General features: G+C 47.3%; 1 protein-coding gene across 1 annotated transcript; it reads right to left on the bottom strand.

Moving 5' to 3' along the window:
* Positions 1-36,353: 36,353 nt before the first annotated feature.
* MDGA2 (MAM domain containing glycosylphosphatidylinositol anchor 2) lies at positions 36,354-281,135 on the bottom strand. The gene is made up of 17 exons (XM_086462047.1): positions 281,060-281,135; positions 280,010-280,233; positions 251,725-251,899; positions 214,089-214,285; positions 210,440-210,572; positions 190,811-191,080; positions 170,603-170,932; positions 158,482-158,775; positions 116,049-116,318; positions 88,015-88,163; positions 64,612-64,789; positions 56,808-56,828; positions 51,354-51,509; positions 50,088-50,246; positions 43,422-43,552; positions 37,924-38,029; positions 36,354-36,442 (listed from the first exon to the last, which is right to left on the bottom strand). The coding sequence occupies exons 1-17, from the start codon at positions 281,133-281,135 to the stop codon at positions 36,354-36,356; spliced, it is 2,958 nt and encodes a 985-aa protein (XP_086318173.1).
* Between the last annotated feature and the right edge of the window lie 295,581 nt (positions 281,136-576,716).

Raw genomic sequence — 576,716 nt, forward strand, 5'->3', positions numbered from 1 at the left:
GCAAGCCTACTACAGAATGAATTCAATATGAATTCACACTAAACTCCAAGATAACCACCATCTTTCATAGAACTATTTTGAGCAGTTTCATATTTTTTCATGTGATGGATTACTTGCTTCCCGCCTTCCCCCATAAAATCATCTCACACTGACTTTAAAGTAAGCTGCCCAAGTCCATGGAAATGGACTGCATTATTTGATCCTACACTAGGTGAGTTCCTGGGTTTTGAGATCAGTTAATCATCCATTTCCCTGTCCTTTGCAATTCTCTCTGTCACATCTCGCTTAGCTGCAGCGGTGGTGTCCGGCAACTAAGCCTTTGGCTGCACACTGAAATTTTGTTGTTGCAGATATTGCTGAATTACGTGATGCTCTGGGATAATCTTGCTATTTCCAGATTTCTCCAAAGTCCAGTGCTTCTTGGTATGCTCTGTCACATTATGATGGGCATTTTTTATGATGAGTAGAATATGGGTTATTCCTAACATACAGCTATTCATTTGTTTTCCATTAGTTGGAAAGAAATGAAGCAAACCTACTTACCTGCTGGTCCCCAGGCAGAGTCTAGAAGGAGAAAGAAAGATTTTAAATTATGTGGGCTGATATAAATACTCACTTTTAAGCACAAGAGGTTGAAAGTATGAAATTAAATGAAGGAAAGAGAAGTAACAGCCAATCTGAAAGATTTTAGCAGGGAAACATTCTCACCTCTGCTCCTGCAGAAAGAGTTTGTCCCCAGCCTCCAAAACAAAATGAAGTGCAGAAGAAAGCAAATTGCTGCCAGGAGGAGCGAGTGCATCGTGGATGGGATTTTCAGAACAGCACTAAATGCTAGTTCTCGCTGCGCTCGCTGGAATACAAGTTTTAATTGCCCTAACGATCGTCAGCGACGAGCAACTTGCCTCTTCTGTGCCTCCCTCCAAAGAGGCCGCAGACACATTCACTCTGCCCTGTTCAGAGCTCAGGTACACCCATGGGCAGGGGCCGAGAGAGGGACCTCTCCTGCGGCTGCTCCCGCAGCCCATCACCAACCCCCTTGCACTGCTACCCAAGAGCCAGGCTTGGTCCCACCAGCACTATGGGGCTCAGCAATTACTCAAGTCACCCTAGAAGCCATTCGGCCCCTACACACCCGTGTGACCACCCGTCAAGCCAAGAAAATGGAAAAACTGCCTAATGGAAAGCAACAGGGTGTACCTGCCTGGCAGGGATATCTCCTGCCAGCTCCATCGACTCCATTAGTACAGAGAATGAGAAAAAAATACTTCTGTGAACACCAGAAACTGTTGAAGTTAGACTTGCTGTAATGAATGTGTAAGGCCTCAAGCGTGCTCTCTGATGCCTAACACTGGGTGAAATAAAAACCCCCAACTTTCTCAGTTATTGGAGCAATACTGAGGAGCAAGTAGGCCACAAATTTCTGTGAACAGCATATAAACCTGGACACCAACACCACGTTTGTTTGACCTCGGCTAAAAATTTGAAAATCCATTCAAATGGAGACGCAGAGGAGTTCGTGGGCTGCTGCCTGTGCTGGATTACTTCTCTAGGAAACCAGCTTAAAGTGGATTAATTAAATTGGAGAAAGTGAAATCACACACGAGCCCACAGACATCTTCTTCAAAAAAAAACAGTGCTTGCTCAAGAATAGCCTCAGATCCAGTGCCTTTCTAAGCATGAAGTGTTATGCACTCAGAGAAACTGATTTCAAGTGACCCAGAAATACAGCTCCAGGTATCTAACATTATACCTGCACAAGTTACAAATGCTGGTTATACGGATTTCACAGAAATCTGGGATCAGATCAAGCAAACATCTCCGTTTTGTGACGAAGAGCGGTTGCCCTTCAGTGACCCAGTTGGCCCTACGGCCGTGCAGTATGTCGCATGGGGACCTGGGGTCAGGGTGCACCCGGCAGTGAAGGACAGGAGGGAGCAGCAGCTACAGCTCTGCTTTGGGACCTGGGTGGCTCTCTGGGAAAGATGGGACCTCCAGCTGTTATTTGGATCCCATCACTGAGCCAAAGCCAGGGGCTCAGGGGTACACACACCAGTGGTTTATCGCTCCCTTGAATATAGACGGTGCCATGGGCATCCTGGACATGGCATTTTTGTCTCTTCTTCCTCTCCTGCCTTCTATCTTCCCTTTTAGGCTGTTATTTCCTTGGATCAGGAATATTTAATCCGAACAACATTCTTCACCTGGCATTGCAGCGCCTCCGTGGCTGCAGAAATGCAAGTAGTGACACTAAGAGTAGTAACAACAACAGTAGTAATAGTATAAATTACAACAAAGCTGACATTCTTACTGCTGGACACATGCCAATGGACGCTGACGCTGCTTTATCAACTAAAAAACCCTCCCCCAAAACCAAGTCAGCGAGGTGAGAAAGCAGAATCTTTGCTCATCCAACACGTGTCAGATTGTCAGCCAGGTCATGGGAGAGTAAAACAGTAATTTATTAAATAGGGTATAAATTAGATATACTAAATTAGTATCGCACAAATATTTGTAAAGCCCATGGTTTGGCATGCTTGAGGTAATTAACTAAACACTGGAGCAAGTTCATCCTCCCGCCCCATATTTTTTAGTTTGGAAGGAAAATGGGAGGAATAAATTATGCACTTACTGCAGGCCCCTATTGCTGCCTGTGTGTTTGCTAATAGCTTTTCTTTTCCCTCTGAGTATGTATTATTTATGTATGTTAAAGAACAGCACACAGCACAAAAGAACTTGGCCCTCAGCCTGCTCTCTTAAAGCAGGAAAAAAAACAAGGTCATGCTGCAGATTATCTGTTTCACAGTGAATGGCTTTATCTGCTAATTCTGTGGGCTGGTAATGCAGCTTGAAATGTCTCAGCATTCCTCATGCACATTGCAAGGTGACGTGTGATTATTTTATGTTGCATTTTGTTTTGAGAGTCAACAATGTGGGAAAAAATGTACTTCATTCCCTATGTTCCCCCACTGGCTGCTACCAGAGACTCGAGGAAACGTCATGATCAAATTAATACTGGAAACACTTATTTTTTTGCTTCTTTTTTGGTTTGGTTTTGGTTTTTAATTGGAGCAGATTTTTTCTACTTCAAGCCTAGTTGCAATTTTGCAGCAACAACAAACAAAACCCAAGTTATTCTGGCTCTATTCCAGCATTTGTAATTTTGTTCACCAGGTGAACCTGGAAGCACCTCACCTGAAGGCAGTACCTTGAGTAGCAAACCAAATACTGGCAGAGCTGCTGGTGGATTTATGCTTCTGTGGCTTTATGTACCTCTGCCATGGTGGAGACACAGAAAGAGTCCAAAACTTCTGGTTCCACAGTACGAGGTGCTGATGAGCCTAAATGTCTGCACTTACCTTTGCCAGGGGAGAAACACGTGTGGCCATCACCGAAGCAACGCTCACCAGAGAGCAGCTTTACTCCTTTGGCTTTCCCTGGAGGCAGGAGTGCTTTGCAGAGCAAGTTCCACCACTGCTGGATGTCCACCTCCACCCCAAAAAGCGTGCGGCTGGGTGCAGAACGTGGTGGTGCAGGGGGCTCCCCTGGCCCACCCTTGGCAAACGGTAGGGATAAAAACACACGGCACAAAGGGAACCTGGGGGCAAACCACACGAGGGCGGGCAAATGCGCTATTCTGGAGCACGTTGGGGCCCAAAGCTGACCATGTTCTGGAGGAAGATGATTATCACCTGGCTTAAACAGTAAGTCAGGGATCACAAAAAGACTTTGGAGATGAAGAAGCTTGAGAAGACATAGCAAAGCATTCGTAACAGTGGGGAGAGACCTTGGGTGGCAAGAGGTAAAAGCTGGTTTGACGCTACCAGAAGCGGCCCAGATGCCATCACCACCTCTCCAAGGCTGCACAGAGCAGCCTTCCTGTCACACACCGCATTCAGGAGGGGTTTGTACCCACGCGTCTGTATTTGTGTGTATGCGTGTGTCAATTCTGGGATTAAGGACAGGGATTCAGAAACCTGTAGGCATTTATCACGGTTTTGTGAGTGTCTAGTATCGTGGCTCACTGGTGATAGCACCAGTATTGATCCTGAATGTGCCGTTCACTGATTGCCACTTAATTAAGTGTTGTTAATAAATCAATAAACCACTTCAGTCCTGATTTGGTTTAAACTATGTGAGCCAAGCAGTTTTTTCCCCACAGCAGATGGGCAGTGATGGCAATTCCCCTGCAGGCGTTCAGTCATTTCTAGTGAGCGCAGAAAGGGATGGAGGGGTCCTGGGCTGTGCCCGCCATCATTTGTATGTGTTGGTCTGAAAAAACCCCACAAATTCAGCTGAAGACTATGGCCGTGATGGACAGGCAGAGCAGGGGACTCCCAATCTGCCCATTTTTCCCACTGCATGAGCAAAGCCAGCAAGAGAGATGAAGCTTCCTACAAACGACACCTTGGATGGGCCCTCCTAGTATGAGGAGCATTGTGTAACAGGAGTATTACAGACTTATATATTAAAAAAAAAAAACATTAAAAACTATAAACCTCATGTGCTCTTTCCACTCACTTTGCTGTTGCAACCTAATTATGTTTAAAATGCATATTTCAGCGAAACAGTTACGCAAACAGCATGTTCACTCCTGTCCTACTGCTTCTGCCTCTCTGGCGTGACCGTGAGATGTTGCCTGCGCCCCAGGCACTCATCGCAGCTTGGGCACAAAGGCATCAAGGCAGCACATGCCATGGGAAGGGGCAGATCCCTGGGAGCTCGGGGTTCCCTGCGGACCCCGGCAGCAGGAATACAAATGTCACCCTTCCCAGTCAGGTTTGCCAAACCCTCCCTTCACCCTCCTGCGTCCCCACTCTGTGCCCAGGACAGGCTGTGGAGTGGTACAGGGAGCCAAGAACTGGTCAGCAACTGGAAATATCCTTCATCCCATCCCTCTCCCAAGGCTGCAGGGCACCCCAGCAGGGACCCAGTGCTACGATATGGAGCAGAGACTTCCCCAGCCAGAAGAATCCTACAGGACCGAGAGGACAGAGCTGGGAGGGAATAGGGCAGAGGTCTGCAAATGGACCAAAAGTTTTTTTCTGGAAGGAAAAGGAGGGAGAGAAAAAGAATACCCAAAAACTAGTAGGAAGGAGGAGTTACCATAGCAACTAGCACCACTTTTGCCAGAGAAAGTGAGGAAAGAATCAAAGATAAGAAAGAAGTAATCAAACCAGCTTAAGGAATATAAAAAATAGAAATTGTTTATGAATTATATATAAGTCTGCTAAGAACTCTTATGAATCAATTCAAAGGAAAACAGATATGTTGAATGAATTTAAAGAAAAGGAAAAGGTACTATTTGCATTCTAACACTTCACTATAAATTATGGATCTTTTGTTTGGCATTACTGCTGTGGGAAACAACTCGGTGAGGCAAGTGAATTAATGAAAGTCCAAATATTTAAATATAACTTAGACTCTGTGATGGAGCTGTCTTGTGGCTTACAATGGCACAGGATGAACCACCACCAGTTTGGGGGAACAGGCAGAGCGCCACCTCGGTTTTCACCGTGGCTCTCATGAGTACCCTACAAAGATGTGGAGACAGAATTAGCCAGCAAAGCAGCTTGCCCTAAAAGGAAAATATTTCCTGGCACAATACATAGTCATCCTAACAAATTAATGGTCAGAAGAGATTCAGTGGAAAAAACAACTAAACAGAGGTAGGAAGAATGAGAAGTTTGAGTTACAAGGGTGAAGGCAAAATCTGAGCAGAGCCTTCATCACGGAGTTCTGCAAGGATTACAAAATCCTCACACCCGGTACATAAAGCAGATTGAAATCCGTAGTGATCAGAGGAAACAAAGCTGAAGGTTATTACCTGCCCAAAGCCCCCTGCCTTGCACATTCACAGACCGGTGGGTGCTGCCCGCGCCAGGGAGCGCGCAGGGGACAGCGGGGCTGCCTGTGGTCACGTGGAACTGGGTTTTCCCAGCAACGCGGAGGCATTTTCTTCTTGCTTTCCCTTCAGGAGCCAGCCCTGGTGAAGGGCAGCCCGTGGGTCACACCCACGAATTTTTCCAGACTTCCACCACACGTACCTGAGGTTTCGCTTGCATCTTCCATTCACGTACCCAAGCAGCCAGAAGACACGTTGCTGCTCTTCCCCAGGGTGCTCACTAACGCCACGAATCGCAGGCCCGTGCAATCGTATCGGCTTGCTGCTCGCCTTACTTCGTGAGCAGCGCACACCGGCTCCGCGGCTCCCTGCTCCGAGGACGTCCTTGCTGCAAGAACTCCGTTTGCATTCTGCTCCTCCGCTCTACCGAAGTACATTAAAGTCCTACCCTGTAACAAGCATCCTGCTCAGATACATAAATCTGGAGATCCTAAAAGCAGCTTCACAGTGAAGGTGGTTTATTTATTAACGCACGCATTTATATAAAGTGCCAGCTGCTGCAACGGCTCCTTGTTTTAAATAAATACACCCGCCAAACAGCGCCAGCCAGGAGAAGGGGTCAAAGCCACGCCGCGAAGGCTTCAACATCCGCTTGGGAAGATGCGCTTGCCTCCGAAGCGGAGCTCCTCATCCCTCGGTAGAGGCAGGCTCAGCAGCATCAAGAGAAATCCGCTCTTCACCATTTTACTCGCTGGCAGGAAGACCCCCTGCTTCATTTCAGCTCCCTGGGCTGGGCTGCAAGCGAGAGCCCACAACAGCAGGTTGGACACAGGCTTTTCCAGTGCGTCCTCTTTAATCTGACCAGAAGTGGCGATGAGAACAAGGGTCAAGGTCCTAATGGCCATATTTTCTAGGCAACCCAGGCATTGAAAGATGTAGGCAGACCTGCAGGCATGCCTGTGGATGGAGAGTCGCTTCATTAAGCGTACGTGAGGGTTTGGGCCTTCCTGGGCACCAGGGCTTGATCCGGTTGCGTTGCCAAGCCTCAGTAAGCAGTAATGAAGGGAGACCCTTTCCAAAGACGGCATTTTCCTATTTTGGGAATGTGACCCCGATTGCCAAGGTCGACATGTCACTGTGCTGTAGATAGTGGAGGAGGAGGAGGGCGGCAGCAGTGGGAGAGGTCTTCTCTGTTAGCTCAGATCCTTCCTACTTTGCATTGGCTTCTCAACACACCACTGAATCTGTCAATTGGTAAACTGGAAAACGTGTCAAAAGCGGTTCTGAGCACAGCTAGGGGAGCAAGCCCAGCAACGGCAACCAGGAAATAACGCTGAACGCGTTGCCCAGAATGTGGTAAAGGATTTCACGTGACGCAGACCAGCCCGTGATGGACCCACAGACCACCCGCCCGGTCACTGCTGATATCCAACTTGGAGCACACCACAAAACCCCCATCCTTGCCGTGAAGCTGGTTTTGCTACTGAAGCGGTAGAAGCTGAAATCAATACCTGGCGCTCTTTTAATTAATAATTTTCTGCTGTCTCCAGTCAATTATAAGAACATTTTAAAGGAATGCAGTGGGACATTGTGATATTGGAAGTTCTCTCAATTCCGCTAATCTCTGTTTCAATTATAATTCTGAATATTTTTAATAAGGATGATGAGAGTTGATGTTTGCCACCCTCGCATGGCCTGTGACACAAAACTTTATCCTCAAATTCTAATCTATAGATTGGGATGATGAAAATATTTCTGTTTCTTGGGGAGGCATGCAGAAATAGTAGGGAGAAGGAATTAATTTGCATCCATAATGGGAAGAAAAATGAAATCTTTTTTCCTTGCTCAAATGAAAAACTGAAAAATTCAGCTTTCATCTGAAACATTGCAAAAAGGGAGATGACAGGGCTTTTCTCAGGCACAGTTAGTGCAAATAAATGAAAGCAAGGGCTGGTGCAATAGCGCTCCGGATTCTGGTGCTACACAGCAGATAGGTCGCAGGACACACACACGGGCACACCACGGCTCAGCACCCCCGCTTGCCAAGGGAACACTGCTGGCAGCGTTCATAACTATTGCTGGTCTGAGAGAGAGCGTGGTACAGACATCTCCCATCAATGCTCTTCTGCTGTTGTACAGGTACCCCCTGGATCCAACAGAGAAACAGCATCTCTTTCTCTGATCGGTTTTCAGCTCCGTTGTCTTGGATTAGACAGTGATTTTCTTAAGGATGTAAAAGACGGAAAGAAGCAAAATCTCCATCACTTTCATGAAGAGTAAGATTTCAAGCAAATCGTAAAATCCATACTGTTTACTTGCCTACTAAGGATTCGAACCCATTGAAGAATTTTCAGCTAATTAAACTGCTTAATCGGCTGAAAGTTCTGGCATTAGATAATGAAAATCATTTTCCATTCCTAAGACAGGGTATCTAACAGAGCAGCTCCTAGAGCACTGAGAGGAAAGGCTTTGAGAGGCATAAATTCAGTCGCAGGGTGCTCACTGCAAAGACTTCTTACATCAGTTTAAACATCCACTTCTCCAACTATTTACTTGATCCGAATACGTGCAGGGGAAGAAGGGCTGCAGAGAGCCACCTCTGGGTGGGGGCAGGAATGTGACACTCTCGGAAATTTAACCTGTCACCTCTACCAGTCCTGGTGGTCTTCGCACAGGTTGGCTGAATATTTCCCTGGTAGCAAGTCTATGCCGCCCATTTAGGTAATTTTGAAAGAACAAAAATATCAGCCGCTCCAAGGTCACCATCCTTACCTTTACATGTGCAGACTCATTTAAACACATTAATTTTAGGCCCATTTCTACCAACCTATCAAGTCAAAAGGAGAGTGCAAAATGCATAAAGTTACAGAGGTGAATTAAGGTATGAACAGCCCTTCATACAGGGAATAATTAAATAGCCTGAACTCAGCCTGGAAGGAGGCACACGACAGAAGTCTATAAAGTCAAGAATGGCCTGAAGAAACGGCGCAGGGAATAATTGTTCCTGTCACTTCCAATAAAAGAGCAAAGTGGCATCAGACAGGAGACAGAGTCACAGCAGGCATGAGAAGTTCTCCTTCATGCATCACATCGGTGTATACATACCACATATAATCTGTGAAATCCCTTTCTTCTGGATGCTAATATTGACATGGACTCAAAGGGCAATGGACAAATGCATGAAAGAGGAGGAGTATTGAGAGCTACAGCGTACAGAGATACCCGACTCCAAGTCCCTCAGCGGCAGCTCCCTCTGAAGTGCTCTAAGGCCACAGGAGCACATGCATCTTCATTTCTTTCTTTGTTGTTTCCTATTGACACTGCTGAGGACAGCATGCTAGGCCTGATAAATCCTTGCTGCGGTCTTGTAAAGAAGTTGCTGTGTTTTTAGTTTGGTGGATCTGCCGCTGAAGGAGTGGTTTGCTTTCCAAGAAATCTATCAGGTGACAGAAAAATTAAGTTCCCCTTTGCTAATCATTTTGTGGGTTCGGCAGTCAAAACAGAGCTGTTGCCTCTGAAGGTCTCTGTGTCCCAACACTGTTCCCCAGCATCTGTTTTAATGCTGCCGGCCAGGAGAGGGAGACCAGAGAGACAACGCTTCAAGCAGGTCACAGCATCATTATTGCTTCTGCCGAGCAATGTCTGGGCTATGTCGAAGGTGTTATCGACTAAACCAATATGACTACACCAGAAGAAGCCACCGTGGCCGCTAGTTCTTCCAAGACTATCTCTTCTGTCTGGTGTGAGAGCAAAGGCGCATTCCCCAAAGTGCTCCTGTAACGTCCCCTCTGAAGACACGTTGGCAACAGGAGAAGAGGAGCTGCTTTTTTGACCGGTTGTGGCAAACCCACAGCAGAGTTTTATTTTCGATGTGCTACTCCTTACGCTTCTCACAGAAAAGTTGTAGTTACCTTGACTCTCGCATTAACTCTGAAAGACACTGCCAACTGGGACGGGTAAAGCAGCAGAAGCAATGAAGTAATAAAAATCTGTAGCTAATATATAGTTACATGCTTGACACTTTTTTGCTTTCTTTTTCAGGTCTTCAAAAACACAAAGGAAAAATGAGAAGTGTATTCTGCTGGTTTTATTTCTATAATTCTGGACCTGTATTATTTTAAGCCCATTATAACTTATAAATGTTTGAGACTATCGTAGGTACAGCCACAGCCCTCAAAGGCATGCTGACATTAATGGTGTGCTAATTTTAACAGACATATTGTTGCGATAGAACAAGGAGTAGTGGTTTTAAACGAAAAGAGGGCAGGTTCAGACTAGATATAAGGAAGAAAATTTTTTACAATGAGGGTGGTGAAGTGCTGGCAGAGGTTGCCCAGAGAGGTGGTCGATGCCCCATCCCTGGGAACACTCCAGGTCAGGCTGGACGGGACTCTGAGCAGCCTGATCCAGCTAAAGCTGTCCCTGCTCGCCGCCTGTGGAGGTCCCTACCTGCCCAAACCATTCTGTGATTCTGTTATTTTCACAGAGTGCAGGGCACTAATTCGTACTACAGTAACATAACCTCAACTGTAACCTGCATGATGTTAGCAACACACAAGTCGTATTCAAGGATGAAATATTTCAGCACTAAACCAACTTCTCTTTATATAATTTGTTCAGGAGGTTAGACACTTCTTCCCACTGGTGAAAGCCGCCAGTCAATATCAATAAAATTATTCCAAGTGATCACACAACAGAGAGCTGTAGCCTTTTGTCACAGGTAACTAGAAGGCCTCTACCCACCAGATGGTGTTTAAACAGACTTCAACAACTGCGTGGGCAAATTGATTTCCACAGCCTTCAGAACATTTTTAGGTTTTGCAGTCACTTCAACACATTCCTTTTTTTACCCTGCTCCTTAGCTGCAGGCTATTAAATATATTACAAAGCAAGCGACTGATACCTGCCTGCTACAACATAAAGGACAACAAACCAGCATGCAGCAGAGAGCAAGATGCAGGTCTGATTCTGCTCTCACACTGACCACCAGCATGGAGATGCAGTTTCTGTCGCTGATGCAGCATCCCCATGCATTTATACTGGCACAATCAAAAGCAGAGCTAAGCCTGAAGGTGGTTTGTTGAGGGTTTTTTGGGGGTTTTTGTTGTTGTTCGTTTTGTTTTTAATATGGGAGCATGCTGTTGAGTTAGTAAAAATGCAAACGTTCAATCTTAAACGAACTCAGTTCTTGGATAGAGTGAACTGGTGTTCTGTGAGTGAAGTTCTGCCTTTTCTCCAGGCAGCCTGGACACTAAGTTTTCTGTCCCAGGGACATGGCAAATAACCCAGGGAGCCAGTTATTTCTGCGCAGGAAAGCTCCATGTTGAGAAAATTATGGATATTCAAGACAACAATCACCTTAAGGTGCATCACCAGGGGATTTCACTTAACGCTCACTAATTTCACATTAATTTCACACATTTCACTTAGCAGAGCCGCTGCATTTCAAAAGTAACACATTGGGAGGAGGGGAGGGGAACCTCACAGTGCGAGTAAAAGGCTTTATCACTTCTTTGCGTGCCACACGAAAGCTTGCTACACTTCTACACAACCCCCACAGACCAAGAGTGTAACCCTGCATCCCTCTTCAAAAATTAAAACAATAAAGAGCAATTTTCTCAGGTTTTGACCTGACCATGTCCAACTGTGCTATGAATAGGGAATGAATCCAGGTGGCATATGTGCACATGTACTATTTCACAAAATAGAGGCAATTTGTTAGTTGGGACAGGATCTGGGCTGTTATTACCTAGTAAGCTGTCCCTAGAAACATTCCAGGACAGATAAATGCTTTAGTGCACGAATCCAGCTTGCCATGAAAACTGCCAGTGATGAAACCATTTCAAATCAGAGCAATTTAAAGTAATTATGACATATCAGTCTTCCCAATTCAAGTCATACAGAAGAGTAGTTAGGAAAACAGTTCATATCAATATGTACTTGGAAACTAAGTTTTCCAGAGATTAAACAGAAGAATTTCTGTTTTTCCAGTCATTTTGTTGACTAATGTTTAGCAGCTCTGCTGAAAGAGACAGCAATGTCAGCTTGCACTGACATAATTGCAGTGTAAAAGATCTAAATATTCCAATTTATTAAATAAATGATGAAAGAAAGTGGAGGGGGGGGAAGGAAGATAAAGGTCTTCAAGAATGAATAGAGAAAATATACCCAAAGCCAGATACCACATCAACATTAGAGTCAGTGAACTTGATAAATCATAATTAAAGGCACCCAAAGAGCAAATAACTCCTTGATATTACTACAAGAACAGAGAACAAGACTCACTGAAGCACAGACTGGTCTCCCAAAGGACCCAGTTTTCACACCGGGTACCCAGTACAAGTCTATTCATGCTTCAGAGCAGCTATTAGAAACTCAACTAGGATTCAGTAAATTATTTACGTACTTGCATCAGTAAATCATTAGTAATCAAGAATTAAGGTGCACGTATTTAATGACAGATAAAGGGTGAGATCCTTCTGGCACTTTTCAGCTTTCCCAGGGCCTGCTGCAGACTGCAGAACTGCGCGGAGCCTGGGCACAGCTGGGGGGTTGAACCGGAGCCCCCCCCGCCTTGGACCAGTCCAGCGAAATCCTCAGGATGGCTTTGGCTCACTTTGCTTTGGCCCAGTTTCTCTCTCGAGGTAACAGGAGTGACAGTCACCTCCAGGCAGCTCGTTCCACATTGCCAAGTTGTCCAAAACAGAAAATCCAACGATCTTTTTGGCGATGTCTCTCACACTCCCCAATGACATCATAAGCCTAGGCAAGCAGACCGTTTTTCAGCCAAATTTATGTGGAAGTAATCCTTTCCTTAGTTTACATCAACTTTATCAGTGAAATCTATTGCTGACAATCATTTTTTCCTGTCATAAACCATGTTTCACAGAATGGTTGAGGTCAGAAGGGACTTTTGGAGGTCACCTGGCCCAACCCCTGCACCAGCAAGGCTAGTTACAGCAGGTTGCCCAGGGACGTGTCCAGGCAGCTTTTGAATCTCTCCAAGGATGGAGACGCCACAACCTCTCTAGGTAACCTGTACCAGTGCTCGGTCACCCTCACAGTAAAAAAAAGTTTAAGTGGAATTTCCTTCGTTTCGGGTTGTACCCGTTGCCTCTCCTCCTGTTGCTGGGCACCGCGAGGAGAGCCCGGCTCAGTCTTCTTTGCGCCCCCCCTTCAGGTGTTTATGCACATTGATAAACCCCCCGAGCCTGGACAGTCCCAGCTCTCAGCCTCTCCTCAGAGGAGAGATGCTCCAGTCCCTTTGTCATCTTCATGGCCCTTTGCTGGTCCCCGTCCTTCTTGTCCCCGTCCTTCTTGTCCCCGTCCTTCTTGTCCCCGTCCTTCTTGTCCCCGTCCTTCTTGTCCCCGTCCTTCTTGTCCCCGTCCTTCTTGTCCCCGTCCTTCTTGTCCCCAGGAGCCCACACACGTCCCCAGCACCCCCAGCATGGTCTCAATGCCGTGACTTTTCATCTGAGGCAGTGGTTTGTCATCAAGTTCACAGGTAAGTCACTACCACACTGTCAGCAATGCTGCCCAGGCTGCTGTCTGCTTGCCTCCTGGGAATAAAAGCGCGCAGCTCCAATAAAGTTGTAACACCAAAACCTTTTAAAAAGAAAGGAATAAAACATTTTGCCCTAACGGGTCAATCGGAATACTGGGTAACAAAAGAACTCTAATTCATTGCCTGACACCAGAAGATAAATGTTGTTAAGTAAAACGAGCAGATGTATATAAAATCAGTCCACAGAGGTGTGAGGGGAAGAACAAAGAAAGAGCTGACGACTGGACAGAAAGCTGAAGCAGACTGACTACATTCAAGACGATAAAATTTTGAAACTTGGCTCGGTTGGACGGGGTTGCTGATCATGCTGCTTGTGTCACACGGCTGTCACGTTGTCTGCCGACTTCTTTTTAAAAGAGTGAAAAAGTTCTCAGCGACCTAACTGCCCAGCTACAGGGCAACCTACATTTACACAGTATGCTGCTTATTTATATCAGTAAAATTTGCCAGTTTTGGCATCCAGAGCCAGCCGTGTTAGGTTCTCTATGTATCGGCAGGAAAAACAGACAGAAGACTTCACTGGCAAAAGATAAAAATCAAAAAGTGCAGTGCAATAGCTATGGAAAGAAAAATCTATGACATTTATACGTGTATTGGAATATGCATGTGTACCCTTCTTATTAATAGCGAATGTGGGCAAGGCGGACAAAGAACTTCATTTTTGCAGCTCGTTCCCTTCCTGTTGTTATGGCTTCAGCTTCTTTTTGGGGAAACAAGAAAGGATGAGACTTGAGAAGTTTGAAGGAAGATGAAGAGACTGATACTATTTTCTACCTCTTCCAGTCAAAAGGTCACAGTGACTGATCTTGTTTTTAATGTCATCTGTCCTTTAATTATACACATGGGTTTCTCAAAGAAATACAGATTACTTGGTTTTTAAGTGTATTTTAAACACTAAAGCATGCTGGTTCTGGGCAGTCTATTCCCATCGGCTATTTTCATAGCACAAAAAATACCTTTGCCAAGGAGTTAGTTAAATTTTAAAAACTAAATCAAGTTAGCTAGATTCATAAATACAATAGAGTCAGGCGGAGACAAAGCGTAAGTTATCACCATCCAGAGTTTGCAGAGTATGAGATTACTACTTCTAAGATAAATCCTTTTTCAGGTCAACTTCACCTTGGAGAGGAAAATCAGAAATCCGGTATTCTTAAGCAGCCAGACAGGCATTGTAAGACTACACGAATTGCCAAGAAGCAGGTACCCGTGTCATTAACAATCCAGCTATGAGGTAAAACAAACGTTGCTGGCACGTACTGAACACTCACACGCAGACTTGCAAGCGATTGCCACGAACGTTTTGCTGTCGGACCACAGCAAGAGCATCTGTAGCACATTTAATTCACTTACAGGACTTCGCAAGCGAACGGGGGTCTTTCCTCCTACGGCACTTTTGAGAGGGGTGACCCTGTCGTTCAAACAGGAGTTTGACAAACAGGTGACAAAAGGGACACGAAGTATGTTCAGCTTTGTGACTTAACCCCGATGAGTTTGTTTGGGCTGCGGATGGAGCCCACAAACACAACACAGGGCAAAACAAAAGTCCAAAACATGTTTCTCTGAGGTCTTGCTGCAGAAATATCCCTGAAACCACTTCCAACTGATTTCTCAGGTAAGCTCTCAGCTGCTCTTTCCCTCTGTCCCGATAACACAGGGCAGGACTTCACCCACTGCCCATCCTCTCCCCTAACGCTCGCACTCTTACAGCCCCACGGCTGTGGCGGGCACCAACGGGGAGCAGGGAAACGCTGATCCTGGCTGGCACTTGATGGCCGAGTGTTTGAATTCAGGTCTCTGATCATCCACTGCTCTCATTGCTAGCCTGCAGATGGTGACACCATTTTAGAAATCTCTCTTAAAATCCTCCAACTGGAAAAAAATTAACGGCTTACTCAGTGCAAAAGTTGTGTTTCAAAATTGGTACAAAACTCTGGAAAAGGTTCCTCTGTTAAACAAGGTATTTGAGTTTCAAACTTGCATCTTACCCAGGCTTTTTAGGCTTTCCAAAGTATTTTCCTTCTCTTTCTACATATGTATTACCTTAGAAGGAAGAAGAAGAAAAAAAAAGAATGTTTGGGGTTTTTTTAAACTGATTTGTCATAGTCTGTACATCCCTCAGCTTACCCCAAATGCATTTATTTCTGTATCTCCTACAGTTTATACCAGGTTATGAAACCAGACCAGACACCAGTCTGATTTCCATCATGCAGAAGTGCATAGCTCTTACCTGGAAGGAAAGATATATTTAAATAAGAAAATAGATTATCAGGTTTAGACTTGGCTCACAAACATACAGTTTCTTATTTGAGGTGTAATGGCTATATGGGGCTTCGATGAGGTTAGGACTTTTTAATAATATAGGAAGCTGATATTAGCTGTCCATCAGGTAAATTTAGAATTTCATCTTCTGACTCATTCACAACACGCTTTTGTAGGAAAGACAGCTTTGCTCTTCAACGATTTTTTTTTTTTTTGCTTTTTTTAGCCAGTGCATACACAAAAAGGCATTTATCTACAGGCAAATCATAGAGAGCCTCATCAAACGGGCCAACAACAATATTCTTCACAAATCTACACGTGTCCGCAGCCCAGTGGAGGCAGAAGTGACCTCACCTAGCTTGAAGCAAGCTGGTTTGGGTACCTCAAAAAAGTTAAGATGCAAGAGCACGGATCTGAGCTCCAGCCGAGATACCTGTCCCCTGATTAAAGGCACATCACGGTTTCGACCCACAGAGCAGAGACAGAAGACAAGTGGAAAGACCCCAGATTTAACTGGTTAATGTTTCCTTAAACACAGAGCTATAACTCATTTAAATTCTTCTAATTTATAATACAGACACTCAGAACTAGGTTGGCTTCATTTGCAACTAGATAGAGTGAATAAACTGCCTGCCAGGCTGGAAGCTGGCAGACACAGTTGTAACCATATCCTTCACATCTTCATCAGTATTTCATGGCCACTAAATCATTCGCCTTCCTGGAGACTTCGGTCCTGCTCTGACTTGTATAGATTTTGTGACTGTGTGACTCTCTGTATTTTAGTGATAGAATCATTTCACTGTACCAAAGCCAGCCTAAAACGACAGACTAGGGTTCAGCTTGCCCAGAAATAATCATGAAACGACCCAAGACATACTAAGATTCGTGTGTAGGGTAAAGAAGAACATACAATAGAAGTGATCTTTTTAACATGGCAAAGATGACGTATAACAAGATATTCCCAACCCAATTGGACGAAATAGGAAACGAAGTAAATCACAGCATTTTAATGATGAGAGTCATTAACTGTAAAGATCAACTGCTAGGGAAAAAGGTTGGTTTTAATCTCTGAAAAATCTTCAAGCCTAAAAGCCTTTCTGGAAGACATGTCTTAATCAAACATAATTTATAAGGCCGAATTCAAAGGTAACAGAGGAATACAAGATCTTTTACATAAAAGCTACCAAATTAAAGCGCTTCAAATTTCTGCTTCAAGTTATAACACAGGTTGTTAAAGCTTACCCCACTTAAAACACCACACAAGGAGGACTCACTCTTCAGGAAGCTCAGCCTCGGTGAAACTGAAAGCATACACATAAGGAAGGCTGCCTTTCTTTTCCACTTAAATTAAAGTGAAGTGATTCCAGACAAAATTTGGAACAGCTGGAAGTGGTCAGTGGTCAGGTGAAGGCCATCACAGGACTCCTCAAATCCTCAGGACACATGGGGTGTTTGAACGAGGGTTTATCTTTTCATTCATCATTAGTTCTTTATGGCTCTCAGGAAAGGGGAAAATATATGAAAAAGGAAGAGCAGGTCTTTGATTTCTTAAATAATTGTTGCTCAGCTGGCTGGCTGTTCCCAATATCTTTAGATCAGCAGAAAATCCAGGGCATCTTTTATGAGCTGCTATGCCTACTTGTCTCTCTAAGTGGCTTACTGGCCTTGAAAATGCTTCTCATTGTTCTTTCTTTGAGTAATGGAGAAATTTTCACTCAAGAAAGAGCTACCTTGATTTACACTGAGGAAAACCAAACTGTTTTCATTCACAGGCCATATATCCTTGAGGATATGGTCGTTGAACTCTTTGTTAAAAAGTTAGTTTGAAGATTTATTACCAAACCTCCTAAAGCCCTGGAAAAGGACACAGGAAAATCCCCTTAAAGGATCTGGCTGGGAAACCCAGACTGATTTCTTCACTAAAAATAATTAGAACTGATACAGCCCAAGGAATAATTCAATACTATTTACCAGCACTTTCCAGCAACCCTCTCCTTTGACTTCCCATCTCTTAGAAGACTCCTAGCTGGATCTCATCACAGCAAACCACTTTTGGGGAAGGATCATGCACCTCAACATTGTCAAACCAGCTGAAACCTCCCCTGGGGTGGAGGGTCCGTCAGTGAAGTTGACCGGCAAATAAATCTGCCACAGCTCTTTGCATTGAGGCTTGGCCAAGTGCCCCATGACCATGCCAGGTCCAATCTGCTCCTAAGGAAACCTCTCCATAGAAGTGGCATCCACTGTCACAGCTGGGAATGGGTTCATGATACACAACCTCACCTCCAGCACTCACCTCAGCCCTGCTGCCCCATGCTTTCCTGCTGACACAGGCAGAGAAAGGGGACAATCCTTTTTATAACAAGCTCCCAGATGCTACAAGATTCACACCCTTACTAATCTCTGTTCTCCAGCCATCTGGGACAGCTGATGACCATTACTCAGGTGATCATAGGTCATCTGTGGGCACCTCGATGTCTGCTGACACCTCCTTGCCAAAAAGGCTTATCACATTCCCCTCCATTGTCTCTCTTCCAGGCAAGACAAAGCCAGTTCCCTCACCTTTCCTCAGGAGATGAGTGAAGTTGTTCAAACACGTTTTCATTCACAGCACCGTCCTGTAGGATATCCAGGTTCTCCGGATATTTGCTGCAGTGTAATGCCCTAAATCGAACACAATTTTCCAGACCACTGCTACTCAGTGCTGAGCAGACCCCAGTCGTTACATCCACCTTGTGTTGACAAATTTCCTAACAATCCAAGAGCGTTTTTCGGAGATGAATCATGGTTTATTTCTCCACTAAGGAAGTCATAGAATCACAGGATGGTTTGGGTTGGAAGGGACCGTAAAGCTCATCCAGTTCCAACCCCCCTGCCACGGGCAGGGACACCTCCCACCAGAGCAGGTTGCTCCCAGCCCCATCCAGCCTGGCCTTGAGCACTGCCAGGGAGGGGGCAGCCACAGCTGCTCTGGGCAACCTGTGCCAGCGCCTCATCACCCTCACAGGGAAGAATTTCTTCCCAATATCTCACCTAAATCTCCCTCTTTCAGTTTAAAGCCGTTACCCCTTGTCCTATCCCGGCACCCCCTGATCAAGAGTCCCTCCCCACCTTTCCTGCAGACCCTTTCAGCACTGGAAGCCGCTGTAAGGTCTCCCCGGAGCCTTCTCTTCTCCAGGCTGAACACCCCCAACTCTCTCAGCCTGTCCTCACAGGGGAGCTGCTCCAGCCCCCTGAGCATCTTCATAGCCCTCCTCTGGACCCTCTCCAACAGGTCCCTGTCCTTCTTAGGTTGGGTTCCCCAGAGCTGAACGCAGCACTGCAGGTGGGGTCTCACAAGAGGGAATTTCAGGTGGAGTAGGAGTGCATTCTTCACGGGGAAATCATGTTTTACTGCTAAGTGGAATAAGCAGGAATTCCTCTCCCAATTCCCACTGTATCTTCTTACCCCTCCTGCTCAGCAAAGGACAGTGCTGAGGGAGAGCATACTAGCTCCTCTTTTCTCATCCAGATTAAACCTAGTGTGTTGCTTTGTTTTTTTTTTTCGTTGTTTTTCTTTTTTTCCCCAAGGAAAAGCAAATACATGATTTTTCAGCTAGGTGCTAAAACAGAGCCTAAACTCAGTGTTTCAGTCTGGGAATTCCATGACAAGTTCTTACTGGACTATTTCCATTTCTCCCCCCTGCCCTTGACTATGTCTCTTACAATGAACTGTGGCTCATACTAGTTTTGAAGTCTGAAGCCAGGTGTGATTTTCAGCAGGAGATAGTCTTGACTTTTCTCATGCATGAAATGAAAATCTCAGATCTCAATTATAATCCATTTGAATGAATTTTCAAATAAAGCAACTGAAAAGAATTTTAAATAATTTCTGCCTAGATGAAAAGGAAGAAACAATAACTTTTGTCTTAAAAGAAAGAGAAGAAAAAATACCCAAACCACAAAGCTCAGCTGGCATCTGCTCCTAAATATGGAGACAGGAAGGACAAGAAAAGGGTAGATATACTAGAGTGCTGCTCATGATGGCCTTGGAAAGGCTAGCAAAAGCATGGAGGCACTGGAGTTTCTCAGCAAGGACTCGTCTCACAACTGGAGGCAGAGGGATCTTGAGAGCAAAAGCCAGCACAGCCAAGAAACAGGATTGTTGGCTCAGGGGCACTAGAGAGAAAATGCACCTTTCTCCACATCCAGACACAAGCTCGAATAAAGTTGCGTTGCACGAAGCTTCCAAGACCTATGTTGGGTCAGGTCAGAAGTTTGGATCTCTCTGAAGTGTGCTGCCCGGCGGATATACCCTTAAGCTCCCAGGCCCCAGAGGATTAGGCACATGAGTACATGAACATGATCACTTCCAGCAGATTATTCCCTTGAGCAAAACTGAGCATATGCATAAATTTGGCAGGATTAAGAACTTCAGTTGCATTTTCCGACTTATTTCAAAGCGGAGCATAACGGGTGTTGGTGGGACTCTGAAGACTCATCCAAAGCTGGAATAATTAGAATTGACATTAGTTTTCCATTGGATTAAAGTAATCAAGATGAAAAGAAGCCTGAGCAGCACAGCCAGTATGTGGAGGTGTGCCTGGAAAACTGATTAACATACATTAAAAAAAAAAGAAAAATGTTTCCAGAGATGGTTACTTATGAAGTCTTGTCTCCTTTAAGGTTAATCAAAAGAACCAGTAAATCTAATACATTCTGATTAATGTGTACAACTCAAAGCAAAATGCAGAATTTAGTCTGGATCTCAATATGATCCTGTTCCTTAAGGGACTAAAATGAAAGTTTATTAGAAAAATAAATATACCACTTAAAAAAGTGAAATGGAACATGTAATTTTAGTAATGAAATTAAATTTCACTACATATAGCAACAGTGGAAGCAGGAAGATTAGTTGTTCAATTAATTTTTCATCTTAAATAAAAAAATTATCTCTCTATTACAGAGGAAATGCATTTAATATGCCAGCTAGGTATGTAATGTATGTCCCAGATGTGAGAAGATTTTCATTAGGAATGACAAAGCAAGAAAATATGTCCTTCTGCGTACCAGCAAAGGAAGAATCCAATTCAATTAATAAAATTGACGGAAGTTTTACTGAGGTACCAATTCTTCAGCCTTCTCTGAAGAGATGATCACTGTCCCAAGGAGCATGTCCGCGAATCACGGCATCACCTTGCGAAAGGAGCCAGATCCTGTGCTTTGCTTCGGCTGCGTAGGGAGGGGCTCTGCAAGAGGGACATAGCTCCAGCGTGCTTGCTCCCCCCTGCTCTTGCACTGAAGCCTGCACGCTGCTTCATGAGCTCCAGGAGGAGGACAGAGCATGCAGCTCGCCCTGCTTCGGCTGCATCTGCTACGCACGAGGCGACACAGCCACGTCGTCCTTTGCAGTTACGACTTAATGCTGTGAATTTTGTGATTTTTTTTTTTTGCTGAACAGGCCAAAGGCAATCAGGGGAAAAAACCTGCCATCTGGCCTCATCTGGCCTCTCCATCGCAGAGCCCGTGACGAGGTGCAATACGGTACATTGGGAAAGCATCCATCGGCGGGAACTGGCTAGAGCTGCGTTCGCAGGGAGCACAGTCCTGCGGGCAGGGACTACGGCTGCACATCACAGACCCCTCCAAGGGGACTGGGTTGGAGATAAAAGCCAGGCTAAACCTGCTGAAGCTCCAAAAGTTCTCAGCATGCTCAGAAATTATATATAAAACGTGCAAAGGCTGCAAGGGGTGGTGGCAGGGACGTGTTAAGAGTGCACAGGCAGCTCCAGGACTAAGTGGTATCTGGCCAGAGGTTATTTTCATTGCAGTTTTGGAGTCCTGTGCCAAAATTCTGTCAGATAAAGCCCTTGAGCATTCAGCCACAACACCTTCACTGGAGCAGGGCACAAGCTGACAGCAGGAATGGGGTCAGTCTCATCCTGTCCTGCCTTAAGGTACAAGTTTGCAACCTCACCCCAGAGCCCCCTCTAACCTCTTGCTGCTGCTAGCGAGGGCAGGTAAGCCAGGAGAAGCCAGTCAGGACCTGTGCCAGCCAGCAGCCTGATCACCACATACTGCCCTAGGACCCACGCACTTGTCAACCCTTTCTTTCCCTCAGGGACACATCCTAGTATCAACCCTGGCTCCTATCTCCAGGCCCCCGTCCATGGCCTCAGCTCCAGCATCCCAGCCAACCTCAAGACCTCTCACTCGCAGGCTGCCTGGACTGTTCCTGCAACATTCAGTCCTGTTGGGACAGATTTCACTGCTTCCATCTGCTCTGAAAATGACTCGGTGCCTTCAGCTTCCTTCTCCCTCAAGCTGCTTCAAGCCTTGATGTCTCCCAGTGTCCAACGAGGTGGAGAGGCAGTGGTAACAGTGGGGAGATAGTGGATGGGTAGAGAAGGAGCGATCTTTCAAGGAGGGAGGGGAAGAAGGAGGAGGAATGCAGTGATGGGGCTGGTCCCAATAACACTGACAGCCACCACCATATTCGTTCAGCGTGTTTGAACACTCAGCTTTGACCATGCTGTGATACAACAGACCGGTCACTAGATGACAGCAGCTCGTGGAAACAGCTGAACTGCAATCTTAAATTCTCCACACAAGAAGACTTTAAATATCGTTATCCTCAAAGCCAAATTCTGCCAAACGCTCTACAAACACCAGTCCATTCCCAGGGCAGGATGATGGATTTGTGGGATTTTCATCCTGGCATTAGGTACACAGAGAAGTCCTAGCTAGGTAGGGCCTCATTTTACAGGTCAAGAAAAGCCTGAGTTACCCTCAGGAAGGCACCACATATTGCCTGACAAAGTTTCTGCCTTTAACCACGTAACAAATATTAAATCCTTCCTGATTACTTATTTGAAAAAATTTACTTCTGCCATGAGGCTAGTGTCTACACTAAGAAAAAACGCATACAGTTTAAGTGCAGCTGAAATTCTTAGATCACCTGGCTCATAACCTGAATGTCACAGATCATTAAACTTCATCGGAAACCGCTATACCCACTCTCGTGGCAGTAAGTAAATGGAAATCTTTCATTCTTTGCAAAAGGATAAGCTGTTCTGTGCCACAGGAGACCAACACGCTGTGGAGGCATGGGCAGGAAATTGAACAGGTGCCCCGTGCCAGACTGTCCTGTGGAGGAAGGCAAGAAAGAACAAAACAATCTCTATTAGTTCCACCTCATCAAAAATTCCTGCATGACCTGGATATATGCCAGCTTACCTCACAAATACGAGCAAGAACTATCCAGCAGGTATCCACACAGAGCAGCCACGGGTACAACCAGCACAACCACCCTGTCCATCCCCAGCTGTCACAAATCTCTTCTGCTTCAACTTAACAGCAAGCAAATGCAGCCAGAACGAGTGGAGCAGCTGTGTCTGGAGGTGAATTCCTTCCTGGCACCTGCAAGCAATTGCCTGAAGCCATGAGACATGAGATTTGATTATAACCACGGTCTTCACGTGTCTGGAGCATGCTTAAGGCAAGACAGGATTTTCTCTCCTCTCTTGCCCATGAAAGGTGGGTGGGAGGTTGTAGAGAGTCACCGACCCCAAACTCAGCGAGGACCACAGCGGCTGACTGTAGCTGGATTTCTCTTCCCAGGATAAAGCCCATCTTTATGATGAAACCTAATCTCACCTGACACACCCAGACCGATGGTAAACGCACCATTTCTGCTGGCAAAGCTCTTTTCAGCATTGGTGTCTCCACACCGCTGGCAAATCGCATCCTATTTCCAGGATTAATGTAGCAAATGCAGCTCCCGGCGTTTGGAGGCAGTGCTGGTCCCGACAGAGGCCAGAAGGGCTTGGATACCCTATGCAGCACAGCAATAAACTTCCACGGATTTTCAGTAGCCCGATGCTCGCTGCTTGGTTACGGTAATGCCCTGGTTTCTAGGTCAGACAAAGGAGATGTTCTCCTCCTCCAGTAACCTCTTAATTTCCCAATAAATACTAAGACTGTAAGATTAATCACTCTTGCCAACTTGCTAATTTTAGTAGGAAAGAGCTGCTGTAGCTAATAGAAGATTCCTTCATGTTTCTTCCACTTTTCTTTCTTATCCTCACGTCCTGTGAGGCTAAGCAGGAAACTGAGCCACCTTTTTGATAGACACTGAATCCAAGTATCCAAAACCGGGCACATCTGCATTCATTTCTCATGGGTGACATGGACTTGGTCTGGTATTAAAACGCTCATAGACATGCCTGGAGTCTTTTTAAACTGCATGGCATAATTATCACTACCACTTAAACTCTCACAACGTTGACGCGTGCAGGAACATACGGTCCTCTAGCACCCAAAGCACTTTTTTTTGCTGGAAACAGTGCTTCCACAGGCAGTTCCTGGTGTGCAAGCTTTCACACGTAGCTTTGGGACAGCTACGAGACCAGCAGCCACCCACCAGCCCAGGTCCACAGAGTCAGTCCCCACTTTAGAGAGTTGTTTCTACCCACTACGATTCAAGGACAGGTAAAAATCACAGCATCCTCCTACTTTCCTTTATTTTTTGAAAGGGGATTAAGTCTTCCTTATCCAGAGTCAAACCCAATGCAGACAGCCACTGCCTCTCTTCCTGACAGCTCCTACGTCCCACAGAGCATTGCTATCATTATTATAATGCTGTCGTTACTGGTAACAGCACTAATATCAAATTTGCATCCAGTGCTCCTATCAGGCAGCCTCATTATACCCAATATCCAACAAATACCCAGGGACGCATGTTCCCCGGCATGTGAAGGGACGCTGTCCCAGATGTTCCCCAGACTGAATCAAACAGAAAATGTCAGACTGCACTTTCAGCCAGTTATCCTGATAAATAACTCCCTTTAATTAAAAAAAAAAGCTCTTGATATTTTTTTTAATCAAATCAAATACTGTTCTTTCAAGTGGTCATTCTCCCCTGCATTAGCTCCATATAAGCATTCGTCTGTGCTCAAACACAGTGGGGAATGGGTCTTTCACCGAGAAGCCTCTTGCCGAGCGAGCAGCCAGACCCATAATGACAATTAGAAAGAGGTTTAGAGGCTATTTAAGCCTCAGTCAGTCCCTCTCAGTGCCTTCACACAGGATGCAATTACTACCTATTAGCAATGAAGACGATTTATTAGTAAGTTTTTGAACATTTTGTCCTTTAAAGCAAAACAGGATTTGTATTTGTCTTATTTTTCACTTTCTGTAAGGAAAAGTGAAATTAAGGACAATACTCACTCCTTGGAAGCGTTTCTCCAAGGCTAATGAAATGAGGCGAAGGTGCAAGAGAGCTTTAGTGATGTTTCACAAGGGAATTGGAGCAACAACATCGAAGGAGAGCTGGCAGAGATGGTAATAACCAGAGGAAGAATGAAGAGGACATACAAGATAGAAATCCCTGTCTGTTATCAGATGTTCATCAGCCTGACGAGAGCTTCTGAAGAGGCTTCTATGCATGAACATCCTGGTCCGAGTCCCGGCCTGCATCTGCAAGAGGTACTGTTTGCCTTTGCTCATTGAAAGCCAGGAATGGGAGGATGTGCGTCCAGAGGAGGGCAACACAGCTGGTGAAAGGGCTGGAAGGAATGTCCTGCGAGGAGCAGGACTCTGGGTTTGTCTAGTTTGGAGAGAAGGAGGCTGAGGGGTGACCTGATTGCTTTCCACAGCTTCCTGAGGAGGGGATGTGGAGAGGGAGGTGTTGCTCTGTTCTTGGGATCTGGGGACAGGATGTGTGGGAATCGTTCAAAGCCGTGCCAGGGGAGGTTCAGACTGACCATGAGAAGCTTTTCTTTACTGAGAGGGGGGGTCAACCACTGGAACAGGCTTCCTAGAGGGGCGGTCAGTGCCCCCAGCCTGTCAGTGTTGCAGAGGCATTTGGACAATGCCCTTAATGTGCTGTGACTTTTGGACAGCCCCAAAGTGGTCAGGCAGTTGGGCTAGGTGGTCGTTGTAGGACCCTTCCAGCTGAAACTATTCTATTCTATTCTATTCTATTCTATTCTATTCTATTCTATTCTATTCTAATTCTAATTCTAATTCTATTCTCTTTTATTTTAATTTCATACCAGAAGGTGCCTGTCTCTGGGATCTCCTAGGAAATAGGTGGAGAAGTGCGGGACAAGGCAGCCAGACCACAACACAGAAGGATAGCACTGTATCATCACGCAGTATGTGCTGCACAGACTTGGGAGGAAAAGCTATTGTAAGGCTGAGTGCTTCTTTCTGGATTATTAAGAAATATGAACAATCGTTCCCACCTCTTTTCCAGATCCTGCTAGATTTAACAGACCTCTCTCAGTGCCTCTTTTGCAGGCTGAAGAGCCTCCACTTTGTCTCTGCTCATGCAAAACCTCTTTGAATCCTTTCGCAATCCCTTCTGCTCCACTCTGTGCTGATGGCAAAGGCAGAAGGTCTCCAGACCACGAGCCCTGCCAGGGCTCGGTGCTTGGGAGCACAGCATGGCTGTTTGAAAATCTGGCTGCTTGAGTCACTGGGGTGCCTTATTAGCACCTCATTAGCAGCGTAAGTATTAGGCAGTGCCTGATCCTGTCCTCAGCATCTAGTCCTCAGGCCCTAATGGAAGAACTGGATGCTGGCAGCTACACTGACCCCAGGAGATTGGGGCAAAAAAAATGAAAAACCTAAAATAACAATAGCAAAACTCCAAGGGATTCTCCCTTTTCCATGGTCACTGTTCCCTAACGTACCTCCTGCCACCCAGCTATGGCAGGATTGGGCCTGCTGGTATTTTAGGCCACTGCACGAACCTGCCTTCCTCTCAACGTGTTTTTTTTTTTCCTGGTTGGAGTTTTTCCAGGCGACTAAATCTTCCCTGCACTCAAGAAATCTTCACTACAGACTCACCCTCCCTGGGGAGCAGTAACAAAACATCCTTACACTGCGGCTCATTTCCAAAAAAATCCCCACCTTTAAACAAACAAATCGTTATTGTGATCTCAACTGCCCTTCAAGCCCATTTGAAATGCGACAAAAATTTTGGGACTTATTAAAATGAAAGGACAGAGATACGAGAAACGACTCACGGAAGGATTGTGTAAGCTTTGTTCCCTGAGGAGTTAGTCTGAAAATGTCAAGTATTACTGAACACAGCAGAAACACAAATTTTTCCTGCGCCCAAAATCAATGGGGATTTACATCCCTCATCAGAATGTCATTTTTATAGCTATTTTTTATTAATTTTCACTCCATAATTAAGCAATATGAGAGAAGCATTGTGTTCTGGTGGGATTAGAGCAAATAATGGGGATTGTGAAAGGTCTATAGCCACTACAGTAATACTTTAATCCTTGCAAATACATCCCTGTCCTGCTGTCATTTAAAAAAAGAAAGGCAACATGCCAAAAAAACCTCCCAGAATAAACAGCATTCCCCAGGGAGACAGATCTGACAGTCCTGGCAGCTTGACGTGCTGCGCTACTCATGTCCAGAGCACTAACACACCAACTCCACAAAAATAAGCAACTGATTAGGAGTAGGCATCGACCTATACACGTGGTCCAGCTTACAGGCTAGGCTTGCCACTCTGAAATGCTCCTGTTCCCACCGACAAAAGTCAAGTAAAACCTCTCCAACAAACTTAAGGGTGGGGTTATTTTTAGGAAAACAATGCCAAAATCAAACGATTTTGCATAGACGTTTGTGTCTGTCTGCCAACCTCCACAAACCTTTATGGAACTGGGTGAGATGGGGACAGTGAGGCTCAAGTCTTGGGACCCTGAGGCAGACGGCAGACAGGGTGGCAACTGCAGGCAATGACGCAGAGCACCTCCATTTGACAGCGGAAAGCTTACCCAGCTGGGGTGTAAAGATAACATCTATAATACTTCTAACAGTAATATATGTAATACTGGCTCTGTTCCTGCTCCATGGTATGTGCCCACGGATCTTTCCTTGGTTCCACGTGGAGCTAAGACATAATTACCAAGAGGGGAAGGGGGAGTAGGTCTACGTGTCTGAAACGAAGCAAGTGCTTCAGCCCACCAGTGTGAATACTGAATACCCTAAGGATAGGATGAGGGCATGTAGAATTGGTTTCAGGTTGTGAAATCCAGTGGGATAGTGGAATTTTTAAAGATGACAATAAGGGACCAGCACGTTTCTTTTCTTAAGCTGTGAATTTCAGCGTGTGGCTGTTTGTCACCATTTGTGGTGGAGGCCACTGGAGCGCAAGATTTGTCTGGAAACTCTGAGTTTCATCTTGTGAATTACCTTGAGCACGGGCTCAGAAGCTGACTGTCGCAAATCTAAGCAAGAAAATGATGGAGGCAACCACCCTAACTGAAAAGGGCAAAGAAACGTCAGCATTTGCAAAATGTAACAAGAGACAAAGTATGCTTTTATTAATGCAGATTGTAGTCTCATTTCACCTACAATAAAAATAGACTTCTAATTCTGAAGGGTTGTAAAAAAGCTTATCTCCACACAGGCCAACACAACACAGCCGCAGAAGGAACCACAAGCGAGGGCTCCCTCTTCAATGCTGGTTTGCTCTTTCTGCGTTCATTCTTCCAGCAGTGTGATACGGACACACAACACAGCCAAATCAGGGTGCAGCACTTCACCCTTGATCTGCACCAGTCCCCAGACCCCAGAGAATTTTAAGGGTCTACCTAGGCCTTTTCAAAATATATAGTAGCTAGCCAGTGAAAACGTGGAGCCTTCATGTTCTTAAATGAGCTGATATCATACCTCAGGAAGAATTAAGTCTTCCAATTCTTCACGTTACTGTACTCTGGAAACCCCTTCATTAAATGTGCCTGACTGTGCTGTACATGCACAGAGCTGGAGATAGCTCCTGGCCCCAAACTGCAGTCTCAGTAGAAGAGCTGGACAAGAAATAGAGACACCCAGCTCACGCCTGCAGCAGAGAATGAGCACCGACCCCACGCTGGAGATGGGCAACCTCCACCCTGGACCGCATCGCCACCGACCTTGACGTATCTGGACTCATCATGCAGTAAGGCCCAGGTTGGATGTGGAGATGCCGCGCTGCACCACACCGTTACATGAAGGCAGAGACACACAGGACAGCTACGTGTGCCCACCACACCTACACCCACGCGGCTGGCGTGCGGAGGAGTGCTCTGAAACAGCCTGGTCTGGCGTGGCGCGCACGTCTTCATGCACATTTCCCTTGGTTGGCTTCCCAGGCGCTGTGTGGGCACTACGGAAAGTCAAAGAAATGGACTTCAACCCTCAACAGTCCATAGAGCTACGTAAAACCTTGTCGCCCTGCTGGCACCAGGCACGGGGAGGAAAGGCCCCAGTTGAGAAGAGGGTGGCATGGCCCCTTCGTGGTCTAATCAAAACCTTTCACCATCTGGCACGAGGTGGAGGGATGGGATGGGGAGAGACTCCTCCTTTCTTACCTCTCTCAGGAAGGCAGGGACACATCGAGCGAGAAGTATTGCCCACCAAACCCAGTCCCTCCCAACTGCCCTCCGCTCTTCACTGCAGTGAATCTGGGGGGCAGGAGCAAAGGCAGCAGGCAGCCAACGAGGAAAAGACAGAAAATACTTCTGGCAATGGAAAAGGTAACCAAAAATACCGAGTGATTTTTTTTTTTTTCTTTATAAAATGTACATAAAGAACATATACCCTTTGAGGTAAAAGTGAGACCAGTTTGTAATTTAACCAGATACATTAACAACGATGACAAAAAATAAATCTACAGTGGGTGTGCTAGTAAAATAAGACCAAGTTTTGGCTATATACAATACTTGAGATTGTTAAAATGTAATAATCATTATATATACATTAAATACATACAATTACAGTTATTTATATAATATTTACACACACACACACACAGAGATTTTTTTTCCCTTTGCAGTTGGTAGTGTGCAAGCAGAAGCACATCTGATCTTTCCTGAGAAGGTGCTGAGGCTGCTAATTCTTGCTCGCAGTAACGTGTATTTCCTCAATCTCTTTTGTGGTCACACCCGTCAGAAACAATTCAGTAGATTTACAGTCGCGGTTGTTGCAGTGTTCCTGGTCCTTCCCTGCGGACGGAGGACTGCAGACCTCCAGCTTCCCGAAGGCGAAGACTTGTTGCATGCAAAGATCCTGGATTCCCGAGGAACCAGCGGTGATATTTCTCCAGTCGTCAGCCATGACCTCAGCTGTGAGCGAAGCTACATGAATATTCATTTGTCCAAGCACTTGCCAACGCTCAAGTCTCTTTCCCAATGGAAAAAAAAAAATACAGAGAATAGAAATGGAAAGAAGTGGGTTGCAAGTCACCCGTCATAGGTCCTCAGTAGGCTCCAGTAAGGTGATGTTCAACCTGACCATGTCATACAAAGAACCAGCTAGGAGAGACCATGTTAGGTGAGGCCACCAGGATGCATGGAGACACATCTACAGGGGGGATGCAAACACAACCATCCTATTTATGTTTCAGGTTCCTGTCAGGCATCCAGCACAGATTTTATAATTAAGGTACGAGGGTCGCTCTCAGCGAGTCACAAAACGTATCGAATGACTGGGGAGCTCATGGCTGAAAGTGGATGTTTTTGGGTGTTTGAGGAGGGGCACACAGGGAGGAGGGAATTACTCCCCACATGTACATCACTGCAGTCTCTGATGACTTGCATCAGCTTGTTCTCACTGGAGTAGTCTCATTACAACACAACTATTTCTCAGATAGGTATTTCCTTTATTGAAGGAAAGTCTTAAGGTCACCACTGAAACCTCTGAAAGACTGGCTGTCCAGAAGCACTCAAGTGTAAGTGGGATGACATCTTCACAGACTTTGGTGTTCTGTGGAGAAAATACAATATCCTCCCCATAATATAAAGGTCGCAGGACAAGCTCCCTCATCTGACAGATGCAAAGGAAAACTGTAGAGTATTTTAGTAAGTCACATCAGGATGTACCATCCCAAGTATCCTGTATTTGGGTTAATAATAGCATCTATTTTTTAGTATATAACTTTTCTAACCCAGAGATACAAAAAGTGTAGCTTGGCCAAAAACAGCCAAAAAGGGGACCTGAGGGTGGCCTGGGGGTATAGAGAGAGAGGAACTTAACACCAGAAAGGGAGGAAAAATGTTTTTTTAACGATGCTGACAGAAGAACAAACGATGCTAAACTGCCCATGAACACACCTATGCCGGCAACGAGGGGAAAAAACCTCCCAGCAGCGAGGTTTTGCAACGGCCTCATGAGCAGCGTAGAGGGCAAAAATCAAACACATCATCCTCCCTCTTCCACCTTTTAATTCATTTTGAGACTGATGAATTCGTGAGCAGGGCCATGGTGGGCGGTTGCTGGCAGCAGGCGAGCCCAGCACATCCCTCCCCACCCCGGGTCCCGCAGAGCACCTTTCCCTGCCTACACCAGTGCACGCCAGGGCGCGCTCCCGTGGGGTCTACGGGGTGACAACGGAGCCGGCAGTTTGGGGAAAGACGATGTAAAACTTCTGAACGCTGAAGGGCTGATGGCTGAGTGATTGCGTGAGCTGTGGGTCACCAAGCTCCTCCGCACAAAGGAAAATCCAATGGTTAGTACGTGCTGGTGTAATTCCTCCCGTGCTGCTGGGACTGACACTGGCATTGCGGTGGGGCAGCCGTAAACGAAGGAGCACGCTCCCGTGGTGTTGCTTTTTTGCAATTAAAACAAAAAGTAATAATAACCTTTTTTTTTTTATAGCTTTTTATAGTTTTGTGGGAAAACACAAGAATTCATCCAGATGGCACCCAATCTCTTTATTACCTTATATAGGCAGAGAGTGCTTATAATACCAAACTGTATCTTTTTTATTGAACTGCTCTAGAAAGCTGTTCTTCTGATGGATCACAGTTCTTTTTAGGGGAGGAAGAGAGTTTCAATTATCCTTTGATACACGAAAAAACATTAATAGCGAGTAAACCCTCCAAAAATAACCCCAGGTACTAGCGAGTAAACCCTGCAAAAATAACCCCAGGTACTAGCGAGTAAACCCTCCAAAAATAAACCCTTCCACTAAGGGTGGGGAAACACCCTGATCATTCTGACTAAACAACTCACTACAAAGGGCCTTATAAGGCAGTAAAAAGAGAAAACGAACAATAAACTGATGTTCTAACTGATCAACTTTGTTTTCAAGCTTGAGGCTCCCCATTGCCCCAAAAGCTGCCCAAACTAAATCATGCCATTCACACTGGTGAAGGCAGCAGAGACTCAAGTGCTGGGTGTCAAGGACACTGCTCTGGCGCCAGTGGAGGTCGGAACTTGTGCCTGGGGCTTGCAGCTGTTCGGGGACTGGCGGCTGCAGCTCCATCTCGTTTGCGTGAACCAGTGGTTTCTCTCTCAAATTAAGAGGAAATTTCAAATTTCCAAGGATTTCTGTGGGCCTGACAGCAGCGCACCCTTAGATAACAGTCTCCAAAAGCTGGAGGACATGATACGAGCTCAGTGTAAAGACCCTGCCCTTCACTAGTGAAGTGAATGCCTTCATCACGTCGATGGGCTCTCAAGGAGCTGCTCCTGCCTTCAAACCGCTACCGTGTGTTTGCAGTGTGATTTGGAATGTGTTTGCCCCCTTTTAGCCTACGCTCTTTCATCCCCTCCTTGTGTCCCATCCAGGATCCAAGCCTGGCTGGAGAAGGGGCGGGTTGGAGGCACAGTGAGATCAAAGCGCTTCATAATGTCCGTGGGATTTCACAGTCAGACGACGTGCTTTGTGAAAGAACGGAACTTGCATGGCTTTGCTGGAGGCAATGACAGGGGAGTACTCCAGTCATGTCCTTATTCTCCCAGATCATCCTGAGAAAGAATTAGAAAAAGTTGGAAAGTTTGTCACGGACTCCACCTACCTCTGCCTTGGGAACACCCAGCTGACTCCCACAGCCACCCCCGCAGCCACCACGGTCGCTGATCCCAACCGCCCAATGCTGCAAAGTCCACATGTGCACAACTATGTATTTGATGTCCAATTTAAAAATAACATCAGAAACGTTACTAGAGTGGATACCCCAGAACTGAATCATAGGGTTTAGCAAATTTCATACAAGAGCCACCAGTTCAAACTCCCTTTGTCTGGTTGTCAGTCCAAAAATTTTACAAATACTACATTCATTTTCACACCAAAATGAAAAAGAAAATCAAGACTAGGAAACATGTATCTCTGTACTTCTTACTCGTGGTCCAGACAAAGTAAAATCCCATTGCCTTTTCAGTGGCTTGGATTGGGAATGTAAAGGAAGATAACACTACTCCTAAATCAGCATCTGAAAGAGAAGACCAGCTTTTCTTAGCACCTTCTTCTGCACCCAAGCAGAGTAAAACTGAAATAGGCATGGGAAATAAATTTCCTTTCACACAAAGACCTGGGCTTTTCAGGCCAGATTATCTTGCCCCAAAAGAAGACGTCTGCGGTCTTTGGCTGCCAATCAAAAACCTTTATCAAATACTCAGCGTGGTCCTCGACCAAGGGATAGAAAAATCAAAATACAAAGAGGAAATACTGATTTCAGTTTGCAGTCTCAGCTTGGGATCCAAACAAGCAAGCACGATCTCCATTTCATTATCTTCAGGCTGTCTTCATCGCAGCTGCCCGAGCACGAGAGGGACACCGCAGGGCGCTTTCCAAATCCTCCCTCCCCGCGGAGTCCCCCGTTGCACCGCCGCCACCAGCCCTGTGGCCGGGGCTCCGCCTGGCGCTTTGGAGACGCTTCTCCTGGCCCGTGCTGATCAATGGGCGTCCAAATTTCAGTTTACTTTGAGTCTATTTTTGGAAGAGATAAACTCGAGGGAGAAAGAGGAAAATATTTTAAAGACAATGGAACGCTTCGCGTTTTACTTCAAAATGACTGACAGATTGCCACTCTTTTTGTTTTTTTTTTTTCCCCCATATTCCCCATTTCATCTGACCAGGACAGCGAAATCGGGTGCCACAGAGCAGAACAAGGTTTGTCATCAGCTTAGCGTGGCGAAGCGACAGCGTGCGCGCCCGTCCCCGAGCGGTGAGGACCTCACGCAGCACCCAGCTCCAGCCGGGAGCATCGCGGCACCTGCTGCTCAAACCACAAAATGAGCAAAAAGGAGCCGCCCAGATCACGCGACGGTCAGAGGCAAGAGGAGAGTCTGCTGCAAAGACCCCGTGGCCTCCGCTTCTGGCAGGGCTCCGAGCAGCCTCGGGCAACGCCAGCCCCTCTGAAGACAGTCACGCCAAGAGCACCCACGGAGAAGCCTCTGGGGCGATCCCGCGGTCCTGTGGCTTCCACGAGAGATCAGCAGGGAGGACACACGGGAAGGTTTGGTCTCCACGAATCCTCAACTGCGAGACACGCCAACCTCCTAAGCCAAAATCTGCGTCAGGGTCTCACCATACCCGACCTGGATCTCCGTCCACAATTAAAATCCAGCGCTTGCCAGTGGGGAATTTGCCTTTTTTTGGTGTTTTTTTAAGGGTGTCCAACCTCACAATCCATCCGGACTCAGAGCTCCCACCATCTTCTCAGCAGCCTTCCCGCCGCAGCGCGGGGATTACAGACACCACAAACCGCCTTCCAAAAGGGAGACGACAGCGTCCTCGGAAAGCTCCAGCCCCTCAGCATCACCAGTAGGCACCATTATATCTTCAGGCAACACCACCAGTTTATCAGGGGAAAGAAAACCAAGCCATCCCAGCGGCACCCATCCAGGCACATTGCTCAACAAACACACGTACCACTTGGCATACCTTACCTGGAAAGAGGCTTTATTGAACATAGCTGTAAAATTATCTCTTCAGTTGAATTACTGAATTTGCACAAACATTTCTCTACAGAATAAAAAAAATCAAGCCTTGTCATTGTTTTACTGCATCTCGTTGTGCTTTTTATACTCGTATTTGCAAATATTATACTCATTTTGTTTGGGTTTTTTTTTTTTTCATGTTTGTACTCCAATTACTTGCATATCAGGTTTTTTTAATCCTAGGGTGTCGAGAGAACACAGAATAATAATAATAATAATTATAATAGTTATAATAATAATACTCTTCTTTAGACAAAAGTCTTTTTTTTTTTTTTTTTTTTTTGAAACGAAGTTAAAAGCTGAGATAATTTAAGGAAAAAGGTCTTCAAATTGTCATAACCAACTGTAAGGGAACGTTACAACGCAGTGGAAAACCGGCTGGCTAACGGTACGTGTTCGGGTAGCTCAAAACCATTTGTACAGCTCTCATTTTTTCGTTGTAAAAGTGGATTTTTTTTTTTTAATTTTTTTTTATTTATTTTTTTTTTTTTTTTAAATTCCGCTACGATAACAAAATAATCTTTTGCGATCTGCACAGAGTCTCGGCTCCAGGGCAGAGGCACGGCACCCTCGGTGCTCGGCTGGCGCCAGGCTCGCAGCGAGCTCTGCGGTTCGCTCGGGACGCGCGGCCACCCCCCGACGCGCGCCTCCCCGTCCCGCCCCCGCTGGGGCCGCCCGCCCGGCGAACGGAGCTCCGAGCGAGAAAATCACGCCTGCGCTTTACCACCTCCTGCGCTAAGTGTGTCGTAACAACCTTTTCCTCTGGTTGACCCGCTTGATAACCTGAAAAAAACCGACAACGACAACAAAAAGTGCTGCTCCCATCTCCAGGACCAACGGAAGCTGTTTTCTAATGGGTAATAAGCTGAAAGGCCATGGCTGGCTGGGAGGTTAAACCACGAACATCTCCTCCGAAAGGGCTTACGCAGCAGCTTAGGTCCATCCATCTCCAGAAGCGGCTTCGTCTCCTCGCCTGCAGTCTGCACGCCCAGGCTCCGTAGTTTGTTTAGAAAAGAGTTTGCACAAACCACATTTTTAGCAGTGCAAGCTTCTGTGTTGAAACTATTATTATTATTTTATTTTACTTTATTTTATTTAAATCAGGCTTGTTTCATTGAAGGCACTTGGTTTCCATGGCAATTTATAAAAGATGGTGGTTTGGTTTCTTCACTTCATTAGAACAGATGACTTAGTTGGGGAGGGGAGAGGGGTGTTCGAGTGGCCGCAAGCAAACTCCGATAAGCCTGTGTAATATGTAAGCCCAGGTCGCACATCCTGGATAGTAATGCATGCAAGAGGAGACAGCATACAGTTATCAAGCATAGCCATGAGAAATGAAACATAAATGTCTTAAAACAGCTCTGATTGAGGGTAATTCTCTAGGGGAGGTGACAGCCAAAGTAGAAAGGGCCTACAATTATTTAACTCTATACTAAAAACCTTCTTGAAGGGAAAATGAATGCCAGCTCTTCACATACCCTGTTTACAGTGAGGTGTTTCTCTCTCTCTGTTTTTTATTTTTTATTTCCTCTCTCTCTCCTTTTTTTTTTTTGTTTTGTTTTGTTTGTTTGTGGCAGGCCATTAGGTTTCCATGGTAACAAGCAAACTATTCATTTGAAACAAAACCAGCCATGACTTTGTGCTTTGACAAGGGTTTCTATAGCTCTTTTCGAAGAGTTCAACCAGATGATGCTGTATTCATTATTGACCACAAAAGCACCTGAAGGTCTCTTCCTTACTTAGGCCAGATCTCGTTCTCACGCGTGGTTCATAGCGAGTTACGCTCCCGTGATGCCTTTTAAGTCCCCAGTGCTTTTTAATTTTTTTTTTTTTAATTATTTATTTATGTATTTATTTAACTTTCCAGTCAGTCAGTGGAGGAATCTTTGGTAGTTTGTTTTTAAATGTCCATTTTACAAAGACTCTTTCTTCATGCCAGTGCCTGGTGAATCTTTTGTAGCCTCTGCCAGGATAAGGTCACCTCTGATGACTTAAGACAGACATGAGGATGATAACGGGGATAAGTCGTATATGCGCTAATGTCCCAACAGCACCTGATCGTAAATCTACAGAAAGGGGGGAAAAAAGGTAGAATTAAAGTGCTGCCCAGACACAGTCGGCATTGCTGCAAGGCTTAGAAGATAAAGGGCACAGCTGTTGCACAAATCATCAGATTTAGGATTTTAGGATATTGCTTAGAAATCCCCTTACTTTTCCCATCTTGATTTGAATATCAAGAATTCTAATTAGTGAATATTAATAGGAGAGACTAATGATTATATTGGGAAGATAAGTCTCAAATGGAATAAATGATGAAACATAAAATAAAATCCGTATTGCCAACGCTGCTAGCACACCCCTGTAAAGTCCCAGACCCGAGGTGTTCATTAACCAACGATCTGTTAGTGGTCAGAAACAAGGATAACGTGTTGCAGGCCAAGATGTCGGCAAGACAGGATTTACTGTGGTGCCCATTGTGTGTCATCTTTGAATCGTGACCAAAGCAGGTACGAGCCAAGAGCCTGCGAGCCCAGGACGTGTTCCTTGACCACACACGGTCCATTCGAGGAGTGGTCGAGCCCTCCGGCTCACGGACCACCCACCCAAATTACACCCCCTGCTCACAAGGGAACAACACAAGACCCCGACAGAGGCTGTGCCATAATCTGCATCAGAAGTGAGAGAAGAAGAACCAACCATCGAGAGGATGATGATGAATGTGCATTGTATGGACTGAATGTGTGTGGGTTTGATGTATAAATACGTGTTGACGGCAAGGTGCAGGGGACATCTTGGGGAAGGATCCCGTGTCCCCGGTGCACATCGTTCATAAAGGACGTCTCTGCTCATCTCACTGGGTGTAGGGGAGTTTTTCTGACCCCTGCAGGTTTGCAACACGGCCACCCTCACCTGTCCTGCGCACCCCTGCGGGGGCAGCCAGGGAGGACAACGGCGCGGTGCTCACCCGGGCTGCCTCCGCTTGCCACACCGAGGGCCACCGTCCTCCCCTGGCGGGGCCCTGCCCTCTCCCTGCAAGGTCCCCTCCTACCAGCAGGGGACATGAACAGAGCTCGTCCGCTGCCCGAGGCAGGAGGCGTTGGGATAAAACCACACCTGGCTGCCCAGTTAAGGTCTGTATTGTAACGCACGCATAGTGGGGAGGGACCAGACAAGGTCCACAGGGAATCCCAACACTGTTGGTCAATAATTTCATATGGTTTGGACGCCCCGAACACTGTTTAATGTTGCTTTATCTGCCTGCCCATCTCGAACCACGGCTGCCCAGCCCGGCCCCACCGGGGAGCGCAGCCCACCGCTCTCGCCGCTGCCGAACACCCGTCAGCCTTCCACTTGCCTCGCTGCTGAACCAGCATCTTCCTATCTGAACAAAGACGTTTTGACTCCAGAAAACTCTTCCCTTTAAGCCTCTCCGGCTGAACCAAACACTATATTGTTTCTCCTGGAGAAAATCCATTTTAGAGAGCGTCTCAAATTTACAACCACGAGAAGCAACTTGCTCTCTCCCACGTGCGGAAGAGCCACTTACTGTTGGCCGGTTGGTCTGATTTCATACACTCTCCTTCCACAATTGATACATCATCAATAGCAATATCACCTTCGATGCCAGGGCCCCGGATCCCTTCAAATATGAGCTGCCAAAAAATAAAGAAGCAGCAGATCAGAGGGTGACAAACGGAAAACATCCACCTGCATTTCGCGCGGCGTCAAACTACAGCGATGGGCTTGGACTAATTCTACAGTGCAGAAAAATGGAACTCATTCCACACGTACTGGTAAGGTGAACACGAGGATGCGTGAGCCGTGGAGGCTTCTACGCTTCAGAATGAGCTGAAAACCAGCAGAGCTGCTAGTCCTCTGCCTAGTCATCTATCTGGTGTCTCCAGGCCATCTTCACCACTATGCTAACTCTAACGTGTGTTTATCTAAGCATGATGTTCCTGGAGCAAAGAGCAGGATTAAAGGGAGGAAAAATTTGAAAAAGATTTGGGGTGTTTTTCCCAGAAATTCCTGCCACCTGAAGCAAGTGGCAGAGGCACACCTTGAAGAACAGCATCTGCGACGTGTTGAAGGACCGAGCATCCACTCCACCACAGGCTGCATGAAAGCACACAGGAGCCAGAAAAACTCCATAGTAAAATGAGGTTTCTGGCTCTTGAAGGTGGCCCCACCAGTCCCTCCCACACCTCATCTGCACTCCGGTGGCACCTCCCTGTCATCAGGAGGAGGAGGAGGACAGGACCTGCCCCCCTGCAACCTTCCCCTGGGGGCATGTTTCCAGACCCATGAAAGCTGGGGAGAAACCTGGCAGGATCTGGGTTGGTGTCCCTTCACCCCTAATGCAAAGCTAAATCCATCACAAGAGGTTGGGAAGGGACTACCTTTGATTCGGATCCCCTGAGGTCTCACAGGGATCTCCTGCGATCACCTGGGTGGATTTTAACCTCCCAGATCTCCTGCCCTGGCAGGAATGGGTGACAGCGACAGCCCCGCCTTCTCTCCTGCTCCTTTTAGTGGCTCATCATCACTGCTAGAAGCTTTGATCCCTTCTAGGAATGGTTTTATATTTATCAGAAGACACCGTGATGTGTTCTACCACAGAGAGGGTCAGGGTAGAGATTTTATTCCTCTTTAAGGCTTTAACCTCTGCTAAATGGATGCCTGTGATTTCGAGGTCCTATTAATCACTTTCTGTCAAGTATTCTTAGTCTGAAACCCCAGCTGCTACAGCTGGGAAAGGAAACGGCGCCTGTATGGAGATGGGAGGCTTGTTGCAAGGGCAGTAATATTATTTGCCATAGTGTTCGTTATTAGCCATGGATTACGGCTGCACTACAGAAACGAAGTTATCCGCTCTCCTTCCGCAAACCCGATGTGATGCTGTCCTGCCACACTGCTGCTTAATTAGCTCTGCAGAAGAGTGGACACATTCTGTGTTGTGAGGAATTTATTCACGAGAAAACTTCAAAGCCTTCCTAAAGAGATGAAGGAACTGTGTAAGGAATATATTTCCCAAGCAGCACCATTTGCACAGTTCTCTCTCCTTTCCCTTTTTCCCTCCCCGCTCAGTCCTTTGAAATATTTCTGGTTAACTTAGTTGGCAAGTTTTTTAACTTAAAATTGCAACAATATATGCATGAAATTCAATGAATTTTGTAAGGGCGTGCTGTGGCACTAATGGAGACGCTAACTCTTGGGGGTAGAGTCAATCTGAAAAAAAACCCCCATCAATTCCATCTGCAGCAAAATACTTAAATTACACTTCATAACGATCTAATTGCATCAGGGAGATGTCTGGGGCACTTGGACAGGCTCTCTCTGATGTCATCGATTTCAGCAGGAAACAGAGCCAAGCCTCTTCTCTTGGCAGCTTCCATCTTTTCTTTGCTCATTAATACGGCTCAACCAGAGCTGCTCGTTTGAAACGAGTCCCTTTCGTTATAAACGATGGGTGAGCACCCAGGGCGGTGGAGGACGACCCTGTCAATCGTCAGGGGTCCAGTCGCAAGCCCGGCTGGGTGAGCATCACCCAAGGACCACATCGCAACGGTGCACGATGCCACCAGACATCGCATTGCACACGCAGTTCTCCGCTCCGAGGGCGCGTCCCCCGACCTCGGCCACAGACACGTCTCGTCCTCTTGCTGAGCCGAGCATCCCCGGTGGGTGCTGGGCCCTGCAGCGGGGAGCTGTCAATGGGAGGCATGGATTTACAGCCTGCCTGCTCTGCCCTCAGCCAGGCGGCAAGGTCTGTGCTGGGAGCACTAAACCAACGTGAAAGCGGTGCGTTTGGAGCAGGAGACTCCATCGGTATTTTATTGAAGCGAGATGCTGTAGGTTAATTACTGTAACGAGGTGGATATTAATTCAACAGGAAACTGTAATTGGGAAAACAGTAAGTTTTCCCATAATTTACCCTGTTGTCTCAAGTAATTATCCTTCTGACAATTTTTCGACTCTACCTCTGATGGTGGGAAGCATTCAGCTCGAGAGGAAAGCGTCTTCTCTTCTCCCCCAAACTACAGCTTGCCCTCCTGCTCCTTGGCAAGCAGGCACATAACCAGTCAGCAGAGTTTAGAGTCAAATCTTCCCTGATAACGAAAAACACTGATTCCAGACTAAAGGACTCTACACAAACACAACGGCCAGCATTTAATTAAAATCTGCATTTGGCAGCGCGTTTTATGGGCCCCGGAGACGGGCTGCTATTAGCCAGCTTGGCCACGGGCTCCGAACAAATCACCGCCGACGAGCGCTGGCGAGGCACGGAGCACACTCCAGCCTGCAGTTCACAGCTATTTGCAGGAGGTGCCAGATGATCAGAATCCCCTATCAGGATCCCACAAAACCTATTAGCTGCCTACCCGTGACTTTACAAAGCTGTTGTTAAAAATACTGCATTTAGCTAAAGAATAGAAGGGCTTGTGAGCGGAGGAAAGGCCACTCTCTTAGTGGGGGAAATGGAAATCAGCCCCTATAGTGCCTCCGGAGCTACCCCGAGCGTCTCTGGGGGATTCAGCTTGTGCTGAATTCAGCAGGATTTCAGACAGATTTTACCTTCCTGACCTGTCTCCTAAGACAAGAAGTAGAGAGGAGCCTCATGAATGCCCCCAGCCCCAGCACAAGGGTGCCAGGCCCTTACACTCGCTCGAAGGGGCTGAAACCTCCGCGGGCCGGCAGGGCCATTTCCTTACGGGCGGAGCAGTCCCTCCTTTGCCAAAAACGTCTTCGGCACAAGAAGGTGTCGAGGAAGGAGCAGCTGAAGGCGGCGGCAGCGCTCCTGCTCGCATCTAAACTGAACTGGCACCTTCCTAGATGCCGGCGTGCAAGGTATCACTGCCACGTGCTCTCTTTTTGTGCGTTCATTCTTAAAAAATACTTCATCAGTGAGCACCTTACTGAGATAGCTGTCATGCAACACTTTTTCAGCTTCAAAGCACTGCAGTCCTCTCAGTTCTTCGTGACAGAAGCTTTGTTATATACCACAGGGGCTGGGAAGGTATAAAACAAATCTGTGCTGCACTTCTACCCATATAAATTAACCTATAAAAAGTTCTAATTTCTGTGTCAGTGTCCTGTTTTACTGCAAAGATTCACTTCAATTCACTCTCCTTAAATTTAACTGGGAGGTTTATACTCTTCCCTACTTAGGCTCCTAAATGGAAAATAAAGTTTGCTTGATGCGAGAGCTGCTAAAAAAGTAATTTAAGGTTCCAACCACTCTGACATTTATTTGTTATATTTGTGCAGAGCTTCACGGCTTTACATTCAGTTTATGCTGAAGCCTTTAAACACAACAATGTAAAAAGTGAAAAACAGCCAAGGAGAGGAGCTTCCATTTTGTGCACCAGCTAGCGGCACCAGGGAACGTGGTTTGAAAGCAACGCGAGTGAGGTGCACCAGCAGCAGAAGTGACCCCTGTAGCTGTTTCGAAAGCCACGGGGCCCCGTGCAAGGGCTGATGCCCAGGCTCCACGGTGAAAGCAGCAACCTGGGCACCGGGTTGCCTCACCCTGGCTGGCCCCCTGCAAGGCAGACAGCCCAGCTTGCCCTTCCACCCAAACCCATGCCTTCCTCTCCGTGCTGATGAGGTGACCCCCAGGGTTTGCACCCCATCGCCCTCCTCCTCTCCTCTGCATTGCTGCTGCCAAATCCTCTGCGCCTCTCTCTGCCTGGAGCTGATAGCCTCGTCCTTCCCGTATTTCTGCTAAAGCCTGTCCCGGGTCTCGGGAATCCCTCTCAGACGGAACTGCGATTATTTTGGTTTCGCCTTCCCCAGCCACCTCATCTCTCCCTTTACCAGTCCATTTACTATGTTCAGACACTAAACCATTTTTCTCTCCTTTACTGTTGAGACTTTTCGGACTTATCCTGACTTCACCAACGCAAAACTCCCTCACTCCAATCAGCTTCCTTGCCCTTGGCCCCATGCTCTGAGCGTACTTTGACACCCGTATCCCTCTTCTCTGCTCTCTTCCTCCCCAGTTCTGCCACTTTGTTCACTCAAACACCATGTCACGCTATACTTTGCCTACCCTCTCCTTCAATTTTCCTCTAATTTCCCCCCATGCAATGCTTCTGCAATCATGTATGCCAAATCTTCTCTCTCCTGTCATTGCCTCTCACGCATGGAAATAAAAACAAAGGGTCAAGATCAGTCAATACCCATAAAGTGAATCCCAATCTTTTTAAGAGAGCAGTTTTGACTTGCACCGAATGACTCTTTTTTTTTTTTTTCCCCAAAAGCCATCGCCTCCCCCAGGGGACCTGGAGGTTACAGAGAGGGGACAGAGGAGCCTGGAGAATTGCCTTGCAGGGCACAGCTTGTGACTCCCATCTTCCACGACGATGCTCCCAGCCTCAAACACACGAGGGCTGGCTGGCAGCAGCTGCCTTTTTGGGTCTGTTCCAGTCACAAACAGCTCACAGCGTGAATGAGAACTGCCCATAACAGTCTATCAGCATCTCGCTGTCAAACCAAAACCGAAATGTGTGAAAACCTGTCACAACTTGCATGGGCCTTGTGAACGAGGCGTGCAGCTCTGCCGCACCAGGAGCTCCGCGCAGGCAGCACTGCTGCTTCGGCACCTTTCAGCAAGGACTGAGAGATCATTCCTTTTTCTGCAGAAAATGCACGTATTTCAAGGGACCTCTAACACAGGCACTGTACCATGGACCCCAAATAGCTTTTCACAGGAAGTGATTTTGTATTCCTGCTGCTAATCTGAGATAAAAAATGTTTTAGAACACCACCAGCGCCTTTTGAAAACAGAAAGACATTTTGTCTTCAAGCAAATAGCTGCTGTTCTGCCATTAAAGTGTGCATTATTAAGCTCTATGGTGCTCACCTATTCGGAGCAAGGAAAGCAATTATCTGTCCATAAAGCAGCTTTCAGAGCTGAAATGAAGCTGTGAAATCGTGTGTCAGAAGGAAAGGGTCAGCGTACACAGGCCCCCCCCCCCCCCCCCGCCCCCATCCGAAAAACCGAACACTCCCGTTCCCGGTGCGCGACGCTCAAGCCGTTACCTGAAATGAAGTCGGGGGGTTGATATTAACGCGGGCTTGGTTCCAGTGCTGCCCCTTATTGCCACTCGAAGACCACAACGGGTTCTCTATCGCGGTCTGACCTTTCAGCCGCAGGTAGACGTTCAGGCTTCCTAGAAGAGAGGTGGAGAACTGGAATCGGTCAGGCTCTCCGAGGGAGCGAGGACGCTGGGCTGGGTACATCAGCAGTGCCCTGCTCTCCCCTCTTCCCATTTTGCACGGGCCTCCGAGTGCCTGGGGAGCGTTCCTTGTCGTAAACTCCAAACCTTTTAAGCTGGGCAACGCTGTGAGCTGGGGATGTGAGTTCAGGGCAGAGCAGCCTGGGCGTGCAGGGAGCGCGGTCCCCCGCGGCGGGCAGGGCGGTCGCACCCCTCGCTCCCTGGAGCTCAGGAAGGACACGAGGTTTCCCAGGGTGAGATGGGCCAAAAGGAGTTTTCCGTGATTTAGTGCAAATGAGGCATTTATAGCCTCCTTACCCAAGGATAAACAAGCAACCTGGTTGCTTTCTGCTTAGCTCTTGCTTATAAAGACCGTCCCACTTCTTGTTTACTCTGTACATCGTTTAGCTAATGGAGCGCCACCAAGAGCCCGGCAAACCTGTCTCAGAGATCACTGTGATGCCTTTAATCCTGCTAAGGAGTATTTCCAAAGGACAACCTCATCCTCCAACTTAAAATAACCTTAGTAAAGGCCCTCACTGTGGAGACAAACCCCACAGACCTGGGTCTTCCCCCACAGCTGACCATTAACTTACTGGTTCCAGCACAGACATTATTTGCAACAGGTAGCAGATCGCCTGCATTCAGCAGCCCTTCCCTCTGGTTAACCTCACTGTCTCAGGCCACGATCAGGCACCAGACTGTCTTGGTGCACCAAGAGACAGCAAATGCATTGCCTTCACTTATCAGGGTTCAGTAATTCACATAGTTTGGAGATTTTGCTCCTCCTTGCCCACCACTGTTACCTGTAGATGTGCGGGGCAGTGATTTCTTTGTACTACGTAAATCGTCGCATTTGCCTTCATTCGAGAAAGCTCAGACAGTCAAGTTCACTCAAGGCTACTTGTGGTTTTTTTAGGGTGTTAGGCATGGCAGCCGAGCAGCTCATATGAATTATATTTGCAATGAAACCTCTCAGATTCGAGGCAGCTGCACGGTGACTCAGCTCCTGCTAATAAAAAGTTCTTATTTCTAGCAACAGCAAAACTCAGTGCCTTGAAAAACATAAGGCTAGATGTGTAATGGAGCAGCAAATATTCTCATCACGGCTATTTCACCAGGGTGCCCAGAATGAGGCCGTATGTCTTCTTTGAAAGAGGCGGGGGAAGCGATGCTCACCGGAGCGACCGGGCGGCACCGTGTCTCCCACCTGCCTCCCGCTGCAGCGTTTGATTTCTCAAACGCAGGGGAGGGCACAGAAGCAGCACAAAGGAAACAGGGCTCGTCACGAGGACATTCTGGCTCTGCTGACACGCACACTACTGGGTAAAACAAGAAGACCTGGAACAGAAAGGGCTTGCAAGAAGGGGGATGCTCAGGAGGGTGCCCTGGAGCGGCCCCGCAGCCCAGCCCGGTAAGACGTCGCAGGGCTGCTCACAGCAAGCGGCTGCTCAGCCTCAGCCCTCTTCCAAACAGCAACAGCAGCTCTTGGGCAAGGTTTGTATTATTCAGCTGCAACAGCTCTCCCTTCTTTCCCGTCTGCTTCTCTCCAAGACTTTTTTCCAACAACTGTGCTGGGTCTACGGTCTGAAAAAAGGCAGGGTCTTAGACAAGACTACCTACAGTTACAAAATAAAGAGTTATTTATAATGTTGTTTTTGTAAAAGACAAAAAGCAACACCCATGTGAAGCAAGAGGTGAATTGCTGGCTAATTGTTTCGCCTGTTTGTGCAGGCTGATACAGCCCATGCCACAGGGCTGGTTTGGAACAACTGAGTAATTTCGGTATGAAAAGCATGTAATTCCGTCCCTGCTGAGGTTGCAGAGATTTAAGATCGTTCCTAGCACACGCAGCCTCTCTGTGTCACATAATTTCTTCAGATCACTAGCAGAATGACAGCAGTCTTACAATACCAAGTAGCCATGACTGCACCAGATATGCTCAGCCGCTGCCCAGCACGTTGGGTAGTACGGATGTCCCTGCCCGACCCTCACTGCTCGGCAGGCACATACACCTACCTGAAACGTCACTGAAAACTTAACTAATGACATCTGCAACAGATGTTTATCCTGGAAATCCTGCCAGCAAAGTTTTGGAAAAGTTACACGGCCTTTGCAAAGCTGATGCTGTGGGGGAGGACGAGCTGGCTACAGGGTTCACGCTGAGGCGTGTCCGGCAAGAATTCAGCTCAAGATTTCAAACTATTCCAAACTCTAGACAAATGGGTAATGAAGCAAGTCGTGAGCGGAAGAAAAAAAACAGTGGGCAGGAGTAACAGCTGTGAGCTAAGGAATGAAGTTTACTTTCTGACAGCCTCCCGCCGAAAGAGCGCGGGGCGCTCCGGAGACGTCGCCCGCTGCAGCGCCGGGGCGGCATTTTGAGCGCTCATCGCCGTGCGAACACAAACGGCTTTCGCCGTGTGCTCTGACAGCAGGCTCTGCTTCGTGCTTCGTGATGGCTCTCTAACGACAAGAAAACCCCTCGTTCTTGGAGCGTCAATTAGGAATGCCCCATTTTGGGGTGTAGATGGAAAAAAAATCGGAAATAGAGACGGTTTTAAAAGATGGTGGCAGCTATAATGGAACTACAACCTGTTTCTGTCTCAACGCAGAGACACAGTAAGGACAGTGACTCTTCATTTTCTTCTTCTCCAACAATGGCTTATTGTTTGCTGCAAATCAAGTAATGGGAACCTCAATTTCTCTTATGCTTTAGGGATAATCTACCTTCTCCTTTTGAAGGGTGTGGAGCGAAGCGCATGCAGTTTCTCTCTGGCAGCCAGCACTCTCAGAGTTAGCTCTGTGTGATCTGTCAGGAATTACAATCTGACTTGTAAGTAAGAGCCATCTATCTCAGGTAAAGGAACGCTTTATCTTCCTGAATCTAACCGCCACGGCATGGGATGTAGGTCCTTGTTTATCTCGTCAGAGCTCTGCTGTAGCATTAAGAGCTAATCTCAAATCTCTGCTCTGCTCTCTGCAAAGGCTCCCAAGTACCTCTCCTTATCGCTAGAGAAATTTTCAGCCTCTTCTCCAGAGACACCAGAGACCTGAACAGCAGGCACAGAAGCTGAGCTGGATAAACTGGTAGGCTGGTTTTCTTCAATATAGCGCAACAGGTATATTCTCAAATTGATGTCACCGGGGTCACTCATTTTTAAGACTGGAAGATGAAGTATCTTTTCCCCTAAGCCTCCAAGACCAGTCCACACCAGCAACAGAGCATCGTTCCAGGATGATATTTCATTTCATTATGGATCCTTCAAAACCTTGTCGGAAATGCTGAAACATTTTGATGAGCACCAAAACTGGTTTGGAAACAAAGCACTTGGCCCCTGAGAATAACAACACTGATACTGCTGGGAAAGCGTACGGATACCAACAACTAGGGAGAAGAAAGCGATCCAGTGGAAATGCACCCAAGTCTGCTGAACAATGCTACAGCACTTCGGATGAAAAATCAAAGGTTAATGGCCGTGCATCTTCTCTGAACACGCCGTTCCCAGGTCCATGGAAGGAAAAGGCTGGAATTTATTTAAGCCAAATTCCCCTGAAAGACACTTCCAGCTTTCAGTGGAGTCAGGGCAAGAATCAGCAGCTCATGGTTATTCCACAGAGAGATCCTACAGCACAGAGATCATATACGAACCCTCAGTCAGCAGCTCCTAGCCCGCTCTTGCGAAGAACTCGATGAGCTGGCAGAGCATGTTACACCCGACAGCTGCCCCGACTGGCAGTGCTCGTTCCCAAACGGGGATGAGAAGCACCTTCTACATGTCAGCTGCAAATCCCAGAAGAGCAGTGAAGGGTCAGGGCTTCTAACAGCTTGCGATAAAACAGTCAATCTGTTTTAGCAGTAAGATTTAGAATTATCCACGGGGGATTAATCCTTAATAAAGTGTAATTCTTCTGAAAAAGGAAATTACCAATTCAATATTTCCCACGGAACTGCTGAGGCCGGAGGCACCTCTGGACATTGTCCCGTGCAAATCCCTACTCACAGCATGTGGTAGATTAGAGCAGGTTGCTCTGGACCATGTGCAACCAGATTTTGCGTATCTCCAAGGACAGAAACTCCACCACCTCTCTGGGAAACCTGCCCCAGTGTTTGACCGCCTTCACAGTTCACAAAAAATGTATTTTTCTTAGGTTTAAACAGAATCGCCTCTATTTCAATTTGTGCCCATTGCCTCCACCCTGTCCCTAAGCATCTCCGACCTCGCTCTCCTTTACAGCCTCCCATCAGGCATTCACACACACTGATGAGATCCTCCCGAGCCTTCCCTTCGCCAGGCTGAGCAGTCCCGGCTCTCTCAGCCTTTCCCCACGTGAGAGATGCTCCAGTCCCTTCAGCACCTTTGTGGGCCTTTGCTGGGCTCTCTCCAGTAAGTCGATGTCTCTCCTGTACTGGGTGGGGGCCCAGCACTGGACCCAGCACCCCAGTTGTGTCTCCCCAGCGCTGAGCAGAGGGGCAGGATCCCCTCCCTCGCCCTGCTGGCCACGCTCTGCCTGACGCAGCCCAGGAGAGGCTGGTGGCCGTCCTCACCACATCAGCTGAAACACAAAAGGAGGCTGAGGGGAGGCCTGATCGCTCTCTACAACTGCCTGAGAGGAGGTTGTGGTGAGGTGGGGGTTGGTCTGTTCTCCCAAGTAACAAGCGATAGAACAAGAGGAAACGGCCTCAAGTTGCTCCAGGGGAGGTTTAGATTGGACAGGAGGAAAAATTTCTTCACCGAAAGGGCTGTCAGGCACTGGAAGGGGCTGCCCGGGGAGGTGGTGGTGTCACCGTCCCTGGAGGGGTTCAAAAGACGTCTAGACGTGGCGCTGAGGGACACAGTTCAGTGGTGGAGCTGTCAGTGTTAGGCTTACGGTTGGGCTCGATGACCTTAAGGGTATTTTCCAACCTAAACTATTCTATGGTTCTGTAATTCTATAAGGTGTGATTCATATGGGCAAATCACTGTGTTATAATAACCCCTTTCCTAACCCAAAGTAACTTCTAAGATGACAAACCTTTAAAAACTCCTTCCGGTAGTTACCTCATCAATACAAACATTCAGTCATGTTCACATCTGGGGAATCAAATGGCAGATATTTGCTGGCTTCATAATTTATTTCTTGCACGCACGTTGCATTCTCACGTGTTTCATAACAGTTTGTCATTATGAGGAATTAAAATTTTGAATTTAATAGATGTGTATAAGCCTGCATTCAAACACATGGCTGATGCCATTAATTTACTACACTTCTGTCAGTCTGCTCTTTAAGGACAGAATAACGTGTAATTTTGTACAAAGCTATTCAAAAGTAGATCATTTTGAAGATTAGCTAAAATGATGGCAACTATATTTTTTAACATTAAGGAACGTGATATCGAGCAATTTTGGTTTTCGACAACTAGGTGTCCACATTGCCATGGAGAAATGCTACGTGACTATGATCCCTAATCATCGTTGTCACCACCTTCACTCCTTTATCAGCCAGTATTACACATGTCAGTTCAAGGAATTACATGTAAACAGGAAAGGTTGAACTCAGCAAAAAAGCTAAAGGGATGGACGCTTGCTGAGAAGGTAGTCCAGGAAAAAAAAAAAACCCAAAATTGCACCAATGAGCGGTGACTGTTCTGTGGACAGACATCAGCCTCAGTGGCTGTTTTTCTTATACCCCAACCCTAAGATATTTCAGAATAACTCCTCGAATCTTTATGTTTGTAACTTTGCTCTTCACTGTCACATACCAGAAACAGTCTGCTACATGACCATATGGTCATTTTTTCACCAAGCACGGCGTGGCTCAATCGCTTCCTTCCAATCAACAGCCAAGTGCCCGCTGCAACATACAGCCAGGAGAATTTAGACCTGGGGCTGCTATTCACATACTCGCAGTGCAGAGACAGCTAACAAAAAAACCCAAGTGAACTTGTCTGCTCTGCTTAAAACCTTAACTCTGCCTGGGGGCAGGCGACGCTTTTCTGAAGCAACCACCAGAATGCACTGTGAGGATGCGTTCGCCCTTGAAATATATATAAAAATACATGAAGTCAGGTCAGCTTGGCACTGGAAAGCCTCTTGACACACTGGTGAGCACTGAGCGCCCCACGGGGATTTACAGGATTTACAAAAATCAGCCGTCTATCCTTTATACTTTTATATTCCCCCCCGCCCTTTTCCTCGTACTACGCAGAGAAATTACGTCCTCGCAAATAGCACCTTTTCTGTTTTCACGCTCTAAAATTCCCTGCTCAAACCCCTCACACACGCACAAAACGCTTCCCAGCTGTAAGAGGGGCTCCTGCTAGCGGGCTGGTTAGTGCAAAGCACTGTTTCACAGCAATTAGGGTGCTATCAGGCACCTCTCTTGCCAGCTCTGGTTGCAACGGGCCCTTGCAGGTGTTGGCCGTCCTCCCGTGCTTTCGTTTCACACAAGTGGGCATTTCTCCTGCTATTTCTCCCAAAGTGAAAAGACAAGGTCATTGGCTTTCTCTCACCTATGTGCTGTCCATACATGTGATAGTAGAAGCTAAAACAATACGCTGTGTTCGTAGCTCCATAAGGGTTTTTTGGAGCGACGCTGAAAACAGGACTAACGAGCCTGGCCTTTTCTCCTTCCAGCCTGGGGCGTGACGTCTCAATGTACATGTAGAAACCTAGGGGAAGTCCAAATGGAAATCGTTAGTTTGCAGTCTTCAAAACCCAGCACACAGACACGCAGGAAGACCCCAGGTTTGATTCGTTTTTCACATTCATCTGACATCACCGTGGTTTCTGGGACATATTTCTTCTGCATTAAGCCCATGTGTTTTCCACAACTGCTTCTAAGATGTGTTTTCTACCAAAAGTAAAGCCAGGGCCAGCAGGTCAGTACTCACAAACAACTTCAAATCAGTGTAATGTTGTACATTGAACAACAAAAGCAAAAAAATCTTTATGACGGGGTTCAGACTTCAGTCTCAAGGTTGCAATTTGTTCCTATAAACAGTGAGCGGGGAGGACTTGTAAAATAAAGGGAAAATACCTTGGCGGAAACCTTTCAAGGAACATTTTCCACTGGCCATGTCAATCTCACGTTTGAAAGCTCACTTTCATCAAAGAAGACAATATTAATTTATTCTGATGCTGGACTGTGCCAACAACAGAGATTGTATTTACTAAATACCACCAGATAAATACAATGCAGTATGATTTTTTTTTCTTTTGGTAGTGCAAGCAGGGGGCATACAATAAAATATCACGAGTTAACTCAGTACTTGATAAATCCAGCACAATATGCCTGACTTTTCAAATGCAAATATACACTGCAGTCAAGATGGCACGCTTCTGTTAACCGGGGTAGCAGATTGAAAATTACATATTTCAGGAACACCTAAAGTAAAAATGGGGCAAAAAAAAATTCTCATTGTGACAGTCTGAGAGAGTCCAAGCTAGAATTTAAATTACATAAACCGGAGGAATATTTCAAGATGTGCCAGAATATCTCCCCACTAGACTATAACGTGAAAGCAATCGCTTTGAAAACGGCACAACAGAAACAATACAAGATGGTTAATGGCACCGTTAGCGGGTTGTGCTTTGGGACCAGCCGCACGCCTCAGCACCAGCAATTTCTTTGTGAAGTCCTTGAAATATGCTTATCCTTGGTATGGTCAGGAAAAACGACGTAGCTGGACAAACTGGCTGTCCTGGGCAGGTCCCTCACCCCAACGGAGCAGCAGAGCTCCCAGCGCCGGGGGACCAGTCACACCGCTGGAGCTTACCTTCCTTGGAGCCAGTCCGATCCGCGTTCGGCCCCGTGTTGGGGGTGTATTTTGTGTCTCTGGTGGCAGTGCTCTGTTTCGTCCAGTCGAAGTTGTCCGTGTCATCTTGAGTGAAAAGGCAAATGTTACCGTCCTCAAACCCACAGTGGAACTCTCCTGCCAACGCAGCAAATGAGCAGAAACTTAGTGGCTGAAGCGATTCATCCTACGCTTGTTTGTCAAAGTACTTGCCAATTGTAACAAACACACTGTGGGATGATTATTAACAGCACTGGAAAATAGATGTACATTTATTTTACATCAGCTTCTAGTGTTTAGCATATTTGCAGTAACCTCAATGAAAAAGAAATCACAGTCATCAATCTGCGTTGTCGTTACTTGAAATGATATTCAAATCTTACTGTTTAGCTCCTCCTCACATATTCAGATGTATACAACCACCCTTAGAGACATTGTCTCTTCTCATCCAGACAGCATTTGTAAAAAGCTGAGAAAACAGGCACCGTGTCCGTAAAACACAAGCTACAGGGGGAAAAAACCTGAGAAGCAGATTATTTTGGTCTAGGGATAAGAACATCAGGGAAAAGAGGACAGCAACTTTTCAAAACGAAAACATTCTCTCCAATTGACATCAAAAGTATTCTTGGTTTTCAATAGGGATGGGAAAGCAAGTAATGGCTCAAATGAGAGCAAAGGAGAGTTTTAGGGTAGGCATGAAGAAAATTTCTAAAAATCAGGACAGTGGAGCACATGAATGGATTGCTCAGGAGGAACACCGAGTCCCCATCACTGGTTATTATAATACAACCAATTAGACGAATACCTGGGAGGAAGGTTTAGGTCTATCTGAACCTATATGGGCAGGACAGGTGACTCTGCCCTGTCCCGCAGACATCTCCTAGCCTTTCACTAAGATTTCTGTTATGTACTTGAGGTTAAGTGGTAAAAGCTTAGGTCTAAAGAATGCCAAGAACCCCAGAGAGGATTACTGGGATCCTCTCCTTGGCTAAACAGAGGTGTGAGACACACCAGTCCAGCGATCCTACCTGCTGGGTTATGACAGGATGAGACAGTCCTACTGTCAGACATTCGTAGGAACCAAAACAAATCAAAATTTCGAGGTGCAGTTTTCAACTCAGAACAGAATAAGGCCCCACGTAGTAAAATGTGCAAAAGCTTAATTTTATGCACATGAACAGTTCCTGCTGAGTTTACTCTTCCAGCAAAGTCAATTGATTTATCTGAGAAAACAAGCAAATCTCTCTTCTCTGGGGAGAACGCAGCTGTCTGCACGCTGTGTCAGCTACGGCCTTCTTTACAGGGGTGCAATTTATATTCATTGTTATGAGGAACTCTAACACCAGGCGTCATGGGATTATTCATCTCTGTTAAATTGAGGGGGTGTATAAATGTTTGCAGGTTTGGGGTTTCGGTGAACTATAAATCCACTTAAGCCACTGGAGCTTCACTGTAAATCAGTGAAGACAGAGGGACCTGGAGCTTAGCTTGGATATGTACTGCTAAGCAAGGATGCTGGTCTGAGACTTATTTAAACTCAGGTAATACCGCAGATTGAAAAAGCAGGCTTGAAAAATTCATTCCAAACCACAAGGCGCGTTAGGAGTGATGCTCACATCTTCCTCATCCTGCTCCTGCCCGTCCGAAGAGCAGCACAAACTGTACCCCCTCCACAACAGTCCAAATAAATCACCATTCCATAAACCCAGGTTATCACAAAAACGCAATCCACAGCAACTTCCTTGGCTATTAGCACCTCAAGCAGATTGACTTGATTTCCCAGTAGATCCACCAACTTCACTAGATCCTCCAGGAGAATTAATTTCCTAAAGCACAGCTCCTTAACTGGCAAACATGGCTGACTACCATCGGCATGATGGGGAGCCGGTTTCAGGACCTGGCATGTTGGTTTGGTTCTGGAAGCAAAAGGTCTTCTGCATCCTGAATTTTGAATGATGAAGAAGTGGCAATATAGAAAATCATTCAATGGAGGAGCACCACCACGAGCATTGCAGAGGAGGAATACAAGTAGAGGCCTGATTGTGGTTCTTCCTGAGGGATGAGCAAACCCAAGGAGGCCACAAGGAATACACACAGGCAGATTACATCCAAAACCCTTCGAGAGAGAAGCATGTGAATAGGTGCAGACCGACATCTCCATCTTCCTCCCGAAGACCAGGAAGAGAACACAAAGACCCTGACAAAGCTCTTGAAAGACACAAGGACTCGAATGAAGCACCCTGAACAAAATGCCAGCTGTGCCTCTCATCTCCAAAAATACCTTTCACACGACTTGAGCTCCGAGGTCACTTGGTTTACACTTTTATTTTGTGCATTTGGCTTCCACCTCCGCTTATGCAAGCCCTTCCTATAGCAAAAATGGGGCTGCTTCTACACAGCATGATGAAATAAAAGGGCAAAACAGTAACTAAAGAACAAAATTTCTGACTACCAGATCCAGTCCTGCAGCAAAGTGAATTAACACAAAGCATTTTCAGCCATTCAGCAGTTTCTAACACTGCCCCTCCAGTACCTTAAAAGCTGCATTTGCATGTCGCACCATGCCCTCAGAGCTTCGTTAAGAAATTCCACATCAGCAGAACAAAAGGTTTTTCTTCAAGTTAAAAAAAAATAATAATAATATTCAGGCCAGATGAAAAAAGCTAAGTAAAAGTTTGCCATTTATTTAATAGGAAAACACTGGTTCCAATACATTGGAAAAGGTTTCTCTTAAATATTCTTGGCACTAAATACTTCTCCAAAAAATGACAGAAGAATAAAAATGGGAAACAGACCCCCCAAGACTAGCTCAGTACTTTTCTTATGCAAGAAGTAGGATCATTTAAACAGATCTGGATGGTCTTGACCTGTTCGTTAACGGGGCACACGGAGTGCGAGAGGAACAGCCAGCCCTGCCCCAAGCACCCATGGGTGCCTCAGCTCATGCCACCGCTCAGACCACTGTGGTTTGTTGAAAGCACTACAACGGAGCTCATCGACATTAAAGATAGTGGTCAATTTTTGTCAAAGCACATGCTGGGTCTGGAAGTGGATTCAGGTTATTAATAATTTCACTGCAAATTAGGGCAAAATCTGAAACTGCTCTCAAGGTGAAACACTCTTCACTGTACGATGAATTTTTGTCATCTATTTCCATAAAATTCAAGTTGAATATGACTCTCTAACATCTAATCTCTTCCGTTATTCAGGTGTAACATCTAGTTGCACTAATTGATACGAAATCCTTATGGTTTACATTAAATCATTTCTATTATATGCTAAAAAATAAAATGTAGATCTGAGGCTACACCTCAGTGTTTAAGTCATTTTATGCTACTTGCTTCTGTATTGCAGAAATTTCATACGAAGGATTCACGCAATGTGATCATTCCAGAATTGAAGCAGGAAGAACACGACTTCAGTTTCCAACATAGGTATCTTGTCTCAGCTGAACACAGCTCTTACTCTTCATTCACAACGGTGTAAATAACATCAGAATTCAGCTCAATAGGTTTAGAAAAAAAATCAGAACTTTTGTAGAAAGCACAGATAATCACAGAATCACAGCACGTCAGGAGTTGGAAGGGACCTTGGAAGATCATCTAGTCCAACCCCCCCGTTGGCAGAGCAGAACCACCTAGAGTAGGTCACACAGGAACGCGTCCAGGCGGGTTCAATGATGAGACTGAACTTGTTACAGGAGACACAACCTCTCTTCTCCAGCTTATAGATTTGGGCCCATCTGCAGACCGAGATTTCTTCCCCGTCAAAGGACTTCACTCAAAAAGACTTTGGGGAAAAAAAGGCGAACCAAAACTCTACCATCTCTTTGGTCACCTGAAAGAAGCTGCACTGGGGACTCTACAGTTCTGGTGGGCAAACTTTCCCATTGCCACCAGGGCAGAGAGAGGCAGACCTAGAGAGCAGATGAAGGAAAAGGGGGACGGGTTGCCGGAGATGCCCGCCCGCCCTTGAGCTAACACACTCCCTATCGCAAGGGCCACCTCCGCTCTACCACAGGCCTACTAGAGCTATAGAGACATTTTGAAAACGAGACAGTTTCGGATCTGAAAATCACAGAGGACTACACTGTGAAGCACTTGGGATTGCAACGCATTTTTTCCTTAACATCACAGAGTATATATTTAATATATTAATTAGCGAGGGTCTCATCTGCTGCTCATTTAAGTCAATGGGAGTGGCCTCTCCAGCTCCCGTGAGCTTCGAACTAAGCCCTGATTAATCATTAATGCATTGCACAAGATCTTCGGCAAATCAGTTTAAAATTTACAGAAAGGCTTAGCCGTTGTGTGCGAGGGGGTGAGCGAGGCGGCTCGCACAGCCCGGTGCTGCGTCTCTGCCCGATGACGGCTGCGCTACGGCAGCGACGAGGGCAGACTGGATCCCGTTCCCTCTGCAGCAATACTTCTCACAGACGTCATTACAAGCAACAGTAACGGCAGAATACGTCGCGACAGCAAAACGCACGTTCGCTGTGGCGTGGAAGAAAATCATGAAGTAGATAGGTGTGGGGACTGTTGGGAAAAGGGTGGTTTTACTGGGACATGCTCCAGCCAGCCTCCTGTCTGCGAGATTTGTGGGGATTTGGTGTTCCCAGAAAAGCCTAAGAACAAACTGTAAGGGGAGTCCTTTCCACGCTGCAGCATCCCTGTGCCCCAGCACCAGCACATTCGCGAATACACAGTCAGAATTTGCATCCTCAGGCGCGCCTGTGGAGCTGTCTCTTGTGAATTTGTCTGAACACTTTCACACCTCGGTTGCACTTTCGGTCTCCACAGTTCTCTGCGCAAATGAGGTCCGTGATTCCTGTACGCAGTGCATGAAAAAACATTCTTCTGTTGGTTTTAATGCCGCAGATGAGCTTCTGACCACCCTTGGAAGCATCAAAATAACTCAAGAACTGGTACTGTAGTTCTTATGCAAGGATAAATGAATTCAGAACCCATCATAAACGGACTTTTCCTTCAAGATTTTTACCGTACCTGTCGAGGCGCAGACACAGTTCCTACACAGTACTTAAACTTTCAGCTTTAGTTTAGCAGTATTTATGCCCATGACTAAACCACAGCATCGCCCATACATATCGAGCTACAACACCCACAAATGGATGTTCTTTCAGAACATTAGTTTTTTTCCTTTAGTTGAACTGTTTGGGCAGCGGGAAAGAAAGATGAGCTGGAGCTATAGTTTTTCCTTTCTCCATCTACTCTTGCTTTAGCGCCTTGGCAGAACAAGAGGAATGACACCTTCAGCCGCCAGCCCAGCTCACACCCAAAAACTACGGTGGTCCCTGCCATCCACGGGCTGCAACTGGAAGCGAAACACTTGTCATTTACTTTTTAACTGTTAAGGGACAACGGGTGCAAGGACAATTCTTCATACACATAAAAGCTGAAAAAATAAAGAAATACTTACGTAGATGTGGATTTACTGGAGCTGGAAGACAGAGCAAAAATAAAATTAGCACAAAGAAGAAATTCTAATTCATCACTATTCAGATTATCCTAAATTTCCCATTGTTTCCTTCCCATCAAGACCTTGATCGTGGCTCCCACACCGAGACAGCCAGCAAGACCAGTAACTTCCTCTTTGAGCAAATTTTGTGGCTCCCTGGCAATCCAAAGGCAATGATTTCAGGGAGAAACAATAGCCGCTCCCTCCACGATGAGTACGCTCCGTCACTAGGACCTGCAGCTTGGGGAAGAAGATGCTGTATTCAGCATCAAACCTAGGTTATTGGTGCAGATATTGTAAGGATGGGGACAGCTGCACAGCAAAACTCCAGGGTGATGCCTTTGCACGAGGAATCCCACAAAAACTACAGAAAGGATGAATTTGTCAAAAGCAGAGGTTCTGCCCTGGACCTTCCTCATCACCTAAAACTTCCTTTTAGCATTGTCAAGAACACTTAACGTAATAGTTAATGTAAGAACACTTAACTACTCAATGTATAATACTATTCTTCAATTTAATATGTGTGTGTACATGAGTCTTAAGAAACGGACAGCGCCTGCATTCTCCTTAGAGATGTCCATTTTCCTTTTAAATAGCAGAAAACCAAAGCACAGCGAGCTTGAGAGAAGAGCTGTGGTCTCATTAGACCAAGAGACACAACCAAGAAAAAACACGAGAGTCTTCTGGCACATAAACCCTCTTCTAGGGAGGATATGCTTTAAAGAAATGTAAGATGACGACAAAGGAAGGTGAAGTGTGCTGGCCTAAGTGGCCAGCAGAGCGAGCACACCCGGTGCCTGCTGGAGGAGCCACATTCAGCGACCAGGACAGCGACCCGCCAGCACGGCGGGGTCCGAGGTGCTGCTCTCCTGGGGCTGTGCTCTCAGAGACAGAGGAGCAGCAGCGCAGAAATTTCATACGAAATTTCATATGAAAATCCCCCTCCTCCTGCAGCCCACCTCTGCCCGCTCCCCATCCCGCAGCAGGAGCAGCCCATACCAACCCCGCACCTTTGGAGGCATCTAAAATAATTTGGCCAGCACTGCAGAGAAGCCTTGAGACAACTGTGCTGAAAAACATCATTTCTGTCTGTTCTTGAACGGGTCTGTGTATTGCCCCACACGACACGGCAGGACCACTGGGTACTGGGAATCTTTGGGGAAGCTGGCGCTCTTATTTCACAGACCCTTGGCAAAATTACAAAATCCTCTACATCCGTCATTCTTTAATATTGAATTCTTCTACTTAATACCTTAATAAGCTGAAACAGAGTGCTAGTGCCTCCGGACATCTCAACCATGGGAATGACAACCCAGGTTTAGGTCCAGAGTAACCTGTGCAATGCTCCACACGGGAAATAGGGTTTGATGGGAAATTTGGAGTTCTGTGCTGCCTGTTTGCAGAAGGGTAAATCTGAGGATGGAAGACTTAGGAAAGAGGGCCCTTCTCCTGTAAGCCCTTGCGCGTGTGGGAAACAGAAGGACGCTAAGCTCACAGTTGGAATCGCGTGTTATTAACAGAAAATCTGGAATAAAATTTTATCTCCAAGCAGTGGGTGCATCTGGTAACGCCAGACACGAGTACGAGTGCTGCTCCATGTGTTTGTGCTGCCTTTCCCATGCCGTGTTTACAGACACAAACTCCCAGCCACGGATTCTGCGTAGCTCTAGATTCAATCTGGAGTTTTCAAACCAGCCCTGAATTAGCAGCTCTGCCATTTTATCTTGCCTTCTCTGAAACAGATGAACGGTGATTTGCCCCAGTGCAATCTTCTTAAGAAACTTAGTCATTACATTATATTAGATAACCTCACAGCTTTCACCAACAAATTACCTTTCATTCTCCAAAGAAACATTCATTTTGTGAAATCCTTGAGTGATTGAACTTGGAATTAGCTGAAATTGCCGGGAACTACATTTACTGACGCTTGATTTGTAATGAAACGTACGGGTTTTTACGGAAACTATCATCAGTGTGTAACCTTGAGTCATCCTATTCAGATTGTTCACAGCAGACAAAAAAAGGCTTCTTGCCAAACTAGCTTCAGTTCACACTGATTGACAAAAGTAGAAGAAACAAATTACAGCAGTTAGGCTGAACTTACCTAGCATCATAAACTAGGAAAAAAAAAAACAAACAAAAAGCCCCAGAAAGCTCACTCTTTGAAGTCATACAGCCCACTGCTGTAAGACAATGTGTAATGGCTCGCTGTAGAAAGGGAAGGTTACTGCCTGCACGACACACAGGTAGCAAGTTAAATTAGCCATAAAGGGAAATTAATGGATGACTGAGGGAGTAAATTCCCAAGGCTGACTTTGAAATGTCTGGAAAATCTGCGCACCTCAGAGGGTTATCGCTGCTCTGCTCAGCTGACCCTGGCTCGTGCTGGGAGGAAGGTTTTGCTGGCGGAGAATCTCGGGAGGAGAACAAAGTGTCATGAAATGTTTGAGCTTGGTTAGAGCCAGGACGGATGATCCCTTAATCTTACTGCCTTTCCTCCAGCAAGCGGAGAAGAAAACCTGCTGGAATTTCAGTTTGCTGGGTGATTTTACCTTTTTGGTGATCTGTATTTGTGCAGGTCACAGCAGAAACATGTGGGCTGAACGGTTTTTCCTAATGCCCTTCTATCAGGTGTAACTGCATTGACATTAAATTTCCCACAGACTCTTCCCAACACAGACACTTATCCAGCTTACAAGGGAGGTGGCCTTCAGAGATGGCAACGTTATGTCCTTCCTTTAAAAAGCAAAGCAAGCTTCCTTAACCACAACAAACATAAACCCAGGGGTAAGCAGAAGCATGCTAGATGTTCAGCTGCTATGTTTTCTACCACGGGAAACTGCCTACTTGTCATTACAACCAGCACCTAAAAGCTTCGGTTGAGATCAAGACTCCAAACCTCTAAGCACTTGGTTTGCCCAGGACAAACAATCTTCACTGTAAATACTGCTGCTCTATGAGGACAAGACACTCTTCTTCCCATAATAGCAATTATCCTAACTTACTGTTTGTAGCACCGGATAATGCATGCCTGTGCAAAGCTATAAATCCTGTCACCCGTGCCCTATTTGGTGCCAATTTTATCTTTCTGGGGCAAGAAATACAATAATAAGAAGAAGAGCAATAAATAATAACCCCAATTATAGACTCTTCTTCGATGCAGGATCTGTGGAGTATCTAAAACCTCGTACGAAAACACGCAAGCTGGACTACAAAGCTACTGGCCCCCATCATCTACCTACCGCTGGTTCAGTAACGTCGCGTTGTTGGCTTTTTTCGTAGAAGGGAGCTAAACTTGCTCCTTTAATCACCAACTTTAAAAATATTTAAACATAAGTGCGCATCTAAACCAGCCAGTGCTGAAGTTTTAATTGGAGTAGTTGGAGGACTTTCCAGCCAGTTGGTGTCAAATAGGCTGACACAGATTTATGCAAAGTGATGGAGATAATATTTAAACTGTTACTACGAGATACATCTGCTGTTAATACGAGACATATCTGTTTTGTATTAGCCTACAAAACACTCATTAGCGCCGCTTACATTGCCCTGCTCGTTTTTACTCGGCAGACTGTGTTCACTAGCAGAGCAACATATGCGTCTGCCGAAGAATTTGTCAAGTGATGTTTGGCTGTAATTATCAATGTCGCTCCTACTGCGATGATTGCTCTTTTCTCCCGTTCTTCCAGCGTGCAGGACAGAACGATTCATGGCAGGCGAGGGATTTCCGCAAGAAATGCTTGTGCCATGGCTGAGTTTTTGATTCATGGGACTGGATGGGTGGGGTTTTTATTTTGTATTTACAGCTCCCTCTTGGGATGGCAGGGTATGCTGTAAAGAGCTCATTACGGAGCTTTTTCCTGCTTTAATAGTCGCCTGACTTGGGACATTCAGATGGCTACCAGCAGGCCGGCACATTGGAACCCGCTCTTTTTATGTATTAGCGATTTCCACGTCCATCTCCAGTTGCGGGTCTTCATTTGAAAGGTGATGCGCTCTGCATCCCACACCAAGGAGTGGAACCCAATGAAAACGGCTTCACAGGCAGGATTAATGCGGCTTAACTAACGAACTAAAAGTCAGCCACCTCATCTCTGGGTGTCATCGGAGTGTCTCTAGCGTCACTGGAGAGAGATGGGCACGTCCAGGGGGTGATTCATCCCCTGGAAGAAACCTGGAGAAACCGTCTCCTCTCTAGCAAGGCTGCAAACACCACCAATACACCAGAAACATCACGTTGATCCTTATGCGCTTTATCACTATATTCCAGAGCAATCACTTCTGCGCGGTACCTACCCAAGATTGTCCTACTACAAGAGACAAGCTTAAGCTGTCAAGGTAAAACCCATGGCCTATCTGTCCTCTGTTTGCACAAAAATGAAACTCAGCTGTTACAGTTCATGCATTTCTTAAAGGCAAAAGACGCTGCTACCATTTTTAGCAACTCTAACCACAACGTGTCCGGTCTGCGTTTCACAGATCTTTAAAACGGGGTGAAATCCTATCAGCCTGCTTAAAGTTTAAAAAAAAACAAGGCAAAAAATGTTGGCAGTGGGAATCCTCACCAGCAACACAAATACATCGGTGTATTTTAAACCTAAGAAAACCCCTTTTTTACTCTAAGGGTGATCGAGCACCAAATGGGTTGCCCAGAGAGATTCTAAAGTCTCCATCCTTGGAAATACTCAAGACCAGAAAGGACAGGGTCCTGGGTCCCTGTACTCCAAAACGAGTATTCCTAAAGTGGTGGGATGAGAAAGAAGGGCTGATGCTGCTAGAGGCCAGCGGGCTTCTGGAGTAGGGATCAAAACTCAACACAGAGGCACACGCACGCACACACACAAAATCCCACCGAAAATACGGAGACTCAAACGGTTTCCTCCTTGCCTGAGGTCTCACAATTTAAAAAAAATGTAATGGGAGAAAAATGTAAAAAATCATCTTAGTTCTCCTTTTAAGAAACATTCATATGATGTCTTTTATTGGCTGGGTATTGTTTATAATTATTTCTTACACTGATGCAGGCCTGCTGCTGTGCATCCCGCTAGCCCATTAACTGCTCTTCTACGATTCCAGCATTTCAGACTGTAAGTATCGGAATTGCAGTATAATAACGTATGTGATACCATTATTTTACAGCTGAAGCTATAACATCCTTAAAATTAGCCTGGTAATAGTTTGCTGACGCTACAGTCACTGGATGAATGCTGAGATAAAAATGCGTATTTTAAGCACACAAAGCCTCAGCGGTGCTGGGCTCCCTCTTCAAAGGGAAGTCACTTTAGGTTTATCTTCTTGATTAGCATCTGGCCCATGGTTTCTGAAGCCGTGGATCTCCCAGCACACTACGTATTGCTCCAAAAGCATCTCTCCATCTGGGGCAGGAGGCAAGGGCTTCCTCTCTCCCGGGCAGCTGGATTTTGCACTGGCACCTCATCAGCACCTTTGAAACGGGATGCGGCTCACATCTGCGCTAACGGCAGATTCCAGCAGAAAACTTTTCAGTAGACAAAACACGCCTTTTACGCTGCATGGGAATGTTCTTCCTGCCAGCCAGGGGCTAGAAATGTAAATCACATAACGTTTCATTAAAACCTCAAACTCAGCACAGTTGTGAGCCGCAGCCGAGACCTCAATCAACCTCCTGAGACTTGCCAGGGTACAACCACCACCCAAAAGAGAGCAGTAGTAACTGAGTGACCTAAACGGTGGTTTTTCCTCCTTGCAGGAGCACTGGTCAGTATTTAAGTGACGGGAGAAATGCCGAGGTCCATGGAAGAGGGCAGTGGCTGCCTGCCATGAGCTGGCTCTGAGGACGCAAGTCTCCCTGTCACAGCCAGCACTGAGAGGTTGGGATTGCTGCAGAGAAATCCCAAACATCTGAATGAAGCTTCTGCTCCTGGTCACCTTCCAGAAGACCTTGGGTCTTTCCCTTGTGCGTGTGGGGAGCTCCAAAGAGACCAAACTCCTACCACTAGTGTCAGAAAACAGGCACTTATTAGGGTAAAGAGGTGCAATGAGGAGCAGAATTCCAACGAGAACTGCAGCAAAATGGTGATCTTCTCCTCATTTGCATGTTCACAGATTTAGTAAACCAATCCTTCCTTTAATTGAGATTTTTGTTCTCATGAGCTTTGGGAAACGCAGACTTCGCCAACGCTTTCCTGTGACAGGCAAACCCCACGATTCGCCCGTTGTTAGCAAATCTGGTGTTTAGTGAAATGTGCCACTACGTTCTTTACAACTGACATTTGAGATTGATTAATGTAATTTTTTTTCCCTTGATACTAACACAGTGCTAAAAATAATTTACGATGAGATTGAGTAGGGCTGAGAAAACCATTGATCATGAAGAACTGCACATACAACGCACAAGACATTTCAAATTTTTTCAGATTTGTTCACTACTTTCAATTCCTTGATAGTGATTATCGAACTGTAGGTTGCTTTGGGGCCTTCTGCTGCACGTGATTTCCTTTGGGCTCTCTTCGGTATCTGTACAGCACTAATCACTGCTGGATCCAGCTCCTGGAGCCAACTGGACCTACGTGGCTGGCCGTGACTTGACCTGTGCGTGGCTTTTGCCCTGCAGGATTAGCAAGGTTCCTCATGACAGGATCACGGAACAGTTTGGGCGGGCAGGGACCTCCACAGGCCATCTGGTCCAACCCCTGCAGCGAGCAGGGACAGCTTTAGCTGGATCAGGCTGCTCAGAGCCCCCTCCAGCCTGACCTGGAGTGTTCCCAGGGATGGGGCATCGACCACCTCTCTGGGCAGCCTCTGCCAGCGCTTCACCACCCTCACCATAAAACATTTCTTCCTTATAGCTAGTCTGAACCTCCCCTCTTTCAGTTTTAAAACCATTACAAAGTTTGTCCCCAAATGATAAACTCATACTTCCGTGATTCCGTGTGTACAAGCATCCCTGCCACACACCTCCCTCGGTCAGGTATAAAAACTTCCCGCTCAGCACACGAGGTTCCCACTGCAAACTGCACAACGACACCTTCAGCCGGCCTGCCCGCCCCCTGAGGTACCTCTTGCCCATTCGCTGTAATTTTCACAGAAGTAAAACGAAAAAGGGATCCAGTTATTCATTCAATAAATACCCTAAGAAAGGTATTTTGAGGGATTTTTCAGAGCTCTAGGAATTAATTCCTGGTAATGCTGGGAGACTGAATGGAAGGACGAATGGATACTGTATTTTTCTTGTTAGAGTGGACAAGTCTTTGTCCCGGCATGACCTTTTACAGGAAAACATCTAAATGCCCTTTTCCACTTGCATAGGACTAGAAACAGTGACTTTATTTTTTTTTTTAATCATTCACATTCAAATAAAAACTTCAACAGCGCTCATTCGGGGGGCGGGGGGGGGGGAATATTTTGATGATATATACACTGATTTGACACCTTCAGAATACTACTTGTTTTGCAGATTATTCTTCAAAACCCACTCCCCTTCAAAGCGTTCAAAATAAGAACAAACTCTTGAAACGAGCCACTTCACGAAGCTAACGTGAATCCGTTCTATTGTTTTTTCTTTTCTTTTCACAAAAACCTTGACATGACTTTGCATTTTGGCTGTCCAGAACTTTGTTGTTGTTGTTACCCTGAATCTTCCCAGAGGTGGAGCCTTTCGTTTCCACCCAGTTCTACCCAGAACCCTCCTTCCCGGACGCCCCCGCTCGCCCCTCGCAGCGTTATCTGCAGGACCGGACTGGGCAGCACGCACCACACCGCATTTCCTCGTACACAAAGGTCTTCTTACCACTATACTTGATGACCCGAATCGTGGAGTCCCCCTCCCCGAATCTGGTGATGGGCGTCAGGCGGACTTCGTACGCCTCTGGCTTGATGAGCTCGGTCAGGTTGTAGGTAATTAATTCTCCCTTTTGAATGTTGCCATTCACTGTAATTTCCTGTTCCCACCAACGCTGTTGTCCGGCCTAAAATCAAAAGAAGGATGCAAATGTCAGAGCTTCTGGGGTAGATGTTGTCTTCACCTTAGGAACGAACAGGAGCACACGGAGCCCTGCGCAACCCCTGAACCTTCCAGCAACCCAGGAGGATTAGAGACACGGCACGAGCGCGAGCCTCCCCGAAACAACCCGCTCCTGAGCATTTCGGTAGCGGACAGATGAGACGACAGGTCGCAAACCCGTCTTATCAGGAGGCCACCCCTGCCTGCCATCTGCCCATCCTGAGCCCACGCAGGTCCCGCCACCAGACCTCGGGCGGCGCCGCGGCGGCAGGCGCCGCGCGGCGCTCGGAGGCTCGCTGCTCGCGGGAAAAGCGCTGCGTGAGCCCGCTTCAGGGGGATTTCTGACGCTCGCCAGAGCTCCGGCAAGGGACTAAGCGCCCCGTTTGTGATGGCGTGGAAGCACCCGAGCATCCGAGCTGACGCCGCGGCGTTTTTTCAAAATCTCACCGAGTTCTTCCATCTTTAGGAGCCTGAATCTCTTTGCAAATCTGCCCTTATGTTTAAAACCTACTTGTCAAAACTTTAAATAACCTTTTTTTTTTTTTCCCCTTTAAAAACACGCTGTTCATTCCACCAGCTTACTGAGGCTGAATTGACGAGCTCTCAGATGCTGTGCCTTCAAACCTGACCAGGTCAATTGGCTCCTCATGTCTAGCAGCCCCATTCCCCCCACGGTTTTAAAATATATTATTTTAATATATTTTAAAATATATTACAATATATTATTTTTAAATACATTATTTGCCCCCGTGCACATTGTGCTGGGTCAGCAGCGGCTCTGAGAGCTGGGTGCTGCCTCCTCGTTAGAGGCAGTGAGGTTTCACAGCTGTCATTCGGGGCATCATTTGAAGCTAATAAGAGCATATTGAAGAACTGAAAACGCAGTTTGATTTCCAAGCACTTACCACTTTTGTTGATGAGTGAGAAAGAAATAGGGTAGTCATTAATGGCCTTAGTGCATAATTATCAGCAATCCTTGTAGTCTCAAAGATGGATGGATTTCAGAGAACAGTGAAAGTCAATATGAGCAAACAAGACGCTGTTTTATTAAAAAAAAAAAAGGCGAAGTATGGATTTTTGTGCTTCATAGACTGCACAGTGTTTTCAACATCAAAATCCATACTTTCTTTTATTTATATGCCTCACCAAGAAATGAAAAGAAAAAAATCTAATTAAGAAGACGGCATCACAAGAAGAGAGTGTCACATTGTCTTCAACATTGCTCTGACTAGTTTATAGATAAGCAGAAATCATACACATTTTGGGCAGCAGAGTGACTTGATATTGCAATATTACTTGCAGATACTCTGCCTTATTTGAGATGCTATCTGCAGAAAACAAAGCGAAACTCATTAAATATTTACCACGCACCCCAAGACAACCGTACAGGTGCAGCGATGCTAAAATGATACGTTCCACTAAGCTTACTACACCTGTCAGGGCGCTGAGGTTCTTCCCTATTACATGTTCACCAATAACACGAGTTTATTAAGAGTTTATTCCAAAACTTTAATTTGCTGATGCAGTAAAAATGTACGCCGAAATCGCTGAAACCACATTTCATCCAAATAAACCACACTTGCAGCAATATTAACAGACTCCAAGCTTTAAATCCATAGCAGTGGGATGGAGATGTCAATACTCTTATCGTTGAAGTATGTTACACAAGCACAGCCACATGCCCACTAAATAGAACTCAGACTGCGAAGCAAAAAAGCAAGAGAAACTGTTAAGAGAGCTGGGATGACGGAGCGGCTCTAGACACCAGCTTCGCTTTGCGGCCGCAGAAGTCAGCGCGGGTTTTACTGCGCTTGGAGCCTTTGCAGAGCTGGAGTTTGACCAACGCTGAGCGCGCCTGAGATCCTATTTCAGGGTTTCTGGGCTGGCACGTGCTGAGTGAGCCATGCTACAGGCTCAGGTGGCTCTTCGGGGCTGGCCCCGCAGGGTTTAAGTCATGCACAGGAAAAATGCCAGGTAAAAAAACCCCGTAATAGGTTAGAAACGTAAAAACAAGTTACCGTAAGGAAACATCACGTCGCTGCCTGCCCGATGCGCGAGGCAGAGGTCCGTCGGTTAAGACAACCCCCTCGCGTGCACAGGGTGGCGGTCCGCCTCGGAAACCCGGCCCTTGCGCCAGGAAGCGTTGGGGCGGGCGCGCGGGTGTAGAGCGGGACGCGAGGGAAGGGCATGGCGGGGCTGGGGGCTGCGAGCTGCTGCGCCCGGAGATGCTGCAGCTCAGCAACCCCCAGTGCCTGCCCCGAGCAGCACCACCTGAGTGTCCACCCCACCAGCATCGCCTTGTCTCTGAGCAAGCACGATGTCTTGGTTTGAAAGACAGGTGTCTGTGGAGGAAGGCAGGAGCCTCCCTTGAAATGGAAAGTGCAACCCCCTTCCCTCCAAATTATTATGATTTTGAAATTAACGGGCCTTCAGGCAAAGATATGGGGAATAGGAATAACAGTTCTTTACTAATATATATATATATATATATATATATATATATATAAAACAAGGCAGAAAAAACCAACCCATTGGTTTACACTGACAGAGTCAGAAACACAACCTGACCCCCTGTTAGGGGGGCAGTAGCAGTCCGATAAGATGCTGGCTGCAGTCCTCCTGAAGCGATGGGTGTAGTGCTGTGGAAGCAGCGATCAGGTAAAAGAGTCTGGTCTTCCTCCGAAGGTCCAGTGGTCGGCAGGTAGCTCTTGTCCTCTGGAACTCCAGTGGGGGGGGGGAAACTCCTCTGGGAATCCAGTGGAAGAAGGCTGCTAGGGTGTTGGAGATCTCAGTTTTTATTTGGCATGGACTGCTTGGCTCCTTCCCCCGCCCCGGGCGGAGCATCTCACCATGGGATGGGGAGTCGTGAGGCAGTTCCTTGATGGGCCATGAACAGGAGATAGCCCAGGAGCGAGTTACCGATGGGTCAGGGGATAAGGCATTGTTGTGCCCATTGACAGGAGATAGTCCAGAGGGGGGAGGCAGGGAGCACCGCCCCTCCTGGTCTCAACAGCTCCTGAAGATGGTGATAGAATACTTTTTGGGCACATCTTACACTGTAACCTAGGATACATGAAAATGCCCCTTCATAAGGCATCAATGAAATGTCCACCACGACTTTGTACATGGCCTGGCCTATGGACTATTCTGCCGTTAATGGTTTCCCAAGACCATCGCACTGCAAAGAGTTATTCAAGGTAATAAAGATACTCAACATATGTGCATTTATATCGTATCTTCAAAAGATCATCCCGGCGCAGCTCATGAAAAATTTCAATTTGACAGATTCTGTTGGATGCAAAGTCTTTGTACCCAAGTACCGAGACCAACAAAACAGATGACGAAATCCAAGGTACAGGTTGCTTCAGCCTTCTCTCCTGGTCTCTCCTTTAGATACCCACGAATAAGAACATGCCACCGATGCCTGCTTCACCCAGGTTTTGCAGTGTGTTACTTGGACATCCCACAGCTCGCACAGTAAACATCAGGGCAGCTGTTCCTCCCGTCCTCTGCTCTCCCCACCAGCACCCCAGGTTTTATGCCACGCACACCTCCCCTGCTCCCACCTCACAGAAACCTTCCAGGCACCCCTGAAACCCCGGTGCTCAGGAGAAAAGTGACAAACATCGTGTACGGTCAATGCTACGTCTGGAGAAGTGCGTGAAGGTGCAAGGACGAGGCTCTGCTTCTCGTGCACGCCAGGTAGAACAGCCACTGAATTCTGATTTGCACCAACTGCTCACAGCAGAGATGCACAGATCATTTATATCATTGCAGAAACAAACAGAAGGGGCACCAGGACCTTTCATATACGTTGAATAATGTGTGAGGCACGGTGCACCTTCATGGGCTGTCAGGGAGCCGCCCAGTAACGGGTAAGGCCAAGTAGACCGTTGTCCTTGAGAGCAAAGTGATGAGCATGCTGCAGAGAGGATTTCAAGGACAATTCATGTAAGATTTGGACTGTATTTTCAAAGTGGCACGTGGGGAATTTGCCCACAGAGATCTTCTGGCTGGACCCGGATGGACCGACGCTCACCACACCTAGCGTGGTCAAACTGGAAAGGGTTTCCAGAGAAAAGATGCTGCTCTCAGGAGAGGAACAGGAAACAAACTTTCCTGAATGTCTGTAAATTTACCAAGTTACCTAGCCAGGCAAATGAAATTACCTTCTGTTTCAAATGTGCAAGTATTTTTGGTTTTGTATTTCTCAAACACAACTTTCAAATTTTCTAAACTCACTGTGGCTACTTTAAAAGGTCCTTCAAATATGTCTAAAGATGCAAAAATGGCCAAGGTAAATGAGAATTTTTTTCTCAAAGAGAAAATTTTCATTCACACACCCTTGCTCCCATACTGAAAAAAAAATATTAAAAAAATCCCCAAACAATTCCTGAGAAATTCTAATTTATACCAATTCCAATATATCCTACCCAGTATTTCTGACCATACCAAATTGTGGTAGGAGCTGAACTCACTGGATCTTTGTAGACAGTGATCACAACAAGGCACCTAGTGCAGTTCTTGGTTCGGTGTCTCAAAAGCTTTATCATGAAGACCGAGTGTTTCATCTGAAATATATACTTAATTTTAAGATGAAAAAAAAAAAAAGCAGCAATGTATAGAATTCACAAACAGGGAACAAATTTATATGCAACTAACTCAGCCCACAAATGGAAACCTAAGGTCTATATATTATTAATTTGCCTGAACAGCTCCAAAAAACCGTAAGTGATGCTAACACAATAGAACAGAAACTGCTCTCAGGACCTCACGAAGGGTCCTGGTCCTTCTAAAGGAAAATTCCCCGATCTTACCCCTCTTGCAATTATTGTTGCTTGTTCTTTGCAATGGATTCAAATTTTTATTTTATTTTATTTTGTTTTTTTAAATCAAGCTATCAAGTTGAATACAAGCAATCTTCTCAGGGAAGATTAAAACCACTGACTACGCCCCAAAAGTGCACCGTACGCTACCAAACAGAATTTCACGATTGTGTCTGGCCCTTTCACAAAAATTAAGAATCAGAGAAATGAAAAAGACTGGAGAAGATTACCTAATTTTCAACAGTAAAAAAATTAATTTTTGAACTAGACATCATTACTGTTTTTTTAAGCCACATGTTTTTTGCCATCATCTTGGCTGCCAATTACTTTTGCGAGTACTGGATTAAAAAACTGTGCTTCCAGTGGGGTGTGAGCTAATACTGACTTTCTGGCCGTTGTCTGAAGTTCACTGCCCGCTCCTTAGAGGTACTTCTGATCCCTCACAGTGTTCTACTGTAGAAATATTCCCTATTACACCTTATCTTTGGATAAGGCCGTACTGAAGCAGAGCCTTCAGCAAACAATTTTAATAATTAACACTTCATGTTTAAAGTTTATAATCACCAAAACTAGTCAGGAATTTGTATCAAATTCATTTGCCGCGTTAGATTATCACCCTCTTCTACAACCACCCAAACAAAAGCATTAAAGAAACACCATTATTTTGCTCATTCTGAAAGCAAAACAATTTGATTTTTCATTTTGGTATTATGCATCCTAAGCCAGAACTGGATATTGGTATTTCTCCACAGGAAGCAACGTGCATCTTTTTGCCTTGCAATCAACACCAGCTCTGTTCTAATTCTTATTTTTACCATGGAAACCAGAAAAAAACCCCGAACACCTCAAAACTGTCACTCGGTTTGACACAAAACGTCCCCTTGCCTGATTTTCCAGCTCTGCTGTTGAACAAATAAAGAAAAGCAATATCTGTGCTGCCTTCGTGGCATTCAGCTCCCAACCTTCTCTTTCCACTGGGAAAACAAACTCGATGGCCGCGCTGGAAGCTGCCGGAGCCCGGGACATCCCTGCCGGACCCCCGCCGGCAGCCTGGGCACCGCTTCCCGAAGCTGGTCTGAAACAGCGACAGCTCCCTGGGCTGACAAATGTTTGTCACTGTTGAAACCCAGCGCGGCCGTTGAGCTCGTGTACTTGCCGATACAGCAAAAAATGAAGGTCAGATCTATACGGAGCTGGAGAGCCCGGCAACCAGCTGGAGGAACAAGGGTTTTCTTGCACGACATTTTTAAAGGTCTGCGTGATGCTGAGGCACCTCACACCGGCACTGAAATGCCCAGGACACCCCCAAAACAGGATTTAGATTCCTACAATGCCTGAGGGCGGTTCAAACTCCTAGCACCAGACCGGGGAGGCTCTGCAAAGCCAGGCTCCACAGAGGAGGCACCCAAAGCTCCTGGTCACTCACTGGGTGGGATTAAAGCGCCATGAACAACCCAGCCCTCTGCCCTTGCTCCTGCAGCATCATCTGGCGGCCTCCAGAGACCGGGGCATCTAGTTTGGCTCCCTTGGAGCTCTGCATCACCCGCTTCCTTGAAATCACCTGTACAGCCTCTCCCTAACATCCCGGCTGTGCTTTTTTTGTATTAAAAAGGCAAGATTGATGCTTCAAAGAGAGAAAACACAAGCACACACCAGTGTGAAACATCTGCCCGCATGTCAATCCCCGTGCCCAGAGCTTTAAAACTAGTAAAAACCAGGATTTGCTTGAAAAAGAATTTTTGAAGGAGAAAAATTCTGATAATCAAAGCCCTTTGCCTTACAACGATAAGGATGAAACGCATTTTGGGAACTTTACTTTGACCAAGCTGCAACGACAGTTTCCCAACGGTTTGTGAATATTTGTAAAGCACTGAGGAGAAATCACATTAGTTTCTGGACCGTGGATTAGCATTAGCATGTGCCCTACCTGCCATTCATTTAGCTGAGCACACCTACGTTCAGTCAACCCAGAGCACAGAAAGCTTCACGAGGACTCCTTTTTTCCTTGGTTACCTCTGAATATTCAGAAATCTTTGTTCTCTAAAGCTAACAGAAAAGCAAAATGTATTTCCCTGACATCAGAGAAAGGGGACTGTAAAAGTGTGGGGGTTGTTTTACTGCAGCAGACTGAAACCATCTCCTCTATGCTGTCAATGACAGGGTATTTATTCTGTGCCTGTTGTTGAGCAACACTATATTCTCTAAAAGACTTGAATATATAGATTTCTTGAGAAATTAACCCTATGGGATGATTAAATATTGATTGCTTATATGCACAGTTATGTTTATAAAAAATAAACACATCCTTAGTCCATTGTACTTGGCTTATTGATTTAAACCGTAAATTTCTTCATTGACTCAAGAAGTCAGACAAGCATCTCTTTAATTAATGACAACTGAATGCAACGTAAATTAATCTACCGTATATTCCTATAAAAAACTGTGCTGGTCTTTAAAGTAATTCCTTTACAATTTATAACAACAACGACAATTGATTTTCCTTAATAAAAAAAGAGTTTTCTTTAGCAGCTGTATGCACCTGAAATAGCACTGCTCAGTGCACGGGGAAACGCTGCTTCTATCTCACACCACAGAGGGAAACCTCCCGTTTAGTGTTCGCCTTATTGCTGCTGCAGAAATCCATCGGCCGCTCTTCCTTAACAATTTTGCCCAGCACTGCAACCACAGCTACCCGGTTTTGAACATAAACCTTATCAGCAGGTGGCTCTTGGGTCCTCTTCGTTTCCAAGGATAGGTACGGTCCTGACATGACTCACAGGGACAAATAGCTGTAATTCGGGCAAAAACAACGCGGCCAGCTCCGAAGCATGTTCTGCCACGCTCACCATCAGTGTATTTTCCACTGTGCGTGACGCAATACTGCTCCTGATGACACTTCTCCACTTTCTTAGTGTTTCCACACGCGGCCAACACCTCGCTTCTGTGCTGAGCTGGGCGCCAGCCGCTCGCGAGGGACCACCAGGTCAACCCCAGCCCAGAGCGAGCCGGCCCTGCGGTTCTGCTCGCCGGAGCCAGGGACCTACCCCGCGCCCAAGCGCCCTGAGGGAGGTTGGGCGCCGTTATGGGGCGGGAGGAGCCCGTGGCCACCCCTGCGCCGCTCAGGACCTGCCTCTGCTGCCGGAGGCTGTCACCAGCGCCCAGTGCTCAGCCTCCCTTCACCAGGCGACGAGGCACGGGGAGATGGCAGCTGCACGATAAACCTCCTTTTTCTTTATTTTTTTTTTTTTCCTGGGAAGCAGAGCATCTAAAGCACATTCACCAGTGGGCACCCAGCTAACTTCTGATCCATCAGAACAATCGCAGGCGCGTAACCGACTTTCTTCCACACTAACAATCACTCTGCATTTGGGCCTACTGTTCACTTTATTTTGTGTTTACCACGTTGTGTAATTGGTTTTAAGTGGTACACACAAAAGCACAACAAAAAAAATTTCTTTTTTTTTTTTTTTTTTTCTTTTTTAAGAAACCAAAAGTCCCTGAGTCTTTAGTAATTAGGAGCTTGGAGTCCAAAGATGCACGATGTGATAGATTCGGTGTTCCTGGGCTACGAATTGCTGGATGAGTGGTTCAGATGTCAGAAACATCTGTCCACGATCTAAATTTATGGCCTGGTATTTGAAGAAGAAAGAGATGGGAACAATTTAAGGAAAGCTGGTATGCGAAAGCTGGAAGCTACACGATCCAACGCTTAAGTCCTCTTTAAATACATATTACATCTCGGGTCTCAAAGGCAGGGCGGAAAACGGAAAAGAGAGAGGTAATTTTTATCAGAGGAAAATCAAGTTACAGCAACAAATACCTACTAAAAACTTGTTAATTGGAAGATAAAATACAACGCCTTCTGTTTTTCCATACAAAGGAATGATAAAAACGCCTTTTAAGATATGAATTCAGACACTCCAGTCAGTCCATTTGCAAAGTAAACTGTAGTTTAGGTATTTCGGAGCTGGGATGTTGCTGCTGTTTCTTTGCTTTTAACAACCTTACACACTGGGACAAAAAAGTAAACTCTGGATTATAATAGGTATGACTTTCTCCAGTCTGAAAGGCAACAAAATTTATCCCCGTTTGCTTTTCCCTTTGTGGCAAACTTAATGCACACCTGTACATGCACGGCTAAGAGAACCGTGCTACGGCACGGACAGAAAATTACATACCCCATTTTGCAGCCAGTGACCACGCAACCTCCACAGAAATCCCTTTCACGAGCACACAATATGTATTTGAATACACCTGACCCTGTAGGATGCTGAATGAAAACAGAAGTTAAAAACACAATGAAGCCAAACGGTGACCAGAAGGAAGCGTACAGAGAAGTGACCTGCTCCGGGCCGTTTGAAGAGACTTTCTCATTATCAACGGACTGGGACTGCAGACATCTGCAGACTGAAAATAAAGGAAAGGTAGGAACTTTAATCTTTCAAATAACAAGCTTGAACAAGTTACTCTCTGGTTTACAGGTACCGGTTGACTTTTTATTACTTCTTTAAAGCGGAGCCGTTCGTTTTCTAGGTCACCCTGGCTGCATCGCTGCCGGCGGCACTGGGAACGTGGCTGTCGCCTGCTGAGGAGCAGAGCAGCCACCATGGAGATGAGAGCTGCAGACCCTTCATGTCTGCTCCGGGAAAGCCTCACTGCTTTCATTTGCTTTCATCCTGCTGACAGTAAATATCAGAGAGCTGGAAGCGCTCGCTCATCACTGCTTGAATGTTTGTGCAACTCGGGATTCACTAACTGTTATCATTTATAAAAAAACCTACCTGAATCTGTCTTTGGTGAAAGACAAACTATGGAAAGGAAACACGTCCATGTGATGCCTGGATGGCACCAGACCTGTTTGGAGGAGCTGGAGGGTGCCTGCAGTGGGAGCTGCAGGTGAAGCCACTGCTGCCACCCTCGTAGGAGCTGGCATGGAAAAGCACAAAGATGGTCACAGCTGCTCAAGGAACCTCGGTGAAGCAAGAGCTTGAAGGTGAGGTCCAAAAGCGGGTTTGTTCTGGGGGGATAAGCTTTCAGGAGTATATGACGTTTGGGACGATTTTTTACGCACTTCGAAAACGTACAAGAAAAAGTCAAGGCAATTCAACGCGCAGGGTTTCACGGCCTTTCAGCACAAACCCCTGCACTTGCCTACGTTCCTGACGCATGCTATGCCATATGAGTTTGCTAATTTATTTCACCAGCTTCAGGCTCCCCCTGTGACTGAACTGCACTTCATCACTGGACGTTTAATGAAAGCAACTACTGGAGTGTTGGCCATCTCCAAAGGCTGACCAGGGGACATGTACAAGGATGCTGTGAAATGCAAAAAAAAAAAAAATCGGAAGAATCTGGGTCACTCACTCCAAAGCTAAATCCAAAGCTGAAATACATTAATGTCAGGCTATTCTTCAGAGAGCTATTAATGAGACAGAAAAATGTTCCTCATGTGCAGACATCGTCTTGGCAGCCCTCAGCACCTTCAGAAGCAAGAAGAGGGTGACCAAACCTGCGCAGTTCACCGTGATGGAAGACACACAAGGCTGTCCTCATCCTTCAATTCAAGTGTCGAGCAGGACAGCAACAAATGAAAGGCTGGGTGCAACAGTGACCCTGAGAAGTGGAAACTCCCCGTACTCCACACTGCTTTTTCCATAAACGCTACACCAGGATCTACGGTCTCCTGAGTTAGGCCGTGATGCGGAACAGGCCTGCTGACGGCGCTGCACATGCCAGTTTTACGGTGATCAGTTTGAATCCATCCTCACGCCACGATTTAAATCAAAATAGCAAATACCAGTTTGCTACTAATGACAGACGAAGCGTTGTACCCATCGGCTAACTCTGCTCACAGGTAAGAGGCTGCACCTCACGCTGACCATATTCCCCATCGACACTTTAGGACTGGCCACCACTTGCTCCCAGGCCCTGCCACAGCACCCTCAGTGCCACCTTCCTTTCTCCGTGGTTGAGGTCTGTTCTGCTCCAGGATCAAAGCTCACCTGAGCAGTACGGAAAGCTACTGTTTTCTGATGATCATACTGATGTTTCATATCAACTGTCCAGGCTGTTGCTTTCCATACTGTTTTGGAACTCTTCTTGAACCAAAGTTATCTACAGTTTGAATAAAAATGGGAACACTACTGAGAGGGCAAGTATAAAAACCCTTTAAAAATAAATATCTTTCTTCTCGTGCAACTCGGTAGTAACAATGCACTCAGGGCTGTAGTATGTGGCCCTGATCTCCCCACAGTATCGTCATCACTACCATGACCCATGAAGTCCTAACCCTGTTAGGGTCTACCATGCCTTGTTTGGCTTGACCCACTGGAGATGCATCCTCTCTGCTTGCATTTTAATGGAAACAGTGGAAACGCGGGCAGTGGGATTTTGCTCTCGGTAAGGGTCACAATGTGCACTTCTCCAACGCGGGGACTCGGATCACTCACAACGCTGAATGTGATGACACTGCATTCAAGTCAACATCTTTTTTTTTTTTTTTTTTTCCTCCTTAAAGGCTAAAATGTGATATAAACCAAGAGAATCCCTTTAAAGACTTTAAAACTGGCTGGCTCCCAGATGAATTCACTGAAGTCTGCAGGACTGAACAGGAGCTGCACTGTTCCCAACCCCAGCGGGGCAGGTTCTCCTGCTCTTTTGCTACTGCTAGACATCTACCGAGAGTTCTTCAATTTTTAACCCCTGCTTTGTTGGGCATTCACAAAAACCAGGTTAATTATTAACCCACGTTAAGGCCACCTTTCAGAGAAAGCCTTCCCATTCCCTCTGAGGGACATATCAAATCCAGCGTTCGCGTGCGGGGCAACCGGGCTGGTGATGACTCTCACACTTCAAGGCGGACGGCACAGCCGCGTCGCGGGCGAGCTGGGCGCCGCCAGCCGTGCCACTGCCAACAGCACGGACGTGGGTTTGCGTATTAAGCAGCAGGTTTATCTGCAATAGGCAGACCATTAGTTTTATCAGGGCAACAAGAGATATAATCATCAAAGTGGCATCAAGATTAAGTTCCCAAGTTTAAAGGAAACGCTTCACGCTTATACCAACAACTACGTTGACATGACCAAGAACCTCTCTTTCCCAAAACACATGTCATATTTCAGTGGGGACAACCTAGTGAGTATCCCACAATGCTACAACCTTCTCCAGACAGATCTCGAATGACATAGCGCGCTCCTGTCACTAATGAACTAACTCATTTTCCTGCGATTTCTAAAAGCTATTTACAAGTGACCATATTTTTTCATACAAAATAATTACACAGTGACAAATTAATGACTGTAGCTGCAACCACGATGACAAACCCAACCCTTTTAAAGTACGGCACGCTGGAGCTTCGCTGCTTAGTCAATACTATGAGCAAGTGAGGTTGTCTTGGCAAATGAACTGGAAAAACAAGGCTGCATTTTAAGCAACCTACATGAATCTCTGCATAAACAGATCAAGGAGTAACAATGCGATAAGACAAGTGCATGATGCCGAAGTGCATTTCTAAGGAAAGTGAACATACTGATTTTGCTGAACTTCTTAAGTAAGAACGAATTTTTGCCGATAAATAACAGCTCAACTGTCAGATATGAACGTTTCAACAAAAATGTCTTAAATACTTAAGACAATTGCTGCACAAGAGGAAAGGAAATAGCCACTAGATGTTTAATGAAGTTCTCAACATGTAAATGTGATGTTTTAAATCAACTCAAAAACACAGATGCATTGCAGTATGGTGCTCATTTGCTTACTGAAAGGCAATATGGTTTGTATCCAATTTAAACATATGTATGTTTCAGAGAATAAAGACTTCTCTAACAGCAAAAGAATGGATGAAGCGGTTGCCTGTAGGAACAAATCACTCTCATCCCAACAATTTATAATTTCTGTAATGCACATTATTTGACAAAAGTGTGTACGTAGTGCACATTGGCTAGTATGTTCTGATTCAGCTACAAACAGCCCCCACCTAGGGGCAAGCAAAACCTGTGTTTAAGAACTGCCAACCTAATTGCATTATCAAAAAAAGGACAGTTCTCATTTACCATGATGGCACCGGAAAACGTATTTTTTACAACGATTTTCTTCCTAAATTACACGTCTCTGTTTCAGTAAGGACAGAGTTTATGGGGAGAGCCAGCAAGACTATGCCCACTAAAAAAATACCCAAGCGTCTAGCAGGCATCTGGGATTCCTAAACTATTAGCTTAAAACCGATACAAAGGTAAGACTATACAAAGGTAATGGCTGGTTTTGCAGAAACCTGAAGGCAGGAGCCGAGGGAGCAGAGTTCCCAGTGCTGGGGTCTGCCCCACGCTGGCTGTCCCTTATGTCAAGGCTGCTCACGGGGAGTGATGCTGGTGAAGCCTCAGCTTTGATCATCGGTAAGCAGTCAATTAATCTCATTTATATTTTTTACATCTAAAGATCTGCAGCGCCCGCTTTGTAAACGCACTCATTAACAGCGCTAGGAAAAACCCAGGCAGACCTCGAACAGATTTAATAGTTTCCATTCCTGCACCATCTAGATGTGCAGATGCTTATTCAACCTGAGTGGACTTAGAAACAGGTCAGGAAGCTCAGAAGATAAATATTCCCTTTACAGTTTGCCAGAATTGCTCATCCCAGCGCAGAGGGGAGATGCTACGGGATGTGACAGCTTCCTTTGCCGCACAAGAGGACTTGCATTTGTTATCAAAGACCAGAAATACAGCGAATACTCAACGCTGGGCTGACAGAAAAAGCACTAACTGGACTTTTTTTCACAGTGAAGTATTGTGCAATGAAATTCCACGTTCTCGTTTGAGTTTGGTAGCCCTTGGAGCCTTAAGCTCTTTAACCCCGCCGAGAGCGGCCGCTGCCCTTCCATCACCGTGCTGCAGTGCTGGATTTGAAGACAAATCGCCCATGAAACCAGATGCAAAGCCTACAGAAATGGAGAGAGGTCTCAGGAGGGTGGTGAGGGGAAACGCTGCACAAAAAAGTCCAGCATGAGGGTGACAGCGCCTGCTCGCGGTGACACGGGATAGCCGGATTTCAGGTGAGGCGCCTCTGAGGGTGAATCTGGACGGTGCCTTTAAATAGGCAGAGGTAAAATCCCTTTCCCAAAGCGAGCCCTACTAATGGTGAGTATTTCTGACCTTTCTCTATGTTTCAGTTCCGTAAAACGACCTCAGAGGAATGCTGTGAAATTAAGTTCACTACATCCCATGAAAACGAGGCACGGATGTATCCCACCGGCACAGAAGGCGGCATCAAATCTACCTTTAGCACAGCTCTTGAACATGAGAGAACAAAGAAGACGTAAGGCCACACAGGGAACAGTCACAGGGGAAGGGGTGAAGCTCATTAGTGAGCAATATTTATTCAGCGGGTCAGACAGCTCTATTCCGGCATTATTTAAGTTTGGGACACTTGGTGGCATCAAGAAGCGTGTTCTTCAAGCTGCTTCGGCGTGCGTGGACGCCACGTGCCGGGGGAGATGCTCAGTCTCCGTGCGAGGGGCAGTGGCAGCAGCAGCGATGAACTCACTGACGTGGGATGACGTGAAGATCGAAAGTGCAAAGAGTCCAAAGGGAACTCAGCCACTCCAGGGAAGAACGGTATGGGAGGGGACACAAAATGTCACGGCTGAGGGACAACCCGTGGCTCAGGCGCCTTCCACCTCCATTCCCCTTTGGGCAGCACCTCTCCTTCGGCACCCACGGCTTGCCTGGGTGCTGACAAACTCCTGTGATAATGGGCTTACACCTTGAGCAGGTGCAGCCATTGCTAAGTTTTATCCTCATATCGTATCCTCATATTTTAAGAGGGTACCTGGAACATACTACGCAATTTATTCATGATTCTTAGGCACTGACGCTGCTCTGACACTATCTCCACTGAAAAGGATGCATCCTTCATCAGAATTAAGTTCCTGTAACGCTCAAAGGCCTTTTCAAATATTTATTTATGCTATATTTTACCGTGACGAAAAGCACGCTGCATGCCAGACACACCACTCTTACTTGTCATGCATTTGCCTGAGGACAAATGCCATAATCTTTGTGTAGATCTTCAAAGTTTCATTGTTCTGTTTCTCTGCTAGTTTTCATTTTTGCATTTTTCATTTTAACATTTCCGAACAACATATGACATCATGTGAAATCACCACTAACAAGAAAACCACTGCTGTCATTTACAGATTCTTTCTAAACAGCCCTACATTACAGGAATTCATATAAAGCGTACGGCAGGGTGATGACAAATATTTCCAGGTAATCATATTTCTCATTTTAAACCTGGATCTGATCAGCATCCAGCTCCAGACAGCCTGCTGTTGGCATTCATTGGACCACCACACAGCAGCGGGGTGAAAAATCACTCATGAAAACACACATCCCATCTCACCCGCCCTTCTGCTGTCTGCGCTGCCAGTGGAGCACGTTTTCACCAAGGGCCCAGCTTCTGCTGCAGCGCTGCCCGCACGCAGCTCGGCACTTCTTCAAAGAAAAGCTCATCCTTGTTTGGACGGTGTGGGCGATCCCTGCCATTCAGCCGCTCCGCCCGGGGCCCCGGTACACCGCGAAGGGGAGTCTCAACCCTATCACGAGGCTTTCAAGGTAGTGAAAAGCAAATAACTCGTTTACTAAAACAAATTCCTCCAGCTTGAGTCATTCCTCTCACTAAACTGCTCTCCAGTTCACTCCATTTTCTCCTGCGTCTCTCCTAAAGTTTGACTGATACACTGCGCTGGGCAGCAGCAATCAATTCATATCGCAGGTTTTTCTGCTGAGACAGAACAGACGGAAGCGGAGCGTGACCACCACGCACAGGCTGAGGCTACAGCCAGGGACTTGACTTTGGCAACGCTGGGTGACAGCGTACGCTCCGAAATACGAACAAGTTTGTATTTGTTCTTTCGCTGAAGGGGAACACGCAACGAAACCCTCAGGTTACATCACCATCGTGAGAGTGTGAAAACCTCCTCCTCCCCACGCAGGATTTGACCTTCAGGGAACTACCACTCTGCCACCGCTGGCAAAAGTCAAGGAGACTGGGCAATAGAGATCTCTGGCTCCTGCAATGTATAAATACACGCAGAGAAATCTACACCCTGATGAGGAAGATCGAACATTGCCCAAAAAAGCAAGCTATCCCAGCAGGGGGTTCCGCAGAGCTTGCTACGAAGCTATGGAATTCACACAGCCTGCCCCAGGTCCGTGGGTTTTTTCTTTTCAATTAACGTGATCCTTTCCTTTTATAATTACATCTTTCTCCTTGGCCGGTCCAGATGCTTCCACCACACTGCTGGGACCCTCCTTGCCTGCTGCACCTCTCTTCCCCATCAGATCTGACCAAAATGAAGAGTCGGGTTTAGAAATCACAGGCAGCAAAACTTTAGGATATTCTTGTGTGTCTCGTTTCCCTAAGAACCTAAAAAGCTAATACGAATTAGGTACTAAAATTAGCAATGAAATAGCAGGAGTTTATGCTTACATAACGAAAATCAAACCCAGGCAGTCCCAGCAGGCAGTAAGTGCTTGCATCAAACGAATATCTTAGATTTTGCCTGTAAATTTTTGTGAAGAAAGGGAGTTCCGTTTTACAGTCCACATTTTGTGGTAACGTGAATGGGCACAGCTCTGCCTGGGACGTTTTCTGTTTGCATCTCTACAAAACCTGCCCGCAGCCTCCAAAACGAGCTATTCTGGAGGCACAGGGCTCAACTGCCAGACCAGTGGTTACAGCCTGGAGCACCTTTAGGATCTAAGTCAGAACGTCAGGACCCAACAGAAAAAGTTGTAAAGTTACGTGTATAACTTTTACCGATGGATTTCTGAAGACGTAATCAGCAGAATTTTTTCCAGAATCATACATTAGCATTTGCCTAATCTATCCAAAGACTGGGAGATGTACCCATTTTTAAACGGCAATTAAAAGACTTTGGTACCAATCTCAAACGAAAGCCCTCAGCTTGCCGTTTTGAAAATCAAGTCTCAGCCTTGTGAAGAACAAGCACAGGAGGTATCAGTATTGCAAACTGAAAACTGTAAAACACCACCGCTGTTTCTCTAATTCAATTTACCAAACCCAAGAAAATCAATACAAAACGTGCCTTTGCATGTTGCACACTTTTTTTTTTTTGTTTGTTTTTTTGCCAAATTCTCTCTGTCTCATTTTACAAGTGCAGACATAACAGGAAAAAACCAAAGCTTTGTTTAGACTTCCAGAAAGAAATGCACTCTGTGAAATCTTTGGGACAGCTTCTCCCTTTCTCTGTAGAAGAAAGCTTAAATTTTTTCATGAAAACAACATAGATGTGGATTTTCAACTCTCTCACTTCCTCTCCTGAAGTTAATTACCACAGAGGTGACCAATTCGTTTTCAATGGTCCTGAAAACAATTTTTGTATACATTTTGATGTATAGCTATTTTACAGCAAGCCAAATGAAAATACCCAGCTTGCAAACATCTTTCCCTTTGCGGTAGACTGTGTCGTGACAGCGCTGTGATCCTGATAGGAGGAACTTCTCGAGAATTACTGCCCATCAGGTGGGGCCCTTGAGTGTGCTAAAATAATTAAGCTTCTCATAAGTGACTTTGATTCTAAATACTTCAGTAAAAAAAAACACATTTCCATGCGTCTATTTCCATTTTCTCTCTATAGGCAGAAAAATGACACTTTTCTACCCTGGTGACTCCCTCTTCACCTGACAGGACCTTCCCTCTCCCTTTTTGACATTCTTGGCTTTCCTGATACACCATTAAACCAAGCTTCACTTTTTTCTCAAATAAATTTCCCAGCATTTGCTGTTCCGGTTTCTCTCAACTCCTTTTTAACCAATGCTTAAAATGCCGAGTATCTCCTGTGTCCTGCTTTCCTACCACTAAATTATCCTCTTGTGCCTGAGACATGCCTTTATTTCAACTCCAAGTGACAAGTTAGGTGACAAGAAGCAGGAGCTGACAGAAATGTGTAACACTGTTCCGGTGATTCATACAGGGCGCAGTCTGGCAGCCCTCTTCCAGGAATATTAAGAAAATTAAAGCAAGTCCCAGAGAAAGAGGACTGGAGAGAGAGAGATGGTCCCACAGAGGCAAGGGGCCATGCAAGGGTCTGCGTTATGGAGCACCACCGAGAAAGTGGTGGACTCCGAGCCCTCACTCACTGCAAACACATGCCTGAGGGGCCCAGAGCTGTACTCACAGAATGCAAACAGGCCAAAGCCCCTGTATTTTTAATACAACAGTATCCCTTTTGGTCACTGCAACAGATAACGTGGGCCCTTTAGGGGTCTAGGAGGTAACTGGACTTGCTCTGCCAGGTAAAGGCTGCGTACTCACTGCGTGGACACGGTCCTGCAGAAGAAGCTGTAGAACCCCTCCATGACTAGGTTGGCATTGCTGAGATTAATCAACTTCATTTGTTTTTCCTCTGCTTTCAGATCCGCATCTTCAAGCACGAAACGTACTGCCCCCATTCTCTGCCGACAAGCAGTAAGACTCTTACCTTTCCCTCTTGACTACACCCTGCTCTAGCTGTATTCCTAATTTCCAGCTTACTCTGCCATACGAGACTGTGGTAATCATAAATGAGCATCGCCAACAGACCTTTGTTTAGGGTCCACGCAGCTCTTCTTCTTCTGCTCAGATCCTTCTTCAGATTTTCCCTTCAGCAGCGGGAAAACTGCTATGGATGCTCTGAGGCACTGGAATGATGTGCTGCTCTTGGATCAAGAACATGTCCTCTCACTATCAGACTGGAAAACGCTCTTGAAAACTGGGGTGGGGAGAATGGATGGGCTCAATTCTTCCTTTCCCTTCTTTGGCACATGGAACTCGGACGGTAGAGGTCCTTGCACGTGCCCAGATGTACCAAGATAGCTGTTCACCAACTTTATGCTCTCTAAATTTGGGCAACATGCAGGAGAACGCATGGTAGTGAAAGGAATACTTTAATCTTTGCTTCCTTTGGCCCAGGAGAAGTAGATACTATACACAGTGTGGTATTTCTCTGCCACCTTCTGAATCTTTCCTTACACCGCAGGTTGGCAGCAGGACTGGCCGTAGACTGAATGCATCGTCCTCAAGGGCCTTCCTCCTGTTGGAAAAGGGACCGACCACTTCAAGGCCCTTTCACTCTGCCAAAATCGTCTAGGCTGGTCTTACAAGAACTGCAAATCAGACCAGGTCCCTTGGTATCATCTCACATCAACCACAGGCTTTTTTTCCTAAGCGAACAAGCCAGAAATTTCCACGAGGAGAAGACCACATCCATAACAACTCCTCGGAGCGATGGGGCCTGGATGCATGCTGCAGAGCTGTGCCATCTCCTCCAGACACGCTTGAGGGCTCTGAGCGCTATCAAAGCACACGAACAGCAGCTCTTACACTCACCCAACAAGGCATTTAGTTAGCACCTCCTTTTTAAAAAGTTATTTGTCACTGTTCAATTGAAGAGGAGCACAGCCACGCGCACCGCTTGGCGGCTAGATGCTCCGTCACAGCAGGCTTGGCAGATAGCGCAGCTCAGCATCCCCCAAGCCGATTAAAACCCAGCACCGGGAAGCCACTGCCCACGTGCTGCTTCAACTAGAAACGCAGACAAGAGCCTCTGCTTGTTAAAAAATAACGTCACGCACAGGATGAATCCCCAAAAGGCAGCAACAGGAGGGGCTGGGCTTAGGCGGAAAGCAAAGTGCTCCAAATGATTCCTGTTCCTCCCTGATTCTCCCAGGAGGGAGCATCCATCACACACGACCATGCCAGCAGGACGAGCTCGACTGAACGAACTTCTGCCCACCATCATGCTGTACATGCAGCTTGTAGCTTTAAATAAAGGGGTGGGGGGGAGAGCTGTGAAAGGTTCTTAATGAAAGACACAGAGATAACATACATAGAAATGCAGCGATTCTTAGATTTTTCAATTCACTCAAATTGATCAGTTTTGTTCTTAAAACATCTATTTTTGACATTACAAAGCAACCTCAGGACCCTGAAGGACCCCGCAGCACAACAGCTGCTCCTGGCGCCCACGGTGAGACAGCCGGTACCTCCACACAACCAGAACTGAGCCATTTCCATTGCCCACACCCCCTCAGCCTGGCACGGCTCCTTCGCTTCGGCGTCTCTGTTCCACCTGCTCGCTGCCTGCGCTACACCTCTGGCACTGGACTTTTCTCCCCGGCAGCTTCTGTTGCCAGCAAAAACTCGGCTTGCCTGAGCCGGTCAAGGCAGAGACATCTCCAGCTCTACAATCTCACGAGAGGCCAACCGGCGGAGATACTTTCCTGTTGTTACAGTGCTGTACAATCTAATCGCTCCCAGCTGAACAATTCGTCTTTAAGGAAAACCCCCAGTCTGCCACATTCTATTATCAGGCTGCTTTGCCCTTTAAAAGTTTCGTTATTAAGCACATCCTTTGCGTTGCTTTCCGCAACCACCTGGCAAATGCAGAAATGGAGCCAAACCACCCCGCGCCTCGTAAGAAACTCCTGTTTTTGTAAAATGGCACTAAAAACACTGTCAACATTACAGACCGCAACAATTCCACGGACGATTCAGCAAACCTAAACCTGCTACCAACTCAACATTCCCAAAATACTGCCTGGAATTCTGCCTCGAGTGAAGCAGCAACGTAGAGGTGAAGAGGAAGAGAAGCTCACGCTCTGATTTTAGCGTTCTTAACGCAAACAGTTTACTGATCAGACAAAGGTAATGGTGTTAATCGAATCCGAAGCAGCTATCAACACGCTGACCCACAACATAGCCCACCGGCAGCGTTTTGTAACGCAGCCAAAGACAAAAAGAAAGGCTCAGAGCCGTCCCTTTCTACAGCAGCACCACGCTGGGCTGCTGGTTGCTCCGACTCTTGCACCCCACTTGGAAACCGTAATAATACAAACCACAGCCAAACTCAGCAAAAACCTCGCCGCTAAGCCAAACGAGCTATCTGAACACAGAGAGTTCGGAAGGCAATCTGCTGGTAGCTAGGATCGGTAGGTATTAAAAAAAAAAAAAAAAAAAAAAAGTTTAATTATCACCCTTGTTTCAGGGGGAATTACTGCAATAACGGGTGCATCTGTCCTGATGGTTCGCTAGGTTCTAAATCACCCGCGTTTTAAATGTGGTTTCAGACAGTCAAAAGGAAAATATTTTGATTAGCCTGACAGAGAGTGTTGTTAAGGAAATTAGAGTAAAGTAACTCTAGATAATTATATAAATAGGTAATTAAAAGTAAATTAAAATGAAACAGAAAAAAAGAAGCTAAAAAACCTAATGCAATTAATTTCATTAGATATTCTTTTACTTCAGCACATTTTTTTTTTTTTAAATTTAATAATTCCTCTCGAGTACTGGGAACAACAGAACTGATTTACGCCCACTGATGCAAACTGTTGCATAAACATGTATTAAAAGTCACCGACTTTAATTTCAAATTAATTAGATTCAGGCAGAGACAAACTCTGAGTGAAGGAGAGCCAGCACCCTCCAGGTACCAAAGCCCTTCCCTGGACGTGTCCCAGTCAACTCCACCACTACCATGGAAGTTACACAAGCAAAAACCCCATCCACTCAGCATAAATAACATGCTCAAATTGCACATTTATTTTGGAGCTTGCAAAGCTCATCCCAGGAGGAGATCTGTGGGATAACAAAGTATTTTCTGCACTCGCATTTTCAAAAATCTAGGTCTTCAAGAATCCGTCTTAATCCCCTGTCCTTTTCCCCGCACAACCTTTTCTTTCAGGCCTTGAACATACACTTTCTAAATCGATCAGCTGCGGCAGTATTTAAAGAAAAGCAAGCTCAAGGGAGAGTGTGAAACAAGACCAAACCAGTATCGGACGGATTCTCACGGGTCAGCAGCAAAACACCTTCATTCGAATGCAGCAGGGCCAGGTTGGGAGTGGGAGCTGGGGGCACGTGCCCAGGAGCTGGGGGGGTGGGAGCCCTGCGACGCTGGCCAGGCACGGCACGGCACGGCACGGCACGGCGCAGCCAGACCAAGGCTGGCAGCCCAACTGGTAAGAGACGACTGGGAGGAGGACGTGGTGGCCACAGAGGTGTTCCTCGCAAGGCTGTTTTCAAACCATGTGTTTCTCCTGGAGAAAGCCCGGCAGTGCCAAACCCCAGGCGTCCCGTGTCAGCCGCTGGCACACCGGGAGGGTTCGGCACGGCCAGGCTCTAGGCAGGATCGCCAACACGTGTTATGGCACAACTGGTTTCTGTCTTTAGAACATAAAACTCCCGAGATTTTGTACGGGCTCTGCCGCAGGGAAGCGCACGGGCAAACAGGGACGGCTTTGCCCTGCGGAGGGGAGCAGGCAGAGGTGTTGCCATCTGACGGGAGGTTAAGCAACGCACAGACTGGTGCTTTCACTTTAATTGACTGTAAAACTCAAGCTATGTAGCAAGAACCTTCAAAGAAGACAGATGAAATTTTTCTTTTAAAATTGTTGAAGGGGAAATTAATGGGGGTGCTAAGTTAATTTAACAATTCCTCTGTAAGCGGGTTGGTCCCACGCTTCCTTAACAATGGATCAGCGAAAAGTTCACAGTGAATCTACGAAGGCACAAGCGTGGTCAGCTTTAATGTGGCCCAGAAAGATGTCTTGGGTCTCAAGGACCGCCGTGTGTTCCTGTAGGAAAGCTACAGCTATCCCTATATTTATCTATTTACATGGAAGATCTAATAAAAGATCTACAGATACATACAGAGAGACAAAAAGTTCAATTTCATTGCAAGGTTCTTTCATGTAACCCTTCTAGCGTATCTTGAGCCACAGCCTCTGCAAACCCTCTGAGGAACAGCCCTTTAATCTCCGCGTTTCACATTGCAAACGTGCAAATCAGTTTCCAGGATCTGCAAGCGGCAGAAGACTACTTCTGCAAAATGGCAGCAAGCCTTCCAGGAGGAGGAGAAACAACTCCGACTCGCAGGGGATCAAGAGAGGGGGGGCAAAAAAATAAAAGTAAAATAAGTTTAAAAATGAATAAAATAAAATAAACAAAACAAAATGAAAATAAATTAAATAAAATAAATCAAAATGAAAATAAATTAAATTCAGTAAAAGAAAAATTAATTTAAATTAAATTTAATAAAATTAAAATAAAATAAAATATAAAATAGAATATAAAATAAAATAAAATAAAAAATAAAATAAAAAATAAAATAAAATAAAATAAAATAAAATAAAATAAAATAAAGTATAAAATAAAATAAAATAAAATATAAAATATAATATAAAATAAAATAAAATAAAATAAAGTATAAAATAAAATAAAATAAAATATAAAATAAAAGCCCAGCATTCCTCACAGAGCTCAGCAGACTCAAAAGGCACATCCTGCGCAAACAAATTTCTCTCCTCACCTGCCTAATCCCTAAGCGGTAGGCAAGGATGCGGTCCACGGCGTCGGGGTTCATCTGGGTCCACTGGAGACTGTAGGAGTAGACGCGGGGTCTGTTCTGCCACAGCGGGTTGTAGGTGTCGTAGTAGAACTCGGGGGCGTAGGCTTTGCCTGCAGGAGATGGGAACAAAACCGGGGAAAACAAAGACACCAGAGAACGGTCAGGGAGCCAGTCTTGGAGCCACGTGCTGAGACCCCGCCTGGGACCGCCCTCTCCCCCCGTCTTTTGAGTCATTTTGTTAAACGTTCATCTTCCAGAAACACGTTTTGGAGTCGTTTGCCTCCACCCCCTGTTCTAAAGGACCAGTGGCAAGGGTTTGCCGTTATCCTTAACTTGCTCCTCAGTGGCATCCGTGGCCCAGGTGCGGGCACGGGAGGGGAAAAACTATCTGAGCTCCTCGCAGAGGCAAGCTGGAGCGACGTGACACACCTCTGCACTCATTTCTCATGGCCCAGCTGACCGAAATAGAGATATCAAAACAATCTGCCCTACGCTGAGCAGAGAAAGGCTCCGTGGCAGCTGCTGCACCCGGCACAAACGACACCAAAGGACATCCGCGAGCTGGAAATACACGATGTGTATTTCCAGCGACCGCTGCCTTCATCCCTTCTTCTCCTCTCCGGCTTCCCAAGCGAAAACGCGCACCAGCCGTCCTTCGTAACACGGCAGGCGTGCCCGCCACGACAGTCCGTTGTTTAGCTGAACACACCGATTTGCACCACAGAGGGAAGGGACACCTCACAGTGCATGCTGGGAACACGACCAGTTCACCAGAATGCTGCTACAACCGTCATCCTTCGGAAATAAGGAAAACCTAAGGGTGATTTCCTGAACACGTGACAAAACGTTGCTTGAATTCGCTAAATTTGGGTTCCCTTTGACTTAAAAGCCACAAAAGCAGGCGAGACCTTCACGTGCGAATTACCTTTGCGCCTCTAGAGTATCCCATAGCGAGCGATTTGCCTACAATAGTGAAGTTGACACAAAGTGCCCAACCTGTTTGCCTAGCCAGGGGCAGGTGGTGGCATCTGAGACGCAGTGGGGTAGCTGGGCCATCTAGACGGGGTGGAAGATACGACACAGGAGCTGTAAGAGACGCAGGAACCGCTAGAGCCAGAGCTGGAGCTGCGTACACCACCCTAGATCATCTCATATGCCACCAGGCACCTCTGTGCAGGCAAGTAAGTTGAGTCCACGAAGGCTACGAGCAGATGTGGTAGGGACAGGGGTCCCTGGAATACAAAATTCCAACATGCCCCCATAAAACCCCGGTGGATTTGTCCTAAAGACAAGTCGAACAACGTTAAAGGACACACCAGTATGGCCTGCCTGTCCACGCCGACCTCTGCGAGGGGTACGCACTCATTACTCACCTCCTTTAATTCAGATTTTAGAAGCTTGTGCCAAAACACACACTGTATTTAGGTATTCTCTCCTCAAACCTATTCTTATCTACAGGTGTAAATAGAGACGGATGAGGAGGCATTTTGACCTAAAAGTCCGAGAATTTCAGTCATCAGAAAGGTAGTGAGAAGAAAAAAGTGCATTTTTTTTTTTTTTTTTTAAAAAAAGGGGACAAAGGAAAAATCACGTGAATATACACCAATCTGGCAGTTATTGATCAAGCTTTTATCTTGGGGTGTATCATCCCCTCCAGCCATGCTTTTCTTTTCAAAGGATGAAAAGCCCTTTTAGCCAAGATACTTTTGCCAATTGCCCAACAAAGGTGCACATTCAATTACACCAGGCTAGAGCAGACGTGCTGGTGCTGAAGTAGCAAACAACAATATCCCAAGGAAAAGAAGTAAAGCAAAACTGCTGTTTTAAAAAAATGAAATGCAAGATAAATGAAAGGAGGATCAGTGGTCGATAAGATTTGTTTTCCTTATTTATGTGCAGTGGAAACAATGGAGAAAAGCTCACGCTGAATGCAAATCACAATCTTCCCCCTTCTACTGCAGCTGGACACAATGGCATCTCTGGGAGTCCACAGAAAGGATCCATAATTAGACTCTTGTCGCAATATGGGCACTTGAACAACACGGTCACCTTTTGCGAAATAACGAGGACCCATGAAGAGTTGCATTATTCCAAATCCCTCCAAACAGAAGAGTTTTCCGGTGTGAATGGAGACGCTGAACACTGAACAGCACAACATCAGGACCTTAACTTGCGAACTTCGGCAGTACAAGAAAGCCGGGCAGCGCTTCAGAGCACACAAAACCCAGACGTCGCCTTTGGAGCCACGGGAGCCACGAGCCACGGTGGCAATCCGCCTGGGCTTGGCAGGTGGCCCCCATCACCACCACCATTTGCTTGGACTCCGGACGACCAGCCCAAGCCTGTCACCACCCAACTGGGCCACTTCCAGAGACAATGCTGTCCCGCAAAGATTACCTTCCACTAGGGACATGAAGAGACGATGAAGGGTGCAAGACCTTGGCTTAGCACAGCTTGACTGTGAGGAGGCACCAGCGTACTTGGCCAAAACCCCCTGCGGTACAGGCTGGCTCAGCAGCCAGCTTCACGCCCTGGCCATGCTTGGAAAACGTTATCACACACTCCCCACCTGCAGAGACGTCTCAAGCACGCAGCGCATGGGGCTTGCTGTCCCTCATACCCCAACTGGGCATCCCTTCACGCCCTGGCCATGCTTGGACGAGGTTATCACACACTCCCCACCTGCAGAGACGTCTCAAGCATGCAGTGCATGGAGCTGCTGTCCCTCATACCCCAACTGGGCATCCCCTGGGGCTGCCAGCTCTACCTTGACCTGTCTTTCTTCCTACAGCCACGTCAGCCTCACCGTTCAAAAGCAAAGCCCCTTGTTTCGTTCCGAGTACAGGACACGTCTCCTTGGCTCACATCACTTGCCCTTTTTAAGCACAGGCAGGAAAAACATCCTTCCTCTCACCCCCTCCAGCTTTCGCAGCCTTCGAGGATTTACGAAAACATTTCAGGGCAGGCAGGCAGAGCTCAGCCTGCCCCTGGGACCAGACCTGGGGAGGCCTCAGCTAACCGGAGGTAGCCATGACCGACCGACCACTCTCTGGCCCGTCGAAGGGGATTTTTGGTGCACGGGGAGGGACCCAGGAATGTGCTGACTCAGATACGTGGGGGAAAACGGTGAAAATCTTCTTGGTCCTCAGGAGGGTGCTGGCAAGAGGAGCAGCCTGCTGCAGCCATCGGTCCAAGGGCGAAGGCAGGGCAGCTCCTAGGGATCCAGGAGGGCTGCATCCTTGGAAAGGGGAGCCCCCCCGCTGACGTGCCGCTGCAGCAGGTCTCAAGGGAGGAAAGTTTAATGCCATGGTATTTTTTTGTGTCTGTAAAGGCAATCCGAACTCGGGTTTAAAGTCGCATTAACATGCACTAGTTTTAATTAATCCCCCCCTCTGTGCTCGCACTGCTGGAATCCTAGTAACTGTGATGCTTGGGGCTCTGCCAGGGAGAAGATACATGACACAGTTTGATGTGGAGTGCATTGTTTGTTTTCCTTTCTATCACTAACAAAACATTTATTTTTTTCACCTTCTGCACATATAGCACGTGCAAAACAAAGACCGTTGGGACTGCGCAGGCAGGGGGGGGTAAGGAGTGGGGTAACACCAAACATGGTTTTGCTCTGGCCCCTGCACGAGACCAAAATGCACAAACAGCCAGACCAAATGTTTGCATTTAAGACTACACTGCTAACATAAAGCGTGAATTCCTCCCCGGCACGCTGGCGGAGGCCACCCAGCACGAGCAGCACAACCACCCACCCTGCTGCGCTTGTCGCTGTTGCTCCATCAACCTGAAAGCATCTGCGTACGAAGGCCACAATTACCAATTACGGCTAACTGCACCCCTGGGCACACGGGGCTTGTTCGGGATTTTCGCTGTCTCCCTCCCCAGGTTAGCACAGGGGGAAGGAAAAAAAACCCCGGTCCTCAATTCTCCGCTCCCCTTCATCTGGATTCCCAAGCCCATCCCAGCCCGGCTGAAGCTCCTGAAACACGGCAGAGGTCTGTGATTATTGGCAGTGAGCAGCAATTTTTCCTTCTGGCATCTTTCATTTCGAGAGGCCAAACGGCTTTTTTATTGGGCATTACTGGTGCATTTTCTGCATCTCTACTTACTGCCCGGCAGATCGACAGCCAGGGGAGGACCCTACCCACAGACCCTCTTCCAGGGCAGCAGCCACAGGCTTCATCAGAGAGTCCCCCTCTCTGCCCTCTATCACCGTAGCTAAGATTCGCTCATATTAATTTCTACGAAAGTCTGAAATAAGACTTCAGGGAGACGTGATACCAGATCTCAAGAAATACCGACTTGAGGATATGACTGTGATTAATTAGCGTGGCACAAAGGAACGTTAAGTCTGAGTAGCAGTTCCCAAACACAAATGAGCTTCCAGGTGGGACAAGAACACGCTCACTTCTGAGATAAGTATTGAGCGCGAGGACTTACTCAGCTGACGAGCACTGCGAAGAGTGGATAGCCAGCTAGGGATAACTTGCACACAACAGGAATATTCGTAGGGAAAAGAAAAGCTTACTGCCTGCAGACAGGAGCAGCTATCTGAGCCCGCCTCAGATGAGACAGCGTCTGTACCGAAAGCACTGTGGCTGCTCCACCGATGTGCACAGGCAGGAGAACCCAACGCGGCGGCCGGCAGATCAGTTCCGAACTCAGGCAGAGCGTGGAGGCTGCCGCGGGCCAGTGGAGCATTCCCCTGCGCTCATCATCGGGTCTCAGCATCTCGGGAATAAGCACCAGCACGGACACGCCAGCACGGCTCTGCTATTTGGCACCACGCTGTAGCAAAATTTTACAGCTGAAGAAGCTGCTCTAAAGGCCAAGAAAATGTTCTCAGCCTTGTCCTTCGAACAGACCCTCCCAGGATCAGTTTAAAACCCCGTCGTACAGATCATGTAGGAAAATAAAAGAAAATAAGTGATGAACTGGTAACAGGTGTGCTGAGCATGGGGAAGCAAGATTAGAATTAGGATTGTTTGAATTTTACTTATTGCTTAAGTCTTAAATAACTTTGTGCCTTATAAGTACTTGATGTAAGAAGTTCTCAGAACTGTAACCGCATAGGGCAAGTAGAAAAGATTTGGTAGACGGTGACCCAGAGATCACCCAAAACTGAAACAAGAATTGGAACCAGAAAAGACGAACCCAGCGGAATAAGGGGATTGTGAGCAGACTTAGTAAGCGATGAATATGAAAACCTAAAAGCTTGAGTGAAGATTTACAAAGACCTTGGACTCTGTGCATTGATAAAGAAAAGGTATAAAACCTGCAAGGACTTGGAATTCAGTTGCCACACACTGGAGGTGTTGGCCCAACTCTGAGTTGTTAATAAAGCAAACCTAGCGGTACCCACGGCTGTGTCAAGTGGTTTACCTCCTTGAACACATGCACCTGCAGTCAAGCAGCAGGTAGGGCACTGTACAGCTTCTTACAGAGGAAGAAACTACTCACTGTACAACAACGTGCAGAAAGCCCATGGAAAAATATATTTAACAATGATAAATTTGGAAAACACACCCATAAAAGTGTTTTATCTGAAGTTTGTGTGTCGTTTTTCTGGTGACAGGCTGCATTCGCTCCAGCGGCGCTCTTCAGTAATCGTTGTACAAGCAGAAACTCCCCTCGAACACACCCACTGCGGGGATGGGCTGCATTGCTCAGCCTCAGCCCCAGTGAAACGCACCCAGACCTGGCCAGGAAGGAAACAGTCCCTGGGTGAAGGTTTCAGGGAAAAAGTGGGACTGGGGAGGAGAGGAACGCCGCGCACTCTGCAGAAGCGATGGGGCAAGCCGTTTCCCCAGGGGGGCAGGGGGAACACCCTTCTCCTGCCACACAGGAGCAAAGCCAGCCCGGGGACAGGATGCTCTGAAGCGGCTCCGAGCTGGCAGGGGACACTTCCCAAGGACGAAAAGCTCCGCCACAGCTACGGCATCGCAACCACCCCCAGAAGTGAGGCAGCCGAGGGGCACTGCCCCTTGCTTCCTTTCTAGCACGAAGACTCCCCAGGACAAACAGGAGCATCCCCGACTTTCAGCGGGAGAACGGGGCACCAAGCAGTTTGCAAAACCGCCTCAGCAGCTCTGGCCCCACCGTCGCCTCCGAGCCCTGATCACTTCTGCTCTGGATCGACAGCAACACTGGCCAGCACGGCGCGGGTGACAGCAGGACTTCCCCCAGCACTCGCTAACGCACAGGAAGGGACAGCTTATTTGAATAGAACGGATACAATACATTTATCCACGTTTCTAAACAATCATTACTTTTTTCATTTACTGTGCAACACCTGACCAAACCGTACGCAGACACGCGTGTTCTTCTGACGCAGGGATGAGGTGACAGCAGCTCGCCAGGATTAAAGAGCATACGACAGCAGACAGAGTTAAAACATCATTATTTTCTGATGGATGAGACTCATCAGTTACAAGCCTAGTTTCGGTAATTACTTATTTCATAATGAATCTGAGACTGGATCAGGAAGAGGAACAAGCACCATCAGTCACCGGTCCCAGCGCTGCAGGAGAAATGCAGGGCTCTTCCCCAGGAACAGCCCCTTCTGCAGTCCTTAGCATCTGCTGGGCAGCATTTCAATTCCTCCAAGCAGTACATCCAAAATATCATCTACTGACTCCACTACTGTAAGGTCAAAAACGGTATGAAAGGCAATATGGAACCGACTCATAGAAACCAAGAAAAACAACCAGAAAAGCCACTTCAGCTGCTTACTGTTAAATTCACGCTACAACCCATTGCACCACTGGGACGTCAGCAAATGCTGAAGCACTGTCCTGAGCAGAAGCGGGTTGATGCGCTTACTGAAATGGGTCCTGAACTGGTACCTGTTAAGAGAAACTCCTCGACCAGGCACAAGAGATCTTCCCGTGGTTCTTTTCAGACCACTCAGCCATTTATCCCTTAGAAACTTAGGAGGACAAAATAATCTTCTAAAAGAGCTGTTTCATTTCAGTTGCCAGTACGTGGTTTCCAAAGTAACATAAGAAATCAAGAACATGCACTGCACATTTAAATTGTAATGAGTGCAAACACAACCCACTGATTTCAAGCAATGGCAATAAACTGAACAACGCCATTCTCTCCCTAATTATAGCAGCTGACTACGTACCCCAGATGGAGTTTCAGAGTACCGGGTTAGTGTTTATGCTGGCTTGTCAGGCAGAAACAAACAGTAGTAACTGTGCAGGCACAGCACCAGTAACAGTGACAGCTTTAGCAGACACGCAGTCAGAGCACTAAAGGAATCGTTTCCTTGCGTTGTCTGTTTATGTTCCCCTTATCTTCGTATCTATTCCCGCTAATTTCCTCGGCGTTAGAGGGTTTGTGAATGCAGCATCTTTGCCATCGCTGTTCCATATTGGTAGCACATATGCACTTTAGCTTATCATGACGAGGAGTTCAGTATAAGCGATGATCGGGGTGTCTTGCACTTTACAACAGCAGCTATAAATGTTTCGGGAAAACTAAAATAAAATCAGAGATTTATAAATGCTTCCCCTTTTGGTAAATTCAGCTCCAGACCTTTCCATCTTTAAAATGCACGAAGAGTATAAATCCTAAACAAAACAATATATTTAACTGTGTAAAATACTGGGAGACACAGAGTTTATGAAAAATGCTGCCCATTACTGTGCTCTGTTTTATTACAAGATATATATTTTATGGAGGATTTTCAGTAAGAAAGCGAAGATACTTTGTTCTTTATTTGCATATGCAAAAGGAAGCATATGTCTTCTCCTAGATCTGCGCCTCCTCCCAACACGGTCCCAATCCTGTGGCCCAATCTTCCCTGCCACCTCCCTGTAATCCCACCACCCCTCCCAGCTCTCCGCATCCCGGTTTTGGATTTCCCACCATCACTGACCCTACTGCCTGTGCCCATCCATCCCCAATCCGGGCTGGAACGCGGCTGCCACCCAAACAGGTCAGGACGAACAGCACAAAGGAAGATGCTTCAACATTTGCAAACGTCTCTCCCTATGGTTTCTTGACCCAAACTGCTCTTAGAGGTGAAGACCCACGTTCATACAGCCTCAGTCCTTGTGGAAACTCCAGCTGGTCAGGCGCCAGAACCACCTGCCCACCCTTGTTCTCCCCAACTTTCACAACAGCTTCAGTAAAACAAGCTTCCTCCCTCTTGAAAGCTCATTGTGCTTCGCAGATCGGTCCCCACTGTGGCTTTCTGAGGGTCCTCTGCTCTGTTACACCGTTTAGAGGGCCCACCTACGGTCCTCTTCAATATCCTGCATTTCATACGCTACCAGCTTCACACCAGAAGTTAACCGTGCTTTTTCTTCCACAGCAATCTAGCTCTAACCAAACTAAAAACGTGGCTTATTCCTTTCTCCAGCTATGCAGCCACAGATCCCCTCTTCCCCTGCTTGCAACCACCATCATCCTCACACCACTCACTTTCGGATGGTGTTTTTCATTTGGAACTTTCTGTAGAGCCTCAAATCTTCCCATTCGCACTATCGTGTTGTGGGTTCCACCTGCACAGCATCGCTGAGATATTGCCTGGCCAGAACTTGAGGACTGACAGCAAACAGTGCAGACACGGCCTTCCCTTAGTCCTGCTAAGGAGTGACTTCCAGGGACTGGTATTGTTTGGAGGCAAACGCAGAGCCTGAGAGTTGCAGTTCTACAGTCTGCACCTGTAGCCCCACCTGTGAGACCCAGATAAACTCTGAAATAGTCGTTTATCCTTAGATGAGAAAACGAACAGAGATACCTGCTGGTTTGGCGAGAGGAACGAGGCAGAGCGGGTTGCAAAGCGAAGCCCAGGTTAGAGCCCAGAGCACCAGACCATAAGCTGGGGCTGCTGCCTTACCAAAAAAAGCAGTTTGCCCACGGGAAGATCTTTGGTTTCCAGGAAAGGACAGTACAAGCCATAACAGAACAGTTTGGCTGAGCAGCTGAAGAGGCATTTAAGTGCAGAGTAGTACTAAAGCGAACCAAGTGTGAGCACTAATAATGAATAATCCCCAGAAAGAAGGTGGATGACGCTGCTCTTCGAGGGACTTCTATACTGCAGGAAGAGACAACCACGTACCTGCCGCTCCCAACACCGTGAGCTTGGGTTTGGCACTTCCCCACGCTTTCCAGTAAATTATCTTCCCAAGGAATACATAGATTTGCTAATGTATTGCACCTTGCAGGGAAGGAATGACTTGGGAATCAAAATGAACTTCCAAACGCCCAATTGGAGCACGAATTCAAACGTATCTGGACTCTGCCCATCCCAAACGACTTCAGAGGTTCCCATTCCAGGTACAGAAAGGTCTGCTTTGAACCAGCAAACCAGCACCCAGCTAACACTTAAACTAATGTCAGTTTATGCCGTGGAGTATGCTACACGTCTCACCCACGAGATGCCTTCCCTGTGCGCCCTTCAGTGATTTCGTCCCCTGCCTCCCCGGTTCTCCTGCACCGAGCCCCTGCGGCTGCAGGACGGCAGTGCCAGCCATAACCAAACATGACATCTGCTGGCTGCGCCGCGGAAGAGCTCGCGCTGCTCTGCTCTGCAATTCCTCCTCCTTCCGACACGGGATTCGCAGTAGAACACACTGCTCCTTTTCACACCCAGACCCGATCTCGCCAAGAACCAAACGCGACGCGTTGCAGAGTTTAATTTCCACTCGTTTGGGCTTAACACGTCCGTGTTTGTCGACAGCAAGCTTCAATACAGTTTGAAATTAGGTTTATAACGCGGTACGGTGTATTTGGGTTTCCTTTTGAACGGGTCACGATGAGACGTGACCCACGCGCTGACATTTTGCGGGATAAATAAATCCAATTTAGAGCACTTTCTGAAGCTGGCTGATTCACACACACCGCCCTCCTTTATTGGTGGGCTTTTTGCAAGCTCACACGCATATATATACACATACTTGCCGTAATTTCACGTATTAATATTTATAGACACATATGCACACACTTACACACGCCTTACATACGTGCTGCACGCACGCGTGTTTGCAGACACGTGTCTGTGCCTGACTGGAAAGCAGCAGCTAAAGGAAGGTGAAATACAGCTCAACAGAAAAGGAAGCGAAGCCTCTGCTCGAGGCGGAGGCGGTGATTTACCTGTCGCCGAAGTGAACTCTACAGAAACGCCCCCCCCGGGGAAGGGGGAAGCAGCGTCACGTGCCAGTAAAGCGCTGACGACCTGGTAAACCAAGGGTGGGCAGGGAAAGGAGAGCGGTGTCCCACAGAGAGCAGGGAACGCCGGCGCGAAACCGCAAATACCAACGTGTCACCGCACGCACGCGACGATAAACCGCGGCCTCCGCCAAGGGGGTGAGGTGGGGAAGCTCTGACGCGGGGCCGGAGAGCCACACCGAGTCACAGCAGAAACGTTCGCAGCTGGGCCCGCGCAGTCCTCTGGGAGCAGGACAAGGAAGAGGCAGCAGCCGCCGGACCAGCTCCATCCCTCGGCCGTCCTGCTCGCCCAACCCACGAGCCATCCCCAAGCATCCCCCACCGCTGCTGGGTACCACGGGCCTTCCTCTGCCCTGGCCAAGCCCGCCTGCAGCTCTGTCCATCGATGCCAGCTCAAGCCCTGCTCCTCGGCCAGGCTCCCCTGATGCTTCCTAAGCTCACCAGGGCTTGCTGGGCAGCTGTACGCTCTCCCCTCTCGGCACTCCAGGTCACGCAGCTGCCTTACCCCCGGCCCCTTCCCTACCACCGGCTCCCCGGTTCCCGGTAAATACAGCATCCACTCCAGAACCAACACGCAATACCTCCAATCACTCAAGCAAACTATCGCTTTGGAGGAAGAAACTAAACAAAACGCCAGCCAGCAACTGAACGGCCCCTGCTGCCCACCAGCAATACCGAAATGCAGGTTTGGGCTCCTCCCTGGGCACTCCCTGGGCCAGCTCGGCTGTGGTGATGCTCAGGGGCTCCCTGCTCAACGCTCTTTAGTGCAGTTTCTTCGGGCTCTGTGGGACTGGAACGCTGCTGAAACTATTCGCAGCAACCACAGCAGGCACTTTTCTTCTTGGGGAGGGCCTGGGTCGGATTCGGTGTTAACTGGGGCACATTCTGCACTCCCATGTACCAGGCTCCCTTAAAACACACCTTCAGGCTGCCAGCCACAGAGCAGCCAGCCCACAGAAGGGATGCTTTGGCTCGTCTTTTTTTTCAGTTCTGTTTATGCAACACAAAATAACTCTCACCAGCCCAGAGCATCACACGCTCAGGCACTTGCACCAGCCAGGCAGACAGCTCCACGTCCTCTAGTGCTTGGGGTCACCAGTTTGGCCCCCAGGCGCAGCACTATGCCCTACAGCTCAGCTACCAAGAGCTCTCTGCTTCAAAAGCTGCACCATTCATCTTTAGTATTCTAGACCCTGCGGTCAACGAGAAGGGATGTGTTTACTCTTAATTATCAGTTTCCAGAGGCTATTTTGAAATAGCCTGGGACATAGCAGAGAAGCAGAGAGGCAGCAGCGATGCTGTGCTTGGGGACGTCTGGCTGCAGCTCACCTCCTTCACCTGGGACCACAACTCTGGTATCCCAAAGCACCGCAAACCGTGGAGCCCAAGAGGACATCAGACATTTAGACGCATTCCTGGAGGCCACATCCACCGGCGCCCAAGGCTGCGATGTCCCTCGTATCGGCTTCACTGCAAAGGGAGAACCAGGCCAGGCCAGTCAGGACCTTCCACGGCTTTCAAGCAGCAAGGCACAGAAACACAACTAAACCCAAGCGCAAGGTCTTTACCAACCAAAATGATTCCTTGATTCTGTTCTAAGTAGTAGTTTCTCAAGTGGTGGAACTCACTGCTGCATTCACTAGCCTCTCCTTTTTTGGGGGAACTTACTTTATTTTCCTTCTTCCCCTAGGGCAGACTTACATTAAAAATGAGCAAGTCTGAAGCACGGTGAAAACCTCAGAGAAGCCCTCCCTCCACTCCTCAAATTAGATACTTCAGCCTCAGGACGGAATTACTAACTTCATTTTTCTCTTCTTGCTAGATGACAGGAAAAGCACGGCTGAGACCCAGTAATAACACCTTGTCACCTTTGCTAAAAGGTCACCGTTTGGCACTGCCTGCTCCACTGATGACCTGCAAGGAGTAAATACCCCAAATTTTGAAACTCTGCTGAGTCTGGAAATTAACTGTCAAGAAGACAGTCTCTGGCTCAGAGTCTGCTGCCTTTACTGGGCTTTGGACCAGGAGATTGGTGAAAAAACCCCCCCGTTAACACCCTAAGAACTGTCTTTCGTATTTGACCACCCGCAGTTTCAAGTGCCCTGGTCACACGTGCGGGGCAGGGCAGCGCTCTGCTTCCGAGGGGGCTGGCGAAGCTCCTCTTGATTCCGATTCTCCACCAGCAGGAGCAAGATCAGCGGGAAACAAAACATCAAGCCTCTGCGTGCTTTGGAAACGGTCTTTCCTGTCGTACATTTTTAGGAGACGCTCTGGGCTCGGTAGCACTGTTGCGATCTCTGTGGCCTCCAAGGTCTTTAATTAAAACCAAATACCTACTGTGCCTAGCGGATGAATGAAAAATAATGTTTTTAAATAGTAGTGATACTCCAGTAGAAATTTTAAAGACCACACAAGTAGAACGTAGGTGACATATGGCCTTTGACTGTTTTTTCCACTTTCTGGAGTTCCCAGCCATCCGTGACTGTCCCTAGCTTGGCAAACTTGAGAAATATTTAAACAAGTTGGGGACACAAATTACTTATTCTGACATTTTTGCGTGTGTTTCTCAATTAAGGTAAGCACGGACCAGTTAACATTTAACTAAGGCAGAGCTTAACTTCTTATTCCTAAGGTCTGAGAACACAGCAGAGCTCTCGCTGCAGCTGGGCTACGAAGGGCTGCCGCTGCCAACCCGGGGGAAGACACAGATGCGAGGGACAGATGCGTCCTGCTCATGAGGAGCAAACAGTGCTGCAAGAGACAAAACTCAAACCAAACCAGACCTGAAGAGGACACGTGCTGCTTCTCCTGGAGGAAGAGCCGGTCCGTGCCCAACTCCAGCTCCAGGATGCATTTTCCATGGGTAACCATGCTGCCGAGGCGACGCTCGCAAGGGAATGAGGTGCGTGGGGAAGCGCTTGAAGTTTCAGCCCGAAGACACCAGGTGGGGGGAAAAAACTAAAGTAATGCACTGCCAGTTTGACTCGAGACGTGAAATTGGGATACGAGACTACTGTAATCAGTGACACGGCAAGAAATTTTCTCCTGTCCTTGGGAAAGATATAAATGCTACTGCAACCACCATTAAGCTTTACATGAGAGACTGTAATTTATATAGTCAGTTTATAGCCTGTAACATTCATTTAGACTTACTGGAAAGCTAATAACTTATAGCTAATAACTTAGCGTCAGCTTGTCATCAAATCTTCCTTAGAGAAACAGCGTTACAGACAGCAAGGATTTACAGGGAGTTTGTATGGGTGTCTTAATAAAGAAATGAATTAATTCTAACAGAAATTCAAATCACTTGCTCCACCAGCTCCCTCCATATTTAAACCTATCAGTCTGTGGGTGCCAGAGGAGCCTCAGCTCTATACAGGCTCTCAAGGCCCTACCTCAAACTCACCGTTCCTCACCAAAACAGAGCGCTTTTCCCAGCAGGCTGGAAGGACCCAGCCCGTGATATAGATTTGTACTGAAAATAGGGAAAGCCACACGCTGAGCTATCAGTGATGTTAAACACTTGGCCATTTCTTCCCTCAACTTCCCCATGACAGTTTTCCACCACCGTCAAACAAGACACTGATATTCCCATTGCCACCAGACTTGCAAAGCACCCACACACCCCGCAGAGCGACTGGGACGCCTCTCGTGAACACGGCAAACTCCACGGGCACCACACAAGGGCGTGTGCCCATTTTAACAAAACAACCAGTAAAAAAAACCCAGATGAAACAGGTCAGAGGGGGATCAGCTCTCCCAGCTCTGCTCAGGGACTTGTCTACAGCAATCAAGGGCTTTCCCTGCCTCTAACACTGCCTCTGTCCGTCCTCGCTGCTGCCCTGTGCACTTCTGCTTTACCCAGGTACCCAGATCCTTAACGTGAGCAGTCCTGGCACATGATAAGCCATTTGCATGCAGGCAAAACCCCCGAGCAGAACAGCAGTTATGAACATGTCTGCACGCAGCGGCATAAAAACAGATGAAAATGCAAATCATGTGAATAGCTTGCATGTGTAATCTCTGAATTCCTTCTAGGAAGAGAGGATTGGAAAGAAACGGACCAGTCTGGGGCACACGTCGGGACACATCCCCACCAAGGTGCAGCGAGACGGTGCGGTGGAGGTTGTACAGCCTTGGGAGCTTCTTGGGACAGCAGCCAGTGGCGGGGGCTGCCCAGGGCAGGCCGGCGGGTGGCTGCAGCAGGGTGCCACCCAGACCCCACAGACAGCACCAGCAAGCTGGCTCAGAATAAAACCACACCGACACAGCGCTGGGCTTCATCTCCAACTCCTACCCGCAACGCCAAGAGGTCTCCAGCATTTTGGGCGAGCAGACAAGGCATGCAGGCAGCAGCCACCAGCACTGGTGTCGCCACGCAGCGCTGGGAGACCAGGCAGCCTGTGCTGGCGCTGGTTTGGGCATCTCTGCATCGCATCACGTGGGATCCATCACGTAGCGCTACCCAAGGTCTGGCTTAGATGGGCTGTGTAATGCTCCTCTGCCTCGGTAGGCTACTGGCCAGCCAGGCGAGAAAGAGCAGACAAACCCAGTGGTCAAAAGGACAGTGCGGGCTCAGAAAGCAAGAATACTTTGCAAAATCACTGATTTCAAACCAAATGAGGTTTGAGTGACCTATATAAAGTTCTGCTCACGAGTTATGAGACACACAGCTGACGGTATTAATAAAGCTGATTTCAGAAACGGGATTGCAAGCTGCCGACATGTTTTTAAAACGTGCAATTTCAACCAATTTTCTCCATTTTTAAACATTGCGTTGGTTTGAAGTAACTTTAAGGAAAGTCTTGGCTGGAACTGGTTTTCATTGTACTAACGAAAAACAGCAGGACAAGTCAGCTAGAGGGTGAATTAGAAGGTACAGTTCCACCTGGAGATTAACACAGAGGCTAGCAATACCAGACGAACCCAAGTGAGAAGCAGCCAAACACAAAGGCAAGGCTGGATTTGGGACGTCACAGAACAGGTGGCAACTGAAACATGTAAGTGTCCCCCCTCCAAGTTTTGAGTCAATTCAGCAGGACTCTCTCAGACCAAGTTTAACTGGCTGGACATAACTATTGTACTAGACATATTATACCATGTAACTAATGCAGAAGCAAATGCAATTGTACTGGTGTTTCTCCATTTCATTTTGCATTGTCCTTCCACACAAAACTATCCTCCGCTTTGTGGCAAAACAGAACAGAGGTGAATTTGCAAGACAACGTGAAATATCTACGCTATTTTATATCAACCTCGTACACGGCGTGCATTTACTTGCAGCGACATGAGGCCAAAGGAACCACCCAAGAAACTCAGCAGGCAGGCAAAGGAGTCCTGCCTCCCAGCAGCCAGGTCTGTACACATACAGGGGCCAGATGGCACTGAATGCCAGCTTTAGCAGGGGGACAGCACCTGGAGATCCACCCTCGCTGATGCAGAAGGATGCAGCACATAGGCACGTTGCAGCTGATCTGCGAGAGAGTGAGGAGGAAGGCACAAGAACCAGGTGGTCCCAGTCAAAGTTCTCCATCCTTTCAAATCCCCTCTGTGAATACTGCATCCCTCTCAGGGGAACGAACCTTACTGATATTTAAACACGTTGCTCCTGTGCCCCTGAACAGGCTGTGAGAAGAAGATCTCTGCACGCGGCAGGCTTTCGCCCGTGGCTAGATGCCACCTTGCCCTCAAGAAGCCTAGATCCTTGTGCACTCATTTTTTCTCCAGCTAAAGCCTTGGATTTCACGTGTGAGCAAGCGATAGCCTGGACCTGGCATCAGGATTCCCGCACTCAGGGAATGGGGCTCCAAAAAAAAAAAGGCAGCTTCTGCTCAGAGTTGAGGATAACCTGCCGTAACCTACCACCAGCTGATGACTCCTCAAAATGGCCATGCAACTTCAGAACCAGGCAAAAAAAAACAACTTATGCTACTTAAAATGTCTGTATGCACAGATAATTTAAATCCAAATTACTGCCTTCCATGTGTTCTTCTGACTCTTCTGAGGCTCAGCTACGCTCCAAGACTGTCTGCCAGCGACTCAAAACACAGTCTACAAGACAGGAGTCATGTCACTGAAAAACATCTTCAGTCCTTGGTTGCTCTTGCTAACGGCAAAGCTTGTCGGACCGTTTACACAGGTTATTTCGCTCGTCAAACACAAGCAACACGAGAAGGGATGGAGTTGTCCCGTGCTCTGGATGACGGGCAGGAGCATATCCCTGAGATCAGAGCTCATAATTCAGTAAAACGCACGACTATCAACACCGTCTCGAGTCTTACTACAGCAAAGAAGCCAGCGACACAGTGTGGATAAAAGGTCTCGGAGAAGTTTAATTAATTTAAACTGACTTATTCCACTGAAACAGCACAGCTGTAGCAATGCCCATGAGTTTGGCTGCGCTATTCAAGAAGAGTAAAGTACATTATCCAAAGGTGAAGTGTGGTTTCAAACAGGATTTTAGGTTATGAATCCCCAACTTACTCCATTTCTCACTTCTGCCCACCCATTCCCTCTCTTTCTTGCCACGTTTCCGTGTCACTCTGTACTGCTCCTGTTTCAAGTGTGTAAAACCGCGTTTGAGCTGCCCAGATTCTGAAGCAGTTCAGTCATTTTTGGCCAGAGGTGCCTTCAAAACCAGCACTGCTCTTCCAGCCATCCCTGCCGCGTAGTTACACGTCACTGCGCTTTTTTAACTAATTCTCAATTTCTAACTGTAAAAAAATACACCACAGATGGATTAGGAAAGAACACAAACCTTGTCTTTGGTCAGAAATTAGTCTTATTAATAATCCATGGATTACACCTTGTGACTTGTCTATACTGGGACACACTGAGGCCCGAAGGTGTTTTGTCAGTACTTTCTTAGTGCCAAAGAAGTTCTCCTCTATTGAGATAATATCTTACATTGATTGATTATAATTGGCCAGAGGCTTGGAATTGTCTTACATGATTCTGTTATACTGGGGGAAAAAAAGCAAAAAATCTTCAGCGTACACCCAGTATCTTTACACCATTTCTGTATATATATAAAAAAATTTAGTTTAGATCACTTATACAATTTTTTTTTCCTTTTTGGCATGATTCTGTAAGGAACTGGGCCAGGATCAAAAGCCAACAGGCTCCAAGGCTGCTCAGACCCTGCCATGAGACAGAACGGGGACGTCCCTCCCATCTTGCCTCAATGCAGCTGCTCACAGTTTGAACAAGTTTCGGTAAATCTAAACCACCCCTCAGCTGGGCAGCACTGGCCGCTGCCTCTAGAAACCTGTACAGCGTGACAAGGAGAAGCAAACGCCCCCAGCGTTGTGCGGGGCTTTGGGGACAGCAAGATTTGGCACCTTGCTTTGGTGTTCTGCTAAATGATCACCACCGGGTCAGGGTACAGCTGAGCCCCGTGCACTTATTTAACATCCCGCTGCCATCAGTTTGTTCATTTGTGGTTTATTTTTACGTACAGAGAGGAGAGGGAGGCCTTAAAGCACCAGGAGATGCTTTTAGCAGCCGTTCACGCACGGAGGGGTCGCTGTGCCACCATCCCTGCCTGCCTCGTTGGAAGCTCAGTCCTACGGTGAGGCTTGGAAACCTCCTCGTGGGAGGGTTGGGGTGGGTTTTTTTGGCCTATAAAGTTGCAGGGGGTTAAAAGCCACTGGGAAGGCAGCAGGGAGCCGTCCCAGCACAACCCTTGTGTGGCGTGCCAGGTACCGCAACACGCTCCTATCCTTGGGGCTCCCCTTGACGTGGCCACCTGAGAGACAATGATGCTCCTCAAAAAAAAAAAAAAAGCCAGGAGTTGCCTTGTATGATGAAAAACACAGAGGCAGACTGATGCAACCCACTTTGGGGACCCTGCCACAGCACGTCCCACCAAAACCAGGCAGATGCGGCCAGCTGGCATAGTGCTGCCAGTCCTGGGGAGAAGGAACCCACCTCTGAGGCGTCTGGGAAGGCAGCACGCCAAGCCACCCACCCCAATACCACCAAACAGAAGCCAAGGGTGGAGTTGAACCACCATAAAAGACGCAATTAAGGAACTGGCACACTGAAAAGAGATGCACGCAGTTAATGACAAGGATTAAGTGAATAGCTTACTGTTGATCCTAATTTTAACCGAAAAGAAAAAGCCAATTTTGATTGAAATCAAACGAAAATTGATGTTTCCCTCTGCTTTTGCTCTTAAAAACTGAATCCTGAAGCAATTCAGTGTCAAAGACAAGATCTAAAGGGCAAGGTCCAAAACACTCAACCTGGAAAAGAGGGAAGTGTCGATGAAGGGGAAAGATGCTGCTGCTGCTCCCCCTTCCCCAGAAGAACCCTTTCTCTCTTTACCTGAGCTCTGTAACAAGCCAATTCCTGAGCTACAACGTGCATTGAGCTGGCTTTGCGGAGAAGGCAGGATAAGAGTGGAGAAACCTTCATCCTCTCCTGCTGACTTTGTTATCCTCTTCGTAGATGGTACTTGAACTTCTGGAGCAACTGAGATGTTCGGGCGTGCTCGGCCACGTCCTTCCCAAAATGAAGCCATGAACCTGTTGACTGCCCTGGATCTAACTTACTATTTTATTTAGTTATTTTTTTTATCCTCAATCCTTCTTCTGTATTTCAGGCTGATTTAACAAAAAGCTATGCCACTCGCCCAACCCTCTGCTCGCGAAAGTAACATTCCTGCATCCAGAGGGCTCTTCTCAGAGCACACATATATTCTCACTAGCCACACAACTGATTGAGGAAAAAATAACCGTGTTTTAAAAGATTTAATGGGACCTCATTTCCGAATTCATATAAATTATTTAGATTGGCACAAACATGAATTCTGCCGTTGAGGAAAAAACTATGTTTTACTGCACTAAAGGAGCTGCTTTGATGTTTGATCAGGTTTTCTTTGAACTCGGCAGTTTTTCAAATAACATACTCCATTTTACTGGGTTTAGCCTCTCTGACTTAATCCTTGAAGGCCCCCATTTCTCCCTAATTCTATTAAAAAGCTGTTTCTGTGGTGCGCCATGTAAGGATTCACTAAAAAGTTTCTCTTTGTTAATATTTTAAGTTTTTCAGGACAGTGAATTTTGCTTGTACAAGTGTGAAATGCTTAACACGAAGCAGACACTACCTCGCAGCTGATAAAGCAGAACACACACCACCAGATTTTGGTCAAGGCACGAACTGCACCACAACCAAAGGTGGCAGTTCTTTTCGACTCTAAAATTTGAAACTTTCACTACGGTGGATCCCTACAGCTCACCCATCTCACGAGAGGCACAAAAAGGAGCACGTGGGTATCTCCAAACCAGTGTCACACCAGTTTCTTCCAGTGAGTGCCGCTGGGGAGGAAGAGCTGGGCTGGACCAGCTGGCATCACTTGATGGCTTCACTGCTCCATGCTGCCGAGCACTCGTACAGCCCACTGAAGTCAACGGGGTCTGTGCTTGCTGACAACCACGAAAACAAGACAGCTGGTCTGGGTAGTATTGAATTGTTAAAAGAAAAAAAAAAAAAGGACAAAAAGGAAAAAAAAAAACAACCGCTGTTCTCCACTTTTGCATGGTTTTAAAGCAATTTTCCCAAACAGACATCACTGCGATAGCATCTTTGTTCAGGCTGTAAATCAGCAGCAAGGAGATGAAAATTCAATCCAAGGCTCTCAATAACACTACCCAAGAGAAGAAGATAAAGAGCAAAGGGAATCGGACCTCAGTCTCAGCCTTGCACTCCAGCAGATTTCAAAAGGATAACCATCAGAAAATTGGCCATTAAAGCGAAGTATCTGAGTGCCTGCTGACAGCCGGGAACGCACCGCTCAACGACCCAGGGCCAAGCTACCACAAGTACCTCAGCGGTTCAGGAAAATGTCATGGCTAATCTCGAGGCAGATGAAGTATCTAAAAGCAATAAGTAGGTTAGTGCTCCATGGTCCAGAGCCAGCAGTCAGTCACAAACGACCTGCACAAATCCAGGCAGAGAGGCCAAGCAGTACTTTGGTTTCAGAAACGTCCTCAGACAACGTGCTCATGCTCCAAGACGATTTGGACGCCGAACAGCAATACAAAATTGTTTTATTTAAAGTCACCTTTATGACAGGATAAGGAATCAGAAAAATAAATAATTTCTCTAACAGTCAAAGAAGGTAAAGTAGAGGATTTGGGGGCGGGGAGCAGACGGAGCACAGAGCTGCGATGGAAAACAGAAGGACAGGAGCACCCAAGTACCTGACAGCCCAAGTCAGTTACTTCAAAAGAGATTTTTGCGTATGTTGTTGGTATATTTGAGTGGACATTCTTTGGCCTCATAGATATGACTTTTTTTTTTTTTCCCACGCTCTGAAACCAGCGTGGGCTGTGTGGGGAGAAGGGAGAGGATGAGACGGGCAAGCGCAGGGAGGCAAGAGGACGACCTCCCGCAGCCCCTCTCCCCTCTTCACCCTTCCGTCTCTCCCATTGCTCCAGTACTAAATTTGCCTTAAGAGGGAGGGAAAGGATATCAAGAGCCTAACAAATACTCTAAGGGAGAAAATGGCTAAATTGAATTTTCTTGTAATGTGGCAGAACGCCGGCGAAGACCCGCTCTGCTGCTTTGTGCTGCCCTTCAGCAGCGGCCCCTGGGGCGCCTTCCTGCAAAGACAAGCCTTGCTCTGCATCGAGACGAAAAAATGACAAAAAACAAACTCAGCAGAGAAAAAAAAAAACCCAAAACTGAAATAACCAAACACGACTAATAACGCTGAAGAGAGGATCTTTAGATTAAAAATGAATGTCCGCTAGCTAACGGGCACCAGCACATTGCTGCGGGGCTCCCGCATACACGTGCGGGGACTTGCTCGAACAGAGAGGACGCGGAGGATGGATGCACGAAGGCATTGGGGAGATATCGCAGTATTAGAGAAGCAGAGAGCATAAAAGGGGAAGATTTTGATTTAGGAAAAAAATAATCCCCCAATCCTCAAGCCCTCTGGTGCCGATGCTAAACGACAAATTTTGAATTCACCAAAGTGAATCAGTTTTCTTTAGACTTCAGTCAAGCCAGGGTTCCACCCTGCCAAAAATATCGGCAGTAAACGGTTCGGAGGAAAAATGTTACATATTAAAAGAAAAAGATAAATATTTAAAAGAACAAAGCAAATATAATTCCTTAATTCCCACTGTGGGAAATGTGTGCAAGAGAAACAGAAGTGTGTCTACCAACGACAGAATATCTGATTTATTCTATGAAAAGAAAATATCTGTATTTCCAGCACAGCGCTTGCCTTTCCTGCATTAGCTTCCTAAAAGATCAACAGCTGTCCCTCACCTGCCCCAGTAACACGCCTGTGACCGTCACTTACCATTCCGCTCCGATTTTTAAAACCAGAGGGACACGACCAATTGAACCGCACACATTTCTGTCCCAACCAAACGGGCTTCAACATCCCTAATACAGAAACACTTCACAGCGCGGAACGGAAAGAGAAAAAAGGAAAACTATTTTTCTGGTTTTCATTTTTCATTGTGTTAATCGACCCAGGGCGGCCAGCTCTGCAGTCAATGTCCCTGTATATTTATCGAGGACATCAGCAGGAGAGAGAGAAAAACACAGCTTAAGCCTGAAAAACGTAACTGGAAATGTTCCTGTTAGTGAGAGAGGGCGAGGGACAGGCCTCAGTATATGAAATCATTGAAATCTGATTCTTGAGCCTGATTAGATTTCGAGTGGATGCCTTCCCTTCCGTCACGACCAGGCAGCAGCTGACGTGGGTTGGGTGTTTCTGGCCATGGGTAGGTGCATCCATCCTGGAGGACGCAGGGAACAGAGCAGGAATCCTGTCACCTCCCGGCTCGGGAAGCTACGAGGCCCATTTGGCAACACCGAACCTTTCCACATGGAAAGGTTTTCCAAGCCACCGTGAGTTCCTCTGGAGTCTCCATGGAAAGAGTCAAGGAGCAGCAGCAGCCAGCAGAGCCTGGACTAGAGGAGCACAGCCACCGCCCTCCAACAGGGGTAGGTAAGGGTTTGACCACCGACCGGAGGCTACGCTAGCAAGGTTCATACCTTGGGTAAAATAACAGCAGGATTACTGGAAGGCTCTCCAGACAAAGAATTAGAGCATAAAATCATATTATTACTCCCCACTTGCACGCGTTTGAGGCTCATAGGGCAGTTGGGCAGAAGCTGTGCTTTCAGCGGGGGGAGGACCGCAGTGGTACGGCACTGACTGATGAACGCGGCGGTGTTAGGAGGAATGGTCAGGCTGTGGTTGCTTCAGCTCTGGGTTCTAGTTTTGTCTAGAAATGAGCATGAAGTGGCACACAAAACGAGCATTTGAGGCACACGCCTGAAATGGGTCAAAAATCTGACTTTTTGGTACTTCCGCCAGGGACCTGGTTTTGCCCCATAGCTATGATTACTGAGTTCCCTAGACAAGCCCCCTTAAAACCGAGAGTGTGTGAAGAGCTTGTGCCACAGGAAAGACAGGATGGTCTCTTATAGCTTTAAAACATAGCAAGATATTCATTTGAATTGTGCTGGCATACATCTTGTTGAGAAAAATCAAAGTGAATAATCATTTTCAACTCACCAGTTAATCACAGAATGCCAGAATGGCAGAATCACGGAATACCAGGTTAGAAAGGACCTCAGGGATCATCTGGTCCAACCTTTCTCAGCAAAAGAAGTAGTTTAGGAAGGCTGTTCTTCTGAAGTATTTTAGATAGGTAGATTATTCTTGATCCCTACTATTTCACTTGCCAATGAGCTTTCCTGATGTGTCCATAGCATTGTACTTATCAGAGAGCTATTACCAAAAAAAAAACCCAAACCAGTCAACTGAAACTCACACAAATAACCCAAAGCCCAAAACAACTGCTAGCAGTTATCGGCTAGAACAACGAGGAGGAACAAATGGTTTCAGAAAAAAAACCCAAGTAACTATCGCGAGCAAGGGTTCAGTAAGGCCCAGCATCCCCTGGCCACTGCTAGGGACTACCCAGCCACAACGAGACCGGTGTCTGGCACAACAGCTAGAGGTTCCTGGAAAATGGAGAGAGGAAAACTGCTGAATTTGAAGCAGCTGTAAAAAGAAATACAACACACAGCTCCCGCATGTCCCTCCACCAGTCTGGACCCTGGACAATCACTCCCCGAGGGGCAACCATGCAGCGAGGAACAGAACTGATATTAGAGGCATTGTCGTGTCTTCCAGCCAACACACGCCCCAGCTCAGTTCCTGAACACTGCACTGAATTATTCGCTTGGGAAGTTGTCTTCACACTGACAAAAAAAAAAACCTGTCGTAGAGTGAAAACAGTTTACTGGCAAAATCCTGACATTTTGGGATTGTGCAGGTAAAAAAGAGTACAATGAATCTGCTTCCAAACAAGTTTTCTAAAACAGGATTTTTGCTTGTTGCTTTACATGAATCCCATTGAGTTTATAAGAAAAACATTGACATGGGAAGCTACAAATAACATACACTTCTGTCCCTCAGTTCAGTGCAAAAGGCCTTCCCTAATAAAAAAAGGATTAACGAAGCTATAAAACTTTAAATGGCAGAAAACCGTTTCATTCAGCTAACAGGGCCATGGAGAAGGACCCGATACCCTGCGATTTCAAGCGGCTGCGATTTATTTCAAGGCGATGCCCTTGTGGCAAAAGCATCCCGGCTTTCCCCAAAGGCTGGGCGGAATTCTGACACGACTTCAGCTCGATGCTGCCCGGACCACAGCGACGTGGCGCCGAGGGGGAAGAAGAAACACTGAGGCAGAAATTGCTGCACGGGTTTCCAGCGAGGTTGCTCCTGCAAGGCTACACGAGGAATCGCATCGCTCCCACCACGGATGGATGCTGGGATCACACCGAAGGGATGACTCCGTGTCCAGCTCCTCAGATCCCAATTTCCTAAGGCACGGGAGAAAGGAAGGCAGGAGATGGGAGACCCTTGGGCAGACTGAGTGGAGACCCCCAGCCAGCCAGCAGACACGGGCGGTACGTGCGTGCCCCCGGGCTCGCTCTGCTCTGACTTTAATCCAGTAACACCAGTGAAGCTCCACGGGAAGGGAAAGCTCTGGTCATGCTGGTAGCTACCAATTATAACCTACTTAATTACGAGCTGATTGGCTTGATGTTGCTCCTGGCCAGAAGCACTGAAAGCGTGACGCAAGACTGGGTAAGTAAATAATTAAGGACTGGCTTGTTAATTAATGCAATATCTCATGGTGAAAAGATTCCACAACACCGAACAACGCAACATCAATATTCAAAGCCGTCTTCACTCAATGGTGGGATCAGAAGTTAGCTGGTAAAAGTAAATACACCAATATAATGCCATTAGTAGCTTTGTTTAGTACTACCCAGTGTGATTAGTAATTTAAATAGTATCTCACAAATGACATATAGAATTGTCATACACGATGGGCAGAGAGATTTCACAACGCGACTGAGGGAAGCAATCACGCAAGGAGGTGTGTCCGCCCCTTTCAAACATACCGATTAAGCAGCGGCACGAATTTCACGTGGATGAAATGAAGTATGGTTTCCTTTCCCTAAAAAATCCTCTTTGGACAGCAACTTTGGTGAACAATTCAGCCCGAGGCAGCCACCAGCACAGCAAATTTCAGCCCAAGCGGTTAAAGCCTGCCAAAGCTATAAGCCGCCAGCGACGCAGCGTTATGCCAAGCCTTGTCAGGTAACCTCAACGACGGGTAATCTTAATCCTAAATAGCTCCCCAGGTGTGCAGAATACCGCGGAACAACCCCCACTGTAGCACCAGCCCTTCTGACAGCAACGCGAGGGCCGGCTTGATCCCTCTCTTGCACGCTGGGAACCTGGAAAACGCAGCCTTCAACCCCCCCTGCCTCGAGGAAGGCCAAGTCGCTGTGAAAAAGGTGTCCCTGGGGTGACCGGGGCTGGCAGGAGCCAGGATACAACCCAGGGAGGGGGACCCACCCCACGCTTACCCAGCCTCTTTCTCCAGCACTCAAATCCTTCCCCCACCTGCTCGGAGGCTTCTCCACGGCCAGTGCCATTCATGACATTTTCTGCATCTGGTTTTTTTTTTGTTTTGTTTTTCTTTTTCTATTTACTTCCAGCCTTGGCAGGGTTTTAACAACACACCGCCTGAAGTGTACTTCTTCTTGCTCTTTGGGTATGAGACGCGCTATCGACCACTGAGTGAAATATATCGATAGCGAAGCTCTGAGTTGCGCAAACTCAACTTCGCTTTCCCACAAATACAATTTTTCTTGTGTGTTCTTATTTATTTCTAAGACAGTAGCAGGTTAAACCTGCCTCAGATTGGTCCACCTGATATAAATTAACCCCCTTTTCCACATGTGATTTATTCTGCTTTCATTTGGCTCAACATACAAACGCAGTAAAAACAGGTTTTGCAAACTCTAGGGCCACTATAAATCTTTTCATCCAGGCTGCTTTTAATACTGTACTGAAAACCTTTCTCTTGGCATACCAATGCTTCTCTGCAGTCCCTGCAACGTGAGCATTGCAGCACACCACTGCTACATGTAAACCTGGAAAGAAAACCAACTAAAAATGGGCTACAACAACCCCTGTTATTCCACCCAAATGAAATGCTCTCCACTATCGCCAGATTCCTGCCACTGAGTTATTTATTTGGCTTTTCTCTCCATGCGTGTGTTTAGGAAGTGACCCATTTCGTTTCTGTAGTCACATTCCCAGTGAAATGCAAGCCTCCTTTTTAACCACTTTGTCATTTTTCTTCTACACATTTTCAGCTCCCCAGTGCTTTAACTTCATCTGTCCTGATGAGACTTGGGACCAGAACAGAGCTGCTGCTCTTTCCTGAGAGCCATTTCAACTCCACGTCTCAAAGAATGTGTTTACAAAACATGTCAGTTTTAACCTTAAAAGACTGAGGAAAGCAGGAAAGTCAAAGCGTTACTTTCAGCGTCCTTAACCCAACCACACGACATAAATTCGCATAATGGTATAAACTAAAAATGAGCAAAGCACACAGAGGGATGCGAGACAGAATAGATCATAAAACCATTTTACTACTAATTTTCAGTTACGTGGCTTGCTTTGGCATGGCAATAAATCACAGAAAGCCACTCCGAGTGCCCCAGTCTTGGTAAAATTATTGCCTTTCGAATAGGTTCCCAAAGTGTGATGAATAGTAAACTGAACCGCATTTACTCATTTGGGGAAAAAGGGCTGTTTCTCTCGTTTCCTTCGGAGCCACCTTTTGGATTAAACTCCAAAGGGCTGAAGAAGTCGGTGGCTGCGAAAACACCCCCACGCAGGCTCTGAATGGCAACTCAGCCAGAGGCTTGATCACATTTCGAAGGAAGCAGAGCCATCAGTCACTGGGGCGCTCGCTGTGTGCCCACCACGTTCGTGCCGAGTGCCACCGGCCCCAAGAAATCCCCGCCAACAAGATGCCATTCAGCTCAGTCCAAAAGAGAGGGGGGAAAAAAAAAGTATCCACACAAAAGCAGGCCCACGTTTTTTCCTATAAAAGCAAATTTCACTGAAAAACACCGGGGAGCTGAACCGAGTTGTTGCCTTTATTCCCAGGACAGATGCGTATGGAAGGTCTACCCTGATACCCAGGACTTGTGCAGAACTGGGTCCCTGAGAGGTGCTCTGCAGCTCTTCCATCACATCCATGCTGGCAGCAGGGAAGCGGATAATAACACCCATTTCCCCAAACAACGGCAGGGTTCAGAGAGCTGCCGCGCTGCCAGCAACTCCACAAGAAAAACCTTGTTTAGATCTAATTGTAGCTGGGGCCAAGTTGGTAAAGGAGGAATAAAATCCCAGCTACGATGGGGGATCTGCTCTACATATTCTGAGTTTCTTGTTTCTGCTCTGACATCTTTAGGGAGCTGGGGGCTGCTCGTGCTGACCTCCAGAGCGAGCTCACACGGAGCAGCGGTCGGACACCCCTTACAGCTGGTGCCGAGGAACAGGGGGCTCCCGCCCCACCGCAGACCTTGGGAGGAGATGGTTCACTTCACAGAGACGCTTTTTGCCCTCCAGTAATTCTAAAAAGTGCCCTGGACAACCCGCCTGGAGGGATGGGGAACCTACAGCTGATGCGACTCCAGAGACCAGAGGACCTCAGCTTGGGCACAACATCTGCTGCAGGCACGGGGCGTTGCAGGATCAGGCAGCTGAGTTTTCGAGTCACACTAACTGATTTCCAATAGAGGAAGAATCAAGACTCGCATGCCTAAACACCCAGTTTAACGCTCTGATCCAAGATAATAAAGATAAAAGACATAGAAAGTTTGTCTCAATCCAGTGCATTAATCACACCACACGGGCAGATCACGGCAGGGGTTGCACATCCTCTCTGACTCTGTGATCTTGTGTACGAACTTCAAAGTCCTTTGCTTTTTGAGAAAAGGAACAAATTTCACTACCCCTCTGTACTCAGGTAGCTCGAAGCTGCTCGAGACTAGCGTCTGCCCACCCCGGTCTCCGAGCTCGCTAAGCGTACCAAAAGAGAAGAGGACATTCAAGCCTTATGGCAAACTTCAAACAGAAGAAATTTGCCGCTTGATGACTCTCTCAGGCCTCTCTCAAAAGCGTACAGATGCCTGCAGAGAAGGGATATTTACATTTCGCACATAATAATCTTTCTCTTCAAACCACTGAAATAAGCTCCATCTCTTATCTCGCTACCAACCTCCCCAGAACCCAAACCAGAGGCCTTCAGCCTCGGTCCTACTTTGAGGGACATATCTCTTTGGCAACCCATCAGCTGAAGCCAGAGCAGCGCCACCCAACGACCCGCGAGCCCGCGGCACGCTCAGTCCATCGTCTCGGCGCGCCAAGACGCCGCCGAGCCTACCTGTGACGAGGAAGCTGCACCGCCCGGCGCCCGCTTCGTTGATGATGTTGCAGTTGTAGATGCCGTAGCTGTCGCGGGAGAGGCTGCTGACCGTGTACTCGGTGGAGTCCTGCACGTCGAACTGGCCGGTGCGCAGCAGCTTGCTGCCCAGGCGCCACTCGTAGGTGAGGACCCGGGTGGGATATGCCCTCAGGACCCGGCAGCTCATGGTGATGCTCCGGCCTTGGCCTTGACGGATCTCCAGGAAGGTGGGCTCCACGGCGGGGGGGTCTGCGGGAGACGAGAGAGTGGGAGCTTCGTGAGCGAGTTAGTGCGAGAGACGGAGCTCACCACCGCTGAAAGGCCAGAGCACCGCAGCGTGACCCAGCATCCACGAGAGGGGACCTCAACAGCGGTGAGTATACAACCCCGACAGCCACCGACCGGCTGGCAACAGAAAGGAACGCGCCCAAAGCATCGCATCGAGCTTTCCTGGTGAGTACTTGGGACCCGGCGCTGCTTCACCAACGCCTTCCCTCAAGATGCAGCAGCAGGTCCCGTGCCCGCGCAGCCCAAGAGGCTCAGCCCTCCCAAGCCTCCCTCCCAGAGCAACCACAGCCTCCGACACATGGGACTTTCTGGAAGAGGAAAGGGGAAAAAAAAAAAAAAAAAAAAGAGATAAAAGCCTGGACTCGGTGTAGATAAAGTGCACAAGGCAGCAACAACCCTGGGACAGAGCTGACGCAGCGATCCTGTGTTCAGAGGGGACCTAACTTCGCAGTGGCAGAAGACGGATCGATGAAGTCGCACAGACACCCCTCCACACCCTGCCCTGGCAGCTGCCTTCAGGCTTCAACAAATATATCATCACACGGTAATCTTTCCTATCCACTCAGGTGGTAGTTTTGATATTCCAGTAAGCACAGAACGGGCCATTTTCCCGTAACTTGAATTAAACTGCATTTTAAATAATTTAGATTTGCAGCTACGAACTCTGACAGACTTCTGATTCCGGCAAAATACAAAATAAATAAAATATAGCCAACATACAGTGCATGCAAATACCTGACTTCACCATCCCATTTGCCTTTTGAGAACTTAATCGTGGCAAAAGAATAAGGGCAACCTGGACAGAACAACGTCGGCACTCAGCTCTTGTCAGCACAGCTATTTAGATCAGGTAACGTGCATGGAAAACGTGGATGCGTTTGCAATCGGATGCAAAACGGTGAGTGACGAGACATTCCGGCTCTTTAAAAAGCAGAGCTCATTTTTTAACCCATGAGAAAGAAAAAATCCTGAAAGCCTCCCGTGCCAGTAAGTACATGAAATCTTCATATCCATATTAAAAGAACTGTCTTACAGACCTAAAACATAAAAATATACCATCCCTGACGAGATCTGTGCGAGAACAATCTTCACAGAGTCCACACCACGCTCTCTTTTACCACTGTCTCTCCAAGAGCATCTTTTCCTCTGGTCCTCCATCGGTTGGTATCTCCATCCCAGACACCAACAACCTTCAGACTCTCGATATTTCATCCCCTACACAATGGAGGCTGTAAACAGACTCCCTCAGCTCCTGTAAATGAGGAACCATACCTACACATGTACTGCTGCTCGCCATCTCCTAGTTAGACAAGAATCCAGCTAAACACAGAGTACTTGGAATTAAGGTAAAATTTGGAGACTGCCATACTAAGACAACACTGGTTAGAGCTCAGGACATCCAGCCCTTGCTTTTGTAGCTCATTGCAATAACCACCATTTATCTTGTACCACGATCCCAGTTTGGTTCTACTGGGAGAGGACTACCACGATTTGGCAGCCAGGTGAGCAGGGAGGCAGAAGTGGTGAACAGCCTCAGAGGCGGGATACAGGGCTCAGCGGGACAGCATGACGGAATGGTGGATATTAACTCTGAGGACAATTGCCCCTGACCGAGATTCCCCCCCCCAAAAGTGACGGATGAAGAAGGGATGGTGTGGAAAGTACCGATTCAAAACCCCACCAATTCCAGCCTGACCTTTCCTCTTTGTAGATTAAATATCACACGGCTTTGTGCAGTTTTGAAGCCAGATTCTTAACTGGCACACAGGCTGCAGCACAGCCCCAGACAACTGCCAATAAAGACCAGAAACCCTAAATCCTCCATACCGCAAGCCTTCTTTCCATTGATAATATCCCCCCAATTTTGTGTCATCAGAAAATTTCCTCACAGCGTGACTATTCTTTGTGCCCAGATACAGAATAAAAAATACGAAAGAAGATAAATTCGTAAGAAATTCCACTAGTCTCTCTCTCCAGCCTGATGTCTGCCCTTTTGACACAACCCAACAGTGTCTTCATCTGCCCTCACCGTACAATTTCTCCACCTTATTCTGCTTCACTAATAGTTTCCCAAGGCAGTAGCTTTGCAGGGAATTGTTCGCTTAAAGATAAAAGTTGTTCTTGGGAAAGAAAATGTGCCAGATCTCAGCTTTCTTCTAAGGGAGAGCTGTTTAGCTAGGCGAGCCTGATCTGCCTTCCACAGATTCTCGGATTTTCCTCTAACCACCCCGTCTTACAATTGTTCATACTTTCCAAATACCTTCTAAATCATATCAAATGGATATCAGAGAAATTACTAATAAAGTTCACTAATATTTACCATCATCCAGCCATGTCTCTGCCCTGAGAAGTCAGCCTCCAGGTCTTCATTTCAGCTGTGACAACTCCGCACCCATCACCTCTTCAGCCCCATTGCCTTCACCCTCACAGCCAGCACCACAATAAACTTTTAAATCCAGGCAAAATTATCACCAACTTTGAGCCGGACACAGCTTAGCCGATAAGCTAATACAACACAAGGATGCTCAAAGAGCATCTGACTGGAGACCCTCCTGGCCCAGCACCCTCCCCACTGGTCCTGAGTGCCTGGAGGAGAGGGCGAGCACAGAGGGCACTGGAGAGCTTCGGGACAGGGAAGCTGTGTGTGTGACCTGTTAAATAGCTGTTAATGGAGGATTTTCCTAACACTTTCTCCTGTTACTTACAAGCCCATTTAATGTTTGAACATCCCAAACTTGTCTACAATTTGTAATAATCTCCTCTTCTTTCGTTTGTTTTGCTGTTTCCATTTGAGGCACCATATTCAGCGAACACCGACCCGCTGCTCACCTCTCCATGGCAGCTCTGCTTTAATGACTCTTAGCACATATTGGTATTCAGTCCCCTCTTTCCTCTTCCCCTGGTTTATTTACTCGTGAGATACTTTAGCCTCATAAATAGCGCTTAAATGGAAGTTTCCCCTGCCTTTAAGGTCAAAATAGTCTTTAAAAAACAGAATTTCCATCCATCCCTGAGCAGATGATACCCAGTGTCAGAAAAAGGAATTTAACTTTGGTTGCTCATTTCAGAGTGACGCTTTTGCAGGTAATAACTTTAATGGAAAAGGAACGGGATGATAAAACCTACAATATACGACAGCAGCCAGAGCTAACAGTTTATTTTTCTGGTTTTTGTTTTTACAAGATAGTGACTTCACAGCTAGTGAAGGTGCTGGTGTCTCAGGCATCTTCTGAGAGTGATGATGCTCAGAAGGAAACTTATTCCGTAGCTGTTTGGAACTTATATGTGTTAATTCATTTGCATTAGCTCTTCCCCAAGGCTTTAGCAATTTGATTTAATTTACTTTGCTGTACTTATTCCTATCTTTCATAATTCTAGTATTAGTTTTTGAAAAATATATGGAAAAACCGCAAAGGGAGTAGAGTTCATTCTCTTAAACAATTATCTTTGGGAAGCAAACAGTCTGCAGTTAAAACAGGCTTTATATTAATGTTTAATGAATTTTTTAGCCTAAGCACATTCATGGCTTAAGGATTATAAAAGGGAAAACGAAGGCTCCCCAGCTATCCAGAGAAATGACAGCAAGGATGCTTGTTTGTTTTAAACCAGACAGCTGCTCTTCACCGTCTGGATCTTATCAAGGTCTTTATTCTAAGATTTGTTAAGGAGAAAACGTACCATTCAGTGAATGTATTTTGACTGCGTGGCCTTGAGCAGAGACTTCACCTGCCGATTTGCTTTCTCCAATTTGCATTCTAGCCTAAGCAAATTTAGTTTTTTTTCTCCCAGCCCTAGCAAGAGGAATAAATATGAAGAACTGATGCCTCTGCTTCAGCTGCTGTTGCATCTGTGGCCGTTTTTTTGTTTGATTCACCCAACAGGAACGTTATTCTCGCACCAACCTATGCCAGCCACAGAGAAGGAGTAGCCTTCAAACGCTCTTGGGGTAGAATCTGCACCACAAAAAGACCAGTAAATGACAAATCAGGTGAGGTGACACCATCTTATCAGGGGGCTGAGGGTCTAGGTGGGCAGGGGACCACACTGCTGCCTTGCAGACCAGCCCGTGATGGACTGGGGGATGCGGGAGGTGGGACTCCCACTCAGGGAATGGTGCTAAACCACCGCGTATTTAAAATGCCAGCGAAGCCGAGACGATTTAAGCAAGCTCTGTTTCCAGTATCTGATTGAAACATACTGTAAATTATTTTATTGCCTGAGGGATGTGCAGTGGAAAGTCAGAGTCATTCTAGCTTAAAAAGGCAGCCTTTCTTCTTTCCTTTCCTCTTTTTTTTTTTTTTTTTAAGTTATTGAGGGCTTGTTTGCCTGTGAGGGAAAGTTACTTGCTAGGATTTGTATCCTGCCTGGTAATGAAGGCTTGGGCTAGGCAGTTAATTTTATTTTTTTTTTTTTTTTATTTTGTGTCTACGCCTGTGCCTCTGATATATCACGCCCAGGCTCTGAAGATTACTCTCAGGAAAATTGTGTGGCATTTCTTCAACTTCCAGCAGAGGCAGCACTTCGTCTCCCAGGCCACATCAGCGAGTATTTTACAGGTTACAAAGCAGGTATTACATATTACGCTGTTGGCAAGAGGGTTTGTGTGCTTTTGTAACAAAAAAAATGATTCATTCATATATATACATGTAAATATATCAGAGCTCGATGCATGGAAGTCTGCTGTCTGATATGTGCTTGCATAGATCAGTCGAGTCAACATAACATACATAATGTCTACTCAAATGTTTTAACGGGGTTTACCTTCCTCCAATGCCATTTGTTCTGAACCTAAAAAGAAAGGAAGTCTGTGCGCTTTCGTTTGATACACAGCTCTGCAGGCTTCCTCGGAGCTCCTGGAGCCCCCGGATCAGGCAGCCAGCAGGCTTGACAGTAAAGCTCTGTTTTTCCTGTTCAAACTGTGACAAGGCATATTAGCAAAAGCTCTTAAAAAAACCCCCAAAGTCCCATGGATTGGGGTGCACAGGCGTGGACTGGGGGTTCTTCTTGAACGGATTTGAAGACAGGAGATAGAGGGGAAGAAGAGCTGCTGAGTGCAGAGCACCTGGGATGCCGGCAGATGTTGGGGTGGGCTCCCGAAGACACGGGCCGCTCACCTTCACGGGCAGTAGGGCAGGCTGCGGGGCATCGCTGGGGATTTAAACCTGGATCTGGCCGAGGGCAGCTGCAGCAGAATCCCGCAATATTGAGCAAATCGGTCATAAAGCCCACGCACGTAATTAATTCATCAGTTGCAATGGAAACCCCGGTTCCTAACGAAGTCCAATCTAATGGAGCCTAATCAAGTGGTGCCTTTCAGGAAGGAGATCGCGGAGCTGCTGTGGGTATTTCTCTGAAAACAGCTCCGACGGCGCCAACAGCCGGCGACGTGCGGAGCCAACTGAAAGGGAGAGACCCAGCGCAGCCACCGGGCGGCAGGTTTAAGGCAAACGCCAGGAACTATCCCTTTGGACAACGCACTGCAGCCCTTTGGACAACTCGTTGCTGTTTTTTTTCTTCTGGAGGTTAACGCCAGCGCAGAGTCGGACCCGGCCGGGTGCGATACGCCTACGAGCGGCCGTTAACGCCGGCGGTGGGAATACAGCCTCCAGCAGATCGCTGGATGCTGAAACAGGCTGGGGAGAGATCGCTCTATTCATCTGCACTGCAGGACTCATTACGATGCTGGCAAAGCCTTACACGATTTCCACCCCTCCGCAGTCATTATTCCCATGTCTCTCCATCCTCCAGCTGTTCTTTCTGGGCACCTCCAGCTCTTCGGAGGATTATTTTCACATGCAATTGAAAACTAAATGCAACAGCACTTGAAGCTTTCCAGGTCCTGACTCGGTTTATTTTAACGCAGCAGAAAACAAAACATCACCAAAAAAAAAAAAAAAAATTCAAATCAGCTTCCTGGCTCCTGTGGAGAAGGAGCCAGACTGACGGCAAGGGCTGGAGAGCACACCCGCTCCAGCAGTGCTCCCTTCCAAGGGATTTGTACAAATACTCGAACTGGGACCATAATACTCAAGCTGGGACCTCGATCCAGCTCTGCTAAAACAAACTGCCCGCCAAACCCCCCCCCCCCCGATGGCAAAGGATGCGCCAAACAGCGCGGCAGGGAGCGGGCGGCAGCTCTGCCCGCAGCAGCCACCCACCCCGCCAGCTCTCCTCCGCTGATGGATCCACCAACCCCCCCCTCCCCAAAGCCCAGGACCCCCTCCCCAGGCGGCAGGGGAAGGAGAAGCACCCCCGCCTGCCCCTCGGCTCTGTTAGGAGCCGCTGGAGAGCTGCCTTTGCTTCGGGCACTGCAAAGACGACGCGAGTCAGTCCTCTCTCGGTGCCATATAAAAAACCCAAAGATGAAAACGGTGGAAGCACAGCGCCAGCCTAGACAGGTAAATTATTTAGTCTTTACAAGCCCCAAGTGATTTACTGCTGCTGTTACCCCTTCCCACAGGCAGGGCACGATCTCCATGAAAATGCCTCCAACAACGTCCAGAAGCAGCTGGATAAAAGAGCACCTCAACCCCAGCCTGTCTGTACCTTTCCGAAGCTAAACGAACACTGTGTTCTTCCAGAGGAATAAAAATCAAATAAGCACATACTTTAAAAAATAATAATAAGCCCCATAAATGGGAAGTAGCATTACAGTTTAAAGGTAACTAAGGTTTAAAGGTAACTCAGGTTTGGTGGCAGAACTGAGATTACAGGACATAATCTTGCCCTTGCTCCCACAGAGGCCAGCGGAAGGCAACAGCATCTATACTTAAATAAATGAAAAAAACTATATCATAGGCTCTATTTTGTGAAGAAGTAGAGAGATCCTAATAATGCCGAAGAGTCAGGCAAAAAAAGAATCATGAAAATACTCTTTTGAGGCAATGGAAAACTTCTTAGAGGGTTGCCTTACAGATCCTGCTCGGTCTTTTAACCAGATAGAAAATCCAAAGGAGTTTGACCAGATTGTAAAAGGCACATTTCAGAATTTATGTAGTTCTGGAATTTTATAGTCAAACTTGGGGTTTTTCTTAGCTACTGGGTTGGGTGTGGAGGTGACTGAGTGAAGCCTGATGTCCAGGACACAGAGAAGACCAGACAAGATGGCCAGAGAGCTTTAGGAAACTCGAGCACATAACGATTGTGACCCCCATGAAAATGACAACAGTAATTTTCCAGCCAGAGCTCAGATACAGCTATTACAACCTTGGGTAATGGATTTATTGCAGTGAAATGAAAACGTTACGTCCAGAAACAGAAAAAAAAAATCATTTGCACATCTACCCGTAAATCAAAATAGAATCGCAAAACCAACCCAGAACCGCGCGTTCACAAACCAGCCCTGAGCACAGCCAACAGCCCACGGCATGCCAAGGGGAACCCCTACCTGCATGGAAATTCGCTTGCCAGATGTGACAGCACCCAAGTTTTCTGAACGTTTGGGACCAAGGGACACCCCCCCGAGCCTCGGCATCTCTCCTCGGCGTGGCCAGGCAGGAGCAGCGCTCGGGGAGGGAGGGGACGTCCCGCTGGGGACCTCCGGGGCTCCTGGCTACCGACAGGACCGCTACCGTCACGCAGAACAGTGGTAAGCGAGCTGGCTTTCTGAAGCGCCCCTTTGATAATTAGAGCTAATTGGGAGAGGCAGCACCTAGACCAACAAATGGAGGAAAGAACATCCACCATCTTCACGGTGTTCATCAACCGTTGCTTTTACAATATACCACTGGCACTTGAAAAATACCCTAATAGGCAGGGTTTTTAAAATCCACACCCACTACAAATGACTCCATTCCCAACAGTCCTTAAAAACCGTTTCTGACGCACGGCACACGGCGGTACTCAGGGCAGGTGCCCGGCTGGCACGAATCGCCAGTGGGTTTCACCAGAGATACGGCTACGGATGCCAGCGGAGCATCTGGCCCAGGCTCTTGTTCAGTTCCTGTCTTCTTCCCTAGAAATCCTCATGAAGCAATTTCCAGAGATCCTTTTCTTGTCGTGAGACTACTGAAAAATATCTTTTAAAGCTTTATTTGGAAACAAAAAGGAAAAGGGAAGATTGTTGCCTCTGACAGAAGCGTACCAGGTATATTTTCACTACAATCAAATCTGACTAATATTAAAAAAAAAAAAAAGGTATATTTTTAAACAACCACATCACCAACACTGAAACTTAAAAGAAATCCCAAACAAACCTAGAAAACTAAATAGCTAACTCAGAAAATTAAAGAGATAACTTAAACGCTGCAAATTTGGCAGGGAGTACGCCGAGCCCTGCATCGGCCGTGCCAGCACTTCGGGTTTGCTGTCAGGTCCATCTCCCCGGGCACCCACCTCCACCCGCCCTCCTCCCCCTCGGTTGCGCTCCCACTGCCAACGATTTGGGGCAGGACCCCGTTTCACAGAGCACCACGCCGGCACCCACGCAGCACGACACCGCCGCGGCCGTGGCCGCAGCTCTCTGCTACCGTGCTAACAAACGAGATATGACGGCACTAACGAGCGCAAAAATATTTTCCTCTGAGCCTGGCCATACTCTGCGTGGCCAAATTCAGTTTACAAGCAGTAATTGCGCTGGAAAAAGCAGAATGAGAGAGGCGCCTTTCCTCAGCACGCACGACCTTCTGCAAGCCAGGAGGAGGAAGCTGAGGTTTATATTGCAGCCGCCCAGGTAATTGGATCTATTTATTTTTAGGTTATAGTAGTAAATTTATCAACCCTCTCCGTGTACAAAGGGTCAGACAAATAAAAATCTATTTTTATTCTCTAGCTTTTTTTTTTTCCTTAAAGAAACAAATAGCTTTTTCTCCCAATGAAGCTGAACTTCTGCAGCAGGTACTTAGTGCTGCTCACAGAAGTTGCTTTAACTGACAAATAAGCTGAGCCTCGGAGCAAATGCAAATATTGCCTTTCCAGCAGCTCTGGAGGCGGAGAGGACTGTTCAGCTCTTCCCCCCCCAAAGCGCAGGGAGCACATCCACGCGTTTCCTCGCTGTGAACGAGGTCGGGGATGAGCCACGCTCAGCCCAAGATGCTGTTTCAGGGGATGCAGTCAGTCTCTCCGAGGCTCCTACAGGGTGCCAGTTACGGAGAATTGTACGGGGGCAGTAATGTATGAAAACAGGGAAGCTCCTGCATCAACCCCTTCCAGAGAAGCATGAAGATGTGCCTATCAACTACGTTGGGTTCCCCCCCCCCACTGTAAAATCAACGTTACATAGCGGTTTTCATTGTTAGCGACCAACAAGAACTGTATTCAACACCTCCGAATGGAAAACTGACTTTCCTTAAATAATTTTCCTTTTCACCAAACTCCTATTTTCTTCTTAGAAAGCCAGGATCAGCTGAAGCTCAGCCGTTCCTAACTAGTTTTCGACTGACTTCGGTTAAAACCAAGAGCGGTTTTCTCTGTTACTGAATGCTTGAACACCTCTGCAGAGTGGGTCTAACGACAGATTCTCACAGCAAAAAAACTCGCCGTTTTTCTGCTCCAGGACTCTCAAACAGGATATCTGAGACCAGGCACATGGGGATGGCATTGAGCGAGAGGGAAGGGGGAAGAGGAGGCCTGAGCTCACAGCAGCGAAAGGTCACACGAGGCACAAATCGCCGGCAGGTGCCTTTTTAGGTGCTTTTCGTACTCCATTTAATACACGAAAACTGAAATAGCAGCAGCCTGGCGGGGAAGCTGCACTGACACCACGACGTCATGTGAAACCTGCCTGACATCCTAGAGGCTCTAACAGGGTACAACCAGCCAGGAAAAGGACATCTCGTCGATTTGTCAGCCTCATTCCGACATCCAGGAGGACGCACCTCCCGAGGGATATCTGGCAGAGCTGAGTTTCAGAGGAGGGGGAGCCACGACCCCCCCCAAAGCACCAGGGTGTGCTCCCGACAGAGCTGCAAGCCCAAACCACATCCTACCGTTCAGGGCCGTTATTACAGAGACCGGCCGGCGGGTAATTCTGGTTGGCTCCATTCAGTGCAGGGAGGCGGCGATCTCCCCTCCTGGATGCAGGCAACGCCGGCACGAACCACCATAGAATCGTTCAGGTTGGAAAAGGCCTTTGAGATCAAGTCCAACCGTCGAAGAAGTCCAAAGACTTGACACGACCTGGTCTTCACGCCTGGCACACAAAGCCCTGCACGTCGCCTTGCCCACAGGACTGAGACGGGACTCTCACGCTTCATCCAGGCAGAGGACAGCATGCGCCAGACTGAGCTTTCAACGGAGTCTGAAGTTTTCCAGCGAACCTAAATTTCAGACTTAACAAGATCTAAGTTTTAGATGGATTTTGAGTTAGTAGATTTCAGTGCAATTTTTATTTTTATTTTTTTTTTTTTTTTCCCCATTGGCTGCAACAGCCCACGTTAGCGCGTGGTTTGCAGGTTTACAATCGCAGAAGCCTGGTCACCACTCTCCGGAATTTGATAACTTTGATTTTGATGCCACTTCCAAGTTGCACCCGCTGGCTGCAGACATTCCTTGACATTTTCCTGGCTGATGCCTCTGTCCTGGTTTGGCTTCTTGACAGGACAATAAATTTTCTGAAAACACTGAACAAGCAGTGCGCCTCACACAGCAGCGCTGAGTTTTAGAAGATTAAATATTTGTGCTAAAACACGTGAAACTTTTGCAAGTGAAAAATATTCAAATGAGTAAACAAACAAGAAATAACCTAGGAGTAAAGCTGCGATATTAATTTTCCCACATACCTGCAAATCATTATTTGCTTTATTTGACTACCTGTGGCAAGAATGGGATTGTTGAATAATGATGAGCTGCTTTAAAAAGCCATGAAACGGGTATAATCCACAGTCTTCCAACAGCACCTACTCCGTTGATGATCTTTTATGGGCTGCAACGCTATTCCTTCTATTTTGTGAAATGAAAATTGCAATCTCTGAAAATATCAATCTTGAACAACACCGTGGCAACACTTTTTATCTGCCAAGACATCACGAAGGAAGTAGTGTCTCAGCCCGCAACAGCTGCCCCTGCCTCTGCACAGGCAAGTCGTGGCCCCCAAATTTGTCTCTCCCCTCCCTCCCCAGGACCGAGGAGAAGCAGGGACCCACTGGTGCCACCCTCGCAGCCTGCGCGCTCTGCAGAGAGCCGGCTGGGAAAAACTCCGCACTTACTGTAAAGCACTTTTGAGATGAAGAGGTGCCACGCACAAACATCACCCGCCAACTCTGCGGGTAGGTCTGAGCTGCACTGAGTTTTGGCAGCCACGCCCGTGGTCTCCAAGGGTTTTAGGGACCCATAAAAGCGCCTGCCATCCCACCACACCGCCACGATGCAGAACAAAAGCTGCACGTCCCCGCTTCGGCGTGGCCACCGCGCTGTGCGTGCCCGCCAACCACGGGGGGGTCGCCTCTGCTCGGAGCTCTGCTCCCCACCAGCAGCTCACGGCGACGAATCCCGGCATTTGTGCGGGAAGTGGATGAGCCAGTTGTGAACAAAACCGCGCGGGCATCTGCCAAAGCGGCTTGTTTTAAATCCAGACGTGGGGGGAGAGATTTCCCTCTCTGTCTCTCGTTCTCCCCGGAGCAGACTGCCTGCAGCGACCGAAGGGCTGACCTCGGCGGAGATCGACCCAAAGCGACACCTACCAGGAGTCCTACCAGAACCTGTGGCATCTCGGTGCGGTCTCGTCGCATCTCCTTCCTCCAGGCCAGCCCTACCCAAACTGCTGTTGATCAAATCATCCCCTTCCCTGCTGCTAAAACTTCGCTTCCCCTATTCAAATCTCTTCACAGGCCTCCTGGATATTTAATCAGCGAATACAAGCTCCTCGGTTGGGGGCAAACTCCAAGATTCAATGTGACTTTAAAGAAACGGGCAACATAACTACCTGATTAGACACGGGAACTGTTATTATTATTATTTTAGTACCAGACTCACTGTCTCTCTCAACTTCCCGCACTCTATTTGCTTATTTTCCCTGCTCTACAAGACTCCAGTTATTAGGAGGAACTCTCTCCACAGACCTCAACCCCCCCCCCCAAAACCTGCTGCCTTGCAAAGACCAGAAAGGTCTCTGCTTCTCCTTCTCAGGCCAATTCACCACAATATTTCAGAAGTGTATTTTCAGAAATACTTGCAGGAAAATTCCGACCAAGCACTGCAAAAGTAAAAAAATGGTGGGTTTTTTGACATTTGAAGATAATTTAGTATCTCTCTTCCAGATTTTTTTTTTAGGTAGGTTAAGAGAAAACCTGAAAAACAAACAAACCAACCAAACTCACATAAATATAAAAGAACTAATGGAAATAGCTGGTAATGCTTATTAAAACATACCGGCTTAACTCCTATTAATTCCTATACGCTTTTCTAAGAGATCACTAAATAAACACGTAAAAATGTTAATTTCAGAATGAAGAGATCCCTAATTCATACATACGATTTGCCTCCTTAAAAGTAATCTGGAAAATAACCACGAGATTTAAATATTTCACTGTCAAGTATTACACCGTTTCAATCAAAACCCCCTAGTGTTTAAAGGCAAGGAAGAATTTCTACAGCAGTTAAAGAAAACTACCACTGGAAAGGTTAAAGAAAACTTTAAGACACTTCAGCACTTACATACTCAAGTAACATCTAATATTCACTTCGTATTTGCTATCTGCTCTATCAAGCAACCTTCTTAAAAGCCTAACTGTCGATATTTACAAGACCTCCCTCTGCCTGGTGCCACTGAACCCGGGTGCCCAGCTCTCCTCCCTTAGCCAGCCAGCCAGGCGTGCTACACCCTCGCTCTTCCCTCCAGGGACTCACGCCAGTTCCCTTGAAATATTCAGCAGCAAAATCAGTTTTTCGGGCTACTTAGTCCCACAAGCGGCACTTCATCCATCACAGGCTCGAGCCCTACGACACTGAACACGTACAGAGCAGAGAGGAGGACGCCCTGCCCAAACCACCCCTCTGAAACGCCAGGGATCGGCGTGAATCGGGCGAGTTGGGGCGTACATCACGAACGGGCACCTCGTGAAGAAGCCACGTGCCAACGAGGAGCCGGGTTGCTCTGCGCAGGGCTGTACAGCCCGTACATCTTGGGCTGCGCCCCGCGCCTGCATCCCAAGTCCAGCACAGACACAAATCCATCGAGGACAAAGGCTGGCTTTGGAACCACCATCACCAACACTCACATTGAATCAGGTTTTTTTACCGAATTATTTTTCTGGTCACCATCGAGTCCTTCAATAAAAGGAAGCTCTGTCAATATATATGATTTGCTGTATTTCAGTCAGAGAAATACAAGCGTATTTTGGTTATTAAAGGTCTTCCTGCTCTATGCTTTTGTATTTTTAGTCAAAGTTCTCTGGAAACAGCAGCTGCCTCAGTAGAAATCTCAGCCTACAAGACAGGAAGGAGGAAGTCACCCTCTTTTAAACAAAATTTGGCAGAAAGGCCATCTCTCGATGATTAAGTCTTTCACGAAAGAATAAAGATCTTCTAGCTCTTGTAACAAAACCACCCTCTTCCAGCAGATCCCACAGCCCTTGGAAACACTTTTTTCCCCCCACATTACCATGGTACCACAGCATTCCACAGCACGGTCACCAGCCGGCGCCCAGAGCTCCCCGATGCAGCACAAACGACCGGTGGCGTGGGCTGCTCTGCCAGTACTCCCAACGCGGGGTCCCTTACCCCTCTTCCTCTCCTGCACACATCCCTGAATAGGTGCGTCGTCTTTGCGGTGTCACCAGCCTGCTGAGGGTAGTCTTGACCTTGCTGGCTCTACCCACTGAAGGCTGGAAATCCAAAGGGTCTCAGCAGCCAAGTCCAGCTCCTACCAACAGCCCAAGACTGTCCGGGATGCTTCCAGCAGGGAAACAACTAGGGAAGCTGCTGTAACAGCGACGGGATCGGCTTTGAGGCCAACACGAGGGCAATGCAAGGGCACCATCCCAGGCAAGGGACAGCGGAGCACTGGGCTATTGCTGCTTCTCCTCTCTGATGAAACACCTTCTGCAGCTCAGAGCAGAGAAGCGACGCCAGATCTATTATGTTTATATCTCTGTCCATCTGAGCAGACAGATGACTGTGGCGCTCTTTCTCCCATGAGCTCCTCCGTACCACCCTGGCCCAAAAAAAGAAACAGGCTACAGAGCAGGAAAAAATGATTCCTGCATCTTGGCTAAGTACCAAACCCCATAAAGCTGCCTGTGAGAGGTACCTGAGTTATTCTGCACTCCGATCCTGGAAGGATGGTTGCTGCTCACTGAAGCTAGGATGATGGCCAAAGCCTTCAAACTCTAGTGCAACTCGCTGGCCACAGAATGATTTGATGGTGCATAGTGGAACTGGGTTTAAAACAGATTTGCCAAGAGAAGTTTTATGCAGATGGTGATGAAGTTTTTTTTTTTTCAGCCTTAACAATCCGTGAATACAAAGTCTTCCCCCCGTATCATCGCATCTCAGAACTATTATTCTCGCTGGAGCTACATTTAAGCATTGTTACTGCTCAGCTAAAGCCAGTAGCGCTACAGTGCTTTCCACCAGCCCAGGAAAAGCTCCATGAATCATTATAATGTTGCTCTGCATTTACTAAAAATGCTGTGCAGCGTTAATACAAGATCCTAACGTATTCCAACAAGTGCCTTTTGTGCTTGGCTTTTGGATAAAAATAAATGGAAGAAGATCTGAAAGGCGGAATAAGACAAGTAAATAGCATCAATCCTAGATTTGTGTGACTTCAAACAAAAGTTGAGTTCTGCCATTGTCCTTCAAGCACTGGCACACAAATAAAAGTTCAGGACCAAAGAAGCAAATCGTTCACAACAGCATGTACTTTATAATGAAATCTTACAGAGCAATTTGCTAGTAATTTATGTCATGTAGCAGCCAGAATCAACCACTTATGTTTAATTTCCAACAAATTAGAATTGTCCAAGGTAGTAATTCTACCTGCGAAGCGATTCCTTTTAACTCAGTACATGTATGTAGGCATAAACACATGGTCACAGGAACCCAATTCCTACAGAAGCCCCCGTGGCAGCCAGAGCATTTTATTTGCGCTCTGGCTAACAGAGCCTCTTCAGTGAATGAAGATATGCAAATTTTCATCATTGTGAAGATACATTACAAGAATTAAAATGCAATGCCTGCATGAAAATTAAATGGGGTATAAAAATAGCTGCGACGGGTTCTTTCTAATGACTTCCATGACAGATGTAGGCATGATTAATGACGACGCAATAACGCCTTGGCTGAACTTAATCACTAACACATCAGTTAATATTGACAAAGAGGAAATGAATGATACAGAGGCATCTACACCCAGGATCGCCAGCACTGAGTGCACATTAACTGCTTCGGGAGGCTTACCGCAGCGAAGTCATTCGGAGCGCTGCGTCCAGCTCGCCTGCCCGACCGCTGAACGGGAGTCCTGCTGAACTCACGTCACCAACCACGGCCCTGGCAATTTCTTACATCGTCTGGTGGCTACTAAATTCTCCAGGAATCAGTCCTTAATTTGCCTTTTTTTTTTTTTTTGTGTTTATGTGCAGCTGAAATATTTAGATGCACGACATACGCTGGGACCCTCGATAGCCTACAAACTCTCCGGACACGTTCTGAGATCCAAGGGGTGCAACAACAGAAGGGACAATCGCAAGTAGCTGCTGTGGCCCCACGACTCCAGAATTAACTGCAGTGTTTTCATGTCAGACCCGTAACTTGACTCTGGGCTGGAAGACAGGGACTTCTGCAGAAGATGTCCCAGCTCGATTTAAAGATGTCTACAACGAACACGACTCCACAAGCATACTGCAGTTGTCCACGTGATTCCAAAATACATTTAATTTCTGGATCTTGATCTGCTTACTTTTGGAAATTGTATACTCACAAAGTTATATATAGAGTACAATCTATCCACGTATTTTATTTTCTTGAATAAATTAAATAGCATTAGCTTTTCCAGTCTCCCACGGCAAGGCAGCTTTTCCTGCTCTTGAACAGAAACCCCAGATTCCTCGCCGGATTCACGCCGTAACTCTGCACTCCCTAACACTGCACCACACAGCTGATGGACACAGAGGGCCTGAGGAAGGATGCTACTGGGGAAACAGGACACAGGGTGATGTCGATTATACTCCATGGGTATTAGCACTGAGCCTGAATGGTTTAATCCATGACCAGGAAGGATGCATGAACCTTGCCTTGGGAAAGAGGACATACAACACAAGAATTAAATGAATATTAAATAACAAAGCAGACGAGGCAGTCGTACCTAGAGCTAGGTGAAGTGGAAAGCTGGGCTTGTTCAACCAACTTGCAAGATTCTGTCCAAAAGCAGAACTGCCAAGTTCGACACCAGCACCTGCTGGAGAGCGACACGGCGCGGTGCGAGCAGCCCAGGCTCTGAGCTGCTGCCGACCTCGTGTCTGTTCTGGGGCAGGAGAGGCATCGGGAAAGACCTTTTCATCAGAAGGGCAGCGCAGCACTGGGACAGGCACCCGTGGATGTCGTGCAGTCCCCATCCCTGGAGGTTTCGATGCCAAATCGTGGCTGATCAAGTCTACCACTGGTGATAGAGATGTTCCAGTGCCTCGGAAAAGTGCCGAGCATATCTACAGGATGGAGATTCCAAAAGCAGCGGAGACGCTGCCGCGCACAAGCAGTTCACCACGAGCTCCTGGCACAGCAGCGAGGAGCTGGGGAAGCCGACAGAGGGAGAACGGAGCGCACCTCTGCGGGCAGGGCCAGCAACACCAGCGTGCAAACGCTCCGGCTGTCGCTGCGTTTAAAAGGTGACCAGGGGAGAGTTCAAAGAAAGGGCCACGGAATCAGGAGACACGAAATGGCTTGCCCGAAGCAGAAAAACAAAGAGTTTGATCTGTTTAACTTCTCAAAGCGGGGACGAAGCAGCGCCTGGACGGCACGCTGCGAGCACACCCGCACTGTGAAGATGCTGCGTCCCACAGGGGCACCCAAACGCACAGGGAGGGAAGGCGGAACAGGGAGGAACAGGTGAGGTACGTGTATGGGCACATTCAAGGTAGACGTAAGACACAGATTTTAGCAGGGAGGCTGTTAAAGCCCCAGAGGGAGCAACGGATTCGCTGCTGCTCGTTACCGCCAGGCTGAGCTATTGACAGAAGGCATTGAGACAAACAGCCAGCGACGCCGAGGTCAGCAGTATGCAGGAACCCTGACTAAATGATTTAACTGTGCATTTTAAACGCTGTGCCTCACTCCCCGAGCTCTCTGCAGCCTTCCAGCACGAGGCAGGGGAGCTGCAGCCCGGCCCAGCAGCAGCCTCGGCCACCCCGTAATGACAGACGTGCCACCGGTCACACCCGACGCCAGCGCAGCTCGGCCACCCCAGGGTGACCTTCATCCCCCAGAGACTGTGGGAGCACGGGCTCCAGCGCCGCTGCCTTGCTGGGTGCATCGCAGCCACGGCCAGGCATCGCCCAGGCTGCGCGGGACTCCCCGGGAAGTGATGGAGAAGGATGCTACTGCCTCAGCTACAACAGGCAACAGGGATAAATCCGAAAAAAACCAGGCCAAGAGAGGAGGCAGAGTACAGACCCGCGGAGCAGAGTACATCTGGAAACACCTGGGGGAGATTCCTGCACAATGTTTGGCAATAAAAAGCATTTTTTACCTGGACAGGGGAGGCAAATAGATGTTCTGAGGAGAGCCGAAAATACAGAAATGTGAACATAAAACAAGTGTATGGACTTAAAACAACCCAGAAAAATTTCTTACTGCTGCTCTGGATGGTGCTTGCAGCAACCTTTATTTGGCTTGAAACAGATATCAGTTTCTCCACCTACGTACTTTATTTCTCTTGTGGACAAGGTCACTTTATAACCAAATGGGGTTTTTCTTTCGTTGATCTGCAGCAAAGAACTACCAGTAAGAAAACAAATTCGTTTCTTTCTCTGTCAAGGCCGACTCTGTCCTTGGGAGACTTTGGGCCATTTCATGTGAGAAAGTCGTAGCATTAAGGCACATGATGCTTGCACCTTTGGGCCAGGTTAGGCCTTCCCCTTCCTTTGAGGCTGGGACATGCAACAAACATCAGAGACTACAGCCACACTGAAGCCGACTGAACTGGCCCTATTTTTTAATCAGCCAAGGTCAATGCTTTTAAATTCAGAGGTCAGGGATTTAAACCCTGGAGATGGCTCAGCCTGGGACTCTGTTACAGCCACGGAAAATGAGAGGGAATAAGCTCCGAGCTGGAGGGCAAATTGTCTCGCAGGTTACAGAGACAAATTTTGGCAAGTTTAAAAGAAAATCCAAGACGATAATTAGTGTCAAAATAGAACAGCTCAGAGGCACACCAGCAGGACAGGGGCAAACCAGGAATTCACTGGAGCAAGCCTGCTCCCAGCCCAGACAGCCACTTCTTCCCTGGACCATTCCTCAGCGCCTCCTGAGTGGAAAGATCAGGACGAGGTGTCCCCAGCCAAGGCAGAATGATCAGTTTTGGGTGTGTGCACCCTGTTTGAGTTAGCTGCCCTGCGTTTAGCGCATCTGAAACGGTGACACGCAAATGGGAAGAGTTGGAGAAATAATGTGCTTGGTGCCACGGGAGAGGAGAGATGCTTAAATCTGCTCTCTGCAGTCCTGCTGCAGGAATTACGCTGCTGAGCACTGAAGATACTGAACTGCAGCACCACATCTCAGGGACATGCATCACTTTCCAACTCCGGTGAACAAAATTCCTCGAGAACTGGCCGTGGGACCCCCTGGGCACCCTCAGTCAAGCACTTCAGAAGAGACAGAAAACCCCTTTCACTCCTGCCAAAACACCTCAGATCCCATCCGCTTTATCGATCATACGTGTTCTTCGAGGTGTACAATGGGTGGAAGAGGGAAGGGCGTTGCAAATGAGTGCTTGCTTTTATAGGATGCAAAGGAAAATATCACTTCCTCCCACAGGCACGTGGATTTAGTCTGAATTTCCTTTTTTGTTGTTTTTTTTTCCCCTCAAACCTCAGGTAAAACTGTTCACTGGAAATTTAGGATTCATTTCTACATCCAGCCTCATGGGGCGACTGACACAACTTTTTTTCCAGATATAGCTAAATCTCTGCCTACCTCACTCAAACCTTTCACTCAGTAATGCCTAGATCATTGCTGCCCAGGCTGCTCCAGCTTCACGAGCTGAATCTTCCAGACAATGACTGAAAAATAAACAGGTCTGAGGAGGCAAAGGGCAGCGCTGGGTCTGCGACAGGGATTTGCAGGGCACGAACTGAAGGTCAGGGCCTTAGGGCGGGTCCCGGCGTGACCTCAGGACAAAGTAGATCCTGCGAAGGGCGGTGGCAAACGGCAGCGCACGAGGGAGATCCCCGGCCGGGAGCAACCAGGGGCCTCTCCTGCAGCAAGGGCACAGCACGTGTTTGTAACCGCGGTCTCACGCTTCGGGGCAAAAACCTATCCTCTAAACCGCAGGGTCCCTCCTTAATCCAGCAAAACCACCAGTTCACGTGCTGGTTCCCTCTCCCACCGCTCTCCAGCCCTGGCAGCTGAATGTCAAGGTGGCTCAGCAATGACTGACCAACAGCCCGGAACATCGATGGGCTCAGGAAAAAATAAGCACCAGGGACAAGGTGGGCTGAAGTAGTTCCTTGGCCTGAAAGGGGAACAGATGCTGTTTTCCCCCTGTGTACCCTACCCTGCATCTTCCTGCCAGGTGTTTCCTCTTCGAAGGGCTCCAAGGAGTGAGTATCACTTCTCGTTTTATCATTTATCACCACAAATTAATTGAGTATCAGACTGGTAGAGGCCACACAAAACTTTTATAATTAAACCCGTTCTCTTCCCCCTCTTTCCCTCGATCTGGAAGATACAGAACAGTTCAGGGTGGCTCAGTGTGTGTGAAGTGGCCTGCTAGGGAGCAGAGGCACCGAGCTGAGGGAGAAACGCTCTCCTTCCACGCGGCGCGGAAGAACGAACTTCTTCTAAATCCACTTTTAGCCTCGTTCAGTTCTTACAGCAAACACTGCAAGTGATGCCAACCTAGGAGTCTCTTTCCAAGCACGTGGATAAACCCTCTGGTAAACCAGCTTTCTGCTCCAGGATGGGGTGCAATCAGTAACTGCATCAAACGGGCAATGGTGATGGGGAGAGCGTGCGAGAGGGACGAGGCCAGCCACCAGCGCCCAATTCACCGGCCAGCACCGAGCAAGCAGGGCAGAAAGGAAGCTGCCTCAAGGTTATTAAGTTCATACAATTTTAATGAAAACAAAGGTGCTAGAGAAAGAATCAAGAGCCTACTAACGTCCTCACTGGTGGGAAGATGGAAGCGCGAGCTTGGCTTTCTCGGCCACGGGAGGACGCAGACAGCATAGCAGCGGACTCAAGACCACACCGTAAGCGCAGCTACAGCTGGAAAGCATCTTTCTTAAATAAAATACAAGCTTCAGATGAACCCAAAGGAAGCTGTGCTGCTTGTTTCCCTCCTCGAGAACTGTCTTGTACTTTTAATTTGATCACACATCCCTCGCACCCCAGCTTTTACTACTTCTGCTATCCTGAACTTCCATTTCCTAGCGACAGGTTCTGGTGCCACAAAACCAGAACGAACCCTATTCCCACCCTAACCCCGTTCCTCTCCCCCAAGGTTAGATTTGGATGCATGGAATAGTTCAATTATCTCCATACTCCTGGAACGTCCCCGCTAATTAATTTTTTACCACTCTCACATTTACTGAAAGGCAGGAAATCACCACCCCGAGATTTCGCTGCTGTTTAACTCCTCAAAGCAATTTCTTAATGTAATTGCATTTTCTTAAGGACAAAGAAAACTTTGTTATGCCACTTAGCTGGCTTTTGGAGAGGTTGTGTTAAAGGCTGCTGCAGCTTGGAGATAGCACCTAATTAATGGGCCTGCCCAGAAGACAACAGTTTCCTTCCCAGAAAAAAAATGCCGTGTTTTGAGGCTGGTATTTGCTCTATGTCGGAGTGAAAAATGATGGGAAACGGTGGTCTTTTAACACTTTAAAGATTAGAACACTCATGGGAAACAAATAAAACACTTTGACCCCAACAGCTACAAAGATGTTTCAGTATCTGTACCTAGAGCGAAATCCAGGCATCTGTTTGAAAATTTGGCTTTAGAAGATTTCAGCCACTTGTTTCTACCTGCAGCGATTCAGGTTTGAATAGCTCTTTTTGGTTTTGAAAGGATTTTACCAAAACAACCATTTCGGCTCTGGCACTGCCTTTAAGTGTACACATCACGGTCGCAAAAGCCGAGGCTCATCAAGCTGCCGGATCCAGACACTGAATTAGAAGCTGTTGTTCTATCTTGCATAAATACTTCTTAATTACGCCATTCAGAAACGAGGATTTCTATGTGAGATCAAACCCTTTCTCTAAATCAAGTTAATCATGGACTTAAAAGTAGTAGTCTTTGATATTGCATGCAAATGTGGTTTGGTGTGAGTCTTTCTGGAATACTACTGAAAAAAAAACCAAACCCAAAACCAATCCCAATCAAGAAATCAGTTTCTAAAGCTTTTGTGACACTTTTATCCACTGCCAGTCTTTGCTTTGACAAGTTATCTCGCTGAAAACATCATATTAGATCATCTAATGAGCTGGGGGCTATGACAGCTCCGCTTGTGATTTTGAACGTACCATAATTCAACAGAAAAACAAAACAAAACACGCACTGCAGAAAATGTATCTGCTGCCCTCTCTAATGAAATGTAAGGCTCCCTAGAAATAAAACAAAGGAAATGCAATCGCAATACATACACCACATTGTCCTAAGAGCTGCAGAATCCGTTAATGATCATTACTACCAAGAGGAAAATAAGTCAGGCCTGACCGGTACATACAACAGGTCTGTGCAACAGCCAGCCTGCTGGGGTTGGGTCACTTTTGCTGACCTGAGTACGTGCCTTTGGAAAGAACAGACACGAAATACAGAAAGCAGGAAAACAACAACAAAACCTCCCAAAACTGCTCCCTTCCCTTACTCACCTGAAGGATTCAAAAGGGAGCAAACTATTTCAACGGAAGAAGCGTTGACAGAGCACTCCAGCCACGGAGGCACCAAACGACGCTGGGGACAGCAATGGAGTAAACGGCCTCCACCGAGGAAAGCTGGAGATCCTGGAGGGGGACACAGCAGACGGCCACCAGCACTGGTGCGTGAAGCACCTACCCAGGTGCCCCCAGCTCTCCGCACGGGCTCGGTACGACCATCTCCAGCCCCTCGCCCCTGGGCCCGCCAGGTCTGAGAGAACAAGGCGCATCAATAGAGAAACGGAGCTGAACAAATCTGGCAGGCCAAGACTTCCGTACGTCAGCGCCTACTGAGACCCCAGTTCAAAGACTGAGATTGAAAAATGGACTTTGAACAATTCCGCACATCTATTTTTAAAAACCTTTGCTTTAGTCTGCTCCTAGAAGGAGGCAGAGTTGTTAGCAGCAATCAGTCTCACAACAGCTCATCTTTCCCTCCTGTGAGAGACAAGGGAGGCCCTCGTCTCCATGGCCCACGGCTCCCACTTCCTTCCACCCTACTTCCGCTCACGTGCAAATCCTGGGAGGGATTTGCCGCTGGAATTTTTTGTTTTGTCTTGGTGATGGTGGGAAATGCTCTTGAGTTTGTTTGTTCAGTTGTTCCTCATGATGAAGAATATCCTTGCACAAAATTAAGGCCTTGGTGTTTGCTGGATGCTGCCTCTTTCGGACATCCCCTTCTTTGAGCTGCCTCCAGCTCGGCCAGCAAATGGGCCACCACAACACGGGGAGACAGGACATTCCTCCTTCCCAGCTGTCTGTGGCTCTTGGGAATACTGAGCTATGAAGATCCAGGAAAAAAACCCAAACCAGATGCCACACAGAAACATCAACTACGCCATCTGAACCCAAATATTCCAACGCTGCAGCCAGGCAGGTAAGAGTCACCCACTCTCCTACGCCAGCATCTCCCCAAAACAGCCTCATCTCACACCACGGTGCTTCACGCCCTCCATGGGGACCCCAAAAGGGATATGCGTGCTGTGATGCTACCAAAGCAGAGCAGTATCACCCCAAACCCAAGCATCCAAGGCAGGAGGCAACGGAACCCTCCAGCGACCCCAGAGCCAGCCCCCCATGAGCAACGAGCCCCAAACCTCAGCCACGGGGCAGCCACGCGAGCGGCCGCTGGGAACGAAAGAGTTACAAGCTCTTGAAGAGAAGTAAGCACACAATATCCCACGTCTTAAGTGGGGCTGAGGCCAAACGGCTCTGCACTTTAACGGCTGGCATTAAACCAGGGACTCGCTCCGAAAGGAACCCACCGGGCGTAGATCTGCCATGCTACAACAGCAGAGAACTGATTTTTCGAGTTCATCTGTGTTTTCCTACTGCTGATCGCTCTGAATAATTTAATCCCCATCCGGAAGATTGCTAACGAGGCACTGCCTATTGAACGAAACAGGCTCTGCTTGTGAAGCTTAGGCCTGGATTTGTATTCGGATACAATTTCAAATAAATAAATAAATGCACAAGTAAACAAAAAATGCATAAATAAAGAATATAGCCTCTCTTTCCGGGGCTATTTTTTGGGCAGCCGGATTCGTCTTCCGTGTCCAGCAATTTTATGCAGAAGGGAATAAAGTCCAACATTTAATTGTTTTCCTCCTCCCACAGGATTCCATAAAATTTTATGTTATTTCTAAGTCTGAGGGGGTTTTTTCCCAATGTTTGACACATAATTGCCTTTTTGTTTTCAGTAAATCTATATATTGCTATTCTCTTTCTTCCAGCTGTTTCCTCTACTGTTCTAGTTCATCTATCCTCTCAACCAATTTTATCAAGCTCTGTTTTATCTCCAAAATTGAATTTTCAAGGTTATTGAAGAAATATGTTTTTCTCTGTTTTCATTTCCTCTCTGAACTCTGTCAGGGCTTGTGTTAGATTTATTTTGGAGCTCTGCATAGTTAGCGGTGTTGCTGGGTTTATTCTACCCCATCGCTATAAAAAAATGTAGTGGCAAATCCTTCCTGAATGCTCTGTGTTTTCTTTGCCTTTTTCACCATTCTACTCCACAAAACGTGCCTCTCTTTGCTGCTAGAGGCGCGCCAGCCAAACCACAGGTCCATTACACAGATACCAACTATCTTCCATGAGTTGTCACTGGAGGGGAAACCAAACCACATCTCCTTTCAATCTGTACCATTACACCCAGCTGACACGCATTATCTCATCTCAGAAGATCAGGTACCGCATATTTTCAGTGCATTTGAAAGTGTGACAGCTATCAATTAACTGAATCGTAACTATGCCTTAGGATACTTTCCTCAAAATCTTTCTCAATCATAAGATGAGAATGGACTCTTATCAAATGTCTTTGTTTCACATAAATAATACAAACAAACCTTACTAATAAACTGAGACCTGTTACTTTGCTCAGTCTTCCCTATAAACCACTTCCATCAGCCAAAGCTGTCTTAGAGGAGCCACAGACCCACTTGCGGTGCGAATCCCTTCCAACTACACTTTAAGTCCCATTACTGCACTGGCAGCCATCCCATCTAAGAATCCCAGTAACTAAAATTCAGAGGAATTTCAGTTTGGACGTAATTGTCCGAGACTACACGACGGGAACTAGGGAGGCAGAGCAGCACCGCCATGAAGTCAGCACATCTGCCTTACAGTAGAAGGGCCAAGCTCCTCCGCACACCGTGAGAATTCGACATCAGCCCAAACATAATCCCCTGATGAAGTAACTCACTGCACGAAGAGCAGAAATAATGAACCCTGTTTCTCTTGCATATTCTTCTCTTCCTTTTTGTATGGATTCTCTGGTGCCCAATGTAGCTTCTTCAGTGGACTCAGATGGAGAAACAGATAAAGTCTCTGTATTCTGTACCGCCACCTATTGTAATATAATCATAGAATCATAGGATCATTTAGGTGGGAAAAGACTTTTAAGATCCCAGAGTCCAACCACTAAGCTAAGAGTGCCAAGGCCACCACTAACCCACGTCCCTCAGCACCACAGCTACACGTCCTTTAAAGACCTCCAGGGACGGTGACTCCACCACCTCCCTGGGCAGCCTGTTCCAGTACTCGACAGCGTTTTTGGTAAAGAAATTTCTCCTAATATCCCATCTGAACCTCCCCTGGTGCAACTTGGGGCCGTTCCCTCTTGTCCTATCACTTGTTACTTGGAAGAACAGACTGCCCCCACCTCACTCCAGCCTCCTTTCAGGCAGTTGCAGAGAGCAGTAAGGTCTCCCCTCAGCCTCCTCTTCTCCGTGTTAAACACTCCCAGTTCCCTCAGCCGCTCCTCACAGACCTGTTCTCCAGACCCTTCACCAGCTCCGTTGCCCTTCTCTGGACACGCTCCAGCACCTCAATGTCCTTCTTGCAGTGAGGGGCCCAAAACCGCACCCAGCATTCAAGGGGCGGCCTCACCAGTGCTGAGTACAGGGGACGATCCCCTCCCTGCTCCTGCTGGCCACACCATGGCTGACACAGGCCAGGATGCTGTTGGCCTTCTTGGCCACCTGAGCACGCTGCCGCCTCGTATAACGTACATTGTTGAGCTTTTTAGTTCCCCATCACTAGGCAGAAGTCCTAGTGCATACCAGACTTAGAAAGAATTTGTACAGGGAGAAAAACAAGAACAACAATAAAAAGTGGACGCTGGTCCCAAAAGATCACTCGCTCCCTCACAGCAAAAGCTCCAAAGAGCAGCAAGCGTGCTCCCCTCCCCACAAAACACCCCTCTTTCAGCAGGATTAAGCTGCAACCTCAAACCTGTAACCTCAGCCACTCCCTGCAGGCGCAGCGTGCCACCGACGCTCATTCTGGACCACGCTGCGTGGCACAGCACCCAAAGGAGCGCACGTAGGTACGGCCTGAGGTACGCCAAGGGATAACAACGGTATTGCCATACATACATGTGCGATAACATATGCATATCAGCACACAGAGCTCTCTGAGGTGGCTGGGAACGGGGGGCATTTCTTAGCTAGGAGCAATCAGCAAGTATACACTGCTGAATTTCAGTCTGACGAGCGCTGATTATATATCAGACATGGGTAATTTTTTTTCTAAGAAATCCTTCTTGATTTGAAAAGAAAATCAAGACAGCCCTTAAGAGTAGCCATAAACTGCTAATTTCCTCCTTTTGCAAAAGGCAAAAAAAAAAATGCAACTGTCAAAATTTCTTTTCAAGGAGGCTTTATGAAGGACTGGTCCTAGACTAAGCAATATCCCAAGGGCCACAAAATTTTGCGATGGGTGGCAGCAATCATCCCGCTTAATACATCTAAGAGGAGTAAGACGCTAATTACCAATTTTCCGAAACAAAGCTGTATGAGCTCCTGAGAAGGAGTGTGATTACAGGATTAGTGAGATATGGCTGGATATGCGCAGATCTGTTCTCTGTGAGTGTCCGACATGGCACAACAACCAGGGATGTTGCTCCTCATTCCTTTCTGTAGCTCATTTAACATCAGTGTTCCTGCTCTACTCTGTCTTTTCACCACCAGCATGGCTACACGCTGCCTACACACTGCAGCACACCACTGGTTAGATCGAGTGCCTAAGGTGTAGGGTCTTAGCTCCACATTCAGTAATTACTAGGCGCATGCAGGAGAATCATGGGTCAACAATCTTCCTAAAAACTTTTCATCTCCTAACTGATGTGCCCCAGTGAGTGGGAGCACAGCCAAGAGAAGATCAGACTGCTGCTGTTACGGGTTCAACATCTTCAGGGTTTTTCGACCAGCCTGGTCAAATGTAGATCTGACAGCAAATGGGCTGCCACAGCCGAGATGATGAGATCAGAAATTAGCAAGTCAGGTAACACTTTAAAGAGAATCACAGATCTGATTACACCTGGACTAATGAATTCCAAGTCAGAAGTCAGCAAGGATTCAAATCCATTTTCTCCAAGGCAAATACTAATTCAGCTGTTGACCTGTGGGATCAAATTCCCTTCTGGCATACATGAACAAAACACCAAAATCACTATAACGACAGGACAAGAGGAAACTATCTCCATGTTCACCACTAGAAAATATGGCTTTTGTATCTTCAAGATATATACCAGCGCAGCAGAAAATGGCCGAAGAGAAACATACTCTAGGTTGATGATATTAAATTAAACAGGGCGTTTTTTCCAGCCAGGATTTATTTTGCTTTGTTCTTTTGAGACATAAATATTCCGGTCCAAAGAAAATGTGAGTACAATTGTGGATGCACTAAATAATGGCCACACTAAAGAAACGCAGGGACAAAATTAGAATTAGATTTGTCCAAACTATACAGGGCCTCCGTGGATGTCTGAGCTTATTATAAAGTCCTTTTGTCTTCTTTCTCCTCTAATCCATTACAGACAGGAGACAGTTTGTTCTCTTAATGAAGCTGAAAACAATAAATATACAATAACCACACCACTGTGGCCTCTTTCATGTTGAGCTTTGGTACTCAAATAACAGCAAGAGCATACAAGATATTTGTGAATAAAATCAGTGTCTTTCTTCAAAAAGGTTTGTAACGCGAGTAATTAGGAGAAGAAATCAGTTGGCTAACGGTAGCGTGGGCTTTAAGCTCTGACACGACACTTTGGTTGAGAATTTACAGCTCGGGCAGGCAGATGCTAAGGACTAAACTGGCAAAAAGCACAACGAACTGGGTGCGTGCGCAGGCTCAACTTCACACCTGGGCAGTACAACCCCGCAAAGAGCGTAACGAAAAGGAGAGATAGAAGCGAGGAGGGAGCTTCCATGATTAGCACCTCCAGGAACTGAAAGGTCAAGTCCTGAGGAGTGGGTTGTTTAAGAGCCAGTGCCTGAGAAGTCACAAATCTGGGGCCTTCCAGGCTCCACGAAAGACTGGAATGAATTTTCATTTCTGTGTGATTAAAGAGAAAAGGCTGGGACCACCTCAAATCAGGCTGAGGCAGAGGTGCTGAATAGGACAGAGAGGACTTGCAAGTGAATTGACCTTGACATTGCAGTCAGCGCTCTTTTTTGAGAAGAAAAACAGAAGAAGAGTGTAACGTGGAGGCCCTGACCTCTATCCGGAGAGCAAAAAGCCAACCTAGGTCTGCACAAGGGATATGACCACAATCACATGTAGCACACGTGAACTTGACTTGTGGTGACTCTAATTTTCCTGGTGGCACTAGTCAATACCAACAATTTCTTTGCAGTTCATTAGAAAGAGGATATATTTTCCTTCAGTTTTACAGCCACGCCACACGAATAATATCTGGTACAGAAGAGTCAAGCTCTTTCATTCCTTTGGTGCAGCAGGATTTTCTAAAAGACCTGACCCTCCTCAGATGTCAAAAATAATCCACACCCGCAGGAAGGACTGAGCTTTGAAGAATGTAAAGGGTACACATATATTCACACCAGAGGGGCTGGACAAGCATCAGCCCAAAACAACCACTGGAACCTTTAGATAAAACTGGTGGGGAACCAGGTAGGTACGAGAAAGTGATCCAACGACAAACCCAACCCCTACCCTGAAAACAGGGTTGGGGTGGGAGGAGGAGCGGGAGAGCTAAAGCCCAGACACCTTAATTACATTTCCCCGAAACATTCTGCAACAGACAAGCTGGTAATTTGGGAGCGCTTGGAAGATAACACTGACATGAGTCACTGTCACTAGGGATTTGTCAACAGCAGATCACGTCAAAACAATCTAATTTCCTTCTTTGAGAGTCTGAGAGAGACAGGTGGTCGGGGGGAAATCACTGACACCCTGCACCTTGACCTGAGCCAGGTGTCTGATGCTGTTTGCCATGACATTGCCATAAGCCACCCACAGAAGCGTGACCCGGTGACGTGGGGGAACTTGAGCGCAGGGTGGTGTAAATTCATCAGACAGCCATGCTGACAGAGCCCTCACCAGGGGTTCCTGGCCAGATCCGAAGCCCTGTGGTCCAGCTCTACCCGAGCCAGCTACTCGGATAAAGAAAAAAAAAAGCTGGACAAAGACAGCACGGAGAACCATCAGGCGGGAAGGGGGTCTGCAAACCAATGCCTTGGCTTCGCAAGGGATCGCAGCTGAAGGGGAACCAGCAGCGTCACGCTGCTGTGCATCAGCCGGCGGCGGAGGAACGGGTCTACGCCGCAACGCTACCCCGCTCCTCTGCCCAGCAGCCACAGGCAGGATGGGGCATCGCCGTGCCCAGGCTGGGAGACCCACTTCAAGAAGATGAGGGCTGAAAACAGCAATATAGTGATCACGTCGAGACAGCTCAGACTACAAGGCAAACCTGCAGGGAACGGGTCCATGTCGTTCAGAGAAACCTGAAGGCTGAAAGAACAACAGTCTGACCAGGTCAAGAGCAACCAGAAGAGGACAAACTGCTCTCCAGCCCCACTGCTGGTTGGATGAAGAGTAAGGGGCTTAAACTGCCCCAAGAGAGGTCTGAACGAGAAAGAGCTGTAGGACAGGGATGGACAAAGGCTGTGGGGAGGCTGAAGAACACAAATAATTTTGACTGATGCCTTCCAGGAAGGAGGCAGGGCTGTTTTAGGGGAGCTTCCAGCAGCACACCACAGCCACGGCACTGACAATTTCAGAAAGCCCTGTGCATGCACATGTTGAGAAGACCATCTTTTTTTTGCTAGCGTAGATTTAAAACGTTGACTCCCTCCCACAGAGCGAGATGTTCAGTTTTCTGGGTTCAGAGCTAGAGCTTAGCTTGAAAAGGATAATAAAACCCAACGGTTTCCTCTTTTTTGTACCACCAAGCAGAGGAGATTTGTGGAGATGTGTCTGTTTTCCATCTGCAGCTCTCAAAACACAATAGCGTGTGCTCAGGGTACCAAAGACAATACATGGAAAACATCTCTAATGAGATAATTCATAAATGACAGGCTGCTTCACCGATGAAAGTGCTCGGCACGGTTTTACATTAAACACATCGCAATTACCCTTACAAAACAAGTTACAGAAGAAACTGCATCTGTTGGCCTTCCCAGTGCAAACCAGGACCTCCACGAGAAAAAACAACCATCCCTCGTTGCAGAGGTCGGTCCCCTGTCGTTTCAGTCTCACGAAGAGCAGGCGCTGCTCGTGCCCCTGCCCGCTCTGTGTGCAAGCCACAAACAGGAAAATGAGGATAGATACAGTCTATTAGTTGTTACAAACACAGTAAAAAGGAGAAACTATGCCAATAATAAATATGAATGATAAAATAAATCTGAATAAGCTGCTACACCTTGAGGGGAACAGTCGATTAAAACAGGGATAAAGATGGCTTTATGGATAAGAACATGTATTAATGGGCACAATAACAGCAAAGGAGCCCGGAAAAGTGAGACATCTGTATCAATTGTGAAGGGGATGGAATATATTTTCAAGGGTCTGGAATACCTAGAAATAACAATTCCTCTAAAAAAAAAAAAAAAAGGGTAGGGTATGCCACCTCTTTGTTTACTCCCCAGAATTTTTATTTACCGACCTAATAATAAATGAAAGGTGTGAAATTTCCCTTTTATTACGCGGAAAGCTTCCGAATATAAGAAGGAGAGCATGAGAAATCCTGTTACTAGGAATTTTCTATCACAAACTTCCCTCGAGAAAGCCACTTGTGCAGCTTACTACAGCCCCCAGCCCGCCAAGACCCCGCACGGCAGAGGACCGTGACCCCCAGAGCAAAAAACCGGGCAGCGGGCGGCACTGCTGCTTGATCACAACAGGCACGATCTAAACCTCTGCGCCAAGCAGAGTGATGCTCCCCGGAAAGGTGGCGGAGCCGGGCAGCAAGGCAAAGTGAAGGGAGCAGAGGGTTAACTCCCTACCCTACTAAGCCACTGACATCGAAGATGCACACCCTACGCATCCAGGGCTCTTTGAACCCTTCACCCACCGATGCTCCTGCCACCTTCAGAGATTTAACCCATAACGTGGTTTCGTTGCTGGGAGGAGAGGAGCACAAGAGGATTTCATGCAACGTGGACAACAGGGATTTTTCCAAAGCCTGATGGGAGCGACCCAAAGAAGGTGGGTCTCCAAAAAAGCATCGCTTCCCCACAGCAACAAAGATCCTCCCAGCTTTCACAGCATCTCAGCGGCGGCTGTAATGAGTTCAGCGTCCTCTGGACTAGCTCCATTAGAAAAACCTGATTAGGTACCAGCACAATTGAGGTCTAATTTCATTCCCGCTGCTGAGTGAAAGGAATGGGCCTGCTGACAGCATTTTTTTTCTCCACAGGTAAAATGATTTGCAAAACTTCACGTCAACAGCAGTGGACAACGCGCCTGAATAACAAAACCAAAAATAAGATCTGCCACGAGGGAGCGCAGAGAAAGCGGCAACCTTTCGTTAAAGAGGTATATAGCCTTAAAAGACAATTTCATGAGACACTTACAGTCACCAAGTCAAACGTCTGAAATTCAGACAAGACGACAGTGATTTATAGCGCAAAATAAATAATCTCGTAAACAAATACATGATGTAACACAGAAGCATTCACGGACAAAATTAGTTGCGTGCCTGTGTCAATCCAAATAATCCTGAGCATTTAATGCCTCACTATGCAATCACAGTTTTAGTTGAAATGCGTATTTCTTTCATTATGGGAATAAGTCTCCTAAGTTATATGGGACAAAAAATTAGGAAAAATATTTACCTAGCATCTTCTTCAGGCTAATGGCAAAAAGACTAGCTGAATGGCCAACCTAGTTATTCCAATTCACCTTTCCATGTGGTGGCTGGTTGTCGGCTTCGTTACAAATTTGCTTTGCCAAAAGCATGCGGTTTTGCCTGATCTTTGTATAACGCTTTTTTCAGCCAAAACAAAAACACTGCTGGAGAGCATCTTAAAGTACTAAGAAAGCAGTAAAAAGGGCAAAGGGAGGTAAAGGACTTAAAAAGCCGATGACAGGATAAAGGCGTTTGCTGACATTTGCGGTATTTCTTTTTCTCTCCTAACGTACCTATTTTTTATTTTTTCCGAGCTGAAACACTCCTCCTCCTTCTGCTGTGACCATTTCTAGGGATGTCACTGAACGCCACAAGCCCTAGCATAGAGTCTCGCGGATTCCCCTCTAATCTTTTCGGTTGTAAGTCACTGTGTACATCTTCCCGTTGATTCCTACCTCTTAACTGGTTATTAATCGCGAAGCTGGTCTCTTTTATCATACCATAACATAGCTTCTTTAAAATAGGACATGGCCTCGTGCACAATACAAAGCTAGAAGAGAACCGTTGCTCTTGAAAACACCTTATGTAAGAAATAAAGCCCCACGGACAGTCCCCTGTCCATGCAGGCATTCATGCCCCTTAGCTCTCCAAAGCCCACGGAAGCCTTTCCAAGAAACAACCTTTTTTTCTCGGTTCCTTCCAGGAGGTGCCACCTAGGTGGCCACTACGCAAGCCCACTTGCGAGCGAACGCGGGTGCTACCAGCTTTTCCTCCCCTTGGGCTACCTCTGAGAGGGTCCCTCTGAAAGGACAGGGAGGAACTCACCACCCGTTCGCCAGCCAAGGGGCTAACGCTTGCCTTGCCGAGGCGGGAGCAGAGCGTTGCCCGGTTAGGCAGGACCTAACCACGCCGTATCTCCCCAGAACCTCCCCTTCCCCTCGCTGCTACAGAATTCGGAAGGAAGCCACAACGCCCGTGTATCCTCCTAGAAACCACGAGGCCCGTATCCTACCAACGAGAGCGGCGAGAGCTGTCGCAGCTCTGCAGCGGTTCAGCGCTGCCATGAACCGGGAGGGAGCGTCACTCTGACCCTGGAAGCTCCTCATCCTCACCCTCCAAAAGCCCTGAGCGTCAGTCAGCGGATGGATGGCCCTGGGTGTTCCAGACCTTCAGAGATACCGAACCTGCATAAAGGCCAGGGAGTTTATTTCACAGCGCGTGCAGACACTCTCCTCTGCAGCTCCTCTGGTGCTGGCTCCATCCTATTTCCCACAAATTTCCACAGCCTTTCCACCGACCTGCGTTAGCCACAAAACTATTAGAAAAGGCACCATCCAACCACTGTTTATCCAACCCTAAAACCCACGTTGGGAAGCAGCAGGGTGAAACATCACAGAAAGGTGCTGGTCTCACTTGGTGTACAAGAGGGGAGAGATGCACGTACAAGACCTTCCGGACTTTCAGGTGGTTACAAGCTCTTGCGGGGGACAATCTTCTCCTTGCATCAACCCAAACCAAAGCCAAACTCCACCACATCTCCACCTACCATTTATGTGCACTGAAGGTTTTAAATAGAGCACGGATGCTGTTTGCTTCACGCCGATCCTCCCTCTCTCGAGTTTCCAGGGGCTAGCCTCGCTTCATGGAGCTAACTTCAAACAGCTGCAAGTACCGACCCGCCAGTGTCAGCAAAAACGCTACCATGGTTAGGAGAGAGCAAGTTTCTCTCAACAAACCTGAAAGAAATACTGATGGATTACAAAGTGCTGCTCCCCCAAGATTATCAATTTGGCTACTTGGATCCTGGATGCTATATCTCCAGGAGAAGTAGAGCATTCAAAGACATCCTGTTCTGCTTCTTCATATTTTAAATATAGATACGCAACATTTACACCTACTCCCATTCCTCCTCTCATTCTCACTTCTTAAAAAAACCACAAGACTTTTTTGTCTGGAAGACTGTCTTTGGTCTTGCCCTTAGACACTGCTGTGAACTGCTCTGTGGTGTAAGACTATCTTCCACAAGCCCAATTGTCAAAGAGAAACCTCTCTGAATAATTCAGTTTTTTCTAATAACATCCATGTTTATGCTGCAGGTTCTGGGGTACTTGTTGCTATGCTGCCTTTTGGAACTTCTAACAAGAAAAAGATACATCTCAGGAGGTTCTCTCAGCGACTACAGTTTTAATATTAAATAAGAAAGTATTCAAATGTTCTCATTCTCATTTACAATTTTCCGTGCTGCCAGTGTTTGCATATTCATTACCTCTCCAGGTCACCAGACACACATTGCCTTTGACCTTGCTAAATGTCAAAAAGCTCCCAGTATTTTGCTTTGCTCATCAAGCCATCAATTATTTCCATATATTTGCCCTCCCTTGCTCCATTCGGATAAATTACATAGAAAGCCGTAATTGCTTATGCACGATGCTGAAATCGTTCTCTACCACCTTTCACTGAGGATTTTATAGAAGAGACTTTGACTGTTGTTTTATGTAAAAGCACTAACAGAGTTTTCTGGAAAATTTCTAGTGCAAGAACTAAGGAGCCGGGAACTCCACCCACAGGTTAAACACAAGGACGGCGGTAACAATACCTGGACTGCCTAAATATCTATCACCACAGGGCGGACTGAATCTTTAGGCTCAGGGAGGCAGCGTGTGTCTGTGCCACATGAGAGCAACCCTGGGGAAAAAACCCGCAACCCAGGGATGTGGAGATCCTCCAACACAACCCACCGGGATGGAGAAAGCCACTTCAGAAAGCAAACGGGAGCAACACATCGTTTGAAGTCTTAAAGTTGTTCAGGTCATTTATTGACGCCCATACTCCCAAAAGACATGAAAAATGGCCCAGAAATATAAAAGCAGCAAGGCCCAGTTCTAGCCCTCTTTTAGCCTGCCCTCTCTCCCACCATAAACAGCCAAAACCAAAACCAAATCCTATCTATGGAGCAAAAAGTCGTTCAGAAAGTGAAAAGCCAGGGACTGTGTTGGGTTATAGGACACGTGTCCTGAATACTAATCAGCTTCTTCCACTCAAATCTTCAATTACAACATCAGGGCAAAAAGAAGTATAACTGTGATGTAAAAGATACAAACTTAAAATGTAAATACTGATTTTCTTTATCATTTCAACCTGCTTAAAAATAGATTTCTATGGTTATTTAAAAATAAAGACATTTTCCCCGTTCAATTACTCTTCTCGCCTACGGAGATTCCCTGAGTACCCCCTTTTTAATTGAGTTCCACAGTTAAAATTTTACAAGCAGATTCGAGAATGTAGGTGGTTTCACTGTCTGCGAGTTTTACTTGCACTCCTGATCCCCGCTCACAAATCCCGCCTGGCTCTGCCCAGCAATACGAGCAAAGAACTTGGGGTGCAAAAGTCTTCCTAAGGAATGAGCTGTTCTCACGGCCCCGGGAACCACAGGGCACGTTCCTCTGGAGCTGAAACCCGCTGTGAGCATCTCCAAACCACAGCAGCGACCTTGGTCCCCGTCCCCCTTCCTGCAAGGCTTTGTCCACCCAGCTTCAAAAAACACCCGTCCATGGACTCAGAGACTGTCGGTCTCCTGGCAAATTACTGCAGGGATTAACCACCCTACGTGTTAAAAAGTTTTGCATAATTGCTTTCCTAAATCTCCATGAGTTTTAAGCTCGCTGATTCTAGCTCTATTTTGGATGGAGAAAACTTAATTCCTTTCTTTTGCAACAACCTTTTATTTCATTATTAATATAACTTATAATATTTACATATAAATATTCCATCAGGTACATATTTAGACAGGCACAGAATAGACAAGGCAATTTTTCTGAGCTGCCAAATAGCCTGTCTAAAGCGTGAAAGATTATTTTTTCCCACCCTCAGCTGCAAAGAACATCTACAATCAAAGCAAAGCGGACCCAGTTCTGAACCCTCCTGCCAATGTAAAGCCTGAACAACTAATTTATGCCCCACTGATACGCTGCCGATTTGCAACGATGCACCTGAGATCATAATTCAGCCTCATATTTCTTACTAATTAGCTCTGTTCCATTTCAAATATAATCCCTGAAGAATGTTCCCCTTCAGCGTGATTTCATTAGTTGTTTAGAATTTATTACCGAGTAGGAATGACATACATAAAACTGGAACTCAAACGGAAAGGGAAATTCAGAGCATCACAATGCGGCCAACTGCTCTGCCAACCAGGTTACCATGAAATATCTTTGATGTTTTAAGAGGCTTTACAAGTACTTGGAGACCAATGCATTTGGAAAACAGTTTATATTATAAACAATATTTTATGTAGCACCAAAGTAAAACTGGAGCATATAAAACGCAAGCCCAACTTGCAGCAATGTCCACTGTGAAAAATGATTCTGTCCTTCCCGCTATCATCGCTTGATAAGGCACACGATGTAAACATTTGATTAGATTGTACCTGGTGGCATTTTTATTTCCCGAGCCTTCTCTTCCAGCAGTAAAAGTGGGGCATTTAAATTATTACTGGATTGCATCCTGTCTGCCAACAGCAGGCATTTATTTCTTTATTTGAACTTTTATTTATCCAAATTTGCGCACAAGGAAATGGCGAGTGGGAGCGGGGCTCCGAGCATTGCCACCGCGCGCCCTTCCCACTTTCTCCTCGTCTTAGCGCCCTTCTGCAACCAAACTTGGACAAGCCACCTGTAGGAGCACAGGTCTGGAACAGCCCTTCCCTTTCAGATGCCGCCCTCTCAACTCAAGAGCAAGGAAACCACGTCCTTGAGACCCTCCTGGCAGGAAGGTTCGTGGCTGGTGGGGCTTCTGGTGGGTCCCTCAAGGGCAGACACAAGCTTCAGCAGGAGCTGGGGCTCCGTCTGGACCAGCATCTTTCACCTTTGAGCACTAGCTTTGGGGGGAAAGGAGCAGTGTGCCTGGCAGCACCAAACCAACGATATCAACAGCGCTGTTGGACGAGCGCTTTAAGTCAGCGGGAGCCGGCGCAGGTCTCTAAGCAGGCACCGACGTGCCTCCTCCGCCCCACTCCGCTTCCCTTTCCCTCTCGCAGGCACGCAGCAAACCACATTCGGGCGACGACGCAGTTAAACGCTGGCACTGCTGCTCCGGGAGGCGGATTTTGCACTGTTAGCCCAGCCCTCCCAAGTGAACTGCTCGTGGCGTTTAAACCTGCCGAAGGGATGGATCCTCCTGGGCCCAGCAAATGGCCTTCCCTGTGCAAAAAGCTTCCCAGAGCGTGGAAGGAAGATACAGAAGGACAAACGCCATTCTCCGAAGGGCTCATATATTGACCACGCTACAGATGGCAGCACATTCAAAAAAGCCTAGTCACGGGTAAGAAACAGGCAGAAAGTCCCTGCAAAGGCAGGGGCAGAGGAGCTGGCTGCACAGCAAACCAGGCTATTTGGTGCTGCCTGCTCCTCTCCGGGGCAGAGACACCAGGACAACATCCATGGGGGTCCTGGGAAAAATCTCTGCTCTCCAAACGCTGCCTCTGCTTGCACAGCCCCTGGGGAACCCGCACCGGCAGGACTTCACAGGCCAGGCTCTGCCGATGACTTACCTACGATGCCAGACCTCCCTCAGCTCTGTCCCTAGCGTCACAATTAGCTTCACCTTTCTTTTATTATCCTAGAAGAGTGAGAAACGAACTCAAGCACTTTACAGAGTGGTCTTTTACTCTTGTTCTTCCCCCAGAGGTCTCCTCCAGTCTCCCACGGGAGGTGGACACTACGGTACCAACAGTGACCAAATCCCACCAAAGGTGTTTAGCGCTTCTTGCTGCTGGTGCCACACTTCCACGATCCTCATTAACCTCTCAGAGAAAAGCCAGCAGCACTCACAAAATTTGCCAAACAATAAAGATCGAAGTCAGTGAAGCCCATAGCTTGTGATGGGCGCCAACACACCTAAGAGAAACCACCACTGCGTAACAACAGCAGTAAGCAAAGGACACAAGGTTTAGCGATCAAATCAGATATTGCATGTCTTTCATTACTACAGCATCCTCAGAATCTCATCTCCAAAAACTCCAGGGCAGAACTGTCACCCCTGCTTTACAGACAGGGAACTGGGACAAAGAAAAACTGTCCCAGACACTCTCCTTAGGACAGGCTCTGCTCCGTTCTGTGGCTGCTTTGCTCTCCGTAGCCACACAGGGAGCACAGGTACCTAACATTCAGGGGGTTAAAACTTTCAGTTAAATTCCTCTCTAGGGCCGACCCAATCAGACCTCAAAACAAGCATCTTCTTTGCTGTGTTTTACTGTTGAGCAAGCACTTCAGGACGTGACAAGGATGGCATGACTCAAAGCGTACCCAAAAGCACACCAACCATGACTTGCCCAACAGACCTGGGCTCGGAGAGATGAGTCTCCCTTTCCTTTCGGTTTCTACTCCTGCATTTTCATTTTCCTACTAGAAATTTTTGGAGTTTGATGGTAAACAGGAAAAATTAAAAATCTTAAACCACACCTTGAAGCCAAACTGTGACGAAGCACAGGAACCAGCCATTTTCCGAGAGAACTCGGAGTTTGAGATCCTGACATCACTGAGCACGGGGTTAAAGGGATGGCAGAGGAAAAAGAGAGGTGAGGAAAACTCTGTTAAAACTGGTCAAATGAACTAAGAGTTGGCCAAATTAAAAAAATGCCTTTAATTTGAATTTATCTTTAGTTTTTCTTTAGTTTGAATCAACAGATACGACTTGGAGCAGCAGTTCCACTGAAAGATTTGCCCTGTGGAGCAAAACAGAGTAATACCCCACTCTGGTGGGACAGAAAGTCCTGCTCTCACAAGCAGAAACTCTTCTGACACCCCAGAGAATGGGAAAGTAGCCGGACACCAACGTCCATGAACATATCTGCTTACTCACCCACACACCATACACAAAGTGAAATCAATGAGTTTTTATATACATAAAAGTTTTTCATCAATTATCTTTCCCTGTTCATAACTGATAGAAGCATCTAAAATAAATATTACAAAATCACTGAAAAGAACCGATTTTTATGACAATTGAATAAATGCTATGCTAGTTACGGAAACGACGCTGAAGTCGATGTGAGCACACGCGCTTTCCTCCCACAGGAAAACTAATCGAAGCATTACATCAGATCTGCTTTGTCCATTCGTCTCCAAATTGTCACCCGCTAGGATCTGAATAAAGTGAGTAGAAATCTAAACAAGAACCGAATAAAGAAAAATCCCCTGTAAATTCCTGTTACGCTCCTGCTTCTTATAAACATCTTCAAGTCGTGTCTCTCATCTCTTTCAGAATACGTGAACCGCTGCACTAACGCAGCACCGAAAACACACAAAACCAGAGCAAAACATTGTAAAATAACAGCAATCCAAGCACTGCATCCACCAGCCTTTGGAATTCAGCAGGAGTCATCCCACTGGGTCCACCAGGGACTGGCTCAGGTCCTGAAGAAGTGCTGCTGGTGGGAAGTCCTCATCCACATCCTGGGAAACATTCCCCAAGACCCAGACTCAACCGCCCCCTCCTCTAACGTGAAACACATAATTATCTCCCTGCTGAAGAAAATAACAGCATCTGTTTAAAAGCTTTGAATTGGAGACCCGGATAAATGGTGCAGAGCTCGCTGGATAAACACAAGAGTTTCTATGACTGCGAAAGATTTGAAACAAAAACTTCCAGGGCAAAATGTGGGACACATCACAGCTGTTACACAGAGCCATGTCAAGAGTGCTTCTGAATACTTGTTCTTCCAGTATCCCCCAGTGAACTGAGCTTCTGAGGATTTAAAATAAAAAAAAAAAAGAAAAGCAAGCAAAGCTGAAAATGACTTTTAGTACCTGAAAACACATGAAACCGAGCTCCTTCTGGTCTCATGACGCTCCCAAGGCTTGAGACAAGAAAGTCTTGGCACTGGGGATGGGACAGCCAGCTTGCCCTGGCCGTTACTTTGAGGGTTTGCTGTTTGTAATTGCTGGAGTGGATTTACCTCCACTGAAGATCTCGCTTTATCGGGAACGCCCTCCTCTATGCCATATTTGTGCATGAACTGAATGACTTGAAGAAGCCTCCATCCACATCTCCATCATCCACGTGTCCATCACCCACACACCATCACAACCAACCCAAACCAGGATGTTACAACCACCACGCTGGACTCTGCATGGACATACGGCAAAGGTGATCTACAGTGACAAAAAGAGAATATAAACTCAGCGGCTAAGACGGAGGACCCAAGTGGCCAGAAAACAAAATCTTCTCTAGTTCTGACAGCAAATCAGTGACGGAAAACAGGAAAGAAGCCACTTTCCCTCCTCCTTATTCACGAGGACCACTGCTCCACTGTTTCTATCGCAGTTCTTGTTCGCAGATTCACAGGGGACTCCGCAAATCAGCTCTTACTGAGTTTACTATTCGTGTCTCCTCTCTGCTGTTGAAGATCAAGATCAAGAACGCTACAGAGGCCAATCCTGAGTTCAAGCTATCCGAAAATCTTGCACATTATCACCTTTCTCACTCAGCACTGTTGCTCCCCGAGGAGATATACTTAGTCAACCATTTCTATGGGCCACCCTGCTGCTGACCTCCCGAGCTCTCCCAACCCAGCGTCCCAAGAGTAACAGGCTGGGGAATATCACAGCAAGCGTTCATACCTCTGGTCTTCTTTAATTTATGACCGTACTGAGCAATCTTTTCTCGAGGTTTTCAATGTTTGCAAAGAACAGCAAAGACACATCCCAGCAAAGCTGTGGTAGCCAAAACACACCACATCCAGCCTCTGTGAATACACCCACTCAATCTCAGCAACTGAAAATCCCTGCAATGGTTTTGTGCTGCTGCTGTCTGCTTTCTCCCCAGCATCGACCCCAACTCTCCTGCACTATTCACCCTGTGAGGGCCCAGGACACGGTACCACCAGCTCTATCAGCCCGGACAATGACCTGTGCCCTGGTGGCACGTCCATTTACAGGAGAGACTTGAGGTCTCCTCCGCATCTCCTATATTCTGCCCTTCCATGTCTTTCATCTTCTACCTTTTCATGATGTTTACTTTCTGCAAATCACCATTTCTGTGTGGCTAAAACGGAACACCTATAACGACAACAGCTTGTTATGATACCTGAACGAGACACTGGGTGTCATCAGGAGCAGTCCTAGTGATGATAACCACAAAAGCCATCATCTGAATGACCACAATCCTTGTAATAACAACAGCAGTAAAAATTCTTGTGGCAGCAAGGGCTCCCCAGTGCTACCACAGCTCTGAATTAAGGTAGCTCGTGCAGGCCTGGTCCAGCCCATTTGTGCAGGAGCGAGTTTTCCCTGCAACAATCCTTCTGCTTTAAACTGCCATCAGTAGGAGACTCACCCCTCCGTGGTCTTTTAACGCTCTATAGGGAAAGACAGACCTCCCCAGAGGAGGATCTAAGATCCAAGCCACTTGCTGCAATCTCTAGGAGGGAGCCAAAGACACCTCTGCTCCCAGTTTAGATACGTCAGCCCAGGTGGGATGGAGCCAGTCTCAGTGCAGATGAACCCACCACCAGAAGCCCAAGCGAGAAGGCTCCAGCTTGCCTGCAGGCTTGACTCTCAGGAGGCTCTCGGTGTCGTTAATCCACGTGACTGCCGGCTGGGACAGAAGCATGCTTTGATAAAAAGCTGTGCCAGCACAGCAGTAAATAGCTCTGATGAAAGCGCCGCAGATACCACAACATGTAATCAAGTGCATAAATACTTTGTTATACAACAGACCTTGGAAAAAACAAATCAGTTGATTATTAGTAATAGCTATGTATATTGCAGCATCTTATCCCTGGAGGCCCCAAAAGAGGTCAGTTGTGCTCAGCACAGAACACTGTCAAAAAGCAAATCTGCCGTAATATTTGGGCATCTGAAACCGGAATAAATGAGGGTGGCACAAGTCACCTTATAAAAAAGTGAAAGTAAGTACCAACAACATAACAGGCACATGAAAGTCATTTAGTGAGTATCTTTATCAGATACACAGCAACAACGAGTGGCTCATTATTTCCCACAAACCATATCAAACCAGACACCATTTTCCAATAATAAATGCCGAGCACTTCCAATATAATTGATTTCCCCTTACGTCTTCCTTCCCATTCCTGATGCTGACGGTTCGCATTCAGAGTCAGAGCAGACCGTGCAGATCTGTATGCAGATCAGCTAAGATGGAAGAGCTCTTTCTCTCATGTTTTTCTTCTTGTTTTACACAGTATCAACAAATGAGAGCAGTATCAGATCTGCATTTATAGAAATATGCCCTCCTATCTCATGTGCTTGTTCCCATGTCAAGAAATTCAAAGCTAGGCACTGGGAAAATAATGATTGCCTCAGACTTTTTTTTAAATATAAATGGGACTACTATGTCATTTTTACTTCTATATTTACATTAAAATCATGGATTCAGGGAACTACAGAGCCAAACGACACAGCATCAAAAATGAAACAAGTAAGACTCTCGCTGCTGTGTATTTAGGGGAGAAACAAATCAACTTCTTTTTCTCAGCTAAACCACATGGAAAGAAAACAAGGGTCTACTTACACTGTACAATGAGCTGTACCAAAGCTTCTCTGGGTTTGACATTAAACCCGTTGTATTGGCTGGTCTGGCACCTGTAGGTTCCCGTCATCTCCCTGGACACGTTTACTATCCTCAGGATCCCATCGTAGCTCTCCGTTTGCATCGCCCCGTCCGGCATCGCGATCTCCTTGTCTGCTCGGGACCAGAGAATGATGGGCTTGGGCTTCCCTGTCACCTGGCACTGCAGCTCGATCGTGTCCCCTTCCCGGGTGACCAGGGGTGACTTTTCTTGAGGAACAGTCAAATTGGGTGGGACTTCAAAGGAGAAAAAGAGACGGTTCGACAGTTAGCATGAGAGAGACATCAGGTGCCTTTCCTGCTTGTACAGTCATAACCACGTGTGAAGAAGTCGCTTACACACGGACAGCAACGCATAGTGGCTACACACACTGGAAGACCGTGCAATGCTACCATGACAGAAGGTGCCCAGGTGCTTGAAGTGGTGAAAATAAGATTCAACAGCCCCAGCTATGACACTTGTCTGCCTCCCTGCGTGTCTCTGACATGCCAAAACCCCACACCAGCGAACATCAGCCCATTTGGGCCGCTGAGCGCAGCCAGTGCTTCATCACGGCAAGTTATGGCTTTACTTTTGATGAGTATTTGGCACTAAAACCCCTTTTTTACAAAAGACTGGCTGCTGGTTTTACCGTAGAACAGAAAATCCAGCCTGTAATGGCCACGCAACGAGGAAGAATCGTGCCAACTCAGAACTCAGCCCAGAACGGAAGCCCTGAAACCAAAAGGCAGTTGGTGCCTTTCTATCACAGGAGGTTTATCCAAGTGGTGCTCTTTCCACGGAGATTTGCATTAACAAATCCGGAAGGAACATGTGAACAACGGTTTCCACCAAGAGGTAGACATCCCCCTGGAGCAGGAATACCGGGCAGAGCCGCACAGTGAGCCGGCGATGCCCAAGGACCCAACCTTCCTCCCCTCCGCAGTCTTGCAGGAGCGAGACTTTCTAATCGCCCCCAGCGCCTCCCCAAACGATCAGCCACGGCCCCGAACCACCGGTTCTTGGCAGCGAGGAGGGGCGAGCTCGCCACGGAAGAGACGGTGCCGTGCAAGGTGCTCGATCGGGACAGAAATGCCGCGGCAGCCCCAGCAAAGGCATCGGCGTTCGCACGACGGGCATCCCAGCGAGCTTCCACTCTTGGTCCCATCAGAGGCAGCCCCTCTGCCTTTTAGGGGCCAGTGTTTGATAATGACAAAGCACTGCAAGCTCCACCAGCCTAACAAGGATGGTTTTGCCCCGTCCAGCTATCGTTCCCATCTCACCACACCCACGCCGCCTTCACAGCCAACTCCTTACGCCTCTCTCAGCGCCTCACAGACGAAAGCTCCGTCTCTGAAGCCGCCTGTGATCCTCCAGATCACACACGGCGCCTTCGGTGCCTTGCTCAGGGGGAGGGCACAGGCTGTGTGGTGGGGGAAGATAGGGAAAAACCTGATTTTTAAACCCTGCCCGCCTTCTCTTTCCTTTTGCGCCCTCTGAAAACTTGGCTGCCCTTATGGGTCTTCTGTCCTGAATCAGAGAGATGCCTTCTGTTTTAAAGCAGTCTCTCCTAGGAGCTTTACCTCTCCACGCTGTCCTGCCCTCAACTGCTTTGCTTGAATGCCAGGACTGACAAAATAGAGCCTGCACCGTAACTCCTGTCTGCAGGAAAAGATAATCAAAGGCTATTTTCAGGCCTCCCGAGACAGAAACAACTGACTTGTACCAGTGAGAAACAGTTCCAGTTTTCCCCCAGGATGTACCTCGTGTCTACGGACCTGACAAGCCTGCTACGAATCAGAGTTAAATCAGGGACTTTCATAGGTACCAAAATGCTGTTTTCAGCTGTTTTGAAGGCTTTAATAGCTCCTTCTGAATCTGGTGGGACAGGCAAAAGTAGAAATAACTTTTTCCACAGGAGAGGAAAGGAAAAATTATTTTATACTTCAAAAAAAAGAAGAAAAAAAAAAAAAGAAAAAAGAGAAAGACTGCTTAATAAAACATTCCCAACATTAATAAAACATGCTTATTCTTCACTTATGCCTGTGTGTGCCACAGCAGCCCCTGAGCACAAGCCAGTGCCCAGGAAACTTGGATCACTCAGAGGTAGCCCAGAGGAGAAGCACCCCATGAAGATGCCCAAAAGCTCCTGGTGAGGAAGGGCTGCAGGATACGAGATGGTCCACCCCAGCAAAGGGAGGGAGGTACAAAGCCAAGACAGCCGTCTTGTCAGAGCTCTACTAGAGCTGAGAGAAAAAAATACAGAGGGAAAAGAGCGCTGAAGGCAGCGAGGGGCAAGTCGGGGGTGTTGAAGGCAGTGAGGGGCAAGACAGAAGGAGCAGACAAGCCCTGCTCTGTGATTCCCCAAGCTATTCCGAATGCCTTTCTCCACCAGCACGTGCCCTTCTCTCTCCTTCATTTCTATATCCCACACTTGTGGCACTTGTGCTGGATCTGCACCAGCCAGGTGGTGCTTGTGATGGGACTCCTCCACCTTCTTTCATGAAAGCCAGCACATCAGGCAGATACAGAACAGCCCCTTCCCAAAGCAATGCCCTACGAGAACACAGACTCAACTGGGAAAAAAGGTATTGTTCCAAGAAGGAAAATGCAGTTTAAAGAGAAAGGTTTGAAAGTACACTGCGCACAGCCTGCCTGCAGGAAGAAGCCTCCTTCTGAACATTTTTTCCAACTCACCTGGCTTGTGGCTTCTCAGCTTAGTTCAAAGGATACACGGCTCTGGCTGGATCAGTAAAAAACCATGTACGTTGTCCCTTCCCCCTGGGCACTGGGTCTGCTCCCTGCTGGGAATATGCTTCGATCGAAGCATGTCCCAGTTGGTACGGATGCTGCAGGCTCCCCTGTAGCTCTCCTCTCGCTTCCCGCCCCTCCGGCACCACCAGCTGCCCCGGGGAAGCACAACCTTCTCCTGTCTCAGTGATTCACTGACCGTGAGAACCGTGAGGCCAAGAACATGGGGGTCACAGCCCTTAAACAAAATACCTGCTATCAACAGGGAAAAGGTCTGCTCTCTGCCACGTACCAGCCTACAGCACTAGAGAATCACAGAATCACAGGATGGTTTGGATTGGAAGGGACCTTAAAGACCATCTGGTTCCACCCCCCTGCCCTGGGCAGGGACACCTCCCACCAGAGCAGGTCGCTCCCAGCCCCATCCAGCCTGGCCTTGAGCACTGCCAGGGAGGGGGCAGCCACAGCTTCCCTGGGCAGCCTGTGCCAGGGCCTCACCACCCTCACAGGGAAGAATTTCTTCCCAATATCTCACCTAAATCCCCCTTCTTTCAGTTTGAAACTGTTACCCCTCATTCCATCACCACACCCCCTGATCAAGTGCCCCTCCCCACCTCTCCTGCAGCCCCTTTCAGCACTGGAAGCCGCTGTAAGGTCTCCCTGGAGCCTTCTCTTCTCCAGGCTGAACACCCCCAGCTCTCTCAGCCTGTCCTCACAGGGGAGCTGCTCCAGCCCCTGAGCATCTTCCTGGCCTCCTCTGGACCCGCTCCAACACCCATCTCCAGCTCTGCCTGCAACTCCACAGTCCACGACGTGCGTTTTCCCTTTGGTGGTTGTCCTTGTAGACCTACTTTCTGGACATGTTTTGCTGGCAGCCTGTTCCAGACTCCATCCTTTCCAGGCTGCCATCAGAGCTACAGGTCTGCACTGTAAAAATCACACCTTGCCTTAGCCTCAGAAATCACCCACTTTCTGGCTGGGGCAAGGGCTGTCACTTCTCATCTCAAGCACGGAGCCAGGAGCAGGAGTACCTTCGGCACAGCGAGGGGTCCTTTGCCAATGCTGCCTGCGAAGGCAACGCATGATGGAAGAGAGACATAAAATGAGAGAGGAGGCAGCAAGGCCAGCTTCATGTGTGGAGGCGGACCCAACCCTGGGATGGGATCCCAGGGATGGGAGACAAACAAATCGAGCAGCTGCTCCCCAGATATCCACAACGTTCCTCTGGTTTAAGAAACCCCTTCACTAAGCTCGTCATGGGAGGAGTAAACAACAAATTTAGTGTGTCCACGAGGTGGACCTAGAGAGGAAGGGGGGCAGAGATGTACGAGTGCAACTGGGGGCTGCTGAAGACTTGCCTCCCATGCAGCTGCACTGTGGGGATGCAGGAAGGCAGCAGCCCTGAGCTCCACCTGCAAGAAACAGCATCTCAGACCAAGAGGCAGGGGAAATTCAGAAATTTGCTCCTATTAAAAAAAAACCCTATAAGGCAGAAACCAGGAAAGAACACCCCCTGCTTCTCACGGTCACATGCAGCTTCTGGAGGCACTGGAGAGGAAGGAGAGTGAATGGCAGAGGACACGCACCTTTGGGGGGGGCGGGGGGAAAGAAAAAAAAAAAGACGACGCGTGCCAAAAAGGTCCTGCGCGACTCTGAGCAAGTAATTTACCCTCTCTTTAACTCGGCTTTCTTTCTGAAAAATAGAGATAACAGTACTGCAAAAACTGCACGTTGCCAAGATAAGGACCACGGCTACGAGGTCTGCAGGCAGGCTGATAAGATAGGCTGTATCAGTACCCCAGATGGAACGATACCTTAAAACACCCTGACTCATCTTCTCCTGTGGCATTTTGCAACACAACCAGTATCTGTCACGTTGTAAGCCAGCCAATCTATTATGGTTTACTGTATTTATTAATGTTCTTGTTACTGGAAACAGAGAAGGAGAGAGGAGGGACAAGGCCATCTATTAAAGCAAATCATTTCACGGGCAATGCCATAAAAAAGAAGCCTGGCTGCAGCTTCCCTGTATCGCATTTGACTGACGGTGCCCAAGACGGTGAGCTCCCACAACGAGTTTATGGCTACGGCCACAGTGGTTATGGCTATGGGTTCCCCTTAACTGGGATGCTGAGTCTCTACCTCTCATTAGGAAGGACAGCACTGAATCTTTGCTCAGGGAGGAGTTTTGGCAGAGTTTCCCTTTTTATACCCACCTATTTATTTTCACAAACTTGCAGGTACTTAATTACCTCCAAGAGGTCTATTCTACTGTCAAATTTGGCTTAAATTAGCTACAGGGTCAAAGAATATCAGGGGTGTGGGGTATTGTGACACACCAACTGATAGGCACTGGCAGCCTGACCACGTTTGACTTGTTTTCATCAGCAATAAAGCTTAAAAAAAGACACAAAAGAAACTCAAATCAGTGCAATGCCCACAGAGGAATCAGGAAGACGGTGGAGGGGGGAGATGAGGAGAGCTAGACAACTGAGGAGAAAATAATCACTTGAACTTTTTCTTCCCTTACTGTGACCCAAGATGTAGGGAAGCCCCAGGACCAGGGAACATGCAGCTGAGCCTGCTGTGGAGGAGGGCATGGCAAGCCTGCGTGAGCAAGGGTGTAGAAACACGGCATCACAGAATCGTTCAGGTTGGAAAAGACTCTTAAGATCATTGAGTCCAACTGTTAACCCAGCACTGCCAAGTCCATCCCTAAACCACGTCCCTAAGGGCCACGTCTAGATGCCTCTTAAACACCTCCAGGGATGGTGACTCCACCACCTCCCTGGGCAGCCTGTTCCAGCGCTGGACAACCCTTTCAGTGAAGAAACTTTTCCTCATGTCCAACCTAAACCTCCCCTGGTGCAACTTGAGGGTGTTTCCTCCCATCCTATCGCTCGTTACTAGAAGCAAGGATGCTCGGGCAAGGGTGCACAAGCAAAGACGAATGTGCAAAGGCGGGTGAACCAGGGGGCGCGAGCGCGGGGGCACGAGCAAAGGCGCAGGGGTGCGCGAGGGGAAGGTGCACAACCACGGGCGTGCTGGCAAAGGCGCGGCGGTGGGGCGAGGAGAGGGGGGTGCCCGCCAAGCAAGCGCAAGCGCCCAGCCAGCGAGCAGGGTGCCACCGGCTGTGCCAGCCTCCCTCTGCGGCACAAGCAGCGTCTCGGAGGGGCTCAGCCCTCCTCGCCCAGGCACCAGCATGTCTCCTGCAGCACCAGCCACAGAGCCTGCTGCAAATAAAGGTCAGTTCTCTTCCCGCTTGTGCAGAATAACTAAGTAGCTGCATCCTATGTTTGAGACAACAAACGTTACCTTATTCGTGCAGCAAGTGGCTTAAAAAACAAGTTAATACTCTTAGCAGTTAAAATCTGTTTCCTAAAGTAGAGGGTTATCACTTGAAAAACAAAAGCTTTAGTAACGCTAAAGTAGCACCGACGTTAAAAATATGCACTAGCATCTTTTGAAACGGGCAGACACACACGCATAAGAGGGCTAGTGTTGATCTATGTCCACTCCTGGCCCTTAAATAAAATGGTCTGAGACAACCTTTGCTTCTTAAAGTCGCTGACTCACCAGGAGGTCAGACGGCAGAAGGTATCACCGTATTGCTGCCCCTTTTTTTTTGTTAAAGTGCTCCCCAGGCAGACTGTATCTGTCTGTTTCCAGAGATAGGAAACCAGACTAGAGCCTTCTGCCTGTTCTCCTGTGGTAGTTCTACTGTAATTCCATAGGATTCCTGATGTAGCACAGTCACTGTGTCTATAGGAGAATGGGGACAGGGACCAAAGAGGCTATTTCAAAGAAAACACCAAAATGCATGAGCCTAAGATGCTTATTCACTGCATATTCTGGGCAGACACAACCTCGTTCTAGTCTACTCTAGACCTCTGAAGTCCTGATGGGTCAAGTAACTGTCCCTAGTTTGAACCTAGAACTTGCTAACAGAGAAACCAAAGGGGCAGAAGGGGCTCGGAGCAACCCAACCTGGTTGAAGACGCCCCTGCTTACGGCAGGGGGGTTGGACTAGGTGGCCTTTAAAGGTCCCTTCCAACCCAAACCATTCCGTGATTCTAAGACAAACAGCGCAAGGAGCCGCTAGAAGCAGTGACCCCATGGTAGGCTTGGAAGAGCCACCATGACCCCCGAGCTCTTCACCGGGGGCTGCAGATGGCACAGGTGAAGCAGGGGCTACTGTCACTTCAGTATTCCCTTGGGTGCCTTCAACAGGCAGAAAGGAAAGCCGTGGCCCTGAAGCAATCAGCCCAAGCAGCGATGGGGAGGCTGTGGGCTGGGAGGAGTTGTGGGCTAGTGTGATCAGGCTGCTTAAAAGGGACTAACGGTAATAACTAGTAATTATAGGATAAAGCAGAGCAAAGGATCGTTTGAGCTGCGTATCAAGAAATAATCTGTACTGCAGATTACTCAGAGATAATCTCCCAAAAGTGTTGGAAGTCACATTGTTCAAGTAATTTAAAACCAGCCTGGATAAGGAATACTGAAGAATCTACACTGTACTGGCTAGGAGGTAGAGGTGAAGTTATTGGTGTATCCTCCTTCTCTAATATTTAAGAATTTGAAGGTCTAAATTCTAGTATTAAGCACCCTCTGCCCGAGACATGTATTTCGGTCCCTGTTCATGATTCATTCTCCTTAGGTGATGGAGGGTTTTGTTAAGACAGGGCAGACCGAGCTGTGGTACAGGAAGCCGAGCTGGTATCCAAAACTTATTTGAGCAAGATCATTTAGCCTTTGAAGGGCGGCAAACGATAACTATTTGGGTTCTCCAGACATCTCTGGAAAGAGAGACCAAAACTGCTCAGCATACCCTTAATGGGCGTTTCTTTTAGGAGAAGTGTTGGGGAATACGGGGGGCGTATGCCAAAAGGGTCTCCAGAGGTGAGGAGAGAGCCCTGGGGGAGACTGGCTGATCCAGCCAAACGGCTGGAAAAGCAGCTGAAGTCAAGAGAATTTCTTTTAACCTCTCCGTGGCCTTTCATCACCACGAAAGAGGAACTATCTGGTTACTCATGTGGAAGGTAAATCGAGCGACCTGAAGGAAACTGTGTCTCGATTTCACGGTCGCTTTCTGTTCTCATTGCCCTGGTTGCCCGCGTGCTGCCCTGCCCCTATGCAGAGAAGAGAAAGCACAGCAGCCCACGTGCGCCGGGGCACCGGCCACTTCTAACGCAAGACATGAACATCGATCACAGATTTCATGGTGGGGACTGCTTAGACAGTAAAATAACTCCAGAATCAGTTCTTGCACCTCAACGTACTTTTAATACCTGAAAACACCACTTTACTCTGCAGTCAGAGCCTGAAGGGGCACATCTTAAACCCAGAACACCCGCAGCCAGCAGCAAATTAGCCAAATTAGCTCTCGGTGATCTCGCAGGAGTCGTCCTGAGGAGCTCCGTGAGCCAGATGCCACGCGAGATGATGAACCGACTCCACAACCCTCCAGAGAAGAATAAAGAGACTCGGCCACACGCGGCCGCTCGAGAGGGCGCCTGCTCCCAGAAACCCGGCTGAAGTCCGCCCACGGTGGATGAACACACCCCGGGGAAACCACGTTTCCCAGGGGGACCCTGGTGCTGGGGAAAAGGGGCTGCAGAGCAGGAGATGGCCTGTCCTCGCCCCCCTCCCCGCAGGAGCAGGCAGCCAAGGAGCTCGGCCAGCCGTGCTGCGAGCTGTGTGACGGGAAGGGACGGCGGCTCCCAGGGATGGAATTAAAAAGAAAAATCGCTGCACATTAAGTACTAAAATAGAACTATAAAAGAAAAGCTTTTTAACAAAATCCGGCATTTATCTGTCCCTTCTGTTCACCTATTCCTTTCAAAGATAAACTCCAAAGATAATGGCTCACAAAAAATAATCAATTTACCGCAATAATGAAACGTCTGTCTATTGTCTGGTACGTCTCAGGGTTGCCCGTGAACAATCGCTCTGGACGGTGCTTAAGGTTTACAAATATCTTAATTGGACCAGTAATTATCTCACAAAAAGCATTTTTTCATTATGCAAAGAGGCAGCACTGTGATTTTTAATAAACATTTAGAACTAAAATGAAGGTCTCTTTTATGTACCATCAGAGGGAGAACAAGATGACCAGGGGACACATGCTTCACAAACGGATCAAGGCCACGTGCCCTAACACATCAGCCTGGACGTTTAATTAATTCATTATTTAATAGACAGCTGATTAGCTTAACAGGGAAGCCCTCTTACCGTACTGCAGGGAGGTGACACAGCACATATACCAACCAGTTCTTCAGGAATTTCTCTGCCTGTCTCTGGCAGCACTTACGTAAAACCAACCCTATCTATCCACACGACTAGTCTCGAGGGTGCAACGGGAGACCTGGAGGCCACCAGCCTGCCCTGTGCTCACACCCAAAGTCAACGTCCCCCTCGGGGATGTGCCCCAGGGCCACCCCAGGGTGGTACATGCTCAGCACATCTTCAGGCTCACCCAGAGATGAAGAATTTGGTTGACACGACTGCAACGTAGGACATCTAGCTGTGACCACGCCGGGTAGGAATGAAAGAGCAGAAAGCACTCTCTTAGGAGAAGGCGGCTCACCAGCACCCCCAGCCCAAGAGCATCACCCACCTCCTCCACCCAGCCCTTCCCGCAGCAATTCGGAGCAGCGCAGCCAGAGAACGAAGTAAAACAACCCCCCTGAACTAACAACTCACTTCACTGCACAGCACTACCTCCGGGGGGGAAGATGAAAAGAGAATAAGCCAGAAGTGACAGATGTTACATCTCTTACTGTACTAATACTGATTTTAGGGGGATAAAGATAGCGTAAGAACCCATACTGAACCGAGCAGGCCATGCATCACCTAAAGCCTTATTCTCCCTGCTTTGAGTACGATATTTAAGGCAGAGAAAAAGACTGCTTACAAAGGCTGACCCGCTCTCCTCATCCACCTCTCTCTTGTGCTTACCACGAGCCTATTTTACTGGGGTGGGGTGGGGGTTGTTGCTGTTTTAGCATCTTCTGCCTTCAGCTTCCCCGTGACATGCACACACACACACACAGAAGAGCCATCCTGCCTTTCAGTAACATTTGCCCAGGGTTGCTTTTATGGATGACAGGGCTTTTATAGGGCAAATATTCAACATTTGAGTCTTCATTTCCACTATTCAGTGACCTACTTTATGGAGATGGGGCGGGGGGGGAGGCTGCTAGGGGATTACTTCAGGTCCATTTATGTAAGATACTCAGGACGCAAATCTATGCCTTTCCTGCTGAAAGCACAAAATGTCAAGGGAAAAATATTCCTGCTAAACAAGTGCAATGCCGACTATGCCAAGAGGCTGGCATGTCCCTTGCGCTGCCCCACGTCCCTTTCCAATCTGCTGGAGCGACGGAGGAGACCTAACCATCTCCCTCCCTCCTTACAAGGTGACACAGCCCCTCCTGCCCCACTGGGCGACTCCAGGAGGAACCTCGCCAGGAAGAGCAAATTCTCCCCCAAACCAGCACACAGACACGCAGCGCAATATTTAATATATCCGTGCAAGTCCTGGCATTCGGGAAACATGTTTGTGCCTAGGCTGTATGTTCATAATTACTACAGCAGTAATGAATCTTGATGAATCAGTAACGACCTTCAAGAGCACACTGAAACTATTTCAGCTTCCACTTAACCGGGTAATGAAGTCATACAAATAGGCAGAACTTCTTTTAAGATGCTCAGTAAGGCTGATCCCAAATGCTACTTTTTCTTCCCCCTTTCTGATTTTCTTGAGTGTTACAGGACTGTAAATTTAAGAGACGGCATAATTCATCGCTGCCTGCAGAAATTGTGATGAGCTTATAGGTATGGCCATCTAACAGACGGTTCCAATAAATCCCATCAATTTTCCTAATGATTCCCCAGCAAGTACAGGTAATACAGCGGCTAGTGTCTGCCAGATGGGCAATGCATGACTGCACAAACGTCACTGTCCACTTCACCCTGGCAAGCAGGCAACAAAGTTTGCTTGCAACTGCTATCCCTCATGCCAAACTCGGCTCTTACCCTGTAATAATCCTGTATTAAAGTCTAAACAATAATCCATCACGAAAGTTCTAAGACTGTTTAGATGTGACGTGTAATTGCCAATATTACTGATGTTGTAAAATTTGGAGAACAGAACTCTGGGTATACTCTTTGAGGCAGAAGTGTGCATTTTGTCTTTTTGAAAAAGTAGGAAGCATATACTTGAATGTGTTTGGTAAAACGGGGCCAGAAGATGTCTATTAAACATTTCCCTGCCAGGCTATAAAAATGTTTTTCCAGTGTGTTCTTTGTTGTCTTACTTCTAAATGGCATGCACTGCCTGCCTTACCCCAGTGAACAACAAGCACAATCTGAGGAAAAGCACAGCAACACCCCATGGAAAAGACAGGGTGGAGAGCAGATGTAATACTGACACTATTTGCCTCTGCATTTTAACATCATACAGCACTCTGAAAACAGAAATGCTTTTTTTCTTTTATCTTCTCTATAGAAATCAAGCAGCAACAACTTTTTCTTTTTTTTTTTTTTTGGTTGTTACTAATTTTTGGCAAGGAAAGACTTCTGCATTCAGAATGTTTTCTGGTTCATTTTATTTACATGGACGACCGCCGTTATTCAAGTCAACTACCGGGGGGAAAAGTCCATGAAATCTATTGGTTACAAACCAGCTATGAGCAATGAGATAAAGCCGGCAATCACTATTGTGTTACGTATTCCTTCGCCAGAATACAAGATCTTCATTATCAGCCAAAGTAACAGCCAAGGCTCCAGCTCATCAGAGAGAGAAACGTTTCAATCACCGATGTGGAAATCTACGTAATAGGTACCTTAAACTTTTTGCCTATTGGGAACAGCGTGATTCACCAACATGAATCCTTCAGAAAAAAAGAGCTCCTTCCTCTCTACTTGGCACTTGCTGTTCGATTAGAGTAGCTGGATGGATTCAGTTTGGCTAACATAACACCCTCCTCCTCCTCCTTGTAATTTCCCACTAGCTATTTTTTTCACAACTCCGGATGCCTTGAGGCGCTAACTAAAGGCCAAAGTCCTTTCGCAGAAGCAGTAACTTTTCTGACAGCAAAAGAGGACGAGTCTGGGTAAAGCAGATCCCAGTGTGTTCTTGGGAGAGGGCCCCGCGTGCCGCTTCTTCGGGTTTCTGTCCTTTAATCAGAGCAGCTCAGGCCCTGACCTAGGGTCTGCCTGGACGCCCTTGTGGTGAGAAGCGCTCTGTGCATGCAGCTTTGTTCCTCAGTAAAGGACAGCCACAGCTTGGCTACACCGAAGTCAAACTGGTACCAAAGGCGGCCTCCTTACCTGTACTGCTGGAGATGTTGACATCAATGCTGATATCCGATATGCCACCTCCCTTCAGAGACGCCACACACGTGTACGTCCCAAAGTCAGTGAATTTCAAGTCAATGATGTCCAGGTTTGTGGTGCCAGGTGACACATCGGGGTCAGTCTGCGTGATGACCATCCTTTCAGAGCTCCGCAGGGGACGTCCGTTCTTAAACCAGCTGAACGTAAGCTCTTCAGAAGGGATGGCTTCCACCTGGCAGGAGATTTTCACCTCGCGCCCAATCTGGATGTTGTCGTCTTTGTGATAGGGGTCAGGGGTGATCCAAAAACGTCCTTTTTTTAAGGCTGAAATATGCCAAATTAAAAAGAAAAAGTTTACTATAGTAAAGTACAAATACTGCACATTCAGACTTTGCAAAGGCTTATGCTCATGCTTCACTTCATGCCTACGTACGATTTTAATAGTCTGTAGCGACAGGACAAGGGGTAACAGTTTTAAACTAAAAGAGGGCAGACTCAGACTAGATATTAGGAAGAAATTTTTTGTTATGAAGGTGGTGAAGCGCTGGCAGAGGCTGCCCAGAGAGGTGGTAGAAGCCCCATCCCTGGGAACACTCCGGGTCAGGCTGGACGGGGCTCTGAGCAGCCTGATCCAGCTAAAGCTGTCCCTGCTCGCTGCAGGGGGCTGGACCAGATGGTCTGTGAAGGTCCCTTCCAACCCAAACCATTTGGTGACCTTATGGTGCTCGGGAAGTCACTGAAGCTTCCAATGCACACCTTTAGCACATGGTTCATTTTTTGCAGGATCAAATCTTATCGAGTATCACCACAGGGTGTACATTGCTAAAGTACTTCTCATTTCCAAAATGAAAAATAGGAAGTCACAACACCTAAATTAGGCTGAGCTGCTGATAACTGAAGAGTAACCAAAATAATTCACGAACCTTCAGTGTTTGTTATCCTTCCCTGGATGTATTCACAAGCCCGTCCTCACCCCCGCGCTATTAGCGCACCGGGAGAAGGGAAAATAAAGTTATCAACCTAACATCACTAATACAACCAGTAGTGTCACCTCCAATCTACCTGGGAACAAACACGGCCATGCAAAACAGCTTTGTGACAGCTGGTCCAACGAGAAGAGGTAAGCACACGCCGGAGGCTACAGCCTGCCCCGGTTTACACACCCTGCTCCTCCCCGGGGGCAGCCCGGAGGGCTCCCTCCGGCCCCGCGGCTGCCCAGAGGCGGGCTGCACCGCCTTCTTCTGGTGGGGAAACTGCTGCCAGTTCTAAAAGGCAAGGGGGCTGAAAGTACGTTTTTCGGCAATGGTCAACGGGACAAGGCAAAAAGAAGCTGTTCTGGGGGGTAACCGCGCGGGAGAGCCCATCACGAGCACCTTGGTTGCACCCCCCCTGGCTGGGTCTGGGCAGGTGAGGGAAACCCACCCCACGTTCGCAGGAGGAACCTGAGGCTGAAGGCTGCACACGCAACTGAGGGAACACCATTATCCTTCAGGGAGGCACAGGGTATCCCAAGAATCTCTATCTGCATCCGAGACTATCTGAGCCCGCAATACAAATTCAATTAATTCCCTAACCCACGGGAAAGCAGAGGTAAGGCAGTGCCAGTGTTTTAAATGGGAACCCCAAGGCAGACGAGCTTTTGAGGCCACCGCAGAGGCAGGCTCAGGGGCTCCCTACAGCCATGCAGGGGCACAGCAGCTCTGGAAAACGTTATTTCCCACCATCTTCCCGGTGAGATCAGCATCTTTTACTAGCATTCCCTCATCGATCTACTGCACAAGAGCAAAATAATACTGCAACTCACTTATCTGATTTTTCTTGTCACTCTTTAAATGAGCATAAAACTATCCAGAAACTATCACCATTTACATCAATAAAGTGATTGCTCTAAAGCAGTGTTGGTATGATGACACTTATTTTTGGAAGAGTGCTTCAGAATCGGCCATTAAGTCTTTCAAATACACATATATTTTGATGTACCGAATATAAAACGCTACTTATACAATCCCAAGATCCCTCTCCCCCGCCCCGTATCCGTGCATAAGTACGTCTGTGTGTTTATATACACTATCTCCAACTGGGAAGTCCCACAATGAAAATATCAGTTAGAAAAGTTACAAGAAAATACCCAGGTTGAACGCAAGCACTGGAAGACAAATATTTAAATCCACCATTTCTTGTCAGCATGTTGACTTCTCCCGGATAGTTTTCCAGGTTGCCCTGTTCTCCCCTCCAGCCCTCTCTGTGCCCCCATCCCCGCACCGTGCCCCGCATGCGGAGCATTTGAGTCAAGGACCCACCCGCAGCACCCTGCTGTCTGCCCTCACACGTTCACAGCCAAGGAAGCGGGACAGTGGTCACCAAGGGCAAAAGTTACGAGCAGAAAATCCCCCTGGCTCCCACGCTTCGGGCAATAGGTACTTTTCGCTTGCTGCGTACAGAAAGTGGAGCCACGTCAAACGGAAACGGAGGCACGAGGCACCCAGCGCGCACAGAAAGCGCGGTGCGTCGGCTCCTCACGGCTCTACAAGGGGCGAAAACGCTAATTCGGACTCGGTTCTGTTCGCTCAGGAGCTCCTTGAACAAAACCAACTCTTTGGAGCTCGCAAACGCCGTGCTGAATTAGCACCTCCACAACTTTGAAAAGAATTAACGTTTGCTTAATAATGAGGGGTTTTCCAATGAGGGAATAGCAGCATAAAATCCGGCTACTTGCGGACACCCGCTCACACATGGTGTGAGAAACTCCTTCCATGGAGGAAGCAGCCCTTTTAATCGGAGAACGAAAACGCTGTGACGTTTGCTGGGCTGGTCAGGAATGGCATGAAACGTGCTATTCAGTTGTAGCTGCGTCTTCAAGCACCCGAGTGGTTGACGTGTTTTTAAGAATTCCTTATTATTTCATTTATTTCGGTAAGTTTTGTGACTTTTATCAAGATCAAAACTCTGCATCGAAAGGCACTGGTCTTTACCGAGCACCTCCCATTCCCTTCCCAGAGCTGCCGGCGGCTCCCCAGGAAGCCGCAGGAACACGCGCTTTGATTCGAGAGGATGAACCGTACATCGCATGACGGTTGGAAACTGCCACCGCGAGTGACTTTGAAACATGAGCTGAACCTTTTTGTTTGAAAATGGAAGAACAAACAATGCTTACATACACAAAAAAACCCAGTAAATATATTATGCAAATAATTTTCAGACAGTTACAAAGAAAAAACAGCTCGACAGGCAGGAGGAGCAGCACATCGCAACCAGAATTAGTTGCTAATAACCTCAAAAAACTTCTGTTTACTTCTGTATTTTCCTCCTTTGCTTGGGAGTGCTCATACAGACCATTTCAGCAGTTTCTCATTCCTATAAAGGAACGACAAGGTCTAACAGGAAAGCCACATTAACCTTCAGCTGTCCTTTGCTATGGCTAGTGCCACAGCACCATCTGCAAGCTGAGGTAAGGGGCACAGAGCCTCAAACTCTGGGCCATAAGCCACTTACTTCACAGCCCAGGAAGGGCTCCACTCTCTGGCTCAAGGACTGAATTACAAAAACAACTACAGTTTTGTGGCTGTTGCTTGTTGGTTTGTTGTTAGGCAGGCTGTTGGTACAGGACATAACTGGGCTGGATCATCCGCTGTCCTGATGGGCTGCAGCAAACCCTAACCACCGAAGAACTGTGCACAGCACACACCTGAGCTAAGTGCTCTTCCACACATCCAAATACAAGGAGTTCAGAGGAGGGCTGTGACTCGGGGCACGGCATGGAAAAAGTTAAGGGAGTTTCTAGAAATTCTGACGTGAAGGAAGAAGTCTCTTTGCTCTATTCCCTTTCCTCGTCTCTTCCCCCAAACCAAAACTCTTCGTGTCCCCTTAAGCCACGTGAACATACATTATATTCACATTATATATATGCATATTACACACATATATATACACATTATACACACACTATATTCACCAGTGACAGCCATGAAATCCCCACATCAACATCTAACAACTGTGTAACTACAATCTATGGCTGAACGCCAACGTACTGTTTTGATAACCCCATTCTCCAAGACTCCACAAACTGCACAGCTATCAGTATTTTCTCCTGTCACCAACAAAATCAGCAGTAAACATGACTTTAAATTACAGTGTCTTTTCAGGGTGAAGTAAGATCATCAGCCAACCCGTCTCTGTAAATCCCTAATCTCGTTTGGCACCAGAATAAACTCAGTGATCTCTATGATTAACTTATCTTGGAGTTTTTAAAGCGCCACCAAAGCACATGAAAATCACCACCCATACCTGGAGGATGTCCCCAAGAAATCAACCACAGGTGCCCAAAGACATCTGCAGGCACGTGGAGCTGAAGGGCAGCGGGAGCAGGGAGCAGCATGGGGCCACGATGGGCCAACACGTTCCTCTCCGAACCTGGGACCCAGGACTACGGCCAGAACTGCCCCAGATGTGATAGTGCAAAGTTGCTCAGTATCTGGCCTAGAAGCACCCCAAAAACTAGAGTGTCCCTCATTGGAATTCCTGGTGGGCTTGCTCCACCATTCATTTTCAAGGATGGAAAGCACCCCAAGATGCAGTACTGCCACCGCTCCTAAGTAGTAATAAACCTCCCTTCTCCAAATCCTGAAAATGGCAGCAGTAGTTACGGTGTCACAGCATCTTCGGAGCTAGAGCTCTTTGTAGGAAGAGAAAATTGAACCTGGATCTCCCGCTCCAGACTGATGAGACTCCAAATCACTTCACATACTGGAAACTTCCTGACCTACCAGGTCAGAAACCCTTCTGAGCACAGAAACCCTTCTCAGTTACACCGTGATGGAAAAGAGGATGGTGTAAGTCAGAGCTGAAGGCACTGCTGGCTGGCAGAGACAGGAGGGGCTGGGATGGCCCTGCTCAGGTCTTTGAAAGAAAAGTTACTACAGCAATGAAGGGCCCCCGCTAAGCTAAGCTAGTCTCAGAGCCAGAACCAACAGGGTTGCCCTTGGCAAAACCACATGGGGCCAGCAGACCCCTCCAGAATGACCGCACAAGTCTTGGGAAGACGATGCTGTTTCTTGCAGGCAAGAAAGGGGTAGAGTCTTAGACACACACAAGCTAGATGTGGTCTCCAAAAAGACTTCAGACCTGATTTACACTGTGTATCATATACTGACCTCCTGGGAACACCAGAGTTGAGCCTGGTACAAATCAACCAGGTAATGGGAAAGTGATTTCTGTACGTATTCTGCACACAGGTTTGCATTCACCATCAATCCCCATAAAACAGTGGTTTGGATGATCCTCATGGGCAGGGTCTTGGACCGTAACTTCCAGGCACCTGCTATATAATGTCACGTATATCGAAGCATGCAATGGATCCTGACTCTGTCTTTTCACTGTATTATCAGTTACATTTGAGACCCCGTTGGAAGGTTTCCACAGGGTTGGCTATAGCAAATAAAAGACAGACAGGGTTAACAAGCAAAATGTGGGAGATGGTGCTGCAGACACCTTCCCAGCAGAGCTTTCAGAACCTAATCAACACACAGGGCTATAAAATAGCAGCAAATGTGCAAATAAGTCTGTAACTGTACTTTGAGACTCAGGAAAGTGCCAGCCTTTCTCCAAAGAGGCCCTAAAGAACTATGATGTGATCAAATAAACAAAAGATGAAACAATTTCTGTCCTCAAACTCCTCACAAAACTGTCTTTGCCTCCCTCATTAATTACATTTCAAAGTAATAAAATGCATTCCAGTATCTCAACTAAGGCCTATCTGCATTCATCAGGTTAAGTCATATCTTCCCACCCTGATCCACCCAAAACGCTCCTTTAATGCACCAAAACGTTCAGATCTCGCCACTGCACCTTTCATGACATGTGAATGGCAGCAAACGCCATAACCCAACACATCAGCTGCTGCGCTGTTCGCCGGCTTTGACGTAATAACTATTGGCCGCTGGCTGACGCAGGACACCAGGGGACGCTCGGCTTTGCGCTGGCTGATGTTTGCGTCTGTGGGCAGCCCGCAGCAACAGCGACATTCAGCAGCAGAACCGCCCAAATTACCGATTTTAACCTTGACTGAGCGGTCAGACGCCACATGAGGTCCCGCCCCTGCGCACGCCCCAGAAGTGGCTTCGACTCATTTTGATCGTTCCCCTTCACCTCTTGTTAAGGCTCGTGAACGATTTTGGTTTCGCCTGTTCCCAGCGAACCAGAGGAGAACGTCACCCGACGACCTGCCAAGCAGATGTAAAGACCTGCGTGTGTCTTGGGAGCACCGTTCTGGAGGTTTGGTGAGCTCAGCACCCAGCACGCCGCTTGTCTCTGAGCCCTCGGCACTGGCATTTCATCGAGTAAGCGCCAATACCTTCCCCTCCTGATCCAGCTCGCGCCCAGGATCCTCCAAAACCGCTGGCGGTTCCGCGATTCAACTGCATCCCCCGGGTCAGGCAAGGCAGCCCCCCTTTGCTAGCGCACAGATGTTACCGACCCCTTGATGTTTCCTTCTGACACGCATTTGAAAAGGGTTTGTGCTAATTCAATAGGCTCCTGGCTTTACTTTTAAGGCCAACGGCCTGCAGAGAAACAGCAAGGCAAAGACCAAAGATCTGATCCAAAGTTCGCCACAGTGAACGATGGTCCTTCCGTGACTTCCATGTGCCTTGGACTAAGCCCTTTGCAATGATTTCTGTTGCACATCAAAGGAAAAAAAAAGCAGAAAAAAGCACCGTGGGAACAGCTTGCTTGGAAAGTGAGCTGCAGAAACCCAGCTTCATTCCCTAGAAACTCCAGTCTGTTAATCCAGACGTGGGCTGCTCGCTTTAAAAGACTGAGAAGCAACTCTCCACGTAACCGCTGTGAGCTTTGTACCGAAAGATGATTACGGGGATGATTCATTGGTTCTTGAGAGAAAATAGAAGGCAGGCAGCGGGTACAGAAAGTCAGCTCTTATCACCAGCTCTTGCTTCAATCACACCAGGTCCCTCATCTCCTTAGAACCTTACAGATGGGAAAAGCAATCCTGCTCTCACACAACTGCAATTCAGAAGATTCATAGCCTTACAACAAAGATTTTAGATAGTCCCTAAAAGACTCGTAAAGTGTATTCCTAAACCTAAACCTTTTCCCTAATCTGTCAAGACATGTCGAGAAGCCAACCGTCCTCATTGCATGCTGTTGCTCACACTTGCAGTCTTTACTGATTCCCAGATTTCGTAGAGGAAAACAAAAATCCAACTTCCTGCCCCTCAAGGAGCGATTCACTGATTTTACTCGCAGCCGTGGAGGTGTGGGGGACAGCTCACCTGCGCCTGCCCACGTTTAAGGCACCAGCTTCGTAACAGAGAACTTCAGCAATAAAGAAAGACAGCAGTCACTTAAATACACAAGTTCAATGCACAGAACGGACGTATTGAACACACGTGGTGTAAGCAGCCAGACCTGGTTTGGTGGATTCCATGACTAACACATGATTTTTATTAAACTATAAGTATCCCAGAAATACAGGAAAAATAAAATTAGTTGGTTCGCTGTCATTAAAGGCATGCAAAAAGATATAGTAGTACATCAAGCGATGCTTTACTGCAGGAATTCTGAACGATCTACGATCCCCTGAAATAATCTTTTTCAAACCTCAAAACCAGCAGAGAAAAGGCACATTTCAACTGACGTCATGACCCTGACTCATCATTTCTGCGACCCGAGCTTTGCTCTGTTACAATGATGCACGTAACTAATTGCAAAGCAATCAAAGTTGGACCAACATATGGATCTTCTCTGTTAAGTGAGAAAAAACTCCAACTTTGTTGAAGTTGGGGGATCACAGACCACCAGTTGACCAGGAGTCTGTAACACTGGTTTCCTATGAGACACGGATCATCCTACCATGTCCCCTTGCGGCACAGGCAAAGGACAAAACAAATATTAATGCCTCTTGATGCCTTCTTACAGACTTGCTTATCATCCAAGATCTGCACAACTGGGCTGGGTTTCAGAATTGTTTGTCTAAACGATTACATGAATGAATATATGAAACCAAGGGACCTGCTCCAGCACCACACCTTGGACACTGCGGTGGAGTCCACGTCGTCTGGTTTATTTGTTTTTTATGTAAGAGACCAGCATAAACGAATCTCTGTACTAAATAAAACGCCATTCCCACTGAAGAAAGACTCATGGGAGTCCTTCTGTGATTTTTTTTTTTCTTCATTGACATGTCTACCTCTATCAAATCAATAGGAGCAAAAAAAAGTGCCTATCATTAGCTCCAAAGAAACACAAAGGCTTTGTTTATTTTGGCCGTGGGCAGCAAAGCTATATTGTCTTCAGTATTCTACAGGATATTGCCTTAAACTGTATTATCAAACAGCTAAGCTGAGTAGAGACAATTTAACAACTGTCCAAAATATCCTTCTCGCTGGTGAATATCTCCGTGTACTCCATTAAACTTCACTCTGTTACATTAAAATACGTTTTGACGCTATTTTGTGTAAAGGAACAAGGAAAACTCAAATTTGCTTTTGCCAACCAACAAAACATCTGAAAGGGAAACAACAAAAAGAAAATCCTTGGGTATCGCAGTCTTCTCGCCTAATTCTAAAACAGAGGAGCAAAACCACACTCCACACAACGAAATTTGCAGGTATCAGCTCTCCATCATGAAAGTTCATCTGGATTGTGACATCTGTACAGTCTGCACATCAATTCTGGATACAGACAAGCCCGCTCTGAAGCGTCCTCTAGTTAATCACTTCTGTCCTTTCTGATGAACGACTGTCATCCATCACACTCAGCACTGTTACAGACACGCAACCGCGTATGGAAAACGTCAATAACAAACAGGAGACCACGCTCACAAACTGAATCCTTCTTAAGGCCACGCTGTTCTGCTGTGAACATCGCGGCCACATCAACGTCTGACGCAAAGTAATGTCTCAGCCTCAAGTCCAAACGTACCCGAGATCCGAGCTGGACACGTGCTTCGTGCCACGCTTGAACGAAGCAGCCAGGTCAGGGGTGGAGACCTTCGCTCTAGGGAAGCTGGACCTCACGATGTGGCGGTGGTTTTGAGGTGTGACTCTTGGACGATAAAGAAGAGGAAGCTTTGCTAACGGGATGAGGTTGTTGAAATGGTAAGGGTTGGACAAAACCCGTGTGTCCAGCGGGTGCTTTAAGAAGTCCATTTTCCAAACAGGATGGGAAATAAGATTAACAGATTTGGGGGAATAATATAAACATGGGGAAAAAAAAAAAAAGAAGTATGTCCAAATCCAGTATTACTTAAAGAAGATGCACTTAAGAAAGGCTAAAATACATGGTTAAGGGGTCATACACCTGCTGGTGACTAGTTCAGGTAGCGGACAGAGGAAAGAAAAGCTGCAGTTCACAGTCCCAACTGCGGTTCCTCGTTGTCACCGGGCACCGAGCACTTCCAACTAGACAGGACATCGGTCACCAACTGAGCTGCTTAAGCAGAGCCCAGTGGGTGCCTGAGCTCTTCCCTCTGGATATGCCAAGGCTTCTGCAAGCGTCCTTTGGTCTCCTCCTTCCACTGTCCATTCACCTTTGGTGTTTTTTGTCCTATTCTAACGCTCAGCTACTATAATCAGTGTTTTGCGTTGGGTTTTTTTAATCAAAGAGTGATTGCGAGGCAGCAGACACCTCTTTCCATCCAGCTTTTGCTTTTTGTCTCTGACCAATTTCGAAATAAATCCCGCACCGCAGATCCTAAGAAGCCATTCTCTCCCTGGGGTGTGTAAACTGGGTCTCAAATACAAAGTCATAGTAGACGTGGCCTGGCAGGGTCTGCAAGATCCACCACACAGACCAAATCGGGGCACATTTCAACGACTTTCAGTAGGAGCAGTCACTCTCCTTGGTCACTCTTGAAACCAAACAAAGCAATAAACCTCCCAGAAACCCAAAATCGTGGATATCTGCCAACACGCGCTTTGCCTTCCAACCAGTTCATAGGACCTAGAAACTCCTCGAGTGACCACGTTGTGCCCGGCTGGGGGCTTCACCTTTTTCTCTCACAGAAACACCCGACTGGATGAAAAGAAAGTGGATGGGATAGATCCCTCAACACCTTCTGCGCAGCACCAGCCCACAGCACTTTTTGAATCAAACACTCAAAGCCTCGCCAGCTTGCCCCCAGAGCAGCTGGGTCTCTTTTGTACGCCGCTCTTCAGACTCATCCTTGGCGGATGGGCGACCACCAGGTCTGCCAAGGTCAGCATCATCCTGTTGCTTTAGCTCTCCTCTAGCAGGGAAAGCTCTCTTACCTTACGGCTCACCTCTATAACCCCGTAACTGCTTGGTCCGCTGCTGAGATATGGAAACTTTCAGGTTGTGACGAGAGGTCCGCACGATTTGCTCAGAATTAAAAAGTCAGTCTAACATCAAATAAAACCGCCCGTAAGCTCTGCGCAGAGCTAGCTTCACCTGCATTAGCAGCAAATAACACTATTTGATGTTTTCACATAAAAGAACTCTCTCCAGCAGAAAAATACGCCTGCCAAGCGAGCAGGCAGGGTGCCCCTCGTTTGGGCCATAAGGAGAACATTAAAAAATAGCATAACCACATAAACATTCACAGAGCTTTTGGGGACAATGCACCAATGTTGACCACTCTCAAAATTCTTAAATAGGGTATCTAGGACTCTGCAAGGTAATTGTGGCAAAATCACGCTGCTGGAATGTTCCCTATAGCCACCTTTCTATCCAAAGGCAGACTTGAAGTAAAGTCTTGCTAAAAAAAGACACATATTCTCAGCATTTTACCAACAGTTCATTTTGCTTTTGTCAACATGGTTTTAGCTTAAAGTTTTTTTAAAACCTTAACCTTCAGTAGCTATTAGAACAATTAAGTTGTCAAGCATCTTCTACTAGAGCATCTCCAAACTTTTTAATATCAAGTAATTATTTGGCACTTAGAAGACCAGATGCATTCACGTTTTCAATTTAAATGCAAATACTGCAGAGAGATTTCAGGTTTTGTCTCTATTTTTATAAATGCTTCTACTTTTTGAAAGAAAAGGATTTATTATTCTGGAGATGCCATGTGGCAGGTGTCTGGTTTTACGTGTGCTCTAGTTAATTAGCTCCTATGTCTTCCACTGCTTTTCTTTTGAAGGAAGGGGAGGTGTATACTTCTTTGTAACGAGCAAGATTTCAGTTTACACGTTACTCGGTATATGAACCATTAAACAGCTGAAGCCGAGATCACACTATGTGAAACACAGCATGGTTTCTCTTTTAACTGCTTTTAGAAGTAAATATTTAAGAGAAAAAAGCATCACCAGAAGAGCAGAGACATAGAGGTTCATACAAATATTCATATGAGAGAGGAGCTCAGGAGGTTTCTAGCTCAACCTCCTGCTCAAGGCTGGGCCCCATGGGAGCTCAGCCCAGGTTGTTCAGGGCTTGAAAACCCCCGGGGACGGATACTGCACAACCTTCTGCCGGTGGTTCCCTGCTTGTGAAAACCAGGAGTCGCCCCGGTGGTGTCTCACCAGTATAAAGCTGATTTGGGGCCAGAAACCGCAGCGTCCTCCCCGGGATCCCTAAGCTGATCAATAAGCAGCGGTGACACATCGGCAGTTGGCATTTAGTACTTTTTGAAACCCCAAGCAGAAGGAAGGAGGGAAAAAACCAAACCCCCAAACATGCCCTATGCTACAAAATCCCACGCCGTTACAGCTTGCCAAGACAACGTACTGCATCCAACCCTGGCCAGACCCGTGGGCTCGGGGCTGCCCCATCCCACAGACTGCCCACCTTGCAGGCAAACGGCAGCTTCCCAAGTCTCGTCACAAGCCAGACAAGAATTGGGATATAAATTAAACAATCCAGAGAAGCTGACACAATCCCCAGCTGGCCGTGTACTTGCCAAACAAACGATAAATCCTCTGAACATTACAGCTGGGTGTTTTCCAGGGCCAATGCCTTTATAAAGTTTAATTCTTGTGCCAAAGCTGTCCAAAAAAAAAAAAAAGAAAAATAAAAAGCCTTGCTGAGTTTTACTGGATGTCTTAAGTAATATATTGTAAATATTCACTCTTTGCCCACACACTGCAAATGAAACTCAGCACACAGGACTTGCCTGCCTTTTCAACACCCAGAGCAAACCCCCAGTTTCCAGGGCTTCCACGCTGGATTGTCCCCATCTCCAGCTTCTTGTGTGGCTCAAAAGCTTTATTCGACTGCAGGGTTTCGCTAGAGCCTGGATTTGTTCCAACGTGGGATGCATTTCCCTTCAACACTTTCCTTTTATTCCACAGTTCAATGCCTCAAAAATTAATCGGGATCCTATGAAACTTCCCAAAGCGATTTGTCAGACTGGGCAGAAACCTACCAATCTCATTCACTGCCTGGTGCAATACAAGTAAGTACCTTCAAATACATTTCAAGGTCATCAAAGTATCTTGGTAACATCAGAACAAAACACCGTGCACTGTTCTTTCTTCTCTTCTCTTCCTCTCCCTTTAAGAGGAGACAAAACTGGGGGAAAAAAATCAATTTTTTCTGCCAAAATGATAATGTTGTGAAAGCTACACAGACCTCATCACGTACAAATCAGCCAAGATCTAACAAAATATTAAAATATGACACCACACCCCGCCAAAAAAAATTTATCATGCATTAGTAGTTAATAATTGTTAGCCAACCCACAGTAAGGGTAAGTTTTTTTCCTTGCCCACAGCGAAGAAAGAATGTGGCTACCTGAAGCAGCCACAATACAAGGGTCAGAAGAAGAGATCAGATGAATACCACCTCTTGAAATCCCTTCTGATGTACCTTCATAGATATGTGCTGCCCACCATGACGCTTTGCAGAGCAGCAAACTTACTTAAAAACAAAATTTCTGCACACAAAAATTCGGGGAAGTCCTAATGGAAGGGCAGAAGAATCAATGAACCATCTACATTTTTATATGGAACCGTTTTATGAACTCCAGCCTGGGAGAGAGCGCACATGCCTGCGACTGCTATTGCAGATAATAAAAATAAATGGACTTATTAAACTCTGAAGCTCAACTTTTTTACACATTCATTCGCAGAGCTGTAAACTTTTAGGACAGCACACTGGGAACTTACGACTGTAGCAACAGGCTGGATGTGCTGTAAGATCAGGTTTTCTAGGCTAAAATCTTGCCTCACTGAAACCCCATTCACAGGGATGCAGCTCCCAGCAGAAGGCTCAGAACTGGCTTTTTTTTTGTTGGACTAAACTGTTCTCATGCTTAAAAAGTTGGAAGAGGCCCCAGGGAGATGCCAGCAGTGGTGCTGGCTCCTGTGGGTAAGCCGGGAGGGCTGGCGTGGGGTGGGAGACCAGGCTGGTGCGCGGGCACAGAGCTGTTCTTCATCCTCCTCCTCCAGCGCCGGGGTCACTCCCAAAGCCCATCTGCTAACGTTTTTGAGAGGTCCGTTTAAACCCTACACCAGAGGAAGGTAGTTTGTCTTGTCCAACAAGACAGAGCAGAAACTAAGCAAAGTGGTGAGTGCTGCTAAAACGAAGAGTTAAATAAATTCCTTAAGGTTATGATAAAAAAAAAAAAAACACATTGGCACAATGCAAGAGGGAAGATAAGGAGAGCCCCCGGCGGGGGGAAGGTGCCCGACTGCCACGGTGGTTCAGCAAAGGCAAAGTCCAGCCCTTCGTCCCAGCACAGCTTTCCCAGAGCTGGCCTGATGCCACTCCACAGCAAAGCTGCTTGGAAGGGATGGCAAACCCACCGCAGGCACGTTATGACGGCAACGGGAGAGGATCTCAACGTCAGAGCAGTGAGATATGGGAAGAGACTCCTGGGAAAAGCTGGGAGGGTGCTGGAAGAAAAGTATCAAACTTGCAGGTGGAGTTGGTCATTTTACAAAACAAAAAAATAAAGTTACCCAAAAGAGGAGACGAATTGGATGCTGGGATAAAGGCAGCTGGATTTCGTGACCCAGGAGGGCTCTTCCAACTCCCGTTCTGGAATATGAAGGTCAAAACTTTGGCACTTTCATGAAATCACTCTTGCTTCCTAGCCTGCCCTGAGGAAAGCACAACCACCGACGGATACTGAACGTCAGGGCAGGGGCTGCTGAACTTCCAGGCTACCGAAGCATCCCGGGGAGCTCATCTCTGCCAGCCTCCCGCAGCACCCCTGGCCACGCCGCACCCCTGCTCCTGCACAGTCCCTCCTTGGGAAGCTGACTGCGGCCACGACTTCTGCGTGGTGTGGCAATGCCCATTTCATGCGTGGAGACACGTGCCAAGGCCTTTGGCTTCCTCCAGCCATGGAATAAGCACCAGTAGAGTTTGCTGCGAGACCTCCCCGGAATACAGAGGGAGGGAAAAGGAAGAGGAATGAAAAGGTCCTTCTGCTGGTTGCACAGAAAAGCCAACGTTTCAGCCTTGGCATGCTGGATCCAGCACCCCCAACCACGCTCCCGGGTCACGCGCGTCAGACGGGCACTGGCCAGCGCCCAGCAGCTGCGGCACCGCCGGGGCGACCCGCCGGGTGACGACTGTCACGGGCGCCGCCAAAACCCAATTTCCACCTTTTTGAATCAAAGTTGTGAGAGCCTTGCCTCGGTTCCGGCCCTCGGCATCGGCCCGTGGGGGCCCTGCTCGCATTTTGAGTAACAGCATTCGAGGGGTGACAGCAGAGGCGCTGATGTGTAGCCAGACAGACTTATTTTTATCCTTTACGCCATGCAACTGCTTTCAACAGACAAGGGAAATTCCTAAGAAAAAACTCTGGGATAAACAGAGCTGTTGTGGGAAAGCAGGAGGGTGAGAACGGACATCAGGAATATCAGATTGCAGGATTTTTTATTTTTTTTTTTAAATCCATTACAAAAGAAACAAAAATTTCATGTATTTCACAATCTGTGTCTTTTTTTTCTTTTTTTTTAACCTCCTTTTTAGCAGCCACTACCTCACAGTTCACACCCAGTTTTTAAAGACATAATGGAACAGGTACTTCCAGCGATCTCAGCCTTAAAATGCATTTCCCCAGAGCGCTTTTTGTTCAGCAAAAGCTTTTGTGCTAATGGCGAGCACAGGTCATTATTTTATATTTAAACTGACAGGGAATCCCACCCCTTTGAAAAATTAACTCCAAACACCACGTTTCAGCTTCACAGAAGGGAAAAGTCAGGCAGAGTCAATTGGCACTAAAAAGTGCCGTAGCTACAACGGAAGGGACCAAGTGATCTATTTAAAGAAGGTATCGGGAGGAATCGCTGACGAGGCAACAAACCCGAGCTGGCGCACGCCGACACCCTTCCAAATCATGTCAGAGCTCTGTACTTTAAGACCTGTAAAACATTTCTCCGGCTCTGCCTGTTTCCCAACCCAATGCACACGTGTCCTTCAAGGATGCTACCCAGCATTTTTGCTCTCTTACTGGATGGAGGAGCCACCTTACAGCCTTCATCACCAAAAGCCTTTAATTCCTCATTGACATACCGGTAGCTACAGAGAGATGTTATTTTCATTTTCCCCTTCGCAGTGTCTTTGGAGTATTTGTTCTTCCACGCTCTCATAATTCTGAGTACCCAGTTTGAGTCATGTTGAAGATGTGTAATTTTCCAGAAGCCGCAGACATATGATTATCTTGATTCCTGCCTCTTTTGACATTTCCAATTGTCACCCAAAATCTGTATGGTATTGTGATTATCATGCTTTTATGTAGTATCTTAAGGATTACAAGGCCAATATTACCATTTCTCTAATGCCTTTTGCTTCCCTCTCCAAATGCACACTGAAAGGAGAATTTTAAGAGAGTCAAATAACCTCCAACAGCAAAGTCTAAGAGATCCTCACACTAGAGGAGTCTCCTGGGACAGGGGTTAAGCTGGATGTTCAGCCTCTCATGCCAGATCAAGGGAAGGAACCGACCCTGGGGCCACCTCTCAGGTGAGGTCTCCAACTACCAAGCTCCTGGCAATCACGTGAAGTCCTCTCTGCAGAGCTGTGCGCGCACGGGGCATGAAGAAGTAACCCTATCACCATGTGTCGGTGCGAGCAAGCAAGGTCCTGCATCTGACTTTAACACAAATATCTATGTGTGCTTCCTTCTCAATTTAATGAACAAAATATCCATAGGAAGACTGATTATCATTTACCTCTAGCTGAGGCCAACAGAGGTATATAGCGACAAATTCATGATAAAAGCGAATTCACAGAAATATTTTGAGTGGGAGAGAACTCTGAAAGAAGTGCAACAGATTTTCCCTATCCTGGCCTTTATGACAAATGATTTCCATTGCATCAGAACCACATTTTTTTCGCTCTGCCACGGCAAAGTCAGAAAAACAGAACATCCTCCAAGCAAGCAAAGCAAAAAATACACACGTCAGGCACGGAGGTTGTCGGGAACTTTGTTTATCCCGAGGGGGTTTGCTGGATTTCTGCCTTGAGAGAGCTTTTTTTTTTTTTTAATTAAGAGAAGGATAAAACCATAAAGTTTTACTAGAATGAGAGGAGTCAAGATTCCCTTAGAGCTTCCTCCGCTTTCTAATGGCTTTGTCCAGAACTATGTTACGGGAAGCTATTCTAATCATCCGTCTGAGAGCAGGATGTGAAGATGCCACTGATGAGAACACCCACCAATACTCAAATGCTAGCAGGCTTGCAATCATTTAAAGAACTCATTAACCTAAAGAAAATACTTAGAAAGAAACTTTCATAATTAGAATTGGTGAGCAGCCAGCTTTGCTGAAATGAGAGCGCATTTCTTCCTCCTCTGGTTTGACCCCAAGACACCTTGATGGACGAAAATGTCTTTGATGGAACGAAATATTTTGCAATAACTTTAGGTACAGTTAAGCTGATAATGGCATTCTTTAAAACACCCGGATTTCAGACTTTCTCACTAAGATTTTGACAGGCAAACGGCACGTGGTCACTGATTTGCCTCCGGTGAGCTCCTGCTCAAAGCAAACGGAGGAAATGAAAGATCCTGCATTATGCCTGTACCGCTGAAGGAACAGCATTGTGCTACTCAAACAATTTCTCTATCATCCCACCAAAACTTTCTTGAACATTATCTGATGGACGAAAGGGATAACACCACAGCTCAGCAGAACGGAGACAAAGGGAGCAGAGTTCGCAGCTCGCAACGGGCTTGAGAAAGGGGCATCTTTAAAGGCCGTTGGTTTATCCAAAACTTGTAATTTATCTGCATAAAGAGGCAACGCATGTTGTTGTGCGAGAGAGCCACGTTCATCTGAACCGGCAAGCAAGCACCCAGCTTGTTTTTCTTGGAAGGATTTACAATTCCTTTTAAGTTATAAAGAAGAATATAATCCGAAGACCATTATGACTAAATGGGCTCCTCGCCGCAACGGCAGCTTGGGTCTGTTTTTTATTTTGAGAGCATCTTCCACGCCAGTGCTTACTGGAAGGGGAGGAAATCCACTCACGGCGGAAAACCAGAACGCATTAAACGCTGAGGCACATTAGGAGGCTTCCAGATAAATCCTGGGAGCTTACAAACGGAAAGCAACGCACCCGGACCATGAGTGGCACCCGCTATCCCAGCACTCCTGCGGCAGCACGTGGCAACTGCAGGAAGTAGTTATTTACACCCTGGAGCAGCGGAGAACACGCATTAGTGGTTATTTACACCCTGGAGCAGCGGAGAACACACCTTACACGGCACTTCCACGCGGGCACGTTTTGCACCACCTCTCAGGTGAGATGGATTCCCCCAAGCCATCATAGCTGGTCATCTTGCCGCTTCACTATATTTATCCCCATTTTTTAAGGGTTTTTTTTAGACTTCTTTTTTGAACTTTTGAAAGGTCTCAGGAAAGACTGACGGAGGAGCACAGAGCTGACCTGCACACACCCAGTGCCACGTCGGCGCCTCAATCTGCTCTTTAAACCCAGCCTCATCTGTTGCCTCTATTGCTCACTGATCCACATAATTTCTGACATTCAGAAAGTACAACTTACTTGTGTTACTCATTTATTTACTTTTATATTTTTCTTTTTGAAGGATTCCGTCTCATTTTAGATCTTTTTGTTGTTATTAAATGCGTGGCCATTGTATGACATCATCCACAATGGGTTTGTGGGCAGGGGTGGCGGGCAGGCACAGACTTGGGCAGTCAGCCAGAAACACAGGAAAATGCCCAGAAAAATAAATAAAAAAAAAAAAATCAAGAGCTACTGAAGGTAAAGGTACCACCCATGGAATGAGGCACACACAACAAAGGCAAGTTCAGATAAATGCACAGTGAAATTTAGTGAATTTTTTAAGGGAACAAATTTCATCTGAGCCCTGATGATGCTTTGAGACAACTTTATATTTCTTTCTGGGTAAGATTAGGGGATTATCGTGTAATCCTGGGATTGGTAGTCCACCTGACAGAAGATGTGAACACCATTTACCAAATGCTTCTCCTGCAAGGCTTAGCTGTTATTTCAAGTAAATACTATTTTCTCCTCAGCTGCAGTGTGGAAATCCTGATACACAACCACAAAAAAAGAAATGAAGCGAAGCAACGAGGTACAGGCAAGACGCTAAGAAATCTATAAACAAAGTAATATCAAAACTCTGATATGAATTTCTCTTGTATTTCACTTCTAAACTCAGCATCACATTTAGTAAAGATAAATCAACCAAGACCAGAATAAAGATTTTTTTCTAAAAAAAAACTTCTTCTATTTTAATGGAAATAAAAAGGGGGAAAATCTTAGGAGGCAGTGATGCACCGGGGCTAGAAGGGAGCGGTGCTTCCTTTATCTGATGGGTTGTTCCTCACTGTGGTCCCTTCTCAGAATGAACGGCCACACAGCAGAGGGGAGAAAGAAAAAGAAAGTCACCTCAAATGCTTTAATGATATTTTGTTCAACATCTTGCAGCTCCTAGGCATCTCACAGGCACGGTCTTCTATAAATAAAAATGTGAGGGCATATTATTATTATGCTATGACTCATGAAATCTGTGTCTGCAGGGAGCCAGGGACTTCGGCTTTTCCTCTGGGCTCTCCGGCGCTGTCTGCTGGGTCAATTAAAATATCGAAATTTCTTTCCGCACAAAGCCTTTCCTCTCCCTTTGCTCACTCCGAGCGTGTGTTGCGCTCCCATTTCCCCTTCACAACCCCGTCACCATCGCAAATCACGGCAAATTAACGCCGATGCCACGTTCCCGAAACAAGACTGGCTTTTTCCTCTTGACCACAAAACCCCTGAGCCAAATGTCAAAAATTCAGACGGAAATCCAACATTACAAATAAATCTGTGGACATCTCCCGATAAACTCCTGCAGACCTAGGCTGATGCAATGCTCTCTCCCTGACCCCCAGAACAGAAATAGCTTCTAATTCCTCATCCTGCTGAAAAGTATGATATGTTGGGCAATAAGAAGTGAGCAGGGGTTATGGCTCTCATAAAATATTCACACCACTGTCTCTCTATACAGCAGTTTCTCCCGAGCATGATTAATCACACGCTATTATTTAAAGCTCCTATAGCGTAGGAGTTTATGTTGCACTACCATTCACAGATTAGATTATAGAAAATTAGTTTCAGATGAACTGTTTGGTTCAGGTAGATTAATCCACTCTGATGATGCCTATCAGCCAATCGAACTCCTTCTTCAAACCAACTGGCCATGTCCCTTGGGTTATCCAAAAAGCGATAAACAACCCGGGAGAGTTTCTCTCCACCTGGCAGTAATCGTTCTGCAAGCACTCTTCTCTCACTTTTTTCTCAGACAGACATTTATCCTGCTATTTAGTATAATTAAAGCATAGGTACTAATCTAAAGCTCCTACCCAGGGAGCGGTCGTCTGATGGCAGCAGATTCACAGCATGCACAAGCGCCTGAATTTCAATAACACGTTCAGCTGATGAGGAGGGAGAAAAGGCTGACGTAGGTAATGGCATCTCCAGGAGCTCAGGATGCGTTTGGCACCAAGGCAGCGCGTGCAGGGGATCAGCGCAGGCAACGACCAGAAGACATGGGGCCTTTTGGCCGTCGTTCGTCTCCAGCTTGGCTGGGAGAGCTGCTGCATCTTCACAAAACAAGGGGGCACAGGCACAACACACAGGGCCGCCGCCTACCCGCAGCCAACGCTAATTCACCTCGTGCCTTATCAGAAATAACCAGAAATACGTTTGGAAACAGCGGACACCGCTACGTGAGCATCGCTACCCCGTCAGATTAGGATCCAATCAATCTCCCGGCATCAAGGTCAACAGTTTGCCAACTCAACTTACCTCTGACGATGATGTTGGTGGACTTTTTCGCAGGGTTTCCAACGTTGTTATTGGCGAGGCAGCTGTACGTGCCCGCATCTTCCGACGTGATGGCAGGTATCGTTAAGGTGCCGCCGTTCAGGACCGTCTTCTCGGGCAGGATGCCGGCAGACCTCACCCACGTCAGGCTGGGGGCTGGCTCCCCTCCTGTCGTCACGCAGACTAAGGTGATCGCTTCTCCAGGGTTCACCACTATCGGGTCATCCACAAGAAGCTTAATTGAAGGGGAAGCTGCAAAACACAAGAGGAAGAGAAAGGTGTAGCGGGGCTACGGCCGTGGTCTTGCTCAGTCCCGACGCACACGCTGAAGCCACCTGAGATCAGCCAAGGCACGTCAGCTACAGCGCTCTGCGGACGACGGCGTGCCCCCCAAGAAGGGTGCTCCCCATCCTGAGGCTCCCCCTGACACCACCTTTCTCACCCTGCTCCGTCACCGTCATCTGTCAAACTGCAGATGAGGATTCATGTGTGGACAACCCCGCGGCTGTGCTTGGGAAGGAATGTACGACGTACGGGACAGGTGCCAGCACACTGGATGTTAAACCCTGGAAGAAAGGAATTAGTAACAATCTCCTTATTTGGCACGGAAGGCTCGGTGCTCTCCAAGTCAGATCCTACCCATTGAAAACCAGCCCTCTTAATCCACCCGCCTCCCTGATTAACTCCTTGGGACTTGGCTGCCAACCCAAATGACTTTGCAGAGTTTGATCTGGGTCTGTTGAGTCAGGAAGAGTCGTCTCCCTTGGGGCAGCATCTCCTTGCACACGGAGAAACGGAAGAATCCAGCACAGATGCTTTTTTCCCCGCACGGGCTGTGCAACCTGCAGCTCACAGCACCAGCAGACAGCGTGGCCACGGCTCCATCTCCTCACAGACACGCAGGAGAGGTGCAGACATGGGTCCCTACTAATATCCATACCTTATCCTATGACCAGCTGCAGGGGCTTCGTTTGGGCAGGACCACCAAACCAGCTGAACTACACCGCAGCACAGGCTAATGGGAAGACGATGCTGCTCTCGGCGAGGAGAAGCAAGCGACTGAATTTCATTCCCTCTTCTTGCCTCTGCCTTTCCATGAAATATTGGCACGTAAGAAGAGCAACAGAAATGCTCAGCACGAAGGGACGGGACAGGGAAATTCATTTTAGATGCTGGAGTTTAAAATCAGAATCTGAGCTGTGCCATCCCCTGTCATTTGTGTTGAGGTATCCACCCTTGCCGGATTCAGGCTTTGCTTGAAGGCATACCCTAAACTGCATAAACATACACACACACACGTATATAAAAATACATATTGCTAGTATGCTAGTAAAAGCAGCAATACTAAACAAACACAGGCATAAAGGTGAAGGATTGAAATTCTGGGCAAAGAATACCAGAAAACGTGACAACAAAAAACGAAAGGAAATAAAAATGTTACATCCAACAGCTATATCACTATCCTCGTTATTACCGAGTGTGGTGGGTTGACCCTGGCAGGATGCCTGGTGCCCACCAAAGCCGCTCTATCACTGCCCCCCTCAGTGGGACAGGGGAGAGAAAATACAATGAGAGGCTTGTGGGTTGAGATAAGGACAGGGAGATCACTCAGCAATTACCATCACGGGCAAAACAGACTCCACTTGGGGAAAAATTACTTTAACCTATTACCAATCAAATCAGAGTAGGGTAATGAGAAATAAAACCAAATCTAAAACCATCTTCCCCCATGCTTCCCTTCTCCCCAGGCTCAGCTCTGCTCTCAATTTCTCTCCCTCCTCCCCGCCAGCAGCGCAGGGGGATGGGGAATGGGGGTTGTGGTCAGTTCATCACACGATGTCTCTGCTGCTCCTTCCTCCTCCGGGGGGAAGCCTCCTCACACTCCTCCTCTGCTCCAGCATGGGTCCCTCCCGCGGGGTCATCAGTCCTGCCACCAGACCTGCTCCAGCCTGGGCTCCTCTCTCCACGGGGCCACAGGTTTTGCCAGGAGCCTGCTCCAGCGTGGGCTTCCCACAGGGTCACAGCCTCCTTTGGGCATCCACCTGCTCCAGCGTGGGGTCCTCCACGGGCTGCAGGTGGGTATCTGCTCCACCGTGGCCCTCCACGGGCTGCAGGGGCACAGCCTGCCTCACCGTGGGCTTCCCCACGGGCTGCAGGGGAATCTCTGCTCCGGCGCCTGGAGCACCTCCTGCCCCTCCTTCTGCACTGACCTGGGGGTCTGCAGGGCTGTTGCTCTCACAAGTTCTCACTCCTCTCTCCAGCTGCAGTTGCCCAGCAGTTTTTTCCCCTTCTTAAATACGTTGTCCCAGAGGTGTTGCCGCCGTGGCTGATGGGCTCAGCCTTGGCCAGCAGCAGGTCCGTCTTGGAGCCGGCTGGCGTTGGCTCTATCGGATATGGGGGAAGCTTCTGGCAGCTTCTCACAGAAGCCACCCCTGTAACCCCCCCACTACCAAAACTTCGCCACACAAACCCAACACACAGAGATATATTCCTGTGTGTTCTGCTTTATACACGAGTCTTATCTCAATACTAAAGGAATACACATTAATCACTAAAGGCAAATACAAGAGTCAAGTATAAAATAAGAGTTTTCTTTATTTGGAGTTCACCCAAGAGGGATTAGCTTTCTCTGCCTTCAGAAGCTGGAGCACACAAATGGGAAGCCCTTCGTTTAGACCTGTCCTTGCACAGAGGGAATGGGCAACCTCCAGCTGGGCTGAGAGTTACGAAACTGGGCAGGATTTCTACTGCCCAGTACCCCTTTGAGAGAGCAGAGGTCTACAAGCAAAGCCCCTCTTCCAGCTCCTCCTGGCTTGGGAACCGACAGACACTTCCCAGCACAAATTCCTCCGTTCATGTAACCAACTTAAAGGTGAAGAAACCGGGTGAACAGCTAAAAGCACAGACAGAAAACAAGTCAGCGCTGCCCACCAACCGCGTCAGCGTCTCTGCTCGCATCCTCTGACCTCATATTCTTCCATCAGTTGACGCACCCATCATCTGACAGACCCCTGGTTTGGGATGAGAGGTGTGAAACTGGGCAGTACATCACATTTCGTGCTGAAGTGATTTTGTTTGCGCGCAGGCAGCAGAAGCAGGGATCCAGGTATGCACTGCGCAACTACAACCGAGCTCCAGAGCTGTAGGGTCATCACCAACCGGGGGGTAGCACTCAGCTGGCCCCTCTTCCTCCCTTCCTCTCTCCTCAGCTTAATGATTTTTCCTAAACAACTCTGGCAAGGAGCTGATCTCTGCTCTTACTAAACATCGAGTCATGAGACAGGGAACAAGAGAACCACAAATAACGCTTCAAAACTTAGAAGAAAAGATGAAAGCTCCAACAATGTCAATCCAAGCTGGTGGTGCTGTTTACCGTAATGGCCTCATAATCCTCCAGATGAAAGGGGGCCCTTTGCCATCCTTCAGGTAGACAAAGATAGCAGCTGATGCGATAAAAACGCTGTGATACATCCCTTTCATCACAGCACTCAAAACAGTAAGTACATGAAAATTATGGTTTGCATACAGCAATTTCTCTTTGCTTACACCACACATTTCACTTAACTACAACCTATCCCACTAGACAAACACAAACAAAAATTCAGCAATACGCTCAACTGCGACCATTAAAAGCCTGATTTAAACCAAAGAATATTAAGAAATTCAGAAGGGATGTTAAGGTTGCCAGCAAATGAAACTCAGCGTAGCACACAAATACCCATTATGAACAGAATATGAATTCACAGCAACAAGCAGCTGCTATTTTGATATTTCTCTGCTTGAAACCCTGTATGTAATCTGCACCATAACACAATGCTCCAATAACAGAAACTCTGATTTTCAGCTTTATGGTGCAACTGAGGATAGAATTGGGGCTACTGCACCTCTTGTCTGATTTCTTGTCACGTCCACGTTGCCAAATTCTAGCCTAGGCAATGGAGATCAGAAGGCTCCTGGTGGTCACTCGGACTTTGTCCTTCCACCACTGAAGCACGCTCAGCCCCACCACCAGCCTCACATTCGCCCACCTCGGAGAGCACAACCTCCACTCTCCATGCAACGAGCACTGACCTCTCCTCCTTCCAGCCGGGGGTGGGGAAAGGTGGTAGTCAACACCCATCTGCTCCTGTGCCAAACACGAGCTGGAGACTCGTGGTTTCTCGTCATGGCTCTGACTGGCTGTTTCAGCAAGGAAAGGGGAGAACGAAAACGAGAGCAGCAGGGAGAGCCAGCCAGGGAATGAAGGAGGCAAAAGTCCCAAACGCTCTGTAACTCCGGTGAAGGGCTCAGACACGGTGGGGCAGCAGGAAAATGGCTTTAGCTCCAAGTTAGAGAGTGCTTGTGTTCGCTTCTCTACATCAGCCTGGAGCTCGATGTGGAAACAAGTGGAGATAAAGCACAAGTTTAGTCACCTGCTGGAAGACCTGTATCAACTGACTTGGGTTCGCTAACAGCACGCAGGGCTCCTGCAGGTCTGCTTTACTGGATCGCTCCTCTGTTCGACTCCACCCAGGAACGCTGTCTCCTCCCAAACCGGGGGGACACCTCTAACTGCTCCCCACAGGACGCTGCAGCAATGCAGCTGCAAACAGCTGCCTCTCCCCTCCGACTGGGAATGCAAAGCTGCAGCACAGAAGGGAGCAACGAAGGCACAATGGCAAAACTCCGTGTAGCCGTGGGGACAGCAAGCCCTGGACTGGGCTGCTCAGGGTTGCTGCAGAATTTCTCCCTCTTCCAGATTTTCTGAGCAAACATCTGTTAGACAACAAGTTTAGGACTCGCTCCTGTTTGAGCTAGGGAAATGGAGCTCACTGTCATGGGAGACCTCTCCCTGCTCTGCTTCAATGACAGCAAGAGGTAACGTCAAAAGGCGACTCCTCTTATCTACCCTGAGCTATCTTCTTGCAAGAATCTTCCCCTGTGGTATCCATCTCCCTGCCGACTGCAGACAGAGCCCAGAGATTTATTTAATCTAGACAGGTAAGATTTAGATGGCAGAAGATAGGTGACACCAATCCTCCCTTCAGGATGAGGATTTACAAATGCATCAGGAGCCTATAGATGGGAACGGGCAGAAAGTGCAGTAAAGCCAATCTACGTGTGCCAACCTCACATTGATCACAATGTTCCCCAAATCCTTAGATCCTTGCACTTTCAGAAAACTGAAATGTTGGCCTAATCCTCTCTCTAAAATGGATTTCTTCACTCTTTTATTTATTTGTAAACTTTTGGAGCTAAACACCACGTACAGCATAAATCTGAACTGTGCAATTCACCGACACACATTTGTTTTTGGCCCAGCATGACTAAAAAAATGGAGTAGGCATTTATAAAGATGACAAGATGATCCAGAGCAATTATAATAGTTGATGATTATACCAAAATATTGTTGAAGGATTATTAAAACCCATGCTTCAGGGCAGAAAATGTATCTTTTTCTCGAATGGGAGGGCAGACTGCCACGTATCTGTCTACTGCACACACTTCATGCACTCACTGAAATGTCTCCTGCTGGCTCTTGCTAAGGACAGACACGAGACCTGATCCAAAAGGACAACGCGTGCGTTTATGCATCCTTTGCATTTGTAAAGCATCTAGTATGAGGGAATCCCAACTAGGAGACCCATGACGCAGCTCAAACTGTTGTTTAGACAGCAGGAAATAATGGAATTGAGTCAGAAGGAAGAGGAGATAAAGTCTTCTCCAAAAGACCTGGCTCTTCCTAAAAATGATACGACTGCAAAAGCCAGTACGTGCCATTGTGCACCCCTGGAAGGCGCCGGTTTCGCCTTCATGATGTATATTGCTTTGGGGCATCAGGCTTCAGCCTCCAACATGCACAACTGGTTTCACCCCACGGCATCCACACCAACCGTGGGAGCAGACCTGCGAGCGCCAGCCGAGCTCCCTCCCGCTTCTACAGTCCCGCCTGCTTTCCCAAAACAAGGCTGGAGCCGGTACTGACATCCTGCCTGTTCAGGTTTTGAAAGGCACAGGAAGGTCACCCAAGCTTTTTGAGGCGTCTGAAGACCCTCACGCCCTGAACAAACAAGCTTTCGCTTGGTCCCAGCCGAGATTGTTCGAAAAGACACACATTGCAGTGACAGTAAGCCAGCAATTCAGGCCTCCAATCTTCATTTTGCTATTGAAGTTTTACAAAACTCCAGTTTCACCCAGCAAGGTACTTTGCTGGTTGCCACGTTCACACAGGGCTCTTCTTACACGGCAGGCACTTTAAAATCAAAGTCCTTCTAAGCCCCCAGAACTCAGCAGGGCGATGTGCAATCAAAAAAAAAAACGATGCACAACCGCACCAGCCCAGAATCTTCCTGAGCTGAACAGCTGCCTCCTGGCATAAGGACAAGCTCCTCAGTTCCTGCTTAGATCTTGGAGAGGTCCCACAAAATTCAATGGGAATTTTTATTTCAGAGATCCGTTTTATTATTTTCTACTGCCGTATTCTTCTGGATTTAATCTCCATGTAACGGATTGATCTCACGTTATGTCATTTATTTATTTATTTCTGTTGTCTTCCTTCTTGTTCATCTCCTCTCTAAACTAACCAGTCTGATTTTTTTAAATGAAATACTCCGAACTTTTTCAGTTTTTAGCCCCAGAGCTCTGCCTACTCACACCATAAAACGCTGGGTCACAGTTCGGGTCGTGGAGACATGGTGACACGCACACACGCAGATACAGGACCGATACCCTCAATTTCACGTAGAGTTGAAGAGTGATGGATTTTACGGTTTTAAGTAATGTTCAGCACTGGTTTGGAATGTTAAGCAGCAGAGCCAACACAACTGCACAATACCAAAACTGACGGAAGACACGGGAGGTGCTCATGCATGAAATCTTATAAATTTCTACAGATTTCCTAACGCAACAAAAATGTCCCTGCCAAAAGGAGTCAACGCTAAATGGCGTGTATTATCACCCCCACAGACACTTCCAAAGCTTCACCCCGGCTGAGGTCTCTCTTGGAGGACTATCAGCCATCAGGATTAACGAGGCGGACGCTGGGCCATCCAGGTTTGGCAAGCAAAGCAACTCCCAGCCAGAGCCTCCACCCTGGCACCAGCAGAGACTCGGCCAGGCAACCTGCCCAGCGGAAACTTTCTTTCAACTCTCCGATACGAACCATAAAATTCATTATCAAACAATAGCAAGCTTTGGTAAATATTTCCCCGGGCGAGCGCACGGAACAAGCTTTCCAAACCTCGGAGTTGGACGTCACAATGAGAACGGTTCAGTGCTCAAAAGAGCTCTGCATCTTTACTGCCCTTGAGAAGCAGGGGTTGCTGAGTGCCAGTCCCACATTTCGGAGTCATGGTTGGTTTGCCGGGGCACAAAGAGAGCCGCAGTGCCGCTGCGAGCTCGTCCCCGCGAAGAACAAGGCGCTACTCACGACGAGGGAAACTGCCCGGGTCCCCATTCATATTGCAGCTGCATCCTTTTTAAAGGGACTTCCATTCAGCGGCTCTCGCGTGCAAGTATTGCTTCTGCAGCCCATGTATTTCACCGGCGCGCAGAGCCTGGCTGTGAACTCAACAGTGCAGGTGACAAAGTGCTACTGGAAGTACCCCAGGTCACCACACACACCCCTGCTAGTCAAGTCACTACAGGGAATTTACACCCGAAGTGCCATCAATTTTCCTACCTAGTAGACACACGTGCACTCAAGGCAAGTTAGGCAGATGTGACAGCGAGATGGAGATCAATTATAAAATGTGGCTACGACATCTACCGATCCTCACAGAGTAATAAACCAGCAAGCAACACACACTGGTTTTGACTGATGACTGGGGAAAAGGTTTCCCCGATCCAGCTCAAAGCTAGCAGTCATTAAGCCATCATTAATGCTCCAAGTTCCACCCTTCACAACACCAGTTCCACCCTTCACAACACCAGTTCCACCCTTCACAACACCAGTTCACCAAGCACCTTCGACGTAACAACCTAGCTCTACAACAAAACGCTTCCAGTTTCAACAGAGCTGCCACGGTATCATCGGCAGGGAGGCTGGAAACATCTTCTAATCGATGATCCGATACAGATGTTCACTGAACTTGAAAGAAGCAGAGTCTCTACTGCTGCCTGGGATAGGGATAGCTGAGAGACACTACACTGGGAGGAAAAGAAATACCTGTCGTTGATGTAGCACAGAGAAAAAAAAAATCAGACACCAATGTGTGTTATAATTAGAGTGAGACAAATATATGTATTTAAACTGGGTATATGGAATTGAGAAAATGTCACAACTGGCTTTAGGGATTACTGGAAAAGCAGAAGAAAACTAATACTTTAATAGCAATATCAAAGCAGAGGCAGAAAGTCATGTCCTTGACAACTCGCTCATCTATGATGAATAAAAATGAAAGTACATTATTTCCTCCAGTTTTGTGAATTATTTCATATGCAGAACTGAAGTAATAGAACATAATTGAATTACACTTTCATATAGATATGTGTGTGTGTATGCATTCATTTAATTTACAGCCATGCACATACTCCTCACTATACACAGTATGAATGGCTCCTTTCAAGTCAGAGCAAAAAGAACATTCGAGGTCCCCGCTGGGCTGGAAGCACCATTTCTGTACTTATTTACTCAATAAAGTTCGAAAAAGAATAGGTTGTAATTCCCAGCTGAAGTCCAGATTTTGAATCACAGGGTAAAAATAAACTTTTTATTGACCACGCTGCAATACGGTAGGTCCTTTCTTTTCATCAATAATCCTTAAACAACCCAACCCAACACCCTCCCTAAAAAAAAAAACCCAACCAAAAACAAAGCAAAAAAAACCCCAACAAACTGAACACCAATGAACATCACTTTTATACACCCAACCACTCTGCTCTACCCTCCCTGCTGCTACTGAGAGTGCCAAAACCTTCTGACTGCTCTCGGAGAGCCTTGCTTGTTGGTCTCACAAGAGAGACAACTCTTCTAGGCAGAAAGTGTGTCTTAAACCAGCCAGGACAAGATAATCCAGCAGCCAAACTGCCAAGCTAATGTGCACCTAACGTGCACCTACAGCAGTTCCTCTGCTCTCTCAGGACACGCCAACTCAGCTGCGGACTCTGCTGGGAAGGGACGAGGCTTCCCAGGGCTGGTTCACCTTTTGTCTTGGCAACGACTTCTCCAAGTCAAGGGAGAAAAATTACGTAGAGACACTTAAATGTGAGCTCTTTGCAGCTTAGGAGCAGAATTCACCACAAAAATCGCAGGATGGTTGAGGTTGGAGGCACCTCGGGAGGTCATCTGGCCCAACCTCCCTGCTCCAGCAGGGTCCCCTAGGCTGCCCAGGGCTGTCTCCAGATGTCTTTTGACTGCCTCCAAGGTTGGAGACTCCACAACCTCTCTGGGCCACCTGTGCCGTTGCTCAATCCACTCTCACTGTAAAAATGCGTTTTTATAAAGTCACTGGCAAGCAGTGACCAGCCACGTAGAGCTTCTAACTTCAACGGCATCTCGCTCAGGTGCTGCACGAATCCACGTGCCGAGAAGTAGCAAAATACTCCATCTGTAACGACTTCCAGTTCTAAAACCCTTTGTGTTTAGACACATTAAACAAGTCCACCATACATCCCAACCTTTTTCTTTTGTTTTACTTGCTCTTTTTCCCATTTAATTTTTACCACCTTTAAAACTGCAGCACTCCCGGGGGCAGTGGAAATAACGGCCAAGTTCTCAAACCCCAATTCTTCAGGCATGTGCCCTTTTTTTGACTTAATACAGGGAATCACTGAAGACAGACATTCCCCGGCCAGCTTTCAGTATTGCACGTGGTTTTTAGGGTTTACCCTGACACACAGGGTGAATTCTCTTCTTTGCAAAAGCACCTGGACCCCTTCTAGCTCAAAGGGCTGGCTCCCCCCACCCTCTGCCGACTGCCAGAGCCACCCATTGGTGCCTCCAGCTCAGACCAGGGTGCATGTGCCCCCCAGGTACCGGCAGTCACTGCTCCACTTGAATACACTACCTGGTCAGAAAGGTAAGAGTGAGGCCAAAAAAAAACCCAAAGAAAACCACCTCATATTTTTCAATTTCCCCTGAGGCTGCCACCAAAATAAAGAGGCTCGAAAGCTGAGCGAAGTGCAAGATGATTTTGTCCAGGCCTACCATCAAGAATACAAAATTATGAACGCACAGGGGAAGCAGAGAGGGGAGTTACAGGAAAGAAATAAAGCAAAGAATGAGATTATATATTTAACGAGGTCCATTTTCAGCTGGACTCAGCCTTTTTACATTCACACATACGTGAACAAGCTGGCCTGGAGCGCCAGCCCAGGTACCCATAGCCCACTCCCAGCGCTCTCCCCCTCTCTCCTCAATAGCCTTTTTTTTTTTTAATTCCTCCTCCAACTTTTTTGTTTTTCCTTTCCCCCTGAAATCCTCTGTTTTTTAACCAATGGGGACGCAGCTTTGATGACTCATCCCTTTATTCCCGGTTCGCCTGGCTGCTTTTCATCCTCCAGCAGCAGCACTTTGATGACTCGCACTTTGCTCGTGCTGCCGTTCACGCACAGATGTGGCATTGATAGCTCCAACAGGGAGGAAGGGAGGCGGATACGTTTGCTATTCAGAGCACTTCCTCGGTGGTTACGCTCTGGAGACGACTACAATAGCTCACAGCTCCCACACTGTATGAACTATTCATTCTGTGGACATTTTATCAAGAGGGTATACGAAGGGAAGGCAGGATCCTCCCTTTAGCAGCAGAGCGGCGTTAAATCAGCTTAACCCAATCATGAAACTGTCCCCTTCATCACTATATTTAGACGCACGGTTGTACGTGGAGGCTTAAATTCCTCCCGGCTCATTTCAACCACCCCAAAGGCAGGCAGGCAATCCGAGGTCACGTATCTCTATGAGATATAAGCACCCCTAAAGCACAATTCCTGCTCTCCAAAAACAGATGGGACGAATTGCTCTTCAGAGCCATCTCTCTCCCTCTCTCCACCGAGTGCTCCCTGAACACCCTCTCTCCACCATATTCAGCGCTCCCTCAACCACCAGCCTGGCACAGACACCCCGGCTTTCAGACTGCAAGACAGGTGGGATGAATCCCGTCTTGCAATAGCAACGAGCACCCAGGCAACCAGTGGATTAGGAACGACTGGCTAATGAGGAGCTGCAGAGAAAGGACCCTCAGGGTTATGGTGGAGGGCAAAGTGGACACACATCAGCTTGGTAAAAGGGAGTTACCATACAGGGAGGCACAAACCAGAACTTTACTGGGAAATGTATGGAATAAGCCCTGCGCTGAACCCCATGCTTATGAGGCTGGGTGCTGTGGGGCGCCCTGCATGCCCTGAAGCACTGAACTTCACCAGGGAGGTGGACAGAGGAGACCAACGGGAGCAGCGCGAGTGTAGAGATGATGCGACTCACAGGCAAAAATTAAGGAGCTAGGTTCGTTATCCAACAGAACACCTGGGACAAGACAACCACCTCCAAATCGACGAAACGCTGCTGCAAAGGGGAAGGGGATAATTTCTTCATGCCACGGGGGACAGGAGCGGAGCGACGGGCCAGACTGCCCGCCGACGATGCGGCACCTCTGCTGCTGGCAGCCAGGTTAGACATCAGCAGGACAAGGTTTAGATCTAACGCGTTCTGCCATGAAGAACGGGACGAGATGACCTCTTGGGGTCCTTCCCAGCTTTATTTGCTATTATTGCTTTTTGCTAAAGCATTAAAACCGTCCACCTTCAGCATTCAGCTCCGAGTACACATCTGGCTCTATTTCCTATCTGAGGATTTCAAGCCCCTTTAGTGCAGGATCGCATCTCGCGGTCGCATTCTCTGAGAATGCCAGGGGGATGCCAAGAGAAATATTTTTTTTCAAAATGAGATAATGCTCTTAACGCTGTAGGGTCTGAACGAAGGGAAACAAAGCAAGTTTATCGCGACAAGACTGCTGCTTAATGGACGGATTAAAAGTGAATCAAGCCTTTTTCAATTTGTTTCCCACCACGTCCCTTCAGACAGAACGCCAGCTTCAGCTGTGATTTGAATGAACTATGTCCCGCAGCTGAAAAATCGCATATTGAAATACCCATCTTTCTGGGTAAAAGTTACTGTGGTGGATTATTTCTACGTTGGAGGCTGCCAAAAATCAGCCTCAATATTATGTATTAACGACCACCTGCACTAAGCAGCCTGAACCGGCTGCTAATACACAAACCAATACACGTTTTCAAATTAATCTGTGCCACCAAAAATGCTCTGTAGATCAAGATAAAAGTTTTATTTGCCTTTACTCAAATATATTAGAAGAAACATTGTAGGAAGCCCAGAATTTCAGTGGGTTTATGGGTAAGTATCATAGCATTTGGTCTGGCACTTTGAAACAATCAACAGTGTTAAAAGGATCCATTCATGTTATTATTAGATCTGGGCATTCAGATGGGCGATTCGGAGCTAGCTGCTTCTGAAGTTACCTTAGCTCTAAAGATTATGGAGTGAGTCACATGCAAACTGGTGACAGATTGTAACATCAGCTGTCAATAACTCATGTCTGACAGAGAGCAGAATTATGCTTGGAATGGCATAACCCCTGCATTTCTAAAGGAGACTGCACTTGTTCCTGCTAAGCATCTTCAAAAAGAAGCCCCTCCGGACCAACGTATGGTCCATGCTAAGGCAGGGCAACAGGTTTTCAGGACTTTCAGCAGTTCTTACACAGACAACAATACGCTGGGGAGAGGAGATGACACTGAATTCAAACGACAACTTCCACAACGCTGTTTTGCCCTTTAACGTGCTGACTTTACTCACAGAACTGCAGAAGGGACCTGCGGAGGCCTCTGGTCAGAGCCCCGCGTGAAGAAATGCTGATCAGATCAGGTCGCTCAGGCCTCATCCAGTCAAAGTTTGAGCATCTTCCCCAAGGCGAGCCGAGCCAGCTCCTTCAGCCTCCTCCCACGTGTCACCTGCTCTAGCTCCACACCATCTTTGTGGCCTCCACCGGTCTTGCTCCTGTTCACCCATGTCTCGCTTGTTCTAGGGAGCCCCAAACCGGACAGAGCAGTCCAATGCAGCCCCACAAGAGCCGAACAGAGGGGAAGGGTCACAGCCCTGGTCCTGCTGGCTGCAGTCCTGCTAGGACAGCCCAGCTTACTCTTGGTCTTTTGGGGATGGGCACATTGCTGGCTCATCTTCACCTCGTCTGCAGGACACCCCAGCCCCCTTTCTGCAAAGCTGCATCTAGCCAGTTGGCCCCAACATGGACCCCAACCCTTTCCCTCAGCTAATTTCATGAAGCTCCTTGTCTGCCCTTTTGTCCAGCCCGTCAAGACCCCGCTATTGACCAGTACTCCCAATTTGGTACGTGAGAACTTGCCAAAAGGGCACTAGGTCCCATCATTTTGGTCATTAATAATTCCGGTATTGTTCCCCGTTTCGGATCCCCGAGGGATGACGTGTGCGAACGACCACCAGCTGGACATCACGCCACCCTTCAAGCCCAAAGGCCCAGCCAATTGTCCACTAATCCTTCGCATCTCACAAATCCGGCTATAAGGAAACTACGGGAGGTCACATCGAAGGTCTTACTAAAGCCAAGGCAAGAGGATGAGCAGGTACAATAGAGGAATCAAGGTGGCGATTCCAAAACACTCGTTAAGCAGGAACAGGAGATGAGGGAGGTGTCTGGGAGCTGCTCCTATGAGAAGACACAGCCTGCAGCACTGTGCTCCCCCCAGCCCAGGAGCCTTCGCTGCCAGCTCTGTCTGCTGTGCTTCTTGCAGTTTCAAACTGCGAGGACTGTTGGGAGGAAAAATTTCACCGATTTCAGGAATACAAATACACTAAGAGCTCTGAGAGGGTGAAGAACATGAACGGGGAAAAGACACACGTGAGTGCCATACAAGAACCCTCTGAGGCCCTGGGGAAGAGATGGGACAGTAGCACCCCCAAGAAAAGCCCAACTGGTAGAGCGGGAGCCGGAATCGGATCAACCAGACTTCTTCGGTACAGCATGGACACAGTGAGGCCACAAAAAAGATGGGTAACGTAGAGAGAAAGCGTGGAGGTCATGACTCAGTGTGACACCCACCCTCGCAGCTGCTCCTCTTCCGACAGCACTTATTGAAGCACATACAGCGAGAAAATTGTCAGGGTGCCTCCTCCTTGCCAGAATAACCCCTTGATTTTGCTGCAAAGCAGCTGCGTTTGGTTTTACAACTCCTGCTTGCATTAACTCCCCCAAATTAACTTCTACTAAAAACAAATGAGAGTCGCAAAATTAGTCCCTTCGCTGTTCTTCCTCACATCTTGACTTCTATTCCTGTTCCTGCCACTCACCAGCAATCTGCCAGCAGGTGAATCACTTCACAGTGTTTCTGCTTCCTTTCAAACTTCTCATCTATTGAGATAATAAATTTGCAGACTAATAGCTGTCTTTAGATACAAAGTGGGTCTGTGCTCAACAAGTGCCTCTACCTGCTGCTGTTCGATATTACCGCTAATTGTCATCTCGGGCTCTGGCATATGCATGGTCACACGCTCCTGAGATGATCTCAGCCTCTCTCATTACGACATCCACTTTGTTTTTTGTATTTTAAACTAGTTAGCACTGGAACAAAGAAATTCATGTGCCTGAAAAAGGACGCCTTTGCACTCTAACTCCCATAGTACCTACAGACCCATGATGGCGTGCTTCCCACTCCCGCAGAACAGACATGATTAACTGTTCAGTGAAGGGGGGGGGTGAGTGTACCTAATCATACCTACGTGTGACTCTCCAAACCTGCGTCATGTCCAAAGTATACTGATGAATACATCTGATGGCATCAGCTTAATTACCTCGCTAATTATTCAAGGAGAAGTATGCAGAAAGTTTCCTTTGGATTGGTTCTATCACGGTAATCAACTGTTCCTCTGGTGACGCCACGACACGCAATCAAATCATCCACGAGATGGAGTGAGCACAGACCCCAAAAAGGTCGCAGGGACGAGCCGGCAGGCGGCTCCGAGCAGCGACCCGACCTCCTTGCCCGAAGACGGGCCTGGTGTCCTCAGCTCAGGTGTGCGCACAGGAACGGGGACGTATGAAAGACCCTGCGGCCCAAGGAGCAGCAGCAGAGCGCCTGGGTCGGCAATGCTTTGCTTGAAACAAGTGTCCGCGCTGTCCTGGTTTGGGCTAAATCAGAACTACTTCTGTTTTAGTGCTTTTAACTTTTCAGTTAAGTCCCCTCTAACTACCAGCACTTTCTGAAACAGCAGCCTGTTTTTCCAGACAGTGACTGCTCCCAGCAGTGCTAAGGCCTGGTGTTTATAGTTCGTACCAAGGGATGGGATGCAGAGAGGCCCTTGCTTATACTTGTTCTTATGGCGACCAAGGTCACTGCTAAATCTTGTACTGCGTGTTGGGGTGCCAGGAGTGAAAAGGGTCGCACCTACAGGGAGGAGCGAACTGGACAGGTGACCCAAACCTGACCAACAGGGTATTCCATCCCCTAGATGTCATATTCAGTATAAAGCTGAGAGATCACGAGGGTCTCGCCCCTTCGCTCTTCTTCGATGGCCGACATCTGAGGAGGACTGATCCGTGCATCCCTGAATCCAGTGCCTGAGTCCAGCTCCTGCATCCCGTCCCTGTCTGCTGCTGAGTCCAGCCTGGGACTGCCCCAGTGCCAGCCCTGTGGTGTGGTGGTGACGTGTCGTCATCAGGGTGGGGGGGGAGTTCGGTTCAGTATTGGTTTTGTATATATTTGTACATACTGTATATATTTCTTTTTTTTTCCTTATTCTTATTATTATCTTTTCTTTTATTGTTATTGTTCCATTAAAGCTGGTTTAGTTTTCTTTTCCAAACCGTAAAGTCTCTCTCCCTTGTTCTCTCTCCTGTTCCCTTTTGGGAGGGGAGAGGGGTTAGTAGAGAGCGTCTGTCATTCATTAGTGGCCGGCCCAGCCTCAAACCGTGACATGCGCTCATGCCTGAGCCACCTACAGGTAGAGGAGGGGAGACTTGAGTGTTTCAGAGAAAGAAAGTGGAATGAACAAGCGTTCGTGTGCCTCTGTCGCCAAACTCTCTTAACAACACGGGAAGATTCTCAAGCAGAATGTTCAACAGGTGACTTGACTGTCATCTGTGAGAACCTCGGTGGCCCTGGGTGCAAACAGCGCGCGGGGTAGCAGCAGGGTACTGTGAGAGCAGTCGGGATTTCCAGGCATGCGGTAACAGCTACACCAGGTTTTAGCCACACCTGCGGAGCGCCCTTCCTCAAGCGCTGTCCTAGGTGACAGTGTAAAATGTGCCAAAAGGAAAAAAAAGAGTATTCTATCACCATCTTCAGGAGCTGTTGAGACCAGGTGGGGCGGTGCTCCCTGCCTCCCCCCTCTGGACTATCTCCTGTTACTGGGCACAACAATGCCTTATCGCCTGACCCATCGATAACTCGCTCCTGGGCTATCTCCTGTTCATGGCCCATCAAGGAACTGCCTCACGACTCCCCATCCCATGGTGAGATGCTCCGCCCGGGGGGAAGGAGCCAAGCAGTCCATGCCAAATAAAAACGGAGATCTCCAACACCCTAGCAGCCTTCTTCCACTGGATTCCCAGAGGAGTTTCCCCCCCCCCCACTGGAGTTCCAGAGGACAAGAGCTACCTACCTACCACTGGACCTTCGGAGGAAGACCAGACTCTTTTACCTGATCGCTGCTTCCACAGAACTACAGCCATCGCTTCAGGAGGACTGCAGCCAGCATCTTATCTGACTGCTACTGCCCCCCTAACAGGGGGTCAGGTTGTATTTCTGACTCTGTCAGTGTAAACCAGGGGGTTGTTTGTTTTTCCCTGCCTTGTGTTATATATATATATATATATATATATATTAGTAAAGAACTGTTATTCCTATTCCTCATATCTTTGCCTGAAGGCCCGTTAATTTCAAAATCATAATAATTTGGAGGGAAGGGGGTTGCACTTTCCATTTTAAGGGAGGCTCCTGCCTTCCTCCGCAGACACCTGTCTTTCAAACCAAGACAAGCGCTCTCTGCTGACACTCCCCACACCCGACAGACGCTCGTCACAACATCCAGAAGTCCTGCCACACGTCAGTCCCCGTGTCACACAATAAAAGCCTGAACCCGGTGACGGACTGAGATGGAAACCCACAGCTGCTGTGAGCTTCAGCTGCTCTCCTTCGTACCTCTCTCGCCAGTAACAGCCACGTTCAACAAAATCTTCTTGCACCAGTTACGCCTACAGACCTGGTAAAGGCAGAACCGCCAAACTGCCAGCAATTTCACACCATGGTCACATAACCTGCAGCTGAACTTAAGTTCACTTGCAGCCACGTTAACTACAACAAATATCGCACAGGTTTGCCACCTTACAGACACTTCTGCTTGTCTCTCCCTTGTTGCCATTAGATAGGCTTCTCCACTACGTGCCTCCAGCTTTAAATTAGCAACGGACGGACAGGCTAGGACTGTTCTATACCAAAACAGAGTATCAAGTTCGGGCTCTGATTTTCATTACTTTGGATTTATCCCGGATTACTCTGGATTCACAATTTATATAACTTCTATGAAGTTATACCAGGTGAAGTTCTACCAAAGAACTTCCGTATCAGATAAGTCAAACCAAACGACAAAAGTTTTGTCTCAGAGTCACCAAGACATCAGTCATTGTCTTTAATGGGTCGTTGCAGTAATTACTATACATATTTAATCTTGCCCTTGATGATGGTTGCAACAACGTTCCTCACGAAACAGCGTGAATCCTTGCAATTTTTCAGGCTTGTTTACTTTCGAAATTACTCCAAAAGAGCAATTCCTGTTAACGTCGCAAGATACCCTCCTCCCAAAATAAACATGGCATTTCCAAGGTGGGAATAATGAATTCTTTGTGGAAAATTAGATCATCATCACCTGTCCTCGGGAACAGTCACGCTATTCGATGCTCCCCCACCGCTGTAACATAAACTTCTGTTGCAGATGAGGTCCAACATGGACAGAGGTTGCTCTGGCTCCGACATCAAACATCACCCTGACAAATGGGAGCGGTAACAACTCTCATACCCTCTCCTAAAGGATTACGGTGGATGAGGCATTACTGGTGTTGAGAGGAAAGTTGCTCCCACCTACCAGCTACACCTCTGCACGGCAGACAGGCTTTCAGGCCTCCTCTGGCACGAAATCAGAGCAACTGATGAGGGACAAACCTCACAGTACGATTCCCCCCTGCCCCAGCAAAGTTAATGAGAGAGCAAATTAAGGGCTTCCAAAGCATTTTGCGAGATACCTCCAGATGTGACTGTAAATCCCCTACTGCCAGTGGCAGCTTTAAAGCTGAGCTGTGACTCCGCTTTGCAGTGGGTTGTGCACGGGAACGGTACACGCCACAGTTCTGAAGTCCCTGCTGTCAAATCAGAAATTCAGAAAAAGCTGAAGGCAACTCCTTGGAATAAAGCCGCGAGGACAGAACTAATGTGAAAAGTGCAAGTGCAAATAAAATTCATAGTTCATCTTAGACACACTCAGCATGTTAATGCCTCGGCTGTTTTGTTCATTTGCTACCCGTTTTTCAGTGCCCTGAGGCATATGCTATTAAGGCATAACCCAGCGTAATCTAACCTGAAGTCTTCAAATGTTACAACATTTTCTGCAGAACTCTTCTCCAGAAAACACTCCTCTGAAACTTCTAATTCTTTAGAAGTCTAAGCTGAGCACTTTGCTCTTTGGCATCACGTTTATAAACAATTCCAGACACATCCTCGGCGGATCCTGAACACAAAACCTTTAGGGAGAGTTAAAATCTGTAATTTCCATCCTCCTGGACATCAGCATTCCCAGCTGCACTTCTTGTGATCACCCACGGGCAGGAGGCTCTCGAGATATATCGCGGCGATACCGCCACAAAGCGAGGGAGACGCACAACCGACCGTTTGCTCAGGCAGGGACAGGTCCAAGGGAAAAGAGCAAACGCACAAGAAACGCCACACCGTGGAGCCAGCTTGGTCAGAGACCACAGCTAAATGCCTAGTTATCCTCCTCTGCAAGACATTTCAACACAACTGCTTGAGTATTTTCGTTTGAACCAATTAAATCAGAAAGAAAACGTATTACATTTAGATCAATGTAAGAAAATCAATGTGGAAATTGATGTATGAATATATCAAATCAATTGTTTAAATCAATATAAGAGTATAAAAAGTTTGATTTTTTTTTCCTAAAATATTTTGTTGACCAAAACCAATTGGCTTTCAACCAAGCATTGAGAGAAATATATATGAGTATTTGGTTTTACTCTATGCCCAGCCTTGACTGAGAAGCCCCTTCCTCTTACCTTGCTCCAGCACCTTCTTTGAAGTCCATCGGCAACAATTAACCTCCCTGACGCTGGGGGACAATATAAAACCTGATATAAAATCCAGACAGCGACAGATACGGCGCAATCAATCAAAACTCTTCTTCAAATACTAACTTTGGTGAGAAAAATGAACACCCCTGAGAGCGACTTCTCCAGCTTGCCCCTGAGCAGCTCCTACCCCTGCGCGGCCGCGTACCGTCACGCACGTTTTAAGCCGGAGAACGTCACCGAAACACAAGAGACCACGGGGACATCAAGCGACCGGTTGCTGCTGGAGGCTCACCTGTTTTATTGGAGAGTCGGAAGGACACCATCTTGTCAGGGATGCTGCAGACATTCCTCACTGAGGCGATGCAGCTGTAATTAGCGTAGTCCTGAGGGCGGAGGTTCTTCAGCTTCAGGATTTTCGTTTCTCCCTGGGCGGGCAAGAGAGAGCGTTAGGGAGGGAGCGAGGCAGAGGAACGAGCAAGGATGCGGGGAACACCAAGACCGGCTTTCAGGAGGCAAGAGAAAGATGCAGAGGTGGTTAATTAGAAGCAGATGCTGAAGTGGTCCAGAAAACACGTTTTATTTAATTACCTGAGAGAACGGCAGCTGGCATCACCTAAAGCTGTAGCCCCACTTATACATTAAAAGCAAAAGAAGCGAGAGCAGCGAGGGGGAAATTGCTTTGACAGCCTTTCAAGCTGCAGCATTATTTGGGATAATATATCTTAAGGTACAGTCTACATGATGGGAAAAAAAAAAAAAATCCTGCTGTTTTCCTTTGAAAATGAGCTGCTGATGGATTTTCTTTTTAGCCAGCAGTGTAAATGATGGAGGAGGGACCCGAGCACGATATGTAATGAAGGAGTTCCTTCAGACACAAACAAGAGAAAAACGGAAAATACGAGATTTCCACTGCAGTCCTGTGTGAAATGGGCAATGCAGAACCAGAAACTCAGGAGAAAAAGTAAGTTGCTGAAACATGTATGTAAAATCTTACAGTGTTGTTCGCAACGAGAGCACCAAAAAGCCGACGGGAGGGTTGGATACGAAAACCTGAGCACACAGAGATGCTGGGTGTCAGGGGTGAGGATGCGACAGCATCAGATGAACCTCTATGTATCAATACCTGCACGTTATTCACTCCAGCACTAAAATAACAAACTTCCTCGGGCTCTCTCCTCCAGCTGCCTCCTTTCAAGACTTTGCCTGCGTTCACAGTGATATAAGCTAAAAATATATAATGCTTAGAGAACGCCAAGGCAGAACAGCAGCGCGGGGAGGCAGGTGCTCTAAATGGGCTCACAAAGCATCAAAAGAGCAAACTTTGGAAAATATTCGTTATCACGTGTCCTGTTAAAGCCAAACGACTTTTAGTATTACCACAGCTTGAGCAACGTATTTAATTCTATTAAAACAGTATCACACGCGCCAACTGCCCAGGCCTCTAGAAGCACAAAATATGGCAGCTTGTGAAAATGCACGTACAGAAGAAGCCCAAAACAGTAAGAGAGAAGATACAGCTACCCAGACAAGAAAAGAAACAGTCCTTGAAATCAAGCCTGGTAGATGTCTGGAGTATTGGAACTGAAGTGCTTCCTGTGTGTCATCAGTCCCACAGAAATCACGGGACTAAAATTAAGCACGTGCCCGTTTAGTGTTTGCAAGATCAAGTTTTTGAAAGGCTGTTCCTAAAGATAAAAGAACTTAAAGAAGAGGTTTATCTGGGCTAGAAAAGGGCCTGATCCAGGTTATCCAGCTCCCCAAGTCCCTCAGTTCTGGAAACACAGAGCAGCTGCATCCCATCGATTCATGCCTTAGCTGTGGAGGCCAAGCTGAACTTGTGGGCTGCTCTCACAATGGTACTCTGGATCATGTCCCCAGACTGCAGAGATTTATAAAAATGTATATATTTTCTTCATTGGTTTGGATAATTAGTCTAATTACGTCTAATTGCATAATTATTGTAAATACAGCAAATTTAATCTTGTACTCAGGCTGTGCAATTACAATGTGCAATGAGGATGATGCAAACTCTTAGGAAAAAATTCTGCATCAAGATTTTCGTGTTGAAAAGTTCAGTGTTCTCATCCCACAGATGAGAGTGCGCGTGTTTGTTCAATTTTTTTCCCCCCTGGCAGCTAAAATAAGTGGCTGACATTCCTTGACTCATCCAAAAAAAATCTGTTCAAAGTTCAAGAATCCGTTTGTATACGCCCCGTTATCCAGGTGTTTCCTATGATTTAACAAACCAAGAAAAACACTGCAGAGAAAAATTAGCGTTTTTTGGGTACAATACCTTAGAAAACGTGACTTGTTTTCCTTCACGTTTCGTTTGATTTTCAGATTCATCATCCAACTTCAAAGCCATCACCAAAAAACGCCACCTCAAATCTGTACCTCTTGATGCTCTGAAGTCACATCCCCTCTACCCCTCTTCACATCAGCTCTCACCATTCGTTACCCTACCGAAAGCTGAACCAGTTATGCAGAGATGGTCACGACTCTCGAACCTTTAATTACATCTTTTCCTCTTATAAACACATATCAAATCTTGCAGGTACACCAACAAGACCCACTAATTCCACCTGACCTCCAATAAACGTGAAAAAGGTTATGGGTAAGCTTTCGACTATCAACATGACAATCTGATTTATTCATTAATTCAGCCCAGACAGAGGTTCTAGGAAGAATGCTCCTAGTAACCTAGAAATATTTTTCTTTTTAAAATATTGAATCTAATTTCAAGTGACTTATATTAGAATATACTCTTATTAGATGATAGGGAAGGTAATCATGAGGATTTCCATGTTGAAATATTAAACAAAAATTCCCATTCAAATGTCTCTCACTTTTTAATTAAAACATTAAAAAAACCCTCCAGTTTAAACAGTTGAGTCCAAGGAAACAAGCCACGGATTTGCTAAACTGGGTCCGTACATGTTAAATTAGAAATAATCTTGTCACATTTAGAAGACCAATAACTGGACGATGTAATCTAATTCTCATCTCCGCAAGGTTCCAGGCTACACGTTTCTCAGTAAAATACCAAGCCACTGTAGTAATATAAAGCTGTCAAGTACAATAAAAAGAAAAAATGAAGGTGCTCTCAAATCATTAGCTGGAAATTATTCATGGAAGTTGCAGGTTGCTCTCTGCTATGAAGACCAAATTACCAAGCAGTTTTCACCTCCGTCTTCACTTGTTATTGCTTGAGACTTTCCAAAACAATTTTTTTCTCCTTTTTTTTTTTCCTTTCCTTTTTGCAAACACCACCACACACATTTGTCCACAGACAAGAGGATATGCCACCTTTTTATTCTGAGACTGTGCAAATGTGCTAACAATAAATTAATCTGATCTAATCTGACAGACTCTTTTGAGGCCCAGTCTGCTTTCGTGGCTGTGAGGGAGAGCAGGAAGACTCGAAATAGCACTTCTTCCCATTCTTGCCACCTCATCTTTTAAGTGTGTAATTCTGGAACAAAAACTCACATTCAAAGAAGTGAAAGGCAGAATAAAATAAAATTTAAAAAGCTACCCAACACAGGGAGTTGCCACAGAGTTTAGCCTCCTTGAAAAGCTTTTTAGGCAGGAACTTCTGTGCAGAATCACTTTGCATTGTATGGAGAAAGATTAGGAAACGGCAGTCAAATCAGAGGTGTGGGCTTGCAGCGCCCAAGCGATACTACTTCAACGGGGCTCCCGCAGATAGCACGCGCTCTGCATCTTCCCACAATTGCCCATTTCATAATTTTACAAAAAATTAAAAGACATATTTTACAGTAAGAAGTCTTATAACAACACACGGGCGCGTTGGTGCCGGGGCGTGCTGGAGGGCAAGCCCGCGTACCCGCACCACAAACCCAGCGGGGATATGCAGGCAGATCCAGTTACAAAGAACCCGGTGCAAGCAGCCCCAAAAAATACTGTACTTCCACCCCTACCTGGGTAAAGAAGGGCTCGTAGATCTCCACTCCTTTATCAGACCCTTGCAGCAAGACCTCTTGGCCGCGTCGCCAGCTGTACCGAACGGGCGGGTTGGAGTTGGCAACGCACCGGAGAAACACCGTTCTCTCATAGTAAAACTGCTCTTTCGCTTCCCCGATGCTCTGGTGGACTGTGACGACTGGATCATCCAAATCTGGAAAGACAGAAGGAACAAGGGAGAGGAGGTCAGGCTGCCGTGGGCTCTACGACGGGGTCTGCGCCGGGAAGCGCGTGCATGGCCTCGCACGGATGTCGACAGCCAGAGGCAACAGGGCTCTAAAAGCCACCAAGGTACATTTTAGGACTTCTGCAGCAGAATTCGGCTTTAGAGCTTGTTCGCATCTGCACAGCACCCAGCACAACTGGATTTTCATCTACGACTCAGGCTTTTGGATATAACAGTATACGCGATATCACGTACGATAACACCAATCGTGTTTCTTTTAGGTTTCCACTAATACTTGGGTTTCATCTGGTTTTCATCTTTACTACTCGTTTCTCACGTATGATTTTAATTTCAATGTCTCTTAGACAAAGCAGTTTATAAAGCTCTGGAAATAAATAGACAGACTAATTTGCATCCTAATGGCAGGATCCACTAGAACGTACATCATGTGCATGCAGCTGTTTTCCTTTAAAGTAGCAATTTAATACAGTAATTTAATGCACATTCCCTACTTTTAGTTACATGCATTTCACTTCAAGCAGGTAAATTCATCACAGGCTTTAGAACACACTTCTCTTGATTAAAATACAGATATTATATAATTACTCCCACTGCATCAGCTCAAAGAGAATTAGATCCCCACAACAGAACTCACTCATCTTCTATAGGGAAGAAACAACAATAGCCCTTGGAATGTGAGTACACCAAAGTAATTAATTTGGGCATTATTCCATCAGGAACAAGTAGACTCCTGCTTGCACGGTGTTCCTATTGTTTGTCACGAGCTTTCTCTGAAGGTACAATTACAATGAAGAAGGGAAAAACAAAAAAAAAAAAGGAACAAACCAAGAAAAGCCGTGGCTATTCTTACTAAGCACTAGTTAAAAACACTCAACCTCCAAACGACGTGGCAAGCAGTTCTCTGGTGAGCTTGAGGGAGAAGCTACACGACCTGGAGGGCTGGCAGCCAAGGGGACGTGGCTCCTCTAAGCCTAGCCCCTGTGTTTCAAAGCTACGGCCCGGTTTGGCTCCAGGAGTTACAACACGGGCACTGATGCTGTTACCCACAGAGCAGGAACCACTTGCCTAATTACACCCGTACCCGGCCTCGACTGAAATAATTTCAGAACCTTAGCAGCAGTGCTTCTTCCTTAAAACAAAATACGAACGGCGCTTGAAGTCGTGCTGAATTAACCACTCATCCACAACTCTAGCCCTGGTTTCGCAAAGCCTTGCGCGAGTAACTACCCAAATGTCAACTCATCAGATTTATTTGAGGCCACGATCCAGTGAAACGCAGAACGAGGTGCTCCAACCTCAGCACGGCGCCGGAGGGAACGCCGCCGCGCTCAAAGGCACTCGCGCGCTGGAGTCCCTCTCCAAAGGCGCGGAAAACAAGGGCAGTTGTTTTTGGGGAAGCATCACGTGCGTTTTGCTCCCTTCCCCAAGTGCCAGCCGAGCACTGCTGTAACCACCACGGTGTGTTGTGCGAGAGGGACCATCAGCACAGCTTCAAAAATGTGGAGGTTGGATAGTTTTATAAGCTGGAGGCGAGGCAGAGGCACGTGGGATTATTAAAGGAAGCCCATCGTTAATATCTGAATAGATTAGCATGTTTCAAACGTCCACTCTGAAAAGCAGTTTGCAATTAAAAATTATTCTTTAGATGCTCACATTTTGATTTGCATAATAAGAATAAAGCTGGAGAGTCTCTTGATTAATTAGAAACAAAACATGTCCCAAAATTTCGAATAATTCAAGCAATAATACCTTGTAATAGTGCACGGACTTTAAGTAAATGTTACCTTCATTCCACTCTACAAAACATTTAATTTAATATCACAGAAACAAATTATGAAACTGTTGCTCCAAATTAGGATGGCATTTTCTAACGAGATTTCATTTTTGTTTTAAAGGTTATTTTAAATCACGGTAGCATTTGAAAAGGGATAAGATTGCCGAAACATTATGTCTCCTACTCACGCAGTAGAAAATAAAAAGAAGGAAATTAGCTTGCTTCAATTTCTAGCGCAAAACACCTGTTCCCTACATTTTGACGAACAACAGAACATTTCACACATGGATGCTTCCCAGCACCTCCTTGTTAAAGCACATCCTCGGACCACAAACGAGGATGACTGGCAGCCACGAGCCTCCAACCCTGAGCCAGGGGACCGCTCCTCGAACGTCTCCCCCTGAGATGAAGGTGCATCCCTTAGGTGAAATACCCAAGAAGTCCAAGTCTTGACTTCAGACTCATTTTTACGAAGTTCATCGGGACCAGACAGACTAAATCACTTGAAGCCTAAAACCAGGAGTCAAGGGAAGGCCTGCCCGTGTCAGGTGGCCATCAACACCCCGACACAGGGCAGGCTGAGGCTGCCTGGCCAGGAGAGGCCTTTGGAGGTCCTGGTGGAGAAGCTGAACAGGAGGTGGCCGACTACATCCCAGGCTGCAACAGCAAGAGCGCAGCCAGCGGGTCCAGGGATCCTTCCCCTCTACCCCGCACCGGCGAGACAACACCCTGAGCACCCTGTCCAGGTCAAGATGTGGACACGCTGGAGCGAGTGCAGAGGAGAACCCCATGATGGGCGGAGGGCTGGAGCAGATGCCATACAAACAGAGGCTGGAGGAGCTGGGCTCGGCCAGCCTGGGGAAGACACACGAAGGAGTGATCTAACTTCTGGCTTTGGCTACTGGGAAGTTACAGAGAAGATGAAGGCAAACTCGTAGAAGAGCAGAACAAAACACCACGAGCCAACAGGTACAAGTTGCACAAGAGAAACTCCTCCTGGCTACAAGAAAAGTTGGCCCTGGCTTAAGCCAACTTCACGGTTGGGTTAGATTGCTCAGGGCTGCGACCAGTCAAGCTTTGAACGTCTCCAAGGACGGTGTCCTGCAGCCTCTCTGGGCACTTGTCTGACTGCACAGGGCATCTGTTTGCCCTTATAACCAGCAGGCTGGACAAGAGGTCCTTCCCAACCTGAATGGCTCCACGCTGTCACGAGCTGCGATGCCATCGCTTGCTCGCGTTACCTGCTCTCCTGCAACGGATCCACGCTGGACGCGTGCTCTCCCCCTCCCACACCGGCACTCCTCTACGACAGAGAGCAGCAGGCACCCGCTTTCTGCATGGCGCTGCGCGACGACCGGGGGTGGGTTTTTTTGCGAAGAGTATAAGGAAACCTCAAAGAAATTTCAGTTGGGAAGGCAAACGCTGCAAGCCCTCTCCCAAACCGCTTCATAACAGTCAATTAACAGAAAATTCACGCTGCAGAGCTTGACCGATTCGTCCGTCGGCAGTGCTGGGGAAGATCTCGGCAGCTGCATCAAGGCAAAAGAAGGAGCGCTATCAGGAGACAAATCAACGCTTGCAATGGTGAGATTTCACCCAACTGCCTGCCCTGCTGCTGGGCAGGGTCGGACAAACGTTTTACTGGATTGTTAGGCGAGATGGTATCTTGCTCAGGCAGCGAGAGAGCTGCAAACGTAACACAAAGTTTGTTTTATAATACTGCCAAGGAATCCTGCAGAGTTATTACGAGAGAGGCAGCCAACTGCCAGATCCATTGCCTGTTTTAAAGGCACCTGATCTCGGTGGCATCAACGCTCACTTGTCACAGCTCTCCAGAACTCCAGTTTCGGTGTCTAATTGAATCGTTACTCATTGATATTTGAATTTCCAAATAGGTTTAAAAAAAACCCCAACCTCTTTAAAGCTCTGTGCATATGTGTACATATCGGTGGGTGTTTGTTCCCTAAAAGCACTGGAAGAGCCAGCGACTCGGCAGTCGGGGAGGGAAGCTATGGATTTCAGCAGTTAGCCTGGGAAGAGGAAAGAGAGGACATCACTGAAGAGACAGGGAGACGTTCTTGCAACGGAGAAAGACTTAGCATTATGGAGCTCAACTAGATGAATTTTTGAAGTGCTTTCCAAGAGTCAAAACACACTCAAATTTTCATTTTGGGTTGATCAAATTATGAAGAGTTAACTGACTAATCATTCTTTAAATTAAACTGAAGTCATGGGTGTTGCTATGTAGTTAAAGTCTATTAATCAAAATGAAAATAATTAAAGAAGTATGTTTTCCACAGAGGTTTATGCCACCATTAGGTTCAATTTTTCAGTCTTTAATCTTTGAATTGAACCAATCAGTTTCCAAAACCCAGATGGCACAGGCATGCTAAACACCGCATTGGAAGAATTCCCTTCACACATCCCTAAGCTCTCAAACAAACAGAAAACCCAGTATAAGCCGCTCAAAATGGGTCTAATCTAAAGGCACTGTGAATTGCATCACGACAGTCGGAGATGTTGGTGTGGAAGGTGCACAGAAGTGTGGCAGATGCTATTAATAACCCCTCTGTGCTGAGCTGCAAAGCACTGGAGGCATCACGCCGCCTGTCAGCAGGAAACACGGACCATCTCCTGCAACCCTCACCTGAGCTCCAGGGGAGTTTCACATATACAAATGAGAGAGCAGGATCACAGACTACACTTGCTATATCATCTTTTTTTTTTTTTTCAGCTGCTGGGACTACACAGCTTGCTGATTTCATTTGTTAATTAGCTGCTTTTGTCTTCAGATGTTCAAAGCAAGCGATGCTTGGAAGTCAGGATAATAATAAAACACGCATCTGGTAAACTGATTGAAACTGCTTCATCAAGACACCCAGAAAGGAGACAGCAGTGACGCATGTATTTAGCCTGCCTAACTTGTAAGTTATTCTTAAATAGGAAAGCACAATGTTTTTCATGCTGTTTCCTTACTACAGCCTCCTTGAGCGAGCACAAGCTATCAGTAATTATGCAGGTTTGAAGTGCTCTGTGGTACCGTACGACATAAAGCAGTCACAGGCAAATCGGAAAACGCACAAAAATTCCACAAACATCTATTCCTCGCATACCTATGGAAAGGATGACAAGCTGTCCCGCGTGCTGTGTGTTAGTACACGCAGTGTGGAGGTGCAAGAGCTCCAAACAAGCTGGCAACAGGGGAGCCAACTTACCTGGAGCTCCACATAAGATATTTTCCCCTCTACAGCCCCTCAAAAGACATTTATGATGCATCTTCAGTGCCGTTACAGATACCACAGCAGCAAGCAAACACCATCCACAGGGCCAGGTCCTACAAGAAAGCAAGCCTTGCTCCCACAAGACTAAGAGCGTGTCCCTGGGAGACCCCGGTGAGCTTCTCTGGACTTCCAATACCGCTCCGGGAAGATCAAGGACCTGCTAGAAGGCTGCTAACGTGCTCAAACGCGAAAGGACAACCAGGATGACCTCAGCAGTCAACAACACCCTGCGCAACTCCTGGCCGTTCCTGCCCGCCCCGCTCCGTCCCGAGGGCGGGAGTCTATTAACAAAGACTCCAAGAGGGGAAATGCCACGAACACTCGGGGATGTAGTTTCACGGAGCGAACGTTCGCTTTATTCTGTTGATGAGGTCACCAAATACACCTGATTCAACCCCCCATAAACTGCACCCACTGGATGCACTGTTCATACCGGCCCATCCTAACGCCCTGGGCAGGATGGCACAGGGCGTACAGCCCCGCAACAGAGCAGCAATAGCTTTGGTCGTCCCAGGGCACCAACCTCAGCCAATTCTCGTTATTTATGGGACTAAATTAGCATCGGAGTCCCTGGACAGCAGATACGCTGGTGCTGAGGATGTTGCATTCACAGCACAGAACAGCAGAAACCAGGAACTCTTACTACCATACCGAATTTCTACACACGTGCGTGCACACACGAATAAAGATCAGTGGATTTCCCCAATAACAGAGTCAAACACTCACACAGAACGATCTACATCCACGAACTCACAGGAGAGGTCAGCAGCACAAGACTGTACCCTGGCACGGCCCGAGACACCCACCGGCAGAGACCTCCCAGCACAGCCCTGAAACAGAGGGGACCGCGGAGATCGCTGCGTGCGGCAAGAGTAAGGACGTAATTTTCTTTCATACGTGGAACCGGTGACCTGAGTACGGGATCCTAGTCGGGTGTCAGCCATTGTTAAGCAACCTTAAGGAATTAAAGGGCAAAGCAAAGGGAAGCAGAAAAGCAGTTACGCACTAGAGAAAGCGCTTGCGACGTCGGCTTGCGGTGAAGGATGCAAAGAGCGAGACGCATTTAATTTCTCAGAAAAGCAGGCTGAACGGTAACTTTCATTATAGGATGTAAGCACCTCACGGTGGGAAAGCAGCAGGTACAAAAGAGCTCTTTTGGCTACCAGTAATATATACAACAAGCAACAATAGCTGGAAACTAGAGGAAACCCAATTTGGCACGGGAAAGAATCAGACTTAGTTTTTTGAAGGTAAAGCAGTTGAACAGAGGATTCCTCACCTGTTCAAACCAAGACCAGATGCTTTTCAGTGGAACCCAAATTATTACACTCAATACGAGAACAGCTGAAAAAAAAAACCAACCCCGATAAGGCTGTAAGATGAAGGAGGTCAAACTAGACTGACGTCGTGCTCAATCCTAGTATTAAGTTTTATGAAAAAAAATGTAACTAGTGAGAGCGTTGATGAAAGAATTCCAGATCATTATCATCAAAGCAAGTACACTTGAATCAAGAAATTATTTAAACTATCTTTTCATTCCACTTGCATTAGCCTACACCGGAGCGTCAGCACACGTTGGCTCCCGCCCCGCCGCCGGACACGGCTGTGAAAGACGCTGACAAACCACGACTACCCACCAACAAAGCATGGAAGAAACAAGAGTTAAAGCCACTCTTACCCTGCAGGGATTGAAAGGGCAGCTAGATAACAGGCAGCAGTTACAGAAGTATTTGTAACGTATGACTCTGCTACAGGATTTTCATTTTTCAGTGATTTATCTTCCTTTTATGGACTAAGATTCACATATAAGCAAGCACACAGGAGCTGGACAGCCTTCAAGAAACACAAATTCTTATCCCAACATATATTCCACTCGAGGAGGAATTCTGCAATAACTGCCTTGTTATTACCCCTGTTTTTTAAAACAGGTAACCTTGTTTTTTTAATGGCAGTTTACATTATAAAAGAAAAAAGGATTTACCAGCCAAGCCAGGAGAAACAGGCACTCATACCTAAAACCACCTGACATGCAGGACACGTTTCTAGGAATAATTATTACAAATAGGACTTTTTAACATCATACGTAAGTAATTATTGGTTGCATAATCCCAAACCTAATTAATGCTTGCTCCTTCAGTTTTTAAAGAAAAGTAATGCTTGTTGACGTAATGAACATCAAACTGGGTTAAGAAGGTCTATCTAGCTGTAGACCACATCCATCTCCAGCTAATGGCTTCCACTGAATTCTTCCAGAGACTATGCACAAAGGTTAAATCCCCGTTCAAAGCTACACTCTGAACGTATCCAGAGCTTGGAGAGCAGAGGCTCCTGGTAACACTCCACTGCTCTCTTACTGCCGTCTTCTGGACTTCATATGTTCTAAAATAAGCACAAAACCCATTTTACTTCAGTAAAAAATAACCATCTGAGAGTCAGAAAAGTGCTAAGTTTCCTTCCCCCACCCCATGCATGTTCTGCTTTTCCACAATTCACGTTTATTTTCCAGCCTTAAACTCCTTACCATTAAAAATGTCAGTATAGAAAACTCAGCAGTGCCCTGCATACTTTCTCGCAATCTCTACCCTTAAAGCAGACGGTATTTTTTCCCCGTTTTACTTGAACAGAATACAAAACATGCATTTTAGGGGAAGAGAAATAAAAAGAAAGCCAGGACTCGAGGAAATAAAGAACGGTGAGCGGATGATGAAAAAAGGGGGGCATGTACGAATCTCCTTGGAGGCAAACGAAGATGACAAATCAAACAAAACTCCAACAAAGAGGAAGAGGAAAACGAACCTGCCCAAAATATTTACTGCCCATGCCTGAACCCAGACAAGTGAAGTCTTCCTGCTGACTTGAAAGAAATCCCCCAGCCAGTTCGTTTTAGAAGCACAGGCTAAAATCCCACCCACCTCTGAAGGGACCCTCAGGAGGTCATCTAGTCCACATCTTGCTTCTCTCCATACTGACCATGCCCATCAATTTTGCATCATCAGCAAAAATTCATACCAAAACATTATTACAGCGTGTAAATGCAGCCGAATCCCACAGAGCAGCCACGATTTGCTTTCTTAAGATAATTGCCTTTGAGTGCCCATCTCCCTTCCCCAAAAACCTTCTGAGCTTTTTAGCTTCTTTTAGCAAAATTTCAAATGGGGATTGAGATCCCAAAGATAATTAACCTCCGGCAACACTGTATAAAATTGGCGTATGCACGAGGGGAGAAGCGGGCGCCGCAGCACGGCTCGGATTAGCTGAAGGAAACGCGGCGCCGCGAGCTCACCGGGGCCAGCAGGCGTGCAGCAAGCACCCTGGCCACCGGCACCCATGGGTGCCCTCCGCAGAGCCCACCATCACAGAGCTACCAGGGAGACCACGGGGAAGTCTTAGGGAGAAAGGAGGGAGCTGGAGGAGCGGGGAGGAAGGACACGAATCTGTAAGAATTTCCGTTTCATTCATTCTGCTACTCTGATTAGGCGAAATAATGTAGAGTTACGCAGGGGGAGGACCTTGAGCTGTTTGGTCAGGTGCCTCCTGCAGTGCTCCTGGTAGCCCTGCACACGCTGACTCCCAGGGCAGAGCCTTCCCCTGCACCTTTTGCTCCTCAGGTCAGGGGTATCAACGCATTTCTGGTTATAACAAGACATCCCACACTGCATCTCGTCGGCACAGCAGCTAAACCTCACCTGCCGGAGAAGCTGCCTACACAACAAACCGTATGCCAGGGAAGTTTTCAGCTACGTACAGTCGGCAGAAGGGGAGGATTCCAGTTAGCAGCAGCAAATTTGAAAGACATCATAAGCCATAAACTCTGTGCTTGATATAATCTAGGCCTATTTCCATTACAGCTCAGATCAGATTCCTTCAGAGTGAATTTTCAAGCCATTAATATGGTCTGTCTTTCCACTCAAGGGATATTTACAGCATCAATTATCTTGAACCTCATCTGACATGTACTCATCTCAGACTGATCTAACTACAGCTATTATCATGTGTTACAGACAGTTTTAATTTAGAAAAGGAATAGCATAAAAGGCATTCAAATAACCTTATTGGTTATGCCTTATTACGCCTAATAAGGCACTCTTACTAGAAGTTTTTCAAGGAAGACAATAAAATCTGCATACGCAGCCAGGTAACACTATGGAATTAGCACTCTGTAATCAATTGTAACCTTTTTTTCTTTAGTTAAAACATACTGATGTCAGCAGTATTATATTAAACAAATTCTGCAAGGTACTTCCTCAGCAGCTATTCAGGGCTAATTAAACATCGTTGAAATGAGCTCAACACGAAAATAAAAATCTTTCTTGGCTGGTCCTAATAGAAATTTTGCATTTCCATTCCCGCATGCATGCATATTTAATCTTCACTTCCTAATTTTCACAAGCGAGGCTGTCAGTACGCATTAGCCAGTTATTTTAGCGTGTTTACTGTAAAAGGTCTATGTCTCTGGACACAGCAAGGCGGGTGGTTGTGCTGTGGCAGCTCTCGCTCCTGCTGACCAGCACCATTCCCGTGATTCCTTGTTTTCTGTCTGCCTACTTCAATCAATTATCTCTTTTTTTTTTTTTTTTTTAATGCAAACTGTGTCTGTCAGTGTTCTGTGTTAATACAGCCCCTAGTATCACAGGAGGTACCACAACATAAGTGTCTTATTCTCATGACAGTATTCACCTACAACTGACATAATCATATGTACGTATTTTACCCTAATAGAAAAATAATTCTACTGCTGAATCTTTTAAAAACCGCCCCTTTCAGAGCACCCCTAATCCAGTAAAACCTTTAACAGAACGGCAGCCAGAAACTCAGAAGCCAATGCCAGCAGCGAGCGGACTGCAGCCACAGCCAAACCCCGGCTCCCACCAGGCAGCCTCGGAGCATCCTCCCCGGGCTGGAAGACACCAGGCGACAGCCCAGTCAGGGTCTCTCCGTGATGCTCAGTCTCTGAGTCACAGAATCACAGCACGGTTTGGGTTGGAAGGGACCTTAAAGCTCACCCAGTTCCAACCCCCTGCCATAGGCAGGGACACCTCCCACCAGACCAGGTTGCTCCCAGCCCCATCCAGCCTGGCCTTGAGCCCTGCCAGGGAGGGGGCAGCCACGGCTGCTCTGGGCAACCTCTGCCAGCACCCACACAGGGAAGAATTTCTTCTGAATATCTCATCTAAATCTCCCCACTTTCAGTTTAAAGCCATTACCCCTCATCCCATCACTCCCCTCCCTGATCCAGAGTCCCTCCCCACCTCTCCTGCAGCCCCTTTCAGCACTGGAAGCCGCTCTAAGATCTCCCCAGAGCCTTCTCTTCTCCAGGCTGAACACCCCCAACTCTCCCAGCCTGTCCTCACAGGGAGCTGCTCCAGCCCCTGAGCAGCTTCGTGGCCTCCTCTGGACCCACCCAAGCAGGTCCATGTCTGCCTTAGGCTGCAGTCACACTGCAAGAGACAGCACATCGCAGCCGCAAGGCAGACCGAGCCAGGAGCCCTTTACTTCTCTGAGACAGCAAATCAGAGTATGCAAGAACTGTGTGCTTGAGTCAGGGTGTCTAGGGAAGAAATCCAAAGGGAAACACCTCTGCATCCCGATGGGAATGGGTTACCAGACCTGCATTTGTGCCCTTGCAAAGGCGATTCCGCACACTCACCCCTGGCACGTCACTGTGGGTGCTCCCACTGGGAAGCCGGCGCTTCAGGCTCCTACTCCAAAGTCAAGCACAGGTCTTCCCACACGCCCGGCTGCTGAAGCCGCACCATTGGCCCTGGCTGGGTCAATCAGCCTCCACAAAGCCCCAAACTCCATGAAACAGCCCCAAAACAAAGAGGTGAACGCAAGCAGTGGAAAGGCACAGGCAACAACCTGAGAAAGCGCTCACCAGTTCAAGCTACGTTGCTGTATTTTACCCTCCAATAACTTACTCTAAACAGACTTATTTTAGTTAAATGACCCCATGGCAAACACAGACTAACACTGTCTGGATCAGGTAGGGCCAGTTCTCGTGCAGAGGACCAGGATCTGACACAGCTAACACGAGCCAGACTGGTCTGTCCCTCCACAGGCAGTTGCAGGGAGCCGTGCGGAGCGTTTGTGGATGCTGGGGCACAAATTGATTCGGTGCAAATGAATTCTAATGATGTCACATGTTTTTAAGTCAGCAAACAAGTTAATATTACTTTTACCAGCCTGCTTCAAATTTTCTGCTCAGATGGATGCCCGGGGCTCCTGGGGAATTTGGCCAGTGCAGTGTCTGGCACTCAAGCTCACACTCCCAGCTCCTGTGAAATACAGGATCCCCTCGTCCTCAGAAACCTTGAGGGATTTGACCCTGGCATTCTCACCCAGAATAAGAACCCCTCCTTCAGCTGCAAACCCAATGAGGCATCTTTTTTATAGCCACATAAAAATACTTTAGTTTTTTCCTACACAACTCCCTCTATCAGTTGGATCCTCCCGATACCGCTAGCGAAGGACAGAACCACTAGCGCACGCCTGCTGACTTCACTGCATCGGCCACCAGCTTTTGATAACACTTTAAGAAGATTTTTTTGACCAGGAAGGGATCGTAGCGCATTGCACTCTCTCTGAGGGGGAGCTCAACAGGCTGCAAACCCACCACAGCACTTGGGTCTCTGCTAAATCCCCAAATCAGCTCCTGCTCCTGGCAAAAGATGCGCAGAAGCATTGCTCCTGACACGGCCTCACGCTGCCCCACCATGCTCGGAGCTGCTCCTGCAGGCTGCCCAGGGAGCTTCCAGAAAGAAAAATTGCTTTGTCCTACCATTGAACCACCCCGTAGCTATTTTGGTGAGGCTTGTTTGAATTTCCATGAACAACAGGCACCAGCCATAGAACACCAGGTTGGAAGGGATCTCAAGGATCATCTGCTCCAACCTTCCTTGGCAAAAGCACGTCTAGGTAAGACGGCCCAGCACCCTGCCCAGCTGAATCTTGTAAAGTGCCCAGTGTTGGGGAATCCACACTTCCCTGGGGAGATTATTCCAATGGCTGATTGTTCTTGTGAAAAGTTTCCCTCTTGCGTCTAATCAGAACCTCCCCAGGAGTAACTCGCACAGTGTAAGTCCTACACTTACAAACACACAGACATAAATAGCCCAAGATAATTTTTTTTCCCCTCTCTGCAGAAAATAACAAGTGTCAGGAACGCACTGGGATGCAATAAGACCGGTGAAAAATAGTAAAATGAGAGTTTGAGAGCCCTTTTGTAGAGCCAGAGGCTCGACCTTGCATTTGCTTTATTCTTGGCTTGCTTTTATTGAAATTGCTGTCATTTTAATAAAATTCTCTAACGGTTTTGAATGCCTGCTCTTACCGCTGGTTTGTGCGTCCTGTGTCTTCCCGATATCCATCACTTTGTAAGAAACAAGCACACACAAAGGAAACCTTTTATCATCCGGGATAATGAGCAACACCGCGTTTTGGTGATATTTCGGGAGAGCAACCCGCAGATCCAAAAAGTGCAGCATATTTTTTGTCAAGATCAATGGTCGAGTCAAATCAGAGAGTTCTTCTGAGTGGAGGGACTGCAAATGAAAGCACGGTAGCGCAAACCCTGGATTATAGACAAGTTATTTGGGGTAAGTCATCAACAAACTGCGCTTGATGGATGCAAGTCACATGGCTTAGCGCCGTCCTGGAAAGCACCAGAAGACTGCAGCAGTCATAGAGGATGGAAAGAATCTCCTCTTTTTCACAAAATACACACATAAGTATCTCGAAGCGATGCCATGTCAGCAGCCTTGCAATTATTCCGTGGCTTTTTAAGCTAACGAAGAAAATCGCAACTTCGCTGCTCCATCCCTGGGTGACAGCAGCGCCACAAACAGCTTTAGAGAAGGTCAGGAAGGAGAGGCTTTGAATCTTCACTCTGCCGTCAGCGACCAAGAGTTAAACAGACTGCAAGAGGTGCAGTGCAGACCTTACAGAACTTACCAGACAGCCTAAGCCTCACCTGAAGAATAAAAAACTCTCCTATAAAACCAGCATAAACCTTTCTTAAAAAAAAAAAAAAAAGAAAAGAAAATCAAAGTATTTCCTACACTATTCAATGCTTTAGTTATGATTTGCAAGGAAAAAAAAAAAAAACCAACAAATCCACTCTCTAAAGGATCCCTCCCTTGCAGCCAGGTCCATTTGCCCAGACATACTAGAATATAAATCTACAGTTGCAGGAGAAAAGGGAAACAAGCGGGAAAGTTCCTGCCGTGCACCGCAAATCCATGGCAGCGGCTGAGGCTCCGTCGAGCACCACCACTGCCCTAGGAGTTTGGGGAAGGGCCCGTTGGGGCTGCCTTACCAAATAAACGCTGGTCAAAGAGAAAATTCTCTTTTGAGCTCTTCAGTCGCTTTCTATAGACCTTCTGGCACTTTCTCCTGGTTCTTCTAGAATTTCCAAGGCAGACTGAATTAGCTGGTTCCTTCTTACAAAACTGCCATGAAACACCTAATGTCCCATGGGAACGGACAGGTGTAAAGCAAATTAGACCACAGGATGAAGAATTAAAAACCCTACATCTTACAATCAGTATACATCCAGGAGCTTATTCTGAGATATTTGACTGCTTTACTGGAAGATTTGAGGTTTAACCGTTCTTTCTCAGTTTGTAACAACCAGCAGTATTTGCTCAATAGTTTCCCAAGCGTGATAAACCTCTGAAAGTGCTTTTGTAGCTCCTCAGGTCAAAGACAGAGGAAAAAAAAAAATGCAGCAAGTCCAAAAATCAGGTATTAGCAGCACTACCTATACTGATGCGTTAACACATGGTCACCCAATCAATGCCAATTAGCCAAAGATCGTTCAGAAAATGCAATTGAGCTCTTCCTTGCAAGAATTTTGAAACCAAAATGAACGACACTGAAGTTGACTGCACTGAAGTTGAAGAAAAGTGAGATTTTTATTCATGCTTTATAGATACCATTATTACTAACACCACCATCGCCTATCAGTTTATATACGCAGAACGGAAGGACTTCTCTCCCCGCTGCTCTGGCAGTCTCTTGCTTAGCATGACCGCAGGGAAAGACTCCCCTTGTTCCTGACAATTGTCTCAAGACACAAGAAGTTGCCCACTTTGTTCTCGTTTAGCAATCCTGACCCCAACAGCTCCCCAGATCACTGGGACAGTTAGAGCTGTACCTCTGGACGTGGGGGAAACGTGAACAAGACAGCTGCAGCAAGCCCTCCAACACCCAGGATAGCAGCTGGGAGCCTCCAAAGACCCATATGGGCACCTGCACTACGTAGGGCCTCTCGCAAAGGAAGCCAAGAAGGAGCCTGCCAAGTCCTACAGCACCAAAGCTTCTGACTCACGCTCACCATCGGCACGGGGAGTCTCTCCCGACGCGGCTGGAGGCTCCGCAATGAACCTCTGCGCGTGCGGCGGTGCCTCAGGCAGCAGGGCCGACCCGTGGCCCCAGAGCGCCAGGCGGTGCCAGACCAATTAGCACACCCAAAGGGTCCAGTTGCTGAGCAGGACGTACCGAATTCGAGTCCCGCCTCTGAACACTCAAACCAGCAGGAACCACACGGTACGAGCCCCTGCTAGCACCCAGCCCTGCGGAATTCGCCTGGTTACCTTGAAAACCATGTGCTGCCCAAATTTACTGTCCTCTGTGTCGCCATCCTAGCAGGGATGTTTAGTCATACACTGACGGCGACGGCAGCAACTCCCGCAGACCCAGAATGAAACCTCCTGCTCTTCTCCGCCTTATTTGGGTAAAAAGATAGCAACTTGCGTATTTATTACGTTGGGTTTTTTTTTCACGTGACTTTGGCCAGGCTTACGCAACCCCTGGCAGCTTGCACGCCAGGAAGGAACCCCTGCTTTATGGGCTGGCTGTAAACATGCCTCCGGGAAGATATGGTAAATGGAAGAGGTTTATATGTAGAGTTTGTCAGCTTCCACTCATTCCCTTCCCAAAGTCAAAGTCAACACAAATCTTCATCAGGATGCTCAATGCCTGTCTGCTCAGAACAGGGGGGGACATGTAGGCTCTAATGTTATTTCTTCCACCCATCCCACTTACACGGACTACAAGCTGACACGCAAACGGACACACTGCACGATTACACGGCTGGGAAGAGGGAAAGTCATGATGTCAATCCCTCTTACTTCCACGGCTGACTCCGGGAGAAGGGCTCTCGCGCTGAACAGCGCACGTCACGCATGCACAAGCCTTTCAGGCTGCAAGACTGATTCCTTTTGATGCTGTGCAAAAATTCAGGGAATCTAGTCCATCAGCTGCTTAATATATCACCAGCTGATGCTCCTATATGCAAAGCACGCGAGAGAGGAGGTTACATATAAACTTCTTTGGTCTACTGTGAACAGCAATGTTTTTTGAGAACTCCTAGGTTGTGAGCTGGGTTTGGATTTCATTGTTCCTCTAATCTGCCCTGTATCACAGCCGTTTCACTTTCCTCCCATTCAAGGACACTGGAGAGATCCAAGTAATCAATGAAGATAAAGACCTGGGAAAGCTGTTTGATCCAGTATATACATAAAACCAGCAATAAGAAAATCTTCATACGTGGCATCTTAAAAATCTCCAAAGACAGTTCAATTCTTTTTTTCCCCCCAATCTAGAACCTAGTCCAGTTTACATACGAAAGCGCAACATCCATTTTGCAGTAATTCAGTAATTACAAGAATCACCAAGTGGTCAAGGTGGAACAGATCTCTGGTGCACCACCAAACGGTCATGGTGGAACACATCTCTGGTGCACCACCAAATGGTCATGGTGGAACAGATCTCTGGTGCACCACCAAATGGTCATGGTGGAACAGATCTCTGGTGTACCACCCTATCCAGCCCTGCTGCTCAAAGCCAGGTACACTAGAAGCATGTGGCTCAGTAATGGGTCCAAGTTTTTCTGAGATACCAGCTACAAGAGGTCCTTGAAAAACAAAAATACACTTGGATCCACATATGCCTTTGAGTAATGGATTCCCTTATCCATTGCAGCCTTACACCATGTAATGGTGTTCAGTGGAACGGTTCAAAGCCGTGTCAGGGGAGGTTCAGACTGGCCATGAGGAAGCTTTTCTTTACCAAGAGGGTGGTCAACCACTGGAACAGGCTTCCTAGAGGGGCGGTCAGTGCTCCCAGCCTGTCAGTGTTGCAGAGGCATTTGGACAATGCCCTTAACCACGTGCTGTGACTTTTGGACAGCCCCAAAGTGGTCAGGCAGTTGGGCTACATGATCATCCTCGGTCCCTTCCAACTGAAATATTCTATTCCATTCTACCATTAAATTAATCATGCAATACATCAGTATTTATTTTAAAAATAATAAAAAATGCTTAAATAATCCTTGATAAATTCTTTGAGAAAAATGAATAGTCTTTAAAACGGCCAGCAAACAGTAATGGGCTGCACTGGAACCTTCATGAAGTTATTGCACTATTTTATTGGAATTTCATTTTTTGTTCAGCATTTTCTAAGTGAAAGGAGAGAGAAAGCAGCAGTGTGAGCAAGCGTAGCCGCTAAGCAAACTTTGAGAACAGGAGGTGAGGGAGACGACAGCAGTTTGCAGAAAGGCTGAAGAAGCAGCGTTAAGCCATATGCCCCTTGATGCATTTAAAGAAAAGGTTAATTCAAATGCCCAGCCAGTTGAATTGCTCCAAAGTTTCCTTTCAAGATACTGATTCCATCGAGTTACAGGGATTAAAGAAACCTTGTGAAAACAGAGTATTTTTGACTAGTATTGACTTTTGTCAAGGTGACTTTGCCTTCACCAAGTTCCTCCATAATTAAGTTATGGAAATAAATAAAATCATAGTCCAAGCACACGGCTAATATTTTTCATATATGCCATTTAACAAAATCGTGTGTGTTGATAAAATACTGTGTTTCTTTTTGTTTGGTTGGTTTTGGAGGAATGTTTGGTTTTTTCTTGGGTTTTTGGGTTGTTTTTGTTTTGGTTTTTTTTTTTTTAAGCAAAGCCAGAGATTAATTAGCCATGCAAACAAAGCCAGTGTTTCCTTTAAAATATCGATAGTCTAGCCTCCTTATTATTCTAAACCAGTCTTCTGAAGTAGTAAAGGTTTTTTAAGATGGCATATGTGTTTTGCCTGTGTTCCCATCCATTAAAAAAAGCAATAAAGAAGGTCACAGCTCAGTTCCAGAAGACCCCAGTTAACTGATTAACTCTAAACACATCATCACTTCCAGCTTCTGTTACCACTTACGCTGCCCTTCCCTAACACATAACGGCTCATTTAAAAAGCTAAATCCAACGCTGGTCTAGTCTAGAAAATAATGACCATACTTGTAAAAACCAGGTCACCACCACATCACCCCTATCACAAACCCAACGAGAATTAGGTGTGGCTGAACGCTTCTGATCGGGCTCCGAGCCCCGCGCTCCTCTCCACGCTGTCGACAGCCTCAAGTAGGTTATTAAAGCTCAACACCCGCCCTCCCACGATGACCGAAACACTGGAGGATTTCCTCAAGTAAGGAAGAAGAAACGGTGAATAACGGCGTGCACCGCGGGAGAGAGGGATGGGGGGCGCGTAGGCCGAGCTCCAAATGGTACCCACTGAAACACCCTCAGGACGCAGTTTGTCATCTCCTTTAAATGGGCAGTACTCTCACTGCCCCAGAGCTGTCCCTTTTTCCCCCCCCTTCTTTCTTTCTTTCAAAAAAGGAGAAAAAAAAATCCCCATTCTTTTTCTAGCAATTGATTTCCTTGGGATCTTCACACGTTAGGGTGGTTATTTTTCTCCTTCTACTCAATGTTCCCCAAAGCACATTCACATTTTCCGCATAAATCTCCATGAGAGACCAGGGCTGCAAGATTCTCCTGCTCTGGTTTAAGTTCTCTTCTGTCCTGGCAAGCAACTCACCAAAAAGCTAACCCCAACCTTCCAAAATTAGAAAGCAAACCCTCCAACAAGGCGTACATCCCTAGGGCTTGTCCATCCAGCAGAGCTCCTGCCCAGGAAAGCCAGGACGAGCCTGCGCTGTGTCAGTGCCCTCTGAGAAGGTGCTCTCCATGGGCTGTTAACAAACCGCACCTTTCCTTAATTCCCAGTAACTACCCCCAAAACAATCCCGCACCACCACCTCCCCAACGTCTCCGCGGCGTTAAGCTGAAGTGACGCTGGCTTGACCCCTACTGCTGGAGCGCATGAGCCACGCAAAGCAGCAGCGGTTGCGCAGGTTTTGCCTATAAACAGCTGGTTTGCTTTTAAATATTTCACAAAAACACAAGCACCAGGAACGGCTCCTCCTCTGACACCCAGATATCGAACTGTTTAGTTTAAGAGTTACTGCAGACTTAAAAACGCAGGAAGATGCCACCCACTAGATGCTAAACTGCCACTGGAAGAGATGCTGTACCCAGCGTTTTCTGGGTGATGCCGGCATCGCTTGCAGGGAAGTACAGGTTAGGGCACAAGAGCAGGAAAAGGCAGATGAGCAAGTCTCATCTAAACACGGTTTCTGTCTGCATCAGGATTAATTACTCGCATTCTCAAAGTGCCTATTCCTTTCCACCTAGTGCTAAACCAAAAAGGAACCTAAATAATTGGTTCAGGTGAGGACATTTACATGTGAGCACACATACCCCACCACACACAAACGGATCAAGTGTGGTAGCACTCCCAAGAACTGTTTACCATCATTAGGGACATGGGTTAGTGGTGGACTTGGCAGTGCTAAATTAACGGTTGGACTCAATCTTAAGGGTCTTTTCCAACCTAAATGATTCTGTGATTCTATGATCCTACTGACGATGTGCACAACCAATCCCCAAACTCTCCTTAAGATTTCTTTTATGAATATCCATGTTTATTGTGGGTAAACTGCTAAAGTTCTTCTGTGACCTGAGAAGTTAAATGCTACCGTGCCTTCAAAGAGCATCTTGGTTCATTTAATTAAGGTGGCCTAAATACTTGATCCAAGACTTGCTTCGTTTATATTCTCCTGGCTTGTGGAGTCCAAAACCCAGACTCAAATACCTGGCCTCTGTACTAAATGTCCAAAGCCCGTGAGGTAACTCAACTGGCAGAGTCAGATGTAGTCTGAGGAGCCCTTCCAGGCTGGATCTCCTAATACCAGTGCCCACCACCTGGAAACCCCTGCAGGAGACAGCACTAAAAGCAATAAAGCAGTTATCTAACACCCAACACTTAAATTACCCAAAAAGTGGGAGACCAACTCGTGACTCTCCTGTTTCAGATCTACACCTCCCCTTCCCATGGGTGCTTCTGGGGAGCAGCACCCTCCCAAAATGACTTCATCTTCCAGAAAATAATGCGATATCAATTGATCCACACAGAGATGGAGGGTAAGGGCATGAGCCTGTAGCTCAGCGTTTAGGCAGCACTTTTGGCAGGGGAAGCTCTGTGTCCCTGTTCCTACGCTAAGGCTGTTCACCCAGTCTGTGCCAATAAATCACGGGGTAAAACGCTGAAACGCGGGAATCTCCCTTCTGAACGGGAGGAGGTGCCTGCAGGAGGGGAGGACAAGGGTTTTCGAGAAGCCGGGTCCCCCAGACGTGACTGACTGCAGCGGAAGGGACGAGGTGCAACGCGAACGGCGCGTGTGGGGAGCACGAGGCTCGGCTCAAGCCAGAGGGAGGACTGAAGGCGCGCAGGCCATTTCTCCTTCCCCTCACCACAGAGCCTGAACACACCTTGGCCGGGGTGGGAACGGGGTAGAAAATTTCCTGAAGAATTCCTGGAAACTGTGTGTTTCTTGTGTCGTGGGTAAACTACTGTGCGGGGCACCCCGGTAAAATTTAGCAGCCACGAGCTTTCCCAGGTGCAAGGGCAGTGCTGCAAGCATTTGGTTTTCAGGGGCATGGTGGATATCGGACTACTCCTGATGGGTCAAACCATCCCCTTCCTTGCACAGGAAAGGACTCATTTTCCCATTAACTCTCCAGCACAGTTACCTGACCCAATCCCACCGTGTCAGCTCTACCGGGCTGCGGCTAAACCGAAGCAAGGGCACAAACCTGCGTGAAGTAACGAGCTCCTGAGACAACTTCTCAGCCTGTTCTTCCCTCTCCAGCAGCTTGCACAACCCATTTCACTCTCCTCTTCTTAGCAGCAATGACGGAGGAATGCCGGGGTGTAGAGCAACGCCAGTGATCCTCCAGCCCTGCAGAATTACCCTGTCACCAGTAAAGAGACGGGTGCACTCCAGAGGGCCGTCCCACACCGCTCCTGAGCGCTACGGTTCAAGGCACAAATGTGTTTTGCTTATGGACACAAATAATGGGCTAAGCTTATTTTGAAATTGCCTGTCTTTCAATTTTTTCTTATTATTTTTATGACAAAGGGGGGGGTGGGGGTGGGAATGAATGCACATAGCTAGTTTGAACTGACACTTCAGTCAAGGGTACAGACTGGATGTGTTATTAGGAGGATGGTAAACAAGCCTCCTTTTTTGAAACCCAACCTGCTTTGCTATTGTCTGTATTGTTGATGCAAATGTTTCTCCTTCAATGTGCCTTAATTAAAATGTTAGCGGTCAATATTTCCTTGAAAGCGTCTCGAGAAGTTTTGATTCACGCATAATTGCTCTGCAGATAATGCCAGAGGAAAACAATCAAACAGCTGGCAAATAAGCTCTCTGGTGGGATATTTTAACACATTCCATGTTCATCTGTTTAATTTAAAATCAGCCCATGCCATTCACAGTCTTGCAGGCTGCACTGGTGTTGGGCTGGGCCGTTTCAGAGAGACACAGTGGGCCCAATTCTGTTTTAATTTCTTTCAGCAGATCTCCTGGATCCGGCAGGAATATAATCACCACATAAGCAGCACAAGTCCATGGGAATTCAAGTCCAAAGCTTAAATAACATGTACAGATTCCTCGCAGCACTGACGAATTTATGCAAAGATGAAGCAAATAATGGCCTCTGAGCTGGTTTGCATTTTCTGCTTTCAAAAGAGACTAATTATTATTTCACACGCACACAAATAACACCAGCACTCTATCTGCAACTCTCTTGAGCTGTATTTTTAGAAAGTATAATACTTAATATAACCCAGTATGATACATGTTTAAGTCTTGGGGGGTTGGGGTATTTGGGGGGAGGGCAGGGAGGGGTTGGGTTTTCTTCCCAGCTCAGTTACTCAGTTACCTCATCTCTGTACATTCCAACGGATCTCCTGCATTTTTCCTTCTTGCAGAAATGGCACCTCAGCCTGTGACGGTCTTGTGAGGAAACCACACCGCAGCCCTGGTCAGGACTAACGCTGGGAAGAGAATCACGGAAAAGAAGGGCCAGAGAAGCCCTCGTAAGCTCTGGTTCATCCTTTCCTGTGCCTGGAGGCAGGACCAACCACTGCCAGCACCAGGAGATGTTCCTCCAGCCTGTCCCCAAAGAGGCCCCTGCAATAGATGCCCCCCTGTCCCCTGGAGCTCCTGTTTCAGTATCTGCACATCTCCACTATCAAACAGCTTTTCTTGCTGTCTGACCTAGAGCTCTCACTGCAACTTAAGCCAATTACCGTCTGTCTTATCCTTTGGGGATCTCCAGAAAAAAAATCTCCTCCTTCTCTTTTGCCCATCTGAAAGCTCCTGTTAACTGCACCCTTCCTCGGCCTTCTCCTCTTCATCACCACGAACAATCCTCATGAGTCATTTCACTCCCGCATCAGAAACCTCTCCTGCTCATCTGTCGCTCCTCTGACCTTTCTCCATCGACTCGCGTCTTCCCCGCGGCACGACGCAGCACTCCCCAGACCAGGGACCACCCGAGCGGAAGGGCTACTCCAGTCCCTCACAGAAAGATCCCCTCATCTCCTTCCAAGTGCGCTGTTTCCACGTTCCAAAACGGCACGGCACGGCGACGGCACGTTCAGGCTCACCGCGACTCAGAGCCCCTCCCTGCCGGCTATTTCCCTTTGCAGAAGCCACGGACGGAGATCCCGCCACCTTCTTACCAAACCACCTCTCGCAGATCACTTCTCAAATCTGTCCAACCTGTTTTGAGGTCAGCGCTGCCTCCTTGCAGTCCTCCTCAGCTTCGTGTCACCTGGCGCCATGCACCAAGAAGCTACAAAAACCCACCTGAGACACCGGCTGTGTCAAATCCCGCTTACGCCAAGTTTCAGTTTCTCACTAATCACTGGCTGTTTGATTTATGAGCAGTGCCTCCAGCCCACGGGAGCAAGATAAAACAGGACACATGAAATTTTGACACCTCGGATGCTCTTACGTCCCATTAGAAGTTATGGGTTGCTCCAAATTCCCAACTCACGGGATCAGGGTGTCACAGGAGGGTACGTTACAACTTTAACTGTAGTTTTACTAAGCGTAGGCGAAAACTTCTACAAAACAAAACGCAAACCACATAGGAAATTTTTTCTAAAAACCTGCATGCATTAGAAGTTCCTCTATGTTCCCTCCCAGGGACCGACCAGGTATTTGTACATGTAAACTGAAAAATATCTGGGGAGAAAAAAAATCCCCCTAAAATCCTGTCAGCAAGTAGCAGAGCATATAATACACGGGGACATGTGCCTATCCACAGCTGCTCTCTGGCCCGATTCTCCTTTATTTCATGGAGAGGATTATATATAGATTTTTTTCCCAAACAAAGTGTTCTTTGGCAGGGGTCACTGTCAGTGCGGGCTGTCCCCAAGGGAAGAGGGTATTGCAGTTTCAATTTTCTACAAGGACCTGCATGGACTGAGGTTTCCAGATGTATGTGCCCCTACATCCCTCCTGCTCCTCCTCCTCGCTGGCCTTGCCCTAGGGATGCTGCCTGTAACCCACCAGTTCAGCACCTCCCTTGGGCGTGGAGCTCGATGGGGTGATGGAGGCAAAAACTGGGGAGGGTGAAAAGGAGGAGCACGAATAGATTTCCTGAAAACGGCAGATCAGTAGGTAACCAGGCTCCTATTTTACTGGAAAACGCAGATGACAGGAACGCCTGCCTTAACGCTGGAAGGCTATTTAAAAATCCATCAGAACTCTAAAATATGCTATCAGGGACTCTGCAGCCCCAACACCTACGGCATAAAAACCCCAAGCTATTAGGCGAACCAACATCATTTCAGATCAGGCCATCAGCAAGTTGCCAAGTCTTAAAATAGCTGCTGCATTAAAAATTATGTTTAAACAAGAGAAGCGGGAAATCCAGCTCTGATGAAAGCCAGCACTTGGCCTGGAAAGGGGACCTGGGACAAAGCTGCTGGGTGTACTGGAATTGGAGGGATGTCTCCAAACCTGGCGGTGGTGGACTGATGGGGCTGCCATTAGCGCCCGAAACACCCCTCGGTGTGATGATGACCGCAGATCACGAGGCTGCGCTCCAGGAGCCTGCTGGAACGCTGCTCTCCGGGTTTCCTTCCTGAAGCCTCACTCGTCTGCCAAATCCCACCAACCCCTCTCGTCTTCTACCGGACCACTCGCAGCATCTGCCGGCGTTTCACGTTCTTCTGGCCCTTGTATTTACACGTGATGGTAAGTGCAAGCCTCACCCCAAGCACGGCTGGATGTAAACGTACTGGGAAACAGATAAACCCATAGTAATCCCACTGACTTCCCATCAGGCCTGGAGAGCAGCCTTTCACAGGGGTGCTTCATCCCACAGCTGCAGTCAAATGCAGCAGACGTGAGAATCGCTCTTCCTTGTTGTACGCTACCAACACCCAGTAAAATTTGGTCTTTGCTATTAAAATGTGATACAGGCACCGATTGCCTCATTACTGGTGCTTCAGACTTTCACCTCTTGTTCCCTAATTCAACTCCCTAGCGCTTATAAAATTAGCAAAGACAGAAGGCGTGAGACCCACGATAAATTCCTGCAAACAAAACCATCCTGGAAATGCTACAAGTCCAGCAAACCACACACGTCGACTCAGTGGCTTCTGGCAAGCAGAGATCGTACCACCTCTGTTCCTGGGCTGCAATTGCTCCCTCTTTTTCCAGTCTCAGAAATTTTGACGAGGCTCCTCCCCTTCATAACCACCTCCCCTCCATCCCTGCTACCAAGCTTTGTCTCCCCCGCAGCGCACAGACACCGCACGCCGCTCCAGTGGGATCAGAAACAGCTGAACGGGGCAACGAGACATCAAATGCGAACAGCCCCGTGCTCAGTGCACAGGCATCTAATCCAACCCTGCTGGGCCACTTCCTTGGTGTTCACAATAAACTCCATCACTCAGGAGCCTCCAGGATTCAGATCAGCACCCCAGGCGAAATCTCTCTATACCGACCTGCAGCCTTTGAGGTTTGCATTTTCAGTTGCTTGCTCCTACCAGGGAACAGAAGGTGTGCAAGGGGTTTGCCTCACAGAAATGGACACACAGACCCAGCACACCATCTAAGCGATGCCCTCGTTTCCGACAGCAAGGTCTCACGTCAGTATGCTTGACAGGACTTTCCATCCAGCACCCTAAAGTGAAACACTCCTAGAAAACAAGCCTAATCCAGCACAAGCCCAGGGAAGGTGAAGGCAACACCGTGGGGCAAACCAACATCTTCCTCCTCTTCTCTTTGGGGCTGAACTCAAACACAGCCCCACAGGGACAGGGTGAGGCGCCTGGGGCAGCAGCCAGCTCTCTGGCCACGGCTCGGGGTCGTTTCCCAGCATTTCCAGTTCGAGTTCCCCATAGGTCTTAAAGATAAAAGTTTTTGTTCTGATCAGTAAGTCTGCCTGGCAAGGGATGAAAAGATCAACAAGGGGCTAAAATGCAGTTTAGGAGAGGGACAAATACATTTAAATACATTTTCAGACTCTTCAGTATGGCTGCTCAGTGCGGGGGTTTCCACACAGAGCTGAAAATCAGATGTGCAGTTATGGAAGTTACAAAAACCCACGAGGTAAAGCAAGCCAACCAGGACTCCCCTTCCTTGCAGCCTACCAGAGATACGCTGTGCTGCGCCATGGAGGCACCCGGGGTTCAGGCCAGCATCACCTCGTCTCCCAGAAGGCGAACCCAGTAGATCCCTCCACCCCAACCCACCCCTACCACCCACGCAACTCTTCTCCAGCCCCAGCAGAGCTTTCTGAGCTGAATTAAAACAAGGAAGTTTACCACGAAAAATTCGATTGAAAGCGTACCGCAAACCAGGAATTCTGCAGCTCAAGAAGCCCACAAAGCATCTTTATCATTCTGGCTCAATTCTGAGCATACAAGTGTTTTGCTGGCATTTTACAAGCATTAAGTACAACCTTTCATCAGTGCGAACAACATCGGGCTTTATTTTTTTTTTTCCCCTTTTTTTCCTCCTGCTTGTACAAAGATTTCCATTGCAGAAAATAAAAATGCACATAAGGTAGCAGGGAACTGATAACATTTAACAGTCACTGCAAAGCTATTTAATTCAGTTTGAATAGTGTGTCTGCTGAGGGTGTAAAAAGGTTTTGGAAGTACTGTAAGCGCTCCGTATTTGCATTAATATTTCCTGGCAGAGCCACCTCGCTCGTTCCACAGCACTCTGCTACGTCCTTCCTCACTTTCCTCATACTGTTGCCACCGACCACTGTGGTGAAAAATGTCCACTTTAGGCTAAGCTTTGCTTAACCCTCCCTAAACAGGCTTGCGCTCAGCTCCCCATCACTCGCGTCAGGGAAACATCTCTCCCTGCTAGGACGAGCAGCAGAGGTGCAAGTGTGACTTCTACCAGTACGACCCAAACCAGTCTCCGAGCCACCACGATGAGCACCACCACCAAGGACAGCCTCAGAGCCGCCACGACCACCCCCTGCACGAAGCTTTCATGGAAGGGGCAAGCACAGTAACTAATATCTCCACAAACGCCGCCTCACCAGCTCTGCTGCTGCCTGCAAAACAAAACAGTTGTCTGAAATTGCCCCAAGCCAAAATCCACTGTCGGTCACCTACCACAAACTTGCTCATCTCCTCAGCCAAACCATTAAGATTAGGACTCCCAGGCATTTGACACCAAATTTCCAAATCAGAGGTACAAGATAGTAAAAATCCAAATATAGATGGAAACAGTACAGCTCTGATGTCTGAGGCTCTCGGGAAACGCATTTACACCATTTCTATTTCCACTTGTGTTGAGCAGAAGGGTTTGGTTCAACTCTGGGGGCTTTCACACGAACGTGCAGCGAGACCTCGTTCCACAACAACTCCACGAGAGCTGAACCCTGTGGCAGAGAGCCCACCCTGCTCTCCCACACCAGGGATCCCTCAGCTGAAACCAGCACCAACACACGACCGAAGAACGTGACGCTTCCCCGTTCAGGGGAAGCAGAAAACTCCACACTCAAGTGTGTAACGACTGTACAAAAAGCAGGAACAAGCCACGTCTTGTGCAGTGAGGAGTTCAGGCTTCAATCTTCAGGCAAATTCTTTCCCATCAAAACAAAAAAAAAAGGATGAAAAGTTACAGAAAAATTCCTGAAACAAGCACATGCACTGAAACGTAAGAACAGAAAAAGGCAAATCTTTACAAAAGGCATTTGTGCCGGTACGCCTGAGGCAAACCCCTTTTTGGGTAACAAAGGGTGGCTGCTCACTGCGTTTTCATTGCCCTCTGACGTTCTGCAACACTCCCACCCTTGCCTGGGCGTTCTTCCTTACCCTCGTGGATGACGTGCACACGCACAGCAGGAAACTCATTTCAGCCAAATCCAGCTAAGCAGCCTCCGATCTGTTGGTGAGATACCATCACCTGCCCTTCAGCTTCCCAAACGCACCCTCCCTCGCAATCTTGTACCTCCTGAGGCGATAATTAGGCAGAATAATTCTCTGCGACCCAACTGTCCAGCCAAAGGATTCATCAGAAAGATAGCGACGGGTAAGCAGGTTCTCCCAGGGTAATGGAAAAGGCAGGCACAAGTAACGGCCAAAGGGATGGGAGGGAGAGGAAATCCACCTCTTTTACGTTTCTTTTAAGGGAAGACACCATTTCCTTGCGATGTTTACACGCTTTACTGCTCTGGTGCTTCAGCCACTGCAAAAGCTCTCACGCGGGGGCTGGAGTCCTCAGCCACCCCCCGGCACTGCACCAAGGGGGTAGTTTCAAACCTCCTTTGGCAGCACTGGGTGCCAGCCGTGTTCCTCCTCCATCGGTTTCTCCCTGCACTCCCAGGGAAGCTGCAGAGGAGTCCCGTTGTGCGGCGGCCAACCTGCACAAGGTACCGGTGAGCACCCCTGCCTGCTGACCCCAGGCACATGCACAACACCTTGTCCTCTGTTTGAGCAGATGAGAGAGTCAAAGTGGTGCTGGAAGCAAAACGAAATGGGTCAGAAGATAGCAGGTAGCGTGTTTGGGCATGAGCACATCCGACCGTAGCTTCAGGAGCTGCTTGCAGCTCGCCAGGCTGCTGACCACACAGAAACCCCGCTGCGGCAGGGACAGGGGTGATGCTCTTCCAGGTGACCCACAGGGACACAATCACAACAGACCCACCGCTGCCCAGCAGTCCAGCAAGCCACGAGAACTGGCTTAGCACCAAACTGGTCCACACTAATACCCAGCTTTCTGCCATGTCTCAGCCTCGCGCATCCCAGTGTGGCATCTCTAAAGCAGCTCCTTGTCTTCCTCTCCACTTCCCTCGCTCTCACGTTCCAAACACACTTGCAGCTCCAAAACCCATACACTCAGCATGGATTGAACCCAAATCCTCGTGTTTCTGCAAGACAGGGAATCAGCTGGGGTCTGACAAAGACGCTCCCGTGGTCGGATACCCCAGCGGCTGTGAGTCTCGTGCCGATGCGGCACAGACCCAAGCCGTCCCCCTCAGCCAGCCTAACCTCTCCCACCACCGGGAGATGGTCCTTCCCCAGTGAACACCAAGCACAGCCATTTCCAGAGGCTTCGAGGTTGTCATGCACAAACGTGACCTCAGAGAGAGAATAATCAGAAACCCACAAATTAAATTTGTGTTTCTCTCATGTTGAGAGATTACAGTTATCAATACTGCAAAGCTTTTAAATGCTTTCCCCATCTGCACAATATCGCCTTTCATAGTGTCTTCTTTTGTTGTATCATGCAAAAAAAGAGTGATGAAAGATGAACATAGTTGCTTTCCTTACATGCCAATGCTTATGCTACTGCTTTATATTAATTTTCCTCCTTTTTTAAAAAATAAAAGGAATTTGCATTCACTGTTTCTGGTCTTTCATTCGACCACGTGAATGAGGATTTAAGCTTGTTACTTCTAATAAATAAAAGGCCAAAAAAAGAAGATCAAATAACATACCAGTGAATATTGGGAGATACCAGAGATGGAAATTAAAAGTGTCACTGCAATAAGAACGCATGATTCACTCCAGCCAGTACAAGGCAAACACAAGTCAAAGAGGCAGCACAGAAAATAACGAAGCAGCTGAACTATATTTTCGATCCCTGAATTATATCTTAATTGCTGCAGCCAGGAGACCCGCACAAACATCCGCAGAGAAGGGCGCGGAAAACATGCGCCAAGAAGGTGGGGGATGAAGGTGCCACCCAAGCCCAAGCAGGAATATCCCCACCACAAAGCCCCAGAGGAGCTAAACGTGCGCTGCACCCTTCTGCAACCAGCTCCTGGCACCAGCCCTGCTCCCATCACGGAAAGCGTGGAGCCCAGCTGTCCAGCACCCAGGCAGAACCCTGGGCGCACTCAGAAGGTGCCAGAGCATCAACATCCCACCAGATTCTCCTTGTGTGAACCCCAGAGTTAATAATAAAAAAAAAGATCAGGCTGCTACTCAGGTATTACAGTCATATGAACTTTAACAGTCCAACAGCAATATCTGCGTTATTCAGAAAAAAAAAAATTAAAGGAATACTGCAGTGGTCAAGAAGATGTTCAGCTTGCACCCAGGCACCGCTCACCCTCCTAGAAAACATTCTAGCAGCAATGACAGCACAGGAATCTAAAGAGCTGGATGCTGCCAGTGCCTATATTTTAAAATCCAAAGGTTGTTTAGGATGGAGAGAGATGAGTGAGATGGATTTTTGAAAGGGATTTAACACTCATGCAATGGGGACTGGAACACGTGGGATGCTGAAAGACTGAAACGTGGCGGTTCTCTGAGGAGGTACTTCAAGACTCACCAGAAAGCACCATTTTCAATACTCACTTTTACCACCAATGTATGCATAAAACAGATAGTCCCTCACTCTCACTATACAGCCTCCCCGTAAGCTTGGCGTTAATTGCTTCAGCAGAATTAGTGTAAGAGCGCTCGATTCTGAGTATTTTTCCACACAAAATTCCTCACACTCTTTCCTTCCCAGTGCCAGGCAGACTTGGCCACATACGAGCAGAGTAGTGAGGAGTCGGCGGCGGGCAGCCTTCTTATCATTCAAGAAGAGAACACAATTATCTCATCCAGATAAAAATAGCACTCGGGGAGAAAGCGTCACCTCCTCCTCATCCCAGCGAGTTTAAATCCAGCTTCTTATGACTGTGGTGAACTGGGGAAGGCTCAGAAGGACACGGTGCGATGTGAGGAGCAGCCGGCAGTTTCAGCTAATTCCCTTCCCCGTTCCTAGCGTCGTATCTTCATTATCACATCTATTTTGCTTTGCATAAACAAGCACATCTCACTAGTTGTGTGTGAGTGCGTATATACGCCCCTTATGAAGAGATATGAGACCCCATCTGGAATAGTGTGTCCAGTTCTGGGCCCCTCAGGTCCAGAAGGACGGGGAACTGCTGGAAAGAGTCCAGCACAGAGCCACAAAGATGGTCAAGGGGGTGGAACATCTCCCTTCTGATGAAAGGCTGAGGGAGCTGGGGCTCTTGAGCTTGGAGAAGAGGAGACTGAGGGGTGACCTCATCAATGGTTATAAATACATAAAGGGCGAGTGTCAGGAGGATGGAGCCGGGCTCTTCTCGGTGATGGCCAATGACAGGACAAGGGGCAACGGGTGCCAGCTGGAGCACAGGAGGTTCCACATGAACATAAGGAAAAACTTTTTCCCTATGAGGGTGACAAGAGCCCTGGAACAGGCTGCCCAGAGAGGTGGTGGAGTCTTCTTCTCTGGAGACATTCAGAACCCTCCTGGATGCGTTCCTGGGTGACCTGCTCTGGGTGGTCCTGCTCTGGGCAGGGGGGTTGGACTGGGTGATCTTTCGAGGTCCCTTCCAACCCCTGACATGCTGCGATTCTGTGACAAAGCAAAGCTGTGGTTCCCAACAGGCACGTTCAAGCCCTACAGCACTGCACCGCAACAGAAGCTGGAGCGTGATGCAGAGTACTTCTGCAGCGGCCCAACGGAGCAATTATTGGGAGTTAAATAATGATCAACATGGCATTTGCTTCTGCATTCTAACAACAGGGTTTGTGCAGTGGGCAGAAGATAGGGGTGAATTTGGACTACCACATGTGGGGATGGAGCAGTATGGGCTGCCATCAACACTCCTGACAGAGACGGAGTGATGCACCTAAATCCCTCTGCACAGCACTCAACATCATCACCCTGCAACGTCCTTTTCCAGAGTGGTCAGGGAAATCAGCGTCACGATCTCTGAATTACAGACCCCTTGTTCCCTCTGAATAACACTCCCCTTGCAGACTCCTGATTGCACATGGTACTGGGAGACACCCCGGGACGCTGAAGAAGATTAGCAGTTTGATACTTCTGTCATTTGACACGTATTATCAGCAGCATGTTGTGTCATCCCAAGCCAGGAAAGCTGCGACGCTCCTCGTTTGCTAAAATAACCTGTCAACGCTGAACGTGCTTCAGTCAATCCCACATCACGAACACTGAAGCTGGGAGGTCCCATCCCTCTTGATTCCAGGGCCGAGCTGCATCAAAAAGCCAGGGAGACAGGTACAGCTGCAGGAGGTGCTTTGTCAAACAAAGTCTCCAGACTGAGACAGGAACTGATGAGGTTTTCAGGGCATGACACCTAAGAAAGGGGTACTCTGCAGAAGACAATGATCCCTACTCTTAAGGGTACCAAGACTGGGCTTGGAACTGGGAACAAAGCTAGATCTTGCGGTGATCTCTCCCTCACCAGCATCTCAAGGTAAGGATGTAACGCTGAGCACCCACAGGCCTTGCTAACATGGATCTCGAAGCTTCCTGACGATGTTCACAGCTAGCCCAGGGCACTTGTCCAACACCACAGACTTCGTTGTGCCAAGGGGGACGATGGCCAGCAAAAGCAACCGCTGCAGCTACACACCTTGAGACCCATCAGGGAAGCAGAAACCACACAAATAGCCCATAAAAAAACCCCGAAACGAGAAATGTGAACCTGGAAGTCAAAGATCCAGGATGATAAGCAGAGACCCAAGACAACTAGGACTTCCACAAATCTTACACCTAATGCACACGCACACCAACGGGTATTTGGGAGGAATAGTTAGGGGCCTGCAGGAGCCTCCCCCCTCCTGTAACTGCAGTTGTGCTCCACGGAGGACTGGAACTGGTGCAGGCCATGCTCCCACTATAGGTCAAACTGAGTTCTGTGAATAAACTGGACCAGGCTGCCCTGGCCTCTCCCTTGCCGTAACGCCGTCGCGACGGAAGAGCCAGCGCACGCAGCAGCAGTTGATGGTGGATGGACTTAGCTCGTTGTATGCGCACGGAACACCCCACGGTGGATCTAACTCATCTTGTGTAAAGGGACTGTTGCTGCAAGCAAAGATTTAAGTGGCTCTCTGAGCAAAGGAAAGGGTTGTTTCCCCTAAACCCTCAGATCAACCTCTTAATCCTGGAATTACAGACTTTCTCAACAAGCAGTGTTTTCTGCACAAGGTATGTCTCTCCCCTACCTCACAATAAAACCTTAACCTATCTGCGCACCAAATCTATTTGATAAACTTTTTTCATCCTGACTTCCAAATTAATTTCAAAAATCTTTTAACGTAAACCTGACCTTTCGCTTCACCTTCTTTCCCTCAAGCTGTGCAGCCTGCCCTTGTGTCCATAAGTATCCGTGAAGAAAGAGAAATACAAAAATACATTTTCAACAAAGCAATTAGTACTTTTTTTTGTTAAAAAACTGGTAAATCGTCCTCCGGGAATAAGCAGAAAAGCTTTCTCGTAGGAGTTCTGATTCTTTAAGTAGAAATACTCAACTTATACCGTAAGTTTCCTTCCTTATAAAAGGAGAAAGTGTCCTCCATAAGTCAAGCAAAAATTTTCCTAGGAGTCAAGTACAAAAGCTTTTTCTTCAAAGTAGAAAGATGAGATGTACTTTAAAGAGATGCTTCCAGAGAAAGAAGAAAAAGAGTTCAAGTCTAGGATGAATACAGCTTGGATATATGGGGCAGTTTCTTCTCCTGGTGGCTCAACAAGAATGGAAACCTCCCTCCTGCGAATACGGTGCCAGAGGGACCAAGTGCATTTGTTTTAATCTCATGTGAGAAACTACGATCTTCAATCAGACCTGGGAGAGCAAAAACTATTTTCTTAGACACACAAAGTGAGGACAGAAAGTTGTCTTCTAAAGAAGAGATCGTTACTAGTCTATTTACCACAGTCCTATCCCTCCAGAAAGCAAAAAGGAGATCTTTCTAAGAGAAACCAGCAAATAAACACAGAATCATAGAATCATTTAAGATGGAAAAGACCTTTAAGATCATCAAGTCCAACCGCTAACCCAGCACTGCCAAGCCCACCACTAAACCATGGCCCTAAGCACCAAATCCACATGTTTTTTGAATGCCTCTAGGGATGGTGACTCCACCACCTCCCTGGGCAGCCTGTTCCAGGGCTCGACAACCCTTTCGGTGAAGAAATTTTTCCTAATATCCAATTTAAACCTCCCCTGGCGCAGCTTGAGGCCGTTTGCTTGTCCTATCGCTTGTTCCTTGAGAGAAGAGACTGACCCCCACCTCACTACAGCCTCCTGTCAAGAAGCTGCAGAGAGCGATCAGGTCTCCCCTCAGCCCCCTCTTCTCCAGACTGAACAGCCCCAGTTCCCTCAACTGCTCCTCATAAGACTTGTTCTTTAGAAAGAAAACCAAGATGACTTACAAAGTGTTGGAAGGAGGCTCTGTCCCTGCCCAGGAACGGGCATGGACTCCTCGTTTTTTCCAAGAGTGGCTGTAGGTGAAACGAGAACTCTGGCAACACTGAACCACCTTTTCTTCACCTTTTTTCATTCAAGTATTTTGACACCAGACCAAAAAGAACTGCTAGCTGCGTACGTTAAAGGAACAGAAGAGATTGTAGCCCAGTTTGGCATAATCCATGATAGTTTTAAGTCAAGTAGGCATGGTACCACCGTCATCACCTGCAGAAGCGCCAGCAAAATTCCCTTTCCTCCTTGGGGCGTCACTAAAAGCAGCGTCACGATTAAATGCAGCTTGATGGGAATGCTGCACCTGAAGGACTTTCCTTGAGCTCTCGAAGATTTAGTCATCAGCAGGCATGTCTGATGTCAACCAAGTAAAACCAGCCCATCAGGATACGTAATTACATGCTTGACTGTAAATAACATGAACTACTCATTCTTCACAAAGTGCTTTTTCCCTTCTGTCCAGCAGCAGATTTACCCCCCCCGGCTATTTTCAAAACGACTGCATGTGTTTAGTGTAACTCCTTAGCTGTGTTCCTTATCCATGAAGGTAGTTATAAAGTGTTTGGGGGTTTGTCTAAATTCTTAGAGCAGAACAAATTATTATGCCCTCAAGCAGCACAGAATCCAGACCAACAGCTGAACAGTTATTAGAAAGCAGTTTATCACAATTACAGGGTACACCAAAATAAGACCAAGCAACCATTATGCCTGCATGGAACTCACAGAGACGAAGAAATAAGATGCATCTATCTACGAATACTAACATGATTTACTTCCAAATATTGAATGAACCTGTCCATCTGGATCCTGCTACGCAACGCGTGACCCGAGACCCAGCAGCCGCTCTTTGCAGATGGTCCCAAACAGAAACGAGCGCCGGGCGGGCGACGGGGATGGAGACTTCCACGGGAGCGCAGTTCGCCCTTTCATTTCCCAACCACATCATGGGCAAGACCCAAAACACACCGAGCAGGCACCCACCACAGGCAGGTTTCAGTAGATGCTCTGCAGCCACCCAAGAGCTTTAGTTTAGATCTTCTCTACAGAAGATGCATTACGTACCTCTTGAACACCTAGGCCCAAGTGGTCAGAAGATTTAGTCAAGAGTCATCTGAGATCATGAGAAATTGATAATGATATTTTGAGACCTCTTTAACAGATACAACACCTGACACCTGCAGATCCATGCAAAGCATCTGGCAACTTCTGATGGAGCCTTCCGGCAGAAACAGAACTAAAAGCATTTGCAAGAGTGCAGAAAGTCCATAAAAATAATGTAACCGCCCCCTCTCCTCTCACACAGCCCAACACTCTGGCTTGTTCCCACTTCTATCTGTATAACTGATTATTGCAGTAGCAGCAAACGTGGCTCCAACTGCTGCTGAATGCCACAGCTAACTGGAAAATGAAAACCAGGAAATTACCAGAGAGTGTGATTTCCCATCCAAATGCTGGTATTAAAATTTCCCAACCAGCCAGCAAGTCAATAACGGAGATGAATGAGGAAACAAAGATTTTCTGTGGATTTTTTTCAACAATTCATTTTCAAGCTACACAGATATAGTTCATTTTCAAATTTTAAATTAGAGCCTGAAGACTTAAATTACCCCTTAGGAAGTGCTCTTGATCCAAAACCAACGTGGAACACAACTTTAATACTGTTTTCTCTCTTTAGCTTTACAAGCCAAAGTGATTTTTTTCATCCATACAGTTTTCAAGAAATATAGACATCTTACTTGTTTCCTTACACACATTCGAGGGTTTCATTAAAAAATGGAAACATTTCTTTCTTGTTCTAATCAAAGTTTTGCTTTCAAAAGGGAATATCATCCAGTTTCCACAGGTTTGTTTTTGACAGTTACCTAATTCTGTAAAAATACGGTATTTCTCTCTGTAATTTTACTAAATGTGTTCATTAAAGAAACAAAACACATTTTGATAGAAAATGTTGGCTAAGTACTTGTTATCCTTATGGTTCCTTTTGGGGTCTCTGAGTAGAAGTGTCTCATGGGCAGTTATTCAAGAAAACACCCCCACCCCCAATATTCCTGCTCATTACTGCCCAGAGTTCTTCATATGGCACACACGACATACGATCTATAAAGTAAATATTCAACAAACAGAAAATCAAACCAGAAAGTTTCAACTAAAAAAAAAAGGACAAAATTATTTTAAGATACTTGGAAATTTCAAGAGGAACATTTCAATTTCCAACACTCGGATTTCTTATAAGCTTTTCTGTGGGGGTACAGGGTTTTTCCTCCTATCTTTTTCACAGCTAGATCCAATCTTCACTGGCACCTTAAGCTTACTGCAGCAGTAGTCTCTGCCTACAAATATTTGATCGTTAACAACTGAAAATACTAAGAGAAATTTCAGCCTGCATACAAAGGAAATCACCTAGGATTAAATCACAGCTGGAACCTGAAGTCTGTCATGTTCCAGAAGGACATCATCTGTATTTGAAATATATTAAGCAGCAGCATATGATGTAAAAACCAAAATTAAACCCGTAATAAATCCCAGACAGCAAATCCGAGAGCACATATTAATAGCTAAACAAAATATGACACAAGGAGAAAGACATATTCCAGAAGGAATTCTCAACGAAATTCAAGGAAACCCCAAAATTCCAAACCAATCTTTCTCAGCCCTTCCTGTTCAGGCCGTGTAGCACCCCAGTCTTGAGACTGCCTTTCCCACCAACACCAGTTTCACAGCCACGCCTGAAATTAAGAACGAAGGAGAACCTAATACATGGATGCTGGGGTGAGAGAGAAGTGCTGTAAGGGCATCCAAAAGGGACCGAAATGGTTGTTCTCGGGGTTTTTATTCAACGGCTGCACAGGGCTGCCCTACGGAATGCCTTCAGCAGCCACTGGGGCGTGGAGGACTCTGGGGCTCACTGGGGCACCCCCAGCACGACCGGAGGGCCGGGACCGCGACCAGCCCTGCTGAGCCCTGAACGTTGCTGGACCGGGCATCCCGCTCGCCCCTCGCTGCAAACCTCGGGCCAGCCCCGTGACAAACGCTGGATGCCTTGTGGCGCAGTCGTTACGGCTGCCCGATCATTTATTGGACTCCAACAAGCTAACGAGTCATTACGTCCTATTTCAGTTATCGCTCATAAAGGATTGTTAAATTTGGCATTGGCATGTTAGAGCTCGCTAAGCACATCATGGAGCGAAGAGCACCCACTAGGCAAGAAAAGCCCCCAAAAGGCAGTGGCCGCCCCTCCACCAACCCCGTAACTAAACCACAAAAAATTGTCACCACGTGGGTCACTAAATGAATGCGCAGCCTGAGATTCGTCTGACAGAGAGAGGGGGCTTTTTGGGAAACAGAAGCCAAACGTTTGTAGAGCCATAAGGCGGACAGCTTTCTCTTCGAAGGAGACTCAAGGGCTCCCTTTGAGCTCTACCTATGTTTTTAACTAGATACGTGGCATCTCAACATATTTGTTCACAGGACACTGCCTGCATTAGAAGAGTCTCCAAACGTATATTGCACAGACTTCCTACCTTTAGAACATTTCCAATAGATTTTGAACAGTTTTCCTTAACCTGAAGCAAATGCAAAACCACAGTTGTGCAACAGGATTCAGGTCTTTTCACTTTTCAACAGCTGAGCAGAGTCACACAATTTAGGGAGGCAGACACAAAGTTTACCATCAAACCTACAGCAACAAACTACCTGATCACAAGCGAGCGCCGTGCTTCGCCTGACTACCCACTCACTGACACTGCAATCTGTGCAAGTCAGGCTGGGATTTCTTTTAACTTTTTTCCTTTTTTAATTCCATTTTGTGCATTTATTGGGACGTTTTCAATTGTTTCCTCTTTTCCTGTCAGCTCTGGAGACCAGTTGCATTGCCATCTCAACACTTCATAGGTTTCACTGCCCAGGATTTCAAGTGCAGCTTTTAAAACTGTGTATATCACAGGAACATGAAGAGATTGCCATTTAAAAAAGAAACGCAACATCTTTCAGTAGAAATTAAAGCAAAAGAGCAAAAACCCCCTGCACTTGCTCCCATATCAGTTTCGAGGGCAAGCGCAGCCAAAACCACAAGAGATTAAGGGCTGTGCCACGTGCTAGATCTTCACCCTACGCAAGCTACAGACAAATCTTCCTCCGATATCTAAGCAGGCCGAGTTGTCCCTGAGCTTCATCTTCCTTACCTAAGCATCGCGATTTTGTTTAAAGATATTTCCATCTGCGAGCAGCCCCACCTGACTTCGCTGGGAGCGACCTCAAATCTTCTCACCAGAAATACTCCCCAAAACTGCAGAATCTGCCCCGAACTACTGTTTAAAACTGGACTTCACAAAGAGCTGGTCGCTTCTTCGTACCACCAGATACTCTAAGAAGTTAATAAAAAGCATAGTAAGAACTTCCCAAGCAGTTTACTTACAGTACACGTCCACTCTGATGGACTTTATGGCTGGCGAACCCAAGCCGTTCTCAGCCTTGCAGTAGTAGCGTCCTCCTTGGTGTCGCTGGATGTTGGATATCCTCAGGGTCTCATTGAAGACACTCGAATCTTGGAATCGGTCAGAGGCACTTCCTGCTGTTTTGGTCCACCTGATCTGAGCAAGCACCAAAAAAGATTGTTACTTTAAAAGTGAGCAGAGCACAGACCTCTCCACCAAACCAAGAACCACGTGTGCGGCGACCAGGATTTTATGTTGGAGGACTCGGGGAACTTCTCCAGAAAACTGAATAGCTCACGCTTACAGCAAAACACTTCACCCAAGAGCCCCTGAAGAGTACTCTGGCAGTTAGCACCCTCTCTTAGAAACAGTTAACTATTTTTGATGGAAACAGCCCATAAAAACAAATAAATGCCACCAGCAGAGATATGGAGAACAACTCAAGCCACCAGCAGCGACACACAGCTGGAACGGCTGCGTAAGAATTCCCCATGAAGAGCAACAAGCGGAGCTCACCAGAAAAGGTGGCCGTACTCGTATGCCGAACGTGGACAGTTTTCATTGAAACCATATTCACAGCTGATGAGGACACACTGGAAAGCATCTTCAAAACGACCAATGGATTCTCTTTTAGCAGCAATAAACTCCAGTTTTAAGGAGTCAAACGATCAGTTGCTTGAAACTGCAACAAACTACTGACATCTATTTCTTCAAATAAGTGGTTTGATACTTTTCATGTCATTTATGGCAGTTACAGGTTCCTTTACTCCGGTAATGATTTTCCAAAAGTGAAGACTTTTTTAAAAGGAACTTTCTAATTGCAAAACCACAAAAATGCCAGTAACAGCCCACTGCAACCAACAGCTGCACTGAGGTGGATATGCACGTTGCTAACACCCATGCTCGATGCCCCGAGTCCTGCCTGTGTGACTCAGTGGACTAAGCTACCTCATAAAATGATCCAGACCTCCAGAGGCTCCCCAGGTACCTCCTCCTCCTCTTTCAGTTGACATTAATTCAATGACCAGGCCAAGCAATGCTCAGTTCCAGACCAAAACTGCTTTTTTAAATGGTAGGTTTGTCTTGTCTGTAGAAGCCACAAGCGGGACACTTGAACAAAGAGGCATTTATGTCTCTTCTGAAGCGTCATGGAGCTGTCTCTTCTCAACCCCATCCACTAATTCTATGCCAGGACAAAGTCAAAAAATCCCCTAGTCATTGATAAACGTGAGATTGACACAAGACAATAAATATTTGGCTATCAGTTCCCAGGCTACGGTTGCCAAAGACCGTCCAAAAGTAGTCAGTGAAGCCATGATTTAAAGAACAGCATTTAGACACTGATCCGTTGGGATGAGCAACCTTGAGCCGGTACTGGTCTGGTCTGGACGAGGTGCTGCAGCCTTGGCAGCTCAGGCAGCACACACCTGTCTCCGTGCCCAGCCAAGCCTGAGCTGGACACGCTGTGCTTCCAGCCCTCTCCCACGTGGAGGAAGGTCCCACGGCTGAGCTGGCTGGCCCTTGGTGGGCACCAAGGTGGCCCTAAGGGTTGCCTTGGCTGGAGGGAGATCATTCCGCCAGGGCACAGAAACAGTCGAGCTCCACCATGCCCAGTTCTCACCTAGAACTGGGGTCCGGATCCCAGTAACCTGCACAAGAGCACAAGGTGGGCAGGGGTCAGCCTCCCTCTCACTGGGAACTTCTCCTGGGCAGGAGGGAGCTTCTACAAAAGGCTCCCAACTGAAAAACTCATCATCGGCTGTAGCCCACGTAAATTCTCCTCCCCTTGAAACAAGAGCAGGCGTGGGCTTCAGAGGCTGACCTGACAGCAAACAACCCTTCAAAAACATCTTCATCTCCTTCTGGCTTGTTAAATTCAGGAGCCCGACCGGCTTTGCCCTCTTGCCAGGTGACCTGCGTAACTCTCACACGGTTCTGCTGGGAGAAAGCAAATATGCCAAACCCCACATCTACAACATTGGGTCTGCATGTGAGAGAGACACTATTAGCACTGCTATATTTACCAGCCTCAATCTGTCTGTACTTCTATTCTAAACTCTTGGCTCCGGGGCTTTTTAAATCATCCATATCAATGTGCTGCAGGATAATTTTGGAACGCACGCTCAGCTTCTCCATGCTGCAGAATACAATTTCATCATACACATTCCAAATGCTTGAGGCGTATTTTAAAACGGTATTTAAGATGTTCACTGATCTCTTGCGTGTTTTATTCCCAGTTATGTTATCAGAATTGTGCAAACAGCTCTGCTTGACTCTTAACTGGAAGAAAATTAATAGCATGACTTCTCTCTTCCTCCCCTTCCTCTCCCACAAAAAGTTTCCAGGGGAAGGCAGTGTGCCCCATCAGAGGGACACAGAAGGTAAATAATGAGTTCTAAGTATTACCAGCATCTGTGTTACTGGCGATGTTAAATAACTTACACAAAAAAAATATAGCAAAGTTTATTCAGATACTGTCAGAGTTTTATGTTCTTTATGAGGCAAAAGCTTTCCCCCTCCACCACATCTTAACACTGATGTATCCATCCTCTCTTCGTTATTATAAGGAATTTTAACAGGATGCTGTTCGGCTGCCGACAAAAGTAGACTCTTCAGCTTTGAAAGAAATACATGTACATGTATGTTTTAGAGGAAAGAGGAGCCATTTTAACAAATTAACTACTTTCATAGTGTAGTCCCTGAAGAATAAAAGGAATACTGTCAACTAGATTCTCTCTTCAAAGACATTCTCCAGGAACGTCACCGGTGTGACTTAACTTCAGTTCATTATTTGCCTTAGCTTTAACTCAACACACACACACAAACATGCTGATCAATACTGCATTATAATTTACTGAAGCCACTATGAAGAAAGATGACTCTTGAACACTACGCTAATGCAAGAATCAAAAAAATTTGGCACAGGAAAGCCAGACACCTGAGGCTGAAAACCTCTTCGGAAAGGTCCTTGGTGCCTTCCCCCACTGCAAGCTCCAGTCCATGCTTCGGGGTGACGACTTCCAAGAGACTGAGACCACCAAATCCACCCTGGACATGGAGCATCTCACAGCTCTAGCGTCCAAGCCCTCACCGCTGCTCAACACTGCTATTACCCCATTTTCAAGGTGGGCAGTGGTGGCAAAGGGGGACACCGTGGCACGTAGCAGCCTCAAATCTCACAGCAGCATCCACACTTCTTCATGGCAGGGGATTCAGAAAGCCTCTAGATTAGTAGCTTTAAAACAACCACCAAAGCATTAAGACTGCGTATCCACCTTGTTCAGACACTCCAGTGTTTTCAAACAACTTGGCACAAAACAGTTGCTCACCCAGATGCATTTTATCAGCGTTTGCTGTCCATAATCTGCTCCTCTGCTTGAAACCTCCCCGTTCCTAGCGCAGAAGCGGCACCGCGTGCTCTGCGCATCTGCTCAGACGGCGTGGGTAACGTGGGAAGTAAATACTGCTCCACCGAGAAGGCAAAGCCACTCTTGGTTGTCATGCAAAGTTTTTAATTAAAAAGTTTCGTCCGCACATCACGGCGTACACAAATGGGACTAATAAATGTTAATCCATTGAGCAGATACACGCTCGCTGGCTTCTGAGGGTGCAATTTTCCAAAGTACTCACTGTTACTCTGACAGACATTTAAGAATCCAACCCATGTACTGTCATTGCTCTGCCATATGATTATGGTCTTTATTTATAAAAGCTGTCTTTACTTATATAAGCTTTTCTTTTTTCTTTCCTTTTTTTTTCCTTACTAAACACGCAGAAGTAACAAATGCTTTATGAACAATTCAATTAAAAATTATTCAACTCAAAAATTAATACCTTATGACCCATTTAGCCATTTCATGACCTACGTACTTGTCAGATCTGTACATGCCCACAAGTTCTCTAACCGTCAGTATCTTTGACAGCATTTTATTGCCTCAAGCAGATGCCCTGAGACACACAGTCACATTTCACCCTGCAGCTCCCGTTTCCTCAGTGAGCTTTCCTGCAACATCAGTAGGAGTCAGAGACTTTACATTTTTAGACTAAAAATGCAGACTGAAAAAGAAATCTCTGGAAATACCTTGCCTAACTTTTCTCAGCTTCAACAAGCTTCTCATGCCCAAAAAGAAAGCAGCAGAGGAAGAAAAATATTTAATTTTGATATCATAAAAATGAAATATATCTGGGTTAAATACTGTCTTGGTCAAAGTCCATAAATATTAAAATATCTTTACTCTGAATACAAAAAAATTTTGCTTGGTCCAAAACAATAACCACCAACAACCATCATCTCCCACCCCCCCTCCCAAAAACCCAAACACAAAAAACCCAACCGTTTTGCAATGGAATCTTTTCTTTCTTCCATGGACATAGCTGATGGAAAATGGGGTTCTGACAATCTTTTTCTTACACCCCAACACTGACATCTGCCTAACGCAGCGACTGCAAGTAAATACATTCCTTAAAACACAGGCAGTGCCCACACTGGGGGTTGGGACCGCATCTCGCTGCCACTGATTGCAGTCGCTGCCCTCTGACATCGCTAAGAAAACAAGGATGAGGACAACCTCCTGATCGCCGTTATAATCCCCAAATCCCTGCCTCAGATTAAAGTCCTCCTTTGCATGCAAACAGCCATAAAAGAGCTCTTTGCACAACTTCACTGGGGTGTGCTGGAACATTCTTCACGACTAAAGACAGCAGAGCCTTTGGAAAAAGCCATCTTAAACACACCCACCACCCCTCCTCCTCCAAAAACACCAGCAAAATAATCCCTTTAATTTATTTTTCCATGAGATTATTTTTGTTCTCAGAAAAGTAATAGCTGGGGCAGAAGCTACTGAAGGCAAGCACTTGCTGCCTTCGTGATAAACACTGAGGACATATGGCACAAAACACCCTTTTTGGGCCAGGAAAGAGAAAGCGACTTCTGCTCCTTCTAGGAAAATATCTGGAGCGGCTTTGAGCGCATGCATCTCCCCCGACCTCCTCCTCCTCTACAGTGGGGATACAACCGCACTGCAGACCTCAGTGCCCTGTGAGGTACAGCCAAGCTCATTTGAAATGGGACAGCTTGGGGACTAGCCACAGCCCTGCAGAGATTTCTATATGATGCTCTGCTAGACAACAAGCCAAAAAAAAAAACAAAAAACAAAAAACAACCCAAAAACCCCCAAAAAACCCTCAAACAACCAAAAGAAAACTTAAAAAAAAAAAAAAAAAAAAAAAAAGAGAAAGAAATAAAGAAAAAATCCAGGAAAGCGCATCGGATCATTCATTGCCTGACACCAGCAGAGACCATTCATACGCCATGAGACAAGTGGAACGTGCTTTGACCCAAAATAGACTTTTTTTTTCATCAAGCTTCCCCGTCCCTTCCTGCAAGCACGTCGCAGAGCCAAGGGACGTCAGGGCAGATACAAGCCACCACCGCAGGACCGGCAGGGATGGATTTTGTAGGACGCTTTCACGGGCATGGGTTCACGGTGGAGAGCAAGTTGTTCAACTCGAAGGTTTCTGCACAGAACTGCTCAACATCTCAGCACAAAGACCATCGCTGGGCAAATCCAAGAGCTCCTTGTCTGACTGGGTGCCCTCTCACGTGTGTCCAGGCAAACACTTCTGCAGGGCCTTTGGATGACTCAGGGCATAGTCAAATCAAACTGAGACCTCCAAGGGTTTCTAAATACCCTTCCCTTGGTCACCTAAACCAACTCACAGCTATTCCTGCACCACGCCCACAAGACACAGCACTGACCTAAAACACCACCTTGCATTTTTGGGAGGACACATTTCCTCTAGGAAATCTCCCACGTGTTCACCAGGTCATCCTCATCATACACGAAAGGAAAGCATTCACATGTCTGAATTAGGGACTAGCTACCCCCCGTAACTAAACAAAATGGGAGGGGGATGTTGTGTGTTGATTTTCAGCAAACCAGAGGCAGCATGATGCAGCACGCCCGATGAGAAGGAGGGTACAAAACGTCTCTTGCTGTTGGAATACATATTGCTACAGGCTATCCATAGGCAACAGCGGTAGGAAAAGTTCTCTTCCTATTTATTTCATATGGTAATGTCGGAAATATTTGGCTTGAAAAGGGCTTCAGGTAAAAGTACTCTTCATCGTTCAACACAACAGAGAGGGACTTTTTACAAAGGCATGTAGTGATAGGACAAGGGGCAGTGACTTTGAACTGAAAGAGCGTAGGTTTAGTTATTAGGAAGAAATTCTTCACCGTGAGGGCGGTGAGGCCCTGGCACAGGCTGCCCAGAGAGGCTGTGGCTGCCCCCTCCCTGGCAGTGCTCAAGGCCAGGCTGGATGGGGCTGGGAGCAACCTGGTCTGGTGGGAGGTGTCCCTGCCCGTGGCTGAGGGTTGGAACTGGATGAGCTTTTAGGTCCCATGAACCCAAACCACCCTGTGATTCTTACATGGAATATTAAGAAGCCCTGCTTGCTGTGAAAAATGATGACCCTCTATCTTGGACAGGGGTAGAAAGCGGTTATCAGTGTGAAAACAAACGCAGAACTGGAGACTCTTTGTTTCCCAAACATATTTCTTCAAGCTTGCAGTAGCCAAGTAGCAATCACCTCGGAAAACTGGGTTTCATTGCTCCATACCTGGACTGCTCAAACTCCACAAACTGAGCGCTGTCCCCAGGCCAGGCACGCGACCGACGCCGTCGCCTTTACGGAACAACTCCTGTGCCTCTATTTGCACACATGCTCCTGCCTCAGTAGGCTGGCACGCAAAAGCACAGTTTTTTACTCATCTAACTAAAAGCAGTCTGTGACAGTAACTGTTAACATGCAGGACATGACCAGTTCTGATTCAGTGCCAGAGATCGCAGAGAAATTGCTATTTTCCAGCTTGATTGCTATAACACATAGGAAAAAGAGACTTCCTTTTATTCTCCAACAGAAGAAAAATTGTGGTTATTAATTACAGAGGAAATCAGCATTTAAACCACAAAGTTACAAGCAATCAAGTCCTATTAGAAGAACTTCAGTGCTTTGTTCATAGCTCACTTTAGCCAAAGCCACACCAGTCATAGCAATGCCGTGGCTGAAGCCTACAGATGAAGACCGTAGTCTTGTGACTCCACAACAGTAAGTTGCAATAAATGAAAGGGTGAAGAGTTAAATGGAGACCTCGACATCTGATAATGTGAGGAAAAACTATATCTAAGCTGACTATTCCTTCATCTCTGAACTTTCTGCACTTCTCCAAGACAGATGATTTATACCTAAACCCAACTTACTCAAGAGCTCCCCAAGAGCTCCCCAAGCCCCGCCGGTGTAACTCAGCATCCCAAAGGCAGGAGTTTTGTGTGAACCGCCGCCCTGTGCACACACACACCACATCTCGCGGGTACACCGAGCAAAACGAAGCTCCTCCCAACAGCACAGCAACTCCACCTCCTCCTCGCACCGGGAAACTTTCATAGCAACGATGTGAAACATCGTCATATCCCCCCCCATCACCTCAAGCCAAGCAACTTGCCTGTCATATGCGGCAGGGAAACGGCCAATGGCACACTGCCACTAAAGAAAACAGCAGGCTTGAATTCCACTTTTAAGTCCGAAAACAGAAAACAGGCTAATATGTAGCAATGGGATATATACACACTTCTTCGGCAGTCCCAATTTGTTTTAGTTCCTATTAGCCCTAACTGGAATCTCCCAGACGTGAAGGAACAGAATAGTCACCCCCAAAAAAAAGACCAAAGCTGGCAACAAATCCAAGTTCTACACTTGCCACAAATTTCCCTTCAGCGTTGGCATCGATTTATTCACCATAAATGCTGCAAAGGCACTTGCGGAGCTTTGCTACGCCACAGCTCAGCGCCCATGAGCCGATGGAGCGGAGTCCATCTCAGATGTGTCACCACGGGGATGGGCTAGTCCAGACCAGTATGGTGGAGTAAGGTATGGAAAGGATGTGCTTTAGGTAAGGACATGCCCCAGACAAAGAATATCGGGATTTTTGGGGTTTGGTCTTCCAGGTTGTTTGTCCATCTGACTTTCGGAGAGGTTTTCCTTAATGAAAACTAGATTTTAAAATGTAATTCCTCCAGTGCTACGATTTCAAGGCAGTAAAGGTTATTTCACTCTTCTTAAATTTAAAAGGCTCGTGTCTAGGTTGTTCCACCCAGACTTGTACATGCTGTCATCAAAACTCTTGAAAATTAGACACTACACAGGTCTAAGACATCTGACTGCTAAGAATTAAGAATTCAGCTTTGAAAGTGCAGAGGAAGGATTTCTTGCACTTGAAGGCTGAAAACCCTCAAGATTAACTGGATAGAAGCGAAGACATTTCACGTGATCACTGAACAATTTCAGAGGAAATTAATGAGTGGATCCTGAAGAAAATAATATCGCAATCATTAGATAAATTTGTAAAACAACCTTCCTTTAGATCCTTCTTACAGCATCTTGCTTAGTTGAATCAGTCTGTGTTTCTTTACGAAAAGGTAGTACGTGTAGATGTTTCCCCAGACACTTTCTCAAAACTCCGAGTAACCTGCTAAATGATTAATTGCAGCAATTTATCCTAATTTGACTATAATGTTTTTCCTTGTGACTTTAAGATGTTTCACTGCTTTAAAAAATGAGCACTTTTATACTGAATAATCAATATACGTTTTACTATAAATATCCCACTGAGGGAGGGAGGGTTTTTTTCCATTCTGCATGGCACGAAAATACCTTCTCTAGCATTAACTGGGAAGGTCTGAGTTCAACAAATTTCACAGAGCCCTGTTTCTACCGAGGTCAGTATCATTTTAAAATGGTCAATAGCTGCAGGACTAACAAGGGCCTTGCGTGGTTATGCCTTCCTGATGGGAAATTATTTACTGCCCACCAACTAAATGATTCAAGGAGCTTCATGAAATGATCCAGACGTCTGCAATGTTGCATTTTTATTATTGTCTCAGCTTTTTTTTTTTTTTTTTTTTAATTCAGCAGTATTCATCTGCTGCAAAAAGAAACACAACTTTTCACCTTCCTAATAAAGACCATAACCTACAGGCAGACTGAAGCAGACATAGCACCGCTTGAGTTCCTAGTTATTCATTTTTATGGTGGCCTTCCAACGTTGGTACACCACGTCAAACCACCAGAGGCACAAACACATCCTCGTAACTTAAACGCGTGGCAAGTCATTCATTATAGCCCTTAAATGGTTTGAAGGCAAATAAAAACAAGACATTTTGTAAGCTGTAGCTACCGCCATCAGCCCAGAACTACGCTCGGTGATGAGACCACCAGAGTACTCTGAAACTCACAGCTAGACTCTGCCTTGCCTTGTGGGCCAACCTAAACGATCGCGCTTTTTCTTCCCCCAGTGACAGATCTAAGCTGCTATTGTTGCCAGACAGGTACAGCAAGTGAGCTAAAATCTTGCCGTTTTCAAAAGGAAAGGCTGGTACAATCAAACTCACACGAGACACAAGAGCACTGCTCCAGTAAGAGAGCTGATAACCTGGAGACCAGTCACTGGAAGAGTCGCCAAGAAGAGAACTGGGCCCGTGGATGAGGCCTCTCCAGTGACGCTCTCCAAAGGTGACCTCTGGGAAAGGGCACCATTCTGTGCACTTCTCAGAAGCTCCAACTGCTAAGAAGGACTGGGGACGGGCAGGTGGCACCACAGCTAGCCGTGTGCTCCATGCTAGTCCCACCACCGCTCTCACTACCGGTGAACCAAAAAGTTGAGAGATTTTTTTTGGTTGTATGAAGGAGAAATTAAACAGATAGATTAGGAGTTTTACATTGTCTCTACCTGAAGCTTCTACAATCGCCCTTGGAATAAAGTCTGAGGCGGCAGTCCCACTCTGAGGGTTATAACTCCAGGAAGATGTTAGAACAACTGTCAAGGGTATAGAGAAATGCCACGGTACCCATTAAAGTAACAGAAACACGCTCAAAAGTGCAAGTGATTAGCTCAGCAAATTCGCAGTATCAAAAGAAAAATCGGGGAAAAGCAATCAACATCTCTTAAACATACATGAGGGGCCGAAATTCGATAGCAGATCAATTTTGAACATAAAAGGCAGTAATAAAATGGATTAGAAACCACTTTCCATTTGCTCAGCCTAAGATGTTGATGCAAAACACCTTCTCTCCCAGACACTTCACTAAATAAAAGCCAGCAGTGCTGAAGGACTTTTGCTGGGAGCACTGGAGATTTCAGCACAGATGCAGGGATGTGAAATCTCCTCCTTGGGCTCACCACAGGAACCAGCTCCACAGCCCAAACCGTTGCCTCATACTGGATTTCCGCCACCCAGCACTTCTGCACAACAGCAACCAATGCACCGTCCTCACAGTGTCCGAAGACCTAAAAACCCAACTTTACCCTAAATAACCCTTTCTAGCCCAAACAAAGTGCCTTACCTGGCTGCTGGTCTTCCCTGCACCACTTTACAGAGCCCAGTTCCACCCAAAATCAGCAGGGGCACACAGCCAGCCCCAGAGTGGCACCATCCCCACCTCCTGGCGCCCAGAGGTGATGCCTCCATCCAGTTTGGGGCTGGGGATGTGGGAGGGTGTTACAGGAGGATGGAGGTCTGAGGAGCTGCTGTTCAACCACAGCACAAGCAGCAGTGGGAAACCAGAAGCCATCAGCTCCCAGAACTACTTGTCTCCCAAAAGAGCAAAAATAGCATAAAAATGTGTTCCTGTCATTAGACTCAGAAGACTGGAGTCTAAACAGAGAGAGGAAAAAGTGGCTGCTAAACAGGATTTCTTCTACTTTAAAGTCACTCTTCATAATAGAATTGCGTTTCAAAGTGACAAAGCCACCCTGAAATGCAGGCAGTTTAAAACTGATGCTTTTTGCCTTTCAGGTATTACTTCTCTTTCTCATTCTCTCCATCTCTCCTCATTTCACTCCCCTGCAAGACCCCTGGGAGAAACAGAGTATTCCAGACAAACAGCTTTACAGAGTACACCCAAAATGCTGTCAGAGACTTACAACAAGTAAGCTGACAGAGACAGAAGAAAAAGTTTTCTCTCCCGGTTTTTCAGTCACACAAATCTTGACTCCTTCCTGCAACAATCGTTAGGGGAGAGATTTCTGGGCAGACACGCGGCCTTTAAACCGACTGACAAGTGTCAAAGTAAACGCATCTGTAAATCAGAAAACAAACGCAGCAGGCGCTGACGCCAGCACGGGCGGCAAAAAATAGAATTGCAACCCAACGCCGTCCCTGTGCAGGCGGCGAACGCCACGAGGCAGCGACCTACAGACTTTCAGCACGGATGAGGCGTCGACAGAAAGAAAGACGCACTTGTTTTTCCTTCTAAAAACCCAACTTTGTTACCAGAACACGTGTGTACTGGTACTAAGGTCCTGAAGGCAAAGTTTTGTGGATCCCTAATTCTTTGCTCCCGCGGGAGCGTGCAAAGCTCTGCCTTCCCTCCTCCAAAGCTCAAGTCTGCAGAGGCAGCAGACCTGCACCGTGCACTCCGACAGTAACCCAGGCACGTTTCGGGCCCACCTCTGCTGGAAGAAATTAAATCCACTTAACTGAACATCATAAAACGCTGGGTTTAAACGGCTCTTTTTCCACTACATTGTCTTCTGCAAATAGCACCGAGGTTATTGATTTCCTGCGATGCAATATCAGGCTGTTTACTTAAACTAGTTCCCATTCTAAAAACTTCATAAAAACGTAATCCGGAAAAATCATGCCGTACTTCAAACACCGCTGATGGCAGGCTCGGTGCACGAAGAGACTCTGAGAAAAATCCCTTCGAAGTATTGAAAGCTGATGACCACCGGGCTCTGCCTTGACGTTCGCACTAGACCTTATCAGCATTTCCCACAGCACACCCCGTGCTGCATCCCTCCGAGACTGAAGATGCACACTGGCCTTGTTTCCAGACATCTTTCTGAATTAAACCCTAAATCTCAGTGATCCAGTAACATTAGCTGTGCTTTATCTTCCTTCCACAGGAACCAAGGCTCATACATGCTGAATTACACCGTACAATCTCATTGAGCTAAAAATGAGAGCGAGATCCTCAGATTTAACTTGTTTTAGCTGCGATGACGAAGAAAGGAGATGACATTTTCTTTTGCTTGAAAGGTGGGAGAACTGGGAAGGGGGGGGGGGTAGCGGCAGGAAAAGGGAAAAGAGAAGAAATCTTGACAAGAGAGAGTTGGCAGCTCAGCTGAGAAGGCAGCTTGGTATGAAATGCTATCAACAGAACTTAAGGCCAGAAAAGATCAGCAGCTGCTGAGCACAAGCCACAGATACTGCATCAAGCCCACGATTCCTTGTAACGTAAGAAATCAGAGGCATTGACTGAAAGGATCAAACAGCAAGGTTTGTCTGGGGGTTTTTTTGAAAGAACACTTTTTCTTTTGGTTCAAAATACAACATATAACTGTGCTGTGTAACTAAGAGTCACAAATTATTAACCAACGTGACGCCATGAAGCCCAGGGCTCTAAACCAATTCCAAAAGGGAGGATACTCATTCACGAGAATTAAATCTCTCCGTCCCCAATTAGCACAGTCAGAAACCACCTTTTGAACATGCAATTCCAAAACATCAGTCACCCAGAGGCTGCAAGATTGAGCATATCCCACCTACGCACTCCAGGTGCCGGACAGGAGACAGGAAAAAGGGACATCTGGGCTCAGTCAGGACAGAAGTTCCCAGGTTTCTGCTTGAACGTGCCAGCGACAGACACCAAAACCACACCTCTGTTGCCACGGTTTTGCTTCTACGTACACTTTTTTCCCCTTTGTTTCAGAGGATAAAGAATTTGCAGCATCTCCTTCAGACAGTGAAAAAGTCTAAAACAATATTAAAATACGCTGGAAAAGGCCTGAGTCTCTTCTGCCCTGTACCTGGCACAGTTCAGAAGGGTTCTGGCAAGACTTTTGTTCAGGAAAAAGAAATTGAGCACATGTTTGAATCCTACTGACTTTGAGTTTTTAGCTTATTTCCAATTCAGAACCCCACAAGAAGAAAACTTATGAAAAAATCCAGTAGTCACAAATAGCATCATTCATGTCTTGTCGAGCTTTCCTGGCGTACCTTTAAATGACTCCCACGAGTGCCAAGGAAAGGGATCTGGGAACAGTTCCCACATACCAAGAGAACTGCAAATAGTCATTAAGAAAGAGAGAAAAAAAGAAAGAACCTGGTTCAGCTTGCAACTAGAAATAAAAGGACAGGACAGGACTAAGGGACAGGATTAAGGACTTGTGGAGCAAAAACTAAGGGATATTGGAGACAATGGCACAATATTAAGCAACAACAAACTGAGATGATTTCCAAAGGGACATGAAGATAGCTTCAAATCAGGGAATATTTAAAACTGGCAAAGTTGATAGCACAGGGAAGAGGGGCTACCACCACTAATTCAGCACGGCCAGAGTCACAGTAACGATCCCCCCCCAGGCACAGTTCTGCGCCGGGGAGTTCCCCGAGGCTCTGGGCCTGTCACCACGGTTTTATGTACGAGCCTTAACCAACTTTTGCAGTGGGAAAGGGTGTGCAAGGCAGGCTGGTGTGCCAGGGGAAAGTGCACTGCAGGGGCTGGCGACGAGGCGTCGATGAGCCTCCATCCCGCAGCGCTGCCACCGCGAGCCTGTCCTTGGCACGCTGAAGTTGCGTTAAAACAGACAAAAAAATCTACCTAGCTTTAAGCCTTCCCTTCCTTCTAGAGTAAGAACCCACGATTATAAAGACAAAGCAATTCCCTCCCCACCCCAACAAAGCCCACACCCCAATGAACCGCCAAAATCCAGCCTGCAGAGGTCAGAAAATCACTGCCAGAGACCGGGACCAAGACAACTACAGCGGTTTTTTGCTTTAATGTTCACCTTCCTTTTGACAAGGAGGCTACGAAACAGAAGAGGCAGCTGACCTAAGCTTCAGCCCAGCAGAAGTTAAATGGCCAGGTCTTCTCCAACTACCCACGGCTGGCTGGCTCTTGGAGTTTTCAGGCCGAAAGGGTTATTTATTTTTTTTTATTGTGATTTTACTTACTTTGGCTGTTGTGCAATTTTCCTTGATTTTACAAGAGATTTTTAGTTAATTATGTATTTACCTAGTTAGCATAATTGTCTTCAATTATGTAATTAGTGTTCATATGTGTAATCATTTGAACATGTAATTATATCTAATTACACCATTAAAACGTGCAAGTCATAAATATCTTTATCATTTTGATTGATAGACATACAGGGAGGGGAAAAAAAAAAATCTCACTTGTTATTTTTATCTCCTGGATCATGAAATCTGCAAGAGTAAGAGGATTCAGCCTATAATATTGCTGTAATTATTTATAAGGACCTATCAAGACTATACCAAGGTTATACCTTTCAAGCAGAGGTAGAAAGTCAAACCACTCCAAACTAAGGAGCAAAGAGTCACCCGGCGCAGAAAGATTTTTCTGCAAAAAAACCCACTAATAAGAATAATCTCGAAATACTGTTTAGTGCACATACTGTTAGGAAGAAGAAGAACAGCCCACATAGAAAAAAAATAACACAGGAAAAAAAAAATAACCACACAGAAGTTGTTCCTGCTTGTTCTGATGGAAGATGCTGTTGCACCCTAGAAAGGGATTTTAAAGCTCCTTGTGCTTTTTAGCTACCTCCGAGCCAACCAGTGCCGCCACACTCGCTCGAGCAGCAGCATCCCTTCGCTCCCTTGCGCTTTATTCAGCAGCGGTGCTGCGCACCCCGCCGTACAGCACCAGAGCAAAGCCCCGGCGCAGACCAAATGGATCAGGACAGCGACAGTTGAGTCTTCTTTTTAATTGCTTTTGCCCAGCAAGGCAAACATTTATACACAGATTAAATAGTTCAGCTTATTTAAAGTCCCAACTTCTCTTCAGGTTGAGATTTGTCGCCTTTCCTAACACACAAAACAGTATCAAAAAAAAAATCAAACCAAAAAACCAACCAAACCAAAAAACAACCCCACGTGTGCCTAAGTCAACTCCAAAAGCTGGGGGGGGGGTGGGGGGTGGAGGGGGAAGCCGAACACAATAACTAACTAACACAATGAGAGCTCTTCAGCCCCACTTGGGAATAAGCCTCAATTCCAGAGCATCCTTCAGCAAAAGGCATCAGGCTCCTTGCAGCCCGGTAAGCTCGCTCGCGCTCTGCAGAGCGTCCGGATACAAGCGCTCGGGTGGATGGCAGCAAGAATAAACCCCGTACTTCCCGAAACAGCCACCTCCAGCTGCCAGGGGCTGAAGGAGAGCTCAGCCTACGATATAGCTTAATCTACGAGAGCCACGGCACAGAGAACAAAGCCCCACAGAAGGATCGCAGAGGGGTCGTTTTAACGGTCGTACCAGAAAACAACTCAATTTATTCAAACCATCAGACACCCCAGATGGACGAGGTTTTGCGAGCAGCATTTCTTTCCTTAAAATGCAAGAGCAACAATCTCAAGAGCTTGCCTTAGGGTATAGCTCCTGGTCCTCAGGTGCCAGCAAGCTACTGCTGTGAGAGCACTGTCTTCAAGGTCATACGCAGGTACATGGAAAACAAGACAGCGAGTTCACCACACACCGTGTGGCAGAACCATCTTCCTTCTGCTCCCTGAATTCAGTGGGATATAGGAAAAAGGCTCTGAAGACCAATCAAGCCTCCAAACACTCAGCAACGGAACTGCCAGTCATGGAAGTGCACCCTGGTGTTCAATCTCCCCTTGAAGGGCATCTGCTCTAGAGACAAACTCTGGAGTCAAGCATAGAAGGCACCAGCGTCAAGTCTGTGGTCACACCACGCCTCCTCGGAGGCACTTAACATACGCCTGGACTTTTGGATCTAACCTAAATCATTTCTGGAGCAGAACTCAAACGGGCGGCAAAGCAAACGTGGCTTCCAGTCATGAACATTCCTTGCTCCTGTGGGAAAATATACGAGGAGCTCGCTGCGCTGAGGCTTTACTCACAGATACAGGAGAACATATCGCTCGCTATGTCCACAGCAATGGGAATGATTCCCTATTCTGCTTCATAAAAAGCATCTTCAAGTGCTTCTTTAGGAGACACCTTCTCACAGACCAGCTAGCAGAATGTACTTCTGCTTCAGCCACTGCAGATCTACATATGGTGACAGTTTCCCCGGGTTACTAAATTATCTCTTTACTCATCAAATACATTCTTTTGCAGTGAAGCAAGGCCTCACAGCAACAGATCTCATTCCAAACCTGCCCACCTCATTTTTTTGCTTATGAGACTAGTTCCACAGCCATGGAAAAACAACCAATTCTGCAGGATCCCACAGCCACTTCTCCACCCTTTCAGCCAACGTCCTGCCTTTTAAGGGCCATCAAGAACAAGGAAAACAAAACCTGACAATATACACACAGAAACCAGCAGAGCACAGCTTGGGCGGATGATCCAGGGGAAGGGGAGAAGACAGGACATAATCCATTCAGAGGACAAGCGTCCGTATTTCAGTAAACCAGAAAATTTTGCTGTTTCCTTCCAATAACAGGAAAGGACGCTCTGGGTTCATTGGACTCTTCTTGTAAGGGATTTCTGGCAGCTTTTAAGCTTCCACAAAGGTTCATATGAAACTGGTATGGTAAAAATCACCAACCCAGATGTCATTTCCAACTCCACGTGATTCTCCTACAGTCTCATTTTGGTGATCACCGACGCTTTAGCAGGCCTGGGCTCAATGTTCTCAACAGAGAGCGACTGAAATACACACTTCACTTGCTCTGATGTCGCATCTATCTTGATTTAAGCAGACCTCTTTCCCCCACGAGTTCCAAGCCCTTTTCAGAAACCTCCAAACACACTTGTCGCGAGAGACAGCAGCCACCTGGAACCAGGAGAATCAGCAAGATACGTCCCATCAAATTATTCAGAATAAAACAACCAAGGAGTTTAATTCCTTTATCAGCTTGCAAACCATGTGCCTTTCAATCCAGCTTCCTGCAGACGACAGGGCGGATGGCTTTACATTTCTTCCAGCGGCCTATTCACAAAGCACTCAGCGGGACTACGTGCTGTCTGCAGCACACGGCTGGGCTGCCATATCACACCCACGTCATTCAAGACAGGATCACATTCGAATAGCTACAGGGGGGGAACGAGATCGTTGTCGTTGTGAAGACGAAAGCGCTCGGTGGAGCCCAGCGGGGAAGGCCACCAGCCGTCCCGCAGGCACTGACCATGGCACCCAGCTCGGGGTGCAGGGGACCCCGTGTGCCAGAGGGGCAGACGGACCTGAGAAGTTCAGCACTCCACAGCAGGGTGGAGACGAGGCTGTACCTCTTCTCCCACCCAACCACAACGACTCCACCAAGCCCCTTCATGAATTACAGCTCAACTGTGAGCCTTCACCATTTGGTCACTACGAGGCAAGGACCTCAGGCCCCAAACAGGTTTTGGGGGGAAACTGCTTCTTTAGCGGTTTATGTTTTCCCCTGCATTGCTTTTTGGGAAGTCCCAATTCTTATAACCTTCACCATCAATGCCATAATCAACAGGAATGGCTGGGTCTCAGCAACTCCCTCCTCCTTCAGTTATTTCACCACCTCTTCCAGCTCTTACTGCAGGGTTCCCACAGTCACCCTCGTAGCTGAGGCTACGTAAGCTTTAGCACCGAGGCAATACAAAGAAGCATCGAGACAAAAATACATTTATTGACAATATCAAGGAATCTGGTCCAGAAGCAACAAAGGCAACTTTTCAAACACCCCGTGGTACATCGGGATATCACCGAGCATTGCAGAAACCCAGCCCACGAGTGCTTGGAGCTGACAAGCAGCTGAGGTGCTTCACCCAGCTCTCCTTCCACTCCAAGCAGCTCCTCGCCAAGCAGCGAGGTATCTCCATCAACGTAGCTGTGGCCCGTTATAGAAGCACCTTCACTATTTAAAATGCATGCCACCTTAATTACCCACTGCAATTAGTGTAGCCTCCTCTAACGTTTCAGAACAGAATCCTACCTTCACCTTATTAGCGTGCGCAAAGAAAGAATTATTTTCTGGCAGTCCATCCATTAAAATATAAAAAAGCAACGTTTCACAAAAACAAAACAAAACCCCCACGTGACGCTCTCTTTGATCAGCTGCAAGTGAAACATAAAAGGCCCCTTTGAGGTAAAGTGGATGCTACGTTTTCTATTTTAATTGATAGGAATTCTTATTAACTGCTGATGTGGCCAAAGCGAGTGATTTGTGGCAAGGGGGGTTACTTACACTGGAACAGCTGTTTTCCTCTTGCATTCTGCATGTCCTTATTTACAGTAATTGTACTCTTGTTAGGGAAAGTGATGATGATTTCATATGACACTCCTCAGTTCACGGGAAGACTTTACAAATGTTCAGTGAACACCTGACAAAATCCAGCCTGACTCATGACTAAATTAGCCTGCATTTTATGCTGAAAAGCCCCTTCATAAAAGTTTTGACTCAATAAAGCTCACGTTTAGCTACGAAGGGCATGTATTTCTATCATCCTTCAGCATTAAAGGAAATGTGTGATTAAAATTTACGTGCCATTTCTGCTGTTGAGGCTACGAGCAGTTTATTTGATGTTTTCTTCCTGAAGTACAGCACCTGAACTCACACGTCTGCAGAGGACCGCGGACACGCTCCGTGCTCACGACGACCCCCCCCCCTTGCTCTGTCTGACAAGCGAAATAACCGTTCACTGCGAAAAGAAGCCCATGACAGACACCACAGCATCCTGACGGAGGGACGGCACCGAAAGACAAGCGAGCAGGAGACTCCTGGGGCTGCACCAGGCTTCTGGGGGCTGAGACACCGTGACTCTGAGCCCCCCGCAAACTGAGAGCGCGACACGCTCTCACCCGGGACGACAGCGCTGCTTCGGGCAAAGAACTGCGGCTCATCACTCCGTCCAAACTTTGACCCACCCAAACCCGCCTGAATTCTAGAAGTTTAGTTATTCCTACCACTCATTTGAGACAGGAAAAAACCAAACCGATAAGCAAGTGAAAGCAATGGTCTTACCCCGTCTTTTTTGTCTCCTTCCCTGCTGTCGCTTCTAAACGCAAACTCAGAAGGGCTGAGCAAAAGCTGCTGCTGCCTCGGGTCACAGTGGGCTGGACTGACCTTTCAGCCTCTCTCAGCACCACGGTTTTGCCCTGATAAGGACAAACGTGCTAGCCATTTACCCGCTCCTATATTCTCTCTGTTGATCCTCCTCTCCAATTTGATTGTTTTTTCTCCTTTCCGCTTCTCCGAAGAGGCTCTGCGTTTGTTTGGGGGACACAGACAGCTCATCGTACAGGAAGGTGCTGGCCAACGTCTCAACGTGGGCCTCATCCATCCCACCTAAGCCTCACTCTTAGGCTCAGCATGCTTGCTTTGGAAAGGCAAAAAAAAAAAAAACCCAACCCAAAACCCAACAAATTAAATGCAAGGCGACACAAGGCTTTCCCCCCACCATGATATCCCTGCTGTCTGGTCTTGCCTATTGCTTCTTCCGCTGTTTATCCAAGCCCATCGTACCATTCAGCACTGGATATCACATAAAATCAAACAATTCCTCCTTCTCTGATACAAACCCCGTCATCCACACGCTGGGGACAACAGCTGCAACAACGCAGGCGGCAAAAGGGGACAGCCCCGCCAACCCCAGCTCGTCCCGACGTGCCTTGCCCAGGTCAGCCCAAGCGCCTTTAGGGATCCAAGCACCGAGCCAACACCGAGAACATCCCCCACCAGCCACCACCCCCTTTTCTGTACGACAGACTGGGTGCTCGGCACCTTGCTGCTCCAACCAAGCTGGCACGCCGCGTGAGACAGCTCAGCATCCCTGCCGGTCCCCCGCAGCCGAGGGAGAACATCCATGCTGCTTGGACCACCCCCTTACGCCACCCGAATTCCCAGCAGGCAGGGTGCACGTCCCCAGGGCCACACGCCCCCCCCCCCCCTCTCCCAAGAGGAGCGGCGCCCCTGGCTCTGCTCAGGGTGTGCAAGGATGGAGCTGGGGAAGCAGAAGGTACCTCCCGGCAGCCTCTCAGCTGCGAGGGGAGTAGCTACTTGTTGACAGAGTGGCCATCAGCACAGCACTCCACTCCTACGAGCGGAAAGAAAACACAGCAAAACAGAGGCAGAGGGAAAATTTTGGGTCTCCCACCAGCAGATCCTCCCATGCGCTGCTTCCCGGGAGAGCCAAGCTATCCGCCGCTCCCTTCACGCACCACCAGCAGGCAGTGCTCAGCTCAGCCCCTTGATTTCAAGGGGATAAAATGACAATAGTCCGAGAGCACTGCACAGGAGAAGGGCGTCAGGAGGATGTGAGGAGGTGGAATCAGCTACGGTTGTGCAGAAGAAAGCCTCAGAGCTCCTGAGGGCATGTTGCACCCCCAAAATAGTCCAAGTCCCAGAGCTCGCTGGGAGCAGAGCGCACACAACTCTCGGACGGCTGGACTGCGGGTGTCAGCAGCAGCTGCCGCCTCCCCCGACTCCTGGAGCTTGGGCAGGGCAGGGGGACAAACGTGGGGACGCCAGCACTTGCCAGAGAGCATTGGGCCACGCTGGTGGGGACAGAGAGTGCTCCTGCGGCTGCCCCCATCGCTACCCTGCGGCCACGGTGAAGCAACTGCACGAGGAGTCGGGCATCGCCCTCCCTCCACTCAGCACATTCTGCATCTCGAAACGTACCGCTCGTGACAGGGTAACGTACCCCGAGGCGTGACAGCACACGGAGGTGAAAGACATGGGAATAAAACACCCAGAGGAAAAAAAAAAACAACCCAAAATCCAGTGTAGGTGAGGTTACACTGACAAACAAGGTCTTTGTCATTCAGCCTTTGGTGGACACCAAGGAATACAAACTCCCAGGCAGTCCCTCCTCTTTCAGAAGATGCTGCTTCCTCTGACCTCCGTGGTCCAAACGCCATTCCTCACCTTGGGACAGTGACAGTCACGGCTGCCACCAGCCAGACCCCCCAGCACAGCCAAGGAAGGTTGGGATAAGCTGCATCCCTCCTCAGCCGGTGCAGGAGAGCTTGACTAGTGTAAATAAAACGTCACCCGTTAGCTGCATAGAACAGCAAATAACTGTGTCATAGGGCTAAGTGGCCTCAGAACGTCCTTACAGGTCTCTTGTCGAGCTGACAGGCAGGTGCCACATAACACCCAGCTCCTGGGCTGACATCTGGAAAAGGGACTGGTCCGAAGGGCGACGCTGCAGCCCCTCGCCCCGTGCGACACACGGCCAACCCCGACACGGACCACGGGCTCAGCTCCGCCAGCCACAGGCAGAGATGGACTCGTCACGTTGCCCTCATCCCCAAAAATTTGTTCAAAAAAAAAAAATCCAACCCAGCCTCTGGGCAAAATCCTGAAAGCAGTAATTGATGAAAAAAGGGCTGCATCTGCCCACCCACCGTTAGCCTCACCTGATCATGGCCGTGGCATTTTAAAAACTTAATCAAGGAAAATTAGTTTCTATGGCAACTAATGGCACATTTAATAGACGAAGCGATGAGTGCTGTGTATAAGAATGCTGCAAATTATGAATAGCAGTGACATATCAAATGCTACACAGTCACTCCACAGCAGACACGCAGTGAGGTGTTGGGGTGCTCAGAGCCTTCCGGATAACTAGGAGTGAGGCTAAGTTTGGGGGAAAACAGGGTGCAAGTGTGTTTAACTCCCTTCCCTTGCAGTCATTACTGTAGCCTTACATTATCCTCCCCACAGCCATCCCTGATATTGATGGACCTCCACAAATCTTTAAACAAAGCTTCAAAACAGTTTCCAGTCCAAAAGCCCAACCACCACTCCGAACATGGGAGTTTCCCCGATCTCCTGGAACCAATCGTGGGGTGAATTCCGTGGGGTTTTGGGGGGAAGCCAGCAAAAGTAAATCTGACGACACATTTTTCAAAGCGAGGCCCCACCAGAGCAGTGTCGTTCCAGCACGACTCGGAGCAGATCACAGAGAGGCACATGCAAAGTCATCAGCCTGTTACAGAACTACATCAATCGATCAAAAAGTTAAAAGCAGTGCCTGGGAAGACAAAAAAAAAAGGCATAAACGTGCGCTTTGGTAAAGCACACAGGAGCCCTGACATGAAAGAGCTAAAAAAAAAAAACAAAAAAACACCCAAAAAACATTCATTCCTCCTCCCAGACTTCTACCTGCAGCAGACATCCACCACGGACAGCCTCAAATCACACAGGAGAGGGCTGAGCAGGCAGCAGCGTGGCTGGCACCACGGTGCGCACACCCACGCCAGCCCCACCAGCTTTGTTTTAAAGCCACCAGAGGTCCTCTAGGCGAGAAACCCCCCTCAGCAGCACCTTCTCTTTTCCACCCCGTGAAGGAAGAGACAACGTGGGTGCCCACCTAGTCCGGGTCTGGTTCCCCACTGCTACGACCGTCCCTCGTGCCCGTGGGGAGGGAGCGTAAAGCAGCACGCCGGTGGCAAAAGCAGCAGGGGCTTCCCCAGGGCAAGCGGACAGCACTCTCGCGCAGAAGAGCCCACGTGCTCCCGGGGTCTCAGCCCTGCCCTTTTCCCCAGGAAGGGTTTTCAGATCTACCAGCACTCAACTGCAGGCATTCACGTGCACAAACAGGCAGGTTTGTGTGTAAACATGTCCTAGATATAAAACTTGGATATTCAGGAGCCACCTTGCAAAACAAAGGAGAAGGACACAACTGTAACCTTCTGAGAAAGACTGTTTTCTCTCTCTTTATATCCCAGGGGAACTTTTAATGTGGTTGAAAGGAAAAAACAGAGAGTAACTATGCTGGTAACAGCAGTCCTGCAGCGCAGGAGGCTGCAACAGAGCGTCAGCAAGGTCTCCTCTCCTCAGGGATGGTCCATGGGATGGTGAGGACTGAGGAAGAAAGGTGCTTGGGGTGGCAGAGCAGATAGAGAAGCCTTTGGAGAACCCCTGAGGACCACGTCCACTCACAGCAGTTTACAGCATCGGTCTGAGGCTCACTCGTAGGCACCTCCCTAGGCCACGCAGTCACTGGGCTCCTTTGAGGCAAGGACCTGGCAAACATCAGACAAGACCTGATGTCCTCTACGCAGCCAGACGGAAGGCTCGGCTTGGTCCTCCTCCAGGCTCAGCTTCTCAAGCTGACCCCTCCTCCAGCCCACGGCGAGGTCTGGCACACGCCTGCCCGCCATCTGGCTGGGACCTTAAGAGGACCCAGAGGAGGGACGTTCACAGGAGATTTTCCTCTACTAACCACGAGATACTTGGCTTTCCAACTGCCTCTCAATAGCTGTGGAGGCCCTACTGTGAGCTCAGAATCAGAAAAGCAGGTGAATGCAGCTAATTAGCCCCCAAAACAAGAATAAAATTCTTTGTTAACTAGAGTGCACGATTTTAAAGAGACTTTAATTTTGTAGGTGTAATTAACTGCAGCTCCAAACCCCCGGCTATTAAGGCACTCAATTACTAAACTCAGCCTGCAAATCAGGGAGAGGACTTTCTGCTTTAGCATTTGCACCCGCTCTTAAATGCTATTCCCAAAACTGAAGGCTTGCAGGAGGTACTTCCAGTTTTGCTTTAAGGACACTAAATAAAGCTCATTACTAACGCTAACCTTACATTTTAAATGACCTTTTTACTCGAGCGCTGCTGCCCGGCTCCCACACCTCACTGAGCAGGAACAGAGGCAGCTGCTCCGTTAAAGAACCAGCACAATGTTTGTCAAGACTGAGCCCCAAAATTCACCTCTTCCCTCGCGGGGACCACGCACCTTCACGGGTGGACCTTGGCAGCCTCTGTTTAACACCAGCACCTCCGACGGCCAAATCAATAACCATTAGCAGAGACACGAGGCAAGAGAACGAGCAGCACGTGCAGAAAGCAGCTTGCTCTTGGCACCCCTGCGGAGGCGCACCACTTGTCCTGCTTGGCCCGGCGCTAACACCCTTGTCCCCCTCCGTGAGCCCCTGTCCTGCTACTGTGGCACTTCACAACACGTCTAGCAGTCCTTCTTTCAGGCAAGAACTCCTCATGGTCCCTCATCCAGTAGCCACTGAGGCGTAAGGAGCAGCGCAGGACAGCAGTTGGCCAAAACTTGAGTTTACTGCAAAAAAATTGGGGGTGCACATACATCCCAGGCTTCTAGTTTTCTTAAAAAAGGAATAAAGCAGGCTACAGCAATTCCTTAATCCAAGCGACCTGGTAAAACCCTGCGAAGACGTCAAGCCAGCAATAACCCTGGCACCGCACGCGATGCGTTTCGGTGCCCAGCATCCCCCGGCAGCCGTTACCGCAGCACGACTCGGTGACTCGCCGCTGCTGCCGCGGCGGGGGGGGGAGAAGGGAACACGATACAACCTCCGAGAACCAAACCCACAATCCCACCAACAGCTCTGGAGACTGAGGTGGTTTTGCACGGCGGAGGTCCCAGCCACACCAGCACCTGGAAAGGCCACTTGGAAGGAAGGATGGACGCAGGACGGACGGTATCGTCAACCGGCTCCCACCACACGTTCACCGCTTCGTGTTCTCCTTAGTTAAGGTGTGTTTTCTGCCCGCTCCTGACTTGGGGAGGGGGAATACAGCGAACACCAATTTGGGGGGGGATTTGATAAATGCCTGCTGCAGGGCTGCTTACCTCTTACAGCATTTAAAACAAAAGCAGTTTCTGTGGATGCCAATAATAACTGAAAAAGTTTGAGAACCACATGCAAGTGGAATAGCGTTCTTGGAATAGGTACATAATTACATCTATTTTACAAATGTACTTCCCAGGGTCTGATAAAATATCATTTTGAAAATAATTTCCATACAATTTGCAAACCAAATACGATAACCTTCTGTGCAAAACTCGGTAAAAAACCTGAAGTACTGAGAAGATCAGCAATTACCACCAAATGTGGATGGAAGCCTCTCGCAGCTAAAAAAATAAAAATAAAAATGTATTTTCGCCACATCCATCTGCAAGGAGAAGAGGCAACACCCTGCCAGATACTTCCCCAAATCTCATCTCACATTGGAGGCTGTCTGAACATCAGGATCCAACAACAATATATTATCAAGCTTCACACTGCACATATGAAAAAGGGAGGCTTAAAAACAAATGCCCTATCACCCCTTCCAGCCTGCTGCTGCCCCTTAGTCACAGCAGAGACACACTGCAGACCTCCTCCTCCTCCTGAACCAGGCCCAGAAAGCAGAACGTATCCAACAAGCAAAAGAACTAAAAATCTTACACTACCTCTATTTAAAATACTCAAGAGTAACTACTGGCAGGTAAGAGCAGTTCCCAGACAGCTGGAAACAGCGAGCAGCAGCTTGCTGATCCACCCCGAGCCCCTGCCCGACCCCGGTCGGTGCTTTTCCCCAGCAGCCCCACTATAAAAAGCAACACAAATATTGGCGCAATTCAGTCTTGTTTCAGAGAAGCCAAATTTCACGGGCAACGAGTCCAAGGGGCTGCAGCTCCCACAGAGTCGCAGGCCAAAGTTTAAACATGGCAGTGCAAAAAGCTACGGTGTCTTAGGGTCTTTTTTTCTAAAAAAAAACCACTATCCGGAGCATAAAATTGAATGGAAATTTAATAGGAAGGTCATTAAAAGGCTAATGTTCAAACACAGCCCAGCCAAGCCTCCTGTATTTCGCTGCAGAATCACCCATCTGAGACTACCAAAACTATCCCCCTGCTCTCAGGCAATTAATCTGTAAAAAATATTGCGAGTCTCCGAGAGCTGTAATGAGAGCAAGCAAGCAGACTGAGGTGCTGGCTGACAAAGAAAATCTATAAACAGGTAAAACGAAGAGAAATCAATTTTCCATCCTGAATCCCAGATGAGAAAATAGAGATTTTTCTGAAAAAAAAGCAGCCGCGTGGTTGCTTTCTTGATAAGGCATTTTGGTTGAACAGCTTCGGGTTTGATTCCTGAGAGGGATCTTTGATTTCAGCCGCACCAAACCTCGCAGGCGGTGGTCAGCCTTGCCGGAGCAGATGGTTTGAGGGAGAAACATTCTCCGAGGAAGCTCCCTGGAAGCATCAGTCTGCCTTTCTCCTGCTCTTTTCTGCGTGAACCTATTTACTTCCACCCAAACACAGGGCACGCCAAAAACTGCTGCAACCACAGCCAGCTGCTTTGGATCTTAAAAAGTTGTTAAATAAGCCTGGATAAGAAAAGTTGGGGAAGGAGGAATGAATCCTACACAACTAACAGGCGCTGAGAGAAAAGGCCTGGTCTGGGAGAGGCGGCTGGGGAAGGCAGCCAGCCCCATCTCCCCCCACTGAAGAGCACCGTACGCCACACCTAATCCCCTAAAAAGCAGCAGGGTGTCCTCAAGGCGGGAGATGCTCCCTCGCTGCTTCAGTTACCACCTTTTGTGAACGAGGTCTGTATCCATCCAGGCTCTCTCGCTTGGCTCTTCCAGTGAGGAGCCACCAGCATCTTCCCCGCATCTCCTCCACAGGCCACCGATCTCCCATGGCGCGACCACCAAGAGGACAATCAGCAACGGGAGAGAACACAATAGCAGGGCAATATGTACTTCTCATGCCTTCATAACAACAGAAATGATTTTAAAACACCGCTGTTCTTATTTGGGGTGTTAGTAAGAACATCGAGATGCTCAGCCCAGGCTCAGCTGGGGGCTTTTCGGCCTTTTTTTTTTTTTGCCTTTCTCCTTCACCTGGCAAAGGGTAGACAGGGATCATGATTTAAAAGAAAGATGGCTTGGTTTATAGCATTTATAGCTTTAATGTGAGAGTGCAACTGTGTGCAGTTAAAAGTAGTTTTCTATGACACAGCCTGACCTACGCCTTCCCTGGAACGAGCACAGGCCAAACTTCAACTTCTTTACTTGCAAATCTTCTCATTAAATCGGGAACAGCTACAGAATAAACAGCAGAGAATCAGCACATCTCTCCTTCCTGGAGGAACACCACTTGTTGGCAGACTGGAGGTCCCCAGTGAATCCCCTCTTCCCCAGCTCCCGCCTGTCCTACATGACTGCAAGAGGGAGGTGTTTAATTCACCACCTTGCAAAGCAACTCCTCACAAGGTGGTCTAGCGTTCAGAACCTCACACAAACACGTGCACTGTGAAACACGGTAATCGCAGCTCGTTACACACACCCTCAGCTCATTTACCAACACAGCAAGATCATGGATCCACAGAACCATTCCGGTTGGAATAGACCTCTAAGATCATCAAGTCCAACCGCTGACTCAGCACCACCGTGCCCACTAAACCATGTCTACAAGTGCCACATCAACACATTTTTTTGAACGCCTCCAGGGATGGTGACTCCACCACCTCCCTGGGCAGCCTGTTCCAGCGCTTGACACCCCTTTCAGTGAAGAAATTTTTCTTCATATCCAGCCCAAACCTCCCCTCGTGCAGCTCGAGGCTGTTTCCTCTTGTCCTATCGCTTGTTACTCGGAAGAAGAGACCGACCTCACCTCCCTACAACCTCCTTCCAGGTAGTTGTAGAGAGCGATAAGGTCCCCCCAGACGATGGGCCAGAGCAGAAGACCAAGTGGCAACGGCAGAAGAGGGAACAGAGAGCAGGCTTCGTTCAACAAGCAAAAGAAAAGATGAAAATGGAAAAGCAGAGCAAGGTGGAGAAAAAAGCATTACACCTCCACAGGTCTTGAAAGGTCCTGACCCAAAATAACGTGCTAACAGGGCACCCCGGGGAACGGGGGGCAGTGACGGGGGACACAGCCATAGCACACGCCGACAAGACTCTCTGGCTTTGAATGTGGTGCTATAAAACAGAGTTAGACCTGGAAAAGGGTAGTTTCTTTCTGTTTAACTCTTGTTTTCTGCAGGGCTGCAATGCTGTCGTTCCAACATCCAAGACCCACGCGCACAGGGAGACTCCCCCCAAGCTCTCGTGTGCCTCCTTCTCCAGCTGTTCACTCTGGTGCCTACTGCCTACTTTCCGTTGTCCCTGACCTCATATATCTTCTTCCTTTCCACCTACCAGCCTCCATGGATCTCAAACACTCACATCAGAACCCCGTGTCAAAGTACAAGAGAGGCTCGCTGATTTGGATCCCACGTTCTTAGCCAGTCATTCAAAACAAAAGGTCATAAACTTTCTTCTGCTGTCGATGTTCCTTCGGCAACACTCCCATATCAAACCAACAGCCTGGACAAATCCCCCCCCCACCACCATCAGCTTCCCGGCTCCTATTGCACTGATCTCCACCACCCCCCTGCCCCACTCTGGTCCTCAGCAGGAGATGGAAACCAACCCGCCCGGGCTCAGAGACGGACAGAGCAGAAGAAAGACGCGGTGACCGGCGGGCAGCTGCCACCGGGCACGGCGGGGGCTCACCTGTGGCCGAGGATGGCCGGTGACCAGGCAGGTCAGCTCCAGCGTCTCGCCCTCGCGGATGGTGTAGACCCTCTCCGAGTAGCGCTCCTCCTCGATGTTGCACGCCAGGCCCGAGTGCACGATCCGCACGGTGGGGGGGGCTGCAAGACCCAGAGAGAGAAACCAGGTGAGCACCGGCGCCTGCACCCCCGGGGTTCGCTCAGACCCACCTCCGCCGCAGCAGCCTGGGACCCCTGCACACCCCTAGCTGGGAGGACCGAGGCTGGAGCGGAGTATTTTTACTTTTTCTTACCCAGCACACGCATATTCGGCCCCAGAAGAGACCGCCGGCGTATTTATTAATTAATACCTAGCGCTCCCCCGCGCGAAACCTTCCTGAACTCACTCACGCTCCAGTTATTTTTGTTTCCAGTTCCAAACGAACTCTGCATTATTGTTCTTTTTTTATTATATACCTTCCTAAATGTATTATCGCACTCATTATGCAAATGAGAAGCCTTAATTAAACCACTAAAATTAAGCAGGAGGAACAGTGGGACTGATGCCGCTTCCTTTCAAAGTTGATACCAAAATCCTGCCGCTGTCGGAGGGATCAGGATTTGGACCGGAGGTTAAGTTCAAGCAGAGCCCTTACTTTAAATTCCTTGTACATGCAACCTGAACTACAGGAAATCACGCTGGTTTACATGTTGTACATGTAGGAAAACTGCCGTGTTGCTGCTGATACCACACGTACAAATTACAGCTGTGTTTCGGCAAGTCTCGAAAGCAGGTTCCTGGCTCTACGATTTTCTTTATTTCTGAACTGTGAAATTCACATTTATTAAAATTTTCAGAGAGTGGCTCGATAGGATAAGACAGCGGAGTTACAGTCCTGCTGCCAAACAAAGTAACGTAAGCTAAACGGCAGGAGAGATAAAAATGTAATTCTGGTGAGTTTGAAAGACACGGTATTTCACCCTCTCTGCTCGTCAGCGCACAGTAAAAGTGTACTTGCCTCAAAGTCCCCCACTGAAGTCTTAAATCACAACCAGAACGACTAGAGCTGACCCCAAGAGGACTTGAAGCCGTTGAGCTCCCGGCCCCGTTTCCCAGGGAGCAGAGCCCCGCGCAGCTGGGATAACATCTGGGCCTTCTCCCCACGACTCTGTGCTGCACAGCACCTCCCTCTCACACCAGTCTACCGGTTCTTTGATCCATTTGCAACCGTCAGCTAACACCCACGGCAAGCGCACGCGGGATTCCTGGGGTGCATCGCTCCAGCACCCCGGCAGAACGTCCCCCCATCACCATCCCGTTACTGGTCCGACCCACCCACGGCTCCCAGCTGACGCAGCCTGTTGTGTTCCCAAAACGATGCCTAGCAGGGATACAAGCCTCCTAATAATTCAGATTTCTGACCCTCACTCTCCAGAAGCTGAAGAAAATGAGACTCAAGCAAAGGACAGTGTCACGTCAACTAAACCAACACAAAGAGAATAATTATTTCAGGCCGTAATGACTAAGCTTGATATTCGCAGCTACCTTGCGCTGCCCCCGTCCACCCCGGTCTACTATATTTAGATCATTTTTCAACGTGCTTGGCCGAGGTTACCCTCTTCAGCAAGTGCCTAAGAAACCCATCCTCGGCAGAGCCGCTCTGCGGCGCGGCCAGAAGAGCTCGTGCAGGGAACGGAGGTTTCCTGCCTCCCTGATGCGCTCCCGAGTCCAACGGTACAAGGTGACGCAGGCCTGGAAGATCAGCAGGGACAACAGCTTGGTGGGACCATTCCCAACGAACCCAAGGGGCACCAGAGCAAAAAAATCCCGCGCTCACAGCCTCCCGCCATGGGGCAGGGGTGGCCCAGCAGCTCCAGCAAAGCCTCCGGCAAGCTCTGCTCCTCCAGCCGCCGCGCACCGAGGTCCACAGCCCCCGCCCCAACTCAGCCCCTCCGCTCCCCTGCGGGCAGCCCCTACTTCGCAAAGATGGATACGGGTTAGAGAGCAACGCATCCCTGCTCCTGGCAGGTTTTTTTGGGGGGGAGGCCTGCAAAAATCAGCCCCTTGCATGAGCTATTCCCAACGACTGAAGGTACAGCGCTCAGCCTACGGCCGCACGTAGTCGTACCCCGTGTCCCTACACACGAGCAGCCTCAGCTTTGCTTTCCTGCTGCTCAGGAGCGCTGCTTTGCAGCCCCAGCCCACTCCCCCTACGAGTCCACAGCTGGTGCTTGGCGAGGCTGAAGACGCTATTTACTGCTTAGAAGAAACAAATCGAACCCATCCATCCCTTTGGACCACAGATCCAGGCTGCTCTTCCCACGGAGCTCACCATCCCTCCTGCAAGGACAGAGACGTCCTCGTTTAAGAGTCAGTCCCGTGTGTCGCGCTCTGACCTTAATAATTAACAGATTCTTTTATTTTTACCAAGAACAGCAGCACTAGTGCTCGGTGTCCTGCGGCTTTCCCTGTGCTCGGAGAGCTGCTCCCCCTCCCCACGCCCCGAGAGCTCAGTGTCCTGGGACGTGGAGCATTCCCGTTGCTCCGCCACGCACAGCCGCAGTACGACAGGGCCCTGGGCCACGAGTGGGGCCGTCACAATCTCCCACAATACCACCAGTAAAATACTGAAATACGAAAGGCAGAGCCACAGAGCAGAAAGGTAAAATAAGGTTCAGCACAGATCACGAGACTTCTGATAAAATTAGAAGAGTCAGCAACATTACGCCAACATCTTGCTGCCTTTTAAATCCATATTACATTAATATTACATTGTCATTCATATTCTATTCATATAACTCCAAATTACATTTGAAGTGCCCTTCATTTTAGTGTCTGTGCCACTGCTCCATATCCATTAGGTTTGGGAAGGCAATACAAAAGGAAAAACACCCCCCCTGGGTATTATTATGGCAAAAGAATACACTGCTTTAAGAGGAGATCAAACGAATATAGGAAAATAAAAAACATTTTTACTTCTTTAAGTTTTAAAGTCTTATGATTCAGAAGACATCTCGTAATTATGAAATGTCACCTCCCTCTCTACTGCAGGAATATTCATTACAGCTGCTTCTGAAACATGCCTCCAAGGATTTAACACCAGACGAGGCAGTAAAGCAATATATACTCGGCATTCATTTTGTTTGCGGCGCTTTAGAGGAATTTGTCTTGTGCTTATACGCAGTAAATACTGCATGAAAGGATCCATCGTGGTGCTGCTCCCAGGAATGCACACGACACAAGGAAAGCGAAGCGTCAGGTCAGAAGGAAAAGCCCTCGCAACAAACCCAACCACCCCACCCGGCTTCTGCTGCAAAGAAATGGGGTGGTGCCACGAGATTTCTTCTTTCAGATGACAAACGGTGCCAGCCCGACCTTTCACCATTATCTCATTAGATATTGATGTTACATGGGTCTCCTTTATTGGCTGCTCTTTTCCAGTAATTTCAATTTCTTCCCCTTCTCTCTCCCTCTTGCACACACACACACGCGCGCCTACACAAATGATTTGGTTTCAACTTGAGTCGAGTTCCACAGACAATATAAACCTAGTAAAAAATTCATAAAAGTTCCCGCAAAGGCAAAATCAGAAATGTCCAAAGTTGAATATGTACGCAGGTATCTAGACACAATAAAAACCAACCAAGGACAAACCAGATGCTGGGATGAGCACTAGCTACCTTTGAAGGGAAACACGCAGAATAAAACTAATTTCCTAAAGCTGTGCAGGAATAAGCAGAAAAAAGGGTTTTTTCCAAACTAAGCTGATCACCCAGAAAAGGCAAACAAACAAGTGAGAGTTTGTATAACAAGGAGATGCTTCATGACTTACAGTGTGTTTGTGCAGCTGTGATGTGAATAAGAGACCTTGGGCAACCGCAGTGCTCCAGGCTGCCTTTCTGTTTGATGTGCTGGTAACTCTCTTGACCTTCATCACAATATTTACAATAATCGGTATTTTTCTAAAAAAAAGTTCAACTGCTGTTATCTTATTAACCAATAACCATTTCAGCTCTTATCAAAAAAAAAAATAAAAAGACCTTATCCTACGTGACTGTGGTTGCACTGTTTCCTACCAGCACAAAATCCAAAAAGTATTTATTCATGATTTCTAAGTTAACTTCAGAAGTATCCAGGGCATGAGACACTTGCTAACATTATGACATCACCCAATTAAAACCAGATTGAAGGCTCAATTATTTTTTTTGCTAAGAGGGCTGAACCTCCACAAAAAGCATCCTCAGCTTCCCGGTCTTCCAGCAACAGCCAGAAGGCAAAGCCTTTCTCCTCCTCCTCCTCCCCCTTTTCCACACGCCCTCAGCCGCCCCCACCTTTCGGTCCGTATTGATTCCTCCTGGATCCACACGCCTGGACTCACACATGTCAGAACGAGAAAGAAATGGCTCGGAACCTGCGCAAGACTTTGCTCTCGTGCTTCACCAGGACAAAACAGGGTCCCTGCCAGCACCAGCCAGCCCCAGCAGCTCGCTGCAACCAGCGGGAGAGCAGAGGTGAGACGCAACAGCGACCACTTCATTATTCCAAATCGCTTTAAATAAGAAAGAAGTCCTTGAAAGAGGCAAGAATCTCAGTTCATATTCATATCTGAAGAGTTATCACGGCCTTTTCCCCATCACTCTCTGAGCTGGAGCGTTCCAGAATGTCCTGGTTTGGGCTAAACCAGAACTAATTCTGGTTTAGTGCTTTAACTTTTCAGTTCAGTCTCCTCTGAGTAATGGCACTTTATGTCACAGCAGCACGTTTTTCCAGACAGCGATGGCTCCCAGCAGTGATAACCCCTGATGTTTGTAGTTGGTACCAAGGAATGGGATGCAGAGAGGCCCTGGCTGGGACTTGTTCTTATGGCGACCAAGGTCACTGCTGAGTCTTGTACTGCGTGTTGGGGTGCCGGGAGGGAAAAGGATTGTAAAAGGTCACCCCTGCAGGGAGGAGCGAACCGGACAGGTGACCCAAACCTGACCCACAGAGTGTTCCACCCCATGGACGTCATGGTCAGTGTAAAGCTGAGGGATCACGAGGGTCTCTCTCTCTTCTTCGATGGCCGACATCTGAGGAGGACTCTGTCTGTCCTGTCGTCGATCCCGATCCGTGCGTCCCTGAATCCAGGGCCTGAGTCCAGCTCCTGCATCCCGTCCCTGTCTGCTGCCCAGTCCAGCCTGGGACTGCCCCAGTGCCAGCCCTGCAGCGTGGTGGGGACGTGTCGTCATCAGGGTGGGGGAGTTGGGGTCAGTACTGGGTTTGTATCTATTTGTACATATTGTATATATTTCATTATTATTATTATCTTTTCTTTTATTGTTATTGTTCCATTAAAGCTGTTTTAGTTTTCTTTTCCAAACCATAAAGTCTCTCTCTCTCGTTCTCTCTCCTTTTCCCTTCTGGGAGGGGAGAAGGGTTAGTAGAGAGCGTCTGTCATTTGTTAGTGGCCGGCCCAGCCTCAACCCGTGACACAGAAACAGACACCAACAGACAGAGACCACACGCCATAGATCACAAGTTTTCAATACTTGCCCAGCAGGAGGAACAATAAAGAGCGGTGTAACGAGTTGTAAGGGGGGAAAGAGGGAAAAAAAATAATCTATCTGTTCCTAGAAACGGCATTATGGTTCCCCTAACGCCACAGACACTGTGCCGATAAGCTTTCTAGTGTCAAAATTAGGTCAGGCTGTGACAGGAGTGTTGGGAAGCAGCAGCGTGATTTAATTAGCTCGGTGCCTTCTTATGTTAGTGCTATCAATCACGGCGGCTTCCTGAGCTCCGGAAACGCAGTTTAAGTCAGAGATATTGGGCGAATATCAAGCAACATGGCAAAAATCAGCCCGACACAAGAGGAGAAATGTTGACTTCATCCTTTTCTTGCTAGTCTGGTAGGCAAGGTCAGCTCGGAAGAGGAGAGGACACAATGGATGGCGCCATGCGCCTAAAGGGAAAGTAGGTAGGAAACATTTTGTACTGATACACAGGAGCCTTTTAAACGATGGACCTCTCCCTGCTATCACTTACCTGCTAAGGCTACTGAAGGTAACATATAGCCATAATGCTATTTAAAAAATAAAACTAAAAAAAAAAAACTAAAGAGAAGATATTTAAGAATCTTAACTAACTGTAATGATTTCCAAAATTTCCACAGGAAGACCTGCAGGTGCTCAGCAGCACTTTGCACGCTACGGATTGAACCAGGAACGCCACAACCGACTTCAAACAGCCCTTACTGGGGCAAGTCCTTGCGCCGGCCAGCACCACACAGCCTCCAGCCAAAGGCCTCCCGTGTTAGGTACCTGGTATTTGTGTCAGCTGGAACCCCAGATGAAGAATGTAATCAATACCCTGATCATTTATTTAATGAAAACTAGTGGTGTGACGTTTCCCATTCCCCCAAAGAATACTACACTTTTTCAAAAATAAAAAAAAAAAAAAGCTGGTCCATTAAATAATAATAAATAAATAAATGAAAATAAGTAATTTTCTTAGTGGGCTGAACATCACCCAACCTCCAGTTGGACGAGGACATCACAAATCCCACGCTACCTGCAGCAGACTACTCTAAACGCCGCATTGACGAGAGTTACTGCCCCAGGCAGCGCAGTCATTATGGCAACACCACCGAGATTCCCGGTCACTTCATTTGTAATTAGTAGAATTAAGAGCTGATATGAGTACGGCAAAACTTAATTCTGAGAGTTGTAAACACATCTGCAATTACTTTAAATCTTCTCTTCCTAAAAAAAGCCAAGATTATTTCCTCCTCATTATCCTGCAGAACCGCATGAAATTCACTGGGGGCTTCACTCCTGCTAATTGGTTTTACATGGAGAAGCTCCTGGTGCAGAGCAGCAGAGTAAAACCACAGAAACAACGAGCCAGCGATGCCCACGCGCCGCCAGGGCTGACGCCCCGCGTCGGAGAGGCTGAGCACGCAGAGGTGCCCCGCTCCAGTCCCAACCCTTCCTCCCACCACGGACGGTGGGGAAAGCCCAGGGCTGCAGCCAGAAGAGGAGAAGCATTTTATTCGTGACAAATATATTCTACATTTTCCAGAATCATCATGGGTCTCCTCTTTCACACGTATATCTCGTTTTTAATTACATTTTAAGTCACCCGACAAGTTCCAAAAATTAGATCTTATTGCTCAGATCAAAGGAAATAATTGCAGAACCTGAGTTCTGATACTGTTCAGAGTTTAATTCTCTCACCATTGTTTTCCAACAAGGTCTCAACCAAATCTCCCTCTAAGTGGAGCTTTTCACCAGCAAGTAACTGGCCAGAGATAATCACACTTGGGAGAGACTGTAACACTGAGGCTGCTCTCCATGCCTGACAGCACGAATACGGAGCAACCTTTGCAAAAAGCTCTTTTCATGTGAGTTTTCTATGAAACTCAGAGAAGGAAACAGCTCCTAAAAACACAGGAACTTGGTTTCTAGTTAGCTCTAATCACTCAACAACTTGCTACTTATTCTTCCTCGGCGTTTAGTCGCCCTTAAACATTTATCCTTCTTCATTCAGCAGCGCGTAGCCAAGTCGGTGTCTCCATAGACGAACTGAAGAGACCCACACGAGCCAGGGAAGAGCCAAAGCCACCCTGCTGACATTTCAGTCTCTGCTCAGCCTGCCAGGACAGCCACCATGCCCACCCACGGGGGGAAAGCCCATCTTTGAAAGGCTGCTGTACAATCCCAACCACCACACGTGTTTCTGGACGTATGGCTGTAAGACGGGCGCTACGCCTGGAACAAATTGATCCCAGGGCGTTATTTTTTTTTTTTTTTAAGGGTTTTTGTGGATCGTCCTGGAATATCAGAAACACCACCACGTGTCAAAGAAAACCCCTTTCCTGATGCACACACATTTCTTGCACTAACTTGGCCTCCTTCTCCCTCGGCTGAGCCATCGGAGAGGCTGCAAAACCATCTCTGCTGCCGCTACCGCAGGAGCAAAGGGCGACCGACGCAGCGGCCGCTGCCGGGTCACGATCATGCGTCCCCGCCAAGGCACAGCATTAACAATAATTTCCTCTACGCTCATGCAGGAATTGATCTCCTGACTCACCTCCTGCTCCTTCTGTCACCCACCAAAAGGGTCAGCTAATTCAATTCAAGGGGACGGACTGCTCTTCTCCACGCTGTAGGGCTGCTGGCGCTGGGAAGATTCACGGATTTTGGCTGCCAAGTTGCTCTCCCCAGAGAACTGGGAGGACAACATGCCCTCCTCCACTTCAACCAGCACCGCACATGAGACACACTCACGGCAACAGCCTCTCTCTTGACCTTGGAAATAAAAACTGGGGTATCAGCGCTGAGAAAACATCCCTCTGGTATGGGATTTCCAGACAGGATTCCTGAGGAGGAGCTTTGGGGCTTGTTTTGGTCTGGTTTCTGACTAAGTCCTCGCTGCAAGTGAAAAGAAAGTCATTGAGACGCACTTTGTAATGCTTGTTTCTGCTTGACACTCTTAAACCGGCAACTAAAGCTTAGCACAGCAGCCATGTTTTCCTACGCTACAGAGAGGGTATATTCCACGCTTTCTTTACTAAAATAGTGGCCCCTGCAATCGGTATTTCCTAAATTTCCCAGCCTCTTATCCCAGCGTGTTCAGAGAACAACACTCTCACGATTTCTTGGTTAGTTCACCACATGCCGGGCTGATACATCCTTTGCACACAACAAATACGGCATCCTTCCAGGATCGCGCTGATTTGGGGGTGACTGTGAAGGCAAGTGTGGAGGGAAACCTTCCTACACTACGCCTTCCTCCCTGAACTGCTCTCTGAGCAGTTTGCAACCTACAGATTGCAGGCAGCGGGTTCAACGAATCTTCTAAAATAAGGAAAGAAATGATCTACAAGTGATGGGCTTAATTGAAGCAACACTTTGTTGTTCCTGGCATCACAAACAGATGATGTTGCCAGACCTGTTTCAACAGTATTATAGTCTAGCAGTAAACATGTCTTACTTATTTGGCTGTTCTGAGCACACAGTAATATGTTGACTTTCTCCCACCTAAAATGGCAGAGACACGTGAAAATTAAACACATTAAAAATCACCTCTTCAAAATGAATCCTGAATTCTTAACCGTTACTCCCATTTGCACCTTTTGACAAGACGTTTTTCAGAAACAAGAAAACTCTGGTAGCACCGTTCACAACAAACAGGAGAAGGATTCAACCCTCAAGAAACTGCATCTATATATATATATATTACTACAGAAATTAGCCTCAGCTCCCAGCACGAACGGCAAAGGTCAGGCCCCTCTACGGAAACCTGCAGTTTCCTTAAGCTGAGACTGTGACCAACCACAGCCTGGGCAGGAGGGAGTCAAGATCCACAGCAGGAGATCTAGGCAGGCAGCAGACCTTGCCCAGGACCAGGAATGGTCACAGCAGGCCAACTCTAGACCGTCTTCCCATGGTCCATGTAGTTTCCTCTGTCCCACTATAACAACAGAAGCTTCATTTGCTGCTGGTACAAGCTGGTGGGGAATTAGCTTGCCTCCAGCTCCCGTCCCCTCTGCAGCCAAGCACAGCAGCAAATGAAGCAAGATCCACCGAGATCCACTCCGAGGTGCAGAGCTGCCTGGACCCATCCATTTGATAGTGCCACTGTCACACCACACCTTGCTCAAAGCCACGCTGAGGACGTCATGGCACGTCCATACTCGAGCGTTTGCTGACGAACCAACGGAGCGCAACCAAGCAGAACGAGGTTGGGGCTGGCGCCCCAAGCTTGTCCCCAGGCCTGTGCTTTAACGTAACGCTAGGACAGAGTGACCCAAAACCTGCTGTCTGCTCTGCAGACCTGTGAGGACCTCCAACATCCACGATGGGGTCAGCTGAGTTTAGGTGGAAGAGCTCCAAGCTCCAGCTTCCCTGGAGCCACCTAAGCCACGGGAGCCCAGCCCAGCCTGCCATCATGAAGCACGGCTTGGCAGTGCCAACACTTGGAAGGGCGATACCCAGCAATGCGTGCCCAGCCAGGGCACCTCACCAGGAGGGCCACATCTGTGCTCCACCACCTGAGGATGGGCCATGGGCATCTCATTAGGGTAAGGAGGGAAATGTTTAAATGGTGCAGAGCACTGCTTAAACTCAATGGAACTGGACCACACTCGTCCAAGAGCTGTGGGGGAGAAAAAACAGCCCAAAAGGGTTGGCTAGAAGGAATCACAGAATCACTTAGGTCAGAAAAGACCCTTAAGATTGTTAAGTCCAACCATTAACCTAACACTACCAACCCCACCACTCACCTATGTCCCTAAATGCCACGTCTACACATCTTTTAAACCCCTCCAGGGATGGTGACTCAACCACTTCCCTGGGCAGCCTGTTCCAGCGCTCAGCCCAAGGCTGCCCGTAAAGAGCTTGAGGACTATTCTCAAGAGCTCCTCCTTCCCTCGCTCATGCAGGCACACGGGGTGGACAGGACTCTTGGCCCCACATGGCTTGGCAGGTACGGAAAAGGTCAGCCGAGCCTCAGAGCACGGCCACCACCAGACTTCAAACATACACACCGTCTCCCTACCTCCACCTGAAAGCCAGGTGAAACGTTTAACCTCCCATCGGCCTAGACAAAAGCAGTAAAAATACAGTTTCTGAGGGTGTCCTGAAGCAGGAGGAGGTGCTGTAGGTGCTACAAAACCCGCGCGACTGCCAGCAACAGGGATGACGTGGTCCTGAAAAGAGCCCGTTCTCATTTGGCTCAGCAATGAGCGCTTCACTAAACGCCGTACAGGCCTCTGAAAGGGTTTTGTTTCAGTCCGCTGACTGAAAGAAGACAGTTTAATATTAAAGAGGGATTTTAAAATACCTAACCTTACGTGAATGCAAATGAAAAAATTGCTGCTTTATAGCGTTAAGCAAGAATAAACAGCTTTTTAAACAACAACGATTTGCATTTCTTGTGAGACAGCACAAATCTGTCCCAGTGAGCAGGGACTATCAAGAAAACAAACCTCCTTTCAGGAAGGAAAATGATTTCTTGAATAAAAATTGTGTTTCCTGTACTTCAATGCTTCACACCTCGTTTTTGCATCTTTGTTTTGAAACACTGGGTGTAGGAGTAACTGATGAATGACTGGCATATGTTCCACTACATCAAGCTAGAAACCTACTATACCAAGCACTACCAAAACTTGTGTAATTCCCTTTAGCTTCAGTATGAAGGGTAACACGGTTAAAAAAAAAAAAGAAACTCAACTACTCAGCAGAGCACCAAGAAAACGACTCATTTTTCTATTAGCTCCTGTACTCCAGGATTTCAGTAGTTTCGCAGGCTCAGCCAGCAAGCACCCCACATCCCGGGCACTCTGGGGTGGGAAGGAGACTGCACACCCCAAGCTGCAACGGTGCCCAGCAGCCACAGCCAGAAACCAGCCTGCCCAGGGCTGCACAGGCTAAGCAAGACTGACTAAGCATGTTCTTACAGCTTGTAACCTCTGTTAGCTCAGCCCTAAAAGATGAGAGGGGGAAATAAAAAAGTTATTTATGGGAACTGACTCGTTTGAAGCAATTGTCTGAATCGAATAACAAACCTTGAGTTCATTTGCACAAGAGGTTGGCAGGTTCTTGTGACTCAACCCAATCCTCCAGCCCCCTCATACTCCATGAGGGCAGAGGGACCAGGCTTTCAGCAGACAAGCATTGCCCGAGGAGAGCAGCAGCATCGCACAAAGCCCACCAGCACCACTGGTCACCAAGAAGGAGCTGCCCAGCGCCCAAGGGTGGCAGCTCCCGGAGCTCACGGTGCAACCTGACCATCACCAACCCGCACCAAACCCACCAGCTCTGAAAAATGGCTTGTGAGGGAATACCATAAGTAGTATTTTATATTATAGAGGCTTTTTAAAACTGTGTTTCTTGTTGAGGACTTGCCATCAGACAGAAACTGCCCATCTCTGATTTGTTTTTAAATGTCCTTCAACACTAGCAAAACGTCAGCGATAGCGACGATTTTGTGATTCTGTACAAACTCTTTCCACGCATACAAAAGCAGGGTATCCCCTGCGAAGAGGATCCAGACCAGCTGTGGAAATGCCATCCTTGGAGGCTGAAGCCTTGGTAGACGCCGCCACGGCTGGCCTGACCTAGGGCTGGCGACAGCCCCGCTTCAAATCCCCAAAGCCAATTCCAACCAACACATCCATGACTGTGATTCTGCCCCCGATCCTGAACCGTTTCACCAACAACAAATGGGTTATTTCCATTTTCATTCTTAAAAGTGAACATAAGGTAGAGCTGTTTCCTCTCTTTTACCAGCATAAGGTTATATTAAGAAAAACCATGATTTATAATCATCGTAATTTCGGGGGGAGCTGCACCCATAAAGCTTACCAGCCCCTGCTCCATTTTATGGACCACCTGTAAGCTTTGTTTGCTCTGAACCAATTCATGCCTGCCGTGTTATGGAGTTGCAGGAGCTGGGTCTATCCAGGAGCAGGACCATCTCAAGAGACTATAACCACCAGCACTGATTTTACCTGGAGAGAACAAAAGTATAATGTCACTCTTGACCAACTTGTTCTTCCAGCTTTCCTGGGAGAGGGTAAATATCAAGACTGAATTTCCCCGGGGCAAAATAAGAAAACCTGGATGCAGGAGCAGGATTAAAACGCTTACGGGGGATACAGAATGGAAGTAGGTAGGAAAAAGTATCGAAACGTGCATGAGGAGATGAGGAATTCAGCAGGTGAGCTGCAGTCCTCACAGGCAGAATAATCTCCGAGGACCATTTAAAACCGGGGACAGAACTGAGAAAGGAACTGTAGATGTGCATTGCCTTGTCTTTTTTCATGCCTGCCTTGTACTGGCCATTGGCACAATTTCTTCAGGACGAGCTTGTACAGCCTTTGCCTTCTGACCTTCCCTGGAAAACAAGCTCCAAGGGAGAGACCCCGCAAGGTTTGAGCTGGAGGAAAAGCGTGCGTGACCTACAGCGGCTCTACAGAGTCAGCACCAGTCTGGGGAGAACAAGTCAACTGGCCAGAAGCCTCCACTTGGTCAAGGGACAGTGCAGCAACTTGTCAGGAGCCACCGGCATTGGGAGCAGAAGTAGGGGCTCTGCCAGCCCTAAGCCTTTTCCTCCTGTGAAGGAAACCTGGAGCACCAAGCTGTGACTGCTCAGGAGCCTTTCCAGGCAGCCCAGGGAAAAATCCTGCCTGCTCACAGCATAAATCAACGCATTTCCAAATTTTGGGCAAAGGACGCCGTGAGGCCAGATGAGCAGAAGCAAGAGGGTGCCTGTTCGCCTTCCCCTTAGTAAAGCACAGGCTGTGCTGGTACAGAAGAAAGCTGCAGAGGGGACAGAGGTCCTCAAATGCCGTTGGATGTTTGCATGATTTTCTGCACCAACTGCCCACACATGACTGACAGCGGTACAGGATTGTCGGACCCACCACCCAGCCCGCTTGGAAGAGCTACCGGGAATGAAGGAGGAGGTGTTGAAAATAGCCCAGTTCCCAGTGGCTCGTCCTCCAGGGAGAGGCTCTGCATGGGCCAAGCTCTCACCAAAGCTCTCCTGACACTGGGGAATTCGTAACATCTCTCTGTCGGTCAATCCCCACCCTCCCACCTTTGCAATTTGGTGATGTCTACTAGGAGATGAGCTCACATCCAGGTTTTTCTCCTGGAAGATGTACTGTCAGGACACGCCTTTGTGTTCAACCATTGCAAACGGAAATAGTTCCATCAGACCTAGCAGCTGAACAGTCTTGGAGGATCCTCCATCAAGCGCGCTTCAAACCGGCCCAACCCTTTCAATATTAACTGGGACTTGGATCGACAGACAGACCAGCAGAAACAGAAATCACCTCCCCACAGAACTCGTTTCCTTGGGAAGCTTGGTATTGATGTGCTGTTGAACACCTAACTTGCCTTCAGAGTGAAGTCAGCTATCAGCATTTCCGTGATTTATAGGAATAGGCATCAATTAACGATCAACAAATCAATAAAAATTAATGATGAGAATTATTAAACTCCCACCTTGGCACTCAGGCAGCATTAGGTTGTGTATTATTGTTTATACGATTACCAGCCCCTTTTCAGGGGCTGATGACATCTCCCAACCTTATTAACAGAGTGCAATTAGCCATTAAGTTCCATTACAGAGTCGCCCCTCTCGTGCAAAATTTGCGTCAGCCTGTTAAAGGATTTAGAGTGGGAAATCTCTCTCACTTCTCCTCGCCACAATTCACCATGGTGATAAGCTTTCCAGGACACCACGCAACCCTGAAGTCCAGCAGCAGCGACGCACTCGAGCGGTGCCACATCTGATCCCTTTCACGGTCAACCACCAGTGACTCCCCGGGGGTCGGGACCGGCAGATAGGAGCCCCCAGCCATCGATCTGCTCTTTGGCCAGTTTGCAGATGAAGGCAAGCAAAATGTTATCAAGCAGAAGAGCTCTGCTCTGCTTTAGTCACCACGGGCTTAGCGCGGTGATAAAGCACAGCATCGGGGCTCAGGCTTTAACAATAAAAACAGGGAGATAAGGGAAAAGATGAGTATATTCCCTGCAGCTTCTCTATTGTCAATAATACCCTCTGGCACGCTGGATATACGTCTTTCCTGTATGTGACACACTTAAGCACAACCTGTCTCTCAATTTCTTCAGCCTTATTTCTCTGCTGTGAAACAGTACTAGAGACCTCAGCAGCGCAAAGGCGAAACGCCCGGGGCGTAAGCCAGGCTCACCGACCTGCTCGTCTAACCCACGCCGCACGGCTGCGACTCCCGTTCGAGTCGTACTCTGCACACAAAAGCTACTGACCCGGTGCTGATGCAGGAGTCAGCGTCACCAAAGACCTTGGCCCAAGAATGATTTCGATTCCTTGCAAAAGGCACTTGGAAAAAAAAAAAACAAAAAACGGTTATATAAAAATTACTAGGAGTTATTTTTCTAACTTTTTGTTATTTAAGAAAACACCATGACAAAGTCAAACACTTCCACCGTTGTAGACTCTTGACATTTGGCTTCGCCCATTCCCACAGTGAGAGAGCAAAGCCAAAGAGCTGCAAAGCTCCTCTCGCAGCTGAGCGCTGCTACGCAGCACAAGCAAAACCACACGATTCGTGAACAGAGGGAAGCCAACATCAGCCATCGCTGCAGAATTAATTTGAAAAATCCTGCGAGCAGTCTGCTCCCTGTTACCATTTCAATTCAGATGAAGAAAAAAGAGATTTTTTTTTTCAGTTCCTATCACGAGGTTGTCTACTCAGCACTGGCTGTCCAACAGCTGCCGCCCAAGCAGAGCAAGATCCTATGAAGGGTGAAGCCGAGCAATCCATCCACGCCTTCCAGGTGTGGGTTTCTTGAGAAAAAAAAAAACACAAATCCCTGCCACACACGTTCAGCCGGTCAGTGTGCGGTCCTGTCTGTTCTGTCTTCGAGCCTTTGCCGTGGCTCTGACAGGTTTAGATGCAGAACACATGAACACAGAGAGATGCAGGACCGAGGTCACCAAAGGGTTTCTGCGAACAGGCTAACCCAGAGACAGGATTCACCGCTCAAGAAATCCACTCCCTGTGCTCAACTCCTAGCAAGGAGCTAAGGCAGAGGAGGAAGGCAAGAAGGGGGATTCTCCTGTAATCTTGCCTGGTTGCCTGTGGACCCCCCAGCAGCTCGGCTCTTCCCCCTGCTCCCTTGACCCAGTCACTGGGTCGCATAAGATCACAAACTCCCCTCGTCCTTCCTTCCGGAAGCAAACCTATTCAAAAGTACCAAAAATAGACAAGGAATGGCAGAGGGGAAAACAAACCCAAAGCAACAACTTCCCAAATTTTTCTTTCTTCATTAAAAGAGAAGTTTTGAATTGACTTTTAAATCCAAAACAGCATGATTACACTTTGTCACATTACTGGCTTTTTTTCTTCCGCTTAAGGAATTCCAGCAAAATGTTTTTCATCTTTAAATTGGAACTTAAAACTTTTGCAACAGATGAGTAATGTGTAAGTAGCATCTGCCTGCCCGGAATTTTGTGTAGAGATTCAGGCACAGAGATACAGTGACAGAGCAAGTCACCTCAGAGGATGCCAGCACTGCAACAGCCACAGCAGAAACAAGATTCAGAGGACCTTTTCAGATCTCAATCCTGGTCACTCGCCTTTCCATCAAAATACAGACAATGTCTCTTTATATTTTCATATCGACACCGTCATTATCACTAGAAAACAATCTGCAGAGTCAAGTACCAATTGGTATTTCCACGCGAAACAGATTCTGGTGACAGTCAAGGTGCTTCAAATCACATTCCTCTCCCTACACCCACCACAAAGTGTACTTTCATGTGAACAAGACCTTGGCTTGAAAAGTTTAACAGTTCTTTTTGCATATTTCCCCAGGCAAAGCAATGAACTTCTGGTTGCAGAACCGACTTCAATGCACAGGCGATGGAAGAACTTCACAGGAGAAACACAAAGCCACAGCAGATGAATTCTTGAGGGCTGAGCTTTGGGGACCGTATCCTCAGCTGGAGTAATCCAGCAGCATCTAAGCAACTTCACTAGCAGCACTCTGATTTCCAGCAGCTGACAATCCTGCCCTTATACTGCTGCTGTGATCTCAGAAAACAAAACGCTTCAGAAAGAACAGATGAAAATGGAAAAAAGTGTAAGCAGATTTCTTCAAAACTATTAGATTATTGGCTCTTTAAATGCACTCCTAATTAGTGTATCAGAAGCTGTCCTTAATACATTTCTCAGCACTGCAAACTCTGACAGATTATATGGACTCCCGGTATTCGAAATTAATTGGAAAAGCTAAAGATAGCACTCAATAATGGAAATACCCACATATGCTTTTAAATGTTTGTAATAAAAATAATGACTGCATAAATTCTTCTCCTGACCTCAAAAAATAAGAATATGGCTACCTAATATACTCCTCATTATCGAGGTCCTTGTAAGTCACAAAAGCGTTTGATAGTTTTAAATTATAGCTGACTTCCTAAGTGTCTGTTTCATATCAAGAACAAGATCCTTAACATCTCACCACACGTACACACGAGCACCCAATCTACACAGAGTAGGATACAGGCGAAAAAAAAAAAAGGTTTAAGCTATTGCTCAAGGAAGATGGAAGGCTTTGATCGAACTACATTAAACCACAGCGAAAAATAATACATCAAAGGCAGCACTAATTGCCCTCTGCGTGAGCTGCTAGTGTGGTGGCACCATGGGAGACATCCCAGGGCTGCCCTGGTTGGGCCAAGGTGGCCACCTGCACACAGACCCCCCCGGGCTACAGGCTTGCTGGGCTTCTGGAGTTGCTCCTTGCATGGAAGAAGCCAGACAGAGGAGAAACAGCACCATGAGAGGGTTTTTCTTCTGGGGTTTGGTTCCCTCTGGAGCAATGCCAAGCATCCCTCTGAGGATGGAAGGGCTGGGATAGCTTATGGGTGCAGAGTAGAGGAATGGTCTTCAATGAAAACAAGGACTTCCATAACCCCAACTCTTCTTTGAGAGCCAAGACCTTCTTGCGCTGCAAGTCTGGGCGCCTCCACTCAACACCCAAGGAAACCTAAGGAAACAAGACATTTTCCTCCATCCGTTGGGTAGAACTTGGCACAACCAGACCTCTGTACTGACTGTGCAGCTCCAAATCCCAAATATTCAGCAGATGGTTCTTCATTAACTGAGCCCAAAATGGAAACGAACCAGCAGGAAAGGAAAAAACTAGCAGGTTGCCCTGTCTGCGTGATTAAAGCGCGGCGCCCACACGCGCCGTTTGGCCACGCCGACGGGCTTCGCACCACCCTGTGCCACACACTGATGGAGGCTCAACAGTGCCGGGCTGGGCTAAGGGGAGCCGACTGACACGAGCCAACTTTGCTCCTTTCCAACATAAAACAGATTTGGAAATCACTGATGTTAAGGAGAGATGATGAAAGTGTTCTTGTGACAGAGAGGCCAAGACCCACAAATAAAATTTTTAAAAAATAATAAAATTTTTGGTTTGATTTCAATGAAATTTGCCCTGGAAACATTCAGCTGTATCAATATTTAATTGAGCAAAAATTTCCACCAACAGCAAAACTGAAGCCACCTGTATTTTCTACATTTTCTTTAGGAAAAAGTTCCCTGACCATTTTATTTGCACACAGACGGCAGGGGATGAAGGAATAGTTTAGAATGACTGTAAGGGTCAGACAATATAATAGAAGCTATTTTAAATTACCTAGTAATAAAGCACTTGCTCTTTTGTGATTTACAATAGGCATAAACGCCAACGGAGTAAAACTGGCATAAACAGCAAGAAAATAGAGCCTTGTATATGCAGTGTAACCATCGGGACCGTTCTCCCTTTACCAGCACAAGTGCATTTTCACCAGATTTCAGTAAGGTCTCAACTCAGAGCAATGGGATCAGGGTACTCTGCTGCGTCCACCTCCTGCGACCCCTCTTTTGTGTCTTCATGGGTTGACGAAGATTAGAAACCACACAGCAAACTACTGCTTTTTGCTAGTATCCATCCGAGACTTGATGGACCAGATCATCACTCCTGGCTTTCGCTAACGCATGTTCCAGGGTCCAGACAGGGACATGCCACCTGAGAGATGCACAAAGATCCTGGTATCTCCCCCTCGAGCCCAGGGGCCCTTGCAAGAGGTGGATGCAAAGTTCTCCAGCGACCAGAAGATAGCGGTGACTCGAAACCGAAGCCCCCAGGGGTAGAGCAGGATGATGGATGATGCCACAGCGTGGTCCTCCTCTGCACCACAGCCTGGGGTCGGCCAGGAACCGCTCACCTGCCACGTGTAGTGGGAGAGGAGGAATGGTGCAAACACACATCCAAAAACCTGCCCAAACCAAAATGGAAGTGCCTTGCTTCCAGTCTGTGACTTCTGGTTCACAGCTTTTATAAAACTTCGGTAAAAGCTTGGGAAAACGTTCCATGTTCTAACAAGACCATTAAGCAGGTGGAAGGAAGGAGAAGGTGAGGGAAGAGGCGGTGACTTTTACGCTGTATCAAGCATCTGTGCAGCTACAACCACGCTTCAAGAGTTTATCTTAAATCAATTCTGAATCAATTCACCCAAACCAACTGACGTTAAACTGAAAAGAAAAAATTAAAAATTGCCCAGACTGACATCGTTTAAGAAAGAAATTCAAATTGAAAACGATGTACTTCTGACGCCGAACCTTCTACATCACATAACACTGTTGTGTAAGAGAGATTCCCAAGCTTCCAAGCCCAGGAAGCTCAGATGATGAAACCATCCAAACCCGAGGGGCTGATGGAGCTGGCTCTGCAGCCTTCACAGGATTCACAAGCCCAGCGCGGGGCTGCTGTTGGGCCAGCTCCACGTCTGCTCCGTGGTGGCTGGACGGCCGAACGGACACGAGGCAACGCCTCCGAACTGGCCAGAGAAGCTGGAAATGCCGCCATCGAGCTGCAGCTCATTTGACAGCAGCCTCTGCTTGCCAGGCAGAGCGCTGAAAGCAACCAGTGCTGGCTTCACTCGGCAGCCGTCTCTCTGAAGGAATACCCTTTCCGTGGACTTTCACTCGGGGCATCTTGTCCGGGGCTTTCTGTATTAAAAGGCAGTATTGATTTTTCTAGGCAACGCTGAACAAGTTAACATGATGAACAAACGTGATCCCAACATGGGGTTGCTGTGTTTCTCCCCAGAAGGAAAACCCGCCTGACATCTCCAACAAAGACACCACTTAAAAAGCTCTCAGAAAAGAGATCATCACCCATTAAATGACTAATGTCGATCCTCGAGCATCCTGGACTGGCGACGGGAGGCAGGGATGATGTCCCAGCACAGTACGGAGGAGACTTGCCCATCACAGGTCAGACTTGCTGCCTGGCGCGGGCACGTAGCCACTGGGAAGCCACGCATCCACAACACACACAGCATCTCATCTTGCTCCCATCACCAGCAACACAAAGCCTTCTGGGCCCTGGGCCGGCCTCTGCAGAGCCCACCAGCCACCAGCTGTGGTGGTGCATGCTCACCCACGACCCAACAGGGTCCCCTCCATTAAACCGTGGCCGTGTCCCACTCGTCACAAGGAGCCACACAAAGCTGGACGAGGACACGGTGGCTCCAGCCTCGCCGCGACACGATTCGTGAGCAAGTTTGGGCTCGTTGATCGCTCCAAGCTGCGGGTCCCTCCCACGGTGCTGGCTGTCAGCCTGGCCCTGCCGAGGATGGGGAGGACAGGGTCCCCAGCTGCAGCATGGTGCACCGAAACCACACTACACCCAAGATAAGGCCCATCCCAAGAAGCACCTCAGCAGCAAGAGGACACAGACAGGCTCTCCCCAAAGGCTGCTCTACCCTCTGTGTGCCCACACGCCTGCCCACGCACACAGAAAGCGGAGGACTTGGGAAAACACTCAGCAGAGTGGTAACAGAGTCTTTCCATCCTTCCACTGGCCACAGGATGAAAGCTTTGCGGAACAGAGAAGCCACACCTTCGCGGGTTTCTTGTGTTATTTTTTTTCCCCCCCGAAGCATCCCAATGCGTTCAGGGCTGGATCCTGCTCTTACGGGAAAGTGCCTCACGACTGCAGCCAGAGCAAGACAGAGATTTTCACAGCACAATTTAGTTCCCATGCTGCACAAATGTGTGAACATGGCATCAACCTACAGCCTGTTCTTATGCTGTGATTTTCTCCCACTCCCGCCTTTCCTCTTTCTACTCCTTTGGGTGCATTGAAGCCAAAGAACAATTTACAATGCATGACACAAGACACAAGCACAGAGTCCTTCAGGACTAGAACCATAAATATTAGGTGTTAATACACAAAACCCTTGAGATGCTCAAACCCAGCGTTTCTGTTTATACTTACAGCAGAAATCCATACTTTTTGTTACAATAACCACGCATGTGTTCATCTGAGCCCATTCTCTCTCCCACAGCACTTCACTGACGTTTTACGCCCTCTCATCCCTCGCCCTGTGACGCTGCCGCGCGGAGCCTGCTCTCTGGCTGACCCTGTTTTCCAATGCCTCCTCTCCTCACCTCACACAAGCCATCCAGGCATACCCTGTCGCCCTCCTCAGCAGTATTGCAGCCACCGTGCTGCTACTGAACATCAGCCGTTGAAGGTTTCTCTTCTGACGACCTTAACACAACAAGAGCTGTTTACGAACCAATTCTGCACGTCTGGAACCTGCTTGTGCCCCATCTTCCCCACCAGCTCAGACACCTAAATGTCTGCAGTCACTACTGTAACCTACTGGACTCACCCCCTTAAAAACAAAGCTACAAAAATCTGAGTGGTAAAAGCGCCAGCAAATACATATTTTATAAGATGACACATTAAAATCTTCTACATCTTTACACAGGCGAGATCAGTCCAGGAGGATTTCTACCCAGATACTGTAGTATGGGCTGAAGCCAAATGGCACAAAATCCCTTTGAGCTGCAAAACTTTAGACCGTTACCGTCTTGGAGGATGAGTCGAGCAAACTTTCAAGAGAGCAACTTTCTGCATCCACGGGAGAACTGCCAGTTGGCCGTCATCCACTATCTCCACCAACTTCCACTACAAAGTCAACGGCAGAATCCCCCTTTCCGCATCACCAGTCCTCACAGCTCTGCTATCCAAAACACTCCCCCAGCCCGGAGCTGCGCAGCACGGGCCTTTAGCTGAAGAGCGTGTCTGCGCGAGGGGCCATTCTGCGTGTGGCTCCTCAGGGGTCCCACCCGTCCCCGATGAGAGCGCGTGGGCCAAGCAGCAGAGCCCCGTACCGCACGGCGTGAGCGGCACGCCCTCCGCTCCATGCTACAGGCATTTTGGTCCAGTGGTTCAGGCTTCCCTTCCTCCTTTCAACACTGCATCAACACTTGAGTGCTCGCCCATCTTCAGATGGCTGTGGCCCACAAAACATCTCCTAAGGTAGGATAAACCAGAAACCCCAGCGTCTCTTGCTTATTCTGCATCGCTTTGAAGGTGAAAAAGGAAAGCCAGAAACCATGGTTTGACAGCAGAACAACGTTAAAATAATGCACATATGCATATCAATGAATATGTAAACCCTTTAGAAAGTTAGAAGTCTTGAACTAGGCTGCCACACGCATGTTACATGGACTGGGAACCTCACGCTCTATGCTGCAATGCTCATTGTAGACAGTTGCAAGGAAGACAATGGTTAGTCATTGGTAACGCTCCAGTTCATTAGGAATATAAACCCAACAATTGCTCTCTGCGTGCTCATTATTTAAGCATCCATAATTCGACCATTATCAAGAGACAGACTGGGCAGGACTGAGCTTTGACCAGACTCAGCACAGCAGGTCAGAAGTTCCCGTGAACTCGGCCGTGAACGCGCAGAAAAGCGAGTTTCGAACCAGCGAACGAGGATGCTCACAACAGCTCCGCTCCGTCAGGACGCAGGAACGGCGCGCGCAGGCGAGAGCTGCAAATGTGAACAACCGAAATCATCTACTTCAAATGCTGAACACCCCGCACGCTCAAGGAGAAACGAATTACCAAAATTAATCTGCAAATAATTTCAAATAAACAAACTTGTGATGACCGAAAGCTGTTTACACACAATTAGCAATCAGAAAAAAAAAAAAGAAGAGCAAGCAGAACAGCTCTCATTAACTTCAATAGGCTCTAGATCAGGCCCTGTGAATGAGCTGGTTATTACAAAGTTAACTGAGAGAGTTATTCACCCAACTCCATTTATGCTTTTACACAACACTCTGATAACCCTCTCTTAGCGATCATTAGAAGCGTGGGAGTCAAAACGGGACCTCACCGCGCCTCCAACAGCTTCGTCAGCCCCTCTTCTTGCAGCACCGCAGAGCAGATGGCTGCTCCCTGCCGTGCGCTGCCTCCATCCCTCCGAGCACCCTCCCCTTGCGAGGCAGCACTCCAACCACGCTCAGCTACACCCGGCCTCGCCAGGGAGGTTCCACCAGGCACAGCTTCAGGTACTTCAGCCAAACCAAGACTTGTACCACATCTGACGTGATTTTCATTCAGAGATTTAAGGTAATTCAACTAAAAATCCAACAAAAAAAAGGGCAATCAGCTTCGTATGAAAGAGTGTAAGAAGAATGAAAGGAGCCTTTAGTCTTTTCTATTAAAGCTGTCGCAAACAAAGTGTCTCCGTAGTCAACTCACCTGCCATCGAGACAAAAAGTGACATCTCTGAACGACAGCTCAGTTGGAGTTTATTAGCCAACAACAGCTAAAAATGAGGCTGAGGAATACGAATCTAACTGAGCTTTCTTCCTCTTCGTTGATTTTGTCAGAAGGCAACCCAAATGAGAAAATGGAGCCACAGCGCCTTCAACCAGCCTCGCTCTGCTGAAGGCACTAACACGACGCCCTTCGGTCACCCGCTGGTGGGGACCTGTGTGCAGGAACGACACTTTGCTAACCCAGGAGATGCCATCCTTCCTTCAAGCCAGCTTTGAGGGAAGCCCACCAATAAACCAGCACATAAAATTTATTCCTTCAGAGAAACACATCCCTCCCCAACACAAAGACAAGTGTTGGTATTTTTCCAGAAAAAGTAAACAAGCAAAGCTTACAAATTGTAACGTTTCATAAAATTAAGAAGTTTCTTTTTAAGCAGATAGGAACATCTTGCTTCAAACTTTTTTTTTTTAAAAAAGAATCAGTAACTTTTTGTTCATTACCAAACAGAATTAGATCGCAAAAGGCAAGCTTAAGTCAAATAATATTATTATTACCAAAACTTAAGTCAAACAATATTAATTCCCCATACAGCTTCACAGTGCTCTATGAACTGTAGAAACTGGCATGAGGTGGGCAAGGCACCGTCAAACCGTGAGGAATCATGAACATACCTCGGTAGGTTCTTCGTGGCAATCTAGCTGCTCAATGACCACCCAAGGTCCTGCATACTTTGAAATACTGTCACATACACAGTTACTTGATTCCTCCCTTCCCAGGGGAGATGGATTTACCCATACAACATCCAGACCACCGCCCCCAAGCACTAATACCCCATCCTGTCTGTCTCAGAAACACATCTTTTGAAACATGTTCCACTTTGGCTCAATTTATTTTAGGTCTGGATACCCGGTTTCAATAATCCTAAAGCTAACACAAGTGTAAGTGTCACGAGATATTGTTGGAGAGAGGGATTTTAACCCCATTCCTGTTAATTTTTTGGTCCCTTTAACAACGGAATGACCCACTTCGGAGCCTCCATTGTTTGCAGAAAACACCACCATAGAAAAACCACAATCTCTATCAGAGGACATGTGCTTGTCTTTCCCTTCAGGATAAACACCTTGGAATCCAGAATGACCTATATAAAGGCTATAAAACAGGTCCTAAATACACCTATTACGATAAAACAAAGTGAGACTGTATCAGTGTGACCAGCAGACATCCCTGCTGCCAAATGAGTTGTCACCTTCGTCCAAACGTGATGTCTTCATTTGGATGCTCAAGAAACGGGCCAGTCGATCGTAAAGAAACAACTACTTTAGCTTGCTGAGCTACCAAAGCCACGGTCAAGCAGCGACACGAGGACTGCCTATAACCCAGGCAGGAGATGCACACCGAAAGGAATTCTCTCTACTGTGTAAGAACAAACCATATTCGATTGGCTGAAAATTACCTTAAGATGTAAATGGGAAGGTTCTTACTCAACATAGAAGGTCCTGGAATATCATGGCAGTAACGGGAACGAGCACAAGAGAGAAGCACAACAACCTTCAGGCTGAAGTTTGATCAGTTTATTAAATTAATTATATGAGATAGCAGCCTGCAATAACAAGTCACACACTTTGGTAACTCAGAACCGTTGCGGGCCCGTGTTTCTCCTCGAGTCATAGATTATTGACCACAGCGTGTCCTTCAAAGCAGCTTTCCAGGCTGCTCGTTCCTCCCTAGCACGTACACAAAGACCTGCCAGGGACTGACAAGTCTTCCTGTAGGATTCATTCCCCTACCTGGCACCGACTCCGGCAGCTTGGCTCACGCTTCTTTGGAGTCTCTCCCAACGTGCCTCCAGGTCACCCTAAATCAGATTTTCTGTTGTTGCTCTAACAGTCTTATTATCCATCATGGCAAGTTGAAATGTATTTTGTCGCCCTTCCAAAGGTAATTCTTATTCAACAGCAAAATTTACATCTCTTTAAAGAAGCAAAGGAATAAAAGAGGAAAACATCTAAGATGGCTGATTACATTCAGTTGGCAGGATAGAAGAGAAATGCTGTTTTGACTTTTATAAACTGTCATTCCTGATTTTTTTTCCCCCCCCTCATACATAAAACTTTCATTTTCAAAGTGCAACTTTCAGTCCAATACCAAATGTGCACCTTGCTGTGCAATTACTTAACAGAGTTTAATCCCACTTCTCGACACAACCCAAACAAAACATGCCTACATACATCTAGAAACCTTGGAGATAATTTATCCTGGTGATCCATCATGAAAAAAGATGAGAATGTTCCCGATATACTACCGAAGCATAAATACAAATTAATCACCGAGATGCTGTATGCTTAAGCATATCATATACAATTAATTTGTCTTTAAGAATTACTGAGCCAGACTCTCTCAGCATAAATCCGGAGTAATTCCATTGACTCACAGCCTACCCTCTGCGTAGCGTGAGGCGACTTGGTACTTGCCCATTGGTATAAGACACAATCTTTCTTTTGCCAAAAAGGTACATAATCAAGATTTGAGGCTGCAGTATCAATTTTTAACGTATCACCTCATTCACAGGGTAACCACCTGTAATAGGCAGTCGTTCTAACATTACTATTTCTTGTGGGGATCTTGTGATTTATTAGATAAATATTTTTTTCATGCATGTCTTATCATGTAGCATCAAATTAATGGGAAAAAAAAAAATCTGATTGAGGGCATCATATCAAACGCAAAAGTGCCACCCGGACCTAGGGAGGCTCAGCACTGAAGGTTTCTAGGAGGTGGCAGATGACAGCCAGCAAGCATCCCTGCACCTTCCCACCGCATCCATCGCCTCCTTTTCCGTGTCCCTTCAAACAGCAACAGTCCCTGGATGCAGCAGTGGCTCTAAGTCAATTTGTTATCCCATGGCCTACAAAGTCTCTGGACCAGCAATCTCACCAACCAACCCACCAAGGGCTCCACGCGCTCCAGACTGCAGCAGGAGACCTCGCCATGCTCCGATGCCAGCAGGTTCTACCAGGGGCCGCTGGCTACTTGCTGCACTGGTGCCCTACCACCGCACCAGGGTCTGGGATCGCAACGTGGAGGGAAATTCACAATAAAGGCTTGGAATCAGATTTGTTTCTAGCCTCTGGACGATGAGTCAGAGAGCAACAATTATTACTCCAATGGATAAATTATACATACATACAATAATGCAATCCCAAAGATCCTCCTCCGGCCTGAGATAACCCTCGGCATTAGCGAGCGAGACTTCCACGTGCCAGCTTCTGCTCCATGGCACGCAGAAACGCTCTGCTAGTAGCATACCCAGACACTGCTGAGTTCCCAGCCCACTGGGACCCAACCTCCATTTGCTCTTCAGCTTGCTAGGGACAACTGCCAGCGTAAATTCAGAAAAAGCTGCAAATCCCTTCTCCGCAGACTTGCCGCATTGCTCTGCCACCACCTCCAGCCTCAGAAGGGGGCACTGCTCCCATTTGGATAGCGCTGCACTGGCAAGGTACCACTTCTAATGGGATTACCCACTTCAGCCCCTTTCAAGTAAGGAGAAGCAGTTATAAAACACTATTGACCACCGAGCAACTTCCAGAGCATCAGCTCAGCCGAAGACATTTCTCACGCTGAACAGTTTAAATTAAACATGACTGAAAAGCTGGAGATTTGGCTTATTTTTAAACAGCTCCCCAGACACCTGCCCAGGTGTTTAAACAGCTGAGGTTTATCAGAGATGGCCTGGTTTTGCTTTTCCCACATAAGATTATTTGGATGAAGCACGTGCATGTTAAATATTTGAGGTCTGAAGTCAATGGGAGGTTGTTTGATCTAATTAAGATATGGGTCTGATTTTGTTTGTTTGTTTGTTTTCCTGTTTTAAAGCAGTTCCAGCTTCTAGAACTCTTCTTGCAGGATGCAACATGCAAACAGCCCTTCCACGTTGTTCCAGACCTGCTGGGGACCGATCCTTTCAAGCAGTATTTGTAAGTATTCCCCACCCTTTCCCCTCTACAGCCATTGAAAACACTTTTTCTGGCTCTCCAATATAGTAGGATGCTCGTTTCCTCAGCGCCAAAGCAGTCACACTGGTCTGCAGGGCCGGGAGAGCGTGCAGGCAGCAAGATGTGGGGCTTTCACTGCTCTCCAAGGCCATCCAGGCAATGAGCTCCTGCCAAAGCCGCTACTGCTGCTCCCTGCCCTTGCCAAGACCATCCCACACTCTGTCCCGGGTACCTGGCGCTCACACCGACATCCCCGTGCTGCCCGCTGCGACACAGCCCTGCAGGGTGGCAAGTTTCCTGGCTCCAAAACAGCCCAGCTAATAAGGACGTGTCAGAAGAGCTTAGTGTCATCGTGGGTACAGACAGGCCACTCCAGACAAATGGACTTTTTCCAGCTCCCATAAACTAAAGCAGCAATTAGTATCTTTCCTAGGATGACGACTGCTTGATGCCCATTTCTGGTGCTCGCTTTGCGGTTGGTTTTTTCACTGACTTGTTCCCCAGACCGCTACCCACCTCCTCAGAGCTCCAACCAGTCCTGCTCTCCACATCCATTTTTGCTAGCATAGCTTCTTCAGATGCTGGGTGCCGACTCCTGCCTACCCAGCGGTCTACACACCCGCCTGTTCTGCTCTGGGTGCATCCACAAAAAGCCCAAGATTTTCACTATTACTTATTTAAATGCTAATGATCGCTCACTTATTTTTACAGACACCACGGCAGAGAGGAGACGGGATAAAAAGGATATAACACGGATAAAAAAGACTATCCCAAGATACACCCTGAATTCTTGTAACGGCTGACAAATGCGAGAATCCTACCTGATACGCCACCTATAAAACCACCTAAAATCAGCATAGTCTACATCAAAGAAATTCTTATGTGAACTGAAATTTAGGGGGGGGTTCTTAATATATAGGAAACGTAAAAATAAATGTTTTTATATATTAAAAAGAATGTAAACGTTAACATTCCGATGACTAGCCACCAGGCAAGGCAAACCCGGGACAAAAATAAACTCCCACGCTTTTTTACCCCGAGTCAAAAATCCACATGAATGTTCTCTTAGTTCATGGGTCCAGTTTAAACACGTCACTCGCTCCTTCGGCAACTTCGGCAGCTGCAGAGCCAAAGCTGCCACTCGGTTTCTGCAGAGGGCAGGAGAACACGAAGCCGGCCCGTCCTTTGATCCCAAAGCCAGGGCTGTGCTTGTTCACGTCCACGCTACAGGCCTCCCCGTTAAGCACCAAGGGCAGGCAGTGAAGGGCGAAGACGACCCACCACGGCGGTGTAACGCTCCCTGCGCCACTCCTGCCGTCACTCACGTGCCGAGTCGCTCGGGGGCTCACCGGGGGCTGGACGGGGCAGGGAAGTGACGGAGGAAGGAAGAAAGGGCTTTGCATTTGTGCAGCCACAATGAACAAATTATCTGTGCAACCTCCTCAGGAAAGCCATTGATGTCGGCTGGAGAGGCAGCTGCTCACCCATCTTTGCAATGCAGGAAAGGTCTTGGGCTGGAGCCATGAAAACATGTGACGGTGGGAAACTCCGAGCAAAGGGAACAAGGGCAGGACTGTTTCCAAGGAACCACCAGGAACAGCTTAATAAGGAGGTCCCTGTTCCTCTGAGAAGTCTGACCGTCGGGAAGGGGGGACTGATGACACTTCTGAAAGGGGGCCCAGGAGACACTTCTGTTCCTCAGGGCTGCAAAGGGGGCCCTGGTTCCACTCACAAACCCCAGGGCCAGTGAAGGAAAGGGCTATCTTGAGGAAGAAGCACCTTCATCACTAGTGGCATCTTCCTTTTCTTCTAATGGGTTTCAGGAAAACCCACCTCATACAGAGCCGGCCTCTTTACTGCACATTAAGTACTAGCTACTCCTTTACTAATATGTTTGTCTTCTGTTAGAAAAACATAGAAAGCCTTTTAAATACGCTGCTGTAAGAAACTGCAAAGAAACAACAGCTCTGTAAGTAATGGGATACCTGTTTCTCAAGTCCTATATTCAGGTCAAAACACTAGTATGCAGTAAGCCTGCACCTGAACACGTGGATATCGGAATTATTTGAAGGGAAGAGATATTACAGACACAGCAGAAATGGAAACATCTGGGGAAATGCACCGCTTTTTTCTTGAGCTCTTTGGGAAAAAAAAACCCACCTATTATACCCCAAAGTCAGGTTTGTGCCCCGTAATAATTACTTAAAGCAAAGCCTAGTCAGCACATCAACTTCCAGATCAACGAATCCCAAGATTTTGAATTGCTTCCCTGAAAGTTTTTAATCCGCCCGCCACTTTTGGTTTTGCACTGCAGTTTACCGGCCAGTTTTGACCACTGACCGTGGGCAGAGCAACAAAGGCACCTACTAACCATGACCAAAGACTCAGCTCCCTCTGAGAGAACCTCCACAGTTGGGGTGACTTGCTCATCTTCTCCCCAACCCAGCACGGCCACGTTGAGGAGACAAATCGAGCACTTTGAGTCTCTAAAAGCCATAGACATGAAGCATTTCCGATGCTCACCACCCCCTTCTAGCTCTCCATCGAGTCAAAACCCATTTTTTCAAATGCTAACAACCAAAAAAGCGCAGAAAACCACCAGACCGGTGCTGACCTCACCACTGACGCATGGAGACGTGCCGCTGCCACCCCAACCCTCCTCATGCTGCTGCAGCGTCGCGTTGGCAGCTCAGCTTCAGTTGGCCCCTTGCTCTGAAACCCAGCTCTCCGCACGACGCTTCCCTCCCCAGGACCATGACATGACCCCAGGACTCACCTCCCTCATGTGTGACCTGCACTCGCCACCTCTACATCTACTTGCTGTTTTGACCAAACCAATTTTCCCAAACTTTTCAGACCGCAGCCTGCAAATAGCCTGTCTTCACCATTAAGCACTCAAATTTGTTTGCAGACCATCACACGGACATGGTAACTGACGGTGAATTCAGTCACCTGCAGCTTCTGCCACACCATTAGCACCGATTCCCACCAGTGGCCATTCCCCGTGAACTACTCCTGCTCATGAGAGCTGCCACTCTTCAAGCCTCTCCCTCTGACAGGGTTTGATAGGCTGCAGGGATCACTTTTTAATTAGAGGGATAGTTAGTTCTAGGTCAAATGGCTTCCAACAATCTAAGTTCAGCATCTCGGTGAGTTCAGCTTTGCTAGTTAAACTTGCAACCTCATCGGAGGAGGAAAATAGGTCTGCGTGACAGGACTGATTTTCCACGGCCAGGTAAACGGATAATGAAGGGTGCTCATCTTCGCTGACAGAATGCCATGCTAGACGTGTATACACACACCCCCCCCTTGATTTCACCTTTGAAAATTAGCATTTTCCAAATTACTATCCATCTTTAGTAAGAAAAATCTGCAGAATCAAAGCAAACCAAAAAGCAGGTCCGTTTAGAGCAAACGGAGTAATTACTGTGCCGTTGGAAACAATGGATTTATGGAAACACTTTTGTGCTATCCTAAATGCCACCCTAAATAATGCAATGATGCTCACTTTTACACAGTCCTGTTCCAGACTCACGGCTCTGCAGCAGGAATAGTTAGAGGTTTCATGTGAAAAGTTTCCGTATTAGAAAAGCAAACTATATACATAATTTTTTTTACTGGTTTAGTATTTGCGTTGTTCAAGCCACGTGCCCTACTTCTACCCCAAGTTGCGAGCAGCAGAGCAGAGATCTTTGCTGCTGGAGCAGAGGACTCAGCTCTGCTCCGAGCGGTGCTCGTCGGCCGTTCTTCTGATGAACGTGCCACAGAAAGAGACTGTGACGTACTTTGCAATAAGCCAGAGGGTAAATTGGGATGGCGAGTGCCTGTGTGGATTCAAACAGATCTACAGAGAAGCCAGAGCACAGCTTTGGAAAAACGGGCTGCTAATTTGTCAGAAAAAACCCCAGTTAACTGAATAAAGTCCTAAAGCAGTTGAGATTAACGCCGAACACGCAAGCGGCAGAGCACGACAGACAGCTGCGCGACGCTAAAACGGCTCACGTGCTGAAGGACAGAGCAACCTATTCCACACCACGCACAAATAAAGGGATGTAAGCTTAAAGAAAAACACAGCACAGCTGGAAAGCTGCGCGGGGAGAAGAGCGGCGAGGAAATTTGGGCGACCTCGTAGTCATGGCAAGTGCTCTTCCAGCCACGGCCCCCTCGGACGCAGCCTGCCAGGCAGGTACACGCAAGAGAGCGGGTCTCCCTCTGGGGAAGAAGGGGAAAGCTTATCTGTATTTTCCACCAGCACTCTGAGCAGTAGGTATTACTTTCCACAGCTCGGAGGCATTCCATCCAGACTCAAAAAAACCTCTTCAAAATCTTATCTGCCCACTTTGAAGAATGGAAAAAAAAAAAACACACCAAAACCAGCAGTTCTCTAAACAGGGGTTCAAAACCAGAAGTATTTTTGTATTTGTGCATGGATACGAGCTTATGCTCTATTTTATGTATAAATAATGTCTGTGTATTTATAGATATGCTCACAGCCAAGAAAATTGAGTATTTTAACGGTTACGCGCCATCAGAAAACGGTATTTCAAAACCGTGCCACTTCCAACAAAAAACCGCGAGCCAGTTTAGACCTACTGATGTTCAGGACAAAGCCTAAAGCATTGACCACTCTTACTCTCTCCAGAGGGAGTGACTTGGACTGATAAGAGTTTTCTGAAATTGCTCATTTCCTTAAAGAAACCAAACCTGACTGCTATAACTTATCCCATGGGGGAAACCCATGCACGCACCTTCATTCAATGGCTGTAATATCAAGCATCTTCCTCATACTCCTGAGGGCAAACCCTATAGACAAAAACACCCTGTAGTCTACAGCAAAAAATATTGCAAAAAAAATGGCTTTTAAAAGGATTTCTAGGATTATAACTTGAGTCTGTTGTTCTTAACAGCAGCATTGCGTGTCACTACCGACAGATTCCTGAGGGCTGAAGACATTAAATGGTGACTCACAGGTCCTTTTTGAGAAGGTAACATCTAACCAGAATAGGATATATGGGCTCCAAAACTTGTAATTTCAAACAGAGCAAAATTAATTTAAATTTATCTTATTTTTTGCTGAGCCCCGCTCTTTATAGAACTCTTGATGCTACGGGAAAAATAACAAAATAAATATTGCTTATATTTTCCTTGCTGCTGCTTTTAAGTACTTGCTACCTAACACACCAAGCCAGACTGTTTCTTTCAATCTTGCCATGGAGATCCATTAACCATTTCCTACGTGTTTTCCATGGCACACACACTATTTAGGGGCTATGCATGCCCTGTGAAGAGCAGGCTGCCCACGAAACTCTAGTCCTCTGCTGTGCCTGAACATTCCACGATGCCTGGAGCCAGACAAAGGCGTGCCCATCACTTTTCATATCGACCCCACGCCTGACAGCCTTATCCCACGTGCCGAGCGCTCCGTGGGAACCCGGGATAGCTGCACAGCAGTAAGTATTCCCGTCGGGCGCGTTAGTGGCAGGAAGAACGTCCTCTCCTCCTCGTCTCTCTTAATGAGGAAGGCAAAACTCCTCAGCAGGTAAAAAAAAATAAACGCATCCATTTTTAGCTTTTCCCATCCCATGCATCTGTCACATAATTACATATAATCCTCCTAGGATTTGAAGCCCAGCACAATAGAGGAAGGACTTTAGATTATAAATACCTGAGGTGAAATAATGACAGAGAGAAGTGGGTCAAATTTAATCTGTGGATTAAATTATCAGCATTGGAAAATGATTTCCTCCAAAACATCCATAAAAAACATCTTTTCTAATCAGCATTTGCGAGAAACTGAATCGCAAACAAAACATTTACAGATTTCAACTATTAATGCTCTTTCTCAGTAGATTAATAATTGTAGAAAATTATCAGCCCGCTATTTCAGATGATCCTAGAGACGAGACTTGGCTTGGAGAGGAAAAATAATTTATTTCACAGCTTGTCTTCCATTTCTAAAGCATCGAGGTTAGCACTCCTACATGGGAGAGGCAGAGACTGCATGGAAGAGAGAAAAACACAGTTCTGCTGGATTTCATAACCTTTTCTAGTCCAACCTGAGATATCTCTATTCCTTCAAACCTTAAAGCCACGACAGAGCTATGGAGCAGACCGTCCCAGATGTGCGCAATTTAAGTACCTACTGACACCACAAACTGCTGAGTTCTGTGCTAATTAAACATCTCACACACCCCAGAAGTTAATTGCCAGAGGCTTCTTGTAATCAATCACCACGTGCAGGAGCGAGTCACCCCTGGAGCACCCCTCGCCAGGGGCTGCTTTCGGGGAAGGCCACTCCGCGAGGACTCTGCGGCAGCTCTGAGCCCTTGCCCTCCGGCAGCACGCTCTGCTCTACAGCCTCATCCCACCTGGGCTCACCCCATGGTTTCTGACCCTCTTCTCCCTGACCGATTTCCCTGGCCATTGTGTGACGCTCCAGGCCAGCTCCTGACCCAGCCGGGGCAGCCCACCACACGCCAGAGTTTCCCCTGCACCACCCTGCCCCTAAGATATTAGGATAAATTAAGATCTAGCTCAATACTCACAAGTCTTGAGCAGCATCAGTAAATGACGTTTGAAAACTCACTAGCTAAAAAAAAAATATTTTATTTTTTTTCTCTCCCTTCTTCTCTTCCTCTACCGCACACAGAGGGATCCCCAGAGCAACACTCCCCTCCACGGGCGCTGCGTAAACCCACTGCTCACCAGAGGAAAACCAGAGACAGCAAGCCAAGGGTCCTGCTGCCCCCATCACGGCATCGCTCACGGCCTGGGAACGCAGCAAGTGGAAAAAACAGCGAGGAGGAGCACAGACTGGGTACACTGGTTAGTGACGAGAAATCTCCTGGTTGGTACGCCTGTGGAAAAGTTCTCTGTATATGAAAATCGTATGAACAAAGCTGGCATGAGGATAAAAAAGGGTGTCACACGCCACCTCACCTCGCGGGCTGCCACTGAGCCAACAGCTACAGGAAGCCTTTGGCATAAACTCACCAAGGAGACGGGGGTCCAGGACGCAGCTCAGGACCACTACGACGAGCACTCTTCAGACACCCCTGCGGACAATTCTGCTCAAAGAGCTTATTTCCAGAGAGGCAGTGACTCTCAAGTAAGCAGATGCAGAGGGAGAGGATGCACCACAAAACAAACCATGCTGCTGCAACGGGGAGTGTATCGCCCCAATTCCCAGCTCCCCATCAGCCCCGGAGTCACGGCCAAATCTGATTTTACTCTGGGTTTTGTGTGTGTGTTTTCCTTCCGTAGTAGCATCACAGCAGTAAGGACGGTTTAAGACCCTCAAGCCAGGCAAAGGCTGTAGTCATAGGTAATGTGGTGGTGGTTTTTTTTTTTTTTCATTTCAGAAGCTGAAAGAGCCAGAAAACCTCCTAACAAGCCATCTCCAGGTCCCAAGAAGAAGACGACCACTTGAAACAGTTCAGGCTGGAAGCCATCCCTCTGAACCCAGCGTCTTTCTGTCAATCCATGGGAGAGGGCAGCGTGCTCAGACTTATTTGCCATGATTGGGGAAATCCTCTGGGAATTAAAAGCTTAGGAGGACACTTGCACAAGATGCTTTCGGGAAGGGAGCCGGAGGAGGGCAGCGAGGCAGCTGCGTGTTTGCAGGGAAGTATTTTGGGAGGCAAAGGTGGGGTGTGGGAAACCCAGGGAGGTGCGAGACTGATAATCCAGGCAAACAGCAGCACGGCAGCAGAGACGGACAGCTGGGAGAAGGGCCACCCTCCAGCTCCTGGCTGCTCGGTAGCTAGATGAGGAGACCGTGGACCGCCCTCTTGCACATAGGGATGTGGACGGCGCCTCAATCGCATTCGGTCTCCTAAGCAAGGCTTGACTGTTACCCATGATCTCTAGTGTCTCCCAAAAGACCGTCTTAAGAGAGAAAAACCAAGCTACCCCATCAGGCTGAAACATCTGCTCATGTTTTGTTCCTGCAGCTCCTCCTAACCCTGAATAACACACCAAGTCTTTTTCTTTTCTTACTGCCTCAGCGATGTTCCCAAATTTCCTTCCACGTCCCCTCGTTTTCCTTCTCTATGTAATTTTCCACACACAAAAACTTCCCCTTGGATTTTTTTTTTTTTTTTTTGGTGCCTTTTCAGTTTTTGATAAACAGAACTGAAGCTGCTCAGACCTGTGTGACTAACACCCAACAAGGAGGAAAAGTCAACGCCTGTTTTCCACCCTCATCTCATCAAAAAAGTAATGAAAAGCAGCACACGACTTCCCCTATTTTTAGGTCTGCTCTGCAGGTACGGTTTCCAGGAAGACTTATGCACCGTGACACCCCAAAGGGCCTGCAGGGCACTTATCTCAGAACTTATTATTTCACTTCAAATGCCTTGGATGAGGAGAAGCACATATGAAAAGGAGGTCCTTTTTTCCCTCTGAGGCAGCATTTAAGCAGACAGACAGCACGGCTGAGGTCACGAAAAAAGCAGAGAGATGTTACCGTTCAAGTCACCCTTTCAGATTCAGACAACTAAAATATAGGCCTCCTTGAAGACAGTAATTAATTTCAAACACAATGAAGCATTATCTTTTTATAGCATTTCAGCAATTTCGTTTGCTGGTAGGGAAGATTCAATGACACTGTAACTCTTGCACCATTTTCATGCCATCGCGTTTGTAACGCACATATCCTGGAAACAGTTCACAAATCCAGCTCTTAGCCTTGGAAAGATAATTTTTTACAGCAGCTCTCCGCACCAGTAGTTTGATATCAGATATGCATCTGGCTCAGGTCTACCTTTGCATTCCTGGAATAAAAAGACAAATCCATATTTGACTTCAGAAGTAGAAAGCCCGTCAGGCTCTGCCAGCGACAAGTTAGTCTCTTGACTACCTGACTGTTCAAGTAGAAGCGTAAGCGTTCATGAGTCAGGGGAGACAGTAAATAACCTCATAAGATGCTCACTGTATGTCACAAACAAAAGTAACGGGATAAAAGTTACAGAAATTCAGTTCTTCAGCAAGAAGCTGAGAAGAGCCACTCGAGAAGATGGACACTGCAGGGTCTCAAAAAGCTTTGCCAGCATCCTTTCAAGACCAAGCTGCAATACCGCTTCTAGAGAGACCGACCTCTAGAGAGAGGACTGGCTGCTGGTCCATCACATCTACATCTTTCGATGCTTAATTAGGCCGGCTCATTATGCGGCCTGATTTTAAGCAGTCCTGGCCACGTAAAGTCAGGCCTGCTTTGACAAGCAGTACTGAACACTGAAAAAACACCCAAACAAATTCCTATTTTCCTGCAAAAATACAAGGGTGTGCATCGAGAGGAAGGAATGAAATAAGAAAATAATTAAGGAATAAAACGGACACTAGACAACAGCTGTTTGGAGAATCACAATGCCGTGTGGAGCTCTCCCACATTTCAGGAATGATTTTTAATTACTTCGCTTAAGCCACGGTTAATTGTGCACTTCACACATGTGCCTTCAAACATTTGGCCATTATTACTCTTTTATGAAGTTCAGCCCTAACTTAAATTCACACAGACATATTAAAAACCCAGCAGCGCCACAGATGCAATAAACCAGATGCTGAGTGAAGCCAAAGGTAAGGGAAAAAAAAAAAAAAGAGAACGTCATTAAAACCTTACATAACGCTTTATTTATGGACCCGATTCTCAAAATACTGTTAATTTTACCGCACATAAGATGACAAAACGTCATCTCTGCTGCGGCACAGTTCCGTGTGCTGCTTGCTCTGACGCTGGGTTTCACGCGGTGAAAAGCACAGCAGCCCTCCCCGCGCTGACGTTTTCCACCTGGATTTTGCTAAAAGTCGACTTACACTATGTTGTCGACGCCGCGATTATCCACATCCATTCAAAATACGTGGCTCTTGCAAGACCGGGTGGGCTTACCCCTTCCGTTCCCCAGGCTGCCTGGCGGCTGCACCACAGCCCCAGGGTGACCCCCACCATCACCTTCTCCTGCTCAGGGGGGACATGTCCCACCCCAGCCAAGACCGTGGGCAGCGGACCGGGCGCTTGGCTGCACAGCACCGTGAGACAGCTCCCTGGAGTGGATTCCGGGAGAACAGCCACCCCCAGTTTTCATTAAAAAGTAACGTGGCAGCTGACAACTCCTGAGTTTTCAGAGACAAACAAGTAGTCCTGCAGATGTCAGAAGCCATTTGCTCCTAGAAGCTCATACAGACTTGTGGCTGACGATGGGGGTTTTTTGGTTGGTTGGTTCGTTGGACTTTTTTTATAACAACAGGGAAAGGTGGAATTCCTGAAATAAGCCCCCCAAATTTACAGCACATCTTCAGGAAGAAGTGACGCTATTTGGCACCACAGGAGAAGAATCTGGATGCAGAGAACAAATTGACCTGAGCACTGGTCTACAGGATTATCCTGTGAGAAGTCAAACTATATTGATCCCCAAAAAAAAAAAAAATCTGTGAACAAACAAGCAATAAATCCCTCCCCCAGTGGTGCCCAAATATGAACTTCAAGGAATTAGGAGCAATCTCCTCACACTCGAAGAAGCCTCTGCTCCACCGTCCCACCTGCCATTTCTCACACCTCCGAACACGACTGCCACCGAGGGGTTTACTCCAAGTCAGTGTCTCAACCTTGGCTTCTCTGCCCACGTGCTTGGAGCCACAGAAAGCTCAGGCAGCCCTTCTGCCTGCAGTCCTTGCTAACGCCCACCCGACGCTGCCCCTTGCTATCAAGCCCCCCTTGGAGCATCTACAAGGGCAAGCTGGAGAAGAAAAGGGTCAGCAAAATCACCGCTGAGACTCCTCGTGTGCCCACTGAAGCCTCCATAGGGGGGTTTGTGCAAGCTTTGGGGAAAAATCTGCACTTCTGCTGGGCTCGGAGCATGCTAGAGCTTCTCAGAGAACATGGGGAATGTAGGGGATAGGGACTGAGCACGGCAGGGACTACAAAGGCAAATCCTAGAGAGCAAGAAAAAGCTTGAGAAAAGAAATGAAAAGCTTGAAAAAAAAAAAAAAATGAAGACCACCAGAGCAGTGGTTGACAGAAGGAAAAGAAATGGAAAGAGGCGAAGGGAGAGCAGCTGGTGATGCAGCTTGAAGATTATACATAAAATATAAATCACATATTCATGCATGCCTTATTTACCCTGTGACACGATCCAGCACATATATTGATAGAAAAGCCACACATACCTTCACGAATGTATGAGTAGTTGCAGGCCATCACTCTTGGTAAAAGCCCAGTGTGGCTCTGGGGGTGAATTACAATACCTGTTCCTTGCTGGATAAAAACCAATCTGCTGCTTCCCGCGTTCAGCATTAAGGTAATCTTCTGATCTCCACAGAGCAAAGTATCCAGCGTATCCTTGCCTGCACACCAGAACCCAGGAAGCAGCTTAATCTCCCAGCTAATCCTACCAGGAGCAGTGCCCAAGCCTGAGGGCGATGCCAAAGTGCTGAACATGCTCCACTCCACTGCAAGGCAAAACCTGGGATGCCCAAACTGCCCTCCCGTTTATCCAAGTGGTCCAAAACGCAGCACTCCGGCTACACCACCTCTCACAAGACTGATCACAAATTTTCAACCTTCTATTTTCTACGGTAACTTCTCATTTAGACATTTCTTTCAAATTCTTTTCCAAAAAAAAATGAAATTAAATATGATCTTGGATTTTGAGCTATTTTTATGTGAACTACAGTACTTTACACAACTACCTGGACATGGAATATTTCAATGCTGATGTGTTTCTCTATTGTGTTTCTCTCCTCCTTTCTCCTTACTGCTTGGCTTCGTCCACAATGCCGGGTAATTTCTTTCTCCCTGGGCACACTGAAGCAAACTGTCAGCATCACTTCCAAACTTAACTGTCTCCAGAACAGTTCAGCTGTGCCAAACAGAAAAACAGAAAATTCTGAGCTCCTAACCTGTCTCAAACCAGAAATCACCGTTGAGCAGAGCTCCCTGCAAACCGAGATGTATCTTGGCTGGGCTTTGCTGAGGAAAGAGGGGCGGCTGGGAGGAGACCGAAGTACGGCAAAACTGAGGACGACGTTCTCGCTTTCTTCTCCGAGATCTTAAGACTGTTGTACCCAGCACAGGCTACCAGCGGCCTTTACTTGGTTTACACCACACGCTAAAGCGGACTGGTTTTACACCTGCAGTTACTTGAAAGACTCAACAAAACCACACGAAGATCATAAAACGCTGGGGACTTTGTCAACGGGCGCTCAGATGCGAGGAGCCGCAGGGATGAGGGTTTTACCACCACCACGCCCAAAGCCGAAGGAAGACTTTGTTGTTCTCCTCTAGGGAAAAAAAAAAACCCACCTTGATCCTGCCGCAGGAATACCGCAGACGAGGCGCCGCTTTGTCACTCCGGCACTAAGGGAGCCTTTTACACGGCGGGAAAAAACGTGAAAGCTGCAGCCTCACTGCTCTTAATTCTGTTTTCTTACAAGGCAAATCAAATTACCAGCTACCCAAAACCTTCACAGTTTCACACTTTCCAAGGGGCTTGAATTCGCACCGCATTTTTTTTTTTTTTGATGTATTATTTTACTTGCTGGCATGCAGTATACGTGTTTTCATCTACTTTTAATTGCTTATTTCTGTCTTCTAATTTAATTTGTACCATTATCCAAGATTTTTTTTTTTTTAAAAAAAAAAACACTCATTTTTTGTGTTCACACAGCTTTGGCAACTCATTTGGCACAGATCTATGCTTTGTTTCTCTATGCTGGTATCTTCTTTGTGGCAGTTATTCCAATAGACTCTCTCAGTGGGACACATTCCAAACTATAATGAAAGCGCTTCCCAGCTTGGGTAGCAGTATATGTATTAGGATGGAAAAAGGCCAAGGAGCTAGACGTAAATAAAGGGGACTACCCAGCTCCAGTCCTTTCCTTTCCACTAAAGTGTGGATAAACCATTGAATCACAGAATGGTTGAGGTCGGAGGCACCTCTAGAGATCACCTGGTCCAACACCGCTGCTCCAAGCAGGCCAGCTAGAGCAGGTTACGCCAGGGAACAGCCAGGTTTTGACTGTCTCCAAGGATGAAGACTCCACAATGTCTCCGGGCAACCTGACAGGAACATGGAAGGTTTCTGGCATCCCAGTTATTAATGGTTTTCCCACCCTGAAGTCCACGTGTTCTCAACCTACAGGCTCATAAACACGGGCTGAACTGCCTGTATTTACAACACATCACAGGAACACAACCAACTACACAACTGATCTTCTGGAGCCACACTTTAACACCACTCAGCAACTTCTGTTTTCATTAATAGGTCTATGAAGTCTTGGAGAAAACCAAGAAACAAGCTTTATCAGCTGGTATCTTGCTGAGTGGAAATGCTTTCTCAGGAAAGTTTTCTTCAGTCGCAGACTAACACAATCACCTCTATTCTCCTGGTGACCCTCTGTTGGCTTTAGCCTGTCACCCAAATATAATATGCCTAAGATAAATCTTTTCCCTTTCACTTTTATTCTTAAGATTCACTTAGTTCACTTCTGTCACAAAAACATATCCTGCCTCATACAGCTCAGCTCAGATTCAGCTTACACTGAAGTGTCAGCCATGTGTGGCTGAGGTGTTTGGTCTGAACCTTATTCTAATAATTTCCCACCTTGAAGCCCCTACATGACTATTAAAGTAGCCCCAAACCCAGAGAATGACAACATTCCTCTAATTGGCTGTCATTTGGTGCTTTACGATGCCCTCAAACATAAATTAGCCATAAGAAAGGGGCAGGTAGAAGGGGCAGTGAGTCTTTCGGTATAGAAGGATCCTGTTCGAATCACAGACTGCTTTGGGTTGGAAGGGACCTCAAAGATCATCTAGTTCCAAGCCCCTAGACCAGGTTGCTCAAGGCTCCATCCAACCTGGCCTTGAGCACTGCCAGGTATGGAGCATCCACCACTTCCTTAGACAATCTTGCCAGTGTCTCAACACCCTCAGGGTGAAGAACTTCTTCCTTATATCTAGTAGATCTAATATATATTAGGGTGGAAAAAGGTGAGGAACTCATCACTAGGATCATCACTCACAGGTTGCTGCATCACTTGTACATTTTCAGTCAGTTTAAATATGACAAGTTTACGGCCACATTCTTGTTCAGCATTTCCAGCTCAGGTTCACACCATCTTGGCGATGCCCCACATCAGATGCAGTAGGAATACGGCGAGGCACAGCTCTCGGGGTGCTGTAGGTCCATGTTCCGAGGCACAGCTCTCGGGGTGCTGTAGGTCCATGTTCCCCAGGGAAAGGCTCACATCAGCATGAAAACAGACTGCGGCAGAAGAGGAGGACCCACAGCCTAGGACATGCTTGCCAGCTGTGGAGAACAGGCTGCTGGTCTATCTGCTCTAGTGCAAGTCGTATGCAGGAACTGCTGTTGGCTACAGGTCTGAGCCTACATTAGAGTCTCCAGAGGATGTTGTAGCCCTCAGTCCAGGCAGGCTCTCTCAACGCTACCATCAACCCTAAGCTCATCAAGGAACACGTAAAACTGCAAAAGTGTACGACAGTGGAAGAACGAGAAGTCAGAGAAGCCAGATGATCAGAGGTGCGGAGTACATGGAAGTACATCCCACGGACTTCAGTCAGGGCTCCTCTGAAAACTGATTTTTTTATTTCCATCCTCCTCAGCAGGAAGAGATGAGCATAGTGGGGGAGACACAAGGATTGCACATGTTCTGCATGGAAGAGAGTGTCACACGGTGCAAAAACCCCCTCAGTCAGCTATACAGAGGAACTCAGGATCTGTCATTAGCTCCAGAGACTCCATAGCTGCTGCAATCACCATTCCACGTTCACCCAGCATACCCCTCAGCTTCTCCTAAGGTCTCGAGCAAAGCAGCTACAAGCTCCAGCTCATCTCACTGGGAACACAAGACAACGTATAAGCCTCTACACAAAAGCCACCAAAACTCTGGCCATCTCAAGTGACACGGACAAATAGCCAAGACACGATCCGGCACGGTGAACTGCCTTCTGTCCTTCTGCTGAGCTGCCAGCACATGCGCGTGTGCGCGTATAATTGTATTTTCTCAACGCCGTTCCTCGTACAGCCCTCTCAGCACTTTCTCAAAGCAATAAATTATAGACCACAGCCTTTCCTCTGTGAAAAAAAGAATCCCTTCAAGCAGAAGTGGGAACACGAAGGCTAGTGTTGACCTTTCAATTCATTTTGATCTCCACGGGCACACCAGTATTCTTTTAAAGAGAGCTCCAATAAACAAAGCACGATGTAAAAACGAGACCACCTCCCACAAGGCTTTATTAGTGTGCCCCCAAAACCCCCAGGCAACTGCAGCTGAAACGACCTCTACTGCAAATAAAGCAGGAGCCCTGAGAGCGTTGGGAACGGCGTTGTCAAAGAGAAGCAGCAGCCTGGAAACTGCTGCGAGCACAGGAACAGCACAGCAGGGAGCGATCGGTGTTTTAGGAAAAATATCTGCGACGCTTTCTGGTTCGCTAATCACACCTCGAGCTGGGGCCGGTGGGCTGCCGGCCAGCGTGCTGCACGCCCACGAGGCTTTCAGGGGCGATCTCGCTGGGGAGAGGGCAAGGATGCTGGTCAGGCACCCGGCACCACCACCCACCATCTGGCCACGTGTGGCTTTCCCCACAGATGCCAGTTTGCCAAGCAGCAGGGTGATCGCTCCCTTTCTGGGGCAGAGGCAAGCAGGCGATTACAAGCCTGTTGCTACGGCCAGCTAAGAACACAGGAGGGGAAAAGCCCATCCCGGCCCACCTCCTCTGAACTTTAATATCCTATTTCCCGGGGACAGGAGAATGAGACTAATTTAGGGGCTAAATCAAGCAGAGGAGCAGGCAGGGATGGAGTAGGCTGCGTAAAAGGTACCAACAGAAGTAACTCTACCCTACAGCAGAGATTAAAGCTAATACCAGAGGATGCTATTTTGAACCTAATGGACTCTGAGCTGTGTATCAGCAGTGGGTAACCCGGAGGTACAGATGTACCTCTTGGAGGTCAGGTTTTCACAAACTGACTTGCATGGGAGGCTCTGGAAACGCAGTCTTATTTTCTCTAGTAAAGTCAACCCTTTCCTCCCAGGAATAAGCCAGTTCTCATTAAAAAGTAATATACACATCCTCTTTCACAGCTGTATTTGTTTCATTCATGTCAGTGGAATGTTATAGTTTTTCCAGAGAAAGACAAGGGTATAAAACCTACAGTCACACACTGACAAACGGGAGTCCAGACAGGCTTTCCAGCAAAACAGAAACTGTCTATAGTAGGGGAAGAATTATTTATATTCAAACATACAAGCAGTAGCAGAGCATCCCTTTCCTGGGGAAGAGAAATACTGACACACTACCTCTCAGGCTGGGTGGCTTCATGTAGGACAACCCAGGGCCTTCTGGATGGAAACCTTGGAGCTGGAGAGAGCAGATGCCGACATTCACATCGGAGCACACCACGGATACAAGGCAAATTCAGGTGTAAGTATGCAAATACAAAGGTAACAGGAATAAAAGCTGTTGGAATCTCACCCTCCTGGGCCCCAACTCTTAACACCACAGGTACCTCCACCACACAGCCTCTTCTATGAACTATCCACCTTGAAAGTCCACAGCCGTTTTTCACCTCTCTGCTACTACTGAAGAATTGTTCTAGAGCCTCACTATGCCCATGATTATAAGTCTCCTCCTTAATTGGAGCCCCGAATGTCTTCTTGCTTTGTATTATATTGATTTGTTCTTGCACAGTTCTCTGGCTTAAATATCCAAACAGCCTTTTCTGCTAAGCGCACCGAATCCCCTCTCAGCTTGCAATTTGCTAAGCTAAAGAAGCCAAACCCACAGGACAGAAAGGCTTTCCAGCTCCTGGCTCTTCCAAGTCATCTTTCTCTCCCAACACAAGCTCAGCTCCCTTTTGGCATGGAGCAAGGGCAGACGTTAGCTGAAACACGTAGGTGGAAGGCCAGACAGACGGAGTGGAAGACCAGATACATCCCACTGCAGGTGGCCCTACCATTGGCTAAAACACATTCAACACACTCAAAGGTTTCCCAAAACAAGGAGGCTTGGTGCATTCAGGCTGGAGAATGAGGTGGAAGACTCATTAGGAATGCTCTATGTCAGTAAATTAATAGAAAGTGACCTGCAAGACCTAGGACTTTATCCAGTTACCTAAGGCGCAGCAATGTGACTAGGCAGCATTAGCACAGCAAAGTGTGACTGGGGAGTCACCAATATTCTAGTGTTTTGTGATGCATGAGCATAGAAACGTACAAAAAGAAAGGCTGTGCATGCACAGAGAGATGTACGGCCTCCTACGAGCAGTCCTGTGGGAAGGGCTACACCCTCGCTGTGACACAAGCCGACCTACAGACCCGCAGTGGGGCACATCCAGCTCAAACTGGGCCCCACTGCGTCTACACCGGGCGGTACCCACATGGGGGGGGTCAGGCAGCAAACAGTGACCACCACCTCAGGCAGCACCATCGGAGACCAGAGTCGAAAAGGGTGAGGGTCCCACCCTGGATCTACAGGTAGAAGTTTGGTCTCACTTGGGAGTTCGTGGCAGAGACTCTCCTTAGTCGAATCAGATGTAAATACATACAGGTCAGTGGGCGCAGATACAAAACCAGAGGCAGGACTAGTCGTGTTCTCACTGCCACTGACTGCTCAGGGGTGAAACTTCACAGCTACCCAGGCTTGGCTGACATCATGATGGTGATCCATTAGCTCAAGTGTTGGTTTTTTCCATAACCAATCTGAAAGGAAAAAATAAAACCCCCTGGGCAGAAAAGAGGGAAAAGCAGCCCCAACTTTCAACCAGTCTGTGAGTCATCATGTCACAGCGGGCAGCCATGAGGCACCTGGGTCACCCGGGCTGTACGGCCACCAAGGCACGAGCTGCCTCTAAGGTGGCTCGGAGCCGCTTTGCTGCGATCTGCACATCACCCACCCCAGCAAAAGGCTCCGATCGCCGTCTGCCTTTGGGAAGGCCACCAGCAGGCGTATGATAACGAGTGGTATCTGTGACGATCACACTGTTTCCCACATTGGCAAAACTTTAATAATGACTGATAAGCTTTTCATTGAGTGTGTCCTTTTTCATGCTGCTAGGAGCTTCAGCAAGTTTCTGCATTAGCACATACATTAGCTTGCTCCACAGAAAGACAAGAGACTTAAATAAGCGCAGAAAGCTCTAACCCTGCTATGAATAACAAATAGACGGTTTCATTTTCCCCCCCAGTATGTTTGCAATGCAAGGCTATAGCTTTGTTCACTTTTCAGACGACAAGGATGTAAATGACAGTGTCACCTCCAATCCTCCACAGACCTCAGCCTTGAATGCCAAATCCTTCTACAGCTTTAACTTCCCAGGTGTCAGCCACATCTAGGTTGCAGTCCTTCATCTTCATGTCATCGAACAGCTATTTTTCAGAAGACAAAAGCATACTTTATGGAGAAACAACACTCCAAGATAGAGATTTCCGTCTCTAATAAATACCCTTTCGTGCCTGTAAGGAAGCAGCGCAGAATGGGATTCACACTGACTATTACCGATACGCTACGCTGCGCTCTTGTTTCCTCCAGGGTAGCATCTAATTTAGAGAGGAGCAAAGAAAGGGCACCACTGTTTTTACCGAGGAAAAAACAAATTCAGAGATTTTGCAGGCATCTGGGCTGTTGTGCTGCCACCGGGGCTGCAGAAAACAGAGGCTTTCATTGAAAAACTGATGGTAGAGACAGCGTGACGACACAACTCAAGGCCTTCCCATCACGCAGCCCTGCAGCCAAGCGCTGACAAACGCCAGGAGGGATTCACGCCACCTTACTGGTGGTCAAACACCACTGAAGTCACTGCTTGGAGAACGGTGGCTGCTGCTCCCACGTGTGCTCCTCGCACAGAACTGGTGTTACCAGATCAGCATTGTGAGCCCCCCGCCCTGTAATATCCTTCTAGTGCTGCATTTTTGGGGGGATCCCACCCTCATCAGGCTTATCACGCCTCTGGGTCCATCCTCTGCGACAGCACGTGTCCCCCCGTCACCAAGCACCCAGCCAGACCCTCTCTTCTCCAGCCGTACAGCCACGCAGAGCAACCTGCTGCTACCCCCAGCAGAACTCCCGCGTAGCGACAGTCCTTCCCTCACGTCTGTGTGTCCTGCCTGCCCTTGCTCCTGCAAAGAATCGAGACCACGGAGAGTGGACGCAGAGAGACAGCAGCTCACTAAGAGTCTTAGCTCTTAATTTTAACCGTTCTTTAGATCCCACAGTGTATAATGCCTCTGCTCACCCAGCCTAATAGTGGCTTAGGCCAAGTTTTAATTATTCCTTTACTTCCCCACAGCTATGTCACTGCAATAAATGACAGATAACACGGCATCTGACAGCGATGGCATTGTTGTAGGGATAACGGAGGCGGCAGATACACAAGCCATCCCACGCAGTTTCCCACAGAGATGCAGTATAACCTTGGCCATCCCTCAGGTCTTGGGCAGGAATTCACATTCAGCTCCACTCTTACTCCAAAAAAAACCAAACCAACTCCACCATTGTGTGTCATTCCTTTAAAAATTTCCTCCTCCAGCTTTTTCCTTAACATGGACTAGCTCATCATCCAACCTTCCCTTCGCCCCCATCTGCCTCACCTCAAGACCTAGATGAACACCATCTATGAGGACAAGGCTGCCCAGAGGTTCCAATTGGTGCTTTGGAAACCCAGATGCTCCTGGGCTGAGGTCTTTCCACCATCCTCTTCTACTCTGATCATCTCTCATGACTTCAGAAGCAACGACATGGCTCCAGCTGGCTCATAGTATGGGACATGAGTGGAGCTACTGCCAGGTTGGCTGCCCTGAGCAAAAGTCTGGCTCTCTGGGCTCCTCAGCAAGTTCTCCTGGTTTTGGGCATACTCAGGACCGCTCAGCAGAAGTACGCATCGGGATCCTGAACATGGTGCCTGTAAGCTGAAGAACATTAACAGCACCTTGATGTCAGCTCAGTAATTTTACTATCTGGGTCTTGAACTCGCCAGAATTCAGACAAAAACCTTAGAGGCAGACAGAGGACCTGGATACCTGACGGTTCCTGTTCTTAAAAGGCACTGACAAGTTGCTAGATTGAAAAACTGACCTACTTTTGTGGCTGTTTCATATTGAATTTTTTCCCTTCAGGACGCCAGCTATTAGTCTTCTGCTTTTTCCTCCAAAAAGTGTTTGTGTACTTTGAAATAAATATAAATACAAAAAATAGACATGCCATTCCAATTATGGCAGTTTTCCTGCCAGGTTAAGTGCAAGCTATCAAATTTTTCTATGAAATATAGACCAGACAAGTACCAGAAAGATACACACAAGTGGTTACCACTGTCACGTCCCTGATTTCACTCACAAGCATTTACATACTAAACAACCACACGCCTTTGTGACAGGCAGCACTCCCGTGCACCATTTCAGAGAGGAGATATTCCTGAGCACTTACAACAACCTGGCAATCACAAACTACTCAAACGCACAAATACTCAGAGAAATAAACGTGATCTTGCCTCACCTGCCACAGCACCATGTGACCCCCTGACCAGAAGTTAGCGCCGTTTCCTCAACACCACCGGTTCGGTGCAACTACCAGGATCACACCACTAACTGGAGCGTGATGGGAAGGACTGGGTATCCCCCCTCGATTAATGACAGAAGGTCATATAAGTGACATTAAAGGTCGTTTAGATGTGGTGCTTGGAGATACGGTTTAGGGGTGTGCTTGGTAGAGTAAGGTTGATGGTTGGACTCAATGATCTCAAAGGTCTTTTCCAACCTGAATGATTCTGACACTGGCTGAGGATGAACCGAGCTACTGACAGCAGCAATTGTATCTACAGCAAAACAGGGATTATACATATCTATTTCTGCAAATAAATATACTTCCCTTAAATTGAAAACTAAGGTCTGTCGAAACGGCCTACGTGCACTTTGCAATAAAACAGAGAAGCTGGAAGAATCGTGGCAAATATTTCTCCCAGACGCTTGTGCTCAGTCTAGCACGAGCTGAATTTGAGTATCTCTTCCCTACGCAAGCCCCTGTTTAAACTTGCGTCACCACCACGTTTTACAGCCCAAAAAGTCTTTCCTCCACAGAGCAGAGGACCTCAGCCCAACACAGCACTTTGCAGGCAGTCCCTCTGTAGCCTTTGACAAGCTCTGCAGTACGTGTAGACTGTACCTGCTCATCAAGCAGTACCCCAATGTTTGCTATCGGACTCCAACTTGCCCAAGACTCTTGGAAACACATCCTTTACAAATTCATAATAATACAGAATTAATAATAAAATTGCTAGTCTTGCTGGATCTTCCCTGAAAGCGTGCTCTCTTGGCTTCTACACTGAAGACAAACTGCATCCCGGTGCCCCCACGACAAGAACTCCATGTGCAGTGGCAGCTATTCAAGGAGAGGCTGTTCTGTTCAATCGATTGTTTCGCAAGAGGAACACAGTTCAACCCAGTTTCCCAGCTTTGGCCCAAAGCACAATGGTTCAAAGGGTGTCAGTATGTTGTTTCCATACGTAGCTATGCTCATTAAAAACCAACCAACCAAAAAACCCAAAACACACCGTGTGGGAGCACCTTCCCGACTCTTACTCTCTTACTCCTACACAGGACCAAAGTCCTCAGATTTTCCAGCAGCAACAGAAGGGTCTTGGCTAAACCCTCGTGTCTGCAACAAGCAGCAAAACAATTTGATGTGTGCTATTATGAAGGAAGATAGGGCTTAATTAAAACTGAAAAGGAGATCAATCGCATTGATACTTGGAGAAGTGTCTCCTTTAGAGATATGACTGCACATTTCCATTAACAAACCTTTCCTACGAAATTTTATACCTCCTTCAAACAAATTAAATCACAGGTTGCCCTGCTGAGCACACCTGAACCTGCACACCCACATAAATGCAATAGCCAGGCTTGTCAGAGCAAGCAGGCGTGATATGGCTGTGCAGGGAAGGCAGCTGGAGGACTCTTCCACATTCTAGGAGAAACAAAAAAACCCACATTGTTTGACCAGGCACTCAGATAATCCAGTGAAGGGTGCTGTTACAAACCCACAGCAGCGCACAGATTCTACAGGAGGAGAGGAAGGAATGCTAAGCAGTGGGGTTTGGGGTTTTTCCAGATTTATTTTCTCACTCTTAGCCGCGGGTAATGGTCAGCCTAAGGCAATGAGGTGCAGAGGCACACTTTGCGTCCGCAGGAGGAGGCTGCTGGCTCTGTGCTCAGCACCACACGCCACCCTGCTTTAAAGTTCGTCAAAACATTACTCAGATCATCAGCTACACTTTCACTTCGAGAGAGAAAGGCACGCTAATGAAAAATGAGGAAGAACAACAGTGAGACAGGGAAGGGAGAGGAGGAACAAATAGATTTGTAATGGTCTTCCAGAAATGGTAATTAAAGAATTAATGCTCTTGCAGGTAAGCAGCAGATACACGGCAGTTCTCACAGTGTTTCAACTGCAGAAGTGTTAGTGAGCTGCTATGTAATTATTCTTTAGGTCCAGGTACTTGAAGTCTTGGTAGAAACAGTAATTAAAAGCAAAGTAGAAAAGTATCTGGAATGTAATTAGACAAATTTGAGATCGGAAAAGAGTGCAGGCACTGGGCAGACCCCTCTGCTGCTCCATCGCCCTCCGGTTTGCCTTACCCACTGCTTCCACCCACAGCTAAGCAAAGCCAGGTGGTGGGTCTCGTAGGGCCTCCAAGACACAGACCACGTTCACCATCATCTCTCTAGCAGCCCTAATCCTTGATTAGAAACACAGTCAGAACAGAAACTTATACTGGGAAGTGCCGGAGCTGACAAAACCAAGGCCCATGAACAGGCAGCCTGTGGGCAGGCTACAGCGATCCCAAAGCTTCCACGCAGCAGCCCACTGTGTCGGGTCCCCGAGCGGTCCCTTTCAGCATTCCGCTGATCATTTATCCACCTGAATGGGGGGGGGGTCAGCTCACCCCAAGCTGGGCTGGAGCAGCTCGGACGACGACATCTCAACCTCTAACACAACCAGTTCTCATTCATAAGGAGCTGCCACACGTGAGCTGATCCATCACAGTAAAACTCTTCTTCTGGACTCGGCAGGGACTTGTTAAGGCCACAGTAACGCGGTCACACGGCTTATTTTACAAGCTATCCTGAGGCTTGCTTACTCACAGACTGAATTAACATCTGAGCTTTGGTCAGCCTTTTCTCAGATTCATCCCACAGAAGTGAACAAAAATAAAACCATCTATTCATTTTAAGAAACAATTTCTTACTCCAAAACAAGCACATTAGGAGCATTACATGCTGAGTATTATGCAAGAACTAGGTTTTCCTGGTTGCTGTGGATGACTGTCATAATCATCTTCAATTACATGCCCATATGCTGCTCTTTCACAAGCACTCGCTCTCATTCAGCAAATGACAACCTACTCCGGATTTCTCCATGTTCCCTTTGTGCACCTGTGCCTGAGCTGGTACTTCCACTCCATGCCCCCATTTTCCCCTATGCAGAGATATTCATATCCTTCTGGGGTTTCTTCCCCTAAGAGGATCTCACTGTAGTTGATTAAAGCTGAAATTTTAAAGGTATCTAGAAGTTCACCTACTTATCTAGACACGTCCAAGTAATTATTTTTTCACTGAAATCAACAAAGACTGGACAATGGAGTCCTTCTAAAAATTCCTTCTGCGCCTACGTGCGTCTCCTTTGGCCAAATCCAGAAGTTCATGTTCTGCAGTACCTGATTTCAGACAAACCAGGAACCTTGGCTCCAAATGCCTTCGCTCTGGAAAAATTCATGGGGGCATGCGAGGGTCTGTACATGGGGCTGCAAATCCAGCACCCTCAGTGAGTAGCTGCCCAGCTGCTCAAGACGATGCTCAGTGTCTTACCAGCTAGTCCTCATCCTCTAAACACCTCCTGGCTTCTTCTGAGTCCTCCCACCCTACTCTTCCCTCCTCAATGCGTTAAATATGACTTTTAGGACACTTGTTCTCTCCAGTTTTGAATTGGAAAAAGCTCCCATAAGTCTCCACTGATCCCATATTTAGATTTTCAGGCACTTTTAATGTGGTCAAATATGAGCATCTTCTACAACGAAAGCATATGCCTCCATTAACTATCAAGGCATTGCTCTACAGTATGAGGGTGCCAGAGCTCCCTCAGGGAAATGGGTCCACGAATATCTTTGAAGATGAGCAAAACGACGTCGTTTTCCTTACTCTCATTTTGTCAGACGGCTGAAACATATTAGCTGAAACGTCCCTAAAAACCTGAGTCCTAGGATGACTCTCTAAAGGGAAAATTGAAGCCTGGAGAGTCGCAAATGTCAGTCAGTTATATGCTATCAAAGCTGAGATGTTGTAATGGGATGTATCAGGCAAACTCAATCACCTGGGCCATTATACACCCGTCAAGCAACCGGTCTGGAGATGACTCCTCGAGCGCACCCTCTGGACCACTGCAGCGCGGTTTCAGTGGAACCGCTCTGGTTTATCCTGCTGAGCAGCCTGGGAGCCAAAAACAGAGACCTCAGCTGGATCACTCTCTAACAGCATCTCATTCACCTGGTGGCTATCCTCATTAAATCCAAACTGCCATTTTCCCAAATACACATAAAGATAAAATATAAAGTCATCTCCGTGTGTGCAGTCACAATATATTATACTTAAAAACGGCAACCATAGGCTTTTTTCCCAGAAGTGTCCTTGATCTACAGATAATGCCTTCCTGAAAGCCCGTATCTGGGTCTTAATAAACAGTACTCCAGCACAGCGACTATATATCAGACTTACAGCAGCCCTGCTAAGCCCGGACGAGGCACTTCATCCTCTTCACGAAGCCCACCGAGGTGGGTGGCTCCCGAGCACACTCAGGCAAACCTCCCTACAGCCTCGTACATCACCACAGCACAAGTATTGGAGTTGCTGGGCTTCAGCTGTCTCCAGCTGGCACAGGGGGTCCATTCACAGGGAAGATACACTAAGAGTCATTTTCATCCAAAAATGGGTAAGACCTGCTTTCTGGAGGCATGTGGGAGTAAAGGTCCATCTCAAAAGTTCCCAGCAGGGGAAAACAGAGCTTGCTTTTTCCCATTCTTGGGTGTTTCATTCCTTTTGCAAATACATGGGGGAGACACACACACGGAGCATCACCTGGTTTAGGTGCCTGCACATGAAGCCTAGGCTGTCCACACCAGGGCTAGCAGGTACACACCTCCTACGGACCTAGAGCACTCAATGCATGCCTAATTTAAGGGCTTAAATACTTTCCCCCTCCATCAACTATACAGAACGCATAAACTCCATGTTCAGACACAAAAATTAGTCACAGAGACGGTATCTAAAGCAGTTTCCATAACTTTTTTTTAAATAAAAATGATAGAGAAGGCTCCTAGAACTTGGGCTAAGAAGGGACACAGTAGGGAGAGCTTCAGCAACGCCAGGGAACGCCTGGGCACCGCGAATGCCTTGCTCTTCCCTCGGGTCAGAGAAGAATTTATTTGTATGAGTGTATCAGCGACACTTTGCACCTTAATCACCTCAACCCCTTGGCCAGAGAAATGACCTGACTTTCAAGTAAACTCGTCACGTCCAAGAAGCGCGAGGCTTCTGTTCTCAACGGCCTCACGTACGTGTGCCCCTTTCTCAGGAAACTGTGCCCACTCCACACACGCCAACAAAAACCTTTCTCCATGACTAATTTTCAAGTTGAACTGTCTTGATAAATAGACTGACTCACTGCAGAATTTAACTATGCATTAGGTCCTATTAGTGAATTAGGCCCTTTTGTTTTGCTCCAGAGCGCTGTCAAGAGCTGTAACAGCTTTCCTGATTAATGAAGAAGGGAGAAAAGTTATTTCAAAGACAAAGGCAGATTGGAATTTTCTTCCCTTTTCTTTTTTTTGGTAACTTTCAAAAGACAGGAGTATTCCATCAGTAAAAGCAGCAGAAGATGCCGCAGGCTTTGGCACTGGCCTGCTCCATGCTGCGGGTGAAGGACAGAGAGGGGTGGGACACCTCTGCTATTTGCTTTCCATCCACCCCAGTCCCTGAGCTTTGATTCGTATCATGTGAGCTCTGGCACAGGATCTCTGGTGGCTTCTGAAAAATGACTTGTGCCTCCCCTTGCCCTGAGCCTGCCTGTACGCACCCGTAGGACATACGATGCCAAAGCTAGCCATTTTGTGAAGTGACCGAAACTGGCTTATTGGTGTTACATGAATGACCCAGGTCTGGTTATTTGGGAGTTTCTAGCTCCCAAGGACACACTTAAATATCTTTTACCACATTTCTGCTTTGGAATACCCCATAGTTTTCATATTTGCTTGCAAACCCCTACCATAACACCTAGCACCTTTTAGCACTTATTTTCACAGTGGAGACTGTTACGAAGCAAGAGTGTATTTTAGTGATTGCTCAAAATGGCTAGTTTCACAGCGTGACGATAACATTGATCTTCGGGGCTCTCTATATCGAAGGAACTCCATTAGATATGTCAATAGCTTCTTTGTCTTGCTTTATTTTTAGCGTTTCCTCAATTGATCCAATACCGACTGGATGAGGGATATGTGGCTGGGACCTTTCTTTTATGTGGGAAGGGATTCTGAACCTTAGCCTTAAAAAAAAAAAACCCTCAGAACATAACCATATTGTGCAGCATTTATCTCCCCAGCCATCCATATCTCCCTCCACGGTGACATGCTGGAGAAAAACGGGATGAAACTGAAAACCACGACATACGGCTAAAGCTAAACCATTTTTCCTGGGGAGCTCCTCCATGAGGCCCAAACCCAGTCTCGGAAGAGACTAAAACCATCCTGAATAAGGGGGCCCGTACCCCAAGAGAAAACAGTGGAGGTTTTTCTCCCATTTCAAACATGCAGTAGAAATAACGGACAAGGCATTAAAGTGCAAAAAGGCACCAAAAAAAGAGGCACTGAGGGTATTTCAGCGCTGCAGGCCTCTTCTCCCGGGATTTGCTTCGCACAGTTGTCCTCACAACGGACTTCACTGCTCAGCCTATCGCCCGCAGCAGGAACACCGGACACACGATGAAGCACCGGAGACCTTCAGCCATGTCACGTGCGGGTTTCGGCATGACATCCAAGCAGTACTTGGGCTTTCTGGCCTTATGAAACCCACCGGGGTGTCCTTCCAGAGCCCACGGTTGAGGTGGTCGAGCATCATCTCCGAAGGTGTCAGCATAACCTCATCTACGGCCCGTTTTGTCCATCTGCATATTTACCAATTCTGGCTCTCTTTCCTACCATGTATTCCCCCAGTAGTATATTTATAGACACCAGAAATCTTCCACACCAAATGGTTCCAATTCAAATATCCTTCATCTCCCACTTTGCAAATCCTAGTCTAAAGATCCACAGACAGAATCAAAGCCCTCATAACAGTCTCCTGATGAATCTTACTTAACAGAAAGAAGCACCAAAAAGTCCAAAAATGTGTCCATGTTTTCCTTCTCCTGCTTCAGCAAAAACAGCATCTTTTTTTTTTTTTTCCCTATACAGGCTGCTGCCTACCCACCTTCTGCCAGTCTATTTTGTGTTAAATCTAACCTGTGTCTTTCCATTCCTGTTTAAAGTGCCAGGCACAGCTCTGGTGCTACACAAATAATAAATAACAACAGTGTGACATCAAATAAGGCAGTTTAAGAAATGCAGCTGACACGTTTTTCTCCCTTGACATTTTTACTATGAATTCCTTTGCCTTTGTCATTTGACTTAATGGCATTGCAAACTACGTAACTGTAATTACTCTTTAGTTTCTATTAAGATATAAGCCTGAAGCTTCGCCAGGAAATACCTGAGAGAGAGGGAGGTAAGGCAGGAAAGCGAGAGGGAAGGCTTTCAGAGCCAGAGTGGTTTCTTCTAGGTAGCTCTAACAGTGACAAACAAATAGGAACAGTGAAGTAATAAGTCAGAAAAAGGAATTCAATTTCTTAGTCCTGTAATAGGAAGGTACATGATAAATAGAAGCGGAAAAGAGAAGACAAACAGTATATAGTTATGCCTGGAGGATGTGATGACAGGCAGGCAACTTGGGACCTTCCAGTCCCAAAACTTTCAAGCACTCAATGAAGTGACTGGATTTCTGGGTCCAGCCTCAAGTGCAGTTTCCCACCATGAAAACGTCGAGCTTCTTGTAAACCTGCTCTGACCCAGATCAAAAATTACTAAACACATTTAGATACCTCACTCCAAACACTGGTAAAAACCTCCCCCTCGCCAGCTATCACAGTAATTCATTTCAAACCCCAGACTGCCCAGAAATCCCCTGACCAGACAGAATTATTGCCAACAGCACATCCGAGTTGTCTGGAAGCGTGCCACGGGAAGGAGGAGGTATGACAGGAGAGTCCTGTGCACTTATGCACACAGCGTTCCTTTATTAGGTTTTATCTGAAACAAAGGTAAATCCTCATTTGGTTTAACACAACGAAGATGTGTTACACTGGAGCTCTGCCACTGCAGAGCAGGAGAGGGCTGGTTATGAGAAACGGTCCTGTAGTTCTCAGCTTGGAGAGACGAATGAAAATAAAGTCCATCAAGCTTTACAGCACCAGCAAGGTCTGCCATTAAGACTGAGTAAGTGCAAAGCAATATTCAGCTGAAGATGATGACAGAAACACCAAAGCCCAGCTGAAGACGAAGACTAAACATGCTTAGGCTGCAGCATCTCATGACACCATCTATTTTTGGTGTTATTCCTGGAATTATTCCTATGTACCTGTCAGCCCACTGTTTTCAGTCAAGTTATTCCCAGTTTACTTCAAGAAGGAAAAGCACTCTGCCTGCTTTCAGGATTTGACCTGAAACTGCATATTTTTCAACCTACATCAGTTTCACAGCTCCAGTTTTCAGATTCCCATTTGCCCTCCTCAAGTGGACAAAGACCATTTTGACTTACAGCACTGCTCTGACCAAGAGAAGGATTTTAAGGGGATAAGAGTAACCCACCAGCACCACAAAAGCATCAAGAGTCATCCTTGCAGAGACTTGCTGGGAAGTTCCCAGTCTCCCGCGCTGCACCCAACTACTACTGTCAGTACGTCAGACATCCTGAGATGTCCCATCATAAGCCAAACATGGACCTTGTGACTTCTGACAAATCCCACCTCACTCAGACTTTGGCTCCTTGAGTGAGGAACAGTCTTCAATCTCCCCACAACCAGGAACACCTTTTGAGAATATCTGGAAACCAGAAACAGAATTCAGACCTTGACTGATGGCAAAGTGGAGAACAGGCGAGCATCCACCACATTATCTCACTGACGGTAATTATGGATCATCTCCAGAAAACAGCACACAACATTTCGTAAAAATACGGCATTTTCATGCACACTGGTTGCACTTTGCCCTCGTCCTGTGCATATCTGTTTACTCCACAACTTCTTAAATCAACAGGTAAAAATCACTCAAGTCAAAACGACCAGTAAGACCACGACCCGTCAGCTTACGAAGCTGCTGGCCAAAGCTGCCTATGCCATTTTTTACTGGCCGTTCAGCAGCAAGTATCATTTCATGTCCTCCAGTTTCAATGCCCCGTCTTGTTCCAACAAGGGCTTTTCCGCAGAGGTTTCCTCCCGCGTGAGGCTGCGTTCGCTGCTTGTTGCAACTCCCCTTGTCAGTCTCTGCAAGACTTTTGCCCTGGGGTATCATTGCAGTCAGTGCCTCAGTGTTCAGTGCCACACACCCTGTTCCCAGCGCGGTTTAGCCCTGTCCCCCTCGGAGGCAGCTGTCCAGGCAGGTTATGTACAACATATATTTGAGTGAAAAGCGTAGATGCTAATTCTGAAAGGTCCTCAGTCACCTTTGGGCTCTGGTGTCAGCTGGTGGGTAAACTCAGTTTGTGGCAGAAGTTACCTAAGATGGCAAAAGGACGGTGAAAAGAGCCTGTGTGGGACTCATCCCACTTCATTTCAGCCATCCAAACCGCGGGGTCTAACCCAACCAGGCGCCTACCTCTATAACCAACGCGGAAAGAGGAGCAACGTGAACCATCCCGTTTGTTTCAAATGGGATCGCCCTCCTGTTAAGGTCAGTCTCTAAAGAGAGATGAGACAGCAGCACGTGTCAGAGGAACGACAGGCAGAATGAATCCATCCTGGGAGCTCTCTCCAAAACCCTCCCCTTATGTTTTGTTTGGCACAAATGTGGCAAAACGGCTCTTCCCTCATTTATGAGCAAACCTACTGACCTGACTCTGTTTCCTCAACATTAAAGACCCAATCCCTGCATGGAGCGTTCTCTTCAAGGAGGAGTAACTTTGGCCCAGTACTCATACTCGAAGCTCGTCTCCAGTTAACAAGGTACAGAATAAACGAAGCACCAACTGATCACATACTTTCCAAGCTTCCAAATATCCAAACATACGCTCAGCTCCCTATGTCAGTGTAGTCAAACCAAATGACACGTTTTCTGTAACGGATAATTATTGCAAAGGTTTTACCCTTCCGTCCTGGGCACGCACCTAACTTAGCTGGAGACAGGGGAAATCTTACTGGAATACAGGATAACACTCAAGAGAGGTATGAGCCTAGCTAAAGAGAATGAAAAGACATAATTATCGCAACAAGAACAAAATAAAGGAAAAAGAAGACACAGTCTGCAGAAGAACCACAACTGGCTGCTGCCCTGCACCCCCGGCTGCACTCGTGAGACAGAGGGGACAAAGACGTCACTTCGGTCACTTTATGCTAACCAGGATTTCCCCGTAGTCTAATACCTACATGGGTTTTATCACTAAGTACGGTACAAAGGGCTGATGCACAGCTCTGCAATGAGATCCCCACTATCTCTTCTTTAGACCTAATCTTCATCCCCTATGTCCTGCCAGTTCTGAATCCTTTTCAAAGTCTTTTTTGCTTGTCACAGAGAAGCAGCTTGCGTTTTCCTTCTCAGGCATTTATAACTCTTTTCTAATGGAAGAACAATCATCTAGTGAACTTAGAGATCCCGGGAGAAAATGATCCCCCTTCCACAACCTCCTCCCACAGGTCAGGGAGATGTTCCCTATTTTGCTTCTCTCATTTATGCAATCCCAACAGATCTGAATGTCAGCCACAACCACGGATGAGGTCACTAAGCATGAAACAGAAGTGTTAGCATCAAGCCTGGCTTTTCGTCCTCTTTTAAGGATATGAAACTCCTCCGTCTCCAGCAGAGCAGCACTCAATTATTCTCTGCAAAAAAAGGAAATAATTTGTCTATAGCTATTTTTTTTTTCTTTCACTGCTGTTTCTTCTAGCTTTTTTTCTGTCCCCATGGGTTACTCGCCTCTTTCCTTTGATGCAAAGATACATCAGATAATGTTGAGTGTTCTGAGGTTAAGTTCAGGGTGCCTGCACAGGAATAATTCATATCTAGTTATCTATGTCTATATTCCTATACAGTTTTCAGGGACAGAGAAAGAACCCATGGGTGGAGTTCAGTAATCTATCCTTATGCTGCTGGGTTTACTTGGATCCATTAAAATTTGTTGCCCTGAAGTGCAAATAGCTCATTTCTTATAGATCTGAATACCACTTAGTAAAGGCTGTTCTCTGTTTACCCAGCTTCCCTGCAATGAAGCTTTTAACAAATGGGTTTGTTCCACTTTTTTTTTTTTCATTTTTCTCCTAGCACACATTGGATGCTTTATGATATCCTTTCTTTATTTATTTCTAAGCTTGGATGTACCTTTTATACTCCCATATTTTCAGAGTAAATTGACTTCCCAGTCTGAAAGCTGCACATTGCATTGAGGGATTCACGGACGTCTTTTGCCAAAACCGTTTTCATTTAGATTTCAATGCAATCTCATTTATCTTCCACTGAAGATTCCCTTTCTTCTGGCTTATCAGCTTGAGCATCTGAAGATATACCACCCCCAGTGCGCCAAGACAACTGCACTCCACCAAGATGATCCCATTTTTAAAGCTGGAGCCAGTGCCTTATCAGTTGTGCTGGGAGCAGCCTTCTAGTTAGACAGGTCCAGACTCCACATCCTTGAAGACGACTATAAAACTGTCCACTTTGACAAGCTTCTCAAATTCATTAGATACCTGAGAGGACACAAGAGCAAAACATTCTTTTCACGTGCTGCCACGTCTAGGTGGAAACATGTGGGATGCTAGGCAAGAAGCTCCGTGTGGCACAAGACCTCCACCCTGGTACGGCTTCAAGGCGTGCAGCTGCTTCTAGCCGTGCTGTAAGGCCAGCAACGACCCAACCCAACTCCTGCTGAAGCGCCAGACCCCGTGGGACTGGGATGGCACACTGAAATCTCTGTGCTCTGATTTTAAGAACAACCCTGCCCCCAAGAACACCTCCGCCAGTAGGAGCTCCACCCCCTCAACACTTCCACGAGCTCTTCTAACCTCCTCTACGCTGCTGCTCGCCCCCTTTTCTCCAGACTGCAGCTTTTCTCCCATCAACAGCTTCCACCCAAGGTACCACCTGCCCCTAGAGAGCTGTTGAACTGCACTCACTCACTGCCAACACACTGGACCAGCAAGAAGTGGGAAGGATGAGTATCTAGGAATGAAGTACTCGGAACAGAGAGGAATAAGGAGTCAACCAGAAAAAAAACGTTCAACTTTGGTCAAAAATATCTTCCTGCAAGGGGACAAGAAACTCAGTCAATTCCACTGACCATTAGCAACATTGATCCATCAATCATCCACCAAACCAGCAAGTGAACCGAAGCAGCCTGAGATCCTGGCGGAACACAAACAACTCCCATTTGCTTCAGCGACATCAGGACACTCCTCCTCACTTCACCTGCAATCACCAGCAAACCCAGGCTCACGAGCCACGCTGCCGAGCAGACTGTCCCCTCGCAGGCCAGAAAATCCTGAAACAGTCTGGCACCCTGGATGCATGATTAGGACTTTGGAGACCAGGTGAGGATGGGATGCTCTAAAATCCTCTTGGGGGGAATGCTGGCAAAAAGACCCATCCCCTCCCAAACCCCCCTTGCTCCTCATCTGAGCAGCCTTTTCTGCTCTTGCCTTGTATCTTGCTGAGCAAAGAGTTAAATTCCACGCTCAGACAGGCTCTCCTTTGTGCTCACCAGTAACAGCATCATCGTGCAGACCAGACACAACCAACAAAGGTCCTCACCGGGGGACCCTGCGCGAAATGAAAGACCAGGCTCTTTCGAACGGCGCTTTGTGACACAAGCAAATGGAAGACGAGGCAAGCGAACACGCGGCCCTGACCTCTGCAGCGGTGCTGGGTTCGGATGGCGTTTCTCCCAGCCATTCCCACCTCCGAGCAGGCAGGCAGGCTCGTCTGGCAGGCAGGGATGTCGCAGCGAACGCAGCCCCGGCACCTCCTGCCTCTTCCCATCCAACGTCACCGAACCTGACAGTGACGGGATTAGCTGCGACTCGAGGAGTTCCCTCGTGCCTGGCGAGCAGCACTCCCCTTCCTTGCCTTTTAGAAGTGCTCTTCATGCCAAGGTGCTGTTAATTCTGGAGACTCAAGGATACTTCTTGGTTGTGAGAACTCACTGAGAACCTACAGTATCCTCCATACTGCACCATCAGAGAAATTCGGACAGTTCTTGCTTGACATAGACTTTGTTCTCTGTACCATTTAATCAGACAGTTGGATGATTCTCTTTGTCTAAGGAGTCACCAAAAGTTTCTACCAAAAAAAAAAAAAAAAAAAATAAAGTCAAGCACTTTGGGTCAGCCTTCCCACACTCCCATCCCCACCCCGGGGTAAAAGAACCCCCAGGGATGGCTGCGGAAAGCCGTGATGAAAGAGGGTAGGCCACCCCGGTGGCTTTGGAAGAGCCAGACTCCTGACCCATTTTACACCTCCCTTAGCCAGACGCAGCGCTATTAATCAGAGAAAAAGCGTTGTTGCTCCCTACGAGTGCCACGCTATTGATTTTACTGATGTTAGTGGGATTTACTGTGATAGAAGTGAGAACAAGAATTGTTCTTTGTGCAGAAAACAAATTTACTTCGCCATCCAAAATATTTATGAGGTTTCTGCAACATTATTTAGGATATCTGTATTTAATGTTTCTCCTTCACATCATTTTTTTTCTTTTTGATCTTGTGAGTGAGCTCCCTTTTCCTTTTGTAGTCAATCCCAGATTTAAATTGCATTCTTTTGTTTTATCCTGTTTTCCGTTCTTAGCACTAGGAACCAAGATTTCTAAACTGCACATTCAAGCACATCACATGGATACACATTAAAAGTAAAATGCCTGGCACAACCAGAAAGCTACGTATGTAGTAAGTGATAGCAAAGCCATGGGGATACTGCTGCTAGATTATTTTTTTTTCCCCATAGAATCACTTTGGTTGGAAAAGACCTTTAAGACAATCAGGTCCAACCATTATCCTAACCCTGACAACTCCACCACTGAACCATGTCTCCAAGCACCACATCTACACGTCTTTTGAACACCATTAGGGAGCAAATACAAGTTTTATGTTTCTCATAGCTGATTATTTCAAGATTTAAGAATATTCCGTGAAGGACAAAGAAGGACATTGAGGAAAGGAGAAATCCCTATTCGTGTGCTACTCTGCAACAGGGTATGGGGAACAAGGAGGAAAGAAAAGTGTTCTGCAGCGACAGGAGAGCACGGAACCCCAGGGGAAAGGCTGTGCTCCCTCTGACGCCTTTCTTCACAGCAGCCCCAGCAGCGGAGGGGCTTCCTCCACCCCATGGGATGGACCTCCAACGCCAAGGCCACCGGCGGTGAATGCGCCGATTGTGGAGGGCACAAAAGGCAGCGGGAGCGGCTCTGATCCGCTCCCACCACCCCGGCCTCACAAAAGCAGCCCAGTAGCTCGGCAAGCGGCGACGCAAAGGGCACAACAAAGCGGTTTTCTGTTCCACCAGAGCGCTGGGATTGGGATTACTCATGGACCTCTGAATGCTCGTTACGCTCATTTGAATATTGTGGGAAGGGGAAAAAAAAAAAAAAGAAAATAAGTGCCTGATTCCACTTTTTTTTTTGGAGGGAAGTACCAGCTGCAGCTCAAGGAAGATGGAGACGGGCACTTTCGGAGCAGCCGGGCTCGCTCCCGCCCCAGAGGGACCCGGGAGCTGCTGCTCAGCCCCCCGGCGGGGAAGGAAAGCTGTCAGTCTGCTCCGATGGTGGAGGGCAGCTTTAATTAACAACTCGGGTGGCAAAGCGGGAGAGCAGAGCAGCGGATAAATCAGCGCAGGCAGTCGGTCTGGCTGCCAGGTTAATGCAGAAACAAAAAAAAAAAAACCAAGCAAGAAGCTTACAAATTCCTTTAAAATAGGGAGCTGCGACCAGGAATAACACACGAAACCTCAAACAAGCCTCGTAATCAGCATTAGGAAGAACTGCAGCAATTTAAATTGCCAGTGGTGCGCCCCGTCCTGAGGGAAGGGGCCTCCGGCTGCTCTCGCTCCTTCGCTGGCCACCTCCAGGCTGCAAAAGCATTCACCTCCCAGGAATATCCCCAAAGGCTGCACAGCTTTTGCCACAGTGAAGTCATAGAAGCAGGGTGACAGCAGAAACATTCAAAATAAAGATCTCAGCACTGTTCGGTAACGGCGGCGCGGTCCTCGTTTGATAGGCACCGATTGCCTTTCAAAGCCAACAACTTTGTCAGATCGTGTTTTCCCAGCTACAGCAGTGGAGAATAGAGTCTCACATTAATAAAGAAAAAATAAATCACTGAAGTGCCCATAGTTGAACAGAGCTGGATTTTACAGCTTTAAGTGATCTAAATATTGCAGCATCTTGGTCATGGCTGTCCTGAAAACCAGCCCCCAGCCAGCACAACCCCAGCAAAGACCAGCAAAGAGCAACCCAGAGGAAGGAGGACCCCAAAGATTAATCAGAAAACGTCCCCTTGCTCCACTTCTTCTCCAGGTGGACTTTCAGCCATCAGGAGGTCGCAAGTTCAGCTCCCCATGACGTGCAGAAAGGTAAGGAGGTTCTTGCTGACACCCCAAAGTACAGAGAGCAAAACGCACGGCCAAGGGGCAAAGCATCAAATATTGCGATGGTTGTTCACTACACCCACAGAGCGAAGTAAACCAGGAACCTTTGAGGGGCTGAAAAACATTCCCCTTGTTTCTCCACTAGAAGAATTTCTGAATTAAAGGCTGGCAGAGCACAGAACCTTTTGGGGTTGGAAAGGACCTTAGAGATCATCCAGTTCCAACCCCCCTGCCATGGGCAGGGACACCTTCCACTACACCAGGCTGCTCCCAGCCCCATCCAGCCTGGCCTTGGAGCACTAGAACAAACAGTTTATTTTTCCTATCAGAAGAAAAATAAGGGGAAATTGTTATTATTTTTGCCTCTTTTTTTTAAAAAAAGACACAAAAGCTCCCCTGACGATACAGAAATATACCCCATGGGGAAACAACTTAATGAAAGCCATGAAAGGCAGAAGTTATGGGATCCCACAAAAACTCAGCGTGCACAGACGTGCATTTACCTGAACTCCGAAACGCAGCAACGCCAACACAACATCCCCTCGTGCCCGAGGACAACGGCTCCCTCACACCCTGCCCAGAACCAGCTCCCAGCCCACCACACACACGGGGCACCGCCAGCCTCCCATCCCCTTGCCTTCTGCACGTGCAGACCTCTGCCAAAATCCCGCATTGGGTTTATAATCCCTTCCAGTTACTGGTGGTACCCAACGATATCCAAGTCTATGGACAACTGAGAGGCAAAGCACCTCGCTAGCCCTTGCAGTGTCACTCAAAACCCAAAACTTTGCGCCGTTTTTTCACGGGAAATGGGTTTTAACCACTTCAATTCAGCTTGTTCAGCGCCAACTGCCAAAAGGGGACGCAACAAGAAGGAACAGAAAGAAGAGAGGAAACAACTCATGCCATTATGGGAATTAAGAGTGAATACAACTGGGAGGTTTGGGGGCAGGCAGGCTTTCCCGTGCCCTTCACCCGAGCCCGGCTGACAGCAGTTATTTGTCCTTACGTGCCAGAAAGCCCTTAATCAGAGCCGGGACGAATAAGTCGTTTTTCTTTCCGAGGCATCTTCAGCACAAGATTTACACACACCCTCGCAGCTCCGATCTTGACAAAGCATGGCACTTTAGGCCAAAATTAATCCAATCTCAAATGATACTTAATAAATCAGGTCAAAACGCAGCCTTGTGTCCTTAGACACGGACAGCAGATCTCCGTGTCTGAAGGGGATGCGCCCACAGGCACCCCTCAGCGCCAGGGTGCTGGCAGCCCCAGCCCACCGGACAGACAGCACTCGTTACAAGACCCCCACGGTCCGGGGCGGGCAAAAGGATTAGTGCAATGGGGGGAAATCTTCCCAGCAGCCTTGTCATCCTGCGGGATGCTGGTTTTGAAGGAGCCAACCATGCCAGAGCAAACGCTGGCCTTGCAAGCGCCTGCATCGTTCAGCTCAGCCTGGCGACCCGCCCTTTAGTAGTGCCTACTTCAGAAAAGTCATAATTTGGCTTTTCAGAGTTGTTTTTAAAAGCAATATGGATTCATCACCACAGTCTCCTTACCTGGAAGATGTTAAGCCTTTAGTCTCTAAACCTTACGCAACCAGAATCACACCTCGAGGCCTCCAGATGCTCACCTATGGAGTTCTACTTCAGTTAAGAGCATGTACATCGGATCAAGATCTTTTTAATTGTTTTCAGAGGAGGTTAAACAGGAACACACACAGATTTAGTGGGTTTCTATACCCAGCACAGTACAACGTCACAACTCTACAAAACAGGAGACAGTTTGGCAGGGCCATTGCAACTCAGTGAGAGGAGACCTCCTGCACACAGTCCCACCTACTCGGCGTTTCCCTTACGACCTGGTGGTGCTTCCACGTTCAGCCATTTCCAGTTGTCCTCAAGTTCTGATTTTATAAAAAAAATTAAAAGGTTACAACTGGCTTTTAAACCCCCCTTCTCTGCTCAGGTACCAACACAACACTGATGAGAACAGAGCTGAGTATTTTGTTCGTCCTACCCAGAAACTGTTTCGTATAAATTCCTTTCTATTTAATTATTAGCTTATAGTACTTATAAGTGCTCAGCCAAAGCTACAAGTTGAGCAGCCTGCGAGGACCCTTCTGCATCTGCATCCCATTACTAACTGTTCCTCAACACCCACCTAGGTAAGAGTGGCTCTGCCCCATCTTCACTAACGAAGATCTTCTGTTCTGGCCTCCCTAATTGCTGCTGCACTCCCCAGAACCCTCTTCCCCAGGAGGACGCTGGTTTCAGCTGGGCCGTCAGCGGTGCCACAGCCGCCAGTAGGCTCTGGGCCAGGCTGGGTGGACAAATGGCCCAGCACAGCCAAGGATGCTCCAGCAGAGTGCCAGCCATTGCTCCCCCGGCCACACAGGGACTTCAGGGGCCACGTTCCTGGTCTAAATGACAACAATTCTCGCCACCACACAGAAATAAGTGCTTTCCAGCACAATATTGCAGATCAACACGCCTGAAACAGGGGGCGCCAAGGGCAACATTGCCCACAGGCAAGCAAGAACTTCACCCCCTGCTCCACAGTGGTCAAGAAAGTCCAAAGTGTCTGGCATGGTGAGGGACACAATTTTACGGTGGCTTTTGCCGCGCAGAGAGGAGGCAAGCTGTGGGGACAAGCTCTGCTAGGGAAGCCTAGGATCCCATCCCACAGCCAGCTCCCAGGTCTGCCTTGCTTTCCCCAGCCCAGTCCTGCAGCACCAGGAGGGATGGCCAAAGCCCACGCTCATTTTCAAGGTCTGGCAAAAACATCCACAAGCCCTTCTGCCCACAGTGAAAGTGGTTCCAGCTCCTGGACCACCAGCTCAGCAGATCTTGGTGCACTTTCTGCCACACCATACCGATGGTACCTCACTCTCTGGTAGCACTCAACTCACATCTAACTTCATTTTGGGAGGCCAAAGACAATGTTAGAGACTCTCCTGCCATGGACCACCCAGGTCTAGGAAAGCTCCAGCTCAGGTACCAGATAAAAACTAAAAGAATGGCGATGAAAAGCGAATAAAAAGGTCTGGCCTGCAAGAATGTAACGCTAAGCAGCGGAGTATTTGTTTGCTAATATAGCATCATCTCAACCTCAAAATGTTTGAGGTAAACTTAGTCATATATGACCATCTATGATACCTTCTCCTGTATAGAAGCACTAGGGCTCAGATTGCTCAGACGCTGCAGTCACCATTTTTCACAAATACACCCTGGGCCACTACAATAAGCTCAGGGGTTGCAAGATCTTAATTGCTCCAGGAAAGAAGCAATTTTCCAATGGAAATACCAGGTTCCAGGCTTTACGGTGCAAATTACTGTACATATAATACACTGCTTTTATAATCAATCACATTTTCAGAAGGGGATCATAAAGGTCAAGCAGCACCCACCTCTGTGCATAATTATTATTTGTTTTGGTACAGCCACAGCTGGCTGTTTGGTTCTTAAAGTTAGTTATTAACTATTAACCTTGGCATACAGCTTCTTTAACACATAACTAGCGGCTTCTTTCATTTAATAATTGTATTAAAATAGAAACTGTGTCAACCACAGATTAACTTTAAAAGCCTCCATGGGCTAAAAATAATGAACTAATCTACATTTACCAAAAGAACAGATTTCAGATGATTATTAATCCCTTTTCTGGATGGGAGGGGGCGGGGGGGGGGGGGAGTTTGATCGTCAATTTCTAACTTTAAACGTGATGATTTTGCACTTCGTCCAAGGCCCGCAGTCGACAAGACTGAAGCATCCAAACTCGATCTACCAGAACCGTGCCCCGGGGCTGCAGTTTCTGCAAACCCCATCCCAGCAGAAAGGCGACGTGACAGACGAGGCTGAAGTTCACCCAGCCCGAGCTGCCAGCTACTAATATGGCTTTTGAAAGGCTGAAGCTGTAAATAGGACATTTGCTGAAGGAACTGCTGCAAGTTGAAGAAAGATCAAGCGATTTACACCCTTGAGACCAGCCAGGCAATTCTAATTATCTTACACAATGAGTCTCGCCACAAGAACACGAGCTGAAAGCGAGTAGGCGAGCTGCTGGGGACATCCGAGGTCCTCTGCACTTGACTGGCATCTTGCATTTCTGAGGTCCCTTGCACGGAGAAGCTGCTGAACAATTAATTACCTGCAGTTACAGAGGACCCAAGCTCAGAGGACCGAGCTGAGGAGGGCCATGCAGAAGGCGCACACGGCAGGTCGCGGTGCACGAGAACGTTGCATCCATTCAAGCCGTCTCCCCTGCCTCCCATTGCCACCACCGGGAACGCAGCTGTATTACTATGAAAAGACCCACTACAGCGTAGTTAGTCTGACAGAAGAGTAATAACCTCCATTGTTGAGCTGGTAAAAGGCTCCTTTCTCCTAATGAAAGTAGAAATCAGCAACACCCAGACGAGCAATTTTCCGTTTAGGTACTCGAATGGTGATATCGCTATAAAACATCTGTAAAAATAGTCCTGAAAAAGGGTAAAAGCCAAGAAGCTCAACACCTATTTCTCACCCAAAAATAAATCCTGAGTGCAGGAGGCTCCATGCACGAGGAATCCCCTTCCCAGGACAGGGAGCACCCCCAGCCCGAGCTGCTGCCCACCGTCAACAACTCTGATGCTTCCCAAAACACAGCACCCACACGCAGAGATGATGACCAAGACAGAGTACAGTCCATGGAGATTCACCCATGTGTCTCCCAAAACACAAGCCTGGCCAACGCCCAAGGCAGGCAGTAGGAGGAGCTCTGCCATGCACTCAAAGACATCTCATCTGCTGGGGTACTTCAAAGCAGGAAACTGCTCATCAGCCCTCACCTAAACCCTCCCTTCCCCTGCAGCTCCTACTGTCACATACAGCTCTAGCTGCTTCTCATGAAGATATTTCACACATGTTCTGGAATCTACAGGGATGCTGCAGGCTGAACAGCTGGGGCTGAACCCATGCCTGTGGCTTCTACACTATGACCAACTCTCATTTAAGAGGTCCCCTCAACTATCATGCTCCTAAGAAGAGGGAATCACACAAGTAGCCCCTCCAGCGGAGGGGGCAGCCGTGCTGAGATCCCTGAAGGCACTGCCCATACCCTACTGGACTTGCAGGACTTCTAGTCCAAGCTGAAACTCACAGGACACAAACCTTTGGGTGACCAGCACTGACAGCACTTGCATAAAGGTGTAGGCGTGGAGACACAACATTTTGTGCACTTGGCTCCTTCTTCAGTTCCTAACTTCAAGAGCAAACACTACATAGGACGTCACCCCCCCGCTCTGAGCTAGGATCAGCTCCAGCTGGGTTCGCGTCAGCAGAGCCCTTGGTGACTCCCAGGGAGCTGGGACACACTCTGCTCCTCTTGCAGCCCAGCCAGGAAGAGCCACACACATCTGCACGCTCTCGTATGGCCCCCCCAAAAAAATCTGAGCCACTTGCAAAGGAAGCAAAGTCCTTCAAGTAGCTCTCTGCCATAGCTTCCAAGACAAGACCACTAGGCACTGCAACAAATCCGCAGCAAACAAGGCAGCCTGGTGACACCGGGGAGGAACAGAAGTGCTGGCATCCCATGGCTTCCCTGATTGAATTCCAATAGGCAAGCGGTGGGGAGCCAATCTTCAACCAGGCAGCGCTGAAACGCTTCACCTGAAAGGGCACTCTGGGAGAATCACCTCCCCTCAAAACACTTGCCCTGTTTCAGGGTTGAGAGAAAAATAATTATTTGCTGGGCCTTGACAAATTTAACCCAAACCATATTTCTCCCAGACACCCAGGCTGAGGTGTCAGGCATAAAAATACCCACTCCAGCAATCCCCTTAGTTGCTCGCTGTCTCCAGAGCCGCTCTTCACCCTCACACCTTCTCCAGCTCAAAGGTGCAAAGCAAATGTCTACTGCTTGTCCCGGGCTGCACTTAGACTTGTTATCAGCTTTTTAGGTGAGATTTATTCCTGACATAGCGCTTTTCATCCCATTGCTGTAGCAGGATAGACGGGTAGTAGGGAAAACAGCATTGATTATTCCTCCTGGCGACCACTCCAGTGATAAACCCGACGACTCCTTTTCCAAGCCCTGTCTGGCCCACCACACAGGGAGCCACGCAGTGCAGAAAACGCAAGAAAAAAAAAAAACATTGAAATGTCACAAAAGAAAAAGAGTCCTTTGCGGTCAACGGCCCCAAACACCCAGGCGAGGTGGCAAGTCACCCCGCTGCCACCAGCAGGAGCTCGGTGCTCCAGCCAGGCATGGTCTGTCAAAGATTGGCACCCAAGGTTGACCCAAGCTATTTTCCAGAGCGATGACCTAGGCATAACAATTTTGGAAGTCTTAAAGAAGGCAACTCTAGGCCCTGCATGCATATGCACAGTTGCGTACACTGGGTCTGGCTGCCAAGAGGTAGCTGGTGAGACAGGCTGTGGGATGGCGAGACAGACAGACGGGCCCGTGAAAATCTCTGCTGAATCAGGTAGTTAAAAAATAAAGGACGTGAGCTCTAGTGCCCGTCCAGCCTCCAAACCTGCGGGATATACTGCTGCAGCTTCAGCCAACTGATGTCACGTCTCACCTCTCCTTTGGCTTCTGCCAGCCCTCTTCCCATTCCCAGGAAAATCTGGCCGATGTTTATTAAACCATTCTTTCCCAAAACGCTGTGGGAGGAGAGGTGGGGCGGACACAGCTCGCAGATCCTGCTTCTGCAGCAGCAGTGAGGAAACTTCTCCAGGGCCCTAACAGAGATTTCCTTCGGGAACACCTCCGAGCTGCTGAAACGACGGCGCAGAGCAAAGATGTTGAGAATGAAAGGAAATCACTGGTATCCTCCAAAATCCCTGTGGTTGGAATCAAGGGCTTTCTAATTTCTACTGAAACATGCACAAGACTGTCTACAAAGCAAAATTCCCCACCTGCTGGCTTTGTAGGTGATTTAAAAAACAACAAAAGAAAACAAACCCCAAAAGCCCGCTGTTCTAAAACCTTTAGTTCTTCACTCAGCAGCAAGTTAAATCACCTCAAGGCCACCCTGATCATTTCCTGAAACAAACACTCTCACCCAGAGTCAACTCTTCAAAACTTGGCACTGGCCAAAAATGCCCTGTCGCTTGCCCAGCATCAGGAGCACTCGACAGCAGTCCCCTGCAATGGCATATCTGCGCCATCAGCAAAGAGAGAAGGAAAAACCCTATTTCTACCTGGTGTCCCTCAGCCTCGCCCCAATCACAGTGTCACAGTGAAGTCCAGGAGCCTTGCATGGGCATGTCCCTCACGGCCAAAACCAGCCGGGGGATGAGAGGTAAAAGTTGTCCGTGAAATGGCAGCCGTGCAGGTCGAGCCTTGAACCAACTGTGCAACGCTCAGCTGGTGCAGGATTCAGAGAAAAGGCAAAAGACAGACCCACAACGGTATTTACAGAGTGTAAAATGCAAATGGTGGATTGTGTTTGGAGAGGGCTGAGGGGACTGCCTCCTGGCGTGCCCAATTCACACAGTCCTTTCTGCAACTGCTGCATTTTGCTGCGATGGCCGTGACTGTCTGTTCAGAGCGAGGATGGGATGGAGAGGAAGACTGGGGGCATCTGCACAGCTTGCCCCTGACGCCACCCCCTGACCCCAGCTCCCCACGCCCGCCCAACCCAACCCAACCCAACCACGCCAGCCGCTCTGCCAGCGCCTTCCCAGCAGGCAGGGGGACTCGCTCGCAGGGATGAGCTGCTGAGTTCATCCCAGTCCACGGAAACACACCGCCACGGGCAAGTGGTGTCACCTCCCAAACGCACCTTCCTGTGCAAAGCATGACCCGCTCCTCGTGTAGAAACAAGAGGCAGGTGGTGCGATTCATTGCCTCGCCTACCACCACACGGGTCTCATTTAATGCAACTCTGGGGTCTACATTTTGTTCCACCTTGACTGGTAGAAAACTCTAATTTTTTTTTTTTTGAGAAAATTTTGCATACAAACCCCTTTACACCTTCATTAGGGTGTCCTTTTTCCCCCCCTCGTTGGTAATCCCATTTTCACATCTGACTAAATCCTACAAAGACTGCTCAGAGGACGGTTCTTTCATCTTCTAATATCTTTTATAGCACTTTTATTTTTGGTTCGAAGAGCTGCTGTTCTCTCACAGTGATTCAGCAAACTGCTCTGGCTCCGTGGCAGGAAAGCACATAAGCAGTTCTAGCCAGGCTGGGCACCCGCTCAACACCAGGACTTCCTAAACTGGGGCATCAAGTTGATCATTGCTGAAGCAGAATATTGGAAAGCCTTTCAAAAAAATATTCCTCTTACCCATCTGTCTCCATTTTATCACAGCCACCATTGGTAATTTGTGATTGTCTAACCAAATTAATCACTCTCTTGGAAGCCAGGGGAGGCAAAGCCCTCGGACACCTGAACCTCTGCTTTCTCCTGCTGAAGGACCTGCCAAGAGTTGATGCTGCGCGATGGGGAACCTACTCAGTTTTGCATGCCTTCGTAGCCAGACACCAGGTCTGCTTGTTCAGCCTCCAGGTCTTCATTTCTTTCTAACTCAAGACCAATTGCCCTTCTGGCAGACGTGGTTTAGTCCATCACATGGAGTAAATTGAAGCTGGTGGAACAGCTCATAGAAACAACTTTTAGAGTGTTTCAGAAAAGTGTTCCTGTTGTTAAAATCCACTAATCTCACACACCCTGTACTAATGTAAGGCATATTCAGAGACATGCTGTAAAACAGGTTCAACAAACAACATTTAAGCTAGACTGTAGCCTGCTTGCGGACAAGGTTGCTTCTCTGAGTCCCTAAAAAAGCTGACTAGACGTATTAAGGTCTTCATAAACAGCCCAGGGGGAGAATCTGTCTGCTCCAGAGACTCCCATGCAGTTTGCCAGAAAACTGATCCAACTGCACAGGGATAAGACACTTGTTAGTAGTCAACAGAAGTTGTTCCTGCAGATGCAGAAGCGGCCGTACGGGACGGTGGTTTTGGGCACGGTGAAGAGCTGTGAGATGTTTCACGCACACTTCACAACAACCGACAGCAGGGGACCACGAGGGCCGGAGCAGGACTGCGGGTCGGTGCAAGAACTGAGCAGAACAACACTGTGGGGAGGCTTACGCACCTCCAGCTGCTGAAAAGAGCCTCCTGTCACCCCCCTGACAGCAACTGCCCATCCTGTTCACAAGGCGGATTCCCTCCTCCAGCATGACCCTACACCAAGACCCCAATAAGTTATTTTTCTTACTTAACTCTCCGCCCACGAGCACATGTGCAGTGTGTACCGGGAGGAGGACAGGACCAGCCCCAGCACTGATGCTCAGGCACACGCACTGCCTTTTCGTAGAGCACGGGGTCTCTGCGTGCTTCACACCACGCTGCCCAGCACGCAGAGCACACCGCCAGGGTCCCCAAGCTCCTGTCCCTGACACAGCTGCCCGGTAACATCAGGGTGACTCCAACCAGGACTAATGAAGCTGTACTCATGCAAAAGATGACACCACCCTGTCCTGTAAACCGCGTTTTTTTTTGTTGGGGCTCCTGCCCCAGTGTTCCTAAGAACTCCTGTCCCAGGAACAGCTTGCTCTACCTGCAAGGCAAAAACCACACTCCCGTGTTTTCAGCGCACAACGAAGGCTGTGGCAAGAAAAGGTACCTCTTGAATTTAAAGACCACCTGAGAAACCTGTGAGGAAAAGCCACGGAGGCAGGAGAGCAGCGCCAAGGAACTCCAACACGGATTAAGAGCCAAGCAGTTGCTCTTAGTGCTCCACACTGTGTCTCAAGGACTCCAAACCCTCCTGGAAGCCCAATTTGCTGTTTGTTTTAAGATACAGAGCGTATCAGAAGGGATCGCAATCTGTCCCCACGTGATGCCAGTCAAAACACTCTTTCAGGTTAACAGATTTTTCCCTGAAGATTATTCTGCCCTGGCCTGCAAGGCAGGCTGTGGGAAGACAAGCCCTCAGCACACTGCAGGGACACCAGCACCGCTCTGCAGAAGCCCAGGCCCTGCTCTTACTTCTTACTATAGCACTAAAATTTCCTTTTCTTCCTTTTTCCCCCAAAAAAATAGAAAAAAAAACCTGTTGGAGCACACAGACTGATATGGACCTGTTACACCTCTCTAAGGCACAAAATGAATGAATACATGAGATAATTTGACCAGAAAGCTGCAAAGCTATCAAAGCCTTGTCCCCCAGCCCTCCTCCCACTACAGCGACCCCTGTCTCACAGCCCTCGAGATGATTCATACCATGGCGACTCCAATATGGGCACATCACCTGGTTGCTTCCAAAATATTTGTAATGCTTTTCTCAGAGGAAAATGGATGTCACTTTTTTCCCCCCTCTCTATAGAGCAGTGCATTGTCCCAAAGTCTTCATTATCCCTGAGATGACTTCTTCTGGTGGTTAAAGCTGGTGCCTGGGTTCAAAAGATTTTTGTTCAGGCAGGATGGCAAGAAGACAGATGGACGCACGGAGAGCAGGCCAACTGCCTCGCTGCCTCCGAGCCAGGCAATAGAGAGGCAGTGGCTTAATATAGGCTCCATCTGCCAGGCCATGGCTCTGGAAAGAAGCAGAACAGGGAGGAAAGCACGTCAGCAAGCTCTCCACTAGATGTCCAGGACCATATTGCCCACACAGCACTAGGGCTTACACATGCAACATGCTCTTTACACAGAGGGTGGGTCAGGCTCTCTGCACAGTTGTGGAGAGACGTCTTCCCCACGCTGAGCGTGCAATGGCTGCACCCCGCCGGGGTGACTGGAGCAAAACAGCATCCGCTTTGCTCCAGGCTCTGGTGATGTCCTTGGGGTGCACCACCCCTCCCCAGTGCCGTACTGCCAACACGAGGCCTCCTGAGACACCCTGCCACTGCAGCATCTCCTGCTGCTTCCCACCCACAGCAGCCCCAGAGCTGCTTGCTCCCTCTCCTCCACGGCAGGAGGTGTGGAGAGACTTCTTCAGACTTTGGTGTCCACTCAAAAGCCAAAACTAGGACCAACAGGTTCCCTCGTGGGTATCAGGAGAGGTTCCCACAACCCAAAAGTTACAAGAGTTCCATCACGTCCTTGGTGAAGCCTTTCCTGCTATGACCTTTACTGTGACACCCAAATTCTGCAGAGCCTTTTGGAAAGCCCAACATTTTGCATTCAGTGTTGAAAATGAGGTGTTAATGCATATGGGAGGCTCTCTCAGAGACCTCCTCCACAGGAACATCCCCCAGTTCAGAAATCTTGGCCAAACTCTACTATTCAAAACTTTCCCTCCAAGAGAAACTTTCTCTTCAGTTTTTTTCCTTAAATTTTCTCTAAGTTTTAAAACTGCCTCTTGTACGATTTAAATCTTTCTCCTGTGTTTGTTTTCAAAACAATGACTTGGGTGGAAATAAGTGCTGGGTTGGCAAAAACCTCATAAAAGGTTCATGACTAACGCTGGCAATCATGCTGGTGTCACCTACCTGTCATCACTTTAAGGTAATTTAGCAAGCTGACGGCTTTGTGTGAAGAACTAATGACATTATTTTAATCTGTAAAAAATCAGACACAGGAAAATAAGCTTTTGGCATCATACTGAGGAATCAAATGAATGTACAAGCTCTGTATGGTGAGCTGGAATACATCCTTTTTTGGACACACAGTTTTAAGCATTCAAGTATTACTAATACACTTGCAAATTTGAAGTGAATAGGCATTTACGCTCTTCTTTGCTTAATAAAGGATTTCTTTGTGCTGCACAGTAGGAGTTTGCTGGGGCCAAGCCAAGGGTAGATGCACACAGCAGAGCAAGCCCTCCCCGCTCTGCCCAGCTCTACAACCCATCGCGGGTTCACCAACCCAGCCCTGACCAAGTCCCCCCAGGACTGTGGGGCCATTCCCTCTCATTAGCCTGGCCATGCCCGGGTCTGAGCGATGCTCACAGCTTTCGCTGAACTGCTTCTAAGTCACCAAGGAGGAGAGAATGTGACATAACTACACAAATAAACTCCAAGCAGCTTGTACAGAGCTAACCCCAACACTCACAATTGCAGGGAAAAGCTTCAAAAAGAGAACAAGCAGCCCCCCTTCCCGAAGAGCTTGCTTCCAAAAATCAAATTCTCACACAATCTTGGGAGAAAGGAAATTAACCGTCTCACGTTCCTCCTTCTTATTGCTCAATAAAGGGTGAGATAAATATTACTGTATTCCAAGTAAAACATTAGCTCTATATAAAGGAAGAATTCCTGCCTGTCATTCTGGCACATCTCGCTCGGGGTCGCATCCCGGCTCACAGCGTGTTCCCGCAGCTACAGCGACCTGTTGGCTGCCGGTACTGTCAGGCTATCACACCCAACACCTTTCATCCGCATTGGCTTATTGGCAAGTCTTTTCCTTTTAATTTTTTTTTTTTTTAACAGCTTGCTTACAGCGAAAACCTAGATAACACTTATAAAAGACATTATTACAAGTGTGTTGCGACTGTTCAGTTTAATTCTTGTTTTGTTCTTCCCCACTCATCTCTGCTGCATCGCTCCAAGGTATGAACGGACTTGTCCTCCCAGTACAGCTCTGCTCCCGGCTGCTGAACGCCGCTATTCCCACCCCGGGAGCACAGGGCTGTAGCAGTTTATCCCAAGCATCCAGGTCTTTACCACAAACCTGTAGCACAGGAAGGGACTGAGGGTGAATTTTCCCAGTTCAAAGTTCTTGTTCTAATCGTGGCAAATTTTATTATATGGTTGTGTACCTAAAGGTTTACTTAGGTTTATATTTCTAAACAGCAAGAAGTAACACACTGCACCTTGTGTTGCTATAGCAAGTTCTTTGAGGGAGTTGTGTTGTTTGGTTTTTTAAAACCAATGCAGAAAAAACCCAATTCTTTGTGACTACAAGACAAAGCGACTTCTGGCAGGCCATACTCTCAAGAAACATCTTCATCACATGGACCAGGGGAAAAAAAAAAAAAAACAAACCAATAAACCACTAAAGATACCTTTAAAGTTTAATGGATGATTCCTAGGGTGTGATTTAGGGCAATGGAAAGTCCAACGTAGCAAAGCAAAACTTAATCTGAAATTAAAAGAAGACAACTTGCCATTTATCACAAGTCACTGAGAGCAAGTATCGAACTGTTCCACGCGGTGCTAGCTGACCCCGCGGCACACTGGCACAGCACCAGGTCACTAATCACTGGAATAAAGCAGTTGGATGTTTTTACATCTCGAGTATGTTGGAGCAAGCCGAATTCTTGGATGCCCTTCTTGGCTCAATCTCAAACTGGCCACAGCCTGACACAGAAAACTGCCTCTGCAATGACTTTGGAAACAAAAAAGGACTACCGAAAAAAATGCAAAAAGGCCCGTCCCACCTCCAAGGAGAGTCTGGCTTCATTACTGATCTCCCAAAGATAGAAAAGCTCCTTTTGGGTTTAAAAAAGGCGCTGTGGGATCCCCCAGCCCTGGGGCAAACGCAGAGAGGTTAAACACAGCAAGGGAAAAAACCACAAGCCCTCTTGCAACTCAACGGAAGAAGAGTCTTCAAATGCGTGAAAACAGGAAAGAAAATTTAAAAAAAACAAACAGGGTGTGAAAGCAAAGGAGAAAACAACAGGAAGACTCTGTAGCAGCAAAGAGAGGACCTGTGACAGCAAGCTTCCTCATCTGGTGCCAGAAAGAGCTACCAGAATAGCTGGGGCTTGCTTGAAGTGACTGTCACACACAAGAACTGGAGAAGCAAACAAAAGGTGGTTTGGTTTTCTCAACAAAAGAGAAAAATTGTGGTAAAAACAGTTTCAGGCAAAATGGAGCGTTCTCAGCAGACCCAGATTGAATCTCTGGTTTGTTTTCATTCCTGGGACTGCTTTAAAAAATAAAAGCTCATTTTGACATGAAAAATTAATGTGTTCCCCTTTGAAACAGAAACAAAATTTCACTTTTAATTGCTATGTTATTAACTTTGTCTTGCTGTTTGCTGAAAGTAATCTGAATTTGTGAGTAATTTGTTTTGCTTCTGATGCTGAAAGCTCCTCAATGGGAATAGTTCATTTTGAAAAATTGCTCAGCTATCACTAAAACGTACATGATTTGTATCGGAAAGGTGCGAGGCAGAATTCACTTGTGCCTTGGAGAGTTCTATCAAAATTAAATAATTGGTTTGAATTTGAGGTCAAATTGCTGGGAATTAAGTTTTTACTCTATTGCCAGTCACGCACCAACTAGTGCAGTTGTGGTTCATCAGGGAACCCCAAGAACCCTTTAAACATCGCTGAAGGTCATCATTCTGCTAGAAGGGGAGAAAGAAGAGACAAGACTGAACTCCGCCTACTGTCTCAGGACAACCAAATCCCAACAAAAAAGAAAGATGATCATGGAATGACATCATGCAAATTCTTTCCAGTTGGGTTTGCTGCGTATTTTGGAGTAATTCCTTCCCACCCATGTTTGCCAGAGCAGCATTTGCCTAGAGGCACCCTCTCTCCTCTGCAGTCTTCGAAATCTCAAGACCCAAATCCTGCTCACCTTCTCCATTCCAGAAGGCTCCTCCCAGGACTCCACCTTCCTCCCCAGACCTTTTTCCAAGGAAAACTGCTCCCTCCAGGCTCTCCCCGTGGGATGCACCGGGACTCCCCACACAACCCCATCCCATCGCCCATGCTGTGCAGCAGGGGAACAGAGCTGCATCCCTCCTGCCGAACAGCACAAGCAGCCATCCAGAAGAGCCTCACTCTCCAAAACACAAAAAACACACGTAAATTTTCTTAATCTAACAGTGAGAAGATGCTGCAAAGAATTAAAGCCTCTAGAGCAGAAGCTGAAATAGTTGCTACCTAAAATCTGTTTCTCACCCAGCAGAAGGACAGGATCCATCTGCAGCCTGTCCCTTGGCAGGGAGCTGGTCCTGCCAACACCCAGCCACAGCCACCCACACACCCTGAGCCACAGCACAATTTCCTCAGCAAATTGTCAGGTGGACAGCGAGGATTTATAGTGTCCTGGGCAGGGAATGGCAGCAATAGCATGTAAAGCAAGAAAAACAAGGCCGATACATAACCCACCAGCATCAGACGCTGTTCTACCACTGAGAAACGAGAATGGAACAGAAAAAAGGCCCAAAAAAAGGGCCCAAAAAGGTGAATGAGTGAAACTGAAGCAATGAGCAGACTTCCAAGGTTTCACGAACTTTTCGGCTCACTACATCAGGCCTGGTCTGGCTGGAAAAGGGTGAATCCAGAGAGCTCCTGCTCTAGATGCCAGAATACACAGATTCACGTCCTGTAGTCAGGACCAGGCTTATCCACTCGAAATACACGTATAGTTTGCACAAATGTTATACGCATCTTGATAGCAAAGAGGTTGATGAGAAATCACTAACGAGGTCTTAATGGCCAAAATAAAAAAGTACAGGTAAGTTTTGCTGAGAGTCATTGAGAAGAAGCACCTACACCCTTCTACCTTGCAAGTATCTTGCAGAAGAGGACAGGAAAAGAATAGAAACACAGAAAGGCCAATATTGGGCAACCATGAGGAAAAAAAAAAACCCACAGGGGTCTGGGGGTAGCAAACATTTACTGGGCCCTTATTACGGAAAGGCTGCACTTTAGACCTGCCCATCTCCCTGATTAGGCCTATTTGCAATCCTAAACGAATCAAACCACTCTAAACGCACAGATTAGTTACTCAGCTCATACACAAACTGCCCCCTCAGAAGTTTCTCAGGCCCTCGCTTGCCACACCAGATCTTCCCTCCTCTTCTCCTGGCACCAGGTTTGGGGGTGCAGCACCAGGGGGCGCAGGCTTTGCGCAACTCTGCTCTCGCTCCCCAACCCAGCACAGACACGCAAGGCACAGGTACCCAAGTGGCTTCTTGACAGACCATGGTGTCACTTCCATCACACTTCCAATTAATTTCTGTATTATTCACCAGCCGCCGCAGTCACTGGAGGTGGGACAAGGATCTGCCAGTGCACAACTCTCCCAAACAGCTTCTCCGCGCCCCAGGCACCCACCTCCAGCTCCCATCACCACCCTGGTGCTGACCAAGAAGAGCCAAGCGGCTCCTCTTGGCACTTCTCCACGCTTGGCTGGTGGTATGGCAACTCTGTGTGGTGTAATAGGTGCCTACAGCTACCTCCTGCGGGGCTCAGCTGAGCAGCCCAGTTGAACACCGGCAGGGTGGGACGAGGCACTTTAGTCGTCATCTTGGTATCTGGAAATTAAAGCTTTGCTTTCCTTGCCCCTCCAACAGTCAGCCTCCAGAGGCATGAGATACCCACGGCACTTCTGCCCAAAATTGAAACACAGCCTTCCTCCTCTCCAGCTCAAACACAAACTGGCCGTGGGGGTCCCCAGTGTCAAGATAACAGATTTCTATGTAGTTTCATGGGCAGAGGATCCAATTTTTTTTTTGAAAGTGCTCAATTCCCCTGTAGGCATCCCATGATGAAGCCAGGTCTCCACAGATGCTCAGAGCAAAAGTAGATCAAGAAAGGACTGGAAGAGTTTTAAAAACTCTTTCCCTACACTCAAGTGACAAAAATCAAAGCTACTGACATGTAGGACTGTCAAGAGCTGGACACAAGGGACACTGGTAAGTGCTTCATTAGCTGCAGCCACGTCTGCTACATCCACTGAAATTTTATAGCATCAGTGTGTAAATTAAAGGGCACAAACTCGAAAAAATAAATTAAGATGCAAGAGAACAGCAGTTTTCTTGGATATCGGGGGTGCCGCTGTTCATTAATGTTGACTTGCACACACCACACATAGGAAACAGCACAAAAGAAATCCCTTTGACATCTGGAATTTTTGGCAAGTTGCAGCTTCTTCGTGTCCAGTCAGCCCCCAGAATGGCTACTGGCACACGCACTGGTAGCTGTCCCCAGCAAGGAAAGGAAGTTCAACACAAAAACCTATTAAATTCACGTTAAGGATTTAACTGCATTCAACAGAAGCAAGGCAGCTCAGGTTCAAGGTTGTTCATCTGTCCCTAAATCCCCTGCTCAGCAGCATACGGCATCCAGCGTCCAAGTGCATCTCCTGCCATGCCTGCAGGCAAGGGCTGAGCACAGCATAGCACAGTTAACCCCAGATTTCTTTGCTTTTGCCCAGTTTTAAGCCCCACAACCTTGTTGCACATAGTTCCTCACTTGTCTTCTGCTCCCGAGTGTCACAAACTGTTTATTTCCCCCTTTTTGGTATAAAAGCTGCCACAACCACATTGCTACAGCTCACAGAGCTCTTCCTATCTGCCTTTGGATGTGGTTAGCAAGAGTTAACGAGCTGGAGCCCCACTCCCACACCCTCAAGCACAAAGGCTCTTCCTCCCCTCAAGGTTCACCCCAAACCACCCCGATTCCCCATTTTTTTTCTAGTAATAAGGCTACATTATGGCCTAGCTCTGTAAAGTCCATGCCACCAACAGCTCTCCTACCAAAAGGTCTTTTCCAACACTATCATACGTGAAGTGACCCTGTTCAGCCAGCTTAAAGGCTCCTCTTCCTTCCAACCCTCTTTCTTGACTTATGTCTTCAAAAGACTTATTTTTCCTCCCGCCATGAGAAGAAGCACAGTCAGAAAAAAAATAAATTTAAGGATTTTTCTTTGGGCAGCTGTCAGAAAAGCTGAGAGAGAAGAGGAAGGCACAGAAAGCATTTTCTCTTCTCTCTAGCATTCAGGAGCACTTTCTGTCAACATGACAACCCCGACCCCAATTGCAGTTGTCACGGCTCCTCCACCAAACTGGGACTCGGCACATGGAGGGGGCGGAGAGGAGCCCTTCCATTCTCATACCAACAGACAACAAAGCTGAGACCCACACAAAACTTTTTGCATGTGCAGAGAACTCAAAATGAAACATATTCCCCCCAAAAGGACGATGGTGCTGGCTGTACAGAGCAATGCAGGAGCAAGCAGGAGCAGGGATCAGTGCTGGAAGATGGGTCATGAGCCAGGACCTGGGTTTTTGGCTCGCCAGCTGAACAAGCATGTTCTGCCAATGAAAAATTAAGAAGCTTCAGAATTTCCACAGGGGGAATAAAAAAGAAAAGTATTTAAATTCGGCAAAAAGAGGCTTTGTTTGCAATTTTGCTGGCTTTTCTGCATTTTTAGATACTAAACAGAGGCAGGTTCAGAAGTAAAACCTCATTTCAGAGTGGCAAAGTCAAAATGTTTCCATTAGGAAATGTCAAAATGGAATAATCCATAAAATAGGTTTCCTTTTTCAGGGTTATTTTTTGAAATCAGCTGAGGAGTTCAGCCTGAATTCTTAAATAATTCAAAGCCCATTGATTGAAATATTCCACCTCATCCTCCTCCCGACATGCTTAAAGCTACACGGGTAAACAGTGAGCTGCAGCCAGACTCTTACCTGATTGCACAAAAAGATCATCCAAAAGGTGAAGGGGGACCTTGAGCCCAGGCTGGGGAAGGGCAGGACCAGCCCCAGGCACAGGGGCAGCACCAGGGGAGGTTCAGATTGGACATTAGGAAAAACGTCTTCACTGAAAGCCCTAGAACAAGCTGTCCAGGGAAGTGGTGGAATCACTACCCCTGAAGGTATTTAAAAGCCACGTAGATGTGGTGCTCAGAGACACTGTTCAGACTTGGCAGTGCTGGGTTAACACTTGGACTTGATGATCTTAAAGGTCCTTCCCAACCTAAATGATTCTATGATTCTGTCTTGCCCAACACGGAGGAATTAGCCATCTTCAAGCTGGTCAAAGAAATAAAGAAGGAGTATTTTTCACCACATTTTCTTTAACATGTTCCAATTTCCTCCCCCCCATGCTGGGCTCATACATAGATTCCTAAGTCAAGCCTTGAAAGGGCAACCATTTAAATAGCAATGCCAGTGAAAGATGTAACTAACTCACATTTCCAATGACTAACGAAGAGCTATTTCAAGGGTAACCAAGGAGCATAATCAGGAATGAATGAGCGCCAGGCTGTCTTAAGTAGAAGGCATTTAGCAAAGAAAACAGCCCTAACTAGAGCTGCAATGAAATAGGTTTTCCTTCATTTACACCCCAAGAGTCTCTCTTGCTCACCAGAGGACATGCCCCACACGCAGCGCTGCCCAGCTCAGAGCAGAACAGCCGCTGGCAGCACTAACAGACATCATTAACACAAAGCTCTGGCTGGGAGAAGTGATGGCCACAAACTTGAGACCTCTGTCCCGGGTTACAGTGTAAAATGTGCCAAAAGGAAAAAAAATATTCTATCACCATCTTCAGGAGCTGTTGAGACCAGGAGGGGCGGTGCTCCCTGCCTCCCCCCTCTGGACTATCTCCTGTTACTGGGCACAACAATGCCTTATCGCCTGACCCATCGGTAACTCGCTCCTGGGCTATCTCCTGTTCATGGCCCATCAAGGAACTGCCTCACGACTCCCCATCCCATTGTGAGATGCTCCGCCCAGGGGGAAGGAGCCAAGCAGTCCATGCCAAATAAAAACGGAGATCTCCAACACCCTAGCAGCCTTCTTCCACTGGATTCCCAGAGGAGTTTCCCCCCACTGGAGTTCCAGAGGACAGGAGCTACCTCCCGACCACTGGACCTTCGGAGGAAGACCAGACCCTTTTACCTGATCGCTGCTTCCACAGAACTACACCCACCGCTTCAGGAGGGCTGCAGCCAGCATCTTATCGGACTGCTACTGCCACCCTAACAGGGTGTCAGGTTGTATTCCTGACTCTGTCAGTGTAAACCAGGGGGTTGTTTGGTTTTCCCTGCCTTGTGTTATATATATATATATATATATATATGTATTAGTAAAGAACTGTTATTCCTATTCCCCATATCTTTGCCTGAAGGCCCGTTAATTTCAAAATCATAATAATTTGGAGGGAAGGGGGTTGCACTCTCCATTTCAAGGGAGGCTCCTGCCTTCCTCCACAGACACCTGTCTTTTCAAACCAAGACACCTCCCAGCTCTCCCTATCTTGCACTGTTAGAAGAAAGGGCAAGAATGGCCTACCCAATCCCTGTCACATCAGTTTTGACCAGGGAAAACTGTATTGCTGCATCTAAACCAAACACGTTAACTATGGAAAAAGAGTCTAGTCCAAAATCCAGACCCAGCTCAGAGTCCACAACTGCAGATAAAATCTGAGATTAAGGGATGTTCACACAGTTTTCTTTCCCTGCTTCTGGACCAGACCTTCATGTTTCACCACAGAAGAGTCAAGAGCCACAGAGGTTTGTCTTATGCAGCTTCTCCTTCTGTCTGCCCTTTGAGAAGAGGACACCTTGCTCCCTTCTTCTTTTGAGGGACTTCAAGGAAAGCCAAGTATTCATTTTGCAACACTGCATCTCCATAAGAGCTTCAATAACAGCTTATGGTTACAACCCTCCCAGGTTATCACTGTATTTGTACAGAGAGGACACAAAATTCCTTTAGGAGTTGCATCTGCAGAAAGAACACACTACAGACAAGAGGAACCCACTCCTTTCCCCTCACCAGCCATCCCACAGGACACGGAGCCATCTCCATCACACCTGCAGCTCTCTGCAGACAGAGTAAGGCACTAGCAACCTGATTTGATCCACATGATTACGTGCGTGTTCTGCTCTTCCCAGTGCCTCTTTCTGCTGGGGAGGGTGAAGGAAGGACTTGGGGGGGGAGACCAATTGCCCATATACCATTCCTCCCACAAGCACTACCCAAAAATACATCATTGACTGCCATCATTGGGTAGGTTTGCTTCTCCTGGAGTTCCATTACGGCATACTGGACTTTCACATCTGGAGGTTACCAGATGAAGTCTAAAACCTTTTGAAATTCATGTAGTAATAATAATACTTCACATCTAGTATATGTCCAGGACATGTAGAACTCCATGAGACACAAGCTTCAATCTTTCAACGTCTCTCGCCATTCTGGTATACACCAGCTGAAATAAGCCACAACGTGCTCTAAAGAGAGTTTCCCCACATTCTGCCAATCCAACGATACCTCCTCACTCCCACTTTTCTCAAAGAAAGGATCCTGATGTCATCTACCCTAAGGGAAAATCAACACGAGGACCCCGAGCAGAGCAAATTCACAACTAGGGCGCTCACAAACCATCAGCACAGCTCAGACATCAGCAAATAATCGTCAAACATCAACAAATTTTCCTAGTGCGAGTCTGCTGACTACCTGTCAGGCTGAGAAAACATCAAAGCTTGGTTGCAATTCATTTGGAACAGGACTTTTGAGTGCATATTGAACAAGTCTAGAAAGGGTGTATATATGTGTGTGTGCGTGAATGCTTGTGTGTATATATATAAATAATATCTATATATAAAAAAGCATGCCTGCTGAAAACATGCCTGCAGCTGCATTTTACAGATAACAGAATCTGACTGAAATGTGGGAGTCAAACAGCCATTAAAATCAAGAGAAGTCAAGTAAAAAAAAAAAACACACACCCGGCAGACGTGTAAGGAAATTACAACATGGAAACATCCCTCGGAGGATGATGATGGGTGCAATTGCTGCAGGTAAAAACGCAGACGCTCATCGTGTGCTGTTTTAGCCCTATATACAACTGCCAAACACGAGAGAAGGAGAAAAAGCAATCCAAGGTGACCAAGAAAATGCAACCGAGGAGCTCAGAGGACTGCAGTTACGGGCTACTCATGTTTTTATGACATTTTTTTCCCCATCAACTCCACAAATGAGATGCACATTATCAGTGCAATTAAACCACTTCTCTATACTTCATTCAGAACATTTTTTCCACAAAGCATATGCTCTGTGGGGATGTCTGAGAACACACTCAATTAAAATTAAAACACAAAAAAAATTATTAACCACACACACCCCCCCAGTCACCATCGGCAATTATCAGATTATCACCTTGTTCTGAGTCCCATTAGCAATGTGCTAGCTGCTGCTTACACAACACATCCAGGTCTACAATTTTGCAGTGGAAGGCTCTAAAACCTATTGATTTGATGAGTTTGGTGGGAGTTAGGTACTTAGATACCCTGGTGGGCAACTCCCAAACCATGTCAACTCCCAGGAACTGGTGGGGACAAGAACAGTGCTCAGGTTTCTAGAGAAGTTGCTCTTTTGCTTTCATCAAGAGTTTCTTGGAAAACCATGTTCATTTCCCTTGGCCAATTGTGTCAGAAATAAAAACCTTTTAACTAAAAATAGCTGGGCTGGACTACTTGCTAATTTTAGAGGGTGCATTTGTGGAGACGTAATAAAAAGATCAGCAAGCAGCACAAATGTGCTTCACTCATGCTAATAACAGAGAACACCAGACAGAATGACAACCATAAAATCATCCAGCTACCTTTCTGTACCTAGCACACAACCTGCTCTCTAGATAATCTATATTTTGAGCTCTAAGTGAATATATACGTTGTTATGCACAGCCTTTGCATGAAAATGAAAGTCTTAATTTGTCAACGTTACAGGAATTTTCCGTGACTTGCTCCAAACTGTATCTCTAGCAAATGTTCCCTTTGTGGTACCCTCTAGGGCCAGCTGCAGAGGATGCTGCGTTATGATGCTACAGAAGCCACCAACCCAAATGATGCCCAGCCCTTCCGTTTTACAGGCAGAGGACGGTTCTCCCATCTTCTGCACCTTCTCTCAGCCATCTCACAGGTTTTCTGTGCTGACCAAAAGTCTGCAGCAAAAACCCAGCCCCGGTCAGTTTTTCCATCGGAAGGTTTTGTTGTTGAATTCAGCTGAGCTACAGTTTCACCAAGGATGCTGCACATCTGTCCTTCAGGGACAGGAGAGCCACTAGTCTATTATTTTCTGATCGTCCTCAAGTGCTGGATGCTTTATTTAAAACCCCAAGAGAGAAGATTCCAAGTGGGATCTCGTGAAGCGCTCCAGGCACATCTCCCAGACTCATGGGCCGCACGGGCAAGCTGGGAGCCAACTGGGAGTCCCGTTGGCACCTCTTCAGCAAGGACCTGCGCTGACACCACCTCCACCCCCTCCACTGCACCTACTCCAGAGCTGGTTCCCACCTGGTCTGCTTGAACAGGGAAGAGTCTGGGGTCATCAGAAAAAAAAAAGAGCTGGCAGACCCAAGCCCCCCATGGCAGACCCAATCCCACCACCATCAGCTGGGAAGCAGAGCTGAGCTTCTGCCTTGTTCATCGGCCGAGGTCACCTGTGCCCTTGAGGTTGTAACCCAGGCTGCAATTTGCCAGAAGAGCCTGTTCTATTTCCTTTTAATAGATTTTATTTAAGACTGGGCAAGCAAATAGGCGCTAAGCAAGCATGTTTACAAGCTCATTCAAGATGGAACAGAACGATGATCAAATTGCAGTCATAACAGACTGGAACCAGTAAGTTACAATAGCTCAAAAAAAAAAATCAAACCCCCAAATTAATACCATATGTAATCAAAGTGATTTATGTGGCTGAAAACGAAAAGAAATTATTGAGCACCAGTCTTGCTGTGGGAGGGTGCAAGAGAGGAAACAGATCTGTTAAATCTGAGGCCCGCTCAAAGGACTCCTCAGCTGAGGAGGCTCCGTCTTGCCTTCAGCACACAACGCGTTTGAGACCACCAGCAAAAACTATTCTCTGTTCAAATATCTTCAGACTTATCCAAACGCTCTAAAAACGCCTTTTTTTTTCCAGGATAATGATTCTAGCCACTTCAGTATTTCACTAAATATCATTTCTTAATAGTTTTGTTTGATTTTTTTTTAAATAAACCCCCCAAAAATAGTACACAACCATCCTTTGACCTCAAACTTCTAGGCATTTGATGCGCATCTGTGTTTCTCATGATTAAGTCATGAAAGTTCTGCCATGCACAAGTGAAGTTTGCCATGTTTTGCATGCCACAAAACACCAAATAAACTCACTCGATCTGACCCCTGGATAAGACTAAGAAAAACTCCCGAAACAGAAAAAGATTTCTAGAAAAAAAGACCTCAGTAAAAATATCTAGAATACCTAAAAAATAAGTCAGCCTCTCCACGAGCTGTAGCTCCTAATTTGATAAGATGCCTCTGCGAGGCTGAGACCTAACCAATTTTCACGCCCTCTAGAGACCCCGCCTTGTCTGGGAGCAAAGCAACCTCAGTACCAGCCTCAGCCTGAGCTCCGACCTGCTGTCACAGCCCCAGACACGTGCCTCTACCCCAATTGCCTCCTCTGCAAAACGAAATTACTCTGAATTTCCCCCCTAAAACATCCTGATGCATGCAGACGACTCATGCTGCAGTACCACAATACCGCTGTATTTATCGCTGCACTAGATTGATGCCATTCCTGAAATACTTCACTTTTTTTAGCACTTCACATGTCAGGCAGACCTGACCCTCCGTTCCCGCAGCCATAACTACGGACTGGTCTCCAAACCGAGCCCACTCAGCCTTGCTCACGTCAAATACCAAACTCTCCTGCGAAGAGGCGACCTGCACATCGCATCCTGCCGTCGCTCCCTACTTCTGCTCTCGCCAGCCATCTCGGCTCAAGGCTCAAACGCACCATCCCAGCAACAAGCTACTTGCAATGTCATTAACTCTACCCAAAAATACCTGCAGAAAAGTTCGTTATCGTGACACATCCACACCAGGGAACACAGGGCTAAACCAAAAAAAACCCTCCTGACTCCTGGGCCCAAAAGAGACTATGACAAGTATACAATTTAAAAGCACGTGGCTTTATGTGTTTGTGTTGATATGGGTAATTAAAACCACTAGCACACAAGCAGCCTCCCAGCAGCGTAAGACCAGGACAGGTTTCCCTTCGCCCCCGCCGGCCAGGCTACGGCTGAGCAGCCAGCGGCAGAGCCAAGCACACGCGAGAGTTGACATTTTATTAACAGCTCCATTAAAACAAGCGGGAGTGCATCCAAGCAAACAATCCCTAATCAATAGCAGAGTTTAAATTAAGACCTCAGCTGAGTGGGAGAGGTGGGGCAGGACTGAGCAGCAGCGCGTGGTGAGCAGGCGACGTCCCTGCCCCGGGGGTGGGGGGGGTGATGCCTGACTCGCATCTCTGCTCTGAGCCAACGGAAAGTTATTTAGGAAAAAGAAATAAAAAGAGCCCAGAAACCCACCCCAAGGGGCTGTGGAGGAACGAGCGCCGTGGCACAGCGGGATGATGGATGCGGTGTACCAGCTCTTCGGCACGAGCCCGGCTCTGCTCCGGAGGTGGTGGTGGTGGTGGCAGCGTTCCCGGTGGCCTCACTGGGGTCAAAGCTTCACCTGCTGCACTTGAAAGGATGGAAATATCGCCAAGCGGTAGCCACAGCATGGGCATCCCCTTCACATTGCCCTCGGCTCTTCCCTCCGCTCCCAAAGTATTAGCAGCAGCCAGAAAAGCGTCCGGAAAGTTTCCTACGCAGCTCTAAGAGCCTCAGACGGCCATCCTCGTGGCACAAGTCGCTCCATCGGCCAACGGTTCCCCACAGCACTTGGGGATCCCACCTCCCCACAGCACTTGGGGATCCCACCTCCCCACAGCACTTGGGGATCCAAGACCAGGAGGTGCAACACGGGAGGGGGCTGCGTCTGCCCTCCCCAAGGGGCATTTACAAAATGCCTTCGACCTGTGAGCTGCGTGAACTATTTCAGTGGCAAACGTTGGCTCTTCAGAGGTAAGTTCATGACGCTGTTGCAAACCTGCAGGGGTCAGAAAAACTCCCCTACACCCAGTGAGATGAGCAGAGACGTCCTTTATGAACGATGTGCACCGGGGACACGGGATCCTTCCCCAAGATGTCCCCTGCACCTTGCCGTCAGCACGTATTTATACATCAAACCCACACACGTTCAGTCCATACAATGCACATTCATCATCATCCTCTCGATGGTTGGTTCTTCTTCTCTCACTTCTGATGCAGATTATGGCGCAGCCTCTGTCGGGGTCTTGTGTTGTTCCCTTGTGAGCAGGGGGTGTAATTTGGGTGGGTGGTCCGTGAGCCGGAGGGCTCGACCACTCCTCGAATGGACCGTGTGTGGTCAAGGAACATGTCCTGGGCTCGCAGGCTCTTGGCTCGTACCTGCTTTGGTCACGATTCAAAGATGACACACAATGGGCACCACAGTAAATCCTGTCTTGCCGACATCTTGGCCTGCAACACGTTATCCTTGTTTCTGACCACTAACAGATCGTTGGTTAATGAACACCTCGGGTCTGGGACTTTACAGGGGTGTGCTAGCAGCGTTGGCAACGCACATTGTATTTTATGTTTGGTCATTTATTCCATTCGAGACTTATCTTCTCAATATAAACATTAGTCTCTTACTAATGTTTACTAATTAGAATTCTTGATATTTAAATCAAGATGGGAAAAGTAAGGGGATTTCTAAGCAATACCCTAAAATCCTACATCTGGTGATTTCTACAACAATGCAAGTCATCACCTCTTGCAGGGACAGGTCAGCAACACACACAACAGTAGTGGATTCCTCCCACAAGCAGGGAAATCACCTATTTGTGGCTGAAACAGCCCTAAACCTGGCTCTCTTTCCCTTTCTCCTGCCCCATGTCACAGCAAAATGAATCAACCCAACCTCACAGCAGCACCCTGAGGATAAAACCCACACGTAGGTGTCGGAAGGTCAGGTGTCCTGGGGACGACAGATGCAGCCGAGTGGCACCGTTTGGGGTTTTGCTCCTTAGGCACAGTACTTGCTCCTACCCAATCCTCCACCTTCATGTGTAGCTCAAAAAATAAGTCATCAGTACCCACCAAAAGGTAACTCCAGTCCTATAAACAATCTCAGGTAGCAACTGGCTAACAGGAACTGCATTTCTGAGCACTTTGTGTCCCTTGTCAGCTGCCAGGAGCCAGCAAGGCGTTTGCTCCTGCCTCAGCAGAGCACTCCCCAGATTGAATCAAATGGGCATTAACCGTCACTTAAAACGGATAGCGGGGAGGTAATTAAAAATGCTCTTTAGATTATGAAATTTATCCCATTTTGCAATAACAATCAAGGTGCTACAGCACACTGTGTACCCACTCCGGGCCAAAGCTGACTTCATCAACACGCCCAGGATTATTTGCTAAAGCAGATCAGGACGAGGGCATTTGAAAGGGCACATGCCCTTGCGAATTCCAATTGATTACAACTCCACCAAATTAAAAGCACAACAAAATAAAACCCTGGATCATTAACTAATTTGCTGTGAGAGTAAATCAAGCTGTGCTACATTATACTGCTGCTTTAGCAAAGAAGAACAGGGATTTCTAAAGAAACAGCCCCCCACACACATAAAGAGCACGGACACTCATTCCACTAGCCCACTGGCGTTTGCTTTATCCCTTTGCTAAGCAGCAGCAAGCCCCAGTTTGCACCTCCAACGTTCATTAATCACCTTCCACTGACTTTGTGCCGCAGAACATTAAACGAGCAAAACTTCAGCACTGCTCTTTAGACCCTGAGGCATCCTTTTCATCCGCCAAGCACGAACAGTTTGGCCGCCAACTAAAGTTAAACAAAGCCACGGGAAGATTTTAGGTAGGCAGAATATAATGGTCCACCCTGGATTTTGGCCAAATTACCAGAAGTGACCCCACCGCATTCCTAAATGGTCCCACAAGCGAGAACAGCACACTGATCTTCCAGGCCAGAGTAAAGTGGATGACATACAGCCTGCACTTACCTTGCAATTAAATTTTTAGTGACTAATGAAGCATTACTGCAGACATAAGTGCCCGTGTTCCTTGTCTCGGCCGTGGAGAGAGGGGGAAGTGCCTCTTAACAGGGTCTCCAGGGGAAAACCCCATTAGAGAGTGGTGGCTTTCAGAGGCATCGCTTCACCGACTTAGACAGGGATGGTGATTTCACCAGCTGAAGGTGAAGAGGTTGGTCACTCAGTTGGGGTAGGACCTCTTGTTTCCTCAGCTGGCCAGGACAGAGCTTAGCTGTAGCAGGAGCCCAAGCTGAGATGCCTCCATCGGAGCCAGTCAAGTTCGATAGAGGAGATCAAGCTTAAATACTGAAGCACACAGAAATCCTGCAGGATTACTGGAGTCAACACTGGATGGACATCAGTCTCATGAAAGTTTGCTGCATAGAATACCCAAATATTTACAATAAATATGCTCTAACACTCACAGCAAAGGTACACAGCCTGCCCACAACGATGAGTTTTCTCTTTCCTGAAACCCCTGTAAACCCTACCTGGCTGGAGCAGAGCTTTGTCCCCCCTCCTACAGAGCTCAGCACCCACCCCAGAAGTAGCACAGCTCCAACGGGGACTTCCCAAACAGAGCCAAAGCTGCTGGAAAAGCCACCACCAGGTTTGGCCAGCGGCAGAGATGGAGTGAAAACCTGGTTGTGTCAGCAACGCCAGCGGGTCTGAACTGAGCACAAAGGAGGTGTCGATCCAGATGAAGAGAATTTTTCGGCTTTTTCCAAGATCAGCACGCTAAATATTCCTCTTTTTTGGTCAGCCATGTCAAAGGTGAACTGAGGCAGAAGGTGAGAAAAGCCCTGTAGGTCTGTATCCCCCACTTTAGAGGTGCTGATGGGCAGGTTTGGGGCAACCACTTCACGAAGCACACCGCTTGCTTTTGCTTGTACCGACATCGCAGCCACACAGCCCACCGCATCGAGACTTCAGTACCTGATCAGAACTGAAAGACATCCCCAGCCTCGTAACACAGCCCGTCACGTTAGAAACGGGCTTTTGCTTTGCTTTGGAAATGAAACAAAACTGTCCCCGTTTCTTCCTTCAGCAGCTTACAAACCGAGAGGTGTATTGAATGGGAACATAATGCCGCCACCAAAACATTTACTTCCCTGAAAACAATCTTCATACGGTGGAACTGACAGTGTTTTGCAGTAACACTCGAAGACAACTCAAGGACAGATTAAAAAAAGATGCAGCAGTCTTTTTTTTTTCCTCCCCTCTCCCTCCAGTAGAAAGTAATACTTTCAAATGTAAAATATCTACTTCACTTTGTTATACAAAGCATATTTGGGAAGAAACATGTTATTATCATTTCAAACCAGAGTAAGCGCAAAGCTTTAAGCTTGGGTTATTAGAAGATGTGATCGGAGGTTTGCAAACACTACAACATACAGAAAGCATTTTTATAGCAAAAAACAATTATATAACATATGCCAAGAAGAATGGCAAGAGAATAGAACAGTTAATACCCTGAATATACACTGGAACTGAACAGCAGGAATGAGTCCTTGGGACCTTCTGCTTGAGATACGCTCTTGCAAAAGCACCTGCTCCACCTGGGCTGCTTGGTACTGCCAACCAAGAGGACGAACGTACCACGGCTGCTTCCAGATGCAATTCCGCAGTTGGAGATGAGCAAAGGTATTTGCATCCAAGCCTGAGGAGACCAGCCGTGGGATTTAGGTGCTACAGAGGGGCTGAGAGGAGACACGTTCAGTTTGCCAGCAGCACATCTGCCACTGATCACCAAAGTTCTGAATAATCTCTCCAAAGCAAGTTGGTGGGGTTTTTTCCCTACTTATTGCGTGAAAGGCACCATTGTACCTCCCTTGCCCTCTTTGAGGGCTACCAGACAGGAGGTCCTGGGGCACTCAGGCTGGTGTACAACCTCTGCACCCGCAGCCACTTGTTCAACAGCTCTCGCACCAAGGCCATGACAGGCACCACGGCGACCAGCTTCAGCAAAGTCTGTGCCAATACATTTTCCAGAAGCCATCTCTTCCCTTCTTGCAAACACCAGGTCCACGCAGTTCATCTGCCTTTTCCTCCAGTGTTTCTCAAATAGCTTCATGACTGGCTGGCACTGGGTACTCTTCCAGGAGACCTCAGTGGAGGATTGTGCAGGTCTCCCAAGGAAAGGGTTTGGGTCCAGCACCGACATGCAGCAGCACCTGCACGTTTGTCATGCAACAGCATGGGCTTCACCTCAACCATACGTGCCTGCCAGCTCCCTGGTGCTGCTCACATGGTTGGACATGAACAAACCCTCAGCACGATCCATCCATAGAAGTCCTAAAATGTGCAAATCAAAGATATCCCATCCCTCATCCTCTGACAGGCCAGCAGCTCGTAGCTCTGGCACGGGAAGCCGCAGTTGTCCCCTGCAAGCTGCGTGGCACAGCATCTCATGGTTCCCCTGCACAGCCCATGGACCTTTCCTGGGTTATAACCCCCATCACATGGTCAGCCAGTGGGCCTCAACGCCTATGGGTGACCACAGACAGCAACTCTGTCAGTTGTGGTCTCCAAAACCAGCTCAACACCCCTCTCAAGGGGCACCCACTATGCTTGCAAGGCTGAGGTGATGGCAGAACATGTCTTACCTGGGAAAAGTGAACAGAAGACTAGAAACAACGTGCAATGACCCAATAAAACATTGCATAAAGTCACCCCTCCTGCTCAAGGTAAGAGGGTTATTTTCTCCAGCCCTTCCTTTGCCAGAATCATCATACCACAACCAAGCTTTCAAGGCCATTTGCAGCTGACAGCCCACTGAGGGAAGAGGGCAGCTAAAGGCTGAGGCTGCACAAGTACAGCAGACCTGCTGCTGTACCTCAAGCCAGTATGAGGTTTCTCTAGTCCTCTTCCCGTCACAGAAGTGTGGAAAAACTCCTTTCAGGAAACTTCTTCCGCCTGCACATCTCCAGGCTTTCTCACTCAAGCTGTGCAGACGAGCCAAGGACGAGGGAGCTTTAAAGAACCTCAACAAGAAGGAACTTCTCCCCCATCCATCCCCATCAGTGCTTGTTAATCCAAAGCCACCTGCACAGAGGGCTGCAGCGCTGCCACGGGTGAGAAGATGCCACCAGCCAGCCTGGGAGCTGCGAACACGTGCTCAGGGAAGAACGAAGATGTGGTTGGGCTCGGTGCTGCAGCCTCGCTGCTGCCAGCAGTGGAGGAGGCAGCTCGGCACCGGCACATGAGACACAGGCAGCCGCCCACGGGCACTACGCACCCCGCCGGGGAGCTCGGCATGGAAGCAAGCCTTCCCCAGCAGCAGCACGCCGCAGAGCGGGCTACAGTGCTCCGTGAGCATCCCTGGAGCCCCCTCATCGTGGAGGAAAAGGAGATCCTCCTGATTGCCCTCACCCAGCAGACTGTGAGCTTTTGGGGGGCAAGATTTTCCCAATTGCCCTCCCCCACTGTGAGCTTTTGGGGGACAGAGACTGTGCCCAGAGCACCATTACCAGAGCAAATTAGAAAATAAAGCACCGTCACAACGGAAGAAGTTACCAAAAGATGGAGCAAACTTGATTTGGAGGAAGATGTCCTCCTCACGGACATCTCCGAGCCAGGCAGAGCTCAGCCACCGCACAGCCAAGGTGCCACCCGAGTGCATAAATTCATCACGGGCAGATGGCTGATTTGACTAAAGCAGCCTTCGTTTACACTGGAGCTGATCCATCCATCCCGTGCCAGAGAGTTACGGCTGATGTCAAACTCAGCTCCGCTCCTCCATAAATTTCAGGAGAAGGAGTCTCGGGAGGGTAACCTCTGCTTTCCAACGTCTTCCCAGCGCATAAGGCGCGGACGGGAGCACAGCACAGAGCTGGAAAGCAGAGGACCACGTGCAGAAGGCTCTCAAGGAGGGCGGGCAGGGGACAGGCAGGCAGAGCACCCAACTAAGCCGATGCCATCAAAACGTCCCTCTCACGCTGGGGCAGAGCTCAGGTTTTGCTCCCGTGTCTGCCATTTGCAATGCAAACCGTGGCACTCGGCTATGCAAATCCGTATTTAAAAGAGGCAAGAGATAAACAAGTGTTACGGAGGCTCTCATAGAGAATCCTGAAGCTTTGATAGTATATTTTAAAGTGTAGGCAAGTATGGGGAATAAATGATGCGGTGAGTTTGCATACAGAGGTATCTACGATGCAGGTCTTGTTGGCGCCTCCATTTTCTCACTGTTCTCACCTATCGAGTGCTCCATAAAGGTGTGTAAAGGCATGGGTGTACAGATCCATGCAAAACAAAATATTTTTTGAATTTACAATTATCACTTACAAATATACATGATTTCAGTGGCATGTATCCACATGAGTCATTTCTATTCAGCCTCTCTCCTAGCCCCAGTTTCATTTCATTTTCTACAAATTTGAATTAAAAAAAAGATCCGCTGTTTTCAAGAACGGCAGCAGTGGGGAAAAACCTTCATAAAGCGAAACCTAGTAGCTTTCTTCCATATTTTTTGCTCTATTCCATCACAGTTCTGCTGGACCACAGAAACCCAGCAGAGATGAGCAATCCTCAGCCTTCAGACAGACACAGTAACCGCCTGGAAAGATGCAGCTGTAGAGCGAATCAAAGCACTCCTGCACAACAAATGGCTCCTGCAGCATCGCCAAGCCTCTGTCAATACCTGGTACCCCAAACAGAGGTGCTTGGGAGTATTTGTCAGCACTCCAGCATCCTCCCCAGCATTTAGCCGGGACAGACAGGGGAGGGATGTCCCCCTCACCTCCTCCCACTTCCAGCCCTGTTTGGTTTCATAGTATTGTCTTTTAAGGTTGTCTTTATCACAGACAGTAGTAGCCACCGCAAACTCTGGGTAAAAGCCATGTTTGGAGGAAAGTTACTCTATGCCTTAAGGGAAAGAAGGGAAGACTGAACTAGCAGGTTATTTTGGGGCGGTTTTCCCCACTTACTGTCTGGAGTTATGTAAAAAGGCGCCGTTCTAGAGCCAATCCAAGGAAGATCTCAACGTGGCTCCCACTTGTGCCCGAGCCATGGCTTTGGCTTCATTTCCAACACACGCGGTCCTTCGGTTTCTGGCGTTATTTTATTTGACTGTGGGACTGCTTGGGCTCACCATTATCACAGCTTTTATGACCCAGTGTCAGAAACAACCTGGGAAGGGCTCTGCCACACCAGGCTCTGCCACACACGCAGCCCCAGACAGTCCCAAGCCCTCACCTCATCAACAGCCCCCCCCCAGGAACAGTTTTCATGCCCCACGCTGTCAACTCCTGGCTGTTACAAGCCCAGGAATTTCCCAGTGTCCCTTCCCCACTCCCATTTCCACTATGCCATTCAGGCTTCCACTTAAAATCAGATTTGAACTGATGAAACTCATTTCCACAGCCTTACCAACACCCCGTGGCCAGCGTGCCCACGTGGCTAGGACAAGCTCAGCCTTGCCAGGGACAGACCTCTGCACAGCCACAGCTCCATGGCACAGCCCCTCTCCTCACGCCAGGACACCCAAATACATCCACCAACCCATACCAGGGCTCCGAAAAAGCAGAGACTGTAAGATGAAGAATAACCCAGATTACTCCAGACCTCTTGTTATCCCAGCCATTAGCAACTGCTGGACCAGCAGACCAGTCTGCCCATCCAACCATCTGAAGACACTGTACATGGCAAAAGACAGCATTACTCTTGCATTTAGAATTAAAAATCCCACTCATTAATCCAACAATACATTTCAGTGGGGATACAAATGTTTTAATTATCCTAATGAGGCTGGGAGCCATTTTACAAGATGCACACATTGATTTTTCACGTTCTTTTGGATTGGACTTCGTGCTTTTGAAGTGGAAATTTTGCAGCTCTTGTTCATTTGCCATTTCCAGCTCCCCCCATCCCCGGGGAGAGGCTCTGGTAGAGCACAGCCTGCTCACAGAGCTGTCAGCAGAGGCAAAGTGTAAGGCCACCGCATTAGTAAGCGTGGAAAGGGAGATGGCATCTGCTTTCCATCACATCAAATGCGAAGAACCACCAAAATCTTACCTTGGAAAAAGCAAGAGAGACTCCCCCTTTCTTAGGGAACCATCAGTGTCACCCTGCCAGACCACAGGCTGGGGGTGCTTTATGTACCCAAGCCACCTCCAGCTGTGTTCAACACCCAAACCCTACCAAAGGAGCACGGGAGAATCTATGCAAAAGCTGATTTCGGAGATTTAAAATGCATTTCTGGCACTAATGTGATAGGCTGGAGCTACAAACCACAGAATCCATAAAAATTACTTTTTCTTCCTAGAGGAAACAAAAAAATGCTTGCCGGGCAGGGCAATCATTTCAATTTATACCACTCTGTATACACAGAGATTAGATGAGATTACAGGGAGTGGCTGCAGATGCGCAGAGAGATAACCTAAAGGGACTTGGGAGCGTTTATTCATTCAAACATTAAACCAGTATCACTTGCTTCGGCTGTAGCCATTAAAGCATGGGTTTGTGTGCAGGCTGCTGTTAGCTTAGACAGAAGGTCCGTGACCTCCAAAAGCATAAAAAAGCCTTTTGCTGTGCGTGCATTTGTGGTTTGACACGTATACTGAGAATCTGTGCGTCTCAGACATGTAAGTTGTAGGAATAACAGTTTAGCAACTGTTATCACAGTGAAAAACAACCAAAACCTTAAAATCCCAGCATCTTTTAATGCGAGGACTCTGACCTCTCACTGGGCACTGAACACCAAACGAGTATTCCCACCGCTGGAGCCTGCCAAGGCCACACAAGGAGCCAACAGCCACAGTAGCCGAAGACAACTTCTCGGTAGCGTTCAGAACCACCCGCAGAAGGTCCAGCCCAACACACAGGAGTCAACAGGACCTGGCTGAGCCCCTCACGTTCACAATACACTGGGGCACGAAGAAACACACACCAGCACCCCATCAGCATGCCCAACCCTGGGGGTGCTGGAGTAGGGGTCCTGCCAGCAGGCATGCAACCTCCCCGCTGTCACCCCAGGAGGACTTTCTGACACCCCAGAGTCTCACAGCCTTTCTGCCACCATCAATCCAAGCATTAAAAAAAAAAATTAGATGATACCAGCTGCTTCTGTAGCTCTGATGAACGTTCACACACCCTCAACTAGCAGTTACCTGCCTGGTATTAGTTTTTATTTATTTGTTGTTCTGGGGAATAACATTACCACCCCGCAGGGCTGCCTGCCGATGAATGGTTTTATGGCTGTCACCAGCAGCAGTGACACCCTAATGCCTCCAAAACCCAGGGAGAGAGGAACAAGGTGTTACACGGGAAAGCTGAGCAGAACCAGAAGTGCAGATGCAGCTCTTGGGAGGTTGCTGGGGTTGGTTTTTTCTTTTCCCTCCTCCACAAGTCATTAATGAGCAGCCGGTTCCTACGGTGCCAAGATGCAGAAATTAGCAGTCGCCTATTCTGAGCAGCATCGTGGTCCTGTGGCGTGTCTGGATAGCGAGGGGCACCTGCGGCTACGTGGCTGGCTGGGTTCCTGCCCAACACACACTCCGGCGCCACCACCATTTACGCGTTTATTGTGCTATTAATGATGCGACAGAGCACGCAACCTGGATCAAGCGTCTCTTTCATTTTCTGTTCAGGTGTAAAATACTGAAGAGAGAACACATCAGCGCACGAACAGAGAATATATCAAACAATATTCCCACTCGGGTCGGCCGAGTGGGGATTGTGAGAAAGCAACTCGTGCTCATCTAATTAAAGACTACAGTAATAGAAGCTGGAGGGCCTGCTCAACCGCTGCTTGAACAACCCTCCTTCCCCAACTTGTGGGTCTTCAGCTCTGCAGCTGGTTGGGACTGCAGGATGCTTCACTTGTTGGGAGCAGGTTAAGTTCCTATGGGCACACACATACACTATCTCACACCACAGAGCTGCAGTTAGGAAAAAAAACCCAACAAAACAGGACTTCCAGACCATGGAAGAGCACTGCCAGCTCCACCAGGCTCCCAGCCCAGCCTGCTCCCCTCACAGTAAGCAAACAGTGGGTCTGTCCACACGGAGAAGGGACCTCAGCAGCCGTGGCCTCAATTACCGATAAATAAAGCACTGCCTACTTCGAGATTTGGCGGCACTGGAGCAGAGCATGGCTACTCCCCAATATTTACCCCACCCACGGCACGTAACCAAGTCGCCAGCTCAGTTTAAAGGGTAATAATTGTTTTAGTGGCATTTCTTCCAGGCATGGAAGTCTTCAGCTGTAAAGGGGAAGGACGTACAAGCACAGACAAGGAAAATGGGGGGGTTTTCCCCCACTTTCAAAACCCGTGACATGAGACTGTTGTCCCAACCCGCAATGACTGCAGATGAGGCTGAAGCTACACTGATGACCGACTACATACTCAAACTCCACACTCATGGACCTTCCTCTATCAAACAGAAACTGCCAACCCCAGCAGCACCCAGAATGAAATGGGAAACGTGTTCTTCTCTCAGCACGGATACAAGGGCGTGTTTCTAAGCAAGAATAAGGCTCCACCAGACCTCCTTGAAGGGTTAATGCTGGATTCATCGTTTCTTGCAGTACTCCAGTCAGCATCTGTGACTGTTCAAACATTCCTGGGCTCACACCAAAGCTAGCTGGGTCTAGTTCTCATATGCAAGGGCCAAGCAGTGCTGGCCACAGTCTCACCTGTGGCTGAGAAACAGAGGAAGGGAACACAACATGCCAAGTGGACACGCATCTATCTACTTTAGCCTGAAAGCTGAATGACAAGTTGGGGTATTTTTGTCATCGTTGATGTTGTCACAAGTCAGTCAAAGCCACTCAACACAAACCACATCAAATACCCAGAAAAAGATAGGATTATTTTTCCTAAAGAAACAGCCTGTTTATAAATCCTAGATATGGAAGATGTCACCCTAATAAAGCCTGCCTATTTCTTCACATCGCCCTGTTTGTATTGCATCTTATCTGAAAGCAACAGCGAAAGCTTTGAGCAAACCAATGCTTATGTCAGCCCTGAACCGTGGACAAAACCTTCACCCTGTTCACTCCCTACATTAAAAAAAAAAATTTAGTTTTCCATCGCCACCTCCTGCTCCCAGCCCCCGTGCCCACAACAGCACCTCCCGATGCAAATCACAGCTTTTTGCCTTAAACAGAGAAGAGTTGTTTAATGGCCTGATGCTTCCGCACTCTTTTCCCCACCAAGCCAAACACAGGGTTGCACATTTCCAGGCAAAACCTGCGATTTGGAGCGGGCAATATTCAGGTATTTAGTCTTAAAGTTATTCACAAAGATAGTCTCACATTTAATTAAAAGCATTACAACTACAGAAGTGAACCAATGAGATCATGGAGATAAATATCGAGGCCGCACCAGCGTGGTACTCCAGCTGGAGGTGCCGAGCACTGACAGCTCTGGGACAGGGCTGCCTGCTCTGACCCACAGCCCCACACCTCGCCCAGCCTTTTTAATGGATCTGTAAAGGGCAAAATAAATTCTAATCTCCCGTTCCACTGCTGCAGCCTTCAATTCTAAAGATACAAAAAAAAACCCACCCCAAACAAGTATTTACTCAGGAGAAGGAGATGGTGTGCTCAGCGTGTACGTGCAGCTCCTAGTGCTGCCGCTGACTGGACGGTGGAGAAATAATTTCATCTTTTTGACCCAGTTTAGAGCTGGGCAAATCTTGATTTTTTTTTTGTTGTTCACTTGCCAAACTGGGGGGGGGAAAAAAATGATTCAGGCTGAGCTGAACTGAAATGGTATTTGTTGTTACCACCGGATTTTCAACTTTGTTGGAACATCACCATTTTGGATCCTCTTAAACCCAAAATATTTATGTTGTTGTGCTCTGCTTTACTCTCTTCATTAAATATGAAAAACAGACAAATAAAAACATTGAGGCACAACAAAAAACATTTCAGTAAGATACCAACGGAAGGCGACTCCCGCAATTCTCCAAGTTCTTTCCCCATTTCTCCGCTGCACCTATATCCAAGGGCTATTTTCATGGGAATAAATTATTCACGCAAAATAAAACAAAACGAGGGCTGAACTCTGCCCTGACAGCCAGCTCCAAGTGAAGGCAGCAAAGTTTTCCTGAACCTTCTCTTTATCTATTTTTGGTTTAATGCCTTTAGGTATAGGAACTATGTATTTGTGGTACATAAACTACATGATATACATGTATTTTTATATATATATATATAAAACAAGAAAGGACTGCCTTTAAGTAGGTATACAAGCACTGTTAAAACTACTAGGGTCCCAACCTTGGCTGGTAGCCTTAAGGATGGCCACCACAGCCTACCACTCCACTCCCCTGCAGCGCTGGAGCAACTACCAGCATCCCCATAAATACACCGGGCACTTGTTTCACATACCAGCAGTGCGAGACTGTCACGATCAAACCCGTCAAACCAACCACTGGGAACCTTCTGATAAATATTCATTACTGTGGCACTCATCTAAGGGGGAAAACTGCAGAATAATTAGCAACCCTTGCATGCAAGCTCAGGATGTCAGGCAAGATGCGCAATTATAGTTTTGCCCTGGCACTCGAGGGGTATTTAATGAGTTTATTTGGTTGAAGATTTGTTATTTTCTGAAGCAGATGTCAACACTTCTATTTCAAGAAAGTAATTCCCCCCCGCCTCATGATTATCAAAATGTCTCTTGTTATTCCCTATGTCAGGAGGGAAGGGACTGCCCTGCTGCAAGTCGCAGAAACGATTCAAAAAGTGAAGACAAGATGGTGAAAACCAGCATCAGAGCTCCCACCGCACCGCGATATCCAGGAGAGCAGCTTCAGAAAACCGCAGAAGCTTGTGGGTGGGAAACCGTAAGTTCTATCACTGGTCATTTAATGTCATAATTACTTTTCACATTGATTAATTGCTTTTCAGTGCTAGAGTTAGAGAGGAGCCATACAAAGCTACCAGAGTGTTCTTGGCTCTCTTTTTGCATGATTATTTCCATAAAAAAAAAAAAGAAAAAGCATGCAAGACCTTAAAACTGCATTTTCCTGCTCAGGCCTCTAAAGAGCGACAGCTGGGCTGGAGGTTAGAGACCACACTGAGCCTGGGGAGCCCAACCATGGCCATGTTTGAGAATTTGGGTCAGGCTTTTGGCACCACACTCTGCAGACCACACGGATGCACCTAATTCCATGAGTTAAGCAGCACCAGGGGACATTCCTGGGAGGTCACCGGTATGGATGGGTTGTTTGAATGATCCACAGAAGGACCTGGCCTGGGCTGAGTAGCACTTTGCCAGTCACCCAGGCACAGCTCCTGGGAGCTGGGGGCCTGTCCTGATAGGCACTGCCACCTCTTTTGGAGGTGAGCAGAGTTTTGTGCCTTTAACCACACCGCTCCATGCTGGGTGGGCACTCTGAATTTAGCTGGAGATAGAGACCAGAAATCAAGAGAGTAGCCAAACTGGAGGCAGGATTTTGTGAGGTCCAGATGGTCTCATGAAGGACCTGAGCACCTGAGCTGGGGTAATGCATTCACTTCGAGCTTTGCCCACCTTGCTCCCCACCATGCCATTTCCTTCGACCTCAAGCTCTCACCAACTCCATTAAATCTGAGTTGATGTGTTTTGGGGCATGGGATATATACTGCACTTCCTGGGCAACGCTCAACCCATGGGAAGGGCCGGTACCTCAAGAGTTCTTAGAAGCAAACTCAAAGTTATTGCTTTTCAAACCCGTAAGAGTCACATTGTCAAGCTTTCTATACCATCATAAGAACCATAAATTTACTTTAAAAGCAACTGAAAGCTCAGATGCTATCTGTGCCACCACCCTGAGCCTTTCAAATAGAGCTGCCAGGGTCTTGAGGAGTAGAGGAAAAAAATACTGTTAGTCCTTCAATAAATTCCTCCATGTTATCACCAGCAGTAACTACTCACACTTATTTTTCCTGCCTGGGCTCCAAAGCACTTTGCAAAGAATATTAACAACTTCAGAACCTGTGTTCAGGAGGTGGGATGTGCACATTGACACGAAGCCTGTGAGCAGCTAGGAGCCTTCCTCCATCCCTTCATCATTCGATAAAGCTGTAATGCAACTAATTGAAAAAGAACCTTTTGGATCATTCAGAACCAGAACAGAAATGTGCAAAGAACTACAAAAATGCCCTCTGAAAGCATCGCTCTGCTTCATAGGGGTTTTCTATCTCTGACTGTAGGATGACTCCTTAGAAACACATATGTTTTAAAGGCCTCCACGTTGCATTGGAAATAATCAGAGGACTTCACAGGTTGCTTCTAACCTTAAGGTCCAGGAATCTTTTTTTCTGCAAGAATATGGAGATTTGCTAAAGAAAGCGGTCCCACACAAACGCTCACAACTACCCGCCATCCAGCGTGCTGCAGGAGCCCTTCTGTCACCTGCTGCAAGAACCAGCATCTGAGTTTGTCACACTCGCACCGCGAAGGGCAACGGCAGCAGCCATTCTTCTTCTGCTCGGCTTCACCTGGTGCTGCCGTCTCTCACAAAGCCATTAAGAGGGTGGCAGAGGGAACTTGCCCTGCTTCTCGTCGCACAAGAACTAGGAGGCAGCAACGAAACTGTGCGGCTGCTGCTTCACACCACGCAAGGAAGTCGCGCAGCCCTCTCCGGGAATATTTTGAAGACGAAAAATAGAAAGCGTTTCAAAAGCAGCGCAAGGACTCGAAGGCGGAAAGGCTCATTGAAGACTCTTAAATGTACAGATACGTACACAACCTCCATTTCAGGAAATCCTTCAGAGGTGGCAGAAGCCAGGAGGGCACACTGAGGGGAAAAAAAAACCCAAACATTTCCAGAACGGACCTTATATACTTGTCTGCTAGTCACCTGCCACAGGTTCCTGGGAAGACATTGGACATAGTCTGACCTAGGGAGGCCGTTCTCACGCTCATGCCCTTGTTGCACATTACCATGGAAGAGACCCCCTTGTACAGGGGTGATGTCTCCTGTAAACATGTGAGCCACAACCATAAAAAAAAAATCAAAATCAACAATTCAAAGCCGTTCAACCTCAGCTCCTCTCTGCACAGCACTGGGAGAGATGATGCCAACCCATCAGCCACGCCGGCTGTTCAACCATCCGCCCAACCTGCCCCGGCCACAAGGGAGGGGGACAAAGTACCATGAACAAGTCTAGACGGGGTGAGCTCATCTGGGTCCTGCAGCAGGTCCAGGTCTGAGAACCTGGACTTCAGGACGACCTTAAAGGGCGGAGAGTGCTGACCCAGAAGAGCTTGTGATCCTACCTGCAGCCTTTCCGTGGGCTCCCGTCTCGCAGGGCACACGTACGGAGGATAACCACGCTGTGTTTCGACAGCCAAGTGTCTGTGGAAAGTCAAAGTAACTCTTGCACTCCGTCTGATGATCTGAACTATTTTCCTGTAAAGTCTTGATTATATTCTTTATTTAGCGCTTATGTAACAGGATGGTAATTTTAATGTTCAGTCTCCCGAGCTTCACAGCCCTGCACGGCGCTCCATAGCGAGAAACAATGTGCCTTAAATTAATCTTCAATTTGACTCCTTTTTCCTTGCTCGCTCTCTCTCTCTCCCTGGAGACTTTTAAAAGGACTTTTCAGACCCGATTCACCTGAAATATGTATGGTTAAGAACTCTTCAACTCGCAGCTGCTCTAGTGAGCAATTTCATTCATGCGCTATAAAAAGCCAACACGCTGAACTGGTTCAACTTTTGCTGTTGCCATTTGCTTAAGCAGCATGATGTCATTCTGCACATTTTTATTCAATTCACACAAAATGAAAGCTATTTCCCCGCGATAAAGGAGCATGTCACGCAAATATAATTCCACAAGACCTACCTACCACAGCCAGGAATATGGGGAAAAACAACCCGTTTATGTAGGTCTAACACTTCTACCACGCTACAGAGCAATGAAGCGCTTCATGACGCACCCTAATGAGATCCTCCCTCATGGCACCCACTTGACACACGACAAGCACAGAGCTGCAAAGCTCCTGTGATGCCCCAGACCCTGACCAAGTAAGAGGCTTCGCATAAAGACATTTACAACACTGGATCCCTCCTAAGTCTTTCACACCCAGCACAGAAAACAAGCCAAACGTTCCCAGCCCTCCTTCGCGCATCTGTATCCCTACACAGAGCACAATCCCATCTGGGAAACCTCCTAAGCTGTCCAGCTCAGAGCTTTACAGCAACAGACCCATGTCATTTATAGACTGCAAGGAGCTCTGCCACATTTGTGACGAGTCCTCGCACGCGAGCACCACTCGCTCCTCCTCCCCTTGCCGTCGCACACATGCGGGAGAGGCAGCCTGGCACATCACCGCACAGCCTCTGTAGCCAAGGGGCTGCTACAAAAAGGGTTAAAATAATAAAATATCAAGGATGGCCTTCGCAGCCAGCAGGTTCAGCTGTGCTCTGCCCCCAGCGTACTCCCCGCCCTCCCCCAAGGTTTCTCTGGGGGAGAAGTCGAAATCCTGCTGCAAAATAAATTTCTACCCCCTCACTGCTTGCTTTGAGAAAGTAAAACTGCTCATGAGAAACCTCAGTGCAGCCAAGGCCATTAGGAATATTTTTAGCAACAGCAGGGCAAGAGACAAGACCAGCCCATAACTGCTCACACCAAACATCTCACTGAGCCATGGACCACCTCAGTCAGTAGGTGCTACAAGCAAGAGAATAAACTCAGCAGGAACTGGATCCTGCCATCCTGAAGCTATCTTAAAGCCTTGGACCCTCAAGGAATCCCCAAACACTCCTGTACTTCCACAGTAGATTCCTCAAAGCAGCAGAACATAGCAGGTCTCCCTCCAGACTGCTCCAAAATCCTCAGGGGAGACGAGAGGGAGGGAGGGAGCCAGAGGTCAGAGCGGCCATGAGGTACTTAAGGATGGATTCAAAGGAACAAAGGGAACTCTGGCGCCCAGGGGTGGGTGGCCAAAGTTTTTTTCCGGCTGCAGGTCTCCCTGCAAAGCGTGGAGTTGGGAGCACAGCTGAAAGGAAACATGAGGTCCCTGGAGAAGCCACGCTGACATCCTTTTTGCTCAGGAAGCGGCAGGTTCCTCTGTGGGGTAGCGTGTCAGCCCTGAACCAGCCCATGAAGGAACCACACCTTGGTGGATACACGGGAAGCCCTGAAAGAAGCTGCTCCCTCAGCTCAGCCTACATGAGCTTCCTCTGGTGCCCAAGGGGGGACATGATCTAACTTCCCAATGCATCTTCTCCAAACCAACATTCAATACCACAATCCTATAAATACACGACAGGGGGTTTTAATATATTTATATAAGTAACAGCTGCATTATAAACATACAGACTTATCCCACAGCTCTCTCCTATGACGTGATTACTTTTACCTCCATATCCATACGTCGATGGACTTTGGGGCACTACTACCTGTTCACCCGCCAGCATTTTGGAAAGGATCAAGTTTCCCAAGTACAGCCATAGCTAAGCAAACCATAAAGAAAAGCCATCACCCTTCCTAGCAACACTGCTACCCTTTAGAAGAGATATAGCTTCTCTCCTGCACCTCTGTCCTTGAAGTAAGGACCAGAGTGGACCATCTAACCTCAAGTTCGAAGGCAGGACATCTTCCCCTCAGTCTAAATCTAAATTCCATTAGCAAATAAGAGGATCTACATAGAAAAGGGGCCCCACATGGCAGCACACTGTGTAGCTCTCCCTGCACTACATCTTCAAGGATACACTATGAAAAAGGACTACAGCATCTCATGCCAAGACGTTTATAACACTGCAATCAGTTGTACCTACTGGGATGGACTTGCAAAAAAAAAAGTAATCATCTCAATGATAAATGGGAGCAGCAGTTCCCCTGACTCTGAACATAGACTGTTGCTAATGGAGATGAAGGTCCACAGCTGCAGGGCTGCGTGCAGGACCCAGCACCCATCCCTCATCTCTCCAAACTCATTCAGACTGCCTCGAATTCAGCAGATGGAGAGCGGGAGGAGCCAAGCCCTGGACCACTGCTCAGCCAAGCAGGGAGAACTCATTCAGCACCTTTGCCAGCAGCCTCTGTAGGTTTAAGATGAGTTCACAGCCCACCTCCAGGTGCCACCTCCACACCACAGGGCTCTGCTCTGCACACCCAGCATTGCTCCCTGCAGGTCAGTCCGAGAAGGTTTGGTTCTGCCACAGACTTCACACAACTAAAGAAATACTCAATATTTTTTTTTGTCCTGTAACTTTCTTTCCCACAGGTACAGAAGCGAGCAGGGGAGAGCAGGAAAAGGAACTGCAAAGATGCCTTCATTTCACATCAAGACCATTCATCACACCCGGCTGCCTCAGCAATCCCTGGTGGTCTACGCAGCCAGGAGGGCACGCACACAAGTTCACACTGATGTGCCAAACGACGGGACACCTGCAGCCACCCACTGCCACGGGCGCAGCGATGGGATAACAGGCTCAGGCACCAGCCCTGCAGAGACAGGGACTTTCATTCCTGTCTCTGCTGTCTATAGGAACACGAACTGGTAATTGTTGCGCATCTGGAACTGTACTGGGGTCAGAAAGCACAGCCCCTGTAAAGCGAGGGTCTCTCCAACGGAACACAAGTTGCACAAGAGGCACTAGGAACACTTACAACCAGCGGCCTCTGTCCATTTGGCCACTTGACTTCTTTGCATCTGTAACGCGGCTTTTAAGCCACCCACGGCCAGCATCACCTCTGCTCTCCAAGGAAGCACAAGTCAAGGGCTTCGAAACCCCACAGTCCCTTGGGGCAGGCACAGGCTCTTCCTAAGCACAGCCCTGAAACTTGCAGAGCGCTGCTGCAAGGGACAGGGGACAGAGGGGTGACTGCGTCCTGGCCGCACCGCCCGCGGGGATGGTTGCTTCAAGGCAACGTCAGCTTTAATTGCAAGGCGAGACCTGCCCCAAGTAACGCCACAAACCTCCGCTGGGTTAGTCAGTGCGAACGTGCAGGTCACCCAGATAAACAACCCGAGCAGGTCGCTGGCATGAGGCCTGCAGAGCCAGAGGAAGCAAAGCTCGAAGCGCGGCTCCTCAAGAGACCTGCTCCTGGGAGAGCCGCTCCGCCTGCAGGACACAGCTCTGGACTGACCCCAACGCCTACACCCGGTGCCACATCCCAATGCCACGCGTACGCTTGGGGCAAATCCCTGGCATCGCTTCCTCCGTAGCCTGAAGCTCTTCACTGCAACAGCCCTAATTAACAATAATCCTCAGAGATGCAGAGCTCTCAGTACTTTACATCTGCAAATCTAGAAGTGCTTTCCAGAAGAAGTTAACACCCTTCTTTCTGTTTCCACAAGGGTGCTCAGCCTCATCCTTCAAATCAGGCCTACACTTCAATCTCTCTTCAAACAGGCCATGAACTCCTGTCTCCCCTTCCACCAAAGCAGCTACCGACTGCGCCTACGCAGCAAATTAACAGCTCCAGCTTCCCCCGGCGCCGTTTGCTGCGTTATTACATTCCACTGGGTCTTGGCACAGGTCAGCGCTGATCCCCCTTCCCCGGGGGCTGCAGGAGGAGAGGACTCTGCCAAAAAGTCAGCACTGCACCTTAATCGTGACCCCCCCCCCAACTCCACAGGTGTACCAGGGCACCCAGAGATGTCCATGCCGTGCACAAACACGCCAAGCAAGCGACCAAAGCCAGGAATATCAGAAACATCCCCACGCTGCCATGGGGCTCAGCAAGAGGGAGCACAACCTGCAGGCGATGCTCAGCGCGGCCCTCAGCACCTGAACTGCACAGTTATACCCACCTCCGGGTGGTATGAGGAGGTCAAGTACTGCACAGACGTTTCCTTACTATGGAGGAAACAACGCAACAACTCGGGGTGTAGCTACACAATTTTGCAGAGGGTTATGGCGAGGCACCCATTTTCGGATGCTTCCACCTGCAGTTTCACCCCTGCTCCGTAATCTGGATCTCCTGGGATCAGCCAGGACAACTGTTTGTGAGGACCCACTGCAAGTGCAGTGTCTGAACACCCCCAGGTTAAAGACAAAAATCAAGGCGTTTCAGCACAGCCTAGAGGTCAGAAAACAGAGCTGAGCCACGAGAAACTCCTACCACGCCTTTGTCTCCAACAAAAGACCCTCACCAGCAATACTGCAGCACAGAAATGGCTGGCAGCATTTGTTTTTAATGCAGGATCTATAAATACCTGGGTTTAGTTAAGTCACTTGGGATTTTAAGAGGTGTGCACAAAACGCAGCAACTCTTGCAAAAAGCATAACCCACTTTCTAGAAATGATGGTAGGATTATTAGGTTGGAATAGTGTGGGCAAAGAGAAGATCGCCAACTATCCCCTTATACGAGGGGAGGGCTATCAGTTTGAGAGCATCCTGTATTTCAACACAGGGAAAAACATCTTTGAGTGGAATCAGGTATAACTGGAACCAGTGTAACACCACCGCAAGTCAAAGCCTTCAGTGACTTCTCCCAGTGCTCCCACGAACCCTGTTGCTCAGCACAATGACACGTAGTTTAAAGTGTTTGGTTTTAAAAAAAACTTATCCACATCAGTACGAGCTGAACCAGTCGAACGTCTGCGTGCAGGGATGAAAGCACTGAGCGTTTCAGGTCTCATGTCCTTGGAGGACACCCTCAGATGAGTAAGTGCGCTCTGTGGCTCCGAGAGCCAGCAGTGAGGAACAGGCATACAGACAGCATGGTTGAGTAAGCCTCATTTTCCTAGGACATGGAGCCAATAAATCACTTGGCCACAACCGTGTTAAAACCCAGAGTATTGCTTTTCATCCCAACATAAGCATTGCATTGGTTTGCGCTTCTTCTTCCCAGGGAGACCGCGACGCTCTCAAGGTCTCCAAGATTGCTACTGTCTGATGGGCTGTTAAAAGAAAGATTTCTGCCTTGAAAACTCTTTTTTGGGGGCAACTCTACACCAACAAGAGAAACAGAAAGCCCTGTATCTTCCCCCAGAAGTCAGAGGGCTGAACCAGAAGCTTCCAGATTCCTCTAAATACCACAGCACCCAGGTCCCGCTGTTCCCCCGACACCTCTCTCCACCTTAGAAGGACCCTTCAAGGACCTCCAGCAGCCACAGCTGAACGGTGCCACTTCCCACAGTGTTTTGTGCATCATATCCCCGCGTTGTGGTTGGGCTCAAGCACACCCTTGGGGATGCCTTGTCTCCTGTTTTGTGAGAGACTGTTCTAACAGGGCTGCCCCGCTCCTGAGGACAAACGAGTGACCACCTCTGACCCACGATCCAGAGCCACCATCCAACCAGGACTCATGCAGGCACACCTAGACGCTGATATGCCATCCATCCTCCTGCATGTTGCTTTGGCCCAGCCAGAAAACGTGCTTTGCTCAAACACCCTTCTCCAAATTAAGTCTACTGGATGTCTTCAGTCCAACAACCTGAATCACGTGGACACAGGCACATGTTCAGGAAGAAATGATGTTCGTGGCACAGCAATGGCATGTCTGTTAAGTCTGGATGTCTCACTAGGGACTGTATTTTCCAATTTCTGCATCTCCAGTTTAAAGCAGCCCCGCGCACTTCTGGCAAGCACCTCAGCTAACGTCCCTTGGACATTTCATCCCTTCCCTCTAAAAGAAAACCTGTGCCAGCTGTGAGCTAGCGTTGTCACACATGGATGGTAAGAACAAAAGATACCTTGTAGTATCTTAAAGGAAGTGTTAATCCCCTTTTTTCCCCAGGAAGATTGGGGCAAAACCTTCCTGTTTTGTCCGAGACACTTCAAAACATTGTCCACTTTTCAGACCTGTTTTGTCCAGACACATCTGCTCTGCCATTATCTACTCCCTACATTTTGCAGGCTCTACACCATTTTCTCCCCAAAATCCACCAAAAGAAACATATAGTCCAAACCAAGACCTCAAGAGCTTTCCTATCACATGCCACTGCTTTCGGTGAGGCAGAGCTCCTTCCCCCAGGGGTGAGAGGTCTATGGGATGGTTTAGTCGTGCACGGCACAGACTGCAGAGCAAAACGAATCCACACAACACAGTAGTCCTGAAACCCTTACAGGGAGCTGGTACTCAACAGAACCCTGCTCAGAGACTAAAGGAGGGAGATGAACTTCAAGATTCATCTTAAAATGAAAACACACAGACCCAGGAGATGGTTATTTTGTGAACAAATCCTCTAGACTTATTTTAGCTCCCGCTATTGCAGGGATCAGACAAGAGGTATCACGTCCTCACCGCTGAAGAGCAAACCGCGCAATACCTCAAAGCGTGCAACAGGACAGCTTTGTGTCAGGATTATTTGGGTTTCACCTTTTCATAAATCTTTAAATGCCCGAAAGCTTAAGTGTTGCTGTTTCTGGGCTGCTTTCCTCATCCTACACAACGCCCTGACCAGCCTGTACCCATTTCTGTATCACTAAGGCACTAGACTGTTCTAGTCACACACGTAACGCTACAACAGAGGTGCTCAGAAGATGGAAAGGTGAAAAAAGGGTTTTTTCCCGCCAGGCAAAGGAGAATGCATTCTGCTGAATTACAGTATTAGCACATGTCAATAGCAGGTTTTTCCCTGGAAGGGCATGAGAAAGTCTTTCAGCGAGTTAATTAGAGCACGTACTGAGCACTAACCACCCGTGACCTGAATCCGATGCCCAGACTGCTTCCTTGTTTCCCACCTCTCCCTCTGCTCAAGTTTGGGAGGATTGGGTCTGTATTAGGACATACTCCAAGACAAATTAGAAAGCCATCACCACCCTTCCTTTGATTTCTACCTCCATCCTCTGCAAACCTCATTTCCACCTTCCTATTTAAGAAGGCAACAAAGCCGACAAGCCTTGCAGAGCCCACCGTATTTTCTGATCTTCCTTTTTTTTTAAAAAAATGCATAAAAATGGAAAAACTTTCCACAGGACCTTCTAGAAATCACCCTGAAGTTGGACAACAGCTTACCCACGTCTGGGGCTCCCCCTGCTCCATCCCTGTCCCTCTCCTCCAGCAGCAGCAGGGATGGGGCCAGCGCAGAAGAAGTGATGGGATTCACACTGAAATGGGCTCCCGGTATCAGATCTCCTGCATTCGCCACGCCTTTGTGAAAGGCAAATGATCCTTTAATACTTCTTACAGTAATTAATAATGCTGCTCCTTTTGTTTTGGGGTTGGTTGTTTTTTTTTTCCCCTTAAACGAAACACTACCATGACTGCTTCATAAGGACATGCTAATTATTATTATTTACACTGTAATAAATCCTTGCAAAGTCTGCCAGGAGCTGGGATCCCACTGTGACAGGTGATGCACAAACACAGCACAGTCCCACCCTAAAGGCTTTGCAGGCCAAGTACATTTGTCTCAAAAAAAAGGAAGATCCAGCCCTAGTTTTCTGCCCCTCGCTAAAGCTCTTTGTTTCCTTGGCACACTTCATCCCTCCCTCCGTTTCCATTTCTCTCCCCAACTTCCCACCCTACATAGTCCCCCCGTGACCTTTGCATCACACCCTCCAAATGGCTTTTAAATTGGGAAACCAGCCTCCCCCTTCCAGACCCCAAGAGCTTTCATTCTCCAGGAACCTTGTGTTTCCCCTGCACAGGGATACCTGAGAGCAGCACCTCTGAGGGAGCAACCGCAGAAAGTCCCAAATTAAGGTCTGTACCCAAAACAGTTTACTCTCAGCGGTCCATTAAAGCACCAGTTTTGTATAGCTTGTCAGAGTTTTGCTTTAAATCCCCGTGCTTTAGGTAAGTTTTATTAACATTTTAATGTGTAATAACACCGTCTTACAATTATGAAGTTAATGACAACCGCAGTCTTAAGTGGTGAAAGGCATTTCCTGCTCTAAGTGAGCAGCTGTAAACTTGAAATTTTAATTGAGAAGAATCAACCCTAAGTGGATCTCAGTTCCGCATATGATTTTGCTCTTGCTTCACGGTGATCTCAAACTAGTTAAAACTAGAAACTTTTCCAGCGCAGCAGACACCCAACATCATCTCTCAGCAATGCAAGAGATTTGATCCTTTGGGGATATTTTGCCTATCTTGCACAGTTTGGGAGTAGCATCCCAGCTCCCTCCACGTTGTCCTGGTGGTCGGGCAAGCAGCAAACTCCGCAGGCTGCAGAGGTTAAACCTCCGGCACAGAGCACGTGGGAAAGGTCCCCAGTAGTTTGTCAAAGATGGGATTTGAGGGAGAGAAGGCAAAGACAAGGAGAGACAGACATGAGAATACGGTCTTGCTGAAATACCATTGGGAACCACTCCTACAGGCTCACTCGATCCTCGCCACATCAGCGCTGAGCTCTGCCTGGGCTCAGCGTGAACCCCAGGAGCCGAGCACCGCTGCCACGCAGCTGGCAGGCACCACGCACATCCTCTCCGAGGCACAGCCACCTCCTCCACAACCCAGTCACAACTGGTGAGACACACACACGAGGACTCACCAGGGTACACCTCGTATTCCAGCGCACAACGCAATAAGCACAGCAGCTTTTCTAGCCAACCTCTCCTATTTAACAAGATCAGGGAACCAGCACTGAAACTTAAAGACTATAATAAATTGCATCTAAAAACCCCGCAAGATCACCCTCATCATCCATCTTTTACACATCTGATGCGCTCCACCACCAAAGTTATATACTTTTACTATGACAACCAGGCACATATTCTCACCCACACCTGATTTTCATGACTAAATATTATTGCTGCACATGTGACTGGAGAATCTGGGGGAAGCAAAAGGGTACATCCAAACGCAGAGATGGATTTCTGGAAGGCAGTGACCCAAAAGCACTGTTACACTGAGGAGTACAGTGTCCCACTTTGGAACAGCCCTGACCACCAAGGCACCCACCAAGCAGCCAGCCACCCAGCACCAGTCCCAGCCTGGCAGAGTGCTACCCAGTTTGGGAACGCATTATACAACGGCCCTGCAGGTGACAGAAGCCCCAATTCTGGTTTATAGACCCCAGGTCCTTCTTGTGCTGAACGGCTCTTACCTACAAGAGCCCTCCCGAGAGGGACGTGGCACAAACTCTACAACAGACAGAAGGGAGACAGCCGGGAACACACAACTGCCATCCTCAGAAACGCTCGTGCTATCAGCCAACATCACTCAGCACTCCGAAAGAGCCAGTGCTTTATTTAATATTCTTCCATATGGTGCTTTATAAGCTAATAACTGCAGAACAAGCAGCCAAGTGCTGTACATTCGCTAGCTGAAGGATGTGAGGGAGGAAGGAAGGAGCACATATTCATTCCCTGCAAGAGCAAAACCACTGGTGAGTCATTACAGGCTTATGAAATAGAGACCATCTTGGCCGAGGAACCAAGCGTGCACACAACACACCTGGGGGGTTTTGCCCACATCATGATGGTAGAATTGATTCCTTAACACGCAGCCCTTGGCTCCTACCCTTGATGGGAACGGCACAAGCAGCGCCCTGCGCCATGAGCGGGCTATCAGCCTGACCTCCCGCACAAAAGAATTCAGCTGTGATGGATAAATGACGAAATAATTCTAGAAATGGGTGGGGTTTTTACAGCAGAATGCCAATTTGCTGAGCCCCAGTGTAAGCAGAGCGCTCTCCTACTCACACTAGTAGATTCACTCTTTTATGGATTTCTCCACCAGGCTGGCTCACTTTTTCCCCCACTGGCATGACCTATCTTGCCAACCTTTTCTCTTCCTCAACCTATGGATGACCACCAAATGGGACTGCCGATAGAACTGGCAGCAGCAGGAGCCATAAGTCACCCACCAGCATCCACCCACCAGCACCCACCCACGGAGGCTGGGCACTGAAAACATCCCTCAACAGCCACGTCCTCTACAGCCCCACAACAGTGTTTTCTTCAGACAGGGCACAGCCACAAAGCACGCTCACTTTAAGGCTCTCTTCGCAGCTCTTCCTCAAAGATACATAACAGCACGTGGATAAAATTAGTTTGCCAGGGCAATTTCAGCCATAATGTTTTGACAGCATAAGAAATAAAGGAGGATTTTCCAGTTGTTGCCATCCTGTGCCACAGCAGAAAACATGGCAACACCTGTTCTTCCACCTCCTTTTCTTGATTTCCCAGTGGCAATGCAGATGTCACCAGTATTTCCTGGCTTTAGGGGAAACAAGAGCGAAGAAAATGGAAAAGCAGGACTGTCCTTGTAAGGACCACAGTTCCTTTTGGGCCAACGCTCACGGAGAATCACAGGATGGGTGAGGTTGGAAGACACCTCTGGAGGTCACCTGGCCTGACCCACCTGCTCAAGCAGGGCCAGTCGCCCAGGACCACGTCTGGACAGCTTTTGAGTGATGGAGACACCACCACCTCTCTGGGCAACACGCAAAAGGGCTTTTCTGTGCTGAATTCTCCCCCTTGCTCACACTGGAATAGTTAAAGTGGGTTTATCCCCTTTTTAAACACAAGATCCTAAAAACAAACTGGGCTTTAAAGAGGGACAGCAGACAGGTTCCTCTCTGACATATTTCACCGCACAATTTGTGGAGCAAGTTTCCAACACCAGCCCTAACGACTGTTGCAATTTAATTTATTCCTGTATTAGCTACGGCCGCGCAACTCTCAGTGGTGGAGCGCCACTGACCCACAGATTAATCTTCGCCTGTCCTCATTACTGCACATTCCCCATCTGCTTCGTTTCTGCTCGCCTATACGGGCACCCGCCGCAGCAGAAACCACGAGACCGACCAACAAAGGTCAGCGCCTGCAGCCACGGTTACACCAACTGGGGATGGCCAACATCGGGTTTGATGCACTTGCACCATTCCAAGACGACAGACCACCAAGACATCAGGATGCAGCGGTGGAAGCACAGCAAGAGTGCTCAAGCCTGCTGGGCAGCACTAGGAGCAGGGCCTATCTGTCCCAGAGATCACCTAAATCTGAATCACAGCCCCGCGGCTGAGGTACTTCCCTGCTCCCATTCACAACAGTTGTGTCTCCAGCACAACCACTTCCCAACACCTTCGCCGAGCCAGCGCCGTCACGCCTCGTACCCAGAGTGAAAAAGGAAGCCTGGGCTCCTGCCTTGGAGGAGAGATGTCATCCGAAAATACCAGCTGCCAGCACTTACAGCTCCCCCGGTGGGATTGCAGCGCAGGCTGAGCTCCTCCACAGCCACTTTCACCTCCCAAGAGAGTGCTTCCACTCTGATACAAGTGTGGAGGTGAGAAACCCTGCCCACCCATCACACGGGTACTGGAGACTTGAGGGTCAGAGCAATGTTCCCTCCCGTGCACTATCCATTCTGCATTTTCACCCAGCAGTCAGGGAAAACGAACAGAAACCAGCCGAGCCCAGAGCTCTGAACTTCCACCAGCCCTGAAGATGCCAGGAGCGCTGGTCCCAGGCAGCTCTGCACCGCTCCGTCCAGCTGCGCTGACCCTGGGTTGTTAATAAAGAGAATAATACAAAGGCAAGATCATGGATTTGTTTATAGCAAATCTGGAGTCACTCAGACAGAAGTATTATTCATCTGCTGCACAACAGCAGTGCCCAGAGGTCTCAGCCCTCTCCCACACTCCTCTTGGATGACTCTCTGCACGGAACTGGGTGGCTCCAAGGTTTCCTCTCGGTACCCTAATGCACTGAGACAACGCTCGGGTCTCCCACACTGCTCCTACTTGGGGCAGTAAGCCCCAAGAGTAACTTGGGTACAGTAGAGTCTCTGAACACAGATTCAGCCATGTCACGGCAATGCATTTCAGGAAAACCTCCCAGCTTGGCCACCAGCTGAACACCACGTAGATGTGGCCCTGCGTAAGGGAGCAGATGAGCTTTGGACACATCTAGGAGAGTATCACAGGGGGACTGAAATCTGGGCAGATGCATCCTTCTCACTCCTAGCTACAAGGAGTTCTGCTGCAGACATTGGACTGGACATTTTTGCACCGAGAGGACCATATAAAAGCTCCAGAGGTTGGAGCTGCAAGTCTCTCTAAATGCAAATCCTGTTTGCCACAAGAACACTGGGTCTGTCCCACCTTTGCAACACCTGGGTTGGTGAAGAAGACTACATTTGCCTTCAGGGATCAATCTGCCACATTCATCTCCAATGCAACAAATCTGGCTCACGGCCCATGACGAATGAGTCACTGGAGTGACGGAACCTGCCAGCTAAACTTCGAGTACGTCTTAGCCACACGAGTCAACCAAGAGGAGGAAAGTCTTCAGAAACAGCAATACCCACATCTAAGTGTCACCTTGTTGTGTTTCTACACTTGGTGTCCACCAGCTCTGTTCCAGGGCTCACCAGACAGCTGATCTCTTACTGGCATCTTACACCATCCGTAGGTAGCAAAGTACCCAGTTTTCTGGCTGCCCCACCCATACTCACCATCACCTGAACAGCTCAGGCAGAGCACACAGCACCCCTGTCTCTCCAGAACCAGCTGCAAAAGGAGCATCAAGAACTACCCAAGAGCAAAGGAGTTCAGACCTTGGCTGGTGGGCGCAGAAGCAAAGGACTCACTTATTTCTTAAACACACTCATTTCTCATGCTTGCCCTAAGTCTACACATCACTCCTACAGCTCATCATAGTCCTTACAGCAAAACCACCCAGAAACTCCACTCCCTCTTCTCTGACTCATCCCACCACACCAGGGAGAGGGCTCTCAGGGGGCTCCTACGTGAGTGCAGAGGGAAGGGAAAGCCCATTAGTGAAATCCCATCGGACCGAGCTGGATGGCAGTTTAGTTGCAGGGTATTGGTATTACACTTCTAAAAGCCCCTGAAGTTTGGGGACTCTACTTGCTTGAGCATAGAGTAGCTGTGGGCAACAAAATGTTCTCTTTACGAGAATATTTAGCTGCAACAGTAAAATTTCTTTTCTCTTTTTTTTTTTAAAAAGTGCCTGAGGTAAAGTTAAGCTTTCCTATAAGGCAAAACATATACATTAATTAAACTAACTAGAAAATGTGAGAGCCTCTGCCTCAGATGAGCACTCTCATAGCTTATTAGCGAAAAGCTCTTCAGCTTGCTTGACCACAGGTTACAGAGCAGACCTTCTGTTTGTATGGAAATACGCAGGTGGCCAAGAGCAGGCGCTGGCTGAGTGTTCACAGCAGCCCGGGAAGGCACAGAGACCAACGGGAATCAAGTCACACCCCGGGAATACAGGGAAGGCTCACGTGTACACACTCATCATTTCAGTCCTGCTTGCTGCTGACACAGACATCCCAGCTTCTGCAGGGGAAGGGACACCTCAAACAACTGTTCATCTGCACCACCATGGGCATTTACAGTCATGTACAATGGATTAATTGATAATCAATCAAGTGGCACTGCAGTACAAGAGGACACCATAAGCTAGACAAAACCCAGCAGGCATCGGGAGCTGGATCTGACCTCTAGCCACAAAGGAAGCCAAGTAGTGACAACAGCTTTGCTCCTTTAAAACACATCACCCCAAACGTCAGTATGAAGGAGGCTGAAGGCACACGTACAATCATATTATAAGGGGAGAAGTTACTGAAAGGGGACAGGTTTTCTGGTGTGTGATTGGCCATCAGCTCATTTCTCACTGACCTAATACTCAGGACAAAACATACCAGACGTGGCTCACTGCTATGAAAGCTCAAGTGGGACATTGTCCCCTGCCCTTCCTCCCATAAAACTTTTCTCCAGCAAAATAAACATGGTAAACTCCAACATATCCCATAAATTCCTGACAGCATTTTTGAATCATTGGAAAGCATTTAAATGTTTTGACTTTAAAGAACTGTTATTCCTATTCCCCATATCTTTGCCTGAAGGCCCGTTAATTTCAAAATTATAATAATCTGGAGGGAAGGGGGTTGCACTTTCCATTTCAAGGGAGGCTCCTGCCTTCCTCCACAGACACCTGTCTTTCAAACCAAGACAGCCTGTTTGAAAATTCCCTTCTGTTTTGTATTAAAGCACTCACACAGGTTTAAAAACAAAAACAAACTCAAACCCCAAAACAGGATAACCCCAGCACACTTCCATTTTGCCAAAACACTCTGATCACCTGGGATAACTCCTGCAACTCTTACAAGTTACCACTTATCCGAAAAAAAACACGTATTTCTCCTTTTGCCCCAGGTCCAGCCTCAGTGAGCTTAGACCAGGCACATCCCAGAGACTCCTCAAAGCATTGTTTTTCTCTCTTCCTCACTAGGATTCAGTCAACCTCCACACAGGATAACCTGGAGAAGCACAGGGCAGATCACACCCAGCAGCACCGATGCAGTCCTGGGACCAGAGCACCCCGGGAGACTCACCACGAAACTGCTCTGTGACCTTTACTCACAAGCCCACAGAAGAGCCGAGCACCACGACAAAGCAGCCACCTCCCTGACCACGTTTTAATTTATTTATACAGCGCACAGAAGAAAGCACCAGCTTCCCACACACCCCCTTTCCTCCCCAACCCAGGCAAAGGAGTATATTAAACCAAAGAAGAGGGGAAATAACCAACTCACACTTGGAAGAGGAGAGTAACAGGAGCACCCCAGCTTCGCCAGCTCCCTCCCCAGCTGCTCGCAGCCCCCCTGGGAAGGCAAGCGAGCTGCCAGCCTGGCTTGGCTTTAAGTAACACCAGAATTAATCCCAGCTGCAGGGCTGCAGACCTGCCCCTTGCAAACAGCTCTAGAATTGATGTTGTATTGGCAGCCTGGCTTACGTGCAGGGGGCAAAAGTGAGGCTGTGCTCAGTTTTGGGGGGAGGCTGCAGGAAAGTGGCTGATTGACAGCGTTCTCTTTCTTGCGCTATTTAGCAGCGATGTGGGGGAAAGGGGAAGGAAAAAAAACGGGGGAGAGGGGAAGAGCCCGGGCTGGCCACTGAAATAACGAGCTGCCTAAGTGGCAGCATGGCCCAACGGGATGCTGCCAGCTGCACGAAATCGTGAGGTTTCTCTCACGCTGCTGCATCTCACCCCGCTGCCAGAGCAGGTACAGCACCAGGCAGGAGAACTTTGCATCATTCGAGGAGACCGAATGCTAGGGAGAAACCTGGGCTAACACAGCTCCGCTGGCAACACTCCCTCGTTGCTTTGACCCTGGCAGGGTAATGCTGCCAAGACCGTTTTATTGCTTTATATTCCTTCAATATAAAGCTAAGCAAAAGGGGGAAAAAAAAAAAAAAGAAAAAAAGCAAGCAATCCCACACCCAGAAGAGCAGAGCAACTCCGCCTTCAGGAAAAACAGCTATTAATCAGGTGGGCAGGCTAACGCAGCGTCCAATTCAGCTCCCTCCGCTGGGAAATATCCATTTATTTGCTAATTCATAATCTGGGCCCCTGAGCCCCAAACTGCAAGGACCTTCAGGTCTGAAGCTGAGGGTGATGCTGGAAGCGGCTGGCGGCCTGCCTGGGACGGGCAGCGACACGATGGAAGCGGCTGGTTGGGGGGGGGGGGGACGGGACGCGGCACAGGGACGAGGCGGGGACGCAGGAGGGAACCCCCCACCACCCTTCCCCTCTTCTCGCCTTTCTCCTGCCCCTCGCTCACACGCTTCTTCCCTTTCCAGCACAACGAACCACCGACAGCGGGTGGACTGCACCGTTGGATCCTTTTTTTTTTGACTCTTGGGGAAATGCTGGAGTTTCTCAGGTAATCCAGCTACTTTTTTATCAAATACTATTGTTAACAGTACAAATAATTTCCTTAGAAAAGGGGTCACATTACAAGATAAAGGACTACTAAGGCAGGAGAGGCTGGATAAAGTGTGGGCATTGTTGTTACAAACATTATCTCGGTGCCTTTTTATTTCATCCGTTCCTCAGACTGGCTCATCCTTCTCCCAACGGTTGGGTTAGTCTAATCACAGAAAGCAAATCACCCCACTTCTCTCCGCCGCGTTACTCCCACCAAGCACATTCCAACAGCCAGCGCTTGTTCCAGCACCCGTCACGCTGCGAGCCTGTTCGCAAGGATTTTCAGTTTAACAGCGGTACACTGAGATGCTCAAAGGAAAAACCTGCAGTCAAAACGCCACTGCCCGCCCCTCGTTCACACAGGCGAGGACCTGCTGCCTGCAGGACCCCGCCGAGCCTGCTCTGAGATGTGCCATCTCCATCAGGTTCACGAGCAGTTATCATCCCACCTCAACCGGTCCCAGCATGGTGAGCTGGGAGCACAAACCTTTTCTTTCCAAGCATGGAGCAAGTGTCAAAGCATCCATCTGCCCTGCTCGCTCTTGTTCCCCCATGCTCAGAGGAGGGTCTCCTCCTCCTAGGGGAGATGCTCAGAGCACTGTGCCACTCTGAGAACGGGGACGATATAGAGTCACCGGCCAGGAATGCAGAGGATGGACGGGGAAGTCCAAACAGGCTGGAGAAATGGGCTGACCAAAAAAACTCGTGAATTTTGGTACGGACAAAGTCCCGCAGCTGGGAGGAAACAACCCCACGTGGCAGGACAGGCTGAGGAAGTGTCTCTACACGAAAGGTTTTGGTGCGCTCCCGCAGGGATGAAAGCCAGCGACGTCCTGAGCTTGTATTAGTGAAAGCACAAGCAGCAGGTCGAGTGAGATCCAGCCCAGAGAAGAGTAACAGAACCATGAAGGTTGGAAAAGACCTCTGAGATCAAGTCCAAGGTGAAGAACGTGAAGACACGAACTGCTGTCATCACACACCAAGCGGATGGTCACCGAGAAGACGCAGCCAATGTCCTCCCGGAGGTGCGCAGCAAAACGACAAGAAGCAACAGGCACAAGATGCAGGAAGGGGACTTGTCACTGGGTACACGGCACAACGTTTTCACAAGGGGTTTGGTCAAACGCTGGGACTAAGACCCAGCATGGTGTGGGGGAACATCTGCAGAGGCGTTCAAAACTGGACCAGGCAAGGCCCTGAGCAACCCATCCCAATGGTGGAGCTGGCCCTAGTTTGAGGAGAGGTTGGACCACAGACCTCCTGAGCCCCCTTCCACTCTCAATGACGCTCTCACGGTGCAATACGTTGGAGTACGTGCCCCCTGCACACGCCAGGTCCCGCACAACGCGGCGCTAACGAAAGGCTAAGGCCAACGAGTCTGAGCAGGAGCAAACTAGTGTGTAAACGATGAAGCAATTGAAACGAATTACTTCGACTGACAAATGACTGCAGTTGTGCTCAGCGAACATCTAATCTTAATCCCTGTCATAAAGGCAGTGACCACACGACACTGCGAAAGGAAGACTTGAGCTGAATTTTTATTCCCCAGAAGTAGGGTATTGTACAACTGTGTCAAGGTAGAGCCACAAACCACCACCAGCATAACGGCACGGGATGACCTTGGGAAAAGGGAGAAAACTGCCGTGAGCACAAATCCGTGATGATCTCATCACGGCAGCTCAAACCTGTGAGTCGGTCAGCAGGACTTACCTGGAAGCCTGTCAGGTTCCCATTAGACCAAACAAGAAAGCAGACACGGACCAGTGGAAGAAGCTACCCAACACGAAAATCCAGGTCCCCATCCCAGCGGGGTCAGGCTCTTCTGGTGGATGGAAGGAAGGTTTTTAACGCCTGTGGACACCAAGGCAGCAGCAGTAACTTCTCAAAACGTTGCACAAATGCGAGGAGCCCCAAATCAACATCATTTCTACAAGCTTCCTCCCAGGCCGCTTGAGAAGGGCTGCAAAGCACAGCAGCTCCAGCGACATCTCATTATGCTACACCACCTCTCTAGCATGGAAAATTCTTTCAAGTTCAACATTCAACTTCCCCAAGGCTCAAACATTCATATAACAAGAACTGCCCTGACAAGGTTTAACTCCAGTTCGAGAAATGAGGCAGGAACCTGGAATATTAATCCAAGTATTAACAGCAACGCTGGCTGTGTGTACATGCAAGGAAGCCACAGCCAGCCGTGCTGTGGTACGAACACGCCTTGCCCTGCGCATGGACGGACCAGGCACAGCTCCATCGACTCCTCGACTGGAATGAAGCGCCACAGCGCACCCCCCTAAAATGGGAGGATGACTGACTGCTCGTCGGTTGGCTTGATATAAAGCTTTTATCTCCCTGCCTCTTTGATCCCTATCTTGCAAATCCGCAGGCCACCGGCCAGAATTAGTCAGTGAAACGATGTAAGGAATAAAAGTCCCGGCAGTTTCACGTTCGAGACGACGGCGCAGCTTTTCTGGCTGCCTCCAGAGGACTGAAGGCTCCCGGGCTGGTGCATCAAGGATGGTGAGCTTCTACCTTCACCAGACCAGAAAGGCTCGCTTTAAAACCGACACCAGTGCTGCATAACAAGACCCTTGGCATAAAGTTGCTGGACCCAGACTCTCCCAGCGCACGGGGAAGATGACGGAGATGCTAAAAGGCATTAGAGGCCGTCAGGAGGCAGCGTACAGACGCCACGTGTCCACCTGTCCTCGCAGGACGTCTCTGCCGGTGACGGAGAAGCGCTCACGTTGGTTGGTGTCTGCGGGCAGGCTCAACCCACCACCCAGCAGGCTCCCCAGGTCTTCTTACTAGCACACCCCCAAAGCTCCTCTCACCTTTCCAAAGTCCTCCCGACCAGCACCACCGACAGGAAAAGCCTCACTGGCCACAAGTACCATTTAGCATAGAATTACAGCCCTGACAATCAGCATGCTAAAGGCTGCCTTCCCCTCCCGTCCTTCTGGTGGTCCCACTGACTCTGTCATTCCCACCCGGGTACAATCCACAAAGCCGTATTTCTCAATCGTGGGGAAAACAAATTATTTAAGAAATCGTGAGTCGTAAAGAAAATCGGTCATTTTCATAATTTCTAATGGAAACTGCGCTTTTCTAGGCAGTTAATGAGGAGACTCCTTAATTTAACTCCATTGTCCAAGTTACTCCCGTGCAGCGCAGACCACGACCCAGCAAGCCATCGACTCCCAGCGGCCACACGCCAAACCAACTCCAACCTGCAGCCAGGAGCTCACCGACGCCTCACCGAAGCACCGGCGCAGCTTCCAACGGGCCCCGTTTCAGCCAGACGGCAGCAGCGACCCCGAACTTGGTGCAAGCACCCCCCGACCGCCGGGATACGGCCACCGCGGGCCCCCGCGCTCGCCACGCGGCCCGCACGCAGCCACGCCAAAGCGGCCGGCAGCTCACGCCCAAACCCACGGCCACGTCGCCTCCTTCGCACCCCGGCTGGGTATCCCGTTGCCCTCCCCAGGCTCCACCGTTCCCACCCCTGTTTCCCTTCACTCCTCCGCTGACACCGCTTCTGTTAAAACGAGAGAAAACAGCACTGCTGGAGTGGATTCGTACCGCTAACAGGCTAAAGAGAGAAGCGCACGTTGAAACACAGCTTGCACTTGCTTGCCGAGCAATTCCAGCCTTGGTTCGTTTTGGTTTTTTTCCCTAATAATTATCTTTTCATACTTGAAACCCACTTTGGATGAAATGCGAAAGGGGCCAGAGAAGAAAAGCGGCCGAGGAAAGGATGTGGCTCTTCCCCAAGCCAAAGCCACGGCCATGGCACTGCGGCATGCCTCTGAGGAGCTTCACAGGCACCAGAGGAAGGTTCTCCCACCCCGCCGCAACGCCGTAAGGAGGGGACACCACCTCCCCAACCCCCAGCGCCTGCTCCGCACCCAGCCCAGCCCTGCACAGCCCCCAGCATGGTCCCCGGCTCGCTCCAGAGCTGATCTTTCTCTTCCACCCCACCTTCCAGGTGGCTTCCACCCAGCGCTGCTCCCACACCCTCGGTAAAAATCAGGCTGGCGCTGGTGGGGGTCAGAGCAAGCGTTGTGCAGCAAGGCGTGAAGGCGCCTGCTCACCGAGGGCTGCACCACCCTCTGGTGCCTGCACGCTCCCGGCACGGGGTGCCCGCTGCCTGGCACCCTCCTCCACCCACCTCTTCATGCTCGGAGGCCAGGCTGCAGCAGCTCCGGGTTGTTTCTGCCCCAGCCCTGGCTCCCAAGCTTCAAGACACCAACGCCTGCCCGCTCTGCAGGGACAGCATCTTGCAGAGCAGTCTTGGAGCACGTGAGGGATAAGCAGGTACTTCACCTAGTCACAAAAACCACATTTCCAAGCTACAAAACGATGCCCAGTGGATTCTTCCATTTGCTGGTTCCACGAAGCCCGACGACGTGGCTCCGGCAGAGCAGGCAGGCTTGGTGAGACCGCCCAGCCACCGCATCGCAGAGTGTGGCAGTGCCAACGCCTCCAGAGCCCCCCACCCCCAGCCCCCGGAGCCCCGTTCCCGGGGTACCTGGGCACTGCTCTCATTTTGAAGCCCATGGGACTTGGGCACATTGTCACTCAAGGGACCACCTGCCAAAACCCTGGGTGTGAGCTCCCGAGCAATGCCTACCACGGCTGGAACAAGGCGTGTGCTCTACACACCAGCAAGCCCAGGGAAAGGGATACTGCAGGCGTTACCCACGCACAGAGGAGTGGAAGGGACCTTGATCCCATCTCTTCCCCCCCTTCCCGTGCTGAGAGTTACCTACTGATGCATTTCACGGGCAGCACTCTGAAGGGTACACGGTGTTTTAATCATGTAATGTATTAATAACATAATTAAAGTCCAGACCATTTGCTAAGTAACATATATTACTCTTATCACCACTTTGATATATTAAAAATATATTAACTGCTTCCTACTAGAGTTTGAGGCCAGGAGAGACAGAGGGTCTCATCTGGGCTGACCTCCCACATATCCGTGAGCCAAAGATCTCCCTACCTCTATCGAGCTTGCCAATTTAAGAAGCAACACTTGCTTGTATATCAAAGACATTCGACATCAGGGAGCGCAGCACATCTCTCGGCGAGCTGCTCCAACAGCTAATTACCCCAGCTGTTAAAAAAACCTCATCTTTATTTCCACTGCGGGCTTTGATAACTTCTAATGATTGCTGTTGGCTCCTCGAACGCCTTAGGTGGCTGCTTGCAGCTAGCTCTTCTCCACTGCCTGCCTCTTCCTCCCTGAGATAATCATTACATACATTTATCTCCTTCTTTAACCACCCCAGCCAGTGTTAACCACCTTAACGCATGGAGATCCACTAGGGCCTCCTCACAAGACCTGTTTTCCACATCACAAACCTTCCCGGTACCCAAAAGTGCTGGCAACAAGCAACTGGGGCAAACAGAGACATCAAAACCAACCTAAATGCTGCCAAGAGCGACATGGGCCTGTAAGGATGTTCAAGGCAACTGCCTGGTCCTTCAAGCTTTCAGGGATGCAAGAAGGAGGTATGTCCCAGGCTGGGCCACCAGCCTGCTCCCAGGCAGCCACCGTGTCTTGAAAGAAAGGCCTTCTTCCAAAAGAGCCAGGCTTCAAAATTCTGTCTGAGGACAGCAAACCGACTTCCCTCCATTTTCAGCTATATTTAGCGAGGCCATTACTTACGGAGATGGCAGGAAATAATTCAGCTGGATCCAGGCATGACTCAAAATTGGGAAAAGGGTCTATAAAAAGATAAAGCCAAGGACCTAATGGGGAGCCAGTCGTGGACACTCGGCAGGGCTGCCAGGGAGGGCTCGTCCAGCAGCCACGGAGCAGCAGCCAAACGCGAGCACTGGGTCAGACCCGGGCCATGGGGTCTGACGGAGCTGCCTTCCCTCCAACAGCCGCTCTCAAAAACCCCTTTCTCCGAAATAAAGAGTCTTTTCCAGGTTGGAAAAAACATGGTTTACGAAATAATTCATGGCCCTGAGGCCATCCGAGTCAGGGAGAGCGAGGGTGTCCTGGCAGTGGCAGGGGGAGGCAGGGAGCATCCTCCCTGCTTGTGTTTGCTTCCCGCCTGGCCCGGGGCCGGGTGCCTCCCATCCGAAAGGGGTTTCTCCGCTGGAGGAAGGGGATATACTGCAGAAGACCCAGGGCCCTATACAAGAGTATATATTATAGAAGCATATATAGGCTGGCAGTGCAACGCGTGCAGGAAGCGCATCATCCCTTCACCGAAGGAGGTCCCCGAAAACATTTGAGGAGGGTAGGAGACAGAACTGAGCTTTAATCATTCATCTGCTTCCTTCCTCCCCAGCACTTCATCTGACTGATTCTAATTAAACTGGATGTCGCTCTTCTGAGCCAGGAGGGGCTTTTATTTTATTTGTTGAAAGACTGCTTCCTTGCCGCCAGATTTCCTCCGAATCTCCCTCACGCGGAGTCAAAGGCAACATTTCGCCCGGAGACGCCCAGAGCATCAGCTGCTCCTCGGGAGGGCGAGCCCCGCCGCGACGCCAGCCCGCGCACCACGGAGGCACCTCGCCGCGTGCCGGGGCGGGAGGGGGGTGGGGGGGCACCGCGCCGAGCCGCCGCGCGCGTCCCGGGACACGCGACACTTGATGGAAGCTTCGGCGCCGGTTCAGCCGACCTGGAGTCACGTTTGATCCCTGTCGCTGATCTTCTCCCACGCAGGAGCGTTTTCACAAGTTTAACTCTTAGCCATTCGCAGCCCTCGACCCCTAATTTGCACTGCGGGGCAAAAGCAGCCCCCCCCCCCCCCCCAGAATGCCCAGACCAGCGCTCCCCAACACCAGACTCCCTCACTCCCGGGTGCTGCACGGCCCCTTACCTGCGGCACAACTACGAACCGCTGGAGCAGAGTCAATCCCAAAGGCTTGGCTGTCCCTAAGAGGCACCGACGGCCGCTTCCCCACCTCTGCACGCTCCCGGGTTTAACCGCCGAAGCTGAAGTTCATCTCAGACCACCGCCGGAATCCCAGCGTAAACATCTGCTGGCGTGAGAGGGAGGAGGAGATCCCTCTCCGGGGCTCAGTCAAGAGTTAAAGCTCTCGGCGAGCAGTTGGCTCCCACAAAACCTCCTGGAGCTGGCGGTGGAGGAGCACACAGCTGCCGAGAAACGCCGGCCCCTGCGGCACCACATAATTCCTCCCCTGTTCCCGGGGCCACCGCGCTTCCCTGGCACAATGTCCCGAATTGTGCGGGGTTAAACCGGCCCAACACAACGCCCGCATTCACACCCGAAATACCCTCCTCTGTCCTCGCCCGCGGTGACATCTGGGGCCGGTGATCCAGAGGCCGCCCTCGCCGGCAGCAACGGGCAACCGGCCTTTCTAATGGGGACAACGCTCTTGCTCACAGTGGTGGTGTGGGTTGGGTTTTTTCCCCCTCCCTCCCTTCCTTTCATCCTTCCAATCCACTTGTTCGACCAGGGCAAGTGTTCGGGAAAGGCCAGGTCAGCAGCGGCACGCAGGCACCCTCAGCTCCGAAGCCGGCAGTCATTAATCCCCCCGGGGGGAGAGCTGAGCGTACCACAAAATAATCATCATCATTATCAAGAGACAGCCGGGAGGTGACGGAAGATCCTTCCCGACACTGTGTGACCCTGCTCCACCTCCCCCCCGGGGATACAAAGCGCTTCATCACACCCCAATCAAGCTGCCATCCTGGCGGGGGGAAGGTGCAGCTTTGGGGTTCGAGTTCCCCGTTTCCAAACCCGCTTCTTTATCAAACACACAACTGCAGGAACAACTAAGCCTGCTGGGTAACAGTTTATGCTCAGCACAAGCAACAAGGACAACCTCTCTGACATCTCATACAAGAAATACTTATGCTGCCACGCTACTTTGCACCAGCCACAAAAATCCTGGTTGTTCCCTTGGCTCTGGTGGCTTCTCCCAACACCTTCCACGCTGAGCCCCACACCCCGGTGTGGTGCAGAGCCTCGGGGAGGCTCTGACACGTCGGGGCACACTGGGTACTCATTACATTTGTGATCGCTTGCTGTTTATAGCCGTCCTCGCGTCACCTGCATCTGCAGGTGGGATGCTCAGCGCTTTTCATTGTAGGGGTTGGTATAAAACACGGTGGGGGGCGCACAGAGGGATGACTACTGCACGCACACGCTGTTCCCTGTGACATACCTGGTGTTCACACGCATGGAAAACTTGTCTTTGGCAGCTGCCCTGCTTATTTCCAGCCGAAGCCACGGGAAAACCACTAAAATCTCTGCAAGGAGCGGGGAAAACACGCCCCAGTGGCCCTGGGGAAACGGCGCCGCAGAGGGGGCTGCTCTGGGGGCTGAGGGGGGGGCTGCACCCACCCTGTGTGCAACAACCCTGTGGGTGCAGCAGCACCTCGCCCAGCAGGTACCACGGCTGCTCCCAGTTACAGCGGTTTGGAAAGAGGTTCCCGGAGGCAGCAAGCGTCGGCGCTGACACGGGAGCAATCGCTCCCCGCGGTCCTCCCACCACCCAGCCGTCACTCCGGCAGCGCTGGCAGGGTCCCTCCTGCTCCCCAAGCATCCCTCCGGCTCTTCAGGCTCCTTTCCAGGCGCTCGCTACACGGCTCCTCGCTCCACGGGGCACAAGGTGGGACCCTGGGGACACCACGCGTCTCAGCGCCCGAGCGCTGGGACCCCAGCGAGCCCCCCCGCCCCAGCCCAGGCAGTTCGCCCCCCCCCCCCCGATCCGGGGAAGCGGATGGGGAAATCTGCTCTCCCACATTTTGATGAGCTGACGCTAATCTGCTCCAAAACACTCTGTGCCCACGTCGGCCTTCCCGTTTAGCCATTTCTCCTCCTGCAACTTGAAGTTCCGTGAAAGGATAACCATCATGTTCTGAATACCTACATTTTCTGCTTTATTAACAGTGCAAGTCATGCATAATTTAAAAGGGAGGAAAAGTGCACGCAGCACTTGAGTTTTTCTAGATTATTTCACCAAGAAAACAAGCCGGGAAAAGCAGAGCTGAGGAATGGTACGTCTTGCCAGGGATTTTAGCAGCCCTGCTCTTCCCCCATCCCCTGAAGAAGCAGCGTGCAGCAGCGAGCGGGGGAGAGTGGGCACCGGGCAGACCCACGCCTGCCCTGGCTCCATCATCCTTCTCTTCTACCTTGGGAAACTGTTCCCAGTGCCGGTGCCTCAGTTCCCAGCTGTACGAGCAACCGACTTTTTAATCACAGCTTCACTATTCAGAAGAAATAGTAAAGGAACCAGAGGAAAAGGGAACGGTGAGACGTACAGGCAGACATCACGGGACGTTAATTTTCTAGGAATAAGCCAATGTGGACCATTTGTTTTGCATTTAAAGGCACCGAAACAGCTCTCAAGCGCTGCTGTTCAGCGTCAACAGGCACGCTGCCGTGCCAGGCGCTGTGCCGGCACAGGGCAGAGCCGAGCGGTCCTTCTCCACACCTCCTGCAGGGTCAGAGACCAGCGTCTGCAGCAGGCAGGCAGTGCCAGAGAGCGGGCGGGTAGAGCTCAGGCTGTGCCCATCACGAGCGAGACCCTGTCCCGGGGACACAGGTCCTGCTGCGGAGGAGACGCAACCTCCAGGGGAGGAACTGGAGAGAAGTCGGAGTGGCAGACGGTACCTCCGGGTAAGAGTCGGTCCGAAAACAGCATTGTCTCAGCCTGGCGAAGCGGAGCAACACCCGGAGCCTTCCTTCCAGAGGAGGCTGCCGGGGCTCTGCCCGCTCCCAGAAAGGACACCGACACTTCAGGCTACCGGCACAAAAGCAGGGAACAAGTGGGTTAACGCAGCAAGACACCTTCCTTGGGAGCAGAGCTGTGAGGATTTTGAAATCTTCAAAAAACGGACCCAAACAAAAAGTTGTTGAAATCCCACAAACCAAATTTTTTCCAAAGCAACGAGGGCTAAGCTGGGGCTCGCTTTTGCTAATGGAACGCAGGGCACCCCCTTCAAAAACCTCCTCTCTCAAAATGGCCCTTAGTGCACAGAGCAGGCTCGCCGAGGTGCTCCAGCCTGCCGGGAGGCATACCCTGCCTGGGCTGGGCTTTTTTTTTGGGGCAGAGCACTGTCTGCTTTCTCCAACCGACCTTCAGGAGTCCACGGAAGCCACACAAATTCACACGAAACAGGTTTCAAATATAGTGCAGCCACATATGACTTGACTTCACACCACTCCCCCCCCCCCCCCCCCCCCACCACCACCGCTCTCACCGGCCCTTCACCCCTCGCCCTTAACCTAAATAAAGCGTCACATCGAAGGGGATGGAAACGCACCGCTGCCAAACAAAAGTCTTACTCCAAATCTGCGTGTGACATCGCCTGTGCATCGCTGCCGGCGTTCGGGCTAGGGCAAGAGCTCCCTTTCCTGCAGGCCCCCACAAAACACGCTCTGCCTGAACAAGCCCTCTCCTATTCACGGCAGCAGCCGCTCTTCCAGCACATCCAACAATATGTGCCTGTGTGTCGGGGGAAGGCAGAGATCTGCACGTTCGTAATCCAGCCCCTGCGAGCAGAACCCCTCAGACGTTTTCAGTTACACCGAAATTTTGCAAAATAAATAAAAGGGTCGGGGCGTGGGGGGGGGGGGGGGGGGGGGAAAGGTACATCTCCTGCTGGGGCTGCCTTGCTGGTGGCAAGTAAATATTTTCACGCCGAAACAAGGGCAGGGGCTCAACGGGGCGGTTGTCAAACGAAGCATTTACTGGCAAATTCATGAAGTCTCCTCAACACCGAGTACCGGAGCCGATGCTCCCAGCAGCATCGCACCGCCGCCGAGCCTGGCCGCGCCACTTACATAACCCCCCACCACCACCGGGCCGGGACCGGGGCACCACCGGGACCGGGGCATCACCGGGGCACCACCGGGACCGGGGCGTCACTGGGACTGGGTCATCACTGGGACCGGGGGTGTCACCAGGATCGGGGCATCACCGGGGCCGGGGCGTCACCGGGATCGGGGCATCACTAGGACCGGAGCATCACCGGGGCCAGGGCATCACCGGGGCCAGGGCATCACCGGGACGGGAGCAGCGCCAGGACCGGGATATCACCGGGGCCGCGGCATCACCGGGGCCGGGGCCAGCGCACCGGGCGGCGTCCCCTCCGCGCAGCCCCGCGGTCCGGCGGGGCGCCCGGCTCTCCCCGCTGCTCGGCTCCGGGCTTGGCCGAAACGGGGCCAACTTGGGGAGGTGGAAGGCGGGGGGGGGGGGTGGGGGGGGGGGGGCGAGAAGCAACAAGACCCGCGGCCCCAGCGCCGGACCCTACGCAGCCGCGCAGGAAGCGGGTGCTAAAACCGAGGCTAAGGGGATGCCGCCGGCTCGGTGCCGGTCGCCCCGCGGAGCCCCCCGCGTCCCGCTCCGCGGCGGCGATTTGCAAGTCACTGCCGGGAGAGGGGCGGGGGGCGGGGGGGGGGGGGGGGTGGCGGAAGGCCGGGAGAGCGGAGCTGCGGGGCGCTCCCCTGCGCGCCCGCCCGCGGAGACTGCGCGCCCCCGGCGGAGCACCGCGAAGTTTGCGGCTCGCTCCCGCCCCTCGCTCCGCGGCCGCGGGCGGCGCCGCTGCTAACAAGTGCGGCGGGCCCCCCCCGCGGGTGCGGAGAAGCCCCATCGCGGCGGCGCCCACCACGCTCCGCGGCAGCGGCCAGCTCGGGCCGGGACCGGCCGGAGCGCCCCTCACCCCCGCGCCCCCCTCCGCGACCTCCCCCCCCGGTTTTCCCCGTGCAATGTCAGCGTCTCATGGCAACGCCGCTGCCTCCGCTCTGCCTCCGCCGGCTCCCGCGCCGCGCAGCGGGGAGACCCCGCCGCCTCCGCGAACTCACCACCCCCCACCCCCCCCCTCCAACCACCACCTTCCCGCCTTCCCCGCCCCGGCGACAGTCGCGACAAGGTCACGCCGCGCCCCGGACTCACCGTACACCCCTTGCCCGGAGCTGCCCTCCAGCAGAACCGTCAGCAGCCCCAGCAGCCCGATCGCTACATCCATCTTCACGTGAACATCCACATATCCAGCCCGCCGGGGGGGGGGGGGGGGGGTCCGCGGAGGGGAAGGGGGGGGGGGGGGGGGTCGGCAGCGCAGCGCCCGCCGGAGCCCCGCGCTCCGCTGCGGCCGAGCCGCGCACGCCCGCGCAGGCAGGGCGGCGGGGGGCCAGGCGGCGGGCACCGCTCCGGTCCTCCCTCCTCCTCCTCCTCCTCCTCCTCCTCCTCCTCCTCCTCTTCCTCCTCCTCCTCCTCTTCCTCCTCCGCCTCCTCCTGCGCAGCGGGCGGCGCGGAGCGGCGCGGAGAGGCGCGGGGCGAGCCCCCCCCTCCTCCTCCTCTTCCTCCTCCTCCTCCTCAGAGCGGCAGCCCCCTCAGGGCGCCGGCCGCCGCCGCCGCCGCCTCCCGGGGCCGCCGAGCGCCACGCGGGGCCGCCGCAGCCGCCTGCGCCCCGCGGCCATCAGATGCCATCGCAGCGCCGCGGCCCCCGCCGCATGGTGCGGGGTCGGCCCCCCGCGCGGCGCGGAGGTGGTGGCGTCGGGGGAGGGCGGGCGGGCGGGGGGGAGCTGGGAAGCCGCGGAGGTGTGTCCTGGGTCTTGCGCGGCGGGAGCGGCCCTCAGCGCGCCTGCGGAGAGGCGGCCGGGCCCATGGCGGGGCGGTGGGGGGGGGGGGGGGGGGGGCCGCGGCGGGCTTTCCTCCGCCCGTGCGGTGGGTGCGTGTGCGCGGAGCGGGTGCGTGTGAATGGAGGGCGGCGGTGGGCCGTCACGTTGTGCTATACGTGCCGCCAGCCGGGGCCGGGGAGCCGCAGCCCGGCGACGTCAAAGCTGCGTGGCTCGCTGCTGCGCGCCTTCCTCCGCCTCCTCCTCCTCCTCCTCCGCCGCCGCCGCCTCCCGTGTCCCTGTGGTTCCGCCACCGCCGCCGGGCGCGCAGGGCCGCGGGCGGTGCCGAGCAGGGTCGCCGCGCTCCTCTCCGGGAGGCGCGGTGCGGTGCGCACCGCTCGGATCCAGGTTACGCGGTGCGGTGCGGTGCGCTCCGCTCCGGGATGCGCGGTGCGGTGCGCTCCGCTTGGAGCCGGGATGCGCGGTGCGCTCCGCTCCGCTCCGGGATGCGCGGTGCGGTGCGCCCCGCTCGGAGCCGGGATGCGCGGTGCGCTCCGCTCCGCTCCTCTCCTCTCCGGGATGCGCGGTGCGATGCGCCCCGCTCGGAGCCGGGATGCGCGGTGCGCTCCGCTCCGCTCCGGGATGCGGGGTGCGGTGCGCTGCCCTCGGAGACTGGATGCGCGGTGCGGTGCGCTCCGCTCCGGGATGCGGGGTGCGGTGCGGCCCGGGCCCGGCTGCGCGGTGCCCCCGCGCGGTGCGGACGGTGCGGGGCGCCCTGCGCCCGCGCTGGCTGAGCGCTCCGCTCCCGGCTGCGGCGGGGCGGAGAGAAGGGGCGGGGGGGTCTAGTCCGGCCGTGGGTGCCCGAGCATCTCCCGCCGGTCCCGAGTAGAGCCCCCCGGGCTGCGCTGCCGCGGTGGGGGCTTCCCTGGCGGCACCCCGAGCCGGCTGGCCCCTCGTTGCCCCCCCAAACTCCAACCCTCACCCTCTCTGCCCGGTGCTGGGGGACACCCCGGGGCTCAGACGTCCTCCCAGCCGCGCTCTGCAGTGACACCCACTCGTGGGGTGCTGGGGTGGGGGGGGGACACAGCAGCGCTGCTTTCCCCAACCTCCGCTGCCTAAACACCCTGTGGTTGCTCCAGGTTGGGTGCCCCAGGGCTAAGGACAGTCGCCAGCCTGGGGGTGTAAGAAGAGGCGGCACAGGGAGGGGGCACAAAGGGGACAAGCCAGCTTCGTGTGTCTGGCAGGCAGCGAGGCAGCTGAGCACACCCCCCAAACGCTGCCCACTGCTGGATTTTCCACCTGGTCATCCCCCCCCCCCTTCAGTGTTGTATGGCCTCCACCAAGTATCTGAGATACTTCACCGGCTCCCAGCACCTTCCCAAGCTGCGCTCAGGCTGCCTGATGTCCCTACATTTTGGGGTCCGGTGAGACTTGTGCTGGTGAAGGTTTCTTGCCTCCAGTTTGCCAAGGACTAGTTGGGAAAGTGACGCCCCTGTCTTCTGCCTTTCTTGCTTGTGACCCCACTGGCACGAGGTGGGACACTGTTAACATGGCTTGGGCTTGCCTAGAGCTGTTAAGCACTCTCCTGGCCGCTGGTGACAGGGGCTGAGCTCCTCAGCGCTGCCCTTCGAGATGATCTGATGCGTTGCTCTGTTGAGCTTCCATCCCCAAAGGGCTTGGAATCATCCAGTTCATCACTTGGAAACGCACTGATGGGTGCGAGGGGCCGGATTTGGTTCTTGCTGGGGCTGCTGCCCCTTCCCAACCTGGTAAGAAAGTGGGAGGTGGGAGGAGGGATGGGCACAGCGCTTCTCCACACCAGCCCTGTGCCCACAGAGCGCAGGCTGGCACTCGGCGCTGGCTGGAGCCCATCACTGACCCGCTGCCAGCTGGAGCCTGTGAGGGTGGCGTTGAGATTGCGCTCAAAATCCTGTGTCCCTCTCAGGAGACACGCCGTTCTGCACCGTTCCGGATAATCTCACTGCCTCTGGCCACAGTGAGGGTCTAACACGTGTTCGCAGAGCTGACCCTGTGTGCGACCGTTTCCTCTTCCCATAGGAAACCAGGTCAATGGGGGATTTGGGAGGAGTTTCTCGGCTGGTTGAAGGTTGGGAAGCCTTGCAGAGATCCATGCTGGTACAGAGACACGCACCAAAGTCCACGTGGCTGTTGCTTCGTTGCTAAGGCAGACAGCAACGCTGGCAAGCGTAGGGTAGCTCCTCCAGAGGCAGCGACTCCCCGGGACAGATGGGGTGCGGCCCCTGGGTGGGTGTCAGCAAAGGTTGCTCCGTGCAAGAAGCTGGAGCAGGTGGTTTCCTCGCTCACAGCAACATCCTGGAGAAAATGGCAGGCTCTTGCTAAGCAGCTTCTTACGTGACTGGAGGACGTGGCAGCACAGTTGCCATTTAATGCGAGTTTCCTCCTGCTTCATGTGCAAAAAGCTGTCCAGGTGTGGTGGAGCTGCTTCTCCAGAGGAGGTGAAAGACTTCTAAGTCATGAACATGTCTTGTTCAGTGATGGGACATTTGGGGGTGAGGGGAGACCGGGGTCTGTAGCTCCCTCCTGCATGGCAAATCCTGGGGAGGTTCAGCTCAGCAGACCCAACCATCCAGAAGCTGTGGGCACCACTGGAGGATGGAGGAGGAGGTCCTCAGCTGCTGTTGCACTGCTCAGAGCCTAGTAAAGGTATTCATTCCATGAAACCATCTGAATGCATCTCATCACCTTCACTGGTTGGCCTCCCTAATTGAAGGGAGCCCCAGATCGCATGTCTGGTGGGCCCATCTGATGCTCCTTTTTGTCTGTCTTTTGGTTGCAAGGAGAATTTGGGCTAATCTGCCTCAGCAGACCTCCAGAGCTTGCACTCACAGCGATGATATTCAACCTTCAGTTGCCTTTTGTCTTTTCTCTACTTTCAGCCTCTCCGTCCTGCCACGTTTGCCAAACCGGCCCTCAAAGCAACAGCTGTGCCAGATCTGGGCTGTGGCCATCCCAACCCAACTCAGACTTGTACCCAGGGCTCTGGTGTGTCCCCACAGCTATTTTTTCCCCCCAGTCTTCTTACTCCTGTGGCCAACAGCCCCGCAGCAGGGACCATGGTCACATTCCAGAAGCTCTTTTGACTTTGCGAGGACAGTAAAGCCCCATCCGTGTTAGGTCTTGGCAGGAGAAGCCCAGGGCCCAGCCCTACCCCTTCTTCTTGGAGATCCTCCAAGTGGAGGTGGAAGGGAGAGGGACACGTACCTTATTGTCTGCTTTGTAGCTTGAACATCAATAACCCCTAAAGGGCTGGTCCTTTCTCACCCTGTTTCCAGCTCTTAACGTGGTTAAACCCAAGATCCTGACCACGCAGTTGTGCCTTATTTGATCCTGAAGGCTGAAATCATGAGCTGGCTGCTGCTCTACCCTGTGGAACAGCCACTAGAAGGGACACAGCATTTTGTTAGCACACCGTTGGCACGCTTCCTTGGGAAAGTTCAGGCTTTGGCGCTGCAGAGGCGAAGGCACCTATTAACCCTTACCACAAAGGCGCTGCGATGGAAATCTGTGAAAGAAACTCGCAGTCTGAAATTAAGCAGGTGGATAAATCTCTGTGGGATAAGTGCCCAAATGATTTCCACTAAATAATATCATCTGACACGGCTTTTTTGTTGAAGTATCTTGTTCTTAAATTTTTGAACATTACAGCTACTGCTAATATCTGCCTGGCGATGTTAAGCTGTGAACCTAAACCCAACCGTCTCGCTAGATAGTAGTTTATTGAAGGAAAAAGGAGGCACTAAAATAACTCACCAAGTCAGAGCTGACAGCCATCCGAGTTTGCCGAGTTCCCCAAATCGCTCTCTGTGATGACATCAGATAGCGGTGGAGCTGCTCCCCACTGAAGTAAGTCAGCCAGGGATTGCTCTGGGGGTTGTGAAATGCAACTGGTCTCATTCGGGGTGTTCCCGGGGCCGGCACGAGGGGTTGTGGCTGGGCTCCAGCCGCTCCAGCCCTTGCGATTTGCTTTGGAAGGGAAAATGTGTCGCAAGGAAGGTCCCCATGGGCTGCTCGCGTACACCACTTCAGCCTCAACCACACACACCCCCCCCCTGCTCGTTTTATGGCTTTCATTTATCACTGGAAAGGCTCACAAGGCTCATCCGTCGCTTTTAACCCCCAAACGAGTTCCTGTTTCAGTACCGTCCCCTTCTCCCTGCCAGCTCCCAAGCACTTGAAGACCCTCCTCTTGCTCAGACGATGCCGAGTGACCCACCAGCGCCGGCGAAGCGTATTCAACCTGCGAGCATCAGGTCACTCTTACTTTCGTTAAAGGGAAAAATGCAGATAGTCTTGTGGCAGGCACTGGAGGAGGTTTTTAACTGCTCGCTTAATTTTAGCCAGCCCTCACACTTCAAGGAACTGAGCAGTAGGTTATCACTGCCGGGGCTGCGACGATTCGGGCTGTCAGAATATCAGCGTTGATCATAAAGAAGCGTGGGATCCCAGGGAAATTCCCTGCAGCGCCTTCCTATGGGAAGTAACGGCAGCCTTAGTCCCTCACCTTCTCCCGACCCAGGTCTGGCGCCGAGCATGGGGCGTCATTCCAGCCCGGCACTCACCGCCCCGTGGGAGCGATGCTGCCTCGCCGGCAGTGCTGCTCGACGCAAAATATTCCCGTGTGACTAAAGGTGGCTGCACTCTTTTGCCCCCAGAAATAAGGAGCCATGAGCGAAGCAAAGCACATCACAGTGGGCTGGTTTGTGATTCTCGGTGCCCAGGGGGTTGTGTCGGGGTAGGTAGCACCAAGCGTGCGTTATAGGCCCCTCTGTTGCGGGAGGGGAGCGAGGGAAGTAAAATAAAATGAAATCAATCAAACTGAATTAGGCTCACTGCTTGCATAACAAAACTTCTGGGACTCTTAATGCTTCCCACACTCCAGCAGCCATTTATTGCAGCAGCTCTTTTCTTAGCAGCTTTCGCGTTTCAGCAGCAAATTATTTTCTCTCTCATCGTTGGGAGCAAGTCTACAAATAATTGAGATTTGACTAAAGGAGACCGTTAAGTAGCGTTAAGATTCTGAGTGGTTTGGCGGTGTCGGTGAGGTGTGTGTGTTACTCTAGTCCCTCCCGACCAGCCGCGCCGGCTTGAGATTTCCAACCTCCAACAAAACTAAGGCAAAACCGGATTATGTAACTCGGTCTCATAATTCTGCTGAATTTAGGGACTGCGTGTGTCATGTGAGGCATGGCTAGTGTGTGAGCAGATTATACGTAATTAGCAAATCATCCTGGGATGAGTCTCTAAAAAAGGGGCAGGAAAGTATTTGTCAGGTGCCCGATTCGAGCTTGGAGCGTTTATGGTTGGGGTTCTTGTACCGGCGTGGCAGGGATCCCCACGGTGGGACAGCACCCGTCCCCGAAGGTGGCCCAGGCAGGAGCTGCATGACTCCACCAAAGCCAAGCTAAGGAAGGGCTCAGCCAGCGTGAGCTGTGCCTGAGAAAGTGCTTCACCTCGGCTTGGCCGTGGCCAACCGTGCCCTGACCCAAGTGCAGGCGGGGGGGGGTGGAATGCCAGGCTTGACTGTTACAAGTGGCACAAAAACTGGAGCTTTTCTTGCTGTGAAAATGTGGGTTTTCTCCATAGCCAGCTACGAGTTACTGGCATAGGTTGCCCAGGGAAGCTGTGGCTGCCCCCTCCCTGGCAGGGCTCAAGGCCAGGCTGGATGGGGCTGGGAGCAACCTGGTCTGGTGGGAGGTGTCCCTGCCTATGGCAGGGGGTTGGAACTGGATGAGCTTTAAGTTCCCTTCCAACCCAAACTATCCTGTGATTCTGTAATTCCAAGAGTCGACTGTCAGCTCTGCTTGTGCGTTGCAGTACACAGTATTTTTTTGTTAAAGCTCCCGTTTCTGCGTTTGCAGCACGATGAGATTTCCTCCGTTTTCATGTGATTTTTACTTTTCTCTCAGACACACTCAATCTCTCCCCTTCGTACCGGCAGAGGGGCAAGTTAAGAGTGCAAACGCTAAATGCTCTCCTTTTGGACAGCACAGCCTCTTCCCAGATTTATTCTTAGCCCGCGGGTCTCAGCTGACACATCAGCAAGGCTTTCCCTTCTTCAGGTCAGATGCTGGAAATGAAAATAGCCACCGAAGGCCTGTTGGAAGTGGCGGCCTCAGATCCTCCCAAGGTTTCGGCAGCATCTGCCTTGTGCCTTTTCACACTCTGTTGATAAGATGTAGTTTGTTCTGAAAATTGAAACAGGCTCATTTAACAATGTTTAGGGCCAAACCTCCAAGGGATGGAGTTATTAGATAAATAACTAAGTGTGACGGACCCTTTAGACACACCTGTTATCTTCACTGGTGCAGTTTAAGTCTCAGAACTATTATAAATTACACCAAACTACCTAATTTCAGGCTAGGTCAGCTCTCCAGGACTGGTGTGAATTGAGAAGAATCCTCCTGGCATCCAAGGATTTACGTGGATGAAACAATTTGGGCTGCTGGTGGAAGATACACCGGTCTAAGGCCAAGTTAAATGTCATTGTGTGCCTTGGGCTTACTCTCTCCGGTGGGTTTCTTATTTGTCCACATCAAATGCAGTCACTTTCGGTGTCCGTGCACCCCAGGATAGTGTCAGTTAACGGTCTGCGTGATGCTTCACGGCTGAAATTTGTTTTCTGGGTTATTGCTGTGGATCCAGAGGAATGGCTGAAAAAAAAATGACTCTGTGGTAAGCGCCGTGGCAGCGGCTGCAGCCCCCTTATCCTTCAGCCTTACACGGAGGGAGCCCAACCACCCAGTAAAATCTAGAATATGGTTCATCTTCTCCAGGTCTGTAGCCCAGTCCAGGCAACCAGGCAATATTTACAAGTAAAAGGCTTCATCCTGTAAAGAAGTGGAAGGAAAGAAACTGAGCCCCCTTTCCTGCTCCTGGTACCCTGATGGAGGCAGCAGCAAGAAGCCGTGGCACTCTCAGGGAGTGAGGGGGGGGGGATTTTTTCTTCAAACAAGCTGTCATTTCGTGGCGAATATACTTGTAGTTTGGATTAGAGGGAGGATTTCCAAACGCCCGTCGTGTGGTTCAGGAAGAGAGCAGCAGTGCCCTGTAGGTGTGCGGTGGTCTGTCCCTCACTGACTGGAGAGATCTCTGTGCAGGCATGTGCAGCTTCTTTTCCACCACCCTGAGGAGTGGGGTCTTGTCAGAGCAGCTTCAGGTTTACCCCCCCGGGACAAAGAGTTCACCCCCATGTAACATCCCGCTGGTCTTTCGTTCTTTCTAATGCATCACTTGCTGTGTTTCAGCCTCAGAAATAAAGTAGAGACTGCAAATGAAACCGTTAAGACCGTCCGTGAGAACAGGGGTTTGCCACGATGGTCTTCCAGCTTCGATGTGCAGTTGAAGCTTTCATGCGCGTCTGGCTGCGGGGGTGCCCAAACACGACAGAAACATCTAAACCATGCGTGAGCCTTCCGGGGCTCAGGGAGCGGGAGGGCGGTGGGAAACGCCTGCAGCAGCAATTCCACGTAATTAAAGTGAGGCCCGTTTTGTGCGTTTGTTTCCTGGATACCTCGGGTTTGCTGTACGGCCATAAACTCTTCGTCGTCTTTGTGGGGTGAGGCAGGTCTCGGCTGGGGGCTTCAGGGCCAGCAGCCGTTTTGTCCAGAGACTGCTGCGTGTTGGTGATGGGGGTGCTCCAGTTCGAGCCGTGTCTGTGTCGCTGGAGGTGGGTAGAGGTGGCCCGAATGAACAAATGCCTACGTATATGTCATCTGCCGTGAGGGAGCAACGGGTTGGTGGGGTTGGTGGCCAGGGCTACAGCCCTTTTGCACCCTTCTCCTTAGAAAAGCTGTGCTTGGATGCTTGCTGGGGCTTGCTGGGCTTGGTAGGAAGCTCCCGCGCTCACATCTGCTGGTGCTTCTGCTCGGCAAAGGGAAGCCCTCTAAGCAGCCCCTGCCTTCGTTCGCTGGTCTCACCTACGTTTTACCCTCACCTGTGTCGTGCATCACGAGCCCTTAACCAAACACCCGCTTCGCTGACAAGCTTCATCCCTCCGTAGGGTGTCTGTGGAGAGCTGCGGCTTGTGGTGATGGGCAGGAGAGGGGAGCTGGGGCTGGCAGCGGGGCCGGGCTGTGCCCTGCAGCCAGCACCAAGTGCGCCCGCTCTAACGCGGGGAAAAAAAATACGCTCCAAGTGCTTTCACTGTGAATGGCTCAAACAAGCCTTGCTTTAGGCCACCAGTTTCCCTTTATCCTCCTGGAGAGCCGGTGTTAAACTGGCAGGAAAATCTAAGCTTGACTGTGAGGCGCTGCCTGCCTGTGTCTCAGTCCGTCTGCCAGCCGGGAAGAGCAGCCACGTGGATGCTCGCTGTCCCCAGAGCTGCAAAGCAGGAGCGCCTCTCCTTGCAGCAGGTCCGACAGTGCCCACAGGGTTGGCCGTAAGGGACGTTTACGTTTCGGAGGAGCAGCCCAAAGGAGAGCCGGGTGGATGCACGCAGCTCACCGCCGCAGGGCCGCTGCTCAGAGGCAGCCCTCCTTGCTTGCACGTAGCTAACCCGTCGGTCACCTTTGGGTCTCCATCTCCTTGGACCAGGAGGAAAGGAAAAGGTCCTCTGAGACCCTCATAAACTCAGCGGTCCCATCCACCTCACCGACACGTCGTGTCTGGAGGGATGGGCCAGCTGAATTTGGTGAAACCCGCTGTGCTCAGACACATCCACTGTCTGGTTTTGGCTTCCTACAATGGCGTCATTGTTGCACCCGCAAGATGTGCGTGCGTGTTCTTGTTTGTGTGTATGTACACACACAGTTTTGGCTGCAAAATGCAGCACTGTTGTGTCAAATAATCAAAATAATATTCTGCCCCGCTGCGCTAACACTGACTGGCATGTGAACAGCAGTTCCCCGGAGTGGAAGGGAAGGACAGCGTGAAAGAAATGGGTCACATTTAATTAACCAGTGACAAATGGGACTGCTCAATGTATTGGCTGCATTGTGGACACAAGCTTCAAATTACAGGCAACGGGAGCTGGACATCCTGGCAATAATAAGCACCGTACTAAAAATGCAGCCCTTACCGTAGCCTGGCTATTTTACAAGCAAGTAGTGCACAAAGATAACTCCAATAAGGCTGACATTCAAAAAATAACGAGTGTCTTGTGCATTATCAGCAGGGAAAAGAGAAAAAAAAAAAAAAAAAAGTGAATTCTTGTTAAGTTAAAGGGAAATATTAATACACAACACTCCTGCTGGTGAAGCTGTCCCTGTTGCACTATGGAAATGAATCCTGGGAATTATTTAAAATAACACAATCAGACCGAGTTTATTTCCCTGAATAAAATTAAATCCCATTGGAGCATCTCTATTCTTCTTCATAATGCAGGGGGAAACAAGTTTCGGTTGCTTCTCAATACAGCCAGTACATATTAAACACAGGATGGATTTTATTAGCAGGAGAAGTTTTCACGAGCAGAGAATGTCTTTTGAGTGCACTCTGCTGGCCACGGGCCGAGGGACCAAGCACCACCAGATCCCGCTTTGCTTTCTCGCCCCGAGTCCTTGCAGGAAAGCAGTTCCCCTTCCAGAGAAACCCGTTGCAGTTTGTAACCTACTGTGGCTGAGGATGAGAAAGAATACACTTATTTTAATTCCGTTTGAGGGCTTTGAGGGGAGCTGGTGGGATGCTGGGCTTTGCCTCCGGGGCGCAAGCAGGTTTCTTCTGCACACCGCCTGGGATGAACCCTCCTGGGAAGGTGCTAAGGGATCGGTTCTGCGAGTCTCACACTTCCCGGGAACCTGGAGGTGAACAAATTAATTTTTCACTGGGCTATTACACCGCGAGCGTCGCTGATGTTCCATGGCCACGGCCAGCGAGCTTAGAGGTGTCTGGAGAAAGCGTTAATAAAATTTCAGCAGGGCGAGCGCTGTGTAACTGCATGAGAGCTTGGAAGATTTTTGACTGGGGGGACCAGTGAAAATCAGTGTGTCATCATTTACACCAGCAAAGCAGCTGCCCCCACCCCCCCGTGGGGTTGAGTATGGTCCTGCCTGGGCAAGAGTGTGTGGCCTTTGCTCCGTCGTTGCTTCTCTTCTGGAGGACGTTGCGTTGCTCGTGTTGGAGAGGTGGGTTACAGAGGTTACAGGTGCTTTATGTTTCGTACCAGCTCTGTGTTGGAGATGCTCAGAGGTCCTGTGTACTGGGCACAGGATCTGTTTCTGCAGGCGAAGCTCCAGCCCTGGAGCTGGGCTGCATCTCACTGTGCTCCAGCAGCCCGCCTCCTCCAGACCTCTCCTTGGGGCGCAGCGCTGGGGCAGCCCCCAGTTGTGAGCGCAGCGTCGCGTGGCCCCAAAGATAATGTGTTCGGTGGGCTTGGTCGCTGGGTTGTGTGCCTCTGGGTTTCTCTTGTGTGACCCTCCATGAGAAACTTCTTTTTTTTTTAAAAAAAGGTTTTTTGGTCTTCTGTCAGTATTGTTGCTGACCAAAACAAAAGAAGTTTAGGCCAGAAAACCCTGCACTCAAGGACAAATACCCAGTCTGACCACCACCTCCGGCAGCTCCTCCACTGAGCTGCTGACCCACAAGCTCCTTCACCCTCCCCAGGCAGGGGCTGTGATGCTTTGCCATCTCTTCCAAACAGCAAGAGATTTATGGCTGGTCTCCATTCCTGGCTGGACCTGAAAAGCACATCGAAATTGCTTATGCTAACTAGAACGTTCCTAAAGGGGAAGAAAAAGTCGTTCTCAGAAGTGTGGACACCCAACTTGGTACCATCCTCCTTAAAACAATAGCTCACATGAGACAGCAGTGCAGCAATGTAATAACAGGAGATACTTTGCAGGTCTCAGGCCCAGTAATTGCTATTCAGGTAAAAGAACAGCAATCAAACCAAGACCTCCTCTTAAAGGGTTATATTGATTTTTTTTTTTTTTTTTAAAGTATGCTGTGGACCTCGCTTTGTCTGTCCCTGATTACCTGCCCTTCCTTGAACCTCTGTCTTCTTGTGGATTTTCATGTATTTTCTTTTTTTTTTTTCCCTTGACTCTCAACCCGAACACCCGTGCCTGCCTTGATTAGCGCTAAGAAACCCCAGAGAAACAGGCTTTCAACCACCGTGCAATGCACTTTGTTGCCTGAGAAGTCTCCTTCTGGTAGCAAAAATGTCTTTGCCTCTCTCAGAGGCTCTCCTGAGAATGTCTGCTTGGAAATGCTTTGATTTTAAGCTAAGATTCATGGCTGGCACACAAGGCTGGGAATTAGCATGACAAGCTTGAAAGGAGAAGAAAGCCTAAGAGATGCAATGACTTCAAATTACTTTATTTCCCATCCATATGTTGATGCCAACTGAGGATGGCCAGGAGAGATGGAGAGCAAGAGGCTGTGTTCCCTCCTAAGCAGGAGCTTGTCCTCGACTACTGCTCCCATGTGCTTGGGGCTGTACCAGTGCAGGGGAAAGATGATTTCTCATTTTGGAGCACATCTTGTGAGAAAGCGGATGCCTTCTCATTCTCTGATTCCTGAAATGAGCTTGCTTGCTTCCCCACCCAGTAAGAGGAGCTATTAACCTCTTCTAAATGTTGATAAACGGAGATAATTCCCTTTCAGGGGAGTGACTCTCACCAAAAGCACTCCTGATGAGCTGACAAACTCTTATCTCACTGTTCTTATCTTGCCTCTGTCAGCACATGTTGCCACAAACCACCACAAAGACTTTCGTGGAGCTTCAAGTGATGGATTCAGGGCTCAACTTCTTCATCTTAATTATTCTTCCAACCTAGACCTTGTAAATAGTGCATTAAAAAAAGAAAACCCTCACAGAAGCACCTGGATGACGTCTACTCCGTTTTCATGCTAGCCATCACTGAGCCACTGCCCAAGCACCCACCACGTTTGATAGCTATGTCTTCATCATCAGGTGCCTTACACGCTGTTTTCCTGTAGGAGAGGTCAGATCAGCGTGGCTGCAAGTGACACCAAAGCTGTTCGCTTCGAGGAGCCTAGCCCTGGCTCCAGGACCTGCCAGATCCCCTCCTGCTGTGGGACAAGAGCAAGGAGCACCTTCACCAGAGCTGCAGTGGGAGACTTGCAGTTGAGCCTTGCTGGTTTCTACCAAGTCGCCTTTAGGTCCGCGGTGTCCCTGGACTCCTGGCACTAACAGAAGAATAAGAAGATAATCCTGGAGGCTGGTTGGGAGCAACACAGGAGCCAGGGGAAGTTCAGACTGGGTATTATCCCACGTGGTGACAGCTTCACTGACTGCGACCTTCTCATCATCGTTATGCTTAGAGCATAACAAGGGGGACAAACAGGTTGGAGCAATCTCCTCTCTTCAGCCCAAAGGGTGACTTCTCCACAGTGGTGGGTACTCCACAGACTGGAAAACTGCCTTACAGCCACCTGCACTGTGGGAGAAACCCCTTTGCTTCATGGCCTGAAGGGCAGCGGATCAGTGTGTGCTTTCTGGGTGACTGCTCCGTGGGACAGCTGTGCCAGCAGCCTGCCAGACCTCTCAGCATCGTTCTCGACACCATGCGTGGCCCTCACCTTGCCAGACAAGGGCGACGATCCTCGGTGGCATGCGATGCTGCACAGTGCCTTTGGGTGTACAAAAGCCTTTGCCATCACCCCAGGAGGTTCAAGTGGAGGACCACATGGTCTGGACATTGCTCTGCTTTGGAAAGCAATTTTAGGCAATGTTCCCGTTTTTTTTCCAGAACATAGTGGTGATAATAACCCTTTCCCTTGGAAGCCCGTTCAGCTGGATCCAGAGTCCCAAGAGGAGCCAGGCTTCCCTGGACACGTGACAAAGGACAGTGGTTGATTTTTAACAGCTTTAAAACACTTACTGTAAATGGCAGGGGAACGTGCAGTGCCTGGAGTGGTGGGCTTCGTGCCCAGGTCTGTAGGCAGTGGCCTGTGCCAGCCTGGAGTAGATGGGAGCGACTGATGCATCTGCACCGAGCAAGCCCTTGGGGTGGAGCTTCTTGGAAATGTCTGCTTGGGTCGTGTTGCATCTCCTAAAGTGCAATAAATGCAGCTGCTCAGCTTCGGTGGCCAATGTGCTTTTGAAACCCTGCATTTTCCTGCATGCACAGGCAATACTGCGGTGGGTCTGACATACAGCTCCTGGACGGGCTCTCGTTCCCCAAGAACCAATGTCAGACACTGCGAAACTCTTCTGCCTCGTAAATCTAATTATTTTTCCTGGTACAGGATGATGAAAGGAATTTGAGACTAAAATAGAGTGGAATTTGGGACCAGATGCCTTTTGAGGTGCAGTCTAGGCGAAATTAATGGAAATGTCTCCTGGCTTTTAAAAAGGGTTGTAATTGTCTAATATGCACTAAGTTTTCTGAACAATCTGTCTTTTAATTTATACCCACTTTATTAGGTACTTCACACACCTGTCTAATAGTTTTAACAGTAAAAGGCTGTTCACCTCGGTAACAGCTCACGGCGATGAGTTTTGCAAGTGAATTCAAGACAAAAATTACTCCTTTTTCATCTATTTTCAGAAGACATGCTTTTCTATTCCTGTTTTGGGTGAGTCAGACTTTTTTTCCTCTTCTGTTATTTTCTAACGTCTCTTTTTCATCTTTGCAAACTGTAAGGCAAGGTGGGCTGGAAAATGGAAGTGATCTGAGCTGAACAACAAACCTGTTTCAGTTCAGTTTGGGTGGAAGTGGCATGAAGTTGCTCCATTTGGAGCATCTTTTTCTCTGCCTTATTTTACCGTTTGTCCAGTGGGAAGAGCAGAAAGCCAGAGAGAGGAGTGGGGATACATCCCCTGCAGAAACCCTGGTGGCTGATTATCTTCTGCTCGAGTTGAATTTATGTTTCATTCGGTTGGGAAGCCGGAATGTCGTGGCTGAGGAAAAATGTGCACCATTCTCAATATGACTGAAAAATTAACTGAATAAAATTTTAGGCAGCTGAAGAGCTGCATGATTTGAGGCTGTGCTGGACCAGCGTTTTAGCTGCAGGCTGGGGATCTTTGCCTGCTCCTGTGCAAAAGCTCATCTGCTGTGAGGAGATGTCTTTGCATCCCCATCAAGTCCTGGGGCAGGTTAGAGCACCCCAAAGACTGCTTTGATCGATGCTGAGGGACAGCCCACAGCTGCCAGTCTCAGAGTCAGCGTGAAGGTAGTTTTTGATGGCTCTTGCAGCCACCCACCTTTCTGGAGAGGCAGGTTCATAGGCGTGGAAGGAACATGGCATGAATTGGCGGCAGATGTGATGGAGGACCAGGGGTATGAAGTCTAATTGAGGACTTCAGCTATTCTTGTAAGAAATTGCCCAATAAATTAAAATATCAAATATTCATCCAGTAATCTGTTTGATATTCCATTCAAACGCGTGTATTTTGAAGGGAATACATATTTGGCCATTTTCTTAATAACATATCTATTATTTATGCATTTCTGTATTATTCATAAATCAGAAAAATAAAGAGTGTTTTTCTATTGAAGTGCACACGTGGGAGCAGAAAGGAAAAAATAAAGTCTGCCATACAATAATTGTATGAGGATTACTGGAACTTTTAAAGATATGCGCTGTAGGACCGATTTCAGATGGGTCAACTCTCCATTCTTCAAGAGCTGGTTTTGACTATTTTTGGTTTGAATGAGGAGTTTCAAACCAGTTGCCGGGATGAAAGGGTTTGATTGAGGATTTCAGCCAACTTTCAGAGGAAAAGGGCTCATAGCTTGGTATCCTTATTTCATTGTTCAGCCTTTACTGTTATTTCAGAGTATCTTGCATTCCTTCTCAGACTTTACGTACGTTAGTGAGGTCAAGTCTGCACAGAGAGGCAGCACTTTTAGTTGGTTTGATGGGTACAGGTAGAAAACATAGAGAAGTCTTCAGTACGAGCACATTTTCAAACCTGAAATATTACCTATTCCATCGAATGTCTTTCTTATTCCTTTAGACTAACACATCCCTATTTTGACAAGCAAATCGACAGCAAAACGTGGGATTAGTTCAGGTACCACTTTCAGCGCCACGCCGTGTGGGAGGGCTCGCAACGAGAGTCACTTTCAAAGGCTGGAGTTTGACTCTGTCAGAAACGAATGCGCTTCTCTCCATTTCTCTCTTCTGGGTACAATGCAGGTCTCCGATGGGTGATAATGGCAGCGCAGCATCTTCCCGTGAAGCCAAACCATCAAATGCCTGCGTCCCATACGGACAACAGGAAGAAGTTGTATAGAGTGTACGAGTTCTCTTGTCTTACTGCTGGTGGGGGTCTTTCTCGGTGAAGCAAAAATGCAATGGGGATGGTTTGCCCTACGCGATGAAGCTCAGAATTGGACCCTGCAGTCCATATCGAATTTGACAGCACCATCTCACCATCAACAGGATGGAAAAACGACTCCCACAGTTTCGGCTCTGGGAGCAGAACAAAGGCTGAGTGCCCTCGTTCACACCTAAGTCAAAATGCTTGGAAGCAAACCCCAAAATAACCCAAACCACTAAGGCCCAGAAAACTGGGCAAAATATGTTAGTGAAAATACGTATAAGGATTAAACAGTGAGAGAGGTATTGAAGGACAGGGTGACTTAGCCATAGGAGAGTTTTGCCTCGTCTGCCTTTGATTGAAAGGATAATAAAGGATTTTCATAAAAGCTATTCTCAGGCTCGGACTGATAAATAATTGTATTTGACTGCATTCTGCACTCGTAAATTCCCTGTTGTGACTGAAGGTTGAAGTTGTGATTTTCTTTTTTGCTTTAATTATACAAATATGATAAGAGGCGCTTGTTCTCCTCTTTCCCAACAGGGAGAAGGAAGAAGCTCAGAACATTAAACAGTTTACCAGAAGTTGCACCTTTGATTGGCCTCAGGCAACTACTTGACTACACCCCAGATTAAAACACAGTAAGCATTAGAAAACAGTCTGTATGTTTAATAAACCCAACCCAGGACTGGCTGCCTGGTCACAGATTTAAAGCAATCTGAAGCGTTTAACCATGTACGTCAGCGTGAAACCAGAGACCTCATGAGGTTGGCTCAGACAACGGCTGCAGACATGGGGTTACCCGAGATGGGGCACAGTGGGACACAGAGTTGGTAACGGCATGGAACGGGCAGGCAGGTTACTGTGGCTGGGGGCGTGCCACAGTGCAAAGCTGGAGGTGGGCAAACGTCATAGACTTCGGTGTCTTTGCTGTCCTCCACCAGAGAAGGCCAGTGTTTGTAGGACTTGTCTCAAAAAGGACAAATCTTAGGCGTGAGGTGGTCTGCTCTGCCTCGATGAGAACCGAGATACCTCTGTACGTGCTCAGGAGAAGACTTTCATGCATGGGAGACCTTTAGGACTACCCGGAATGAAGGAGCTTAGAGACTCCAGGGCAGGGAAGCAGGTAAACAGAGGTTCAGGGTCGTAATTTCAGGCTTTGTTATTTTTTTCATTTAAATTTTTCCTCCTTAAAAAAAAGAAAAAAGAAAAAAAGCCTTTAACTAGGCAAAGTGAAATTCATTGCAGTAAATTTTGGTGGTCATACTAAATATGATTTCAAATTACCAAAACTAGTAGCTTTCCTGATTACCATGGATAATATACTCATAAACTGAGATCATGTTTATCTTGAAATACAACATCATCTCTGGAATCTTGTTGTCTTAATCAGAGTTAGTATTTAATTATTAATCCCATAGTCTTGTGAGTTTTGAGAAAGCTGCACAGTGCTGCTGAGCCTTCAAAACACCAAATGAGACCCCTGGTCCTGGAACAGCACTTGGGCACTTGCTTTCCTCTCCTCCTCCACCCGTTATCTTAGTCCTAATCTAAGTGTAATCATTTTTCTTGGGTCTTTTGAGTCTCGTATATACAGCCAGCCTCTGCAATAGAAACGGTGGGGGCTTTACCGTGGTGCCCAAGTTGTCCTATATCCGCTAAATGGCCCTGGAAGGAGCTCATCCAGCGTTTGTGAGAGAGAGGAGCTTGTTGCAGGGCTGGTGTTTGATGCTGAGCATCCGCTGATGCCGCTGGCTGGTGCAGAGGTGTCCCCGTCCTCACGGTGGAGGGCTCTGAAGCCAGCAGGTCTGGCTGAGCCTCTCAAGCACCAGTGAGGACTGGAGGTGCCAGAATGACTGAATGAAAAGCACACTCTGTGCCTAGCCAGGGATTACAGCTCTCACAGTTTTCTTCCCTTTTTCTTTATGGAAGAGGAAAAGAGAGAACATAACCCTTCACGTACACGAGGGCACGTCTGCAGCACGGTGATATTTGGCGAGAGCAAAGCAGATGTCTCACTTGTTTGATGTCGTTGGTCACTTTTCCCTTGCAGGTGGCTGCCGTTACCTACCTTGCACTAAGCCACAGAAACATCCCGCGGGTGCGATCCAAGGCCTGGCTGGTGGGTGCCCTTCCACCCCTTTTGATGGGCTCTGGAAAGAAAGTCAGTAGCTTTTGAAGGCCGTTTATGCCTTGGAAGTAGGAAGGTCCTCAGTGGTAACAGCAGTCGACAGGCACAGGCAGCCCCTGTTTGCAGCAACTTTTGGAGCCCTTGTTTGTCTCTCCTTCAGTTTGCACGTGTAGGGAAGAGGAATATCTAAATGCCGATGAGAGGGCAGTTCTGTGCTGGCCCAAGGTTGTTTATTAATATTGATTTATAGTCTTGATACACCATTGATGTATTTATGTGCATGTATATTTATGTATTTATGTCTATGAAGCAGAAGTGAGCAAATCTGTGTGTGTATACGAGCACACATCAACACATATATGCACTGAATGCACACAAATACATACAGACGCTCACGAGGACACAAACTGATTGTGCTCTGCTGCCGTAATGTTTATATTAGCTTCCAGTCCTCTTGAATCCTGTTAATTCTTTCAGTTTCTGCAATATTTATCAACAATTAATTAGACAGTCTAATTCTGTGTCTAAGCTCTTGTTATCAAAATAGTCTTCCCTACCTTTTCATGTCCGTGAAGTGACCCTCATCCTGCAGCCCAAGGCAGGGAGAGGAGGGCTCCCAGCACTGTCTTCTGCAGATTGTTGCTTTGCATAGGCTTATTATGCTCCTTGCTATTGTCCCCAGTGTAAGGAAAACCAACTTAATTGTGAACAGAGGAGGTTTTCTGCCAAATTTTTCAGCGCTGTTTCCTCCTTTACGTAAAATAATCAATACTGTATATAGGCCAGTCACATGGTAGCTTGCAAACGTTGTCTGCATTGTTTTCTGTGTGTAGTCTGGTGTTTTACGTGCTCTTTCTGTCACGTTAAGCAGAGGACTCTGTTACACTCCGTGTTAACCCTGTTACCGTTTCCACAGCTGACACAGTTAAGGGAGAAACTTGTGGGGGTGAAGAGAGCTCAGTCATGCACACGTGGAGGAGGCAAGAGGTACTGCAAGCTCCATATTCCCACCAGGAGATAAAACCAACGCACCACCACTAGCTGGGTAAAGCCACAGACCTGCCTGGTTATACAGGAACCAGATACTGAGATTGAGCAGAGACTTCCCAGCAAACAGAACATGTCTAGAAAGGTAAATTTTACCTCAGAGGTCAGAAAGTATAAAAGGAAAATGGAATGGCCAGCAGCCTGTTATAACAAGTTATGTGATTGTACACATAAAAAGGGTTGAACGGGGTGAAGATTAGGGGTAATTGAAAAAAAGCCAAATGTTGAATGAATTTGCCTTTGTTGTCTGTAAGGAGAAGGGTGTTCAGGAATCTGAACCCTCCATCTACTTTATGGAAATGAAAGTGATGCAGCAGAAATACAAAAGGCAAGAAAACCTCCAGCTGCTGCGTGTGAACAAGCCACGGGCCTATCCTCTACCTTCAGTAGAGAAAAAAACCAAACCACAGAATGTCGGTATCAATAGCAAGGCTAGCCAGGGAACTGAGAGCTCGAGAGTCAGGTCTTTGTGGTTTTAGCATATACTATACTAAAAAAAACCCTGTGTACATGTGAAGGGGCCTGGGGAGCTCCAGCCTTGATGGTTTGAACTCAATATTCTACTCAGTCTCCAAACACTTTCTGAAGGGAAGAGTAATTAAGGATGTGAAAGCAAAGGGTAGACAGGATAAATTACATCATGGTTTTATCAATGTCAGATTACAACAGAGACATTGTGTATTTTTTTTATATATATACATATGAAAACAGTTTCTTTGATAAGGGAAATGTGGCAGATCCAGGCTATTTAATTTAAGTAAAGCATTTGACTTTGTTCCCCGCAGGAAGTTATTGCTAGAGGTAGAGATTCTGGGGATTAATACCTATATTGCCAGCTGGTTGGGGAGCTGGCCAAAGAGAAGGGGTCTGTGTGTGTTGAGCAGGGGTATCTTGGGACAGAGAGAGGTGACAGCTAGGGTTTACTGCAGATACATCTTTGACAGGTCCTATTTAATATGGACATTAATCACATCAGAGAAAGAGCTACAGATCTGTAGTAGCTGCAGAAATTTGGGGTATCTAACTTAGGTGATTGTGCTAAGGAGTTTGGCTCTGTGTACAGCTTATGGGAGAGGGAAAAGGCTTGGATAAATGGTACAAATACCTCCCAGAGATGCCTGCTGGTGATCCCCAAGGAGGTTTCCTCGGTGAGAGGTATTGCTAGTACTGAAGAGGACCAGTTTATTGTAAAGGCGTTGGATAACTAGCAAAGCAAGCTGCTTAGCAGAGGTCAGTGTGGCAGTCTGAGGGGGCATCTTTGACCAGCCCAAGGTGAGACAGGGCCTTTGCAATGGTCCTAATCATTTTACATTTATTAGCCCTGAACTGAAACAGCCATCCTGTTGCCCATCTGCCCTGGCTTACCCAGCTCAGTGTAGTGCTCCTCACTCTGCTAGATGGGACTTGGAAATGATTAATTACTTCCTTATTAGATTAACTTGGTATTTCTTAAAACCCAAGTGAAGTAGCTTTATTACGATTTTGCAGTCAGTGATATTTGGCCAGATATTAAATTAATCAGAGGATAAGGTAGGTTGGAAGGGGCTTCTGGAGGTCACCTGGCCCAACCTCCTTCTCAAAGTTAAATGAGGTAGCTCAGGGCTTGGACCAGCTCACTTCTGAGTGTCTCCAAGGACAGAGGTCCCTTCTGCTTACAGTCAGGCCAAACTCATGTATTTCCACTTCTAGGAACATTTGCTTGATTCATCGGTTTGCACAGTTTTCCCAAGGAGCCAGGACATTATTCACACCCACTAAGCTCTCTTAATCTTAAAACAAAAAGCCCAAAACCCACTGGGAACGTGAAGTTAGAGCCGGCTTCAATAGGGTGTGAAGTTGGTGACTGCTTCTCTACCACCGAGAGTTTTGGGAGATAAAAAGGCCAATCAAAATGGTTATTGTTCAGCCGCGATAATTGTTTTCTTTGCAAGGGTTAGAACTTGTTCTCTTGGGGATTTATCTAGGAAGTGAAGTTTCACACCCAGAAAATGGGCTGAAACATCCCATGTGCACAGGGGAAGGTGACGTGAAATACTACAAAAGCTCCCGGCATCCTCTCAGCGGGGACGAGGCACAGCTGAGGGGACCAGAGCATCTTGCCAAGCAGGGTTAGACAAACCAAGCTCCTGTGCTGGGTTTAATGCCTGGTCAGTCAGAGATTTCTGCAAATTACAATAGTTAAAAGCCGGTTGTGAAAGACATAACGTGATGTGGTGGCTTGACCTTGACTAGATGCCTGGTGCCCACCAAAGCCTTTCTGTCACTGGCCGCATCAGCAGGACAGGGGAGAGAAAAATATAACAAAAGTCTCATGGATGGAGATAAGGACAGGGAGATCACTCAGCAATCACTATCAACGGCAAAACAGACTCAACGTGGGGAAAAATTACTTTAATTTATTACCAATCAAATCAGAGCAGGGTAATGAGAAATAAAACCAAATCTAAAACCATCTTCCCCCATGCTTCCCTTCTCCCCAGGCTCAGCTCTGCTCTCAATTTCTCTCCCTCCTCCCCGCCAGCAGCGCAGGGGGATGGGGAATGGGGGTTGTGGTCAGTTCATCACACGATGTCTCTGCTGCTCCTTCCTCCTCAGGGGGAGGACTCCTCACACTCCTCACATTCTTCCCCTGCTCCAGCAGTGGGGTCCCTCCCATGGGAGACAGGCCTCCATGAACTTCTCCAACATGAGTCCTTCCCACCATCTGCAGTTTTTCATGAACTGCTCCAGCATGGGTCCCTCCCACGGGGTGCAGCCCCTCAGGAACAGACTGCTCCAGCGTGGGGTCACCAGTCCTGCCACCAAACATGCTCCAGCCTTGGCTCCTCTCTCCACGGGGCCAGAGGTCCTGCCAGGAGCCTGCTCCAGTGTGGAATTCCCATGGGGTCACAGCCTCCTTCAAGCACCCACCCGCTCTGGCGTGGGATCCTCCACAGGTTGCAGGTGGGTATCTGCTCCACAGTCAATCTCCATGGGCTGCAGGTGGGTATCTGCTCCACCATGGACCTCCACAGGCTGCAGGGGCACAGCCTGCCTCACTGTGGGCTTCCCCACGGGCTGCAGGGGAATCTCTGCTCCAGCTCCTGGAGCACCTCCTGCCCCTCCTTCTGCACTGACCTGGGGGTCTGCAGGGCTGTTGCTCTCACAAGTTCTCACTCCTCTCTCCAGCTGCAGTTGCCCGGCAGTTTTTTCCCCTTCTTAAATACGTTGTCCCAGAGGTGTTGCCGCCGTGGCTGATGGGCTCAGCCTTGGCCAGCAGCAGGTCCGTCTTGGAGCCGGCTGGCGTTGGCTCTATCGGATATGGGGGAAGCTTCTGGCAGCTTCTCACAGAAGCCACACCCCTGTAGCCCCTCCACTACTGAGACCTTGCCACGCAGACCCAAGACACCTGAAAATATAACCTTTTTTCTGCATTGGAACTGCAAATATGACAGCTGGTTCATAAGAGTTGTGATGCACGTGTGGCTTTTTGGTGCAATAGTCATCCCAGGGCAGGGAACTACTGTTAATTATAGGTTTTACTTATGTTGATCATCAGTCCTCAGAAGTGGAAAAGAAACATGTTTGTGTGGTTGTGGCCCAGCCCTGGGGCTCACATGAACTTGCTTTGCTTCTCGCTCCTGAGAGAGACTTGCCGTGTGACACCGAACATGTCCCTCTGCTTCTGCCTCAGGTGCCTCAGCAAACCAGGCACAAGAATTCTTCCCCTCCCAGGGTAAAACCACACAAAGCACATTAACGTTAATGTGTTCATTAATGACAGCGCTCGGGTAACTATGGTGATGAAGGCCATGTAAGTACCTAAATAAATTAGAGGGGCTGTGCCAGAACATGGCCCTTCTACTACCATTTATAACAGCATTCAGGCATATTGCGCTCCTCCAGGACTGATGAATTGTGCTTTGCAACATTAAATCTACTGCAGAATGCAAGGAGGTTAAATAATAAAAGTGATGTTCATTATACCGAAATTAAGCAGGCATCAAAGCCACCAAATTCTTGAGCTATTAGCGGTTGAAACCAACCACGATCCTGCCAAAAAGCCAGCGTGCTCCCCTGGCTTGCAAAATCAAGCTTACTTAGGTGAAAGCTTCCCAGGTGGCCACGCTGCTCGCCCAGGAGCTGGGGTCGGGGGAGTGCTCCAGCCCCCTCCTCGTCTTTGCTCCCCTCGTTGGGGCAGGGGGAAGGAACGATGATACAACCGTGAATTGTAAGTTGTGACAAACTGTGGAGTTCAACAGTACCGACTTGCATAAATAGCTGGAATTGTGAAAGGAGGCTATTTAAAAGCTTTTGCAGTGACTGAAAGCTGCCACCGGTTTCAGGTCTCTGTGTTTTCTCTTCATTTTTGTGTCGCTGATGTTGCTGCCAAAATGCAATGATTTAGGAACCCAGTTGAAATATTGGCTCACATTTCTTCCCCCGTTGCCTTGAATGCCTTCAGCACGCTATTCCTCAGCAAGTCTTGTCAGAAGGATGTCTTTCACTGTATTATATCTCTGGAAGTGAATGCAGCAACAGATTGTTATTGCTATTCAGAAACCTTCCCTCTCTGTGGTTATGGATGAGAAAACTCAGAGGCGCCTTCCAGAAATGAAGCTCCTTTGAAATCTAAAATAATTTTCTGGTCTAGTGGTACCCTTTAGTACAAAGATGGAATAAAGTGGTGAGTGGGACTGTCTTTGTTAAACAATCCCCTTAAAGGGGAAAGGCTAAAGAGCTTTAATACTTACCACCCCAGACCTACTGTAGCGCCGTTATTATTTTATAGCTTTAAATCTGCGCTGCTTGAAAGCGGCAGAAAGCGACAGCCTTGCTCAGCGCAGAATGACTCAGTCAGATAAAGCCAGAGTTTAAAATGGAACCATGTGGCACAACGTGAAGGACTTCCCGTCGTTCTCCGGGACGAGCGATGCTCCTGCCCGGTGCGGCGGCAGCACCTGCCATCTCTGTTCCCGCCAGGCTCTGCTCTGTCCTTGGGCTTGTTCGAGAGTGTCCATCGCCACCTTAATCCAGCTTCGGCTTGGCCTCCATGCTTCCTCGTAAGCCAGGGAGTGAACCAGCTGCTGTGATGAAGATGGGTGGCAAGTCCTCTATATGGGAGGGTCTTCAGCCCATCCCAGCGTTGCTCCGGCACCCCAGCCCACGTCCAGAAGCCACTGAGCTCCGTGAGCGGGATGTGAGCAAGCTCCAGGGCTTTGGGCAGAGCACGGAGCCAGTGTGAGGCTGGTGGAGAAGGGAGGTGGGCTGGGGTGTGGGTGTCCCAGCATCTGCCCCTGGGAAGGGCTCCGAGCAGAGCAGGGTCGGCCTGGCTCTGCTCCAGGCAGCCGTGTTGATGGGCTCCGCTCCACAAGAAAAGCTGGAAGGTGTGGTGGCGTGGGGCACTTTGCACCTACAGCTGCATGAATTCAGCGGTGTTGGGGGTGCTGTGTTCCCGGCAGAGAGGCAAGAGCCGGAGCCATGGAGGAGCTGGTGGGAGGAGAAAATGCCACACAGATGAAAGAGGCTCTGGCATGGGTTTTACTTGCGATGACAATTCAAGGTCTTGTGCTTTTCTGTGAATAACAACTAGAGCTCTTGCAAAGAAGGCGATGCCCTCCTCTGGCAGCGTGGTCCTGGCAGGCAGATGCAGATGTGCAGAGCACAGCTGGGCAGTGGGCTGCGGCGTGCTGCTTGGCGTCTGATCCTCCCGCCATGTGAAAATGCGGACACGGCTCTTGCTTGGGGAATTCTGGGAGCTGTGTGCCTGCCTGAGAGGAGCATAGGAGGTGGCTGGCAGTGGAGAAGAATGAATGTCCCGACGAAGCTGCCCTTCGAGGGTCTATCACAGTGGCTATCACAGAGCCATTCGGATCTGTGGCCCCGCATAAGGAGATGTGTAACGACTGCCATAAGTGAGCACAGTCCTCAGCCCGAGACTCTCTCTGCACCCCCGGTCCCCTCTGACAGCTACTCCAGCTGAGACATCCCACCCTGGATAGATACAGGCAAAGTTCTCCAAGAAGTTTGCCTAAGCACAAAGAAAGCTGGGCGCTACCTCGCTTGGCCCAAGGAAACGACAATAACATAGCAAAGGGCAATTCTGGCTTCATTAATTAAAGCCTTTCCATGAACGATGTACTTGGCTAATGAAGAGAGGCACTAGGTAGGCACTGGGTGAATTAATATCCAAACGACATTATTGCTGAAGCAAGGCAAGCTTCACAGGCAGCGGCAGGCAATGGAAATGCAAAGCAGCAGCTCATGAAAGCTTCTCAAAATAAACTTGATTAATTTAGACCTGGTATTTGTTACAAGGGAAACCAGGCACCGTCTTCTAAAAGTGCCGTGTGCTGGGAGACGCCGGAGCGATGCGATGCTCACGCATCTGGTGGGTGGAAGCGGTTCCTCACTGCCGGGGGCTTCTTGGGGGAATTTCTGTGAAATGAGCATGACTGAAATGCAAACTGGGATTTACCTTTCTGGGAGATGCTCTGGTAGGAAGGGAACGTATTTATCAGCTTCATTCAGTTTGGGTTTGGGGTTGGTAAAGGGAAACTCAGCATTTGGAGCTACGATTTGATCGCTGGCTCGCCGGAGCCGCTAGCCCGTGGTCCTGCCAGGACACTTGAAGCAGCTTCCCTTGATGGCTCCTGTTTTGCTGCTTTTTGGTTGCCTTTGCCCTGTCTGAACATCCTCTGCAGAGATGCTGGTGCTCCCCCGGGGCCAAGCCAGCTGCAGAACCCAGGACCTTGCTCAGACGCAGAGGAAGGCAGGTCCCCAAGGCCATCCCCTGGCACACATCTACCACCCCCCCTCAGGCTCCCAGAGCGGAGCACACAGCACAGAGGTTTCCAGCTTTTAAACTTGCCGCAGTAGGAAGCAACAAGCGACTGACTGCCCAGGAGGTTTGCAGACATCAACGACAAGCTCAGCCCGTCCCTTCAAGACCATCTGTCCTTAACTGCTATTCCAGTGTGTCCTGCAAATCACCGCAGCATCTCAGTTCAGAGCCTGAAGGGAAGGGAACAGGGTGGAGGAGCGCTCCGAGTCGGTGCAGATCTGCTGGCACCGAACTAGACGTTGCCTACACAGCCCAGGATGGTGATGCTGAGTGTGTGTGCACGAGCGTCAGTCGCCAGGAAAGGACTTCATCAGCTCTTGAAGGACTGAGCCCAATCCTGACAGCTGCCTACAGGCACCTGGGAAGGAATGCAGAGGACTTGATTCATCTCCCATTTCTGCCAGTGCGACTGTGGAACGCTTCCTATATTTCAGAGGGGAAGCAGACATGTAATGTGGTGGTATGTCAGCAGGCAAGGCTGAAGCCATTCGCTCTGTCATTTATATGAATTCAACAAAACTTATTCTGACCTGAGATGTGATAAACAAGGACATTGGTGCAGCATTTGCAAAGGGCAGTGGTTAAAAATACCTGGCATTAAAAAGGAGTTTACCCCAGCTGAAGAAAGCCATGGGCGTGATTAGAAAGAATAAATGTCCTAGTTGAATTCAGGCTAAGTGATGCATTGGCTGTGTCCCCAACAATGACACCTTGGTGACACCCTCCACTCTTTGCACAGGCTCCTTGGTGTGCCCTGGGATGTTTTAAACTCTCAAATGGGTCTGATCCTCAGTGCTTGTGTTCCCAAGCAGATGGCGGGACCTGGGAGAAGATGCTGAGGGGTCCCTCCCTCCTCAGGGCTGTGAGGTGCAGGGTGGAGATGCTGGCACCTTCATTTTTAAGTATAAATTACACCAGCAACTGAAGGGTCCATTGTAGGATGCAAGTCTTTTTGAACTTCATGCCAAGCCTGGTCCCTCTTTCATGCCCCTGCTTCTTTTTTCTCCTCTTTTCCCAGACTGCCTGCTTATTAATCATCAGAGAAATTACTTTCTTTGGTTGTGACTACAGAAATTTTCAATTAGCCAGTGTGATTGGCTGCATGTAAGAGAATTAATGTAACATATGCTAAGTGTATGCATGACCTATTTAAAGTGATGGATAATCTTTCCTGGTAAAACTCTTTTAATGGTATGTGCCTGCTACACATCAGTGACTGTAAAATTTTGATTCTAAGTAGCATTACGGCTTGTGCAACTGCATAGAGAAGCAAGGCAAAAACAGGAGCCAGGTGTTCAACTGATGCAAATCAATGCTAGTTATTTTTAACCAAGAAATTGTAGAAATAACCTGAAGGTACCGTGGGTTGAAGGTCAAGGGATCACAAAGCTTGAATGCAGCCTGCTGGCCAAGACCTTTAGGAAGTTTGCCAATATAATGGCATCTAACCAGAAGCTTAAATTTTTCAGCAAAAATGTTGCCCTGAGTGTGGGTATTGTTGAAGAGTGGAAACCCCAGAAAAAAACCTCAAGGTTTTTGTTCTCCAAAACTCAAAGGCCTTTAGATGCACTGCAGGTCTTTGTTTTGAAATATTTATTGTATTGTGTAAAACTTCCTCTTGTTTATTGCTAAAAATGTGCCATTTGGGGGATCAGAGAAGTCGCTACCTGAAAATCTTCAGCTTGAACTGAGCTGGCTTGTGATGTGGGTTATCTCCCTCCCCTGCCAGAGCCCCTTGCCTAAAATGCCCACACCAAGCCTGCAGCTTCTGCTGATGCCAGAGCTTCCACAATCATATTCGACCTTGATTTAAGGCCTTCAAGTGGTGTCAGAGCCACTGTAGGCTTAAATAAATTGTTTGAGTGGCTAACTACTCTTGTTGTTAAAAATTTCACCTCATTTCAAGCCTGAATTTTTCCAGGCCTGGGTGCTAAATATCCTTAATTATTGCTTTTGCTGCTGGATGAGAGAGCCCTCTCTCATCAGAAAATGTGTCACCTGTAGGTACTTGTAAATGATGAGCAAGTCACCTCTGCGCCTTCTCTAAACAGACCCATCTCCAGTCTCATTACGAGCAGGTTGTCCAGGTCTCACGCTCTTCTGATGCCCATGAGGTTTTCAGAGTAGACATCAAAATTGTATCTAGTCAGTGGGAATGGGGTGATAAATTCTGGGTGCAAATGTGACACCATGTCCCTATTAGGGCTGATCTCCTTGGCAGCCTGGTGGCTGCGGTCCTCTCCAGGCTACCTGCCGCCGTGGTGGGTGCTCAGTGGCATCTTTTCAGGTTAGGGCTTTGCGGAACATGGTCCCTTGTTTTATAAATGTTGCTTACAGCCGTGATTTGTAGCTGTAGAGCTTCTGGCTACTTGTTCTTGAAAGTATTTCTGCAAAGCTAAAGACAGACCCGAATTGGCGTTGGGACCTGTGAAGCACGACCGCAGCGTGGCGTCGTTTTCTTCTCACAGCATTTGGGAATGGGCGCAGTGGAAGGGAGGTGGGAAGAGAAGGTCTTGAGATGCACAGACTCCCCTAGACCCACAAAGACAGGACAGAGGTGATCCAAGTCCTTAGCGAGAGGCTGCCCTGCCGTGGCGCTCCCTTTCAGAACACACAGGACGAACGAAGGCGAGGAAGGGAAAGAAGGGCGTAGAAGGTGAAGTAACTTGCCCACAAGCACAGCCAGCATTGGAGCCCTAGTCTGTCCCATGCTTTCCCATGGAGCATGTCTCATATGAGGAACATGTGAGGGATCTGGGCCTGTTCAGTCTGGAGAAGAGGAGGCTGAGGGGAGACCTTATAGCTCTCTGCAACTGCCTGAAAGGAGGCTGTAGCAAGGCAGGGATCAGTCTCTTCTCCCTAGTAACAAGTTGTAGAACAAGGGGAAACGGCCTTAAGCTGCACCAGGGGAAGTTCAGGCTGGATATTAGGAAGAATTTCCTTACTCAAAGGGTTGTCAGGCATTGGAACAGGCTGCCCAGGGAGGTGGTGGAGTCACCATGTGTTTAAGAGATGGGTAGATGTTGTACTTAGGGACATGGTTTAGTGGTGTTGGTAGAGCTAGGACAGAGGCTGGACTCGATGATCTTGAAGGTCTCTTCCAACCAAAACTGTTCTATGATTCTCTCAGGCCAGCCAACCTCTCAAGGCTTTCACCTTGGTCAGGCACCACTTAAAGCGGTCCCAAATGGCAGGAAGAATTTGTTGTAAGGATCAGTACCCTGAGCTCATGAGAAAATAAAAGGCACTTGTGAGTGAGAGCCAGTCAGACTGTCTTCCACTGGATATTGTTTCCATTGTGCTGATTTTCTTTGTGTGATAAAATTTACACCATTATTTTTCCCTTAAGTGTGCTTGTATGAAGCACAGACTCTGACCTCCTGGTCAAACTGGAAGTCTACCAAGGAGAGGCAGGTTTTGCAGAAAAGCCAACAAGAGAAATGGGTTTCTGCCAGTGTTTGCAACTCCAGGAGGAGACTACACAGCTTCAGGGGGAGACTGGACTCATTTATGGAGCAGAAATCTCCATAAATGAGAGTCACTAGCTACACAGACACTACTTCTTGTTCAGTTCATGGCTTGCAAATGGCTGAAGGATGGAGTACCCAGGCAAGGATAACGTGTGTTTTCCTTGTGTTTATACTCTTCCCTGGACATCCACCTTTGTCCACCAAAAGGGGCCAGGACACTGGATTAGCTGGACCTTTGGTCTGAGAACGTAGCTGCTGTTCCCAGGGTGATGTACGTCCTGCGGAGTCTCTCACCGACAGGTACGTGGGATACCTGGGGTGCTCGCACGGGGCAGCTCCCTTCTGCCACGACTCCGGGTTCCACATCCTGCAAGTGGGGAGTAACAGCACGCCACTGCCTGGGGCTTTGTACACTGGACAACATCATTGCACGTGGGACAGTCTTCCCACAGGAGGTTTTGGGGTTTTTCTTCGTTAAACTACTATAGCACTTGAGACAGCATGAGTAACGCTCTTCAAGAGAGCCTCCACGCCGGCTGCAGGAGAGGCAGGGACCATTGACTGTCTACTTAAGTAGGGAAGATTTATATTTCTCTGATATTGGACAAATCTACACAGTTTCTTTACAATTTCTTTCCTACAGGACAAAGTTAACTTTAAAACAAACAACTAAATAGCTCTAGTGGGATATTAAATTTCTACCAATGTGAGAGGAATAAAACAGCTGTAACTGTAGCAATTTATTTCTGTGTTATTGTTATTTCCCTTTACTGTGTTAAGGTTTGTGTTCTGGGAACTGATTGCACCAATTTCCAATGCTGTTACCTCTTGATGTTGTAAGTACCGCGCTACAAGCAGATGATGAAGGATTTGTCTTTACTATGAATATAATAGATGTGCTCTTGACTTTACTCCAGTTAAGATTTTAGTGAAGACACGGCAATTTTTAGCTTTTCTATGTCTTCCCAGAGGCATTTTCGCACAGCCCAAAAGAGACAAGCCTTCACTAGCAGGCACTGAGGAGCGTTAGCTATCCTAGTGTGAAATACAGGTAAGACACTCTGTATTTATTACTGCCATGTAGCTGGTCAAAGCTATGGCTTAGGGGTATAGTGCATATGCGAACACCCAGTATATCACACTAGCCCAAGTGCCTTATGTCATGAAGATATTACAAAAAGTGGGCTGAGACTATGGACTCTTGATTGAAGATGACTCTGGTGGCATAAGAAGGTGTGGGCCCTGGAGGAGTGTTAAACTAATGCGTTGTATCTCTTATTTAAGGAAGGCTCTGTTGTCAAAACTCAGTGGTGTTCAGGCGTGCCCCTTTCCATTGGGTGGTTTAAGATGTCACTTTTTGTGAAAAGGAAATTATTTAAAACTTGTTGGCTGGTTTAATGCAGGTATAACCTGCTGCTTGACTTGGTAGCTTCCTCTGAAAACTAGGAACAACTTTGTTTACAGTAAGATTTTATTCTGGGTTAATGAGCTCAGTTTAGTAAGACGTGTTCAACCGGGTGAAATCAAGGATGCGCACATGGAAACTTCAGAGTCAGCGTGTGTCACAGGACTCCTAAACAGTCTAGGAAACAGAGGACTTTTTTTTGAAAGGAAGATTGCTTTTGTGTTTGATACAAAAGAGAAGAACAGATGCAGAGTGAGGTTTTTGTGGGATCTCAGGTTCCTTTCCTTTTCCTCACAGAGATCTCAGTCCCTGAGGACATGGCCGTAACTGCCCATCCAAATTCCCCATCAGGCACAGACAAACCAAATCAGGAAAAGGCTTGTTTGAATGCTCTTCCAAATGACAGTCTCTGTTCTCTTTTAGGCAAACAATGAAAGTCTTGAAAATGGTCTAATTGGGTGCAAACAGCCCCAGGGAGGACTTGTGGCGTTGTGCCGGCAGCTGAAGCAGGAGCTCATCTGCCCCAAGCCCAATGCAGGCAATGGACACAGGCTCAAAAATGAGGCCAGTGGGGGAACACAAAGCCCTTGGAGGACCCCAGCAGCCTCCTCCTCAGTGACGGGACTCTGCTGTGAGCCCCCTTGCATGGATGGAGACATGGGAGAAGAAGGAGACACCCATGGCGCCTCCAGCAGTTGGCCTCCCCCAAAGGTCAACCATCTGGCTCTGCTTTTCCCTTTATGTGAACCTGATCCTTTTCTGACAGCCCCTCTCTCAGCCATGCTGCAGCTAGCCCTGGGGGTTCCTGGCTTTGGGTTAGAAAGGTGTTAAAAAGAAAAGGGAAAGCAATGAGTATGAGTGGGAGGTTAAAGGCAAATTATTGTGTAAAATGAGACCCGTCCCAAGGAAAGTTGCCCTCTGGAGCAGACCAGCAGCGATGTGGGCAGTGCTGACATTCCTCTTTCTCACGTCTGGGCTCCTGCAAGGGGCTGTGGACAAGCTCAAGCTGTTGGTCACGGTGCGAGGGCAACAGAGAATGATTCGTGTGTCATGCAGAAGGAGAGAGACACAGTGATTAAACATCATCTTTATTGGCCATTTTCTCATGGGAAGTAAATCAGCGTGGCTTTGCTGACTCCATAGATTTATGCTAGTTCAAGGAAATCGATCCGATGTATTTATGTTACTTTCTGCTGGAGGCTGTAATTTCTCCACAGCAGGGACATCTCATAACGTGGCTTCATGGTCAGGTCTCAGCAGACGGGGTCCGTGGATGGTGACTCCAGGTGGACGGTGCTGACTTTGTCCTCGGGGCTCTGCTGCCTTCCCTGGCCTCTCTGTCAGGGGCCGCTGGTGGCAGCAAGGGACACCTTTCATGGTCATGTTGCCTCCCATTTATCAGACGTTTCCGCACTGGTTACCTTCCCTTCCTCACGGGTCTGTCATGCTGTTTGTCATTGCTTAATTAATTACTTCACCGACATGCTGAGCCTGCCCCTGGCTCCAGCCATTTCCCACGTGCCATCAACCAGGGGGATGTCTCCCTGCTGCAGAGCTGTGCTTTGCAGTGCCTTCTATGTCCCTGGCCTAGGTCGAGTCAGAGGTACCACTTCTAATCAAACAAAGCTCTTCTGCTTGCTTCAATCACCTCCAATGCTGTGTTGTGAACACACCACTCTGCCCCTTCCCGTGGGCATGTGTCGCACTTACCCAGCAATTACAGCACAACTCAAGCACGGGAGGAGCTGGACTCGCTGCTTTTCAGCAGGCACAGCTACTGCGCCGCTTTAAACCACAGCCTCGACTGTTTAGTTGCCTCCACGGCGTAGCCTGCAAAGGGCAGAAAGAGCAAGAATCTAAGTCGCCACTTTTTCCTGCTCAAAGTATGTTCTCTAAGTGGATGTTTTCAGTGCTTTCTTGTCAGCAAGGGAGGGCTTTGGAGAAGTCAAGCACTGCCATGTGACAGCAACGTTAGTGGAACACCCAGCAGTTTGCCTAACTGAGATTTCAGCTCCTCCATCCTGATGCCCACTGCCAGGCACCTGTAGCAAAGTTCAGTGTCAGCTTCTCTGCAGAGTAACGCTCAAGAAAGCAGAGCTGCAGAAACCCAAAGCATGAAGAGCAGCCCAAGGCGTGAAGACTAAGCTCATTAATCTCCCCATGTGGGTGATCTGATTCTGCATTAGCTTCGTGATGTTGCTTTTACATTTCCCATTGACTTACCTGGAGAGCAGCCTTGAGATACTTACCGACATCAGAAGTCCAGAATAAAGTTCATGAGCTTTTTCAGGATTGTTATCCAACAAATGGCTTATCCAAGAGACAGGCACTCATTTATTATCATTTAAATTGAGAATTTTTAACTATCCTCAGGAACGCAGTTTTTCCACCGGCCTTAACAGCTATTAGTGTAGCCCTCACTTTGCTGGAAATCACGGTGGGTCTGGGGATGAGTTTTACTCTACCACCGATTCCCTGAATGAGCATGGCCATGCCCTGAATCCATGCCTCAGTTTCTCACTGAGGTAGTAGAGAAGATGCTCCTATTCATCTAAGGATGTCTCTCATCATTTTGGAAAGTAAAATCCTCAGGGCAGGAGCTGCCTGCTAATGTGCATTGTAGTACCTGACCCAGTCTCTTAGGGGACGTTGCATTTTAGTAGAATTAATTACTATTAAGAGTGATATTTCAGGTAAAGGTTTTACACAAGTGTGGCTGAAAACAGTCAGTTATGCTGGTTTTTTTTCCTTACTTTCAAAGAAAGGTGGATCAATTTTTATCATTGAGGAATGAAGTCAGACAACTGTAAAGTAGTCATTAATTCTATTTCATGTAAGCAATGTATTGATTTCAGATTAGGTAATAGTAACTGAAGATGTTTCTTTAAAATTGTTTGTCTTCCACATAAAACCTTGTACTGAGATGTTTTATAGGATTAACTCTGTAATTGCAAAATGTCAAACTATTTGTCTTTCGCATGACTTCTTATTTATTGGAATCACAGAATCACAGAACGGTTTGGGTTAGAGAGGACCTTAGAGATCACCTGGTTCCACCCCCCCCCCCCCCCCTGCCATGGGCAGGGACACCTTCCACCAGACCAGGTTGCTCCCAGCCCCATCCAGCCTGGCCTTGAGCACTGGCAGAGAGGGGGCAGCCACAGCTTCCCTGGGCAGCCTGTGCCAGGGCCTCACCACCCTCATTGTGAAAAATTCCTTCTATATGTCTAGTATAATATAATACAATATGTCCACTTTAGCCCAAGTCCTTCATCTTTCAAAACTCTGGGGCAAAACCTAGGATTTCCCCATGGATGGCAGATCCACCCATCCTTGGTCTGGGCAGTGGGCGCAGGGATGGTCCATCCGCACACTCAATGGCTTTATCCTCACCCCGATACGGGAAAAGCAGACCTGGAGCACAGTCTGGTCTCCAGACAGGTAGGTTGTACGTCCTGTGGCTGAGTGTCTGAAGCCAACTGAAGACATTGATGGTCTTTGATGTGCTTTAGGTAGGGTTGAAGCCCATGGCCTTCTGGCAGCATCCTACAGCTTTCTGGCTCTAGTGTTTTCATGCCGCAGACAGGAGACTCTCCATGAGTCGTTTGAACTTGATCTCAGATCTCCCTGTCTCAGCTTCAGGGAGCAGCAACATTTTCATCCAGTATCTGGCTGCAGTTTGCTCCTCAGCCCTCATTAACAGCAGTCAAGTAATCATGTCATTCCTGTGGTGAACACCTCCTCCATTAATGTTATTTTCCTTAAACAGACGGTACTTTCAATGCTGGCAGTATGCCTAATCACTCAGTGCAGAAATTAGGTCTGAGCCAGAAACGTGTCGCTTTAGACCCTCTGCATGCCTCATGCCCACTCCTTAATCCCAAAGGAGACACTTATTTACAGAAAGCCTCAAAATAATCATGTCCTAATGCTTCATTGCAGCTAGACGTGCAGTGAGAGTCCACAGCACTCAGTCTGTTCAGCTTAACAAAAGAAAGGTTAAGAGTTGGCTTGAACACAGTCCAGAGATTCCTACACAGAAAGATTATTGTGAGAGTCGCCTTAAATTCTGCAAAAAAAAGGTAGGGGAAAAAAACATCTGTCAGTGGCTGGAAGCTGAAGCTTGACAAACAAATTCAGAGTAGAAACATGGCACAGATGTTGCTCTTTTTAAAAGAGGAAATCGGCCGTTGGAGCAGTTTTCCTAGAATTATGGTAAATCATAAGGTTTTAACATTTTTATTTGGCGTTTAGGTGCCACCCCTTAAAAACATCGCGGGTTAGGATTTGAGTAGCGCAAGCACATGGTAAAAGATATGTTTGATATAGGTAATAGGCGAGACTATCCGATCAGAGCAGTTTCTACTGACCTTAAAAATCACTAAGTCGTTTTGATACCAGATCATTCTGCAGCAGGTTGTCTGAGAAGCTCTTGCACTTGGGGCACACATCCTTCTCAGCCTGGGCACCACTTGTGCCAGCTCGGGAAGAGCTGAGCGCTGCCTCGACACGATGCTGTGCTGCACCGGTCAAGGAGCCAGGAGAGATTGGGTTTGGAAGCTGCTGTGCAAGGGCTCACTCTAATTTGAGAGGATATCTGCAGGGGGGTTTCAAACAGCTTATGTTATTTTTGTATTGCTTACTGAATGTAAAAAAAAAAAACAGTGTCTGGACTATGAGAAAATAACGTGGTTGCAGATCTTAGCACCACGTGTTGGCTGAGCACTGGGCATAGCTGTTAACTGAGAGCTCCTTATGGATACTCTTCTCACAGTCATACTACAAAAACGTCTCTTTTTCCATTATATTAACAGAAAAAGCTGTTTTGTAGCAAAAGCAAAACATACACATTCCCGTGAGGCACGTGCATTCCTCTTCTGTTGAGCATCAGGGGAAACCTCAGCCTTTGAAGGGCTGTGGACATTAAAGATGGAAAAAAGAGAGCTCCAAGATGACGTGGTGGATCCGCCTGGCAGGACAGGGCTGCACACCTTGGTCCCAGCTCTTCCTTCAGATTCAGATGGACGCGGCAGCTACTTCTGCTGAGCAGTGGCGCTTGGCTGACCCGCAGCTCCCCAGGTCTCACAACCACATGGATGCAAGCCCAGTGTTGGTTCTGTACTAAACTGCTTCCCTCCAAGGAACGAATGTGAAAAACCAGAGTAGTCCATGGGGATTAGAGCCTGCCTCTGGATTGTGCCACTGTGAGCATCAGATGTAAATTGGCCTGGTGAAAGATGGAGCTTTGGTTCATGGCTCCTGAGTACCTGGAGTGCCCTCTGTGACGGGCATGGAGTAACGGGCTGAATAAGGGCAACCTCATTAAGAGACTGAGGGCTGGGGGAAGAGAGAAGAGGGGGAGAGGATCAGTAATGAACACCAATGAATTATTCAGCCACGCACAGCGAGACAATGTTAGGGGCCATGTAATTCCCTCTGCATCACGCTGGTGACCCCTGAAGCTTCAGCGATATAGCTGCAGCCAAGACATCCGTGTGAGCGGGTTTTCCAAGGCGTGGCCTGGTTTTCCTACCAGAAATCTTGTCCAGGTAGCACGGAGAGCTTTAGGCGTTTGTCCTCCTTTTCTGATCATCCTGTAGCTGCAGCGGTGTCAGAGTGAGCGAACATCTTCACCCTGCGTGTGCAGAGGCACTCCCAAGTGTGCGTGTGGCACGGCTGGCGTGCCTGGGATGCACGGGGACCTCCTGCACAAGAAGTGGTACAAACCTGGTCAAGTCTTGACTTCCCAGGAGCAGGCCACCTGTAGCTGCCCACACACAACACAAAGGCACCCGGCAGCTCCTGGGAAATTACGTACAAATGTGGTGGCAGGGGCTCTATGTCCTGTTCAAGCTTCCTGGAAGCTTTCTTCCTTAGTCCTCCTCGTCATTGCCTTTCACTTGTGATGCAGAAAGGTTAGAGGAGCCCACCAGCTGCCTGGGACTGACACAAAGCTGTAAATGATGGAAAAAGGGATCAACAGCCCACTTAGAGGCCACTGAAAGCTGCATTTATGTCCTACCAGTCCCGGGGGGGGGTGGGGTGGGTGGCACTTGGTCTCCCTGCATTGTGTTTCAAGCCATTTCTAGGTAGAAAGCAGGAGAAAGTCTTGCCAGGAGCTGTAAAGAACCAGGCACAAGCACACTGCACTCCCACTGTCCCGGTGCCAGTGCAGCCCCCCCCCTCCCCAGGACCCTTCCCACTGCTTCTGCCTGGAGCAGTACGGAGGCTGTCACAGCTTGTGCTGGGGCCAGGTGGGTCCCTGGGTGACCACAGGATCAGGGGTTCGCAGCGCCTGCAGGAAAGCAGTGAGCGTTTCAGGGTCATGGGGATCAGGATTTGGCCTTCATCCATTTTGGTGTTGTCCTGGTTTGAGCTAAAACAGAAGTAGTCTGTTGTCTCCTCTGACTAACGGCACTTTCTGAAACCAACAGCACGTTTTTCCAGACAGCGACGGCTCCCAGCAGTGATAACCCCTGATGTTTGTAGTTGGTACCAAGGAATGGGATGCAGAGAGGCCCTGGCTTAGACTTGTTCTTACAGCGACCAAGGTCACTGCTGAGTCTTGTACTGCGTGTTGGGGTGCCGGGAGGGAAAAGGGTTGTAAAAGGTCACCCCTGCAGGGAGGAGCGAACCGGACAGGTGACCCAAACGTGACCCACAGAGTGTTCCACCCCACGGACGTCATGTTCAGTGTAAAGCTGAGGGATCACGAGGGTCGATCTCTCTTCTTCGATGGCCGACATCTGAGGAGGACTCTGTCTGTTCTTCTGTCGTCGATCCCAATCCGTGCATCCCTGAATCCAGGGCCTGAGTCCAGCTCCTGCATCCCGTCCCTGTCTGCTGCCCAGTCCAGCCTGGGACTGCCCCAGTGCCAGCCCTGCAGTGTGGTGGGGACGTGTCGTCATCAGGGTGGGGGAGTTGGGGTCAGTATTGGTTTTGTGTTAGTTTTGTATCTATTTGTACATATTTCATTATTTTCTTATTCCTATTCTTATCTTTTCTTTTGTGGTTATTGTTTCATTAAAGCTGTTTTAGTTTTCTTTTCCAAACCTTAAAGTCTCTCTCCCTTGTTCTCTCTCCCTTCGCTTCTGGGAGGGGAGAGGAGTTAAGAGAGAGCGTCTGTCATGCATTAGTGGCCGGCCCAGCCTCAACCCGTGACAGGTGTCCAAAGCAGAAGGTAGATGGTCTCTCAGCTGGAGCCATGGTGGTGTTTGTTCACTAACGGGAAGACTCCACCGGTGCATTCCAGTGGCAATGAGCTCTCTTGTCACCCCAGTAACGAAGAGCCACCGACACACAAGCAGAGGACAGAAGCCAAATGCGGGGAAATGGGCAACCAGAGGCGGGGAGTGGCTGGGCAGGCAGGCGTGCTGCAACCCACCCGTCCAGGGGAGAGCAGCAGGGTGCTGAGCGCTGCACAAATCCTGCGCAGGCAGGGGGACGGGTTCAGCCTCGGTTTTGCTGGGAGGTGCAGGCGGCAGTGGATTTTGTGACGGAGGGCAGGCGTGTAACTCTACAGTGTTGGAAAAACACCGTCCCTGAAGCGGGCACAAGAGGCCTCACCCTGCCTGCCTGCTGCCTGCCTCCGGTCTTGTGTGCAGGCAGCAGAAGGGACACGGCTTGTGGGGCAGGCTGGGGCCCGCGGGGCAGCACGGGGAGGGATGCGCGCGGCATGGCACAGCGACTGCGTGCAGTAACCACAAAACGCTCCAGCAAGGCAATGCAGAAGGTTGAGGGCTCTGTTCCGAAGTGCACTGTGACAGGACAGCGTATCCTTAGAGCTGCCAGACTCCCACATCACCAGCGTGAGTGATACTTCTCAGGGTAGTGTTCACCACTGCTTTAGGCACTCGTAGGTGATCCTATACATAGCTACGGGTAGAGAGACCTTCTTTCTCTCTGAGCTATGCTGCATACTTACTGCTTTCAACTTATTGGAGCATCATAGACTGGGAAGGACCTGGAAAAATCATATAGAGTGGGGCTAAGGCTCTGCCTGTCCCTCCTGCAGTCTGTGTTTCAGCCTTTACCTGTTCCATCTCAGACCACGCCACTGCTGGGTACGGCCTGGCCACTTGATGCCCTGGCTAAAAGCCCTGCTTAGGTTCAGATATCTCTTTCCAGTCTTTCTAATTCCTCAAAACTGTTTCTTTGTCGGGCTCCAATATAATTTTATTCAAAGGCTCTTTCGTACTTGCCAGGACACCTGAAAAAGGTCTTGAGCGCCACACAAAAGAGTGTAGCACTGCTGCTGGTAATGCCAACTTCTATGCCTTTTCCTGGTGGAGCATTTTGGATTGATTTCACTCTGTTTAATTCACTGTACACCTTTGGGATGCAACATCACAACTCTTCATCCTGGAAATCAGCTGAACTAGTCTTTTTCCCACACACTTGTATTTATCTCTGTGAGAATTAGTTTGATCAGAGGAAAACAAAAGAGTTAGAAAGATTTTCAGGTTGCTCTGTCAGCATCATTCAGTCCCTTCCAGAGCCCAGCAGTACCTGGACTCAGTGTTGCGTCCTAATCAGGCTGGGCAGAGAGCACCACCCTCTCTCTAATCTCTCTCCATCTTTTCAGAGTATGAAATTGGGTCTGGCTGAGATGGAGTTAATGGTCCCGCAGCAGCCCTCATCCTGCCGTGCTGTGCAGTGGTAGCTGGAGCGGGGTTGATAACGCACCAGTGCTTTGGCTGCTGCTGAGCAGGGCTCTCCAGCAGCCCCCCTGGCTCTCCAGCAGCCCCCCCTGGCTCTCCAGCAGCCCCTCCTGGCTCTCCAGCAGCCCCCCTGGCTCTCCAGCAGCCCCCCCTGGCTCTCCAGCAGCACCCCCTGGCTCTCCAGCAGCCCCCCCTGGCTCTCCAACAGCCCTCCTTGGCTCTCCAACAGCCCTCCTTGGCTCTCCAGCAGCCCCCCTTGGCTCTCCAGCAGCCCCCCTGGCTCTCCAACAGCCCCCCCTGGCTCTCCAGCAGCCCCCCTGGCTCTCCAGCAGCCCCCCTTGGCTCTCCAACAGCCCTCCTGGCTCTCCAGCAGCCCCCCCTGGCTCTCCAGCAGCCCCTCCTGGCTCTCCAACAGCCCCCCTGGCTCTCCAGCAGCCCCCCTTGGCTCTCCAGCAGCCCCCCTTGGCTCTCCAGCAGCCCCCCCTGGCTCTCCAGCGGCACCCCCTGGCTCTCCAGCAGCCCCCCTGTCTCTCCAGCAGCCCCCCTGGCTCTCCAGCAGCCCCCCTGTCTCTCCAGCAGCACCCCCTGGCTCTCCAGCAGCCCCCCTGGCTCTCCAGCAGCCCCCCTCACCAGCGGGCTGGGGGTGGGCAAGGTCTTGGGAGGGGACACAGCCAGGAGAGCTGACCCCAGCTGCCCAGGGCGATATTCCGTGCCATACGAGGTCTGCTCGGCAGTAAAAGCTACGGGAAAGGAGAAGGGGGGGGGGGGGGGGGGGGGGGGCGGAATTTGCGGTTATTGTGTTTGTCTGCTGGAGCAGCTGAAGCCTTCCTTCCCGGGAAGTGGCTGGACATCACCTGCTGATGGGAAATAGAGAATAAATCTTTTCTTTTCCTTCGCTACCACACACGGCCTTTGCTCTGGCTTTATTAAACTGTCATTATCTTGAACCACGAGTTTTTTCCATCTTATTTTCTCCCCGCCCTGTCCTGCTGAGGGGGGCAGTGATGGAACGGCTTGGTGGGCACCCGGTGTCCAGCCAAGGTCAACCCACCACATTCCATCCTAATTTTCTGGATCATGTCAACAGGACTAAGGTCTGGTTTTCCACAAACACTTAGGCACACGGGAGTGATATTGCTCCCTTTGGTTTCCCAACGGACGGTTCTGATGCATTAAACCTTTCGCACAGTAAATATTTATAACCTCGGTACACCACGATTGAGAGCATCCCAAATAATGTGATCTCCGCTGCTTTTCTTACGAAAGCTGGTCTATTTGAGAGCCTTAGAAAACCTTTTCCATACATTAAACATAAATCTTCCACTTTGGTTTTTCATCTCCCAGCTCCTAAGTTAACTTTTTCATCCTCCTGCAGCTTTGCTGAACCAAAACCCCCCGTTATAGCACTTCCCTCTGTCGTGATGGATGCTTCATGGACACAGAGTCAGGAGAACCCTGGAGCTCTACAAAACTCACTTCTTGGTGTCGGTCTGTCGTTTGGCCCACAGGCACAGCTGTACGAAGCATGAGTGTTGCTTTGAATAATGGAGAAGGAAAGGACAGTCCTGGCTCGATAGAGCCACAGGGGTTCTGATCTGGGAGCACGCTGGGTTTTACTGGCATTTGTTATTTGCTTTACGCTGGTGCCCTGAGATGATTCCTCTTCATGGCCTGAATAGTGTGGGTACGAAAAAGGGAGTTGCTAATACTTCCCACGCTCATAAACATGTAAGTTGTAATGAAGCCATGAAAATTGTAACAGTGCGAGGCGTGCTCTCTGGGAAGGATGAAATCAGATAAAATGGCAATTCAATTAACTCTCCAGATGAGGAATGAGCCTAGTGAGAAAAATCAACCTATGGCTGGACTGGTGCATTTCAAAATGCAAGGCAGGCGTAAACAGTCTAAAGCAGTGGCTTATTTATATTCTCACAAATCTCTGAAAGAAGCAATATGTTTCGCTGAAATTTTTAAGGAAGGTGAAAAGAAGGTGAGAGCTCTGATTAAATTAATTAGTTCACTGGAATGAGTGCTGGGTCCCAAGCGCTGCTCTGAAAAGCTGTGTGCATCCTTCTGGTATAAACCATAGGATGGCGAGGACCTGAAAACCGGGACTCTTCTGAAAGGCCACATCTGTGATGGGACCTCTTTCTGAACTGCCCATGAGCCTACTGTGATTAAGAGACTGCCCCAGGAGGACATGAAGTGACTTTTAAAAGCTAGGCTGATGTCAGGTATAGTTTAAGTTTGCATTCACTCATTTTTACACTTTCTGTGTAAATTTTTTTTTAATATATTCTTTATATTCTTTTTTATATATATATTTAATATTCCAATTTTATATTCTAGGACTTTATCCTTTTGCATCACAAAAGATAACACACGTGGCTTTCCTTGGAAATTGCATAGTTTTTTAAAGCTGTTCAGGTGAAGCTGGTGGGGAAAGAAGGAAGACACACATTTTCTGAGCCCTTGTATCCAAACCTCATTACAAATCTACTGCAACCCAACCCCAAGGTGTGGTCCAAGAGTGAATTTGGGCTGATATAGCTGAGTGCCAAGAACAGGGAAAGAAACCTTCCTCGCCAGCCTTTCAGTGCCTCTTCGGATAGGGACATCAGTGGAAAGTTTGTTTGCAGCTGCAGGGCTAAAGCCCTGGGAAAAGACAAACAGGAGGAAACGGGATGAAATGAGTAAAGGGTTTTTCCCGGTGAGGACCTCAGCAGAGGGTCTGTGAGCAGGAGCCAGTTCAGTAACTTTGCTGTGACTCAAAACACATGGACCTGACCCAAGACAGTGCTGTCTATGCTAACGAAGGCAGCAATTTTTTAAAAAACCCTACATTTCTCTCTTTCTACTTGCTTTTGAGGAGGAGGGCTGTCTATGCGTGACTGCCCCTCCATCTCCTGAAATCAAACCTTCTGTGGGGGCAGGTCAGGGTGGCAGAACAGAATGAGTCCTTCTGTGTGCTGGTGGCGAGCTCCCTTCCTCGCCTTGTCCTGCTCTGCTCCTCCTCTCCCAACACCGGTGGTGGAGATCAGCAGGCTCCTGTGCTGTCTGAGACTTGTGTGCTCTTCTGGAGAGAGGCACCAGCTTGAATAGAAAGTTAATAAGTGCTTATTATATTGATTATCACAGTGGGATTAAACTAATCCTCCGAAGGATCAATTCACTATTGTTAACTTCCTAGTTCTTGACAAATTGACAGTGCCTGATCCCAGGGAAAGTGATAATCCAACCTGGGAGGTCTGGCTGTTTCCCCTGAAAGCTTTGCACTTCTCTCTTCGCTCTCATTTGCTCGCCTTCACCCCAGGCTGACTGCAACGTTCCTCTCCGTAGGCTGGGATCATTCAGAGGTATGAAACTAAACAGGCAAACACAAATGTTAAATACAACCTAATGCCAGCCACAGAGCATGAGGAAAGAAACCCCTCTGCTGAGGCTGCTAAAGAGATGCTTTAATTCAACAATTGGCAAAAGAAGCTTTGTTTAAACAAGTGTGCTAACTCCAGCAAGTTCTGCAAGGAGGCTGTGTTTTCCTCTTCCTCCGTTGTGTAAACATAGATTCTTTTGGAATATTTATGTGCAATAACGGCTGCCCTTTCGAGGGTGCGTCAATATGTGAAACCTCCGCGGCGCGGCTCGCTCCAGCGCTGCTCGAGCGCAAGGAAACGTCACAAGATAAATGTGAAGCGCCAGGCCCCGGCCACCAATTGCTGCGTTAACTGAAAGGGAGCTGATGAGTCCCACGGAAAACTGTTTAAGACGCGTCTCTCTGAAAGGTAACAAACCTCCCGTGACAGGTGCAAAACCGCAGCCAGATGCTCAGCGGTTTTTCCTGCCGCTTTTCCCCATCTGCCCGCTCCATCCCTAAGGGCCTTCGCTCCTGGTTTGGCTGCAGTTTTGTGAGTCGTTCGCTCTGGATCCAGGTGCCGTGAAGAAGAGCGCCCCGTAGCTGGCTGGCATGGGGAAGTCCGGCGGGAGGCGGCGGCTGGGCTGCAGTCTCCCACGGCGGAAGGTTGCGCACGGCCTCATGAGGGATCATCAGGTCAGGCAGATATCGGCGATGCAGACCTGTTAGGTTGATCTCATCTCAGAGACAACATCATCACGGACTGTTACTCTTGTGCTTCCAGCTCTAGAGTGGTGCCACGTATTTTTTGGAGGTCGGAGGATGCCCTGGTGGTCCTCCCGTGCTCCTCTCTGCTCGCTTCTGTCATTTCTCCTCCTGCCTCACGGACCAGATGGCCCTCTCTCAGAGGCTTCTCGTGGTTTCTCACTGCTACTGAATCTCTCCTGACACAAACTGGCCCCATTCCACCGTCAGGGTGACCCAAGGGTTCATGTGACCCTGGTACATGAGGGCAGAGACTCGAGACCCCCTTAGTAGTAGCAGAGCTGTCAGGAAGGAGGACACACCAAGTGCCCACCAAGGAAATATACTGTAGTCCCAGTCCTTTCACTGGCTCTTAGGATGAGGAAGACATAAACCCTAGATGAAAGTTCATTAGGGTCTTCTAGCAAATCTGAACTAATGGGATTAATTAATCTCATTGTTCTACAAAGTAGGTTATTTAAAGTCATGATGAGAAGTGTAATGACAAAATCACTTGCTATAGATGGCGTTACAAAAATCACGGCAATGTCAAGTGATTAAACAGCTCTTTCTACAGCCTTCGTCATTCTGTCTTTACGTTGTGTCTTCTGTTTGGGTCCACACTTTCTATTTCCCTTGAAATCTTTGCGCTCTGCAAAGTCTGATCGGGGAATTGAGACGAGCTATTGTGCCACGTCTCAGTGTGCAGTGACCAGCTCATCTGGTCCCTGGGAGCTCATGGGGCAGTGAGCGAGGGGTCAGCCCACCCTAACAATAGCACTGTGACCTGCTCTGTTCATGACAATGACAAAGCTAATGAGCAGGTTCGGGTTGTTGAAGTCATTCTCTAAGGGCTAATTGGCTTTGCCCTCAGCCTAGCTGCAGAAGAGACTAAGACTTCTCCAAGCCCATTTATTGCCTTGCTTGTACGAGCAAAGACAGCTCAGCCGCAGAGAGAAGCCATCCGCACCCTTCTCTGTGCAGGGTCAGACTGAAGCCACAATAAGCCAAATTTCCCTTCAAAACTCCTGTTGGAGGGGCTGGTCCCAAGTGCTAGGAGGGATCAGCTCTTTATTTTGACCCCTGCTGATTGTGGTCTCCTGTAAATAAGCTGACTATGAGCCTCAAGAGTTTTGGAGAGAGCAAGGGCAAAACGTTCTGGAGAGGCAGGGACAACCGAATTTTTGTGTTTGAAGGTGGTGGCCAAGAAAGGAGTGAAGGCTGGACAGAGAGCTGGAGAGGTGAGCTTGCTGTTCCCTGACAGGTCAGAGAGGTAGAGAAAGCAATTGCAGAGAGGAGCCAGCTCTCACATCATGAACATCAAAGTCATGGGTTGGTCAGTGAGCTCTGCCCTTGCTTTGGCTAGCGCTGTGAGGAAGAGTATGTGGGGCTTTGCATAGATAGATGCCACCCAGCCACAGTGGAGTTGAAGTTGGGAAGATGAATCTCACTGAGACCACAGTTTTCTGTGAGCGAAGAGAGTGATCCAGGTGGGAGCGTACGGCCGTTGGAGACCTTGCTTGGCAGTGTGACTGCCAGAGACAAGGAGATAGCGGTGAACTAAGTCAAAAGTTTATCAAACTTGGCTGAACTAGAACATCCCACGTCTTTGGTTCAAGAGCTCGTGAAATTCAAGCAACCAGTTAGTATCTCAGCTATGCTGCAGGAGCTGACGAGCCATTCGATAAACAAGTGATCCTTGCAGCACATGGAGTCAAAACCAGAAACACTTCACATGCCAGCAAAGCTAGGGCTTGAGGCAGTCCCACAGCAAGAAAGGACTTCTCAAGTTTTGCATTAATTGGATTTTTAATGGGTTTCAAAACTGACTTGATCTGTGAAGTACTCAATAATTACAGAAGATTAAGGTGACACTTTGAAAAATGGGTGGAACAAGAACACGAATGAAGCAAACCTTGCTTTGGCCTAATTACAGACAACAGATAATACGGGCTTGGTAAGCCTCCAGAATAAATAAGCAGGAGAAACAGGCTCTACAAATAATTTTTCATGCTGGTAAATGACCTTTTAATATTGGTATTACCTAGGACTTACCTCAATGTGATGGCAACGGCCAGAGATTGCCCTGCACGGCCCACAGCTGAATGAACAGATCCGCCATGAGTCACTTTAGCTTCACTATTTCCAGGAAAAGACGAAATTATTCCCCTTCCTTCCACAGAGGCAGCCTTTTGCATGGGGAGAATTCCTTCACCTCCTTGTGAAGGAACACACGTGCAGTAGCTGCCGTCTGCGCAGCGCCGTGTGCGACACCACGGACACTTGCACTAGCAAAACTAGTTAAGCCTGTGGAAACTTCCGTGCAAAATATTTACACTACTGCCGCAGTTAAATGTGCAAGCTATCAGATTGTATCCACACACATGCCTAATTATCCATTACGCATGCAATTACATGATTTTAATGTGCTCTCATCATAATTACAGCAGCAAATTAGGGGGCATAATTGCACATGCAAATGTGCATGCCTGGTTTTTTTCTTTCTTCTCTAAGGTGTTAGGATCAGCAAAAACGAAAGAAAGGACAGGGTTAACTTTCATTACCTGTTTTTTTTAGGAGCATCTAAAATATCAGTAAACAACTCTTAAATATCGAGAAGGGTGGCTTCAGTTCTTAGTCTGCAACCAAGCATGCGATAGAGCAGATGTCTGAAGGTGGTGCAAGTTTCCACTGCTGGGGATAGTTATCCCAAACCAGCTATCCCAGCTGATGGTTTATTTCGTGCACCTGCTTTCCTGGGCTTTTTATTTTTAATAACCTTGGCTTCTCTTTTTGTTTTACCTGGTGCTCAGAATGTGATTATAAAAAGCCTGTATGTACCAATGGGACTGTTTCTTCTCTGTCCTCCTGGCAGCTGGATCCCAATCTGCAGTCCTGCTTCTGGGAGATGACCTTTAAAGTCCTCTTGCCTAAAGGTTCCCGTGTTTTGCCTTAATTCTGTTTCAGGTCCCAGAATAGTAATTTTCCGGATTAAACTCAGGTTACTGGGTGAGTCATTTTGTTTATTTGTTTAAAATGTGTTCGCTTTATTTTGCTTTCCTAAATCTAGGGATGAAAAGTGAGGATGAGCAGATTATAATGCAGGATATTTTTTTTATTCCTAGAAGGAGATTATAGTACACATTACTGTTGTGCTGTGGCTGAGAGAGATTGGGACGCCGTACGTTGCAAGCTGCATTTGAAAGCGGTCGCTGGCTCCGCACAGATGGAATTACTTTCCATCGCTGAGTGGTTTTTGCCCTGTGTGCTGTGGCAGCACCTTTCTCACTTCACGTGGCACGGCGAGCTTCTTGCTGGCTCTGGCTTTCGGGGAGTTAAACTTCTAAAGTGCGTATGGAAATCTCATTCTGCGGATCCTTTCAGGTCTGGGAGCTGGAACAATAATCAAAAGTAAAGTTTAGCGGGGATAAAAAAAGGTAGCATGAAAGCCGAAACAGTGCCTGCCTCAACCCGAGCTTGCCTGGTTAAATACAAGGTCCATCCTTAACCCTTCCTGGGGAAGCTCAGTGACATCGCCAGCCTGATGACTGAGAAGGAAACAAACAGTAATAAAAATATCCCTCCGTTTTTCTCAGCTTGGAAGGCTTGGTGGGACACATCTCCCGTGCTCATTCACACCTTCCCGGGAAGGCAAATCGGAAGCTGGAGCTTTTCTTTTCAGAATGAAAGAAGTACGGGAGTGACTTTCTGCACCATAAAGGCTCCTGGTGCACTCTAAAGGCTCCCGGTGCACTCTGATACAATGCGTAACGAAAGGAAATCTGTGTATTTCTTAAACCCTGGGATGGCCCCTTTGTCTTTCCTCGGGTGGCTGAGAGAGTCCAGCTGTTATGCCAGCAATAACACTTTCATACTTCCATCTCCCTGGCGTGGCTTGAGAGCAGCAGATCATTGTTGTGCTTTAGAAATCAGTTGCCAGCCGGGGATTTGGGGGCCAAGCTACAAGAAATAAAAGGAGCGTTTGATAAAACTTCTCCTACCCTGGTTACACCTTGGGAGCAGCCAAAAAATGTTGTCTGACACTTTAAAAGGAACAAAGAAGAGGTTTAAAATTGCCAGCTCACCCTTGGAGAAATCAGTGAGCAATGCTTCCTTTCAGACATACCCTGATTAACCAAAACTGCATTTCACTTGAGTCAGGGGTTACGTCACTGGGGCTTCAATGGCAACTGCTTCTTCCACGTACTGTGGGCTGGAAGATGCGTGGGGTCCACTGCTCTACAGCTGGCACTGTCCTTTGCAGAGGAAACTATCTACAGAGGGGTTTCACATTGTAACTGCCTCCGCAGGGTGTCTTCAACGTGGTTTCCAGCGTAGGGTGTGATTCAGTGAACCCTAAATTTGGCAGAGGAGAGGAAGGGAGCACGTGTCCTTGGTCTGAGTACCTGATGGTTCAGCCTTCTGTTTGCGCTGGTTGAGCACAAGGGGATGTCTCTGCGGGAAGGCAGTGATGTCTCGCAAACCACAGGTCCCACAGGCTTGTGGTCCAGTGGCTCCTCGTGATGATATGAAGCATGGTCAGACTGGGAAAGAGTTTTTTTAAAATAGAAGCACCCTGTAAATTGTGAGACAGGAGGGAAGATAGCACCATTACTTTAAAGATGAAAAGGTAATTTATTATCCTATCAGAACATTTTTTCCCCTTTTCCTGCTTAGAAATCAAACCCTAGAGCTGGCAGCTGCCGTACAGCCAGCCTCCCCGCTGTCTTGTCAGGTGTGATAGGAAGGCAAACCTCACGTGAAGACTGAACAGCAAATGTTCCTGGGCCGTGCAAATCCCCCAGTGCTCAGTTTGCACTGAAAAAGTGAGGGAAGGGGCTGGAAATGCAAAGCCCAGACAGAGGTGTGTCCACGCCAGAGCATGGGGCTGCGGTGGGGAGCACGTCCTGCCAAGGCCAGGGGCACTCCGGGGACAACATGCGGCACAAGCCAGCTTTCAAAAAGTTTTCTCTCTTGGAAGGGAAAATCCCAGTCTTGCAGCAAAGCAGAGCAGGGACAATCTGGAGAGGCCTCCAGACCTGCCACGTGGTTTTGATGCTCCTTTCAAATTGCAGCGATGTGAAACATCTCGAGCATCCACTACAGTCACGATTGTACGGGTCCCTTCTCTGGGACCCCACAGCTCTCATCTCTCAAATGGATGTGCTTCTCCTCCTTTGAATTTCCAGTTTCAGATTCTTTTTTTTTTTCCAAAAGAAGACCTTTTCTACAGCAGTGCAGTGCTGGGCACAAACGTTTATATCTGTTTCTGTGCTTCTGATGTCCCTTCTGACAGCAGCTTTAGTTGCTTTCCCACTACTTAGAGGATAATAATAATATCATAATTACTTTTCTTATCCCCATAACCATCTCTTTACACAGAGAAGACAGGTTTCCATGCATTGCTGCATGTAACACAGGACTCAGGGTTCTCCCTGTCCTGCCAGAGCTCCTGTTTGCTCTGGGCTGCTCCTGTTTGTACCCTGGGGTGTGACTGCTTTGCGGGCTGAAGTTCCTCTCCAGGACCCATTTTGGGTCCTCCTGGTGAGGAGGATGATGCAAACTCTTTCGTGGGTTTCAGAGAAAGGTGACGCTGCTTTCTGCTACGTTTTTGGTTTCGGTTGATCGTAGATTTTATTCTTGAGCTGTGCAATAGCGACTTGACGAGGCCGCTGACATCTCTTTTATACAAAACTAAAAATACTAAACGAGTCGTTTAGTGACATTTGTAAGCAAATGCTGCCGCACAGGCGGGTACAGCCAGTTTTACCTAAATAACTGAATCCCCGCGAGACAGAGAGCTCAGGCCTGCGCAAGGATCAGAGCACTTGGTGGATGACACTTAAAATCCGGGATGGAGCAGAGTTTATCGCAGAGCTGCCTTTAGAGCTGCTACAGCTGGAGCGAGCAAGCGGTGCGGCCAGAACCCAGAGCCCAGCCGCTCTCCCAGCCATGGGGCAGGAGGATTTTGGGGGGGACAAGGCTCCCTGTTGGGTGCTCTTGAAAATATTTTGTTTCTAGATTTTTTACCGCCTTTTCCTGTGCAACGTAATGCATTTCTCTGGCTGATTGTAGACAGCCTCAGCCCTCACCGGTGCTGGATTTAGGTCTCACGAGCAGCAGACTTTTCTGATGCACAGACGTGTCCCCTGCTGGAAACATCTCAGACTATTTGTTGATAAGGTTTGGAAAGAGCTGAGACATCTTTTTTTTTGCCCCTGTTCCTGGCAGGAGGAGGCAACCCCACCTGTACAGCAGGTTCATGACAAAATAAATAAGTAAATAAGCTGAGACATGTGTGTTTACAGTGAAATCCTACTTAAATCCATTTATTCACTGCATTCAAATATAAGTAAGAGCAAGGAAGAGAAAAAATGGCATCATAAATACAGTAGTTTTGTCATGTTTTCTGTGCATGAGATGTTTGTTTTACTGCAAAACTTCACGGGAAGCTTGCTGCAAGCTGTCAGGGCATTGCCAGCAATTATTTCTCTGGTATTTGCTTAAATAGCCCTGAGGTTTAACATTGTTTGATGCCTTCTGAAATGCCCTGGGAAGACAGAACTCGGATCTGTGCTTCTACCCAGAGATAAATCTATTTTCCAGAAGACAGGGAAATAATGCCGCATCACTCATTCCTGCCAGCAGCGGGAGAACACAGCGGCAGGAGACCTTCTCCAGCAGTCACATCATCCATGTCAGGAGCACTTTGCAGGTGGGGCTGCACCATGTCTTTGTGAGACAGCCTGAAAGGAATGAAGAGATCTGGAAAACAAAACAAAACAAAACAAAAACCATGGAAAAAACACATGTGGGGCATTTATTCCATCGATATCTTGGGGTTTCTTGCTTCCTTCCCCAGAGGCATCTGGCCCATTGGTCTCATAAAACTGTCCCCACGCTGCCACTTGGGGAGATCTGGCCTTGCTTAGGGACTTCTGGACATTTTTCATCATCGTTTGCAGAGGCTGTAGAGCTCCTGGTTGTTGCAGAAATCACCAGAGTTAGGATTTTAGGACACTGCTTAGAAATCCCCTTACTCTTCTCATCTTGGTTTGAACATCAAGAATTCTAATTAGTGGACATTAGTAGGACAGACAAATGATTATTTGGGAAAAATAAGTCTCAAATGGAATAAATGACCAAATATAAAATACAATGTGCATTGCCAACGCTGCTAGCACACCCCTGTAAAGTCCCAGACCCGAGGTGTTCATTAACCAACGATCTGTTAGTGGTCAGAAACAAGGATAACGTGTTGCAGGCCAAGATGTCGGCAAGACAGGATTTACTGTGGTGCCCATTGTGTGTCATCTTTGAATCGTGACCAAAGCAGGTACGAGCCAAGAGCCTGCGAGCCCAGGACATGTTCCTTGACCACACACGGTCCATTCGAGGAGTGGTCGAGCCCTCCGGCTCACGGACCACCCACCCAAATTACACCCCCTGCTCACAAGGGAACAACACAAGACCCCGACAGAGGCTGCGCCATAATCTGCATCAGAAGCGAGAGAAGAAGAACCAACCATCGAGAGGATGATGATGAATGTGCATTGTATGGACTGAATGTGTGTGGGTTTGATGTATAAATACGTGTTGACGGCAAGGTGCAGGGGACATCTTGGGGAAGGATCCCGTGTCCCCGGTGCACATCGTTCATAAAGGACGTCTCTGCTCATCTCACTGGGTGTAGAGAAGTTTTTCTGACCCCTGCAGGTTTGCAACACTGGGGCAACGTTACAGTTCTGAAGCCGTGCGTGCGTGCACACACAGACACAAATATAGTGTTTGGGGGAACTTCTCCATTTGGTTTTTGCAGACGGAAATGACTTTGGATGAACCGATGTTTGGAGCTGATGCTGAGAAAGAAATCAAAAAGCCTGCAATAGCAATACCGTGTGTGTAACACATACCTAGTTGTAAGTAACTTCCTGAGCTTTTCTCCTATCCAAATTTTTTGAAATATATATAATGATGAACGTTTTCGCCACCGCTTTTGCTTAACGATGGAGGGCAGGAGGGTAGGAGACCTTGCATGTATGTGCTGAAATGGACCACTCACTTCTTCCATAGTGAGGAGGTTTTAAAATATTTATTAGTATAAATAGTATAGATATAAATAGTTAATTTTAGATTATTTAAACTGATTATTTAATTTAGACTTAGAGCATTTAAGCGTTTACATTATTTAAGATACGGTGTCAATGCAACTGTGGGGGAGGGAGCTGGACTGCATCATTCTGAGCAACCACCTGCAGAGGAGGCAGCCATGGGCACTGGCAGCAAAACAGCCTGAATGCACACAGCTGGACTTTGACTCATATTTCAGTAGTAATAACTTAATTGTGTTATATTGAACATTTTAAAAATATATTTTTACTTGTAATTGAACAAAGTAATTTCTATCCCCACAACCGCAGCCTGCCCGCATTAATATTTTGGAATATTAACATAAAAACCCGAACTAACTGCACACAGATTTGAGATTTTGTGGGTGACCTGAGTTTTATACTTTCTGCAATAACTTAGAGCCAATCCAGAAAGTGCATATTTATTACTGTCCTAAGAACCATTAGTAGTACTTCAGTCAATAAAAGATTATAACTCCAAGTCCAGGAAGAGCTTTAAGAGCACAACGGGTGATTTACTGGGTTAAGAGGGAGGAAAAAAAATGTCTGGGAGGGAAAAAGCTCAGCGAGATGCTCTCACTGAGGTCTGTTCTACCTGGAGTAACAAGCGTGCTGGGAGATTTAGCCTATATCATTCAAAACAGATTATTGGCATTTTGTGACATGAACCTCCTCGTGAATAACCGAGCTCTGAAAATGTGTTCTGTTCAACGCATCTCCAAAAACCAATCCCACGTGAAATTGGTGGTGCTCACACAGCACCCGTGAAAGCACGGTCAAATGGACACGGTGACGCAGACCTGCACGGCAGAGTTTGCAGTTAGCTTTCAGTTTGCAGGGGTTTTAGCTTTGGTTGGAGGGCTGAAGTCAATTCAACATTTCTTGTCGGTCTTCTTACTGCCGTGCCCCGAGCAGCATCTGTGTTCCTAGGCTGGGCAGTGAAGCTGGCAGGGTACACCGGGCCCATCGGTGCGGTCCCAGTTCATCAGAAAACTCATGCAACGTCGTTTTGCTGCCTTAGCTGCTGCTGCATTTGAAATAACTTTCTCTAAACCCAGATGGGTAATTTTAAAGGGAATATTTATTTATCACTTTGCCTAAAAAAAGTCCAAACCACTAGAAGTTTTCAGCTTTGCACCGGAACAGATTAAAAAAGAACAAACCCCTAGGGAAAATCAACACGTGAAATAAAAACCTGAATAACTAGACAACCACAAAAGAAATTCGAGTTGCATAGCCGGGTCTGGTACCTTGCACACCTGAAGGCAATCCACCAAGACAATCCGCCCAGTGGTCTTTCTCAAAATTGTTCAGACCACATTCTCCCATCTAGTGGAGCTATTTTAGTGCCAGCACCAAGCAGCAGCTTTGATTTGTGCAGGTGAGAGCCAAGGCCTCGCAGCACGTCGTGCCCCAAACGTCCCAAATGCTGTGGCAGCAGAGGCACAGTGCCAGCGGGCAAAGCCGGGGGGTGTCCTCCCCTCCTGCTGCACATTTTGGCATGAAAGAGCAGCCAGAATATAGATATAGAATATATATTGACCCTCAGCCGACTCGTGCTTTGTTGCTAACCTGTGTGAAATTACACTGGGCAGGAAGGACTGCGCAGTCCCACCGACCTCAGCGTTCATTGCTAACCACCCCCCACCCCCCCCAAAAAAAAAAAAGGCAAACCCACCAGATTTCTGACCCGGCACCGCGTTTGCCATAGCGATGCAAAGCTTTCGTTGCGCAGCGCGAGTCCCTGTGACGCCGGCTTGTTTTCGAGTTCGTGGGCCCAGTTCTGAACCAGCTGGGGTTTAGCGAAGCGAGCTTGATGCTGTTAACTTGTCTTTGAAACTTGAAATGGCGTCTGGCTCTGTCTGGGGAGATGCAAATTGCAGAGGCCAAAATTTTCACACGTTCTTCTGTGTCCTCGCCTGGGAAACATCCCTGCCTCACCTCCTGTGCTCTGCATGAAATGCTGCTCCACACTCAACCTTCCCGTTCTACCCTTTTTAATCCTCTATTCTCCATCAGAACAGTGTAAAGAAATTAAGTTTCTCTTTTTTTTCTTATTTTTTTAAAAAAACACGAAGGATCTATATGTTGAAATCCTAATGAGTCAGTCACTGAATTCCCTTGGGTTTCTGTAATAAATGGCAGCACAAAGGGCTGTGATTCACCTTAATTGGGCATCTCATTAAATACCTGAATATTAAAGCCACCAAACAGCTTCAGCCCACTCTGTGGTTGGTGGGGAATGTCCCTGATGGTGCATGTCAGAAGCAGGTTACACAGATGACAGAAAACGGGTTTAAAAAGTGGCTGGTGATTTATCTTGTGGGTTTTTTGGCCTTTTTTTCAGGTTATTTTCAATAACTTCAGATGTCATGAACTATAGCGTGAGTTTTGTGTCCCTAACTTTTGGAAAGCTTGTGAAGAGCCACCAGGGGCTGTCCTTGCTCTGATGGACGTGAGTTACCCATTATTGTCCTGCCTGGCTCGGCTCAGCCAGACGAGGTCCCACATCTCTCCCTGAACATTGACCCTCCTCTTCTGAGCTCTCAAAAGCTAAACTGAACGTGGGATCGCATCAACGACCAGGCTTTTCTACGAGCGAGACAACATTTGGTTCAGCAGCAGAGAAGCACTCTGTTTCAATGCTACCAGCGTAGCGGGAAACAGGTTTACAATTATTTCATACTAATATCAGAGCAACACAGCCTCAAATACTCCGTTTTGGGCAAAACCCACAGACTTCATTTTTCAGAACAGACTGAAATAAAAACTGCCTCCTGCACCAGGTTTCTGGTTTTATGCCGTTTCCTAAACCTGCTAATTTAGCCAGTGAACCAGAAACCTCGGACAATTAGTGCCTGGAACAGGGGATTACCAGCCATCTTGAGAAGGAGAACGTCATCCCAGGCTCCAGAGCCACCTGGCCACATCAGTCCCCCAAACCATCTCCTTTTGGTTTTGCTCCTCTGCAAGACAGGGATTTGTATTACTCAGTATCCCGTGTGGCACTTGCACATCGCAGCTATGGAACAGGAGCAGCTCTTGTACAATTTGGGTTGGCTTTGTTTCATTTTTTTTTTCTTTGTTGACTTCTCTCAGAGCTTCCACTGATGGACCTGTGAAATTCTAGGCAGAACTCAAGGGCTCCAGCACACCCACATGCGTTCAACGACTTTAGTCAAAAAGCACTTACGGGTCTGATCCCTTTGTGTGGGAAGAGAAGCAGATGAATAGTTGAACAGCTAGCCAGCTCGGAGAAACAGAGAGCCCTGGGTACCAGCCCAAGCAGTATTTATGGGGATGTCATCTCACGGTGTCAAAAGAGCCTGAGATCACTAATGGTGGGATCTCGCTGCTGCTGGGTTATCCGTCACGCTGCCTCTTTGCCCTGCCTGTCCCCTGGGTGGTTTATAATGGAGAAAGCTGCTCACCATGGGCTGTAAGCTGGGAGTGGCTCTGCTTTTCCATGGGGAGACAAATCCCTGGGTCAGAGCTGCTGGGGATCACGGCTAAGAGGACATCACGGCTGGCTGCTGAGTGCTGGAGCACTCTGCAGCAGAGGGACCAGCATCCCTGCCGGCTGTCTGCTGTGCAGCACGCAGTTTTGTTGGCTAAAAAAAGAAAATCAAACTGCTATTGGGAAACAGCAAACAGAGAGAAACAAGGAAGGAGCCAGGGAGAAGTTGCCACATGTGGGAACATGCTTAAACAAAGCCCATATCACATTTTCCAAAGGGAGTATAGACACCTCTAAAGTACCACCAAACGCAGTGAGATGCGGGTGCCTCACTGAGCAGAAGGATTTGTGTTCCTGAATCGCTTAAAAGATATTTCAACATAACTTTTGGGGAACGTGGAGAGCCCAGGGAAGCTGATGGAATTACTTGTATTGACTTTAGGAGCAATGGGGTCAGTCTGGCGTTACCTTTACCCTTTTTATCTGCTTTATTTCTTAATGTGAGGAGGAATGTTTGAAAGAACAAGCTCAGTTCAAACAAAACCTGGCATCAGTGCTAGTAAAGAGACCTTTGGCATACTCACTGTTACCAGCAGAAGAAATTCCATGTGGACCATGAACTGGTCTGAACCCATCTAGAAAAGCATCGTGTACCAGCAGGACAGGGCCAAAGCCACGGAGAGCATGTTTTCTCTGCTCACAAAGAGGAGTGGACGCGACAGCTTCTTGGCAGGCTTCCTCAGGGCAGAGCCAAGAGGGAGGACAGCCCCGCTGTGCCAGCGGAGGAAGACCGGCCGTAACAGATGATGCAAAGAGAACTCGGTTATGGATTGTGGCAGTTTGAGTAACAAGGCTAATCAAGAGACCATGGCACAAACGATTCGCCACAATTCCAAACGTAATGGTATTTAACTTCTTAACTAATCTCGTCGCCTTTCACAAGCAACCTTTTGCTGCTTTCAGGGAAAGTGTGTATTGATCTATAGCTGCCATCACGCTGCAAATTCGATTCCGTTACGAAAAGACGCAGATTGAAATATTCACCTCCAAAAGGGCAATTGCTTGAGAAAACAAATAAAAACGTGGAAGTGGCTCCTCCCTCATGGGAGTGATCTGATGGCAAGACAGCCCACTGTCTTGATGGGGCAGTCAGTCATTCTCCAGACACCTTTATGCTCCTCTGGCCACATACCTGTACGCTGTGTAACACGGGATAGAACAGCTTCAGCTTCCCCTGGAGGTCCAGGTTGTCCTAGTCACTCCCAGGGGACCAGCTGCAGAGTGAGGCAGGGGCTGGTGGAAAGGTCGTAGAAATCACCCGGCCCTTTTGAGGCAGGATGGCGGAGCCCAGCCGAGCTGAAGCTGGTGCTCTGGGGTCATTACGGAACCGAGGAGCCTCCGTGGCATCATATAAAGGGATTTGGTTGAGTGGGGAGGCTACACAGCAAACCTGCCTGTACTTCTCCAGGCGGTATGTGAGCACAAAGTAGATGCTTCTCCCAGCTGCTCTCCCGCTCTGCTGTGCTGTTGCCACTATTGCACAAACGAGACTCCTGCAGAAAGTGTTTCAGAAATTATTGCAACTTCTGCAGCAGCTGCAGAGAAATACTTGTGCTCCTGGGTAAAGGTAAAAGCCTTTGGTACAGCACATACCGAAGTCCTTTCCTTCCCTCATGGGAGCATTGCTGGTGCCATCACAGGGTGATGGCGATGGATGGCACAAGGGACTTCTGGCTCTTGACCCACGGGATGACAGATGATGTAGGGGACTCTGCATGCACTCCTATCACAGCGGGTGCACCCCGCTGCTGCAGGGCCTGCCAGGAGGGCTTCTGCAGGGACAGTGAGCATGGCTGGACCCAGGCTCGCTCCCTGTCTCTCTCCTGCTGGCTCTGGCGTTGTGGTGGCTCAGCATGCCCACATCAGGGAGCCGTGCTCAGCCACCAGCTCGAAATGCTTTGCGTGCCCCCTTGAACAGCGCCATCACAGCTTTCAGGGGTGCCAGAGAGCAGTGATATGTTTGCAAAGCAAGTTGGTGTGTGGTTGGGCAATCCCCGTGATTACAGAGGAACTGTTGAAAGGCTGCAAAAAAAACATCATTATTTTAACTCTTCTTCCCTTCAAAGAATCTCACAGCAATCATCCGCGTTTCTGTTTTGGGCAGATAGTGTTTGTTGCAAGGCTACAGCCTGGCACTTGACAAGAGGGAACAGAGCATCCAGGGCCCCCCAAATTCCCTCCTAACCCTTTCGATCTGGTTGCAATTGCAAATGAGCCCACTGGGGTGTTTTCCTCTCTGAGTTTTGCTGCTGCAGGAGAATTAGCTACGTTTGGTTGAGCAGTGATAGACAGGGCAATGGCTCAGCCTCTCTGGGTCAGAAATGAGGTGTCAGGATCAGTCTCAAATGTGGCTGTGGTGGTCCTGGTTTCCCTTGCAGAGACCAAGCAAGGCTTTGTGCACCTCACTATCGCCTGCGGCACCGGCAGTCACAATTCACAGAATCACAGAAGGGACCTCTGGAGATCATCTGGTGCAACCCCCCTGCTAAAGCAGGTTCACCTACAGCAGGTCTCACAAGACCACATCCAGGCGGGTTTTGAACATCTCCAGGGAAGGAGACCCCACAACCTCCCTGGGCGGCCTGTTCCAGGGCTCTGCCACCCTCAGAGTAAAGAAGTTGAGGCAGAACTTTCTGCGCTCCAGTTTGTGCCCGTTGCCCCTTGTCCTGTCACTGGGCACCACTGACAAGAGCCTGGCCCCATCCTCTTGACACCTGCCCTTCAGATATGGTTAAGTGTTGATAAGGTCCCCTCTCAGTCTTCTTTTCTCCAGGCTAAAGAGCCCCAGGGCTCTCAGCCTTTCCTGATAGGAGAGATGCTCCAGTCCCCTCATCATCTTCGTAGCCCTCCGCTGGACTCTCTCCAGTAGCTCCCTGTCCCTCTTGAGCTGGGGGGCCCAGAACTGGCCACAGCACTCCAGGGGTGGCCTCACCAGGGCAGAGCAGAGGGGGAGGAGAACCTCCCTCAATCTGCTGGCCACAGTCTTCCTCATGCACCCCAGGATGCCATTGGCCTTCTTGGCCACGAGGGCACGTTGCTGGCTCATGGTTCACTTTCTGTCCCCCACAACTCCCAGGTCCTTCTCCGCAGAGCTGCTCTCCAGCAGGTCGACCCCCAGCCTGTGCTGGTGCAGGGGGTTGTTCCTCCCCAGGGGCAGGACCCTACACTGGCCCTAGTTGAACCTCATCAGGTTCCTCTCTGCCCATCTTCCCTCCTGCTTCCCCTCCGGCTGCCCTGCCCTGGCCTCCCTGTGCCTCCACCCCAACCTCAAAGCCCCCGTTCTGGGTTCCTGGCACTGAGTCAGGTGCCTTTTGGACGATGCTGCCGCAAGCCGTAACGGCGGCTTGGTCCAGGCCGGAGTGCCTCACTCCTAGCTTCAAACCCATATGCTAATTAATAATGAAGCCACAGGATGGGGCCCCTTTGCTGTCTGAGACCTGAGTGGTGCCAGAGGATCCCAGCCAGCACGTGATCTGGAGCTCTCATCAGCATGTACGAGATGTAGCTGAGCCACTGGAGATGATCTTTGTGGGTGACCAAATGACCTACATCATTATGGTGCTTTCTGTTTAAAATTAACTCAGCTCTAGCAGCCATATATCAGCAAAAGCATTGAACTGTGTATGAAGGGAAAAAAAAAAAAGAAAAAAGTGCTTTGATTTTCTGAGAGCTGGCCAGAGCAGTCTTTGAAGGAGGAGAGAAGGAAAAAACATAATGGGCATTTATCCAAATAAACATTGAACTTCCGATTTTGTTTGCAGTACTGCACAAATCTAAACATGCTGCTGGGATTATCAAGGGGTTGATGATTCATTTATCAAACAAACCAAACGTATGTGATAATCCAGGTTTATTTTGGGATCAACTTTATTGTCATGCTGTTGACTGCGGTCATGAAAAAAAGCCTGTGCAAAGCGCAATTAGAGATTTTGTCCATTTTTATTAGGTTTTGATTTACAGAGTGAAATGGCCTGCTTCAGTCCCCTGCTCTCCCTTCGCTGTGCCTCACCTCCAGCAGGTCCACAGGCACTGTGTTTCGTGAGCCCACAGCCACTGCAAATAGAAAGCCATGAGAAACAGTTGCCTGCCGTAGTAATTGGGATAAAATCATTAACGAAGCAAGCGGTGGAGCACACATAGCACCAGGAGTAGCTGGAGCAGAACGGAGGGTGTCAGAGGTGCTGTAACAAAGATGGAGGATGTGTGAAGTGCAAAGTATGCCTTTGAGCAGAGCTGACGAGCAAGACCTGCTGTGCAGAAGCGCTGACTTGCAGCAATCTCGTTGACTTACGGAGCATGCTGCACATTTCTTGTTCTTAGTATTTCCCAGCTTGGTTTCGCGTTCAGCTGAGCTTCCAGAAAAGTCTGAAGATCTTAAAGGAACAAACGTTTGAGCCCTTACGTAGGGCCTACCTACTTTAAAAAAAGGTTTCATTTTGGTCTCAAAACAGCTGGCCAGAGCCGTTCAACCAAGTCTGCCTACGGAACCGTTTCTATGCAACACAAAACTGGGGCATCATTCTGCGCAAGTGGCAAAGTAATAATTCCCCGGAACTGGCAAACGAAAAATCGTTTTGGTGAGCTTGAGCTGATCTGCCCGTAACACAACCTGACCAGGATAATCTCAGAAGTCAATCTCGGAGAACGTGATGTAAGATGCTGGCTGATGGATGGAGTCAGTGTGGGTCCAAATGTCCAGAACCACCCACGCTTCCTGCGCTGCGTCCCCACTGGCTTGGGCATCTCTCTAGCACTCGATGGGCTCCTAGGAATCAGGGACAAGAGGATGTAAGGCAGAAGCTTACCAGTGGCTTACACTTGCTCCTTTTTAACTGTTTGCAAACCGTTTCCAAACAGGCTCATGTGTTTGGGGAAGCGGATTGTGCCTGTCGCCTCTGTACAGAGTTGCTCCTTGGCATGTCAAGGTCTACGCACTAAGGAAAGGACATTTTGGTCTACAGCAGCAGGAGAAGATATGAGCTTTCTCAACCTTAATATCCGTCTGCCATCTGGATGGGTAAGGCAGGGTAGCGGTGGTGCTTTGTGAGACTCAAGCACTCTGCGTGGATGTCAGCCCAGACAAGTCGTGCACTGTCAGGCTCAGATGTAGCCGAGGTCACCGGGCCAGCCGGCGTGCCTGGCAGGACTGTGTGGTTGCAGCTGACACACCACTTAACTGGCTTTTCATGGGAACCAGCTGTTATGAGCAGGAACTCTAATGAATTTGCAAAGAACAGGAGAGAAAACACCTTTTCTTGGCACAACGTGATCTGTGACTGTTGGAGGTGACTCTCCACTGCTGGCTCCTGCCACGCTGGGAGCATCTGCCCCTCCTCTGCATTCACGTGGAGGCCCATTGGAGGGACTGGCTGCTGCAACAGGGTTCTCTGGAATTGCACTGGGGCCTGATCCAGTATTGGTGGGAGTCAGAGTGTCTCTGAACGTGGCCTGTGTGCACAGCCTGCCGAGCTGCCCATGAAGAAGAAGGTCCAAATGTGTGCTTGGTGGGAGCCCTCACACACAGACGTGTGCTTGCCAGACCTGACATGTCTGGGTGGTATCCTGGGGTCTACACGGACAAGTTAACCCTAACATGAAAAACTGCACAGAGTAAGCCTGCAGCCTCGTCTACCCCATTGAAATTCCACGTTTATTATTGCTTTGGAGAGATGGATTTGACAGACCACGTTTAGAAGCTCATCCTTTTCCCACTGTCCTGTCTGCGCCCTCCACTTGCTCTGTCTGGTACCTTAATGCTCTCCAACAGACTCGCCTGGCTGTGCTCCTCGGCGCTGGGGAGCTGGCAAACATTTGTTGTGACAGCGGAGCCAAACCTCACTCCCCAGGTGGAGAAAGCTTTTTTGGAAAGACAAGAGAGCAGCCTCCTGCACGTACAATAAATAGGAAATGTCACTTACAGTCCCAAAGGGACAGGAGCTTCACTCCCCTAAGAATTTGAAAAGGTACCCACATAGGACAGTGCAAGGTGAGACACGGGGTAGAATCCCACCAGCCTCACTCCTCCGAGCAGTCTGAGCTCCTCTCCCGTCGCATGTCTGGTTACAAATTCTCCTTGACTTTCTGCAGTGGGTTGTACAGAAACGTGTGGTTAATCAAATGAATCCTACTGGATTTCTTGCTTGGTTAGGGGAAATAAATATTTACGAAGGCAAAACATCATAGCTGGCTTGAAAAAAAAAACAGAGATTGCAAGTTGTATTTGCTGGAGGCTGATGGCAGTTTGTTTTCAAATAGCAAAACCTGCCTTAGGCTTGACCATAGAAAGCAATAAAAACTTCATTTTTGAGGGGAGGAAAAGAGAAATAGTATTTTTTTAAAGCATTTCACAGTTTGTTTGTTTGTTTGTTTGTTTTTTCTGAATAATCTTCCCTTTAAACAGAACAGGAAATGTTTTTTGGTTTTCTCCTCTCATTCAGCACTTCATCTTTAAGTGCCTTGTAACCCCATTAGATCTCCCTTGCTAGGGGTAGGCTGGTTACAAGCAGCTAAGCCTGCCGTTAATGTGGATGCATTAATTGCCAAAATGTATAAATGACTGATTCGCTTAAAAAATAAGAACCTGTAAATCAGGATTCAACACATCTCTGCGTCTCTTACTGTTTCAAAGCTGCCTCTTAGGTGAAGGAAAGAGCCAGAGGCGCTGTGTTTCTGGAAAAAAAAAACCCTTGGTCTTACAGTGATCACACCAGACACTGAGGGTACCAGGTACTTGGAGAAGGGACTCTCAGAAGCAACACTGGAAAAGCAACACGACCGTTTCTCACCCGTTACACCTGGATTTATGTGTGCGGTGCCCAGAGCTGCCCCGCTCCCACAGTCCCACCATCAGATGTGGAGAGAGTTGACGTTTGTCCTCTCCGGTCCTTTCTGTAGCTGGTGAACAGAAGTCACACAGCGAGGAGAAGCACTGGGCTTTTCTTCTGCCAGGGAGAAGAGTCTGTCAGTGTGGGAAAGACGCTGAGCAGCAAATTCAAAAGAGACATTCTGAAATTTCCTTCCGACTCGTTTTATTTTGAAATGAAAAAAAAAAAAAAAAAGGTTTCTGGAGGTTTTGCAAATCCAGCACGTGTGTGGGGAACCCGGTGTTCCCTCGGGAGGTGTCACCTCAGCTTTCAGCCCGTAGAAAGAGTAAAAGCTCATGCAAAACTCCACGTACATCAGGCCGAACGTGGGCCCACGCCGAGGCTGGCGTGGTTCGCTTTGGTTGAGAAAGGTCTCGGCTCTCTTCCAAAATGGCAAAATAAAGCTGCACGTGAGCGACGTTTGCTAAGTGTGCTGGTGGCGTTTCATCAGCACTTCCGAAAAACCGTTTGTAGAGAGATGAGTCCCCATCTTTAACAAGGAGTAGACTTTTGCTATCAGTTAAAATAAGGGGTTTATCCCTGCACAATGGGGACTAGTGCATGACAAGGGGTCCAATTAGGTCTGGCAGAGGAAAAGTCAAAATGAACTACTAGTCTTGCTGAAATAAACGGGAATTTCATTCCTGGCTTCGTGTGGGAAAGAGGCTCATCCAATGTGTTGCAGGATCTGCCTGCATCAGGGCTTGACTACACACCAACTGCCTCCAATGTTCGGCACTAATGAAATATTCAGAGGTTTACAAGAAGGTCAATAAAATGATCTAAGGGAGGTTTCAGAGTCTGAGTCCACGCATGAATGGTTCATTCACCAGTCACCTGGTTTTGTTTTCCTTCTACCCTATGTTTAAGCAGGGATGGAATAATCATTTTATTATGAAGTTTGTGCTGTCCAATAGTCTCGGTAATTTGGTTTGCCAGGTGGAAGCATCCAAGTCATTAATCATCTGTTTTGTACTCGGTACTCTTTTAATATTTAACAACAGAAGAATGCATTTGTTTGTTTTCCAGTGTCAGGGACAAACAAGCTGTGATATCAATTCCATCTAGACAAGAAAGATGGAAACATCTTTTAAACCAGTACTTTAAAAGGGAGTCTGTTTCTCTAAATGTAGAAAAGCCACAAGGTAGCTGGAATAAATCAAGTCAGACTGAAGCTTCAGAAATGAGAAGAGCAAGTACGAGAACAGCACTTTTCACTTTGCAGTGCTAATGCCTGCAACAGCTTTCTCTAAGCCTGAAGGCGCTGTATTTCTTTATAATTGCATTCAGATGCCATTGCCTGCTCGGGTTGGGTTTGTTGCAAGAGCTTTGCAATAGCCCTGGCTGCACAAATAGTGGCTTTGGGGAGAGGGTCTGCAGTTGTCTCAGTATCCAGCAAGCCCACCCCTCCGTTGGGGGGTCCTGGGGGGTGAAACACCCAACAGCAATGGTCTCTTGCACCCAGAGAGGAGGGTGGCGAGCAAGGGATTGCCGTGCAGGAATTCAAAGCTGTGCATTGCTCCATACCCACAGCGTGTCCTCCAGCAAGCTGCTAAGCTCCTTGCAGCCTGCACAAAGCCTACATCCTTGGAGGAGAGAAAGGGCATGCTCTTATCTCCTTAATTAGTGAGTGAAATCCTGCTCTTCGCTTGCAAGAAGCAGCCAGGATGCAGGAAGGCTTTGAGGAGCTGTTTTGTTCTTGCTGCCCTTTATTCAAGGAAGAACCTTGAAAATCCTAGAAAATCGTGTAGGATCAGACCCATCGAAAATGCGGTTGCATAAATAGCTGATGCTCGCGGTGATCGGTCCTTCCACCCTGCAGAGCTGCAGCCTCTGTGGGTACGTCCGTGCACATTGAGTTTGGTCCTTCAAGGGATGTGTTTGAGTGTTGTGTTGAATCCGGACCTTCACTGTGGTTCATCCGAGGACAACCTGTGCACAGATTTGAAAGGAAACCACAGCTCATGTTTAATTAGCTCATCTCCAGACTTCATTATGGATTAGAAATTCAAGCCAAGCCCATCAAGAAGTGTTTGAGACGACACAGGCTGATGTATAGGCTAGCAGTAAAATTAGTTACACCTTCCAAATCTGATAGCAAACCCGGGGAGACGTGAAGAACACCACCAGATTTTCTGCTGATTAGTGACTGCATGGAAACGGCCCCGTTGTCTCACAGTCCTTCGGGTGCTGTCTGGGCCCCGAGTGGAGGATGTGTGCCGGCACGCAAGGAGCCGGTCCCGCGGGTGCCAAAATACCATCCTGTCAGTGCGACGCTGGGGTGGACACGCTGGGCTGGTGCCGAGGATGAGGTGAACCCACACATCTGCAGTGCCCAACCCAGCAGCTGCTGCAAATCCTGCTGCTCAGAGAGGATGGGTGGATGTGCCAGGCTGGTCTTCCCTCGATTTAACTGTGGACAAGAAACCGAGTTGTAACATATATGCCTCTATACATGCATAGACAGCACTGGCTGCTGACATTTTGGGTTCAGGGGAACAGTTTTCACTGGTGATTATTTTTTCCCTTTGTGTCTTCTTTGGAGAGGCTGCCCTGGTGAAGCCCAGCAGGCAGGTAAGGGTCGTTCTGCAACGAGAGCCTTGCTGGGGAGAAGGTATCTCAGGGGAGAGCATCTGATCTCTCCAAAGGAGAAATTTTTTTTGTCCTGGAGGAAAGGAGAAGGAATGTAATAAAAATGTGAGAATACAATTAACATGATAGGTTGTACTGCAGGGAGCACGTCCAGAAAACAAGTGAGCAGCCTACCCCTGGTAGCATTATAATGAGGCAAGAAACAGGGGCATTTAATGTTCTTCTCTTCAAATTAAAATCCCCAGGAAGAACAATGATAATTCCTTAATTCATCATTAAACTATCCTAAATATTCCCAGTCCTTCTATTTTGTTCTTTATCTAGCAGATTTTTTTGTCATATTAGCAGCCACATGAGTTATTATATACTATTTGGAAGCCTTGATTTAAAAATCTCTATGTAATTAGTCCCTGAAAGTTCCATTTTTTCGCCATCATTTGTGTGGATGGAGTAAATGACTCATCTTAGCTCTTTCTGTAAAAATATTCGCTGTGGGCACTCTCCCCAAACTCAGAAACCTTAGCCAGTACAAAGGCAATGAAAGGCAGGAGGAGCAGGGAAAACACTTCAAAATAAAACTCACCTTGGGAAAAAACAGATGAAGTTGTCCATAGATATTACCTTCAGTTCCTGTATTTTGAACAGTTGATTAAGACACAGACAAATGAATTGAACTCGTCGAGCTACTGTGTAAATCTCTCAGATTTATGGAGAAAGATAGATTTGCCCATTCTCCCTATTAGGAGAAAAGCTTCTTCTAATGAAATAGCCCACCTGCTGCCACAGTGCTAATCCTCTCCGTGGGTTTTGACCCATAAGCACTGGGCAATTGCGTCAAAAACTGGCATTGAAAATGGTATTTGTATCTTTCTCTGCTCACCCGTGCTACTGGCTTTCCTTGGCACAGGGAATGATGGTGCCGTGGATGAAAGAAACCTGGCTGAAAAAATATTTCTATCCTACCAAAATAAAATCTGTGATTCCTGATGTCCCCAGATGTGCTGGAGGCCACATGGTGGCGGGAGCAATGGGGGTGAAGGAGGAGGTCCGAGTGCCTCTGCTGGTCCCCTGCGCTTGGGCAACTTGAAGAAGAGCCCAAACATGTGATGTGCGACATCCCTGGGCAAGAGATTGCTCTCCATCCAGGAGAGGGGACACCAGTTCCCCTCCGCTCCATGGTGCCTGGGGTAGGAAGGGGCTTCCATGGTGACAGGGCTCCTCGCAGCCTCCGGACAATGGGCATGGCTTCATGAGAGGTCCCCATCAAGGGACCCCTGGGGACCTGCTCATTTTAGTCATTTGGAGCTGGGAGAGACTTATTGTACCCCAAGAGCCCCAAAGGCCTGGGGACTACGGCTGAACTGGGAATGAGCAAACTTGGCCCATTTTGTTTGAAACTTCCTACAGGAGAGAAAAACATGGAAAAAGTTCAGAAATTTCCGAAACTCTGTAAATTGCAAACGCTGATCCGCAGCCAGATGCAGCCACACAATACAGGCAAATGCCATCCTCACCATCTTCTTCTTCATTTCAATTATACCTCCCAGAGCTGGAGAACAGGTTACACTTCTCCTGTCACACACTTTCTCCCTTTCAGTGGGAAAACAACGACCAGTTATCCTGTCGCTATCTGCACATCCCATTAGGGTAACGAACAGAAGTCATCAAATTATAATACTCTTAATCACACTAAATAATGCCTTGCACTACAAGTTGCCCCATTAAAATCAATGGCCTATTTGTAGAGCAGAGAAGATCTCAGTGTGAGTAATGACATTAAAATCCTTCCCTGGCTGGGAATAAAATTTAAAACTCCCTGGTGTCTCCCAATCTACCTAACAAACAACGGGGGAAAGGTATTGACTGTTAATGTATCCGTGTATATGATGCGTGTTTGTAAAATAGAGCAAAATTCAGCAGATGAAGAGCATTTAATAAGAAGGGACGCTCGCCTATGTCAGCCTTATTGATTGGGGGCACCATGGTGTCTCCTGCTGACAGAGTAAATTATTTACTTGGCCACATCAGCTAGAAGAAAGCTCACGCAGCCTGTTCGATTTCGGCTGGTTTTTAGTTTTCCTCGGGGGAGCGGGGAAGCGCAACGCTACTGGGTGTTCTCAGGGAGAAGGGAACAGCGTAATGGTAGGTCCCAGTGAAGAGCCCCTCACCTTCCCTACAAGCAAAAAATAAATAACCAAGAGCTCAGCTTGAAACCCAGCGTTTCGGCAAAGCGTTGCTGCGACACCCGAGTAGGTCGGGAAGCACTTGCTGCTCTCAAGCCAAGGACGGATTTTGTCCCCAGCCAAGAGAGAATGACCAGGCTATTTCCTCGTTAAAAACTCCCAGAGAAGCCTGCCCAGTTAGACACACACACATACACACATAGACACACGTATTTTCCCACCCTGCTTAAGCAGAAAAGACACAGGAGAGCAGCTCACATGGACCAAAGGAAAAATCGGGAGGGAGTGATCTTCCAAACTCCAGTGTTGGGTTTCTGTTTGCTTGTTTTGTTGTTTTTTGTTTGCTTGCTTGTTTGTTTTTAGATTTAATTTAACTGTAAGGCGCAAAGGGTCACAAAGTTCGAGGAAATAACAGCTTGAAGTTCACAATGGTTGGGGGAGGGATTGAAACTCCACCCTGTGCAAGAAGCACCTACCATCATGCCAGTTCCTGGGGTCTCCAGCATTGTGGGGGATGCTCATCTGCATCACAGGTCACCAGGGCTGGGGGGCCCTGAGATGGTAGGAAAGAAATGATGCCAGATGACTGTAATGCCTTTTCATCATCCTAAAAGCTTAGGAAATTAATTCAAAAACCAAAGAGGGTTAAACAGGATTAGAAGCATTCTTCTCTTCCGAGCTCAGCTAAGAATAATCAAATTGTTATTCAAAACAGGCAGTGGATAGTGTTTAATATATGAAGCATGCTCTTCACAACGGTTTTTACCTCCCACATGCACTAATCTCTTGGCTATCAGGCTCACTGCAGCTTCTGTTTTGAGAGCGTCCGAGGTGGGACATGGGAGACCTCGCTCCTCAGGGAGGGGACCTGCCACCAGCACGGCAAAGCCGCGGGGCCGAGGGGGAAAGGAACAGATGCATGCAGCGTGCATGGGGCAGCCACAGACCTGCTCCAGTGTGCAAGCAATAAAGATACGCACTGCGTTTCTGTTGTCTTGAAACTGGTAGTTTTATCTGTGTAGAAGATGCACTTGCAGCCCCATCTGCTCTGTTGAGCTTTGGGGAAGCTTCAAGGAGAAGAAATAACCATTTCCAAACCTGCCTTCCCTTTCCAAAAAAAGTCAGCTCTAAAGTCAGCTCATAAAACAAGCAACAAAACTGATTCTCATCTGCCATGCTCCGGACACCTCGCGCCTGTGACTGCCTTGATTTTGAAGTAGTGCCCATGTTTTGGAAAACCTACTGGAAACATACGGAGGCAGATGCGTTTGTAATGCATCAGGATCCCTGCGAAGGGCTCGCTGTTAAAGAGGGACTGGATAAAATTCCAGCTGAAAATCAAATTGATGTTTCTTCCTCTTTCTTTCCTGTCTACATTTTTCACTAAAGGACTCACTGTTGTGGCCGGAGGCATCTACAAGGTGTTCGGACAAATAAACATTGGCGAGCAGGTTGCAAGGCATGTGTCTACTTGAAGACAAATGCTGAAGCATGTCTGAAGTCCCCACAGGATATCTGCTCCTGCAGGGATGCTCAGTGTCAGTTACTGTTCAGACCTTCTGGCTTTGCCCACAACAAAAAGGGAATCCTGTGGCTCCCGATCCTTAAAATAATAAGTCAAGTCTTCCTAAGCTGTACATTGTAAATGTTGCATGTGAGACGTAACTCCATCATTTCCCTAAATTCTACAGCCACTGGTGTCACTGAATCTCTCTGCATCTCGGTTCTCCCAGCAGTAGAAGACTGCTTTGTAATTCTTCTCATGAAATTAGTTTGAAGAGAGGAAAGATGATAATATCACACAAAGCGTTAGTGTCCTGAAAGCAGGCAGACAGTGTTGCTGGTGGGGACTGGGACCATCTTTTGCAAAATACCTTGGGTCCTGCAAATACTGTCTGCCCAAATATGTGCGTTGATATGTGTACATTTCCCTCGGGGATACAAAAGAAAATGAGTCTCCTCACATCTGGGTCAAATAGCCAAGGCATGAACGGGAAAAATGGTCAAACATCAGCTCCCTAAATTCCTTCATTGCCATGTTCATCCAGTCCATTAACTTCCCAGCAGGATGAACTACAAGGACTTCCATGAAACAAGCTTTTCTGCACAACATTGTCCACTCATTTGGCATGAAGAGGTTTAGACCTGGATCTTCAAGGCTGTCCAGTAACTCATGGGCCAGCTGAGTCTTTCCAAGGAATCTCACTCCCGTTTGATGACTCAAACAAAGATCTAGTTCTGACCGTGCTGTCCCAGCAGCTGCAAGGCATCTCTAATTTCAAAACAGGGGGATGGGTTTATTGTAGGAGGGGGATTGGCTATTACTATAGAAAAAAGTAGAGGAAGGTCACTGTTGGACTTTATTGGACTTTTTTTTTTTTTGTGGAAGAGTGAGTTTGACCTGGCAGTATTTGTTTCTTTCCTGTTGAAGCACAATCTCAGCATGCCCGTTCACCTCTCTGTGGAAATAGGTGGCCACAGAAAACTTCCTAGTTCTGAACCTGGCAATTTTCCCTGAGAGATTGCTTATACCTGGCCATAAAACTAAGTGCTGATCTCTGCAGGGCATTTTTCTGGAAAGAAAAAAAAAAAAAAAAGGAACCAAGACAACCAGTGAGACACCAGGCAGACTCTGATCGTGAATGTCATCTTCTTTGGCCCAGGCAATGGTTCATCTGAAGTCACTGAAAAAACCTCCCCAAAAGTTTTTGGCATTAGCATGTAAACGATGTTTCTTGTTAAAAATTTATAGTGCAAAAACATTCGTGTTTGGGTTTGATTGTTCACAGTGGGGAGCCCCTGAGTTCTTGGTTTAAGTCTCAAACCCTTTAGCAGAGCCAACTTCTCACTCTAACACGAGTTTTATTGGCGAAATAATGAGCTCAAATTAAAATATTCCAACCTGCAGGACACGCAGAGCTATTCTCTCCCTCCTCCTCCCTCATGCTCATCTCCCTCTCCACTTCAGGTGGACGAGGACAGCTCTGAACAGTCACTCGCGTGTCTTGCTGCTCCCCACCACGTTGCTCTGCTCCTTGGTGAAGGCAGATCGCCGGGTGCGGGACAGACGTGGGTGTCCCCAGGACCTGCATTTTGGGTCTCTTGAAGCCACCTCGTTTTCTAGATGCATAATGCTGGTAATGATGCCCTAGACATGCCCTCTCCTTGCTCTTCCAACGGGGGGAAATGTAACTCGTGTAATCTCTCACACAAGTCTCACCTCCCAGGGTGCTGGGAGCTAACTCGCTCTGCAACACGCTGCTGCAAAAGCCAGCAGCTGCTGAGCCTTTCGGCACGTCCTTATGCTTTTTGTTGAAAACGGCAAATAATGAGATAGATTTTAGTCAATGGACTAAATGGACGTGCACTAATTGACATCAGTTGTGTTGTAATAGGTAGAGGGGAAAGTATATGGTTATTAACATTCAAAGAAGAAAGAGGCCTAGATTTTTCTGGCCTTTTCTAAATGATAAAGCTCTCTTCCTCTTTGAACCTCGCAAAAATGAGCTGCGGAACTGGAGGAGCGGCACTTTGTGAGAGATAAAAAATTACAGCCCCAAATGCTAACCTGGTGATTTTTCATTTGAATCCGTGCATTATCTGTGGAGCTCAACCCTCACACAAGCAGGTTTGGATTATAAATAGGGCTCAACGGGAGCTTTCAAAAGCATCTTTTTCAGTGGATAGTGTCTGCCAAAACCAGAGCCTTTTCCAGGAACATATGAGTTTTGACAAGTTCCAGGTGTGAAGCGAGGACAGGCGTTAGCCTGGCAGCTGATGCATTCGCCAATATATGGGAAACACATTTTCGAGTTTCTGCTTGACCTGATTCATTCCGAAAACTTGGGCCCGACTTGCTCTTGTCACAGGGAGACCAAGCTGCTGCCAGCTTTGGGGCAAGTCCCGCACTCTGTAAGAAGGCTTTAACATCTCCGCTGGTCGGCTCACTGAAGAGCAGGAAAGGTTTTGCCACGCTGAACTCCGCAGAGCCATAAAAACCTGTTTCTTCCCCGCTCCTCCCTCCCCCAAAACAGTGATGGTGACAATCTCCCTGCACCTCGCGCCAACAACATTGCCTTTGACTTCAGGACACAGCCTGCCTATTTTAAAACAAAGCATCTAGAATAGCTTTAGTTTCAACCTAATTTCAAGGATATAAAATTGAACATACTATCAACAGGCTCTTCTACCCCAACCCCTCCTAGGCTCCAAAGATAATCTTCTCACGAATTTATGGTCAGACAGAGGCCGGAAAGCAGCTGGCCAAAAGATAGTAATAAAACATTCTTAACTTCCACCCCAGTTCTGCAGAAGTTTTTTTAAAGTACTGCATATGCCTGATAATGCTGATGTGTCGCTTAGGATGGCCAACAACTTCACATCCCTCAGGACCAAAAAAAAACCCCACCAAAAAAACCCCTTGGGTGAAGTGACACAAAAGCGAGGGGGTTTTTTTTGATGGGTTTTTTTTTTTTTTTGGTCCTGAGGGATGTGAAGTTGTTTCTCACTCACATGTGATGGATGTCCTCAATGTCTGGAAGCACCTTTTTAACCCACACCCTTAAAGAGAAGGAAAATCGGTGAATGAATTTGTTGCTTTCCTTATTGTATAGGGAACCGCTTCAAAAGAAAGCACATCCAGCACTTTCACATGGAATTCAGGTCAGGCATGCAAAGAGATTGATCAGATGATGGGTTTCTCTGTCTGACATCAGAGAAATTGCACTGGGTTTTTGACTCGATCATGTTAGACCTTTGTTATTTTGGGGGAACAAAGGAGAAGCCTTATTATTTTCTGCTACATATATCTTCCCCTGTCCCCATTGGTGTCACTCACATAAAATGGAAATAATTGCATGTTGCTGCCACCAGATGCCAAGGAAGTCAGCGAAAATAATGGGTAGTAATGGGAATGTGACAAATGGGTTGTGTTTCGAGACCCCACTCGTCTTTTGTACATCTTTTGTGTCTGTGTTGCTGTGGCAGAACGGTTATGTGGGTGCTGCTCACATCAAGGAGGAGAGGATCCTTCGCGAGGCGTGGTGGTGGAGGCAGCATGGAGCAAAGCAGCTAACATCCCTCACACTTACATCCCTAGAGTAGGATGAGCTGTGACCTGTTTTTTTTTAACTTCCACCATCTCTTAGCGCTACTTTTTTGGGGGAAACATCCCCCAACAGTCTCCAGGACAGCGGTGAGCATAGCTGATCCCGCCTTGGGGTTTGCTCTCTGGAACAGCTTAACAGTTCCCCCTGGAGGAGGAAATTCACTTTGCTCCTGAAAATGTTGCTCACCTGTTGAAGAGCTTCCTTTGGGAAGAAACTTAGGTGTTTCTGTCACGAAAAGAGCAGCAGCTGTGGCATCTCAGGGTTGTCTGGATTGCAACTCAGAGCAGTGCCAACACCTGCAGATGTCCATGGGCAGTCCTAACACTTCTGCGACACGGACACGGATGTGGGTGCCTGCACAGGGACCCTGTGCTGTCCCATGGCCCCTCACCCTGCTTAGCTGAGGGCTCCTTTAGGAAAAAACCCACTACTGCAAGTCCATCTATTACTGCGAGAAACCATCGAGGTGTGGGCAAAATCTGGTCATCAGTTGCCAGATCTAAAACAGCCATGAAGATGGCCATGCCTCTCTGGGAAATAAGTATCATCTTTGGGATTATCCACGTCACCTCCGGCACTGAAACCTGGTGGGACAGAGCCTGTGCATGCTGAAGACTTGGGGCTGGAGACTCAGGTAACAGACACACGCTCTTGCTGGTGCCACAGAGGGTTGGTGCTGAGCGCAGCGTTGGTGTGTTGTCACTGTGTTGGTTAGCCTGGATGATAGGACAGCTGTGGTGTTAACCCAGGCAACCCACTGGTTTCATGCAGCTGTGCTGTTTTGGAGGCAGAAGGAGACGGCATACACCTGATCAGTGCTCTGCAGTACGTACAGAACATCCAGCCAACACCTCTTTGCTCCCAGATCCTTCACCCTTGCAGTAGGTTTCGCAGAAACACCCCAGGAGGTGGGTGCAGAGGGGGAAACCCCAGGAGTTTGTGTTTCAAGGAAAGATGGACAAACTTTTCCCTGAGAGCTTTTGTAGATAAACTGTATTGTTCAGTAAAGATCAAAATGTTTTGTGGGAACATGTCAGATCTGACATCATTTTCTAAGGAAAGGAGTTGAAATGAATCATTTCAGCTCCCTCATTTTGATAAAGCTAAAATGTGTCAATAATACTGAAATGTTTTGATAATCTCCAAAACACTCCTTTGAATAAAACTAAGTGTTTTGACTCTCCTAGCAAGGATAAATGCAGATATTATTCTTGTGTGCCTTTTGCCTATTTGTCTTTACCAACCTCCAACGTGCTATTCTCTCTTTCTTATCCTCGCACCCGTGACTTCCACAGATCACTCAAGAAACCCAAATATACATCAAAATTCCCTAAAAAAAGAATGTGTTTTGCAGTAGTTTACTGTGTACTCCCTTTTACTGACTCTGAATCCTCCAGTGTCCCAGAGTTTACTCCATGTAGAGAGCAGGAACCCAGGGTACTGAGCAGTCAAGAAATCCGTGCTTTTTGGAGACTGAAGCTCGGTATGGTCAATACAGAACACGCGTAGGTGTGTTAGCAGTGTCTATTCATGATGAGTGCAAGGAAATGAAACCATACTGTCCCTGTGTTTAATTGGCAAAATAATTCTTATCATCTAGGTTGGGATCTTAATGAGCCTTTTAGCTCCAGTGGTCCTTGCTTCTAATGCAGGGGGCTCTCAAAATGCGCCTTCTCCTTGTCTAGGGTTGGGGGGGCTGCAGCCTCGTTGTCTGCGGGGAGGAACGGCTCACTCAGAGCTGCTGTGGCCACAAAAAAGGCCTCGATGTGAATGGAAACTCAGTCTGCACTCCTCTGATGCTCGGCAGGAGCAACAGTGCCTACTTCAACCTTGTCCACAAGTTACTCCAGACTCTCTATCCATGCTCCTCTCCTCTCCTCTCCTCTCCTCTCCTCTCCTCTCCTCTCCTCTCCTCTCCTCTCCTCTCCTCTCCTCTCCCCTCCTCTCCTCTCCCCTCCTTTCCCTTCTCCCCTCTTCTCTCTTCTCTCCAACATATGCGCATGGGCTCAATCATTTCTTGTCTCCAGAATTCCATCTGAAAAAAGCTCAGTAGATTGTTAAAATGGATGCTATCTTCCTTTCTTTACCTCCTGGCTGCTATAACAAGGGCCTTGCCTATGTATCTATACAGACTTGGCAAAGCCAGTAGGAATTTTCTCAGTAACTGTATCAAATCTAAGCTGCTACTGTTCTAAAAATATATGTTTAATTAAATTCTATTATTTTCCCCCTTATATTCACATTTTAGAACTAATTTTCGTTCATTGTTTTGTAGCTAACGCCCTGCTGTTTGCTGTCTGTCTGGGAAAGTGGCCTGATTTTGAGCTTCAGTGGTCCCTCGGTGGTACCTAGCTTTTCTCTTCTATTTGAAGAGGGAGCTGAAGGGTTGTCAGTGGTAACAAGGGCAAAGAAAGATGATAATCTTTAAGTTTAATTTAGAAATTAATTCTAAAGAAATTTCCTTAATTTAAGCATAGGCTTGAGTCAGTAAAGCCATTAGTTTCAATACATCCATAGCTTGAGTTTGGGTGCTACCAAAATATGTGCATGTGCGTGCATACGCACAGAAACCCCTATTAATAAAAAGAAAACGAGCTGTGAAGCATTTAAATTTAAACCTGGTTTTAAAAAAATGCTATAATAAGTATATTATAGGCTTATGTGTGATGATGAATTCATGTCTTCGCTTAGCATTGGGCACTTGGCATCTTTCATCATTCATTTAACCAAAATATTCACCCAGGCAGCCTCGGGCACGCTGATGCCTTTGAACCTGCTGCCTTCGCAGCTACCACGTTGGCAGCTTCTGAGTGTGCGACGTCACAAGGCCCAGAATTTGGTGTCTGCTTCGGGCCTCTAAAAGCTGCAGAAAGACGAGGTGCAAAGAGGTTGCAGGATCAGGTTGTTTCTCTTGCCGTTTTCTGACTGAGCCGCAGTGGATGCAGGGTGGCATTTTCATCACGGTTTTTCCCCCAGTGAATGGAGATTAGCTAGCTGCAGTGGGGATTATCCCTGCTGTTTCAGCCAGGAAAGTCAGGCATACTTTACGGAGCAAACGTTGATAAGTGCCATAGGAAAAAGGCAATAGGCCGGTTAATACATCGTGGCATTTATTTCATGGTCACACCACTGGTTTTTAGATGTTTTACAAAAGAACTTGTGCTCAGATAAACAAGCGGTTTGCTGGACTTCTTTCCCCTTGGGCTCATTGGTAAAGAGGGATTGTTTGCATGAGTGTGGCTTTAATTAATATTTTGTAACATGCTGAGAGGCAATTGCGTCTCGCTGGTTTTGGAGACATTGGCTCCTAAAGAAAGAGTGGAAAAGCCATCACTGTAGGACTTTTTTTTTAAACAACTTCTCTAATTAAGAAACCTGCTGAGCAAAGCGTACAAACACATGATTAAGTCCATCTGTATTCAGCCGGGCACATAAGCACATGCATAAAGTTTGGCACGTGCTTTACTCAAGAGGAATTGTCTGATGAATTGGGACCTATAAGAAAGCAGGGGAGACATGTTGTGCTCTTCTCTTAATGATGCAGTATTTCATACTCTAGTAACTGGCTATTTCACAGTGTGGCTTCTTTTTCCCCTTTCTTTTTCCCTTGGAAACACCTCGGCATAATATTTCTTGGCACATTTTTGTCAAACTTTGTTTTGAATATTGAGCGACTTGATGAAAAAAAAGGAGCTGCGCATTTCAAACCGCCCTGAGCTCTGAGAACCCAGAGTTCAGCCCTCCACTCCTGACAAGGATGACAAAGAGTCTGCCGTGAGCATCTCATATGTTTCCCCCTAATATGAGATTTCACATTCAGCATCAAAGTGGGAATTTTGCAAGGAAAAACATCCCAGTGACAACGCAACGTCTTTCACAGGCTAAGTCAATTTTAATTTTTTAAGCCACTATTATTATCAGGCAGCAAAATGTGTGGTGCATAAATTTCATCCATTACCCATAGCTTTTATTTCATGAATAATCAAGCCAATTTAATTCAGGAACAGGCAAAACAAGACGAGGTTGTGAATGTTCTTTGCGAACAGCCACATGCTCTGTGGGTACAAACCTGCTGAGCTGCGCTGGCGCCCCTGGAGCTACAGTGATCTTCGCTCCCCGAGGATCTGCCCCTGCAGTGCAAAAGCCACTTGATGTCCCACGGGGTCATCCAAGACACCCTGAGGATCCTCCTAGAGGCGAGATGGTTTTTCTTTGCCATGGCTTCTGAATTCCTGTTTTTGAGGTACGTGGTTCGTGATGGAGATGCGATACCCACCACCAGTGCTGGGTTTAGGCTTGGCAGGCGCTGGGCTGCGAGGGAAAACCAAAGCTGCTGGCACCATGACCTCCTTGCGACCACCTGACATTTGCATTTTATATTCCCCATTTCCTTTTGGACAACCCAATTTCCAGAAGCCTGAGTGATTATTTCGCTTTTGAGAAATTAAACCATCACCTTCCCAGTTTTAATTCCTATAATTTATTTTTATGAGGTGATGCTGAAAAGGGCAAAAATAATGAATATTTTGAAAGATGTGAAGCCAGACCTGTGCTTTCCCTGAAAGCTGAGCAGGAAGTGCCTGTAAGAGATGTCGGAATAATCATTATTTTAAAAAAAGAAATGTGACCACTCAAATATGTTTCTAGTAGCACTGCAAATCCTATTGGCCATATTTTAAGATTAAAGCTTCTAGATAACCACACTGGCTTTTCCCCTTCCTGTGAAGAAGATTGGTTTGGATAGAGGAAACCACCCCCATTTCAGAGAACTACAACTGCCTTCTCAACATGAGACAGTGAGAGAAGAGACCACTAAAAGACAGCGATCTGGATTTCCTGGAAAAGCTCTCCATTAAACAATGTTTTAAAGCGGTGAAATTCAGAGACCAGATAGCTAAAGGGAAAGCCTATAGCTCCACGTGATAGCTTCTCCTTCTCTCTTCAAGCAGTGTCTTCGTTGGCCATAGGAAACATGGCTTGTGTAAAGCCAACTAACGCTGTGCAGGGAGGGGAGGAAGAAGAAGGGGCAGCATCGTCTTCATGTGCATGACTAGGGGAATAGGAATGTGGGAAACAATATTCACTCTGTAGGCAGCATTTCTGAGACCATTACAGTAATAGCGGGCCCAGTTTTGGCATCTGTGCTCTGAAAGTAGATCGGTAAATTGAAATGTCTGCGCAGAGCTGCCATCAGAGGGTTCTTTCAGTTTCTTGAAAAAAAAGAAGGTTAGGAGTTAGCTTGAGCGCAGTGTCTAAAGCATCCATGAAAGGGCAGAAACATTCCTCTTCCTGAGCAGCTCTTTAATTCAGGATTCTGAATCCAATGACTATAAATAAAAGCCAGCAGAGCTGCGCTGGTAGAAAAGGTACTAGTTATTCTATTTTGGGGGTTTTTTTCCTTATTTTTCTTTTTTTAAAGAGAATTTTGGAATAGCTCAGGAAGGGATGTAACCAAACCTTGACAGCCTCCAAACCAAGCCCAGAAAACTCTCCAGAGCCATGCTTGGCCCCAGACGCACATCAGAGCAGTCCATAGAGGTCACTGCTGCTATTTCTCCACTGACTGCTCACCAGAGCTGCCCGTCCTGGTGATCCCTCCTAGACCCAACATTTATGAACCCAGGAATCCTCCCGGCACTTGTAGGCTGGATGTGAAAATGCCAACGTGAGCTGATTTTCTGGCTCATCATTTGCGCTATGAATATTTTAAAAACCAGCTTGTTGGCTGGGATACGAGAGACATAAAGAAGTGAAACAACCCACTTGATTCACCACGAGCTCCTTTAGACGAATGTAATGCAATTTGAAAGCCTCAACGTCGGACGTGAATGTGGGTTTGACTTAAGGGCTCGAGTTCTAAGATCACAACGAAGACATAAAACAATGCAGGGAAGCAAACTCTGCTCAAATAGAGTCGTGAGACGTCGTGATCTGTGTCAGCCCACTGAGACCAACTTCTTCCTGCTTTGGGCAGGGCAGGGGACAACAGCTGACCCATCATTTGGAGCATGGGATAGACGCTGTTTTTAATGATCCTTTGGGAACTGGGCTCAAATCCACTGCTCTGAAACAGCTCCAAAAACAAAGAAGGGAATGGCTTAAAGTTCAATTCCCAAGTGCTACTCTGGTTTGGGGAAATCACATCTGCAGTTGTAGGGCTTTTTTGACCATAGTCTATCTGGGAAATGGTTTCCTGCTTCTCCCTGATGTAATTCTGCCAAGACACATATTGGAGTGTTGATTGGTGCTGGGTTTTCCTTTATTTTTGGAAAATGTTCTTCACACCTGCGTCTTGAAACACCTGCAGACCCAGAGCCGAGCTGCCTCACACAAAGTGAGAATTGAAATGGCTCGATAAATGTTGTGAACATTGTTAGGAGGAGGAGAAGGCCAACAGGTTACCAGTGGCAGCTTTCAAGATGTCTTTTAAAGTTCTTAAGTATAAAGAACCCCCAAATCAACAACATTAACAACACAGAGGGCTTTATTTGTGCTTACCCTAAGGTCATTAATTCTTCTGAGTCCTGCTATGTCCCTGAACTTTAAAACCCTTCCTCCTTTCAGAGTGGTGTAGTGGGGCTTTGGAAGTACTCTCTAAAATTAGGTACACATTTTTCCTGGATCTTATTTCTAGTTGCAAATTAGCAATTTTCAGCTACTGGGGAATGTTGTGGCTAATGAAAATCAAACGTAGCAAAATGCATGACAAACTTTTTTTTTTTTTTTATAAAAAAAGAATTGTTTTTACAGTACAAGAAGGACATGGACCTGTCAGAGCAGGTCCAGAGGAGGGACGTGAAAATGGTCAGAGGGCTGGAACACCTCTCCTATGAAAAAATGCTGAGAGAATTGATGCTGTTGAGCATGGAGAAGAGAAGGCTCCACAGAGACCTTAGTGCAGCCTTTCAATGTATAAAAGGAGACTTTTTACCAAGGCCTGTGGCGACAGGACAAGGGGCAACAGTTTTAAACTGAAAGAGGGCGGATTTAAACAGGATGTAAGGAAGAAATATTTGACAATGAGGGTTGTGAGACACTAGAACAAGTTGCCCAAAGAAGTTGTATGTGTCCTGTCATTGGAAGTGCTCAAGGTCAGGTTGGACAGGACTTTGAGCAACCTGATCTAGTGAAAGATGCCCCTGGTCATTGCAGGGGGGGGTTAAATAGATGATCTTGAAGGGTCTCTTTCAAGACAAACCATTCTGTGATTCTATGATTCGATGGTTTCAGAGGTTAGAAACGTGAACTCCCCTAAAACAACAGCTAAGAAATCTACAATTAAGGATATTTGCAGGTAGTATATCAGCGGAGAATAAGATAAACAGAGAAGAAAGCACTTGTGCTCAGGGAAGTTGTTACAGTTTCTAGAATCAAGATAAGAGTCGTTACTCACACCAGTATCTGTCTGCATCTGGGTCAGCTGCAGAAGCAATCCTCACTCAGAGGAGAAAGGTAGGATTTCCTAGAATTTGGCACTTCTGGAGTATTTTAGTCCTCTGTATTACCAGACAGTGGATGATAAAAGGAGTCTGAAGCTGCTGGGGTTCTACAGTATAGCCACTGACACCCCCAGTGTACCCCAGTCCACGTCTCTGGTCACTGAAGTTCCATAAGGTGCGTCAGTCCAGAGAGGGATCAATAGTGTCCTTGCAGTTCTCCCTTCTTAGTATCAGCATGACCATCGTGTGTGTGTACTCTCTCAGGAGTTTCATTTCATCAGTGAAGCAGAGCACGTCAATATATTATTGCTTCTGCCTGAGTCTGTCTCCGCATCTTTGTTGTCACCTGGACAAACCTTCCCAGCACACTCCTCTCTGCAGACTCTGAGCTCCACAGAGGACGCTGTTGCCCAAACCTCCCTAGTCCTTGGGCTCATAACACCTGCATCTCTTCCTCTACTGACTGTTGCGCTTAAATATCCTTGATTTGCTCCAGAAGGCAGAATTTGGGAGAAATAAACAGCATCTTCCTGAATCTCAGCTCAAGGAAGGAAATAAACCTCAGTAGAAACAACCAAATGTGATTGAGAAAAGCCCCCCAGCTTTAGAGGAGTAGTTCTCATGCAGGAAATGTACAAGGAAAAGAAATTAAATAAAATCTAGGAATCAAATTAAAATGTCACTGAGAAACAGGGAAGAGTATTAGGGTGAAAGACTTGTGCTCGCTTGCATGGAGAATATGCCCGGTGCTTGACACAGCTTGCTACAGAACAAGGCCAGCAGCAAAGAAATGTCCTTCTCAATCACAGCAGGGACTGAAGGTGCCTGGCAAAGCCTGTGTCAAAACGTTGCTTGGGGTTGTCAGACAGGGCAGGGTATTTTTTATCTTACATCCGAAACTTTGATGTAACAGGAAGAGAACGGAAAAAAATCGTAGCACTGTCTGGGCATTCCTTGGTTGTTATGGGATCAAGGTTTATCTACGTACGGAAATAAATGAACATGGACCCCTGAAAGGTCCTTCCGTTTGTCTGTCCTCTGAATATAGGGGACCTACTTTAGCTTTAGTACCAATTTCATACTGATTTAACGCTCCTGCTTTCAGGAAATTTGTCTCTGGTTTATCCTGCAGCAAATACGAAACATCGAATCCAAAATCTCTTCATGAAACAGGGACAAATGCTCATACTCTCTGCAAAACTGCGTTCGTATGTTTAATTATTAAAGTGTGTAGTTGCACTGAAATCAGAGGGAATATGCTGCCAAATAAACATTTAGATTATAAAGAAACGCTTCTAGGTGTGAAAATTCCATCAGAAGAGAACTGGAAGTGGGTTTAAAGCATTCAAGTCCTATAGTTTGGCCAAGAACATTTTCTTTTTAATATCCTTATTTAATAGAAGTGAATAATTTCTCTAAAGAGAAATCTTAGCTCAAACTCAACATATGAATTTACTATAGGAAATGTTGCATTAAGTTACAAAGACCAGCAGGCCAGCCTGGTTGACAAGAACACTTTTCCTCACCAAAACCGTGAGGCTCTTTTGGGCTCTTAGCAGCGTTACTTAGTGACAGACAAAAGGGGAGAAATTTCTTGTTGAAAAATGTATCCCACTTTTTCAATTAAAATTTTCAGAATGTTGTTGGTCATTTTATCAACTCTGCTTTTAATTTTAGAGCTGAGCACCAGTTCTCTTTTCAATAATAATTCTTTACATCGAAGCTAGGAACTTCTTTTCCACCATGAAACATTCTGGTATCATATTCTCTCTCGTCCTGGCCAATAAGCCAATACAGGATCTTCTCCACCCTTTCCATCTCATTTCCTTAAGTTCCTGTCAGTCTTTTCATAGGTGCTGGGAACAAAAACCTCAGTCATCTTCCATCACTATCCCACTCAAAAATACAATGGAAATTCAGGTAGTAGGCACTGCACCATGTCCATACGCTGGCATTAAACTAGTTCCGAAGCTGACGTGCTCAGTATCATGTAAGCTTCCCAAAATAACTGCCAAGCTGTTTCTAAATTTCCTTGGGGATCCTTCCATTATCACTGGGTCATTTATTAGGTTGTAAAGAAAAGATTTGTGTAACGAAGTTGGACATAAAGAGTAAGTGCTGAAAGTTGCAACATCTATTAATGCTTTCGCTGAATACTTTGCAGAATGAGGCCTTTTTTTGCAAGGCAAGAGAAGTTGTTCAGATGAAAGGAATGCTACTGAAATAGGCTATGGGAAGTGTAGTCTGATTAACGTACCAAGGAGTAAAATCCTTAAGTCAACACAGAGACCACTCAAGAAGAGGGCCACAAATGAAGTTCTAGACAAGATGGAACATCAAATGAGAAATTTCAAAAACCGTGTCTGTGAAAAAAAGTAGCCGATAAATCACATTGTCTGGTTTTTAATCTGACCATATTTCTATTAGTCAGTTCATTTCTATTAAAGGGAAGGACCTCAGGGTAAATCAGCCGCAGCTCGATCAATCTCACTAGAGAAACATCGTTGTAAAGTTGGTCCGAAATCTGAATCAGATTCAGTATCTGCTGAGTAAGCATTCAGCAGTTCTTACCACTGATCTCTCGTGCAAAGCAACACCTCATCTGCCATTTCTGATAACACCATTGCTGAGGGAATGGTGAGAACTTCCATTTTGCTTTGCTAAGCCTGTAGCAGAAACTCAACACAAGGTACAGGGAAAGGCAGGGCAGGAAAAGCCTGGATGATGAGAGGGGCAGCATGTCCTTCAAGAAATACCCTGTTCGAGTTTTTGAAATATCGCTCTAAATAAATTATGATGTCAGAATAGAAGATGAGGCAGAATGAGCAGCGTGAATAGAGGTGGCAAGAGGTTCAATTTTTTTTTTTTTTTTCCAAATGTCATTAATAATTTCAAAAAGGGGAGTAAACAGCCCTTTCACTACTTGGAAATAACATACCATAGCTGCTAACATTGGGGAGGCTTCGGAGCTCTCACAGCAGATAATGTGAGCAAATAACTAGTTTATCAAGAGTTATAGCACAACTTTAATACGCTGCTTGCTATAACTAGAGTTAGAACTGTGAAAGCACCTCGGTATAGGCACACATAGGGAGGGATAATCAGTTTTACAGACTAGTTTACACTTATTTGCCTGAATTTGTCATTTTGAAGCCTAACTCCAATATTCTTTTAAAGTCTAGTTAACATCTTTAGGTCCACTGTATTTTAAAATTTGGGTGCTTAGATCACTTTTGTGGGTGGATTCACTCACCCATGATGCTTGGCAGCTCTTGAGCTTTTGCTTCCACTTTTGCTGTCGTCCTTGGCTTTGAACATCCAGCTGTAACCTGACTTGAGAGTCCAACCACCAGGCAAAGCACACCGCTTTCCAAAACTTCAGTTTGGAGAACCTTTGCTTCCCCCTGTGCTGCTGTCTGCAGAGGCACCTTCCCAGCAACACCACCCTCTCACCGAGTCATCCTAACGGAGATTGAAAGATTGCTTTTGTCCCCAGAACTGACGACTCTGACCTGGAGGGAGCAGTGACATGATTAGCAGGCGAGGTCCCAAAGACCTTTGGTTTCCAATAATTTCTGTGTCTGCCCATGCTATAAGATTTAGAAGGTAAAAGCAATTCTCAAGGGGTTTAAATTTTATTTCATGAATAAAAAAAGCTGATTTCATAGTGAGCAGGGCTATTCATAGCAAGTTATCAGGTTAAAATAAAAGACAATATAGCTGAAGCCAAGGCATGCACTTCCATTTCCACTAGCATTTCCAATCAAGATCTTTGCTTTTCCTGCTCCTTCATGTAGATTATAAATAAAAACTGAAGAGCTGAAGAGCTGTCAGGAAAGGCAATGGGAGTTTGCAAAGACAATGGCTTTTCAGCTAATCTCGTATCACATCAGTGGCTCACAAACTAATTTGATTTGATCCTTGATGAAGTTCCAGCAGATGAAACTCTCCTGTTCACAGTTCTGGAGTATGCAGCTCTATCCCTCACAGAGCAATGCCTCCTGCCCTAGAATAATAAATCTGTATCACAACTGAAATAAAAATACTCACAGGTGAGTCATGTTACATGGACCCAAACTCAAACAGCATTCAAATTGTTTAACATAACAGAAGTTAGTGACAAATATGTTAATTCCTCTTGCTACAGGGATTTTTTTCCCCAGTATTTTATTAGATGCTGCTTTCATTTTATCTCATTTTTCCTGGTTCTGCCGTAGGGCACCAATGAAATAACCCTCATGGTAACACTCAACACAACCCATTACCCCCTCCCTGTAGGAGAACGTCATTCAAACTGTGCAACTTAAGCCATACCCATCTTTTTCTTTTCATCCAGCAACACAATCTTGATTTCTGTTGCTTTTCTCTTTATTCCTGTTCTTTGTTGCTCTTATACTCCGTTAATGTCTCTCAGGTAAAACGTTGTGCAGCAATGGAAACCAGATGCTTTGTGCCACGAAACCAGAGCTGCTCTGAGAGGGTTTCTGTCCTGCTCCAAGTTATGCTGGAGTGATTGTAACGGTTTTGCTGTCACACCACATTCAAAAACTTGCATTTAAGAAGAGTGTGGAGAAGAATCACCATGTTAAACCAAACTATTAACACTTAAGTCTGCTACTTGTTCTATGGCATTGGTCAATATTGAGGACATGGTTGTCAGCTTTGGGTTATCTGCCTGCGAAATGGTGCTCTGGCTGCTTCAAAACCAGTCTCCCTTCCTTCGTGTAATATTGCTCTTGCAGTGATGAAGATGTTAGGTGCTCCGGATTTTCACGGGCTGTCTATTTTCATTTAGTCGGTGTTTCGTTTTCACCATCAGCATCTTTCTGTGGCAATGACCTGACACAATTGACGAGGTCCAGAAGTGAAAACGCTAACATCTACAGCTGTTGCTGCCTCAGTTGCTCACGGCCCTTCTCACATCTCCAGGCAAACCAGAGTCAACCTTCAGGAAGCTTCAGGAAATGTGAAATTGGATTTTTGACTCATAGGAACGTTCCCCTCCTTACCTGGCTATGAAGAGTCATTGACAATCTCTGTGTGGAGGTGGACCGCCGCTGTCATAGTCAGGCCAGCGCTCCTTCATCTGGTCAGCTCTTGGTGCTTTTAGCAGTTTTAAGGTATTACTTACACGAAGCAAGCTGATTAGACCTTATTAACTGATGTTCTTCCATGTGCTTTTGGTTTTGACTTTTTATTCTTATTTCAGTCAGTAGAGATCACAGAATCACGGAATGGTAGGCACAAGGCAATTGTCCCAACAGCACATTTTGAACACGGGTACAGCCTTCAGGCAGCATCTGTCCAGCTGTCAGGTCACTTGGCTTCAAGGCTCCTACAGAAATGCTCCTTTCCAGCTTTATCCCCACCATTTCTCAACTATCTCTGCAAAGCTCCTCAGGTTAATGAACAGGGATAAGTAAGAGCTTTCGTGTAAAAGGAAGATAAAGTACCACGTCAAATCAATTCAGGTAGTCTTCCTTACACGCAAGAATAAATAAGAATATGCTTAAGCTTTTTGTAGTCCTACATATCAAGCCTGATTCACATAACTAGCTGTTTTGCTGCAATTTCTATCAGACAAGCAAGACCAGTCCAGGGAGCAGACAGCTCTCAGTGTGTCCAGGAGAGGGAAGAAGGAATATCTGATGTTATTCTTCTTTTCCTGCCGGTATCGCCATTTCATCTGCTCGAGAGTTCGAAGTGATTTTCGTTGAATTGGGTTTCCAAAACATATTTTAACATGCTTTTTGTCCCCTTTTTATTTCTTTATTTTTGCACTAAGAGTACAGTGATTTTAATACCATCCAGTGTCTCAAGATTGATGCATGGCATAGATGGCTGAAATGCATATTATTCATCTGCCATGCTGGGATGGCTCTCAGCTCTATGTATTAATAAGTTTACATATATTTAAGGTATGACTCTGCTTCTTGGTCAATGTTGTAAAACCAGCAGAATATTCTACTGGAAAATGAGGAAATACTTTGTGACCCGGACTTTTCCATTTTGTAAATCCCCTTTGCAGACATGCTTATAGTATTTGTCATTTATTTAAAAAGCTGGGCTGTTTTTAAGAAGAGCTCTGTGGCTGTTATGCTACATTTGTAGGTCACTTAAAGCTGGAAAAAATGGAGCAAATAATTTTCCCACATTAACTTGTTTTCCTACACGTTTTTGCAACTCATGTTACATTTTACACCATGTAACTCGGAACGCAACGTGCACTTCGCAATGAGATAAATTGATTACTTGTGTTGTATGAGGTGGTTCTTAATTTCAAGCTGGGATCCCTACAGCTGAAATGTGGGGTACCTTCTGTTTCGTATTGTAAATATTTGTTGATTAAGCCAACACCTCTCAGACTCCCTGGGAGGAAGACAAAGGGGTCCTGATGTTGCTGGCTAGAGTTATTCTATTCAATCCCGTTTCTTCTGCTGTTAAGATGATCCTCGGCTGGTCCAGGCTTGACTCATTTATGGAACATTTATCAGGATGGTGGGAGTACTTCATAACTACTCTACTAATGATAAAAAGGACGAGGTCAGTCCTCTCACTTAGGTATATTAATGGTAGTCATGAGTATCCGACTCATAAATATTACAAAATAGTATTTTGGTGCTCAGCACTGAAAACAGTGACGGATCTGAGTTCTCTTCTTTCAGAAATATCTACCACTTCTGATTCACAAAGCAATCTGGAGCAAAGATTTTTACCAAAAAAACAAGGTTAAACTCTGAAAACGAGCTTAATACAAAACCTTGACAGTGACGATTCAGCATCCTAACTTAGCCCAGAGCCTCGTGGACTTTCTTCTTTAATGTCCAGGGCTTTTCCCCAAGGGAAGGAATGAGGGTGCAGCCTGGCTTTTTCCCCAAACAGAGAAAGCGGGGACATTGCAGCTGCATAGAAATCCTGTGCAGTAACACAGCACCGCAGGGTGAAAGCAGTAGATTCCTTAGAGACAAGAAACTCCTCAGCGTGCTCTGGAGGTGCAGCTTTTGTGCAGTCAGGCAGCAGCTGCCTGATACTTGTGGCCAACTTATACACAGCACTAAGTGTGATGTATCTGCTGCGTTTCACTGGGGGTGGAACATTTCCAATGGGGCCGAGTCCACTTCACATTTTCTTGCACTAACAAAGTTTAAAAAAAACAAAGGAAAACAATCAAGAAGTTCCTCTGAATTCCTTAAATTCTCATCCCATTTTCTAAATCTGATCCTGATGCCCTTGGAGCAACAATTAGAGAGTGTGTCCTGCAGCAGCAATTTCCCATTTCTATTCATCCATCCATCCACTGCCATTTTTCGTACCTCTCCCGGCGCTGAACAGACCAGATCACACGTGTTCCCCCCCCCCCCCCCTCCCCGCCATCAGATTGAAATGTGCAATAACGCAAGAGAGAAGATGCAGGAGTGCAGGTTCCTTTGCTCCAAATGATGAGTAAGCCATCAGGGGAAATTAATTAGGGGGATAAGTGACAAGAGATAATTTATCATTACTAATTCATCTGAAAAAAAAAATAAAAATGAGTAGGTCTAATTTTTGGGTGGTGTAAATAGTTAGATCCTTGTTGGTGTAAATAGTTACATCTGAACTGGGTTACCCAACTTTTTAATTTTGCCCATCGGGTCATTCCAGGGGAGCTGATAATCTGCAAGTATCAGCATATAAACACCCTTTCAGGTATTTCCTTAGTTCTTGAGAAAATAATCTCCGTCATTGAACTTAAATGTCTTCTCCTTCCGTCTCAAAACCAGTGAGTTTATTTGCTTTCTGTTGAAAGCCCTCCCTTACATAAAAACCCCTTCAGATCAGTTTGCTAATAAGGCTGTTGAAGGCAGTGCTGTGCTGGAGCCAGTAAGGGCATTTCACAGAGCTGGACACAGCTCCGGTGTGCCCAGAGTCAGCATTGTGCCCTGCATGGACCTCCTTGCTGGGAGGTGACACAGAAAAGTCTTTCAGGGCCTTTGCATCATGCAGAGTTTTCTTGCTTAGCAGGCAAACCTGCTCTGCAAGCTTAAAGGTGCCCAAGGACCAAATAAATGATAAAACCCCCCAAAACCTAGCCTTCAAAAAAAAAACCAACAAAAAAAAGATTATGAACTGATAAAATGGGTATATCTGCTGGGTCCTAAAAGGAAATTTATAGCCTTAGGAAAAGCCACTCAGGTTTCAAAGGACATAGAGATCATTTATTGCTTCTTGCCTTTAAGTAAAAAGTGGTTTATGATGTCTTTCTCTTTCCACCTATTACTTCATAGTGGGAATTGGGCAACAGCTGTTATTTACAGGTATTAACTAGATCATTAAAGCAATTGTTCTTGATCCCTCCCTTTGAAATCTGATGGGATTCGCAGTAACTTAATCAGAAACATGGAGAAATAAGATCAGAAGAGGCAGTTGACCTCCAAAAACATTGTGATAAAAGAACCTTTTTTATTAAATGTCATAAACCAAGAAGATTTTCTGAAAAGGAACAATACTGAGATTTAGGAGATGCATTTATGTTCCTGGCTCTGCCACAGCTCCCTGTGACTTGGGTCAAGACATAAAATCTGTGCTCCTTATGGTGTAAGATGGGTAATGATCCGCTTACTCCTCCACGACGCCTCTCCTCACCCAGCGTGTTGCACACTCGTCAGGACATTTTCTTGCCTTCCGTCCTACAGCTCATATAATTCAGCAGGTCCCTGACATCAGATGTTGGCCACAGGGCTCCCACCGCTGACTTTACGAAGATAATACACTGAGTTTTTTATTAGCTGAAGGATGTGGTGGAGGCCAAAAAGCAGTAGTGAGTGGAAAAGGCGTTGGCAGATATGTGGATGCTGCATTTACTAGCACCAGTCAGGATGCTGCCTCCAGCACAGACAGCCACCAACCTGCTGGGTCCAGGAAGCTGGAGAACTCACGCTGTCCTGACCTTACCCTAAAAATTACTGGCCAGGACAAGAACTGATACCGGGGTAGATCTAGCTCTGGTCCAACCCCCAGTGACCTTAGGTTTCCTCTCATCCTAACATCGGGTTGCTGGAAGAACATGCTTATTTATTGCTTGTTTAGCGGGGGTTGTCTCAAAGACGCGTGCAAAGGCAGGAGAACTTTGGAAAGTATGTATGGAAAACCCCTGGCCAAGGGTCACCGAAGGGTCTGCAGACCCCTCAGCACCCAGGGAGAGGCACTAACCACCGGTGACCCAGGGAGCAATGTCTTGCTGCTCTTAGCTGACGTGTTGGGCTGCTGATCGGGTGCTGACTGACACAAACTCCGAGCACAAATTAAAGAGGGCAATTAAAACTATGTGCTCTAAGCTGGGAGGACAAATCACAATTCCTTCTTGATGCCCGTTTCCCTGACTTCAGAGGAGGATGGAACATGACTTATGGGCTATGTCTCTTATAGTGACTTTTTTAAAAAAGGGACCTCCACGTAGGAAGTAAAGCTCTGAAAGTTTCTTGGGAAAAATTTTCTTAAATTAAAAAAAATAAAACCAACGTCATTTTAATGGCATATTTATAACGGCTCCAGCTGCAGATTGAAATTACTGCCCTAAATTCAATGCAAGGGCAAGTAGGAAGGCAGATTTAAGGGGCAGTATTACTGTTAAACTGTCAGCAGTATGCGAGTGGACAATGAGTGAGTACTGGTTAAAAGAAATTCTCATCAGAGAGGGGCTCATTACTTCAGCCTTGTGTTGCGGGTTTTCAGGTGCTTTTGAACATTTACCGGTTCTGGTGGGGTGCTGCCTACTCTTTGCTGCATGTAGGGTTTGGAGAACTATATTGAAATTCATCTCTTACCTGAGGCTGTTTTAGTGAACTCCTGAAGAAATGAACCCAAATATCAATTATGCCTTTCATCCTCGCATGTACACAACAACACGGTGCTTTGGTAGTACTAGGATCTGGATTTTACAGAGGTCTGACAGATGAAAGAATTGCCCGTGGACTATTGTTTTTTATCAATGACTTGATTTTTCTTCCACAGTTTTGAGTGAAAATATGCAATGAATATTTCAAAGAAAGCCTTATGACTGCTACAGCCTGATGCTCCTTTTATTTCACTCTTTTTCGTAGAAATTATAGCGCTTTGATTGGTAAAAGTTAATTGCTAGGTGTGCTCCTTAGGTTTATGTCAGTTGGGTGAATTATTTTAGCAAGCTGCCGTTTGTTTCCAGGGCTTATTTCTCATGGTAAATGTAAATTACTCCTTAGATTGATGACACCATCTTGGCACCTTGTTCTTCAATGTCAACCTTAGGGCAGCCTTGGGAATATTGCTGCTGGTTACTGGTGCATTTCCCAACGTTCAGATGTTTTGAGAATGACGCTAATCAGGACTGCAGCTTTCTTCCATCAGACTGTCTTTCGTTTTTCAGGAGGTGGCCAAGAAACACGTGGCGTGGTTCCTTTTGTCCTAATGATGCTGTTTGTTAAAATTATTTGTCTTGCCATTTGGTGAATACATCTTATTTTCCTCCTGACAATGATCATAAATTAAAATGTGAGTCTGCAGTGGGACCTTTTTTAAATCCTGTGTCAGGATTTGTGACTTGGGGGCAATACTTTGGTCTGAACCTAAACTATAGAAGCCCCATGTGCTTCTGTGTTCCCATGTCTGGATGTACTTCCCAGTCCCGTCCTGGCTCCATGTGGGAGAAGGCTTGGCTGTCCACCCCACCTTTCCTGTTTCGCACAGGGAAGCAAACATGTCTGGCACACAATTTCTCAGTGAAAGCAAGGACAAGACTTCCACCAGCTGTGGACTGGTCATTTGGGGTCTTAAAAACAGCATTGCAAAACTCAAGAGTTGTGCTGTCACAGACTAAAGGCTCTGAAGTAGCTGCAGTTGAAACCCATCAAATTAATTCACTTTTGGGTCATTGATTTGACTGATTTGGGACAATAAAAAAAAATCAGTGGGCACTCTTCTGCACAACCCGCTGGCGATGTGCCTCGCCCTTTAATTCGCAAGAGGCAAAGCGTACTATCCCCTCATCTTGGAGCATGTTTGCAAATCCCTTAACACACATAAAAAGACTGAGACATCACTGGGAGATGTTCTACAAAAGCCTCCAAGGGCGTAGAGAGAGCGCGAAGTTAATCACGAGGTCCAAGTCACGTACACCCTGTAGCTGCATGCCTGGAAGCATGAAATTCAGCACTGGGCGAAGTGGCAAGCACTGGGCAGGGGGCAACCATCACTAGATCGAGATCTGGTGTTGTATGGATGCCTGGAGGAGTGTGAGATGGGGCGGAGGCCTCGTGGTCCCAGTCCCTCATTCTCTTTCCTCTGAACAAAAGGGAGGCACTACCTCCACCTGTGAACAGACTTTGTGGCATTAACATAAGTGATAAGATTGTCTATAGTCATCGCCATCCCCCATCACACTGGTGATGTAATGTAAAAATTCGAGTATAAATATCACCCCAATTTCGGCCCCAAAATCGGGACAGGATCAACTCGGAACCATACCGACGACTGGACGGACTGACGAATTTGCTCCTTCTCCATCCCCCCCACTCGGGACGCCGTGTGGGTCAGATGATTTACCTCAGCCAACGCTGAGAGATATACTTGTCCTCCCCGGGTGTATTTCACATTTTCTCCCCAGGTACATTTCTGTGCTTCCCTGAGTGTATCCTTGATCCTTCTTTGTGGCGACTTCACTGGCTCTTGTTCCCCTGTATCCCTGTTCAACGGGCTTGTCTAAGTGCCAAGCGGCCGGGCCTAGAGCGGGCAAGTCGTTATTGTTGGTAGTGTGTACGTGTGCGTATGGTGTGTGTTCTTGTTGTTATATTAGTGATAAACCTCATGTTATACCTGTAGCTTTTAGTTTATCCCCGGCAATCCAAAAGAACCTGTGAATGTTGCTGTAAATAAACGATTACTGTTTCTCTCCCGATTTGTGCCTGTCACATATTCGGTGCCGGCCCCACAAGACCGGACTGATTTCCTAACAAAGGGCAAAAATAAATCCATGAAGCCTCTCAGGTTTGGAGAGAGGGCAAGCGGCGGCGTGAGGTGCACAACGGCGATGCCAGGGGATGCTGCAACACTTTCTCCGAATGCTGAGCGGGGCCAGAGGGAAAACAAAGGCACGTGTGATCCCAACACAACAACGGAAGGGCTGGATCCCGACTGTACTTGCAACCTTAATTATGGCATTTTCTGATATTTGGCTTGGCAGCATTTAAACAGCTTTTGGGGACAGAGTCAGTCTTCATAGCGTGGCCTGTGCCAGCCTGAGCTGTGCTGCAGTCAGCAACCGCCCTTGGGGACAGGGAGCAACTCTCACGGTGCACAAGCACAGCTGAATCTGGGCCACAGTTATTCCGTATCAAAATACGTTGCGTTAATCAGCTGGTATTTAATTAATGGAAAAGATCTGTCTGATTAAATTTCAATTAAGCTCTTGTTTGAAGCAGTGACATTTCGGATGCTGTTGGACAACCTTGCTGACCACACAGATGGCAGGCAATGAAAACATTAGCCAAATATTTTTACCATGACTGGTTGAACAAAATAAAGTACATCCATTATAATGAGCCGTGTTATAGGAAACCCTCTGTAGTACAGCAAGCAGTGAAATTACTACCATAACAGATTGCTGCACACTCTAACATATGCTGACTCTCTCACTTATTCTGTATTTCTGTGCACAAAACAAGGATATACAGATGAATTAAGTTCTTTGATCTGTAATGAGTGCCATGAATCCACAGGTTCCCAAAGAACAGTGCAGAGAATCCAGTAGTTATTACGTTATTCAAACAGGGTGATATTTTTTTTTTTCTCCCCTCTCTGTCTTTCTGGATTCTTATTAAAATACCTTTCCAGAGGAAAGTTATTAAAGAGCCTATTTGGCTAATTCATCAATAAGAAAACAGCAGCCAAAAAATAGTCACCCTCAGTACTTAGGCACACAGACATTCATTGCAGTGACAAAGCTTGAACATAATTACTTAGCGGTGTGATGTGATGACTTTATTATCTGAATCTGCATTAATCTGACTTTGAAATGACAAATTTCACAGCAGTTTATTAGGATATGACTGGTAAATGACTGATATGACAGCGACATGTGTAGTAATCATAACCTCCTAATACAGTTGTACTTTTTTATCCCCCAGATGTAGCCCTCATTCATGAGGCTTCAGCTGATTCCAGGAACCTGAAAAAAATTTTACTGTATTGTACTGGTTCTATACTTGCTAAAAGCTTTTTTTTTGACACATAGACTGTACTGTGAAACTATACCAGTGGGTATTGGTGTTCAAGGTACTGCCATGGGGCTTTACAGTATAATTAAGCAATAATGTTAATAGAGTAAGACCCTGCAAGAGCAGCAGCCTTTATCACTGGTAGGTAAACGCAGGGCAAAGCCATTTACTTTTGAAGCGAGCTGAGAGCATTGCTGAACTATATTATTATAGGGCCTGGAGGCCTCAGCAAACCTGAGATGTCCCAGTTGGTCTCTCCAAACACTCTGTGTGTGCTGAAGAACTGTTGTAAAGCCAGAGCAAAGCCTGAAGGTGGGGCGGGAGCAGGAGCAGTCACTGCTCTCAGCCTCTTTGCATGGAACAGAGCTGTCACCCCCTTGCTCCCCTTGCTCTGAATGGCTCCAATTCAAGGATGAAGTGAGCTGAAATGTTCTTCTGGACGTCAGTGGGTGATGGCTTCAGAGGTGGTGCTTCCTGGGAGCGTGGAGACATCTGCTATACCCTGGGCTGAGCCCTGTTGTTCACCCTGGGGAGAGGGTAAAAAGGAGAGTTATGGTAGCACATGCTTGGAAAGCTCTAGGTTATACCAGTCCTCTCCAAGGCAACTTTCTTTCCGGTCTCCACTTGTCAAAAATGCCTTCTGCAGGTTGGAAGGAATAGCCTTGTGGCTCCAAAACAGCCCGTGTACCACTTGCTGCAGGACCAGTCGCCTCCTGTCTCCTCTTCTGCTCCAGACATACCAAGCACCACATTTTGGAAGTTGTGACGTGTCAGGGTGCACCCCGTATGGAGGAGGGCATCCACTGGAGCAGCCCACTGGGCATCACCAGGGCTTTGCAACTAAAGCAGGTGAAAACTTCTGTATGGAGTGGACACAAAGCCTCTTATGTCTTTAAAAAGGTCTACTTCAGGGGAATTAGTTCTATATTTAGTTGAAATTTCCATTGCTACTGTACCTGTAAAAGAGCGTTAGTATCCTCATTATTCAATTAGACAGATACACTGGCAATAAAATATTCATTTTTTGCAGCAGAAGCTGAACGATATTTCCTCGAGTACCTGCAGACATATTCCCTAATTGTTGCCTCATATATCTTAACTGTATTATTTCTGATTTGCAAGTGTAAATAAATGTACTGCTTGGGATGATCATATTTCACACCAATTTATTTGAATGACATTAATGAGTTCTCTCTACCAGCGAGACCTTGCTTTGAGAGCTAGGCTGTGTTTTGCTACTCGTAATTTAATATAAGATGGTTTCCCATCATCGTATATTAAAGTTAAATAAATAAATAAGAATCAGCCATGGGAATGCCTGAAAGGATTTAATTTTGTTAGTTATTTGCATTCCTCATTCGTGAGCCTGTGACATCATTAACAAAAACCCAATAATTTCATTAAACTGCTGAAGACTTGGAAGTGATCTTGATACATTTGAAGGTTACCATTGCTAACAAGACCCGCTTTGCTGTTGGAAGTATTCTGCAGTTGTGGCAAGTTTAACATTGCAGTCCTGGACGGCACAAACAATGACATTCGGTGAGTCTCAAAAAAAGGACACACATTGAAAAGAGGAAGAGATGTGTGCCTGTTTCATTCACCATACCTGGTATTTCTAAATTATTACATAATTGTTGCCTGAAGACCTAAGTCACATTCACATTTACTGTAGACCAGAAACGTCTCAGCAGAGTTCCCATCGCATTTGCCTCCCAGTTTGCACCATTCCCTTAAAAACACATCTGGAAACCACCACCTTTTCAACCCCTCCACAGCGATCTGTATATTCCCCCATGCCATGAAAAGATGTCTCCAGGGCTACACATACCTATGGCTCTTTCTTATCTTCTTTCTGCCGATGCATTAGGTGTCACTTTGATGTTGGAGCAGGGTCACGATGCCAAGCAAACCAAAGGTTGTGTAAATAAAGGTACCAAATTTATGAGCTGTTGTACAGAAACTAAAGGGCTGGACTTAGGAAGGGTTTTCTCTATGATGACTCCAGATGTGAGCGATGCAGGAGCTGGTCAGGGTATTAACGGGAGATGCAGGGCTTGGGGTTCAATTCCTGTGCTGCTTTTGGTGGGACTTTGTGCCATTGTCTCAGACTCAGGCATTTTTAAGCGCGTAAGTAGGCATGCTTGAGGGCCTGGCCTGAGGAAGGGGTTCTGAGACAGGAAGGATGAATTGCCCTCTGAAAGGGCCTTTTTCTGCACTTTACTGACAGGTGAAACCGTGGTCGGTCATTTAGCTTAAAACCCTGGCTGCTAAATTCTTGGGTGCTAAGGTGACACAAGATCACCCTCCTTTTTCCGCCTGCCTCACTGCCCTGTCTCAAAGGGGTATGATGATAAATACATTAAAGACTGGAAACTATCCATATTTTATAGTAATCAGTGTCTGTAACTACCACTGAGAGGCAGATTGGCTCTAAAGGGTGGTTTATGTCCAAGCCAGCATTTTTTCCTGTTCCTGTTTCTCCTAGAAAACCACCACGGCTGCTCCTGGAACCGTCCTGGTGAACACATGACCACGACAGCATCAGTTCGGTGACCTTCACCCCATGCTCTGCTGTATTTGCTTCACCATCCACCTCAGAACTTCATCTGGGGCTTGCCTCCTAGGCCCAAAAGAAGCCTTAACTAAATGAGAATGAGGTGGTTGCACAGACCACTAGGCCCAAAAGAAGCCTTAAATAAATAAGAATGAGGTGGTTGCACAGACCACGTGGGGTTTATTTGCACCTAAAACCAAGAGATCTTGCTCGACTGCGTTGACATCACTGCCCAGCCTCTGGGTAGCCACCACGATCTCTCAGGATAAAGGTGAAAGCATGCTCCCTAGACTACTCCTTCCTTTATGGACCTGCAAGGTTGTTGCTCTGACGTTGTTTATCAGCACGGCATTTCCGCAGGGCGTCCGCATCAACATTCCTGTGCCACCAGCCTGCCCGCTGAAGCATAGTGTATTCTCCACTTTATATTCAAGGCAGCTGAGTGATTCTCCTTACTTTGAGTGGCACGCTGCCACCCATACATTACAGAGAGAGCAAAACTCTGAGGAATCATTGAAGCTAACCATACATTACATGCATGATGGGCTTACCAGATGTCATTTCTTACATTGTTATGGTTTCATAAACTACACTGACATTGTCATTATGCTCAAAAATTTGATCCCACTCTGCTATTCTTAAAATGGATGATTCTGAAGGTTGTTGCATTAACAAATAAGAGTTTGCAGGAAGGCGGATTTGCAACAGGAGTTTGTGAATGACTGGGTTATAACATTTGCTGGGAAATGGCATGACAATTGATTCATTGCTGGAGACAGTAACAAAAAAGGCAATGCTAATTCAAAGGTTAGAGGATCCATAAAGCTTTAAAAACAGATTTATTATAGTAGACGGACTTATTTTGCTCAGAAACTGGCATTGCAGCTGTCTTGCCTGTATTTATGAGACATTTAATTAATCAGTCATAATAAGTACGTTAAAAACGAAATCCCTCTTATTAAGATCTACATTAGTCTTGGTGCTTTCTCCATTATGGCTTGTTTGTGATAGCAGGGAAATTCATTTCAGATACACGAAGAGCAACAAGTCCCCTCCAGCAGAGCTTGCAGTCAAGAGCACCCAGATCTTGGGAAAAGGGAAAAAGAAACAACAGGGGCATTATCCTTAACATAAAGGGAAACACTGTGCTTGCTTCCATGCGGTGTGGAAGGGTAAGCTCTGGATGTGGCTGTTTGGGAGTAGGAAGCAAATGGGCAGGGAAGGCCACAACCCATGAGCAGCAACAATGTGGAGCTACTTTTCACTAAAAACGGTTAAATTTGAAGTAGGAAAGTGCAGAGACTCTTTGCTAAGTGGGGTTAACAGGCACTGCAGACAACTACAGCTGGAAACTCAGTCTTCCTCTGTTTTCCAGTTACACATCACAGAAACGTCTGCCAACCCCCTGACCTCCATGGAAACTGGAGGTTCTCAGCATCTCTAAAATAAGACTGGGATGCCTGCAGCTAACGGGCAAGCTCCAAACTGGAGCCAGGTTCTTAACAAGCTTGTCTTTAAAAAAAAAGCACTGATTTCTACAGGCTCTTCCCCATCTACACAACAGGGGAATCTGGCCTCCTGCCTTTCTAGGAGGACAAGTACTGTGTATTTTGGGGTTCTTTTTTCTTTTCCTTCTTGACTGGCTTCCTCCCTCCTTCATCTCACAACAGAGGACTGCGACAAGAAAAGCAGAGACAATAGAGGACCCCAACAGCATACATTATTAACCATGTCTGCATTCTTTAGTGTCCTTGCTGCTAAAATTAACACAGCCCATGTGGCACCCTGCCAAACCGAGCAAAGTGCATGTCATAAACAATACAGGTGGGTGCGACAGCAAACCATTTGTCTGTTCCTGTAAATGTCCCATCACGTCCTTCTCAGCTTGATAATGCCCCAGCTAACTAATCTGAGTGATAGTTTTCACAGGCTAATAATGAGTCATTTGTCACAAAGTCTGACTTTCATTCGCAATAGCATCGTAAATTTTCTGCGCTATATGGCAGGCCTGAAAAGCAAATGCTTTTCTTCCCTCCTCTTGTAGCCGTACTATCACGTAGGCTTTTTTCACAGATGTCCAAAAAAAAGAAAAGATTTTGAAAAATCCTGCCCCAAGAGGAGCCCAGAAGCAAACGCCATTGCCTAATCAAGAAGGGCAGGACGAGCCCAGTAAACTATTTCTGGAAGTGCAGACTTGAGTCTGTAAGGGAAGCTGGAACAGAAGGAGGTATCAAAATAGGTACCAAAACAAGGGGTTTACATCCCATTTTTTTACTCCTTTCCACCATGCTTTGCTCCTGAGGTTTCACCGGGGAAAGCAGCCTGTGTTTGTTGTCTGTTGACTCACGGCCTTCATCTCTGAGCTTGATCACCCCCATAATAAAGCAGGTGATATTTTCTTCCTCCCACTCAGCTCTGTTCGCTCTGCAGAGGCCACCACTCATTACTCCTCCAGGGCTTGTCACAAGACAGCCTTGCTCTGCCTTCAGGTCTCCAGGTGCCGTCCTAGGGACACCTCTTTCCTCTGGGGACCTGTCCCCAGGTAGAACTAGTGGAGGATTCAGGAGTGGGTTTAGGCCCCAATTCAAGCGCTCCCAGTGTCCTGCCTCCAGGGTGGAGCAATAGCACACCCCAGCATCCTCCTTCCCCAAATGTCCCGGTTGAAATGTAAAGGGAAATTTGGTCCCTAGGCCAGATGGCAGCCAGGTCTTCTCTGAGCACGTCCCACACTGGATGATGCACACTGCAGGACCTCTAACTTGGCTTAATTCTGTTGATTTTTGGAAGTGTCCCTCTTGGCCAGGAAGGAGGCGCAGGCAGGGAGGGTTCATGAAGCCAATACTATTAAATTCCACACATGCACGCACACCAAAGGCAGAGGAGTGATCTACAAATCATATCATGAAAAACTGCAGGGGGGTACATGTACATTTGTGCATAAACCAGAAAACATTATCAGAAATAATGCGCAAGGGCAAGTTCTTCTTGTGCTTCCCAGACATCTACCCCATGTTCAGATTTTCTTTCCCCATTTCACAGGTGCCAATGCATCTGTACGAAAGGAAAAGGTGTTAAACGTAATCTGCCAGCCTGGTCTAACACATAATTCCCAACCATTGAGCTCTGCCTGTTCTCATCTTCGGGGATGAAAGGTAGAGAGGGACGTTGAAGACCAGACCTGGACAAGCCGGGAGGAGTCACTCCCTAGAGCATCTTCAGAAGAGTTAGGGAGCCATTTCCACCCCTCTGCAAAACCACATGCTCCTGAAGCTCTTGGGGCTTGAATTACTGCACAAATTTCAGGCTCAGCGAACCATGCTTAATCGATCTACACCCTCCAGCTCTGGGAGAGTTTAGGGCTCCCCGGACAGGCAAAGGACATCCAAGGTAGGAGAGATATGCTGACTGGTGAAGTTAAAGGATTCTTCCCAGGCTTCAGGGACAGAGAAACAGTCCTCGGTCTTTGCTGTTGGACAGGGTCTTATCAAATAGAAGACTTGAGCTGCCAGGCAGTAAATATCAGAATTCACATTAAATTAGTGGGACAAATAGTGATTTCAGTCAATCAAGAATCGGATTTAAAGGTTTTATCATAGCATTGCGTATCTTGCAGTCTATGCATCATACAAGGAATAACAAATTGCATACAACCGCATTACATTTAGGTACGTGATCTCTGAATTATCTTAAGAAAACAGAATATTCCACAAAGGTATTCAGGCATTTATTTCTATTATAGCAGAGCATGAGGGAATTCAAAGAAGGTGAAAATTATGAGTGATGGCACTCCTTTAAATGGCAACACACCTTGACTGTTCCCAAAATAAGCCTCATGGTAGCAAAGGACTTAGCAGTTTTTAAGCCATGGAAGCTAAGCAGGTGCAAATGGGTAAAGCTTCCCTGAAGTCTGAGAAATCCCTGAGTTCATTCCAGCAGAGGATCTACACTGTATTTTGTCAAAGACTGGGGAATACTCATTAGCTTTGATTGTGCTGTGTATTCCACTCCTTAACACCCACTGCTCTTTCAAAAAAACCCATTCATGTTACTCTTAGACCCAGAACAGGGTCCCGAAGTCCATCTTGACAGCAACTCTTCCTCTAAGTTTTCGGAAGATGGAGATGAGGCTCAGTCTGCCTCTTTGCACTGCAGCTTACCCTGGAAAGCGCGATGGTCTCTCCCATTTTATTTGCTGTATCTCGTTTGCAAAGCGTCTATCAGTCCTCAGGGAAGCAGGAAGGAAGTGTGAAAAAATAATACGAAATAAAGGCAGAAATCTCAGGTTGTTGCAAGGAATAAAAGAGAAAGGGAGGATCTAAAAACTTGCACTGTTTGGGAAGAAGCAAAGCAGGTTGTTCAGTTGTTTGGCCTTGGTTAAACTCTCAGTGAGGATAATAACTTGACCTGCACTTGACACCCCGGACAAAGAGGCTATGCTAGGCACGGGAAGGAGTTGTAAACTTTTTCTGTAATCTTATAGAAGGGACAACGTTTCCCAGTGTCACAGCATTATGCCAAGATTCTATACGAATTGTCTGTAAAGCTCAGTATGATTAATTATGGATCAAGGTGAAACGGCTGTTGCAGCTGGTGAAGCTCCGTGTGCTCTTTCCAGATCCCTGCCACCTTGCAAAGGATTTCAGCCTTTGTATAACTTTGAACTCATAGGACTACATCAGTTTCTTGAGCTTCTCAAGTGATTTCAGCAAAATTACACTAAATTTGACATTGGCCTACCTTATCTTCTAAATATTCTTCTCTGAAAGATTAGCAAGACCCTGGCTTTATCCTCCTGTCATGAGAAAGCTCCAGTCCCGTCTTGTCCAGTAATTGCTGGAAACAATTTTCTGGCAGTTGCCCTCCTTGCTTTTGATCTCTTTGTCTGATCATCCCATTACTCATTTTCTTCTTCCGCAAGATGAATGTCCAGTTCAATTTCATTCCTATGCAGCTGATACCTAACTCTATTTCTTATTCCATACCATATTGCCCTTCAGAGCTCTCTATGAACTTCCATGGCCCTCTACCATTAGTAGCTGAATATCTCTAAATTTTTAAAAATTCTTCTCTTTTGTGCTGTAGAAGCGAGATGACCCTCACTTTCCGCTGGAGTGCTTTCCACACATGATTTGCACTTGACAAAGGGGCTTTGTCTCTCGCAGGGAAAGCTAACTATGTGCAATCTGGGATGAGTTAATCATTGTGGAAGAAAGATTTGTCAGGTCAGCTGAGGTAGCCTTTGCAACATTGCTCGGATTAGAAATTGCCTAAGTTGGATTTCCATGAAAGTTTTTAGTTTAATTCAATTCAGTTTTTTACTTGGCGACTAAAATTGTGCAGAAATCTGGGATTTACAGACGGTGGATGATGGGGAGTCGTTGGCTTGGAAGCTTGGCAGACTACAAACAGGGATACAGAAAAGGCAACATTCCAGTTCTTGAGGAAAAAACATTACTCCACAGTGCGGTGAAATAATTACCTGCCCTGTAAGCTCTGAAGGAAATTAACCCTGCTAATGCCTTTATTGAAAACTGAGTGGAAAGAGAAAAGAAGATGGTGACCACCTTACATCCATCCATCCGGATCAGCAAATCCGCTGACAGCCAGTCCACGTGGGTGGGATTTCCCTTATTCATATTCTTCAGATCACCTGGAGTGAAATACTGGTGTGTGTCTTGAGCGAGTTGTGTCCAGTCTCAGCTTTCTGCTGATGGTTGGGTTTTTCTTTTCTCCCCTGGGAAGAGCCCTTTCTTGTATTTACTAGTCCATGGTAGTCAGCGTATTTATATTTTACCGTTATGTGAAAAATCTAGTGATCAACTTTAGCTTGCAGCAAAATAACCCACCCCATTATTTGTTTTCACAGTCATCTCTGCCAACGTGCGAATTAGCATTCAGTTTATTCATCTAAAGCACAGGTTGGGGAAGGAATATGCAACAGCTCTCAGATTTTTGTAGGCACAAGAATATACAATATGCTAAAAATTTCTTACTCTGTGACATAAAAGGTAACGTATGCGTGAATGTGTTTGAAGGATGTTTCTGCCACAAGCACTAAAGAAATTTTTCATTTACTCTAAGATTTTGAGGGTTCTTGGAGAAATATTTCTTCTATTCCCTCATAGTATATATGCCATTTTGCTAAGGAACACTTGAACCTTTCACAGAGTGATAGGCTAATCTCTTGCTCCTTGTCATGTATTTTTAATAAAGCCTGGACAAAGCCACAGCTGAATTTTTTTATTGAAGAAGGCTGGGCAGAATGATTTAACACAAGATATTTAGTAAATCAAGCCTTGGGAAACAGCGGAAAGTATTGAAGAGCCGACCGAAGGTTGATTTCCACATCAGAGTGCTAAGCAATGAACAATGGTAAGGCAGAGTTTAATTTAGTAATGAACAGAAGTTATCAATAACCTACTGGTTTTACACCAGCGATAACAATATAATTAGATTTGAAATCAAAAGATGGAGATGAAAAAACTCAATTAGTAAGATAAAAAATGTAAATGGTGGAAAGTGCAGTTTACTGGATTAAAGGAAGTATGAAAGGTTAATTGGGAGCAAGAACTGAAGGAAAACCATTAGCAAGAATCTGGAAATGTTCAAAACAGTGCTGGGAAAATTACATGATAAAGCCAGGAACCACAGACCTGGGAGAGATAAAGAAATTACATACAGCCACCCCCCTCTGCATAGACTAAGGAGGAAAGATAATATATAGTAAAAATCCTATTTATGGTGAGCAGAAGGTGTCCAAGCGCCCAGCCAGCGAGGAGCACTGTGCTGGGCACTGAAGGTGCCTCCTCCTGCAAACCCCACGGTGATGATGTTCCTCAGCCACGATGGGGCCCCCACACTGCAAAGCAGCTTTGCTGGGGTGGGGACATGTCCCACCTCTGATCCCAGCTGCTCATTGAATTCTCTGCACAGACATGAGGTGAGAAGGACAGCCAGCTCCCCCGAGCCCCAAGGGACTGCTGCTGGCTGGGGGATGCAGATCAGATCTATGAAATAGGTCAATTTTTATCCTGTCTCCTCTTACTTTGTTTCTCTTCCCTTTTTGTGAAAATACAAATAACTGCAGGAGGGGGGCAAGTGCAAGGAATGGAAGATTTGAAGCTGTGAATCCATCTTTTTGGGGGGAAAAAAAAAAAAGAAAAGAAATCTATCGTCACCTTCCACAAAGCTGCCCAAACAAACAGTCTTTTCTGAACTGAAATCTTCCACAAGAATGCTGAAAATTATCATTATCCATTCCCAGCCTACGGAAAACTCATTTCACATAATGTGGGAAAACCCAAGACATAGTCGAACTGAAGTTTCTGATTCTCATCTGATGATAAAGGCAAAACATTAAATCTGTCAAATCTGACTTGTGTGGGAGGGAAATGTGGTTTCCATTTGGCTTAGTAATGAGCCCTCCTGTACGACTGGAAGTGGACGCAACGCATGCAGAGATCATAATTAAATGAACTCCCGACCTGGCCACAAAGCTCTAAATACAGTTACAGTTTGAATTTGTGGGCTGTAGCCTTTGCCTATAGTGCAAAATTGCGAACTTCTTATTTCATAAGACTTGGCTAAGAAAAAAAACAACAACTTATAAGGTGCAAATTCACTTCAGTCATGAAAAGAAATAAATGTAAATGTTCCCTCTAAGTCACACATTCTGAGAGTTACTTCGCAGGTATTTCTCATGTTAAGATGCACTTTTTAAGCTGAAAAACCTCAAACTCCTAGAACTAGTCTCAATGCTCACGTGAAGAAGTACTGTTTCTGATGACAAGGATTTATAATAGACACCTCCAAGGAAGGCTGGAGCCTGAAATAAACAGATGAGGAATGATCTACTCCGCAAATGAGGTTTTTCCTTTATAGCTAGGGATTGCTTCAAGTGGTAAAACGTGAATTTTCGTCTCTTCCGCAGCATTTTTGTTATGACTAATTGCAGCCACTCTCAGTATTCCTAATATTCATCCTAGCCACTAATTCTAGGTCTTACCATGCTCTCGATTTCTTTGACTCACTGAAGTGGTGGGTTCCACAGGGAAATCACTGTTTTGCATACAAAAACATTTTTCTTTTTAATTTCTTTTAACATCTTTATGCCCCAGTGTTGAGATGGGGGAGCCAGAATTTCCCAAGCTACCTTCTCCAGGCCATTTGTTACCTGCTAAATGCTGGTAGTCCCGTGCCATCTGTCTCCCTTTCCAGGTAATCAGTCCTCACCTTATCAGCCTCTTTTCACCAAATCTGTTCTTTTCAAGCCAGAATATTATTTTTTTTTTTAACCTCCTTTCCTTGAATTCCTGCTGGTTTTGCATTTTCCCTCTGCCATGAGGCACACCAGGCACATTCCAGGTGAGTCTCACCAATGGTAAGCCCAGAATTTGTTGATACTTGCCTGGTTCACCCTTCTGACCATTACACATTTCAACCTATATCTGCTTTATGGACCACAGACAAGTATCAAGCAGATTTTTCTGTTATATCTCTGTGCAGGTTATGCTATTTTATTTTTTTTTTTAACTTCAAGTAATGTACAGATATATGCTAATTTTTAAGTGCTTTCCAAATGAGTGGAATATGATTTCCCTAATTCTTACATAATTTATGTCAAAAGAAGGAGTTCTAGTCATTTTCCAAATAAGTTGCCTATATTGTTGCAGCGTATTTTATAGGTGCCCATTGTGTCCTTTCATCATATAGAAGTTAGAGTGACTGTGGAGACTAGTGTTCGGGCATAAATGTAATGCATTTGAACATAACAGCTATGTTAATTATTCTCTTTTCCTTTCACATTCTGAATTTGAAAATTCCTTCTGACTTTTGTCACCTTCTGACATCTTACTAAAACACTGTGAGGAGAAAATTTAGGCTTCTCCTTTGCATTAGTAAACTTTTTATTTTGCCAAGTTTTGTCTCAAGATATTTCAGGCAAGACTGTGCAAGACATTAATTTCTTTTTTTTTTTGCACTGCTCTTCAGATTTGTCTTTCTTGAACTCAGGAGGCCACGATGAAACTGGAAATTTAAGTCAAGACACCTCCATCTCTAGAGCTGCAGCGGTCAGAGCTTCTCGTGTGGAGCAGGAGAGAAGAAACTCAGTGCTAGAAGGAGGGTAAAGCACATCAGAAAATCAGAAAAAAGCTGTTTTGAAAGAAAAAGGAGAAGGCAGAAATAGCACAGTGTTTTGGAGATGGCAGCATGGTATTTACTCGCATGGATGCAGAGAATGTAAACGTCACTGTTCGTCTACCTACATGCATGGCAAAGAGGAGACACACGCAAAGGACCAAACCTATCAACCAGGCTGATTTTCCTTTTGACCTGCTGGTCACCGCCCCAACTCTGCAAGCACAGCTTCACGTGTCCTTAGGTAAGGAGCTCCCACCTCATACGACACTCGCTTTGTGTGTATGTCAGGGAGATGCGACCACTCCTTTCCCAGGCTGACACCTTCCAGGGATGCCACAGCTGGAATGATTCCCACTTTGAGTTACACTGAAGCAAATGCAAATTTGGGCTCAGTCAGTAAAACCCCTCTCTTGTTTCTTCTGCAGACATTGCAACCACATTTAGAGAAGAGAAATTATAATTGATGTCATTATACAAGGATACACCAAGCTTAAACAGATGCAAAGCCCGGTGTGTGATGCAACAGGCAGTTCTTTCATTATTTAGTCGGACCTGTTGGCTATTTACATTTAATTTGTCCTTTTCCTGGTAGACAGTAATTAACCCAAGCAGCCTTGCCAACCAAGTAGTGAGGACTTTGTACTGGAGCAGAGCAAATTAAACTTTGATGTGACAATGATGACTGCCAGCTACTTAAAGGTGAATCATAAAGGCTTTAAAAACCCTGCTTGCGAGATTCCCAAATGTGAACAGAAGCCTTTGGCTTTAAATGGTAATTAGCACTGTAGTTAAACAGAATTTGAAATTAAAATCAGGACCCACACATTCTCCTGGAAGTTGATCTTCACTTCTCCGGCCAAGATGACTGCTTCATCATAAACCTGCTGGAGTTTGAGTAACTGTTCATTCCCAGCCCAGTGTTTTCCATGCCTGGGGAGTAAATCCTCTGGTTGCATAGGCTTTGGTGGTTTAGGACCAGATGCTCGCTTCACCCGAGCAGCAGCCCGTGGTGCGCAGTGATCCCTCGCTTCAGCTCCACAGAACTGGGCCCAGTCTGGTGAATTTTCGAGAGCAATCCAAGAGCCATCCTCCTCTCCCACCTTTGCACAGCCGAGCACCCCTTGAGCCCCTGCTTGAACCTAAAACCTTTAGCCTGTCGGAGTAAAAGACACACTGGGCAGAAATGACATTTCAGCGGTGTGATTGCTGGCCTCCTGTCTGTGCTGCGTTCCTCTAGGTGCCCTCAAAGGCAGGATTACTGATGGGTGTGCACCCAGGCTCCAGATACAGCAAACGAGGCCGTCAGAATTCATGGCGTTGCCGCAGATAAGAGGTTTACACGTGCATATCGTACCCACTTTAACTCTCCCAAGAGCAGCCCTGCAGTAAGGCCCAGATGTTGCTTCCAGGCAGGCCGTGGCTCTGTCACAACTTGGGACTCCCAGGGCTTGCAGATTTTGGGGTGGAAGCCTAATCTCCTGCTCTTGCAGCCTGACTTCGGTTAGCCAAGCAGGTAATCTAAATAGACGCCATTACTAACAAAGTTCTGTATGAAGTGACAGTTCACACACTCCGTGAGTCTTCTATGAACACCGCTGCCTTCGCTGTGCAACAAATATACACTTCACAGGTTAATGAGTGATAGCTGAGTATGGCAGAGTAGACAGCACAGTCAGCTGGGAGACAGCTTGCTTAATCTCCAGTGTGTGTTGTAATTTCCTTTGGGCCTCGTGGTCTTTAATATTATCTGGGATGATAATAGCATTGGAGAATATTTTTAGTATTCCTTTGTTACTCCAATAACGTCAGGACTATGTTACTTTTTCTTGTTCGCTACTTCCCATCCAAAACTTTATGCTGAAAGCAGTTTGGAATTAATATTGTGTTTATTTCTGGAAACTTTTTTAAGATTGTGCCAGGATCTGTTCAAGCAGTTGTTCTTTCCAATGCATTTGTCACCTGAAGTTTATTATCCAGTCCTGCAAATATTTCTGCATGCACTGGGCCATGGTTTCGGGTTTAGAGAACAAGCACTAGAGCCCAGTGCTAAGCACAGAAGCAACGATGCCCCATCAGACCCAAAGAGAACTCATTGACCGAAGCGGCTGTGATCACAACATTGAGTCCAGAGAGAAAACTGGAACTGGGGTCCTTGAGTAAAAAGAAGTCAGCTTTAGGAACAGTAGTCTTCAAAAGCTTTAAGGACCAGATGAAAACGCAGCTGAATACAAAGTTGGTCAAAACATCTTTCTATTCTGGAGCCCTCCAGAGCAATGGGCGGGTGAGGTCAGGCTGGATCACAAGCTTTGAACTCCCTTTGCACGGGCAGCTCCATTGAAGTGCCCCTCGATTTTCCAAAATGAGAATTAGGGCCAAAAAGGGTAGCAATGAGGTAAAGAAAAGGTATGTGAGCTGATTGCCAGTGCCAGCCAGGCAGAACCGGTCACTGGCGAGAGCCTAGAAACTTCCAAATCCTGCAGAGATCTCCAGGAGGTCCCTTTTGGCAGCACATCTGCTTTGGTCTGACCTGCTCCTCAGCCCCATCCCACCCCAGATCCTGCAGGGCCAAGCAACGGCTCCAAGATGTGGAGAGGTTGACAGGACCTTCGCTGTGGTCCAAGGCTGCTTGTGCACCTGCAATAGATGATCTTTGAGGTCCCTTCCCGCCCAAACCACTCTATGATTCTGTGATTTTACATGGACCCATTTTCATCTTTTCCAATACTTTGCAAAGGAGACTTTCTACAGAAGGTAGTTCTCAGACTGTTTCCCAAAACAGACTATAGATCTGACATGTGAAATGTACTGAGAGTTATATACCATAAATTTCAGTGATTTACAATATGTGCTGCAGGCTGGCTGGGCTCCAAGAACATTTGAAAAAGATTAAGGAATACAAAAGAATTAACAGCATTGTAGGACATAACAGCTTACTCCTGCCTTGAAGCTGAGGTTTAACATCTATCACTAGGGTTTGGGGTTTTTTTTTTATCCTCCTTCTTTGCAGTTCTTGACAGTCAGCAGAGTTCCTGCATTATTTAAAGCACCAGAAACAGCACTAGTTGGAGATGCCAGTGACATTAACTTCAAAATTGAAGATTTTTCTGCTGCTTACTTCACTCAGGGCTCATCCTCTGATGAAGGAACACTCTCCTTCAGCTTGTTGTTCAAGTGCAGTGCTCTGTGCCACCCTGCATGAGGCTTGCTGAACAACACCAACGCAAAAGCTGCCTATGTTGCTTCCCTGGGTGCTGCAGTGCCCAGGTGTAGTCACAGGCTCAGGATTGCCTTTTCACAGCTCATTTTTCCTAGGAGCTTTTGGAAACTGCCTGGAGTCATCTTCTCTGCAGCTCCAGTGCTGTGAAACAAAAAACTTTTCTTCCCTCACTGCTCCCTGAAGTCACAGCACAGATGCACCAGAGGCTTACTGAGGGGAGAAGCAAACATTTGCTCCCAGATGATGATTTTTGCCCTTTGGTTGAAAAAGCAGAGCTCATTAGCAAGTAGGAGGGAGCCTGAGCCCCCAGCCTGCTCCAAGCAGACATAATATTTTCTAGATATGGAGTATTTTGGGGAGCTGCTCCCAAAGGGCATAATTTTGGGGATATGCAAGGCAGATGCATGTGCTAGAAGAGGGAAACACTTGCTAATCCCAGAGAAAACATCACTGCACCACACTTCCTTCACATTTTTTTTACTTATTACAGTAATCATCATATTTTGGGATCAAAGTGCGATGCCACAACCAAGGCAAAAAGCTTCTTCCACCACTTCATCAAGAAAGCTGCTCCTCAGAGTGCTTGCAGCAGTGGGCTTCCTTGTCCCCACGCTTGGGGGGGGCCTTGCCTGGATTTGATATGCGTCCACCAACGTGTGCCAACAGCCTCACACCAAGGCGGCAGAGCGCCTTTAAGCACTAAACACCCATTAACCGACGTTTTCCAGTTAAAAGTCAAGGCAAACCTGCGTTCAGTAGGAACTGGGTTGCAACCATGAACCTCGTTCACGGAGTTTATTCAACACCCGTAGGTGCTTCAGCCTACTGCTGAGACCACATGCACTGCAGCTGGAGATCCAGACATGACCAAATAAAACTCCCATTATCGGCTCCCCTGGTCTAACATCTCCTTTCAGGCTGCTCTGCCTTGTGATGGCTGCTCTAAGGTCAGTACTTAGCGCTCATCAGTGGAGTCTAGCGATATCCTCAATTATCCTTTACTTTCACACTAATGATCTCTGGAACTGGCTCCTGGGAGATAAAGTACCAATTTAAATACATTCTTTTTGTCTGCAGCTCTCAGAAACAAAAGCTTCTTTGCAGTTTTAGTGACTTGCCCCTGCCTCTCCCCCACATTTGAATCAACTTATGGATTTTTATTTTTTTTTTTTCACCTCAGGAGCCCAAGCTGACTGTTAATTCTTGTTTTTCAATACAGATTTCCTTACAGGTGAAGGTAATTTAAAATTTCTATCCACAGTCTGTGGGGTAAAATTACTTGCAAACAAACAATAAGTGAGAATTGAATTCATCTCAGGATATCTGAGAACTGTGATTATCTCCCATACACATGGCTTTGGTACCATCTCCAGTGTTGGTTTGGCTTAGAACAGAAGTGTTGCACTTTTAATTACCTTCCCTTTTGCCCTCATTTTTGACTGGATGTATAATAATTTAACTAACAAATTCTTTTTTATACTTATACCTCAAATCTCATGCCCTTGCTTTTGGCAATTTAATCATCCTACCAAAAAAAAGGGGATATTATTTCCTAATTTTGATCTCATTTCCATTTTCACTTGAACGTTTTCACTGATACAATAACCACTATCGTAGGTTCTTCATTATGGATTGAACAGTATTTTCCTATTTTGAAAGTAAGTATTAGTTTGCCTAACTGTTTTTCCTTGCTTTATTTGAAAAGAGAGCATGAGTATAAAAATGTTTTATTAACTATTCATTCTAATAGGAGCAGCATTTACTATTCATAGCAATGTTCATAAAATTACTTATCCTAACTCCTCAATCATCCCCTATGCAAACGCTTAGAAAATGAATGGGCTAATTAAAGTAGATGTGAGTGGAACAAGGACATTTGGGCTCACTTTGAACAGGGGGGAACATGCAGCTCGTTAAACCTCTGTGTTTTAACCATGGCTGAGGGAGATGCCGGCTCCCTTAAGGCACCTACAGCACCTATTCCTAAGATATCTCCATCACACAGATGCTGTGGGCATCGGGAATACACCAGTAGCACCTGCAGCAGCTAAACAGCTCTGCTGAGTAACAGAGAGCCTCCCTAAGCATCCCCATGGCTGCCTGCCTTAAGAGAAGAGCGGTTTGTTCCCAAATACAATTGCAGAACATTTTACAACCAACCAGTCTCACAGTTCAAACTAAAGATAGCACTAGGAGCACTAGAAAAACCTCAAGTAACAAGTGAAAGAGAAGGAGAATAAAAACACAGGAGGACAGCAGCCTCTCTAGGTTTGTTCTTTCAATTTCTGGAGGTAATCAGAGCCAAGGAGGAGAAGCATGACAGCTGTTGTCCAGCATAAATACTCCCCAGCTTTTGTTCTACTTGCTAAGGACAAACATGGGTGGAGGAGGGTGACAAGTCACCCATCCCCATGCCCAGAACCACCAGCAGCCCGATCCCCTGCACCAGCCTGACATCTGGGCTGGCACAGGCTGCAAGCACAGCTGGAGACTCCTCAGAAAGACCCACAGAGAAGTGGAAATCCAGCTCATTTCCACCAGCAGACGTCCCTATAGACAACGTCTTGCCAGCAGCCTTTATATCTTCAATCTGAACTTAGAGACAGGTAAAATAAACTTCCAGAGTGACTGTAACATTTCCCAGGGCAGCCATGTAGTTTAGCTCTTCTGCTTACCAGGAATAGCTGCTCCCACCGAGAAGAAACAGCCCCCATCTCCACCAGCCTGCAAAACGAGCTCCCTGAAAGCCATGCAACAGGCTTTGTAGCTGCTTCAGCCCCACCTCCTGTGGGTTTTGGCCAACAGCTGATGAGGGGATGGTTTTAACACAGGTTGCTAATCAACTCTTTGTGAAGGCAGCTTTTTTATCACTCCTTGTGGCTGAAGATACTGTAAATAGATGTTTAAATCCAGTGTAAGACTGTCCTCAAAGAGTCATCTTGTCAACCTCAGTCCTCTCTTGTTCATCAGTGGAGAGAAAACATGTTTAAAGTGCTCTTCCACTTCCACTGTCCACATTGGGATGAGAAGCATTTTGTGATGGGATTTCACATTCTACTGATTCTAATGGAAATCTAGATGACAAGGTATGATATATATATATATATATTTGATATGTTATATGCATATATGTAGGCATCTGCTTTTGATCAGACGAATCCCACATGTTGTGCTTGATAGTGGTACTTTGATAACATAAATCTTTTGAAAATTACCCTTAGTAGGTACACAGTTTAATACAGGATCAGGAGATCTTTAAAGGTGAAGACCTCTCTGAAAACTGGACATGAAGGAACATGTAACTTAGCATAACCCACGATAGCTCTTTGGCAGAACTCACCTACCTGTACACACCACTAAACCAAGCTGAAACCAGTACATATTTCTTTGCAGCTTACAGATCACAAAAAGAAAATGCAATAGATATTGGAAACTAGTCAAACAAACGTTAAAGCACCCCTAAGATATAAAATTGTGAAGGCAACTCAAAGAAAAGAAGGACCACTTTCGTTTGGCTACTGCCTGGGCATCGCATCTGGGAGTTCATCAAAGTGGCCAGGAAACGCAGCCTGGAGAGGAGGAGGAGGAGGACTTCCAGCATCTTTCTGAAAGATCACTCAGTCAGCTCCTGCAAAGGGATGCTGTCATAGCAAAGAGGAAGGAGTGGGCTGAATGATAAAATATTCAAAATGCCATAGATAATTGAATAGTTAATATGCTCATTTATTCAAGTTCTGTAAGCCTCAAAATAGCACGTTCAAGTGTTTTCATTTTTCCTTCATCAGTTTCACGTGGGATCCTTCTTGGGCTCAAATACCTGCTAAAGTGAGAGTATTTGAGGGGAATGAGTGTGTTGCCGAGCCCGTGATGCCACAGCCTTGCCTGCACGGAGCTGCAATTGCAGCGTTCTGCAACCTGCTCCTCTCCAGTGAAGGTCCGTGTGGTTTGGTGCTCTGCTGAGAGGGTCAAAGGGATTCACTGCACACAGCTTTCCGGAGTGAAATTCTTCTACCGGAGATGTGAATAGGTTTCCCGAATTTTATTTCACTTTTATCTATACATATAAAATCCCTGCTTGCACATCAAGGTAAAGTAACCGTGCCTTGATGTAGCACTTCCATGTGCAGATGCTGCTTAAGGATGCACTTACCAGGCTGCTCCTCACCCGCGAGCACATTCCCTTAATCTCACATGCCTATTAATGGCAATATAAAGCGCAAATGGAACACATTTAGCACTTTGTCATAGAGCATGATTATCTCAAGGTATCTGAGGCAATGGGCTCTTGTTTTAGTTAAATGTTTCTGCTGAACTGAAAGGCAAAAAGCCCTGATCTGCAAGGTCTTCAGCCTTGTGGAGCAGCCTAGGAAGGTGCTCTGCAGGCAGTCACGCTAGGAGCATGAACACACGTCATGCCCCAGTGTGCCTGCGTCTCTTTTTAGTTCCTGACAGCCTCCTGAGGGTTTAAACCACTAGAAAAAGGAGGTTCTGCTCTGAAAAGTGTGGCCCCTGTAGCCTTTCCAGCGTGGACTTACAGCTGAGGCCACGGCTGGGCCCTTTTGCTCGTCTCTGGGCTGGCATCCAGCAGTGATGCTGGCACTCCCGGGGGTTTGCACCACCCAGGGATGATGGTGAATGCTCTTCTTTCAGCAATCAAGAGTCTGGTTTTGAATAGCCAAAAATTAGAGGAAACTTCTTAATGCTTACAGAGAACACCACATGCTTGAGGACCATGCGTTCCCCCCCCCCCCCCCCAAGCTGTAGGATTGGTGTAAAGCTGAAGAGATTTAATAAAAAATACACATGTATTCCCTTTTATCTTCCTTGTTCCTCTTGTGATGAATACAGTTTCCATTTGCAGACTCTTCTCTGTCAAAAAGCAGAGGCTTAGGCAATAATGTGACTCCAAAAGCTAGAGCTTTGAGGAAGAAAAACATCCCTTCACTTTCCAGGACACTCTGAGTAACTTGTGAACCGAAGCAAGGCAGAAGGGCTTAGTGCCAGTGTGCTCTTCACAGGAAGGTTAATAACATTTGGGGGCATATCAGGCTGAGAGCTGTGAGATTCATCTGGCACAAATTCAAATTGGATTTAAGGGCTTATACCAGATAGAGCTGGTGAACGATCCCAGCCTGGGTCCTTCGCACGGGGAAGAATTCAACCCTAAAGCCCAAAGCCTCCAAAGTTTCTGTTAACTACAAATCTGAGTAATATTCATGTCTTCAGACGCTCAGGCGCAAAGGGAAAGAAACATTCCCTGCCATCCTTCCGTAACAGATTACCTTCTACCCTGATGGCATAAAGATATGCAGAGGGCCATAAAGGAGGATGGATGTGCCTGAGCAGAAGGCAAGTCCAGCAGAAGGCTATTGGCAAACCGTGCTCTCCCTGCCTCTCCATCTTTCTCTTGCATTGATCGCTAAGGAATCGCTAACTACAGCTTAATGCCCTGGTTAAGAGGTAAAGAGCATTGACTCTGCCGGCAGCCGTGCTCTCCTGGGCTTTGGATTCCTGGAATAGTTCAGTGCGAGAGAATTTTGCTGTGTGTAAATATTTACCTGTCTGTTCTCCTGCTTGGCAGGTGAAAATTAAACCAGCAGCCTGGGTGTATTCCACAGGTCTCCGGGGTTTTTTACTGTTCATACAAGGCTTGTCTGTGAAACAAGTGGCTTGTGTAAAGACATTTTACCCGCAGCGTGGAGGAAGGGTTGGTTAACCAGCCGGAGAACAAGCCTCTGAGGAGTGTGCCCGACCCCTCTGCTCGCCCCCATGGCCACCTGCATCATGAATTCGCTGCAATCCCCCTCTGCCAGGGCAGCACCAGGGATGCCCACGGCACGGCATCTGCTCCTAAACCCGGAGTCACCTCCAGGCATTGAGGAAATGTCCCCTGGGCTCAGGCTTACTGAAGGAAAGGTATTTCCAGCCTCTGGCACAGCTTAGTAGCATCTCACAAGGGAGAAGCCTGCAAGGAGATCAGATCAGACCGTAGGCACTCAAATACGGGAATACAGGTGACGGTTTCCCTTGCTTCAGCTTCCCTGCAATCCTTCTGCGTGTGTTTGTGTTTGCATGAGGCGTCAAATGCGATGGGAAAAGGCGTACAACTTGCTCAGGGTAAGAGCAAGTCCACCCAACAACAGGGGCACCCGCAGCTCCATCTTCAGGGCAGGATTTTTGAAGACAAAGTTTTGATCTCCTGGGAAAGGAGATCCCTTTAATCCCTGCCCAGGTGCACTCAGGAATTCTTCTTCCCACCTCCCCAGCGGGTGCCCAAGGAAAGATGCTCAGCGCACACCCAGCTGGTGAAGCCCTTCGGCTGCTCCCTTATTGCAGAGAAATGGGAACAATTTGAAGAAAGAAATTTATTCAAATTTATCAGCGATGGATTTTTTTCTCATCGCTAAGCCATTGGGGTACGAAGGGGGAAGAACTCTCCTACCGTGTAATGAATTATGCCAAAATGTTTGCTCAAAAATCGTACAGATAATCAAAATAGTTAATCCTAGAGATGACAAACTGAGTTGCGTTCTCACGGCCAGGATTCGTGCTCGTGTTTCGCATGGCTGAAGCGATTTGCTGAATTCAGCTCGAATTGTCAAATAGCTTTGGCCGCTCCGTGATTGCATTCTTCTCGGAGATTAAATGATAAATGAGGAAATAAAGCAAGTCCGCCTGCACTGAGGAGGCGAAGTTTGTGCTCCGGACCTGAGCACAGAGCTGCTCTGCGACACTGTGGGGCGGTCAGCAGCAGGCGTGCAAACCGCTGCTGGCAGGCAGGCTCCAGCGGCTGATGGATACCGGGACTGCACATTTCAGCCTCTTGTTTTGATTCCCATGGTTTTTCATGTGTTGTAATTTCTGTTATTTGGGCCTTGCAGGGAGCAGAGCGATTGTTAATAGCAGCAGCTTCCCGAAGCCTTTTGCCTGAGTCATGGAAAAAAATGCCTTAAACAATATCAAACTCCGATCCTGCTGTGGTTTTCAGTGCTTATTCAAGAAAAAGTTTACCAACCCCCCCCCCCCCAGAGGAAACTGCACCTTCTTTGCCCCCAAAAGGCCGAGACACAGGTATCCTTGGGACACAGGGCCCTGCAGGGAAACCTTTGCTTTGGTATTGACAGAGCAAGATTTGTGTCCTGAACTTTTCATAGGACAAAGATAACAGCTTGCTCTGAAATACAAATCAAAATCAATGCTGGAAACAAGGCTTCAGACTTCAGGTTTTTGTTGCTGCTACTTAATATGGTTTTTTTCTTACATATCCCCTCTGATTCATCAGTCCTGCCTGGATGACAGACCCAGAGAGATGCAGGTATTGTGCGTAGGACGGGACAACAACAGGATTGGGGCATCTCTGTTAAAATCCCTATTTTCTTTTACGGATAACTGGAAATAACCATGCCAGTCCTCGCTGTTGTCAACCTGATTCCCTTCTGACAAAGGCTTGCTTCTTCCTTCTAAAAGTTTGCGGGGAAAAATACATCTCCGAGGCCAAGATTTTCAGAGACACTTCTGGCAGTAAGGTCTGCAAATCCCCCCGAATTTCACCTAACCCCGTCAGGCTGGATCAAAAAGCACAGTCTCACCCTGTCAATGCCGAGATTCACATGGTAATACCCTACGTGGTTCTTTTGAACCCATTGGCCAAATGCAAACACTTTTCAAAAGAAGTAGGCATCTCAAGGGTGATCTATATCTGTATGATAAATCTGTGTGAAACTTAGAGATAGGGTAGAAAAACCTATGTCAATAACCACAGTGGGAAAACAGAGGCAAAAATGTTTGGTATTATTAGAAATTGTGTGATTCCTTTCCTGGGATTTTACCTGGGAACAGCCAGCTGAGGAAGGAGACACATATGAACTGGCTGATCAGTATCAGCCTGCTCCAGACTAACCATCAGGCTGTTTTTTCTTGCTGCTGTCACAGGGAATACAAGACTTTGGATCTGTATTTGAGTGGGATAGTTGTACAGGAAATCAATCATTGCAAATCCTCCTGCTCCCGGGTGAGGATGAAGGCCATCATGTCTATTATTGTTGTGAGCAATCACGGTCCTGTTTTACTATGATTCCTCTAAGAACAGTAGAAAAATACTTGTCCTGTAATTCTTATGATCTTAATGTAAAAGAAAAGAAAGCAAGAGGATTCCAAGAAGGCCTCTTGGAACAGGCTGCCCAGAGGGGTTGTGGAGTCTCCTACTCAGGAGATGTTCAAAGCCACCTGGATGCCATCCTGCTGTGGGTGAACCTGCTTTAGCAGGGAGGCTGGACTAGAAGATCCCCAGAGGTCCCTTCCAACCCCTGTCATTCTGTGAAATGGTGGGAAAAGGAAAAGACGAGTCATTAGAAACACTAATAAATTAGGAACAGACAGAATTGTCCTCCAAAGCTTGTGCTGATGTACTACAATGCTTCCTTTTGCCTGCAATGGTATTTTCTTCAGAGCTTTGTATCCCTGGGTGGATCCAGCCATACTTCTGAGCACTCTGAATGATAACAGCTAATAATAGCCAGGCTGAAAACTATGAAAAAGGGGGAAAGCAGTTCATTGTATTCACTCCTCATCAGGTATTATTAGAATATACCGTTGATAATGCAAGAAAAGCTCTTCAGCTACAGAAGAGATGAAACAAATCTGGATGTGGAAAGTATAAGCATAATACCAAATGCTTGCGGTGTGTTGGAGCCTCATACACCACCACAGTAAGTAACACCTGGAAATTGGCTCTGCTGTAACTCCACAGAAAGCAGCAGCAGTGCCACCTCCAGCATGCTGGAGGAGGCCTGGGCTCACTCATGCCTCAGCCTCGCTAAGACCTGCCTTAGCCTTTGCTTTCCAGGTTATTGAAGAGAAGTGGGAGCCGTGGCAGGACTCAGAGCTTAGAAATCAGCATTTCTGGAGACTTTACTAGCCATCTCCAGTTTCACGTGGCTGTCGCTGTGGTGATCTTCATTTAGCAGAAGGGGGGGGGGCTGCTGGGCGGTGATGTTCTTGGCGGTCCCCAGCAGTCACCATTTTCCAGTGTCAAGCCAGCAACGCACCATAATGTACCCAGAGAGAGATGGTTATTACACCTTCCACGAGACTGACAACCAGGACTATTCAAAGCAGGGATTTACAGCCTGCAAGCGCTCACATCTCCTTCCAAAATACAGATAAAAGCCTGACATTTCCTCAAACCCCATGGTTTTATACAGTTCCCAGGAACTTACCCTTCAGATAGCTGCGCTACATGCTGATGAGTCAATCTGTTGCACTGGATGTCTTTGGAGAAGGACAGAAATAATGCTCCCGCCGTCCCGTGAAGAGAGCTAGCGAGGAAATGTCAGCCAACGGCATATGCAGGGTATGGAGCGTGCAGGCGCTGCAGCCGCGTGGGGACCAGACGGGCCCGGGCATCTGCTTGCAAAGATGAGGCCAGGCAGAAATTAATCCTGGCAGATGGCTGCATGGGGTACTCCGTCCTCTCCTTGAGTGATGGCCTGGCCAGCCACGCTGAAGGACAGGGCAGAGTCTCTGAGAGACTAAGACATGAAGCGGCTCGGGACTAGGACCAGGGGCAGAATGGGTCAACTATTTATCATTCATGTTCCAAGGCTGAGCACAAAGGTGTGTGCTACAGCGTTGTTCAGCTCACAGGAAATTGTTTCCTTGAGGGACTCTTTGAAGGTCAAGGTTTATCAGTCATACACAAGGTAGAGGTCATACAACCGTAGGAGCTTCCTCCCGTAAAACACATTCCAAGGGAAAATGATTGGTTTTGCCATGTTCTGCAGGAAAAGTGATAGACTAAGATCACTCTGCTCCTTTGGCTTGTGCTTTTACCTCCTCGCTGTCTCTCCAAGTTTATTTCACGCTCTGTGTCTGGATCCCCTGTACACAAAGCAGCATGTTGTAAATATTTTGAAATATTTATCCATGTTTTCTTCTGCACTTATTTTCAAAATCTTCCTCTTAGCATCTTGCATAGCAGTGATCTAAGTGACTGTGCAAACCTCTCATACCTGAAATAGTACTTCAAGGTAACACCTTTGGAGCAGCCAGTAACCGAGATGGTGAAAATACAAAGCTTAACAAGAAAAGTCTCTTTGAATAACTAATTGTAACACGGAACAAAAAGAACTCAGAGTGATCCATGTTCAAGAACAGACCATTGTGAGAAGCCTGTGTGGTGACGGAAAACTGGGATGACTACAGAAACGGCAGAGAAATCAAAAGCATTCATAATGCCAAGAGCCAAGAGGGGTTTTTTTTCTGATTCTGTGCTCTAAGGAGTTTTTCTTTGCTTTCCACACATTCTTGTGTGCAGGGAAAAGTATTAACAATGTCAAGAAGATGATGAGCGTATTCTAGTGTACTACTTGCATCCCATCAGGTTCTTACTTCTTGCAGGTAGTTCTTAAGGAAAAGAAGATGTAGGTTTTCTGGCTTTCACAAATTCCTTTTCCAAATCTGACCATTTGAACATGGTCACTAAGGGATGTTTATATTCACAGGAGAGCTTACATCAAATTCTACTCTGGCATTTATCAGGATGTTCAAGGAGGACAAGTCACTATCACTGAATCTCTCTAGGCACTTAAATGGCTTCCACTGTGTGAGTTCATCACCGTCGTGGATGGATGCTTATCTCACAGTAATAGCCCAAGACAGATCCTGTGGTATTGACACCAGACTACACCTGTAAAAAAAGAAAAAAACCCGCAAACTAGAAAATCTTCTAATTGTCTGACTTTGTGGATGACGTGGATGACACAGCCATTGGGTCTTCCCTGCTTCATTTCCTATTTAAATACAGTGGTTTATTCAGTAAAGGCCGTAGTCTCATTTTATAAATTCGCAGTGGTGAGGAATCTCACAAAACTCTTGTGAAAATGTTCCAGGTTTAATTACATCACTGATTAAAAGCCGTGCCATATTTCTAAATCTGCCTTATTCATTTTCTAGCTATTGGAATAAACAGAACAACTCTTCCACAGAAATTCAATCAATATCCAACATGAAGGGATGGCATACATTCTCTGTTCCTCGCTATCAGGGTATATTAAATCATTCAATGTTTCTTTTTACCTTTTTTAACAATCATTGCAATAGCTACTCATTGGCACCCTGTTCTCTTTGTAATTTGCTACTCAATGCAATTTGCAATCTTAATTAGTGAAAGTTTTTCGTTATTGTTTCAAATATTAATATAGTTAAGACGCAATATTAGAGATATCAGATAAATAATAACTTCCTGACAGCTAGAAAGGCTTTGATTCACACAGTAACTGCCATGCCAACTGTGCATCATCCTAGTCATTGATCTGAAGGCCAGGTGGTACCAAATGATCTATGGAAATCTAAAGAGACATCAATATAAGCAGTTGTACGGACATAGCAAGCTCAGATATTTCTAGCAAGGCAGCCACAGAAGCTGTAAAGCTTATCAGATAGCCTGGCTGCACATTCAGATCACAAGTGTCTCGATTTTTAATAGTCCAGCTACTGCTAAAATACTGTTGAAAGGGAAAATATTTAATCATGACATGATACAGTGTAAGATTAGCTAGCTATTGGTTGGGTGGGTTTTTTTTTCACGTTAATGAAAAACCACCTACCGCTGCTGCTGTCTGAGGACTGGGAGGGGACAGGCCTGAAGGTGATGGTGAGTGAGCAAAGTGTGCAAGGTCACAAACTATTCGTACACAGATGATGCACGGTGGCTGTCCCAAGCTATGAGCCTATCTGTCTCCACACCCAAGCTAACGTCCTTGTCAAGTCAGCTCACTGACTCACTCAAAACACAGAGCAACCTGAACTTCTGAAACATTTACAGTTCTCAGGCTGATGGAAATCAGGACGCTTCCTATACTCGGGTCTTACGTTTCAGAAATACCCCCACACATCGAACTCGCATCCATCAGCCGGTTCTGGTGATTCTGGATGCAAACAAGAACTCAGCATGCACATGATGTCCCTATGTGGGGAACTCATTTCCCTCAGCCCTGTGCCACCGCAGGTCAAAGATTTGAAAGTCACCCTCGTAAACCTCTCCGTGAGAGAAGACGAGAGATGTCAAAGCTAGTTGGTGCCAAAGCCTGGCCCAGAAACCCATAACCACCTTGAGCCCCGAGCTGATTCTCAGATAACACCAGTCAAACGGCAGATTTTAGACACTGGCGGTGCAACCCTCACCCATGAGAGGTCTTGGCACCGTTGTGGTGTCCTCTGTGATAAATGAAGGGAAGCATTATGCCCGTGTGCTCCAGAGTCCTTCGGAGACCTTAGGTGTCCCCTGGGTGACAGCAAGCAGCTTCTCTTTGCTCCACGGAGGAGTGTGACGTTACAGCCACCTCCTGGCCTGCTTCACGAGGGAAGCGGACAACTCTGTACCGTACGATTCAGATACCTGGTACAGCTGCCATGCATGGCCCCACCACGGGTCTAGCCCTTTGCTACGGTAAAGCAGACACAGGGAATATCCTCCCATCCGACCAGTATCAGGTTTTTTCCTGCGGTTCTCCCTCTCCTGCCCTCAAACTGACCAACCTAAAGACTCCATTCTCGCTAATACATGCATCCAGTGGCGTTTTCTTAGGAGGAGAAATCTTCTGCCTATAATAACTGTTGAAAAGCAGTCTTTTTCATTGCTTGCCAGCCATCGTAGCACAGCTCATGTGGGTATGCAGTATTCCCAGCATGGGTGCCCTCACCAATTCTTTCTAAAAGCAAAAGGACAAGATTCCTAATTGAAATAGATCCGTTGAGTCAAAGGAGGGCGTGTGATCCACCATATGACAGTTTTCACCAGGGTGAAATGGCTAGAATTGGAGTGAAAAGGACCTGAAAGAGTCTCTCATCTTAAATGTGGATTGCAAAGTCTATGGGACAGGGACCAGCCTTGCCTGGATGTCTGCATTGTGCTAAATGCAGCTGGGCACTTGCCTTAAGGTGCTCTTAGTGTACAAGGACGAAACAGTAATCACTTTGACAAGATAGTGTGGGAAAGAAGCCTGTTTTCCTCTAAAAACCACAAGAGCCTCCTATCTGTGTTCAGGTTGGAAAACCTGCTTATGTTTCGTTGTTGTTGTTGTTTGGGTTTTTTTTTTTAACAGCCTACTTTAATCCTTATTAAAATTCTCTCCAAAAAGTTGGAGGTATTAATTTCATTTCCCCCCCTGCCAGATATGACATTTATCCCTTGGCAAGTCTGAAAACCTCAGGCAGTTCTAACGAGGGGTACATTTTAGTTTCGTGCAATGAGAGAGGCATTATGTTGTGGTCCATTTCAGGATGGACTTGTTTTCAAGCTTTCTAAAGCAGAATTAATCAGTAATTACAGCCATCATCACCATGTGAACCCCTGGAGTTCTATTTATACTCCAGTCACATTGGTCTGTGACCTAGAGCAATATACAGTAGTTTCGCCTGTTGGAAAATAAATCATATTACATTTTTGCATGCACATACAGTTAAGGCTTATCTTCTTTAGTCATGAAGGAACAGACATTTCTTCTGGAATTGCCTCTTTCATCTACATTTAGTAATCTTAATATTTGGGACACAAAATGATTTCCAAGCCATGTTTGCCAGTTGGGTTTAATCCTTTGAGTTTTTAATTTTGAAAACTATATGGCTATGTTAATTTGCAGAAGTGAGATTAAAATAAAAACATCTTTGTGTTTGTATTCAAAGTGCAGAGATTTCCATGCCTGAATATCTGAATGAATAAGTATGTATTCATTTGAATTTCTGATCAGAAAATTTTCCACAATGGGGAAAGTCTCCTTTCTGATTAACTTTCTTGAATAAGTTCAAGTGTATATATTCAGGATAGGAAGTTCAAAGCCTTAAAGCTGCTTTTCCAAACGTTGGGGGTGGGGAGCCAGGAAAAAGAAAGGAAAGCGGTTATCACTGCCACAGAAAGCACCTTTATGCCGAAAGAGAGTTGGAAGAGTTACAACAAGTGACAAAGTCAGAAGTGAATGACAGGTTTAAATGCTGTGTCTGTTTCAAATATAGAGAGAATTAATATGTAATGAAGGTCATTAGCAGTGGATGCCTATCTCATTCCGTTGCTAGAGATGAAGCTCAGTACTACCTACGTTGAAACACACAGTAGGAGCCTTAGTGGGCTCCTCATGGTCATTGCCAAGGATAATGTTGTCTGGACTGATAAATGAGAGATAATAACAGAGAAAGCGTGAGACGGCATTGGATTTAGGCTGCAGTCCCTGCAAATTATTAAGTACTTAAGCCTACTGCAGGGGTTAGCCCTCCTCCAGCACGGACAGAAGCATTGCCAGGACAGGGACCCAAAACTGCTGCTGTAAGGATTAGTGGTGGCTTTCTCTGTCACGGCTGCCCTGATGACCCATGGAGAGCAGAGCAGAGCACTGGTTATCTTTGCTTTTTTTTGCAACACCAGTATTGCAGTGGAGCCGAAGGAGAGGAGAAAAACTGTCAGGGAGCTTTTTCCTGAATACTGGAGATATCAGAGGAAAAGTACTGTTTGAAAGCAGCTGCTCCAGGTGGCTTCTTGATAGCTCAGCCAAGCATGTTGAGGTCTCTTACCTTTTAAAAAAATCCATCGTGTTCTCCTTTTCTGTTTGATGACTTGTGCTTTCTCCATAGATTTGGTCTTCTGTGGAGGGAGTGCTTTTCTGCAGCATGAATGAAATCAGGTGGCCCAGTAAGGACTGTGATCTCCATGCTATACTGCTAGTATTTCATGCTCCTGTATCTCAACCTCATTGTACAGGATACTGCTTTCATCTCTACATGGACACTCTCACTGTGAAGCCAGGACTGACCACAGTCTCTGATGTTGAGGCTTTTTCACACCATGCGTAAAGTCTTCAAAACACCACCTGCATGGGAGCTGTGATAGATGTGTCCATATAATTCCCAGAGTGACTCATTGGGGTCTGCATCAGCAGCCCGAGGCACCCACGGATTCCCGGTGGGGAGGACTCTGGTTTTCAGGGCAGAGGCAGCTCCTGCAGGAGGATCTGAAGGAGGCGGGGAGGTTTTGCCATGCGTAAGTGACATCGAGGAACACACAGAGGCAGACAGGCAGGCATCCAAACCCAAATAAGATCAAACATGGAAAGACACAGACAACTGCATCTGCAGAGACGCAGAGATCCCAGCAGAGACAGCTGGTGAGAAGAAGTCATTCGCAGAGCATTGTTTTCCTTTAAAAGGTCTCAGGTTGGCAGTGGTTAGCAAACTGCAATGTCACAGCAAGATACGTGACTTCCTGACGGCTTAAACTGGCTATGAATAATCTCAGGCTGCAGGTTACAAAGAGGTTTGTGGCACCAGGAGCAGCGAGGCTCTTGAAGAGTTTCCCAGTGACACCACGAGGCTCTTGAAGAGTTTCCCAGTGACACCACCGCTGAGAGCAAAATCGAAGCACCTTTGAAATGCAACGTGATCAATTTACGATCTGAATGGCTCACCACCCGGGGCTTCAAGGGACGCAGCCCTTGAAGGGGTTCTTGCACCCGCTCGCCCCTTCCCAGACCTCTGCACCGGGCTCCTGAGCCTGCACCCATGCAAGTCACCACAGCGAGCAACCAGTTTGCTGCCACCGACCTGCAGCAGGTGCCCAGCAGGAGAGGGTCAAAATGCTAAAGGTCTTTTGTGGTTAACAACAGACAGAAGTCGCCCCAGGCAGATGAAAATGAAGACTGCAGGTGCCCAGGACAAAGTGCATCTGTTCCACTCTTGCGTCACCCACTAGCACCGTCGAAATGATGTCCCCCCTCCCTGCTACGGCCAACGGAGAGGGGAGCAGCCTTGCTTGCCTCCCCCTGTGCTCTTGCTAGAGAGCCCGCAACATGACCTCCAGCTGACCGCCCAGGTGGAAGAGCGATGGCTTTCCAGATGGGCACTTCATCACTGGGGGATTCTTTGCTGGATGGAAATGTAATGGAGGGGGCGAATTGGACAAGCTTGACTGGCTTCTGTAGCAGGCCCCTGGGCTGAGCTTAGACAGTTCTGTGCTACTGTGAGCAGAGCTGCTCTAGCCACGCCGCAGCAGAGAAAAGCATCCAAGAAAGATGTTCAACCCCCTAACACTGGAAAACCTTTGCTAGTGCAGCTTACCCTTCCTTGGCACATTGAATTTAATACCTCATCATGACCTGCTTCTGGCAAAAGAAAGTACATTTCCTAGACTATAAACACTTTGGGGCAGAATGTGTCTTTCCCTGTAGTTTATTCTGCGCTAGTTTGACTTCCATAAGTTAGGTGCCAAACAGACAGGTGCTATTCAGAAAAAAAAACCCAAACAACTAGTCATAAAAAGTAGGAAGAAAGGTGTATTTCGTTAGGTCATGTGATAAGAAGCTCATCTGCACATCCACAAAGGAGCATGAGAAGACAGCGTTGAGGGGCACCCCAGATAACCCCCTGCCCAGCCAGCTGCCCGCATCCATGCCAGAAGCTGTCAGCCCTTCAGGCCCATCTCCACAAGCCCAGGGGACCACCAGAGCACAAAGGCAGGAGAGGGGAACCCGAACTACAGATGAGCACTGAGGATGAGCCACCCCATCCAGACCTTCCCTGGGCTGACCCCAAGGGCCAGAGGTGACACCCATGTCAGTGCTGGAGCATCTTTGGGACTGAGGGAGCACTGCCCAGGGGTGTGGGACATGTCAGGGGGGTGCAGGGGAAGTGCATTTTGGGATTGCACAGGACTGCTTATGGGATGTTCAGGGGAGGAACCAAGACTAGGAGAAAGGATGGATTTAGGTGATTCGGTGAGGAGCAAGCTTGGGAAAATCAAGGCATAACGGGATAGAAAAGGCCAGTTGCAGGTTGGCTGGTGGGAATCTCCATTTGAGGCCCTGAGCATGACCCGTTAATGCAATCACAGGCCCTGCAAGGACAACACAAAAACCACCGCTTTTAAAAATGTAAATCTTTATTGTTACTGTTATTACTGTTATTTATTAATTTGGATGGGTAGTTCCCCCCCGAATAACCCCGAAAAAGCAAGAAGTGAACCAAACCCAGAATGCCAAGTCAGAAACTCGGGGTTTTTTAAACCTAGAAAACTATTTTCCTGCACTGAAAAATACGTTGCTTTGTAATTAATCCCCTTGAAACCAAAATGTGGTGCTATATTGTTTGAGTAAAATATGTGAAATCTAACCCTAAACCAACTGATATGTGCACGGGTAGTTAAGATACCCTAGCCTGAAAACAAACAAATTTGATAGGAAGGCTATAGACCCTCCTCTTTACAGGTCTTAAATGAACGTGTCGCTTTGGAGCTCCACAGTAGCTCTCTTCAGGTGATCCTTTGGTCTGTGATAAACCTGTTGCAAAGTAGATTTTTATAGAGGTGGAGTTTGCAGGCTTGGACTTCACCGTTTCCCTTTGTTTTTAGGATGGAGCCTTTAAGGGGGGTCAAGTAAATTTTCACATTTGACAATATGAATAGCCGGATTTGCTATAATTCTCACCTAATCTGGGCTATGCACAATCATTAAGCCTATCACCAAATGCCTTGATTTAATTTAACTTATGAAAAGAGGCTTAGTTATCGATACGATATTTTTTTTCGGTAGATGAAAGCCTTCTGTGCTTCACACATAAAAGTTAATGTGGAATAGATGATTCAATATCCTGCAGCAAGGGTAGGAGCAGACAATACCTAAATATTTAAAAAGCAGGAAGATAAGAATACCAAAGCACACTAATATGGTATGCACATATCCCACATCTCTGATCCGTATTCTTTAAGCCTGTAAAAAATAGCTATGAATTCTTTTATTTACCAATTTAAGAGAGAGCTTCATAAAAGCTGATTTAACCGTTAAATGCTGAGTTAAAATCTTTGTAGGGTTTACATTCAGAAATTCGTATTTATATTCAAGCAAAGACCAAAATTCCTCTTTTCTGTGCTCTCCAAAAGAATTGAAAGAAGTCTGTGCTATTTGATTTCAAGTGCCTGGAGAGTCATTGTGGGGAGCACTAGAGGAAGCTTGTAGGTCTGAAACTCCTGTTACCACCTTATTTCTTAGTGTCTTCCAAGTCGCTGTAATTTGTTACGATGGTCAGATGGAGCACGAGCAAAAGGGAGATTTCTTATGCTGCACTGATCCTGCCCTTGCACTGGCTAAGAAGGAAAACCAAGTTTTTACTCGAAGAACGAGCTTGTGCTATGGCGCTGGACTGAGACACGAGGAGTCAAGCAAGTGCAATCGGTTTTCGAGCTGCCTGACCTCTGGCAAGTCCCTTCTTTTCTCTCTGCCTTCATCACCTGTTAGCAAGTGGAGGTGATTAATTCCTAGGTCTCTTCGGTGGGTCTGGTTTGTCTGTTAGCATAGCACTGCTGGGTTAGTCGTACAGCACAGTAGCGCTGGTGGGAATCGCTCTGCGTTTAACCCCATACCTGCCGCCGAACTAAAAGAATCAATCAGTAACAAGACCCTGCTTGGCCCGTACAGCAAGGCTGTTACCCAGAGATGACCGTACCGAAGACAAGACCCGGGAGACAAAAGTTCTGCCAACTTCCGAAGCTGCAGTTTTTCAGCTGCGGGAACGGTGCCGTTGCTGGGCTTGATGGGAGCACGTAGACTGCAGAGCAGATCATGCACTAGCGAGGAGCGGTGGGGCACAGGCAAGCACATGCCTGAGCACTGTGTTCTCCCTGTGGAGAGGAGCTGATTCAGGATGGGAAGGGGTCAGGGTTGCCTGTCTGACTCTCAGCAACACGCAGGGCCCGTTTGAATCAACGCATTTTGCTAAATACCTGTTTATTTGCCTTTGTAGCTACAACAAGACACAGAGCTATCACAAATCGAAGTCTGCTTATCTCTGTGCAAGCAAAACGATGGAGCCATGAGCTGGGTGTTTGCCTCCACTTTGTCCCCCGAAGGTGGGTGGTTTCTGTTGCAGCTGCTTGCTGGGAGAGGAGGCAGTGGTTGGTGCAACACACCTTGGACAGGACCAGCAGCTCACGGCTGAGCTTCCCTCCAGGCAGGACACTCAGCCCAGGGAAGACCCTGTGCCCTCGCACAGCACTGCAAGAAGCCCAGGAGGGCACTCTCAGCAGGCTCAAAATTTGGTCATCTCAATCACACCGGCGGTCAGGAGCAAATCCGACACATCACTGCTGAACCTCGTCCCAGGAAAATCTTAGCTCTGCTTTAAGCAGGTGCTGCTTTCACGGATACATGCTTCATCCTAATCAATGTGAACGTTGCCTGTTTCATGAAGTATATTGGCAAAAGCTTCTAAAGGAAAAAAATGTTAAATGAGGTCACCGAGAAGTGCAATTTTTACATTTTCCTTCCAACACGCTTACTTAGTGACAAGAATACCCTTGAAAGCTCCTGGATGTTTGCAGTCTACCACAATGGTTCCTTGAATCTTTGAGAGACAGCAAGTCCTGCTTCAGAAAATGAGCCCAAATCACTTAAAAAACAGATGCTTGTAACCAATACTAAGCACTTTTACTCTGCTTCTCTGAGCTGTAAGTTGATCACTACGTTACCACATAGGGCACATTTCATCTCAGAAATTTGCTTAAGAATGAAGTCACAGTGATGGGAATAGCGGTCTTTCATTAGAAAATACTGCTGCTCCTAACATGGTCTATTTGAATAAAAATGGATCAAAAGAAAGGAAACATTCTCAATCCACTTGCTTTTGGTGGGTGGGTTTTTTTAAATGTAGTGGGATTTTTTTTCTTTTTTTTTTTTTTCCTTTTGACATTGGATTATTTTCTTCTAGCCAACGTCCGTCCTTAGTCCAAGGTAATTCAGACGTTGCTGCTTTTCATTTCCTGAGTTGCAAAATCGAGTGGAAAGTCGTGTCTTGATAAATGAAATGCCATCGGAGGTGGTGAGGGACTTCCTTGGGAGCAGGCAGAGCTTGTAATGGCCAAATTCTCCTCTCTGCAAGTTGTTGCACCGTGCCTTGCTCTGCTGATGAAAGTCGATTTACTGACGTGTCGGGCAATCCCCTGCCTGCAGAGGAGGGCACAGCAGTGACCGCACATGAGCACATACAACTCCAACACACGGAGCTACCAGAGCTCCTCGGGCTGGGGCTCAAGCTCATCAAATATTGGTATGTCTCCATTCCAGTCAGCAGAGCCGCTGCTCCCCTGTCTTCTGGTCATGCCCCTGGTTTCGTGGCCCTGTAATGAGGAGATTTGGGTCACCAATACTTCACCCAGATCAGAAACGCAGAGCTCTGCGCTGGCTCGGTTGCTGTTAAACACAGTTTTGTTAAGGGGTGATCAGCAACAGAGCAAACCCCATGAGACTGCCTCCTAAGAGGCTTTAAGTACTGAATCATTAAAAAAAGGTTTGGTTTTGTTAAAGAGAGCTGTGAAATGCTCCAGTCTCTTTATTGTCGCTATTTTTAGTTCATAGGTGTTCTGGTTAAGCTCCAGAAGCCTGTACGTCTTTGAAATATTTAACAAGAAGCCATCAAGTCTGGAGTAGCAAACTATTTCCAGCAGTCCGTCCTGGTGCCAGGGAAGGTTGCAGCCCTTCAGCTACGATTCCTCAAAGTAATGAAGCGATGATTCACCACGTGGATGCATGACAACAAACCCTTAAAACGATCATTAAGAAATTCATCCGTAGTAGTTTGCAAAAGTGGATGGATGGTGGCTAGTTGTTGAGTTGAGAGGAAATTTTCAGAGATAAGAAAACCCCCAAACAATCGGAAAGAAGAAAGGAATAACAATTTCTGTATTCCCAAGAAGGCTCTGACAAGAATAAATAGTTTTCAGTTGCTGAAAGGAAGATTTGGGCTAGGCATTGGGAAAAAGCTTTCAAGTGTGAACGGTAATAGAGCGGTGGAGGTCGTCACATCTCTATTCTGGAGGTCTTGGAGCACAGGTTAGGAGCACATCTGTCAGAAAAGGGTTATCTATGATCCTTTCTTGAACTATGGGGGCAGATTGCGCGGCTTCCATTTGATTTTGTGACACAGGGCGAAATCATGGGCCTCTGGGTTCTCCTTTGTTGATTCATCTGGAGATTTTCCTTAAATCTTGAGCCTTTAAGTGTGATTTGGGATTTCTGAGACTTTTGACAGCACAATGTCTATCTGAGCTGAAAATGAAATGATATCCCTCTGATCAAAACAGAAGAAGATTTCATTATTCATATTTCTTACACCAAAGCATATTGTTTCCAGAATGAGCCTGGAGACCTTAAAAGGCACATTTTCAAAACACCTCTCGGTGTGTGTAACTATTGCACGGGAGCCCTTGGACGCACTAATACTGACCGTGTGGTTTGAGCCCTTGGGGGACATATTCCAATCGCTTTTTGCTTTGACAATGAGCTGATAAAACTCCCTGGTCGCTGCTTACAAGTCCTCTCCTATTAACAGAAATGTTGTCAGTCACTGGGCTCCCTTCATTGTGCTCAGCCATGGAAATACAGAACCGTATTTCAGATCCCAGCGATTTTGTGTGTTGCGTGCTCGTGTTTGAACAATGCTATCAGTCTGCTCATCCGTTTCGGGTGTCACCGGAGACCATAACTCATCTTTATGGAGCGCTCATTCTTGTATTTTTTTTTTTTTCCTGAAAACATTGCTTTTTTTTTTTTTTTTTCTGGCTCAAAGGCTACATTGCCTTACAGTTTTTGATGCCAGCTGGAGCAGGTATTCATTCCCAAACATCTGACAACTGTGTTCTGCTGTCAGAATATATTACTCAGGAGCTGAAATAGGCCTGTTACAAAGTGGATTTGAGCAGAGGGATCCCAGGCAGCTGAAGCAGGACTCTTTGCCCATCACTGCACATCTCCATGGCAGTCACACTCAGCTCTCCTCTTGCTCAGAAGAGCAAAAGAGGTGCCCTGGGGGCAATTCATCATGCTTTGGGATGGAGGGGAGCCACTAAAAATGCCTGTTTCTCTCCACACATTGTGAAGGAAGCCTTGATAATTAGCGCAGGATGCCAGCATCCACATTCCTTACCGGTGAATCCCACCCTAAGCATCTGTCTTACTAATATGAGTAGCTCTTAAATGAAACTAAATGGCACCATGTCGAGGCACACAGCGACATCAGATGGCTGGTGACGGGGAGGCGGAGCAAGGCGATGGAGTCAGTGGGTTCCTTTTAATCCTAGTGATGGTATTTCTTTGGTTGATGTGCCCAAGGCATTTTGGGGCAGCTTTAGTTTTAGTGTAAATCAGTGTCACGTCTTTGCAGCTAATGGATCTGCTCTGATTTATGCCGATGGAGGAACGGGTCCTGTATGTGTAAAGAAACAGGACAGGAACCTTCATCAAATCTTCTGGAGGAATTTAATTGTTTGTTCTCCTGGACAAACTGATGACACCAGGTATCTCTGCTGCTGCCCAGTGCTGCCCAGCCCCAGGAATGCTCAGAGACCAGTGGTGCTCTCTGCAGGGTGGGCAGGAAGGTTTTCCAGCAATTCTGGGCTTTGAATCCCACCCTGTGACCGGCCTAGATGTTGCAAGCCCCAGAGGATGCCTCCACTGCAAGGCTGCTATTTTTTTTTAATTATGATTGTGCAGTGCAGCTTCCCAGGTAAAAGGGCTTTTTTGTCTTACTTTTTTGCCTGTTTTAATGTATAGGCAGGTGGCTCACCTGTAAGGGCTGTAAGGTATACACAGGCTGAGGCCAACGTACCCAGATAAGCGAGTGGTGTCAAGCTGGCTCCAAAACAGCCAGATGGACCATGTTGGGACTGGGAACACCGTTAAAAATGACCATTAATTCAAAGGCTTAATTCTAAGCATCTGTTAAAGTAGCTCACTAAATTTTGGCTTTGATACTAATATGTATATACAGTATATGACTGTGTGTGCACATTGGCATACACGTGCATTTTGTTTATTAATCACATTATAATCACAAATAATCAGGTCACACAGATGGCAATATTCATTGAATGGAAATGGTTTATTTGGTTTTCCGTGTAATAAAGAATTAACACTGTTACAATCACTTGTATCTGAAAAGCAATACAGCTAAGTTGTCATCTGCACGATATTGTTTTAAGTTTTAACTAGTCTAGGCAGAGTTTAAATTAGACTCCAGCTACACACAAAGACTATTTCAATTAGAGAAATCTCTTGTGATCTAATATTCTTGGCTTTAAAGTCATACTGCATAAATATTTTATTACATATTTAATAACACTTTTTCATAATCAAGAAACAAATGCATATGTCTAAAATACATGCGTTTAAAGAGCTGCTGACATGACATGGGGAACTTTGAAGAGCATTCTGTTTGGGAATTAATTCAACTTGAGGCAAAATTCAGAAATAATGTTTAAACAGGGGGAGCTGGATACATTACACATTCCCACACAGGTCTGAAACAAAAGCCCGGGTTTGCTCCACCACTTTTAAGTGTAAGAGTATATTTCCATGCCATCAATTCACAGTAATTCTGTTACAAAACATTCCTGAGTCCCTTACTGAATCAACAACTAAAGTCATATTTAAAAGAAAATAGCAGGTCCAAACAGTATAATAGAGGATAAACATTAATTGTCAGGGGATTTTTATTTAAGTCCCACATAGAGAGCCCTTTGGGAGAACCAGTGAGAGAGTCACCATGTAATTCAGCGCTATGAAAAACATAGGGTTGGCAACCAGCCAAGTAGGCAAAAGCAAGTATAACATTTAAAGGTGACAATTTGACACATTTTAATATCTTTTGAAGATTTGTTGTTATTGTTACTGCTATTGTTATCATTGCCATTAATACTACTATTATCATTATTAGTAATATAATGTAACGCAATATAATAGTAATAATTAATAATAATGATGTGTGCGGCCTCATTTAGAACAGAATCATAGAATCATTATGGTTGGAAAAGACTTCTAAGATAATCAGGTCCAACCGTCAACCCAACACCACCATGCCCACTAAACCATGTCTAGAAGTGCCACATCTACACGTTTTTTGAACACCTCCAGGGATGGTGACTCCACCACCTCCCTGGGCAGCCTGTTCCAGGGCTTGACACCCCTTTCAGTAAAGAATTTTTTCCTAATGTCCAATCTAAACCTCCCCTGGCACAGCTTGAGGCCATCTTCTCTCATCCTATTGCTTGTTACTTGGCAGAAGAGACTGACCCCCACCTCACTGCAACCTCCTTTCAGGCAATAGCAGAGCGTTAAGATCTCCCCTCAGTCTTCTCTGCTCCAGACTGAACACCCCAGTTCCCTCAGCCGCTCCTCACAGACCTGTTCTCCAGACCCTTCACCAGCTTCATTGCCCTTCTCTGGACACGCTCCAGCACCTCAATGTCCTCCTTGTAGTGAGGCCCCCAAATATAAACTAGTAGTAGTAGAAAAAAAACTGGTCACACTGAGTGCAGGACAGGTACAAATGGATTGAAAACCTGCAGCACTGGATAAGTACGAAGGCCCAGTCCAGCTCATGTGCAAACACCGAACTCTCAGACGATGATATTGGTGAACTTGGAGATGTGGCGATAAACGCAGTGGCCTGGAGAGGTGTTTGGTGTCAAGGGTGTTTGCCTTGGCTCGGTTGCATGAAGCTCACGCAGTCATCACCTGGAGTGTTCTGGGGCACAAGAAGCCTGACTGCAGCTTCGCTAAACTACGGCAAATCTTGAGACCAGCCAAGGATGGAGGGAGCAACAAGAGCCATGGTGCCAACCACCTCCATCAGCCCCACGTCCCTGAGCATGCAGATCCCTGGAAATACAGACAGGTTTTTACGATGAGGGGACTTTTTGCCTATTCTGCATGGCTGTTTTTTCCTGCCAGGTGGCTTTGTTTCCACTTCATGCCCTTTTCTTACCCTAGATTGTAGAAACAGGCATTGCATGGGCAATGTAGTTTCATCTTGATTATCGTTGGAAGTGTGGGATTTTGATCCCATTTGCGATGTTTTAAGAGCACAGATATCTAATATCATAGTGGGCTCATTCAACAAGATACAAGCTTTTTTTCTTTGGAAGCTGACACTAGGCATATTTAAATGAGATATAATGGGTGCATTTTTGATTATTTGAGTAATTACAGTTTAGAACAAATGCAGTGGGCTGTGGTGGTCAGTAGCTTTAAATCAAGGGAGAGTTTCTGATATAAAACTATTCTTGGTTCACCTCAGAATTATTAGCGTTCATGGAGAAATTTCCAGAGGGATGCTGATTGCCTCTCATGCAGGAAATGGGGCTGCATGACCAGGAGGGCTCCGCAGCCGTAACATCTATGAAATCAGGGAAAAAACCCCACGCTAGAAGCTGGTATTCATCTTCTGAATTAATAACATGATATCATTTATCAAGAACAATACATCACAGTGTAATGGCGTGTTGTTTGTCTTTGTTTTAAACAAGCCATTAAGACAAATCTGAAGAGAAATAGTGGCTACTTAATTAGTGTAAGAGGCTCACATTGTACACAGATTAAGTAAACAACCTGGCTTGTTGGCGTGGGCAATCAGTAACCAACTGCTGACCCTCGTGACTCAGGTACAGCCTTTTCTCCCAGTGAAATGAGATTCGTGATTCCTCCACAGTCCTGATCTGTAGAGTCCTCTAGTCAAACGCATCATTAAATTAAGAATAGTTTAGATGAGTATGTTGGCGTAATTAATTCCTGATGTATTCATAATCTGGGCTAAAGTGAGTGGTAATGCATGAGTCCGTGTCAAACGGTTAAGGTGGGTTAAGGAGTGAGCCAAAATCACTTCAATCAACAGGAGTCTCTGCTCTCAAGCCACCTGTACTTACTCATTTTAGTGCTAAGGTGGGCACAGCACCCTTTGGGAAGGACAAAGCAGTTAGTGCTCCGCGCAGTCTTTCCCACCCAGCACATCAACAGCGCAGCTACTCACAAATCTGGGTTGGGGGGGAGAGTGGGGTTACCTTTTCAACAAAATATCTTAAAGTAAATATTTCCATCCATCCCAAGATGCGCAGAACACCAAGTTTAGGAAGTTTGTCTCAAAAGTTGGAATTTCTCTAGATATCAGTGGCCATACAAAGTGTATGCAAGTGGAAATACGCATACAATCTTAATTATAAACGGTTCTGCCTCTTTCTGAGCACATACAACTCCTCTCACAACAGCGAAGCCGTAGACCAAAGTGTGTCATTTCACCTCTTCTATCGTTTCTGTCGTACCATCTTTAATTTCAACATGTAAAAATCATAAACCACAGTTTTTGAAGCAGATATTATAAATGTCACAACTCTCCTGCACGTCCTGTGTACAATGCCTTCTGTTCCCTTATTTTCAGTGTCATACACAGTAGTTTGCGGTTGTTTTTCATTTCAGTGTGCTGCTTTTATTACAGGTCAAACTATGCAGGCATTCTGCTGTGGGGGAAACAAAAGGCTACTCAAAGGAGATAGATAATTCATATATTTTCATTGCTTATAAAATTGGACAGAAAAATGATTTTAATGAACACTTTCAAAGCATTTTTAGTGCACTCATGAGGTAAGAAAGAGTTAGCAACCGGAGTCAGCAGATGTGAAATAACAGACTCACACATTTTCTCTAAATAACTGTACAGACGCTAGATAAACCATCATCTTTACTTTAACAAATATTTTGCGGTGGGTTTCTATATACTGGATACTCCAGTAGGGATGGGTGATCACTGGAAAGAAAAGGCATATGAGATTGAACAGCTTGCACAGTAAAATTCCTTATGCACCATGGATGGAAAAAGCCATTTTAACTAGACAGCTATAAAATGAGAGTTGTGAGACAGTATTTTGAGAAACAGCTATTTTTAGTTTTGTTTTAGTCTGGAAGTTCCTAAACCATCTTTTTGCTGCCTTTTCTCTTTGTCAGGACTGAAGTATTGCGAGAAATGCCGCGCTGAGGAATTCATTAAGCAATAGTTTCGAAGTGGGATTAAACTTGGGTACATCTGTGTCTGCTGCCTTTCTGCATTTTGACGAAATGGTGCAATTTTGAGTTTCACATATGTCTTAAAATACTTTAAATTTGGGTTTGTGTTTTTTAACAGTTTGGATTTCTACCAAAAAGAACAGCAGACTCAGAGATCAGATCCCCTAAAAACAGAGGGGTAGTAGAAGCAGAGCAAAAGACTGCTTATCACTCTAATCAGATAATCTTCCATGGTGGGGCTCTGTATGAGTCTGTGACAGCCCAAATCTCAGTTCCCATTAGGAACTGGGTGCCAGACACTCAGCTCCATTGAAATGATGGTAAGATAACGGTTGTTTTCGATTTTGAAAATTATAACTGTTGAAATCATTACAGTCTCCCAAACCTTTGCATCTCCTCGGTTGCTTGATGTGGACATTCATCGACTTGCCTGCAGTCCAACACTCTGCAGGACAGCCTTGTAACTGAAATTAGTAGCATTTTAACAAATCTGCATTAATGAAATATCGACATTTGGAACTGTCCCCCTTGTCTTTCAGAAACAGAGATGGAAACTCACGAGCTGGAGGACTTGCTGCCCAGGCTGGGCTACCTGTTGCTGTCTTTTTAGGGTAGCTCACTGACCAATTAGGCACCCAAAGAGCTGGAAATTTGGTTGGTTTCCCTGCTCAGCCCGTCACTGACTACTGTGGCTGCAGGCACAGGCACCACAGGGAGCAGAGGAACTGCTGAACTCATCCATCTTCCTGTCATTTGTCTGCAAAGTTTTTCACTAAATTAGTGTTTTCTACAACAAGAGTCAGAAGACACGATAAATAATAGGGCTAGATGGGGTCCAAGACTCACAGTTCACAGAGAAGCAGCTCATGAACTCTCCCATGGACTTGTAGCCCAAAATATGGGCCACTGACGTTGCAGAAACCACCACAGACACTGTGTTGATGCATCAACCTGTGGTCTCAAGAGCTATCTGGACCTGTCATGGCCTGCAATAATCTGTGTTTGTTTTAGCTGTGGCAGCAGTTGTCAAACTGTCACAGAATAATTGCCGAAATATATTTATGGCTTAGTTTAACGTCATGTCATTATGCAGTACGATGCCTGCTGTTAATTAATAGGTAGCGATGTGCAGTTATTCTGCATGAACTACCTCTGGCCCTTGGATCTGGCCACCATTTTTCATCTTCCCATGAAATCCAGCACAGTGACTAGGACAGGGGTAGCCCCAGGGGTAGCTGAACGCTGTGGGAAGCCCCAGATTCCCAGCGTTCAGCTCCTCTAGCACCCCCAGCCCCGGCTGCTTTAAAGCAAAGTCCCACTAAGTTTTTTTTTAAGTTTTCAGTTGCTATTTCATAGTGCAGGAAATTGCCGTTCAGCCTCTAGAGAGGAGATTATTACGTGAACCGTCAAACCAAGCAGACAGCACTAAAAAGTTATTGGGAGAATAATTTGTTCTTTAATGTAAAAAACTGAGAAAGTGCAGAGGCAAGAAGAAAGGAATTAAAACAACTTAACCAACACCCATCCGCACAAACAAAAACCTAAAAATAAAAACCCTGAAAGCAGAGTACAACAGAGCTGCTATATTGACAGGGAATCATTCCACAGTCCTAATCCAGCATCTGTTATCTCTAAAAACATGCTTCAGTGAATTCCCTGTGCTCTGGAGGAAACTGTGATTTGAAAAATACCACTATTAATTGATTCCACAAATTAACTGCTAATCCAAGAGTCCTGATTATGATTAGTCTGCTAATCAATTTATTTGATAGAAAGCTTTTTAAATTTTCCAAATTACAGTTCAGCTCTTCTTTCTCTCTCTTTTTCACTGGTTTCATCTAATGAACTGTTTTTCCTAGCAGTGAAAAGCAAGATCTTCCTTTCTTAATTGCCTCTTGACCCTTTCTCACTCTCCAACGTGTTTGCCTTTAGAGGTTCTTCATCATGAGAAAATTAAAATGCTACCAAATAATTAAAAATATTTTTTGGCCCAGAGAAAACTTCCCAGCATGTCTGTGAATCCTTTGGAGTTACATTTGCACAGCTTTGCTGGGGAAAGTCTGACTTCCCAACATACTGTATTCAGTTAATACACGCAGATGAACAGCGTCTCCGGTGTCGCTGCAAAAACAGGTTCAGTAGTTGCAGATCGCAACCCCAGCAGTGAGAGGTCTGCAGGGCTTGTGCAGTGCCATGATGCCACTGGAGCAGCGCGGATGTCCCTGGCTAGCCGAGGAGTCACTGGGAAGATGTCTCAGCAGGTTGCAGGGCTGACCTCAGGCGTGGGCTGCGTGTGCTGGAGAGCTGGGGCAGCAAGGAGGGGCGCCTCAAGGAAGCAGGCGGAAAGATAAGAAAACAGAAAGCACAGTGCATAGCTGTCACATCCAGGTCTGATGATTGATGGTCACTCTCAACTCCAGCCTTCGCCAGAGGGGTGGATTTCCAGAGTGCCCTAAGGCTTTCCTCGCTGTTCTTCAAGGTGAAATTTCTGAAGCAACATGTTTCGAAAAGTGAGGAAGCCACAACCTTCTCAGAGAGACTGTCCACATTGCAACGTCCTCTCTACTTACCCGTAGCTGAGGGTTAGTTATGAATCACAAACTCAAAGGTATAAAAGAAAAAAAAGCAAACCTCTCCCTGGGCTGCTAATGCTTGGAATGAGAGGACAGGACTGGATAACCCTCCTTTTCCTCCCTCTCACGAAGCACCCAGGCTGAAGAGCTAAGTGTGGGGCTTGACTGTACTCGATTTTCAGCCACTTCTTTGTGTATATAAAACCTGGTTTTTCATCTATGAAGAGCAGCATGAACTCCTACTCGTTTGCCATCAGGCCCCAGCGTTTCTCACCTTTCCAGCCATCATGTCTGGCTCATGAGCGAGACTGCGGCTGGTCTTGCTTCAGCATTTCCCACCCAGCTACTGCTCCCAGCATCAACAGACTGCAGCTCCAGTCTCAGTGCCGTATCCTTACCCATCACCGTGTCTCGCATTTGCACGGCCTACGTACGTAGCGCTAAGCCTATGGAATATATATGGTCCTCTCAGAAGTTGCTTCCCACTGCTTCGTTAAAACACTTCTATTCCGAGCAGAACCCAGCAGGCTGTCGCTCAGCTATTCGGAGCCCACATCCTCACCAAGGGATACTTAACGTCTGTGAGTACAGAATCACAGAATCATTTAGTTTGGAAAAGGCCCTTAAGATCACGGACTCCAACTGGTAACCTACTACTGCCAAGTCCACCACTAAACCATATCCCCAAGCGCCACTTCTACACGTCTTTTAAATACCTCCAGGGACGGTGAGTCAACCCTGGGCAGCCTGTTATTATCACTCGTTATTGAAATATCTCCCACCTTCCATGTGGTTTAACTGTGTGATTAGGTTCTTTCTCCTCCCTCCCCCTCATCCTCCTTCTCTGGAGACTGGAAGATTTCTGTTCAGGCTCCCCTGAACGCTGACTTCTTTGGAAACCTTCTCAGCTCTGCCCAGCCCTCCTTTGTTCTTTGCATCAGCAGAAGGATGCTGAGTCAGAAATCCCTCCTTGATGCCTGCATCTTGTGCTTTCCCCCCTGCAGACAGTCTCGCTTTGTCTGGGTCTCAGCTGATCTGAAGAGGGAGTCCTCAAGCACAAGGCACCGCTGTGTAATTACACCACAGAGCAACACTGCGGCTGGAGTATAAGATCTTTGCCTCGAGAAGTTTAGTTCTTACGCACAGCAGCTACCCGACAGGGCTGCAATCTTTCGGTGTCAGTTTGATGTAAGCAAGCAGTGACAATAACCGTGATTAAAAGGACTACGGATTTTTTCCAAAAGGACTAAGTACTCCCTCCCTTTTCTTTACAAGTGCTTTATAGTAGGTGGGCAATTGAAAACCCATGTGAGAATTATCTTTTACATATAAACACACATCTTAAAATAGCAGGTTTTTAACAGCTGAGTGATGCCAAGTCTATACACATGGATTTCGGAACATTTAAAATAGTCTCTTAGTGCAAAGACAAGAAGGCCTTGCCGTTTTCCCCATGAATGGAGAAAACACAGGCGCTCCCAGCTGATGACAGGCGAAGCGTTCAAGAACTCTGTAAGCAATTACAGCTGAATGGAAGCTGAGTCATCTGACAGCTAAAAAAACCACACATTGCAGCAACCCGCCAAAAGGACTTTTTTCCCTGCAGCACACAAGCCAGTGAACCATGATGCACAGGTGAGCAAACCGTGAGCCACGCTGCATTCATGCTTGCCAATCTGAGCCAGCTCTGATACTCTAGAAAGAAAATGGACCTTTGGAAAAGAGTTTTCCAGCACCAATTCAAAAACAGGCAGCTTGGAGGACTGTTTGCCATAGAAACAGCGGTACAACTGGATGGACACTGTATCTGGAACAGCTTGTTTTTCCTTCGATCTTAATCTTTGTTGGCAGAGCCACTGGTGGTGTCCAGGCTCACTTCTTCCCCACGGAGTTTCTTCCTCACCCTCCATTTCTGCCATCCTGTGGGCTAACCATCTCCAGCCTTCCCCAGGCTGGTGTGGTGCCCATCGTCCTTGCCACCTTTTTGCCACATGTGGCTTTCTCCTTGGAGCCTTCTCTCTCTGCTCCTCTGTTCAAGACTTTGCTTGTTTCTTCTAAAAGAAAAATGAGGAAAGGAAGATCAAGGTTCACTTTTGGTTTTCTTTTCTTCATTCACTGCTTTTTAAATGTATCCCATTCTTTCATGTGCTTTTCCCTACCTTCTCCCTCCCCACCACTGCATCACCTTCCCATCCCCTCTCATACAACTCCAAGGTTTCCTCTGGCTCTTCCCCTGGCAATACAAACAAGATTTCCTTTCTCCTATCTTAAGACAAAGCAAAGCAAAACCGTACCTCTGTCTCTGCTTGGTTTTCCAGCCACCACTCTGTGTCTCTGTTTTACCACATCTTGCTTTCTTCTCTAACACTTTGTCTCCACAGGCTGTGATTTCCTCAAGACCTGTACTGGCTCTAGTTGGTATTTGTAAAGATTCAGGTACAGCAGGGTTGATGATAGCTTTCCTGAGGTAAAGAGGTCTAATACTGGTAGTATACAGGATACCTTCAAGTGGTGACTGATCATCTTCTGTCTTTGTCAGTTTGTCATTGATTTCAGCTCAACTCTGGGACTCATTACTTTTACCATGAGAGGATTTTAGAAAAAGATCTGGTAGGAGAAGATTTTTGGCCTAATACATTAAATACATTTGTTTAGAGCGCGAATGACTAGTGTGTCATTTAAGATTAGCCTGCATGTACAACCATGTTTTAAAATTCTAGATGAGGACCACAAATTTATATTCCTCTCAGGCAACTTTCCACCCATCTACTCGTTTTCCCCTCCCCTTAGTTCCAGCTCACAGCCAAATACTACAGTTGCTGTAGCAGAGAACTCACCTTACGTCACGCTCAGGCAAGGTATTGGGTTTCCCATTAATGTTAGGATTGAAAAGCCACTCATCGATTTAGCTTCATTACAAAGATAATGACTAGATATTTTTCACTCACAGGTTTCTAATGAAAAATGGCTTTCCCATTCATTAAATTGTCAAATTCTAATGGACCTGTATTTACGGGAATCTCACGTACAAAAGCCCAGTCCCTGCCTGGCGTATTCACAGGTGTACAATGGGGAGGATGTCACAACAGCACACCCACCTCTCCATGAGCTTGCTTGGATCCTGGAGTAACAGCACATTAAAGGAGAACCCTGCCAAGGCCAATATACCTGGTTTTCCTATCGTAGTCAGGCTTGGAGTGGTTTGCAGAAATGTCAGGAGCCTGTCTATCATGCTGTTGCATCAGTATATGGCGGGTGAAGACATGTTCAAACACAAGCTCAGGGTGAAAGTAGATGAAACATTAGTAACCTAGCAGGTCAGCAAATTATTTACCAAGCACCGAGGGCTGTGAGGTCCCACCATGTCGATGTACACCATCCCTCTGGGTGTAGGGGTGAGTGGCTGTCCTAATGGGACGGTTGCTATTGGTGTCATCAATCAAGTGCATTAGATTTCATCACTTGGCCTAAAATAGAATGGTGGGTGGGAATCAGATGCAATTTCTCTTCATCATTTCTCTGCAAACCTTTATCTCATCCCAAAAAAACCCAACCACAAAACAACAACAAACCAACAACCCCCCCCCCCCAAAAAAACCCCAAAATCCAAGCCCACTTTTGTCTGTTATTGTCCCTTAGACGAAGAGCTGTCGACCCAACGTTAATAACAGCCTGGGACGAGGTCTGGTCTTGGTTCAGCCACTATCATTTGGAGGAAGTGCACAGAGGAATGGTTTTAATCTTTCAGGGATTTTGAAACTGTAAACCCAGTATCAGCTACTGCGCTACCTGGAGCAGAAAGCAATTTGATTTTCAATTTCTGGCCTTTGTAGCCTGTTGACTAAAGAACTCTTTCCTGGGAGGAAATCCGTGCGTGTGCATACAGGCCCCGACTTTTATGAAGATCAGCAGTATTTCTGCCAAAGTCCCTGGAGCCAGACCAAGGCAGGGCTGGTGTTAACAAGAAGAAAACCCAGCAAAGCCCAAGAAAATGATCCAAATCCTCCATATTTCCAAAGGATTTTAATTGACTGAGAGACCTTAAAAGCAGTGTTTTATGGAGAAAGATGCAATTCTTTTTCTTTCTGTTCCTGCTTTCTCCTACAGGTCAGTCTGTCCCTAAAGAGAAGAGGCAGACTCTCCACCAGTCCCTCTGTGCCGAAGGTGAACGTCCTCTGTCCTGGACATCCCTTTGGTTTCTCTCTCCTCGACTCTGTCATGATGGCAAATGCCCTCCTAGCCCTGAGCGTGAAGTGCTCAGGGATCTGTCACATTTTTCCAGGCAATTTTGGAAATACCGCTATTTTTAAAAAATAGCAAAACATTCCAGGGAAGTGTGACTCCCCCAATAAAAACCATTGATTTCCAAAGAAGTCTCTTGTTCACTTGCTCTGATCTTGTCCTTTTTGCAGCCCCTCTCAGCGTAATCTCTGACTATGCGGACTGTGTTTGGCACACAACTGCTTATGCCTGTTTTGCATGCAGTCCTTTGCACTGAATTAAATCACTTCTTACTCTGGTTTCTTTCTTCCTCACCTTTCCAGGCCTCTGTATTGCCCAGCAGCTCTTTTTCCCTCCTCAATTAACCTTATGTTATTTCTTTCCTTGGGCAAAAATACCTTGTACTGCAAAACAAGTGTCCCTTCTGATACTGTTTGCTCTTCTAATAATTACTTCATTAAACTTCTTTTTCTTTCATTTTTGTGGGATGGCAGAAAAACCCAAAGCAGCAGTCTGGCATTATTAATTAAATGTGGCCTTGAAGAAACCCTATAAAACTCTAATAATATTTTTATGTGCGGAATTTAATTCTTATTGATTTTCAAGTAGGTTGTGTCAGTAAGCAAAAGTAAGTTGCACGGTTTTTAATAAGAAGTTTATTTTCTTGCCTTGATGGTGGTCCAAGAATAGGAAAGATTCTACAGGGAATATTTTGCTGACTTCTGGGGAAAAAGAAAAAGGAGTAAAACCCAACAAACTTAAGAGTGAGGCAAAGTGAAAGAAAGAAAATAAATAAATAACGATGCTGCCCAGAAACACGTGTGGGAGCCTAAATCATTATTTTCAGGCACGAGTAATTAAAAGCAAGAATAAGATAAGACATTGCTTTTTTATTTGACTTTAAGACTCAAATGTAGTAACAAAAATAAGTAAATAAACCAAAAAGTAACCAGCTGAGAAATTAATCAGTGTATTCTGTAATGTAGGGAATGATGCCACGGTATACTTTTAAGCCCAGTAACATTTTGTATTTCAGACATCTGGCCCTTTATGTGCTGCAATATTTTTACTTCCCCTGGTATATAAACAAAGGGAGAACAGCTGTGGGGTGAGATATATTTAATGATATGGATTAAGAGAAGTGCACCGAGTGATACTAGCTGAGGGTTTGGCGCTTGACTCTTTTTTCCTATGCGCTGTATATAAATATGTATACAGGAGGACAGAGGTGATGTATATGCATCTATGAAAAGACCTGGGTGTTAACTTCCCAGACACACAGCAATTCACACCAGCTGTGAATCTGCTAGTAGTAACCCATGACAGGAATAAACACGGGAAATATGCTGAGACTTCTCCCTAGAGTAAGCATTTAGGGGACAGCAGCACCAGGCAGTGTAAATCCACGGAGCTGGACTGATAGCAGGGAAGCTAGCTATTAAAAACCGATATTAGCTGCAACTTAGTCAAGCTTTTAAACCAGGTTTCCAAGTCTGCCAAGGCGGGGGACAGGTCTGGGCTTTCCAAGCTGGGAGCCTTGCTTTGAAAAACCATAAGCTTTCTTAATATGTACTGGCTCATCCCATCACAGTGTTACCTGACTACCCACTGATTTATATACATGTGTGCACATACATAAATATATATGCATATACACACACCTATTTATACACACATACATCCATATATCTGTATATAATTATCTCTCCACACCTGCTGATGGGTGTTTTAGCCAGTAGGCGTGTTGAAAAGCTCCCACTTGGCTTCATCTGCTGAGAGCTTCCCGCATGGCTTCTGAGATCTGGGCTCGTGTTTTCGCAGCTGGGGGAACATTATAGGCTTCTTTGTGGCTATAGGTGGATGCTAAGAACCGCATTTCACTTTTAATTTGTACATGCCGTCATAAAGCGCACGCTGGGAAAGCATTTACTATGCAAGCTGATGAGTGATTAGTTATACATGGATGTTTTTATACTTCTGAAGAGATGTTAGACAGAGTGGCTGCAACTGCATTTTGATTCGATAATTGGGTTTGAAGGACTCTTAAATCTATGAAAATGCTTTTCAGTCTTTAAAAAGGTGGTTTAAAGCCCCTTTATGTTTGATTTTGACAGCTGCTGGAATCATTGCAGTAAGAGATCTGATAATCAGCTGGGGAAGTTCTTGGGAAGTTTGATACTGTTGTTTACCAAGGAAATGCTGCCCAGCAAGAGTGGCTCTTCTATATTGAGCCCATATTACTGATTCACTATAATAAAAATGTTATAAAATTATAGAATCATAGAATGGCTTGGGTTGGAAGGGACCTTTAAAGTCCAACCCCCTGCAGCGAGCAGGGACAGCTTTAGCTGGATCAGGCTGCTCAGAGCCCCATCCAACCTGACCTGAAGTGTTTACAGGGATGGGGCATCTACCACCTCTTGGGGCAGCCTGGGCCAGTGTTTCACCACCCTCATTGTGAAAAAGTTCATGAGTGGGTCCAAAGCCAAAGGCCACATTGAAAACTTAACTGTGCCCTGGAGAGTAGCTGCGTGCCGTGAATGTGCCTGAGATCCATGGCCCAGGGCAGTACAGCTCCCAGGAGCACCAGGGCAGGGCTCAAATTTGGGGTCTGGGGCTCTGGCTCCTCTCTGGATAATTGCCTTGGCTATGCTGTGCTTCTTCCTGCCTCTTGGATTAGCAGGTATTTTACTTTTTTTTGTTCATGTGTCCAGGGACATGTGCAGAGAGAACAGGGCTAAAACCCCCCTATTTATCGTAAAAATGTTGACTGGAAGGGACCTCTGGAGATCTCCAGTTCAACCTCCTGCTGGAAAAGAGACTACAGCAACACTCATCCAGGCCAGGACCACCTTTTGGTTTGCCTACCTAACCTTTAGTTTAAGTGTCCCTAGTAGCTTGTTTTTCACCAAAAGTCCTTTATAACTGAAACAAAACAAAACAAAACAAAACCAAAAACATGGAACGGGTTTAAGCTATTATCAATTAAAAAAAATCCTTAAATAATCAGAGTTATTTTATCACTGATGATACAGACGTAGGTAGTTTATTTATAGTGGACCCTGAGTGATCAGGACACCCAGGTGTTTTGCTGTCCTGGTGCCTCATTTCACCTCTCAGGGCCACGAGAAGCCTTTAGAGAGCTGGTTATTCTCCTATATTGCTCGCGGTGGCAACCATCCATTTATATTCCTTACAATAAGTAAAGCTACAGATGCCAATTTGTGTGAGGAGTCACAGGCACCAGGAGCCACGAGGACGACAATGAAGGTACATCAGTGCGTTCTGGTGTGATCGTGATTATACAGCCCAATTCCAAGGGAAGGGTCAGCTGGAAAGTATCTCTCAGAGTGTGTGGTGTGACAGAAAAATATCAACCCTTTGGAGCTACAAATTCTCCTGATGGAGTTTTTGTAATTGCTTTATGCAGCGCAAACTCACACTGGCAGTTCCTACAGCTTCTCAGCTTAGAACTACAGCCCTTCTGTTACACGTGCCCATTGGAAAATTCTTCTTCTTCCAAAAAGAACTGAAAATCTCCAGCTTGTGGGAGAATTAGAGCAGTAAGTCCCATTGCACGGCTGAAATCATTCAATCTAATCACACTTAGACCTGCTGCACTGGGCTGCCAGCAGTCAGGGAAGGACAGTTAGGAGAAGAACCACCAGTGTGCTGTAAACCCAAAGGCAGGCAGAGAAATGTGACTTGGTTCCAAATCTTACAGGATCCGTGCCAGATCCTCAGCTGATTAAGCCAGCAAAACTTTCATCAGCAACCCTGACAACAAGGATGCCTGATACACTTGAAATGAAGATGTTTGTGAAGTACCTTAGGAGGGTTCCCAGCGGGTTTAGAGGCTCCACCCTGGAGAATGAGAGAAAGATCCTGAAGGTCAACTCATGGGCCTGAGCCTTGGGAATAGACTAACCCCCCCTGTCCAGGGACTTCACCTGAGGGCAGAGACCAGTCACTCACCAGTGACCTCCAGGAAAGAGCTGAGCAGGGGTTAAAGGCAATGCTTGGGCTAAGGTTGCTGCTCTGGGTAGATTAGCTGGATGGCTCGTTTGGTGCTGAATTTCACGTAAGAACAGCTGTTATTCTTAAAATCAAACATTAGGAAGGAGATCCCACCCAGGGATAACATAGAGTCATAGAATGGTTTGGGTTGGAAGGGACCTTAAAGCTCATCTGGTTCCAACCCCCTGGCCACAGGCAGGGACACCTCCCACCAGAGCAGGTTGCTCCCAGCCCCATCCAGCCTGGCCTTGAGCACTGCCAGGGAGGGGGCAGCCACAGCTTCCCTGGGCAGCCTGTGCCAGGGCCTCACCACACTCGCAGGGAAGAATTTTTTCCTAATATCTCCTCTAAATCTACCCTCTTTCAGTTAAAACCTCTGCTCAAATCCTCAGAGAAAGGGATATAATTTACCACTTCTTTAGTCAGACAGAGTGTATTTCTAAACATTAGAAAATCAGTCCAGTGATAGGATAGAAATTATTCTTATAAAATTACCTGGGGAAGTGGTAAAATTTCTATCATCAATTACCAGGAAAAATATCCAACTTGTATCTGTCAGGAAGGACGTAGGTGGAACTAATTCTGCCGGAGGTGAGAGTGACAGAAAGTGATGGACCAGACAGCCTTCTGAGGTACCTTCGGTATGCATCTCCTGGTATTTTGTGTTGGGATTCCTCCCACAACTGCAACCTGAATAGTCAAGAAAAAAACAGGATTAAGCTGATGTCCTGTGTGCCGGTCCTTTCTCAGCTCATACCTTTAGAAGCTGTTTTGTGTACTAAAAAAGTCATTGTTTTATACAATGAGCAAGCAGAACATCTTTCTTTCCAGTGTTCATAGCCTTACCATCAACAAATCCGCTGAGGCATGCATTATTTTATATTAACCATAGTCTAGGTGGATGTCTGGTCTGCCATCTTCCTGAGTCCTTCCACTGAAACAATCAAAAATATCAGATTGCCTTGCACAAATTAAAACAATAATCCTGCAGCCCCAGATCAGAATTTGTGTCAGCAGAAGCATTAAGTGGTTGGTTGGTTGGTTAGTTGTTTTTTTAACTTTTCTCCCTCTTCAGAATTAAACTCAAACCCAAATAAATTAGTTTCTTGGCGGTTGGGCTGCGTTCTTTCTCTGCATCTAACATCAGGACACAGAAGGTTTCCCAGGCCCCTGCACTTCTGTTCACTATAAAAATTTTTTCCTGCTTAATGAAAATGGGGTAACTAACAGCTAAGAAGACTGTTCATGGGAAAAAAAGACCCAAAAATGCGAATCAAAGCATGTGTTGTAGACTCTGTTCTCACTTCCCATTGACTTCAGAACGCACAGGACAGCATGACCTTGCTGAAGGCTAGTGGCTGCAGTTCTTCACACCTATCCCTTGAACTTCTCACCCAGACCGGGCAGCCAGGCAACAGCTTTCTCCTACCTTGCCCGTGTCCTTGCTAAGATTTCTGAGGTCCAACCATTCCCCAAATTTTTGGCTGTTATTTCCACCAAAAAGGAATGCGTTATATGTTACTTTCATCTTTTCCTCTGGCCTGGGTAAAGGTGAAAGTCAAGAAAATCCGTATTTATCTAAGAATTTGTTGTGCAGTAGCACACGTATTTTAGGCAGAAACAAAATTAAATCATTTATACATCTCACCTCCTCTGCCCAGTTCTTCCCTGGGTTCATCCCTATTCAATCCTTACCCCCAGCCCTGACCAAAGTATTTGCTTGTTTTTTAATTAAACCAGGACATTAGTCTCCACACTCCTCCCTGATGGACGTACTGGCTGTATCTTCCTGTCTAGTCAGTGACACAAACTGTTAGGAAACTTGTCTGGTGCTTAAGTTACTATAAACACAGATCAGTGGCTCAAGTGTCTGTTCAGAATATCATAGCGACGTGCCTCTTTATTTGACAGGTGAGAAATTTTTTTTAATATTTGAAAATTAAAATGTAGAAAGCAAAATCCAGAAGATGATTTCTGAGAATTTTTTTTTTTTTTGGTCAAGGCTATCACAAAGGAGCTCCGAAAAAAAATGTAGTTTTCTGTAAAAATTGGATTCAATACTCTTGAGTGGGAATTTAACACCAACTGGCAGTGTGAGGCTGAGCTGCTCATTTTGAATTGGTTTTTACTTCAAAACTGTTTGCTACTGCAGACAGTCACAGACAAGAAAATCTGTAAAACAACATTGGTATCTAGGAAGGTGGAGTGCATCTTGTCTGGTTTCTGTCCAAATGAAGACCAGACTTGGGTGTTTTGTTATTAACACATAACGTGTTGAACTAATTACACTCAGAGCAAGATACACTTTTCTTCAGTGATGATACAGAAACGTCTCGTGCTCCTCTGTTTCTTCCCCAACACATGTACCGTGCAGATTTGCAGCTGTTTTAAGGTGCGTTGCTTCTTGGCGCTGAGCTATCAGTCAAACAGTCAATAATGGGCATGGACATTTTGCCTTCAGCCTTCTGCCATCCTTGAAGAACGGCTTCACCAGCAATTCCTCGAAAAGTTTAGGCAAATACTTTGCAGTTTCACACTTTCATCGCTGTGTCTGTAATCAGCCTCTTCAGTCTGTAGGCTTTGCCTTGAATTCAATTACCTTGAACTGGTCTCTCAAGCCTTGTGCATATGATTTGAAAGACTTGATGATGGTGTTAACGAGAACATACAGGTCAACGTCACGTTCAAATGGTCCTGCTATTTCATTGTAACAGATCAGTATTTTATTCCAAAGCATAATTAAAAGTACTGATTCCAGTATCTTCTCTTTCGATTTTTTAGCTGCAATTTAATGCAAGCTCTGTAAGCTGCTTTTTTGATCGCTGAAGTTGATCATTGTCCAAAGTATCAAGGCTGCTTTCATCGTTTCATAACTCAGCGTGAGCTAGCCATCAGCTCTTAGAAAGAGCTTCACAAATACGTGACTCATGCAAAGAAAGGCAACAAACTTGTTCTAGCATGAGAAGACTAAAGAAAAGCTTTATGAAAATTTTTCACCGTTGAAGTTGCACTCTGTGGAGCACACTCTCCCTGGAGAATATTCTGTTCAAAGCCACTCAGTATGTGCTGTGCCTTCAGACTTGTCGAGTGTCCAAACATGTTTGATGAGAGGGTAATCCAATTGATCCTGACAATCTGATCTAGATTTTTCTTTTACAAGAACTTTACCACCACTTCAAAACACGCTCAACTCCAAGGCCAAGTCTGATGGTGGAAAAAAAACCAAAACCAAACCAAAAAAAAGGCAACCCTCCATTGGTATTTTAATTAACTATCTATTGCAAACTGAAATTCAGGTGACAAAGACAATGTGTATCTTGTATGGAGCATGTACAACACGAACGGTGCTCAAATGAATGCTCACAATGAACAATACTTCTTGGTTAATGCAAAATATTCCCTCTTCTTTGGATAATAAGTTCTCTTGCAATGAGAATTACCCATCTCTTTGTACACGTTCTTCTGCTGTTTCAAGCAACGGGTTATCTGAGAAGTGACTCCAGATTTCACAGGCAAAATGTATTGTGATTCCCAATTGGACTGATTCCTCTGAGTCCAGTATCTCAAAAGCCAGAAGAAAAAATCAGTCCGTTGATAATCATATTAAACTGTTAAAAATATTGCTGTTCATAACTTAATCACTCACTTTCCTTCTTAAATGACCTGATTCTTTTTATCTGTCTGCATTTAAATATGTTATTTTGAAATTTGGAATGTTTTTTAGCTTACAAGCTTGATTAGGTTTATTCCCATGGCACTAAACCTATTTATTAGGAACGAGGAACTTTTGTGCATACAATCCAATAAAATGCAGTGGCAATTCACAGTTGTGATGTACCCCGCATTTTCTCCTTTCAAAACAGCTTTCATTAATATCTGATTTTCTTTTTCTAAATTCTAAAGTGAGCGTGCATAGCTAAAGTTGCATTCGTTATTCCAGCAGATTTTTTTCCTCCTCCGGTAGTCATAGATGATTCACCTGATTAAGCTGATTCTAGTAAAAAAACTCAATTTGACTTCAACAGATTTTCATCTTTTCCATTTCTCCAGCTGTTTTCTTTTTCCCTTTTTGTGCATCTGCCCACATATGCGCTTGTCAACAAAGATGAAACCACCAAAGATATGCAAACACGGATAAAAAAGCAGCAAAATAAGAATGATAATAGTCAGCCATACATGCTGTGCGTGCCACTGGCAACGAGTAAATGGCTGCAGGTTATACAAGAACCCTTAGTAGTATGATTTCCACGATTGGGGGCTTGTAATCAATTGACCATTAATAGAGCGTGAGCACATACTGGTGCAATTTTAGTTGTTTGGGTGATTTTGGACTCACCATTTTTGAACACTGATGTGCCTCTGAGTTCAGGGGCTGATCTTTTTGCTCTGCCCTACATGCTGGGCTATTTTTATTATAAATTTTTATCTCTATTATTATCTAATTATTTTAGTTGTGATAAGTAATATTTCCAAGTTTTACCTCAGAATGATGTTGCAGGAGCTTTTTTGAACAATCCACTTTATTGGTATTTTGATCAACAACAGTAAATATGGCCCAGGTTCACGAAGACTAATACACGTAACAAATATTGGTATTTCATGGCTGTCAAGTAATTCCATTGACTTATGGCTTTATTCACAATGTGTAAAACTAAATAAATGACTAAATCCCGATTAGCTGGTATATAATTTGGAAGTAAAACAGAAGACCTTACTCCATAATTAATGTAACACTAGTGAAATAAAATAGTAGTTCTGTCTCTTTATGCAGGTGCTAAAGAAGTACGGCTGTGAACACCGCTTCAACATCAGAATTTTATGGTTAGAAGCTAAACAAACAGTGGAAAAAAAGAGAGTTTTCACAACTCTCCTATCTTTTAAAGCTGTTTTCTAACTGCTGTAGCGTAGAATCAAACAAGATAAACCTTCCAAAGTATAGTTGCAGTTTCAGACTTCAAAATATCAGTGAAATCTCAAACCAGCTTACAAATTTTTCTTCAGATTCTGATGGCTTCTGGTTTCAGATTATCTATTCTTTTCTCTGCCCTCTTGTTCAGAAGTTTAATTATCTGCATACTTGGATTTTTTTTTTTTTTTTTTTTACCTCATAAGCAAATAATGATAGATTTACAAGATTTGTAGAGCAGGGAGAGTCACTGGGCTTTTATGTTTATCTGTTTGCTTCCTTCAGTTGCTAACAAAAGGAAAATTTTTCATTTATTTCAGAGGTTTGCATGTGCTGCCAACACAGTCTGGCACTGAGGTTACTAGAATAAGCAGCCCATGACCTCTCACTCTTCACTTCTCACACCGTGTGGTTTCTTCTCAATTTGAGTACTTAAAAAAAAAAAAAAATTAGAGCTGGAAGACGTTCTTCCCTTCCTGTCCTCCAAGCATCTTCCTCTATAAGATACATCTGTAAAATAGGAGGAAGAATGGAGAGGGCAAACCATGAACAAATCATGTCTTCTACTTAAACGTATAACAATTTTATCCTAGCCGGTTTTGGAGTACAAGATCACTCCAAATCACAACTAAATCTAGGTAAGGAGCCTGAAAAGATTCAAATAAAACTTTAAAATATTGCCTAGTGCGAGACTTGGAGCTTATAACTTGCGTTCAGTTAATGTTGCACAGGGAGCACGTAGCTATCGCTTTTGAGGGTGTCACCGATAGCACAGGGTAAAAAAAAAACTGTAATGAAACTAGACTTTCACAGGAGCAGCTGTCTGTAAACCTGCTTCAAACACACCAGTCGACGGGCCGTGGGAACTGAACTCCTTCCTGACCACCACGGGCCAAACCAACACGAAGCGCCCATGATTGCCGCAGATGCTGCCCTCGGCTGGTGCCTGGAGATGTGTTAATCTGGGGCTGCTTCGGAGGTACGAACCCCCCAGCCCTTGCCATGATCCCGTAAGTATTGCTCCAAAGGGATTTGAACAGGACCTAGTCTTTAGCCATCCGAGCTCTGTGTAAGAAACAATAATGTAAAACTAATGCTGCGTTCACACCCAAACAGGGGTGTGTGTGTGTGAGGATACGTGTGTGTGTACATATAGAGATAGATATATAAAGGTATATATATGTGTGTGTGTGCATATAGAGAGAGATATATAAAAGTATATATATGTGTGTGTGTGCATATAGAGAGAGATATTTAGAGGTACCTATGTATGTGTGTGTTTGTGTTTATACACGTACAATACAGAGCTATCTCAGTCCTATTTCGCGTCCCCCCAGTGCAGTCCTTGCTGAACATCTGTGGCAGCCTCAGTTTTCAGGTGTTTTCAGTCTAGGAGCACCAAACTAACAATACTCCACCACATATTTGGAAACCTTACGGGTTTCCAAGGAGTTTTAATTTATTTTTTTTTTCCTGATGCAGATATAGATAAGAATTTCGCTTTCCTCATCCAACTGTATTTGTTTTTCAGCAAATCTGAATGTGGTTTTTTTTTTTTCACTCTTCTTTTGTGATGGTTGAATAAGAAAGAAGATTAATGCAAAAAAGAAAATGAGATTGCTGCTGTTTCACATTTCGTGCCTTATTTATATTAATAATTGAATACATCTAAGATTACTTTTATTGAGGAAACAATAAATGTTTAATAAGTGAATTAGCAGTCCATCATAAAAGTAAGTGCTAGTTATAAGGCTTTTGAAGGGGGAGAACTGTTTTTGCTTTAAATCATCATAGGGACACTTTACTACCGTTGCTGCGTCATTAACACCACACATTATCCCACAGTGGGATGAGGTAACTACAAAGATATAATGAGATTTTAGTAGAGACAATATGCAGTATCATAAAATACGCGAGCTTTGGTGCTCAAATTGAGCTTGGAGGCCGATATACAGTAATAAAGCTTTTTCCAGCCTGCAGGCACTTCAGCTTTCCTGCATGGATAGGTGGTACTGCCAATCTCAACTCGAGCTGCTTTCCAGGCTAGAATTAAGCAGACATCTCTTGTCAGCGCATCGCCTGGAAGGTCTGAGACCTTGATTCAGTGCAACAGCAACGTGGTTAATAATTGAAGAGGTAAGGAAAACGTCAATACCTTGCCGAGGCCAAGGCAGGCGTTTGGAGTTTGAACCGGCGTTATTGTCAGAGAACAAAAGGATGAGCCACAGCCAAACAAAGCAGGGAAAATAAATTAAAAGCATATTAGCAATGTAAAGGAATCAGAAACACAGAGATAAGGGGAAAGAAAACCTATTGGTGTTAAGTCCCTTGCTAATGCCTTTGAATATGCTAGAAGGTTTATACAACTACATGAAGAAAATACCCACTTCAAACAGCTCTTTGGTAAGAAATGGGTTCAGAAAGAAGAGGAGGTGGGTGCCATTAACTCACCCCTCTCTAATTAATGAAGTACCTAGTCAAGGATCAGCGAAGGACCTGCTCAAGGGGATTGATAGACCCTATTAATTGATTTTCAGCATTTCACATGTTCCTTGTACGAACAAAACAATCCACAAACCCATCCCTGGTGCTGCAGGAGGACGGCTCTGACCACAGCCCTGGGGCTGCAGACGAGTAGCTCTGCCCCACGCTGCAGTTTGGGAAGGGCGCGTTTTGGCACTCTCCAAGACGAAATGCTTTCTGCTTTTATGCTGCTGACGCCTCCTAGAGCAACATCGGTGCGAGAATTAGGTCCTCCGAGCCCCCGGCAGCCTAGGTAGGAGCAGCGCTGGTGTCCTGTGGCCAAAGGTGAAGTTGCACGGTGGCCACGAGCAGCCTTTAGCCTGGTGGCTGCAGGCTGGGGACCAGTTTTGTATCTGGTGCCACTAAAAGCACTTGTCAAGTGCTTTAAAAGCCTACTCTGACTTGACCCCAGGAAAACAAGTAAGATGTTTGCTATCAGAGCTAATTACTCAGGAAATTGCTGCCTAGGGTTGGATAGTTTAGAGAGCTGGGAACTTCCCAGCTATAGAGAGAGGGGATAAGAGCAGTGAACAGAATAAAACAGAAACTTCTCCCTGCTGTGTCTCCTCCGCAAAATGCTGAAAGGAATCAGGTCACAGCGCCGTTTGCGTTGTGCCGTTGGGGAGGACGGGAGCCCATCAGGAGAGGACGTGATGTGAGCCTCCTCGGGAGGCATCGGAAGATCTCCTTACTTGGCACTTTAGTTACAACAAGGGGTTCTCTGATGAAAAGGCATCCCTCCATCATTCCCAGTTCAGAGCTGGGGCCTGAAGATTTTGAAAGACTGGTTCATCCTTCAGCTTGCCAAGGTTTTTCTGTATGTAGTGGTCCAAGAATGACCTCTAACAGGCAATGAAACACCACTGTGGAGGGCTCGTCTGTGATTACTAAGATTAAATTCCTTTGGTGGGGGTGTCCTGGCTCCCTGGAAGCAGTGAATAACGCAGCAAACTCTAATATTCGTGTCATCAGTTTTCTGATTAGCTAAAGCATTGCTAAAACAGGAGATTTAAAAGGAAAAAATGTGATTTTGTCGTATTTAAAGATGATTGCTGCAGCCCACTGCAGATCAATACTGACAGCACGTTCTTCTGGATCTGATTCAACAAAGCCCATCTTCTGCAGAACGTCCTCTGTGCTCAAACCAACGACAAGGTGGCGGTGTGGGTCTGCAGCAGGTGAAAGGTGCGATTGTAGGGCAGGGCCCAGGGCAGTGGTACAGCCCCCCCGTCACCTTTCCATGGCACTTTTGTCTCAGGTGATTCTACCTTGCTGTGAGCAAGGTGGACGCTTGACTGTGTCCCTGCCGCCTTGTGAGCGCAGTCCCTAGGCTGTGCTCAGACGTCAGGTGTGCCGAGTCCTCACTGCTTGGAAACAAACCCACCCTCAAAAAAATCGGTGTTCAAGGCTGATTAGAGCACATTCATCACCCTCCAACAGGGGGCATCAAAAATGGCCCTTATTTGCCATGTGGATGCCACTTAGATGGATGCTGGGAGGCAGTTTTGCTGTGAAACCCCCTTTATAAGGACAACTCAGCTTGCACAGCGGTTGCTGGGATCTGCAGGAGCCTGTCCGTGCTTTGCACACCCTGGGGAGTCGCACAGGAGGAGCAAGTGCCCTGCTCGCAGCAGTGCAGGTCCGTGCACCATGGTCACAGGGCACGCCGTCCGCAAACCCTACCTGAGAGCCTCTGCTTTACTGGGCACTGTGTGAAAACCTCCCTTGTCTGCCTCTCAGTCTGTCTGGCTATTCCCTTCTGGCTTGGAAAGACTGTTCTCTCCTGTGGTACCTTCTCTACATAATATCTATGTCAAGCCCTTCTAATGCAGTGGGAACACAAATGCTTATCTAAAAGCCCATCCCCGCTCATGCTTTCTTGGATGTGCCTTGTTTCCTGAACACTAATGCCAGATTAGATCTGCTTGGGAGGGCTGGAATTTGTGACAGATGCCTCCTGATGCTATGAACATGAACCCACATATGCTGCTCCACAGGGACTTCTCCAGTATACTCTCATCACTTATGCCAGCTTCCAGATTTAACTACCAATACGGAGTTTTTAATGGATCCCATAAATATGATTTCACGGCCATCAAATGTTGCTATTGGCTTCTGCAGCTTTGGGAGGTAGTATAAGAGTGTTATGAAGATGATAAATCTGTAAATCTGCTGAACCATCTAGAAATGCTGGAAAAATAAGTAGATGTGATATATGCCTCCTCTTGCACAAGAATTTGCTGCCCAGAATAGATGCAAGTGCTGCTGGTGGTTCCTCTTATCACTGCAGGAATCATATGGAACAGGTCCTAGAGCTGATAGACAGAGCTGGTGTCTTCTGGCTTTTCCAGTTAGTAAGGCTGAGCTGCCCCGCTCTAAGTGCTCTTCTCTTTTGCTCTCCAGTGTCTGGAATAGAAAGGGAGGTTTTACTACACAATCCCTCTTTCCACCCCATTCCCCATCTCCAGAGCAACTTGACTGTAATCACCCTTGTGAGCTGCACTGCAGAGAAGTGCCACTATCCCCTTCTTAACATGTTGCCAAATTATCATTTTGCCAAGATAACCAACAACAAAGAAGGACCCAAACCTTTATCCTCTGCGATCCTTTATCCTGAGCAAATGCTGTCATGAAATACTGGGGCGGGGGAGTGGGTAAATATCAGGAATGACATATAACAGCGACTGCGAGGCATCACCATTTTACTGATGTACAGTTCATCTTTCCTAAAATAAAATTAATTCCTGCAGCTTGCTAGACCACCAGGACTGGGAAAACACTCTCCAGCACAAGCTGTCTCCCACCACTCCCCCTCCAGCAAGGCCACTGAAGGACCAAAAGCTATCGCTTTTGGAAAGTGCACACACACTTCTCCACGTACATCACAGCTTTGGGCTTTGAGAGGAGGCATCTTCTGGCTGCTGGATATGACACGGGAGTGTCCCTGCCAGCTTGTGGCTTTGCACTGCTGATCTTCACACCTGTTGTCTCTTCCTCTTCAATTGCTGGTGCTGACTGCTGTTAGGGAACGGGTGTTGAGCTGCAGCCCCGATTCAGTCAAATCCCCCAGGCCCGAGAGAAGAGACATTTTTTTAAGATGAATTAAGACCACGCTTCTTTCCGGAATTTATTTGTGTTTCACAAATTACTTTCTATCATCCAGAGTTAACAGATTCACATGTGGAAGCAAAATTCTGCCAATTTGCCTCCTGCAGACGATTACTGGATGTGGTTACTTCCCATATTCATGATCTTTAAATCAATACAGATGCTATGCAATCGCCCACCTCAATTGCTTGATAACACTTCTATGCCTGCTCAAACAACTCCTTAACCCAGAAGGAGCTTTTGCAACCATAGGAGTGGAGGTACCCAGTGTATGAAGCACTACAGATGCATGATAAAGTTTCCCTGGGTGTCAGAATGTGTCCTTCACCCACGGGGATCTTCCGTCTCATTTCTGCCAATATCCATAATATTCAGAACTGCACAGTAATCCAAAGGGTGCCTGGTCTGAGCATTTACGGACTCAAATCCAGCAAATATTTGTGAATGCTTTGCTATTCGCATTTGGCTTTAGTTGCCAAATACAAGCAGTAGAGATATTACAGAAAGGTACATCGTGATGGACGTCTGCTGCCTCAGGGGAGGACTTAACAACGGATGCAACCTGCAAAACAAAAGTAGGAAATGGGTTATAATAGATAATAAATTAAGAGGAAAGTAATGCACAGGTGGGAGCAGAGTTTGTGGTGGGAGGAGATACTGAATGAGCAAGATGATCTTCTCATGCCCCTTCTGACTCTGTTTTCTAAGACTGTGGATGCAAAGATGTGAGGGGCTGAAGATCCTGCTGTTCCTATTTATAATGTAAATATGTTTTAACTATAATGGTGCAGAGTCAAAATGATGGTGTTTTGACATGATGCTCTGACCTGAGGTATCTTTTTCCATAAGCTGTACCAGGAAAACCTGTCATACTGTGGAGAGCCCACATAAAAGCATAAAGGGAAAAAAATAGTTACTAGGGAGGAAACGAGTTTAGTGGACCGTATCCAGAAAGCCATGTGGTACTGTATTATACATAATTTCAGCCCTTCACACTTAGTAAGGATTTATTACCCAATATATCTCCTTTCAACCTGTTGGTTTCTGACTCTGAAAGATGGCAATAAATCTGGCATTGCTATTTTCATGTTTCGTGCTACAAACATGTATCTTTAGCAAATAGTAACCCAGCTTCGGAGACTGGAGTTTGAAGCCATGAAACAATGTTCGGAGAAGCTTGCAGGCATGGGCAGCTGGTTTTGGTTTGAAGGGCTGCCAAAAAAAAACCCTTTCAAAACTTGGCTCTTCCCAGCCCCATATATCCTTCACAAGCTTTGCCTTCACTGCAGAAGCAAACAAAAATCTTCAACAAATTCAGTAACTTGAGGGATTATTTCAGTCAGGATGAAGTGGTATAATCCTCTCATACGAATAACCAATGCTATTAAAGGCTCAACAAGGGCATTCATGTGAAATTTCCAGTCTGCCCATTATTCACCTGGACTTTACCTCTAGGTAGGTTAATGCAAAAAAAACCCATAGCTCTGTCAACCACATGGAGAAGAGAAAATTCCTAAGAATTCACTCTAGTACATGGAAGGATTTTGCTTCCTGGATAATACATAGCCCATGACCCTAATTTTGAATCAGAAATTCATGCATCCTGACCCCATTTCTGAATGTGGGGCTGCTGACTCTACTGTTGGAGCTGTGTTTTCCCCCAGGACGTGTTAATTTATTCCATTTAATATATCTTGTTTTGGTTATGCTTACACATCACCTTTTCTGCCACAGCACTCTCAGTTTTCTGTCTGTGCCTAGAACCGATCCTTGTTGTGATTTATGAACTAGTCCTGGGATATCGCGGGCATCTGTTCCACAGTTGCTCAACCAGAGTTGGCCTGAGCCAAGAAATATTGTCTTCTTAAACTTGGGGTATTTCTAATGCAAATCTTATGCTCCCTTCCTCAAGGCTGGCAGGTTATTTTCTAACTGTTGTCTTCAGCCTCTGGAGTCTGACATTGTGACTACATGGAGGCAGACCAAAGCGCTGATGGTGAGATTTTCCACAGTATAATGCATTGCTAAAGCTGGAAGCAGAGGAAGAGCTAAGTTTCATGAGTTCAGTCCATGGGAAGCTAACGTCAGGCACAAGTGGAAGCAGCCAAGGTCTCTGGAGCAGCAGCGGTTGTGAATAAAAGATGTCACCTTCTGCCTTCTCAGCCAGCCACTGCCAGGGAGGGCGGGGAGCTGGCACAGTCCTGGCTCACCCGTGCTGGGTGTGGGTCTACAGTAAGCACGTGCTGTCTCTACAGCATCACCGATCCGAAATGATTTTTGCTCAGTGGGATGCTCTGTTCGATGGGATGCTCTTCTCCCTCTTGTTTGCAATCAAGCGAAAGTTCATCTTTCTTCACTGTTGGATGTTTAATTTCACCAGGTGCATGATCATCCCAGGACAGTCAGTACCAGGTTACAGAGACACCACAACTCGTGCAGCTATGCATGAATCGATAAGGGTGAGGCTCAGCTCTTCCCATGGCTATGATGAATTGATGTCCACTCATGTCACTGGTGGCTGTTTTGAGCTGCCCTCGGAGCAGACATTTAGGCCAGCTACTGTGCTTAGGTTATTCCTGGAACACTTAAAGATTAATGTCAAGAGAATTTCCCAAACTGGCGTGGAACAATGATGGATTTTTACACTCTTTCCCCATTCTCCCACTCTGATTTTTTCAGAAAATCTTTCTGGAAGATACCAGTAGGCTACATACACCCTTCAAAGACATCTAACTGAATAGATACCTCTCGACATGCAAGTGAAAACAGACAAATATTTGTGTAACCAATCAACACTTGCTTGAAAAAGCCCTGCTTTTCCTTGCTCCGTTTAGTAGACTTGATGGCATTCCATCACGGCTGTTTCTCGATAGCGTTGCTGGCTGCAGCAAAAAAGATGACTGACAATAACTTACAGTGAAGCATTACTGAGGAACAGTGAATAAATTCACCGAGGAACGCTGAGGCATGGAAGCAGAGCTATCCCAAGAGTTTGCTGACATAATTCAATCTCATTTCCAAAATGTAAGACATAAAGTAATAGCAGACAACGGTTGCTATGTTCTGGCCGTGACTATTTTTCTCAAAAAGACGTTGACTTCATCCCATAGCCTTTTTTCCTGGGCCATTGAGCACACTGGATAAACTAAAATAGGGTAAGTCAGTGATATGTACTCTTGGCTTCATACAGTTCATGTCCCTGCAAGATTTTCTGTTAAAAAGGTGCTGATTATTTTTGGGGAGAAGTGTTGTAGTACACATACTACAGCATTTTTTGGGAGAAGTGTTATGGTAGTCATACTATAACATCACTTTAGCTCCAAAAACATGCTACAATGGCCACAACACCAGCACGAACCTTCTAATTAAGTGCAACAAGCACCAAGTGTGGCCTCACGGCAGCATCTTTAATATATTTTGGGGACACGCAATTGACTTGGAAGGAGTGTTTGCTCCTAGTGAATATCCTGTGCAGTTCAATTTTTCAGTTATGAAAAGAGATCACGTAAATTTTCCATTGCTGATTTACATCACAAAGGTGCAGCTCTTCTTTGTGTCTTGCCAAGACAGAGAATTTCTGTGATTACGATGAATGAGAGGAGAGATCAGTCTATCTTGTCAGTGTATTTGGCAAATAAGCTTGTACATGGCAAACAACCAATTGTTGTATAATTAGTTGCATTTTGCACCATTGGCATTAAAGTTCACCAGGTCTGAACTTCTCCGTCCTTCCCTGTTCATTAGAGCTTCATTCACATTCCTCACAGAACAGCTTAGTTTGCTTTTTACTTTTAATTAAAAAGGCAAACTTTTGGCATCTGCATGCTCTGAAAATGCAAACAGTTCTTAATTAAAGTGCAATATAGTGCCAAAAATAAGCATAATTAGTTGGGCACTGCAGCAGTTAACAATGTACTTCATTCTGTGTATAAAAAACCACAAGAAATTGCAAAAACAGGAGGAGAGTTTAGTAAAAGGTATAAAATAACCACGATACATCAGTGCTGCACAGTGTTTAAACCCTTTATTTCCCTCATTACAATTATTCCTATGAGAATCATCTCCATTCTCTCATGGTATTGCATCAAAATCTTGACAGTGCGTCTTCATATTCGGTATTATTAATAATCACGCAACTGTGCGTTTGTCATTGCTTATTCACTCTCATCTAATACAAAAACCTGGATGCTGGCTGTATTAGAGCGCTCTATTACACTGCATCACAGCGACGTCCATCATTTCTGCTGTAGAAGGTGGATCCAAGTTACAAAACTGAGATCTCGGAACTGAATTTCCAAAACCCTTGACAGATGGATCCAGGGCTTCACTTGGACTTATCAGTGTGATTTAAACACCTTCTTTATATTTTAAAGTAATCAAAAGTCTGGGGATAATTGCTTATCTCCTCAAATAGGAAAATCCTGCCAGAAACTGCATCATCTATGAGTCTTTAAATATGCAATTTCATTTTTAGGTTCTTCCAACACTGAATTCAAACAACAGTAAAACCACCAAGATTCTTCAAACACGGTTATACTGAGGAATTCCAGCTTCTCTGTACATCCTCATTCCTCCATATCATGTCTTTCTAAGAGTATCTGGTGATTAAAGAAGTTTTTGATTTGTTTGCAACAAATTTGGTACAAGAGGAAAAAAATAAAACCCGTGAATTGCAGTTTCAGTACACTTTGGGGGCATCCATGTACAAGACTATGCCTCTCTCTCCTGGCTGCTCATGGATTAAAAACCCCACAAATATATCCTAAATCCAGGCTCCTCCTGTCTCAGGACAAAGGCTTGTTCGGCCTATAGGAATATAACTCGATAAACCTGAACAGATTTAAACCAAACAAGGAAAATATTTTCTTCCCAAGTGTTACACTTCTAAGTTCAAAACACAGACCGCACTTAGAAAGGCTTCCCAACGGCCTTCAAGGAAAAAAAAAAAAAAAAAAATAATGAAAACTATTTAATGCTCACCTAAGGCTTACTCCAGGATAGATACTCTTTCTGTAGCCTTGATCTTCAGACTGGGCTCCGCTATGTCCAGAGGAGCTCTGTACATGGACTTGGTACAAGGACAACGTCCTCCAGATTTCCTTAACGCTCTTTGAACGATACTGATGGCCTGGTCCTCCTGCTTTCCTCATTTTTCTTGAAGGGAAAAAAACTCATTTCAAACTTCTTTTTCTTCATTTTGCCTTGGAGATAGTTACACATGTGATCTAATAGCTACTGAAGAGGATGGAAATGGTTTTACTGAGGCATGGACCCAGGCTTCCAAATATCCCATGATCCTGTGAAAAATATCTTGCCTGTTTCCATCCATCTTTCATTTGGCTATGAAAGAAAAAGGAGTGTGTGAAAAATCCCTGCTGGAATGAGCATACCTTTTTTTCCCACCTTGTGCTATTTGCATCCTTCCTCTCGCACTGTTGAAGGGATTTCTTTCTTCCCTAAATACCTCTGCCCAAAAATAGACAAACTTGTGAAGCAGCAATCTGCTACTGGATCCTGTGCTCTAGAAACAGTGGCAGCAGAAATGTTTTTGAAATTCCGTGGTTTATTTGGTCATATTTTAATTAAATATCTGCTCATTTTGAAGTTAATATGCTTGTCCAGCTCACGTTCTGGTGAAAAATATTTCTAATAGATGTACTGATTTAAGCCCGTGAATCTTGCTTTCGTGCTCTTTATGGGAATGACTGTAAAAAAGGCAGAAGCCTAAAGATCAAATTAATTTTTGTGTCTCTATTTTAACACCCTATATTTTCTGTTGGCAATTACTGGTAAGAATAAGGTTACTTGAGCACTCGAGGATGCCACTTGGCCATTTGAATTAATAATTGTCTGATTTACACACACAAGTGTAGATGTAAAGAAGCAGTATCAACTATCGGGTGCTTTGAGCAGGGAGTGAGGTGTGAGAGGCCAGTCCAGCAGAAGTTAATTACTTAATTGATAAAGATGTAAAAAGTCACAACCCAGCCATGATTTAAAAAAATAATTTACTGATTTTTATGGTGCTGAAGGAAGCAAAATGGAGCAAATAGCATAGAACTCACATAGTCCTATTTGTATCCCACGTTTTATTTCTAACTCAGATTACTCTATTGGCCAAGCTAGTTTTTGTCTATTTATTTTAAAGCAAATATAAAAGAATAGTAAAGTTTCCTGCACGAATATTGCCATAGCCACCTGGAAGCTTTGGAAAGTGGAGAAAAAATGTGCAAGGGCACACTAAGCACCTCTGTCTAGCACAAGACAAACACCCCTCTGTGAGAACATTTAAAATATACTCCGCAAATCTACTGTTATGCGTCTTTTAGCTAAGCCTCTTACTACAAGCATTTCGGCATTATGGGAGGCTGGTTTGCAATTTAGCAGAACACAGAAATTGTCATCATCTCAGTAAAAACGCGAGGTAAAATAACAACCTAAACATATATTACTGCTTAGCATAAGACAACCTGAAATATAAAAGCACTGTCTAGCAGCACTGCCTTCTCTGCTTTTAAAAGAGCCTCTAAAAACGCAATAAAGTATTTCAGATGGGAGACAGATTAAAAATAACTGCAGCACATACACTCCAGTCATATAGTATGTCTCAACAGGGATATTGCCAGGTTGCTCGGGTACCTTCCTCTGGATGACTGGCATTTTCATTAGAGGATCCAGAAATGCCCACGATTTCCTCGCCTTCAAATTTCCTGCAGCTCTAGAGGAACTGCGGGTCGGGTTCAGAGCTCGCAACACCTCTTCTTCACCCTGCCTTCTCTTCCACAATCCTATTCTTCCCCCCTACCTTCTCTTCCAAACCCCATTCTTCCCTCAGCCCCAAGGAGAGGGCATGCCGTTCTGAGCAGTCCCATTAACCTCCCCACAGTTTCAGCCTGCAGCACCGGGCTCTCCAGCACACTTGCTCCAGGACTCCTTGGCCACTCCATGGCCGAGATGGACAGGAAAGTCTGCTCGTTAATGTAGCTGCTTAATGCAGGTTTATAAATCTTCTCTCCTTTGACATGTCCTGCTGCAAAAGTACAGCAACCAGGGGAGAATAAGGAACTTGGCGTTGCCAGCTGGACTGGAAACAGGAGAAGGTGGTGGTGAAAGGAAGTAGAAAATGGATCCTAAACAAGTCTCTCCTTAGTGCTGATTTGTCTGCATATTCCCTGTGGCTCTTCTTTCTTTTTCACTGAAAAAAAAAAAAAAAAAAAAGCAGCCTTTCCCACCCAGCCTCTATATCTAGCAGGTAACAGAGCAGAACCAGGGGCTGATTCTGCATCCTCTTAGTGAAAAATCACAAACTGGCTCATGGATGGCAGAGCTTCAACACAAATACCAAAATCTGGCCCTTAGCAGTCTGAATATGTAAGGATCTTGGCAAGATCGTTCCCAGAGCTCAGTGCTGCTGCTGTAATGTGGAGCTGTGAAGACTGTGTCACATTTTGAACCTCTCTGGATCGAATGAATTGTGCTGAAAGGGACATGTCACTTCTCGTTGCAATAAATCAAAGGCTTCTTCTCACTTAGTGTGTCACTAAAATCCACTCTCACGTCTATCTCCCCTCTGAAAATTTCTTCTTCTCATTAATTACACTAGTGAGCTGGGAAAGGGCTCAGCTCGTATGGTTTTAGCCAGTTGACAGGTAGCAGGCTAGTCTGAAACAGATATGTACACTTCTTCTGCAGGCAGTGGAGAAATACTAAAGATCACCACAAAAAAAAGCCAGCAAAATAATTCGAGTCTCTTGTGCTCCAGATCATGGCTCTTTATCAACATCCTTCCTGAATTGGTTAAGCCAAAGCCCAAAACCTACAGTGCGGTCAAAATCTTCTTACCATACTTGTGCTTCCAAATCCCCACTAAATTCTCAGCCTTACAAGGTACTTGTAGTTTGTTTTCTTCCTCAATAATACAGAAGTTGGTTTTGTATTATTGAAGAAAAAGATTAATCCTTGTCGCTGGCTACTTTATAAGCCATTCAGCATAACTCTTTGCTCTCCAAAAGTGAGAACGTGAGCTGAGTTGAATATTACTGATTTGTCACCTCTGTGACAAACGTACTGAGGCCAAGTGTCCACCATGCTTCAAATCCAGTTGCTGTTGTGAAGGTTTGCACGGCCAGGGCCGAAGTGTACCCTCCGCAGGTAGTATTGCAAAGACTCAGTGACTGCTAAGCCCCTTGACATCCCGTTGGACTTCCATGGAAAGCTCTTGTCTTCTCTATTTGCCACTTCCATAGGTTTTCTACAGGTAAAACTCCTTGGTAGGCTGCCTCTGGGATATGACCTCAAGGACTGAGCTGAATGCTCTTCATGCATAATATTCATTTAGATGTATGTCTTGATATATTTTCATAAAATTTTCCCTGCTTCTCTCTAATACGATGAACCTAATATCTCATGTGATGCATGTGATGTGTAATATTTAGTAGGCAAGCCAGTATTCCCCAGGGCTGGGAATTAATGATGGAACATCACTGGGCTGTATCATAGCCACTTGCTTCTAGGGCTGCTGAAAGGGTTTTTGAAAAAATAATCTGCTAGCACGACCAATGAAGAATATAAAACTGTGAATTTAGAGCTTGTATTTCTCTGTTGCTCAGTCCTGGTTTGTACAGGTAAGGCTAGTGGGATCTGAGTCTCTATCATGCCAGAGTTGTTCATGATATGCTTCTACCCCCAGTTTGGACTCCCCGCAAATAATGATATCATTATAAAGTAAGAAAAGGCCACCATCACTTCATTCTGCAACTGGGCAGGCAACAGTCTGGAGCTGAAAGTGCTTCCAATTTTGCTGAGTCCTCTCACAAGAAGAGGTGAAAGGACAGAAAAGTCACCGGAGAGGCCATGTGTTGAGAGACAAGGCAGTTGTTCTTTGGGCTTTCTAAAGACTCTGGTTCAAACTTCAGTTACACACCAGCCCCTTTATGTTGAGTGCATTTTCAGTTGGCTTTTGTAGACAACTGTGCATGTCACAAAACTGTTGATCTTGGGTATTCTTTACTCGGCAAACTCCC

This window comes from Leptosomus discolor, chromosome 3, assembly GCF_034619465.1.
Source record: "Leptosomus discolor isolate bLepDis1 chromosome 3, bLepDis1.hap2, whole genome shotgun sequence".
NCBI lineage: Eukaryota > Metazoa > Chordata > Aves > Leptosomiformes > Leptosomidae > Leptosomus > Leptosomus discolor.

Coding starts and splice junctions, on each gene's coding strand:
- MDGA2 (XM_086462047.1), bottom strand. CDS start 281,135: ATGTTATCCCAGCTGCGCGGGGCTCTGCTCCCTGGGAAACGGGGCCGG. Junction 214,286..251,724: donor CATCAGAGTGGACGTGTACT/GTAAGTAAACTG, acceptor CTGTCTTTCCAG/ATTTGGATGATCCAGTCGTC. Junction 38,030..43,421: donor ACCCCCCGACTTCATTTCAG/GTAACGGCTTGA, acceptor ATTTTTTGGCAG/CTCATATTTGAAGGGATCCG.